Below are 576,716 nucleotides of genomic sequence, written 5' to 3' on the forward strand. Positions count from 1 at the left end.
TGAAAACCAGAGAGTACACACACATCAGTAACTACCTAAAATAGTCATCGCAAAAGTGGAAAACTCGATCTCCTCAGGTAGATTTTTCCAAAGGTGAGGGCCTCCTTTAGATCTAATCCTTGACTTGGGAACAGCCAGGAGGGCGGCACCTGAGCTTGGTGCAAGACCATGACAATTTTTAAAGTGGTGAGTAAAATCTTAAAGTTGATTGTAAAGTGGGGAGATGCTGTCTCCCAGAACCTGTAATGATTAGTTATGGTGATGCATTTGTGTCTTTAGGCTCTGCGTAGGTATTTGCATACGCAGAGTTTACGGAGAACCTATGCAGACATGTGCAATCCTCCAAAAATCTAACACCACGAAGCGTGATGTGGATGTTGCTGTGGTAGGTCGCTGATTGGCTGAAAATAACCAGAACAGGAACAGGAGTGCCAGCTGAGTTTACCACAATGATAAAAAAGCACGAGATACATACAGCATCCACAGACAGTGGTTGAAATGGACGCTTTAATTTGTTTTTTTATCATTCTGCTTCACTTCAGCCCTTTGTATGTTATAACTTTGCTCTTCTCCATTGCTGTCAAGGATCAACAAGATGAACAAAAGGAGCCCACAGCCAATTTGTTTCCTCTTAGTGACAATAAATGGCTACAAGATATAAAGACAATCTGCAGAAGCTCTCCATAGTCTGTGCGTAGGACCACCGCAGGACCATGTTTCCCCCGCATGAAGCTGAGCCGCTGGAGTCTCAACCAGGTGGAGGCGAGAGTGACCTTTCATTAATGCCAGAGAGGAGGGAGTCGCAGAAGCAAGGCTGAGCAACTTTTCAATGCGTGGTTCAACCCTGAGAGCATTAATGTGGTTAAAATAAAACTCCATCATTCTCTAAAGACAATGAAAAATTTAAAAGACATTATGACTGATCATGGCTGAGATGCATAACAACCAGTCTGCCTCAGTGACTGATAAAAGAGTGAAACAGCTCTGCAGCAGTAACACTGATAGACTGACAGCTCGAAGAGAACTTAAATGCACTCGGGGTAAGTTGCACAAGAAGCCTTGTGGGCCATTTTCTTCATCATCTCATCCTGGGGAAAAACAATAAAACTACTTAAAAATGACTCAAAGAATATAGCATCTGAATCTAAATATGAAAAAGAATCTAGGACAGCTCGCTCGCTTTCAGTTAGCTGATCCAGCTGAACTGTGCTGAGAGTATTTTACTGAAACTGGAGTCAGTAAAAAGGATGAGAGCAATAAAAGGATGCAAATGTAGAAAAGAGAAAATAATTTTTTATATTAAACAATAAGCATGTTGGTAAGAAGACAATCCTCAATTGTTTTAAAGAATGGACACATCAACGACACAGTGCAGCTTTGCTTGGTTGATTATTCTGCTTCTGCTGTCTCCAAAGAGCAGAGTTCATGCAGTGATGAGGACTCAGCAGTAATGGATGTACAGCTCTGTCAGGTGATTTTCTGTCTGCGATTGATGGGAAGAAAACCTCAAAGCTGTCTGGGTCACCCATAAACTGCAAGTCTGACTGAACAGCATGAATGTATCTGATTTCCATTAGTCAGATTCTCAGTCTAATGTGATATTTTGTCCAAAAAGCATGACTCTGTGGTATTCCAGCACTTGCAGTGTTCAGGCTGTGCGAGCCATAAGTGTTAGTGCATTTCAATGAGCGGTAGCAGCATTAAGATTCCTCTTCACTCCAGGGCTGCCCATGGGTACAAGGTGACACCACACAGTGATGTGGGTGGTATATGTTTCTGCGCGGGTGTGTGGGTGTGTGAAACTAGCGCTGTAACACAGAGATTGCAACAGCCAACGAACTGTAAAGGAGCACGCAGCAGAGCAAATCCTAGCCTTATTTACTGGAACTTAGCCCAGTGTTTCCTAAATTGGACCAGGACAGGGCAAGGGGGGCTGCAAAATTTAGCATTTAGAATTTAAACTGAGTTCATTTGATTTTCATTTTCAAACGTAACAAAAAAGAGCAGGAAATATCAAAATGTAGGATGCTCAGGACGGTACCTGGCTGTTGTTTAGATCTCATTTTAGAATAAAAAGAATAGCAGAAACATTTAGCTAAATAATATTCATACACCACCAACTAGGGGAGGGTTTTTATGACCCCTCAGGTTTGTGCTCTCACTGCAGGTTTTGCAGAGTTTGCAGGCAGATGCTGTTTTGGGCACACCTGCATGAGCCTCCACACAGAGCTTAAATAAGCCTGCTATTAACATTCTCTCACTCCCTCACTTTCTCACCTCCTGATTTTAGCTTTTTTTGGGGCATTTGCTCATCCCATTCATCCATCAACCATTGACGGTCCTTCTACTTTTAGTCCTCACACCTTGTGTTTATCATTGTTATTTATTACCTAAATTATGGTAATTAAAATGATCATTTGTATACTAATTTGTCTTGTCTCTACTTTTTGTCACTGGCTTTGTGACAACCTAATAAACTGACAACCAAATCTGTAAATTAGATATTCATGTGATGGTGTCTGTTTTTATTGCATCAGATTCACACCAGGCCGTCATTATGCACCAAAAACAGTCCTGAACACCTGAGACCAACATCCTGAAGCAAGAAAAACAAGTGACAACAGACCATCGGCCACTACATCTGGTGAATGTAAACCTGAGGGAGAAAGCAAAGGCCACATCGGGTTTGTCACCCCACTGACAAGATGAATGTTGGTAAGTGTCACACTCTACCAGCAAAGAAAAAAAAGGGTAGATAGCACACACCAAAAGACTGATCAACAAAATATAGAAGGGACTCTGCTTCTGTGCTTCTAAAGACGTCTGCCTGGAGTGGAAGTAAAAATGTCTGCAGGGCAATGTTGAAAAAATTGTGACAGGCATCTGCTGGAATTCACCGACAACTTTTGTTGCCAGATCAAGACCTGAAGTTATTATTAGCAGGGTATTAAGAGAGGAAAATGTTGAGGAAACTTAAATGATCCTGTAACAGAATGATGGGGAAAGACAAACAGATATGACGATCATGAAGGATTTTGTTGAAACATGCTACTCCCTCTGTAAACACTGGATCAGGTGATGCATGATTTCTGGTGGCTAGGTCACTTATGTTTACTGTTGATGTGAAAGAAGAGCTTTAATTTCTGGCCAGAGTAAGTCAAAAGCAGTTAAATGGATGTGACAGTGACTCAGCTACAGATGGACTGTAACACAAACTAGGAGTTTTTTTTTCTTTAAAGGCAAATAAGTGGGAGACTTTAAGGTGTCTGAATCAGTCACCTGATGTCAGACTGGTGAAGCACTGAAACATAAAACAATCTTCCAAAATTTAGACAGCTGATAATGATTAAATATGATTTTATTTGCAATAATGTCAACATTTGTTAAGTGTGACTCAACAGGACCCAAACGCAGAAACAAGAAGAGGAGCTCTGTTCACAAAACTGATGAGCTAAATTCAACGAAGGAACAAATAAATATACAAAAAGCAGACTAGGATCGAGGGCAAAATGCACACAGGCAAAGACAGAAAGTCTATTATGAAAGACCTTCCCTTGATTTTAGCTGAACCTCCTCTTAGTCATTTTGAAGTTCATTCCTGTATGGCTGCTGTTTAAGTCATTGCTCACCACTGTAATTACACCACAGCTCCAAACATGCCCAGTAAGTAAACATTTGGTTCTCTTTGAAATGACTTTTGTGTGATGCGAACTGGTTTTTCAGCAACACCTGTACAGTTTTTAACAGATTTCCATCTAAGCATTAGTACTTTTCATTCCTGAAGGAAGTGCACCAGGGTTGTAGTGAGCTCAGTAGCATGCTCATCATTTTTTCACTATTTACAGCCTTGTGCACAGTGAGATCATCCCTCAGAGTGAGAGTGTTGCAACATATTTCCAGTGTAGTTTCCTGGAGCAACTGAGGGAGAACATTCATGGTGCACGCCAAAATGCCACTGTGCACATCCAGTTTAAGGACCCCTGTTTGGACACACTGGGGGGGGGGATCCAGCAAGCTGCAGATGCAAAAGTAAAATGCTGCTTAATGAGAGTTCTGCAAGTCCTGTTTTAACTTTTTGATCACATCACTGAGCCATGATAAAATGAGACGCAAGTGGAAATAATCCGCAGGACAATGCCATGAAATAAAACAGCAAAGCATGAAAAAGGAAATGCAGTTACCACAATCAAAAGAAAGTCACTAGAACTGAGAAACCAGAGGCAGGAAAAGACAAGGACAGTGAGGAGATGCAGGGAAAAGGTTAGTCCAAAGAAACACAAAGAAGCTCAAAAAGAGCACAACACCATAACAATCTGCTTCCAGCTGCAAATACTACACTTGGGATCAACTCCAAACCTTTAATCTGTGTCATTTAGGAAGAATAATGAAAGAACACACAAATCTGTTAATGAAAAAGCATTTTGTTGAGTTGTCCATTAAACCTGATCTTTTGTTTGCTTTTTCAATGCAATTTATTTTCCTTGACCCCAGAATTAAAGCTGAGTCTACACTTCAACTGCATCTTGGGTAACCCATTGCGTAATTTACCAGATGTTAGACTTGACAGCTGTTTATTCTGCAGAATATCCTTTGCTTCTCATTAAAAATGTAAAAACAAAGGAGGAGAGAAAAGAACAGAAAAGAAGACACAGTAACAGAACTCCCTCAGCTTTCCCATAATCTCTTTAGCACCACAGTTTTGGAGGAAGTAGTCAGATCCCGAAATACTGCATTAACAGGTTATATGAGTCATGTGGTTTAACTATGATAGACATTCAGACACCTAATATCACACAAACGCTATCAGCTCGCACAAATAATTTACTCAAACCTAGAATCTGTTAAAAAAAATATACTAAAGCTGTGAATGAATATTTACAATTTCATTTGTAATAGAATAATAATAATAAAAAATTTACATTCATACATTTGTGAGAGTTAATATTTATTGCAACAAAGTAGTCGTTGCAGTAGTCGTGTCCTGAGCGGCACATAATGTATAGCTCCTAATTGAGCACCAGCAGTACTGCTGTGAGGCATTGGTGCAGGTCTCTGTACCTCAGACATCACATACACTGCTGCTGGTGAAAGCAGAGAGATGAATGATTTATGACACTGTTAATGTTTGCACATCCATGAGTAATCGAGGGTCTGCTTGATTCCGAGTGACTTAAATGTCTCAGGCGTTTGTGTTCCCTCTGTTTTATTTCTTTGACACTGAAATAAATTTACAACTAAACATGTATCCTGCAGTTTTACTCTATAATAAAAACAAACACTGTGCTGTTTGCTGCTGTCCACAGATGCAAATGAATCCTTAGTTTCAGGCTTAACCTTAGGCAGAGACAGATAACCTGATTATCAATGTGAAGTCATTCGACACAGGTTCCTGTTTTCTTTTATATGTGCGAAATGTTCAATGGTAATACTAGGCTAATAACAAACATCTGTGCTCCCACATGCACATAACATGCAGTAGAATCTGTTTAGTTTCTCATAAATTAAGCAAATGTTTTATCTGCTTAATTTCTCATGGAGTAATTTGGGAACAGACCTTACCTTGCTGTGGAAGTGCAACTATCCCATTACTTTTAAGCCTCTGAAAATTGGGGACTGTGTATAAAAATGGGTGTAATTCCTAACAGTCAATGCGATACTTTTACTAAAACCCTTGCTTCTTGGTTGTTTCATTTAAAATCCACTGTGGTGGTATACAGAAGCAAAATGACAAGAATGAATAAGAGTGAATAAATTATGAACCTACTGAATAATGCAGTTATTCTAAACTGAAAAAAACTTTTTGAATTGGATTGAACAAAACTATCGTCATACATCATGATGACACATAATTTATTTTATTTTACTTCATTAAATCATTGTAAAATGCAGGTTCACACAGAATCAAACAGAGCATAAGCATTGTCTATATATAATAGCACATAACACATTTATAATTTAATCTATATTTAGGCAGTAGAGGAGACTTTTGGAGCCTTATGCCACATTTAGAGACATCTACCTATCATTTGCAAGTTGTTTCTGTGGTAACAAAATGCAAATTAATTGACTAAACACAAACTGGGTCAGGCTTACATTTAAATGAAATGATACTAGAGTAATCAAAGTAGAGATCTTTCAACATTTGTTCGCCACGATACAACAAATACGACCAAATTATCAGATTTCCTCAGTGTAAGATGAGACTTTTAGAGCTCTTCATTAGAATTTAACCTGTAACGCTCGTGGACAGCTGGACTCGCAAACACACATCCTTCACGCCACAGCTTTCTGTTTATTATGCAACACTAATCTGATGCCTGTGCTCAATAGCAGCCTTTGTGTTTCAGAGCTGCTCCTGAGATAAGCAGGTCCATGGAAATCCGTGGACTGCAAACAGCGCAGCACCATCAACAACATTAAGGAAGTAACTGGTAATGCTCACTATGGACAAAGGTAACATTTAAACTACCAGTACAGGATTGAAAGTGTGTTATGAAAATAATTACATATACAGGGGCATTAATGACCCTGTATAATTACATGTCTACCTCAGCCTTTCCTATTATAATATCACTGTATCAGTATGTATGTATAATGCTGAAATAACATAGAAACCAAGTGTTAAATAATACTGAAATATTAGAACATTGTTTCACATGGAATCCTTGATTAAATAGTGACATTTCATCTGATAATGGTGCTTTGCATTTGAAGATATTTATGAGTTTTTCTCAGTTTTGCAAACAACACAGAACTTTTGCTCCATTTTTCATATACCATAAAAATGTAGGCACGAAGACTCAATGAATAGTTTTTGGCCTGAAACAAATATAGCACGCATTGCCCTCTAGTGGCCTGAGATCACGCTGGATTTCATTTCATTATAACTTGAGCACATTTATCTGCATGTATATCAGTGGTGACCAGGTATTTACTCTATTTTCTCCTGTTGTGATATATTACACATTTTCCCTTCTTTACATCTCTAAGAAAACAGCAAAGAAGAAAAAGTCTCAGAAATACAACACACTGGTTTCAAGAGATTCTACTATTTTTGACACCTATTGTTGTATTTCTTGAGCACCCACTGCAACACTGACAATGGTTACGCAGCAGAAATAATGCTGCGCCATTTTTAGTCTTCTAAGTAAATAAAGCTCAGTATACAAAGTGGTCGCAGCACACGGCACACATTTCCCTACGTGCTTGATGATAAATGGTAAAGAGTTCTGAATGCTGTAAGGCTCTACTTCATTGATGTCCTTTTCTGTACAATATGAGAGCTGGCTTCATCAGCCGTAAAGTATACATTTGACCATGAAACGATGCGGCGAAAACGAAACAAGCCTGCAGGGCGCTCTGGTGCCAATCCCAGCAGTAATGTGTCGGTCGCGACCGAAACGGTTCTTTGAAGTGAACGACGCGACCCGGTTCCTTGTTGGGAGTCGCAGGTTTTTTTCTTTCTCTCACTCTCTCTGTCTCTCTCGCACCTTTTCCGCTTCACTCTGCACGTGAGCCTGTGCCTGCACTGAGCAGAGGGGGGAGGGGCGATAGTTACACTGGCAGTAGCACAGGAACAGAGCTGGAGGGAAAGAGCGAGAAAGAGAGCCAGGGACAACAACAAGAGACAACATCGTCACATTAGAAACTTAAAGTAATCATCCACAACTATTTTTATTTGCGGATGATAAAGGATTCAGAAAGTTCATTCATGCAGTGAATCCTATGTATGCAATTCCAGGCAGGAAAACACTCTCCCAAAAAATCATCCCAGGTCTATATGACAGAGAATGTGCATCTTCTTCTTTTTTTTTTTCTTTTTTTTTTTTTTTGTTGTTGTTGCATATTTTAACTTATATTTTATTGTGTTGTGGTTTGCAGTGTTTTGTGTTGTTTCACTTTAAATTTGTTTAAAAGGAAAAAGCTGAAAATTTAAATAGTTAAGAGTTGAAATGTAAATAGTTAGGTTTTGAGCTTTTTTTGAGCTCTTGTTACTTAGTGGCTACGCAAGCCAGGAAGTACCAATGACCGGATTTGGTGTGTTATAGTAACAGGTAAATGAAGATTTTTTTAAAAAAATTACTTGTAAATATCTATATCTATATCTATCTATCCATCTATCTATCTATCTATCTATCTATATCTATATATATATAGATATAGATATAGATAGATATACAGATATATATCTATCTATACCTATATATTGCTTTCTTTCAATTGTGTAATTTAAGTGATCAAGGTAGCTCTGTTTTGGATGTTTAGTTAACGCTAGCAATGTGTTTTGGAGTTCGTATGTGCTTTGTCTCTAGGGACCCCCTTGAATACGTATATATAAACATAAATAAAACCACGTTTTTTTTACATTAGTAATTCCGTTTGAGCATAATTTTATATTGTTGTTAATATTATAAATTAATTAAACCAACAAAACTACCTGAAGATCCGGTTGGGAGTCGAAAGAGCCGGTTCTTTTTCGTGAGTCGAGCTAAAAGAGCCGGTTCTCCAAAAAGAGCCCGAATTCCCATAGCAGTTTACATAGGATGGCAGGAAGTCGTGCAGTTTATGGGAAAGTGACAGGCTTTCTTTTGCGCCTGCTCATTAACCCCTCGCTCCCTCCCCCCACTGGCCAGACCTGAACTAGAAAACGAAAGTAGGTGAAGCGAGAACAGACTGCGGGATTTTCTATTACCTGTGTCAAACCGGAGGTAAGCACACCTTTTTTCTTTACTCTCTTAACTAGCTATACACGGATTAAACTCTTTAGCTATTAAATTACTTTTGTAGTTTGTTTCCACAGATTTAGACTTAAAAAAAAATAAAAATACAATATATATATATATATTTAGTATTACTAACACGACAGATAAACTAGCAGTTTTGTACCAACAAGGTAATTCCCAAAGAGCTATTAGCTGAAAACAGGGTATATTTTATCATGGTTTGCAGCATGACCTTAAAATATTTAGCAATCTGGACAAATGGAAGTTTTCCCAGACCATGAAAACGATCAACATAAACAGTATTTCAAAGTCAAGGACCGAAGAGATGAGAGAAAATGCTGCCAGATTACAAACAACAGATTGTTCTGTGTTTTTCTACTCTAATCTATCTATATAAAATGTTATCTCTAACATAGTTTTATGATGATCCTGATGAAAGCCACAGTGAATTGGTTTGTGAATAAACTTGTTCAAAGTGCTGTAAGTGTGCTGTAGGGGTTAAAGTAGGTGTGAATGTACAGGATTTTATTTATCGAGACACTTTCTCACAAATTACTATAGTTATTATTAAAATCCAGAGATAGGAGGTAATGAAATACAAATACTTCATTTCTTTATTTGAGTATTTATTACTTTTTACTTTTAGTGCCTAGATTTAACATGAACATCTGTGCTCCTGTTCTCCTCCTTCTTTTGTATTCTTTCTCACAGTTGGGTAGATAATGAAATAAAATGTCACTCATGATGGACAAGTCCACTGAGAACCCCGGCAAGAAGAAAGGCAGGTTTGCGAGGCTTACAAGCAGCTTGCGGCGTCAAACACGGAAGAATCCTCATTCACCTGGTGGCGAGGAAGCCAATGTCCTACGTAAATTACTTCCAACCGCAAAAAACTCTGACTCTGTGGCTTCACCACAACCTCCGTCACCCGGTGAGTACCTTTGGTCTTCATCAAATCTTCTGTCAAATATAAGCACTGATGGCAAGCTAGATGGTCTTTCTTTTGTTTAGTCTAGAGGACTGAGCGTCCATGTTTCATCTGACCAACCAACAGTTTTACATCGTGCCTCAGTTTATTTTAAATGACGATCATGTTCACATTTGGCTTCTACTTTGTGCCACAGAGCTTTAACTTGCATTTCAGGACGTCACGGTGAACTGTGTTCACAAACAGTGATTTCAGGAAGTGTTCCTGATGTCGTACAGTGTGACTGTGACAGAATCACACCTGTTTATAATGCAGTGCTCCCCAATGGCCCGATAATCACAGGGATCTATTAGTTTTGGCCTGGTGCCAAAGATTTTTCCAGATTCTTTAAAGCTTTTGATGATGTAGTGTAGATGATGAGATATTCAAAGTCTTTACAACTTCACATTGAGGAACATTGTAGTGAAATTGTTCCATGTTTTTGCAGATTGGTGCACCCGTGTCTCCCTAAGATGCTCTTTATACCTGTATACCTCTATATTGTCAGTACAAACACTGGCATCCTAATAATATCCTCAGCAGAGGTAAAAAACATCAAACAAAGCACAAAAAGACTTATAAAACTTGTCAGAATGTGTCTGTTATGTTTGTTTGCTAAATGAAGGAAAGCAGAGAAGCTTTCCTCTGGGTTTTCCCTGATTTTTGTGTAGCCTGTAGAATAAAAACACAGCATAAACCATAAAACATTGTCCAATTCTTTTTGCAGTAGAGCATATCAAAATTTGTGTTACAGCAAGACTTTTCAGCCTGTGCAAGAGGGTGGAAGGAGCCACTTTAATGGTCTGTCCTCTGCTGTCCTTTGAGGTGAGGGCTTGGGCTTGTTTGCCAGCCACAGGACACATGAACTCCTCTGTATGTGACGATCTCTCTGCCAAAAGTACGCTATGCAACAGGACAATGATCTCATGCACTGCAGCAAATCTACAACAGAATAGTGAAAGAAAGCAAAAATCAATGACTTGAATCATCCCAGAAAAAGTCAACCTGAATTGAATCCTGTGGCAGGATCTGTAGAGAGCATCATTGTAAAGAAGACTGGGGCAAAATTCCTCCACAGTGATGGGGGACTGATAATGTTATACAGGAAAAGCACCAAATCAAAACAACACCATTTAAGACACATCATACTGGAACATAAACACACTACAGCAACATTTTACCCAGTGTTTAATTTCCAATGCTAAGCTTTTCAGCCTCTATCAAAGATACAGTTATACATTTCAGCTGTTCACATTAGGTAATTTACCACAAGTCATGTGATTAACTCTAAATCATCATCTGATTAGAAATGAGGTCAGACTGTTTTTCAAGATTCTGCCGATCAGTTTCACTTTTAGGTGCTGGCACCGTGCTGCACCAGCCTGTTCTGTTTCCAACATGACTTAAACTTTGCATTCTTCAGTTTGCATAATACAAAGCAATCTCAAAGCCATGGACACACAAACACCCACGTAAAGGAAAATAAACTTCAGACAAATGTGTTATTGAAACTAAAGAGTCAGTTTAGCTGTTTTACTAATGTGCTCTTCTTCCCTCTCTGTCAGGTCTGAATGCTGGCTCTGCATCCACCTCTCCGAACAACAACCAGAAAAAAGAGGATGATGAGTTAGATGTTTCTCCTCACAAATCCAGACCACTAACACGATCAAACACAGGTGAAACTTCTAAACTTTAATACTAGATCATTTCTCGTGCCAAATGAAACCATTGGCACTAATTTGCTGCTGGAAAAGCCTCCACCTCATGTTGTAGGGTTTCCATCAGATTGTTGCATCTGGCTCCAAACTGTATTTGTTGCATTTGAACAAGTGCATTACTGAGGCCCAGATCTGATGTTGAGTGACAAGGCCTGATTCCTTATATTTTTTCCAGAGATGGTGAGGTTAGGACTGTATGCATGCTAGCCAGGTCGTTTTGTCATTGTGTGCTGCACTATTAATAATAAATAAATACATTTTTATTTATATAGCACCTTTCTAGACAAAAAGATCACAAAGTGCTTCACAAAGAGATGACAAAGTATAAAACAGAAACAGACAAAAGTTAACAAAATGCAATTCTAAAAAGATGTGTTTTTAGTTGTTTTTTAAAAGAGACCACCGAGTCCACAGATCTTAACCCTTTAAAGCCGGTCGGAGCGGGCACGCTCTGTTTTGCGTAACTATTTTTAAATCCCGGTAGCACTGCAACCACGTAAGCTAGCGCAATAATTTTTTTTGCATATGAAACCGGAGGAGTTGTACTTACATCTTATGCCATCTGCTTGTCCTAGGTCACGGTTTCCTTCCACATATAGCTTTGCAAAAACTGCATAAAAAGCGCTTGCAGCAACAAAAACATAATATTCCAGAAACACGCTTTGCCGATCCGATCAGCTGTTTGTAACACTTCCTACGTCCATCAGCGTGAACTATCGCATGTCCTCCATGACCTGCCCGAAACCGGAAGTGATGTCATTTTGCGGAAATGTAGTTTTTTAGCATCAGGGCCTTATGAGCTTATACTGGTGTTTTTAAAAGTTATCTTTGACTTTATGACTTTCTGTGTCGTTTCTGGGATGCTTAGGACTCATATTGCCCTGCTGGAAATAGTTTATTTTGATGCATATGCTGTTTTTTTTGCAAATTTGCATTATAATATTTATTTTTGTTTTTCCTGCAGTATATAAAAATTGGTGTATTTCAAAAATAAAACTATGAAGACACTAAAAATGGCACTACAACATGTAAAAATATAATATAAGCTCTGGCGGACTTGGTTCTATGGTAGGTCTTAAAGGGTTAAACTCAGAGGAAGAGAGTTCCACAGTCTGGGGGCCACAGTCGCAAAAACAGAAAATCTCCCTTGGTTTTCAGCCTTGTATGCTGAATATGATCATATGATCTCAGGGACCTCCTAAGGACATAGGGCTGTAAAAGTTCAGTGATGTAGGCTGGTGCTTGTCAATGAAGAACTTTAAAGGGCAGAACCAGAATTTTAAAATGGACTCTGAATTCAACAGGGAGCCAATTGAGCTGCATTAGCAACGGTGTCACATGAGAGTACTTAGATGTTTTGGTCAGAAGCCTTGCTGCAGCATTTTGGACAATCTGCAGATGCTCCAGGGAGCCCTTGCTTAGACAAGTGGACAGTGAAGATGTAGTGCAATCTCTACATTGCCAGTTTGTAGGATCATTGATTATGTTTGGCCATACGCTATGGCCGGATTTAAAAGGAAAAAGATTAAGGTAACCCTAATCTATAAAATTGAGTTTTCAGGAGTCATTAAAAAAACAAACAGAGTCAGCAGACCTGATTGAGTGAGGAAGATTATTCTACAGTTTGGGTGCAACAACCTCAAAAGCACAATTATCTTTGGTTTTAAAGTCAGACAGTTACAAGATCCTGTTAAACGGGGCAGAAAGGTCGGCTGCAGGGATCAGGTTTCTGAAGCTTTGCTGTGTAAGCAGCGCCCTGTCGTTGTGTTAGTAACAGAATTTTGCAATATATTGAGGTGAAGGAACCACGTTTGGGTGAGCTTTGAGATATGAGTTTCAAAATTCAGGTGTTGGTCAAAAATTATACCAAGGTTTTTAGTTTTAGAAGTCATTAGTGAAGGGGCAGAGGTACTGACTCATCTCCTTACAGAAACTGCCTGGGCCAAGTACTAGAACCTCAGTTTTACTGCAATTGAGATGAAGTAAATTTGACTGCATCCAATTAGTAATGGCAGAGAAGCAGTCACTGCGGCAGGAAAGGCTGTTAATGTTGTTGGGCTTGACATAAAAGTAAAACTGTGTAATCTACATAGCAGTGGTAAGAAAGTCCATTAAAACAATTAGTTAGATGGCCTAAAGAAAACTGGTCCAAGGACTGAAGCTTGGGTGCTTGAGGCTTCTCATACGAGAGGTGCAGATGAGGACATACGCTGATTCATATGAATTCTGAAGTATCTGCTCGTGTCTGTTTCCTGAATCCTGATCTGATGCCTTCAAATAACATTTTTTAACCTGGGCAATAATCCAGGCGTTAAGAGCATATTTAAAGTATGCAAAATGGCAAATTTTTGCAGTTATAGAATATTTCCAGGATGTAATTGATATCTTAACCATGTCCTCTATAGAGTAAATAAATATAAATATTCAGTCACAGTAGCAATTCAGTTGTCATGATGTGCTGTGTGGCAGGCACTGACTTAAACTAGAAGCCAGAACAACAAATAACATCAAGAGAACAAGACCATGAATAACCAATAATCAAGAAATAGAAATTAGACACAAAACACAGGGTAACACCCGGGACTGTAACAGCACTGACACAAGAAAAATGGTTTCTTTACAATAAAAGCACATGTGAAATTGGCCATATTATTAAATGCTTGTATTCAATTATGTGTGACACTTTGGACACCATCAAAAACAGAAATGATGCCTGCAGTCTGTTATTGAAACGACATTAAACTGTGTGCTTTTCTCTTTCAGATCCCACTACGTCCACTTTTGATAATACTGTTAGGAGAGTGAGAGAATCTTTTTATTTTAGACGGAAAAAGGACGAGGATAAACCCCCCTCGATCGAGGAAAAAGGTGAAAATATTTTTTAGTATTCAGGAACATTGGACGTGTATTCAAATATTATAAAAGGTCAGAGGTCCAAAGTTGCAGTAGTAAACATAAAGAAAAGTGTTTTCCACAGTAAAGTTGTGGAACAAGAAAATATTAATGGCTATAAACTCTTCTTCCAACCCATCTTAGAAAAAAATATTTCCCTGTTTCATCTTTAGGACTTGAAAACTTGAGAAAGTATCAAAGCGGTTTCACAGAGCCTGGATCTATAAAATAGTGCTGATAATTTAAAAAGATTCATCTTTGTTTTTGTCCACCAGTGACTCCTACTTTTGAGGAATGCCTTGAAGGACAATGCCTGTTTGAAGCCACTCAACAACTGATCGAGAGGGAGAAACATCTGTTTGGAGAGATAACAGAGGCTGATGCACTCAAAGATCACGAGGAAGCAGTAGAAAAGCTTGCTGCAGACCATAAAGCACTTGAAGAGTGCATAGAGCAGACTGTGCAGCAGAGTCTTTCTCTCAGCAGTGAGAAAGAGGTGTCTGCTTTGACATCTGCAGTGAAAGCCATCAACCTTGAGGAAGAGCAGGACCAGCTGTGGGGACAAAATTCTCAAACTCCACCAGCCTGGAGGCCCAGCGAGTGGAAGAAGCACCATGACGAACTGCTTCAAAAATTAGTAAGTGGGCGTATGGATAATCCATCAAGCCCCATTGGTGATCAGGTGAACCAGTCATCTATAGAGGCAGACATCCAGTCCATGGGCAGGCAGCTGAAGGAGGACCTGCAGTGGGTGGTGGAGGTTGTGAAGAACTGCTACCCACCAGAGATGGACATCTGTAACTTTTATGCAAGAGAGTACCATCAAACTTTCAGCGCAAGACTCAAAAAGATTGCAGACTTTGATCTGGATGACAAGGACCGCAGCTTCCTCCTGCGATGGGTGAAGGAGTTTTATCCAGGGTAAGCCACCAGTTCAATTATTGTTTGAAGCAGCATCTTTCTGTGCCTAAACATGATGATGTCTGTCAGTGTGAGGTCCTTCATTGATCCTTGAAGAATAAATACCTGAACAATTACAGATAGGTAGGGAACAATAATACAAATGTAACAGCTAATTTCTCATTTTCTTAATGTGCTAAATAAAATGTCATTTTTGTAGACTAAACACAACTTGGGGTGTTTATAGAAACTCGTGTGTTATCTGCTCTGTGTATCAGAATCCTTGAAAAACCTGAGCTGGCCAGTAATATCAATACTGAAGCGCTGGGAAACCTGCTTCCTGACGACTTACTGAAACCTCTGGAGGAGCAGTACCTCAGCAAACAACAGGTAACACAGTGTATCTAAGACATGTATCCAGTTAATCAGTATGGTCAGTGCAGGGCTTAAAGTGAGTTGTGTAAATGCAGCATCGAAGAGTTGCTGGTTTTGACGGATATTTTTTTATACATAATACTGTAGATGTAATTAGGGATGGACCGATCCGATATAGAGTATCGGTAACGGTCCGATCCTGACCTAAATTACTGGATTGGATATTGAGAAATAAAAAGTGTAATCCGATCTATTAACTATCACAAAAGCACCTCACAAAACTTGCGACATGGCGTAACTCAGCTAAGTACTTTAGCACGTTGGAGCAGTATGCGTCACTGGTTAGAGCGGAAGTTGTGTGCGAGACCTGTCAGCGGTCTGGAGTTACTTCACACTGAAAACATTTGGAGCATCGGGAGCCTCACTATGTGCTTCCAAACCAGCATTTCATCAAACAGCAGTGTTGCAAGCTAAACAGTTTCGTGGTTCAAAAAAAAAATTTAAGAAAACACTTTTTTTCATATGTGTTTTAAGTTTTGTATAGAAATTACACAAAATTCAGTCTCAGGTTAAATGTGATACAAACAGCTTACGCTGACATCCATCTTGATAAAAGATGAGTGTCATGAAGCCATGTTTGCATCTGTTTGCACTGCTTTCCACTCTGGATGTCTATTTATGTTCAGCTTTAAGCATAAAAGGGTCCATTATACAACCTGTTTTTTTTTTAGTTGTTGAATATAAACATTATTTTGTGCTGATGTTGCACTTCTTTTATTTCAGAACCAAAGAGTTTTTGAAATGTGCATAAAATTACTTTTTGAATATTACTTTAAATACTTAGATTTAAAGTTGTGCTAAAAGTTTAAATAAAAAGATTAGTATTGCTGAACTGCAAAATATTTTGGGTGCAGTGTATTTTGTGCATACAAGTATAATAGAATAGCTTCAGTGTTTTGTTTTGTAAAGCTTGAGTATGAACGTACAAGATATTAAAAAGACAGTTTTATTGATGATAAAATACACTTTATCAGATTCATATCAGTATCTGCAGAGATCCAAATTTATGACATCGGACATAAAAAAGTGGTATCGTGCCATCTCTTGATGTAATTATTATTGTCAGTAATTAAATCTTTACACATGAAAGCAGTTTAAAAGTGACAGCTGTGTGTTGTTGTGTGTTTAGAGCGACCTGATGAAATATATTGGCCAAGTATTGGATGAAGCAAAGCAAGAGTGGGATCAAGGAAAGGAGCCGACAAGAGATGATGGTTGCTACGCCAGTCCTGTGGCCTATGATGTCATCCAGGTAGAGTTGCTGCAACAACTTGATATAAAAGAGGCTGAAAATGATGCTTTTATAAAAATGTATTAATATAAAGTGAAAGGCCTCACTTGTGTTGGCCTGCTTTAAGGGTCCTTACAGTGTTGGTCAAGTTACTTGACAAAAGTAATCAGTAACTAATTAGTAATTACTTCTCCAAAAAAGTAATCAGTTACTTAGTTACTTTTTAAAAAAATTATTTACAACCTGAATAGGTGATAAAGTGATAGATCTTTCAGCCCAATTCTATTTTTTCTGCATAATCCATCATAAAATGTAATCAAATGGAAAAGTGTCTTTTTAAAACTTGTTTTATCAGTTTTAATCTTTTAACTTTATGCATCAAGCAAACATTAAATTATATGCACCATTCTCTGACTGGAAGAAATTTGTTTAACATTTAAACCTATTTTTTGCACATTCTAGCATATAAAATAAAATATTTTTTTTGTGTTTAAATAAATGCAAGCGAAACACAGCAGAAAATAAAAAAAAAATCAAAGACTAGCGGTCCTGTTGCTCTATTTTCACCTGTATAGCAGGAGTGGGGCAGGCGGAGGTTTACCCTGGTGCAGGTGTGTTGTAGCGGTCAGTGGAAGGATTTGGGAGTTCCACATTCCCGTGGCAGCGTACTGTCGGTGCTTGCTCGTAAGTTTAGGGTTTTTTTCCGCTGTAAAAAGAAGTTTTCTTCCCACGCAGTGAACAGCGGACGCTAATGTTTTTGTCACTTTTTACGGAATCAAACTCAAAGTAAGGTCAGTACTTCCACGCTTTAAACGCTGCACGGTCATACTCTCTCCCGCCCTCCTTATATTATCCATTGTTGATCTGCACACAGCTGTTGCCATGAACGTCGCACTCGCTTACATCATTGTCATGAGACACTCTCGCAAAAAAATCATGGTTTTAGTAACGCAGTAACGCAGCGTGCTTACGGGAAAGTAACAGTAATCAAATTACCTTTTTTGCAATAGTAATCCCTTACTTTATTTGTTACTTGAAAAAAGTAATCGGATTACAGTAACACGTTACTTGTAACGCGTTACTATCTATCTCTGGTCTTGGATTGGTTGACTTCTAATTGTTGACCATGATGAGAAGCTTTAAAAACATTGCTATGTCAGAACTGTGCAATAAAAAATTGTTGTGGTGAAATATTGACAGAACATTGTTTTGATTATAGGAGAGCAAAATGTACAGAATGACATTTACTCTGTTATCCACTTCAAAACTTTCCAAAGAAGTGCCGACAAATATTTTCCAGCCTGCTGCACATATTAACCAAACTGAAAAAGACTTTGAGAAACTTTGAGAAAAAGACTAACAAACAAGGAAAAGACCGTCATTATTGTTCGGGTCATTTATAGAAACTCATTTACTGTCAGATCAGAGTCACAGTTTCAAACCCTCCCATGGTTCTGTAGTTTAATCACTTGGGTTTGTCACTAACATTGTAAAGCACTGGGTTTGGTTCCTGGTGTTAGTTTAACTGGATCTGAAAATGATGGAAGTGCATTGCTGTGTAAAGTGCTTTGAGTACTTAAAACTGCCACTGATTTGTCAATCCATTTGTCTTCAGTTTATCAACGGCATCGTGACATCAGCACATATAACTGTAAGAGACCGACACAAGGCCCAGGAAATAACATCCAACCTGACAGACTTCATGCAGAGGTAACAAGGCTTCACAAGGCTGTCTTTTAAATATTGTCATTTGAAAATACATTTTAGTTTATGTTTGGTAAAAACAAGATAATAGAAGTGAAAACTGTTTTTAATCTCCTGCAGGTATAAAAAGTTTCATGAAGACATCATTAAGCAGAACAAGCCGCACAGCAAAGCTTTCATAAAGGCAAACCTCAGCTGTGTCGAACAGTTCAGGTATGTTTCTGATCCAGTTAGATGGAAATTCAGATTTTAACTTCATCATAACAGGTGAATACGTCACTGTGAGCTAATGTGTCCTGTGTGGTCTGTCTAAAGGGACTTCTTTGAGAAGCACGATCTGTTCCCAGAGGATGTGAAGAAAAAATGTTTGCACGTCCTGACTGAGATGAAACAGTCTGCCCACACTTATTTATTAACCCCTGTGTACAAGGTCCTCAAAGTAAGTTCTTTACAACTGCAGATATCAATAATCATCAGGAGTACTTAAATCCTAATATGTTTTAATCAAAGATTTAAAAAACTTTGTTATTTGTTCCTCACACAGCCACACTACCAGAAACTGGGAACCAGTGACTGGCTGAAGAAGAACACGTTTGAGAAGCTGCTGAACAGCACTGAAGACGAGCTTCAAGAACTTCAGGGTTCGAGTCAGTCCTCTTACCAGGTAAAAGGAGGAAACTTTATAATGGACTGAATGGCCATTATTGCCTTCATTGCTAATGTTTAAGTAAAAGGATTATGATGTGCTCTGACTACTTATATACTTGGGCTAAATTCAGGAGCTGATTGGTCAGCTTCACCAGGAAGTGACAGTAGAATATGTCCAGAGGCTCCTGAAAGGAAAAGTCAAATTAAAGAACACCAAAAAGCAGCAGAAGGCTTACGAGACTGTGAAAGAAAATGCAGAGAAACTGCACGAGCTGTTTGCCAGAATGGTGAGACTCAACTTCACTGCACACTTGAATAAGCTGAGACATGAATAAAACCCAAAAGTGATCAGATTTCTGCTGAGCTGTGGAAAAAATAAGAAGAAGAATCAGCTCAACTCACATTTATTTGGTTTGGAAGTTTTGATTAAAAATAATTTGATTAAAAAGATTTGTAAAATTGAAAAGGCTGTTCAGAGGAGTTGGCTAAAATGTGATCCTGCAAGGCTGGACATAATACACTCAATGGAAAACCAATGGAGTCATTCCTTAAGAACAAAAGTGTGAGCTATAGAAAGTGATGGACCAAATTGTCTATATGTAAGTTACATTATGAGTCAAAGGCATGATTTCTATAAAAGTCTGATAATAACTTTAGACTGCAGAAACAATGTTCAACAATGTGCTGTCCTTATTTATTATTCTGATCCCCCCACCCCCACCCCCACTCAAAAAAGATACATTTATAAATCTTGGGAAGATAAATGCATAAATATAAAAATGTGTAACTCAGAAATTAATATCTTACACACATTAGAGTTTTGGGAAACTTGCAGACTAAAATGACATCACTGATTTGTCTTCACAGGGATCCAAACAAGACTGGTTAAAGGAAATCCTGACCAACATTGCAGAAGTGCTAAAACTCCAAGATATTCCTGCCATACAGATGGAAATCGTTTCACTGGGATCTGCTTATCCCGACCTCAGGTAACTTTTGAATTGACTCAGACATTATTTACTTTAATACAGAAACATACAGAGTATAACTCACACAAATGCAATGTGCTGTCATTTTTTGGGCCTGTTGCATCAGCTGTAACATAAACAATAAGGACAGAACTATATCATGATAAGAGGTTTGTGAGACATTAGGTCAGGATAAACAATCGTACTTTTCAGAGAGAGCTGAGGGAAAACAGGAAGCAGACTGAGCAAAACATCTTAATTGGTTTCAGATGTTTCTTGTCAGCAGGATGAGCGACATTCATGGAAACTAATATGAGAAACTGAAAGCTAAATAAAACATGCAGGCATGAGACAAGCAGCAGCAGCTGTGTGGAGATGAAGTCAATAATGCTGTTAATTAGAGTGAAAAGAGAGATTTCTTCCAAATGTGGCACCAGAAACCAAACTGTCTCGTTCTTGTCTTATTTCTAACCTTGATTGATTGATTGGTAATTTATTTCAACATGTGAACAATATACAAGTATATTTAGAAAAGAAAATAAGAAAAGAAAAAAAATACTGTACAAATTACATACAAAAAAAATTATTAATTTACATGTTGAAAGGGAGTGGGAAGAAGTAAACACTTATTTAATCCCACCCCTTTGCCATAAATTATCAGTTAATATTTAGTCAGCTTCCTTACTGATATAATTTGTAATAAAAACAGTAAACAGATTTCTGATATACTATATACTATAATATCACATCCTTAAAGGAAAAGGAGAAAGGAAATCAGGGGACATAAACACTGCTGTTGATAACACTCACATATAGACTGACTGTGTGTCTGAAAGTATCAGCACCACAGAAGTGTGTGATTTCATGGGGAGTTATTTGGTAAAACTAGTGTATGTCACGATCCTGGGTCATTTGACGTTTTGAATTTTAATATATTTTGATGTTTATGGTTTATGTTTAAGTTCATGTAGTTATCTTTAGCTCATCTATTTTAGGTTGCCTAGGTTGCCCAGTTCTAGTTTATTTTCTGTTAGATTCCCCTTGTGTCTTCGCTTCTTGTGTTTATGTCTCCCGTGCCCATCATGTGTTTCAGTAATGTCTTTGTCTCCCGTCTTCTCCTCTTGTTTACATGTTTTCCCTCATGTCCCTTTCCATCCGTCATGTGTTTCTCCGCAGCCATCATGTTCTGTGCTTGGTTATGGCTGCCTCATCTCCAGTTTTTTCCTATGTGTGTATTTATAGTGTTCCTCATCAGTTCTTCATGTTGAGTCCGCGTGTCTTAGTCTGTCATGTGTTTTCATGTCTGCGTGTTTCATGTTGTCAAGCGTGTGCCACGTCTGCGTTATGTTTCCTGTTTTATTTTGTAGAGGTCTGGTGTCCCATGTTCGTTGTCTTTAGTTTTACTTCCCCTGTGGTGTCATTATGTTCATTCTAATCAGCTGTTTCCCCAAGTGTTTGCACTTCCCCTGATCACCTCCTGTGTGCATTTAGTCTGTCGCTGTGTCCCAATTCAGGGTCTGCAGCCTTAAAGTACGCAGCCTCAACAATCCTCAAGGGCCGTGTACTCAAAGACCGCTAAGGCCGGAAGTGCGAGGCTTGTGAAATGGGACGGTCTAGCCTCCGTCGCGCTGCCCAGGTTGCCTAGCAACCATGATACTAACAGCTGGAAACGTTTCATACAGCTTTGTTTGACAGAAATGAAGGAGAAAATCTTTTGTTCATTTGTTTGTTTGTTTCTACATGAGCTTTGATCATTCTCTGTAAGATTAAGCTCAGCTATTGAACGGCGTATATTTTAAAGTAAAGGCTTTAAAACCAAGTTAGTACAAACGTCACTAATGTCACATAACTTTGCCGACATGTGGCCAACAGTAATGTTTTGATGTTCTTCGTTATTAAACATTTGCACATAAATAAGTGACATAATATTCAGTACTTACTTAAAGTTTACTCTTCGGGCGCCCCTCATCCGCTGTTTTTTTTTGGCAAAACTATCCACACCCACCGCCGCGCTATGCATTCTGGGATATGTTGGGCCACGAAGTCTACACCGCCACATCTTTAAAATTCAGGGAAATTAAGGACGCATTTGAGGGCCGCATTTCGAGCAGCCTTTGAATTGGGACAGCCTTCGTTGCGTCGCGGTGACGTAATCGCCCTTAAAATGCGGCCTTTAAGGCTGCAGACCCTGAATTGCGATACAGCCTGTGTGTTTTCATTCATTCCTCATCCAATCGTCTGTGATCCGGCCATGTCATGCCATGCCAGGTTTCCAGGGTTTCATGTTTTCATGTATTCGTACCAAGTTGTCACATTTAATTTTTTTTTTCATGTTTAGGATATTTTATGTTTTCTTTCTAGTTTTATCCAGTTTAGGCTTTTGTTTAGCTTCAAATAGTTTTTACACTTTTATTTTTGTACTGCTCGTTCAGCCATAATAAACGCTATGGTCTCTGTTAGAATCAAGTTTTGTTTGTGCGTGTCTGCATTTTGGTCGTCACTCCACACAGTCTGCATCAGCTGACTGTGATTGTGTAAACTGGGAGATTAATGTAAATTTAGGCACATATCAGTGTCACCAATAGGAGTTTCACCTACTGTTGTATTTAAAACAGAAATGTTTAATTACAACAGCATTGAGCCTTGTTGTTGTGATTTGCTGCTGTATAAATAAAACGTAATTGAACTGAATTGGAAATGGACACATTTTCCACCTCCACTTTTTCAGTACTTTAAATAGGTGTGGTGATGCGTTACTGACAGCTGTTAGTGTTTGCAGGAGTGTCAGGGGCAGAAAACTGGTTACACACTGAAAAAGACATAACAGGTTCAATAATACAGATCAGCAAATCAGCTGTTTGATTTGAGACCTGCAGTCTTGGACTAAAAGTTTAAAGAAATGAATTAAACTTGTAACCTTTGTATTGAAAGTTTTCTTATTCACATTGTTAATATCATTTATCAATCATCAATTATTGTTAATATCAAATATGGATTCATGATGCATATATATTCATATAAACTAAGCTTGGCTGAAAACATCAGTATTTGCTTGCATCTCATGGAATTTATACATTTTCATAAACAGTAAGCAAGTCAACACACCAGTGAACTGACAAAGTGCTCAGACTTATTATTTGACGTACTTCCACTGATAGTCTTATTTCAGAGTCTCTGGTTTTGTAATGATAAACAGCATATAAACATAATCATTAAGTCACATCTTTTTTTTATAACCTTTTCTTTTTTCTGTCACCAACAGTGAAGAACATGTTTCGGCTCTGCTCAAACTCAAAACAAACCTCTCTAAAGCCGACATGAATACCATCACATCCACTGTGCTGGACACACTAAAAGAAAGCTATACTGGTGGTGAAACCCGGAGGTTTTTCTCCAATGTTGTAGTGATGAGCCGTTCATTTCCAACATGTATTACGTCATGCAGTGGATAAGTTGAATTCTAGTGCTTCCAGTCTGTCAGTAAGGATGTACAAAGTGACTGCCATGGACAAGCCTGATTCTAATGTTACAGGTACTATAACAAACACCACACTGTGTATGTCCTCATGTGACCAGATTGCATGAGACAGTCTTTCCTCTCTGCATTTTTGCATTTTGTGTTGTATTGTGAAATGTGCTCTTTGCATGATGCTACAGTACTTTAATGAATTTAATGACTCCGTATCTTTTAATATGTTAGATTTGTCTCTAACAGACAATGTCACGATTTGTGAGGCAAACCGTGTGGAGACGAGAGATGTGGACCCAAATGCAGACAAAATAGATGCAGGAGAATGTTTAAATTGAAGACGAGCCTTTATTAGCACTAGAAAAGCAACTAGTGAGGGGAACAGTCACTAGCGAGGGGCACTAACAACACTGGGAGAAGCTAACATGAAACCTGAGACAAAGAATGAGGAAACCTGAAAACTAGCAACACAGGTAGAGGAACGCAGGAAAAGAGGAACAGGGGATGATATGCAGACGAGGAACAGAGGTTAACGCACTAAATATGCACAGAAGACAACGTGAAAGCAAAACACTGAAAACACGACACAAGACTCGCCAAAGTAAAACAGAAAACATGAGACAGTTCACAATGATGCAGACTACACACTAAGACATGGAAACAAGACAGACCTGGGAACAGAGGAAACATGAAGCAGAGACCCTATACTAAATCTATACTAAACATGAGGGTCACAGGACCCAAAAGCTAGAGGACAGAACAGTGACACATGATAATGAAACATGATAACACACTTGAGAAATGTATTCACATCAAAAAGTCCGTCATGTCAGTTTTGCAGCATTTGGCTGAATATGTATCCATGTACACCTCAGAATCCCCCTGCTGCTACTATCAGCAGTCACATCTAAATCAACACCAGTGGTCGGGTTACACTGGCAGCCAGTTTTCAGACATTTTGTTGTGTCTCAGGGGAAATGATAATCAGCCTAAGTGTTGCTTTTTATTTACTTATTTATTATTTTTGAAAGATCATCACTTATGTGTTATTTGTTAATCCATTTTGTACAGTTAAACTTGCTCCTTATTTCTTGTCTTAGAGGTGCAGGCTTCTCTCTTAAAACATCGTCACCACGTGCTCTGCTTCACTTGGACGTAAACATAGTTTTGTACACAGAGAAATGGGAGCGAGGAAATGTGCATGTTTGTTCCGAACGCTTCTGATTTACTAACATATGCACCGTGGTGACAATAAAATAGGTTGGCATGCACGTTTCACAAATGGGATTTTGCGTTTGATTTCTGCACAGGGTAAAAAAATATTTCCAGGCAAATATTAGTAAATGAGGCTCATTGTCTCCCCATGTTTCACAGATAATGTGGTCGTGAAATCAGTCACATGCTCTCTCCTTCTTCTGATTTTCTCTTCCCATGGTTCTAGTACAAGTTAATCTTGGTTTCATCTTTTGAAATATAATTTTTCGAGAACTGTGCATCTGTTAGATGTTTTCTGGCAAATATAATCTGACCTTCTTGTTCTTCAGTGTAACCTCATGTTTGCACCTTGTTGTAAACTCTGTGTATTTACAAGACACAAGATGAGAGTTTTATGTCATGGTGGACTCAGACACACAGGCTTTACACCTAAACAACATTGATGAACCTGGATAATAAAAACTCTGCTGGAAGTGTTTCCTAGTCTTCTATTACTGTATTAGATACTGCTGAAATAATAGAACTGAAGTCTTGTAACAACATGGATAAATAATACTCCGATGCACTGGAACATTGTTTCACATGTAACCTCATAGTGAAGTTTTCACAATATGTTTTCACTATAAGTGAAGTTTTCATTTTGATATTATCTATTAGTTTTTCTCAGTGTTGTAAATAATACTATACTATAATATAAGGTACTGCTTTTAAAAAATGTACACAACCACTGAAAAAAGTCAGAATTTCTGCAGTAATTTATGTTTGTTTCTTGGTTTATGCAAGTTAGTATAGAATAAGTCTTTATTTTGGTATTTATACAAGAATGAATAATAAATGGCAATATCGTGTTTACAGTGAAGTAATAAAGTACACTCTATAAAAATATTACCCTTTGTCCTGTCATATTTGTTGTGTTTGACATCAGACACAGAAACGTGACATATTTCACATCAAAAGTATATATTATGTTAATTTTGTAAAGGTAACCAGGCAGATAACCATCAAAGTCAATTCATTTTTCAGATAAATGTATAATCTTATGTGTAGTATCATCATCATTATCATCATCATCATCATCATCATCATCATCATCATTATTATTATTATTATTATTATTATTATTATTATTATTATGCGCATAAAAACAGCACTTGGAAACAAATCTCACATATTTCTATCATCTTATTTAAAAACCCAATTCTACTTTGTTTTTCAAAAAGGTATGGACAAAGACTAAACCCCTGCACGCATAACTACAGCACACACCAGTGGACCACCCTCTAGTGGACATAAATGTTCTAATGCAGGGGTGGCCAACCCGCGGCTCTCGAGCCGCATGCGGCTCTTTGCCTGGTTTCATGCGGCTCTTACGTTCATATCAAAGTTTGTGTTTGTGTTTTGGGGTTTTTTTATGTTGTTTTAAAATGTGCGCGTTCGCTTCGCTTGAGTTCAATACGGTATTTTCATCAAATGCGCATGTGTGTGAGATGAAAATACCGCAAAGTTTCCCAGTAGGAGCAAGTTCGCCCTTAAAATGGCAGGAAAAAAATGCACAGCAAAAAGAAAATATGAAGATGAACACAGGACGTTTTTAACAGAGTGGGAGAGTTTATATTTTTTTGTTGAACGCAATGGCAAGCCATTCTGCCTTATATGTCAGACGTCATTAGCGCCTTCAAAGCTTCAAATCTTCAGCGCCACTTCAGCTCACTCCATGCTAACATCGACCAGGAATTTTCAAAAGGGACTGAACTTCGCAAGCACGAGTTGGCCACTTTGAAAAGTCAGGCAGAAAAGCAGATACAGTTTTTCCAAAAATTTACGAAGCGGTCAGAGACCATAACGCTCGCATCCTATCAGCTGGCTTGGAACATTGCACGGGCTAAAAGGCCATACAATGAAGGGGAGTTTGTTAAAAAATGTCTCAGTGACGTTGTTGAAATCTTGTCTCCTGAAAACGACAAATTAAAACGCATGGTATCAGACGTCCAACTGTCCCGCCACACTGTTGAACACAGAATATCGGACATTAACGCGGCTATTGAATCACAGTTGCACTCTGACCTTCAAGCATGTGAGTATTTTAGTGTCGCATTGGATGAGAGTTGTGATATACAAGACAAGCCTCAGTTGGCAATATTTGCACGGTCTGTGTCAAACGATTGAGTGATCTGTTCTGACTGACACTCATGTGAAAGAATTGCTCCGAGTAGCAACAACGGAATACAAGCCGGATTTGAAGAGGATTGTTCAAGGCAAGGAATGCCAGAAGTCCCACTAAACAACATGCATTGTAAAAGTAAATGCTATTGTAGATTATTATATTTTTGTTTGTGGACTTGGTTGAACTGAGAATTTGTGTGTGTGAGACAGTGCACACAATGTTCATTGTTGAAAATGACTGGCCTGTGGTTTTAGTACTGTAGGAGTCCATTTCTGTCATTATCGTGTTGGTGTGTGACATTTACAATAAATCTGGCTGAGCAGAGATGTGTGTATTTTGTGTGTGTGTGTGTGAGAGAGAGAGAGAGAGAGAGAGAGAGAGAGGGGAAAGGATGGGTGATGTCCATGTGTGCCTATGCGTATGATGTGGCTCTTTACGGTAACACAGTAAAAAAAAGTGGCTCTTGGTCTCTGACTGGTTGGCCACCCCTGTTCTAATGTCACGTTGGATTTGGTTTTAATGCTACTTGTGTACATTTACCTGCCAAACATAGAAACCATGTTGTAAATAATACTCAAACAGATATTCATGAGATTTACAGATCCAGTTCTGTAAACAACACTTTCTTAAAAATTAAGTTTTGCTCCATTTTTCATATACCATAAAAATGTAGACACAAGACTCAATCAACATTTTTTCCCGAAACAAATATAGCACACACATCGCCCACTAGCGCAGCGGTCCCCAACCACCGGTCTGTGAGTCGTTTGGTACCGGGCCGCGAGAGTTGAGGCTCAGGTGTGAAATGTATAGTTTTGAGGGTTTTCAGCGTTATTTTGTTATCGTTTTTATCATTAACTCTGTTTTCCTGGGTCTTTTCACGTGTGTTATGAATAAATCTCATTTTTTTTGGTACCAGTACTAGTTTTATTTTGTTGTATTTATCCGCGACACCTTAAAAGCCGGTCCGTGAAAATATTGTCGGGCATAAACCGGTCCGTGGCGCAAAAAAGTTTGGGGACCGCTGCTGGACTGAGATCACGTTGCATTTGATTTCATTACTTGAGCACAATTATCCGCATCTATATCAGTGGTAACCAGCGTGAGAGGTTACAGGTATTTTCTCTAATTTCTCCTGTTGTGATATATTGCACAGTTTCCCTTCTTTACACTTCTAAAAAACAACAACGAAGAAAAAAAAGTCTCAGAAGTACAACACATTGGTTTCGAGAGATTTTATCATTTTTGACACCTATTGTTGTATTTCTTTCTTCTTCCCACTGCGACACTGTCAAAGGTTATGCAGCAGAAATAATGCTGCGACTTCATTGTCTCACCTGTAAAGTATACATTTGACCAAAACACGCCTGTAAGGTGCTCTGACTCTATTCACAGCTCAGACTGGAAACTGTCCCGTTTCTGTGAACCTGACACGCTTGCTTTTGTCCCTCGTTTGTGCGCCTGCTCTTTAAACGGTTAGTGACGTATGGCTTTCATAAATAAAGGGACGTTGGCCATTATAAATGTCACACCCTCTCACCTTGCCAAACCTGAACTATTAATCGAAAGCAAGTAAAGCGGGAAGAAACTGCTGAAGTTCTATTACCTGTGTGAAACCGGAGGTAAGTACATCTTTTTCTCTTTATTGTAACTAGGTACGGTTTGCATACACGGACTAATTATCAATCTCAATTAAAAAAAAAGCTGCGAGAGAAATCAGTCGTTCTCTCTCGCTCTCTGCACACATACAAAAACACACCCATTGCTATTCAGCGACATATAATTTCTTGTCTCAGCATGTCCTTGAAATATTTAGTAATCTGGACAAATTGAAGTTTTGCGAGGCCTAAAAACGATCAACAGCAGATAAAAAGTATTTGAAAGTCCAGGACCTGAGAGATGAGATTAAATGGTCCCAAATTTAAAAAAACAACAACATGTTGCTCTCTGTTTTTCTACTTCAATCTATGCATATAAAATGTTATCTCTAATATAGCTTTATGATGATCCTGGTGAAAGCCACAATGAATTGGTTCTTTATACAGCACTTATACAGGTTTTATTATGTAAGATTTTGTTCATTGAGGCACTTTCTCACAAATTACTATAACTATCATTAAAATGCAGATAAGAAGTAACAAAATAGAAATGCTTCATTACTTTACTTGAGTATTTATTACATTTTCACATTTGGGTAGATAATGGAATAACATGTCACAAATGATGGACAAGTCCACTGAGAACCCCAGCAATGACACGGTGTCCACCAAGAGCAACGGATCCATCAAGAGCGATGAGAAGACGTCGACTGATGGTGGCATAAATGTGGGCATGATGGGGAAGCTTAGAAGGAGCTTCCGGCTTCCAACACGGAAGAATCCTCCGTCACCTGGTGACAAGGAATCCAAGTTATCACCAGAATCAGATGAATCTGCAAAGAAGTTGGATTCTGCGGCTTCACCACAACCTCCGTCACCCAGTGAGTACCGTTGGGGTTTTCATAAAATCTCCTGTCAAATGTAAACACAGATGGCAAGCTAGATGGTGTCTCTCTTGTTTAGGCCAGAGGACTGAGTGTCCATTTTTTTCAGATTGGTGCACCTTCGTCTCCCTAAGATGCTCTTTTCATACCCAATCATGTTACTGAACTGTGGGCATTAAACTAACCAGTTGCAAAATTTTCCTCCAGCTGTTTCTTGTTAGTACCACTTACTTTGCCGCCTTTCCCAATCAAAAAGTGATTTAAGGATTTAATAATCAATCAGTATCGGATTATTTAATTTCAAATTGCTTTGAGTTTGGATATCGTTTTTTTACCCACCCATATTTCTAACTAACTTTCTTTAAAGATATAATGAATTTATGGTTAACTTGTAAAACATGATATTTGTATACAAACTAATGTCATATTTACTTGCCCATATATATCATCGCCTATGTACCTTTATGTTGTCATTACAAACACTGGCAGTGAGAAACAATGCACACACTAAAAATCATAGTTTTAAGCTTTTTGACAATTTCTGACAAATAAACACATTTTAAGTTGATATTGAAGATCTCAGTGGCTGTAAAGCAAATTTTAATGAGTAGTTAAGATGACCTCAGTCTACAGTTTCAAAATTTATTCCAAACTTTTCAAGCTACTGTGTTTGCAGACAGAATGATGTGCACACATGCATTATGAAAGACATAATTTCCTTAGAATAATAAAACGAAACACAAGAAGACCGTTAAACTTGTTGGAACCTGTCCGTTTGCTAAATGAAGGAGCGCCTGGCTCATACATAAGCAGACAAGTTTTCCTCTGGGTTTTCCTTGAGTTAACATTAACTAGTGCTGGTAAAGATATAAAAACTCACCTCAAACTTTAAATACAAAGAAATGGAAGATATAAAAATATTGCTCTTTCCCCCATAAGTTTAATGTCTATTATATTTCATAAAGATATATTTATTTTTCCCCACATTAACAGCAAAACACTAGACTTTTCAGCCTGTGCAAGAGGGTGGAAGAAGCCACTTTACTGGTCTGTCCTCTGCTTCAGGTTATCCTTTGAGGCGAAGGCTTTGGTTTGCCTGCTACAGGATACATGAACTACTTTGTATACCAAAGTGTTTTACAGTCAAATGTGAAACCAGCGCTTGGCCCAAAGTACGCCATGCAACAGGACAATGATCTCGTGCACTGCAGCAAATCTACAACAGAATGGTGAAAAAAAAGCAAAGAATCAATGTTTTGGCTCGTCCCAGAAAAAGTCCAGAGCTCAACCTGAATTGAATCATGTGGCAGGACATTAATTGCTGTGACACCACAAAGACGAATGTGTTTTTGAAACTAGGGACTAAAGAGTCAGTTTAAAAGAGAAAGCAGCTTTTACAAATGTCCTCTTCTCCCCTCTCTGTCAGGTCTGAGTCCTGGCTCTGCATCCACCTCTCCGAAGAGCAACCAGGAAAAAGAGGATGATGAGTCAGATGTTTCTTCTCACAAATCCAGACCACTAACACCATCAAACACAGGTGAAACTTCTTAATTTTAATACTAGATCAATGATCCTGCATACTGGATATGTAGAGATTTACTTTCACATACAAATCCATCCATCCATCCATGCACCCATCCTTTTTTACTTATTCGGGGCCAGGTTGCGGGGGCAGCATCCTTAGCAGAGAAGCCCAGACCTCCCTCTCTCAGGCCACCTCCTCTTGCTTGTCTGGGGAAACACCAAGGCGTTCCCAGGCCAGCCGAGAGACAGAGGGGCCTCCTCCCAGTCATGTCCAGAACACCTCACCCAGGAGGTGCCCAGGAGGCATCCTTGTCAGATGCCCAAACCACCTCAACTGGCTCCTTTTGATGTGGAGGAGCAGCGACTCTACTCTGAGCCCCTCCTGGATGGCTGAATGCCTTACCCTATCTCTAAGGGAGAGGCCAGCCATCCTTTGGAGAAAGCTCACTTGTATCTGCAACCTCGTTCTTTCGGTGACTACCCAAGACTGTTGACCATAAGTGAGGGTGGGGAAGAAGATCAATTGAAAGCTTCGCTTTTTACGCTCAGTTTTCTCTTCACCACGACGGACAGGTACAGCATTTGCATCATTGCAGCCACAGCACCAATCCGTCTGTCGATCTCCCACTCCCCTCACTCAGCACCTTGGCATATACTTTCCCGGGAAGGCTGAGGAGTATGATCCCCCTACAGTTGGAGCACACCCATCAGTCACCCTCTTTGAAGAACCCAGCCGCTTCCTCCAAATCACATCCCTCCACGTGTCACTGTCATTGCTCACATGAGCGTTGAAGTCTCCCAGTAAGAGAACACAGCTGGAGCACCTTCATGCGCCCTATCCAGGAACTCCATGAAGGCCTGGTACTGTGAACTGTCATTCAGCACATAGAGGCTGACGACAGTCAGGACACGTTTCCTGACCCGAAGGCACAGGGAACATCTTTGCTCCAGGGCGGAGCCCCGGTAACCCTATCCTGGTAAGGGTAAACTGTTCCCTGGGTCTTCTCATATGGGTTTTTGAATTGCTCTTTATCTGGTGCCTCACCCCTACCAGGGGACAAAAGCCCCCCAACATCATAGCCCCTGGGATCTCTGGAATACACAAACCCCTCCACCAGCGTATAGATCATTTATGCATGGACTGTTACCCTTAGTAAAAAAACTCCAAATGTCGTCTGTTTAAAAATCGCTATTATCAGCTTTCATGTTTAAGATCATGCAGCCATGAAAGAACAAACCAAAGTGGCTAAAATCTGCACACTTGCAAATAATTTTTTTTCTCTGTAAAATGTTTATTAAAATGTTCTCTTGTCTGTGGAAAGTGGAGAAAACAAAAGACCATAAATCAGGCCTGTAGTTTGTTATTCAAACTATATTAAACTGTTTGCTTTTCTTTCTTAGATCCCAGTATACCGAAGTTTGAAAATACATTTAATAGACTGAGAGAATCTTTTCGTTGGAGACGGAAAAAGGAAGTGGATACACTCCCCTCTGAAGACTTGAAGGAAGAAAAAGGTGGGAAGTACAAATACTTTTACTGTACCTGTTTTTAATTTTCAGTGCTTTATTTAAGTATTCCTTTTAACTTTTACTTTTTATTGCAAATATATCTCCTTTCTACTCCTTACGTTTTCAAACCAGACTTGCCAGGTGTAATGTGTATTTGATTTTTTTTTTGCACGTGTGTTTTATTTCCTGTCACTGTGCACATTTAAACATCAAGCTGATGCCAAATTGCAACCTTATCCCACATAGCAAAATTGGTATGGCTTAAATCTGGCCCACAGAATGTGCTTACACATGGCCCACATACCGCAAAGAATGACGACCCTTTGGTGGCCAAGATTTGGTTTGCCAGATGTAGCCCACACATGGGCCAGCACAAGGCCAGTTGTAGACAGTTTCAGCTCTGGGGCCGGATGTCAGCCTAATGTGTACCTTAATCAAGCCATATAATAACAACAGGTGCCAGAACATGCAAAAGTAACATGACAAAACTCTGTTCAGACAGTGAATGGACTGACTCTTATACAGCACTTTTCTAGTCTCCCAGATTACTTAAAGTGCTCTATACAACATGCCACATTTATCAAACACTTTCTCTAAACTGAGTGCTTCCTATTTACATTCATAAACATTCACACTCTTGACATGCAGACTGGAGGAGCCAGGGATCGAGCCACTAAGCTTGCGATCAGTAGGTGACCTGCTCTACCTCCTGAGCTACAGCCAGCCACTGTCAAAGATGAGTAAACCGTCACTAGGTTTTGGATAAAGTGTACCCTCACAAACCTGTCACACCTGCATTTGAAACGTTGGTTACCATAGCAGTATAGTATTGCAACATGGCATTTGGGACTTCTAACTAAAATAGGAAAATAGGAACATAAATAGTGCCATCATTGCCAGACCTGGCCCACATCTGGTTGACATACACTTTGCCATGACTCCAGTCAGTCAGAAGTGCCAGCTTGATGCCAGATCCAGGCCAGACATGTTTTCTGTGGGCCTGGGCCACATAAACCAAACCACAATCAAGCCAGATGTGGCATGCCATCACATAAACAGTGCCATCTATGCCAGGCCTGGCCCATATCTGGATGACATACGTCTTATCATGCCAGAAGTCAGCAGTGCCGGTTTGATACCAGATCCAGGCCAGACCTGCTTGGTATGTGGGATTGGGCAGAACAATAACACATAAAAGACAATCTTATTAGAGTGTCCATCGCCAGTCTTTATTGCATACAAATCACACTTAGTGGGTAAAGTGACCCCAAACAATCCAAAACAGCATTTTTGGTGCAGATGTTCATGACTAATAGCTTTGGTACTTCAGGATCTAGTTAGTGCTACAGACACAAATGAGCATCAAGCAAACAGTTTCTGTGAAGTTCATCGCACAATGTGCGAACACAAGCCAGTGCACTGCAGGTCCCAGCCCTAGATAACTGGAGAGAGTTGCATCAGGAAGGTCATCTGGCATCAAATCTTTGCCAAATCAACCTGTTATGAGAAAATTGTGCTGTTACCAGCAGTGCTCTGTTTGCCTCTCTGTCAGGTCTTGGTGACGGCTCTTCAGCCACCTGTCTGGAGAATGAAGAGAAAAAAGAGGAAGAAGAGTCAAATGTTTCTTCTCTCAAATCCAAACCACCGACACCATCAAAGACAGGTATTAACTTTAATACTAGATCAATGATCCTATATACTGGCAATATTTAAATATTAAACTTCTACTAACATTTTTTAGTATTTACCTTAACATAGTCTTTGTTGACTAGAGTTTGAAAACGTATGAAGAAAGTATGTGAACATTAACATTGCAATGCCAAATCAAACCATGGGCACTAATCTGCTGCTGGAAAAGCCTCCACCTCTGGTTCAAGGCTTGGATAAGTATGAAGAAAACCATTTAAGAGCAGTATCAGTAATGCCAACTCAGCTGTCTAGTCTGTAGCATTAATACTATTAAAGGCTGCAGAAAACTCCACCAGAAGTAAAATCGAACGTTGACCAAGTAAAGCTGCTATTTGTATTTAGTAGTGTAACATTAACATTTATGAGTGATTGTTTTGCCCCCTCCTTTTCCCTGGGAAGCTGGAAAATAAAATAAGGAAAAATATTCATCACAATTTCCTGAATCCTGATCTGATGCCTTCAAACAACATTTTTAACCTGGGCAAGAATCAGTTAAGTTAAAAACATATTTAATGTATGATAACAGAATAACTTTGCCTCAGTAAAATGGCAAATTTTTGCACATATAGAATATTTCCAGGATGTAATCTTAAGCATGCAATGCAGAAAGTAATCCACATATAAATATCGAGTCATAGTACCAAGGAAAAATGGGTTTCCTTAGAATAAAAGCACATGTGGAATTAGCTATATTAATAAATGCCTTCATTCGTTTATATAGGACACTTTCAACTTACACTTTTTTGATGGCTAGCTGACCAGCATATATTAACAACTAGATGTACATCATTAGTGCACGGATTGTTACCCCTGTCCTTACTATAAAACTCTCAATGTCTTCTGTTAAAAAACCCCATAATCAGCTTTCATAGTAAAAATTATACAGTCATGAAAGAATAAACCAAAGTGGCTAAAATCTGCACACTTGCAAATGATTTTATCTCTATAAAATGTTCCCTAAAACGTTTGCTGCAGTGCCCTGGTCATTAAAGTGGACAACAAAAACAACATTTTTTTTGGGTACTGACTTCACAACAAAAAGCATTGCTGATGCTTGCCTGTGGAAAAGGGAGTGTCACAGCTACAGAGGCAGACGTATGGAGTGACAATAGAAGGACTCGAGTGCAGATGCAGACGACAGAGTAGTTGGGTGTGAGTTTTTATTTACAATGAGACTCAATGAAACAAAAGTAGAGCATGGCAGGAATAAACTTACAAAACCTGAACAGTGAGAAATTAACAAAAGAACACGAGGAACAAAGGAAACGTAACAAAAACCTGAAACTGGAAACGAGGAGCCTGAGATATGAAACATCGAGGAAGAAACACAGAGGCAACATGGAGGATGACACACAGGGGAAGATTGACAACCAAACCAGCAATGAACAAGGAAGATGCAGGGCTTAAATACACAAGTAGGACAATAAGAGGATGGGGAACTGGTGGGAATGCAGCTGAGACGAATCTGACATAACGGGACACAGGGAAACAAAAATCAATACACTGAACACATGACAAGGGACTATCACAATAAAACAGGAAGCATGAGACGTTCATGATGACACAGACAAGACAATGAGACAGAAACATGAGGCGAGGCAAGGTGAGGCGCGAAACCAGAACAGAAACCAGGAACAGTAAATATAATACAACAGAAAACCATAATTCAAAGAGTAAAACTTAAACCAAAAACACAAACACTGGCAGGAGAAAACAAAAGACCAGAAATCAGGCCTGCAGTCTGTTATTCAAACTACATTAAACTGTGTGCTTTTCTTTTTTAGGTCCCAGTATGCCGAGGTTTGATAATACATTTAATAGATTGAGAGAGTCCTTTCCTTGGAGACGGAAAAAGGAAGTCCTTTCTGAAGACTTGAAGGAAGAAAAAGGTGTGAAGTACAAATAATTTTTACTGTACCTGTTTTTAATTTTCAGTGCTTTATTTAAGTATTCCTTTTTACTTTTATCTTTTAATGCAAATATATCTCCTTTCTACTTCTTATGTTTTCAAATCAGACTTGCTAGATGTAATGTATTTGAGGGTTTTTTTTTAGCATGTGTGTTTTATTTCCTGTCACTGTGCACATTTAAACATCAAACTGATGCAAACTCATTGGGCAGAACAATAACATATGAAAGACAATCTTATTAGAGTGTCCATCGCCAATCTTTATTGCATACAAATCACACTTAGTGGGTAAAGTGACCTCAAACAATCCAAAACAGCAGTTTTGGAGCAGATGTTCATGAGTAATAGTCCTGGTACTTCAGGATCTAGTTAGTGCTACAGACACAAATGAGCATCAAGCAAACAGTTTCTGTGAAGTTCATCGCACAATGAGCGAACACAAGCCAGTGCACAAGCCCTAGAAAACTGGAGAGAGTTGCATCAGGAAGGTCATCTGGCATCAAATCTTTGCCAAATCAACCTGTTATGAGAAAATTGTGCTGTTACCAGCAGTGCTCTGCTTGCCTCTCTGTCAGGTCTTGGCGACGACTCTTCAGCCACCTGTCTGGAGAATGAAGAGAAAAAAGAGGAAGAAGAGTCAGATGTTTCTTCTCTCAAATCCAAACCACCGACACCATCAAAGACAGGTATTAACTTTAGTACTAGATCAATGATCCTATATACTGGCAATATTTAAATATTAAACTTCTACTAACATTTTTTAGTATTTACCTTAACATAGTCCTTGTTGACTAAAGTTTGAAAACGTATGAACAAAGTATGTGAACATTAACATTGCAATGCCAAATCAAACCATGAGCACTAATCTGCTGCTGGAAAAGCCTCCACCTCTGGTTCAAGGCTTTCCATCAGATTGTTGCATCTGGGTGCAAACTGCAGGTACGAGTGCATTTTTGAAGACCATAATTGATTTTGAGTGACAAGGCCTGATTGTGTTTATTCATTCCAAAGATGTTGTGGTCAGGTCTCTGTACATGCTAGCCAGGTTGTTTTCTCAAGAGCTGCTCCTGGCTCAGGAATGAGCCTTTTAAATCAAATAACAGAGTTAGCAGACCTGATTGAGGGAGGAAGGCTGTTCCACAGTTTGGGTGCAACAACCTCAAAAGCACGATCACCTCTGGTTTTATAATCGAGCAAGGGACAGTAGGAAGGCTCTGGTTAGGGGATCGGAAAGGTCGGCTGCAGTGATCAGGTTTCAGAAGCTCTGCTGTGGCCTATCCATGCAGAGGATTATCTGTTAGTAATGGAATTTTGCAATATTCCTGAGGTGAAGGAAACAAGTTTGGGTGAGCTTTGAGACGTGAATTTCAAAATTCAGGTGTTGGTCAAAAATTATACCAAGATTTTTAGTTTTAGAAGGGGCCGATGTACTGACTCATCTCCTTAGAGAAACTGGCTGGGCCAAGTACTAGAACCTCAGTTTTACTGAAATTGCGATGAAGTAATGTAACAGATGCATGGCAGACCCGACCACATATTGCACACCTTTAACACTTTTCTTAATTACGGTTGTTGTAACTTCACACACGGCTGCAGCTTTTCAGCTGCCGGCCACACACACCAACAACCACCACATCAGGACTCAGTTCATCCCTCTTAAGCAGGTGAGGCGTAATTGCTGATGCAGCTCCAGCGTGTCATCCTCCCTGCAGCGGTGCCACAGACCACGCCATGCCACAAGTAAATTTGAATCCATCCAAGTAGTAATGACAGAGAATCATTGATTGTTAACGTTGTTGGGTCTGATGTAAAAGTAAAACTGTTTGTCATCAGCATAGCAGTGGTAGGAAAGTCCATTGAAACAATGAAGTAGATGGCCCATTAAGATTATACAATCATAAAAGAACAAACTAAAATGTTCTCTGCAGTGGTCATTATAGTGGACAAGAAAACAGCACTGCTGATGCTTGTCTGTGCAAAGTGGAGAAAACAAAAGATCAGAAATCGTGTCTGCAGTCTGTCATTAAAACTACATTAAACTGTGTGCTTTGCTTTTTTAGATCCCAGTATGCCGAGGTTTGATAATACATTTAATAGACTGAGAGAATCCATTCGTTGGAGACGGAAAAAGGAAGTGGATACACTCCCCTCTGAAGACTTGGAGGAAGAAAAAGGTGGGAAGTACAAATACTTTTTAGTGTATTTATTTTTAATTTGCAGTGCTTTAAGTATTCCTTTTAACTTTTTGTTTTTACTTTTTAATACTTTTAGTGTAAATATATCTCCTTTCTACTCCTTACATTTTCAAAACAGACTTGCTAGGTGCAATACATTTGATGTGCATTTTTATTTCCTGTCATTGTGCACCTTTAAACATCAAGCCGATGCCAAATTTCAACCTCATTGGGCAGAACAATAACATATAAAAGACAATCTTATTAGAGTGTCCATCACCAATCTTTATTGCATACAAATCACACTTAGTGGGTAAAGTGACCCCAAACAATCCAAAACAGCATTTTTGGTGCAGATGTTCATGACTAATAGTTGTGGTACTTCAGGATCTAGTTAGCGCTACAGACACAAATGAGCATCAAGCAAACAGTTTCTGAGAAGTTCATCACACAATGTGTGTACAGAAGCCAGTGCACAAGCCCTAAATAACTGGAGAGAGTTGCATCAGGAAGGTCATCTGGCATCAAATCTTTGCCAAATCAACCTGTTATGAGAAAATTGTGCTGTTACCAGCAGTGCTCTGCTTGCCTCTCTGTCAGGTCTTGGCGACGACTCTTCAGCCACCTGTCTGGAGAATGAAGAGAAAAAAGAGGAAGAAGAGTCAGATGTTTCTTCTCTCAAATCCAAACCACCGACACCATCAAAGACAGGTATTAACTTTAATACTAGATCAATGATCCTATATACTGGCAATATTTAAATATTAAACTTCTACTAACATTTTTTAGTATTTACCTTAACATAGTCTTTGTTGACTAAAGTTTGAAAACGTATGAACAAAGTATGTGAACATTAACATTGCAATGCCAAATCAAACCATGAGCACTAATCTGCTGCTGGAAAAGCCTCCACCTCTGGTTCAAGGCTTTCCATCAGATTGTTGCATCTGGGTGCAAACTGCAGGTACGAGTGCATTTTTGAAGACCATAATTGATTTTGAGTGACAAGGCCTGATTGTGTTTATTCATTCCAAAGATGTTGTGGTCAGGTCTCTGTACATGCTAGCCTTTTGTCAAGAGCTGCTCCTGGCTCAGAAATGAGCCTTTTAAATCAAATAACAGAGCCAGCCAAACTGATTGAGGGAGGAAGGCTGTTCCACAGTTTGGGCCCAACAACGACAAAAGCGCAATCACCTCTGGTTTTAAAATTAGATTTTAGTTTTAGAAGTTATTAGTGAAGGGGCTAATGTACTGGCTTATCTCGTTAGAGAAACTGCCTGGGCCAAGTACTACAACCTCAGTTTTACTGAAATTGCAATAAAGTAAATTTGAATACATCCAAGTAGTAATGACAGAGAAGCATTGATTGTTAACATTGTTTGGTCTGACATAAAAGTAAAACTGTTTGTCATCAGCATAGCAGTGGTAGGAAAGTCTATTAAAACAATGAAGTAGATGGCCCATTAAGATTATACAATCATAAAAGAACAAACCAAAATAGCTAAAATCTGCAAATGATTTTTTGTAAAAATGTTTATTTAAATGTTCTCTGCAGTGGTCATTATAGTGGACAAGAAAACAGCACTGCTGATGCTTGTCTGTGGAAAGTGGAGAAAACAAAAGACCAGAAATCGTGTCTGCAGTCTGTCATTAAAACTACATTAAACTGTGTGCTTTGCTTTTTTAGATCCCAGTATGCCGAGGTTTGATAATACATTTAATAGACTGAGAGAATCCATTCGTTGGAGACGGAAAAAGGAAGTGGATACACTCCCCTCTGAAGACTTGAAGGAAGAAAAAGGTGGGAAGTACAAATACTTTTTAGTGTATTTATTTTTAATTTGCAGTGCTTTAAGTATTCCTTTTAACTTTTTGTTTTTACTTTTTAATACTTTTAGTGTAAATATATCTCCTTTCTACTCCTTACATTTTCAAAACAGACTTGCTAGGTGCAATACATTTGATATGCGTTTTTATTTCCTGTCACTGTGCACCTTTAAACATCAAACTGATCCCAAATTTCAACCTCATTGGGCAGAACAATAACATATGAAAGATAATCTTATTAGAGTGTCCATCACCAATCTTTATTACATACAAATCACACTTAGTGGGTAAAGTGACCCCAAACAATCCAAAACAGCATTTTTGGTGCAGATGTTCATGACTAATAGTTCTGGTACTTCAGGATCTAGTTAGTGCTACAGACACAAATGAGCATCAAGCAAACAGTTTCTGAGAAGTTCATCACACAATGTGTGAACACAAGCCAGTGCAAAAGCCCTAAATAACTGGAGAGAGTTGCATCAGAAAGGTCATCTGGCATCAAATCTTTGCCAAATCAACCTGTTATGAGAAAATTGTGCTGTTACCAGCAGTGCTCTGTTTGCCTCTCTGTCAGGTCTTGGTGACGACTCTTCAGCCACCTGTCTGGAGAATGAAGAGAAAAAAGAGGATGAAGAGTCAGATGTTTCTTCTCTCAAATCCAAACCACCGACACCATCAAAGACAGGTATTAACTTTAATACTAGATCAATGATCCTATATACTGGCAATATTTAAATATTAAACTTCTACTAACATTTTTTAATATTTACCTTAACATAGTCTTTGTTGACTAGAGTTTGAAAATGTGTGAATCTGGTTTTATAATCGAGCGAGGGACAGTAAGAAGGCCCTGGTTAGGGGGTCGGAAAGGTCGGCTGCAGTGATCAGGTTTCAGAAGCTCTGCTGTGTAAGCCGTGGCCTGTCCATGCAGGGGATTATCTGTTAGTAATGGAATTTTGCAATATTCCTGAGGTGAAGGAAACAAGTCTGGGTGAGCTTTGAGACGTGAATTTCAAAATTCAGGTGTTGGTCAAAAATTATACCAAGGTTTTTAGTTTTAGAAGGGGCCGATGTACTGACTCATCTCCTTAGAGAAACTGGCTGGGCCAAGTACTAGAACCTCAGTTTTACTGAAATTGCGATGAATCAATGTAACAGATGCATGGCAGACCCGACCACATATTGCACACCTTTAACACTTTTTTAAATTACAGTTGTTGTAACTTCACACACGGCTGCAGCTTTTCAGCTGCCGGCCACACACACCAACAACCACCACATCAGGACTCAGTTCATTCCTCTTAAGCAGGTGAGGCGTAATTGCTGATGCAGCTCCAGCGTGTCAGCCTCCCTGCAGCGGCACCACAGACCACACCATGCCACAAGTAAATTTGAATCCATCCAAGTAGTAATGACAGAGAATCATTGATTGTTAACGTTGTTGGGTCTCATGTAAAAGTAAAACTGTTTGTCATCAGCATAGCAGTGGTAGGAAAGTCCATTAAAACAATGAAGTAGATGGCCCATTAAGAATATACAGTCATAAAAGAACAAATGAAAATGTTCTTTGCAGTGGTCATTATAGTGGACAAGAAAACAGCACTGCTGATGCTTGTCTGTGGAAAGTGGAGAAAACAAAAGATCAGAAATCGTGTCTGCAGTCTGTCATTAAAACTACATTAAACTGTGTGCTTTGCTTTTTTAGATCCCAGTATGCCGAGGTTTGATAATACATTTAATAGACTGAGAGAATCTTTTCATTGGAGACGGAAAAAGGAAGTGGATACACTCCCCTCTGAAGACTTGAAGGAAGAAAAAGGTGGGAAGTACAAATACTTTTTAGTGTATTTATTTTTAATTTGCAGTGCTTTAAGTATTCCTTTTAACATTTTGTTTTTACTTTTTAGTGCTTTTAGTGTAAATATATCTCCTTTCTACTCCTTACATTTTCAAAACAGACTTGCTAGGTGCAATACATTTGATGTGCGTTTTTATTTCCTGTCACTGTGCACCTTTAAACATCAAGCCGATGCCAAATTTCAACCTCATTGGGCAGAACAATAACACATAAAAGACAATCTTATTAGAGTGTCCATCGCCAATCTTTATTGCTTACAAATCACAAAAGATTGAAATCATCTCTGCAGTCTGTTAATCAGACTTGTAGTAAACTGTGTACTTTGTTTCAGATCCCAACAATACTTCTAAGAGAAAGTTTTCTTTTAAACAGAAAAGGGACGAGGATAAACGCTCCTCGATGGACGAAAAAGGTGGGAAGTATAAATACTTTTTTATTTGTTCAACCCCATTTAAATATACTTGATATGAGTTTAATTATAATTATTTTTATTATATTTAATTATGTGTATATAGTAATTATGTGTATATAGTACATTGCAGCATTTATTTCACTGTTTAGAAAGATTTGTTTCAATGTGTACTATCATAGATATCAAGAGAAAAATTGTTTTGATCATTTTTTTTTCCAAAAAAGTGAAAATAAAACTAATTTGGGAACATTGGACATACATCAAAATGGATATGTATTTAAATAGTTATAAAGGTCAGAGGTCCAAAAATCCAGTCAGAAACATGTTATAAATAAAAGTGTTTTCCACAGTAAAATTGTGGAACAAAAAAATAATAATGGCTATAAACTCTTCTTCTGACCTGTTTTATCTTTAGGGCTTGAAAACGTGAGAAAGTATCAAAGCAGTTTAACAGACCCTGGATGATTCATCGGTTAAATAGTACTGATAATTTAAAAAGATTTGTCTTTGTTATTGTCCATCAGTGACTTTTACTTTTGAGGAATACCTTGAAATGCAAGACTTTTGTGAAGCCACTCAGCAACTGATAGACAAGGAGAAACATCTGTTTTGGGAGACAGCTGAGGCCAACAAGGAAGCAGTAGAAAAGCTTGCTGCAGACCATAAAGCCCTTGAAGAGCATGTATGGCACATTCTGCAGCAGAGTTTTTCTCTCAGCACTGAGGAAGCATCAACGTCTGCTCTGAAGTCTGCAGTAAAAGCCATCAACCTTGAGGAAGAGCAGGACCAGCTGTGGAAACAAAATTCTCAAACTCCACCACCCTGGAGGCCCAGCGAGTGGAAGAAGCACCATGACGAAGTCCTTCAAAAATTAGTAAATGGGCGTATGGATAATCCATCGAGCCCCACTGGTGACCAGGTGAACCAGTCAACTATCCAGTCCATGGGCAAACAGCTGAAGGACGACCTGCAGTGGGTGGTGGAGGAGGTGAAGAACTGCTACCCACCAGAGATGGACATCTGTAACTTTTATGCAAGACTGTACCATCAAACTTTCAAGGCCAGGCTCAGAAAGACTGTGGGTTCTGTGGATGACAAGGACTGCAGTTTCCTGCTGCTATGGGTGAAGGAATCTTATCCAGAGTAAGCAATTAGTTTTTGTTTGAAGTAGCATATTATTTTTATGCTGGGATGTCCTTTATTTATTCCTGAGTAATAAATACCTGAGCAATTACAAATACAGAGTGAATACAAATACATGGACAAATATTTATACACCTGTCTTTTAGCTGCAAATTTTTGGTGGCTTTCATCCATCCCATCCATTCTCTTCCACTTATCTTTGTCAGCATTGCCGGGGAGTGGGGGGTGGAGCCTATCCCAGCTACCATAGTGAGGGAGGCAGGGTACATCCTGGACAGGTCGCCAGTCGGTCACAGGGCTAACACATAGACACAGACAACCATTCGCACTCACATTCACGCCTATGGGCAATCTTGAATCACCAATTAACCTAACCCCACTAACTGCATGTCTTTGGACTGAGGGAGGAAGCTGAAGTATCCGGAGAGAACCCAGGTAAACATGGGGAGAACATGCAAACTCCACACAGAAAGGCCCTGGCCAGGTGGAAATGAACTCAGGATCTTCTTGCTGTGAGGCAGCAGTGCTAATCACTGTGCCACCATGCCGGTTTCAGTACATTAAGCAACCATTTTACATAATTTCCTAAGTATTCTGATTCTGATTCATTTCTGGTGACTTAATTTTGATACTATTGACCATAATATTTTATCACAGCAATTAGGAAATGCTGTTTGTATTAGAGGTACTATGCTGCAGTGGTTTAAATAATATTTATCTAACTTGACTTGTTCATGTCAATGTAGAGTTTTCTTCACACATTAAGGTTAATTATGGAGTTCAACAGGGTTCTTAGCTGGGACTAATTTCATTTTAAGGCATAGCATTGTCATTGCTACACAGACACACACCAATTAGTTAAAGAGAAATGCCTTAAAGACATAAAAACATGGATGACCTCTAATTTCCTTCTTCTAAAATCAGATAAAACTGAGGTTATTGTACCCGGCCCTGAAAAGCTTAGAAATATGGCATTTAACCAGATTTTGACTTTGGATCAATTGGCCTTCAGTAACACTGTGAGGAACCTTGGAGTCATTTTTGACCAAGATATGCCCTTTAATACACATAGAGATTAGAAACATTCTGTTATGGACTGATGCTGAAAAACTAATTCCTGCATTTATTACTTCTAGTATGAACTATTCCAATTCATTGTGGTCATGTTGTCCTAAAAACTCCCCGAAAACTTTCTAGTTGATCCAAAAAGCTTCCGGAGGAGTACCTACAGGGACTAGAAAGAGAGATCATATTTCTTCCATACTGGCTTCTCTTTATCAGCTAACTGTTGAATCCAGAATCAAATTTAAAATCTTTCTTCTCACATTAAAGGTCTTCAATAATCAGATCTCATCTACTCTTAAAGACGTCTTAGTACCATATCACAGCAATAGAGCACTTCGTAGAATGGAAGGGAGAGCCTTCAGCTTTCAGGCTCTTCTTCTGTGGAACCAGCTCCCAGTGGGGAATCAGAAGACAGCCACCCTACTTTTAAGATGAGGCTTAAATCTTTCATTTTTGACAAAGCATAAACGGCTAGATCAGATGACCTTGAATCATCCCTTAGTTATGCTGCAGTAGGTCTAGGCTGCTGGGGCCTTCCCCATGAGTTTCTTCTGCACTTTTTTTTAAACCACTCTGCATTTAATCATGACTTATTATTAATCTCCACCTCTCTTCCACAACATGTCTGATCCTGTCTTTCTCTCCGCACCCTCATAGCAGATGGCCGCCCCTCCCAGAACCTTGTCTTCCTGTAAATAGGGAATTTTTCCTTCCTACTGTTTGATCATACAGGGTCGTTTGATTGTTGCAGTTTTCTCTGTGTTATTGTAGTGTCTTATCTTACAATATAAAGTGCTTTGAGGCAACTGATGTAGTGATTTGGCGCTATATAAGTAGAACTAAAGTGAATTAAACTGAAATAACAAATGATGTGTAGACTAAATACAACTTGGGCTGTATCTGCTCTGTGTATCAGAATCCTTGAAAAACCTGAGCTGGCCAGTAATATCAATACTGAAGCGCTGGGAAACCTGCTTCCTGACGAGTTACTGAAACCTCTGGAGGAGCAGTACCTCAGCAAACAACAGGTAACACAGGATTTGTTGTCATACGTTTAATTTGCTTTGCACGTTTTTAGAATGCTGTTCAAAAAAAGTTATAGTTTGTTTTATTATAGCTCATACAATATTATAGATAAAATAGTGACAACGGTGTGTTGTTGTGTGTTTAGAGCGACCTGATGATTTATATTGACCGAGTATTGGATTTAGCAAAGAAAGAGTGGGATCAAGGAAAGGAGCCGACAAGAGATGATGGCTGCTACGCCAGTCCTGTGGCCTATGATGTCATCCAGGTAGAGTTGCCATAGAGTTGCTACAACTTGATATAAAAGAGGCTGAAATGCTTAGCTGGAATGCAGTGTCACCAATGCTTTTATAAAGCTTGAATAAAGATGTATCAACACAAAATGAAAGGTATCACTTGTGTTGGCTAACTTTAAAGGTCCTTATTAAAAATTATTTTATATTTATATTAAAAACTAAGCAGGAAGCTAGAAACATGAAACTCAGACTGGAAAACTAAAAAAACTAGAAACGATGCCAGAAATGGAGAATTAAGATTTAATCAAAGCATAACACAAGATAACACAGAGAGGGTAGTTAATGACACGACTACGGACAGAGGAAAACACGGGGATTAAATACACCAGGTAGTAAACGAGGGAAAGAGAAACAGGAGGAAAACAGCTGGGACTAATCTGACATAACGAAATGGACAGGAAGCAAAATTAAAAACATTAACAAAGGAAGCAAGACTGTCAAAGTAAAAAAGGAAACAGGACACAGGCACAGAGATGCGGACTTGACAAGAAGACATGGCTGACAGGGGAGACGCTAGACAGGAAACTAGACAAGGGACGTGTAACACATGGGAGACATGGAGGCAAAACCAAAGAACTAGAAAACTCCAAAATATACAACCAGAACTTAACTGAAACAAAGCATATTCATAACCCTAAACATAAACACTGAGTCACCAGAGTCTGGACCATGATATTTCTCATTGTTGACCATGATGAGAGGCTTTGAATACATGGCTATATCATAACTGTGCAATAAAAAAATGTTGTGGTGAAATAATGACATAACATTGTTTTGATAATAGGAGAACAAAATGTTCTCTGTTATTCACTTTAGAAGTGTCGACAAATATTTTCCAGCCTGCTGCACATATTAACCAAACTGAAAAAGACTTTGAGAAACTTTGAGGAAAAGATTAACAAACAAAGAAAGGACCGTCATTATTGTTCGGGTCAATTATAGAAACTCATTTACTGTCAGATCAGAGTCACAGTTTCAAACCCTCCCATGGTTCTGTAGTTTAATCACTTGGGTTTGTCACTAACATTGTAAAGCACTGGGTTTGGTTCCTGGTGTTTAACTGGATCTGAAAATGATGCTTTGGGAGCTTGAAACTGCCACTGATTTGTCAATCCATTTGTCTTCAGTTGATCAACGGCATCGTGACATCAGCGCACAAAATTGTAGGAGACCAACACAAGGCCCAGGAAATAACATCCCACCTGACAGACTTCATGCAGAGGTAACAAGGCTTCACAAGGCTGTCTTTTAAATATTGTCATTTGAAAATACATTTTAGTTTATGTTTGGTAAAAACAAGATAATAAAAGTGAAAACTGTTTTTAATCTTCTGCAGGTATCAAAAATTTCATGAAGACGTCATTAAGCAGAACAAGCCGCACAGCAAAGCTTTCATAAAGGCAAACCTCAGCTGTGTCGAAAAGTTCAGGTATGTTTCTGATCCAGTTAGATAGAAATTCAGATTTTAACTTCATCATAACAGGCGAATACGTCACTGTGAGCTAATGTGTCCTGTGTGGTCTGTCTAAAGGGACTTCTTTGAGAAGCACGATTTGTGCCCAGAGGATGTGAAGAAAAACTGTTTGCAGGTCCTGACTGAGATGAAACAGTCTGCTCACACTTATTTATTAACTCCTGTGCACAAGATCCTCAAGGTAAGTTCTTTACAACTGCAGATATCAATAATCCTCAGGATTAAATCCTAATATGTTTTAATCAAAGATTTAAAAAACTGTGTTATTTGTTCCCCACACAGCCACACTACCAGAAACTGGGAACCAGTGACTGGCTGAAGAAGAAGACGTTTGAGAAGCTGCTGAACAGCACTGAAGACGAGCTTCAAGAACTTCAGGGTTCGAGTCAGTCCTCTTACCAGGTAAAAGGAGGAAACTTTATAATGGATTGAATGGCTATTATTGCCTTCATTGCCAGTGTTTTAGTAAAAGGATTATGATGCGCTCTGACTACTTATATACCTGGGCTAAATTCAGGAGCTGATTGGTCGGCTTCACCAGGAAGTGACAGTAGAATATGTCCAGAGGCTCCTGAAAGGAGAGGTCAAACTGAAGGACAGCAATGAGCAGCAGAAGGCTTACGAGACTGTGAAAGAAAATGCAGAGAAACTGCACGAGCTGTTTGCCAGAATGGTGAGACTTACCTTCACTGCACACTTTAACTGAGACATGAATAAAACTCAACAGTGATCAGATTTCTGCTGAGCTGTGGAAAACATAAGTATAAGAATCAGCTCAACTTCACATTTATTTGGTTTGGAAGTTTTGATTAAAAGTTCTATAAAATTGAGAAAAAAAAAAAGAGCAGCTGACTAAAATGTGATCCTCCAAGCCTGGATATAGACGAAATACACTCAATGGAAAACCAATGGACTCATTCCTGAAAAACAAAAGTGTGACCCATAGAAAATGATGGACCACTTTTTTTCCCACTTGCTGTATATTGTTAAAAAAGATTTTTACATTACACATTTGTATCTGTAGCATATAAATTAATATTTTATACATAGATTTTACATGGAGCAAAACATGGTAGAAATGAAGAAAAACCCTCCATTTAAGGACAACTGGACTGCAGTTACAAATGTATCAAATATCTGAACATTAGTTGATGACTACGTGGTGCATAAATAAAGACAATATTCACGAAACTGAAACAATGTATCAAATACATAATTGATCTTGTCAAACTCCAGCGCAGTAGCTCCAGAATGAAAAACATCATTATTGCTATGTTGATTACAGTTTGGGGAAACTTGCAGACAAAACTGACGTCACTGCTTTGTCTTCACAGGGATCCACACAAGACTGCTTAACGGAAATCCTGACCAACATTGCAGAAGTGCTAAAACTCCAAGATATTCCTGCCATACAGATGCAAATCGTTTCACTGGGATCTGCTTATCCCGACATCAGGTGACTTTTGAACTGACTCTAACATTATTTACTTTATACAAAAACAACTGCACTTTTTGGCGATAGCTGAGGAGGAACAGCAAGTAGACTGAGCCAAACATCTCAGTTGGTTTCAGATGTTTCTTGTCAGCAGGATGAGCGACATTCATGGAAACTAATATGAGAAACAGAAAGCTAAATAAAACATGCAGGCCTGAGAGAAGCAGCAGCAGCTGTGTGGAGATTAAGTCAATAATGCTGATAATTAGAGTGAAAAGAAAGAATTCTTCCAAATGTGGCACCGGAAACCAAACTGTATAGACCTCTTATTTCTAACCTTAAAGGAAAAGGAGAAAGGGAATCAGGGGACATAATCACTGCTGTTGATAACACTCACATATAGACTGACTGTGTGTCTGAAAGTATCAGCACCACGGAAGTGTGTGATTTCATGGGGAGTTATTTGGTAAAACTAGTGGAAACTTGGAGATTAATGTAAATTTAGGCACATATCAGTGTCACCAATAGGAGTTCTATTGTTGCATTTAAAACAGAAATTGACACTTTTTCCAGTAGTTGGTGTGGTGATGTGTTACGTACAGCTGTTAATGTTTGCAGGAAGGATGTGTGTCAGGGGCAGGAAACCGGTTACACACAGAAAAAGACATAACAGGTTCAATAATACAGATCAGCAAATCAGCTGTTTGATTTGAGACCTGCAGTCTTGGACTACAAGTTTAAAGAAATGATTGAACTTGTAAGCCTTGTGTTGAAAGTTTAAAAAAATGTTGCAGAATCTTTTTTTTTTTTTACTTATTAACATTGTTAATATCATGTGGCATTAATGGGGTGATTTTGCACATTCATGTAATCTAAGGTAGGCTGAAACATCATCATCATCATTTGTTTGCATCTTACTGTCATATATGACTTTTTTCACCTGACAGTTTTTTTTCTCAGTATCTCATTCTGTAATGACAAACAGCATATAAACATAATCATAAAATACTTGGCATGACATCTTTTTTTAACATTTTCTTCTTTCTGTCACCAACAGTGAAAAACATGTTTCAGCTCTGCTTAAACTCAAAGCAAACCTCTCCAAAGCCGACAAGAAAACTATCAAAAGCACAGTGCTGGACATACTGAAAGAAAGCCATACTAATGCTGAAACCCGGGAGTTTTTCTCCAAAGTTGAAGTGACGGGCAGTTGATTTGCTTTTCAGAATATCACTGACTGAGAGTTGGGTTGCAGAGCATCTGTCTTATATTGTTTGGTAGATAAGATGAGTTGAAGTGTTTTCAGTCTGTCTGTAAAGATGTTCAAAGTGAATGCCATGGACAGTTCTCCATGTTTTTGTCTTGTTGTCTGTTAGTGTTTGACACAGCGAGTATCAGTGTTTTTTTTGTTGTTTTTTCATTCAGTAAATTGTCATTTTTGGATGACCATCACTTATGTGGAATCACTTCCTCCTTGGACCTCAGACACTGTTATTCCATTTTCTACAGTGAAACTTTCTCTTAAATTCTTGTCTTAGAGGTGCAGGCTTCTCTCTTAAAACATCGTCACCACGTGCTCTGCTTCACTTGGAGGTAAACATAGTTTTGTACACAGAGAAATGGGGGTGAGGAAATGTGCATGTTGGTTCTGAATGGTTTTGATTTACTAACATACGAACTGTGGTGATAACAAAATAGGCTGGCACACAACGTTTCACAAATTTAACAGTAATTTTTCTGTGTGGACTACTTGTGTATTAGTCCGTGTATTAGTAAATGAGGCTCATTGTCTCCACCATGTTTCACAGATGATGCAGACTTTCACTTTCCCATGTTTCTGATACAAGTTAATCTTGGTTTCATCTTTTCAAAGATAGTTTTTTCGAAACCTGTGCGAGGTCTTTTAGATGTTTTCTGGCAAATCTAATCTGACCTTCTTGTTCTTCAGTGCAGGGATAGCTCAGTAGGTAGAGTGGTTGCCCCATGATCGGAAGGTCGGGGGTTCGACTCCACTGAACAGCTACCCTGAGGTACCCCTGAGCAAGGTACCGTCCCTACACGCTGCTCCCCGGGATTGGTGGCTGCCCACTGCCTCACTGGGTGAATGGGTTAAATGCAGAGGAGCAATTTCCCTATGGGGACTAACACATACACACACAACCTCATGTTTGCACCTTGTTGTATACTGCTGAAATAATGAGACCAAGTCTTGTAACAACATGGATAAATAATACTCGGAATAATACTTCACATGTAACCTTTAGGTAAATAGTGAGGTTTTCATGTTGATATTATCCAATAGTTTTCCTCAGTTTTGTAAATAATAATAGAATAGAACAGATCTGAATACTAATAGGGTACTGCTTTAAAAAATGTACACATCCACTGAAAGAAGTCAGAATTTCTGCAGTGATTTATGTTTGTTTCTTGGTTTGTGCAAGTTAGTATAGAATAATTCTTTATTCTTGTATATGTACCAGAAGATAAATGGCAATATCGTGTTTACAGTGAAGTAGTAAAACACTGTCAGGGCTATGTGTGCGGGCAGGCGGAGATGAGGATCCAAATGCAGAACTCGGAAAATGGAATGCAACTCAAAACCTCAGCTTTATTGCTGGCATGAAAACAAAACATGAAGTGAAGACTGAACACTGAGACCAAAAACCACACAGGCATAATCTGATGGTACGACGCAACACTGGGTTGAGGACAACACAGGGCTAATATACACAGGGTGGTAATCAGGGAATGGGTAACAGGAGGGAGACACAGGTGGGAGAGATCAGGGCTAACGAGACAGGGGGAGCTAAGCTGCACACACTAACATAAGACAAAGACTTTCACAATAAAACAGGAAACAAGAAACCACTAAACAAAGATGCAGACACGACACTGAGAGACAGACTAGACACTGAACAGAAACGGCAATACACATGAGAACCCAAAACCTAAGAACTGATCCCTCACCAAGAATAACAGAAACAGATTAATAATGATAATAATAATAATAAACAAAGCACCAGAACATCAGAAAACAATCCATAATGCAAAAATAAACCAAAATATAAGAAACTCAAACTGCTGGGTCAACACTGAGCCAGAACCGTAACAAACACACTGTTTAAAAATATCACCTTTGTCCTCTCATGTTTGTTGCGTTTGACATCAGACAAAGAAAAATGACATATTTCACATCAAATAAATAACATTAGATGTTTGTCATTTTGTACAGGAAACCAGACATAACTGTGAAAGTCAATTCATTTCTCAGGTAAATTTATTTTTATGTGTATTATTATTATCATTATTATGTGTTTTGTATAAGTTGATTCAAATGTTTGGATTTTTTTTTTTCACTTTTTGTGATTGTAGCTAAGAAAATGTAAACATCGTGTAACTGAAATGCATATTTTATAATACCAATAAAAAGCCACTATATCCACTAAGCACTATCAGCCTAATCCACTCACATTTGGTCATTTATTTGGACTGGAAATGTCTTCTTTTATTGAAGCAAATATCTGTAACGATGTGCATAAAACAGCACTTGGAAACAAATCTCAAATATTTCTATCATCTTATTTAAAAAAGCCAATTCAACTTTTTTTTCCCAAAAAGGTATGGACAAAGACTAAACCCCTGCACACACAACTACAGCACACAACCCCCTCTAGTGGACATACATGTCCTGATGTCACGTTGGATTTGGTTTTATTACAACTTTTGTTTATTTACCTGCCTAACATAGAAATCAAAACAACAATGTGAGAGTTTCTTCACCTGTAAAGTATACATTTGACCAGGGCTGAACTGGGACAAGAAAAATCAGCCTGGGCATTTTGACTAGTGACCAGCCCACCAGGTATCATATTAAGAGCCATAAAGTCTTTGAATGAAAACGAAAGCTGTTGTGACAGTGATGTACAGTCTTGTTGATATATATGTATGATTTCTATACATTTTACATCAGATAAACATTTTGTTTATAAGATTCAGATAATTATTTATTAAAAGCTAGACATTTTAAATGAGAATAAGAAAGAAAAGTATTTCTTTGTGCCCCCCTCTCCCTGTTAATGCCCTACCTGGCCCCCTGGCAAAACTTTGCTAGACCCGCCCCTGCACAGTTACCAGCTGTCAGCTAATTAGAAAAGGATCCTGGTGTTATTTGTCTCTCAGAAACAGTTCATAACTTCAACTCATTCATGTCACCTAAAAGGTAAACCTGTTTCTCCATCACCTGTTCATGGACATCTCCTGGTTTCATCTGCATGTTTCCCTCTCACCAGATATCCAAACTGACATCATGACCAGCAGCTTTTACGGCTGTGGCTCCAGCAAACATCAGCTGATACTAGAAATTAATAATAAATAAATTCTAACAACAGCTTATCAAGCTTAAACATCGACATCCGATGGTTTCCTGTTTCTGGCGCAAAGTGGGCGATAAACAAACAAGAGACTGAACTTGCGACAGAAAAGCCGATCAGCTGATCATTGATCAGTTTCATGATTGAAGTAGCAACAGGAGAGGGAGGGGAGAGAATGGGACAAGAAGAGACAGCTGACAGCGTAAAGACACAGAATAAATCCAGCTTTGTGTCTGTTTTTTTTACCGTCTAGCTGAAGTACAGGACAAATCGTGTTCCTTTTCACCTCAATACCATTTTCTTCTCTTTTTCTGTGATAAGATAGCTTTCAGAGCGTTGCCCAAGCAGGGGGGGGCTCTAGCCCATGTTGATCAAGACCAATTGGCCAATCCACCACCTTTCATTGTTTATACTGTTCCAAAAAACCAAAAATGAAAACATCGGCAAATAAAAAAGAAAAATCTAGCTGTGCGTTTGACCATGAAAGGAGATGCGACCTTCACAAAACAATCATGTAAGGTGCTTTGGCTCTAGAATACACTCTAGACAGCTTAGACTGGATGATGGGAAGCTGGGAAATTTCTGGGAAAGTGACACGCTTGCTTTCACCCCTCGTTTGTGCGTCTGCTCTGTAAACACTTACTCTTATATGGCTTTCTCAGAGAAAGTAACGTTGCCCATTGTAAATGCGCCCCCATCGCGCGCCCCGGTCACACCCTCTTGCCAACCCTCAACTAAACCAAAAGCAGGTGAAGCGGGAAGAAACGGTGGAAGTTCTATCATCTGTGCGAAACCGGAGGTAAGTACATCTTTTCTCTTTACTGTAACCAGCTGCGGTTTGCATACACAGACTGAATATTAATCTTGAAAATAAAACTGCGAGAGAAATCACTCTGCTGTCTCTCTCTCTACACATACACACACACACTAACACACATACACATTTGTGTTCAGCGACATCTAATTTCTTATCTCAGCACGGTGTGCAGCATGTCCTTGAAATATTTAGTAATCTGGACAAATTGAAGTTTTGCGAGGCCTAAAAACGATCAACAGCAGATAAACAATATATTTAAAGTCCAGGACCAAAGAGATGAGAGGAAATGTTCCCAAATTACAAACAACATGTTGCTCTCTGTTTTTCTACTTCAATCTATCCGATATAAAATGTTATCTGTAATATAGCTTTATGATGATTCTGGTGAAAGCCACAATGAATTGGTTCTTTATACAGTACAATACAGGTTTTATTATGTAAGATCTTATTCACTTAATTATTATTAAAATCCAGAGATGGGAAGTAACAAAATACAAATACTTCATTACTTTGAGTATTTATTACTTTTTACTTTTGGTGCCTACATTTTAACATGAACATCTGTGCTGCTGTTCTCCTCCTTATGTTTTCCAAACAGACTGGTTACTTAAAATTTAACAAACTTTGTCTTTAAACATTTCTTTTGTATTCTTTCTCACATTTGGGTAGATAATTAAATAAAATGTCACAAATGATGGACAAGTCCACTGAGAACCCCAGCAATGACACGGTGTCCACCAAGAGAAACAAATCCATCAAGAGCGATGAGAAGACGTCGACTGATGGTGGCATAAATGTGGGCATGATGGTGAAGTTTAGAAAGAGCCTCCGGCTTCCAACACGGAAGAATCCTCCGTCACCCAGTGAGTACCGTTGGGGTCTTTATAAAATCTGCTTTCAAATGTAAGCACTGATGGCAAGCTAGCCATCAGTGCTTACATTTGATGTGTCTTCTATGTTCTATGCCTAAAATCTTCATTTACATTATGAATGTTTCCCAGCTTTTTGAGAGTGAGGGTTGCATATATTTCCCTAGAGGACCCACCTGAAACCCTGTGTGAAGTCATTCCTCTGAGATGTGGGTGCTATTGTACACACAGTATATGCAGGTGGAAGGAGAAGTTGTGTGGGGAAAGTGCAGAAAGAGCAAAAAAAGAAATCTATCAAGCTGACAGAAGGCAGGCACCATTACATTTAGAAACTGTAGGTGCAGAAATGTGTCCCCCTGTCCAAGACATTAACGGTGATGTTTGATTATAGGAGACATGCACTGACAAAGCTCCACCACGGCAGCTCACTCTGTTTACTTTTAAGGGAACAGTATTGTAATTTGTATATATTTATTTTGTTTTCTTTTGTTCTTGTTAAATGTCCTACAGGAAATTTGTAGCGCAGTAAAAATCAGATAAAGATGACAGATTTACTTTGACACAAACATTATGTAGGAGCAGGTAATGGGTAATAGATATTTATCTGTAATAACTGGACATGATTAACTTTAGCTAATTATATAATATTATACTACAGTATATTTCTAAATAAGACTGGGTATTGTCAGTGATTTCTGCAAATGCAAGTTTATGATCATTTGTCTTGGTTATGTACTGTCAAAACCTTCTAAACCTTGTAAATTAAAAATATTTCCAAATTATGAACAGATCCTAAAGTAGTTACTTTGTATTCATCCTGTTGCCATGACATACACTTAATGTAATGGACTTAATGTATTAATATCAGATCATTTAAATTAAAATCGATTTGAATTTGGAAATTGTTTTTTTAAACACACCCGTATTTCTAATTAACTAGCAGCTCATTCTCTTTCTATATAATATAATGCATTTTAGGATTAACTTGAAAAACATGATATTTGTATGCAAACTGAGATGTCATATTTACCTTGCCCATATATATCATCGTCTATATACCTTTATGTTGTCAGTACAAACACTGGCAGTGAGAAACAATGCACACAAGACTAAAAATCATAGTTTCTAAGCTTTTATGTCAATTTCTGACAAATAAACACACATTAAGTTAATATTGAAGATCTCAGTGGATGTAAGGTAAATTTTAATGAATAGTTAACATGACCTCGCTCTATAGTTTCAGAATTCATCCCAAACTTTTGAAGCAACTATGTTTGCAGACAGAATTACGTGCATACATGCACACAAACACTATCAAAGACATAATCTCCTTGGCCGAGGTAGAAAAATCAAACAAAACACAAAAAGACTGATAAAGTTGTTGGAACATGTCCGTTTGCTAAATGAAGGAATGCCTGGGTCATACATAAGCAGACAAACTTTCCTCTGGTGCTGGTAAATATACATAAAAACTCACCTCAGACTTTAAATACAAAAAAATGGAAGATGTAAGCACATTGCTCTTTATCCCAGAAATTAATGTCTATTATATTCCATAAAAATGTGATTTTTTTCCCCCCCTCATTAATAGTAAATTACCATCTTCCTACTTTTGTGTAGCCTTTAGAATAAATAAGCAGCAAAAACCATTGTCCACTTCTGTTTGCAGTGGAGCATGTCAGGACTTTTCAGTATTCTACAGTCAAATGTGAAACCATCTTTTGGCCCAAAGTTTGTCATGCAATAGGACAATGATCTCATGCACTGCAGACTACAGAAAGGCGACAATCAATGACTTGAATCATCCCAGAAAAAGTCCAGAGCTTGAATCCTGTGGCAGGACCTGTAGAGAGCATCACTGTAAAGAAGACTGGGGCAAAATTCCTCCACAGTGATGGGGGACTGATAATGTCATACAGGAAAAGCACCAAATCAAAACAACACCATTTAAGACACATCATAGTGGAACATAAACACACTACAGCAAAACTTTACCCAGTGTTTAATTTCCGATGCCAAGCTTCTAAGCCTCTATCAAAGATACAGTTATACATTTCAGTTGTACACATTAGGTAATTAAGGTAATTTACCACAAGTCATTAACTCTAAATCATCATCTGGTCAGAAATGAGGTCAGACTGTTTTTCAAGATTCTGCTGATCAGTTTCACTTTTAGGTGCTGGCGCTGTGCTGCACCAGCCTGTTCTGTTTCCAACATGACTTAAACTTTGCATTCTTCAGTTTGTATAATACAAAGCAATCTCAAAGCCATGGACACACAAACACCCACATAAGGCAAGGAAAGGCAAGTTTATTTATATAGCACAATTCAACAACAAGGTGATTCAAAGTGCTTTACAGAGACATTAAAAAACAAAAACAAATAAAAAGCATGATTTAAAATTGATTAAAATAAATAAATAAATAAAAAATAATAAAAAAAACAGTAGATGAAATCAGTAGTTAAAATGTAAGTTTTGAAATTTAAGCTTAACCTTGTGGATTTGGTGTTTTATTCAAATGCAGCTGAGAACAGGAGAGTCTTCAACCTGGATTTAATAAACTGAGTGTTTCAGCTGATCTGAGGCTTTCTGGGAGTTTGTTCCAGATATATGGAGCATAAAAGCTGAATGCAGCTTCTCCGTGTCTGGTTCTGACTCTGGGAACTGATAAAAAAAACGGATTTAGATGACCTGAGGGATCTGGAAGGTTCATACTGGGTCAGGAGGTCACTGATGTATTTTGGTGCTGGAAGGTGCTCCACCTGGAGACTCTGTTGTCCTGCTGGGAGACTTCAATGCTCACATGGGTAACGACAGCGAGACCTGGAGGGGCGTGATTGGGAGGAACGGCCTCCCTGATCTGAACCCGAGCGGTGCTTTGTTATTGGACTTCTGTGCTAATCACAGTTTGGCCATAACGAACACCTTGTTCAAACATAAGAGTGTCCATAAGTGCACGTGGCACCAGGACGCTCTAGGCCGTAGGTCAATGATCGATTTTGTAATCGTATCACCAGACTTGCGACCATATGTTCTGGACACTCGGGTAAAGAGAGGGGCTGAGCTGTCAACTGATCACCACCTGGTGGTGAGTTGGATCAGGTGGCGGGGGAGGACGCTGGACAGACCTGGTGCACCTAAACGCGTAGTGAGGGTGTGCTGGGAACGTCTAGCAGAGGCCCCAGTCCGCGAGATCTTCAACGCACACCTCCGGCAGAGCTTCAACAGCATTCCGAGGGAGACTGGGGACATTGAGTCCGAATGGACCATGTTCAGCGTCTCCATTGCCGAAGCTGCTGCATTGAGCTGCGGCCGCAAGGTGGTTGGTGCCTGCCGTGGTGGTAATCCCCGAACCAAACGTTGGACACCAGGGGTGAAGGGAGCCACCAGGCTGAAGAAGGAGTCCTATCGGGCTTGGTTAGCCTGTGGGACTCCGGAGGCAGCCGACAGGTATCGACAGGCCAAGCGGAATGCTTGGCTGAAGCAAAAACGGTGCTCTACCTGCACTGTGTATAGTGCTGGCGGAGCGCTGCTGACGTCGACTGAGAAAATTGTCAGGCGGTGGAAGGAATACTTCGAGGACCTCCTTAATCCCACTGACACGTCTTCCGAGGAGGAAGCAGAGTCTGGGGATGAGGGGAATGACCCGCCAATTTCCGGGGGCGAGGTCACTGAGGCAGTTAAACAACTCCTTGGTGGCAGAGCCCCTGGTGTTGATGAGGTCCGCCCAGAGTTCCTGAAGGCTCTGGACGTTGTAGGGCTGTCCTGGTTGACACGCCTCTGCAATGTTGCGTGGAGATCAGGGGCAGTACCCGTGGACTGGCAGACTGGGGTGGTGGTCCCCATCTTTAAGAAGAGGGACCGGAGGGTGTGTTCCAACTACAGGGGGATCACACTCCTCAGCCTCCCTGGGAAAGTCTATGCCAGGGTGCTGGAAAGGAGAGTTCGTCCGCTAGTCGAACCTCGGATACAGGAGGAACAATGCGGTTTTCGTCCTGGTTGCGGAACACTGGACCAGCTCTTTATCCTCTCGAGGATACTTGAGGGTGCATGGGAGTTTGCCAACCAGTCTACATGTGTTTTGTGGACTTGGAGAAGGCATTCGACTGTGTCCCTCGGGGTGTCCTGTGGGAGGTGTTGCGGGAGTATGGGGTGTCTGGCCCATTGCTACGGGCCATTCGATCCCTATGCAACCGTTGCAAGAGCTTGGTTCGTATTGCCGGCAATAAGTCGGACTCATTCCCGGTGGGTGATGGGCTCCGCCAGGGCTGCCCTTTGTCACCGGTTCTGTTCATAATTTTTATGGACAGGATTTCTAAGCGCAGCCAAGTGGCGGAGCGCTTTCGCTTTGGTGGCCTCAGAATCTCATCTCTGAGCTTTGCGGATGATGTGTTTCTGTTGGCTTCATCGGGTGAAGGCCTCCAGCTCGCACTGGAACAGTTCGCAGCCGAGTGTGAAGCAGTGGGAATGAGGATCAGCACCTCCAAATCTGAGGCCATGGTTCTCAGCCGGAAAAGGGTGGAGTGCCCACTCTGGGTCGGGGATGAGTTCCTGCCCCAAGTGGAGGAGTTCAAGTATCTCGGGGTCTTGTTCGCGAGTGATGGTAGAAGGGAGCCGGAGATCGACAGACGGATTGGGGCTGCAGCTGCAGTAATGCAGACGCTGCACCGGTCCGTCGTGGTGAAGAGGGAGCTGAGTGTAAAAGCGAAGCTCTCAATTTACCGGTCGATCTACGTCCCTACCCTCACCTATGGCCACGAGCTGTGGGTAGTGACCGAAAGAACGAGATCGCGGATACAAGCGGCAGAAATGAGCTTCCTCCAAAGGGTGGCTGGCTTCTCCCTTAGAGATAGGGTGAGAAGTTCGGCCATCCGGGAGGGGCTCAGAGTAGAGCCGCTGCTGCTCCACATTGAAAGGAGCCAGCTGAGGTGGTGCGGGCATCTGACAAGGAGGCCCCTTGGGCGCCTCCTGGGTGAGGTGTTCCAGGCATGTCCCACCGGGAGGAGGCCCCGCGGCAGACCCAGGACACACTGGAGAGATTATATCTCTCGGCTGGCCTGGGAACGCCTTGGTGTTCCCCCGGATAAGCTGGAGGAGGTGGCTGGGGAGAGGGAGGTCTGGGCCTCTTTGCTTAGGCTGCTGCCCCCGCGACCCGGCCTCGGATAAAGCGGAGGAAGATGGATGGATGGATGGGACTAAACAGTCAGTTTAACAGAAAATCCAGCTTCTACTAATGTGCTCTTCCTCCCTCTCTGTCAGGTCTGAGTGCTGGTTCTGCATCCAAAGAGCAACCAGAAAAATTCCAGACCACTAACACAATCAAACACAGGTGAAACTTCTACCTAACTTCTAACTAAATATGCAGAGATCCATACAGCCATCCATCCATCTTCCCCTGCTTATTCGGGGCCAGGTTGTGGGGGCAGCAGCCTTAGCAGAGAAGCCCAGACCTCCCTCTCTCCAGCCACCTCCTCTTGCTTGTACGGGAGGACACCAAGGCGTTCCCAGGCTAGCCGAGATATAGAGAGGCCTCCTCCCATTCCGACATGTCCAGAACATCTCACCCAGGAGGTGCCCAGGAGGCATCCTTGTCAGATGCCCAAACCACCTCAACTGGCTCCTTTTGATGTGGAGGAGCAGCGACTCTACTCTGAGCCCCTCCTGGATGGCTGAATGCCTTACCCTATCTCTAAGGGAGAGGCCAGCCATCCTTTGGCGAAAGCTCACTTGTATCTGCAACCTCGTTCTTTCGGTGACTACCCAAGACTGTTGACCATAAGTGAGGGTGGGGAAGAAGATCAATTGAAAGCTTCGCTTTTTACGCTCAGTTTTCTCTTCACCACGACGGACAGGTACAGCATTTGCATCATTGCAGCCACAGCACCAATCCATCTGTTGATCTCCCACTCCCCTCACTCAGCACCCTGGCATATACTTTCCCAGGAAGGCTTAGGAGTATGATCCCCCTACAGTTGGAGCACACCCTGCAGGACCCAGCCCCTGCTGTCTCCTTGGAAATCTGCTGAAGCTCTGTCTGAGGTGGGAGTTGAAGATCTTGCAGATGGGGGCCTCTTCCAGACATTCCCAGCTCTCCCTCACTATCCTTGCCCGCCTCCTAATCCATCTCACAGCCAGGATGGTATCAGTGGACAGCTCACCTGGACACTCACCTGAGTGTCCACAACGTATGGCTGCAGATCTAATGATACAATTACAAAATCAGCCTGTGCCTTGGGTGTCCTGGTGCCACGTGCACTTATGGACATCCTTATGTTCAAACATGGTGTTTGTTGTGGTTTGTGTTTTTTGGTTTGGCACAGAAGTCCAGTAACAGAACACTGCTCGGGTTCAGATCTGGCAGGCTGTTCCTCCCAATCACACCTTTCCAGGTGTCACTGTCATTGCCCACATGAGCGTTGAAGTCTCCCAGTAAGAGAACACAGCTGGAGCACCCTCATGCGCCCTATTCATGAACTCCAGGAAGGCCTCGTACTTTTAACTGTCATTTGGAACACCCTGGCTCCAGAGCAGAGCCCCGGTAACTCTATGCTGGGAATCCATGCTATTCCCTGGATCTTCTTCTTATATGGGTTTTTGGATTTCTCTTTGTCTGGTGCCTCACCCAAGACCAATTTGCCATGCGAAACTCTACCAGGGGACAAAACCCCCCAACATCATAGCCCCTGCGATCTCTGGAACACACAAACCCCTCCACCAGAGTAGCAGTTGATGGAGGGGCACTCAATGGGCACTAATCTGCTGCTGGAAAAGTCACCACTCCTGCTTCAAGAGCTGCTCAAGGTTCAGGAATGAGCGCTTTGTTATTAAATGCCTGTATTCATTTATATGTGACACTTTGGACTTGATGTACAACTAAATGTACATCATTAATTCATGGATTGTTACCCCTGTCCTTACTATTAAAACTCCTAAAAATCACCATTATCAGCTTTCATATTTAAGATCATGCAGTCATGAAAGAACAAACCAAAGCAGCAGATCTGCACACTTGTGAATGATTTTTTCTCTGTAAAACATTTATTAAAATGTTCTCTGTAATGCCCTGGTCATTATAGTGGACAAGAACACAACAATAATTTTTTGACACTGAGTTCAGAACAAAAAGTGCTGCTAATTTTTGTTTGTTTTTTAAGTGGAGAAAACAAAAGACAAGAAATTAATGCCTCCAGTCTGTTATTAAAACTACATTAAACTGTGTGTTTTTCTTTTTTAGAACCCAGTAAGTTTGATAATAAGTTTAATAGACTGAGAGAATCCATTCGTTGGAGACGGAAAAAGGAAGTGGATACAGTCCGCTTTGAAGACTTGGAAGAAGAAAAAGGTGGGAAGTACAAATACTTTTTACTGTACCTATTATTTTATTTTCAGCTATCTGTGCTTTATTTAAATAAACAATAACAATCACCTTTGGTTTTAAAATCAAAGTGAGGGACAGTAAGAAGGCCCTGGTTAGGGGATTGGAAAGTTCACCTGCAGTGATCAAGTTTCAGAAGCTCTGCTGTGTAAGCAGTGGCCTAACCATATAGAGTGTTATGTGTTAGTAACAGAATTTTGCAATATTCCTGAGGTGAAGGAAACAAGTTTAGGTGAGCTTTGAGATGTGAGTTTCAAAATTCAGGTGTTGGTCAAAAATTATACCAAGGTTTTTAGTTTTAGAAGTCATTAGTGAAGGGGCCGATGTACTGACTCATCTCCTTAGAGAAACTGCCTGGGCCAAGTACTAGAACCTCAGTTTTACTGAAATTGAGATGAAGTAAATTTGACTACATCCAATTAGTAATGGCAGAGAAGCAGTCACTGCAGCAGGAAAGGCTGTTAATGTTGTTGAGTTTGACATAAACGTAAACTGTGCCATCTGCATAGCAATGGTATGAAAATCCATTAAAAAGATTAAGTCGATCGCTCAGGGGTGACATATATAAAGAAAACTGGTGCAAGGACTGAGACTTGGGGTGCAGATGAGGACATACGTTGATCCATACAAATTCTGAAGTATCTGTTGGACAAGTATGAAGAAAACCATTTGAGAGCAGTACCAGTAATGCCAACTCAGTTGTGTAGTCTGTTAATAAGAGAAGTATTAATACTATTAAAGGCTGCAGATAAGTTAACCAGGAGTAAAATCAAATGTTGAGCAAGTAAAGCTGCCGTCTGTGAAGGTTCTCAGTTATCAAGGTCATCATAGTCTAAGGAGATTGGAAAGAAAAGTGTCTGGACTTCACCTCTCATCTGAGAAGCTTCTTCAGTTCTAAGGTCAAATAGTGGAGAGTCCCAGATTTAAACCCAGTGGGAGTAACTCATGATCCTCTACCTAATCACATGAGCCAAAGTGTGTAGACGGGTGTAGGTCACAGTCAGCCAAGGAAATCACCCTATCATGTGATTTCCTGAGGTCAGATGGCCCAGGAGGTGAGTGGGCGTCAAGGCGTCTGGGAAGGGATCTCAGGGGGAAAGTGTACATGTAAAGGAAGCTCTTAAAACATGCAGTTATCCTAATTGGGCTTTCACAGGTCAGCAAAGATGCACAGAAAAGAAGATCAGACACCAAATAGGGAGGATCTGAAAGACAAATGAAACAACATTGTCATCCCCTATTTTGCCGGTGTATCGGAAAAACTCAGGAGTTTTCTCCAAGCATGACATCCCAAGCCCAGCAACACACTCAGACAAAAACTGGTTCATCCCAAAAACAAAACTCCTAAACACAAACTTAACAATGTGGTGTATGCTGTACAGTGTAGCGAGGAATGCTCAGACCTCAACATTGGAGAGACCAAACAGCCACTTCATAAACGCATGTCACAACATAGAAGAGCCACCTCGGCAGGACAAAACTCAGCGATACATCTGCATCTAAAGGACAAAGGTCAGTCCTTTGAGGATGCCAATGTTCACATTTTGGATAGAGAGGACAGATGGTTTGAAAGAGGAGTGAAAGAAGCCATCTATGTCTACTGCGAACGACCATCGTTCAACAGAGGCGGTGGTTTACGACACCAACTGTCTGCCATCTATAATCCAGTTCTGAAATCCCTTCCCAGACGCCTTATGCCGGGCTCACACTGTGCGATTTTTTCAGTCGTGCGATTCAGCTCCTGCTCAAACTGTACGATTGACTCTTAGGGGTTAGAAGTTCGTAGGTCACGATGCAGGGTCTCACACTATACGACCCGATGCTCTGATGCGACCCGAGTGCTCACACTGTGCGTCCATAAAATGAAGGTTATAACTAGAGATGGCACGATACCACTTTTTTATGTCCGATACCGATATCATAAATTTGGATATCTGCCGATACCGATATGAATCCGATATAGTGTGTTTTTTAATCAATAAAACGTTTTTTTAATATCTTGCTGCATTTTGTATAAGTTCATACTCAAGTTTAAATAAATAACAACACTAAAGCTATTCTGTTATACCTGTATGTAAAAAATACACTGCACTATATTTCATAGTTCAGCAACACTGATCAGTCTAATAAACTTAAACCTACTCTATCCTCCCTATTCTGGTATTTTAAAGAGTACTTAGCAGAAATATTAAGCAACCTAACTAATAGGGTTGCAAACTCCCAGCAAAAAAAAAGGGAACCACCCTCCACCTCATGATGCTTAATCGATGTAATCAAATTGAATTTGATGCAGGGGGGGAAATGCACAGAAATAAATTATTTTTCAAGAATAATTAAATAGATTCAACATCTTTCTTCAACAGAATTGCAGACTGCACAGATGGTATCTTCCCAAAGGAAAAAGTAGTATAGCTTACTAGGGTATATTAGACTTAACAGTTACTATATACAGTAATGGACTTCTATATATTTTACATCAGATTAAAACTTTGGGTGTAAGAGTCAGATAATTATTTATTAAAAGCTAGACATTTTAAATGAGAATAAGAAAGAAAAGTTTGTCTTTGTGCCCCCTTTTGCCTGTTCATGCCCTATCGGTCCCCCTGGCTACACTTTGCTAGATCCGCCCCTGCACAGTTACCAGCCGTCAGCTGCATAGAAAACGATCCTGGTGTAGAAAGTAATATTAAATAAATTCTAACAACAGCTTATCAAGCTTAAACGTGCTGCTGTTGTTCAGCCGCTGGTTTCCTATTTTTGGTGAGAAGTGGGGCAAAAACTAAGAAGAGAGACGGACTCGCGACAGAAAAGCCGATCAGCTGATCATTAAGCAGTTTCACGATTGAAGTCGCAGCAGGAGAGAGAGAGAGAGAGAGAGAAAGAGAGAGGCAGTCGCTCCATATGTCGGTTGTTAAGCTTAACGTGGGAATGCTTTACAAACATTCAGAGATGAACTTACACACTTGCTTTACTTCTCTCTGGGAAAACTTCCTTGGAGATGAAATGCTGATTTGCTAGCAAGGCTACAAACACACACAGCCGCTCTATCACGTGACCACACTGCTCCAACGTGCTACGGTTATGAGCCGAGTTACGCCGTGTAGCAAGTTTTGTGAGGTGCTTTTTTGATATTTAATGGATCGGATTACATTTTTTATTTCTCTCCGATATCCGATCCAGTAATTTGGGTCAGTATCGGATCGATATTGATACGTAATATCGGATCGGTCCATCTCTATAATGTATGCAAAATGGCAAATTTTTTACAAATCTAGAATATTTCCAGGATGTAATTGCTAACTTAATTTACCTTAATATAGTTGAAAGTACTATTATAATTATTTTTCTTATTATTAATTATTATAATCTGCGTATTGTACATGTGCAGCATTAATTTCACTCATTAGTAACATTTGTTTAAATGTTTAGTAATAAATATCAAACATTTTGATCTTTTTTATTTTGTTTTCCAACAAAACTTATTCAGGAACATTGGACAAGTTTTTAATGGTTATAAAGGTCAGAGGTCCAAAGTTGCAGTAGGAAACATGTTATTAAAAGTGTTTTCCACAGTAAAATTGTATAACAAAAAAATAATAATGGCTATAAATTCTTCTTCCAACCTGTTTTATCTTTAGGGCTTGAAAACTTGAGAAAGTATCAAAGCAGTTTCACAGAGCCTGGGCGATTCATCTGTTAAATAGGACTGATAATTAAAAATGATTTTTCTTTTGTTTTTGTCCATCAGTGACTCCTACTTTTGAGGAATACCTTGAAATTCAAGACTTTTGTGAGGCCACTCAGCAACTGATAGACAGGGAGAAACATCTGTTTTGGGAGACAGCTGAGGCCAACAAGGAAGCAGTAGAAAAGCTTGCTGCAGACCATAAAGCCCTTGAAAAGCATGTATGGCACATTCTGCAGCAGAGATTTTCTCTCAGCAGTGAGGAAGAGGTGTCTGCTCTGAAGTCTGCAGTAAAAGCCATCAACCTTGAGGAAGAGCAGGACCAGCTGTGGAGACAAAGATACCAGACCCCCCCACCCTGGAGGCCCAAGAAGTGGAAGGAGCACCATGACAAAGTGCTTCATGAATTTGTAAATGGGCGTATGGAGAACCCATCAAGCCCCACTGGTGACGAGGTGAACCAGTCACCTATCCGAGCAGACATCCTGTCCATGGGCAGGCAGCTGAAGAAGGACCTGCAGTGGGTGGTGGAGGAGGTGAAGAACTGCTACCCACCAGAGATGGACATCTGTAACTTTTATGCAAGACAGTACCATCAAACTTTCAGCGCAAGACTCACACAGATTGCAGACTTTGATCTGGATGACAAGGACTTCAGCTTCCTCCTGCGATGGGTGAAGGAGTTTTATCCAGAGTAAGCCACCAGTTCAATTATTGTTTGAAGCAGCATCTTTCTGTCCCTAAACATGATGATGTCTGTCAGTGTGACAGACATCATCTTAATGTGCAAAATAAAATGACATCTTTGTAGACTAAACACAACTTGGGGTGTTTATAGAAACTCATGTGTTATCTGCTCTGTGTATCAGAATCCTTGAAAATCCTGAGCTGGCCAGTAATATCAATACTGAAGCGCTGGGAAACCTGTTTCCTGACGAGTTACTGAAAGCTCTGGAGGAGAAGTACCTCAGCAAACAACAGGTAACACAGTGTATCTGAGGCAGGGGTGTCCAAACTTTTTTTACTGAGGGCCACATACATAAAAATATAGGAGGGGCTGGGCCACTTACTAGAAATTAGGTATATAACCTTAACTTTACTGTATTAAAGTTAGAAAAATATCTTAAAAGTGGTCAAATGTGTTATATTGTTGAATATAATTAAAGACAAAACTGCCTTCATCACAGCTTTCCATGAATGGATCTTTATTGATTTATTCAGAAAAAGCTTTGGTAGCTCATTCTCAGAACAGCAGCCTCAGATTTCTTCTTAGACAGAAGATTTACAGCACAGAGAAAAAACAATAAAGGGAAAATTCGATGGGTACATTCAAGTTTGTTATTTAAGTTATTAGGATTAGCAACACATCTGTTAACGTCCGTTTGAAACGATTATCAACATTAACAGACTGAACTGGACTTAATAACAGGAGTGAATATAATTTTAGTAAATTATTCTGGTGAGTATCAGCTGCGCTGGGCATGTAAATCAGGCCATCCAGCTGCGGTGCTGATCGCCACTCGTGCCAAAAATCCAGACAAATGTCACTTAAGGAGCAGATCTGCATCAGATGAGATCAGCTGACTACATGTGGGTGCGCTGTGCACAGCGGCGTGTACTCTGTGTGTTAACAAGAAAAACGCATATAATAAAGTGGTGCGCAAAAGCAGGGTAGTGACATAATTGATGCGCATTATTGATATTTGAAGCATGTGTACCTGCACATTAACACACGGGTACTGTGGAATATATTTTTTACTCACCTAAAGCGCTCGTGCTCTCGTCCACTCCCCACAAAAAAATAGCAGCTGTGCGGTGTCTGTGGCATCGGTGCTCTCATCACATGTGATGGAGTAAAAAATCAAAAGCACAGCTTTATCAGACAGTTGCAGTTTAATGTTGGCTGACGAGTCTTCAATGCGTCGCACAACTGTATTTCTGGACATGCTGACGTTGTTGAAGTCCTGCACTTTTTCCGGGCACATTATTTCGGTGACTTTAACGAGGCCGTGTTTTATGAGGTCTCCATCTGAAAAAGGATTGCCATGTCTTGCAATGAGTTGGGCGACCTCATAGCTGGCTATTGTAGCCTTTTCCTGGACAATTTGAGCATGAAAAAATACTGTTGCTGACCCTGCAAGAGAGCTACCCCCTTGCTATAATTTCTGCTCTAGCTCAGCACCAGTGTAGGATGCATAGGCCTGATGTTTGGTTTCATAATTACGGAGCCCCGCAGGGGATGGGGGAGAAAAAAAATTAAGACGGACTTTTGCGAGATCTTGAAAACTAACTCGGGATCTCGCAAAAGTTTTGCGAAATCTCGCAAAGCAAATCGGGATCTCGCAAAACGATCGGGGCGATCGTGGCTCAAGAGTTGGGAGTTCACCTTGTAATCGGAAGGTTGCCGGTTCGAGCCCCGGCTCGGACAGTCTCGGTCGTTGTGTCCTTGGGCAAGACACTTCACCTACCGCCTACTGGTGTTGGCCAGAAGGGCCGATGGCGCAATATGGCAGCCCCAGGGCAGCTGTGACTACAACTGTAGCTTGCCTCCACCAGTGTGTGAATGGGTGGATGACTGGGTGTGTAAAGCGCCTTGGGGTCCCTAGGGTGGACTAGTAAAAGTGCTATACAAATACAGGCCATTTACCATTTATTTACCAAAACTTTTGCGAGATCTCGCAAAACAAACTCGGGATCTCGCAAAACTTTTGCAAGATCTCGCAAAAGTTGACTTCCAACAATGTTAATAGCTACTTAGTTGTAATATTACTCTTTCTGGGTCACAAAATACACTTTTAAGATATTTTGAGGCGTGAATGTAGTTGTGTAAACGTCAGATATCTGCTTGGTTTACAAGACATCACATATTTGCAAAAGTGCTCCAACGTTTTCGGAGATCTGACACCCACCATCTCGAAGCTAACGGGAGGTCGAGACCTACTACAGCCGGGAGGAACACCGCTCTCCCGGCACATCGTGCCTCGACCTCCCGCTCAGCTTCGAAGAATGTGGCTAAAAGTTTTGCGAGATCTCGCAAAAGTCCGTCTTAATTTTTTTTCTCCCATGTCCCCTGCGGGGCTCCGTACATAATGACGTCATACATTATACTCTTTCATAATTGCCACAGTTTCAGTGCAGATCAAACGACACACGTCCCCTTTAAATCATTGAAGAAACATTCACTCTCCCACCATGTCTGAAATTTTCTCCACTCACTTTTTACCTTTCGCTTCTTTGGTTCTGCCATGTTTAGTAACTTGGGGGTAAATTTCTTCTGTGATTGTCCTTTTTGGTGGAGCAACTGCCTTGATCAACAGCAGCTCCCCCTGGTGTTAAAACTAAGAAGTGCAATACACTCAAGCAAAAGTTGAAGTGCCATATTCTATTCTATTTATAAAATTACTTGCGGGCCAATTAAAAATGGGCCGCAGTTGGCCCGCAGGCCGGAGTTTGGACACCCCTGATCTGAGGCGTGTATCCAGTTAATCAGTATGGTCATTGCAGGGCTTAATGTGAGATGTGCAAGTCCAGCATCAAAGAGTTGCTGGTTTTGGTGGATGTTTTTTTAGACATAATATTGTAAATGTAATTATTACTGTCAGTAATTAAATCTTTACACATAAAAGCAGTTTAAAAGTGAAAACTGTGTGTTGTTGTGTGTTTAGAGCAACCTGATGATTTATATTGGCCAAGTATTGGATGAAGCAAAGAAAGAGTGGGATCAAGGAAAGGAGCCAACAAGAGATTATGGTTGCTACGCCAGTCCTGTGGCCTATGATGTCATCCAGGTAGAGTTGCTGCAACAACTTGATATTAAAGAGGCTGAAATCGATGCTTTTATAAAAATGTAATTATATAAAGTGAAAGGCGTCACTTGTGGTGGCCAACTTCAAGGATCCTTATAGTGAGCCATGACTTGTAATTGTTGACTGTAGTGACTGGCCTGACACACTGCATCACGTTGAGGAGTGTTTATTGCAAATCATTTGCTTGTTGACAGGTACGGCACCCACTCCACCTGCTTTCCTGCCAGTCTCCAGCTCACACACTCCCCATATTAAGTCTCTGGCTTCATTATTTACAAAGAAAAAAACCTCATTACTTATCCCCCTTGAGCTCACTGCCCCAATCCTCACCTGCAGTTGAGCCAGGGACCTCACCTCCACCACATCAAACATTTTGAGAGGCTTTGAATAAATTCCTATATCAGATCTGTGCAATAAAACAAAATTGTTTTGGTTACATATTGACATAACATTGTTTTGATTATAGGAGAACAAAATGTACAGAATGACATTTACTCTGTTATCCACTTCAAAACTTTCCAAAGAAGTGCCGACAAATATTTTCCAGCCTGCTGCACATATTAACCAAACTGAAAAAGACTTTGAGAAACTTTGAGAAAAAGATTGACAAACAAGGAAGACAATAGTTTTTGTTTGGGTCATTTATAGAAACTCATTTACTGTCACAGTTCATATCAGAGTCACAGTTTCAAACCCTCCCATGATTCTGTAGTTTAATCACTTGGGTTTGTCACTAACATTGTAAAGCACTGGGTTTGGTTCCTGGTGTTTAACTGGATCTGAAAATGATGGAAGTGCATTGCTGTGTAAAGTGCTTTGAGTACTTAAAACTGCCACTGATTTGTCAATCCATTTGTCTTCAGTTTATCAACGGCATCGTGACATCAGTACATATAACTGTAAGAGACCGACACAAGGCCCAGGAAATAACATCCAACCTGACAGACTTCATGCAGAGGTAACAAGGCTTCACAAGGCTGTCTTTTAAATATTGTCATTTGAAAATACATTTTAGTTTATGTTTGGTAATAACAAGATAATAAAAGTAAAAGTTGTTTTTAATCTTCTGCAGATATAAACAGTTTCATGAAGACATCATAAGGCAGAACAAGCCGCACAGCAAAGCTTTCATAAAGGCAAACCTCAGCTGTGTCGAACAGTTCAGGTATGTTTCTGATCCAGTTAGATAGAAATTCAGATTTTAACTTCATCATAACAGGCGAATACGTCACTGTGAGCTAATGTGTCCTGTGTGGTCTGTCTAAAGGGACTTCCTCGTGGAGCACGATCTGTTCCCAGAGGATGTGCGGGAAAACTGTTTGCAGGTCCTGACTGAGATGAAACAGTCTGCCCACACTTATTTATTAACTCCTGTGCACAAGATCCTCAAAGTAGGTTCTTTACAACTGCAGATATGAATAATCCTCAGGATTAAATCCTAACATGTTTTAATCAAAGATTTAAAAAACTGTGTTATTTGTTCCTCACACAGCCACACTACCAGAAACTGGGAACTAGTGACTGGCTGAAGACGAACACGTTTGAGAAGCTGCTGAACAGCACTGAAGACGAGCTTCAAGAACTTCAGGGTTCGAGTCAGTCCTCTTACCAGGTAAAAGGAGGAAACTTTATAATGGACTGAATGGCCATTATTGCCTTCATTGCTAATGTTTAAGTAAAAGGATTATGATGTGCTCTGATTACTTATATACTTGGGCTAAATTCAGGAGCTGATTGGTCGGCTTCACCAGGAAGTGACAGTAGAATATGTCCGGAGGCTCCTGAAAGGAGAGGTCAAACTGAAGGACAGCAATGAGCAGCAGAAGGCTTACGAGACTGTGAAAGAAAATACCGAGCAACTGCACGAGCTGTTTGCCAGAATGGTGAGACTTGATCTTTAATGCACACTTTAACTGAGACATGAATAAAACTCAACAGTGATCAGATTTCTGCTGAGCTGTGGAAAACATAAGTATAAGAATCAACTCAACTTCACATTTATATGGTTTGGAAGTTTTGATTAAAAGTTCTATAAAATTCAAAAAGGAAGTCAGAGGAGTTGGCTAAAATGTCAACCTCCAAGGATATAGAAGAAATGGAATGGAAAACCTGACTCATTCCTTAAGAACAAAGGTATTGACTCATAGAAAATGACGGACCAACAGTCAATATATAAGTTAGATGATGAGTGCCCTTGTCATAAAGATTTTTAAATTACAGATTTTTATCTGTAGCTCATAAATTAATATTTTATACAAACATTTTACATGGAATAAAACATGGTAGAAATAAAAGAAAAAACCCCATTTAAGGACAACTGGACTGCAGTTACAAATGTATCAAAGATCTGACTATTGGCTACGTGGTGCATAAAAAAAGACAATATTCACGAAACTGAAAGAACGTATTAAACACGTCATCGATCTTGGGAAACCCCAGTACAATAACTCCAGTTATGTTGATTACAGTTTTGGGAAACTTGCAGACTAAACTGACGTCACTGATTTGTCTTCACAGGGATCCACACAAGACTGGTTAAAGGAAATCCTGACCAACATTGCAGAAGTGCTAAAACTCCAAGATATTCCTGCCATACAGATGCAAATTGTTTCACTGGGATCTGCTTATCCCGACCTCAGGTAACTTTTGAACTGACTCAGGAATTATTTACTTTATACAAAAACAACTGCACTTTTTATCGATAGCTGAGGAGGAACAGCAAGTAGACTGAGCCAAACATCTCAGTTGGTTTCAGATGTTTCTTCTTAGCATTCATTGAAATCAAAACATGCAGGCATGAGAGAGCATTGTGTGCAGATGAAGTCAATAATGCTGTTAATTAGAGTGAAAAGAAAGATTTTCTTCCAAATGTGGCACCGGAAACCAAACTGTATAGACCTCTTATTTCTAACCTTAAAGGAAAAGGAGAAAGGGAATCAGGGGACATAAACACTGCACTCACATATAGACTGTCCGTGTGACTGAAAGTACCAACACCACAGAAGCGTGTGATTTTATGGGGAGTTATTTGGTAAAACTAGTGGAAACCTGGAATTCATGTACATCTAGTCACATATCAGTGTCACCAATACGAGTTCCATTTACTGTTGTATTTAAAACAGAAACTGACACATTTTCCACCTTCACTTTTTTCAGTAGTTTAAATAGGTGGGGTGATGTGTTACTGATGGCTATTAGGAAGAATGTGTGTCAGGGGCAGGAAACTGGTTACACACAGAAAAAGACGTAACATGGCAATTAGAAACTAGTCAGGATGGGATCAGTGTCATCCATCCATCCAACCATCCATCTTCTTCCGCCTATCCTGGGCCGGGTCGCAGGGACGGCAGCCTAAGCAGAGAAGCACAGACCTCCCTCTTTCCAGCCACTTCCTCCAGCTTGTCCGGGGGAACACCAAGGCATTCCCAGGCCAACCGAGAGATATAATCTCTCCAGCGTGTCCTGGGTCTGCCCCGGGGACCTGTCTGTAACACCTCGCCCAGGAGATGCCCAGCAGACATCCTTATCAGATGCCTGAACCACCTCAACTGGCTCCTTTCAATATGGAGGAGCAGTGGCCGAACCTCTCACCCTATCTGTAAGGGAGAGGCCAGCCACCCTTCGGAGGAAGTTCATGTCCTCCACTTGTATCCGCGGTCTCGTTCTTTCAGTCACTACCCACAACTCGGGACCATAGGTGAAGGTGGGGATGTAGATCAACCGTTAAATTGAGAGCTTCCTTTTTACACTCAGCTCTCTCTGCACCACGACAGACCGCATCAATGCAGCCGCAGAACGAATCCATCTGTTGATCTCCCAGTCCCTTCTCCCATCCCAGTATCTCAAGACCTCGAGATACTTAAACTCTTCCACTTGGGGCAGGAACTTCTACCTGACGTGGAGTGGACACTCCCCCCTTTTCCGGCTGAGGATCATGGCCTCAGATATGGAAGTGCTGATTCTCATTCCCACTGCTTTGCACTCGGCTGCGAACTGTTACAGTGAGAGGGCATTACCTGATAAAGCCAACAGAACCACATCATCTGCGAAAAGCAGAGATGAGATTTTGAGACTAACCAGGTGAAATCCTTTTGCCACTTGACTATGCTTAGAAAATCTGTCCATAAAAATTATGAACAGAATCATTGACAAAGGGCAGCCCTGGCAGAGCCCATCACCCACTGACAACTAGTCCGATTTATTGCTGGCTATGCGGACCAAGCTCTTGCCACGGTTGTATAACGATTGAATGGCCAGTAGCAATGGGCCAAACACCCTATACTCCTGAAGTACCTCCCACAGGACACTCCGAGGGACACGGTCGAATGTCTTCTCCAAGTCCACAAAATACATGTAGACTGGTTGGGCAAATTCCCATTCACCCTTAAGTATCATTAAGAGGATAAAGAGCTGGTCCTGCATTCCACGATCAGGACGGAAACCGCATTGTTCCTCCTGTATCTGATGTTTGACGAATGGACGGACTCTCCTTTCCAGCACCCTACCATTGACTTCCCAGGGAAGCTGAGGAGTGTGATCCCCCTATAGTTGGAACACACCCTCCGGTCCCCTTTCTTAAAGATGGGAACCACCATCCCAGTGTGCCAATCCAGAGGTACCGCCATTCCTCCCAATCACATCCCTCCAGGTCTCATTTTCATTGCCCACATGAACATTGAAGTCTCCCAGTAGGACAACAGAGTCCCCAGGCAATCATCATAAACATAATCATGAAATACATGATACACTTTATTTAACCCTTTATTCTTTGTGTCCCCAACAGTGAAAAACATGTCTCGGCTCTGCTCAAACTCAAAGCAAACCTCTCCAAAGCCGACAAGAAAACTGTCAAAACCACAGTGCTGGACATACTGAAAGAATGCCATACTAATGCTGAAACCCAGACGTTTTTCTCCAAAGTTGTGATGAGCCGTTCATATCCTTTATGTATCTCATCTTGCTGTGGATAAGATGAGTTGAATTCTAGTGCTTTCAGTCTGTCTGTAAAGATGTACAAAGTGGCTGTCATGGACAAGCCTGATTCTAATGTTACAGGTACTATGCTAATAACAAACATCACACTGTGTGTGACCACATGTGACCAGATTGCAGGAGACAGTCTTTCCTCTCTGCATTTTTGCATTTTGTGTTGTATTGTGACTCTCTCTTAAAACATCGTCACCATGTGGTCTGCTTCACTTGGAGGTAAACATAGTTTCATACAGAGATAAATGGGGCAGAGGAAATATGAATGTTTGTTCCGAATGCTTTTGATTGACTAAATTATGCACCGTGGTGACAACAAAAAAGGCTGGCATGCACGTTTCACAAATGTGACGGTAATTTTGCATTTGATTTTTGTGCAGGGTAAAAATATTTAGTTTTTCTCCAAAGTTGAAGTGATGAGCCCTTCATTTGCGTTTCAGAATATCACTGACTGAGAGTTGGGTTGCAGAGTGCATTATATTGTGTGATAGATAAGATGGAGTGAATTCTAGTGTTTTCAGTCTGTCTGTAAAGATGTACAAAGTGACTGCCATGGACATTTCTCCACGTTTTTTTTCTTGTTGTCTGTTAGTGTTTTTCAAACTTTTTGTTGACTTGAGCAACAGTGAGTATCAGCCTAAGTGTTTCTTTCTATTTAATTAATCATTATTTTGAAAGATCATGACTTATGTGGAAACACTTCCTCCTTGGACCTCAGACACTGTTATTCCATTTTCTACAGTGAAACTTTCTCCTAAATTCTTGTCTTAGAGGTGCAGGCTTCTCTCTTAAAACATCGTCACCACGTGCTCTGCTTCACTTGGAGGTAAACATAGTTTTGTACACAGAGAAATGGGGGTGAGGAAATGGTAAATGGCCTGCATTTGTATAGCGCTTTTCTAGTCCCTAAGGACCCCATAGCACTTCACACTACATTCACTCATTCACACACAGGCGATGGCAGCTACATTGTAGCCACAGCTGCCTTGGGGTGCACTGACAGAGGCGAGGTTGCCGGACACTGGCGCCACCGACCACCACCAGTAGGCAAACATGGGGTTAGTATCTTGCCCAAGGATATTTGGTATGCAGCCAGGAGGCAGCCTGGGATCGAACCACCGACCTTCTGATTAGTGGCTGACCTGCTCTGCCACCTGAGCTACAGCCGCCCCATTTTGGACCCAAACATCCACCCCAACATGCACGTTGGTTCCAAATGCTTTTGATTGGTGACATCAGAATAGCCTGGCACGCAACATTTCACAAATCTAACAGTAATTTTTCGTGTGGACTTGTTTATGTATTAGTACATCCACTTTAGTTTTCTTTGGTCTTTCAGACCTTTCAGTGTTGCTGAGCTGGTTGGAGCATTCATTCTTCTTATAAATAAATCAGATTGTTGATTCGGCCGTTTCTAGTCAAGTTTTTACTGTCTCAGATGGGTTTATTTTGATTTTTGGGTCTAATCACACCCTCTTTCACTGGCATTAACATCTCTTTAAACCTCATGACTACATTCCAGTGAAATAATATAAACTCCAGATCTTTTGTCTGCTTAAACTGTCATGGAAAAATTATGGAACAGACCTCACCTAATCATGAAAATACTTTATAATCAACTGTATAGTACATGTAGCCTGCATTAAAACAAACAGTGTAAATTTGAGTGAACTTAACCATCTTCATATGTAATTTATTTTTAATCAAATCATTTTGTAATTTTACAAAGAGTCAAACAGAGCATAAGCATGGTGTTACACTTTAATTTGCATTTAAGCACGAAAGAAGACATTTACAGTCTTATGCAACATTTAGCGATATTTGCAAGTTCTTTCTTTGGTTAAAAAAATACAAATTAATTGACTAAACACAAGTTAGCTTAAATTTAAAACATTCGTTCATCATAATACAACAAGTACTGTTGTTTTTATGCCATGGTGGACTCAGACACACGTGCTTTACACCACAGCGACATTTATGACCCTGGATAATAATAAATCTACTGGAAGTGCAGCGCCAGCTCAGTGTTTCCTATTTTCCTATTACTGTGTTAGATACTGCTGAAATCACAGAAACCATGTGTTGTAACAAAATGGATAAATAATACTCTAACCTTTGGGTAAATAGTGAGGCTTTCATTTTGATATTATCCAATAGTTTTGTAAGAATAGAACAGAATAGAATAGAATAAAATACTACAACATAAGGTAATGCTTTTTAAAAAAAAAAAATACACGACCACTGAAAGAAGTCAGAATTTCTGCAATTTATGTTTCTTGGTTTGTGCAAGTTAGTACTGAATAATTCTTTATTCTTGTATATGTACCAGAAGATAAATGGTAATATTGTGTTGACAGTAAAGTAACAAAACACACTGTTTAAAAATATTACCTTTGTCCTGTGATGTTTTACACACTATTGTTTGACATCAGAAAAAGAAAAATGACATATTTCACATATTTCAATGACATGTCAATCTCAAGGAAACCAGACATATAGCCGTCAAAGTAAGTTAATTTTGCAGGTAAAAATATTTTAATGTGTATTATTATTATTATTTATTTATTTAGTTTGTATTTAGCATAAGTGGCTTAAGCTGTTTTTTTTTTTCTTCAGTTTTTGTGATTGTAGCTAAGAAGATTTAAACATTGCTTTACTGAAATGCATATATGGTAATACCAATAAAATGCCACTATATCCACTAAGCAATTGATTCACTTTTTTTTTTAACCCTACTCCACTCACACTTAGTCACTTATTTTGATTTCAAATGTCTTCTTTTCCTGAAGCGAATATCTGTAACGATGTGCATAAAAACAGCCCTTGGAAAAAAAATAAAGCTCAAATATTCAACTTTTTTTTTTTTACTCAAATAGGTATGCACCAGCAGTGTTTGGGCTGAAACAAATACAGCACACAACCCCCTCTAGTGGACATAAATGTCCTGATATCATGTCGGATTTGGTTTTATTACAACTTGTTTACATTTACCTGCCTCCCCAGTATATAAGTGGTAACCAGCCTGAGTCAGATATTTTCTCTAACGTCTCCCATTGTTAAATATTGTACAGGCAGTTTTCCTTCTGTACATCTTTAAGAAGGTAATAGAGAGGGGAAAAGTACAACTCATCTGTTGCAGGAGTTTTTCTATCTGTTCAATTCAATTCAATTCAATTTTATTTATATAGCGCCAAATCACAACAAATGTCGCCTCAAGGCGCTTCATAGATACAGAGAAAAGCCCAACAATCATATGACCCCTATGAGCAAGCACTTTGGCAACAGTGGGAAGGAAAAACTCCCTTTTAACAGGAAGAAACCTCCGGCAGAACCAGGCTCAGGGAGGGGCGGCCATCTGCTGCGACCGGTTGGGGTGAGAGAAGGAAGACAGGATAAAGACATGCTGTGGAAGAGAGACAGAGATTAATAACAGATACGATTCAATACAGAGAGGTCTGTTAATACATAGTGAGTGAGAAAGGTGACTGGAAAGGAAAAACTCAATGCATCATGGGAATCCCCCGGCAGCCTACATCTATTGCAGCATAACTAAGGGAGGATTCAGGGTCACCTGGTCCAGCCCTAACTATATGCTTTAGCAAAAAGGAAGGTTTTAAGCCTAATCTTAAAAGTAGAGATAGTGTCTGTCTCCTGAATCCAAACTGGAAGCTGGTTCCACAGAAGAGGGGCCTGAAAACTGAAGGCTCTCCCTCCCATTCTACTTTTAAATACTCTAGGAACAACAAGTAGGCCTGCAGAGCGGGAGCGAAGTGCTCTAATAGGGTGATATGGTACTACAAGGTCATTAAGATAAGATGGGGCCTGATTATTTAAGACCTTGTATGTGAGGAGCAGGATTTTGAATTCAATTCTGGATTTAACAGGAAGCCAATGAAGGGAAGCCAAAACAGGAGAAATATGCTCTCTCCTTCTAGTCCCTGTCAGTACTCTTGCTGCAGCATTTTGGATTAACTGAAGGCTTTTCAGTGAGTTTTTTGGACATCCTGATAATAATGAATTGCAGTAGTCCAGCCTGGAAGTAATAAATGCATGAACTAGTTTTTCAGCGTCACTCTGAGACAGGATATTTCTAATTTTAGAGATGTTGCGCAAATGGAAGAACGCAGTCTTACATATTTGTTTAATATGTGCGTTGAAGGACATATCCTGGTCAAAAATGACTCCAAGGTTCCTCACAGTGTTACTGGAGGCCAAGGTAATGCCATCCAGAGTAAGAATCTGGTTAGATACCATATTTCTAAGCTTTTCAGCGCCGAGTACAATGACCTCAGTTTTATCTGAGTTAAGAAGCAGAAAGTTAGTGGCCATCCAAGTCTTTATGTCTTTAAGACATTCCTGCAGTTTAACTAATTGGTGAGTGTTATCTGGCTTCATGGACAGATAGAGCTGGGTGTCATCTGCATAGCAGTGAAAATGTATGCTATGTCTTCTAATGATGCTGCCTAGGGGAAGCATGTATAATGTAAACAGAATTGGTCCTAGCACCGAACCCTGTGGAACTCCATAATTAACCTCAGTGTGTGAAGAGGACTCTCCATTTACATGCACAAATTGGAGTCTATTAGATAGATATGATACAAACCACTGCAGTGCAATACCTGTAATACCTACAGCATGTTCTAATCGCTCTAATAGAATATTATGGTCAACAGTATCGAATGCTGCACTAAGGTCAAGAAGGACAAGCACAGAGATGAGTCCACTGTCAGAGGCCATAAGAAGATCATTTGTAACCTTCAATAAAGCTGTTTCTGTGCTGTGATGAACTCTGAAACCTGACTGAAACTCTTCAAATAAACCATTCCTCTGCAGATGATCTGTTAGCTGTTTGACAACTACTCTTTCAAGGATTTTTGATATGAAAGGAAGGTTGGAGATTGGCCTATAATTAGCTAAGACTGCTGGGTCTAGAGATGGCTTTTTGAGTAAAGGTTTAACTGCAGCCACCTTGAAGGCCTGTGGTACATAGCCGATTATTAGAGATAGGTTGATCATATATAAGATCGAAGAATTAATCAATGGCAGGACTTCTTTGAGCAGTTTTGTAGGAATGGGGTCTAAAAGACACGTTGATGGTTTGGAGGAAGTAATTATTGAAGTTAACTCAGAAAGATCGATTGGAAAAAAAGAGTCTAACTTAACATCAATGGAACTAAGAGTAGCTGTAGATAATATTACATCTGTGGGATGATTATTGGTAATTTTTTCTCTAATGATAAAAATTTTATTTGTGAAGAAGTTCATGAAGTCATCACTAGTTAACGTTAAAGGGATGGTTGGCTCAACAGAGCTCTGACTTTTTGTCAGCCTGGCTACAGTGCTGAAGAGAAACCTGGGGTTGTTCTTATTTTCTTCAATCAGTGATGAGTAGTAAGCTGTTCTGGCTTCGCGGAGGGCTTTCTTATAAAGCAACAAACTATTTCTCCAGGCTAAATGATGATCCTCTAAATTTGTGACACGCCATTTCCTCTCCAGATTACGAGTCATCTGCTTTAGGGTACGTGTTTGAGAATTATACCACGGGGTCAGGTACTTCTGATTAGAGACCTTAGTTTTCACTGGAGCTACAGTATCCAGAGTCGTACGTAGTGAGGAGGTGAAATTATTAACAAGATAATCGACCTCTGTTGGGGTAGCGTTCAGATAGCTGCTCTGCTCTGTGTTGGTACAGGGCATTGACGATGATAACAGTGGCTGGATTATATTCTTAAACTTAGTTACAGCGCTTTCAGAAAGACATCTACTTTGATAAAGTCCACTCTCCACTGCTGCGTAATCAATTATTGTAAATGTAAATGTTATCAAGAAATGATCAGACAGGAGAGGGTTTTCAGGAAACACTGTTAAATGTTCAGTTTCTATGCCATATGTTAAAACAAGATCTAGAGTGTGATTAAAGTGGTGGGTGGGTTCTTTTACATTTTGAGAGAAACCAATTGAGTCTAACAACAGATTAAATGCCATGTTGAGGCTGTCATTTTTAGCATCTACATGGATGTTAAAATCACCCACAATAATTATTTTATCTGAGCTCAGAACTAAATTAGATATAAAGTCTGAGAAATCAGACAGAAACTCTGTGTAAGGCCCAGGTGGACGATAGATGATAACAAGTAAGACTGGTTTCTGAGTTTCACAGCTGGGGTGGACAATGCTAAGCATCAGGCTTTCAAATGAATTAAAAGTCTGTCTTGGTCTATCATTAATTAATAGACTGGTGTGAAAAATTGCTGCCACACCGCCCCCTCGACCTGTGCTTCGAGATTTCTGGTAGTTAGAATGACTCGGGGGTGTTGATTCATTTAAACTAACATAATCATCCTGCTGCAACCAGGTTTCTGTAAGGCAGAGTAAATCAATTTGTTGATCAATTATTAAGTCATGTACTAACAGAGACTTGGAGGAGAGAGACCTAATATTTAATAATCCACATTTCACTGTTTTACTCTTTGGTTCAGATGTGGATACTGTATTGTTCTTTCTTTGTGATTGTTTAAGTTGTTTGTTTTTTGTCTTTTTGGAAGCAGACACAGTCTCTATGGAGATGGGTTTTTGGGGGGGTAGCAGGAGGAGAGAAGCTGCAGAGAGGCGTGTAAGACTGCAACTCTGCTTCCTGGTCCCAACTCTGGATAGTCATGTTTTGAGGGGTTTAATAAATTTATCGATATTTCTAGAAATGAGAGCTGCTCCATCCAAAGTGGGATGGATGCCATCTCTCCTAACAAGACCAGGTTTCCTCCAGAAGGTTTGCCAATTATCTATGAAGCCCACATCGTTTCTGGGACACCACTCAGACAGCCAGCAATTTAAGGAGAACATGCGGCTAAACATGTCACTCCTGGTCTGATTGGGGAGGGGACCAGAGAAAACTACAGAGTCCGACATTGTTTTGGCAAAGTTACACACCGATTCAATATTGATTTTAGTGACCTCCGATTGGCGTAACCGGGTGTCATTACTGCCGACGTGAATTATGATTTTATTGAATTTACGTTTACCCTTAGCCAGCAGTTTTAAATTTCCTTCAATGTCGCCTGCTCTGGCCCCTGGAAGACAATTGACTATGGTTGCCGGTGTCTCTAGCTTCACATGTCTGAGAACAGAGTCACCAATTACCAGAGTTTGACCCCCGGCGGGTGTGTCACCGAGTGGGGAAAAACGGTTAGACACATGAACGGGTTGGTGGTGTACCTGGGGCTTCTGTTTAGGACTACGCTTCCTCCTCACCGTTACCCAGCCTTTCCCCAGCTGCTTGGGGTCTGCCGGGGAACAGCTAGCGGGGCCTACGCTATCTTCGGCTGCACCAGCTACAGGGGCCTGGCTAGCTAAGGGTGAGAGCAGGGTGCAAAGCCGAGTCTCCAATTCAGTAATCCTGGCCTCCAGAGCTGCAAATATGCTACATTTGTTACAGATATCATTACTGCTAAAGGAGGCCGAGGAGTAACTAAACATCTGACACAATGAGCAAGAAAGTGCAGAAGGGACAGGTGAAGTAGCCATGGTGCTAACGGGTCGGCTACGAGCTAAGCTAGCGAAACAGTACAGAGACAGTGAGTGAATACTATAAATTAGGTAGTGAGTACACAGAAAGTGTGCTTCGGATGAAGCACGTGAAGATTATACTGTGAAAAAATAATGTATTTAAAAGTTGTTAATTAAACTGCTAAGCAAATAAGCTACTCAGAAACACCACTGTGTTTGAGCAGGAACAGGAAGCGATACTATACCACAGAGCGAGCGAGCGAACACCAAGTGACAGCGCCACCGACAGGATATGATACGATGTTATGATACCTATTGTTGCATATCATTTTTAAGCACCCAATGCAACACAGCCATAGATGAGCTCAGACCCTTTTTAGTGGTCCCATTAAAAAAAAAAATCCATTTAATCACAGCACCCCTAAAAGTAACTATAGTAATATTTGGCTGGCATATTGGCAGTTGCCAGAAAAAGAGCTACTTTATTGTTTCAGTTTGTTAAAGATTTCTATTCCTATTTCGTTTAAATTGGGTTTCAGTGTTTATTAACAGCACAGCTCCAGTTCCAGGTGACAGTAAGTTAAAAGGATGTTACCTGTCGATATCCAGCAGCAGCCTGTATTCAGTTTGAATACTGCTAGAAATTGGTATGGATCAATTTGTGCCTTTTATTAGTTTGTAAATTCTGTTTCACTGTTACCTTTAACTCTTGGGTGAGGAGGACACAGAGGGAGAGAAAGAAACAGGTGAGACATGTACAGCTGTAGCTTCTGTTTTGGCCACAGTTCATGATAATTTTACATAACTAAGCTGTTTTATACTGATATCAAAAATGGATCCCTGACTGATCAATAATGATCATCAGATTATAGTATTATGCTTTTTGTAGTTGAATGCAGTGTTTGTGCTATTATCAGTGGAATGAAGGCGTGAGGAGGATGGAGAGAGAGGGCAGAGCGATTGTAGAAGAGCAGGAAGAATCAGGTGAGTAAATGGGCAGACGGTGAGGTTAGCCGGAAATGTTTTACCAAATAAGTTGACATGCATTTCATGGATACTGTGTGCTTTCCAGCAGCATACTTAAAAATATCCGTGGTTTTTCTTAAGAACGTACTAGTTAATATGAATAGTAGTGTTTGATGGGATTCAAATCGCTGTATACATGGCCTAAACAAGATAGCTGAAACTGCATTGGTGTCACAGACTACAAATCTGCTCCCCACTCTTGGATTTAGGATAGATGATGATGCTCTGTGCTGAATCTGCAGAATGAAGGGAGGGTTTGTATGAATTTAAAAAAAAAAACTCTCTTACCATTTTGCTTCTTGGCAGTGAGATTTTCCACTTTGTTTATTGAATAATGGTACTTTAAGTGCTTAATGATTTGGTTGACCTCCATGTGTTTAAAAGATTGAAAAAAATGCTGTCCTCTCCTCACAAGTTGTTCTTTACTTTGGAAAACTCTGGTCAAAATGATTGAGACTAAAGTTTCCACCTTAGAGCTGTTTATTATATTTAAATCTGTGATTATTTATTATGAATTATTTTTAGACACTGCAATATGTCATCAGCTATTTAAGCTGTTTTTGAAGTTGACATTCTACTGAAATTGCAAATGTGGAAAGAGCTGACTACATTTGAAAGACGTGTATTCCATTAATATTAATTTTAGAGCACTAACCCTGGCATTGTGGCTGGGGGCTGAGGCCCTCTAAAGCTTCGTATCTAGATTCGCCCCTGAACACAGCCAAAGGTTATGCAAGAGAAATATTTAATGATGCGTCAGTTTGGGTCCTGAGTAAGTAAAGCTGACGGGCAGGATTAAAGAATTGCCGAACGTGTTTAATGTTAAATGAAGTACAATTTAAATTCTGAGTCTTTTTCGTTGCTGCACTCTTACGTACAGAATGAGCGCTTGTTGCACCACTACAAGGTTTAAACTCTTAACCTTGAAACATGAGCTGATGGGGGCAACGCGGCTGTAGGATTTTTGTGTGTGTTCGGGGGAAATCTTCCTGTAAACGGATCAGGGTGTTGGGAAAAGTAAAAAAAAATGTCGGTCAGTGGTTTCAGCTTGTGCTGCGACCGACACTCCCACTGACTAAATGTCCGTTTAATCATTAACAACAGGTCTCTGTGTGTGTGTTTCAGTCCGTAAACCTGCTCACTGGAAGGTGATCTCTGGCTTGTCCTTGTGCCCAGAGAAGCTAGTTCGCCTGCTTCACCTTCTGCTGTTACCGCCGGCTTTTTGAAAACTTTCTCCTACAAAGACACAGCTGACGGTAAAAATTTCCTGTCTGCCTTCATGCCAGCGATGCAAATTTAAGAAAGCGAAAGCACCGAATAAGCTATAAAGAGTGAAGCGGAAGTTTTATTAACCGAGGAATCGCCCAGAGGTAAGTTGACTTTTCTTTCCCCCTCATTCGGTCATTGTTAGTAGCAAACCTTTATAATATAAAATAATATAATGTAATAAAATAAAATCACTATATATATATATATATATATATATATATATATATATATATATATATATATATATATATATATATATATATACTGTGAATGCATTCAGCAAGTAGCATATTTTTGGTATCTATATGCACATATAGTAAAAGAGTTGTTGGAGGTTTGACCTCTGCTTCTTAATCCACATCGGAAGTTATAGAATTTTAGTCACTGCAGTCATTTCTAGTAAATTATGAAGACATTTCAAGTCATGATCATGTAACACATAGTTAGAATTATTATTATTATAATGTCTTGAATAAAAAGTGATTGTTTTTAGTTTTTTTCTTTATCTCATGACTCTGCAAATATCCAAATGACATTTTTGGATGTCATTTTCTGTACATTGGTCCAGACTTAAAGAAGTCAGTTCATTGACTGACTTCTTTAATATTTCTTTAATACGCCTCTCCTTGGTTTTAGTTTTTTGTTGTTGTTGTTTTTTTAAACACAGCCAGAGAGAGACAGGGGAATTTCTTTAGTTCAGCCTGTACCTGCAGATACAGCAGTTTTAATTTTAATCTGCAGTGTCTTTTGGGTGCTTATGAAAACTGCTGGCTCATCTGTTATTAGTCAACAAAATTCCTCTACCCATTTACTTTCTCAGCAGTCACAATGATTAAACACTCACACGCATGCTCACTTGTAGAGCAAAGGCACGGCACAGAGAGACATTTTGTCCTTACAACTTTTCTTTTACATTTTTTACTCGCAGTTGGGTAGTAAATGAAATGAGATGTCGCAAATGATGGAAAAGTCAGCCGAGAACCCCAGTGAGGACAGAGCGTCCTTCAAGAGCAACGGGTCCATCAAGAGCGATGAGAAGTTGTCGACCGATGGCGGCACAAAGTTGGGCAGGCTGCGATCGTTTAGAAAGAGCATCCAGCATGCAACACAGAAGAGTCCTCTGTCATCTGCCAAGGGATCAAAGGTCACGTCCAAATCAGATACACCTACAAATGAGTCCGATTCTGCGGCTTCACCACCGCCTCCATCACCCAGTGAGTACCCTTGTGGCTGTAATAAAATCTGCTGTGAAGCAGGTTTTGCAGACAAGTGGAATCTCAAGGTCAAAAGAAGAGCCAAGAGGATCTTACAGATAATTTACACCTCGCTATCTCTCTTAAAAAGGTCCTCTCACAAAACATGAATAATGTTATGTCCTAGCTCTAATTAATTAATGCTTGTTTACATTTTTTCCCATGAGCGCCCAGGAGAAAGATCGTGTGAAGTCATTCCCCTCAGATGTGGGTGCTATTTTAAAGAGAGTATGCAAAGGTGGAAGGAGCAGTTGTCTGGGAAAAGGGCAGAAATGGCCACAACGCAAATATATCAGTTTGATCAAAGTATCTTAGCAAATGTCAAACAAATGTTTTCTTGCTCAAAGAAGGACTGCAGGACCATACATTACTGTGCAAAAGTCTATATTTTTAGATTTATTGAAATTTGTGCAAAAAATATGAAAATATGGTATGTGAGGCTGGTATTTGTATTTATATTTTATATCAATTCTAATGAGCATGAAAATCAGTATTTGTTATGGCATGGCCACCTTTTATTCTTCAGCTTGGCCTGAACTCTCTTAGCCAAAGTTTGTTTTGTAATTTCTTTAAGTAGCCTTCAGGAAGAGTTCTCCAGGTTTCTTGATATTCAGAGCTCCTCTCTGGATGTTGGTGGCCTTTTTTTCTGCTCTTTGTCAACATGGTCCCACACAAGTGTGGGATCAGTACATGACTGATAGTGTTTTCTTTCTAGATATTCATTTACTGCATTGGCGGCATTATGTGTAGAATTTTGAGTTGAAAAATGAATGAGTCCATTTTGTAATCAGGCTGTAACATGGCAAGATGTGGAAGTGAAGCACTGTGAATACTTCCTGGATGCACTTTAAGAAAGTCTGGCTCAGTATCAGGTAGATAAATTACTTTTATCTGATTAGATGTGTGTGAAATGTCGTTTAGCATATAAACCAAAAACATCACAATTCAACAATGAATATACTACACTATAGTTTACCTCCAGAAGAGTACAATCAAAGAATAATTGATTAAAGCGCAGCTATGCTCAGTAGAATACAAACAACACAAGCTTTCAGAAATGGAAAACAGCATGCTGATGTCATGTGTCGTGAGTGAGGCAATAATTACCTTTGGAATTCATGCTTTGCTCAAAGTTCTCCTGACTTTAGCCTGAGGACACTTTAAACAGGTCACACTTTAGAAACATGAGGCTTTGCTGTAAGATGTCAACACACTGCTCCCTTTCCTGACAATAATAATAATACAAATATAATTAATAAAATGAGCAAAATCCCAAGTTTTCAGTTATTTTCTGCATTTGTGGATAAAACATATTTAGCTATTGCCCACTTCCGTTTGTTATGGAATATCAAAGTTTGTGTTACTGCTGAACTTTTCAGTCTGTGCAAGAGGGTGGAAGAAACCCCTCTACAGGTCTGTACAGGTCTGTCCACAGCTCCAAGTTACCTCAATTTGAGCCATGGTTACAGTTATCCTTCCCCTCAGGTAATAATAATTTCATCCTGCAACACGTGGAATTTGCTTGTGATTTTCTCTGTGAATAAATGTCTAATTTTACTTCACTGTGGTGATTTCTGATTGTTTGTACACGTGAGACTTTAGAAATAAAGTCCTGTCCTGGCCATCAAATCAACTAATTAGTAGGAAGCTGTTTGAATGTAGATAATTTGGGAAATTTGACAAAAGCAATTCATTGTTTCACAGGAAAGGAGTTGCCTTTCTTTTCATGGCGATTAACACCCTCTTGGAAATTTTCTGTTGACGAGGCAGAATCGGGCCTCATTTAGATCCATGTTGTCATGTTTCACTGTTAGCAAAGGTCAGGAGTTCAGAGGAGCATCAAGCCTCCTTTTCATCTATTTTTAAAGTGAACTAAAAGCTTGTTTTAAAGCTGCTGCTGATGTGCAGTTTGTCCAAGCTTCATTTTGGAAAGAGAAGAATTAACATTAATAACTGATTAAACATTCAAAGAGATTATTTGTGTAGATAAGAGAGTTTTCACAGGGGGGCGTGTAGTCCTGGAGCGTCCAGGTGTGTGTGCAAATTCAGGTCTGACCGTGCAATTCTCAGAGAAACTGCAAAAAAGATGTTTTGTCACAATGCACAAGACCACATTTGGAAAAAACCACACACAGCAAGTCAGTGCAATCACCTCATACCAACTCTCACTTGTGAATGAGGGGTGATAATTTGGGCTTGTTTTGCAGCCACATGATCCGGGCACCTTGCAGTCATTGAACTTCTGTGTAATCTGAGCCCATCTGCCTGACAGTTAAAGCTTGGCTGAAGTCAGGTCATGCAACAGAACAACCATCCCAAAACATTTGGCACAAGTTATGTGATTATTTGTAAATCATTATCTCATCAGAAATCAGGTCAGGCTGGCTCCTAATGATGAAACTCATTAGGAGGCAGCTTTTAGGCGCTAGCACTCTGAACTTTTATTTCTAACACAGCTTACAGTTTTTTGCATTCTTCAGATTGCATAATAGCATTGCCAAAGCCATGCACATACAAACACCCACATAAATGGATATAACCTTTAGTTTATATCCCTGTGACACCACAAAGAGAAATTTCTTTGTTTTATTAAACTAAGGACTCCAGAGTCAGTTTATGAGAAACTTCTGCTGCTACTGATGTGCTCTTCTTACCTCTCTGTCAGGTCTGAGCGCCGGCTCTCCGGCCACCCCTCTGAAGAACAACCAGAAAAAAGAAGATGATGAGGCAGATGCTTCTTTTCGTATTTCCAAACCACTGACACGATCAAAGACAGGTAAAATGTTAACTTTAATACTAGATCAATGTTGCTACATACTGGCAATATTAAAATATTAAACTTCTACCTATATTTTTTTAGTATTTACAAATTTACTACTAATAATCTACTCTAGAAAGATCAGAGTTCTGTGTAACATTAACATATATGACTGATTATTCTGGCCCCTCATTTTCCTGGCAAACTGATTTCTTTTAAAGCAAAATAAATAAATAAAATAAAATAAAAAACAAGTACAAATACTACTTGATCTTAGTGACGAGCCCACAAAATGATGGGAATAAAGCATTTGGTATTAACTGCATTATTAAATTCATGTGTAACACTTTGGATTCAGAATTTTATTTGCTGGTTGACCAGCATGTTTAACATCTAACATACATCATACATGCACAGACGACTAGTATAAAAAGTCCAACTGTCAAGTGTTTAAAAACCTCCCTCATCAACTTTCGTATTCAAGATTACTTCCTTGCAAACAAGCAAAAAAAGGACACACTCACAAGGACACACTCACAAGGACACACTCACAATATGTCACAGTTTCAGCCAGTACATCTTTGGTAATCACCTTGTTGGTGCAAAAATACTAATACAAAGAACAAGGAATAAAAACAGAAAAGTACAAACAAAGAATACTTGATTGAAGGACAGCTATGCCAAGTAGAATACCAGATATACAAGTTTTCCTCAATGGAAAACAGCAACTTGATGTCATGTGAGGTGAGTGAAGCAATAGTTATCTTTAGAATTTATCTGTTGCTCAAAGTTCCCCTGGGTTTTCACCCAGACCCTTCTAAGTTGAACTGGTAAGCGCCTTATACTTTAGATATGTAAATATGAGTCTTTACTGAAAGGTGTAAACACACTGCTCTCTTTCCCAAAAATGAGTATTATAGTCCATACAAAGGTAATAATATATGTCTATGTGAAAGAGCAAATCAAAGTGCCTAAAATCTGCACATTTGCAACTTGTCATTATAGTGGAGCACATAAACTTACGGCTTTTTGCTGCGGAGTTTAAAACTATGCCTGTAGAAAAGGGAGGATAACAAAACACCCTGAACTCATCAAACTTTTCTTTTTTAGATCCTGGTATTTCCAAATTCAGTAATTCCTTTATGAAAAGAGGAGCATCCATTCGTCGGAGTCTGAAAATGGTTACTAAGAAGGATACTGATAAAGTCTCCACTAAGGTCATCTCTGAGGCCTCAGTGGAGGAAGACATGGAAAAGAAAGAGGAGGAGGAGGTTCGTAGAGAAGAGATCGAAGATTGCTACGTACTGCCAAGTATCCCCCTCACACCACTGTCAGGTACAGTCTCCACTACATGTTCACGTTGGTTTAAATTGACTGTGACTTCATATAACACATTTTTGACTGTAACAACATGTAGAAGGCAGAATAGCACCGTGTCTCAAATGTCCCCTAACATGTTTTCTGTGTATACATGCCACGCTGTAGTCTGGATCTGTCTCTTTCCTGTTTGTTTTTGCAACAGACAGAGCCAATGATAAGAGCTTTCTTTGTCATGTAAATAACAGAGGTTCAGTTTATCTGTAGACACAGTTTCAAATCCAGTCTCATAAATGGGACACTGGTTTAGCTGTTAAAAAACAGTGATGGTGGCAGAATAAGTTGATGGATTTAAGAGAATTAAAGTCTCTTTCTTATTTAGGGACTGTATGGAAATGATCGACAAGCTTGTTAACTATTATAATGCTGTAACAAAAGCAACATCAACTTCCTTGCTTCCCTGAAAACCAGGATGCTCTCTTTTACCTGCCCTGCCCCATGGTTCACTATGAAATGCTGTTCCCTACCACTGGCCATCGGCTTGAAAGGCTCGACAAAAGATCCGGTCCTACTGTCCACCTAGAGGCTACACTGCAAAATCCGCAGTGTTAAATTGAAACTAGAAAGTATCTATATGTGTCCACAAAAGTGTTAAATGAACACTTTTCAGTGTTCAATTAACACTTTTGACAGTGTTATATTTCTAACAGCAACCTAGTCAGCGTTAAAGATTAACAGTGACTAACACTGAGCAGTGCTAATTTTCTATCACTGAAAAATAACTGAAAATGCTGGTAATATTTCAGTGTTAGAAAAACAGCACTGCTAATGTTAGTCATTGTTTCAGTCTTTAAGACTGACTAGGTTACTGATAGAAATATAACACTGTCAAAAGTGTTCATGTAACACTAAAAAAGAGTGGATACATATGTCAATTTAACACTGGAGATTTTGCAGTGTAATAAAGATCATGTAAGGTCTTATAAAGCAGCTGTCTGTCAAGCCAGGACTCACTATTACTGTTACTGTACTAATACTCTAATTTGCCAACACCAAAGTCATCCTGGACTGCTGTTCCCCACCATCAACCAACTACTTGATCCACCTCAAGTGCCACTCTGACACAAGTTCCTGGACTCAAAGAAAAAGTTAACTTTATCTATCAGCACCTTTGAGATTTATCCAGGCCTTTATGACTTTAATAACCTCCTACAGTTTAACTATCTGGTATGTGTTATCTGATTTCATGGATAGATAAAGTTAGGTATCATCTGCGTAGGAGTGAAAATGATATTTTAACAATACTGCCTGGGAACGATGTATAAAGTAAACAGATTGAGTCCCAGCACAGAACCCTGTGGAACTCCATAATTAGCCAAACTGGACAAACTGGAGTCTATTAGATATGATTCAGTCGACTGCAGTGCAGTATCTTTAATACCTATGGCATGCTGTAGTCTATCAGACTTCTACAACAAGAACAGAGTCATATAAAAATCAAAACAAAGAAGCAATATAACACAAAGCAAAGCAACATAAGGGCGAAGAGCCTTAAGCACAACCACAAAAGGCAAGGTGATAGGGTAACAGAGAGATAGAGACGAGAAAGACATCATTTAAAGAAACAAAGAGAAAAGAAGTAACGGAAAGAGAGAAAAATGAAGCAAGGGGCACAAGAGACAAAGACATTTCTTTGAATTATATAATTTTTATAATTTCTCAGTAACCTTAAAACCCATTAATCTCATGAAGAACCTTCAAGTCATAATTTTTCACATCAAACGTGTAGAATCAATGATTACCTCCAAAGCACAGCGTAGCTATGGTAATGGCATATTTAGTTAGTAAACATAGCTTACTGTAGATAGCATAACTGACTACTACCTAAAAATGACTTCAGTATATAAACAAAACACTTAATATATTAATTCTCTAAATATATAATAAAATTATTACTTATTCTAAAACACATTGCCTCCAATTTAAGAAAAAAGACTTTAGACATTTAAAATTAATTCAGATATTTCAACATTATTTAATTTCATTGGTATGCATGTGTACCAGGATACTGTACCAGCAGCTGAAATTGCAATTTGCAACAGCCTTCTTTGCTAGCCTATAGCAGGAGACCAGTTCCAACTCACCATCTCCATAAAAGCTGCAGTTAGGTTTTAGTTAGGGTAAAATTAAAGATCTTTGATGTTACTGAGCTTTTACTTTATTAACTTTTGCTGTTTAACTATGATATCCAGTAAAAATGAGCAGTAATCCTATTTTACAAGGATTATACCATAAATCTAAAATTAAATTCTTTGACATCAAGCAGCATCAAGCCAGTGTAACGATGTGACACCTGATGTGATGAATTGTTCTGGATTTACTGTTTCTGAATGAGCTGCAATAAGTCTACTGAAGTTTGGCTTTTTTGCTGCGTTTATGTTGACTGGAGCAGCACTACACCCTGATTTCTACCATTGTGGTTTCATAATGAGACATAACTGATTACAGCTCTGTTAAGCCCTTGGTGATACGATTACTTCTGCTTGCTCACAGTGATGGAGATCAACAAACTGATAGAGACGGGGGAGCTGGAGGAGGCTCACCTGAACCTGCTCGCCCTGCGGCAGGAGTTTCAGCAGCAGCCAGAGTCGTGCTCCGATGGCTCAGCTATGGAGCTGGCCACGAGGGAAAAAGATCTCAACCTCCTCTATGGAACAATGAGGGAAAAGGTCAGCGACATAGTGTGCAACTCCAACCCTCTCTCCGACAAAAACAAGAAGCTGCTGCTCCAAATGGCCCGGGTCATCCAGGAGGAAGAGAAGAGAGCAAGAGAACCAGGAGGCCTGAAAGACAGCTGGATGGATGCTTGGAGGGAATCGGTTAGTGCGGGTGTGCAGGTGAAGGTGCAGAGTGTTCACTTGGACAGAGTAGAGCAGAACTCCGCCTGGTTAGCTGTTCACTTGGGTCTGTTGGGTAAAGTCATTGTGGAGGACTTGGAGAATGTGAAGCAGGAACTGCGGTGGTCCTACCCACCCAGTTTTAAAGTCTTCAGCACCTATGTGAGAGGTTATAACAGAGTCGTTGCACAGCACCTGAAGAAGCTGGAGCAGCAGGTGACGGAGCTGAAGGATTTCTATGGTCTGCTGGACTGGATCATCAACAAGTACAAGAGGTGAGTGAGTAGATTGTTCAAATAGGGTTGTTGTTTTTCCTCAAGGACACCTCTCAAAGGAATTTCCTATTCAGCCAAAACAGTATATAAATAGATGGAGACAAAAATGAAATGAACTCTTGTGCATTATATTTCACTTTTTAGAATGATGTTAAACAGTATTTACTATTTATTGTGGTGTGATCACAAAAACTGGCATGTAGTTACTTATTGTAATGTAGTTTTGTAACGTAATTTCTAACTGATGCTGTACAGCTTTAAAAGCGTTCAGTCGTCTTTGTCTAACATGACATTTGTCATTAGCCTTGCAAACATAGTTTGTTGAAAGCAGCTACAAAATTGAGTAACCTATAAACAGTCATTGTGCATCATTTTAGCCAGTCACACATTGCACTGTTGACAGACTGTACTCTGCCAAGATTTTATTTTGGTAGCATTTGTGTGTCATTTTTACTGTACTTACTTACTTACTGCGACCATGTTAACGATCCATTAAAATTTGGCTGTACATCTACCTTCAAAGTCAACTATTGGTGGAAAATTGACAAAGAGCCTTAAAATGTAAAAACTATGATCTTACATGTATATGTATTGTCAAATATAGAAAATGTATAAAGATTTTAAATATCATGTCACATTTGACCTCTGACCTCTCCTTTAAGGCCAATTGATAGGCCAAAGTGATAATAATGCTATATAGAGTTATTTAAAACTATGTTTTCTTTTTATTATTAAATAAAAAAAAACCTTAAAGTCATTGTTTCAATAAAGCTCTAGATCTGTTGTTGAAAAAGGACAAGCAGCAAAAGTGGTCAGATGATGGGCACATTTCCTGTCATGGTTCTCTGTGTGGCAGGCAGTGATTGGACCCAAACACAGGACTCTCAGATGGTATTTTTAACTTAAAGGCAGCAGCTTTTATTTGCAAAACAAACTGAAAACTGAAAAAAAAATGTAAACTCAAACTAGGATGACTGACCTAAACTGAGAGTTCATGGCACGGCATGACATAACCTGACTTGACTAAGAACTCTAAATAGCACTGAAACCAATAGACTAGAAATGATAACTAATGAATTCAAAAGACTATATAATAATTCAAAATACAAAACACTGGGTCATCGACCCAGGACCGTGACATATCCAGTAAGTGCACAACCCATACTACCACAAGTGAAAAGAGCTTTTTTTAAAAATATGTTACATATTAACATGCTTTTTTATTTCATGATTGCAGCCAGTAAAAAAAATCACCAGCATTGTGTTTCCTCAGGTTTGAAACCTAGAAAACTGTGAAAAACTTGTGGTGTTGCATCTGAAAGCTGTGGGTGTTTGTTGGGCAGTGAAGGTCAGGAAAGCTCAGCTCTACAAGTCTCCATATTTCAGTAACTCTGCCTCTGCTGCTGTGATTTAGGCTATTCTTTATAGTTTTTTATGAATCTCCCATCATTACGTTAGTGTGGTGAAGAGAATAAGTGAAGTCAGGTGTTTTTTGGAATATACACAGAATACAGAACATGTATTCTGCATTTTGGAAAACATACTTTATCAGGGAGGAACGAGAGACAGATGATATGCAATAAACTCCTCAGTCGGATTCTTTGAAGGCTTGATGTGTTATGCAAACATTATAAAAGGGAAAAGTATGTCTGCATGTCCTCCTGCAGCTTTTTATCATCTCAGATTTACAGGGGAAACGCACCTAAAATCACATCTTCACTGTCCACATAAAAATGTGTTCACACATGGTGCAGACAGCCGTTTTAATAATACCCAACACAAAAGCAGGACTGCAGCTCCACAGTGAGCGTGAGTGAGGTAGGCAGTGCTGACATTATTTGTTGAATCAGGGCATGGGAAACATAAAAAACTGTGCTCAGAACAACATTTGGGAGACCAAAAATAAACAGCTGATATGATAAAAAGAAGCACAACACTCTCGAGGCCAAAATGGGAAAAATAAAATCAGGTCACGACCACATTTTTCACAGATTATGTAAAATAGGATCCTCTTCATAAAGCATATCGCGCACAGACCATAATGTAACATGGTGTTCATAAAGCAAATACACTCATTTAATATTGTATTACAGTGTGCAAAGGACTACTGTATGTATTTAATTGGATTTTATTTGAGATTTTTTTAAACATTTTATTTTCAGTTTCCTTCATACAACATCACAGGTAGGAAAATGTATTTTGGCCGATCATAGTAACAAAATGTAGTGAACTGCATCTTGTTTCACTCCAACAGTGAGAGGATCATGGGAAGTCTGTCTCTGCAGCCAGACATCCAAGATGAAAGCACTGATCTGCAGCTTGAGGAGAACTTCCTGAAACAAGTGAAAGAGAAGTACTGCAGGAGAATGCAGGTGAGGCGCTCACACTGAGCTCACAACATACAGAGTTTTAAATGTGTTTCTTGTTGGAATTTCTTCCACAGATGAAATTTTAGTCTTTCATATTGTTATTCTTTGTGTAATTATGAGAATGAGTTGAATCAAAAGACCATTGAGATATTATGAAGCACACACTTCACTACTATATGTCTTTATTATGCCTCACTTTAAGAATAATGTCACGTTAAAAGATCTGCTAACTGGTTTTGTGACTTTCATGACCTAAACTGAGCTGACTTGACATGACTCAATTGTGTATAATTGATTCATTGGTTTGTGGATTACCATTTGTGTTTGCTTTAGCTGTCTTGGCTTTTATGACCTGGGTAGAACTTCTGAAGGGTTTGGGTGGATGTGTGGATAGATGGATGGATTGGTGGATGAATGGATAACCATGGAAAGAGAGGTTAGGTTGAAAGCGAATGCTAGCTAGCTGGGTTAGCATAGTGAGCCCGTACACACAGACTCAGATACCAAATTATCAATTACGTAGATATAGATAATTAGTGCTAGCATATACATTCAGCAAGATAGTACACTGAGAAAAAAAACACATAAAATCCACCACACTCACAAACCAGTGTGTGATGTCACAGTAGCTAAGTCGCCATCAAGTGGTTATTTATAGAAATGCAGTTTTTGCTAAATGGCTTGCATATGTGAAGGAACACAAGGTGTCTGTCGCTAGGTATTTTCTGCTGTTGTTTTCTTCTAAAATTGAATAATTTTGGGGGAATATGCATTAAAAGTCTAAATATTTAAAGAGAGATTGTTTTGAAGAAATGCAACAGAGTGCTATCAATCTGTCTACATGCCAGATAGCCTCTCAGTAATGATGGGATAAGTTGCAGTAAACCTCCAACATTCAATCAGATTAGAAGTTTAGTGATTAACTTAGTTACATGATGTCAGTGACTACAGGCCAGAGGTTTGTTTGGTTTTATTGCTTTCACATTCATGCCATAAAACACATTTACAGTTTGAGCACACTGATGTTGAACCAGCTACAATCTTGCCTTTAGAATAACATCAGGTCATGTGACTTTTTAATGTGACAGAGGTCACTAACACTCATGGTAACAACCTCCCAGAGAATAAAGACCTCAGTCTGCAGCTCTGTTTCAGGAGTATTGGAGAAAGCATATCCTCTGATAATTAACCCATCTACACAGTGGAGATGTCAATCATCTGTGATGTAGTTGCAAATCTTCAGTTCACAGTCTGATGCACAGTACTGTTAAACTTCCAGTTAAAGACACGTAAAACAATAAAACCTTGGTAGGAATCAAGCAGTTTCTTCAACAGATTGTTTAAAATCATTATCCAAGTTGCTGTAATCACAACTTAGTCACATAACCAAAACATGAGTATACAAAATAGTACAACGAAAGCCTTTCATTTATTTTCTCGAAGTGCGTCAAACCCATTGACATGGTAATAAAACAAGATCACAGATAACTGAGCACATTATCAGTGTAAGGTTGTTTTTTACCAGTGCTTGTTATTTATGTTACTGAAAAAACATATTCCTTGCTTATTGTATTTAACAGTTATTTTTTTTACTAGTGAAAAACACAAAGATACTCACTGTACTTGCATATAAGAAAAGAAAATACTCAAAGCATCAGTTTTGAGTGGTTACACCCAGCAAATGTTTGACTAATGGTTTCATTTCTGATATAGTTCTCAGAAGAGATGTTGCCACGAGTTGCTGAAACAGCTGTTTTGCTGGCACTTTAATGCTGACTTCCACTCTGCTTGGCTCTTCCTGCAGGAGGAACTAAGGATGATACAGGGCAGAGTCATTGAACTTGAAAATGAAGAGGTGTGGAAGGATGGCAAGGCTCCTAAAAAGGAGGACAACTTCCCCATTTCTTCATTTCCCATTGACATCCTAACGGTACTTATTGAAATATCACCTAATGCACATAATGGGTACATGCTAAACACATCAAACCCATCAGATACAGATAAAATCTCACATTTATTTATTTAAATTAGTGAAGATTTCTTTGCCAACAGATTTTTTTGTAATCCTCCAGGTTGCAATGTAGGGTTTTCACCATAGGGTGGCAGCACATAACTTCTGTTTCCTTACACTGCGTACCAGCTCTGTTTTTTCTCAACAGAGCGTGAAATCATTTGTTTTAAACTCCATCAAACTTGATGCTCAGCTGGAAAAGAAAGTGGTTTCTTCCTGCCTCGAGGAGTTGAAACAGTTCCCGAATGGGTATGGCAACACAGAGACAACACATCTATCTATCCATGTAGACATTTAACAGGCCACGTTACCACAGGAATCTCAGTGGAAAACTTTCACTCCACCCTCCTGGAAGCAAGCTGATTTTACTCTTATCTTAGTGGCTTCGAAATAAACTCCAGATTACAATTTCTTATGATGGCGTGTTGAAATCTGAGAATTAATTTTTGTGACTGAGCACAGGCATTAAAGTGAGTCACAAATATATAGATGGTTTTCTGTCTGATTACCGTGACATGTAGTGCAGATGTTGTGTAAATCCATGTCTTTGATCAGTGGTGGCATTTTCAATCATTCTGTTAGAGTTTTTCTGGAGCTTTGGTCGCTTTTCTGACTCTTCTCATTAAAATGAAAAGTACCATGAAAATTCAAAACTCTTCATTTCTTTGGAAGTGAACAAAGTTCCAAATTCAGCAAGGGATCAACCACTTATTTCATCCACTGTACACATGGCGAGGGTGGGATCAAAAGTATTATGGCCACAACAAGAGAACAGCGAAAACAACTGGATTAAAATAACTTGTGATAAAGAACTGAGATGAGGAAGAGGAAAGCATCCACCTAAAAAAACAAACAAATGAAAAATCAGGAGGCTGACCTTTTTGCAGTGATCAGACAGTAATGTTATGTTATGTTATGTTATGTTATGTTATGTTATGTTATGTTGAGCAATGCAAGAATATTCCCCTCGATTGGTCAGACAATCCTCTGAGGATCATGTGTTTGTCCCCATCCCACACAGTGTGTATAAGCAATCTCCCTCCTCCATCTTCCCCTGCAAACATTCTACCAAAAATATAGCAGAAAAGAAACAAAACATAATCAAAATAAAGGATTATACACCAGAATTAATCAGTGAAAAGGAAATAACAAGACTCCCACACAAAACTTGGGAAACCATTTTGTTAGGAGATGACTTGTGCACATGTGCTGTGATGCTGAAACAGAAAAGATCTTTTATTTACTTGGAGCTGCGAAGCTGATGGAAAACTTTCTGCATCGTGCAGCTATGACTTTTCAGCCTTTCTGCAAATCCCCCTAGTGTATTTATGATTAATAAATAACCTTTCTTTGCACTTTTGCACATTTTAACAACACTTCTTATGCATTCATTATTTTAAACATCACTTTTTCCTGTTATCTTTCCATCCCCCTTGGAGGGTTTCTGTTTCCTATAAAGTCTGTAACTTTGCTTTTTAACAAAATGTCACAAAATGTTATTTTTTTAAACCCCTGTGATTTATCTTTAACTCTGTCCGCCTCATATTTTGACTGAAGCTTCTTCTTTCCTCTGCAGGTTTGAAAAAGCGTTCAGCCAGCATTGCACCTCTCACCAGCCTTTGTGGACAGAGTATCGCATTACATACATTAACAGCTTTGCTTCTTTAAAGTAAGTCACGTGACTTCTTGAAAACATCCACGAATGCCCTGCCAGAGTTAGCATGTCGTGACACGGTTGTCTCCACATTTCCCCCCCCCCCCCCCAATAAATCTGTCAGCACATTCATCTCGTGTGGATTTAGAGACAGGATGGATTTATGAGCAATTTTAATTTAAAAGAAAATGTACTAGGGTGCTATTTAGTCCCGATTTTTTGATTAAAAAAAGCATGCAAAATCAAAGAGAATGAAAGGTATATTACCTAAAGTCAGAAAAGCATTACAATTTATCTCAAGAAAACCAAAAGTGTGACAAACATGACTGCCAGTAGGTTCTGAATATGTATTATCCATCCTCTGAAAACAATATGTGTATTGCTCATTGTAACAAAGCTGTTTAATGTTTAGAGCTATAACAGAGAATCTATTCTGTCATTCTCTTTATTCAAGTTTTTGAAATGAATCAAAAAATCGAATGTAGAAAGCAGACTTGAGCGGAAGTTCATGGTTGTCTTTTGCTTGGATGAGTCATCTCGCAGATATTCAGCTCTGACATATGTCTGCCAGGACAGTAATTCTGTTGTGCGCCACGACTGCTGAGTCTCACAAGTGTGGGAGTTCTTTGGATGGGACAGCAGAGGCTTTTATATGCCAGAGCAAAAAGAGATCCACTCAGACATAAATACAAGCCATAGAGAGCACGTGATTTCAGAGAAGCAGGGCTCTGAATGTGAAACGCTGCTGTGGTATAATCGGGAGAAAGAGAAAGTACTGCGGGCACACCAGCTGCTTCTGTCACTCGCTGTGCTGGTTATTTAAGGGATATTTAATCAAGGTTCTAACACTTTATATTTATAGCTGCAGGTTAAACCTAGAGCCTATCCTAGCTTCCATAGGGCACGATGTGGGGTATACCCTGGACAGATTGGCTATATGTTCAGGGCGTATTTTCATGCTTAGTTTAGTTTTTGCTGTCATTTTGGTTAGCTGGGCTTTGCTTGATTTAATTACTGTTATCTCTTTTGTTGCTGATCCTGCTGTGTTCATGTTTCTCCTGTCACTGCCTGTTTCTTTCCATATATGTACATGGAAGGACTGGGAAGGGAAATAGATGTAGTGCTAAAGTCTGTCTGGGAAATCTCATCAGACCTTTTGTTATGTTTAAACTAGGAAAGCCCTTCAGTATTCCTGTTTGAAAGCTTGATTCAGTGCACACACTTTTCCTGCCCGTAGTGCCAGGGAAAACAAAAGGAAGTCTAGAAATATGCAAGGAACTGGAGACACATTAAGGGAAAAAACACACTGTGTCTGCCTTTGATAAAGTTAATTAAAAAAACAAAACAAAAAAAATAATTCAGCTCCACTGTATTGAGTTTTCTGCAGGAAGTTTAGGAGATGGCTTAATCAAAATGCCTAAACAGGCTAAAACAACAGTGAATAGCAGTGATAAAAAGACCTGATAGGACCACATTCAACATGTTACTGAAATAAAAGCATATGTCATATTGGCAGAGGTGTCCTCATTCTGCAGAGAATTCAGATCCTGGTGATATATAGAGTCTGTAAAAAAAGGAGGTTAGGATGAATGGCAAAAACCCCCCAAAAAAAACACAGACGGTAGAACCAAAGCCTGATCACACAATGGCTCCCTGGGCTTTCACATCATTATCATCATTGTAACCATGATTGTTGTCACCGTGCTGATGCCTTAGATGCATCGAGTAAAAATTTCAGATGAGTTTAAATCTCACTGAGGTCGAAATCGAGGTCATAGTTTTCTGGGAATCTTGTAAATCCAAAGAATGACATCACCTGGGATGTTCACACTTACAGATACATCTGTTAGGAAGCTGAGGGGGTAGCAACTCTGTAGATAACCCTCTCAGGACACGCTGACTCTTGCAGAGTATTAAACAGGGAATGGGAAAAATAAAAAACTAAATATAAATAAAAATACACCAACCCTACCCTGTAAAAACATACGAGTTATTTAAATGAATTGAGATGTGAAGTGTGAAGAGAAATATATCTCACGGTTTGCCCCAAAGTGCTTCATTAAAAAACAAAAAGTGTAGAAAAATCGATTAAAAAACTGTAATTTTGAAAACACGTGTAACTTGTAGGTAGTATAAGACAGAAATAAACATGCAACATACTCAAGTAATTACTTAAAATTGATGTAAGCAAATGAGATGTGCTTCACCAGACTCACCAGTGCAGTTCTGATTGAAAATGTGGCAATATTATCACCATGCAACCTCCTGATGATCAAGTTTTTTTATTTGTTGTTGTTTTTTCCTGCAGGAAACACATGGAGGAGTACAAAGAAACCTGTGAAGATGGGGTGAACGGCTTTCAAAAAGCGGTAGATAGTTTGATTGACAAGCTTATGCAAGACCTGGAGGATCAGTTTAAAGAAGATGTCGAGGTACGGCAATCTAGTGAATCATATGTTGTACAGGATATAAAACTGAGGAAAGGGAATCTTCCCATTTAACTTTTTTTGTTATTTCCTTCCTCTTTGGAGCTACAGTAAAACAGGCCACCCAAACACATGAGATATCAACAAAAAGCCTAGAATCTCCTCTATTAAGTACATCAGGACTTAGTAGAATATCTCACATAAGAAAAGAAAATAACAGATGTCCATTACAGAGGACTGGTTCTCAAGAGGATATGAGGTGAAATCCCTGTTCTGGTCCTCACTGATTCATTTCGTCACAGGGACAAACATTTTCTTTTGTGGTTTCTAAAAGAGGAATTAAAAAGGGGATCCTCCTTTCTTGCAGTAATAGTCGAAAGCACTTAGGGAAAATTCACAGAGGATGACATAAAGGGCCAAACAGAGCAGCAGACAACACGCCAAGTTGCACCAATATTTGGACAAAAGGATGAAGATGGTAACTTATCAGCTAGTTAAATGCTAGTTATTTAGCAAAGTGTATCTGTGGCTGCACGAAGGAGGAAAACCGGTAACTAAATGGTGCAGACAGCGCCACCTGGGGAGGGAGTTACACCCCAGGAGAGATTACAGTAACCAGTGCAAACGTTGTGGGCACACAGGCTCATTACTAACGAGCAGAGACGCGGCAAATCGATTTCATAGAACAAAGTTTAGACAAAACTACAAATATACACCTGCAGAAAAGAAAACAGCAACTTTAGCAGCAGGGCTGGCAATACCGAACCATTAATTAAGACACTTTATTAACAAACATTAGTTAAAAGAACAAGGTTCAATACCAGCCAACACAACAGCAACAAAGCAACAATGAGGCTACGGGAACACAGCAGCAGTGTGCAGGCCTGGAACAACAGAATGAACCACCCTTTAACAGTTACACAGCTTAAACAATTGCCAGGGGAAATGAATCCAATATATAATACTTAAAGACAGCCTGTGAATAACAGGAATGAGTGCACATTGCCAGGGACCAGGAGGAGGCCACAGCTGCTTCTTATAACCGGCCTCTGATTAACCCCTAAGAGAGGGGTGAATGTTCATGCTGCGTTTGCTGACACCATGCATGAACCAAACATCTCCTACCAAATCTAACCAACTGCATACTTATTATTCACAACTATACTAGATGCTATGAGTGTTTAGACCAAAAACGTTTGGTATTGTGGAAAGTTTTAGTATATTCAAAGACACAAACACATGCAGAATGACCGCCTAAGTAAGCGTAAGAGTGCTTTCCTAAAACTTTTCTCCAGATGTTATGTCTTTAAAGTGGGAAGTAACATTCAAAGTCTCGAAACATTCAAAGATACAAGGAAGTATGATATAAGCTAAATCCAGATGTTTGGCTTACATGCTGTTCAGTTCTACAGTTGTACCATTCTAATCAGCTTGGAAGTCAATATCTGGTATGATTGCTGTTATTTTCAACACAGCCTGAACTCTCACTCTCACTGTTAGCCTTTAAAAAGTCTTCAGGAATAGTTTTACAGACTTCTTGAACAATACTTAAATGCTCTTTAAGATGTTGACTTATCTTTGGTATTTTTTAACTAAAACTAAAGTGCAGACAGTTGCCTTTTTGTGTCCCTTTCTAAGTTGTTTGTTACGTGTAGCCACAACCATGGTTCATTCTATGAGTTAGGTTTCTTTTTTATGCTTGAATGATTCATAGGTCAGTGTTAAGAGGCTCGAGGACTGGACTGAAAATGAGGGAAAACACAGATAATGGCCAAAGAAAAAGACTTTCTGAAAGCGTGGAGAAATATTACTTAATACTAGTCTGGCTCCTTCAAAACAAAATTTTGGACTTTTGCACATTACTTTGTCTGCGAAGGTTCTCAGTCATCCAGGTCATCGTAGTCTAAGGAGCTTGGAAAGAAAAGCGTCGGGACTTTTTAAAGTTGCTTGAAGATGTTCCACCTCTCATCCGAGAAGCTTCTTCAGTTCTAGGGTCAAATGGTGGAGAGTCCCAGATGGTCGCTCACAGTGGGCATAAATGGCCTCTTTTACTCGTCTTTCAAACCATCTGTCCTCTCTTTCCAAAATATGAACATTGGCATCCTTGAAAGAGTGACCTTTGTCCTTTGAGGATTCCATCTGCCCACAGAAAATCACATGGTATGCTGGGGTTAGGTTTCACAATGAGCTCATCCGAAACCTTGGCTGATTGTGACCTACACATGAGCCACACCTTGGCTCGTGTGATTAGTTAGTGGATCATTACGGGGTCCATCATCCTCTTGGGGGGACACTTCCTTAGGGCTTAAATCTTGGACTCTCCACCATTTGACCCTAGAACTGAAGAAGCTTCTCAGATGAGAGGTGAAACGTCTTCAAGCAACTTAAAGAAGTCCAGACGCTTTTCTTTCCAAGCTCCTTAGATTGCTCCTTAGATTTAGATTTTGTGATGAAGATAAATACGCATATAAGTAGGCTTTGAGAGGAGGTAGTTCCATTAACTGCTTCTCATTCAATATATTCCTTTTAATATGAGGTTTGAGGTTTGTTTGTTTGTTTACTTTTAGCCTATTTAGTAGAATAATCAGGTGTTAACTTGAAGTGTGACTTTTTATAATCTGTTGTGAGTAAACCCTCAAAGGCATTATGTGATTAATGGCTGTGTTATTTGTTATTTTTCCAGTCTTACTTAAGGAGAATGATGACAAGGAAATGGCTCACCAACGATGAAGACTTTGATCAACTCTACAGCCGGACAAAGCTGCTTTCCCAGCAATGCAGTCTCATGATGCCACCACAAGCCAAGGTGAGAAGGAGGAGATGGCCTGGAAAAAAGTCAACAGGGGCAGTCCAGAGTTGACCAACTACTTTCTAAAACTTAACAGCCAAATGTTTTTACTTACAGTACAGGAAAGGCCCGCCGCTTGGAATAAAGACAGGTTGCCTGCCAAAGTAAAGTCCCTTGCTAAGGCTAAGGATTTTCTGGCATTTGTCCCAGTCTGATTAGACAGTTACCATGAAGGGAATTACCTTCAACAGAATTTCTTATGATAATTATGGTTTTATTTGTAGGGTTTAGTGATTTAAATAGGAACAAAAGATGCAGAATATCATCTAATATCTATTGTACTTAGAAGGTTATTTAATGCTTACTATGAAATCGGGAAGTCCTGTTTATTTTAGATCGATTGTCTCGGAAGTTCCAGTTAATACATTTTGCTGTCCCATTGTTTTTCTCCGGATGCTGCAAGAGCAAAAAAAAAAAAAAAACTGTGAGTGTCATGAATCCTAACAGGAAAGAGTGAATAGGTAGATTAAAAGGTGTCAGTTCAGATGAATTGAACCCTGGTGGTCACGATGCATTATCACCTCCAAACGAACATTTCCCGTTTTTTGCGTCCATCCTGTTATGCCGCTACCTAACTCCCTCTTTCTGTGTGTGTGTATGTGTGACTGTTACCCTGGAGACAGGCGTTTGCAAGCAAACTGCACTACCATGTGGTGATAGAATACATCGGTCAGCTGATGAAGAGTAACTACTCGTGCAAAAATCGGAAACACGAGAAGGCCGCGACCAAGATCCGTCATCAGTGGAATAAACTCAGTGATCTATTTGAGGACATGGTAATTAAGTCATCACTTCCCTATCAACACTAGAAGCAAATAAAAAGTAAAATACAAATTAATTGCTGTAGGTATTTTTAAGTACATGTCATGATTCAGTAAACCTTCAAACTACTTTGAATTTTAAACAGGTTTAAGATAAGATAAGATAAGATAACCTTTATTAGTCCCACACGTGGGAAATTTGTTTTGTCACAGCAGGAAGTGGACAGTGCAAAAGTTATGAAGCAAAAATTAGAATACAATAAGAATAAATACAGTACACAACTGTACAGAATAGAATAGAATAAAATACTATATACAGTAGAATAAAATAGAATAAAATATACAATAAGATAAAAATAGAATACAAATGCTTTATACAACTGAGTAAAAATACAACGATTCCAGAAAAGATTATTGCACATTAGTGTTATTGCACATTTGTGGATGTGTGTGTTTAATGTTTAAACACACACATCCACATGTGTGTGTTTAATGTGTTTAATGAACAGGTGGAATGTTTCTAATTATTTTTAGCCAAGTAATCTAAACACTTTTAACCTCCTAAGACCTGAACTCTTTCATGGCATGCATTTGTAATTTCTCTTTGCTATTTGGGACCTGATGAATGTAAAAACAAAGAATGATGTCTAAATGGTCCTTTATTTTCATTTCACGTAATATGCATCCTCTTTTGCTTTAAAATGCAAAATACTGACCTGATCTTTGGTCCACAGATCCTTCGTTCATGTTAAAAGCAGTATAAGTGTATGTATAAGTGGCGTATTTGCCTTTGATGGCTGGTCACATTCCTCTCAATGAGCAGCATAACAGGAAATCCTCTGCTGTGTAGCCCCTTTATTTGTGTAGTCATGTGTTTTATTCAAAATTCAAAGGATGTTCAAGGTCAGCAGCAACTCCATCAGTTTTTAATGTTTTGATATTTTTTGTCTTTTACAGAAGTCGAATAATGAGTGGCTCTACCATGTAGGAGACGACTTGAGCAACATCATTGGACAGAAAAACACATCAGACATCAAGAATCATCTGCAGCCTGTAATAGAGAATTACCCAGACTTCAGGTAAGCATTTCTGCCAAATGCAACATGACGATTCACTAAAAATAAACCAGGAAAAATCCCGTTCTACCCTCTCTTAGTCTTTAGGATGCAGGCAGATTAGGGTTTTCCCATAATCCACTAGGTGACAGATAAGAAACGCTTAGGCTGGACTGTTTCTAGCCTTTTACAGATTTGGTGTGTACAATTTAGGCCAGGTTTCTACAAAATAACCCTGTTTTATGCCAATGGTTATGTCTGAATATAGAGAGCAGTGCTTGTTGCAGTTGAGCATTATTAAAATTTTCCTTTACTGAGCTTTGTTAATATTGTACAAATTAACAGAAACAAAAGCACATCGCTGTTTGTCTTGGATTAATATTTAGCTGTTAGAGAGGAGTTAAAGTAGGATTTGGTGGAAGAGGAAATCCTATAATTGGGTGCTTTGCAAGGGCAAAGAAATTGCTCAGTAATAAGTTACATAATAGCTTATTTTGTGAGTGCCGGTACATTTTTCTTTGTGTACAGGCTGTGATCAGCTGACCTGTGCTGCTTCTTTGATGGTGGTGGCAACCCCCAATCCTACTCAAGTAAATAAAAGTGAAGTAAAGTGTTTGGAAAAATGTACTTCTAAAAGTACTTTTGTTGCACCGTGTTCATTCATTCATGAGCTGCTGTAGCATGAGTCGAGTTCTATAGTCTTACTAATGACCTACTAATTTCATTCAGGTGTGTTGCAGCAGGGACACATAGAAACGTTTCAGGACACCGGCCCTCGAAGACACCTGGGATGTAACCTAACATTGACCATGAACACCACAGAACCTGTTTAGCCTTCACTAAACTGTATAAAACTCCTTAGAGCTAGTTAGATGTTAGCCGCACTACAACTTTATTTACATCTGTCCATGAACACATCACAGGACAAAGTGTAAGCCACTGGGGCGATCGTGGCTCAAGAGTTCGCCTTGTAATCGGAAGGTTGCCGGTTCGAGCCCCGGCTCGGACAGTCCCGGTCGTTGTGTCCTTGGGCAAGACACTTCACCTACCGCCTACTGGTGTTGGCCAGAAGGGCCGATGGCGCGATATGGCAACCTTGCCTCTGTCAGTGTGCCCCAGGGCAGCTGTGGCTACAACTGTAGCTTGCCATCACCAGTGTATGAATGGGTGGATGACTGGGTGTGTAAAGCGCTTTTGGGTCCCTAGGGGGGACTAGTAAAAGCGCTATACAAATACCATTTACCATTACTCTGGGATGTCATATTTTCTTATTGCTGATAAAATAAGCATTGACAATTAATTTATGTATTTATTTATTTTTGGAAATTTATTTGGGGGGGGCAGTTTTTTTTACTGTAGTTCAGGACAAGCTAAGGTCACGCAGTATGTAGGCTTTAGGGGTTTCCCATCTACCAGGTTTCTAATGAATTCTAATGAGTTTTATAAAAGTGAAACATGTATGGAGTAAACTATAAAACAACAGCATGTCTGTGTCAGAAATTTGTGGTTGTGACACACGAAGAAAAGCAGAAAGAAAAAAAATCCAAAATGAAGACACAACAAAAGTGTCAGACCTTCCCCTTTGTGGTTGTTGAAGCACATAAAGGGATTCTTTATCTTTGGTGTAAAACACAGAAGTGGGCAGATTGTAGCTGAATAGGAATCCCCCCTTATCAGCTGTCAAGTAAACCTAAGTGGACTTTGACTATCATCAGGAGAATGGGGAAGTGAAGCGGATTTCAATGACTGACCCAAAGCATAAGAGCAATGTTTAATTAGCTGTCTGTGACATTCATATAAACCCATCTGACATTTAGCATCAGGGATATATCTCGTCCAAGCACGACATCTGAGATGTGATTTTCTTGAAAGGGAGCCAATAAAACCTCAACTTCAAGTCTGAGGCTTTATCATTCCACACACACGTTCCACAGAATATGAATGGTATTTTTAACAGCCATCACACGATAATGACCTTTGCTCTCACTTTATGAGTTATGAACATGAGTGGGACAAACTGCAGACATGTGAGGTGATCAAAATAAACAAAAGGACATGTTGGTAACAAAGATGAAATCCACAAGTCGTGGTGATTACTCAGTGTCTTTTTCTTTGCAGAAATTTGGATATTGTTTGCACTAAATTTAGATCTGACAGCTTTTTTATGATGAGACAACACACTCCGCTCAGCAAACATGAACGGTAGAAAAGACAGTAGTTGTTCCAATCTTTTGACAGATATCAGCAAGTGATGAAATGATGCCTGAAAGTGTGTTCCTGAATCAGTGTCATACGCCTGAAAACAAAAGCATGTGCTCATTGGGGACAGAAAAACAGATTAGCTCAGCTTCCTGCTGTCCAGTGGATGGGGGATAGGTCCAGTGGACATTTCAGTGAACAGTTCCTGAATGACATTCAAAGCTCTTCTTTGGATGTTGCAAAACAGGCAGACTGGTCATGGTTTGTTGTAACAAAGTGCCTGAACATTATATTTAAAATAGGTTCTTTGCAAAGTTATGTGTTATGTGTAGACACAATGCACCTCCATTTCTTGAGTAAGGAGCATTTTTTATAGTCAGCTGATGCATAGGTCAGTGTAAGCAGCAAAACAAATAAAACGGTTTTTCAGAAAATGGTCATGAACTCGACTGAAAACAAGTGGAAAAAACCCGAAGAAAGAAACACCCTGGAGAACGATTGTTCAAGACACTTTTAAAAAGTTACAATAAAGTCTAGCTCTGTTGAAGCAACATATAAAGAGATTAATGGTGGCTAAATAGTGTTGTACATTATATAAATGTCCAAAATTAATTATGATCTTGTTCAGCTGACAGTTCGAGCCGATATTCAATAGACGGAACAGTTTTTGGCTCCAGTTGCGTTCTCTGATTTTAAGCCTTGTCTACATTTTGAGATTTAAATACAAATCAAACATCATCCATCTGAAAAATAAACAGAGATATGCTCTTGGAGATTATCTCAGATTTTCTCCACCTGTGAGAAAACATGATCTGAGAGGACTTTAAAAAGAACATTTTGAGATGCTGTGAAAGTTTTACTTTGGTGTATTTTGGCCATGGCCACAAAACTCAGCTTTTAGCTTTTAGGGTTCTAGGAAGTGGTTTTATCCTTCACAGTGAAAGCTTAAAATGTTTGGTGACTAATGAGAAGAGCTTGTGGGGTTTTTTGTTCTGCTGCCCAGCTGTCAACTGTTCACGAATCATGATCCAAGTGACCCATTTGTGGATGCCTGTGGTGATAATACCCCTGAAGTTGAGTCTTCTGGAATGCACAAGGGGTTACGGTCATTCACGATTTAAAATGCTCTGCTGTAAATGATCTGATGGTTCTTAGGTCTGCTTCACTCTCTGTTTAAAGGCATTTTAGAGTTTTGTTTCCTCAGTTCCCACCAGATTGCTGCTGTAAAGAAACCTCTTAACTGCTCACTGCAGGCAAAATCCAGATGTTCCAGCATTCCTATCATTTGATGCCTGTGCCCTGTTGTTGTGCAATACACAGCTTATCTTAGGTGAAACTTCACAAAACATGGCAAGAAGAACTATCTAACAAGATAGATCAACATCTGTCTGTCTGCCTCTCGCACAGGCTGCAAACTGCAACCGTTTTAGTTTCTAAAAGAAAATTGCGTATTCCTCTCGCAACATAACAGAAAGCTGAAAACCACAAAAACTTGTGCGCAGGAGACGAATGTTTTTGTTTATGAGAGCTAATTGCAGCCTCTGTAACAAAAAAGCAAGCTGGAAGCACAGAGTGCAGCCTGTTGACCCTGTATAGCTGAGGTTGGGATTTACGTAATCTCTCACAAAGTTTCCTCCAACTGTAGAAATGTGAGAGGAGGGCTTTAAATGATCCTGTAATGTTGTGGTTAACTTTAGACTTCATGCAATATGTGCATGGGGCATTGCCACATTCTTTCCCCTTTTTCTCTTTCTTTCGGTTCTGCTAAATGAAAACATGTGCATCTTTTTTTATTTCCCAAATGAGAAAATAAATACATTTAGCAAGAAATGCAGATGTTTCTCTTGCCAGTTAAAACTGAACTGATGTAAAGTGTGGGGAAAAACTGAAGTTTCAAAAAAAAGGTCAAAACTTAAAGAGATGATCCCTGAAACTAGAATCTTGGTTTGTGCTGTGAAGTTTGTAAGTCATGGGACCACAGCAGATACGGTTTGAGTAAATACAGGAATTTAAACTGTATGTTCAAAAACTGTACGTGAGTGAAGAGATCATTATAACAGGTTTAACTGTACTACCAAAAAATCTAGTAGTAAAGATACCGTGGAGTGCCTTTTTTGCTATGACATGCAGTATGATTTTTTTTTGCCCCTTTTTTGTCAGAACCTCACTGTTACAGCGCAAAGGTCTACGTGATGTGATCCTGAAAATATCCAATAAAAATAACAAACTATTGCACAATTATAAACAACTCACACATCTGCAGTTTGGAAAGGAAAACGAAGTGATTATTCCCAAGTTTAAATGTTTTTTTGATGGATTTATGTATCATATGATGTTGGCATCTGTGGATTGGCAAGGCTTTACTTTTACCCCGAAAAGGGAGGGAGTATGTAGCTATGGACAGTTTGACTCTCTGTTGGTTTGCAGTCTAGGGTCCACATTTTTCAAGATATCTGTGTGATGTGTGAATTCTGTGTGAATTCTGTGTGATGATAGATACCAATGGCAGCTCGAGCTGATTTAATTTTTGTTAAAATTGGGTCAAGGGTACAACAAAAGTTGAAAATCAGTAAAAACTTTGCATTACTCAGAACTTCACAACAGTAAACTAGACCTTGAGAGGTTTGCTAAGCAAGTAGCTATCTTCGTAAAATCCTGGAAACTATTCTCACATTGTTATTGACATGTAGAACAGAACTAGGGGTGGCTGTGGCTCAGGTGGTAGAGCAGATCAGCTACTAATCGGCAGGTCGGTGGTTCAATCCTTGGCTTCCCCTGTCTGCATGTCAAGTATCCTTATTGGGCAAGATACTAACCCCAAATTGCCCTCCTTCACATGTGTGAATGCATTTTAATGCAGGTTAGTTTGCACTTGTGTATAGTACGAGTGGGTGTGAATGATATTGTATACAGCGCTTTGAGTACTTTGGGAGAGTAGAAAAGCGCTATATAAGAATCATTCCATTTACCGGAACTTGTCGTTAATAGTATGAGGGAGGTTGTCTGATGTCATCTTTATGGGGGAAGAAGTTAAGACTCTCACTGCAGTATTAGCCAGATAGTTTTAAAGCATGTAGAAAAAGCAAAAGCCAGCGCAGCCTGCAGAAAATATCTGTTGGAGCTTTGAATTCTTCAAATTCTAAAGAATTTAATAAATGTGTTATATTTTGCAGAGTCAAAAGTTACATTGTTTCTCATGGACTTAAGTATTTAGATGACCCCCGTGGCTCAGAAAGTCACAGTTAATACCCTCAACTACTCAACAGCCTACAAAAAATACTTGGTGTTTGTATTTGGTGGGGGGGTTCAGGTAAACTGGACTTTCAATGGAATTAATATAAATTGGTTAACTAATGAATTAAAATAAATATAAATAGTATTAATAAATATGGAATTAATAAGCATTTTGATCTTGTTCTCCACTTGCAGTAAGAAGCACCTGGTTGCTGTTCTGTACTTCAGGGGGCTCATTAGGGGCCACGAACACCAGCTGATCCTCCGGCGACTCATAGCACTGAAGAGGGACGTGAACATTGGCAGCAGTGACAGAAGCCAAGTGTTATTTAGTAATATGCAGGTTACGGTCAACACAAACTGCCTGTCCAACTTCCCTTACTCCTGCTTCAGCTTTCTGATGCCAGACAACTAGGAAAACACTGCAGGTGTAACACAACAGAGTGTAATGACCCGTGTCACCTGTGGATTGGTATTGGTGACCTGTCCAAAGCCTTATATACTTTGCACTACTGATATTTGTTATGTCACTTGTTTTGTTTTGTTTTTTGTTTTGAGGTTGTTTTTTTTTTTTTGGGGGGGGGGGGGGGGGTTGCTTGTTTGTTTGTTTCTTGTTTATTTATGTGATAAGATACAAATAACTCAGACCAAAATGAATGTGTCACTCAGACTGAACAAAGTTCTCGTCAGTAAAGCAAACATGATTTGAGAGATATTTGTTAGTTCACTGTTCACTGAGTTAAAAATCTATTTCTACTGATAGGGTTAAATTAAAGCTCACTCAAAGATCCTTTCTAGAGTGTAGCAACAGGTGATTATAATGTGAACTTGTTCGTACTTTGCTTCTTGCTGGTCATGTGAGCAGTGGACTGTGTTTATACTGTTCATACTTGATGTGTTATATATAATGACAGTGTAAACTAGGAGATCTAAACTAAATTGTGTTTAATTTATGTGCATGTGTGTAAAACATTCTTCAGGATAATATGAAGCTAACAAATGACGTGTTTGCCGCAGTGCGAATGTATATAAAAAGTATATGTATTTAAGACTTAAAGATAAATATTTGCTGGCCATGTGAGATTTGTGTTTTCCAGTAACTGGCACGTGCAGTTTTTTGTAAGGACTGATCTTTGCTTAGTGTTTTCAACAAATTTTACAAAAAAAACAATCATATAACCCCGTATGAGCAAGCACTTTGCTGACAGTGGGAAAGAAAAACCTTTTAACAGGAAGAAACCTCCAGCAGAACCAGGCTCAGGGAGGGACGGACATCTGCCGCAACCAGTTGGGGTGACAGGAGGAGGATAGGACAAAAGACATGCTGTGGAAGAGAGCCAGAGATTAAGAAGAAATATGATTCAGTGCAGAGAGGTCTGTTAACACATAGTGAGCAAGAAAGGTGACTAAAGAAGAAATATAAGAAGTATAATAAAATCGGTTTTAACAAAGCAAATAACTAAATCCTGCACGTTTTTTACCGCACTACTTCTTTTTCAAAGAAAACAAAATGAATATGTAAAAAATGCATTCTTATTCCCTCAAAGTTTCATTAAACTTATGCAAGCTACAGATTTTGCATAGGTGCATAGACTCCGTTAGAGGTTGGATGGCTGATAACTTTCTTCAACTCTATGAGGAGAAAACTGAAGTCCTTGTCTGTGCTCCTGAAACATTTGTACCTAGGGTTATGGAAAATTTAGCTCCTCTTGCTACATTTGCCAAACCTTCTGTCAGGAATCTTGGCGTCACGTTTGACTCAGCCCTGACTTTGGGTGCTCATGTTGAATCTCTGGTTCACTCCTGTTTTTATCACTTGAGAAACATTTCTAAGCTGAGTCACAGTGTCTCACGCTTAGAACTGGAAATGGTCATACATGCATTTGTTTCATCTCGTTTGGACTATTGTAATCCTTTCTTCACTTGTACACAAGGCCTCCTCGTCCTCCTGTTTGTTTTACAAAACACTGCTGCAAGGCTTCTGACCAAGTCTCCCAAGTACTCGCAAGTCACACCCCTGCTAATTCAGCTGCACTGCTTCTTGTTACTTTATATTTTGTTTCCAGCGAGTCTTTTAATTTCCGAAAGTGGTCTTGCACAACACTTTTACCCCCTTCTGTGGGCCTTTAAAAGTTTTCTGTGGATATTATCTGCTTTTTCACTCATTTTCAGTCCCGTCATTGTATCTGACTATTTTCAGAGGAATGTATTTTTAATACTGACCTATGAATCATTCAAGCATGATGAACCTGTGTTAATTGTATATTTAGGAACATTGTTACTATCGGCCTGTCATATAAACATGATATGTGCCAATTTGTGTAGCTGAACACAAAATGCAGAAGTTTACACATTTTGCACCAACAAAAATGGTTTCTCATGTCCTTAAAAAAAATTGAGGAAATTGGGCAAGCGGTGGACAAAACAGGCTTAAAAAAACAATCTACTACAAATAATTGTTATCTGAAAGTCATGTCCCTAAGAAATAAGAGAAAATCCAGCAAAGACCTGACACAGGACCTGAGCGATTAATCTGACACTTTAGTTGATGCGTCTACTGTTTGCTGAAGCTTCATGAGAGCCAACATCCAAAGAAGAACTTTGAATGTCCTTCAAGAAAACTGGACAACTATTTCTGAAGACTGCTTAGAGAAACGACAAACAAGCTGCCTAAGAGAGTTCAGGCTGTGTTGAAGAATAAAGGTGGTCATACCAAATATTGACTTTCAAGTTTGCTAGTATTGCACAAAGGCTGTGTCCCAAAACGTCGGCTGCATCCTCCGGAGGCCGCATTTGAAGGCCGATTATGTCACAGCCAGGCGACGAAGGCTGTCCCAATTCGTCGACTCCTTCAAATGTGGCCGACAAATGCGTCCTTCATTTCCCCGAATTTGAAGGATGGGTCGGGTGTGTCCTTCGTGGCCCACCATATCCCAGAATTCATAGCGCGGCCCAGCCAAATTTCAGCTGCCAACAAGAGAGATCAAAGTTATTAGATTATTAGATTAAATAAAACTTTATTAATCCATCGAGTGGGTTCCTCCGGGATTTTCACACAGCTGAATAAACGTCAAACAGAAAATGATTAAACAGAAGTGTGAGACGGTCAAGAATTTACGCCAGTGTCCTGTTATATTTTAGATAGCAAGGAGCAGACGGCCGAGTTTATTAAACTCCACTGACACAGCGGTGACGCAAATCTGAAGGCTAGACCGTCCCATTTCACAGCCTCGCACTTCCAGCCTTCTCGGTCTTTGAAGGACCCGGCCCACGTAGACCGCGAAGGCCGGGTCCTCTGAAGGATGCAGCCGACGTTTTGGGACACAGCTAAAGTCTGTTTCCATGTATGTTTGTACTTTCAGGAAACCACTTCACCTTCTTCCTGTTTCCTAGCAAAACATAACAAATTGAGGGGTGTACAATGTTATCCCTCTCCCACGCCGATCACTACTTGGCAACTATTGTAATCTATGACTTCCAGCATCCACCACTTAATGATCGTACTGTAAACAAAAAAACAAACAAACCTCTAAATACATTCATGGACAATTTGCTTCTATTATAGGCAGGTCACTCTTTTTTTGTCAAAGCACAATAAATCATCCAATGCTGTCTCATTATTGCTTATTTATGGAAGCATTAGGATGTTAATATTAATATCATTCCCTCATTTCCCAATGTACACTGCTCAAAAGGCTACAGAGTACATACATGTAAAATCACTCGCCTTGAACAGAAACTTTCACTTGACTGAGTCCTTTAATGCAAAGATTTTTTCTTTGTACTTCCGTATTTTTGCCTCTCACTTGCAAAAAAGTAATCACATTGGAGCTGTTTGTACAATTTCTCTGAGGGTTCCCAGGATGTTTCTTCAAAATACTTAAATCAACACTTTTTTCATTCAAAATGTGATTAGCAGCCAATATAAATATAATGAGTCACATGAAAAAGAAAAAGAAGAAAAGATATAAATTGTCAAGCACGGTGTGTGATAATGTGAATTATTGTTTGCAAGATGGTTTGTTCCACAATGGATTGTGTTGCTGCACGGACGTTTTAAAGTGACACACAAGTAAGGATTGTTAGGCTGTATGTTGCTGTTGCACATGGCACAGGACCAATCTGAGTCGCATGACTTGTTAATAAAACTTACTACCCCGTTGGGTAGGAAATAGATATTCTGGAGTCTGTCGTGAATGAGACCAGAATATAACATGGTGGCAGCGGAGCGGACAGCGGAGCAGGTAGCGGAGTAAGCTGCACGGCCGGAGTGGACCCACGTGAGACGCCTGTCGGAGCGGTGAGCAACTAGCGGCTAATCGAGTTAGCACCGCAGCAAGGCATGAAGGGCCTTAAAGCGCCGCCGACGCTGGTATTGGACTCCAGTAACCTATCACGGACATGGAAGACCTGGAGGGACGAGTTTATGCTCTATGTGGAGCTGACCATGGAAGTCATGCAGCAGGACAATGATCCAAATCAACAGAAGTGCTGAAAAAGAAAATGATCAGGTTAGCGCACTGGCCCAGAAAAGTCCAGAGCTCATACTCATAGAAATGCACAAGTGTGGCTTTAAGAATGCTGTGCACAGAGAAATAAAGAAATGTAATGACTAATGTAGTTTGCGTTTGCAGGCATTTTTTCTTCTTCTTTAAGTGGTGCTAAAACTAAGCTACCATGCAAATATGGCAATAGCAAGTTCTTTTCCTTCCCAGTTACATGGCTAGGAATGTGAAACCAGGGTCAAGTCATGAGTCATTCATTGTCCCACTTAATAAAAGGTTTAACCTCCTAAGACCCAGAAATTATCTTTTGCTTTCTGTCTGGGATTTGACTCTGGGACATTTCTTAATTTATCTATATGAATCCTGCTGCACGATCAAGGAGGCATCATGGGCTTTCTAATGATGCCACATTTGTGGGGGATGTGCTAACAGAGCACATGAACTTTCTTTCTTTTTAAAAATGGTGGAAATTGCAGCATCCATATTATTAAGGCCACAAAGGAGGTTAAGTGATATCTTTTTTGTAGCTATTGCGGTTCTATTGCTTCAACTCAAATTCATTTTTTCAGTAAAAACGAACCTTTCAAATTAACCCATAAAAAGTTGATTATGTTCATCTGGATGTTGCGTTTTCAGTGGAAGAGACGTTTCATCACAGTGCCTTCTTTAATGTGGGCTGACTGCAGGTTTCCCCAACCTTATTAGCTGTAACCTGCACAATGACTTGAACAATGGGCTGTGAGGTGAGTTCCTTGATCAAGGAACTCACCTCACAGCCCATTGTTCGTCGGTGGTGATAGTTTCAGTCATTGTGCAAATGTACTGTTTATAAGGTTGGGGAAACCTGCAGTCAGCCCACATTAAAAAAGTCACTTGGATGAGTGACGAAACATCTCTTCCACTGAAAACGCAACGTCCAGATGAACAGAAACAACTTTTTGGGATTTTCTTACCTGGATGATTGAGCATGCATCAAGACCTTTCAAACACAAACAAACACCATTTATGAGTTTGATTTCTCTATACTGTTTTTCTTTTATCCTGTTAGTTTATGTAATTAATAACATATATGCTAAATGTGCACTAAACTCTATGTCTCCTGTCTTTATCAATTCAATTTCAACCATACAAAATTTTTTTTAGGATGAAACATGAAAGCAGGGCACCGTTGACCACAACTGCCAAATTTCTGGTCTTCTGAATACATCAAATAGAAAACATGCAAACTGGTTTTAAAGTAAGATCTGAATTTACTGGTTCCTAGTTAAAGTTAGTTCAGTAAGTTGAGGGAGAGTCTTCAAAATTAGGCAGTGCATCAAAGTATAAATTGATCTAAACGATCTGATACAGCGAATAGTGACAACTTTCTTAAACAGAATGCAACAAGGCCACCATGGAAAGATGGTTCACTTCCTGAATGGCAGTTCAGCAACCACATCCCACAACTTCAGAGTTATAGCTTACACAATACTTTGTATCCATAATGGACTTTGGATGGCGTCATTTTGCCTCTGCACAGGTTCCTCAAAAGCTGGTATGTCCTCCCCATGAACTTTCACCTTCTTCCTCTAATGTCTGGCCTTCCTCCACATCAACGTTTGTTCCACTACCACAGCTCTAAGTAAACTATCTCACAGCCACCATATCATTCTGTGATCAACAAGACCTGCTGCCCATTTCAAGGGATAGAAGATAAAACATTGGCTCTTGACGGAGGCGGTCGCACTTTCTCCCTCTCCCTTATCTTTCCTGCTTAGCTTCTCATGTCTTTTGTATAGGCTCGCTTATTCTCCCAGACTTGTTCTCTAAAAACCTAAAGAAGAATTATGGATTTGATCACCTGGTTCCTTAACGAAACTGACACACTCCTGGACTTGGGAGAGCCCGATTGTCCTGCAGAGACGTGTGCTGCCGGATACTCGATGGTCGGTTGCATCGTGTGTCTGGCCACACTTTCGATGGAGGACATTGAACGACATCTACCAATATGGAACTACGATAACGAGTTCTGGCTGATTGGAGCTGGCTCGGACCTGGCTTATCGAAGAACAAGAAGCGGCTACAGCTGTTCAAAATCCCACAAGGCTGGCCAACATGATACATGATGGGCAGGGCTGTGAGTACTCAAGACTGTGTTTATTGGACGCAATATGGATACAATCTTGGAGAAGAACAACAGGAATTAAGAGACCTGGTGACCAGTGATTAATATTAGACCAACTGTAAAGCTGGAAGCAGTTTGTTCGCACTAACCAAAACAACTGCCATCTTCATCTCATGCTGATGCTTAACTGACTGATAAATCTTAGGACGTTAATCCAAACACAGATTTCTATTACCCAAATTAAACTTAGTGAAAAATGTTTTAACCTCTAACAATCTGGCAAATCAGGAGTTAATACACGGGCTGCGTTCTTACTAAGCTTATTAAATGTTCTGCATATGCAGTGAATTACACTTTTTTGCTCCGAGCATCGTGGGGGAATTGTGAAATCATTTTCTGGGAAGGAACGAATTTCAATAGTTGGATCAAGTAGAGTAGCAGAGAGAAACATTGTGAAACTTCACGTGTGGAGGCATGTTAAATTGAGTTAATAACTCTAAGCAAGGTTTTAAAGTAAATCTTTTGTTGTCTCTGCTTTCTCTTAAGACTCTTAAGTTTATTTTGCTTTGACACATTTAAAAACTGAAAGTGAGACAGAGAATAAATATATGTGAATTTACAGTGTGTGAAGTCTCCAGACTTTCATATAATGAGCTTGTAGGATCTAGTTCAGGGGTGGGCAACTCCAGGCCTCGAGGGCCGGTGTCCCTGCAGGTTTTAGATGTGTCCTTGAACCAACACAGCTGATTTAAATGGATAAATTAGCTCCTCAACATGTCCTGAAGTTCTCCAGAGGCCTGGTAATGAACTAATCATGTGATTCAGGTGAGTTGACCCAAGGTGAGATCTAAAACCTGCAGGACACCGGCCCTCGAGTCCTGGAATTGCCCACCCCTGATCTAGTTCCTTCTTTCATAACTTCTTTCAAAGCAAAACAAGTTTGTTGCTTCAACTTTTTCTAACCTGCAACACCAATCACTCTTTATACCTGGTAATATTTTGAGTTGCTGAATTCGTTTAAGAGTGAGACACTGAAAAGGGCCCCAATGGAAATACATAATAACATTGCAGCGTTCACCTTAAGCTGAATGCATTGAACTTTAATTCACATTTATTTTAACATAAATCGCAGCAGCACTGGGAGAAAATGATAAACTACAGACTAAACAGCAAAACACAGGAAGTTCTAATCAGTGACCATGAAAAGGAGGAAAAAATAGTTTAGTTATCTAGTTTTGCAAAGACTTACAGGAATAAACAAAAACATGCAAAAAAACAAACAAACTATAATACGTATATTATTCGCCAAATGTTAAACCAAACTACAGCAGCTTAAATAAGTTGTTTAAACCAAATTTAAAAGCTGGATGTGCAAAAAGCTACTGACTGAGCCATCAGCTGACAGCTGCCAATGAGATGAACTTATCTGTGTGGATAAGTTGGTTAATCATGGAGGCCATTTGGTTCAGTTACATATGTTTCCAGTCATTTTTAAGTAACCTATAATAAATAAGATGTAATGGACAGCTATCAGACAAATCGCAACATTTATTACATCCACAGGGAGTTTTCAGATGCCATCCGGATGTTATTCACATCCTTTAATGTTTGATCATCAGTGTAACACGATCAAACGCCTCCCTCCTAACTTCCTGCTGTGGAGCAAACGCAGAGAGAATCGAAAGACAACGACTGCAAGATAAGATCCCTAAATTCATGGTCTTGACTTGATTTTGTTGCGTCTCTGTGTGTATATGCACAGACATTGTCACGATATGCGTAGACAGATCGTGTGGATTCTTTTAAGTGAGGACCCGAATGCAGACCACAGAAGATGAAAACGGGAAGTAACTAAAAGGGCGCCATTTATTAAGGCAGAAACAACAAACTAGGAGAAACATAAATAATAAACTAAACAGAAGATCGCCTGAACTGGGAAAACTAAGCATTATAAAACTAAACCCGGATAATTAGAGAGACCTGGAAAACAAAGCTAAACATACTGAACATGGAAAACCCGTGACTGTCAAAATAAAACAGGAAGCCTCGACAGACGTGGACTGGAAACGACGGACAGACGAAGAACACGTACACTTTAAAAACATACAGAGGGGAAACGGGGACGGCACATGAGACATGGACACAACAAAGGACTAACAGAACATGATGGCGGGGGTGAAACACACATGACAGAAGGAATGTGTCACATGTAAACAAGAGGAGAGGACAGGAGACAAAGACATTACTGGAACACATGAAGGGTGAGGGAGACACAAGGGGAATCTTATAAACAATGAACTACAACAGGGCAACCTAGGCCAAACAGAATGAGCTTAAGACAGCTAAATGAACTTAAACATAAATCCTAAACCATCAAAATATATTCAACTCAAAGCACTGGGTCGGAACCCATCTGTTGATATGGACTTTTTTATTCTGACGAGCTTCTGTGATTCAGAAAGACACACTCCCTCCACTACAGAGGTTTAAATGCAAATGTAGCACAAACGTTAACCAAATTTCTACATCATATGAGTCAACTAGATTCTGCACCACCGCCCTAAACCCATTTGATAAGCTGCACATTAATCAAACAGCTATTTAATGTATCCTACAAATTTAGGTCACATAAATGTTAGAAACCTGCAATTTCCAAATCTGAGAAATCTGAATTTTACAAGTGAAATTGCTGGAGGTAGTTTGATTAGCATAAACAGGCCCTAAGTTCAAAGTTAGGTGCTATTAACACCCTACTTTGAAAAGCACTGCCTGCTTTGTGGCATCTGCTTCCTCTGTCATTCTATCAATATAGGTTTTAGGCTCTTAGCCATATTGTACCATATTAGCACTAACACACTCATTTCACTAACTATAAAATACACCCACTCAGATCATTGTTCCACTGTCAGAGTGGCATTGTGAAGCAGTGAACTGGCTTAATAAAGGCACTGAAATACTGAAATAGAGGCCAGCCCTCAAACTCGAGCTGAACTCTTGCAGATAAGAAAGACATTCATCTTTCATACAGTGTTACAGCAGCACTGGCTTGGAGACTCCTCAGCAGGACCCAAGACTTAACAGTTTATAGTTCAAAGTTTTTATTTCTGGAATCAAGAAACTGAGAAGGCTTGGAAAAACTGGTAAGACAGTCCGAGAGGGCAACTTTGGGAGAGAGGAGAATTAGTCCAGGCCAAGTTATATGTCAAAGATTGCCTAACGGTGCTAAAAAGCTGATGATGATATGATGATATGTCTGGTTTCTGTGGTAAGGTGATTCAAATGACTGGTAAGTATTTGGCCAGAATCTTCCACATGAAATTGATCAACTTCACAGGTCAGTGGGTATTAAAGGGGTGTGCACTCAGAAGCCATGTAGTAAAGACTGGAAACCAAGATAACGGGAACGTTAGCGCTTTGTGAACTAGAGCCATGACAAAACCTGATTATCACAGATAACAATCTGATGGAGACTGGATGTTGATAGTCCAACCTATCAAAACTACTGACCATTTCAAGACCGCGACACAAAGACAGCACTAACAGGTGGATGGAAAATGTAATTGGTAATTTACATGCTGTTATGAGTCCCTTGCCAGTCATGTTGATCATTGACAAGTGTGCATCAGCTAACAAACCACAGTGTATCTTCCTAATAAAGAACCCATTCAAGTATGTTTCCTTTACATCACCACTATGCCACATCACTTAGTTATGTGTTCCTCATCAAAGGATATTCAACCATAATCCAAAGCAATGGCTTTAAAATAATTTGAACGTGGCAATGGCACAAAAACAACATTTGATTTATAAAACAATAATCCCCGCAGAGGTTAAGCAAGTCATTAACTCATCATCTAGCTATTTGACAGAACGGAACAACACGTCCTCCTCGCCCTCCTGCCCCTGTTAGAGACTGCTCGCTTTCTGTTGCAGTTGGTGATTGTATTCCTGCCTCTTGGTCTCCTTTCATAGTTTCTCTCTTTGCTGTCCATGCCAGTCTTCTAGATATACCTCTACTCACTAACCACAAACCATTGCTAGTTGCTGCTCACATATAAAAAGACCATAACAGTCAAGGGTATTTTTGTGCCAGTGTTTTCTCCACAATGAGCCCTGTCATCCTTTAAATGTGACTCGAGCATCACTAAAACAGGCTTACAGAATGTCTGAAGTCCTGAGAGAAGCACACATAGCATTATGCACATACACATAGCACACAAACATAGCATTATGCACTTTGTTTTAAAACATCTTGAAGATCCCACAGCTTATGTTCAGCTGCTTTTTATAGATTTTAGCGCTGCATTTAATGCTATCTACTCTTTTCTTTTTTCCACAAGCTAAAACAATTGGATGTACCCTCCTAATCATTAAACTGTATAATTTTTATTTAAAGTCAATAACACTGTGACCCAGCTGAAGGCAATGAGTACTGGTGCTGCTCAAGGTTGTGTTAGAGCTCCTATATTTTTGCACTTTCTAAAAATGAAGTCTTGGCTAAGCGCATGCAGAACTCTATTTTTAAACACTCATATGGTTGTTCCAAGGTTAAGTCTGCTTCACAAGAAAGCGGATATGATGATTTCCAATAAATGACCGTTTGTGGCATTGTGTTCGTTTTGAACGGAAAGAAAACTCAAGAGAAATTTGGAGTATCCGTGGTCACTCTGTTGTACAGGTTCAGCCTGATAAGTAGTTTGGTGTTTACAGTGATAGCAGATTTACTTGGAGTTTTCATGTTGACTGGGTTTGCTCTTTTGAACAACAGCTATTACATTTTTTACACAGACTGTGCATATAAAGTAAATAAAATCATGCTTCTTTTTTTTTGACTGTAGCACAATGGCATGGTGGTTAGCATGGTTACCTGACAGCAGGAAGCAGGAAGGGCCTTTTTGTGTGGAGTTTGCACATTCTGAGTACTCCAACTTCCCCTCACAATACAAACACATGCATTTAGCATGGTTAGTTAGTTGATGATTAACTTTTGTGTGTTAGCTCTTCGAAAGACTGGTGATCTGTTAAGGTTTTACCCTGCCTCTCACCATATGCATATCCATAGCTGGGACGTGCTCCCTCAGATAAGGATAAGTGGAAGAGAATGGATAGATAGTGTGTGGATTTTGGTCAATATCATGGTACTGCAGATCATTATAAGCCAGGGAGCAAAGGTGGTAAAAGTCTAAAAACTGTGTAAGTTAACAGACTTATCAGTACAACTGCTAAGTTGTAAAAATGTAAGGGTGGGTTAGAGATCCTAAAATAGAATTCCTCATAGGGATAGGTTATTTGCATAAAGTAAAATTATTTCAAAGAGTTCATATTTTGTGATTAGCCCACAGAGTGTTTCAGACAAAGCCCAATCTTCAGTGAGTTTAAAAGAGTAGCAGCTGTAATATCAAAGGAATCCTTAAAGCTAATGTCCACTCTGTTCAGGCTTTAATCATCTGCTTGTGGCACATTTAAGAAGCGAGCGCTTTAATATTTCACAATATTTCACAATATTACTGGAAATATTGAGCTGGCTGAACACACATGACACTGGCAACAAAAGGCCATTACAGGCTAACATGTAAACATCACCACACAGATTATGAATAACAGAGACAGAGGAAGACCAAGTAGCAGACCTTTAGACCACTCATGTCTCAACAAAAGCAGTGTGATCGTTCAGTGGTTGCTCTGTTTAATAAAGACAGAAAAGAAATGAGTATCATTGCTGGCCCATTATAAGTACAATAGATGGTCTGAGGTGAATATATTTTATAAAGTATGAGTGCAGAAAACCAGGTAACTCTGCAGGATTCATATGTTGACTTGCAGGCAAAATGACTGCGTAAAAATGCACATTTTTAAATAAGCAATAACTTCTGTTGACCTTCATTGTCAAGTTCTTTATTTCCTTTGAGACCTTTTGCATCCATAAGATAACACATAAAGAGCAAATCTTAGTTTTTGATATGAAGTCAAGGCTTTTGTGCTACATTAAAAAAAGTGTAAATATGGTCTCAGATTGTGTTTTCTTCTTCAGAATGCAAACGGAGTGGAAATTATGGGTTTGCGTATCATGGTGTTTTTCCTGGTTATGCTTGGACAAGAACACCTTTGACCACCTCTAGTCGCAACATCCCAGCATTAATAACTGCAGACATCTGGAAAATGCAGCAGCAGATGAATAATAACGGGGCTATTTCCTGTAAAGTCTCCCTTTTCTTATAGCAGAGCCATAGTTCCACTCTTTCTGGCTTTGGTAATTGCGGTGTCTGCCAGTTCCTGTTTCACCGGCTGCTTTCCTCCATCACAGGACTTAGAAGGCAACAGTTCTGATACTTTCACTTTTTCATTTAGCCTCATATGTTTTGCAAATACTATTTTGTATTAACCCTGTGGTTACACGTCAAGTTGCACCAATGTCTTGTGACATTGTGGGAAAGACTTTAAAATTAAGATATTATGAGCAAAACCATGAAAATGCTTCCTCTTCTGGAAACAGGAGAGACAAAAAGCTTGTTTTACAGCATCCCAATTTATGATCTTCATGTATTCAAGTTAAAGGCCCCTACAATTGTAATTTTTTTTTTTAAATGGGGGGGGGGGGGGTGTAATACTTAAAACATGAATATACTAGAGCAAAAATTTCTCAGATCAATCTCAATCAAAAGACCAGCAGATTTCTTCAAAATTTCATTTTCTCCAGTGGCCTAACTTTGTTGGCAATTTAAACATTTATATTTCCATCACGTTTGGCAAACTCCACTTTCCACTGTCAGTTCTAACTCAGAGTTAAACGGTAGGAGAAATTTCTAATTTATTATCCCCAAATAGGTTGAAAGCCTGCTTTTGAAACCAGAGAAACACAAATTGAGTGTGTAATCTTTTCAAAAGCTCAAGTAGAGTTTAAAATAGGAAACTGACTGATAGGGGTACTACAGTCTATATGTGCGTGAGACACAGAGAGATATCAACATCAACATGTTTTGTGTAAAAAGATACAATTCCTCTATGTGACTCCCCTGAAAACAAAAAACTAGAACTGAAATATAATAATCAGTTAAGGTTTTGGGTTTTAAGGGAATCTAAACTTTACATCCAGCTATGAGTGTTTTCTAAACTTTCAAATGAAAGAATCAAAGAAACCTGTGAAAAGAAAAGAAAAATGGCAAACAGTTTCTTGTAGGTACTATTGGTAGTAGCAACTATTCATCCTCTCTTTATTTTATGTATGAATGGCCATAGGGCCATACAACTTTTCCTTCTTTTTATGATTAAGACAAGCTGAAAAACCTGTAAAGATATACTTAAATGTATGACTTCCTTCACATTTTTCAAAGCAGTCCAGGGTGCCCATTTGGAGTTTTGGTTTTGTTCCTGGGCCTCAGAGTACTCAGACATTACTATCAGTGATTTACTTGCAGTTTTTAATTAAGCTTAAATGTCTTTCATAGCCCTGAAATAAATGTATTGCTACTTACTTCTTTTGTTAACAATACCAGTACGTTTAAGTCACATGCATGTAAGCTAAGCGCTGTTTGGGGGATACCTCACATTTTTGTGGCAAATAATAGAAAAGAGTGTTAAATCTGTTCAGGCCTGACACTTCTGTTTTTCTTAAGGAAGTGAAAATATTCTTTATGTTCCTCATTTTGCCTAGATGTTTTATGAACAGTAGTTGTACAAAAGTAAGTATTATGTGTGCAACATATATATATGTGGAATTAAGTTATTAAGCTCCTGAGTGAATGTGAGATTTTGCCTCTTAAACACATCTCACCCACTATGAGGTTTTACAGTTTCACTCTCATATCATAGGTGCAAACTCAGAGGAAGCCCATATAGGTGCAAAAACAGTAAACGGAGCAGCGTGACTTTGCCAACATCCTCACATCAAATGGTATTTGCGTACTTATTTGCATCTCGTCCTCGACTCAGTTGAGTTGATCTGCTGCTGAGACACGGCTGTTAGTTGCTGCATTAAGGAAAAATGTGTTCGACATTTCCCCGCTGCTTCCCCCGCAGATCCTGCAGATCCTACAGAGTCAACGGTAAGACTGTTACTGTATCACAGCAGGAGATTTAAATTATAGGCAATAAAAACCACACAGGTCAAATGTGGCTGACACTTTTAACTGACAAAAATGTTACTATAAAAATCAGTTGTCATTTAAAGTCATTTAAATTGCAAAAGAGACACTTTGAATGTTTCTCAATTGCTGTTGCAATTTTGTATGAAATCATAGAGGGCCTTGAAGGGGAAGAACAATTGCCTTAGATCTGAAAAAACACCAGAGCAAGAAAATAAAACTTGTTTTGACCTTTTGTGCCTCACTTTAGTGGTTAGTGCTCTACAGCAACAAGCGCCTCGTAGTCGGCTGGGGCCTTCATGTGGAGCGTTTGCATGTTCTTCCTGCACCTGCGTGGATTTCCTCCCAAAGTGTACGAGTGTGAGCTTGTCGTTCTCTTTTTGCTAGTCCAATAATTACATCTCCCAAATCAGGATAAAGAAAGAAAGGCATCTTAAATGGACTGGTGTTCATATAGCGCAACAGAGGAAGGAGCTAAAAGGTTTAGAGGAGCCTACGCAGGGGTTTGTGTTGTTGTCATTTCTCCATCTAGACATGATAATACTTAAAGCCTTCAGGGCGCTGCATTAAACAATACATATTATTATAGGGGGTGGCTACAAACACATTCTCCCTGTTGGGCATCCTCAAAGCTTTTATCTCTTCCTCTCAGCTTTCAGCTTCCTGTCTGATCCTGCCTTGCTCCAACTCATCTCCTGGCACCTCTTCCACAATGTTGAGTAAAATCCTTTCTGCCTGACCAAGCTTTTGTTCCTTTTAATTTGAACAGAAAGTCTGTGTAGTCTGTTTGCCCAACAAAGAAGTCCACTGTGTCCTTTTGAAAGGACTGTAGGACTCATACAAATTGTAGAAATGGTGTTTGATGCCAAAGTCTCAGTCATGAACACACTAACACTTTATTTTTGTCTTAAATTAAATGGTGACATTTAGCTGGTCTTTGTTCCTACTCTCACTAATGGCCAAGAGCTCTTGGCAGTGCCCAAAAACATAAGACTGTGGATACAAATGCTGGAAATAACCTTTCTAAGAGGGTAGGGGGACTTTCACTTAGAGATGGGGTGAGAATCTCAATCATTCAGAGGGACTCACAACTGCTGCTCCTCCACATGGAAAGCAGCCACTGGTTTGGATATGTGACTAGGGTGCCTCCTAGGTGAGAGCTTTCAAGCATATCCAGCTGGGATAAGGCCTTCAGGCACAACCCTACACTGGAGAGATTCTCCTGGACGCAGCTCAGTGCCCTATACTGGAAGAGCTAGGGAGAGAGAGATCTGGGTGTTTCTGTGTAGACTGCAGCCCTCTGTAACCCAGGCCTGGATAAATGTTAGTTTGACTTAGTAAAAGATATATCTGCAGTGTGTATCCACACAGCAGCAGAAAGGTCAAAGTGGATGTCAGTCGTTTAAAAGATGCAATGTAAACACCAGAAAGAACAATATGAAACCAAAGTAAGTAAGTAAGTCATACTGGACTTTTTCTGTATTAAAACAGAATAACAGATCTAAAGAGTCTGTTCACATGTACAAATAAACCTTTAATAATTAACTGATACCCAAACCAAGTTAAAGCATCATTTACTTTTGTGACTCCATTAGTTATTCTGGTCCTGAATGCTGCTGTAACAACAGAAAAATCATTTTAGTACTTGTTCAGATGTTTTCAACCATTTTATTTTAATTGCTTTGATGTTTGTCTGTCATAACAGTCAGCTCGATGTTTCACTGAGTCACCAAACAAAAGCAAAAGTCTTTATTTGTCAGTGCCATCCAAAGCATACTACGCACCGAGACTTTCTGACCTGCAAACAATCTGGTTGAGTGTGATGATCTGGGTTGAGGTTTGGCAGTATTAGTTGTCATGGTTCTGTTTTTTTACTTTCACAAAATCACAAACTTCCATCTTTAGCTTATTTAGGAGTCTAACAAATAAGAGTCATACTGATTATAATATCTTTTATTTAAAAACAAACAAAACAAAACAAACAAAACAAAAAAACACTGACGGTGTACTTAAGGCTGGTCAATGTTTAATAAGGACCATCACCTTTTTACACTTTTTCTGGCCATCAGTTTTAGTTGGTTACAAAATAAACACTAAATGGCTAAAAACATAATATTCTAGTGAGCTTTTAGTGTTGTTGTGCAATTGACTTGCTAATGGCATAAAAATAAAAGTACAGGATCATGAAAGTCATAAAGAAAGTATGAAAGACTGTACAACATTTCCTAACAGTCGACAAAGTCCCTGTTAAGAGAAGTTGGTCCAGAAGCCACATAAGAAGAATGCTCCTGTCCTAGCGCTAAAAACAGCACAGCTTTCTGTGTGTGTGTGCGCACGTGTGTGTCTGTGTGTGTGTGTGTGCGCGCACGTGCGCGCGCGCGCTTTGGAAGGGGAGGGATTTCATGTGTGGGTCTGAGCGTCTGAGCAGGAGGAGCCTGTCTCGTTAGGCATAAAAGCTCACAGCAGCTGCAGTTACTTTCAAAGCAGTGACTGTGAAGTTTATGTGAGTAGAATCTGAATGAATTTTTTGATATATATAATGTGGATAGTTTGTTTGGCAACAAAAATACTTTTTACAGACTTACTTTGGCATATTGTTGTAATTAGATTGGATTTAATCTATTTTTAATTTCATGGTCATGCTATACACAAGGCTAAAATGTTTAGTTTATGCCAATCATATAAAAATATGTTTATTAAAACAGATTTTTTTTTAAAATTGCAGATTTGTCAGCACCTTTCTTGGCCTGTTGGTCACGTTTTACGACCTGGAGAAGAATGCGGACCCAGCCGGGTTCATCCACAACAGGCACGTCCAACAGTTCCCCTGAACAAACTTTAAGAGCTGGAGGAAAATGGTTTAAAAAGTTCTGGCGAAGCCCCACAGGTCAACCCAACAGTCCTTCCAGTACTGATGGACACCAATCACCTACTGAAGAAGAGCGGCCAGTTGGTAGGTGACATACATCCAGCTGTTATTAGCTATTTCCTGTTAACCCTCTGTATCTCAACTAAATTGTGTTTTGTGTGACATATTAAAAAAAGAAAGGAAATTGATGTTACGGTTGTTCCACGAAATAGTGCTGATGTGTAAAAAAACACCTCTATTACAGAAATAAGGTTCTCCATTTCCTCCAGAAATGTTAAATACCTTATTTTGAGAGAAATATGAACTGTTTGAAGATTATTTATCTTTGTTTTTGTCCACCAGTGACTCCAACTTTTGAGGAATGCCTTGAAGGACAATACCTGTTTGAAGCCGCTCAACAACTGATCGAGAGGGAGAAACATCTGTTTGGAGAGATAACCAAGGCTGATGCACTCAAAGCTCACGAGGAAGCAGTAGAAAAGCTTGCTGCAGACTATGAAGCCCTTGAAAAGCGTTTAGAGCAGATGGTGCAGCAGAGTCTTTCTCTCAGCAGTGAGGAAGAGGTGTCTGCTTTGACATCTGCAGTGAAAGCCATCAACCTTGAGGAAGAGCAGGACCAGCTGTGGGGACAAAGATGCCGGACGCCACCAGCCTGGAGGCCCAAGAAGTGGAAGGAGCACCATGACAAAGTGCTTCATGAATTAGTGTATAGTCGTTTGGAGAACCCATCGAGCCCCACTGGTGGCCAGGTGAACCAGTCCTCGATCCAGGCAGACATCCAGTCCATGGGCAGGCAGCTGAAGGAAGACATGGAGTGGGTGGTGGAGGTTGTGAAGAACTGCTACCCACCAGAGATGGACATCTGTAACTTTTATGCAAGACTGTACCATCAAACTTTCAGCGCAAGACTCAAAAAGATTGCAGACTTTGTTCTGGATGACAAGGACTGCAGCTTCCTCCTGCGATGGGTGAAGGAGTTTTATCCAGGGTAAGCCACCAGTTCAATTATTGTTTGAAGCAGCATCTTTCTGTGCCTAAACATGATGATGTCTGTCAGTGTGAGGTCCTTCATTGATCCTTGAAGAATAAATACCTGAACAATTACAGATAGATACCTGCTTTTTAAGACTGCACCTGCCCACTACCTAAAGAGGTTGGATACTGTGTACCATTGTGCTTTACGTTTTATTACTGGCTATGGAAATCGTGTACATCATTGTTCTTTGCATGCTGCTGCTAAATGTCCATCTTTGCATATTCGCAGACTCTCCCATTCGTTGATCTTTATCTATAAATCTCTCCTTGGGCTGGTTCCATCTTATTTATGTGTTTATATGTGTAAAAACCACAACCAATACAGCCTTCGTTCACACAATATCATACAATTGATTGTCCCAAAAATCAGAACAGAATTGGGGAAAAAGGCTTTTAAATATGCTGCCCCTGCTTCCTGGAATAATCTGCAGAAGAAACTGAAATTATCAGAATTGGTTACCTTGGGAGAGTTTAAGTCTGTCTTAAAGGAACGAGAGAACAGCTCTTTTACTCAGTGTGATTGTTTTTAATGTACTCTTAATTTGATCTGTTATTGTATATTTTACATATGTTGGTATGGGATATTGTATTTGTTTTAAATGTTATATACCTATGTGGTATGTGACTTTTGTTGCCATGATGCCAGGTCTCTCTTGGAAATGAGATTTTTAATCTCAATGAGATTTTTTACCTGGATAAATAAAGGACTAATAAATAGTGACTAATAATACAAATATGACTGCTAATTTCTTTCTTGTTTTCTTAATGTGCAAAATAAAATGGCATTTTTGTAGATTAAACAGAACGTGAGGTGTTTACAGAAACTCATGTGTTATCTGCTCTGTGTACCAGAATCCTTGAAAAACCTGAGCTGGCCAGTAATATCAATACTGAAGCGCTGGGAAACCTGCTTCCTGACGAGTTACTGAAACCTCTGGAGGAGCAGTACCTCAGCAAACAACAGGTAACACAGTGTATCTAAGACATGTATCCAGTTAATCAGTATGGTCAATGCAGGGCTTAAAGTGAGATGTGCAAGTCCAGCATCATAGAGTTGCTGGTTTAATTTTTTTGAACATAATGTTGTAGATGTAATTATTACTGTCAGTAATTAAATCTTTACACATGAAAGCAGTTTAAAAGTGACAGCTGTGTGTTGTTGTGTGTTTAGAGCGACCTGATGATTTATATTGGCCGAGTATTGGATGAAGCAAAGAAAGACTGGGATCAAGGAAAGGAGCCCAGAAGAGATGATGGTTGCTACGCCAGTCCTGTGGCCTATGATGTCATCCAGGTAGAGTTGCTGCAACAACTTGATATTAAAAAGGCTGAAATCGATGCTTTTTTAAAAATGTATTAATATAAATTGAAAGGCGTCACTTGTGGTGGCCAACTTCAAGGATCCTTATCATGGGTTCGTTGACTTCTAATTCTTGACCATTACTGACCATGATTAGAGGCTTTGTATACATTGCTATGTCAGAACTGTGCAATAAAATTATTGTGGTGAAGTAATGACGTAACATTGTTTTGATCATAGGAGAATAAATGTGCAGACAAATATTTTCCAGCCTGCTGCACATATTAACCAAACTGAAAAAGACTTCTAGAAACTTTGATAAAAAGATTAACAAACAAATAAAGGACCGTCATTATTGTTCGGGTCATTTATAGAAACTCATTTACTGTCAGATTCAAACCCTCCCATGGTTCTGTAGTTTAATCACTTGGGTTTGTCACTAACATTGTAAAGCACTGGGTTTGGTTCCTGGTGTTTAACTGGATCTGAAAATGATGGAAGTGCATTGCTGTGTAAAGTGCTTTGAGTACTTAAAACTGCCACTGATTTGTCAATCCATTTGTCTTCAGTTTATCAACGGCATCGTGACATCAGCACATATAACTGTAAGAGACCGACACAAGGCCCAGGAAATAACATCCAACCTGACAGACTTCATGCAGAGGTAACAAGGCTTCACAAGGCTGTCTTTTAAATATTGTCATTTGAAAATACATTTTAGTTTATGTTTGGTAATAACAAGATAATAAAAGTGAAAGCTGTTTTTTTCTGCAGGTATCAAAAATTTCACGAAAACATCATGAGGCAGAACAAGCCGCACAGCAAAGCTTTCATAAAGGCAAACCTCAGCTGTGTCGAAAAGTTCAGGTATGTTTCTGATCCAGTTAGATGGAAATTCAGATTTTAACTTCATCATAACAGGCGAATACGTCACTGTGAGCTAATGTGTCCTGTGTGGTCTGTCTAAAGGGACTTCCTTGTGAAGCACGATCTGTTCCCAGAGGATGTGCGGGAAAACTGTTTGCAGGTCCTGACTGAGATGAAACAGTCTGCCCACACTTATTTATTAACCCCTGTGCATAAGATCCTCAAAGTAAGTTCTTTACAACTGCAGATATCAATAATCATCAGGAGTACTTAAATCCTAACATGTTTTAATCAAAGATTTTAAAACAATGTGTTATTTGTTCCTCACACAGCCACACTACCAGAAGGTGGGAACCAGTGACTGGCTGAAGAAGAACACATTTGAGAAGCTGCTGAACAGCACTGAAGACGAGCTTCAAGAACTTCAGGGTTCGACTCAATCCTGTCATCAGGTAGAAACATGACAGCGTGAAACTTTGCTATGAAGCCATTATTACCAACTTTTAAATCAATGGACTAAAATATGATCTTGTTACTTACATTCAGGAGCTGATTGGTCGGCTTCAGCAGGAAATGACAGTAGAATATGTCCGGAGGCTCCTAAAAGGAGAGGTCAAACTGAAGGACAAGGATCGTCAGCAGAAGGCTTACATGACTGTGAAAGAAAATGCAGAGAGACTGCACGAGCTGTTTGCCAGAATGGTGAGACTTACCTTCACTGCACACTTTAGCTGAGACACAAATAAACTCAATCAAGCACAAACACTGATCAGCATAACATTGTTTGACAGGGTGAAACAACCTTAGTCACAAGTTCAGCAACATCAACAACATCTGTGTAACTGAAAGAATTTAAAATTCACATATATTTACCAGTGTTAAATATCAACACTTCAACAAGTCTTTTGATTCATCATAAGCATCTGATGGAAGACAACACACTGCTCAGTAGACCATTTTAACACTTTTATTACTTCTGGAAAGGAGATGCAATAACGGTGTGCGCTTACCAGTTTTATTACAGGGTGTCCCGCTCTAGTCTAAACAGCAGTATTACACAAGCATTCAGTAGTCACATTGCATAGCGTACCTATCCGGTCGTTAAGTGATGACGTGACAAATCCTACTTCCGGGCCTAAAGTAGTCTGCGTTTAATATGGCTTTTGTGTTGTTAACAGTTTAATGTTTTGTATTTTCTTCTATTTAATCTCAAAAAGCTCCTAAAACAGTCAGTGATCACTGTTGACCTCCCTCGGCTTTTATTACCGCTAATCATTTATTTAAGCTCAGTTTTTAAAACCTTAGGATGTAACTACAGCCCAGCCCATGCAGCAGTATATGAATGACTAACCTCGTATTGTGGATGGATTATTTCAGTTGTTCTCCTGGCTGAAGTTTGGTCCTTTTACAGCATCCTGCCATGCGATTACATTTGTTCCTGACCACCGAGAACACTCACGTTAACTTTTATCGAGTGGGAAAAAAGTTAGCTTGTTTATATTATGCTAACATAGCTGTGTCGCTAGCGGTCACGTAGCACATCATTATATACCAGCTAGCCAAACTTCAGTAACCCTACAAACGTCACTGCTGTTTAGTTTTCTGTCTTCATTTATGTTGGAAGTGATAACAGAGCTGTACATTTTAATTTGTTTTCAAAACCCCGCAGTCAGGACATGCTATATTGTATTTAGATAGAAGCTAGCAAGCTAACTTCCTGCCAACTTCTAACTCCGTTAAATGTCATAAATTCCGTTTTCATGGATGCCTGGATGTTAAACTCAATTGTTACACCTGGTAGAGCAGAATGCTGATCATTTTATTAAAGATGAAAGACTTTAGACAGTTTTTCAACTCTCAGTAATGCCATAGTGATTGTTTGATATATGGACCTGCAGCAGAGTTTAGGCCCAGACACTGCTAGTGACGTCAGACTTAACGACCGGATAGGTTATTGTCTATAAACTGCAAAACATCTTTTCTCAGCTCTGGCGAGGCTGCGACTTTTCCATAATCCCTTCTAGTAAATTTACACTGGCAGATGGTTCCCTGTTATCAACTTCTGCGGGAGTCTCCTACATTTCTATCACTAAAAGACATGCAGTCTAAGGCCTTTAATATCAGGGTCGCATCCATTCAATACTACACTATATGATTATATGACACTTTAGTTAATATAAAGCACAGCTTGATTTCATTTTCACATTTCACACCAGCTAGCTGGAAGTTCCAGTGCAATAGCTCCTGAAGAAAAACAGCAGCTATGTTGATTACAGTTTAGGGAAATTTGCAGACTAAACTGACGTCACTGATTTGTCTTCACAGGGATCCACACAAGACTGGTTAAAGGAAATCCTGACCAACATTGCAGAAGTGCTAAAACTCCAAGATATTCCTGCCATACAGATGCAAATCGTTTCACTGGGATCTGCTTATCCCGACCTCAGGTAACTTTTGAATTGACTCAGACATTATTTACCTTAATACAGAAACATACAGAGTATAACTCACACAAATGTAATGTGCTCTCGTTTTTTGGCCTGGTGTATCAACTGTAACATAAACAATAAGGACAGAACTATATCATGATAAGAGGTTTATGAGACATTAGGTCAGGATAAGCAATCGTGCTTTTCAGAGAGAGCTGAGGGAAAACAGGAAGCAGACTGAGCGAAACATCTCAATTGGTTTCAGATCTTATGAGCAGGATGAGCTACATTCATGGGAACTAACATGAGTTAAAAGTAGTTCCACCTATTGTCACATTTCCAACAGAGGTGGGCTGAGACATTTTCCATCTCCCCTCTTCTCAGCAATGTAAAGAGGTGTAGTAAAGTGTTAATGACAGCTGTTAGTGTTTGCAGGAAGGATGTGTGTCAGGAGCAGAAAACTGGTTACACAAAAAGACATAACATGGCAATTAAAAATAAGTCTTGACGGGATCAGTGAAGTTATAACTTCTGCTGTTATTCTTATGTCGAAAGTGAAATAAAACATTGCAGATTATATTTAGCTTTAAAAAAATGCTCAATTTCTTTATATTTTTTTCTTTTCTATATCAAATGTGGCAGCTTTCACATGACAATCCTTTTTTCACAGTCTCTGACTTTACGTCACTTTTTTAAAACTCTTTCTTCTTTCTGTCACCAACAGTGAAAAACATGTTTCGGCTCTGCTCAAACTCAAGACAAACATCTACAAAGCCGACAGGAAAATTGTCAAAACCACTCTGTTGGACACACTGAAGGAGAGCCGTGCTGATCCTGGAACCCGGAAGTTTTTCTCCAAAGTTGAAGTGAGATGAGCCGCACATTTGCTTCTTAGAGTATCACTGACTGAGAGTTTGGTTGCAGAGCAGCAATATTATTGTGTATTATATTGTGTTACAGTCCATCTCTGTAAAGACATACAGAGTGAATGTCATGGGAAAACCTTCAGATGTTACTTAGACTGAAATCCCGATTATACGCAGACTCTGTGATGGTGAATGCTCGCTGTAGTCACTGTATGTTACTGTATGCATAAGCTAGATGTCACATTCATGCTGGCAATTTTTTTGCATTTCATGTAAAATGTATGTTTGTAAATAAGTATGCAAGTGTGTGTTTTTACACACTTACAAACAGGTCAGTGTCATTCTATTATATGTCGTTTTGTTTAAAAACTACAATGGTGTTAAAGTCTAATATTTTCATGCCATAAATAGTATTACAGAGAATTATAAATGTCTCATGTACATAAAAAGATGTAAGTTCAGTTTTTTAATAAATGTGCAAAACCAGCTCAATTTGTTTTTACGATTTACTCTGTTTAGTAGATGATCCACATGTAAACTGACTGTAGGGTTTATATCAGGGGTAGGCAACCTTTCTGATGGCGAGTGCCATTTAAAATTTCCTCAGAAGTCAGTGTGCCATATGATTGCATTAGCAATAAATTTAATAACGCTCTATATGAACAGTTACACACTATATAGAACCATTTTATAGAGTTATATTTGTTTGCAGATGTTGGCAGCTATCAGCGAATGGTTATCAGCTATTTTGAAAAACAAAAAGACACTGTTTACCAATAACAAGAACTCCATGACAGCAAATGAACTGTACAACGGAAAATACAAATACTATTTATGGTCTCCTCACAACAATGATAAGAAAAATAAACTAAGCCAATATGGCATGTCTGTTAATACAGAGATACACATGTTAATGTGATCTTTGGTCTCAGAGTGTCCAGCATTTAGAGGCTACCTGAGGACACTCATGTGAGAGAAAATCTGCTCACACAGATATGTAGAGCCAAATACTGTCAATAAGGCCTCTGCAATGTTCTGAAGACAGTTAAACTTGTCAGGTAGTGATGTCCAGCAGGTGAAAATGTTCCATGAACACGCACAGCTGTGGATTCCAGCTGCTTCGATGTTGCATTAACTGGCATTAACCCAGCCAGTTAATGCGAGACAAATCCAGCTGCTCATTGAAGATTTCTGGTTTGATCAGAAAATAAAACATTGGTCCATACGCCTGAAAGTCCGAAAAATGCATTGTGTCTCAAGTCTACGGATGTATCCATGTATTTCCGTGTTGCTGATGCTGTGCTGAGCGGAAAGCTCCTGAAGCTTTTGAAGTGTCGGAATGTGGAAAGCTAACAACGTCCCTCTTACCAGTAGGCTAAGTTATTTTTAAACAATTACAAGTTGAATCTGGTAGTTGGGGTTGTTAGCTAAGATACCGTCATTGAGAAGCGGCACAACTAATGTGTCTACGCGAGCTGATTTGCGATGTGCACCGCTGGCACGGCCATTTATTTTTTTGATGCACCTTCTCAGATTAATTCACTGCGTGTCGTGCCCAGGGCTGGACTGGGACAAAAAAACAGCCCGGGCATTTTGACTAGAGACGGCCAACCAGGTATTAAAGCCATAAAGCCTTTGAATGAAAACAAATGCTGTTGTGACATTGATGTACAGTCTTGTTGGTATATGTATGATTTCTATACATTTTATATCAGATAAAAACTTTGGTTGTAAGCTTCAGATAATTATTTAATAACAGCCAGATATTTTAAATGAGAATAAGGAAGTATTTCTTTGTGCCCCCCTTTCCCTGCCCCCCCTGGCAGAACTTTGCTAGACCCGCCCCTGCACAGTTACCAGCTGTCAGCTACTTAGAAAAGGCTCCTGGTGTTGTTTGTCTCTCAGAAACAGTTCATAACTTCCCTTCAACTCATTCATGTCACCTAAAGGGTAAACCTGTTTCTCTATCACCTGTTCAGCTCTGATGATTCAGTAAGGACATCTCCTGGTTTCATCTTCATGTTTCCCTCTCACCAGATATGTGTACAAATCAAATCAGCAATGTGTGTGTGTGTGTGGGGGGGGGGGGGGGGGGGGTGTCTCTGTAATGCTCTGAAAGTTAAAACTAGAATTTTAAAATGGAACCTGGATCTGATTGGTAGCCAGTGCAGCGACTTTAAAACAGGGGTCATATGTTTGTTTGAGCAGGTCAGTAGCCTTGCTGCAGTTTTGAACAACCTGTAGGCGGGCTAGCCCTTTCATGTTTAGACAAGTAAACAGGCTGTTACAGTAGTCAAGTCTTGTAGAGATAAAAGCATGTATTATCATCTCGAGTTCACTTGTTGACACGATGGATGTTTAGAAATGTTCCTCAAGTGAAAAAAGCAGGTTCCTACTATCTGATTTAAATGTCCCTCCAAAGAAAAGACTTCATCAAAAATACAATCAGGTTTCTAAGGTTATGTGTCTGTGAGGAACCTAAGTCACCCAGTCGCCGTTTAATATCGGGTATTGCACTGCCTGGTGCAATAATCAAAGTTTCTGTTTTGGCCGGGTTTAGCTGTAAGCAATTATTGTTCAACCATTGTTTAATGTTGGTTAAACAGTCAATCAGATTGGAGAGCTTATGAGCTTCAGCAGGCTTAAAATAATAATATAGCTGAATATTGTCAGCAAAAAGATGATAAGATACTTCAGGAAACTGCTGTATTATCTGGTTTAAAGGAAGAATGTATATTAAAAACAGAATAGGTCCCAGCACAGAGCCCTGAGGAACTCCACACAACAACTCTGTAGATTCTGACATGATCTGGTTTGCAGACACACTAAACCTCCTTTCAGATATATAAGATGAAAACCAGTCTAGAACAGAGCCAGACATCCCAACCAGGACTCTCAGTCTGTTTATCAGGATGGTATGGTTGACTGTATCAAAGGCTGAGGTAAGGTCTAACAAGACTAGGACTGTGTATTCTCCGGAGTCTGCTGACATCATAATATCATTAGTAACTTTCAGTAGTGCTGTCTCAGTGGAGTGCAATTTACGGAACCCAGATTGAAAACGGTCATGGATGTTATATTTCTCCAAGTATAGGTGGACAGCTACTGCCTTCAAGGAGTTTTGACATAAATGGGAGTTTGGAGATAGGTCTTAAATTTTGAAATAGTGTTGGGTCCAGGTTGGGTTTTTTGAGCCTTGGTTCCACAATGGCATGTTTAAAAAAGCTGGGGAACACCCCAGTCTGAAGGGAAACATTAAAAAGGTTCACAACCCAAGGACCAATGGTGTCAAAAGCATTGATGAAAAGCTTAGTGGGGATAATGTCTGAGGGGCTTGAGGATGGCTTCATTTTGTCCACCAGGGCTTCTATTTCATCATATGTTACAGTTGTAAAAGTCGACCAGGAATACAAAGGGAGTGCCTGACTCGGAGAACAAGAAAGCTTTGGGGAGATTTTAGCATTGATGTCTTTAATCTTATCAACAAAAAATCGGAGGAGTTTATTACTATCTACTTTAGGGTGTACATCTAAAGGTATCACATCTGGGGAGACAATAGCACTAATTTTGTCAAAAAGAAACTTGGGATTTCTCTTGTTTTTTGATATGAGTCTAGAAAAATATTCTGATCTAACAGTTTTCACCGTGTTATTTAAGGAGAGCATTAGATCTCGAAGATGGAGCCTGTGTACGTCAAGTTTGGTTTTCTTCCATAGTCGTTCTGTTTTGCGGCATATTCTCCTTAAGTTTAAGATAGACTCATTTATCCAAGGGCATGCCTTCTTTTGTAAAGCCGAGCTTGTTTTAATAGGTGCCACTTGATCCAAAATCGATGTGCATTCCCTATTAAAAGACTGAATAAGAACATTTACATCGTTTCCGGTAAAAAGTAGAGAACTGTCAAACATAATGGAGAACCTCTCAGCAGTAGTCTCAGTTATTATGTGTCTATGAGTTTTTAACTTCACAGGCGTTTGTTTAGAGCTAAAATTGAGTTCAACGAAGATACAGTTATGATCACTCAAATGTACATCCTCAGCAAACACATTGCCAATGTTGAGGCCCAAGGAAAAAACAAGGTCCAAGGTATGGCCTTTTAAATGGGTTGGACCGGAGACATGTTGGACAAAGTTAAAAGACTCAGATATAGATAAAAGTTCAGCTGCAGAGTTAGATGAGGCATCATCAATATGAATGTTAAAATCCCCAAGAATTAAAACGTTCTCCAGCTTGATAACAGAAGGTAAGAAGTCCATAAAATCCTTTAAGAACTCAGTAGCAGGGCCAGGAGAGCAATAGACTAAAACACAATAAAAGATGTTCATAGAGCCCACCTTAATTGTTTGTGATTCAAAGGAAGAATAGTTTTCAGTTTGCATTCCTCTGCAGGTGAAACTGTCCTTAAAGACAACAGAAAGTCCTCCACCACAGCGACCTAAAAGGGGGGCGCCCAAGTAAGAGCAGTCTGCATGACACTTCGTTTAGGTGAATAAACTTCACCTCTGAAGTTCACCTTCACCTTCATCCCTCTGCCATGTTTCAGTGAGAAACAGAAAGTCCAGGTTTTTCCCTGTGAAGAGCTCATTCAGAGAGAAGGATTTGTTTGCGATGGAGCGGGAGTTCAAGAGCGTAATCCGATTAAAAGCTGGCAGCGCAGGTTTCCCATCAGCTTGTCGGAGTGGAACTGACAGCAAACACTGTGTCCGCACGCGAGGTCTCCAGCAGCGCCACGGAACCGGCGGGACCAACCACCGGTTGTGCGATGCAGGCTGTGAGGGCGCAGCGGTGGGGAGATAATCAGCAAAATCCAGAGCATCAGATGGGCAGGATCCACGCTGTAGTGGCTGCAAGTACGTGTTTCCAATCAAACCCGGTGTTGTGCCAAATTAGGTATCCCCGACAGAATTTGTTTCCCCTGCGTCGGGAGCACACGCTGGACTGTCCAAATCACGGACAAACAGTATCCCACATTGTTGATTTTTAGTTTACAAACACTTCTTATAATGACTAACTACTCCTGACATTTTTGAGATGTTAGCTCTTTATACAACGAAGTTATAGTGGGATACAAATAATATCAGGCTGATCCTGCCACAATTTGTTCCCCCTGTGTAAATCACGGACAAACAGTATCCCACATTGCTGATTTTTCGTTCGCAAACACTTCTTATTATGATGCATTACTCCTGAAACTTTGGAGGATTTAGCTCTTTATATAGTAAAGTTATAGGAGAATAAAAATATAAAAATAGTTATCAGCCAAAACGTTAATGATTTGTTAAAAATAATCCCATCTGATACCCGTGAGCAATAAATATATAATTTTCTGTTGTAACCCTCAAACTGAATGGTAATGTAACGATACTAATTTTTCACTTTTTCACAAAATGAAAACATCAGTACTTCTTGGTGCTCCCAGCACAGGGGAAACAAATTCTGTCGGGGATACCTACTTTGGCACAACACCCTCTTTTCCTCGATTTCTTCTTGGAATTGCTTAGGGCACGTTTCGAGTCTCTGTGTAGACTGCTGCCCTCTGTAACCCAGGCCTGGATAAATGTTAGTTTGACTTAGTAAAAGATATACCTGCAGTGAGTATCCACACAGCAGCAGAAAGGAGGTCAGTCATTTAAAGGATGCAACATAAGCACCAGAAAGCACAATATGAAACCAAAGTACGTGATGGCAAAGGTTTCTGTTGAATGTCAATAAAGTAACAGTCATAGTTGATTTTTTTCTGTATTAAAACAAAGTGATCTAAAGAGTCTGTTCACATGTATGAATAAACCCTTAATTAACTGATAGCAAACCAAGTTAAAGGATCACTTACTTTTGTGACCCTGACTCCGTTAGCGTGTTAGTCTGGTCCTGAATGCTGCTGTAACAACAAGATATTATATGGCAAGGTTATATCATTTGGCAGAAAGAAACAATATTTTATTACTTGTTCAGCTTTTGCAAAATCCCCGATATGTTTTCATCAACTTTTTTTTTCTTTTGGTCTGTCATAACAGTCAGCTCGATGTTTCACTGAGTCATCAAACAAAAGCAACAGTCTTAATTTGTCAGTGCCATCCAAAACATACTACACACATTTCAACTGTCTGACCTCCAACCCATCGGTTCAGTGTTTTTACTTTCACAAAATCACAAACTTCCACCTTTAGCTTATTTAGGAGTCTAACAAATAAGTGAGTCATACTGATTATAATATCTTTCCTTTTAAAAATCAAGCAAAAAAAGAAAAAGAAAGGTTGTTGTGGAAATTTTAACAATAACCTGCAACACACTCAGTGAGCTTGATTTGAAGTGGGTTTAATAAACACATTGCAATGTGGAAAGAAACGTCCCACCCAAACACTAAGATCATTTCTGAAATTTGGGTGGTGTTGCTCATCTTCTATACCCACAAAGACACTCTCAAACAAAGAGCATTCCACAGCACATCACATATCCCTGTACCTTCAGTCCAGCTCATCCTTGACCCCCGCCCACTCTAAGAAAAGCTGTGACCACCGTCACCTCCAGAATGTCTGCATATTTCAAGTCTACAATGGGTCCACCGTGAAGGTGCAATAAAACTTGGGGCCTACTTGTGATAGCATTCTACATGCATGCATACTATACTAAAGTGAGGAAGTGAAATTACTATTACTAATGTGAAATGGTTACAGTATGTGATTAATACATCAGAAAAGAAATCTGCCACGACACGGTCTACTTAATGCTCATCACACGTGTTTAATGATGATAATTGCCGCTAAAGCTCGGATGGCTCCAAATTCAGTAAATGACTAAACATGAACACAACATCACCGTTTTACACTTTTTATGGCCATCCGTTTTGGTTGGTAACAAAATATAATAGATATAGATATAACTTTTTCTGTTATTCTTATGTCGAAAGTGAAATAAAACATTGCAGATTATATTTAGCTAAAAAAAAAATGCTCAAATTCATTTCTTTATATTGTTTTCTTTTCTATATCAAATGTGGCAGCTTTCACATGACAATCCTTTTTTCACAGTCTCTGACTTTACATAGAGAAAATCATCACTTTTTTAAACCCTTTCTTCTTTCTGTCACCAACAGTGAAAAACATGTTTCAGCTCTGCTGAAACTCAAGACAAACCTCTCCAAAGCCGACAGGAAAATCGTCAAAACCACTCTGTCGGACACACTGAAGGAGAGCCGTGCTGATCCTGGAACCTGGAAGTTTTTCTCCAAAGTTGAAGTCAGATGAGCCGCACATTTGCTTCTTAGAGTATCACTGACTGAGAGTTTGGTTGCAGAGCAGCAATATTATTGTGTATTATATTGTGTTACAGTCTATCTCTGTAAAGACATACAGAGGGAATGTCATGGAAAAACCTTCAGATGTTACTTAGACTGAAATCCCTATTATACGCAGACTCTGTGATGGTGAATGCTCGCTGTAGTCACTGTATGTTACTGTATACATAAGCTAGATGTCACATTCATGCTGGTAATTTTTTTGCATTTCTTGTAAAATACATGTTTGTAAATAAGTATGCAAGTGTGTGTTTTTACACACTTACAGACAGGTTAGTGTCATTCTATTATATGGTAAAAATGGCCTGTATTTGTATAGCGCTTTTCTAGTCCCTACCCCAAAGCGCTTTACACAACCTGTCATCCACCCATTCACACACTGGTGTGAATGGGTGGATGACAGCTACATTGGCAAGCTACATTGTAGCCACAGCCACCCTGGGGCGCACTGACAGAGGCGAGGCTGCCGGACACTGGCGCCACCGGGCCCTCTGACCACCACCAGTAGGCAACGGGTGAAGTGTCTTGCCCAAGGACACAACGACCGAGACTGTCCAAGCCGGGGCTCGAACCGGCAACCTTCCGATTACAAGGCGAACTCTCAACTCTTGAGCCACGATCACATATCGATTTCTGGTTAGTTTCTGTTAGTTTTTCCCAGTTTAGGTTTTCTTGGTTTCAGGTTCACCCTCGCCATCCCTGTTGTATCCACTTTTGGTTAAATAAACTCACTTGCACCAGAGCTGCCGCATTTTGGGTCCTAAATAATGATATGTTAATTGTAAAAATTCTCCTTTTAAGAGGTTTGCTTATCGAACTAGTAAGGAATCCTGTACATCTGATATGTCTGAGAAATTATCTTGCATGAAAACCCCCATCACACTGGAGAGGTTCTCCTGGATGGCCCGGGAACAGCTCAGTGCCCTGTACTGGAAGAGCAGGGGCGAGAGGTCTGGGTGTATCTGTGTAGACTGCAGCCCTCTGTCCTAATGCTAAAAACAGCACTGCTTTCTGTGTGTGTGTGTGTGTGTGTGTGTGTGTGTGTGTGTGTGTGTGTGTGTGTGTGTGTGTGTGTGTGTGTGTGTGTGTAGGTGTGTGTGTGTGTGTGTGACTGTGTGCTTTGGAAGGGGAGGGATTGCATGTGTGGCTCTGTGGGTCTCTCTGAAATTTCCCTACATCGCCCGAGCAGGAGGAGTTTGTCTCATGAGGCATAAAAGCTCACAGCAGCTGCAGTTACTTTCAAAGCAGTGACTGCGAAGCTTATGTGAGTAGAATCTGAATGATTTTTTATATATTTATATATAATGTGGATAGTTTGTTTGGCCACAAAAATACTTTTTACAGACTTACTTTGGTGTATTGTTGTAATTAGATTGGATGATTTCAGTAGTTCTCTTTGTTGTGTTAGACCTGATGTTGTTTATGTCTCATTTTTGAATGTGTTCTTCTGTAAAAAGTGTTTTTTCGTCTTCTTTCGTGCATGAAACATTGCAGTTTTTTTTGTTATTGTGTTTTTTTATCATGTAGTTAAGTTACAGTGCTGGTAATAATTGATTTATAAAGCGGAAATCATTGTATTTATTTATAGAAAATTTAAAAAATAGTAATGCCTGTATTGCAGATTTATGGTTTAATCTATTTTTTTGTTATTTCACAGTCATGATGTGCACAAGGCTAAAATGTTTAGTTTATGGCAATCATATAAAAAAATTATATTAAGACAGAGAAAGTAGGGTTTTTTAACTTACTGATTTTTTTTTTTAATTGCAGGTTTGTCAGCACCTTTCTTGGTCTATTGGTCACTTTTTACTACCTGGAGAAGAATGCGGACCTGGTCGGGTTCATCCACAACAGGCATAACCATCTCCATTTCTTCCAGAAGTAATAAACACCCTGTTTTAGGAGAAATGTGAACTGATTGAAAATTATTGATCTTTGTTTTTGTCCACCAGTGACTCCTACTTTTGAGGAATACCTTGAAAGACAATACCTGTTTGAAGCCGCTCAACAACTGATCGAGAGGGAGAAACATCTGTTTGGAGAGATAACAGAGGCTGAAGCTCACGAGGAAGCAGTAGAAAAGCTTGCTGCAGACCATAAAGCACTTGAAGAGCGTATAGAGCAGATGGTGCAGCAGAGTCTTTCTCTCAGCAGTGAGGAAGAGGTGTCTGCTTTGACATCTGCAGTGAAAGCCATCAACCTTGAGGAAGAGAAGGACCAGCTGTGGGGACAAAGATGCCGGACGCCACCAGCCTGGAGGCCCAAGAAGTGGAAGGAGCTCCATGACAAAGTGCTTCATGAATTAGTGTATAGTCGTTTGGAGAACCCATCGAGCCCCACTGGTGGCCAGGTGAACCAGTCGCCTATCCGAGCAGACGTCCAGTCCATGGGCAGGCAGCTGAAGGAAGACCTGCAGTGGGTGGTGGAGGAGGTGAAGAACTGCTACCCACCAGAGATGGACATCTGTAACTTTTATGCAAGAGAGTACCATCAAACTTTCAGCGCAAGACTCAAAAAGATTGCAGACTTTGTTCTGGATGACAAGGACCGCAGCTTCCTCCTGCGATGGGTGAAGGAGTTTTATCCAGGGTAAGCCACCAGTTCAATTATTGTTTGAAGCAGCATCTTTCTGTGCCTAAACATGATGATATCTGTCAGTGTGAGGTCCTTCATTGTTTCTTGAAGAATAAATACCTGAACAATTACAGATAGATAGTGAATAATAATACAAATGTAACAGCTAATTACTTGTTTTCTTAATGTGCTAAATAAAATGGCATCTTTGTAGACTAAACACAACTTGGGGTGTTTATAGAAACTCATGTGTTATCTGCTCTGTGTATCAGAATCCTTGAAAAACCTGAGCTGGCCAGTAATATCAATACTGAAGCGCTGGGAAACCTGCTTCCTGACGAGTTACTGAAAGCTCTGGAGGAGCAGTACCTCAGCAAACAACAGGTAACACAGTGTATCTAAGACATGTATCCAGTTAATCAGTATGGTCAATGCAGGGCTTAAAGTGAGATGTGCAAGTCCAGCATCAAAGAGTTGCTGGTTTTGGTGGATGTTTTTTTAGACATAATATTGTAGATGTAATTATTACTGTCAGTGATTAAATCTTTACACATGAAAGCAGTTTAAAAGTGGCAGCTGTGTGTTGTTGTGTGTTTAGAGCGACCTGATGAAATATATTGGCCGAGTATTGGATGAAGCAAAGAAAGAGTGGGATCAAGGAAAGGAGCCGAGAAGAGATGATGGTTGCTACACCAGTCCTGTGGCCTATGATGTCATCCAGGTAGAGTTGCTGCAACAACATAATGTTAAAGAGGCTGAAATCGATGCTTTTTTTAAAAATGTATTAATATAAATTGAAAGGCGTCACTTGTGGTGGCCAACTTCAAGGATTCTTATAGTGAGTCACAGTGTTGGTCAAGTTACTTGAAAAAAGTAATCAGTAAGTAATTACTGATTACTTCCCCCAAAAAGTAATCCTTTTACTTTACTGATTACTTATTTTCAAAAGTAATTAGTTACTTAGTTACTTTTTAAAAACATGATTTACAACCTGAATAGGTGATAAAGCGATAGATCTTTCAGCCCAATTCTACTTTCTGCCTAATCCATCATACAAAATGTAATCAAATGAAAAAGTCTCTTTTTTTTTCTCCGTACCGGAAACCCGATCGGTACCGCGTATGCTCAGATCTTATGTCACTTCCTCTCTTTGCCAACATTGCGACATTTAATATATTTGAGTGACGCCCAGTTAGCTCATAGCATTTCTCAACAGCTCTGCCTCATTTTTGACAGCCCGGGACATTTAAACAATGTATAATCCGTATATAAACAAATTCATGCTTTTCTCCTCAACAGAGTGCGTCCCCCAATTGAACAACAGCGCTGTAAAATAAGAATGGCGCCTAATTACAGATTTAATAATACTGACTTAGTAATATGTCACGTGAAGATTCATCAGCCAGATTAAGTGTTTACTGACAATTGACAGTGATAGCGGACATCATCCTCACTATTCCGACAATCCTCTCTACACAGAAAAGCATAAACACACTCGACTATCACTAAATCAGCTGTTGAGAAATGCTATGAGCTAACTGGGCGCTAACCGTGTCACTCAAATACATTAACTGTCGCAATGTTGGCAAAGAGAGGAAGTGACGTAAGATTTGTGCATGTGGGTACCGATCGGGTTTCCGTTACGGATCGGGTAGCGACAGTGACAACTATCCATTCTTGATCTGCACACAGCTGTTGCCACAATCGTGGCGCTCGCTTACGTCATTGTCATGAGACGCTCACAAAAAATCATGGTTTTAGTAACGCAGTAACGCAGCATGCTTACGGGAAAGTAACAGTAATCTAATTACCTTTTTTGCAATAGTAATCCCTTACTTTACTCGTTACTTGAAAAAAGTAATCAGATTACAGTAGCACGCATTACTGCCCATCTCTGGTGAGTCATGCATTTGTTGACTTCTAATTGTTGACCATGATGAGAGGCTTTGGATACATTGCTATGTCAGAACTGTGCAATAAAAATTGTTGTGGTGAAAAAATTACATAACATTGTTACTTTAACTGGATCTGAAAATGATGGAAGTGCATTGCTGTGTAAAGTGCTTTGAGTACTTAAAACTGCCACTGATTTGTCAATCCATTTGTCTTCAGTTGATCAACGGCATCGTGACATCAGCACATATAACTGTAAGAGACCGACACAAGGCCCAGGAAATAACATCCAACCTGACAGACTTTATGCAGAGGTAACAAGGCTTCACAAAGCTGTCTTTTAAATATTGTCATTTGAAAATACATTTTAGTTTATGTTTGGTAATAACAAGATAATAAAAGTGAAAACTCTTCTCAACCTTCTGCAGGTATCAAAAATTTCACAAAGACATCATAAGGCAGAACAAGCCGCACAGCAAAGCTTTCATAAAGGCAAACCTCAGCTGTGTCAAACAGTTCAGGTTTGTTTCTGATCCAGTTAGATGGAAATTCAGATTTTAACTTCATCATAACAGGCGAATACGTCACTGTGAGCTGATGTGTCCTGTGTGGTCTGTCTAAAGGGACTTCCTTGTGAAGCACGATCTGTTCCCAGAGGATGTGCGGGAAAACTGTTTGCAGGTCCTGACTGAGATGAAACAGTCTGCCCACACTTATTTATTAACTCCTGTGCACAAGAGCCTCAAGGTAAGTTCTTTACAACAGATTTAAAGGCAGTTTTTCTTAATTTCAGCTATCATCTTTGGAGATCAACAAAATGCCTTACATTTGTTCCCCACACAGCCACACTACCAGAAGGTGGGAACCAGTGACTGGCTGAAGAAGAACACATTTGAGAAGCTGCTGAACAGCACTGAAGACGAGCTTCAAGAACTTCAGGGTTCGACTCAATCCTGTCATCAGGTAGAAACATGACAGCGTGAAACTTTGCTATGAAGCCATTATTACCAACTTTTAAATCAATGGACTAAAATATGATCTTGTTACTTTAATTCAGGAGCTGATTGGTTGGCTTCAGCAGGAAATGACAGTAGAATATGTCCGGAGGCTCCTAAAAGGAGAGTTCAAACTGAAGGACAAGGATCATCAGCAGAAGGCTTACATGACTGTGAAAGAAAATGCAGAGAGACTGCACGAGCTGTTTGCCAGAATGGTGAGACTTACCTTCACTGCACACTTTAGCTGAGACACAAATAAACTCAATCAAGCACAAACACTGATCAGCATAACATTGTTTGACAGGGTGAAACAACCTTAGTCACAAATTCAACTAACAATAATAAAAGAACCATTTTAAAAACCATTAAAAAAATAAATAAATAAATAAATTTCAAAACTATATTAAAGTTTTGAAATTTATCCTCTTACTTTGGTTTTACTTTCAAAATGAAGTGAAGAAAAAGAAAAATTAGTAAGAAATAGAAAAAAGACATTTGTCAATAGATATTGGATCTGGAATGGTGAGAGGACAAGGAGTTACAATTATGAGACAGGGATTATAATATTATTAAATGGAACAAGATCCTTTGCCACTTGCAGTACAAGATTTTGGGTAAGAATTGGAGCAAAATTCCAGTCTGTTTAACTGAAATAATTTAGATTCACATTTACTGCCCAGCTAGCTGGAAGTTCCAGTGCAATAGCTCCTGAAGGAAAAACATCATTATTGCTATGTTGATTACAGTCTGAGGAAACTTGCAGACTAAACTGACGTCACTGATTTGTCTTCACAGGGATCCACACAAGACTGGTTAAAGGAAATCCTGACCAACATTGCAGAAGTGCTAAAACTCCAAGATATTCCTGCCATACAGATGCAAATCGTTTCACTGGGATCTGCTTATCCCGACATCAGGTAACTTTTGAAATGACTCAGACATTATTTACTTTAATACAAAAACATACAGAGTATAACTCACACAAATGTAATGTGCTGTCATTTTTGGGGACCTGGTGTATCATAAACAACTGAAGAAGTGTATAAAGAACTATATTATGATGAGAGGTTTGTGAGACATTAGGTCAGGATAAACAATCGTGCTTTTCAGAGAGAGCTGAGGGAAAACAGGAAGTAGACGGAGCGAAACATCTTAATTGGTATCAGATATATCTTGTGAGTAGGATGAGCTACATTCATGGAACTAACATGAGCTAAAAGTAGATGTGCTGCCTTTCTATTTTACATTACCAGTTTCACTGATAGTGCACTGAAACAGAGAACTAAATAAAACATGTTGGCATGAGAGAACCAGCAGCAGCTGTGTGTAGATGAAGTCAATAATGCTGTTAATTAGAGTTAAATGAAAGATTTCTTCCACCGGAAAATCAAACTGTCTAGTTTTGGTTTTATTTCTAACCTTAAAGAAAAAGGAGGAAGGGAACCAGGAGGCTTAAACACTGCTCTTGATAGTACTCATATATGTTTATGCTGAATAAGAGTTTTATGGAAGAGTTATTTGGTAAAACGAGTTCATATTCGGAGAGTCACATGCATTTGAGGCACGGATCCATTTCAGTAAGAGCTCCATCTATTGTCACATTTCCAACAGAGGTGGACTGAGTCACATTTTCCATCTCCCCTCTTCTCAGCAATTCAAAGAGGTGTGGTGATGTGCTAATGACAGCTGTTAGTGTTTGTAGGAAGGATGTGTGTCAGGGGCAGAAAACTGGCTACACACAGAAAAAGACATAACATGGCAATGAAACACAAGTCTTGACGGGATCAGTGAAGATATAACTTTTTCTGTTATTCTTATGTTGAAGTGAAATAAAACATTGCAGATTATATTTAGCAGAAAAAAATGCTCAAACTCATTTCTTTATATTTTTTTCTTTTCTATATCAAATGTGGCAGCTTTCACAAGAAAATCATCACTTTTTTTAACCCTTTCTTCTTTCTGTCACCAACAGTGAAAAACATGTTTCAGCTCTGCTCAAACTCAAGACAAACCTCTCCAAAGCCGACAGGAAAATCGTCAAAACCACTCTGTCGGACACACTGAAGGAGAGCCGTGCTGATCCTGGAACCCGGAAGTTTTTCTCCAAAGTTAAAGTGAGATGAGCCGCACATTTGCTTCTTAGAGTATCACTGACTGAGAGTTTGGTTGCACAGCAGTAATATTATTGTGTATTATATTGTGTTACAGTCTATCTCTGTAAAGACATACAGAGTGAATGCCATGGGAAAACCTTGGTTCAGATGTTACTTAGACTGAAATCCCGATTATACGCAGACTCTGTGATGGTGAATGCTCGCTGTAGTCACTGTATGTTACTGTATACATAAGCTAGATGTCACATTCATGCTGGCAATTTTTGTGCATTTCATATAAACTGTAAATAAGTATGCAATTGTCTGTTTTTGCACACTTACAAACAGGTCAGTGTTGTTCTATTATATGTGGTTTTGTTTAAAAACTACAAAGTTGTATTTCATGCCATATTGTATTACAGAGAATTATACATGTCTCATGTACATAAATAGATGTAAGTTGAGTTTTTTTAATAAATGTGCAAAAACCTGCTCAATTTTTTTTACTGTTTACTTTGTTTAGTAGATGATCCACATGTAAAGTGACTGTAGGGTTTATAGTATGTGGAAAAAACAGCAATAGTACTGCAACAGACGGGGAATGAAGTTACAGTTGATGTCTATAATAAGCAGTGTTGGACAAGTTGCTTTGAAAAAGTAATTAATTATAGTTACTAGTTACTTCAAAAAAAGTAACTGAGTAACTGAGTTAGAATATTCTAAAAGTAATTAATTACTTCAAAAGCAACTATTGCGTTACTTTAAAAAAAAGTTTAACCCTCTGGGGTCCAGGGTGTAATTGGCCATTTTTAACTACTTTTGATGTTTCCTCTACATTTCACCTTTAAAAACAGTTTATTTGCCTTGTTTGGTTTCATCCTTTTCAGCACAACCTCATGTGTCTGAATTTACAGTTATGTTTTCATTTTGATATACTGTATTAACACAATTGATGTAAAATCAAACAAAAAACATAAAATCTGAGTAGAAAGTTATATTTTTAATGTAACAACCACAAACATGTTTAATGATCATATTTCATAACTTTAAATGCAAATATAAATTGTCAATTTTAAAATCCTATGCACAAGTTTTGCAAACAACAAAGCTGTTTGCAGCCATTTACCTTTTGCCCCTTTTTAAATAACCACTTCAAACTATTTACAGAACAATCAGCTGTTCTGCATTCAATAAGATGCCACACAAATTATTTGTGCCACTCCAAACAATAATTTCTGTCCACCATAAAGGAGAACATCACAGCCTGATACCTGCAGGCCTGACAGCAGCAGGTGTATCACTCCTGTTTCTACCTGGAGACAGCAGTCGCCTCATTGTTCTGACACACAACACAAAACTATCCACAACACTACACACTAACTACACAAGACAACACATTAACTACACACTCCAAACACGCAAAACGTCACAAATCTCTCACATCTCCAAACTCGCTCTCTCTCTCTCGCTCTCTCTCGCCGTCACTCCTAAAACTTCCCTAAACAACCAAATGTCATGTTGCCATATCATTTTTTGGTCGACATGGTGCATTTTTCCACCAACAGGAACGGGCTGTTTTTTGGTTTGTTTGTTTTTTAATTTTTTGCTCATAAGCAGAGAGTGCTTGCTAGCGCTGTCCTTAGACAGTAAAAATGATGAAAGTATTCAGGAAAAAACACGCGTGTATATTGTTTATCATGACTCTGGTTTTACGTGGCCTATCAACACAATTTAAAAACTGGTAAATATCACCTTGTTGCTTTGTCATCTTGAAGTGGTCATGTGATTGGCTTAACAGGACTACTTTATTCTTCCTCAGTCAAACAGCAACACTCATGCGATTGTTTTGCCCCCTTAGCTCCAGGTGTTGTGCCAAAAAGTGATGTCTGCCAGAAAGTGATAACCGTCTGCGGGAGCGCGCCCAGCTGCTTAAAGCTGTTGTGCCCAGATTACTTACGTAGACAGCTACTTACATGGAACTGATATAAGATGCGGTAAGCTGAAGACAGCTTCGACCGTCTGCTTGTTGAAAAATAGTAAGGCGACCGCACTGCATTTTCTTGTTAGTGACGGTAACCCAGATTACTCATTAGTGAAAAAGGTAACGCCGTTACTTGTAACGCCGTTATTCCCATCACTGCTGCTGAGACACGGCTGTTAGTTGCTGCATTAAGGAAAATGTGTTCGACATTTCCCCGCTGCTTCCCCCGCAGATCCTGCAAAGTGAACGGTAAGAAAAACTGTTACTGTATCACAGCAGGAGATTTAAGTTATAGGCAATAAAAACCACACAGGTCAAATGTGGCTGACACTTTTAACTGACAAAAATGTTACTATAAAAATCAGTTGAAGTCATTTAAATTGCAAAAGAGACACTTTGAATGTTTCTCAATTGCTGTTGCAATTTTGTATGAAATCATAGAGGGCCTTGAAGGGGAAAAACAATTGCCTTAGATCTGAAAAAACACCAGAGCAAGAAAAAAAACTTGTTTTGACCTTTTGTGCCTCACTTTAGTGGTTAGCGCTCTACAGCAACAAGCACCTCGTAGTCGGCTGGGGCCTTCATGTGGAGCGTTTGCATGTTCTTCCTGCACCTGCGTGGATTTCCTCCCAAAGTGTACGAGTGTGAGCTTGTCGTTCTCTTTTTGTTAGTCCAATAATTACATCTCCCAGATCAGGATAAAGAAAGAAAGGCATCTTAAATGGACTGGTGTTCATATAGCGCAACAGAGGAAGGAGCTAAAAGGTTTAGAGGAGCCTACGCAGGGGTTTGTGTTGTTGTCATTTCTCCATATACACATCATAATACTTAAAGCCTTCAGAGCGCTCTGATCCTGCCTTGCTCCAACTCATCTCCTGGCACCTCTTCCACAATGTTGAGTAAAATCCTTTCTGCCCGACCAAGCTGTTGTTCCTTTTAATTTGAACAGAAAGTCTGTGTACTCTGTTTGCCCAACCGCCACTAATGTGGCATCAACATAGAAGTCCACTGTGTCCTTTTGACAGTACAGTAGGACTCATACAAATTGCAGAAATGGTGTTTGATGCCAAAGTCTCAGTCATGAACACACTAACACTTTGATGAATGCATCAGCAGCAACTCAGGGTTCAGTATCTTGCCCAAGGATACTTCCACACGCAGTTTGGAGGAGCCAGGGATCAATCCACAGACCTTCCAACTGGTAAACGACCTGCTGGACTACCTGAGCAAGCACCTTTTTTACAGATAATGTGGGTGGTTTTTTTTGTATTTTTTGTCTTAAATTAAATGGTGACATTTAGCTGGTCTATGTTCCTACTCCCACTAATGGCCAAGAGCTCTTGGCAGTGACCAAAAACATGAGACTGTGGATACAAATGCTGGAAATAACCTTTCTAAGAGGGTAGGGGGACTTTCACTTAGAGATGGGGTGAGAATCTCAATCATTCAGAGGGACTCACAACTGCTGCTCCTCCACATGGAAAGCAGCCACTGGTTTGGATATGTGACTAGGGTGCCTCCTAGGTGAGAGCTTTCAAGCATATCCAGCTGGGATAAGGCCTTCAGGCACAACCCTACACTGGAGAGATTCTCCTGGACGCAGCTCAGTGCCCTATACTGGAAGAGCTAGGGAGAGAGAGATCTGGGTGTTTCTGTGTAGACTGCAGCCCTCTGTAACCCAGGCCTGGATAAATGTTAGTTTGACTTAGTAAAAGATATATCTGCAGTGTGTATCCACACAGCAGCAGAAAGGTCAAAGTGGATGTCAGTCGTTTAAAAGATGCAATGTAAACACCAGAAAGAACAATATGAAACCAAAGTAAGTAAGTAAGTCATACTGGACTTTTTCTGTATTAAAACAGAATAACAGATCTAAAGAGTCTGTTCACATGTACAAATAAACCTTTAATAATTAACTGATACCCAAACCAAGTTAAAGCATCATTTACTTTTGTGACTCCATTAGTTATTCTGGTCCTGAATGCTGCTGTAACAACAGAAAAATCATTTTAGTACTTGTTCAGATGTTTTCAACCATTTTATTTTAATTGCTTTGATGTTTGTCTGTCATAACAGTCAGCTTGATGTTTCACTGAGTCACCAAACAAAAGCAAAAGTCTTTATTTGTCAGTGCCATCCAAAGCATACTACGCACCGAGACTTTCTGACCAGCAAACAATCTGGTTGAGGTTTGGCAGTATTAGTTGTCATGGTTCTGTTTTTTTACTTTCACAAAATCACAAACTTCCATCTTTAGCTTATTTAGGAGTCTAACAAATAAGAGTCATACTGATTATAATATCTTTTATTTAAAAACAAACAAAACAAAACAAACAAAACAAAAAAACACTGACGGTGTACTTAAGGCTGGTCAATGTTTAATAAGGACCATCACCTTTTTACACTTTTTCTGGCCATCAGTTTTAGTTGGTTACAAAATAAACACTAAATGGCTAAAAACATAATATTCTAGTGAGCTTTTAGTGTTGTTGTGCAATTGACTTGCTAATGGCATAAAAATAAAAGTACAGGATCATGAAAGTCATAAAGAAAGTATGAAAGACTGTACAACATTTCCTAACAGTCGACAAAGTCCCTGTTAAGAGAAGTTGGTCCAGAAGCCACATAAGAAGAATGCTCCTGTCCTAGCTCTAAAAACAGCACAGCTTTCTGTGTGTGTGTGCGCACGTGTGTGTGTGCGCGCGCGCGCGCTTTGGAAGGGGAGGGATTTCATGTGTGGGTCTGAGCGTCTGAGCAGGAGGAGCCTGTCTCGTTAGGCATAAAAGCTCACAGCAGCTGCAGTTACTTTCAAAGCAGTGACTGTGAAGTTTATGTGAGTAGAATCTGAATGAATTTTTTGATATATATAATGTGGATAGTTTGTTTGGCAACAAAAATACTTTTTACAGACTTACTTTGGCATATTGTTGTAATTAGATTGGATTTAATCTATTTTTAATTTCATGGTCATGCTATACACAAGGCTAAAATGTTTAGTTTATGCCAATCATATAAAAATATGTTTATTAAAACAGATTTTTTTTTTAAATTGCAGATTTGTCAGCACCTTTCTTGGCCTGTTGGTCACGTTTTACGACCCGGAGAAGAATGCGGACCCAGCCGGGTTCATCCACAACAGGCACGTCCAACAGTTCCCCTGAACAAACTTTAAGAGCTGGAGGAAAATGGTTTAAAAAGTTCTGGCGAAGCCCCACAGGTCAACCCAACAGTCCTTCCAGTACTGATGGACACCAATCACCTACTGAAGAAGAGCGGCCAGTTGGTAGGTGACATACATCCAGCTGTTATTAGCTATTTCCTGTTAACCCTCTGTATCTCAACTAAATTGTGTTTTGTGTGACATATTAAAAAAAGAAAGGAAATTGATGTTACGGTTGTTCCACGAAATAGTGCTGATGTGTAAAAAAACACCTCTATTACAGAAATAAGGTTCTCCATTTCCTCCAGAAATGTTAAATACCTTATTTTGAGAGAAATATGAACTGTTTGAAGATTATTTATCTTTGTTTTTGTCCACCAGTGACTCCAACTTTTGAGGAATGCCTTGAAGGACAATACCTGTTTGAAGCCACTCAACTGTTGATAGACAGGGAGAAACATCTGTTTGGAGAGATAACAGAGGCTGATGCACTCAAAGCTCACGAGGAAGCAGTAGAAAAGCTTGCTGCAGACTATGAAGCCCTTGAAAAGCGTTTAGAGCAGATGGTGCAGCAGAGTCTTTCTCTCAGCAGTGAGGAAGAGGTGTCTGCTTTGACATCTGCAGTGAAAGCCATCAACCTTGAGGAAGAGCAGGACCAGCTGTGGGGACAAAATTCTCAAACTCCACCAGCCTGGAGGCCCAGCGAGTGGAAGAAGCACCATGACGAACTGCTTCAAAAATTAGTAAGTGGGCGTATGGATAATCCATCAAGCCCCATTGGTGATCAGGTGAACCAGTCATCTATAGAGGCAGACATCCAGTCCATGGGCAGGCAGCTGAAGGAGGACCTGCAGTGGGTGGTGGAGGTTGTGAAGAACTGCTACCCACCAGAGATGGACATCTGTAACTTTTATGCAAGACTGTACCATCAAACTTTCAGCGCAAGACTCAAAAAGATTGCAGACTTTGTTCTGGATGACAAGGACTGCAGCTTCCTCCTGCGATGGGTGAAGGAGTTTTATCCAGGGTAAGCCACCAGTTCAATTATTGTTTGAAGCAGCATCTTTCTGTGCCTAAACATGATGATGTCTGTCAGTGTGAGGTCCTTCATTGATCCTTGAAGAATAAATACCTGAACAATTACAGATAGATACCTGCTTTTTAAGACTGCACCTGCCCACTACCTAAAGAGGTTGGATACTGTGTACCATTGTGCTTTACGTTTTATTACTGGCTATGGAAATCGTGTACATCATTGTTCTTTGCATGCTGCTGCTAAATGTCCATCTTTGCATATTCGCAGACTCTCCCATTCGTTGATCTTTATCTATAAATCTCTCCTTGGGCTGGTTCCATCTTATTTATGTGTTTATATGTGTAAAAACCACAACCAATACAGCCTTCGTTCGCACAATATCATACAATTGATTGTCCCAAAAATCAGAACAGAATTGGGGAAAAAGGCTTTTAAATATGCTGCCCCTGCTTCCTGGAATAATCTGCAGAAGAAACTGAAATTATCAGAATTGGTTACCTTGGGAGAGTTTAAGTCTGTCTTAAAGGAACGAGAGAACAGCTCTTTTACTCAGTGTGATTGTTTTTAATGTACTCTTAATTTGATCTGTTATTGTATATTTTACATATGTTGGTATGGGATATTGTATTTGTTTTAAATGTTATATACCTATGTGGTATGTGACTTTTGTTGCCATGATGCCAGGTCTCTCTTGGAAATGAGATTTTTAATCTCAATAAGATTTTTTACCTGGATAAATAAAGGACTAATAAATAGTGACTAATAATACAAATATGACTGCTAATTTCTTTCTTGTTTTCTTAATGTGCAAAATAAAATGGCATTTTTGTAGATTAAACAGAACGTGAGGTGTTTACAGAAACTCATGTGTTATCTGCTCTGTGTACCAGAATCCTTGAAAAACCTGAGCTGGCCAGTAATATCAATACTGAAGCGCTGGGAAACCTGCTTCCTGACGAGTTACTGAAACCTCTGGAGGAGCAGTACCTCAGCAAACAACAGGTAACACAGTGTATCTAAGGCGTGTATCCAGTTAATCAGTATGGTCAATGCAGGGCTTAAAGTGAGATGTGCAAGTCCAGCATCATAGAGTTGCTGGTTTAATTTTTTTGAACATAATGTTGTAGATGTAATTATTACTGTCAGTGATTAAATCTTTACACATGAAAGCAGTTTAAAAGTGACAGCTGTGTGTTGTTGTGTGTTTAGAGCGACCTGATGATTTATATTGGCCGAGTATTGGATGAAGCAAAGAAAGACTGGGATCAAGGAAAGGAGCCCAGAAGAGATGATGGTTGCTACGCCAGTCCTGTGGCCTATGATGTCATCCAGGTAGAGTTGCTGCAACAACTTGATATTAAAAAGGCTGAAATCGATGCTTTTTTAAAAATGTATTAATATAAATTGAAAGGCGTCACTTGTGGTGGCCAACTTCAAGGATCCTTATCATGGGTTCGTTGACTTCTAATTGTTGACCATTACTGACCATGATTAGAGGCTTTGTATACATTGCTATGTCAGAACTGTGCAATAAAATTATTGTGGTGAAGTAATGACGTAACATTGTTTTGATCATAGGAGAATAAATGTGCAGACAAATATTTTCCAGCCTGCTGCACATATTAACCAAACTGAAAAAGACTTCTAGAAACTTTGATAAAAAGATTAACAAACAAATAAAGGACCGTCATTATTGTTCGGGTCATTTATAGAAACTCATTTACTGTCAGATTCAAACCCTCCCATGGTTCTGTAGTTTAATCACTTGGGTTTGTCACTAACATTGTAAAGCACTGGGTTTGGTTCCTGGTGTTTAACTGGATCTGAAAATGATGCTTTGAGTACTTGAAACTGCCACTGATTTGTCAATCCATTTGTCTTCAGTTTATCAACGGCATCGTGACATCAGCACATATAACTGTAAGAGACCGACACAAGGCCCAGGAAATAACATCCAACCTGACAGACTTCATGCAGAGGTAACAAGGCTTCACAAGGCTGTCTTTTAAATATTGTCATTTGAAAATACATTTTAGTTTATGTTTGGTAATAACAAGATAATAAAAGTGAAAGCTGTTTTTTTCTGCAGGTATCAAAAATTTCACGAAAACATCATGAGGCAGAACAAGCCGCACAGCAAAGCTTTCATAAAGGCAAACCTCAGCTGTGTCGAAAAGTTCAGGTATGTTTCTGATCCAGTTAGATGGAAATTCAGATTTTAACTTCATCATAACAGGCGAATACGTCACTGTGAGCTAATGTGTCCTGTGTGGTCTGTCTAAAGGGACTTCCTTGTGAAGCACGATCTGTTCCCAGAGGATGTGCGGGAAAACTGTTTGCAGGTCCTGACTGAGATGAAACAGTCTGCCCACACTTATTTATTAACCCCTGTGCATAAGATCCTCAAAGTAAGTTCTTTACAACTGCAGATATCAATAATCATCAGGAGTACTTAAATCCTAACATGTTTTAATCAAAGATTTTAAAACAATGTGTTATTTGTTCCTCACACAGCCACACTACCAGAAGGTGGGAACCAGTGACTGGCTGAAGAAGAACACATTTGAGAAGCTGCTGAACAGCACTGAAGACGAGCTTCAAGAACTTCAGGGTTCGACTCAATCCTGTCATCAGGTAGAAACATGACAGCGTGAAACTTTGCTATGAAGCCATTATTACCAACTTTTAAATCAATGGACTAAAATATGATCTTGTTACTTACATTCAGGAGCTGATTGGTCAGCTTCAGCAGGAAATGACAGTAGAATATGTCCGGAGGCTCCTAAAAGGAGAGGTCAAACTGAAGGACAAGGATCGTCAGCAGAAGGCTTACATGACTGTGAAAGAAAATGCAGAGAGACTGCACGAGCTGTTTGCCAGAATGGTGAGACTTACCTTCACTGCACACTTTAGCTGAGACACAAATAAACTCAATCAAGCACAAACACTGATCAGCATAACATTGTTTGACAGGGTGAAACAACCTTAGTCACAAGTTCAGCAACATCAACAACATCTGTGTAACTGAAAGAATTTAAAATTCACATATATTTACCAGTGTTAAATATCAACACTTCACCAAGTTTTTTGATTCATCATAAGCATCTGATGGAAGACAACACACTGCTCAGTAGACCATTTTAACACTTTTATTACTTCTGGAAAGGAGATGCAATAACGGTGTGCGCTTACCAGTTTTATTACAGGGTGTCCCGCTCTAGTCTAAACAGCAGTATTACACAAGCATTCAGTAGTCACATTGCATAGCGTACCTATCCGGTCGTTAAGTGATGACGTGACGAATCCTACTTCCGGGCCTAAAGTAGTCTGCGTTTAATATGGCTTTTGTGTTGTTAACAGTTTAATGTTTTGTATTTTCTTCTATTTAATCTCAAAAAGCTCCTAAAACAGTCAGTGATCACTGTTGACCTCCCTCGGCTTTTATTACCGCTAATCATTTATTTAAGCTCAGTTTTTAAAATCTTAGGATGTAACTACAGCCCAGCCCATGCAGCAGTATATGAATGACTAACCTCGTATTGTGGATGGATTATTTCAGTTGTTCTCCTGGCTGAAGTTTGGTCCTTTTACAGCATCCTGCCATGCGATTACATTTGTTCCTGACCACCGAGAACACTCACGTTAACTTTTATCGAGTGGGAAAAAAGTTAGCTTGTTTATATTATGCTAACATAGCTGTGTCGCTAGCGGTCACGTAGCACATCATTATATACCAGCTAGCCAAACTTCAGTAACCCTACAAACGTCACTGCTGTTTAGTTTTCTGTCTTCATTTATGTTGGAAGTGATAACAGAGCTGTACATTTTAATTTGTTTCCAAAACCCCGCAGTCAGGAAATGCTATATTGTATTTAGATAGAAGCTAGCAAGCTAACTTCCTGCCAACTTCTAACTCCGTTAAATGTCATAAATTCCGTTTTCATGGATGCCTGGATGTTAAACTCAATTGTTACACCTGGTAGAGCAGAACGCTGATCATTTTACTCTCAGTAATGCCATAGTGATCGTTTGATATATGGACCTGCAGCAGAGTTTAGGCCCAGACACGGCTAGTGACGTCAGACTTAACGACCGGATAGGTTATTGTCTATAAACTGCAAAACATCTTTTCTCAGCTCTGGCGAGGCTGCGACTTTTCCATAATCCCTTCTAGTAAATTTCCACTGGCAGATGGTTCCCTGCTATCAACTTCTGCGGGAGTCTCCTACATTTCTATCACTAAAAGACATGCAGTCTAAGGCCTTTAATATCAGGGTCGCGTCTATTCAATACTACACTATATGATTATATGACACTTTAGTTAATATAAAGCACAGCATAATTTCATTTTCACATTTCACACCAGCTAGCTGGAAGTTCCAGTGCAATAGCTCCTGAAGAAAAACAGCAGCTATGTTGATTACAGTTTAGGGAAATTTGCAGACTAAACTGACGTCACTGATTTGTCTTCACAGGGATCCACACAAGACTGGTTAAAGGAAATCCTGACCAACATTGCAGAAGTGCTAAAACTCCAAGATATTCCTGCCATACAGATGCAAATCGTTTCACTGGGATCTGCTTATCCCGACCTCAGGTAACTTTTGAATTGACTCAGACATTATTTACCTTAATACAGAAACATACAGAGTATAACTCACACAAATGTAATGTGCTCTCGTTTTTTGGCCTGGTGTATCAACTGTAACATAAACAATAAGGACAGAACTATATCATGATAAGAGGTTTATGAGACATTAGGTCAGGATAAGCAATCGTGCTTTTCAGAGAGAGCTGAGGGAAAACAGGAAGCAGACTGAGCGAAACATCTCAATTGGTTTCAGATCTTATGAGCAGGATGAGCTACATTCATGGGAACTAACATGAGCTAAAAGTAGTTCCACCTATTGTCACATTTCCAACAGAGGTGGGCTGAGACATTTTCCATCTCCCCTCTTCTCAGCAATGTAAAGAGGTGTAGTAAAGTGTTAATGACAGCTGTTAGTGTTTGCAGGAAGGATGTGTGTCAGGAGCAGAAAACTGGTTACACAAAAAGACATAACATGGCAATTAAAAATAAGTCTTGACGGGATCAGTGAAGTTATAACTTCTGCTGTTATTCTTATGTCAAAAGTGAAATAAAACATTGCAGATTCTGTTTATATAAAAAAAATGCTCAAACTCATTTCTTTATATTTTTTTCTTTTCTATATCAAATGTGGCAGCTTTCACATGACAATCCTTTTTTCACAGTCTCTGACTTTACGTCACTTTTTTAAAACTCTTTCTTCTTTCTGTCACCAACAGTGAAAAACATGTTTCGGCTCTGCTCAAACTCAAGACAAACATCTACAAAGCCGACAGGAAAATTGTCAAAACCACTCTGTTGGACACACTGAAGGAGAGCCGTGCTGATCCTGGAACCCGGAAGTTTTTCTCCAAAGTTGAAGTGAGATGAGCCGCACATTTGCTTCTTAGAGTATCACTGACTGAGAGTTTGGTTGCAGAGCAGCAATATTATTGTGTATTATATTGTGTTACAGTCTATCTCTGTAAAGACATACAGAGTGAATGTCATGGGAAAACCTTCAGATGTTACTTAGACTGAAATCCCGATTATACGCAGACTCTGTGATGGTGAATGCTCGCTGTAGTCACTGTATGTTACTGTATACATAAGCTAGATGTCACATTCATGCTGGTAATTTTTTTGCATTTCATGTAAAATGTATGTTTGTAAATAAGTATGCAAGTGTGTGTTTTTACACACTTACAAACAGGTCAGTGTCATTCTATTATATGTCGTTTTGTTTAAAAACTACAATGGTGTTAAAGTCTAATATTTTCATGCCATAAATAGTATTACAGAGAATTATAAATGTCTCATGTACATAAAAAGATGTAAGTTCAGTTTTTTAATAAATGTGCAAAACCAGCTCAATTTGTTTTTACGATTTACTCTGTGTTTAGTAGATGATTCACATGTAAACTGACTGTAGGGTTTATATCAGGGGTAGGCAACCTTTCTGATGGCGAGTGCCATTTAAAATTTCCTCAGAGGTCAGTGTGCCATATGATTGCATTAGCAATAAATTTAATAATGCTCTATATGAACAGTTACACACTATATAGAACCATTTTATAGAGTTATATTTGTTTGCAGATGTTGGCAGCTATCAGCGAATGGTTATCAGCTATTTTGAAACAAAAAAGACACTGTTTATCAATAACAAGAACTCCATAACAGCAAATGAACTGTACAACGGAAAATACAAATGCTATTTATGGTCTCCTCACAACAATGATAAGAAAAATAAACTAAGCCAATATGGCATGTCTGTTAATACAGAGATACACATGTTAATGTGATCTTTGGTCTCAGAGTGTCCAGCATTTAGAGGCTACCTGAGGACACTCATGTGAGAGAAAATCTGCTCACACAGATATGTAGAGCCAAATACTGTCAATAAGGCCTCTGCAATGTTCTGAAGACAGTTAAACTTGTCAGGTAGTGATGTCCAGCAGGTGACAATGCAGCTCCATGAACACGCACAGCTGTGGATTCCAGCTGCTTCGATGTTGTATTAACTGGCATTAACCCAGCCAGTTAATGCGAGACAAATCCAGCTGCTCATTGAAGATTTCTGGTTTGATCAGAAAATAAAACATTGGTCCATACACCTGAAAGTCCGAAAAATGCATTGTGTCTCGAGTCTACGGATGTATCCATGTATTTCCGTGTTGCTGATGCTGTGCTGAGCGGAAAGCTCCTGAAGCTTTTGAAGTGTCGGAATGTGGAAAGCTAACAACGTCCCTCTTACCAGTAGGCTAAGTTATTTTTAAACAATTACAAGTTGGATCTGGTAGTTGGGGTTGTTAGCTAAGATACCGTCATTGAGAAGCGGCACAACTAATGTGTCTATGTGAGCTGATTTGTGATGTGCACCACTGGCGCGGCCATTTATTTTTTGATGCACCTTCTCAGATTAATTCACTGCGTGTCATGCCCAGGGCTGGACTGGGACAAAAAAAAAAACAGCCCGGGCATTTGTAATGCTATAAAAGTTAAAACTAGAATTTTAAAATGGAACCTGAATCTGATTGGTAGCCAGTGCAGCGACTTTAAAACAGGGGTCATATGTTTGTTTGAGCAGGTCAGTAGCCTTGCTGCAGTTTTGAACAACCTGTAGGCGGGCTAGCCCTTTCATGTTTAGACAAGTAAACAGGCTGTTACAGTAGTCAAGTCTTGTAGAGATAAAAGCATTGTATTATCATCTCGAGTTCACTTGTTGACACGATGGATGTTTAGAAATGTTCCTCAAGTGAAAAAAGCAGGTTCCTACTATCTGATTTAAATGTCCCTCCAAAGAAAAGACTTCATCAAAAATACAACCAGGTTTCTAAGGTTATGTTTCTGTGAGGAACCTAAGTCACCCAGTCGCCGTTTAATATCGGGTATTGCACTGCCTGGTGCAATAATCAAAGTTTCTGTTTTGGCCGGGTTTAGCTGTAAGCAATTATTGTTCAACCATTGTTTAATGTTGGTTAAACAGTCAATCAGATTGGAGAGCTTATGAGCTTCAGCAGGCTTAAAAGAATAATATAGCTGAATATCATCAGCAAAAAGATGATAAGATACTTCAGGAAACTGCTGTATTATCTGGCTTAAAGGAAGAATGTATATTAAAAACAGAATAGGTCCCAGCACAGAGCCCCGAGGAACTCCACACAACAACTCTGTAGATTCCGACATGATCTGGTTTGCAGACACACTAAACCTCCTTTCAGATATATAAGATGAAAACCAGTCTAGAACAGAGCCAGACATCCCAACCAGGACTCTCAGTCTGTTTATCAGGATGGTATGGTTGACTGTATCAAAGGCTAGGTAAGGTCTAACAAGACTAGGACTGTGTATTCTCCGGAGTCTGCTGACATCATAATATCATTAGTAACTTTCAGTAGTGCTGTCTCAGTGGAGTGCAATTTACGGAACCCAGATTGAAAACGGTCATGGATGTTATATTTCTCCAAGTATAGGTGGACAGCTACTGCCTTCAAGGAGTTTTGACATAAATGGGAGTTTGGAGATAGGTCTTAAATTTTGAAATAGTGTTGGGTCCAGGTTGGGTTTTTTGATCCTTCGTTCCACAATGGCATGTTTAAAAAAGCTGGGGAACACCCCAGTCTGAAGGGAAACATTAAAAAGGTTCACAACCCAAGGACCAATGGTGTCAAAAGCATTGATGAAAAGCTTAGTGGGGATAATGTCTGAGGGGCTTGAGGATGGCTTCATTTTGTCCACCAGGGCTGCTATTTCATCATATGTAACAGTTGTAAAAGTCGATCAGGAGTACAAAGGGAGTGCCTGACTCGGAGAACAAGAAAGCTTTGGGGAGATTTTAGCATTGATGTCTTTAATCTTATCAACAAAAAATCGGAGGAGTTTATTACTATCTACTTTAGGGTGTACATCTAAAGGTATCACATCTGGGGAGACAATAGCACTAATTTTGTCAAAAAGAAACTTGGGATTTCTCTTGTTTTTTGATATGAGTCTAGAAAAATATTCTGATCTAACAGTTTTCACCGTGTTATTTAAGGAGAGCATTAGATCTCGAAGATGGAGCCTGTGTACGTCAAGTTTGATTTTCTTCCATAGTCGTTCTGTTTTGCGGCATATTCTCCTTAAGTTTAAGATAGACTCATTTATCCAAGGGTATGCCTTCTTTTGTAAAGCCGAGCTTGTTTTAATAGGTGCCACTTGATCCGAAATCGATGTGCATTCCCTATTAAAAGACTGAATAAGAACATTTACATCGTTTCCGGTAAAAAGTAGAGAACTGTCAAACATAATGGAGAACCTCTCAGCAGTAGTCTCAGTTATTATGTGTCTATGAGTTTTTAACTTCACAGGCGTTTGTTTAGAGCTAAAATTGAGTTCAACGAAGATACAGTTATGATCACTCAAATGTACATCCTCAGCAAACACATTGCCAATGTTGAGGCCCAAGGAAAAAACAAGGTCCAAGGTATGGCCTTTTAAATGGGTTGGACCGGAGACATGTTGGACAAAGTTAAAAGACTCAGATATAGATAAAAGTTCAGCTGCAGAGTTAGATGAGGCATCATCAATATGAATGTTAAAATCCCCAAGAATTAAAACTTTTTCCAGCTTGACAATAGAAGATAAGAAGTCCGTAAAATCCTTTAAGAACTCAGTAGCAGGGCCAGGAGAGCAATAGACTAAAACACAATGATGTTCGTAGAGCCCACCTTAATTGTTTGTGATTCAAAAGAAGAATTGTTTTCAGTTTGCATACCTCTGCAGGTGAAACTGTCCTTAAAGACAACAGCAAGTCCTCCACCACGGCAACCTAAACGGGGGGCACCCAAGTAAGAGCAGTCTGCATGACACTTTGTTTAGGTGAATAAACTCGCCATCCCTCTGCCATGTTTCAGTGAGAAACAGAAAGTCCAGGTTTTTCCCTGTGAAGAGCTCATTCAGAGAGAAGGATTTGTTTGCGATGGAGCGGGCGTTCAAGAGCGCAATCCGATTAAAAGCTGGCAGCGCAGGTTTCCCATCAGCTTGTCGGAGTGGAACTGACAGCAAACACGAGGTCTCCAGCAGCGCCACGGAACCGGCGGGACCAACCAGCAGGACCAACCGGCGGGACCAACCAGCAGGACCAACCGGCGGGATCAACCAAATCTCCGATCTGTAGGCTCGTCTGATGTGTACCTGGAGGCCGGCCCTACAGCCTCTTTTCCTCGATTTCTTCTTGGAATTGCTTAGGGCACATTTCGAGTCTCTGTGTAGACTGCTGCCCTCTGTAACCCAGGCCTGGATAAATGTTAGTTTGACTTAGTAAAAGATATACCTGCAGTGAGTATCCACACAGCAGCAGAAAGGAGGTCAGTCATTTAAAGGACGCAACATAAGCACCAGAAAGCACAATATGAAACCAAAGTACGTGATGGCAAAGGTTTCTGTTGAATGTCAATAAAGTAATAGTCATAGTTGATTTTTTTCTGTATTAAAACAAAGTGATCTAAAGAGTCTGTTCACATGTATAAATAAACCTTTAATAATTAACTGATAGCAAACCAAGTTAAAGGATCACTTACTTTTGTGACCCTGACTCCGTTAGCGTGTTATTCTGGTCCTGAATGCTGCTGTAACAACAAGATATTATATGGCAAGGTTATATCATTTGGCAGAAAGAAACAATATTTTATTACTTGTTCAGCTTTTGCAAAATCCCCGGTATGTTTTCATCAACTTTTTTTTTCTTTTGGTCTGTCATAACAGTCAGCTCGATGTTTCACTGAGTCATCAAACAAAAGCAACAGTCTTAATTTGTCAGTGCCATCCAAAACATACTACACACATTTCAACTGTCTGACCTCCAACCCATCTGGTTCAGTGTTTTTACTTTCACAAAATCACAAACTTCCACCTTTAGCTTATTTAGGAGTCTAACAAATAAGTGAGTCATACTGATTATAATATCTTTCCTTTTAAAAATCAAGCAAAAAAAGAAAAAGAAAGGTTGTTGTGGAAATTTTAACAATAACCTGCAACACACTCAGTGAGCTTGATTTGAAGTGGGTTTAATAAACACATTGCAATGTGGAAAGAAACGTCCCACCCAAACACTAAGATCATTTCTGAAATTTGGGTGGTGTTGCTCATCTTCTATACCCACAAAGACACTCTCAAACAAAGAGCATTCCACAGCACATCACATATCCCTGTACCTTCAGTCCAGCTCATCCTTGACCCCCGCCCACTCTAAGAAAAGCTGTGACCACCGTCACCTCCAGAATGTCTGCATATTTCAAGTCTACAATGGGTCCACCGTGAAGGTGCAATAAAACTTGGGGCCTACTTGTGATAGCATTCTACATGCATGCATACTATACTAAAGTGAGGAAGTGAAATTACTATTACTAATGTGAAATGGTTACAGTATGTGATTAATACATCAGAAAAGAAATCTGCCACGACACGGTCTACTTAATGCTCATCACACGTGTTTAATGATGATAACTGCCGCTAAAGCTCGGATGGCTCCAAATTCAGTAAATGACTAAACATGAGCACAACATCACCGTTTTACACTTTTTATGGCCATCCGTTTTGGTTGGTAACAAAATATAATAGATATAGATATAACTTTTTCTGTTATTCTTATGTCGAAAGTGAAATAAAACATTGCAGATTATATTTAGCTAAAAAAAAATGCTCAAATTCATTTCTTTATATTGTTTTTTTTTCTATATCAAATGTGGCAGCTTTCACATGACAATCCTTTTTTCACAGTCTCTGACTTTACATAGAGAAAATCATCACTTTTTTAAACCCTTTCTTCTTTCTGTCACCAACAGTGAAAAACATGTTTCAGCTCTGCTGAAACTCAAGACAAACCTCTCCAAAGCCGACAGGAAAATCGTCAAAACCACTCTGTCGGACACACTGAAGGAGAGCCGTGCTGATCCTGGAACCCGGAAGTTTTTCTCCAAAGTTGAAGTGAGATGAGCCGCACATTTCCTTCTTAGAGTATCACTGACTGAGAGTTTGGTTGCAGAGCAGCAATATTATTGTGTATTATATTGTGTTACACTCTATCTCTGTAAAGACATACAGAGGGAATGTCATGGAAAAACCTTCAGATGTTACTTAGACTGAAATCCCGATTATACGCAGACTCTGTGATGGTGAATGCTCGCTGTAGTCACTGTATGTTACTGTATGCATAAGCTAGATGTCACATTCATGCTGGTAATTTTTTTGCATTTCTTGTAAAATGCATGTTTGTAAATAAGTATGCAAGTGTGTGTTTTTACACACTTACAGACAGGTTAGTGTCATTCTATTATATGGTAAAAATGGCCTGTATTTGTATAGCGCTTTTCTAGTCCCTACCCCAAAGCACTTTACACAACCTGTCACACACACATTCACACACTGGTGATGGCAGCTACATTGTAGCCACAGCCACCCTGGGGCGCACTGACAGAGGCGAGGCTGCCGGACACTGGCGCCACCGGGCCCTCTGACCACCACCAGTAGGCAACGGGTGAAGTGTCTTGCCCAAGGACACAACGACCGAGACTGTCCAAACACACACACACACACACACACACACACACACACACTCGAACCGGCAACCTTCCGATTACAAGGCGAACTCTCAACTCTTGAGCCACGATCACATATCGATTTCTGGTTAGTTTCTGTTAGTTTTTCCCAGTTTAGGTTTTCTTGGTTTCAGGTTCACCCTCGCCATCCCTGTTGTATCCACTTTTGGTTAAATAAACTCACTTGCACCAGAGCTGCCGCATTTTGGGTCCTAAATAATGATATGTTAATTGTAAAAATTCTCCTTTTAAGAGGTTCGCTTATCGAACTAGTAAGGAATCCTCTACATCTGATATGTCTGAGAAATTATCTTGCATGAAAACCCCCATCACACTGGAGAGGTTCTCCTGGATGGCCCGGGAACAGCTCAGTGCCCTGTACTGGAAGAGCAGGGGCGAGAGGTCTGGGTGTATCTGTGTAGACTGCAGCCCTCTGTCCTAATGCTAAAAACAGCACTGCTTTCTGTGTGTGTGTGTGTGTGTGTGTGTGTGTGTGTGTGTGTGTGTGTGTGTGTGTGTGTGTGTGACTGTGTGCTTTGGAAGGGGAGGGATTGCATGTGTGGCTCTGTGGGTCTCTCTGAAATTTCCCTACATCGCCCGAGCAGGAGGAGTTTGTCTCATGAGGCATAAAAGCTCACAGCAGCTGCAGTTACTTTCAAAGCAGTGACTGTGAAGCTTATGTGAGTAGAATCTGAATGATTTTTTATATATTTATATATAATGTGGATAGTTTGTTTGGCCACAAAAATACTTTTTACAGACTTACTTTGGTGTATTGTTGTAATTAGATTGGATGATTTCAGTAGTTCTCTTTGTTGTGTTAGGGCTGATGTTGTTTATGTCTCATTTTTAAATGTGTTCTTCTGTAAAAAGTGTTTTTTTGTCTTCTTTCGTGCATGAAACATTGCAGTTTTTTTGTTATTGTGTTATCAAGTAGTTAAGTTACAGTGCTGGTAATAATTGATTTATAAAGCGGAAATCATTGTATTTATTTATAGAAAATTAAAAAAAATAGTAATGCCTGTATTGCAGATTTATGGTTTAATCTATTTTTTTGTTATTTCACAGTCATGATGTGCACAAGGCTAAAATGTTTAGTTTATGGCAATCATAGAAAAAAATTATATTAAGACAGAGAAACTGTTGTTGTTTTTTTAATTGCAGGTTTGTCAGCACCTTTCTTGGTCTATTGGTCACTTTTTACTACCTGGAGAAGAATGCGGACCTGGTCGGGTTCATCCACAACAGGCATAACCATCTCCATTTCTTCCAGAAGTAATAAACACCCTGTTTTAGGAGAAATGTGAACTGATTGAAAATTATTGATCTTTGCTTTTGTCCACCAGTGAATCCTACTTTTGAGGTATACCTTGAAAGACAATACCTGTTTGAAGCCGCTCAACAACTGATCGAGAGGGAGAAACATCTGTTTGGAGAGATAACCAAGGCTGATGCAATTAAAGCTCACGAGGAAGCAGTAGAAAAGCTTTCTGCAGACCATAAAGCACTTGACAAGCGTTTAGAGCAGATGGTGCAGCAGAGTCTTTCTCTCAGCAGTGAGGAAGAGGTGTCTGCTTTGACATCTGCAGTGAAAGCCATCAACCTTGAGGAAGAGCAGGACCAGCTGTGGGGACAAAAATGCGGGACGCCACCAGCCTGGAGGCCCAAGAAGTGGAAGGAGCACCATGACAAAGTGCTTCATGAATTAGTGTACAGTCGTTTGGAGAACCCATCGAGCCCCACTGGTGGCCAGGTGAACCAGTCGCCTATCCGAGCAGACGTCCAGTCCATGGGCAGGCAGCTGAAGGAGGACCTGCAGTGGGTGGTGGAGGAGGTGAAGAACTGCTACCCACCAGAGATGGACATCTGTAACTTTTATGCAAGAGAGTACCATCAAACTTTCAAGGCAAGACTCAAAAAGATTGCAGACTTTGTTCTGGATGACAAGGACTGCAGCTTCCTCCTGCGATGGGTGAAGGAGTTTTATCCAGGGTAAGCCACCAGTTCAATTATTGTTTGAAGCAGCATCTTTCTGTGCCTAAACAAGATGATATCTGTCAGTGTGAGGTCCTTCATTGTTTCTTGAAGAATAAATACCTGAACAATTACAGATAGATAGTGAATAATAATACAAATGTAACGGCTAATTACTTGTTTTCTTAATGTGCTAAATAAAATGGCATCTTTGTAGACTAAACACAACTTGGGGTGTTTATAGAAACTCATGTGTTATCTGCTCTGTGTATCAGAATCCTTGAAAAACCTGAGCTGGCCAGTAATATCAATACTGAAGCGCTGGGAAACCTGCTTCCTGACGAGTTACTGAAACCTCTGGAGGAGCAGTACCTCAGCAAACAACAGGTAACACAGTGTATCTAAGACATGTATCCAGTTAATCAGTATGGTCAATGCAGGGCTTAAAGTGAGATGTGCAAGTCAAGCGTCAAAGAGTTGCTGATTTTGGTGGATGTTTTTTTAGACATAATATTGCAGATGTAATTATTACTGTCAGTAATTAAATCTTTACACATGAAAGCGGTTTAATAGTGGCAGCTGTGTGTTGTTGTGTGTTTAGAGCGACCTGATGAAATATATTGGCCGAGTATTGGATGAAGCAAAGAAAGAGTGGGATCAAGGAAAGGAGCCGAGAAGAGATGATGGTTGCTACACCAGTCCTGTGGCCTATGATGTCATCCAGGTAGAGTTGCTGCAACAACATAACGTTAAAGAGGCTGAAATCAATGCTTTTATGAAAATGTATTAATATAAATTGAAAGGCGTCACTTGTGGTGGCCAACTTCAAGGATTCTTATAGTGAGTCACAGTGTTGGTCAAGTTACTTGAAAAAAGTAATCAGTAAGTAATTACTGATTACTTCCCCCAAAAAGTAATCCTTTTACTTTACTGATTACTTATTTTCAAAAGTAATTAGTTACTTAGTTACTTTTTAAAAACATGATTTACAACCTGAATAGGTGATAAAGCGATAGATCTTTCAGCCCAATTCTACTTTCTGCCTAATCCATCATACAAAATGTAATCAAATGAAAAAGTCTCTTTTTTTTTCTCCGTACCGGAAACCCGATCGGTACCGCGTATGCTCAGATCTTATGTCACTTCCTCTCTTTGCCAACATTGCGACATTTAATATATTTGAGTGACGCCCAGTTAGCTCATAGCATTTCTCAACAGCTCTGCCTCATTTTTGACAGCCCGGGACATTTAAACAATGTATAATCCGTATATAAACAAATTCATGCTTTTCTCCTCAACAGAGTGCGTCCCCCAATTGAACAACAGCGCTGTAAAATAAGAATGGCGCCTAATTACAGATTTAATAATACTGACTTAGTAATATGTCACGTGAAGATTCATCAGCCAGATTAAGTGTTTACTGACAATTGACAGAGATAGCGGACATCATCCTCACTATTCCGACAATCCTCTCTACACAGAAAAGCATAAACACACTCGACTATCACTAAATCAGCTGTTGAGAAATGCTATGAGCTAACTGGGCGCTAACCGTGTCACTCAAATACATTAACTGTCGCAATGTTGGCAAAGAGAGGAAGTGACGTAAGATTTGTGCATGTGGGTACCGATCGGGTTTCCGTTATGGATCGGGTAGCGACAGTGACAATTATCCATTCTTGATCTGCACACAGCTGTTGCCACAATCGTGGCGCTCGCTTACGTCATTGTCATGCGACGCTCACAAAAAATCATGGTTTTAGTAACGCAGTAACGCAGCATGCTTACGGGAAAGTAACAGTAATCTAATTACCTTTTTTGCAATAGTAATCCCTTACTTTACTCGTTACTTGAAAAAAGTAATCAGATTACAGTAGCACGCATTACTGCCCATCTCTGGTGAGTCATGCATTTGTTGACTTCTAATTGTTGACCATGATGAGAGGCTTTGGATACATTGCTATGTCAGAACTGTGCAATAAAAATTGTTGTGGTGAAAAAATTACATAACATTGTTACTTTAACTGGATCTGAAAATGATGGAAGTGCATTGCTGTGTAAAGTGCTTTGAGTACTTAAAACTGCCACTGATTTGTCAATCAATTTGTCTTCAGTTGATCAACGGCATCGTGACATCAGCACATATAACTGTAAGAGACCGACACAAGGCCCAGGAAATAACATCCAACCTGACAGACTTCATGCAGAGGTAACAAGGCTTCACAAGGCTGTCTTTTAATTATTGTCATTTGAAAATACATTTTAGTTTTATGTTTGGTAATAACAAGATAATAAAAGTGAAAACTGTTTTTAATCTTCTGCAGGTATCAAAAATTTCACAAAGACATCATAAGGCAGAACAAACCACACAGCAAAGCTTTCATAAAGGCAAACCTCAGCTGTGTCAAACAGTTCAGGTTTGTTTCTGATCCAGTTAGATGGAAATTCAGATTTTAACTTCATCATAACAGGCGAATACGTCACTGTGAGCTGATGTGTCCTGTGTGGTCTGTCTAAAGGGACTTCCTTGTGAAGCACGATCTGTTCCCAGAGGATGTGCGGGAAAACTGTTTGCAGGTCCTGACTGAGATGAAACAGTCTGCCCACACTTATTTATTAACTCCTGTGCACAAGAGCCTCAAGGTAAGTTCTTTACAACAGATTTAAAGGCAGTTTTTCTTAATTTCTGCTATCATCTTTGGAGATCAACAAAATGCCTTACATTTGTTCCTCACACAGCCACACTACCAGAAGGTGGGAACCAGTGACTGGCTGAAGAAGAACACATTTGAGAAGCTGCTGAATAGCACTGAAGACGAGCTTCAAGAACTTCAGGGTTCGACTCAATCCTGTCATCAGGTAGAAACATGACAGCGTGAAACTTTGCTATGAAGCCATTATTACCAACTTTTAAATCAATGGACTAAAATATGATCTTGTTACTTTAATTCAGGAGCTGATTGGTTGGCTTCAGCAGGAAATGACAGTAGAATATGTCTGGAGGCTCCTAAAAGGAGAGGTCAAACTGAAGGACAAGGATCGTCAGCAGAAGGCTTACATGACTGTGAAAGAAAATGCAGAGAGACTGCACGAGCTGTTTGCCAGAATGGTGAGACTTACCTTCACTGCACACTTTAGCTGAGACACAAATAAACTCAATCAAGCACAAACACTGATCAGCATAACATTGTTTGACAGGGTGAAACAACCTTAGTCACAAATTCAACTAACAATAATAAAAGAACCATTTTAAAAACCATTAAAAAAATAAATAAATAAATAAATTTCAAAACTATATTAAAGTTTTGAAATTTATCCTCTTACTTTGGTTTTACTTTCAAAATGAAGTGAAGAAAAAGAAAAATTAGTAAGAAATAGAAAAAAGACATTTGTCAATAGATATTGGATCTGGAATGGTGAGAGGACAAGGAGTTACAATTATGAGACAGGGATTACAATATTATTAAATGGAACAAGATCCTTTGCCACTTGCAGTACAAGATTTTGGGTAAGAATTGGAGCAAAATTCCAGTCTGTTTAACTGAAATAATTTAGATTCACATTTACTGCCCAGCTAGCTGGAAGTTCCAGTGCAATAGCTCCTGAAGGAAAAACATCATTATTTCAGCTATGTTGATTACAGTCTGAGGAAACTTGCAGACTAAACTGACGTCACTGATTTGTCTTCACAGGGATCCACACAAGACTGGTTAAAGGAAATCCTGACCAACATTGCAGAAGTGCTAAAACTCCAAGATATTCCTGCCATACAGATGCAAATCGTTTCACTGGGATCTGCTTATCCCGACATCAGGTAACTTTTGAAATGACTCAGACATTATTTACTTTAATACAAAAACATACAGAGTATAACTCACACAAATGTAATGTGCTGTCATTTTTGGGGACCTGGTGTATCATAAACAACTGAAGAAGTGTATAAAGAACTATATTATGATGAGAGGTTTGTGAGACATTAGGTCAGGATAAACAATCGTGCTTTTCAGAGAGAGCTGAGGGAAAACAGGAAGTAGACGGAGCGAAACATCTTAATTGGTATCAGATATATCTTGTGAGTAGGATGAGCTACATTCATGGAACTAACATGAGCTAAAAGTAGATGTGCTGCCTTTCTATTTTACATTACCAGTTTCACTGATAGTGCACTGAAACAGAGAACTAAATAAAACATGTTGGCATGAGAGAACCAGCAGCAGCTGTGTGTAGATGAAGTCAATAATGCTGTTAATTAGAGTTAAATGAAAGATTTCTTCCACCGGAAAATCAAACTGTCTAGTTTTGGTTTTATTTCTAACCTTAAAGAAAAAGGAGGAAGGGAACCAGGAGGCTTAAACACTGCTCTTGATAGTACTCATATATGTTTATGCTGAATAAGAGTTTTATGGAAGAGTTATTTGGTAAAACGAGTTCATATTCGGAGAGTCACATGCATTTGAGGCACGGATCCATTTCAGTAAGAGCTCCATCTATTGTCACATTTCCAACAGAGGTGGACTGAGTCACATTTTCCATCTCCCCTCTTCTCAGCAATTCAAAGAGGTGTGGTGATGTGCTAATGACAGCTGTTAGTGTTTGTAGGAAGGATGTGTGTCAGGGGCAGAAAACTGGCTACACACAGAAAAAGACATAACATGGCAATGAAACACAAGTCTTGACGGGATCAGTGAAGATATAACTTTTTCTGTTATTCTTATGTCGAAAGTGAAATAAAACATTGCAGATTATATTTAGCTGAAAAAAATGCTCAAACTCATTTCTTTATATTTTTTTCTTTTCTATATCAAATGTGGCAGCTTTCACAAGAAAATCATCACTTTTTTTAACCCTTTCTTCTTTCTGTCACCAACAGTGAAAAACATGTTTCAGCTCTGCTCAAACTCAAGACAAACCTCTCCAAAGCCGACAGGAAAATCGTCAAAACCACTCTGTTGGACACACTGAAGGAGAGCCGTGCTGATCCTGGAACCCGGAAGTTTTTCTCCAAAGTTAAAGTGAGATGAGCCGCACATTTGCTTCTTAGAGTATCACTGACTGAGAGTTTGGTTGCACAGCAGTAATATTATTGTGTATTATATTGTGTTACAGTCTATCTCTGTAAAGACATACAGAGTGAATGCCATGGGAAAACCTTGGTTCAGATGTTACTTAGACTGAAATCCCGATTATACGCAGACTCTGTGATGGTGAATGCTCGCTGTAGTCACTGTATGTTACTGTATACATAAGCTAGATGTCACATTCATGCTGGCAATTTTTGTGCATTTCATATAAACTGTAAATAAGTATGCAATTGTCTGTTTTTGCACACTTACAAACAGGTCAGTGTTGTTCTATTATATGTGGTTTTGTTTAAAAACTACAAAGTTGTATTTCATGCCATATTGTATTACAGAGAATTATACATGTCTCATGTACATAAATAGATGTAAGTTGAGTTTTTTTAATAAATGTGCAAAAACCTGCTCAATTTTTTTTACTGTTTACTTTGTTTAGTAGATGATCCACATGTAAAGTGACTGTAGGGTTTATAGTATGTGGAAAAAACAGCAATAGTACTGCAACAGACAGGGAATGAAGTTACAGTTGATGTCTATAATAAGCAGTGTTGGACAAGTTGCTTTGAAAAAGTAATTAATTATAGTTACTAGTTACTTCAAAAAAAGTAACTGAGTAACTGAGTTAGAATATTCTAAAAGTAATTAATTACTTCAAAAGCAACTATTGCGTTACTTTAAAAAAAAAGTTTAACCCTCTGGGGTCCAGGGTGTAATTGGCCATTTTTAACTACTTTTGATGTTTCCTCTACATTTCACCTTTAAAAACAGTTTATTTGCCTTGTTTGGTTTCATCCTTTTCAGCACAACCTCATGTGTCTGAATTTACAGTTATGTTTTCATTTTGATATACTGTATTAACACAATTGATGTAAAATCAAACAAAAAACATAAAATCTGAGTAGAAAGTTATATTTTTAATGTAACAACCACAAACATGTTTAATGAATCATATTTCATAACTTTAAATGCAAATATAAATTGTCAATTTTAAAATCCTATGCACAAGTTTTGCAAACAACAAAGCTGTTTGCAGCCATTTACCTTTTGCCCCTTTTTAAATAACCACTTCAAACTATTTATATAACAATCAGCTGTTCTGCATTCAATAAGATGCCACACAAATTATTTGTGCCACTCCAAACAATAATTTCTGTCCACCATAAAGGAGAACATCACAGCCTGATACCTGCAGGCCTGACAGCAGCAGGTGAATCACTCCTGTTTCTACCTGGAGACAGCAGTCGCCTCATTGTTCTGACACACAACACAAAACTATCCACAACACTACACACTAACTACACAAGACAACACATTAACTACACACTCCAAACACGCAAAACGTCACAAATCTCTCACATCTCCAAACTCGCTCTCTCTCTCTCTCGCTCTCTCTCTCGCTCGCTCTCTCTCGCCGTCACTCCTAAAACTTCCCTAAACAACCAAATGTCATGTTGCCATATCATTTTTTGATTGGTCGACATGGTGCATTTTTCCACCAACAGGAACGGGCTGTTTTTTGGTTTGTTTTTTAATTTTTTGCTCATAAGCAGAGAGTGCTTGCTAGCGCTGTCCTTAGACAGTAAAAATGATGAAAGTATTCAGGAAAAAACACGCGTGTATATTGTTTATCATGACTCTGGTTTTACGTGGCCTATCAACACAATTTAAAAACTGGTAAATATCACCTTGTTGCTTTGTCATCTTGAAGTGGTCATGTGGTTGGCTTAACAGGACTACTTTATTCTTCCTCAGTCAAACAGCAACACTCATGCGATTGTTTTGCCCCCTTAGCTCCAGGTGTTGTGCCAAAAAGTGATGTCTGCCAGAAAGTGATAACCGTCTGCGGGAGCGCGCCCAGCTGCTTAAAGCTGTTGTGCCCAGATTACTTACGTAGACAGCTACTTACATGGAACTGATATAAGATGCGGTAAGCTGAAGACAGCTTCGACCGTCTGCTTGTTGAAAAATAGTAAGGCGACCGCACTGCATTTTCTTGTTAGTGACGGTAACCCAGATTACTCATTAGTGAAAAAGGTAACGCCGTTACTTGTAACGCCGTTATTCCCATCACTGCTGCTGAGACACGGCTGTTAGTTGCTGCATTAAGGAAAATGTGTTCGACATTTCCCCGCTGCTTCCCCCGCAGATCCTGCAGATCCTGCAGAGTGAACGGTAAGAAAAACTGTTACTGTATCACAGCAGGAGATTTAAGTTATAGGCAATAAAAACCACACAGGTCAAATGTGGCTGACACTTTTAACTGACAAAAATGTTACTATAAAAATCAGTTGAAGTCATTTAAATTGCAAAAGAGACACTTTGAATGTTTCTCAATTGCTGTTGCAATTTTGTATGAAATCATAGAGGGCCTTGAAGGGAAAGAACAATTGCCTTAGATCTGAAAAAACACCAGAGCAAGAAAATAAAACTTGTTTTGACCTTTTGTGCCTCACTTTAGTGGTTAGTGCTCTACAGCAACAAGCGCCTCGTAGTCGGCTGGGGCCTTCATGTGGAGCGTTTGCATGTTCTTCCTGCACCTGCGTGGATTTCCTCCCAAAGTGTACGAGTGTGAGCTTGTCGTTCTCTTTTTGTTAGTCCAATAATTACATCTCCCAGATCAGGATAAAGAAAGAAAGGCATCTTAAATGGACTGGTGTTCATATAGCGCAACAGAGGAAGGAGCTAAAAGGTTTAGAGGAGCCTACGCAGGGGTTTGTGTTGTTGTCATTTCTCCATATAGACATCATAATACTTAAAGCCTTCAGAGCGCTCTGATCCTGCCTTGCTCCAACTCATCTCCTGGCACCTCTTCCACAATGTTGAGTAAAATCCTTTCTGCCCGACCAAGCTGTTGTTCCTTTTAATTTGAACAGAAAGTCTGTGTACTCTGTTTGCCCAACCGCCACTAATGTGGCATCAACATAGAAGTCCACTGTGTCCTTTTGACAGTACAGTAGGACTCATACAAATTGCAGAAATGGTGTTTGATGCCAAAGTCTCAGTCATGAACACACTAACACTTTGATGAATGCATCAGGAGCAACTCAGGGTTCAGTATCTTGCCCAAGGATACTTCCACACGCAGTTTGGAGGAGCCAGGGATCAATCCACAGACCTTCCAACTGGTAAACGACCTGCTGGACTACCTGAGCAAGCACCTTTTTTACAGATAATGTGGGTGGGGTTTTTTGTATTTTTTGTCTTAAATTAAATGGTGACATTTAGCTGGTCTATGTTCCTACTCCCACTAATGGCCAAGAGCTCTTGGCAGTGACCAAAAACATGAGACTGTGGATACAAATGCTGGAAATAACCTTTCTAAGAGGGTAGGGGGACTTTCACTTAGAGATGGGGTGAGAATCTCAATCATTCAGAGGGACTCACAACTGCTGCTCCTCCACATGGAAAGCAGCCACTGGTTTGGATATGTGACTAGGGTGCCTCCTAGGTGAGAGCTTTCAAGCATATCCAGCTGGGATAAGGCCTTCAGGCACAACCCTACACTGGAGAGATTCTCCTGGATGGCCCGGGAACAGCTCAGTGCCCTATACTGGAAGAGCTAGGGAGAGAGAGATCTGGGTGTCTCTGTGTAGACTGCAGCCCTCTGTAACCCAGGCCTGGATAAATGTTTGTTTGACTTAGTAAAAGATATATCTGCAGTGTGTATCCACACAGCAGCAGAAAGGTCAAAGTGGATGTCAGTCGTTTAAAAGATGCAATGTAAACACCAGAAAGAACAATATGAAACCAAAGTAAGTAAGTAAGTCATACTGGACTTTTTCTGTATTAAAACAGAATAACAGATCTAAAGAGTCTGTTCACATGTACAAATAAACCTTTAATAATTAACTGATACCCAAACCAAATTAAAGCATCATTTACTTTTGTGACTCCATTAGTTATTCTGGTCCTGAATGCTGCTGAAACAACAGAAAATTGCAAGGATACATCATTTGGCAGAAAGAAAAATCATTTTAGTACTTGTTCAGATATGTTTTCAACAATTTTATTTGAATTAATTTTATGTTTGTCTGTCATAACAGTCAGCTCGATGTTTCACTGAGTCACCAAACAAAAGCAAAAGTCTTTGTTTGTCAGTGCCATCCGAAGCATACTACGCACCGAGACTTTCTGACCTGCAAACAATCTGGTTGAGTGTGTGTGTGTCTGTGTGTGTCTGTGTGCTTTGGAAGTTTGTCTCATGAGGCATAAAAGCTCACAGCAGCTGCAGTTACTTTCAAAGCAGTGACTGTGACGTAGAATCTGAAAGATGTTTTATGTTCTTTATAGATATATATAATGTTGATAGTTTGTTTGGCCACAAAAATACTTTTTACAGACTTACTTTGGCGTATTCTTGTAATTAGATTGGATGATGTTTTGTGTTTTTTCTGATGTCAGTAGTTTTCTTTGTGTTAGGGCTGATGTTGTTTATGTCTCATTTTTAAATGTGTTGTTCTGTAAAAAGTGTTTTTTGATCTTCCTTCCTGCATGACGCATGACAGTTTTTTGTTATTGTGTTTTTTATCATGTCGTTAAGTTACTGTGCTGATAATAATTGTGGGATTTATAAAGCGGAAATCTCGGATAGCAGATTTTCTATAATAATCTTATTGGAATTCAAAGCAATTCAATGCATTTATTTATTGATTATTATGTATTATGACAATGTACATATTGCAGATTTATGGTTTAATCTATTTTTAATTTCATGGTCATGCTATACACAAGGCTAAAATGTTTAGTTTATGCCAATCATATAAAAAAATGTATATTAAAACAGATTTTTTTTTAAATTGCAGATTTGTCAGCACCTTTCTTGGCCTGTTGGTCACGTTTTACGACCTGGAGAAGAATGCGGACACAGCCGGGTTCATCCACAACAGGCACGTCCAACAGTTCCCCTGAACAAACTTTAAGAGCTGGAGGAAAATGGTTTAAAAAGTTCTGGCGAAGCCCCACAGGTCAACCCAGTGACAACGGTCCTTCCAGTACTGATGGACACCAATCACCTAGTGAAGAAGATGTATGTCACTCACCAGTTGGTGAGTGACATACATCCAGCTGTTATTAGCTATTTCCTGTTAACCCTCTGTATCTCAACTAAATTGTGTTTTGTGTGACATATTAAAAAAAGAAAGGAAATTGATGTTATGGTTGTTCCACAAAATAGTGCTGATGTGTAAAAAAAACACCTCTATTACAGAAATAAGGTTCTCCATTTCCTCCAGAAATGTTAAATACCTTATTTTGAGAGAAATATGAACTGTTTGAAGATTATTGATCTTTGTTTTTGTCCACCAGTGACTCCAACTTTTGAGGAATGCCTTGAAGGACAATACCTGTTTGAAGCCACTCAACTGTTGATAGACAGGGAGAAACATCTGTTTGGAGAGATAACAGAGGCTGATGCACTCAAAGCTCACGAGGAAGCAGTAGAAAAGCTTGCTGCAGACTATGAAGCCCTTGAAAAGCGTATAAAGCAGACTGTGCAGCAGAGTTTTTCTCTCAGCACTGAGGAAGCATCAGTGTCTGCTTTGACATCTGCAGTGAAAGCCATCAACCTTGAGGAAGAGCAGGACCAGCTGTGGGGACAAAGATGCCGGACGCCACCAGCCTGGAGGCCTAAGAAGTGGAAGGAGCACCATGACAAAGTGCTTCATGAATTAGTGTATAGTCGTTTCGAGAACCCATCAAGCCCCACTGGTGGCCAGGTGAACCAGTCCTCGATCCAGGCAGACATCCAGTCCATGGGCAGGCAGCTGAAAGAAGACATGGAGTGGGTGGTGGAGGTTGTGAAGAACTGCTACCCACCAGAGATGGACATCTGTAACTTTTATGCAAGACTGTACCATCAAACTTTCAGCGCAAGACTCAAAAAGATTGCAGACTTTGTTCTGGATGACAAGGACTGCAGCTTCCTCCTGCGATGGGTGAAGGAGTTTTATCCAGGGTAAGCCACCAGTTCAATTATTGTTTGAAGTAGCATCTTTCTGTCCCTAAACATGATGATATCTGTCAGTGTGAGGTCCTTCATTGTTTCTTGAAGAATAAATACCTGAACAATTACAGATAGATAGTGAATAATAATACAAATGTAACGGCTAATTTCTTGTTTTCTTAATGTGCTAAATAAAATGTCATCTTTGTAGACTAAACACAACTTGGGGTGTTTACAGAAACTCATGTGTTATCTGCTCTGTGTATCAGAATCCTTGAAAAACCTGAGCTGGTCAGTAATATAAATACTGAAGCGCTGGGAAACCTGCTTCCTGACGACTTACTGAAACCTCTGGAGGAGCAGTACCTCAGCAAACAACAGGTAACACAGTGTATCTAAGGCGTGTATCCAGTTAATCAGTATGGTCAATGCAGGGCTTAAAGTGAGATGTGCAAGTCCAGCATCAAAGAGTTGCTGGTTTAAGTTTTTTGAATATAATATTGTAGATGTAATTATTACTGTCAATAATTAAATCTGAAAGCAGTTTAAAAGTGGCAGCTGTGTGTTGTTGTGTGTTTAGAGCGACCTGATGAAATATATTGGCCGAGTATTGGATGAAGCAAAGAAAGAGTGGGATCAAGGAAAGGAGCCGAGAAGAGATGATGGTTGCTACGCCAGTCCTGTGGCCTATGATGTCATCCAGGTAGAGTTGCTGCAACAACTTGATATTAAAGAGGCTGAAATCGATGCTTTTTAAAAAATGTATTAATACAAAGTGAAAGGCGTCACTTGTGGTGGCCAACTTCAAGGATCCCTATAGTGAGTCCTGCATTTGTTGACCATGATGAGAGGCTTTGAATAAATTGCTATGTTGTGGTTAAATAATGACCTAACATTGTTTTGACATGACATTTCCTCTGTTATTCACTGTAGAACACTTAAGAAGTGCCGACAAATATTTTCCAGCCTGCTGCACATATTAACCAAACTGAAAAAGACTTTGAGAAACTTTGAGGAAAAGATTAACAAACAAGGAAGACAATAGTTTTTGTTAGGGTCAATTGTAGAAAGTCACAGTTTCAAACCCTCCCATGGTTCTGTAGTTTAATCACTTGGGTTAGTCACTAACATTGTAAAGCACTGGGTTTGGTTCCTGGTGTGTAACTGGATCTGAAAATGATGGAAGAGCACTGCTGTGTAAAGGGCTTTGAGTACTTAAAACTGCCACTGATTTGTCAATCCATTTGTCTTCAGTTGATCTACGGCATCGTGACATCAGCACATATAACTGTAAGAGACCGACACAAGGCCCAGGAAATAACATCCAACCTGACAGACTTTATGCAGAGGTAACAAGGCTTCACAAGGCTGTCTTTTAAATATTGTCATTTGAAAATACATTTTAGTTTAATGTTTGGTAATAACAAGATAATAAAAGTGAAAACTGTTTTTAATCTTCTGCAGGTATCAAACTTTCCATGAAGACGTCATTAAGCAGAACAAGCCGCACAGCAAAGTTTTCATAAAGGCAAACCTCAGCTGTGTCAAACAGCTCAGGTTTGTTTCTGATCCAGTTAGATGGAAATTCAGATTTTAACTTCATCATAACAGGCGAATACGTCACTGTGAGCTAATGTGTCCTGTGTGGTCTCTCTAAAGGGACTTCCTTGTGAAGCACGATCTGTTCCCAGAGGATGTGAAGAAAAACTTTGCAGGTCCTGACTGAGATGAAACAGTCTGCCCACACTTATTTATTAACTCCTGTGCACAAGATCCTCAAAGTAGGTTCTTTACAACTGCAGATATCAATAATCCTCAGGATTAAATCCTAATATGTCTTAATCAAAGATTTAAAAAACTTTGTTATTTGTTCCTCACACAGCCACACTACCAGAAACTGGGAACCAGCGACTGGCTGAAGAAAAACACGTTTGAGAAGCTGCTGAACAGCACTGAAGACGAGCTTCAAGAACTTCAGGGTTCGAGTCAGTCCTCTTACCAGGTAAAAGGAGGAAACTTTATAATGGACTGAATGGCCATTATTGCCTTCATTGCCAGTGTTTTAGTAAAAGGATTATGATGCGCTCTGACTACTTATATACTTGGTTTAAATTCAGGAGCTGATTGGTCAGCTTCACCAGGAAGTGACAGTGGAATATGTCCAAAGGCTCCTGAAAGGAAAAGTCAAATTAAAGAACACCAAAAAGCAGCAGAAGGCTTACGAGACTGTGAAAGAAAATGCAGCGAAACTGCACGAGCTGTTTGCCAAAATGGTGAGACTTGATCTTTAATGCACACTTTAACTGAGACACAAATTAAATCAATTAAGCACAAACACTGATCAGCATAACATTGTTTGACAGGATGAATCAGAATCAGAAAGGGTTTTATTGTCAAATGTTGAGCAGGTTTACAACATTAGGAAATTGCTGTGGTACTTATTGCAAAACATACTGTGAGACAAACGCTTAAATAAACATAAAAATTTAAATTAAAAGTGCTAAGCAGATTGATATATACATGTATGCAGGTGATGATCAGTGCAAAAATGGAACAGATGCACAGAAAACAGTATAGTGTCATGTGTTTGTGGTGGGAACAGTCATATGGTTATTGTTCATGAGTCCAACAGCAGAGGGGAAGAAACTGTTCTTCTGCCTGAGGGGAGCAGGTCAAACAGACTGTGTCCAGAATGAGAAGGATCCGAGCTGCACACCCCAGTGTCCTGGAGGTGTACAGGTGCTGCAGAGATGGGAGTCTGCAGCCAATCACCATCTCAGCAGAGCACACAACATGCCGCAGTCTGTTTGACCCTGATGGTGGCTCCATCATACCGCACGGTAATGGAGGAGATGAGGATGGACTCGATGATTGCAGTGTTGTTGGCAGGTTGAATTTCTTCAGCTGCCTCAGGAAGTACATCCTCTGCTGGGCCTCATGACGGAGGTGATGGTGGGCTCCCACTTGAGGTCCTGGGTGTTGGTGGCACCAAGGAAGCGGAATGAGGCGAACAACCTTAGTCACAAATTCAACTAACTACAGTAAAAGAACCGTTGACGGGTTGTATTTAAGTTTTGAAATTTACCCTCTTACTTTGGTTTTACTTTTAAAATCAAGTGAATAAAAAGAAAAATCAGTACGAAATAGAAAAATACATTTGTCAATAGATATTGGATCTGGAATGATGAGAGGACAAGGAGTGGGAGGGGGTCACTATTATGAGACAGGGATTATAATAAGCTAAAATGGATCCTTTGCCAGTTGCAGTACAGGACTGGAGCAAATTTTCAGTCTGTGTAACTGAAAGAACTTAAAATTCACATATACTGCCCAGCTAGCTGAAAATTCCAGTGCAATTACTCCAGAAGGAAAAAACATCATTATTTCCAAAAACAGCAGCTATGCTGATTACAATCTGAGGAAACTTGCAGACAAAACTGACGTCCCTGATTTGTCTTCACAGGGATCCACACAAGACTGGTTAAAGGAAATCCTGACCAACATTGCAGAAGTGCTAAAACTCCAAGATATTCCTGCCATACAGATGCAAATCGTTTCACTGGGATCTGCTTATCCTGACCTCAGGTAACTTTTGAATTGACTCAGACATTATTTACTTTAATACAAAAACATACAGAGTATAGCTCACGGAAATGTAATGTGCTCTCGTTTTTGGCCTGGTGTATCAACTGTAACATAATCAATAAGGACAGAACTATATTATGATGAGAGGTTTGTGAGACATTAGGTCAGGATAAACAATCGTGCTTTTCAGAGAGAGTTGAGGGAAAACAGGAAGCTGACTGAGCGAAACATCTTAATTGGTATCAGATATATCTTGTGAGCAGGATGAGCGACATTCACGGGAACTAACATGAGCTAAAAATAGATGTGCTGCCTTTCTATTTTACATTACCAATTTCACTGATAGTGCACTGAAACAGAAAGCTAAATAAAAAACGCTGGCATGAGAGAAGCAACAGCGGCTTTGTGTAGATGAAGTCAATAATTCCTGTTAATTAGAGTTAAAAGGAGAGTTTTTTTCCAAATGTGGCACCAGAAACCAAACTGTCTTGTTTTGGTCTTATTTCTAACCTTATAGGAAAAAGGGAAAGGGAACCAAGAGACGTAAACACTGCTCTTGATAGCACTCATATATGTTTATACTGAATAAGAGTTTTATGGAAGAGTTATGTAAAACTAGTTCATACTTGGAGTGTGATGGACCGAGTTGAAAAAGCAGGAGAAGTCACAGGAATTGTTAGAAAAGTAAGGTTTTCATTTAGTTAACTCAAAAAATTATATTTACAAAAGTAAGAAAACAAAACTGAAATCAGGCAAAGAACTGCGAATTCAACAAACGTCCAGGGCTTTGTCCGGGGCCATCACTGGAGGAGGCACATGTGCTGAACTTCGTGGTCCTCGAGCAGTTTGTGGAGGGGCTGCCCGAGGCCACTGCCCACTGGGTCTGCTGGCATCGGCCTGCCGACTTCACCACAGCCGTGACGTTGGTGGAGGATCACCTGGCCACTGTACTGGAGGCTACACGGCCTGCTCATCCCCTAATTTTGGGCACCAATTGGCCGGAGGTTACATAGCTTGTTGGGGCAGTATGCGGGGATGAGATCGCGACCTGTAGACGCATGTAATGTCTGCACAGCGCTCAGTGGTGACGCAAGGTCATCTGACACTGACTCTGGGGGGGAGGAGGCAGAAAAGTGTGGCACAAGCCCTGTTTCGTGTCATCTCCGGGGTCGGTATTCCAAAAGAAATACTGACCACCCAGGGCACGGCGTTCGTGTCTCGCACACTAAAGGAGCTATAAAAATTACTGGGCATTAAATCTGTTCAGACCAGTGTCCACCTCCTTCAGACTGGCAGGCTGGTGGAGCGGCTGAACAAGACTTTAAAGTCCATGATTCGTAAGTTCATTCACGAGGATGAACGCAATTGGGATCGCTGGTTAGACCCTCTGTTGTTTGCAGTGAGGGAGGTATCCCAGACCTCCACAGGATTTTCTCCCTTTGAGTTGCTGTAGAGCAGACAGCCATGGAAGGGGCTCGACCTGATTAAAGAAAACTGGGAGGAAGGGTCGAGCCCCGTAAAAAATGAGATTCAGTACGTGCTGGACCTGAGAGCAAACCTCCACAGGTTGGGGAGTCTGTAACGGGCAGGTGCATCCACGGGTGGAGAAAACAGCAGCGATTGCATCCTGTCTGCGCCGGAAGACCAAAAAGGAGGTGGCACTGTCGCTACCCGATCCGTACCGGAAACCGTACCGATCTGTAACTACCTTTTTATTTTTCGTTTTTGTCTACATTGTACTGAAATGCGTCATTATTGCAAACATTTTAAGATATACTTATTATTCTTAACATCTTAACGGATACTCTGACCCGTAACTATCGTAAAACGCTACGACCGGAAGTAGACACCTTTCGCGCATGCGGGGTACCGATCGGGTTTCCGGTACGGATCGGGTAGTGACAGGCACGTCTCCTGGGCTGGCAGGCTACTACCGCCGGTTTGTGCCTAGGTTCGCGGACCTGGCCAGCCGCTTGACCGATCTCACCAGGAAAGGTGCGCCCGATCTGGTCCAGTGGACGGAGCAGTGCCAGGTGGCGTTTGTGCAGCTAAAACAGGCTCTCTGTGGGGAGCCGCTGCTGTTCACACGTAACTTTTGGTGGTTGTGGCCGATTTCCTCTCCTGCTCGCGGGGGTGTACGTTTGGCTGGATGGAGCCCCAGCCTTAGTCGGGCGGTGGGGGTGTGTGGGGGAGGTGTGGTCTCTGGCCTGCTGCAGCGGAGGAGTGACACAGTGAGCTCGCAGGGCGGTGCGCAGGCGGGAAGAACGGGTGTGCCTGACTGTTTCATTAACTGTGTGTCTGTTCTGTTTGGCAGTGAGAGCTGACATGAGACGTGTGTGTGGCACAGAGTGAGGAGTGTCTGCATAAACAAAGAACTGTTCCTCTCACTTTTAGACTGTGTGTGTATGTTACAGAGTCCCATGTCACAATAAGTAAATTAAATGTGCGCGCTTACAAACTGAACGAATGTGCTTAAACCAATCAATAAACTTATTGGAAACTAACGTGTGTTATTGTGTTCAAATGAAGAAATAAAAATACACAAGAGTTACCAACTGTAGAGTGTGGCCATGGGTTTTGCCATCACATGGAGAATCACATGCATTTCAGGCACAGATCCATTTCAGCAGTAGGAGTTCCACCTATTGTCACATTTCCAACAGAGGTGGACTGAGTCACATTTTCCATCTCCCCTCTTCTCAGCAGTTTAGATGATGGTGATGTTTTACTGACAGCTGTTAGTGTTTGCAGGAAGGATGTGTGTCAGGTGCAGGAAACTGGCTACAGACAGAAAAAGACATAACATGGCAATGAAACAAAAGTCTTGACGGGATCAGTGAAGATATAACTTTTTCTGTTATTCATATGTTGAAAGTGAAATAAAACATTGCAGATTATATTTAGCTTAAAAAAAATGCTCAATTTCTTTATATTTTTTTCTTTTCTATATCAAATGTGGCAGCTTTCACATGACAATTCTTTTTTCACAGTCTCTGACTTTACATAGAGAAAATCATCACTTTTTTTTAACCCTTTCTTCTTTCTGTCACCAACAGTGAAAAACATGTTTTGGCTCTGCTCAAACTCAAGACAAACCTCTCCAAAGCCGACAGGAAAATCGTCAAAACCACTCTGTCAGACACACTGAAACAGAGCTGTGCTGATCCTGGAACCCGGAAGTTTTTCTCCAAAGTTGAAGTGAGATGAGCCGCACATTTGCTTCTTAGAGTATCACTGACTGAGAGTTTGGTTGCAGAGCAGCAATATTATTGTGTATTATATTGTGTTACAGTCTATCTCTGTAAAGACATACAGAGTGAATGCCAGGGAAAAACCTTCAGATGTTACTGAAATCCCGATTATGCGCAGACTCTGTGATGGTGAATGCTCGCTGTAGTCACTGTATGTTACTGTATACATAAGCTAGATGTTACATTCATGCTGGCAATTTTTGTGCATTTCATATAAACTGTAAATAAGTCATTCAAGAGTCTGTTTTTACAGACTTACAAACAGGTCAGTGTTGTTCTATTATATGTCGTTTTGTTTAAAAACTACAAAGTTGTATTTTATGCCATATTGTATTACAGAGAATTATACATGTCTCATGTACATAAATAGATGAGTAAGTTGAGTTTTTTTAATAAATGTGCAAAACCCAGCTCATTTTGTTTTTAGTGTTTACTCTGTTTAGTAGATGATCCACATGTAAACTAACTGTAGGGTTTATAGTATGTGGAAAAAACAGCAACAGTACTGGCAACAGACAGGGAATGAAGTTAAAGTTAATGTCTATAATAAGTATCAACATATGTTAATTATAAAAATCATAAGAATGATAACTGCAGGTTACAAGTGAACACTATATCTATACATGTAGCTTGATAGGTAATGCAGCATTACCGACAAACCCTACAGCAACTATCTCCACCAAAACCATGGAGGAGGAGAGGCTATGATCAAGGTAGCATGGAGGGAAGTTAGCCATTAATAGTTCAGAAATGGTTCTAAAAGATCTTCCCAGCTTGTGTAAGTCTATAACTCTCCTTCTTAGAGGTTTATTTATTGAATCATATAAGGAATCATCTAAATCTGATATGTCTAAGAAATTATCTTGCATGAAGCCCATGAATCTTTGAGGAAGTCTTTGAAGAAATCCTGTGAAGTCCGAGGTTGCATGGCTTTAAAGATTATATTTAATGAACCCTTCATCAACGGAGTATTAACAATACTCATCCACTGGTTTCCCAACCCAGAGAGGAATTGCTCTTCCGTGACTCCAGCAGCTTTGAACAATTCTGGGAAATCATTGGCACGCTCAATGAATCCCAGTTTATTTATTCATTGTTTTATATACTTGTAGCTAATGAGCTGGGGAAGCATGTCTTGAAGGAAACTATTTTCAAAATGCAGCTTTTGTCCGGAAAGTGTGTCAAAACTGCAGGAGGTGGGATATTGCCTAGTCAGGGGGGAGGAGGTCACAGTAAAAAAATTCCCCAATGAGAGGCAGAGGGAGTAAAGGAAAATGATCTCATTAAAGGATCTAGTGATGAATTTGACTGGGAATAACCAGGCTGATAAGAAACTCCATGGTGCTTTCCTGCTATGACACTCTGACCTCCACAGTCTTTTGTCAGTTTATTGTTTTATCAATATTTTGACCTTTTAACTTTTTCTGTTAAAAGGGCAAGATTTTTGAGAAAATAGAAGAGCGAAGGGGGGTTTTTTTTCCCCGTAAAAATAAAGCAGGAACCTGTATGGGTCAATATACTCTGAAGCCTGTTACGGCCTGGGACAACAGCCTTGGTCCACAGCAGTTCGTGCTGTAAGATGCCAAAATAGAAGCTTCAGATCTCGCCTTTGCAGGTGATGTAGATGACCAGACATGATGGTTGACACTCAGTAAGAAGATGACCTGTTATGCTTTACTTATTTCTTAATTTTTCCCTCCTTTTTTTGTGGTCTTCTCTTTTCTTCTTGCTAGTCTGCCCCTCTCTGCCTGTGAGTTCTGGCACTGTTACCCTGCAGCACATCTGGAAAGCATTCACAGCCTTATGATTTTGACACACTACAGTCTTATTCCAAAATGGATGAATTCTACACACACTATCCAATAATGACAAAGTGAAATAAGTTTGCTTGAAATTTAGGGTTTGATTAATAATATAGCCCGATATCCTTCATCACCTGTACATGTTCCTGTCTCCAAATCTGGACCTGTATGCCTGCATGGACAGTATACACATGGCTTTAAAGGGCGTTTATAGCTGAAGAAGAGAAATATCCATAATGTTACAAAACATAATAAACTTACTGTTTGTTTTGTCTAAAGATTCGTCAGACTTTTCTCCATATGACAACTACAACATGGGACCAGCTCTGCGAAGCAAGTCTCATTTCAGTATGGTGATGTTGGTCTCCATCTAGTGGTGTTTGCTGGTGGTGCAAAGACTATACTGCCATTTGTTTTTAAATTGAAGTTTATTAATCACAGTCAGTCTTTAGCAACAGAATGATCGTGGGAATGTACAGAATCATTTCTTTCACAAAGAAAAGTCATTGAACAGAGAACCTTAAAACGTAAAACCATAAACCAGAGCTCATGAAGGAGGTTCACGCAAAGTAGCAGGTAAAGATTAAAGCATTTCAGAACGTTGAGATTTTGTGTTGAAGGCACATAATCTGAAGAACAGTACACAGTTCAAAGAAAATTCAGAATTATTAAGGACAACAAAAGTCAGGTTTCTTCAACAGAAATAGAACAAAGAAACTGCATTAAAACCATACGTTCCCATGTTCTGGAAACAGTATAAGCCACATTTGAGACACTACAGGAACCTATCAGCTAGTCTGCTGACTGCTGACTCTATGGATCATGGCTTTCTAGCAACAGACTCAGTATTTCCTGGGAGATTGTTTTTCCATCCTGTCTGTCAGAGAAGCCAGGGTCAAAGGTTACAACTGAAAGAAAGCTAAAAAAAAATTTTAGATGCCCAAAGATTACATCTAAGCAACACTTTCATTTAAGGGAATAACACAACTGCAGTTATGCCTTCACTGTTCCATTAACCTGCACATTCACACTCTTACAGTTTACTTCACAGCCTGGACTGTAGCAACTGTGTTATATTTTTACACTCATCATATCTATTTTTAATTATTCCTTGTTTTTCTTGTTCAAAATTAGCAGTTTAGGAAGTGTGCGTGTTGTAAGTAGTTGTCAACAGCAGAAAAATGAGGCCGAAGCTGAAGTGACAAAAATTGCAGTTCAGGCTGGCTACAAAAGGAAGTCAATCCCCATCAGGGGGCAGTGATGACTTACAGGTGTCCTTACACAGGCAGCTCATGCTCATCTGACTCATCTGCTACTTCGGGTCATTAAACGGGACCTGTGTGCGTGCATTTGTCTCCTTTTTTGAGAATTTTTAATGGAATTTGTAATATTACAGCTTGCTAGGCAGTAGAAATAATCCCAGGAGCTTGTGCTTCATTATCAGACAATGAGGTTTTGCATGTTTATTAACAGGGCAGGAGCAGTCTCAGTGAAGATAACGGAATAATAGGTGGGCTTTTAAATCGCCTCACTCTGTACAAATGTACGTTTGTACCTTCATAAATAAAATGTAATAAATATTAAAATATTTTTTTAAAACGTGATCTAAACATTTCTTTCACTAACTTCAGTAAACAAAGCAAATTCAAGTACATAAACAACCCTTGCTGTTGTTTACTGTAATACAGAGTAAGAGTAAAAAACACACATTTTTCTTTTAATAAGCTGCTACTAAATGTCACTAAAAAGCTCTTTGACCAAAACCTTTTTGTGCCATTTGAAATTGCACAGCTTATAATGCTCCCACAGCCAGACTCCACCTGCTGTCAACATGTAACAATCAGCATTGATCTTTTTTGTTGCACTTAATCCCGTGTTGCCCAACTAAGCCGTCACCAGCAGGTAAGATAGGAGAAACAGGACCTGCAAATAGGTCTGGATTCACTGCCGGGAAGAGCGTCCAGCACCTCGTTGACATCGCCATTAGAAAGACCCTTCCACTTCAGCAACTTGTTCAGTAACTTGAAGTCCTCACTGTAGTCAAAGAAGAAACCCCACAAAGTTAGTAACACATAAATTATTCTGTTAGACAGATCTATTCATTTAAAAGAGTTTTTCTTTTCTTTTATACAGCGAAGAACAATATTTACAAGATTGAAAGTATAAAATAAGACATCTAGAAAAGATGTTTTCCTTGATGCTCATCTGGAAGGATGAGCTAAACTGCGCACAACTGTTTTATGCCAAGTGTTTGCATCCAAAAAATAGACATGAGGTGTGTTTGACGAATTGAGAATATAGCTGCTCTGCTGGGGAAGTGTGTTTTATACGTGCAAGCTGGTAAAACGTTACTAAAAATGATTGAATGAAGCACAAATTTGTGTGTAGCAATGACACTGTTGACTGCTCGATCAAATAGGTTATCTATGGAAGCTCCTAATTATGATCTATAGTTATATTTACATTTGTTTTAGAGCAGTGAAATAGTCATATCAAGAAAAATCCTTAGGGCTCTTAGTGATCCCATGGTCTCTTGGTGAAAATGGGTTTCACAACCAGTTGGTCAGGGATGTTGCTTTCTGTCCTTGCAATTGCTTTGGTTGCAAGCAGATTGCTGTGGTTGCCCATAGTTTGCTCATAATATTGAAGAAGCGTACTTTGACTTACATTTCCAGCTTGTATCAAATTGCACTACAGTTTGAAAATAAGTCTGTGTCTCTGAAGGAAACTACAGAAATCTGCTGGTCAGAGCAGTCAGAAGGAGGTTATCAATGCAGCACCCTCTTTCCTATCAGCGAGAGGCTGAGACCTTTACTAAGAAGGTGTGTAAACATGTTTGTATTGATACAGGTAAGAGAGTGTTTTACCTCTGTGTGAAATAGTCCTGCTGTAGACGTGCCATTATTATCTTCAGTGCATCAATGGATGTGCAGTCCAACACCTCTTGGATGCCCAGCAGCATCTTGTGCCACTCGTGGACACCGGGAGCCTGATACATCACAAAAAAGTATCACAGGAATTCATGTCAAGGTTAAGATTGTTTTCCAGTTGCTCTTTAGGTAAAACGTCATTCACATAACAAGAAACAGACTGTTTGCAACTTGTTGATCTCACCAAGAGTGAAATGCTCTTGTGAAGATGGTTTGCATCTTCATGTATTCGTTCACCAATATTAGGAGCCCATCGCCACTTCAGGGTTTTCTGCTTGTTTGTTATAAGATGTTCGACATAAGTACGGGCGATGATCTTATAGGCCTCATCCACCACCACCTGAGACACATAAAGACAACATGAATGCAGTTTAACTGAATCGGTTTAAAAAAACAACTACAGGTAAATTTGTGTATATTTGACAGCTGGGAATTTTCTTACTTTTTGCTCATCCATAACATAGAGCAGTGTGGGGAAATGACTGTAAACACTATCAACAAAGTGGTTCAAGTTGCTGCCCGATCTGAAGAAATCTTTAAAGTAGTTCTGCCGGACAGAAAATGTCATATTAATAGAAGAAAATATATTTACCTATATATATATATTTAAAATCTGTGGTTAGGATGGATAGATACCTCTGCAATAACAGTTATAATTTCCATCAGGAATGTTAAAGTAGAGTGCTCCAAGTTCTCCAGTGTTTCCACAGTTTCTTTGACAAGAGAAGGTGTGACTCCCGTACCAATTGTCTGAGCATACTTCCTGAAAGAAACAGCATAAAATATTTATAAAACAGGCATCAGCTTTGATTATCATGTTCTACAGCAGGGGTGTCAAATTCAAATACACAGTGGGCCAAAATTCAAAACTGGAACAAAGTCACGGGCTAACATTAATATTTATTTAAAAAAAAATCTTCCTCCAGATATAAAAACGAATCTTTTCTTATGGACTCAAACAAGTTTTGCTGAAAAACTGAATTTGGAACAAGCAAAGCTTAATACTAAACAATATATATATTAGCTGTATAATACCAGTAGGCCAGCTCTAACAGTAATTTGGTATGGCTCCGCGGGCCAAATGTAATTAGGCTGCAGGCCAAATTTGGCCCGCGGGCCAGAGTTTGACACCTATGTTCTACAGCATGTTAAGCCTTCAAGTAGATATCCAGTGGTGAGTAAGTATTTTGATTCAATTATAGGGCTCAAAGAAACTGAATTAACATTTGCCACAGAAACACAGAAACCACTCACCTGAGTTCCTTAGATGTTTTCAGTGTTTTGAGGAAGTGTATTGTTTCTGGGTTGTCAGTTTGTGCCCTTTTTTTAAGATCCCCATACTGCTCTTCACTGTACCTACAAACCAAAGAGGATACACAGTAAAAAAAAAAATTCAACATGCTGATTTCATCAAATCTCAAAATCTCAGACGTGATGAATCACCTATTTCTGAAGAAAAGATAAAGACTCACCTTTTGACAAATGTTCGAAACTCTCGGAAACAAATTTCTTGCACTTCATTGTGCAGTTCTGGAAGGAGTTTTTGTGCTTCTCTTGGTACGGCATTAATACACTTCAAGAGGGACAAATGATATGATAGGTCACTAACAGTTTTTCACTATTTACAACAGAAATTTCAAATAAACTTTCTTTGCAATGATCTACCAGAACATTTTCTATAATTTCACAGAAAACTTTTAGCATTCCTGTCATTTACTACAGCAGCATTTCTCTGTCGTGCAGAAAAACTGAGACATACTGTTAACATTATATTTTCAGCTAACTCAGGGACTAAATGCATAAACTTCATTAGACTGACAAAAAGGGGGAGTCTCACTGGTTCAGCCCACTTAAGATCAAAGTGCCCTGTATGTGACCTATGATATAAAACTCATCTGACGCTCCTGCTTAAGAGCATTTTTCTTACCTGGATAGTGTCCACATAAAGTTTAACATAATCTTCTTCTATGCAGTTTGGAGCTATGCCGCTCTCATTCTGCAGGATTTTGTCCAGGGACTCTCTGATCTCTTTCTGTGGACAAAAACAACACAGAAGTAGACTGTAAGCTTACTTTCTATCAGACATACAATCTGAGATACTACCGGGGAAACACCATGTCCCAAACTAGAAATGTAACTTTGCATATTTTTAATGAAGTGAGCCCTGAGGCCAATTTTGCTCATGTCAGTTGAAGTTAACTCTAGTGGCCATTTAGGTTCAGAGTAGTTTGAATTTGAATTTATTTATTTAAAATGGACAGTGCAGTTTAACATAGTTCAAGTGCAAGACATGAAACTGATGTGCCGCACACAGGTTTATAGCTACTGCTAATTTTCAACAATTGTCCCTAGTTTGGTTTCTATTTTGTACATTTGTACTGCTGAGAGGATGGACACTAATGATCTTTACTGTAGCGCCACTTTGAGGTTGTTGCTTTCATGTAAATGTGTCATTGAGGAATCTGACAGACTTACTGAGTGACACTTTCTCCCAGCAGGCTGTTGATATCAGATTTTCCACACTTGTGGTTCGGTGAACTACCTCATCAACTACTGTCTGGCCTGTTTTTCTTACAGATGATCGTAACAGTGTTTCTGTTCCTTTTCTTCTTGTGACATCTGATTGGGCTGAAGTTTTGGAAAGTCGAGTCAATTTTTAACACTTTTAGTACCTGCGTGACTCCTACACATACTTAAAATGTATAAACCACTTTGCTTACTAACTCATATTCAAAGAAGACTCAATGAAGTAATGCAAACACTACGTTTAGAAACATTTTCATTTCCAGTTCATTTATATGGCGATCATAAGCCAGTCTACTTGTGAACAGGGGCTGAGATTGTGGCTTTTTTTTTTCTCAACTACTTCTATGCATCTGTTCTTTGATCTGGTTAAGGCCTGAGGTTGATCACACCTTTCAAACCAAAGAGCAACACTGCCACCAAAGGGATTGTGGGGAAAGTGTTACACTTCCAGGAAATAACTTGGTCCCACAGCTGTGGTTTACACTGGCACACAATAACAACCTCTGCGTGAGAAGTGTCGAGAGAGGTGGGACAGATAGAGACTGAAGTCCCACTGGCTTACCTCTCACTACATCTGAGAAAAGGCTAAACATCCGGAAACAGAGTTTGTGTGCGTTTGCTAATCATCATTATTTTTAATCAAAGATAACTCAAAATACAAGTTGGGTCAATATGTTAAATGAGAAATGTGATTTGTGTAGTGAAAACGTTTTGATTTTTTGTCTGTAGACATGATCGAGCTTTGACCTTGGCATAATAGTGTCAGGAATGTGAAGCATTAGAAATGTGTCACCAACCATGATTATACATGTTTTTGAACAAGACTTGGAAAAACACAAAATCATAATTTATTTGTGATTTTGCTGATGGTTAATTATGCTTAATACTGATGCTTATATTGAATATACCTGATATTTGGGTATTTAAAATAACCAAAATAACTAATAGTGATTGTAAAGACACACCTAACTACACAGAGGCTGTGTAGAAAACCTTGAACGATATCAGTGTGTGTGTGTGTATGAAGCGCCTTGAGGCGACATTTGTTGTGATTTGGCGCTATATAAATAAAATTGAATTGAATTGAATTGAATTGTGTGTGTGTGTGTGTGTGTGCGTGCGTGTGTGTCTCCAAAGATTGTCTGGCTCATAAAATGTATGATAAGCTATATTGGTATTCTTACCTGCACACTTTGAAACAGCTTCTCCTTTGCCTTGTCTTTCCATTCACAGAACGGCTTTTGGTCTGAACTAAAAACCACCTCCCTGCTTGGAAAGTACCAGAAAACACCCACATCAGAAGTGAGCACCAGCATCTGTTAACAGCTAACATTCAGACAAGAGACAAATACTTTCAATCCTAATTCCCTATTGATATGATAAAACCTGCTTTAACATTTTAATTGCCTGTTTTTGAAATAACAGGTTGAAGATGTGGTGAATAACAATGAATAAAAGCAGACTGAGCCAGTTTGCTATATGCCAGGATTTTATAGCAAATCTCTGTATTTATGCTTAAATTTTGAACACACAAAACAGAAATAACACACTGAATTAATCTGAGAGATCTAGAAGTGATGATCATAGGTTTTCTTACCTTTTGTGCTTAACTATAAATTTGAACGCTAGTTTTCATAGATGTATGTGAATGGTGACTAGATTGGTTGTTATATAGTTACTTAGGTCTTACTGACCATTCAAAATGCTCATTTGCATATTCTGGCATCTGGGCTGGAAGACACACCCAACAACCAGCTTAACATCCAAGTGCCTCATTGGTTTGATCTTCACCAAATCTATATTTAAAGGTACAAATGCACACAACAGCACTGAGCTGATGTGGCTACTTAAACAAAAAAAAAGTAAGCTGGCACATAAATACCTCAGATATTTATGTTGGACCCAGTCCATCAGTTGCAGGCATTGCTTGACAGATTTGATCTCCTGGAGCACTTTGTGCAGGATATACAATGTCTGAGGGTTGGACCAATCAATGACACTCTGTTGTCCCAAATTAAGCTCTATGAGGTTGTAAAGGCTTTCAGAGGACACCCCAAGACACTGAACGAATTCCAGAAGTGAGATGCTTTGTTGTCTCTGCATGGATTGCTCCTCTGCAGTGTTAAAGGAGTTCTGGGCCAAAGGGTTCTCATACCCATGTCCTGCACAGTCATGTCCTATGAAAGAGCCAGAAAGAACAAACAAACATGTGAACTCTTTTCATGTTTTGACTTGATCCAAGCCAAATGATGGGGTTATATTTTATATATTTTTTCTAATAAAAAGGGGCACCGTGTCAGACGAGGTAAGGTGAAATTCTTGCTGTGACTCGGCCAAGATATGTGACAATGAGCCTGTCAGAGTTTGTCAGCTTCTAAAAGCCTGGGTGATGTAATTGTGAATGAATGAAGTGCCAGAGACTAAGCAATTTATCAAGCTCATCCTTACCTCTGTTGCTAATGCACAACCAAGACCTGCAGTGGTACTTCTGAGTAAAAAAAACTCATAAAATATGTATGTGGGGTAATCAGGTTGTTAGTTTTTAACTGTTGCAAATCGGCAACGCCTGCCTCGAGAGGGTTAACATTGGCGATAGTCACCCGATCCCATTGGTTATGAGTCTTATTGTCTACTTCCTTTAATCTTGACATTCCACTTGTAGTTTATGGCTAGTTTCTGGCTACAGTGCATGTTTTTTCACTTAATCATATCCAAACATAAAATTCGCTTTGTTTTCGGATAGGAGGAAGTAAAACCAGCACTTATGATGAAATTTAAGTTTGCACTTGATTAGATAAGTAGTAAGCCTCTACACTTATCGATATTAACTTGGGAATGCATGTTGGGACATATTTGTTTGGAAATACCCTGCATACCTGAGGCTAAGCTGCGCTGCAGTTTGACGCTCTGATATGAAAATATTGCAACGTCACTTTGTTGCCGCTTCAGCAACAGCTTGCGCTGCTCATGTGTTAAACTAGTTTTTATTTCTGAGTTAATGGCCTATCAGTAACAATCAATCAATTAATATCAATTATTTCAAACAAATATAAAATAGCCAGTCCGTGGATGATTCCAGTTATTATTCCCTGCTACATATAAACCATACAGATGAAGGATTCCCACAGTAATAATAGTAAAGCGCTCTTACCGTCTTGTATGTTGTTGTTATTTTCTATTAAAGGTTTCTTGCCCTCACTCTTCCGAATCTTCTTGTTTCTGCTGAAAATCTTCTTCATATCGACTTTTAACTGCTCGCTCTTTTAGCAAAGACGATGCTTGAAGATCTGCACTGTCACGTTTCAGTAATGCACTCCTGGCAGCGCTGTGCGGTGTGGAGCTTATAAAGCAGTCGAAGGGATTTTCCCATAGCATCACTGCGACAGTACAAAATGCTTTCGTTTCTGCATCATTTGACATCATCCTAACAGCAATGATGCAATGTGCAATAATAATAACAATAATAATACTTACAACTCGCGGAAGAAGCCTGTTGTCCTCACTTTTGTGAAATTTATGAAAACATCCTAACATTTAAATAATATATCGCTTTGGGGGGTTAAAGTGTGAACACTGTAGTTACACATTGTTGAATGAGTCATTGTACTACAGTGTAAAATGAGTCCCACTTTAACTTGCACACATGAAAACTACATGAATCAATAAGAATCAGTCAATGAAATGTCAGCTGAGACACTGAACTGTGCTTTACATACATACTGTGTGTACATATGCAACCTACAATTATGTAGTAACCTTAAAAAAGCAACAGCAGGAAAGTGAGTTGGAGACATTCTTTGGCTCTGCCCTTATGACTTTGTCTATAAATAACTATCAATGCCAATGTAATGAGTCAGAGTGAAAAGAAAAAAAAGAAATGTGTGTGCCGCTTGCTAACATGTTGTTAATGAAAGGCATGCAAAGTAAAGTAAAACTGCAGTACTGATTTATGTTGAACATAACAGGCATTTCTAATCTGTAAAGTAGCTGACAAAATATGGCAAAAGGTACACTATATGTACTAAAGTACTGGGTCACACCTCTTTGAATTCAGGTGTTTTTGGCCCTAAAACTGTATAAACTCACCTGGCTTGCAGTCTGCTTTTACAAATATTTGTGAAAGACTAGTTTTCTAAAGAGCTCAGTGAATTTGAGTGCGTTCTATAATGTGTCACCATTATAACAAGTGAGTTTGTGAAATTTCTGTTGGTGATATTATTGCAAAAGTGGACGTTTTTGGGAACCACAGCAAATGGCAGTCCACACAAAGCTACAGATAAATTGCTTAGTGCATCTGGCATTAACATCAGCATGAAAACGGTGCACCAAGAGCTTCTTCCCACACCGCTTCTGTGGGCGTGAAACATAGCTGGCTCAGACTTTTTCTCATGAAAGTGTAGCTTAATTCTTGTGCACTGTAAACTTTTTAAGTCGAACAACGTACACGAAACACATACACGGAATTTACATGTAACGTCAACAAGGTAAGTGCACCTGTAATGTAGACATAACATACACATAATGTACACTTAGATGAAATATACATACATGTACATGTAACATACAGGTAGAAGATAATGTACATGTAATGTCAACGAGGTACACGAAAGAGCAACGAAGACATGTCACTGTTCAATTTCAAAATAAAATAAAAACTTAAATCACTTGTTAAGTGGTAACTGTAGCCCTGTCTCAGGTCTTTATTTTCTCAGCATTCAAAGGTTTCATGATTTAGTTGGTTTAACAGATCCGGTTCTTAACTGATTTTTATCACAATGAGGATAGACGTGTTCGTATTTCAGTAGTTTTAGATCTGCAGAAATCAAAATTTGAACAGTGGATCCTTGAGGATCTGTTCTTTGTTACTCTTTACCTATCTTTAATAATACTGTGCTCCTGTTCTTTGGAACGAGCTGTCTGCTGACATGAGGTCAAACAGAGGCGTGTCTACATTCAAAAACAAACTCAGAACCTCTTTATTCTCACAGGCTGATATTTAATTACTGTGTGCCTTTTGTTGATTCCATTGCCTCGAGGCATAGTAGACCTACATAGGTTTTTAGGTTTTTATGTTAAGTGTAATGAAATGTGCTATATTAAAAAAATGACCGTTGTCACTGCCATTGTTTGCAACAAAGTACAACTCCCCGGTGCTGTATCTCATTTTGATGATGAATTGAAAGTCAGCAACTGGATGAGAGGTGTGTGAGAGAGAGAGACTGGGAGTGGACTTGGGAGTGGAATTTCCCCAGGAAAACCCTCTCCCAACTGGCACACTGTGGTACTGTGGCAGGCCTTTTAAAAAAACTTCCAAGGGGACTGCTTGGGATACAACAGTTTTAACTAGTTGTTGTGAGCCAAAGGAACATCCACAGGAATGGTTTCCAAAAGAACAATGCCTGTTAACGAGACGATCAGTGTTATTTTTAATATTCACTAAAAATTGCTTTAAAAGGGCTTAATTATGAATCAATAAAGGAATTCAATTTATAGAGAAGCAGTAGTTATAGTTAATCACATCAGTCTTGCATGAATATAGGTATTTTAAAAGGCATTTTATTTACTTTATACATACCATGCGTTATTTACTTTCTTTATGGCAGTTTTTAATTTAATGCTTTTACTCTGTGTCTACATTGGACACGAGGCTGAATTTTCTTTAGCTTACTCTATAATGTGCTAATAATCTTGTAAAATATTAGCTCCCTTTATTTGTTTTTCAGTCACCCAATTGATGGTGCTCAGTCTTTCTGTTACGCCATCACATTTTACAGTTGCCTCTGTGAGCCAATAAAACTGCCTGCATTCAAATTTTTACATTTCCCCGCAGTTGTTGATGCTGCTGGCTGCAAACCGTTTACCTCAACTAAGTACAGTGGGCGTGTCTAGTTCTGCAAACCTTGAGGAAATTTCCATTGCAAATATTTTCTGGAGAGAAAGCTGTTATGAACATGGGGGGATTGTCACTACATGGGCGTGCACAACAGCAAGCAGACGATCTGGATATTCCCCTCACTGCCGGCAAACTTGAAAGGTAAATGGTAAAAGAGTCACAAGTAGTCTGCATTTCTATTTGATGCATGCTTTAATAGAATCAGTCTGATTGTTTGGGTAAAAGATTATTGCATGGACTGAAAATACAATTTAACACCCACTGACGCTCTGGAGTATGGGATGTATTTTTACAACTTGAACTTTGTTTACACGAATATCTAACTAGGAGCTGAGTCATAGAGAGATAAAAGAGCTCCAATAGTTACATGAAAGTACTATACAAAGCTTCACTGTGGGGACAAGCGCTCACCTTATTTAAGGCCCTCTCAGAGTCTGATAGCTTCAAATGTATGCAGAAGATTTTATTTTTCAAAAGAATTATGATTGTTTAAAAATGTTGGATCTTTCCAGGAAAGAAAACTGCAACAACAGGACAAAAGAACAAACAAAGAAATCATTAAACATAAACATACAGTTGTTATAAAGGGGGGAGGCCATGAGAGTACCATGGGAGTGATTCACAGGGACTGATTTGCTTTTAGAGCAAGCCTCCAGTAGCCACTAGAGTAGTGCATGCGTAAAACAATATAATAACCACAGCCCAACGCTGCTGCTTTTTTCCAAGGATCTCAGTGTACTCTTTGTCCATGTTGAGCATTACAGGACATCTTTAAGTTAACGTTACCAATATTCATTTAAACATCATATCTTTCTTTCAGTTTATAATTACAACATCTTTGAAAGGACACGCCCACTGTTCAAAGTCCTTAGATCAGACCGCCTCTTTTCTTTAATTATCTAGACTGGCCTCAGTGTGGACGATATGTGTTAAAGGTAAGGTAAACTGGCTGCTGCTGCTTGTGCATGGACTATTTGGCTTTGTGCACCGTTTCATACTGAAAAAGCAAGTGAAATCTGCAGAAGACCAAGTGTTGCATGGGATCAATCATAATGAAGCTATGCCAAGGTAAAGTAATGTTTGAAATGCATGCCAAAGTGAACATGCCATCTTTATTGCATTTATTTTATTTTTATGTTAATATAACTCATACATTTCTGTTGCAGGTTTATTTTTGATGCATCAGTGAAAATGGGTATGTGTACATTTTTGCATATCATTAAAAATGAACAAGTAAAAAAAATGAGCAGAATTATAAAGAAACTCACACGGTGACCCCACTCTACTGAACCCTTCTGCATATTGAATCCATTGTATCATGTCTATTTCCTTGGATTAGATTTCAGATATGGAAGTGCTACTTCCATGGTTAAATAAACCAGACATCTTACATTTTGTCTGCACTGAAACTTGAGAGGAAGGTTTTTGTTATTGAGGACAAGTGGAAACCAGGTGAAATCCCACACCTGAATCTGACCGGGTCAGGCCTGATAGGTAACAGGAAGAAAGCTCACTTGTGCTGATTTTTAATTAGAAGTCCTTTTGGTTTGACAGTGTAACTGAGCACATGTGCAAATCTCTGGGTTCCTGCAGACTATATAGACTATATTCCAGACCTAATATGACCCTGGTCAATTTGACCTACTGCAAGAATTTCCCTTAATTAACGTTCATATCAAATTTTGAACTACAGATCTATTTAGAATGTATAAATACCTGACATTAATACATGGATGAAAAATGCTTAGTTAATAAGAATTAATGAGGTTTTGAACATCTACTATTGCATGATATCATGTCCTGTTTTACCTAAGACATGATGACAGCCATAAGGATTTAAATATATTAAAAGCTCTTTACTATAAACCACTTTATAATCTTATAGTAAATGTATTTGGGGTCACTTAAGGAAAGGTCATCAAATTTCAGGTTAAAAAAAGAAGATTTATGTCATTTTTACAGCTGTCAACCATCAAAATGGGTTAAATTTGTGTGCAAGAATTCCAGAAGACTCCAGAAGTCTCTGAGTGGATTTTAAGCTTTTAAAGTCTTTTATTTGAGAGTCCTTCACGGCACAAAATCCAGCAGGAAATTATCTGAAGAACCCAACATCCATTAGTTAACCAGTGTTACATTAGTTAAATAAGTCAATATGGCATAAAAATTGTAATCTTTTTGTCTTCGGTTTTAAAATGTTCATTTTTCAAATTACAGACACGGTTATTTTCTCCTATTGGTCAATGTGGAGTCATTTTGAGTATCTTTGTAGCTATTTTGCATCTCTTTGTGGTAACGTTGCCTTTTGTCACAGTCACAGAGGGGCTGGTCTGTACCTGTGCATTATTTCCTGCTTGATTTATTCAGTCTCTCTGTTTCACCTGAAGCCTCCATAGTTCCTCACATCCTGCCTCTAAGTAAAAATGTAAATTAGCCTCAAATGTAACTTTTTCCAAATGTCTGTTTTCTATTTACTAACAGAATTTCAAAATAGTGCTGGAAACGTCAACAGCGGTTTGAAAATCAGCAGACCAGCTGATCAACGGCTAACAGCTATACAAATCCCCACAAGTGTGACTACAGCCTCCTTTCTGAAGGTAAATTGTTGATCATATGGGCTATAGACCATTTTTGTCCACTATCATCAGCAAATAATGTGCCCTCATCATAGTCAGAGGACTTTAGAAGCACCGGCAAAAGCATACATTTCTGTTTCTTCTGTAACTTCTGTAACATCCACACCTTAATGTGTTTGCACGTGTGGATTCATATGTTCGGTGTGGATCCCAGTGAAAAGTGATCTCTGCCTGCCTCTTAGCACACAGCACTAACACCAGCTCAGAGGAAGTATCTGTACAGCATTGCAGCTTCCTATAGCACTGAGCATGTGCGGCGCCTCGTCACCCAGCACTACATGAACGTGCAGTACAGGTGTATACGAGCAGGTGAGAAGAACCAAAACAAAATGAAATAAATAAAATTCAGATGTAACTTCTTGTTGTGTGCTGTCTCTCTGTTTTTCTAAACCGTTTGTAAACCACTTTCACTGATAAGCATCTGACTTATCCTGTTACAATCCTTTACAGTGAGTCATTGAGCAACATAACGGCTTTCACACTGTGGTTTGTTTTGTATGTTTGTTTTGCCTTTGTGCCAAGTCACAGACTACAACGACAAAAGAGGCATTCTTTATGAGGCTTCTGTGGCCTCACCTGAGAATGACAGAGAGGATCGTCTATCAAAAACACAATCAGAAGTTTCTTCGGGGTCAAAAAACAAGAGCAAGATCAGTGCAAAACATTCTAGAAAACCCTCCCAAAGAACAGGTGAGACGTGAGCTATCAAGTGATAGCTGAAGTTACAATATTTTAAATATCCTAAGGATCATCGCTTTATTTTATCCCACCTTATTTCCCTTTTTAATATGTCCTTCTAACACCCTTACGCATCTGAACTAGTCTGCACATGTAGATAATTATAGTTGTCACATATGGAGATTTTGAAAGCACTTAACGAACAGCTCATTTCCATGTTTACTTTTCAGACTTGCAAAGAGTTAAAATAAAAACTTTTTGCCACAATATTTAGCTCATCTTTATATTTTTATAAAATGTAAAATATAAGAACCATCATTTCATGGTAATTTATACTGTAAAGTTCCCAATACATTATAGATAGGAACTCGAGAATCCCAAGCAAACAACTGGCAACAGTGTGGAGAAAAAAAAGAAAATTCCCCTTGGGTTGGAAAGTACCGACTAAGGAAAGCAAAGAGAGAAAAACACTGAGAAAGGAAAAACAACAAAAGAAAAAACTATTAATTTAAAAAACATAAATAATATTATTTAATGATAAAGAATTCTCAATTCAATTCAGTTTTATTTATATGGTGCAAAATCACAACAGCAGTTGCATCAAAGTGCTTCATATTGTAAGGTTCAGATCTTACAATACAGAGAACTTAAGAAGACTTTATTCAAAATGAGAACATTGAAAATGTTTTTTAAAAAGAAAGAGAAGTCAATAAAACTTTTAATGTAACATATTTGAAATTGCAGGTCCTTTAATGCATCTGCATCAACACATAGAAAGGCTAAGAAGTGCACATCGTCACAAACACAGAGAGGGAAAAGTCCGAGGAGCAAGTCAGCAAAACATTTGGAATTATTTGGAACTTTCTTCAAAAATGTTATATTTTAGTTTACAATCATCTGTGAACTAAAAATTCACTGGACACTTTATTAATTACACCTGTTCAACTGCTCATAAACACAAATAAATGGCAATATGCACGCATAAACACGCAAATGGTGCCAAGTCACTGCATTAAGGCATGCACACATGGTTAAATAACCTGCTGAAGTTCAAACTGAGGTTCAGAATGAGGAGGGAAGGATACTTTTGTAACTTTGAACATGGCATAGTTTTTGGTCACAGATAGGCTGGTATTTCAGAAATGGCTGATCTACTGGGATTTTCCCACACAGGCATCTCTAGGCTTTACAGAGAATGTTTGAAAACGAAAATCTTCAGTGAGAGGCAAAATGAAAATGCCTTGTTAATGCCAGAGGTCAGAGGAGAATGGCCAGACCAGTTTAAGCTGATAGGAAGGCAACAGTTACTCAAAAATCAGCTTATTTCAACTCAGATATGCAGAAGAGCATCTCTAAATATACAACACATCAAACTTTGAGGCTCATGGGCTACAGCAGCAGACTGGGTGACACTCCTGTAGCTAAGAACGGGAAACTGATGGCTCACCAAAATTGGACAATAGAAGACTGAAAAAAGGTTGTCAAGTCTGATGGGTCTCAATTTCTGATGCAAAGTTCAGGTCAGATTTTGGAGTATTCAACATGAAAGCACGGCTCCATTCTGCCTCGGATCAACAGTATAGGTAGATGCTGGTGCGAGGATATCATTTTTTCATGTTTTTCTTGGCACACTTTTGGTCTTTAGTACTAGCCGAGCATTGTGTAAATGCCACAGCCTACCTGGGTGTTGCGCATGTCTGACCCTTTATGAGCGCAACATCGCCATGATATCATGTTATAAATCATGTCAAACTGATTTCTTGAGCATGACGATGAGTTCACTGTACTCAAATGGCCTCCACAGTCACCAGTGTAGTGGAAATATCAAAGATAGGCACAGCTGTGGCACTTATTCACTCTTTGAGCACTACGGCCACCCCGGTGTGTCGGCCAGAACACCGCTTAAGGCCAAATTGTCCCAGAGTAGGAAAGAAGGAGGGAGCTTGAGGTTCCGTTTGAGGCACTTTATTGTCACCACTCAATTTCTGGGGCTGTAAACACAGCGGGTGTACATAGGTGTGTGTCTGGGTGTGTGTGTGTGTGGTTTCTTATCATTTACGCACACATAATATTCCCCAGGAATCAGTGCACCCTCTCCAGACCAACACTGCTCATCCGACATTAAACTGCCCACCTTACTAACCGGATGATGTCACTAGAAGGTGGGCCGGCCCAAACTGGCAGAAGACTGAACATGAAATGAACTTATATAAACTTATAAACACCATTAAAACTATTATATGAACTTTGGGGGCTTTTATACAACCAGATCTCAGTCAAGTAGAGCAATTTCTGTAGTGAGATGGGAGATTTACATCATGGATGTTTAGCAACATGGACCAAAGCCTCTGAGCAATGTTTCCTGCACCTTGTTGAATCTTTGCCACAGAGAATCAACAGTCAGTCCAATCCACTATGAGCAAAGTGTACATAATAAGGCAGCCAGTGAGAGTATGCCAGTTACCAAGAATATTATCAACTATCTTATAAATATTCACTTGTAGAGTTAAACATTTCATTTTTTGCCAGGAGCCAGGATCAGACTGTCGGATGAGGAAGAAGAGCAGGGAGGACCAAATGATTCTCTGAGTGAATGTCTGAGCTCACTCTCTGTGGGAGGTGACAGCTTATCTGATTTGTGATTCTTTTATAATAATATAGTGACGCTTTCTGCTACTTAAACGCCACAAAATTCAGTTTCCAGTATATATACTGATCAGACACTACTGGTGTTTAAAGGAAAGCTTCAGGAATTTTTAATTTAGATTTTCACTTGCATCTAGAAATTGTTTACAGTTATCTGGATCATGCATTATTTGTATTTGTAGAAATAAATACTCTGTGAGCTTCTAAATGTTCAGCTGTGTCTTAGTTTTGTGTTAAGTTAGAATTCCTCCTTATCAGAATGTGTAACTGTTTATCTTTTTCTTTTTTTAAAGCCTATTTAAGCTTTAAACTATGTTTTATGCATCTGCAAGATCAGTTTTTGTAAGACGTGAAGATGAAGTTAGTGTAGCGCCCTCTGTGTCTGGGGGAAATCCTTTGGAACACTTGATTTCCATGAAGTCACGTGATCGCTACCGTTCAAGAGAGGAATAATGGGAAGCGCGTGCCTGTGCTGGCGTGCTTAGCGCTTGGTGCTGGCCACAGGCTCATCACGAGCAGATACTGTTTCTTTGGCTGCTTTAAAGAAGAGTTTGCTTTCTTCTTTCAAAATAATGACGTGTTTTCATTTCATTGGCTAAATGAAGCCGACTTGGATTTTTTAGTGTTAACGGAAAAAGTAAAGCTTTTTTTCCCCCTTTGTTGCTGCTAACACAGGTTTCCCATTGTTGATATGAAACAGATGTTTTGGGATGCATTAGTTGCATAAGTACCTCTGGAATTCAGGAAAGTTTAAAATCTTCAAATTCTTCACGTGAACTAGTATGGATGAAAACTCTCTGAGAGAGGCATTGATGATATGCTGATGTCTGATAACTGTTATTTTTTTATTTTCACTTAGAATAAAGTCATTGACATCTATGTTCTGCATGTGCAATTCTTAAACGTATATGTTTATAGTTGTGTGTGACTGTCTCTTTTGTTTTATCTGTTTAGGAACTTGTATTTTCATTTTAATAGTCACTGCTATTCATTTCTACTCATCTGTTTTACAGTCCTGTGCAAAAGTCTTTAGCCATCCCATCATTTCTTGATATTTTGCAAGAAAAGGCAGCTTTCCTGTCATTTCTTTAGTGTTCAGGAGTAGTTCTCCGGGCTTCTTCAAGGACATTCAACTCTCGTCTTTGGATGTTGGCTGTTGTTTCTTCTGTTCTCTGCCAAGATGATTCCACACTGCTTCAGTAATGTTCTGGTCTGGGGTTTGGGGAAGGCCAGTCAATGACTGATGGGGGTTTTCTGTCCGGGTATGCTTTTACTGAATTGGCAGCGTTTAGGATTATTGTCCTGCTGAAAAATGAAAGTGCTGCCAATCAGATGCTTTCTAGATTGTTTTAAATGGTGGATTAAAGTCTGATGATACTTTTCTGCTTTCACATTTCTGTTAATTTTCACAAGCGGCTGATTAGAACCAAAAATTTCAGATTTCGACTCACCACATCTTAAGACCTGTTGCCACTGATTTTCAGTCCACTTATTCATCAGCTGAAGAGTCTCTAGTCCTGTGTCAGGTCTTTGCTGGATTTTTTTTTTTTTAATTTCTAAAAGATGTGAGTCATATCCAAAAGATGTATGCTGTAAATAGATTTTTTTAGACCTGCCACTTCTTCTTTTGTCCTCTACTGGTCCAGTTTCCCCAAATTTGTGAAGGCCACACTGCACACTGAGATATGCCAAGGTTTTAGCTGATAGCTTTTTAGGAATCACATTCTTTCGTGCAAAAATACTATTTCATGTCTGTCAGACTGCTTTCTTGGGCATTTTTCATAGATTTGCCAAGTTGTCTGTTATGTGTATAGACAACACTGGTTCATCACTTGAGTTAGGGGCCTTTTTTAAACTATTATTTAAGGTAACCTGAAACCTAATGTAGCCTGTCCATGTTTGCCATGGCCCCGCCAATAATGTTAATATGTGGTTCAAAGCCATTTTAATAATCATTTCCACCTTTTTGTAATCATGATTTGTACCAGGTGTGTTATTTAATGGGGGCATAACTATTTTTATTTAGACAATACTATAATATATGCGAAGATGATCATAATTCCCTCGTGGCAAAAATCAATGCTTTGCAATTTTCAGAGAAGCAAACAGCTTTGAGCATAAAAGAGCGATGTACACAAAGTCAGACCGAGGTTTAAACATTTCAGTAGCCTGAAATCAGGAACAGGGAGGCTTTTTCTGTCTGTGTGGTATCACAAAGTTTCAGTATTATGTGCATTGATACTTAGGGGGATTTTTCAAATAAGCACGTTGAGTTATCCTCAAAGTTTTCAAGACAGAAGAGTAGAAGTATAAATAAATTTGAATTTCCCAAATTAAATATCGAAACACTATTTATGCACAGCTATTACTGCTGTCAATATAATTTAACACACAGCAACAGATGGAGTGAAATTTCATCTTTATTGTGGGAAAGAAATGAATAAAAGGAGGCTAACTACAGGAAGCAATGGCCTGTTACATGTACAGGATGTGAGGAGGGTGTTTATTAAAACAACAACAAAAAAACCCAAAGAAAAAAAAATGGCACCCAATATTATTGCATTCTCTACAGTTACCAAAAGACAGCTCAGGTATAAGCAAATGCTGATGACATATAAACAATATAATACACAGGTCTTTTAGAGTTAACTTACAGAAGTTATAGCATTAACACTGTGGTGACTCTGAGGGAGCTGCCGCCCCCTGGTGGACAGGAATGAAATATAATCTGAGCCTTGTTAATGCAGATTTTTCTCCATCTCTTTGTGCTCTCCTTTAAGATTTCTTGTACTCAATTCGCTCCACCTTGACGTCATCGCCGATCAGCTGATAAACGTACGTGACCACTGTAGATGCCTGGATGTCCATTAATACAAAAGAGGGGATGATGTTGCTGTGAGAGAGAAAACAGATGCATTTCTTTAATTACACCCAGTTTCATGAAAAAAACCTTTAACTGCAAACACCTCAGTATTAAAAACATCCACAGCAGTGTTTCTTTCCTAGAAGATCTGTGTTAAACATAAATGCTTTGAGCGGGATTTACAGAACTTCAGTTGCTGCCATTACATCTGTGTGGAGAGAGAAAATTCAGAGACAAATATCTAAAGACCTCAAACATCAATCCAGAACTATCTGCATGGAGATTTGTTATGCGACATGAGTATAATAATGTGGGAAAACTAGTTCATGTTAAAAGATGCCATAATTTGGCTTGAAGCAATCAGAGTTTTCTTAGTTGCTGATGATCAGTTCTCCAATTAGAATCAGTTATCAAAATATGAAATTGTTCCAAATATTCTACTACTTTGCACATCAGAAAGAGCATTTTTCATTATTTTTAGGTGTTTGCAAAAATTGTAGCATATTAAGGAAAATGCATAACTAAAATATGATATTTCACTGTGAAAATAATCTCAAACAGACTAACTAAACTGTCAAAATTTCTTTTTGCAATGACAAGGAAAACAGGGCATCTTAATGTACTGAAATTCTGTCAGCTTGGTTCAATATGTAGAGCCTCCAGTCTGGTTCACATGCTAAAGTGTCTTCGGGAAAGATACTGAAACCTGATGAATCCACTGGAGTGTGAGTGTGTGCGTGAAAGTTGGGTGTATGAGGCTTGTCGCTGAAAGTGTCTGAGTGCACAGCTAAGAGCAGTAAAACAGTGTACATGTGCAGAGCATGTTTTACTTTTTTTACTTGGTTGTTGCAGGGACAGTGACGGGTTGCCCAGTGACTCTCAACACTTTTTTACTGCAGTATAAGATCACCCGTGTTTTTTCCACAGTACATGTCGAGTAGTATATTGCTGTATACTTGTTCTATGCGGGGCTATGAGAATTCTATCTATAAGTATATCTTATACAGTGCTCTTCTACTCGAGCACTCGAGTAGAAATGTAACTGCTTTCTATCTAATATTCACACTTCAATAAGAGAAACTCTGGGTTCAGTATCTTGCACCTAGATACTGATACTTTCGCTGAAGCATCCAGGGTTCAAACCACCAACCTTCCAATGTCAAAATCATGAAAACATGGCTAACTCTCCTCCTAAATAGAGCTAAATTCATGGTTTATACTGGCTCCCACCTTTCCAGGGCGCTGTAGGCTCCAGTTGCAGAACCAGGGTTTATGTAAAACTTATTTTCATTCTCAAATGCCTCAAACTTGTGTGTGTGCCCAGAGATAAGGATGTCGACGTCGAGTTGTCTCTGGAGGAGTGCCAGGCTGGCCATGTCGCCCCAGGGGATCACTTGATGGCCGTGGATGAGTCCAATCTTAAACTGGCCCACTGTGACCACCTTCTGCTCTGGGTAGTTCAGGTTCTGAGAAAATAGCAGGAGGACAAATGAGAGATGAGAAAAACATGGAGTAAAGTAAGGTTTATACACTGCTTTTATCTGACAAGTCCAATTATGGAATAAAGTACTAATTATACACACATTTAAACAGACAGCAAATGGCAGAATGAGCAATATTTAAAAGATGTCATGTCCTCAATGGGATCATTTTTGAAAATCATCTACATGGATAAATCTCAGTTTGAGAGAACAGCAATTACAATTTAATTACAGAGCAATCAGTCTTTAGCAAATGATGTTCTTCCTCAGTGCTGTTAATCTTCTACGTGGTTTATTTTATTGTTCACACACACAGACGCAAACCTCATCAAAGTCTCCTCTGACGATGTGGACGTCCCCAGCGAGGGTTTTCAGGTAGTCATAGCTCTCCTTGGTGCAGAGGTTCCCTGTGCAGAGAATGTGCTGGATCTTCCCCGGCACTAACAGTTTTTTGAACTTGGCTGGCAACGTGTTGCATCGGTGAGGGATGTGCAGGTCACCTAACACCAGGACCAACTGATATCATCGCACAGACACACACAGACAGGTTAGTTACCCACCGATGAGCTCTCGGCCATGGCCGAGCATTTCATTTTCCCAGTGGGCCGGATTAGAAAATGGGACAGCTGAGAAGGGGCGCACCAATAAGCTTATAAAGAGATAAAATTCATATTGAGCAGAGCCAAGTTCAGCTTATTGGCGTGGCACAACAATCCCAATTTCTCATGTGGTCCCTTGAAAAGAAATTTATGCCCCATCCCTGCTACAGCCTGCATGCTGCAGCATAAGAATACAGAAAGGGGAAGTGGGCCGAGGACAGAGCTCTGCGGGACGCCACTGGTCAATTCTACAGAAGAGAATAATGCAAACAGATTCCACCATAACTGCTACACTCCTCTGTTAGTTATTGTTAAATTCTCCTGTACTTTTTTCAGAACAGTTTTACATTATTGCACAGATTAATTTAGTACAGTGGATAAACAGGTTTCACTCAAAAAGCTCAAATCTGGGGAAAAAAAGCAACAGTTGTGAGTAAAGATCTGACTAAATTGAGTGTCTGAGTCCAAACTGGGCATTGTCCAGATTGAAAACCTATTTTTATTCCCTGGCTTTTAACTCTGTAGGAAACTGACACCTTCTTATTTATTTTATTGTATGTAATGATTTGATGGTATTTTTAATTTGGTAGTTGTTTTCATCTGTGTTGTTCAGCACTTTGGTCTGCCTGGTGTGTTCTTAAAGTGCTATACAAATAAACGATGATGATGATGATGATGACGATGATTGTGAAAGTAACTTTCGACACAACTGGAAAACGGCCCACGGCAGAAAAATATGGTTTGAATTGGCACAGCTGGATTTCAGACACTCAATGGCAGATAAAAGAGGTAGTTATGCTTTTACACTACACAAAGAGTCCATGAGAAACAAACACCAATAAAACCGAGAGTTTATATTAAACATTAAACCTACAAATATTTTTTAACTACTAGCCAGCACAGAAATTCTGAGCAATGGCTGTGATAGTATGTGATGACTTGGGTAGAAAAAAAGAGAAAAGTCTGAATTCAACTGGTGAACATTAAGACAAACCAGGACTGATGCACAAAAGTATGTTAGACCATGTTCAAAATTTTATATTACAATATTACACTTGATCTGAATTTGTGCAATCATGTAATCTTCTGTCCTAGTAAAGACCAGTTTACCCTCTCTAAAAACTGATGAATCCCCCCCCCCAAAAAAAAAAATTAAAGAAAATATAATTTAGTAGTTTAGACTTTGAAACATCTTTTAGCTTCCTGCTGTGTTACTTTTAGTGGATTTCTTGTCACTGATTAGTGTCTTATTAATATTGCTTAGGCAACAGTTCAGTGCACTGCAGTTGCTATAGGAGCAGCAGCTACTTGTGCAAGAGATGCAGAAACAGCAGACCTCTGGGGCCATGCAATCCCAGTCCCATGTTAGTGAGCCAGGCAGAGGAGCGATCAGAAAACAGGAATCCAGGACAGAGCGGGAACACTTACCCGGTGACCAGCCTGGTTGTTTGGAGACAGGCAAAAAAGGCAGATTGGGGTGGTGGGGTGAGATAGAGAGGAAGGCATGATGTGCGTGGAGAGATCAACATGAGGCATGATCAGAGATTGGGGTAAAGAAATACAAAAACAAAATTTAAAAATGAAAAGAAAGACAAGAAAGAGTGGGGACAAGAAGGGGAAACTGAAATTAGAAATTAAAAAGTGAATGGATTAAGTAGACAGATATTAATCATTCAAACAAACCAAAAACAAAAAGGTTAAAACAACAATGTGGTTGAAACAGTTGTTAATGGTCGATGGTTAGTGATAATCATTAAGCAAAACATATTGTAGTCGACTGACAGTGAGCAAATGAAAAATAATGCGGTGAAGCAAATCAAATAGATGGTTGCAATTAAGCTCTGATGAATCGTCTAGTGTCGAAGTATTTGTGTTTATAAATATGTCGAACTACAGAACCTGGAAATTATAAAACATAACAAAATGAATGTAGTCCTATGAGTTGTAGTTCCAAAGTAGCAACAGTCTTGTTTAGCTGGGTTATTAAATAAATAAATTTTAAAAATGACTGTTCAAGTGCGGGCTGCTAGCTGGATGATAAACATTAAAGCAGACCAGGAAAGTGCTTCGTAAAATCGTAAGATGAAGTGTTAGCTCTATTAGCTCCGGAAGCTAACTCATTGACAAAAAGGGAAAAGTAAAAGAAGTCGTTATATCCATCAAACACATAACAAAATGATTCACGAACAAGCAAGACACACTGGGAGCCCGCTGTGCAATGGAAATGTGTGACTTTATGGGTGTTTGCAGTTTGTTCCGGTGAATTTTGGAGACTAAATTGCTCAACTGTCATGTGATCCGTTGATCCATCTCGGAACTGAGCTTTAATGCAACACAGCCTGAAACTGAAGCCATGATCACGGTCCCTTTACGTCGACAGCTAGTTTCATAAAAAGTCGAGCGCTCGAAGCACCGAATGTAAACGTGAGAACCCGTGGCCTTTTCGCCATTTCATACTCACCATCTTCAATGTTTCGGCTTGCAGGCAGTCAAGTTGAGGAAGCGCCTACGCACGTACAGCGTCACGACGTCAGCCAATGGGGAACAAGGATGTGTCAATAAAAGCTTATTGTTTCCCTTTCCTTTCAAAATAAAACAGCTAAAGTATGGAGGAATTGAGAGAAGTATCGAGGGGGTAACAGTTGCAGTCTGGCATTGAAAGCAAGATCAGGTGGCTAAAACGATTTTATGCCTCTAATTCTAATTAGTTTGTTTAAAACCTAAAGGATGGGGTTTTCCCCAAAATATTCTATGTGCATGTTTCACATACACATGGAGTGCGACTTCAGCAGACTTTTAATTTCAAATTAATGCTGAGACCCGGATATTACTAAACTTATTGCAGCTGTTAGCTTGACGTTCGTTGGTAAAAGCGACGAGAGTAGCAGCATTTCGCAGAACATTCGAGAGGTAGGTCCGAAATTATTTCATCACATTTACATGGTCTCATGCTAACGACGATTTCACAGCGATGACTGTAATTTTACAAAGAAATTGCTGCTAGCTACAACCGAGGACAATTTTAATCACGTTATCTTCCGTCAACCGCGTTGGTTGGACTTGGCTAATAACTGCGTTAGCTGTGTGACGTCTACTCGTTTCATTTTAGCGCATGGGATCTGACTATTTACTGGCCCTCAAGCTACTGTTTTTGCATCGGATGATGCTAACAATGAAGGTCAATTTGAAGGTACAAATTAGTGGATTAACTCTAATTGTCCCGCTTTCATTGTTATATCTAGAAGATAATTTATGGGGAATTTTACTGCGTAACACGTGCAACGTTAACCTTAGCCAGTTAGCTGGCCGACGTTATCTTTTCACGGTGTGGCACTATCGCTAACGGGCGTAATCGAGCGTTTAATCCTCGTGGCAGTTATGCTGTACGTGACTATTGAAATACCCACCCAATGAAATACCCACCCACAGATGGCTGTCTCGCTCGACATAAACCGTTTACTTCGCAGTTTGTGTGAATAACGAAACTATCTCTTTTTTTCGCCCCCAAAGGTCCCCAAAGCCCGAGGACGTTCCAGATAACCTCCTTCTGCCTTTGAGGAAGAGCAGCCGCACTTTGGATATTTATGGTCTTTAACTGTGCCTCTTTGAGAGCATCAAAATCATTAAGAAACCCTGTTGCAGTCAATAACATCAACCAGCACCAGGCATCGACCACCGTTCACTGCGGCTCTTGGAAGATCAGCGTTGTGTTTATGTCTTTGTTTTGCGAAAACGGTAAGTTTTTGGACGCAATCTACGATTTATTTCAACTTTCTTGCGCGATATATGGTGTCGTGTTATGTGTTTGTTAAAGCTAACGCTTTAGTCAGCGTTATTGAGCAATATGACACGATTTCTGTGCCACTGTATCAAAATGGCGTCTTCCAGTCCGTCACTCGTGTGCAGTGACTGTATGACGCACTCTGCACCAAGCTGCTAAGCTAGTTAGCTAGCCTCCTCCTGAAATAGGCTCGACCTCTGCCCTTCTCAAAGATCTTAAAATCGGACACCACTGTGTCAGTCGCAAACAAGTTGGGAGGCATTTCATTGCGACTCGCACTTGCGGGTGCGAGACAATAACTGCTGCAGACTTTGTTGATATTAAAACCATCAGCGGGGGGGGGGGGGGGGAGTTGTTTGGCAGCTGCTAGGCCTCCCTGTTTGTGACCTAGTAAAAAAGTGCAGGCCTTATATGACTAAAGCCAGGGGCCCTCATGTAAGACAAAGGGTGTTCAAAGCTCTTTTTTTGTGCATTATATGGCAACAAAAGGTGGGAGAAACATCCAGCTTTGTGGCAGAGCTTTTATTTTTCTTTGGGCCCACGTCATGCTTGCTCACTGTTGGATCACATGATTATGATTTGGATTTGCTGGGATATTTTCAGTCTTGACCCATTTTTGTGGGAATTCCTGTTAAATTGAGAAAATGATTTGAATAAGTCGTCTCTGGGAGCCACTGGGTCCTCGATTGCCTCTCCCTCTGGCTTGGATCTGTGTCGTAATGGAGTCTGGTCTTTCTTAATAGTGGCAGTCACTCAAGAGCAGGCCTGCACCACAGGAATCTTTAACTGTTTTTTTTGTGGATTAGATGCTACCAAGGCTACAAACCACTGGGTTCACATAATAAACTAGGCTGCATCTTATTGTTCTCATCATGGTACCTTTTCTCAATTGGACGGTATATAAACTGACAGTGGTGAAAAGATGTTTATTTTACGTGATAAGTCATCTGAAATGTAATATTTGCACTGCTGTCTTTATGCAATTGCAGCAGTCATCAAGTTGTTACTTTGTAGAACTAGAATATAAACAAACTCCTCCAGAGACTAGATGGTTAACCAAGTTCTGTAAAGACAGACTAGAAGTGTAACATGAGTGCATGTCTACAAATCTGGGGGGGTGGGGGGGGAACCCTGTATTTGCACCCAATGTAGGATTGCAACACCCACGTGAACTGTGGGGTTTCCTTATTAAATATTGATGTTTGTCCCTCTCGTCTTTCAGAGCTGTTGCGCAGCCGTTGGAACCTGTGTGGTGGAAATCTAGACTTCAAGCAAGGAGCTTGCAGCCACAGCGGCACAGCGTTTTTCATGTCAGAGACCGAGCACGCTTGCAGTCGTTTATGTCATCCCCTCTTTTCCAGACAGAAGATCCCGAAAAATCCCCAACCAAGATCCTTTTATCTTACTGATAGTGCTAACATCCAGCCAAAATGTCTGTCAACGTCAACCGCAGCGTGTCAGACCAGTTCTATCGCTACAAGATGCCCCGTCTGATTGCCAAGGTAACTACTTGTTTGTTTTTTTTTGTTGTTGTTGTTGTTTGTTTTTTTTAGATTTTATCCATTGGGGAGAGAACCAGCATCAGAATAGTGGTTGGAATTGGTCTAAAGTTTCCTGAGACGAGCGTTGGGTTTGACATTTTGAAGTCCTGTAGGAAGAAATGTTTGGGTGTAAATATAACATGTGGGTTTTTCCTTTCAATCCAGGTTGAAGGCAAAGGGAATGGAATCAAGACGGTCATTGTCAACATGGTTGATGTTGCAAAGGCTCTGAACAGGCCTCCAACATGTGAGTAACAACATGCAAATCTTAGTATTTAGCTGGAATTGAACTTGAGCTTGTTAAAGTCTGTTTATTTTCACAATGACATTTTTGACCTTTTGACTGTCATTTTTATATTCTTTTTTTTTTTTCTCTTTTGAATTCATCATTGTAATATTCACCCCAGGTGAAGGAGAGATGTTTTGTTTATAGAATTCTTTAAACATGACGATGTGGCAATTACTCAAATGAAATGACCCCGTTCGATTGAGACTGTAAGATGTGCCGTTAGGGGGGAAAAGGCTGTTTGGCTTGGTCGACAAGTTTGTGTACTCTTGACATTTTTCGTTTACACAATTTTGTAGTTGGAGTATTTGATGATCAAGCTTAAATGTCTGTCATGTTCATTACCAGTTTAAAAGCAAACAAACACCTAATGTTTAACATCTTCCTTTAAAAAAAAACAAAAAAACAGTAACGTTCTTCAAAATCAATAATTACCAGGGCAAAGTCTCCTCGTTTTTTGCTGGGTCATGGTGGCCTCATGTGCTACTTTTCCTCTCCCCCGCAGACCCGACCAAGTTTTTTGGTTGTGAACTCGGCGCTCAGACCCAGTTTGATACCAAAAACGATCGTTACATCGTCAACGGATCCCACGAGGCGAACAAGTTGCAGGACATGCTTGATGGGTTCATCAGAAAATTTGTGCTGTGTGCCGAGTGTGACAACCCTGAAACTGATCTGGTAAATATTTCACAGCATCTCCGGGGCAGGTGCAGAGTATTTATTTAATTTTTTTTTTTTTTTTTTGTGGGTGGGCGACAGAAAGGCAAAGAACAAAGTAATAATTTAATAAAACTATGACTTAATGATGATAATGTGTCCCCTTTTATTGGCTATTATGACCCGAAATCTTTTTCATTTATTTCCTGTGTGTTTACAGTGCCTTGTGACTATGAAAATCACGTGGTTAATAAATTGCTAAATAAAGAGACTTCCCACTTTAGATTCAGTATAAGAAAAGTTCGTGTAAAGAGGAGTACTAGATTATGTGGCAGTTTTTTTTTGTTTGTTTTTTTTAGGTACAAATTTATTATTATTTTTTTTTTGTCCTTGCAGCATGTCAATCCCAAGAAACAAACTATTGGTACTTCCTGTAAGGCCTGTGGATACCGCGGCATGCTAGACACCAGACACAAACTCTGCACATTCATCCTCAAAAACCCACCTGGTGAGACTTTTTTTTTTTTTTTCTGTGGTGAATCCAGAAAAGGGAACTGCAGCCAAAACCCCAAGACAGACTTGCTAATGAAGACTTTTGTGTCTTTCCTAACACAGAGAGCAATGATAGTGGATCTGCATCTGTGAAGAAAGAGAAGGAGAAGAAGAACCGCAAGAAGGACAAGGAGAACGGCTCTGGCAGTGGCGAGGCTGGAAACCATGACAACTTTGATGCTCCCGAGGCTGTGGTGCGTCTGCTGTGCTCCCAGACACCCGCTGGGCTTCTACAGCCACGGGACACTAGCACAAAACGTTTCTCTTCATTTCACACACGGTTTTCTCAGACACCATTGAAGTCAGTAGTAGTCAGCAAAGTGCCAGCTTTTATTTTAGACTCTAATGCCACACAGTCTGGTGGCTTTTGAGTAGAGATTCAAGGGTCTTCTCGTGCTCGTATGCTGTTTTTATTTTGGTGTAAATTGTAACTTTTTCCCCGATGACCCTTACTCTGAAAAGTTCTCAGCAACCAACCCCGTCAAAATAAGAAGCTCAGAGTTGACAGTTTGCTCAGGTTTAATGCTTGGTAGTGATTTGTGATGCAGATTTCCTAGTGAAGGATCAGTGTTGTAGAACTGTTCAAACTCGTTGGTATTCACAGTTCATGATATGTATCCCACATTTCCCCCTTCACAGGAATGGTAATAATGATTAAGGTCCACACTGATACTTGTGTTGTGAAACATTCTTTGTAATGGATTTTCCACTGAAAGGGTGGGGCCGACACCCAAAGACCTCTGAAAAGAGTTGGCGTTTGCATAAAAACTGAGTCTAGCAACTTCCACATTTGCACTATACGTGTCCTCGAAGCTCTCAACCGGAACCACTTCCTCCAGTTCAAATGAAGGAGTTCTCTTTAGACTGAGTTTACATCAGCAATTTATTTTTTTTTAATGCAACTTTTTTTTTTTTGGGCGGGGTTCTGGTTGAATTTAATTTTCTTTTTTTATTATTACTACTACTATTATTGGCTGAACAGCCCTCCTTTGCATTTCATCATAATATGACCCACTAAGATGAAAAATCCAAGCAAGCCCGAGTGTTTCTGCACCACCTCGCTTTGCCTGAATCCTCTGTGGTTTTCTGTTTAGGATCGAGATGACGATGATGAAGACTGGGCAGAGGAGACTACAGAGGAGGCACAGAGGCGGCGAATGGAGGAGATCAGCGATCACGCCAAGAACCTGACGCTCAGCGAGGACCTGGAGAAACCCCTGGAGGATAGGGTCAACCTCTTCTACAGCTTTGTGAAAGTAAGGGTCCCCCGATCATCAAAAGTACAGTTTAAAAATGAAGAACTGGTGTTCGGTGCTTGGCCTTTACGCATAGATTTTATTCGCACACACAAGAATTGGAGATACTTTAGTTTCTCCCCTATAACCATATGTTCTTTAAATGTGCAGAACAAAAAGGAAAGCGGAACGATTGACGCAGCTGATAAAGAGATCTTGGCGGAGGCAGAGCGCCTGGATGTGAAGGCCATGGGCCCGCTCATCCTGAGCGAACTGCTGTTCAACGAAAACATCCGTGACCAGATCAAGAAGTACAAACGTCACTTCCTGCGTGTAAGTCATTTTCAAGTCTGTGCTGCGTGTTCTTATGGTGCCGTCTTGTCCTCTTCCTCACATTAGGGTGTGTTTCACATGTCTCATGGCTTTCCTAACCTTTTCCTTAGTTCTGCCACAACAACAAGAAAGCCCAGAAGTATCTGCTGGGAGGCTTTGAGTGTGTCGTGAAGCTGCATCAGGTCCAGCTCCTGCCACGTGTTCCCATCATCCTCAAAGACCTGTACGACGCTGACCTGCTGGAGGAGGACGTGATTTTCGCCTGGGCAGAGAAGGTGAGGACATAACTGCTAATGTCAAGTTAAACTCTGTTCTGAATCACACACGCTCCAGACAGGAGGGGGGGAGTGAAGAAATGCCTGCTGAACTTGATCCCATTTTGCCCAGAAATGAAAAGCCTAAAGGTGATCTGGGAGCAGATGGTCGTTAATCGTTACCCCATGAATCGGTTATGAGCACTCACTGATAGATCTTTAAAAGGGAAATGGCAAATTAAATTCGATTTAGGCTTATTTTTTGCAGCACAGAGCCTTCATTAGAGTAACAAACAACAAAAATCAAAACTGTATTCTACTGAACGCTGGTATTTGTTAAATTGGTGAAATTAGAGCTTGTCTTATACCCTGACTCTGAAAGACTGAAATGCTTCAGGGGACACTTGGATAAACCTCCAACCTCAGAAACTGTAGCACTGAGCCACTAAAAACACAGACTGCAGTATGCAGAGGTGTCAGTCATCATATCAAACCTCCCTGGTAATATTGATGATTGGTGTAGTGTGAGGAAGAGGTGGTTGAAATCTGTTTGAACAGATTCATTCTGCAAATGAAACAACATGAGCTCTAATATGTGTCTGGTTCCAGGTCCTTAGCTGCAGGGGTACGACTATAAGCCTTAAAAATGTAATGCAAACAATTGCTACAAATTACATCAGCTGACGCATGATTGGGGCAGTACAGCTGAAAGTATAATGCTGCCAAAAAGTTGAGGTCAAGAGCTGTTTTTAGGACATTAATACATCAAACAGCAGGAAGTGCAGTGGACTAGGGCTGCCTTTGACAAAGAATAATTCACACTTCCCCTGTGTGTGTGTGTGTGTGTGTGTGTGTGTGTTAGCCCAAACTAGTCTGTTTTGTTACACCAGTCTGACCATACATTGACTCCCCATCTCCCACCACAAGTGGGGAGTGAGAGTGACACACCTAACCTGCGCTGCATAACAAAAGCAGAGTGTTGGGCTCAACACATCCTTTCAGACAGTGTTCACCAAAGAAAGCCTGAAAAGTCTATTAACAAAGAAATGTAAGACCTGGTCTTTTTAAAGGGGCTTTGTGTGTGAGCTGAGATTCTGGTCCACTATTGAGGCCCTAATGGTTGTAAATTTTGTGTGTGGCATATTTTAAATGCAATCAAGCTGGTTTGGGAACGAATAGACACAGCTGAGAGCAAATTGAATTGTAATCAATTCAAAATGTGTGAATTAAATATATTAAACAATAGAAGTGGAGGAATGAATAGGTATAAAGATAAAAAGTGCTATTAATAAATACAGAATTAGTTGAGTTTTTAACCATTTTGATAAGTCTGTACATCCTGAAAATTTGAGCTAGCTTTCCCTTAACTGTGACTTTTGTTACGGTATTTTATTTACTTTGGATACACATTAACTGTTAGATGCTAAATACTGCAACAGCAGCATGAAGACTACAGTTCAAATAACCCCAGGGGCTTGTTTATTTGAGGTCTTTTACACTGAAATCAGTCATTGCATTAAATCCGTTCTCTTCTTCTTCATCAGGTTTCTAAGAAGTACGTCTCCAAGGAACTTGCCAAAGAGATCCATGCCAAGGCCGCTCCTTTTGTCAAATGGCTGAAGGAGGCAGAGGAGGAGAGCGAGGGTAGCGAAGAAGAGGAGGAGGAAGATGATGAGAATGTTGAGGTAGAGTTATCTGAAGTGGTCACTTGGCTGTGTGCTAGTTCTAGTTCAGGAGTTACTGAGAACGTCCAGATTAAGGCAAAAATTAATCGCATCATTGTCACAACTGCTTCCAGCTGCCACATGTAGTCAGCGTCAGTGTGCATTATGGATATAGGTGTGTATATAAGTGAGTGCATTTACTTGTATACGTATATCCATATATGCATGCATGCACTCACACCAATCTGTCAGCCTGCTCAGGTGTGCTGCATCATTAAGTAGGTCAGCTCCGCCCACTAGTTCTTGGAAGAATTAGGAATAACATTTCCAACAAGGAAGCTGCACCCCGAAAGGAGGAAGCACAAAGAGGCCAGTCCTGTGACTGTTGCATCACTCAGTTTAAAATGGATGCAGACTTTTAGTGGCTTTTTGTTTGTTTTTTGTTTTGCTCTGTACGAATATAAAAACTGCAATTTAGTATGAAAATCAAATCACTTTAATACCTGGAGACTGAGTATGAAACCTGCATAAAATTCCAATATTCCATTTCACCAGCTGACCACACAGGGTGACTCCGGTCTACTGACACCTCGCTCGTTAGCAGCTTGAAAGTAAATTTTTAAAAATGACAGTAAGCATGAAGGTTAGAGTTGCACTAATTTTTAAAATGCGACAGATTTGTTTCTGTTGTGAGAGGACTGATGCTGATGCAGCCGGGGGTGTTTACTGAGCAGCTGCATGTTTTCCTGTCCTCAGGTGGTGTACTCGTCCTCTGCCCGCGAGCTCAAAGTGGAGACTGTGAAACCAGACACGCCAGAGAAAGAAGAGGACGACATTGACATCGATGCGATCTGAGAGACTCGAGCGATGATGCTTTTCCTGACTTGCGGCTTTGACTCACGATGCCCTGTACTAGCTAAATGGCTGGTCTTTTCCCTCCTTTACTACCTGTCCCACCACCAGCCCTCTCTGCGATCCCTTCTCCGCTTAGTGGCATGATTTAACATAGCGCTTTATCTGCTGCACATTAACGCTGTCATTTTGAAGTGTATTCAGTTGATGAAATTAAGTCGCTTTTGGGGGTTTTAATCACGGGTGATTTGGGAATTTTGTTTTGACTGCACTTATGTTTTTTCTTCTTTTGGTCCTTGTATTTTTCCAGTCAATAAAGAATGAATGTTTTGCTATCCAGCACATTTGACTGTTTCCTCTGTGAGATTGGACAGTTTTTCTCTGGTAGGTGATTAACAGAGAATCTGAGGGGAAACCTCTTCCCTTAAATGTTGTGCTGTGAAGCCAGAAGTTTTCTATATCCTAAATAAAATAACATAATTGTTAAATCCTTAAAAGTGATCAGATTCCTCTTCAGAGCATGATGATGTATGTGTTTTTAAAAACCTGCACTGCAGCTCTGTAAGGGAGGGAAAATATGCATGTGTCCATGTTTTGTAATAGGAAACCAAAGTTCAAACAACACTAGATCAACTATCTGTAACACCGCTGGTCGTACTAAACCAAACATACACGTTCGCCTCATGTTACAGAAAGAGACCTGGAAACTGACTGAGAATTAATTTGCAAAGTAAGGAACCCAAATGGCAGTTTATTCTATTTTTGAGATAAAAGGCCAGAATGTAACTAATGTGGTTTTTAATCCAGTTATACTGAGCTTTGTTTTATACCACTCTTCCTCATCTGAGCATGAAATAGAACTTTGAATAAGGTGACATTGGTGGTGTTATATTTGTGACTGGTTTACTTAAAACACTGGTAAGAACAACTGTTGCTAAGCTGAAAAACCTGCAGACGGATGCTTTGTAAAACGAAAACTCCTTCATTACACTTGACAGCTTTACTGTTTATTCCGTTTTACTGATTTAGAGCTGCATGTCACGGACAAACTTATTATATTGCACTTTTCCAGCAGTGTAAAACTGCACTTATTAGCTCAAACTTAAACTGTGGTGTAGAAATTCACAGCCTAGAAATCCAAAAGTTATATCTACGACCTATAAATGTTGTATCCTGTATGAAACCTATATTACTTTGTGTAAAACAAACAAAGATACTAGCGACCTTTAAAGCGCTCATTTATTCGAATTGAATTCGAAGAATAAAAAGATGGTGTTGATATTCTTTTCTGTCTCGCTAATATTTGACAAAGGCGCACAACTGTTTTCCTTTGAAGCTCACTAAATTCCCATTTCCTCCCGACTGATGACAGGCCTCTCTGTACTTGTGGTCCTGTGGGACTGAGGTCAGTCGGTTTCCTCACTTCCTCCACCCGTTCAACTGGACACAGTCGTGCTGCCTTCAGGTGCTTTCGGAAATAAGATACCCACATTCCATCACAAACAAATCTCTGAATTCGACATTAAACCCAAAACGGGGAACTTGGCGTCGTCTTAGTGTATGAAATCAAACATGAAAATAAGCAAGGCTTAGAAAAATAACTCCTTATTGTCTAAGGCATTTAACCCCAAATCCCTCCGCAATTTAGTTTTGAAACATCCAGTCCGACCTACAAAAATGTAACTAAGCAGTAACACCTACCATGTGTAATGTGTCTATTTGTAGAATGTAAACTGATTCTAATGTTTTTAAACCACCACAAACACGTCAGAAACATTTATAAATGTAGCTGTTATATAACTTTATCCCACACTATTATTGTTTTAATTTAATTCAGATAATGTTGGGTATAAAAAACAACAACTAGTATTTGTAACGCAATTTCTGATTGCTACAGTTGAGTTGTAGTACTAGAAAACACACTTGAACAGAAAACCAATGTATGATAGACATGATACATGTTACTTTTTTCTGTTATTTCTTCTGCGGCATATAAAAACTCTTTGATTTCAAAATACAAAATTTCGTCAAAAAGTCCCCCCACATTAGTGCTCAGTTCCTCACAAAAGTAATTTTTTTTTAGTTTTTTAAATCAAGTATTTTGTTTAGCAACACTCTGAAATATTCTCTGGATATTGTGTAATGTGTTTTATAAGCATAATTAATACATTTTGATGTTGGTCAAATCATAATAACTTTGCAGAGAGACTGAAAATAATCAACAAAATATTTATTAATAAAAATGATTTAACTGCAGGCTAAATCCTATGACAATCTCTTACTTTTTATTAAGGTTGTTAAGTAGTGTATATTGCACACAAAAGCTTCAATCTTATTCCTAAGAGAAAAAATATTTTCTTTGATCTTTGTTGAATCACCCAGTCGAACAAAGAAATGCCATTATTAGGTCGGTTGACCGACATTTTAGAATAGTTTCTAATGTCGGAGCTCAGTTGGTGTCCGTGAAGGCAGCATAATCCAGCCCAGCCGCTGAGTAGCCATTTTGGTCCCACCTAAAACAGACAGACCCGCTTCACTTTGGGCCGCCGGAGATGGAAGAAACCGAGCCGACGGCGAGTATTTCAGCTACCCGAATCTTTTGAATCACTCCGAGAATTATCCAGAGGTGACACTCGACGCCATGGCACGGTTCTAGACAGAGTGGTTTTGTGGAAGAAAAGCCTGTGGCGATTTTTGGAAGTGGCGACCGACAGCGCCTTAACGTTATTATAGTTAGCTCCAGTGACTCAAACCTAAACGGACAGACGGACACTGATTTCGTTTCCCTGCCGAGTTTAGCACAGGCCATGCACGGTTTGTACACGCCGTGTAAATGCTGTAAGAGGGATTATTATGCTCTTTAGTGAGGTTTTTTTCTGCCCATAGCTGTTCAGGTGCTCGACTCTAACACGTCCGGTCTCGTTTGAAAATTGTCACGATCCATGCTGAGACTGTTTCTCCGGAGGGAGCCGAAAAGCAAAGCAATAATTTCATTCTTCGGCTGTCGGGCTGAAGACTGTGTGTATTTTGGACTTAAAACGGCGACTGGCTGAGGAAGAAGGAATAAAAGATGTCAACAAAAACTCCTTTACCTACAGTCAACGAGAAGGTGACGGAAAGTGTAAGTAGAAGGGGGCTGTTTTTTCTTGGGTTGTTTTCTTTAAGTACATGTAAAAATATCATGGGATTGCCAAAAAACGTAGATTCTCAATAGCTTTTTGCTGCCTTGTTAGACCGGATGATAGATGGTTGTTTCACACTTGGTTGGTAAATCGTAAACAAGCATATCTTCTACGTCAAACACGCCTCTGTTAATGAGTGTTAGTAATGGGCTTTATTTGCGCCTTGATGTGTATTTTGTGTTGGTGTGTGAGAAGTATCGATATGACTGTAGGTAATTAGACTGTACTAAGAATATTCAGGCCCAACGGTGAACAAAACTACAGTACTTTGCTTGCTGGTTCTGGCAGGCAACAGTAGTTTGTCTTCAGCCTGTCTATTGGTTCCCCCAGCTGTCACTCAGAGGTTTCACCCGTTCAGCTTCCAAATAAGGGCCTCGTGAGTCCGCCCCTCGTGACTAACAGAACCTCCGGTGTGAAGGTAGTGACAATGTAACCATTTGAGCTTCCGGTCGGGATTTTCAAAATTAGAATGGAACTAAAATGGAGAACTTAAGCGGACTTAATCATAAAAGCTGCAAAATGAGCATGATGTATATGCAGAATTGGTCAATTTGACTCTCCGCTATTTTTGTTAATTTCAAATTTATTTATATAGCACATTTAAATAAACAGAAATCACCAAAGGGCTGTTTAAAAAAAAAAAAAAAAAAAAAAAAAAAAGTATACCTATAGTTCTCTCCTTTTTAAAGTGGAAATGACTATAGTGGAAATTTTTAGGCACTCTTTAATAGACCTCAAGCCTTGTTCCACTGAAAATCAAATCTTTACTACAAAATTCAATGTCCTGAATATTTTAGCTGCAAAGTTTTTATTTGTATTTATTCATTTTATTTTATTTCTTTATGGAAGACTGTGTGTATCCTGGAGGTCTTTTGCAAATTATCTCCCCTGCGCTTTTTCTCTGTCACACATTTACCCCCATATTCCATGGGCACAAATATGCAAGAACTACCACCAGATTCTTATGACTCATCTGAGTTGCAGCAGAGAGCTGGATGGTGATAAGGCTGCACAAGAGAAGCATGTGGGTGATAAGACGCCAGAGAATTCTGGTGATCTATTCTTGACCAGCAGGCACTGACATACTAAATCAGTAGAGGCAACAGTAAATACAAGGGCTCATTTCACGTCACAGGGATTAAAAGGGAATTAATCAGCATAAAACATTTTTTGTTGTAAAGTGCTGATAATTTGTTTTTTGGTTTGTTTTTTTTTTTTTGGGGGGGGGGGGGGGGTTGGTCTAAGACCTTAATTTTTTAATGTTTGTATATGTGGACAGAAATGAACACCTCATATCATTTGTGCTTGTGGTACTGTGATTGGCATTTTTCTAATATCTTCATAGGCGCTGACGTTGATTGGCAGAACATTAAGCAGTACCAAATAAAGTGTTAGGGGCAGCTCTGGAAGCGTTAAAGGTTTGTACGAAGTTCGATACTGGCGGCTTTTAGCGTTTTCCTCCGTGTTGGCAACAATGAGAACGGAGCCGACAGGAAGCCTTTATTATGAAAGCCTATCGTCTGGTTTCCGGTTTGGGTGTGTCTGCCTGTCGCAGGCTTGACTGGGATCAGTGGCTTCCCCCTCCTGCTGTCTCCCTCCGTGTCTCTGCGGTTATCGGGGCTCTGAGTTGGGAAAAATCTGGTGTTGTGGGAATCTCTGTGGGCATCGTCAGCGGGGCGCAGTGCTTTCCTGTTGAAACATGACTGGCTCCCAGGCAGCCAGGAGACACCGCAGCTTTGTGAGTAACCAATAAAAAGGGACTTTTTGTTGTTGTTATTCTTGTTTTAATTCTTACAAGTTGTTAGCTGGAAAAATAACAAGATGGAAACACAGGTGGATGTTTTCTGTGTGGTTCAAAGATAATGAAAACTACATCTGAGTGTTTCCACTGCATTTGTTCCCAGTCTGTCTCTGGTATCCAACAGTGACCTTATCCTAGTTGATGGTATTTTTATCTCCTCTGCTATCGCTGTAGAAGTCCTAAAATATTCCTGTAGTGACTTAAAAGTATGTCTGTGCTGTTAAAGTGACCTTATAGACTAGAATAGAATAGCACTTTATTGTCCTTGTACATGTATAACCAAATTATGGGTTTCTTATTGAGAGTTGCTGTGTTGTAACTGCTCTGATACTTTTTAATACTCTGCAGCGTTAATTAAGTTTTAACTGACCTGGCCTTGCCTTGATATGAGGTGCAATCTGTGCCCAGTTTCTTAAATGCTTAATTTTGCAGCAACTACACGTCTGTTTAATTTCCCACTTTATCAGTGTCTCTTTCTTTTGTCTGCTTAGTGAATGGGGTCAGCCAGGTTAGGGACTGTAGGGGATGGGGAGAACCGGGTGGGGCAGAGTGCATTGCTACCCTTAATGAGGCGTTGGTAAGGTGGTCGATACTGAGGCCACACTTCGTATCTGCCAGATTGTTGTTCCAGTTTTTGGGCACAGCACCCAAGAATTGATCCATCTATCAGCTGTGCTGTCAGAGTACACCACCTCAAAATCACAAGGCTGTGCAGTTTCTCTTTGATTACATGATAACGATGCGGGGGAGAGCGTGTTAGGTTTTCTGTTTGTTTGCTGCGTTCCAGAAGTATCCCGAGCAGAAATGTGGTTGTCCAAAGTTTTACTGTTGCAAAATCTTAAAAGCTTGGTGCAGTGTAGTCCAGTTAGCCACCACATGCTACTACAACCGGAATAATTAAAACAAAGTTTAATCTATCTGACAATCTCAACAAAAACAGGAAGTCACCGCTTCATAAAAGCAGAATTTTGATTTGGCTAGAATATTTTAGATTTCACAAGTGTACCTTATAAAGTGGCCTGTGATTACTTATTCCTGCAAGACTCTGATGAGATTATTTTGTTTAAAAAGTATTGTAGAATTTTTTTAAATTGCTGTCATAACATTGTCTGTTTGTGATACATACAGTGCCTCTGCTTTAAAATGAGCAATGTGAGTAAAAGAATTTTAATTTTCTTTTTCATTAAGACTATAAATTGTTTGCCGTGTAATCCTAATGCTTACAGGGCACACATCACGATGCTGCTGCATGTGTAATCTGGTGTAGCCTCTAACCAAGGAGAACGTCCCATCTCTGTGCAACTAATGTCATTATTGTGTTTTATCACCACTTTTTTTTTTATCTAACACTGTGAACCCCTCTCCACTTTGTACTCGACAGCTCAGCGTGCTCATACAGAATCAGGAAATGTGTGTAGAGGCACGTTTCTCCATCACCTCACTTCTGTTTTTAAAGTGGTAGTTCGCAGGTTTGAGATGGCACCTTGTTAACCCAAAACATTTATTAGAATTAAAATGTATGAAGAAAGAAGTCGACTGGAATTAAATGACTAGTTGATCAATTGCGCTCAGAGCATATGCAGAGCTTTGTGATTGTTGTAGTAATCGCCAGCAGACTGAGCGGTAGAAACCACCATTGTTGCCTTCCCCCACCCACATGTGCTGTGTTTTCCATCACATCTTTCTTTTGCTAGCCTCAAAGTCCTGACATGAAACTTTGACCAGGTGAAAACATTGACAAGAAAAAGGAACACTTATCAGGGTATCAAGGGTTAGCTTCAGCTAGTTAGCAGAAAACGCCAAATATTGGTGTGCATATTGTTTAAACTGTTTTAAAAAGAAGTTGCAAGGAGACGTTGTTGGTTTGCAGATTCCTCTCTATAGTTTCTACCACAGGTGCTGTGGTAGCACTGTGAGAAAGACCCTTATGTTAATGGAACTGTTATATGCCCATCAAAGGATATGCTACTTTTTTCAGTTTTAGTTGATTGATAAGGACATTCTGTAAGCATGTGACAAAGCACTGCATTGGAACAATATTTCTAATAGTGAATTAATGGGTAGTTTAGCAGCTTCTTCTACCCTTTGCCCCCCTCTCCAAAACAATAACAAATAAATCTGTGTCCAAGGACTTGATTAAGTGGCCCTGAAATTCTTGGCCACATAAACAAGAAGCCAAGTGACTGTTATGTTCATCTCTTAATACCAAATTATAACTAACAGCCTTGTCATGCTCACAATTTACAAACTTTACATGAATCTAATTATGATTTCAATATATTCTATCCATATTGACATTATTTAAAACGTCTAACTGATCATGATGTTCATATTTCATAGTTGTGGAGAAAATGCAATAATTAGGTTGGTTTAAAGAAGCATCTAAAAGAAAAGCAAGTAGTGGTGTTTGCTATGCACCAGTGGAAAAATGTGGGGGAAGGCAGGTTTGCTGCAACCAGAAAATGAAAATAGGCTTTTCGAATAAACGTAGCATGCAAGCACTCAAACATGGTGATGCATAAACCTGTTCAGTGCAGTTATGTGGACTTAAACCTGTAAGGAGAGACAGTTAGTGGTGCTGGCATTATCCACATTTGACTTTGTGCATGGTCCATAATATTACACATTTCAGTGACGGTTGAAATTGATTTCTTTTTTTGAAAAATGCGATTAATGGATTCTAATGTCACTTCAATATAAACAGTATTTAGTGGGACAATATTTGACTAACATTATTTAGCTGGATCTTGTTCAGCTAATAATGATGATAATGATAATAATAATAATAATTATCCTAAATACATTTTCCTGTTTAAAGTGACGAGGTAGGTGTTCATGGGAATATCTGTACTTTTGTACTTTTGGATGTTTGGTTGATGAAACTCTGAAACTGCTGGGATAGCACAGAGTTTATCAGCCATCTGTGGCCGCTGGAAGAAAAGCTTACTTTCTTTGTGTGCATCAGAACTATAAATATCAGTAGTGTTTTTTCCTGCTGAGCCGAGGTGCCACAGCAGGTCAACATGAGTCACCATTGATTACAAGTAGATGTTGCAACACATAAGAGCCATTCAACAGCCAGTGCTTGTCTAACATTGTGCCTTTTCCACAGCACACCTCTCACAGCAATGGCCGTCAGGAGATCAGCACACGCCCAGGCCGGACGGGCGTGCGTCCGGCCCGCAGCTCCGAGGAGCCGCAGCAGCCCCACGTAGGCAACTACCGGCTGCTCAAAACCATTGGCAAGGGCAACTTTGCCAAGGTCAAACTGGCCCGACACATGCTCACCGGCAGAGAGGTAAGATGTAGAGTGAGGCTGACTATTTTTGTTCTCTCTTTTTAAGAAAGGATCCAAAACAATACAAAGCTTTACAGATAAAAACTTTTCTCTGAAGGCGTTTTATCACTGTTTGCTTCTCCCTCACGCTGCGAAAGAGCTGCGGTTAAGGAGCTGGATGTCTTTGCTGAGCTCACACCTAATTTGTATCTCAGTTCCTCTTTGATGGTGACCTGTGTGTGTGTGTGTGTGGCAGTGTCTCACAAACTGTCAAGCACTAACATTGAATGTCTGGTCAGATTTGTAATTTTGCTTGCCTGGTTTTCAGTTAGATTGATCCTGATTTATAATACTGCTTTTAGCTTTAGTTTTTTCAATTTAGAGCCTTGAAATGCATTTTTCATAAACGTGTATGTTATTGAAACAGTGGCATTTGGAACATAAAAGCAGTGCTGCCAGCTTTGTACACCAACCCATTCATCGCTGTAAATCTTGTAGGCAGTAATGGTTGTTTCCAGTGCAGTGTGTAGCAGCTGAACATTTGATTTGTTCATAATTGATGAGGAGAAAGGGCAAGCTTCTTCTTAATGCAGCCTGTGACATTTAAGGAAAGGAAGCGTCTCTGCTGCCTTTGTCCTCTCTGTTCTGTAGATAATAATTTGGCAGGTGCATTTAGACATATTTTTAACTCAAAGAGGATGTTGAAACTATTTTATAACCCTCCCTGTTTAGTTTTCAAGTCTTAAAACGGCAGTTTGGAAAAACATCAGCATCACGTTCCTTTTCTCAGCTCTTTTCTTTCTCGTTTTTGGTTTTTGTTTTCGGTGCCATGTTCCTCTTCCTCTGTGCCACACTTCTCCTCTGCTATTATTTGCCACTTAGCTAACTTTCTATTTTTTCCCTCTCTACAGGTGGCAATTAAAATAATAGACAAGACACAGCTGAACCCAAACAGCCTTCAGAAGGTAATTTACCCCTCCTTCCCTTTCTCTCTCTCTCCTGTTATAATGTGGCAGAACTCATTTACTAATTCATGAAGCACAGCAGATTGCGTATTAATTGTGTAAATGGGAAGCAGGGCATTCTGAGACTGAGCTATGTTCTCCATAGAGCTTCCTGGGGTGAATTAGGAGCTTCTTTTTATGATTAGGTATAAGGCTTTTGCTGCAGTAAAGATCACTTTGTTCCAAGTTGCCTGATACATGTTTCAGACTGAGGCCTTTAAAAAGGGATTGTATGGTTTGAGGCTTGTTTTCTTTGCTTTTTGAATTTGCTTGAAGAATTCTTAGTGGAACTGTTTTAACAGGCTTATAAGATATAGCTGTAGATTTGTCCCATTTGAAGGTTTTTAGATGGTTTTCCTGATCTGTTGGAAACAAACATAGTTGGGTTTTTTTTTTTTTCCTCCTGCTACCTTCTCCCAGTCATGGAACTTGGGAGCCACGGTTTGGTTTTCCTTGTTAAATCAACCAAATCAGGAAGTGGGCTTTCTTTTAAAATGCAAATTTCACAGGCTGAGGGTGAATGCTTTTTTTTGCAGTTTAGTGAATGGCAGTCTAACTTTACAGTTTGAAGTCAGCGAGTTGAGAGTGAGCTGCCCGTTGCAGTGTTTGTCCTTTTCCTTTATTGTTTCTAATCGTTAGCAGTAGAAATGTGTGTGCGTGGTCGTTTTGATCTGTGCCGCCGTGCGTTTTGGTTCTGTCTCTGGAAGTGGTTTCGGGGAAGTCGGAACGATATCGACTCTGCTGCAGCTCCCGAGGCCCTTTTTTCTTTTTTCTCCCCCATCGTTAGACAGATAAGAGGGGATGAAGCGGAGCAATGCGGCTGCAGCTGGTGGTGACGCTTATGATGTCGGGTGTTGATGTTGAGCTGGACCCTGCTGCTCGGCTCCTCTCTCCCTCATCCCTCTCAGCAGTCGGCCAGTGGTTTTCCATCAGTTTTTCCAAAGCTCCATTGATTGCGGCCTTTGTATCTCAGAGGCCCGGGCCCTTTGGCGTTGGCTGTGACACTACGTTGACAGAAAAACACTGAGTCATGACAGCGCTGTTCACAGAAACACAAAGCGTGAGGCTTTTGTTGGCAATCCTTGTTGTTTTTAGGTTACTGCTTTGTCACACTCAAGAATAAAAACTCTTTTAGGTGCTTGTCAAGTTATTTTTCCTGCTGTTCCACAAGAGATTTAGATTTATTTATTTATTTTTACTGTTTATTTTAAGCAATTGGAACAAGCTGGGAAAAGAAGCCACATTTAAAGGCTTTTTAAAGTCTTTTCATGACTGACACATTAAATGTTCTCATTCCTGTCACCTGATGCCATTTATAGGCTAAGTTTCTCGTTTTTTCACCTTCTTTTTTTGTTGTTGATTTTGAGATTTAGAGTTAAAGGAAATCCTGACTTGGCCTAGATAATTGGAGCAGTAATTGCGTGAGAAATGAATCCAGCAAGATTCATAATAAGGAGGACCACTCCTGTTAAAGGAGTCATTTTTGGCCTAACCCTAACTCTTTTGGCAAACTTGAAGCTCAGCCATTTATACAATAACTTAGCATAAAGAATGAGGATGGGGGAGATGCTAGTTCCTGCCAGCTCCATGCTAACAGGACCTTTCTTTTTTTTTTTTTCTTTTAATGTATTAGACAATTAGAATATATTTAATTGAGCCATAGCAGGCCTGGTAGTTGCAAGGATAGCTGTTTTCTCCTTTTGGTCCTTAAGCTAAACTAAGCCACTGTGTTGTAACCACACTCGTAAACCAGCTCACAACTGCATAAGACGAGGGCTTTGAAAAGGTAATTATTGTATTTTTTTGTTTGTTTGTTTTAACCAATCCTTCAAAAACAGTAAAACCTAGTGGATCATTAGACTTAACACCACCTACAGAAACAGATGGCTGTTTCTTTGGCAGCAAGCGAGCAGGGATCTAGGTGGGCACTAAGAAACACAGTACATGTTTATGTCACTGGCCAGTGTGTGTGTCATCAAAGTGTTATTGTTTTTATTGTTTGTTTTGTTTTTTAATAACTATATCTGGCTTTCATAAGAGCCAGAATATCCTCTGTTATATAGTAGTACTACACAACTAATTTGTTAACTTTAACTATAAGTACTGTGCTTTGTTGGAGGTTGCTGAAGTAGTTCGTTTTTAGGAGCTAAAAGTCATCCTAGGCTGATGCCCAGCTCTTCCTGTCAGACATGCCTGGGCTTGTCTGGTCATGTACTGTAGGGAGTGTAATTACAGGCATTGCTATAGTAATGATATTCACTATAACACTTTTATATCACACAAAAAAATCATACCGATGTTGTAAGGAACAATGCTGGGAAAAGGGTGGAAAAGGCACATGACCTGACTTGTTTGGATTATTGCCTACACCAGGGGTGTCGAACTCCAGACCTCAAGGGCCGGTGTCCTGCAGGTTTTAGATATCACCCTGGGTCAACACACCTGAATCAAATGATTAGTTCATTACCAGGCCTCTGAAGAACTTCAAGACATGTTGAGGAGGTAAATTAGCCATTTAAATCAGCTGTGTTGGATGAAGGACGCATCTAAAACCTGCAGGACACCGGCCCTTGAGGCCTGGAGTTGCCCACCCCTGCCCTGCACTGTGCCTGCATTTGCACAGAAGGACATCACAAAGAGTAGAATATGGTGTCAACTTTGTAGCTGGTTTGTTGCACTTCGCTCCAGAAATTTGCATTTAAAATGCACCTCTGTTGGAGGTATCTGTAAAAGTTCACAGTGATATTTCTTTGAAAATCCAGAGGACAATTTAAATGGAGCATCATCATTAATCTCAGAACTGACTCGGTCCATCTGACAGGAACCTGGAGACTATCCATCTAAAAGTACTGTTACATCCTCATCACCTGTGCTGTAGTCGCAGCAGTTTTCGCAGCTCCGTCTTTTCAGTAGATGAGTCATAAGTGAGTTTCTTTCAAGAACTGCTAACATCTGATAACTTAATCAAATACACAGACTGAAAAATAAAGTTCCTGAATGTGAGAGCATGTTATCAATGACATTACAAAATGCCACAAAGATGAATCCACTGCTGCATTTTAGTTGTGAAAATGAGTGTTTAATGTAATTTGTTATGGTTTTTGTGGACTTGCTTATTAGAGTAAAGTTATGTGTTTTTTAAGTGTTTACTTCTGCAGTAGTAACCAATGGGCACAGAGCCACAGACAGCCTGGATGAAGATTTTCATTGGCTTCGTTGATCATGAGAAAAATATCCAAAAATGCCAGCTGAATCACTCGAGTATTTTAACAGCCGACTGTCATCACACAGCTCCAAGTTTGTCAATGTGATGACGTTTTTCGGTTCAGATGGGTTTTGAATGTCTGGATCTCTTCTATTTTTCTTTGCACAAGTCTTACCTTTGAGCTGGTGCTGGTGAAACAGCCAACCTGCATCAGAGCCAGCACCGCTGTGTCCTGACCTCTTATGTAACTGAAAGACTTGGCGAGAGGCTGATAGCGGTGGGGGTGGAGGGGGGTGTATCGTCTCTGAAGCCTAAATGTTTATTTTCAGCCTCTGTTCTTAATAGTTTGGCGGAGATGAGTCGACATTCACATCTGTCACCGGCTCCTGGCAAACTGCTTCCAGCTTCCCGCTCTGTTCTTGTCTTTCTGTCCTGATTCAACCTGCTGTGGTGGTCTTGTTATCCTTGTCAGGGGTCAGGATGGGAGTATGATGCTTGGAAGTCTTGATTAAATGTAAACAGTGTTGGTAAGAAGCTTAGTCTGTGACAACGTCCAGTGTCAGGTTTGTTTTTGCCTTTAGTGGTTGGAGGATTGTTATTAAAAGCTTTTAACATGACGTTTTTTCCATGAAATGTTTCCTGAGCTGTCAGTAACACTTAGTTACTGCCACTGAAGAAGAATCAGTTGGATGTTAAAGAATTTGAGCCAAATGTATGAATCAAACTGGTTCACATAAAACATTGACAACAAAACCTTATAATATCAAAAAAGTAAGAAATGTCTTTTTTTTTTTTTTTTTTTTTTAAGAGAAAGAAGTGCCTTCAAAAAGTTACTGGGAAGAAAGTTTTTTCCCAGTATTGTTTTATTTGTAGGTTTTCAATCCTCAAGAAAACTAAAATCTTAGTCACTTAAGTGTTTACATCGTTTTAGATGTTGGGAGCTGTTAAAATGGGGCGATCGTGGCTCAAGAGTTGGCAGTTCGTCTTGTAATCGGAAGGTTGCCGGTTCCGGTCTTGTCCTTGGGCAGGACACTTGACCCGTTGCCTACTGGTGGTGGTCAGAGGGCCCGGTGCCGCCAGTGTCCGGCAGCCTCGCCTCTGTCAGTGCGCCCCAGGGCAGCTGTGGCTACAATGTAGCTGCCATCACCAGTGTGTGAATGTGTGTGTGAATGGATGGATGACTGAATGTAGTGTAAAGCGCTTTGGGGTCCATAGGGACTAAGTAAAGCGCTATATAAATACAGGCCATTTACCATTTTAAAATGGAAACAAAAAGTAAAACAAAGTTTTTCAAAAGTAGCTCCAAAATTGAACCAAAAGACTCTCATGTTAAAATGTAGTTTTAAGGGCGAAGCTAGACTTATCAACCATTTTTTGTAGATCCAAACTTCATCTACAGATACAGCTCATTTTAATAATAACCTAACACTATACACTCATGTCCAAATATGGTCACACGTGGCTCCAGGAACCAACATGGTGACGACCAAAATGCTGTCTTTAAATCTTTAAAATGGCACTTAGCCACCGCAACATAAGCCACTGGTTTGTTACATCCTTCTTTTATATGGAGACTAAGGAAAGAGAATTGGAGAAGCCAGCGTTCAAGTTTGTTTTTACCACTGGTGACTTCTCTGAATCTCATAAACATGGTGTGATAGTAGCCATTAATTTGAACCATAGTGTTATTCCTTCAGGTTGATTTGTTTGCCCGGATGAGAACAATAACGGTGGAGCTTTGGAGGGACAAAATAAGCCCACTGAGGAGGTGAACTTAACAAAACACAGTAAAGGAAAACTGCCGTCGGGATATATTTTCTCTTAGCTGAAGTAAACAGCCGGTCGATTACTGCAAAAAGTGCACAGACATCCATCTTCTTAGCTGAAGTTGCAGGGGCTGTAATCTGATTTGATATGACTCAGCTCAAAGCGTCTAACCTGGTGGGATGAGAGTTTATAAAGAAAACATCCAGTAAATGATCTAATGTAGCACCCGTGAGATTTTGTTTACAGGCCTCAGATCTGTTTTAATTGAGGCTGTTTCAATCTAAACAGGAAAATGCAGCAACTAAAAATGTAGTCTGACAAAAACTAGTTTTAGGTGTGACTTCACCCTCGAACTGTGTGTCATGTGGCCTAAAGGTTCCTTGTATCGATCATAAGATGGATTGTGTAATCAGGACAGCTGTGCATTATTGCAGCGGTATGACTGGATCACCAGCAGGTTTGAGTCCTCGACCTAATAGCTGTATTATGTGGTGAATCAGCCCCGTCTCTCCAGAGTTTTTCCACTAATTCTGTTTACTGCGTAACATACCTGACAAAGTATTCTTGTTGGCGTGTTGTGTTTAGAACCCACCCAAGTTTCAGAAGGCTTGTATATGCGATATAGGACAGCACAGTTTGTACCGAAGTCTTCACAAAGTTACACAGATGGAAAAGATAAATTGAGATGCTTCTCTGTCACTGATGAGGTTGTTCAAAGCTGCAGCAGCTTCTCTTCAGTAAGAAGGAAAGAGTTCCTCTCTGAGCTGCAGTGAAGAGGTTTCCACTGTCACACAGAAAACCAGCTTAGATTTATTCCCCTGTACTTTCAGAGAGCTCAGGAGAGTATTTTGAGTATAATGACGGGCAGAGCAGGGTGTAATGACAGTGAGGAGACCTCAAGCTCACTCCAGTGAGCTCCTCTTCCTCTCTTCATCTTTGTCAGAGGCCAGACAACTCCTGGATCAGTTTTTTTTCTGTCTTTCTTTTTATTTTTTATTTTATTTTTGGGGGGCTTCTCAAAAAATAAACTCCTTAAGGCCTCACTAACTGGAGTTCATAATAGTCCCTTCAGCTGTCTCTGAGCAAGGAATTACATGAAACTTATTATCCAAGTTAACAACTGTCCACGGCTGGAATTCTCTACATATCTGAACATTTAAAATTGCTGTTAATCGTTTGTTTTTGTTTGTTTGTTTGTTTTTAAGTATAGGGGATGCAGAGTTGATAATAGAATGTATTCTTTCTGAAATCTGACAAAAAAAGAGAGCGAATCCTTTTAAATGTAAATAATTAGTGAACCTACTATGTAGTCATCTGTGAGAAACCTTTATTAATATTTCAGATCTTATTGTCCAAGATATGAAAGGAAAACCAAGAAATCTTATAGGGGAAGTTCTAACAAAGCCGTACTTGGAGCGTTTCCATTTTCTGTGAACTAAGAGGATTAATAATAGTCAATTATTCAACAACTGGATAAATATTAGACTTGTGACAGAGAAATGATCATCTGTGGCAGAAACCGTAATGAATGAATGATGTATTTTTACAGTCACAATTTCTGCTGCTATGGGTAACTATGCAATAGGTGTCATTGGTACGGTGCACCATGTTTTGCCACCTTACAGTTTTCAAACTGGACTTCCTGGTTCATATATATCATGTTTCATTGCCTCTGTGGATGTTACACAAGGAAAAAAGGTGGAGATCGGAAGAGTACTAGATGCAAAGGGAATTGTTGTATACATACTGATTATGAACACAACACCCGCTATTTCTAACCATCTGTTTGCATGTCAGGCAGACAGCAGCAGTCCAGGGTTCAGGACAGAAAGTGTTATCAGGCTGTGCAGGTGGATCTGTGAGTTTGAATCAGTCTGTGACCCTTTGTCTGTCGCTGCAGTCGTTTTCCCCCTCTGCAGACGAAACAGACGAAACTTTAGAGACAAATGAGTCAAAGCCACGAAGAAGAAGCAATTGATTGTTTCAGTCAAATTCTGCTGAAGTTTGATTTATTGATCAGCAGATAAGATTAACGGTGTAAATATCACCCTTCTTATGGACAAACACTGGTGCTACAGCTTTAAACGTTTAACTTGTGACAGTTTGATATTTCACAGACTTGGCAGGACAACAACAGAACAGTTCAGTAGTCAAAGGATAAATATGGGAAATGTGCAATTTCAGACAAATTTATTAACTCAGACATTTTAGCTGCACTTTCAGCAAAAGTGATGCTATAAAGGATCCTTTATGGTGCTGCTGAAACATTTCTTCATTTATGGAAAAGATGACAGTTTTATGTGATGAATGTTTTATAGGTTTCTACTTTTTAGCCAAAAAATCTAAACGCAGTGGATAAATCTTTCCTGAAACATGTACTTCTTCATTTGATTGAAGACTTTTTGTGTTTTCGGGCTGTCCAAGATCTGTTTGTCAGCAAGCTAACCAGCACATTGGGACTTCTCCCGCCTCATGAAAGATTGATACCTTGTTTTATATTTTTATGGAAGAGAAGAAAGTGAGGTGTAGTTTACAGCAGCTCAATAATAAATCCCATGTGGTGCTCTTTATGCCTCCTAAAGCAAAACACTAAAAAGGATTTTTGGCCACTAAAGATCTCCTTGTCTGGTCACTCTGAAGCATAATGAGGAAGCGTGTCAGCTAAGTGTCTTCCTTTTCTGAGGGATGGAGATCTGACACCACATGTTGAACTTAGTTTAGATTACCTTTGCCCGTCAGTGGCTCTGAAACCACCACTATGTTGCAGAATTTCCTGTAATCCTGTCACTGTGTCAGCAGCAGCGACATAATGACCACATTTCTTTGACAAATATGCTGAGAATGTTTAGTAGAGACCAGAGCTTGAAATGCCATGTTAGGACTCAGGAAAGCAGTGTTAATAATAGTTTTAAAAAGTCTTAATATATTAAGAATGGTCACACATTTTGACACTGTGTTCTTAAAAATGTGTTAATGCATAGTTTGGGGGGCTTTCGGAGCTTTTCACCCCTCACTATATGAACAAAACCAGTGAGTCACATCTCTTAAACCTATGCCCAAATATGTTTGGGCATCTCCTAGGGGTGGGGGAAAAAATCGATACTGTGTAGTATCGTGATATTTTGTTTGCTAATAATGTATCGATACAGGGACAGCAGAAATCAATATTTTGTCACAAAAAAGTTTTTTTTTCTGAGCAAAAATCCTGACGCTGTCCAAATGTGTTTAACTTTTTTTTATGGCAGCAATAAACATGACAGTTTACTTATTTTAATTTAAGACATGTTTTATTTTAATTAAGTTTAAAACTTTTTTATTTAATGTAAAATTATATTTTGTTTTAATTTACTTTCAAATTCTTCAGTTGCTGAAGGGGCTGCATAGTTTTCATAAATTTCATAGTTCAGAATAGCTATAATTGTACCAGATGGTTGCATTCGGTTAAGTTGGACTAGACTGTAATACAAACCGTTCAGTTTGTCAACAATAAAACTGAAATGAGAGAAAGACTGAGTGTGAGACTTTGTTATTAGATAAAATGAATATTGATAAAGTTTACCTTTTTGTACAGAATCTGAATATCGCAAAATATTTTAAAAAATTGCAATAATATCGTATCGTGGGATGTATGGTGATTCCCACCTCTAGCATCTCCTGATAATTATGTAGTTGCACTAGTTTGTCCTCATGATCTAACTCTAATGCTGTTGTCGTGTGTCTGTGTGTGTGTGTCTGTGTGTGTCAGGGGGGTGGAGCATTGCACAAAGCATAACGTTGAGTAAAGACAGGTAGAAGACAAGATGGCTTACTTGCGTTGTTGAGAACTCATTAGCCTACTGTACGTGTAGCAAAAGCTCCCAAACAAGTGCTATGCTCTCTGAAATAAGACAGGCAGTCTGTGACTGCAGGTTGGACAGGTTGCATGGAAGCTTTTGATTGGTTCATGTAAAACCTCCTGCCTCCCCAAAGCGATCAGCCGAGGAAAAACATTGCAAATGTTTTTCAAAGTTTATTCAGAATGTGTTTATCTCCCCCTCCTGTGTAATGACATGGCACGTCTGTAGCCTGCTATCTAAAAATATTTCTTTAAAAAAGCATTTGCACTGAAACACTTTGACATAAAGCTTCTGTTTTCTTTGCTTTGCAGTTGTTTTGTCATGAAGAAAAGGGACAGGTTAACTCATACAGTCCACTGGGATAGTCTGACTTCATGCTGACTCCCTCATGAAAGTGCTCAGTGCTCAAAGACATACAGCAGCTTTTATTATTGTGGTTTTTATCTTCTGAGGTTGAATAATGTGGTTTGTTGCTCAGTAGACAATACGCTGTCTATATGCTGAAGTCTAAACTCTGAATTTTTCTCATTTTCAGCTCTTCAGAGAAGTTAGAATAATGAAGATCTTGAATCATCCCAATATAGGTAAGTGCATCTTGTTTAGAAATAAGAATTTTAAGTATATGAGCTTTATAATGACGAGGACGACTGACATGCAGGTTCAACCTTTTGACCTTTCTGTTGGTGGACATGAAACAACAAGTTCCTGCTATGCATTTTGTCATTGCTTTAATTTCCCTTGTAGGATCAATAAAGTATCTATCTACCTAAATATGACTCGTTAAACTTTTTACTTCTGCATGAACTGAAACATAAAAGAAGTCAGGAGATTTGAGCAGATGGATTTGTAGCATACATGTAACAAGCCATCTAAAGTACCAGGAACATTTTCGGTAACAAGGTTGACGCCTGCATTCTTGGCATTTTATAAAATGCTTGTGAAAGAGAAACTATAAAACAGGAAGCTGTCCCAGATGACATTCAGACTTTACTACCTTCATCTGTTGTTAACTGCCGGTAATTGAGGCTGAAACTGGAGGACCGTTCGTCCTGCTTTGTTTTGGAATCGGAGTATGATCGGTAAACAAGAGAGCGCATGCTGCTCTGAGCCATAACGAACGCTGGAAACACTGAGTCGTCTGCGAGAGCCAAAAATGCCAAGAAACGGCAAACCACAGCAACAACAAGGAACCTACATTACAAACAAACCTTAGCTGTGGAGCGCCTGAATATGGAATGTGTAGCCACAGGAAAGCTTTTGTGCTGAAATGAATAATTAATATTATATTTCATCTTCATGAATTATTCCAAAAAATGTAAGAAAAATATTTTATCCTCAGGTATTATAAAGCTTACCAAAAGTCCTATTGATGATGACTTTATTTACATGTACGTTTTAGAGGAAATACAGATGTTGCCAGTGTAGCAGATGATTTTTAATGGGGGGAAATTTCTTAAGTTTTTAGAATTTTTTTTTTTTTTTTTTTTTTTTTTTTTTTTCCCCTTCCTCTCCTTTTTTTGTATTCCACTCAACTCTGATCATGTTTCTAGGCATGAAAGTGCACTTATATGTACTATGACCATATAAGTATATACTAGTAAAATCTGACAAATTTATTTGTCATGAAACAGATGAGAGAAGTCTGCCACGGTGCATTTTGTTCTTTAAATGTGAATTTCCTGTTTGTTTGGTTTTGTTGTTGTTGTTTTTTCCCCATGTCCTCTCTGCTTGAGTTCCTCTACAAAAGTATAATAGTAATTATCAGAGTGATAGTAAATGCTATCACCAGCCCATAAACTCTCTCTCCCCTCCCGCATTCCCTTTGTTTTTCATCCCACCTTGTCTATATTTAGCAGTGCAGCTCTCAGCTGCTCATCACACAGTCCTTTATATCGGTGAGCTACTGCAGTAAAAGAAGGAAGGGAGGGGAAAAAGAAAGAAAAAAGAATTTGGACTGTACAGTAAATACCGAGTGCTGCTCAGCTCAACTATGATGTGCTTACATGGTCACGACACACACAGTTCCACGTGACTTCACTTTTTCTTCGACTCACTCGGGGTGTGTGTTTGGAAACAATTTTTCCGTGTTCATGAGCATGAATTCATTACTGCCTCTGTCTGGATCTCTCGTCTTTTGACATAATTGAATTTATAATTCCTCTCTCTCTCTTTCTCTCCCTCCTGCAGTCAAGCTTTTTGAAGTTATTGAGACCGAGAGGACGCTCTACCTGGTAATGGAGTACGCCAGTGGAGGTGAGACATAGATACAGTGGTTAGCAAAGTATCTCCAACATGTCAAACTTGTGAATTACAACCATTAGGATTGTAACGGTAGCTGTAAGTGCAACATTTGGTTCAAGAGTTTGGCTGCAGAAGTCCTTTTATGTTGCCGTGCTCGAACTCCTGGATGATATTTGCCTGAAGTCGAGGTTCTGTCTTGACAGCTGGCAGATGCTGTGTGGTTTTTATTTTGCACGACACTTTAACTCAAAACATGGTGAAATGGAAATGCCAGAACTTGCAAGTTCTGCGCTCACACTCTACGGCTCAGTCGACTGGTCGCCATGTGGTGCTCACTCTGAACACAAGCAACGAGCCCCCACTCACTTTGTCCACCGGCAATTCCAATAAAGTTTCTCTGTGATAGCGAAGAAAGTGCGAGGCCCTGTGACTTTGCTGTGTTTAAGCTGACATTGCAGTTCTGGTTTTAATGGATTCTTTGAAGTTGATTAAGAGTTTGTTATGGTTGTTGTAATTTATTTTATACTTCGAACTGGTCGGATTTGAACGAATCTTCAAAAAGTAAATATGAACCATGTACTATACAGTACAGGCAGCCATTTAGTAAATATAATTATATAATAAAGCTTGGTTTTAAACAAATGTTATGGTTTTATAATGCCAAGAACTTTAAGAATTTCCGAGACCCCCATGAAAATGAATAATAAATAAATAAATAATTTGAAAAACAATTCCACTAACAGCTGCTGCACTCAAGACCACATATAGCTGGGAGAAATCTGCTCTGTGCTGCTCCCGAGAATAATTTATTAATGCCAAATGTGATAAATGTGCATGTTAATAATTAATATATCTTTGGAGCAGCATATCATCTGCAAACTGCACTTGTACCTGAAAGGAAAAAAGGAACAAGGTTACTTGTACAAAGAGCTCAACAACAGTTTTATACCATAGCCTGAGCTTTAACCTGACTTCTACACGAAGTATACAGTAATGTGAAAAAGTCTTGAACCCTCATTCATGTCTATATATTTTGCTTCCAAGGGCTTTTTTTGTAATTTGTTTTAAAGGAGGTCTGCAGGAATAGTTCTCTAAGCTTTGTTACTAGCAGCCTGTCACCAAAACACTCTTTTGCTGAATCTATGAAAAATGACAATCATAACACAGTTGGATCAGCATAAAATAGCGCTATCAGACAAATGTGGCATATCTCGGCATGGTGTGCATTGTGCCTTTTTTTTGTCATAAAAATGTATATAAAACACGGCGGAGGCTGTGTCATGATTTGGGGCTGCATTTCAGCCAGTGGTGTTAAGGATCTTGTAAAATTGATGTAATTATGAATTCAAAAGAATACTGTCAGATTTTAATCCACCACATAGTGCCATCTGGAAAGCATCTGATTGGCAATGGCCTCATTTTTTTTAGGATAACAGTGATCATAAGAATCTGACAGCGCAGTAAAAGCACATCTGGATAGAAAAACACACAGTGGGACACGATCAGTCATGGATTGGTCTCCCCAGAGCCAGAAAAGCAACATTATTGAAGAAATGTGGCTTCATCCTGAGAGAACACAACAAAAGGCAGCCAACATCTAAAGTAGAGCTTTGAATGTCCTTCAAGAAGCCTGAACACTACTTGATAAGAAAGCTGCCTTAGAGAGTTCAAGCTGTACTGAAGATTAAAGGTGTTCACACCAAATATTCGCTTTCGAGCACATTGGAATTGTACAAACTCTGTTTTATATGTTTGCATGTTTTATTAACGCAATGAACCTATTTTCATTTCCTTTTGTGCAGTGCTGTATGATAGGCATTGACATATTTTTATTCTCAGAAAATTTACTATAATTTATAAAAAACTACCAAATTTAAGTTAAACATAAGTTAATTAGACAGAGTTCAAACACATTCTTTTATACTTATTACCAAAATTACAAAATGCTTATATGAAAGCTCTCATGAAACTATCGCCACATTCTGAGACATTTGTATCCCACATACAGTATATATGAAAAGGAATGTGAAGTTTAAAGCGACTCCCCAAAAGTTGAAACATAGTGACATAAGTATTAATCCATGCGGAAACTGAACAAATCCACTCAACACAGGAGACAAGTCAGAGCAGGAAAAACATGTTGGTCAGCTACCATCAGCTCTGTGGGACACTGCATGACTGAAAGTTCCTACAGTGTTGCATGTTTGAGATTTGAACATTTTGTCTTCCACTAAAGTAAACATTAGTTTCAGTTGTTCACTGGATAAATGACTTTGTTGGAAAAGCATCCTTTAAAAGCTAAGACTAACTTGCTCTTAGATTAGCTTCAGCTAAGACAACAGAAAAAACCTCAGTGAACAAGATTTATCAACAAGGAAGAGATTAAAATGTTTCTGTAGGTGAATTTGGGATTATGGTCTTGTTCACACGGTCAGCTGCTACACTTCCTCTTGCCTTACTTTATCAAAGTCTCAGTCATACTACCTTTTAGGGCGTGCAAACTGTCACTCAGAGCCTTGAAACAATCCTTCAATACATACTTTAGCGAACACTGATAACATCCAAATACATTTGCCTGTGGGTGCCTTTGTCACAGGATAGCTGAGGGTTTCTCTCCCAGCCTGCTTGAGGCAGCTTGTGAAAGAGGTGTCAGTTGGTTGTCGGGTTTTGTGCTGCAGTAAATGAAGAGGCGTAAAGGGGAGCACGCAACAGCTACAATAAACTGTGCCTACCCTCCAACTTGAGATATATGTAGCTGTAAGACCCCCAGCTTCTTTCCACCAAAGAGTTTTCTCTTGGAAGTCTTCAGCTGAGGGAAATTTTCTTTTTCTGAATTCTCATTTCATGTCATGTCATGCCACATCTTTCCATCGATTACTTGAGCTGTTCATTATTGGACTGCTGAGCTGAGCAGAGACGACAAATTGTGAAGACATGCTTGTTGGGGACCAAATCACATTATCAATGAGATGGGAACTCTGATCACTGGCCAATTGCATTAGCTCTTAGTGACGTAAATCTAATACTTGTTTCAGTTCGGCATTGATTTTTCTCAGAAGTCAAGCAGGATCTTAAGGTGACCCTGTCAGGTTGCTTGAAAAAAGTGCAGCTTAACTAATGTTATCATGATAGAATACCTGCTTAGTGTCCGAATATTAGTGCTACCATTGGCAGTATGTTGCTGTGTGATGTTTAAGAGCAGAAAACTCGGTGCAAAGAGGTGGCGTGTAATAACTAACCAAACTGCACACCCCAGTATATATGCACACGAGACTGTGTATTTAGGGCGGTGCAATTTCATACCTGGAATGCTGTTGTTGCTGTGCAATATCATTATGTCCTGATATTTTGTACATTTTTTCCATAATGTATACAGCTAATTTCTCTTAGATTCATACATGTATATATCCTAGATCCTTTTTTTAGATTTATTAGTAAATTTCATTCAGCAGTGATTCGGTTAACTGTATGTGCTGAATGACAAAGTGACAAGTTTATTCTATTCGTCTTTTCTAACTGTGGCTGAGTCCGACTTGATAAGTTGCCCCAGGATTATTTGATAGTGCAGAAAAGTGATGGCAGAATTTAAGAAGCCTTACAGTCTTGTGCCTCAAATTCATTTAAGACAACAAAATTATAATTTTGTTCTCCACGCAGTTTTTATTAATGCGAACATTGATGTATTTTGTGAATTTTCTTGGTACTTTCCAATTTTGTTTCCGGAGCTCATCTTTATGTACAACATACGACATGCCATTTACCTCTGACATGCAGAGTTTCAGCACGCTCATTCTGTCTTTAGCGGTTGAGTCAGAGAGCACTGATGAATTGATGCTTATAAGTACAGAATCGCACACTCTGGCCGCCTCTGCAGGTCAACGCCGAGAGAGCAGAAGGGTTTCGAGGATTCAAGAGAAGTGGGGGAGGTTTTTTTTTTCTCTCTCTTTTTCCTATCACCCGAGTATGGGCGTGCACATGCACGCGCCAGCAACTCGAGTTCAATTAACACACGAGGGAGTGTAGTCACGTTTTGGTTGTGCGTGTGGGCCGAGGGAAGGGTCTGCTGCTGTGGAGCTCAGCTCGGCGGCAGCTTTGTGCCTCCAGGAGAGGCTCAGTGTGGAGGAAGCGTTGCCGAGCTCAACTCAATATGGTCAAGAAACGCCCTCGAACCATGCACATGGGCGATGGTGCAGGCCAGCTGCGTATAAGTTATTTTTATCTGCAGATTTTTAGAAGCTGCGATTCACTTTGTTTGTCTACCTTCTTCGTATCTGTTTTCCTCACTGCTTATTCTCTACTTTTACTGTTTTCCTCAATTTCTCTCTTTCTGCTCTTTTGCAGGAGAGGTGTTTGACTACCTGGTTGCACACGGAAGAATGAAGGAAAAAGAGGCCAGAGCTAAATTTAGACAGGTACCCAGCTTTCTCCCCCTGCAGTGTTCTGGTTTCACACCTCTGCTCCTGCCTGTGCTTCAGACAGGACGCTGTCCTCTGTGTGTCCTCGGAGGACAGAAGCTTCTCTGTTGTGTTGAGACTGATTAGATGTCTAAGCCGACTTGCTTCACCATCACTTACCGCTTCATGACTGTCACAAACAAGCCATCGACTGTTGTGTGAAGTGCTAAGAAGCTGGTCCAAAACACCTGGCTGTTATGTATTCATGTTCAACTCTCAGACTCTCTGTATCTTTTTGCCTGTGTTGGTATTGGTTTAATTAGTAGTGAACGACAGTGATCTGGCATCATAAATGAAACAGCCTCTGGTGTGATTAGATTTTAGATTAAAACAATCTTAAATTGTGTAATGAGAAACAATCCCTTGATAATCAGATCTAGCTGCAATTTCAGTTGAAGAAGTTTATGTAACCCCCCACCCTGTTACCATTCTACTTTATGAACTGTTTTGATAATGCTCATAAAAGTGACACAACCTTGATGCAGTTTGAAAACATGCAAAAAAAACTCGGTTTGGTGTTTTTTGCCAGTGTTTAAGTTATAAACTCTGTGCATCTGAGTTGGTGGATATACTAACATTTTGCATTTTGTAGTGTTGGTTTCTCAAGACGACACAAATAAAATTCTGTGCAAATCTTGAAGCTTTAAAAATGAAGGGAACTGAAGATTCAAAAATGATCATTTTAAAAGCTCTAAAATGTGTCACTCAAAGGAACTCCTTGTGCCCTGATACTAGTAATACTCGTACGTGCCTCACGAGTCAGACGAATGTACGACAGAGCTACTGCACAAACCTGTTTTCTCACCGCTCTGCCCCACCTTAGCTGAGTTGTATCTTTCCTGTTAGTTTCAACCACATGTCCTCCTACACCACATCCTTTATCACAGTCTGAGAACATTTAACTAAGCTGTACTTGTGTTTCTCTCGGCACAGATTGTATCAGCGGTGCAGTACTGCCACCAGAAGCACATTGTTCACAGAGACCTCAAGGTGAGTGGTTAAAAATGCAAACGCAGCAAAAAAAAAAAAGATCGAACTTGATTTTTCAGTATTTATCCAAAAGCCTTTATAGGTCACACTGTGGTGTGCATCATGCATCATTCAGTTGAAAGTCATTAATTCAGATTAAAAGGGATCACTGTTATTAGTTTTTGTATCCAGCTGGTATTTGTATTGTATGTATTTCTACTTCAGCTTGAAGTATTTGAGAAACTTGATCCCCATCTGAACTCCTCTTTCTGTCCTCAGAATCTTCACATTTAAGAAGCTGATATAATGTACATATTATATTAGGGTCAGTAGATTTTAAAGAGTTTGCTGTCCATCATAAGTTAAAGGTCACATCAGTCCCTGTTTTATGATTCCCATCTTAACTCCCACGTTCCCACAGATGAATCCAACACACACACAGCTAGTGAGGCTCATCTTTTCCCTTTTCCGACAGTGTCCTTAGCCACTATGGCCACCATGAAACAAATCTTTGCACGACAGAGGTGGGAGGAGTGTTAAAAAAAAAAAGAAAAAGTAGGTGGCCCTATAAATTGTCTACATGTTCAACCGCCTCTTCTGTTTCACAGCCGTGATGCTCTCCATTTTAGTTCTCCAACTATAAATATTGATGCCTCTGTATTTTTATCTCGGCATCAGTGGGAGTAGCTAAGAGAAGAGAGGCCCGTGTATCTGCTCTGCCAGCAGCTGCACATCCAAAGTGTTTCCTCTGCGAAGCTTCATCAATGATCAATGAGTAGGGAGATGACAGAGCAGCACAGAGCTGCTCAGCGCGCGTCCAAATGTCACACTCGATGTAGAAGAGGTATACAAGCCACATTTTAACCAAACACTGTCCCTCAGGCTTGTAGGCCATTTTGTGCTTCTGAGGAATTCTGGGCTTTTCGTGGCTTCAGCAGCAACACCTGCTGAGATTTTGACGGTCAGACATGTTGTGATGAGTGCTGTTTGCATGCAGCTGAAAGCCTCTCAGGATGTCAGTTCAGTGTTTCAGCTGGAAGGATGAGTCCTCTGTGTACTCATCTCAGCTTTCTAATTAGTCTTTCGCCTACAGCTACATGTCAGCAAAGAGCAGATGGCTGGGTTGAAATCTTCATTCATTCACAAAGGAGAAATTATGTGTTTTTTAAAGCTTATAATCCTGGATTTTTGGACTCATAAATAAATAAATACATTTTGATTTTTGGCACTTTTCTTGACACTTTATGGACAAAATGATTAATCAAGCGACGGCAGAAAAAGTGCTTACCATGTTTGGCTTTGTCTAAAAAATAATCACTAATAAAGTCTATCAATAATATCACCAAAAACAAATTTCATGCTGCTGAGTGACAGCAATACAGAAGAAATAATTATTTAAACATTTTGGCCTTCATGTGGCTGCCTCTCCAACACTGACCAGTGTTCAGTGCTCAGCAGATTGCCTAAAAGTTACTGGTTTGTCTGTTCGAAGGCTGAGAACCTGCTCCTCGACGCAGACATGAATATCAAGATCGCAGATTTCGGCTTCAGCAACGAGTTCACTCTGGGCAACAAGCTGGATACGTTTTGCGGCTCCCCGCCGTACGCAGCACCGGAGCTTTTCCAGGGAAAGAAGTACGACGGGCCAGAGGTGGACGTTTGGAGTCTGGGGGTGATACTGTACACGCTGGTCAGCGGCTCGCTGCCCTTTGACGGACAGAATCTTAAGGTAGCGTGTGGATGACATGATGCTGCAGCTTCTTTCTCATAGCAGAAGGAGAGAGATGATGCTCTTTGTCCATATTTTCTATAAATAAAAGTGACGACCTTAATATATTGGATCCTAGGTTACACAATACAAGATGTTTTTACATTTAGCAGTCCTCTCAATTAGAGCAACTGAGAAAGCGATAATAAAAATAATCATAGTTGTCATTTAAATGCTGTTATATATAACTGTTGGTACTGTCTAGTGTTACATGTACTATGGGTTATATGGTGCAAATCCTGTGGAAGCTGTTCCAGGTTCTCTTAAATGATTAAAGTAAAGCTTATGCACGATGTTAGTCTACAAACCAGCCCCTACATTTCTTCTAGCAATGATCTGAGATCAGTCCGTTCATCCTTCTCTGCAGGAGCTGCGGGAGCGTGTGCTCAGAGGGAAGTACCGCATCCCTTTCTACATGTCCACAGACTGCGAGAACCTCCTCAAACGCTTCCTGGTGCTCAACCCGGCCAAGCGGGGTACTCTCGAGGTGAGGGAGGACGCAGAAAATGTAAATATACCTCTTAGTTCTTAACGCACTCCCAGAGCACGTCTGCACCATTGGAGAATGCCATCCATCCTCAACCCCTCCTCTCAGTCCCCGCATCTCCCCACTGCATCATCTCCTCTGACGCCGACGGCGTCCTGTTTTGTGCGTGTGTGCCCGGCCCACACTCTACTCCTCCTCTTATGATGTTGTAACCATGAATAATGCATCGACGTTTTTGTGTTTGTGCCAAAATTGTCTTCTGTGATCACTTCTCTGCCTTCATTTGTGCCTCGAGTATGGGGCGCATATAACCTACTTATTTGAGTCTGCGTCATTATGAGCAGAAAGTACAGCTGCGTTTTTAATGCATTTTATTTATCTTCCGGTTTAAGCAAGATCAAAACGTGCAGTGTGCTAGCGAACACTTCAGTTCGCTTTAACTTAACAGGAACTTTGCTGAAAACAATCCATCTGTTATCAGTAAATCTGGTTCCAGAAATGTGCTCACACCTAAAATCCATCAAGCATCATGGATGTGAGGATTAGCTGGTTAATAGATGACAGTATGTGAGATATCTTTGGCTTTTAATCAGCACATGATTCTAAAGTGAACATAATAGGAGTTAAAAACTCTTCTGTTAGCAAAATATAATATGAAATTGCCCCTTTGACTGTAAATGAGTTTCATTATATTGTTTTTGTACTTGTGCATTGCCTTTTGAGCAGCATATAATGTTGTTTGATCAAATATTTGGGATCCAAGAAATCCTCCAGTTATTGTTAAGGAAACATTTGTGCTTTTTGTCACAGTATTAAATAATAGATGAGCAGCAAAAGCTACAAAACTGTAAATGCAAACATGTTAAAAAAAACATTCATGTATAAGTAGAAATGTGTCTGTAGTCAAAGTTCCAGCAGAAGTAGGAGGATAACGAACAGCGGTATTGTACGATCATACTTCAGCATGTTCTCTGATAAGCCAAATGAAATTTTGACCTCTTAACCAAAACAATTAAAGGTCATTATGTGTCCTCAGAGTCCACATACTAAGTTGAATATTACTGGACAAAAATCAGTTTTCCAAAGTTGATTGACAGAAAATGGCAGAAATACCTGGACTTTTTATTTCCGTCAGAACATCTGCGGTGGTTGGAATAATCCAAGTGTTAAATGTAAGAGGAAGAGAGGACAGAGAGAATTGTTCCACAGATCAATGTGTGAATGTGTGAATGATCATCTTTTAGCTGTTCACACTCCGCAGGAAATCATTCACACGAAGAAAAATCGTTCTTTTCACAATTATTTTTGGCACGTAAGCTCTGAACTTGCTATTTAATCTCAAAGCTGATTTTCGCCTTTCATTTCAAGTAAATGGCTTTATTGCATTTTGCTGAATTCTTTAGACCAGCCAGTACGTGCATTAAAATAAACAGTGCTGGCTCGAATGTCGGGGTCACATCTGTTGGCGTTTGATGCCACGCGATTGACCTGGATTATGGCAGCCACAGCAGAGCGTGATAATTAGTTTGGCTCTGTCCTCAGTAAAACCCCAGGGAGCAATTGATCAGCTGATGATTGATTAGCAAAATAAAATAAGGGTGCAAGCAAATGTGATGGAGCACAGTTCAATGTGTAGTGTTTCTGGGAAAGGACTGAATTAAACCTGAGTGGAATAGCTCATGCACTCTACTTACTGTTTGATCTGTTATTACAGTGGATGTTAAATTCATTGTTAGAAATATAAATCCATCAAGTTTAGACTTGAACTAAAATTTCATTTCAATATTGTTAAACTAACATCTGTCCACACCAGTTATGTTGGACTAAGCCTTTTCTGATGACGCCAGATAATATTTGAAGATGCACCTTAAGAGCTACTAAAGGTGTAACCTCATGAGCTGTGGTGCCCCCTATATATGTTGATTTGTCTCAGCTTTAAAAAAAAAAAAAGTGAATCAAAGGTTATAGTTATAGTATCATAGAACTACTTAGCAATTTCAGTGGGAGTGACTTCCTCAGTCTCAGCTGACTAAAGGTTTCTCCAACCTTATAAACAGTGCATTTGCATAATGACTGAAACTAGCACCACTGAATAACAATGGACTGTGGCCTCACAGCCCATTGTTCGCCAGTTTCTCCCATGGAAAATGCTATGTCCAGATGAATAGATCACCTTTTTTGGGATTTCCTTACCTGGAGGATTGAGCACTCTCAAACATTTCAAACTGTTAGTTTCTCACAGTTTATTCAGGTTTGCTGTTTTGCCTACAAAACCCTGTAAAAACCCCTGAAAAAAGAAAATGCCACTTTTTATTCGGTGGTATGCATGCATTTTTTGTTTCTCTTACGTATGTGTAGCCACATCTGTTCTAATTGTCTGTCTTTATTTTTACAGCAAATCATGAAGGATCGATGGATCAATGCAGGATTTGATGATGACGAGCTCAAACCTTACACTGAACCAGAGCTGGACATCACAGATCAGAAGAGAATAGGTAAGGCTGATGTTACTATTAATATCGTAACTGCTTTTTTGCTTGTTTGTTTTTCCCTTTTTGAAGGATGGATTGCTTCATCATTGAAGTTCTTTTTAAGTCAGTTTTCTGACTTTCAGGCCTTTCAGGACTTTCAGGTCATATACACTGTTCTATAATCAAAAGAAAAAAGTACACACCTCCTCCTTCTCCATTATTACTGTAAAAGCTCAGTCGGTAATTTTTGTCAGTAGTGAGAAGACGTGAGATGTCGAACGTTAGCGGGGTTACGGCTCCACAGTGCAGAGGCAGTCTCATTATTTCAGTGCTGAAGAGCTTGAAAAGGAAAAAAGATGAAACGTGACAATGAATAAATAAATTCGAGCAGCGCTGCTGCATGCAGAGAAGAGAACCAGAGAAGCCTCCCCATCATGCCCTGGATGAAAGCTCTTACATAACTGCAGCTGGGGTCGACCGTTGGTGCACATGTGTCGGTGCGAACTCCCAATCACCCAGGAAAACGGAAAAAAGAAAGATGGAGGAGGGGGGAGAATGAGGTCTTGAAGTTGCTGACTAATCTCTGGATTCTAAACAATGCCTGCAAAAGTTTACCTAAAATTATTACTGAATGAAAACAATGCATTGTGGAGCAGATGCTGTCTTACACAGGAAAAGGCTTCGAATTTTCAGTGTGGATGACATCTAATCTATCTAAAGGCTTCAGCAGCACAAGGGCCAATAGAGAGAGAATTAATTTTCTTAACACCAGGAAACACTATGAACAGGCCAGCTTAAAGGTGAAACTATTAGCTGATTAATTTAAAGGAAATCCTCAACCTTGAGGCCAAAAATCCTCAAATGTCTGTTATATCAGTTATGAATTCAATAATGTATTTATTTATTGGGGTAGGGGATGGGTGGACTATTGATTAAACATTTTTCACCATTTAGTTTTTAAATGTCTGATTTTATGTGATGCGTGTAAGGAAGTAGTAGATCTGGAGGACGTTCTCCTTCATTCCTCCACAGTAACATGAGTCTTGATATTTTTAGTTTTGATTCATGCCAGCTGCATAGATGAATGAATGCATATGTGGCTCTAAACCTGATCACATAAGAATTGCATGCCTCTCTAGATTAATTTTCTGTGCTTGTAGTATACCGTGTTGATTAACTGTGAAAAGCAATGAGCTCACAGTGGGAATTATTTAGGGAAAAAAAGGCAAAACAAAATCACTGACAGCGTGATCAGCTCATAGCTAAATATCAGGAGGCAACCAAGGCTCTCTTCTTCCTTTAAAGGTTTTGGTGTATCTGAATATAGCCACACAGAACTTTTACATAACTGACCTAACCTGTGTAGCCTATGTCAGAATGACTAAAAAAAGGTAACGTTAACAGATGAATAAAGCCAGTAATGTTACATAATTCAAGCCTAGAAAGTAATCCTTTTTTTTTTTTTTTCTTAGGTAGAGTGTTACCAGATAAGTGTTAAAATGTCCTTTCTTCTTTCAGCTATGAGCATTTTGACAAAGATTGCAGCCATAAACCATCTAATGAGCTGAGAATCAGAGAGGGAAACACAAGTGTTGGGACGCAGGAGTGTGAAAGTGAGAAAGATGAGCTTGATCCAACGAAGGACGGGAAAAGATGGCAGATCAGTGGTTCTGCCTGGTTACAGAGGCGCAGCTCGTTTTTCGCTCGCTTTCTCTCTTCCCACACATGAAACCTGGTGTTAGACTCAAAGTGTTTGTGCCCAGGTGAAGTCGATACTTAGCTATTAACAAAGGAATGAAGATATTTTAAAATTATTGTGCTGAGCTTTTTGTTTCAAAAGCTAAAATCATTAAAGCACAAAGAAACCCTTGAGTGGTGCTGAAAATTATACATTTTAAGCCTTTAGAAGTGTAGTAGAAAGAGAAGCCATGAAAAGATTTAGTTGTAATAGGTAACATTTTAAAATCAATTCATAAACCCCTGAGGATGCCGTGTAAAGAGTCTGAAATGATGATGAAGCGGTCACACCTCTCTCTTGTTGTCAAGTCTGGCAGCTGAGTTTGTGGTTGAGAAATACATTTTTGGCTACGGCAGCACATCATCTGCACTAAAAAGAGTGTGATTTTAAAAAAACGATCTGCTGTCGGACACAAACAGCCTGCACTGACAGAACGGTTACTGGCAGGAAGTCAGAGCCCATCACAGGTCACTGCGAAGCCGGTGACTCATTTCTCCACCTTTCCTTGGAGACCAGACGCTCCATCTCTGAAGATGGAATCTGCATAAAAAAGCTCTCCAACGTGTCTCAGATAGAAGAGCGTTTTCAAAAATTTATAGACTGCACAGCGTGTAAAAAGCCTTCATGTGATGCATGGTGGCGTAACAAAGTCATATTTCCATTACTTCAGACGACATTGCTGCATTTTTTTCTTTTCTTTACAAATGAGTGCTACAGTGAAAAACCAAGTGTTCCTACTACAATTGAATGAATTACATTGCAGGTATTTGCTTTTTACTCCTTACACAGTGTAAGTGTGCAGAGATTCATGTACCTTTTTAAAATGAACAAAACATGCGTGTACACACACACACATAGGGCTGCTCAATTAATCGAATTTTAATCTCGATTACGATCTGGGCTTTCAACGATCATTAAAAATGACTAAGCCGATTATTAGCACCTCCCTCGTGCTTTACTCTTGCGCTGCTCCGTGTGGCAAATCGAGCGCACCTCTCTGCATTTCGAACACACGTCACAGCAATTAAGAGGACCCGAGGGAAGCTCGGAAAGCTAAGCAGAAGTTATTTGGAGAGGAGAGTGACTGCCGTTGGTTGAAAAGAGAGGTAAAAAAACTTCAGTGGTGTGGAAACATTATGGGTTCGCGGAGTCAGACGTGGATCAAGTAGACATAGTGTGTAAACTTTGCTACAGTGTCGTAGCTGCACCACAGAGCAACACTGCAAAGTTCACTAAACAGATGTTTACATTTTTCATTTATTTTTTAGATTGCAAACATTCGCACTGTTATCAGTATTTGCACACTATTTTATATTATTTTTGATAATCTTTAAAGTCATTATTCAATACATTGTTATTGTTAAATAAATATCGTCAAATAATCGAGATCTCAATTTCAGTGAAAATAATCGTGATTATCATTTTTGCCATAATCGAGCAGCCCTACACACACAGCAAAATATTTACAAATCATGTTGGATCTGTAGTGAGGAAGACGACCCAGCTTTACCTGGTGCGCTGCCACACATGTGACCTGGACAATGATGTCAAAGCTGTGCATGTCTTTCTCTGTAAATCTGTCTCCTGAGGACAAATTTGAGTTTCATACATCGCAAGTGGAGACAATTCTCTTGTGTCTTCGCTGCTTGACCAACATTCAAAGGGTAGGTAAGGGTTAGAAACAGATTTAAGTTTGGCTTAAGATGAGATCAAACTATACCCACAAATCACAGAGATGGACGATGATCTCTCCTGTGTTGGGACTCTTGGGTATGTTTTCCCACCAAATGCCAGTATTCGTTTTTCACGCGGCTTTGATGTGTGGATATTCATTAAAGACTAGTTAGGTGCCCTTTTGTTCAGATGAAACACAGCAGATTACATATCTGACTGCTCTGAACCCAACTACAGCTGTGATTTGGAATTTAAAAGTAGTCTGAGTTTAACTTTGGAATTAGACTTACAGAAAAAAGTGGTGTCCTCACACTCCAAACCCTTTCCAGTCAGCATTGCTTTGCTTCAAAGGTGAACCAGAAAGGCAGGAAGTCGATTAGCTGAACTTCACTGCCTGAAGCTTCTGACGTTGTGTGTCTAGCTTGACTACATTACAAACTTCTAGTGTAATGTAGTCGATCCCGTGATATCCGCTGTAGTGCCACCGCATATCACGGGATCATAAACCTGCACGGCTCAGCCACCAGAATAAACACACACAATTCGTGAATGCAAAATCACATTAAGAGAAGCAAGTCAGTTTAATCACATAGATTTGACATAAAGTTGATAACCACATAACTTTAAAACAAAGTTTTTTAAAAGAAATAGTCATGTTTTGGTTTTGTGCTGGAATCGCCAGAGATCACTGTGAAAGGGTCTAAAAGTAAGGTGAATGTAGACCCCGATGAACTGTCAATGATTGCAGTAATCTACAGTGTCCCTTTTAGTTTCAGTGGTGTCGTGAAAAGTGGTTATTAAATTGAGCCTTTGATCATTTTTGCTTGTGCAGACGTGATGGTCGGGATGGGCTACAACTTGGAGGAAATCCAGGACTCTCTGGCCAAGATGAAGTATGATGAGATCACAGCCACCTACCTGCTCTTGGGCAGGAAGGCCTCTGAGGTACAAACATAACAAACGTCTTAGTTCTTCAGTCGTTCAGCTATCAGTGGTTTGTAAACCAGTGTGTGACTCAGCTATTTATAGACTTCTACCTTGTTTGCAGACTCTCGCCACATATTAAAGTGCATTAAAATAGTTGATTTGAAACATTTGGGGGCTTTTTCCGTTTGTTAAGCCTAATAGTTTTAGATTTGATCATGTGAAATAGTTCGTTGTCAAAGATTTGTCATTTGGGGCATTTTTTTCAGACAGCTAATTAAGCAGTCATGTAAGTCCCCTTACTGTCCATGAGTGCTTGGTTCTGATATAAATAAAGGTGCAGGAATTGAAACAAAGTGGGTCTGAAGTCGCCATCTGAAGCTCTTAGCTCACAAATGACAGCTTCCTCACTCATCAGAAATAGTAGTTTTAAAATGATCCTTTGTACACAAAAATTATTTTGATCGCATATCATGTGCCCTAGATTTTTGGTCCGTCTTGACTCATAAATCACATTCACTGTAGTAAAACTGTAGAAACTGAGGGTTTTTGTGTGTTCTGTATGTGTCCTTTGTCTCTCAGCTGGAGCCCGGCGACTCGGCCTCCAGCAGCAACTTGTCTCTGGCCAAACCGAGGCCAAGCAGTGAGCTCAACGGCCAGTCGCCCTCCCACCTCAAAGTCCAGAGGAGCGTCTCCTCCAACCACAAACAGAGACGTTACAGCGAGCAAGGTGAGCAGTCCACACTGTGCTGTTCTCTTCATTGTGTGAAACACAGTGTCGTGGTCCTAGCTTTCCTTTTCAATGTCACGTGAAAAAGAACAGACTTGAAACTCTGCTGTACTTCACCTCTAATAATAAAAGTACTTTTCTGTCAGTTGCTTGTTTTCAGCTGATAAAAGAAGCCAAATCGAAACCTGTCACATGGTAGAGGCACTTTAGCCTTTCCTTTGTTTGCACAGCTCTGTGTTGTCCACTGTGATATAATGCTTTGTCAGTAACCTCAGTTTGCGATGCTTCCTGTCTGTGAGATCTGCAGCTTAAGTGGCAACACTGAGAAGCTTTTTATACTCCAGCAGAAACCCATCATTCAACTATTGTTAACTGTGATTTCAAAAACGACTGTGGCATTTTCAGCTGATATTTTGGGAATTTAAGAAGACGACCTTATTCATTTAGTAAATGGTGAAACCTGATTCAAGGCCACCATGGATTAAAAGAAAAACAAACATTAATGTGATGATGATTATATTGTAAATTGTAACTATAATTATGTTTGACTAAGTCTGGGTCATATTTCTTTTTTTTTTTTTCAGAATGTAAGTTCTTTAAAAATTGTATTTGCTGACAGAGGTAGACGTATTCTTGAGTCATCCCGCAAACGTTACTCTGATAATTATACTTTCTCTTTCTATAGTTGGTCAGAACCTCCCTCCAGGGATGGCTCATCCAAAGAGGAGTCAGACAACTACTGCTGAGAACAGCGTGAAAGAGGAAGGTGGAGTCCAGCTCCGTAAACCGAGCATCCCAGGAACCCGCGGGGCACCACCCTCCAGCCCTCTGCTGGGCAACGCCAACAACCCCAACAAGGCTGACATCCCTGACCGCAGGAAAGGAGCCACCACGGCCCCGAGCGTGAGTGTTTCAGCAGTTGGCTTGAAAGTTAAACTTAATTGTCTGCTCTGTTTTTGTATGAGAGGTTTTTTTCTTTCGGGGGGGGAGGGGGTTTAAGCTAAATGAGAGTGTTTAGTGACAGTGGCTGTCATGGTTACTTAAAAGGAAATTCCAATTTTACACATCAGTGTGTATTTCCTGGCGTTGGGGAAATCCACTGCATTTAAGGGGAAATAATGGTATAAAGACTTTATTGTGTTCAGATCCATCTGTGAGAGAATGATGCATAAATGGGTAAAGCTTCCTCTAACAGGTGACATCACATGTGATCCCACCTTGTAAGGGAAAACAAAACAAGTGAGCAATCGACTCCTGAGCTCTGGTTTTGTGTGTCGATGTAGTTGTCCAGATTTACACAACGAACAATGCCCGAGTATTGTTTAACAATGTGATTCAGTCTCATGGTCTGGAGATTAGGAAATGTTTTTAAGCTGCACTCTATCACTTTAAAGCCACCAAACCATGACGTGGCAGTCTCTGTGAGTCACTTCAGATTGTCCAATAAAATATGGCTGCCATTTTTCCTTCAGCGGATGAATCCACCTGTCCACATCGACCACAATAAGCCTCTGTGGCGATACAAAATGTGACAGACGAGTACTACTTCTAATATACAATCGAGTAATGCAAATGTTTAAGAGATCAAAGACACGAGGGACTTATCAGTACAGTACAAAGGAAACAAGTTTTACTTCTAAAGTCTGCCGCATTGTTTCCAATTTTAAACGAAACGCACTCGAATTTGGTGAGATTGGCAGCATGATAGACTGAATTTAAGTACACTGTGCTTTAATTGCTGTAACACATGTTTCTTTGAGCCTTTCATTAAAAAAAAAAAAGGTCATCCATTGAAGCAATGCATTTGTCTGTTTGCAGAATAACACTGCATCTGCGGGTATGACCAGGAGGAACACGTATGTCTGCAGTGACAGAAACAACACAGACCGCCTCTCCGTCATTCCTAACGGGAAAGAGAACAGGTGAGAGGAGGATGATTGTAAATCTTAATCAGTACAGGGAGCAGAATTTGAGTTTTCCCACTTGTCAGTAAACTGTTTTTAGTGAGATCATTGTTGTGGGTCCTGAAAGTCTGTATGTAGTTCTTTAGATTTAGATAAATACTGTTTTAGAGACTTTTCTACTCAACCTGTGTGAAAATGTATATTTGTATTTCAAACTCACACTGGTTGAAGTTATTTAAACTCCTTTTTCTTGTTAATAGAGGAAAAAAGGACCTACATGGGATCCCTAGAAAAGATTTCCTTTGTCTCAGTCCCTGATTTTTCTACTCCTTTCTTTCTGTTTACTTCCCCTTTTCTCATCAACTTATCTTCCATTTCTGCCTGTGTGTTTGTGATTCGGGGTGGGGTTTTTGTTTTTTGTCGCCCCCCCTGTTACGGCATGACCAGCATGACTGAGATGGCTTGTGCCACTAGCCCCCCGTCTGCCTTTGCAGCCGCTGCATTCGGTGCCTCGTCCAGTTCGGTGCGGCTGAGGTATCAAACTGTCGGCCCTTTGTACGCTTGCCAGGCAGGCTGGGCCACACTGCCCCACTCCTACTACGCTCTGGACTACTGCTCGCCCAAGTAAGACGACAGGGTCTCCAAACCCCCCTGTCTGTCTCCTCTCATGTCTCAGCCCCTGTTTGGCCCCTTGCTAACCCACACATCCAGCCAGCTTCACACTCTATAACCCTACAACTAAACCATGGACACCATTTCCTGCAACAAACAGTAAGCAAAGTGGTTTTTGGTGCCAGAGTCTGAAATGTATGCTCATCAGCAGGAGCAGGTAAAATGAATTGCTCTAATAACTGGTATACTTCAATAAAATATGTCCTCCTCCTTTTTATTGTTACTCTACCAAAGTCTAGCCAGTCTAACGTGCTGATTCATGATCAGAATGAAGACCTTTTTAGATATAAACACGAGCCTTAGTGCTACTGTTTGGTTTACCTGATGTTTGGTAACACTGCTGAGGTGGTGTTGATAGGAAGAAGCATTTGTATACTCGGATCTCCAAAACACCTCAGTACGTATTATCTGTATTCCAGTGTTACTGAATCAAAAGAATCATTAGTTTTCCACAACATAAACAGACTTAAAAATGAGGCTTAGACAAGGTGCTTGTAGTCAATCTGAAATGTAACTGCACTGTTATAGAAGTCAGACATATAGACTAGGACTAGCCACTTTCTTTTTCAGGAGGTGGCTAAATAAAGACTTTTTTTTTTTTCAGATTTAATTTCCACAAAACTGTCCAAAATCCAGATGATAAATGAAGCAGGGAGATGTGAAGTCTTGAGCGCTGTCAGTTAGGCAGATAAAATTTCTGAGTGTTTATTTCAGACGCTGATCAAACCAGAGGTGGGGAGAAGTGGAGAAAAATATGCATCTACACACTGAAATCGAGCGATAGGTTAAACTCAGTGTGTGATAATATTTTTCCATGTTTCCATCATCCCTCTGCCAGCCATAAACCAGAGGACTGCTTGGGCCCCCCCCCCCCTCCTTGCGACATTGCAGTAACGCACTCACACAGCTCTGCTCCTGATCTCTCCTCCATCCTCTGCTGTGAACTTTGACCCCTGATTTTCTCTGTCTGGGTCCTGCACCTGTTGGTGTCCGAAATGATGGAAAAGCCCCCACTGCTCACGGCTCCCCTGCTGTCCCAGCTTCCTCAGACCCTCGTCTGTTTCTGTTTAGACTCTTAAGTGATCAGGCTCACAACTCACTGTTTCATTGTACATATCAACAGCTTGACATCTGGGGTGTGAAATTAACAGCTCATTACTGGTGAATTTTGGTTCCAGCTGCTTTATATACGTTTCCTGTTCTAAAATTGCTCCGAATTTAATGAAATAAATCCCACACACTGGCCTTAAATATTATCATAAAGATGATTTGGTCATGTGACCTCACCTATACTATTTTCCTTGCCCTGCTGCCATCTTAATAGGTTAACCTAATTTTGTTTCTGCTCCCAGAAAGTCCCAACTCTTCAGTTTGGTCTCAAACAATGTAATGATCTTATAAAGATTTCTCCTGTTATTTTTCTGCTTTGAAGAATCTTCAAATGACTCACAGACACATGAGGACAGACGTCCTTGTGGCGCATTAGCTTCTGAAAGCGTTTAATCCAAAGGGAGGCACTAAAACTGGTTTCTCAGACCAGATCTGTGCTGGAGCTCAGTTTGCACAAAATACTTGCACATCTGTGGGCATGAAATGCACAAAATTAATCTTCCAGCTGTATTTGTTTACTGATAATCTCTATCATAAATCTGCCTCTTGTTGGTACTACCAGACACTGATTTATGGATTCAGTTTAAATAAACACTTATGCTCTAATCAAGAGGTCTCAAACATAAGGCCCAGGGGCTAGAAATGGCCCCGCAAAGAGGCCAATCTAGCCCACTGGCGGTCTTTGGTAAATGTGAAGGAGGACATACATTTTAGACTTTTAACTGTATTTTCATAACTTTCACAGCTTGTCTTACTGATAAAAAACTCTCACAAGCATCTATAATACACCAAAGTAATAGATAAACTAAGATTTCTTTCAATAAATAGAGCAACATTTCTTTATCACTTAGTAAAGCTGAGATGTGCTGTTGAAATTGCACTTCTACTTCTTGAGATACCTCAGGATTAAATGTGCACTTCTTTAGACTGACAGAAAGGCGAGTTTCATTGGTCCGGCCCACTTAAGATCAAAGTGGGCTGTATGTGTCCCCTAAGGTAACGGACGTTTGACATCTCTGTTCTAATCTATTCGTTATGGCTACAATTGCTCAGCAGTTTATAGGGAATGATGATCTTACTCTGTGCTACCTGCAGCTTCTGCTTGTGGTTGGTCAGCTGTGTGAGGCCGGTGGTCACAAGACTAAAACATTTGCTGTAATTTTAAAAAAAATGTATTGCAAATTAGTTATTCCCAGACTGGCTGTTGCGTCTAAATCCACCAGCTGATGTGCGGCTTTGTCCTGTTGTGATTTTAATTTCCTACCCTGCTGATGTCTAACCTGCAGTATTCATGTATTTGAAACCCATGGCAGTTTTAGAAGTCCATGTAGAATAACCAGACCACACATTTTATGAATACAGAGGCACGTGCAGTGACTCTGCACAAACATTTTTCCATTGCAGAAGTGTACTCGGGTATGTTGCACAGTCACAGCTTCTGTGACCATGTATAATCTGGCTCCATCACACTCTACCTGCACAAATAAGTGGAAATGTTCAGTGTGTTGAAGTACACGTCTGCTCTGGAAAAACAGTGTAAAACCTGCTTTAATTGTAACTTCCCCCTCCTCCGTCCACTTCAGCAACGTTGCGGTGTCTCCCGGTAGTCAGAGGAACCCGGTGGCGTCCACCCACAGCGTCGCCAACACCACTACGCCAGACCGTCTCCGCTTCCCCCGAGGCACAGCCAGCCGCAGCACCTTCCACGGTGGCCAGCTGAGAGACCGCCGCACGGCCACGTACAACGGGCCGCCGGCCTCCCCTACTCTCTCCCACGACGCCACGCCTCTGTCTCAGACCCGGAGCCGTGGAACCAGCAACCTTTTCTCCAAACTCACCTCTAAACTCACCCGCAGGTAGGCGAGGAAATGCGTCGCAGCACATTTTGTAGAGAAGTGTGACGGGTTGATGTTTAGCCCTTTCTGTTCAGTCAGTTTAAAGGTTTAATTTGTTCTAAAGCAATAATTTTTTTAAGCGATTAAAAACATTAAAGCTTGAATATAAAGAGGAAAGACTCCAGCGCTGCTCTGCTCTGTGCCGTATAATCTACTGTGACTCTGTTCAGATTTGAAGCCAATCAGCACAGTGCCATGTAGAGTTAAGATAATTACATGCTGGAGGAACACTTCACTGTCCTGTACAATGTGATTTATGCTCAAGTCTACATTTGTTGTCTGTCGCTGCTTGGTTGCTGCCAGAAAACCTACAAATATCGTAAAGAAACTGTGATTGGATATTCAAACATTTTATTCAGACATTAAACACAGCAGACCATTTTAGATCATTTCACTTCCACGATTCTTTAAAGATCTTGGGTGGTAATGTTGTTATACAGTAATCATTTCCTGCACTACGCGTGCTTTAGGGCTGTATGTCTGCTGTATACTGTATGTGTTGCTATTATAATTGTAGCTTGATATAGTCCAATAAAAACAAAACAAAGTGAAAGCATACATTTTGAATCGAGGTTAGTCCTGTATAGCTTTTCTTTAAATTGCATTTTCAGGCCTCCCTGAAAACTCGACATCAGATTCTTGTGCACGTCTTATTGTGGTTAATATTGTCACAGTGAGAGTCTCGAGTTCAGGCACTGAAAGCAGCAGCCAAGCCAGTGACATCCCACCTGCAATGACTGACCTAAAATGAGGAATTGAAATCATTTAATACTGAATTTGTAAAAAAAAATTACAAATGAATCTTTACGTTCACTGTTAATGATTCCAATCACCCCATTTTTGTTCACTCATTCGATCTCCCCCTCCCCTTTCCTTCACTTCTCTTTCACCATTTTCACTGTTTCTTTGTCTGATTCTGTTGTAGAAACATGTCATTCAGGTTTACCAAAAGGTAGGACTCTTGTACTGCCTTTCACTCTGTACCAAAACAATGACAACAATCTCACAGAACAACGTCCTCTGAAACTCTTTAGACGTGTGGGGCTGCTGGCACCGAACTAACACATTGCTTAGCAGAACAGTAACGCTCTCTGGGTGCATTTACACACACTGCTTACAATCAGATTAACGTGACAGATTTCTGTTCTCACATATTAGGTCTACTGACATGACTCTAAGTAACCCACGGTAACATAATTTAATGTCTAGGTAAGATTGTCCTTAAAGGAATAGTTTGGTTTTGTGTGTTATGTATTAGAGGGCTTGTGCGTGTAGTCCTCCCTTCATGAAGGTTATACTTTTAGATGATGGAGATGGATGATGATCTCATAGGTCAGTGATGGCGGTGATATTTCGCTTCCTGATTACTAGATTCATTATAAATGTAACCAGACTCACTGTTGTCTTATTATGTTTCACTATTGTAAATGACACTTAGGACGCAGGCGTGTTATGTCATTTGTGTGCATGAACACAAGTTCCTGTTCAGATTAAGAGGGTTTCTGTCTCTGGTTTGACTCTTCTTGGGGGTTTTTTGTCTTTTAAATTTGAGTTTAAGATAAGTGTGCATATGTGGAGACACCCAAACTCATTTTTCTCACATACAAACAGCTTAAATGAGTTAGCAGAACTGTTGGCTTAAAGCAGGGGAAGCAAAAAAGACCTGGGCAGACATTAGGTCTCAGTACTGTTTTAGCTGTTCGGCTGATATCCGCCCATTTATGGTCATTAAGTGCAGTCAGATGATTAGACTAAATCTGTCACCTTTTGTATGCAAAGGAGGCTGTGATGCAGGTGTAGCCCACTTTCTTTTTGTCTTAATGTTTCAAGTGGAAATTAAACTCCCCGTCCTGCCCTGGATACTGGATCGCCCAACACTATCTGTGCTGTTTTGTGTATAAATAGTTTTATGGAGGTGTTTGTTCTGGAGGAGCTATGTTGTGGACCTTTTTAAGCTGTATCAACATCCTGCAGAACGACTATACAGAAGAATCAGAAGCTCTGAATTTTAAGCTTTCACGAGGACAGGAGGATTTACTGTGGGACTATTAGACTTCTTAGCCAGGTGTAGTAAAAAACTAGCAACTGAGTATTGGTGGTAGGTTGTATCAGTTAGCTTTTGTTGACAGCGTTGTCTGAGATGTGTTGGTTTTTTATTTTTAATACACATATATCTATTGTACATAAGGGAGCTGCTAATCATTTCATCTTTTTTTATTTAAAAAAGTGACTTATATGAAATTTACAATAGCAAACTATTCCTTTAAGATGAATGCATCGGATTTAAAATAAAAATTCAGACTTCCTTTTGCCTTAATTGGGTTTTACCTGGTCTCTGTGTGTAAATGTGCTCGGGGTGGCCACGGTTGGTCTGGGTGGATAAAGGCTGATTGGGAAAGCAGACCGGACTCCTTGAACAATCAGTCAATTACCCACACTGCAAAAACAAAGCAGCTTGCCACTAATCAATCGTCATTGCATGCATGAGGTTGCTTCTTACAGCTGCCATTGATTCTTGATTTTAATGACTGAACTCATCGTAGGTTATTCTGCTGCTGCATTATTCACCAAAATATATATTTTCTTACTTTCTTTGACCCAGTTGTGTCAGTAAGAAACCACCAAGGATTATATTTTTATCTGTTTCTAAGCCGTTAAGTACATTTATAAATGCAACTTTGTGTACACTGATGTTTTTTGTAGACTTGGTTCATTCCCTTGGTGGGTACAAACATGTTCAGAGAAAGGGTTTTCTAAAAGGCGCGTCGCTCAGCCTTCCTTTGTCTCTTTGCCCTTTTTATTTTCGCTTTGAAGGTTTTCTGGGCTTTAGTTTTTTACCTTCAGTTTAAGTCAGAAAAACAAAAAAAAGGGGATCACACAGGTATATAATACAGCATTTATTTACTGACCATTTTTGGCTATTTTTATTTTATTTTTTGTAATGTACTAATTAGTGCTGCCAACGTTAACCTCGTTAAAATGACGTTAACGTCATCACCGCATTAACGCGACAAATCTCCGTTAGCGAGTTAACGCGGATCGCCCGGTGCGTGGGGCTGCACGGTGGTTAGGTAGCTTGTTAATGCGTTAGCGCCGTGCAGCCCCACGCACCGGGCGATCCGCGTTAACTCGCTAACGGAGATTTGTCACATTAATGCGGTTATGACGTTAACGTCATTTTAACGAGGTTAACGCTGACAGCACTTGTACTAATACAAATCACAGATTAGGTTTTTAACTTATAAATCAACATAAAAACCTCCCTAGTTCCTAAAATTGACATGGAAATGACCTTATTTAAAATGCTCTGTTAAATATTTTCTAATTTTGTGATTCTTTTTAAATCAGCAAGGTTGTTTTTACTGAAGAAAATGAAAACTTCTTCTGTAACATGTTTTGCTTTCAGTACACTTCATTTCTGACGGTTATCTGTCAGGCAAGCAAAAGCTGCAGAGAATGTTTGAAGGATTTAATTCTCAAAGTATTTTTGTGTCTTCAGAAAGTTGTTTTAGATGCAGGTGCTGGAAATATTCTCCCCTCATTGCTTTCCGTTCAGTGTCTTCTAGCATTTGGGCCCATACTAAACAATGTGTAAGACTTTTCCACTACGACAAGGTGTTTTTTGTTTTAAAATGGGTGTGTGGTGACAGAATAGTATAAATGGGTTTCTTCAGACATTTTCTTAACTTTTCTTAATGTCCCACTTTATAAAAGGAGCCCTTATTTTGTTTGGACATGCTGATGGTTTCCTGCGGACATTCCAAGTAGTCGGATCAGCCATTCCAATAGGGGTTGGGATTTAAGAGAGGAGGCTATTAAACACTGAATAACTCAAACGGATCTTGTGGAACAGCATGGTAGCTGTGGCCGAACTGAACCAGTCATTGATGTACATATCAAAAGATCAGAGGAGCTTTGCGGCCTTCTCAGGGAGCTGTCTTGAGGCCCATGGCTCCCTCTGGTGGCTGATTTGTAAACTGTCATCTTCCTTTGGCAGCATCATCGTCATCCAGAGCCTCCTGTCGGTTCTGCTCAGGTGTCATCACCATCCTGCATTCCCACTCATGGCGCCTCACTAGGGTTTTTGTGTTTGTCCTCATTTCTGTGGCGCACTCACTGTGACAAAATAGAGCAAAAGACTATAAGATGAGTCGAAAATAAAACCGAATGCAGTAATAAATTGTATAGTTGGTTAAATGAATATAATGGAGTATTCAAATAAGAGTTTAGCTTAATTTCTTTTTAGTTTAAAGTTATCTTTATTTTCCTGTGAACCCTGATGCAGTCACTATTTCAATCTTGGTCTGCAACATCAATTTTAAGATCTTGCTGTTAAGTAAAAATAACTGAAAATATCAATTGCAAAAGTTCACAACAAAGAGCAAAATAGTAAGTTTACTAGCTTAAAAATGAGTCCAATTATATTAATTATCTAAATAAGGATTAATCAGAAAATGTGGAACAATTGCATGATTTTTTTTTTTTCATGCTACAAAGAACAGACATAAAAATAACAGACAAACTGAAAAGTGGAGTTATTGAAAACTGTCTTGTGTTCAATTTCTTCTGAAGATGAAAAGTCTTAGCTACACTTTTTTTAAAAAATCTCTATTTTAACCAACAATATTATTTATTTACTCGGTTCCATTTTTGACTCGTCTTATAGGCATTAACTTCATTTTGTCTGGTTTGGGCCGCCGTACATTTCTGCTAAAGACTCATCTCCTCTCTGATCTTAACGAGTTTTCTTTATTTTCCTCGTCCTCGGGACATTTTAGGTTCACTCACATTCTCCTCCCGGTGTGTTTTTGTCTTCCTTACCTTCTTGTGTCCTTTAACCTTGACCTCTTGCTGCTCTTCCTCTCTGCCTAGGGTCAGTATTGACCCGGCCAAACGGCAGTCGGCCAAAACAGGGCCTGCCAACCCTTCTACCCAGGGAGGAAAGACCCTTAGTAAGTCTTCTGCCCTCCAGTCTCTTTCAGCCTTTCCTTCTTTCCTTCCTTCTCATTATCTTCCATGTTTTTCTTTCTTTTCTTTTTTTTCTTTTCAGCCTGTCCTCATGCCATTCATTTAAATATTCTTTCCTTCTCTTTCTTTTCTTGTCATGAGTCCACTGAGATTTCCGGCACATCCTCAGATTCACGTTTTTTCTTTCAGATTCAGGAGCGGAAGATATAGAGAGTTGTAGGAAGATGAAGATCTAGAGTAAGGGGCTGTTTCCATCCCTCAATTTCTCCTGAGACTAAAGTCTGAGTTTCAGACTTCCCTTCCTACATTGCCTCACCCCGCCTTGCCTCACCCTCCCCCCTCGGTCTTGTGATTTTTCACAGCCTCTCTGGCCGACCCAGGACCTGCTGTCAGTCCTGTCTGTTCGCTCGTCTTCTTGTTGTCGAGTCCCTCAAGCTGTCAGGAGTCTGGACTCTGTCCCTCCTCCACAACCCCGTCCTGTTTTCTGTTCTGCAGGCTGCAATGCATGCTGGGAGCCTGACACAGTACACCCATCCTGTCTGAGAAACGGGGAGATTACTGACTATTCGCTTTTAATCTAATCTTGTCTTACAGTACAGACATTTTTTCTTGTTTGTAGTCGTTCAGCATCCTCCCAAAAAAGTCTTTTCTGGCAGTCAAGACTTTGAGGGAAAGATCTTGCAGGAGGTCTAAGTTTTTATTGCAATCCAGTAAATTTTTCTGTGAAATCAACCTGGTTAGTAGGAAGGAATCCCCTGCTTTATCTAGAGTCTTTGTTTGAGTCTTTGTCTCGAGTCTAGTGAGGCTAGGAAATGAATCTGCAGATTATTCCTGTGTATAAGATGCGCAGGAACAGTAAAGGTAAGCCAAAGAGGTCATTTTTGCTTTGTGGAGGGGAAAAAACTGCACATGAAACACATTATGTAAAGAATTTTCTTCATTATGCCTGCCATAGAAATACTTGTATGAGGACAAACAAGGAAGGCAAATTACTTCTGACTAATGCAGAAGATTTCATCGTGCTTGCCTTAAAATGTCCCGCATGTCGTCTCGCTGCCCAGTTTGGCAGCTTGTCTTCTAGCTGGTAGGAGAGCCATTACAGACCCGCACATATACACAAAGTCCTGTCTATGGCTCACGTTTGTGACTTAAAAATAGTTGGTGAGCTTTTTGTTCTGTCGATCAGAGCGAGCGCGCTTCTGCAGCGCTGCTGAACGTGCTGCAGCTTCAGTCACAGGGACGAACTGTGAACATTTGGTTTGGTTTTTAGAGCCTGAGCTTCATGTTGGAGGGAGCTTTTCTCTAAACAGTGTCTGTTTTCATGTGCGTCACACACACGGCTCAAATCAGGATTTAATCATCAGTTGCCTTTTAAAAAAGTAATAATAATTACTGTTAATATTAGGAAAGGTAAGCATTTCAGAAGCTGTTTTAAATTTGATATTTAAAGTGATCAAATAGTTCTGATAATTAGTCCAAATGCAAGTAGACGTCTTTAAAATGTCACGTATCATGGTTTAAATTGTTAAATAGAAAGAATCATGATGGGTCACGTGTTCACTAACAGTGTATTTAAAAGGCTTAAACTGGGATTTTATATACATTTACTGTACGATACATCGTCAAAGGACGTGTTTGCAGAGCAATAATCAGCTTTCTTGTAATTTTTTTTTTATTACCCCCACCCCCTATTATCTCCTGTCATCCTATAGGCCAGTGGAAGGATCTGCTTTTTTATTCTTTTAGCTGTGTGCTGTTCAGATGTAGATTTAAAATCTTTTTTTCTTTGTTTTTTTTTTTTTTGAGAGGCGATAAAGTCCAGTCAAGTAGCGCTGCATCACTGCCTTCACTTCCTACCTCACCTGAATGTGGCCTGCAGGCTGCATCTCCTCTTATTTTGCTGCTGTTTTGCGTCGACACACCGCTGTCAGGCTTTTCTTTGTGTGTGCTCCTGTTGGCTTCAGTCTGGGACATGAACAGTCATCACTTCTTTGTTTGATTTCTTTATTTATTCTCCTCTCTCTTTCTCACGACTCTTTGTTTGATTTCAATGGAAGTCAAAGCTTCCATTTCTTTTTCTGTTTTTTGGTGGTGGCTCTCGTCGTCGTTCAAGTATTCGTCACGTTCTCTCATTTTTAAATATGATTTTTCACTGGAAATGATTAAAAATGATTGTCATGCAAGACCCACATCTTTTTTTTTTGTTTCTTCTTTTTTCCCCCCGCCCTGACTCCTCCCCGTCTGATCTTCTTGTACGCCCCAGAGTCTCCACCGAGTTTGAGAGAAACGGGAGACTTGAGGGCTCAAGGTGAGGTTACCTCCCCCACGTTCAGTGTGTCTTCCCTTCCGAACGTAGGCTTCAGTTTGTCTCCGTCTGCACCATCATCCAATTTGCTCAATCCCCTTCCCCCTGCATAGGAACCACTTTGTGCTTACTCCCTTCAGGGACGTTCGAATGTACTGTTGCATCTTTAAAGCCTCGTCTTTGAGTGTTTTTTGACATAATGTAATTTTTTTTTTTTTTTTTTTTTTTTTTTTGCATGCCACTGTATTTGTGAGCTACTTTTGTTAGCATGGCATGCTTGTTTATTTTGTCACTCCTGAAGCTCAAAGACTGCCGCCATGTGTCTAGCTCCAGTTTACATACAAGTTAATTTCCAGAGAATAAAAATGTATATGTGGAAAAACCCAGAAACGTTTGAATCATCTGAATGATCATATTGGTTACAATGTAAATGAATTTGAAACTAATGAACATAAGAAATGAAAATGAAATTCAAAATGAAGTGATGGGAGGAGCAAAAACAGGTCAAAATATAGACGAGGACTAGAACAGAACCATTTCTAATGCGTACAGGATGATTTTGCTTTTCATTGTTACCCAGTACTTACATTACTAACTCTAATATCTTTGAATTACAGACAATTTACAAGACTAAGGTGGATATTTGTCTTTTAATCACAGCTTCAGCCAGTGATTACTGTCCTTTATTTCTTCATCTGTTCCACTAGAGTCTTTTAATTAATACTCTCAAAAATATTTGACTGCTGTAGTGTATGCCAGACTGGTTATCTTTTATATGATTATAAAACGAAATAAATGACATTCAGTCACAGTTTGCGCGCGTCATCTTGACTCAATATTAAGTCAACACACAGTCAACACTGCAAAAAGATGGGATCCCAGATTTAGAAGTAATGTAAAGCGGACAAAAGTGCGACTAATCTAAGTGTCTAATATAATAAAAACAACGAGATGTAGGTCCTGAAGAAATGAGTCAAACGTGGGCTCAGATTTAAGTTGCTTGCAGAAAGCGCAGCGGTCTTCTGGGTTTTTCAGACTTGCTGCTCACTATCAAACCACTGACAAAATGTAGTAAACGTGAAATATTTGAGTTCAAAATGCAAACAAATGGTGAGTAAAGAATGATGATAAAAATTGTGTAGAAAGAAATCTTAACCTTTTGAGGTTTGCTTCTTTAAATAAAGTACAATCTTGAGTTTTTACTGCATTTTGTCAGTTTCACTGCTTTTCAGCTTCATGCTGAGACTTAAATGATTTTTTTTTCATGTTGCTTGTTTCCCTCATATGAAAATAAACAAACTGGGGCTAGAAAACCTCATGTGGAAATGCATCAGAGCTGTGTAAAACATGATTTAATTTCAACTAATTCCTGCCGCTTCTGCCTGTTTTAAACATATTTTTTCAAAATAAAATGTTTTTCTTTCAAATATATTCACAGATCCTGCTTTGTAAAATGCGGGAGGAATACTGTGTGAGGCTAAAAACTCTCCTCCGTGTCTCTTTCTCCCAACAGTCGCCATGTACCTGGGGATCAAAAAGGGGAAAATAAAGACAGTAAACCCCGCTCCCTCAGATTCACTTGGAGTATGAGGACCACCAGCTCCATGGAGCCCTGTGATATCATGCGGGAGATTCGCAAGGTGCTCGACGCCAACAACTGCGACTACGAACAGCAAGAGAGTTTCCTGCTTCTTTGCGTCCATGGAGACGGGCGAGCTGAAAACCTGGTGCAGTGGGAGATGGAGGTTTGCAAGCTTCCCCGTCTCTCCCTCAATGGCGTCAGGTTCAAAAGGATATCCGGCTCATCCATCGCTTTCAAAAACATTGCTTCCAAAGTTGCCAATGAGTTAAAGCTATGAACAAAAGGGTTTAAAGTATACATATATATATATCTAGAAGTATTTAAGCTGTACAATCATCCAAGTAGCAGTTTCCAAATGTCTCCTTTTTCTAAACAAAACACAGAGTATGTATTGAATATTATAATGTATAGATTAAGGCTTTTGGCAATAATCACCGAATTACCTACTAATATCTCAGTCTGTTCTGACCGCACAGGGTCGACATTAATGAGTTGAATATGATTTGTCATGCTGTGAATGTGGACGAAAAAGCATTTCTGGTCTTATTTATTTCACCTTTATTTTTCTCTCTCCTGGAAAAAGGAAAATGACGTAGCGTTCTGTTTTCAGTGTAAATAATGTATCTTACTTTGAAGATGGCTTCTCTGCAATACTCATTTTGTTTTGTTTTTTCTTCTCCTTTTGTATTTTGTTAAAAAGTAGAGATGGGGAGTCCATGTAAATGCCCACATGGTTAAGGGTCACTCATGTCTCAATTAAAGTGTCTGTCAACCTAAAGCTCGAGTCTGATCAGTGTTGGGCTTTTGTTTCCAGCTTCATCTAAATTACATTTGATGTCAGTGCATGTTGGGACATCTGCTTGTTTAGTCATTCAGGTCTCTTAAAGTTTCCCAACTTTGCCTCCAAGGTTTAAAAAAAAAAAAAAATTACCTGCAAGTTGCTTCTATCACCAACTTCACTGTGAATTCAACGGTGCCTCCATCTGCACCAAGACTGGGTTAAATTACATGTCTGAGACATTTGCATCCGTGTTTCCCAAAACAAAGAGCCAAGTCTCTCATGATTCCAGTCTAATACTAGCAGAGGAGAGTCACAGTGGAAACTGAGCTGCATTTAAGGACACTAGCTGATGCATAATGGGTGCTGAAGATAGGAAATGCATTTAAGGAAATTTGCAGCTTATGTTTAATGTCTTAAGTTCATTTTGTAGGGAGTAAAAGTGCAACCAGAGTCACTTGGAAGCTTCAGGCACCCAATCTTCCACTGCATTGGTTTGTTTCCTCATCTTGTGCAGCATTTAAAATCAGTGTAGTTCAGACTGATGTAAAGAGATCAGCGGCTCCCCTTAAAATGTGGCATTTATCTGCATTTGCCTTAAGTTAGCTACAGGCTTTTCCACAGCTACCAGGACTAGTATTAAATATTCTAAATATTTCATCAGTTTCACTGCAATGAATTACAAGCAGGCTTTGCTTTGAACAGAACAGTTTATTTGATGTCAGAAGTTACAGGAACAGTTTCAACTTAAATACAAATCCCAGCTGTAATAGAGTGCATTCAAGGATGGAGTCAACCAGAGTAGACGGTGGGTGAGGAATGGAGGAGAGTAGGAGTTTGGGAGGGATTTACTTCTGGGCGGGCATCAGGTCATCGATGGACTGTCCTTTCTCTAGCCTCTTTTCCATGTCCACCAGCAGCTTGACTCCGTCGACCACCATCTGCACCAGCTCCACCTCAGAGAATCCCAGCCTGTCCGCATTGGAAATGTCAAAGACACCACCCACAGCAGCAGTGTCCACTCCACCTGATGGTAAAGCAAAAGGGTTTTTAAATACAACTCAAACACACCTCACAGAAACTGACATTTGGAGCATTTCTAAACAAGGCTTTGTCATGTACTGCTCAGGAAAATGCAACTAGTTGTGAAATATGAAAATGTGCTCAATGTAGTTTTAAATTTGAAGAACACGCAAACCAGTTCCAGCAGTAGAAACTAAAATAATAAAATAAAAATGCTCACCAGTTCCACGTTTCTGGAGCCTCAGCTTCTTGAGAGCTTCCTCAAACTTGGTATTTTTGCTCAAGTTTGGCAGCTTCACATGTACACCTGCACGCAGGCCAGTGCCCAGGTTAGACGGGCAGGTGAGGACGTAACCCAGGTGCTCATTCCACATGAATTCGTGGCTCCTCTCCTTGAACAGGCTCTCAATCTGCACAGATATGAATATGCTCTTAGAGTCTTGCTAATGTGAACAGAAACTCTGCTAAAGATCAGTGATTAGAAACTTAAGGCTTTTCTACCAACCTTTGTGAGCCCGGTACAGAAGCGGTTAAACACTTCCTTCATGTTGCCTCCTTTCTGCATCGAGATCACACGCAAGTGGTCCTCTTCATTCACCCACACCAGGAAGGTCTTGTTATCATTGTGCCTGTAGACAGGAAATACAATTTTAAGTCAAAATACCAGCGGAGAGATTTACATAATCCTGGCAGACAAACTGCATTAAAGACGAGCCGTTACCAGATGCCTCTGGCGTCGGGCCAGTCGCGGGCCATCCCTGAGGCCAGCAGCAGAGGAGACACTGGCTTGTCAAACAGGAAGTGGTCATCAATGAGCTGCTGCTGCTCTGCGTCAGTCATGTTCTTCAGGGCATAATATTTCCCCTTCAGATCTCCAGACAGAGAGGCCAGAGCTGCAGGGACAAGAGCCGTGATTTATGACAGATTTGAGACATGAAAAATCCACTATGACAATTGTGGACAAATTACTCTTAGGCTGCAGTTCCGGTCTGTGATGAACAGTTTGGAAAAAGAAAATGCTGAAAAACTGATCCAATTCCACACTGAGCTTTGGAAAATCAAATTAAGATAAAAAGATTTATTAGTGTTTTTAGCATCAGAATAAATTGGTCATAAGAGTCTAATCCACCTTTGTTTCTGTGCTGCATTTTAACAAACACTAGGTGGCATCTACTGCCTCACAAACGAGTCCGCAAGCATGAGCAACGTGAATCACTGGTTTCAGGGCATAGAGTTATGTTGCTTTTATATAACAATCGTCTGGCGGCAGGCCGTCTCCATCTGTGTAGATCAGCTTAGTGACTTGCAGCAGAGTACAATCACTGTCACTAACCATCTTCTTTCAGTACAGAGGCCTCCTTACCTTCAATGGAAAGTTTTTCCACAGCGCGTCTCTCTCCTCTGCTGCAGTGTGGTGGCAGACTGAAGCCGCGGATGCTGCGGCCTGTTCGGACCCTGGAGCTGAGCACGTAGTTGGGATCGAGATCATCACCACCCTTAGAGAGCAGAGTCACATTAGGCTTGGCTGAGATTCCAGAGTTAAATTCGACTTTGTTAAGCGATGGCAGAGCTGCTGTACCTTCAGGTTGCTTGAGTTGAGGTCAGTCTTGTGCTTGTCTGTGGGTTTGTATCCTCCATGTCGGTCCTCGATCACAGGGTCCAACAGGTCTTTGAAGACTTCGTATGTCTCCTCATCCCCAGCAACACAGCCCACAGTCATAATGAAGGGGTGGCCTGCACGTGAAGCCAACAGGGTCACAAGAGACTGCGGACAGCAATATACAAACAAACATCCTCACAAATTAAATGTGCTCTGTGTCCTCAGGGCTCAGACTGGGACTGTTACTGTACCAGGATTGTCAACCCCTGTCTGAATGACATGATCTATGGTGAAGCCGCTGGGTGTAGCCCTCTCTCTCAGCTTCTTGTACATGTCCTGGGTTAAAACCTTGGCCATGTAGTTGTTGTGCTGACTGAGATCTGGGTACTCATCCTCAGCTGACAGCCTCTTCAGGGTCAGCTTGACCATTTTGTCAGAGCTAAACGGAAACAGTCTACATGGTGAGGAGAGTTACCTGCCATACAGTTTACAGCTACTAGGTCATCCCAACCTGAAGGGTTATAACATCAACTTCATTTGTGTTGTAGTCTTAAATACAGTAGATAATATAGCACATAATAAACCGAATGCAGCAGGGACTATCAGCTGCATACATTATGTAACTCTGGTAATCTTTACACTTTGCTTTTAAGTTGTGCAATACTGGCCTGAAAATGGAAACCCATTTAGAGTAGAGTGGCAGGTTCAAATAGAATCAGTACTCCATATGTTTGTAAAAATTGGTTGACTTTATCCCCTTAACAAGGTCACAGTGCAAAACGCCTCCCCCTCACACAAACAGGGACACAAAGCACCGCTGAGACCATTACAGGCAGTGGATCAAACAGAACAGATGGTGGTTTGGCTGAAAAGCTGCTTGGGATTTTTTTTTTTTTTTTTTAATAAATAAATACCTGGGTTATCAACCCCAGTCTGAATGACATCATCCAGAGTAAATCCACTGGGTGTTTGTTTGCTCCTCAGCCGCTCATACATAGCAGGAGTCAGAATCTTGGCCATATGATTGTTGTGTTTGCTGAGGTCCGGGTACTCCTGCTCGGAGGAGTATGTCATCTTCATCTGGTTGTGCGTGTTACCGAAAGGCATGGCTGATCCCTGGTCGGAGGACGGAAGGGAGAGACGGTGAAAAAAACCCAAACAAACCGCAAAATACCGATAGAGTCAGGACTGAGTCTACAGCTGACATGCACGTACAAATGGGTGCTCGTTTCTGGGGGAGGGGGGTGGTGTTAGCAGATAAACGATTCATCCCGCTGTGCAGCGAGTGTCCTGAGCGCGTTTAGCAGGTGACAACACATGCACCACATCAGTTTTGTTAAGCATAATTGATCGCATTTCTTTTTTTCTTTTTTTTTTAAATCACCTTAAAAAAAAAAACTCAAATGTTAACATTAGTTCCTGTAGTAAAAAGCGCCTTTTTTGCCGGTGCGACCTAATTCTAAATTAAACTGAGCGAAAATCTTACCTGTTGTCGAATTTGCGGATTATTACTATTACTACCAGGGCTTGATACAAAGATCCCTATTTTTCCTGACCGAGGAGCTCACAAGCCACCAGCAGCGTCCCAGCAGCTCTCCAACCGGACTAAAGACTTGAGATGGTGATTTATAGCAGACGATCCTCCGCTCCCATTGGTCAGTATTTGTAGTCCATTCATTTAATTGGACGCGCTGATATTGCTCCAGCGAGGATTCCTTTTGTTCGCTGGTATTTCACTCCTATTTCTCGTTTTTGTGGTCTTTGTTGCATTTTTGCAGCAGTGCAATAAATTACTTATTACACGTTCATCTTTCTGGTTTCTAGTTTTAGACAAATTATCAGCACCTTTAAAAAACAGAATGCAACTTAAAGTGCAAATGAATACATAATAGCATATATTTTTTTTCTCCTACTAAGGTAAAACTACAATCTTACATCCACTAGTTTAACTTACTGGTGATAACTGTTTTTGTTGTTGTTGTATTTATTTTTTTTTTTTTTACAATTATCCTATTTAATGTTCAGGAAATAATCGTACAGATGGTAAAAAAAAATATTTGCCAAAGGCGAAATTTGCAAATTCGCAAACCAACTGCACAAAATAAACGTGAATCTGCAGGTTTTCGGGAAAAGAGGTTTTTACAGATTGTTGCTGCTTTGTACACCGGGTTATCTTCCGGTTTCATCGATTCAACTTCCTCTGAAAACAACGCCACATGTGTTAGTGAGGAATGAATGGATGTCACTGCTGAACATAGAGCCGCATTAAGAGCAGAATTGGTCCCCTTAAGTCTCATTTTTGCTTGTTTTGTCCAACAGTCAAAGAGCACTACTTCTGAAGGAGGTAGGTGGAGAGCTTCCAACGGCTGCTTTTTTCCTCTAATAGCCGTTAGCCGGTTCTAACAGGTGCTAGCATCGCTAACGTTAGCATGTAAACGTTGAAACGAAAACTTCGTAAGTTGACTTATGTTTTCAGACGTTTTGCACTGTGGCCTTTTGCCGGTTTTGTGGAGTTACAATTTTTGCCACTTTAAACACAAAACCAGTCAAACACGCAAAAACATTACATTTACATTTTACATTTTACAGCGACCCAAACATGAACGTTAGTTTGCTCAGGTGACTAACGTTAGCATCATTTACACAAAACGTATTCTCCATTGACTTGTTTTTCCTTATTTTACTATAAACAGAAATTAAATTAAGTGAAGAGGTAATATAACACGATCTACTGCCCCTAATAGGCAAAGCCATAACAGTTTGCTTGACTTCAATACCAGAGAAAAAAAAGTTGTCTTTAAAACTAACAAACAAATAGAAATATAACTGTAAAGTCATCTCACTGACATCTTCTCCATGTTTCTCCGATGTAATTTTGTCCTTTTTTCACTTGAAGGAGAAGCTGGTTAAAGTAGATCCGCCGTTCAGATGAACTAAAACAGTCGTTGGTCCTCAGGTTGAACGATACTGGATTTAATAAGCAACGTTCAGTGCGCGTGACAATTCAAGAGCAGCTCCGTCAATTAACGTGTGACAGCGGCACAGTTGTTACCAAAGCAACAAGGAGCCTCGCATCAGCAGCAGACTACGTTTTCCGCTTGTTTGTAATGTGCAAAAATGAAAATACAATTGAAAACAAAGTTAAAAAGATATTGTTTGCAAAACGATCAACCAGAATCTACAATGTCAAAATGGGAAGATATTAAGATTTGGTAAAACGTATTAGTTTATACATCCTTTGCCCTCATGAGATGCTTGCAAACTAAATTGAACTTCAGATTGTAGGTAAAAACAAATTGTTATAAAAGAAATCCCTTCACAGTGATGGCTTATCCTGATTTTAAAGTTGTAAGTTGAGTGAAATATGTCAAATTAGTGATCAACCAACTACATCATATAGTAAAAAGAAAAATGCCCTTTAAGTAGGCCCGTCTTCTTTTTCCAGAGTGGCCGTGCTCACGATGAGTTTTGTGGAGTACTCGGACTTCATTCAAGATGGGGATGTTGCCATCATTTACCTGAGCCACAACAATGTGATGCCTGTCAAGGTGCAGCAGGGTGCCCAAACGCAGACACGCTATGGAGTCATTCGCCACTCCACAGACCTGATTGGTCAGCGTTACGGGTCAAAGGTGACCTGCAGCAAAGGATGGTTCCATGTGCTCCACCCAACGCCGGAGCTGTGGACAGTTGCCCTGCCGCACCGCACACAGATCCTCTACACCACAGACATCGCCTTCATTACCATGATGCTGGAGCTGAAGCCAGGCTCCATCGTGTGCGAGTCAGGTGAGGGTGGCATCATGGTGATGTCTCGTGGATGGAAACCGTTCTAGAAAGGAAGAGTTATCAGTGTGTGTGTTTGCTTTAACAATATATTCCAAATACATAGAAAATCATAAAGAAATGTGATCTCAATTGATGTGAAAGGTTTCAGTGCACTATTTTATTGGATTGCTATTTTAATCTGTTTTAAAACAAACTTTATGTACACTGGGTGTTTTATTGATGCTGGGACAAACTGGTCTATTTGAATTAGCAAGCGATTATCAAGCTAAAGCTCACTCACAGGTCTGTTCGCTGCAGCTGTCAGATCAGTTATATTGGGTAGATTATGACCATCATCCCTCTTTAGGGTCTGTGTGACTTTTTATAGGGTCACTGCTGACTAAAAAGGCATCAGTGCTCCTGCTTGAGCATAAAGTCAAGTCTTAAAGGGGGATGCTGCTGATGCTGCACCAGTCTGTCTGTCATCAAATATTCAGCTGTTTTCTGTCATGATTTTGTTAGCAAGTCAACCTATGTTCAACCCTTAACCTATGATTTGGGATGTGCATGTCACTGCAAAATATTATTCTGCATTCACAAGGGACTAATCAGCTGTTCTTTGAAGCTCCACTTGTTCTGTGTGGGTTTTTTAGTAACATGATACCCTAGTTTTGCTGACAGATTTAGCATTGATTCTTTTTTTGTTTGTTTTGTTTATTCCTAGTATTTGGCAAACAGACGACTGAATCCTCGCGGTAGTTTGCTGTACAGACAGGTTTTACATGTTTACAAGGTTGACTTGTCAAGCACATGCTTATTATCCAACCTGTAGCTGGAGTGGGGTAATGCATGTGTCTTCTGTCAGACATTCATGAAATGGATGTAGAGATGTCATCCATTAGTAAGATCCAACATTCATCAGCTGAATTTTTATTTTTTCTCTCTCTTTTTTGTTGTTTTTAAAGTAAGTGACCTGTGCAGCTTTGCTTGTTGTGAAAGTCATTAGAAAATGTTAAATTAAGCTCCAAGAAACTCTTAAATATTAAAATGTTACGTTGTTCAGGTGAGCTGTAAATCCTCTTTTTAGAATGTCTCACCTGAGGATTTATAACAATGTTTTTTTTATTCTTACAGTAGCAAAGTTTGATTTGTTCCGTCCTGCATTTTTTAATTTAGTTTGCCCTCAAATCTTCTCTGTTGCAGCTTTTAAGTATTGCCTCATTTGAATCACCCTGTTTACACCTTCGAGTGCTAGCCAGATGTTGTCACGTAATGAAACTCAGCTGTTCGTATTGAACATTATGGGATTGTTACAGATGTGTCTCTGAACATTCAGGCATTATGTAACCTGCAGTTTTAGTGTCATTCCCATTTTTTTTTGTCCTCGGGGATTCCTCCAATCACTGCTTGGCCATCATTTCCATTTGTCTAATTGCAATCACCCAGAGTGTGTTACTGTGTTTGGCTATGGATTGCACTTTATCTTAGTCTGAAAGCAGAAAGGAGGGTAGGAGAAGACGTGTGCGTGTGGTGCAGTGCTTCATCATGCCAAGATAGAATAAAACAACAACCAAAAGTCATCCCTTTAATTATTAAACAAATAAAGTTAGAATAGCAGATAAAACACATGGTTAAGTAAACTCCTGAATGATTATAATGTTTTATTTGGGGTGCTTGAGCATCATTTGTGTTAATGAGGTACAAATCAGCATTTCAGTGGTGACTCATGAGCCCTACAGTCAACAACGACAGCGAGTATGTGCTGTGGACACTTTTTGCCAGTGAGCTGTGTAAACAAGCAGAGATTGGAAGTGATAATTTTGCTGTTCTTGTGCTGACATGCTAAACCTGCTGAAGGAGCATTTATTCCCGTAGAGGAGTCACCTTGAAGGCAAGTTGGTCTCCAAGGTTTGTAGGTAATGATTTCCTGCTGGCTTCATTTTCTTCACAGCTTTATCAGGCGTCATCAATCAGGTCCAGAGCACATGAAGTTGTCAAATATTTGCTAAGGGTAACACCGTACATGTCAGAAGGTGGAACATCAAGTCAGGATAACATTTAGCGCTTGGGCAAGTGTGAGCCGAAGCCTTTACTCCTTTTTTTAGTATTTATAAAGAGAGCCCAGTGACATGATCCTGTGTAAGACGTGGAAACCCTGTTGCAGATGCATTCTTTTTGTTAAATTTCCTTTCTCAAGGTGCAAAATATAGGTTTCAGAATATTTAAGTCAAGCACTTCAAATAAATGTTTGCAACATGCAATTTATTTTCAGTTAATTGCAGTGACACCAAAAAAAGCATGTCTTATTTTTTGCTCTTGATATTGAAATTAATCGACTGCCCGTCTTTAGAAAACAGCAAAACCTCTGTAAATCACCCATAAATCTAACCACACCTATGAGGGCTGTTTGGGGATTGCGCTTACATGCCACTTTCTGGCCCTAAATGTTAGCAATAAGTGCCAGTTAGCTCTGCACCTTGACGTTAGCCTGAAATTTTAGCCCGATGCTCAGTTGTAGTGCCCAGAATACACTAAACTGTGGGATGCTGGTGGTTGCTTCCTTCATGTCCTTCCAAACCATTTCTGTTGGATTAATCCCAAGACTCGACTTGGCCTTTGCAAAACACAATATTTATTAATCTTTGCCCATTCTTTAGCAAAACATTTGTTGTTTAGAAGTTAACGTTTGAGAAATCCCAGAGTGGATCTGACACCTTGCTTATACAGTGCTTTTGTTGGTTGGTAACAGTGGCCTTGATTTCAGACAGTGTGTCTGACTGTGGATGGAAAGTATTTCTAGATGATTTTTCCAGGCTGCATAAACAGCATTTTTCCAGAGGACCTCAGAAATGCGTCATCAAAAATATTTTTTGAGGATAAGTCTTTAAAAGATACATTTTCTTTACATAAAACAGGGCATTCGCTTATCCCTTTCACTGAAAATATCCAGCTCTGAATTTACCTTTCAGTTTACGGCTAATCGTTGATGTTTATATTATCTTCGTTACAGATGTGTATTATCAGATTATTTACCTCAATAATTAAATCTGAAAGTACAATAAATACCTTTCCGTTGTATAATTGGGTTCTCTTTCGCTACTTGAAAGTCTATTTCAGTTTTAAGCTATATTTGTGCGCTTATATCTTGTATAAGACGACTTAAAGGCTCCAATGGAAGCTGGCCATTTTTAAACTTTACTACTTTGTAATGATCACTCTCAACATTAGCCACAACATCCTCTTACAGCTGGCTCTCAAGCAGCTTAACTAAAACATTTGGATTTGAGGGTCATTCACACATCACAAGTTAATGATCAGATGACATTTTCCTGTTGCTTTCGCTTTCTAAATTGCTGGGAAGTTAAATTATGTGACCTCTGTCAGGGTTTTGCATTTCATCTGGCCAGTAACCATGTTGTACTCGATGTAGGAACAAGATGAGGAACAGTAAGCACAAATGACCTTCAGTTCAGGTCAGTTGTATTCCCATTCTCAGCCCCCTCCCCCACTCTGGCTTTATCACTACTTCCTCTTGTACAGTGGCTACCAGCTGACTTGACGCCTTGTTGTGGGAGGAGATTAGAAACATTGATATGATTCATTTCTTGAACTCATGCATTGAAGCAAAGCTCTCAGTTGGTAGCATGTACAGTCATGTAGGTATTTTTTGTTTGTTTTACCCAGTGGAGAAAAGATGGATGTGGTTGATTCTTACATGTTGCATTGTAAAACATGTCTGAATCTAAAACACTAAGGTTTTAGATTCTGAACATTTAAAAGCGACACGCACCATGTGACAGTCTCCCACTTCCTAACGAGGACAAGAGCTACATGTTTGATGTAGTACAGAGCATCTGGAAAGTATTTACAGCGTTTCGCTTGTCCCACAATTTGTCAGCCTTAATCCAAATAGATTAATTTCATTTTACCTTCAAAACTCCTCCTCAAACAAATACCCCATATTGACAAAGTGAAATTTATTAAAAATGAAAAACAAAAATCGATAAATCTGCATTGGGGTTTTTTGTTTTGTTTTGTCTGTATTATTGTAGGGTTTTTACCTTACCATATAAATTGCCTTGAGGGATCAGTTGTTGTGAGTTGGTATTGTATAAATAAAATTTAACTGAATCGAACATTGCATGTTGAAGCACAAACCAAGCCGTGAAATCTAAGGAATTCTCTGTAAACCTCAGAGACAGGATTGTATCAAGGGATAGATCTAAGGAAAAAGAAGTGCAGCACATTGGCCTCCATCATTAGTAAATGGAAGACGTTTCGAACCATTAGGACCCCTCCTACAGCTGGCCACCTGGCCAATCAGAGCGATCGTGGTAGAGCAGCCTTAGTAAGTGAGAAGACCAAGAACCCAATGGCTACATTGACAGAGCTCCAGTGTTACTCTGTGGAGAGCAGAAGGATAACCAATCAGGCCTGTATGGTAGAAGGGTTAGATGAAAGCAACCCCTCAGTAAAAGGCACATGACAGCCCACAAAGGGTTTGCCAAAGGCACCTGCAGGACTCTGAGACCATGGAAAAAAAATCTCTGGTCTGTCTAAAACAAAAATAAAATTCTTTGGTCTGAATGCAAAGGAAAAAAAGGGTCATGCTCATCATCTGGCCAATATCATCCCTGTAGTGAAGCACAGACCTGCCCCAGAGTGCGCTGGACTCTGAACTGGGCTGAAGGTTTATCTTCCAACAGGAAAATGACCCTAAGCAATCAGCCAAGATTAGAAAGGAGTGGCTTTGGGACCACTCTTTGAACGTCCTTGAGTGACGCTGCCAGTAGCGAGGCTTGAACCTGATTGAACATCTCTGGGGAGTTCTGAAAATGGCTGTGCACCGACAGCCCCCTTCCAACTTGATGATGTTTAAGAAGAATGGAGGAAACCTAAAATAAGTTTGCCAAAAGTTTTGCGTCATACTCAAAAAGACTTGTGGTTGTTATTGCTGCTGCACTGAGCAAAGGTTGTGAATACTAATTTAATATTAATTGCTATTAGTATCTAGTGTTTTTAGTTTGATTTATTTTTAATGCATCATAGAATACCCATGATCCTTTTTGTCTCGTTAGCAGTGCTGCTCATGAACCGCAGGGAAATAACTCAACTTGTCTAAAACATTGAAAAAACATTCAAAAAAGGAAGTCTGGTGAATTTCCTTTTGGGGTTTTTGGGAGGAATGTCAGTTTCAAACACTACACCCTTGGTACTAAAGAGCAGTTTTAGCATGATAAACCTGAAATGCAACAATAAACATTGTAACCACTAAAATCAGTGTAACACTGTACAAATTAGGCTTTTTAAAATCATTGAAATTCACTTTCTTGACTTATAGTAAAGGTCAACAGTTCATGTCCCAACACTCAGTCAGAACATGACTCTTTGTTGTTACGTCATTACTCAGAATGGGCGTGAAAGCCTCACATTGGAGGGTTTCTCACACTTTTCACAGCATATCTGTCTCCTGTAAATGCGTCGCACTGCTTACACCTTTTTTTCGTCTTGTTGTTGCTAAAATTTGATCATCATCATTTCAATGATACCTATTTTTTTTCTGTTGTTCTGTGTAAAACCAGCTGCTTCTATATGTCCTGTTTTAGTGTGGTATCACATCATAATCGAGTTTCCCTTTTTCAGTTTTTGGCTCATACTGAAACCAGTATTCCATAGTCACTATTGTATTAAATCCTAAAGTGAGAAATAAGTGCACTCGGATGTTAAGTGGAGCAGTCCTCATCTCTGCAGTACCAGCACTCTCTCATTTTCAGCGTTTTAATTTGTCTCCATTTAGAGAGACACTTGTTATCAATTGTGGTCCTTTTCCAGATTTTCCAGACTTTGTGCACTCAGACGCTGCACTGATGATGAACGGTAATGCCAGTTTGTAATTAAAAACTCATTTTCTGGGTTTAATTTAAAATGTAGAAAGTTCCCGTTAGTATGTGTGTGTGCCAGACTTTGCTATCATTCTTCCCTTTTAATCAGGGTAACTATAATGGAAACTGAGCATGTCACTATCCTGGCATGACGCCTGAGGTCCAGAGACTTTTAGTCACTGGCTGATGGTCAGTATGCAAGTAGCATTTAGGTACTGTCTGAGCCTCCACCGTAAACTCTGGTTCATAAACAAGTGTCTTACCAAAATTCTCTGCAGTGTTACAGTGTGGTGCATCATATGACAACCTAGATTATTATTATTATTATTATTATTATTAACCTTTATTTAACCAGGAAAATCCCACTGAGATTAAAAACCTCTTTTTCAAGGGAGACCTGGCCAAGATAGGCAGCAGCAGGTGTCTCACAGTTACAGAAATTACTCAAACACAGGCAGCAACAACACACATGCAACAATAAGTGAAAGAATACAAATAAAATAAAATAAAATAAAATTCAAATAAAAATAAATAAAAAAATAAAAAAAATCAGTTAAAATGACAATCAATCTAATTGAAACAGTTGCATGTTATGGACTTGGCCTCAAGGATTCGTAGTTTAGATTTAAAAGCACTTAATGAAATAAATTCAGTCATTTTCCTTCTGCAGTTGCTTCCAAGCCGAGGGTGCTAAATGGACAAAAGCTCTTTTACCAAGTTCAGTTCGGGCAAATGGCACAGAAAGCAACAAGTAACCATGCGGACGAAGAGAATACCGACCAGCATGTTTCATTACAAGCAGGGAACATAGATAAGGCAGAAACCCAAGTATCGCCTTATATATAAAACTGTATAAATGAGAGTTCCTGCGACTTACCAAAGCAGGCCATCCTACCTGAGAGTATAACTCACAGTGGTGAGTCTGAAATTTACGGTTAGTGATGAACCTCAGAGAAGCATGATACACAGAATCAACCATTCGAAGACATTGAGCAGAAGCATTCATATATAGAATATCACCATTTCTTATTGTTTTAGCATCTGCAAGGTTTCCATCAGTAATGTTCTTGATACTGTAGTGTGTGTGCTTTTTTCCCCCCCTTTGACCAAAGTCTAACCTTAATTGAAATATCACTTAAATATTTAATGTCTCCGAAACCTTCACTGAAGTTGCAAATGTACAAAATGGTTACAATAATGGAATCAACACAGTGTCAGCAAAACAGTAATATTGGTCTTTGGTCATTTACAGAGACAGAAATCGGCATCAGTGCAGTGACTCAGAATTTCCAGTTCAGTCTTTCTACAGAAACAATGACTAAGTTTTCATTTTCTGTAAATGAGGCAATGTAAGTCAAAAACATCTCTAAACTACGTGCTCTGTCAGCCCTGTACATGGCTCGTTATTAAAGTATCCCCAGCTTCTAATGTGGTCCAGTGTTTCCTGCTGCAGCCATTCCAGTTTTTCAATGTACTGTGTTTGCAGGCACAGACCATCCAATCCAGCAGTTTGAGCTTTGAGCAAGTCAAAGCGCTGCCGTGTATTAAACACTGCCTTCTTTGTCACCACAGTAACAAAGGCCGTGGTGATGTAATGTCGAGAGAAGAAGGATCAGGGGTGGAGGATGGGATCTGCTGGCCTCTGGCTGTGTTCTCAACACTCCTTGCCCGAACAAGTCACATGAAGAGTGGTGTCCTCCCTTTCACCTCCCCAACTTTCCCTGTAAAATCACAATCACTTGTGTCATTTGTTCACAAGCTGTAAATTAGTGGGCTTTGTTTAGGGAACAGCACGGGGCTGCTTCAGGGTGAAAAAGACCTGCTCGGAAATGTAGCGTCCACTTATCGTCCAGAGTAGACAGCAGAGCAGTGTGAAAATGTGGGTGTGTGTTGTAGTCGGATCTGTGATCTGGTTCTACTGACTGAGGATAGAGGACAGCGCTTACTGTCCATTCTAAAATACAACAGCGCCTCATTTTGAGGTTTTGTGAGATTGCGTTGTTCCGTAGAATACTTAACCCGAAAATTTGTATCTGTATCTAGACTGGTCATTTAAGGGAAGTCAGTGAGATTGCTATACATGCAACATAATGTGAAGTGTTGTCCAAGACCATTTCTTTATCAGTGCTTTGTCCATACACAGAGATGAGGTTTGATAATACCTTAAGTCTGAATCTTTCTTGGTTATTTAGTTTGTGCTTGTCGACTTTTATTTTGAAATGGCCATTTCGTGTAGACTAAAGCGTTCTTCTCAGATGTTCTGTTTCACTATGTGACCCTTGTTGTCTGTGGTTTTCTAGGTACAGGTAGTGGTTCCCTCTCCCACGCCATCCTGCGCACCATTGCCCCAACAGGTCACCTCCACACGGTGGAGTTCCACCAGCAGCGCGCAGAGAAGGTCGCCGAGGAGTTTAAGGAGCATCGCGTGGATCATCTGGTCACCGTCAGGAACCAGGATGTGTGCAAGGATGGCTTTGGTGTAACAGGGGTGGCAGATGCAGTTTTCCTTGACATCCCCAGCCCCTGGGATGCAGTGGGACACGCCAAAGTTGCTATGAAGAAGCACGGTAAGAGTGAGTGTGCATGTGAGGGAGGAGGAGGAGAGCTCTAATGAGCGTGTAGCAAGATGACTATCTAGTCAGGGTGTTTCAGGTAGCTCAGTCTACAAATTGCAAGGTCGAGCAATGATGGTTTGCATCATGGCTGACTGTAGGCTCATGCTCTATTTTTGACCTGTTGTGTTTCTGTAACCTGGCATCAGCAGGAGATGGAGGTCTTCCCAGATAGCACACAGAAAGATTACAGGTGGAAAATTTTTAATTTCTGAATGTTTGTTTTAGTTTCCCTCTGTGTCCCTGTTTCTGCACTCGGATGTCAGTCTTGTCCTGTTTGTTGGTGTCTTTCAGCCGTCAGTCAGAGATATTATTCTCACCTTGGAGCTTTGTGTCAGTATTTAAACTGAAAAAAAGGACTGAAATGCGAGTGAAAGTGAAAATGTGAGTGTAGAGGACAATGAGTGGATCTATTATGTAGTGGTTTACACATTAGCTTGGTATGGGAAAGGTTTTGGGATCAGTTCCAGCTGGAGATACAGATTCCTCCAAACTGTGAGCTGTGCTGCAGCTCATGTTTACCTGTTCTTCACATAAATGTGTAAGAAATATTTTTCCACTAAGTCTCACTGTGATCTAACTATATGCAGAAATTAGGAAAGAGAATCTGGATCCTGATAGTTAAGTACTTTGCTTTGTGTGTACGTGTACTTAGTGTGTGTGTGTTGTCAGACAAATAATCAGCACCACCTGATGATGACTTTGGCGTGACTCGTCCTGGTGTTTCAGGAACATGACTGTGAACGGGCACATTTTAAAATACCAGTCCATGAGTTTATCTCCCCCCGGCCGCGTCGCCACACTCTGCGCTCCCAGAACAACCATCGATCCTGCTCTTCGGCTCTCATTAACCTTGCCCTTGTGGTATTTCATAGTAACAGGAGCACAATCCAAACTCTGCTAGTGAGCTACAAAGCACGTAGGCGTTTCGTTGACAAACAGGATCTGCAGCATGCCCGGGCATGTTGGCAGTTCACTGGGGTGACCAGTGGTTAGCGATAAATTGTCCTATTTATCTGTTTCAGTGTCAGTGGGGTTCATGCATGAATTGGCTCTGAAAATGAGGGAATGACAGTAGGCTATACTGCTACTGTAGAACTCTACCGCCCTCCAGGAGAAGATGCAGTTAAACCCCACAATAGATTACCTTTTATTCCAGAAGAAGAATAAATATGCTTGTTTAGTTCAGTTTGTCGTGGTTATTTTGCTTCCATGCAGAGCAGTCACAGCTGTTGTGATCAGCATCAATTCAATTCAATTTTATTTATATAGCGCCAAATCACAATAAAAGTCGCCTCAAGGCGCTTCATAGATACAGAGAAAAACCCAACAATCATATGACCCCCTATGAGCAAACACTTTGGCGACAGTGGGAAGGAAAAACTCCCTTTTAACAGGAAGAAACCTCCGGCAGAACCAGGCTCAGGGAGGGGCGGCCATCTGCTGCGACCGGTTGGGGTGCACCATCAGGACCTGATGGTTACATTTGTAGAGGTTCACGTCAGGATGCGGCAGGTCAACACAGAATCCGTTACATCTGAGGCTGATGGGTCGGCCCTGGTCCGACCAGAAAAACTTTCCATCGTGGTCACCGGCCACTCTCAAAATAATCCATTAGCACAACCCAACACTAGATAAGTAACACAGTGAGAAAGTATATTCTTTGCTTTATTGTTAATGTGCACAAATACTGCCCCAGAAATTATATAAACAAGCTATAAATAAGCTTTTGTGGACATGAGAGTTCATATTTTGTTTACTGTAAAACACTTTAAACCATAAACCACGGCTCTGTCCTCTGTAATGAGAATCTGCTGAGCTCTACATAGTTGCCCAAAACAGGGACTGCAGGAGAGAAGCTGAGTGTGCACAAGCCCAGATTGCCCTGAGAAAGTCACCTTGGCCAAAATACTGGAATACACTTGTGTAGGTGAACACTTGCTTAGCTTAGCTGCTACATCCTGGGTTTAAATTTCATCTGTGCATTGAAAACACAAACTGGAGTCGGTGTCAATATTTATTCTACCACTACAAGCACAGTCGCCTTTAATTTAACATCTCAATCCAAGTCAGCGTTAATATGCAGAAGATTAGTATTTTATGAATCTTAAAGCCAGAGTTCATGAATGATTTTACAAAGTAAGCCGAGTATGAGCAGGAATGCAGAGGGGACGAGGATGCTGCCCTGAAACTCTCCCACCACCTCTTTGACTCCCTTTTATGGTGCCACAGCTACATATTCCATCCATGAGCTGTTGGCCCTTGCATGCATATACGTGCATGCGCGCGCACACTCACACACAAAGATACAGATAAATAGAGTGCAGTCTTGTTGCAGAAGCAGTCTCATGACCATACAGGGTTATGCTACAGGCAGAGAGCTGCTGGATGAGGCTCCACGAGGAAAGGTTTGGTTTACTGCCCACTGTTAAAACTGGGTTTTCTCCAGAACATCAATGCCCCAATATGTTCCAGCTAAACACAAAAAGATGTAATAGTAAACAAACTAACAAAGATAGAAGTAGAATGGGGTGTTGTGTGCTTGGTGATAGGGATGCAGTCCCCAAGAGTGGGGTTTTCACACTCTCAGTGAAAGAGGCGTGCTTTCTGCTGAGGCCATATCATAATCAATTAAAACACCAGGTTTCTTCAGCTTCTGTCATGATTAAAAACTCATACATCCTATTCTGTTGAAAAGAAATTCTCCATCTTCAGGACCTGCCTGAGAACTGCAGAGACTGGAGGAATAAAACAGCTGAGAGCGCGTTTTCTTTAGTGGACAGAGTGTAAGACAAGGGGCAGGGAAATATTTCTTTTTTTCTCTCAAAGTCGTAATTCTCCTAACGTTTTGCCAAGCAGCCCGGCCCTGTGTTCGGCTGTTCCCTGAGAAGGATCCTGAATCCTATCAGAGCCCCCCCCTCACAGACTTATGGGTGGTATTATGCAAGTATAAAGCAAACATGTCCCATGGTCTCAGACACTCAAGAGCCTTAAACTTTACAACTAGGAATCAGTTTCATGCATATATTAAAGCCATTCGTGGGAGTGCGGCTGATATCCGGGGCCCCTAATAACCATTTGAAACACCCTTGTATAATCATCAACCCAGCCCCCTCCCTGTGTATTCACCGTGGTTTCCAGGAGACCGCTGTTGAATGTCTTGAATGTGTTTAATGCTGTCTCGAGGGAGACCGCTGGTTCTGTTGGCCAAAGGAACGACCAGTATATCAATAATCCTGACGTCTCCTTCAGTGTTTACAGACACAACGGACTGCAGATTTGATCCTTTTATTGTCAGCCGTGCCCCTTGAGGTATCTCTCTGTAAAATCCTGTAACAAAGTCAAGATGCAGCATTTTTTTCCACTGAAGTGATTTTTAAAAACCAGCAACAGTGGCAAGTAAGAGCTGCAGAGGACGGCTGTAATCTTCTGGGCTACAAGTTATATTTAGGGACACAGCGTAGAGTCACTCCTGTATCTGTTCCATGAAATAACAAGTCAGTAATCAAAGAGGAAAATGTAAACATCTTATTCTTTTGCTCTTTTTTTTGTTGTGACATCTGCATTCAGTGCAACCATCAGGTCAGACTTTAGGTTTGTAACCAGAGCAAGTACTCTGCTAGTAGTGTATGTGGTGGTGGATCTGCCTGTTCTTTCTGTGCTACAATAAATGCTGTATAATGTAGTGCAAGAGCAGGTCTATGAGTAGAATGTGACTGAACAACGACAGGTTACAGATGACAGAGAGCCACACTGCAGCCTTCTGATTACATAAGCAGCTCAATCAGAGACATCCAAACAGAGAATCCACAGATTTAGACTGAGTGTGTTTCACTTGCTTGGTGTCACCATATTTATATTTTGAAATATTAGTTGGTGTTGGTTTTAGAAAAGTTTATTTTCTCCATATTAAACCCCTATTAAGGCACTTAAGATTTTCACTCTAAGATGTTTAAATTTGTTAACCCTGACCCCTGACCAATGCAGCTGCATCGCTCAGAGTCACATTCTTTGTGCTTCAGGACAGCCAGTGAGAGTTTTCTTGGCTGGTCGCTCCAGCCTCACGCTGCGATCACAGCTAGGATTCATTTGGAGACGAGAGGTCGTGGCCAGTAGGTGATCTGTGTTCATTAGAGCACCGGCTTATCCCCTGATGAGCCCCAAGCTGCAGCCTGGACTCAGCAGGTCGCAGGACTGCTTTTGTTAGGAAGGAAATATGTCTGGAAAGGGCTACAGGGTGTTTGGAAAGAAACAAATTATTAATAGAAGGTGTAGTATCGTAGGGATCCCAGGGCTGATACTTAAATGTCTTCTCGGTCCATATCAGGTCTACAAATCTTGTTTATGTTATGAATCTTCATTCAGGGATGTTTTTGAGGAGAATTGTTTTCAGACTATAAACGTGGAACACTTTCTATACTTAGATGCTTTGAGAAAGAGTGATGAAAATAACGCTAAAGATGATACTGTAATGATTAGCAGATAAACTCAGAATAAGATGGGAGCGCAGATTAAGATGTGCAGAGATGTCTCTGGGTTGGGAGTCAATACAACCTGGCAGTTATGTATGTCTGCCGGTAATTATTGTTCAGTTTGCACAGTAACAGGTCAAAGATCTTACTTCAGACTAGGGATGCAACGATACCAATTTTTTCAAACCGATACGATACCGATACTTGGATCTGAGTACTTGCCGATACAGAGTACAAAAAACGATACTTCTACCACACACACACACACAAATACAATTAATTGGAAGACAGGTTTTATTATATTCCCTGCCGATAAAAAATAAAATCTTAATAAAAATGACCACAAAAAAATTTCAAGTGAAAAATAAGCACTTCTGTTAAATTATTGCAGCGTCTCCACATTGTAATTTTACAAAATATCACTGAACTATTGGCACTGTCTCGAGCTTTCAGAATAATAAATAAACACTTCTGTTTGGAATAAAATAAATACAAATTAGGTTTGCAAATAAAATAAACTTTTAAATTATTGCAGAGTGTCCATATTGTAAACAAACAAAATAATTTTTATTATATAAATAATCAAATATAAAAAATTATAAAATAAATAATAAATAAAATAATAATTGTCCCCCTAGTGGCCAATCTAACAAACTACAACAGAAATGACAAGCCACCCTCTGATTAATGAAATAAGTTAGTATTGGTTCATGGTATCGGCTAACTTTTACGAGTATGAGTACACACACATTTTACAGTATCGGTCCCGATACCCGATACCAGTATCGGTATCGGTGCATCCCTACTTCAGACTATTGAAAATATGGATAAAAAACAGACTTTGTACCAGGACACTGAGGCGACGACAGCTCATTCCTGTTACTGCAACACTTTTTGAGACGCGAACCTGAATCTGGTGACGGTAACAAGAATGCTTTCTGCTGTCCTGATGATAACGTTACAGCTGATTACACGTGCCAAAAACTAGAACTCACACCCTGCTTTGAAATATTGTTTTTTGTCTTTTTAAAGACAAATACAAACCTTGTTTGGGCGTGACATTGACAAAATAAGGTTTTTGGGCTAAATTTAATGGTCATGTCAATGTTGGCAGCAGCAGTAATAAGAGCGGGACAAACAGGAGTGAACACTGGATATCTTTCAAGAGCAGGAATTCTGACAGGACCATAGAAGAGAGCTTTGAGTTTTATATATATCGGGAAAAACAAGTTACGGTAGCAGACGCACTTGTTCAGCTGCACAGGAGATTGCAGTTGGTTACTGAAAGTAGTGTTTTAGAAGCTGGACAGGAAGTGATGTCATGATTATTTTCAAAGCAGTTGCATTACCTTTTAAGACCTCTCTAAATAACATGAGCTGACCAATACTGGCATAAGTTGACAACAAAGAGCGCTTAAACGATTATGGTCACACATGGTCTTGATACTTTTTTGTGAGCTTCGTGTTTACTTGTGGTTTGTTTTCTGTTCTGCGTCTCCTGCAGGTGGTCGGCTGTGCTCCTTCTCTCCGTGCATAGAGCAAGTTCAGAAAACATGCGAGGCGTTGCAGGATCAGGGCTTCGAAGACATCAGCACCACGGAGGTGCTGCTGAGAGAGTACGATGTCCGAACTGTCTCTCTACCGCTGCCAGATTTCGGCCCTGATCCCGAAACCACAGAGGAGGCGACTCCCGCTGCTCCTCCGAACCACGCCTCCATCTCACTGAAGACCACCACGCTGCCCAGAGAAATGCCCGGCCACACGGGGTACCTTACTTTTGCTACCAAACCAAGAACCTAAAGCTTGGAGTGAGAGGGATTTCTCTGGAACAGAGTTTATAATCCACCTCGCTCTGGTGTCATTCCTAAGGCTCGGGTAATCCTGCAGGAGTACCAGGCTCCTCCCGTCCCTGCCTGGTACTGCAGTGCCGGGAGGATTTACAGTTTTGTGCGTTACATAATTTTGTGCTTCGTCAGTTGGCACCGGTTCGATGCTTTCATCAAGCAGGACTGAAAATGAATTGAAGAGCAATTTCATTTGAGAAGATTAAGATTTATAACTCTGAGATTATAGCTGATTATTTGGCTCTCCCTTCCATAAGAATTACAGATAACCTCTGCTTTTATTTGTTGGGGAAGAAGGAGCTTTATTATTTTCAATAAATACAATGATTGTGGGACAATATTTGTGTCATATTTCTGTTTTGAAGCAGAGAAGCTTTGAAGATTTGACATGTTGAAGTTTGATTTAACAGCATGAAACCACACATTTGTTACATTTCAAACATAAACCGTGCTGCTACAGAGAATATTTCAAGTCTGTATGTTCGTGTTAAACTGCAGATTCCATCTGTTTAAGTCTCCTATACAAGGGAAAAAATCTGTCCGCAGTACTTCCTCCACACAGACACCTCCACGTGTCATAAACACCCTGAGTGATTGCTCCGTCAAATGCATCCATTGAGGTTTCCCCCTCCCCTGTTTGAAAGGAGAGATCCGGTGTAGCAGGAAATCATTACTGCTGTATTTAATTTGAGCTCTGGGTGTTCTCATTTATCATCTCATAAAGGGCTTTTTGTTTTTTTTGCAAAGCATTAGCCGAATAGTGTCTCCAAACAAATGCTCTGTGCAGAAGGTACAGCCCCACTTTCAAAAACTTTTGAACACTAAAATGTGAACTAAACATTTTACTTTTTCCTGAAAAATACTAGCTCACTTTGAATTAGACAGCAACTCATCTTTAAATTGGGATGGGGGCAACAAAAACCTGGACAACTAAGGGATACTAAAAGTAGGGCTGCTCAATTAATCGAATTTTAATCACGATTACGATCTGGGCTTTCAACGATCATTAAAAATGACTGAGCCGATTATTAGCCCCTCCCTCGTGCTTTACTCTCGCGCTGCTCCGTGTGGCAAATCGAGCGCACCTCTCTGCATTTCGGACACGTGTTTCGGACGCTCGGAAAGCTAAGCAGAAGTTATTTGGAGAGGAGAGTGGCTGTATCCCAATTCAGGGTCTGCAGCCTTAAAGTACGCAGCCTCAACGATCCTCAAGGGCCGCATACTTAAAGACCGCTAAGGCCGGAAGTGCAGGCTTGTGAAATGGGACGGTCTAGCCTCTGTTGCGCTGCCCAGGTTGCCTAGCAACCATGATACTAACAGCTGGAAACGTTTCATACAGCTTTGTTTGACAGAAATGAAGGAGAAAATCTTTTGTTCATTTGTTTGTTTGTTTCTACATGAGCTTTGATCATTCTCTGTAAGATTAAGCTCAGCTATTGAACGGCGTATATTTTAAAGTAAAGGCTGTAAAACCAAGTTAGTACAAACGTCACTTATGTCACATAACTTTGCCGACATGTGGCCAACAGTAATGTTTTAATGTTCTTCGTTATTAAACATTTGCACATAAATAAGTGACATAATATTCAGTACTTACTTAAAGTTTACTCTTCAGGCGCCCCTCATCCGCTGTTTTTTTTCAGCGAAATTATCCACACCCACCGCCGCACTATGCATTCTGGGATATGTTGGGCCATGAAGTCTACACCGCCACGTCCTTAAAATTCAGGGAAATTAAGGACGCCTTTGAGGGCCGCATTTCGAGCAGCCTTCGAATTGGGACAGCCTTCATCGCGTTGCGGTGACGTAATCGGCCTTAAAATGCGGCCTTTAAGGCTGCAGACCCTGAATTGGAATACAGCCAGTGACTGCCGTTGGTTGAAAAGAGAGGTAAAAAAAACTTCAGTGGTGTGGAAACATTATGGGTTCGCGGAGTCAGACGTGGATCAAGTAGACATAGTGTGTAAACTTTGCTACAGTGTCGTAGCTGCACCACAGAGCAACACTGCAAAGTTCATTAAACATAGATGTTTACATTTTCAATTTATTTCTTATATTGCAAACATTTGCACTGTTATCAGTATTTGCACACTATTTTATATTATTTTTTGACAATCTTTAAAGTCATTATTCAACGCATTGTTATTGGTAAATAAATATCGTCAAATAATCGAGATCTCAATTTCAGTGAAAATAATCGTGATTATCATTTTTGCCATAATCGAGCAGCCCTAACTAAAAGGAAACGTTTAGAGAAACAGGTTAACTGGTAACCGGTCAGTAATATGATTAGTATGAAAAGAGCACCTTGGAGGCAGAGGTTCACCAATATTCCAAAAAGTGCATCTACATTTTGTGGAACCACAGCAGAATGAAGTTTGTCAGCATAAAATCTTAAACCGTTTCAATATCACATTATCTGCAGTATAGTGCACAATATTTACGGATTCAGAGACTCTGGAGAAATCTCTGTGTGCAAGGCTTGGGGCCAAAAACCAGTACTGAATGCCCTGCAGGCCCGGCGGCACTGAAGTAAAAGCAGTCATGATTCTGTCATTGAAATCACAGAATGGGCTCAGGAACACTTCCAGAAATCGGTGTCTGTGAGCACGGTTCGCTGTGCTATCCACAAGTGCAGGTTAAAGCTTTGTCATGCAAAGAATAAGCCATATGTGAAGATGATCAGGAAATGACTCAGCTCATTAAAATGTGGAAAACATTTCTGGGGACTTTACACAGTGGTAAACATGTCCCTATCCAACTTTTTTGGGACATTACTGCCATCAAATTCAAATTACCTAATCCTTTTCTGAAAATGGTTTAGTAAAAACTTCAGTCGTTTATGTTTTCTATGTACCAGAATTGGTGGTGTAGATCTTGATGATCATATCTTGAAATTGAAAGCCGCTTCATTTTGTAATCACTGATTCAAAATGAATGTTAAGGTACACTATATAGACAACAGCATGTGGCCTGCACATTACACCTATCAGTCCTTTTATGACATCCTGTTCTAAATTCATTGGCATTTATACAGGTTTCTTTCCCATTTGCAGTTAAAATAGCTTCCACTCTTCTGGGAAGGCTTTCTACAAGATTTTGGAGTACGTCTGTGGGGAGTTTACCATTCATCCAGAATCAGGTCAGACACTGATATTGGATAACAGGGCCTGGCTCACAATCTCCATTCTAGTTCATCCCAGAGGTGTTCAATGAGGTTGAGGTCGGGGCTCTTTGTGGGCCAGTCAAGTTCTTCCACACCAAACTCATCCACCGACAGTGTTGGGGAGTAACGGAATACATGTACCGCCGTTACGTATTTAAAATACAAACTATGAGTAACTGTATTCCGTTACAGTTACCGTTTAAAAAGGTGGTATTTAGAATACAGTTACTTTGTTGAAATAAATGGATTACACGGCGGTACTTCCCTGTTTCATATTGTGGCGGTCGGGCCTGTTTGGGTTTTGTTTGACAGCTACGTTCTGTTGTTCCAGGTGGCAGCGTTACGGTTGCCATGGTTACAGGGTGACGCTCTCTCTCTGCGCGTTTCCTGGGTGAGAGAGGAATTTTTGTTGTTGTCGTGCTAAGCTAATAGGCAGAATGCTACCGGTATAGCTCTAAAGAATGTAGCATCATAGGCAGTGTAGTCCGTGCTGCAGGGAGAATGGACTGCCATACACGTTATGTGTCTGTGAGGGAGGGAGGGAGAAAAAGGAAAAGTACGAGCTGTCATCGAGCAAAAACGGGAGCTGGAAGCATGTAAATATAATAATAACCACTGCAGCCAAGAAGAGTGCCTGACGAGCCCAGTTGTAAGTACGCTATTAAGACTCGACTTTACACTGTGTTCGTGTTTTCCTCCAAAAACAATAAGTTCCGTTGGAGCAGCCTTTCAACGCCTCTCTCTGTCTCTCGTTAGCAAAGTTGACCCAGACAACAAAGTAAAGCTAGTTTTCAGCTACGAGCCCGACACAGAACCCAACGTATTAGCCAGAGGTCCCTTTACTATGGCTCACAGCCGCGGACCTTCAGTAACAGTAATAAATCACAGCAATAGTACATTGACCTAGTTGTAAACAACATGATAATATATTAAGTAATCCAAAGTATTCAGAATACGTTACTCTCATTGAGTAACGTAACGGAATACGTTACAGAATACATTTTGGGGCATGTATTCTGTAATCTGTAATGAAATACATTTTAAAAGTAACCTTCCCAACACTGTCCACCGACGCTTTTATGGACCTTGCTTTGTACACGAGGACACAATCATGCTGGCACAGGAAAGGGCTTTCTTCAAACTCTTCCCACAAGGCCGGAGCATCGAATTATCAAAAGTCTTTTTAAGGTCGAGTATTAAGATTTCCCGTACAGGTTGCCTGCTTTATACCGCTGCATCTGACGCCATCTGATTGCACTTGGGTGATATAAGGTTTACATGCCACATCAGATGGGAGTGTGAAGGTAGAGGAAGTGAGTAATGATGCCTGCTGAAAAGGTGGGTGTTAGAAGCTGATTCATTCTGTAAAATGTGATGGAGTCTGAGAAGGGAAGCTGCTTGGTGCTGATGGTGCAGTGTTAAAGTTACTATTTCTCAGTTTTCTGTCTTTAGATGCAAATTCAAGATCTAACATTTGTTCCCAAGTCCTTGCAAACAGTTGGTATCTAAGATGCCAAACAGAGAGTTTCATTCTCAGATGTACAGGGGTGAATCTTTTTCTAAGTCACCACTTTATGTTCTTTTATAAGTTCGGGTTCTTAGGCGTGTTTCTCCAAGGACAGCTGGACTCACTGAACTGGACATGACTGGTTCTTGTGTGTTTTCAGGTGAATTGTCTGGCAAAGATTGACTTGATTAAACATCCTAGTGTTGGTCGGTGAAATTCTGATATCGTATTTGTATGTTTCTTGATACTAATGTATACTTGAGGCTTGCTTGCACATCACTGTATTCCAAACTCTTGAGATTTTTTTGGCTTTCAGAGTTGAAAATTTGTCTCAAAAGATGATGTATGGACAGGATTTCTAGGCGCAGCCAAGTGGCGGAGGGCTTTCACTTTGGTGGCCTCAGAATCTCATCTCTGCTTTTTGCGGATGATGTGGTTCTGTTGGCTTCATCGGGTGGGGGCCTCCAGCTCGCACTGGAACGGTTCGCAGTCGAGTGTGAAGCAGCGGGAATGAGAATCAGCACCTCCAAATCTGGGGCCATGGTTCTCAGCCGGAAAAGGGTGGAGTGCCCACTCCGGGTCGGGGATGAGTTCCTGCCCCAAGTGGAGGAGTTCAAGTATCTCGGGGTCTTGTTCGCGAGTGATGGGAGAAGGGAGCCGGAGATCGACAGACGGATTGGGGCTGCAGCTGCAGTAATGCGGACGCTGCACCGGTCCGTCGTGGTGAAGAGGGAGCTGAGTGTAAAAGCGAAGCTCTCAATTTACCGGTTGATCTACGTCCCTACCCTCACCTATGGCCACGAGCTGTGGGTAGTTTCCGAAAGGACGAGATCGCGGATACAAGCGGCAGAAATGAGCTTCCTCCGAAGGGTGGCTGGCCTCTCCCTTAGAGATAGGGTGAGAAGTTCGGCCATCCGGGAGGGGCTCAGAGTAGAGCCGCTGCTGCTCCACATCGAAAGGAGCCAGCTGAGGTGGTTCGGGCTTCTGACAGGGATGCCTCCTGGGCACCTCCTGGGTGAGGTGTCCCACCGGGAGGAGGCCCCGGGGCAGACCCAGGACACGCTGGAGAGATTATATCTCTCGGCTGGCCTGGGAACGCCTTGGTGTTCTCCCGGATAAGCTGGAGGAGGTGGCTGGGGAGAGGGAGGTCTGGGCCTCTCTGCTTAGGCTGCTGCCCCGGCCTCGGATAAAGCGGATGAAGATGGATGGAAGATGATGTATGTGTTTGTAGCAGTAAGGGTGAAGCCTCTGTTTACCAAAGTCAGCATACTTTTATGATTTCTATACATTTAAACCATCATATTAATGACTGAACTGTGCTAAACTTTTCTTTTCAGAGCTGTTCTTATGGAAATATTCCAGGACCAGTTGAAAACCACAACATTAGCCTTCTTCTTTACATCCATAATATTGTGAAAATGTTTTGCCCGTTTAAAGCTAAAACATTTTATAAAATACTTATTAATTATTTTGGGTATGTGCTTAATTTTGTTCTCAAATGGGAAAAAAATTGGGGGGTTTTTACTCAGCTTTTAGAGCACTGGCTCATGTAATCGAAGCTGAAATGATGCCTCAACATTCAGCCGATCGACCCAGCTGCAGACCAGCAGCAGCGGCTGCTCCAGAGGGTCTAATTCTCAGCTGAGACCGGGAATAGCAGCTCTGAGCTGCTGGAAATCCGCCCGATAATCAGCTTGTCTTCTGCCCTCCTGAGCCGGCAAATATCCAGGCCCGAAACCTCGCTGCCAGAGAGCGGGGGAAGCTGCACGAGACGAGCCGTCACGCGTCACGATCAGAGTGAGACGAGAGGGCGTTTCAGGCCTCTGATTAGGCAGGATAACAATGGCCAAGGAAGCCAAGTCAGGGTTCGCATTTTCAAGACTAAAATAACTGAGATTTTGTTTACTTTAAACAGGTTTTTGTTTAATTAAAGGACAAATGAGACGAGCAATGACTTAATAGTTTGTTTTGATTCTCATTAGGTGACATTTAAAGCTGTTTTTATGTAAGATTAATGTAAAAATTAAACGTAAGTATAGACTTGATTTTTAGAAAGCTGCTGTATAACTGACAGAATAAATCAAAATAAAGAACTGATGCTTTTTTCTGAAACTTCACTCCATCCCCATGTAGGTGGTGAAGTACTTCTTCACCACCTACAGAACTTCAACATCAGACTGTATTTCTATATACAAATACAGTCTGATATTATTTGTTATGATGTTTTACTTGTATGTCAACACTAAACCGCTTGTATTTGAGTGTATTTGCTCTGAAGAAGCATCTGTTCTTTTCTTTTAACCCTTTAATCCTGGTGGGACTAAAACAGAACGTGAGGGAGTGGACAAAAGTAGCGATGATTAGATTAGAGGCTGAAAAGAGTAAAGCTGTGCTGTCGCTCGTTGGTGCAAATAAACCTCTTACACAAAGGCTGCTGTCAAAACAGCAGCACAAATGGATTTAATCTGATCAATAACTGCATTTGTCGATGTCTGAGCCGTTTCTACGGTAGATGTGTTTCAAGATTTATTTCAGAAAGATGAAAAGATAATGGATCGGTTTACAGTAATGAAATTAGCAGCAGATAATTCATGTGCTAAAGGTCAGAGGTCAGCGGAGCTGCAGTCCTGCCAGGAGGGACTGCACAAAGATGCACTAGAGCATGATCTGCAGACTTGAGAGCTTTTATACACACAAAAACACAGGATCAAGTGGAATCTACTGTGGAGGAGTTTGCATTAATGGAGAAAAATGTGCTCAAATGTGTTTATAAAGCAAGATTTTAAAGTTACAATATTTAAAAATTTTAATTTTTTGTATAATTTTTTTTTTTAAATAATTTGTGTAGCTGCATAGAAACCTGTTTTGGACCTACTACTTATATTTATTTAATTATTAACTCATGAAATAATCTCTTTAGCCTAACTATGAAAATAATGTTCATTAAGAAAAATCCAGCAAAGGCCTGAGTGATGCATTTGAACCTTCAGCTGATGCTTCTACTGTTCACTTAAGCCTCATCAGAAATGGTCTCAGTAGAAGGCTGAGATACGCCAAATTATACAAAAACTGGACTGAAAATCAGTGGCAACAGGTTTTAGTGATAAATCCAAATTAGAAAAATGTGAGAGTTTCTGTTCGAATTGTCGTGACCTGTCGTCTCGGTCTCACCTGGCTGCGGCGATACAACAGTGAGTGTCTACAGCCGTCTGTAAAGCACAGCAGGGGCTGAAGATCGGCCTCCCCAGAGCCTGAACCTGAACAATATTTGAAGCAGTGTGATTATCCTGACAGAGAACAGAACAAAAGACAGCCAGCAAAGAAGAGCTTTGACTGCCTGAAGAAGCCTGGAGAACTATTCCTGAAGACTACTTAAAGAAATGTCAAGAAGCATTTTAACATTTGGTGATTTAGCTGCTGAAAAAATCATTCATGATCTTCAGAGGATGAATCCTGCTGCTTGTGTTGACTCGCCCAAATTGTCCACTGATGCAGATTCCGATTAAATCAGCATTGTCCCAGCCATATCTCATTATATATCTTGTGCAGCTCATATTTTTGCTCTCTTTCTCGTTTGTTTTTCATCCGGTCACTTGAGGTAATACTTCCTATTTATTGTGGTGCATTATAAAAAAACAGCACACTGAGCCCTTGATCGTGCAGCAGTGATAAAGGTCTGTGACCCATTTCCTCACACAGTGAGGGAGGGACAAATGTTTCCATCCCGGCCTCCTCTGTGATCTAATTACTGTATGAAATATTGATGCAGAGCTTGTTCCAGTCATTTCCTACATAACAATTGATCAGTTTCAGTCGCTGCTTATTTATAAACACCGAAATAAATAGGCATGAAATTATTCAGTTGCATAATCTGGTAACTTATTTATAACACAGCGTTGTTATAGTAATGCAAAAAAAGGCAGAATATCGCAGCTGCACCATGTGCATATAATGAATGATTTATTGATTTTCCATAAAGTGGAGCCATAACACTAACTGTAGGGATGCAAATGGTGTTTGTCTTTTGTTTTCAAAACCGTCTCCTGGAGCTTTTTGGAGGTTGTCTAGTAGAGGTAGAGTCAGCAATGAAAGCTGCAGATACTGAATTGTGAAACCAACGATGTGTTTGCTTGTACTACATGTTTTATTTGGCTTCTCCGCAACGTGAACCTGCAGCTGATCTACTCTCTCTGTCAGCTGACTGGCTACCATGTGGTGCTCACACTGAACATAAACACCAAGGCCCGGCATTGCAGAAAAGTACCAAAACTATAATAATTATTTGATGATGTGATTTTGCAAGTTTGCTCTTACAAAGAAATTAAGAAATCTCTTAATTTTTATGGTGTCATGAAGACAGAATATCAAAGTCCCAAACTACACAGACTCAACAGACTCAATAAACTAAAACGTAAGGCCAGTAATGTTGTGGGGATGGAGCTGGACTCCCTCAAGGTGGTGCCGGAGAGGAGGATGCTGTCCAAGATAAAGACTATGTTGGATAACACCTCCCACCCACTCCATGACATGCTGGTCAGTCACAGGAGCACGTTCAGTGAGAGACTGAGATTACCGAAAAGCACCACTGAACGACACAGGAAATCTTTCCTGCCTGTGGCCATCTCCCTGTACAACTCATCCACTTAACACACTGGTTACTGCTACAACTACACATGTTTCTGTTCCAGCTATTTATTAATGAGTGACTTTGTGTATATATATATGTATATGTATATTGTACTATTCTTAGTTAGCATATTGTCTGTCTTGTTAATGTTGGTTTATAATGGAGCACTGTAACAAAAAAAAATTTCCCCCAGGGATCAATAAAGTATTCTGATTCTGATTCTGATTCTGATTCTGATACACAGGAGATAGTGATCTCAAGGCAGTTGGACCAGGAGTAGAAAAAGTTGAGCCTTCACAAATCTTACCTGTACTTATTTAAAGCACTGGGTGCTTTTATTTAAAAGACTGAAACAGAGAAAAGCAGTAGAACCTCTCTCGTTTTGACTTTTTTAAAACTCACTTTAATTATCACTGCATCCTATCATATGCTATCTAGATGTCACGTGACTCCTCACGTGACATCTAGCAGGGAATACTAGTTCCAGAGATAGAGATAAAATGGGATTTAGAGGATAGCGTCGCTGCTTTTCGACCTTCCGCCGGGACAGCTTTTCCCCCCCTTCCCTGGGAACCACGCTCATTAAAATTCAACACCACCCATCTTGCTGTGACCCTCCACCAGCATTACCGCAGCAGTCTGGACCGCAGCCAATCATTGAAGGTTTGGGGTCGCCCTCAAAGTGCAACAACAATGGAGGGTTAATCAGCATTTGCCTGCAGCTTTACTCGTCTTCATTTAATTACAGAACTGTTGGCAATGATCCAACGGAGAAACTGGGCACTCATCAGTGGACACACTGGGCCCATTATGGGCCTGGGAAAACAGTAACCTAGAATACATGCGGTGTGACATATTTAAACTCTAATTGTCTGCCTGAATTTGTTGTTGTCTCTCCGGATAATCAGCAGTTGTGCGACCTCTGGAACATTTCCTGTCCTGAAATCTAAAAGTGCTCACAGGAAGAATCCACACCTGCAGATGACTCGCCGTGCCTTGTAGGCAGTGTGTTAGGTCGGAGGCGAGGCTTTGTTCTGGCTCGTGCTGACGTCACCGAGCCATCATCAGCTGAGTCTTTGTTACAGTGTCTGTGGCCCTGAGAGGGGCTCCTGTGTCCTGCAGAAACTCTGCATGGAGCTCTGAGAGGATTCACATGGCAGGAGATTAAAAATGTCTCATTCGCTTGTGAACTCAGTTATACAGGTCCTTTAAAACGCAACATATTGCACAATGAAATAATCAAAATAACATAAATATAATAAGTATTTATGTTATTTTCTGTTAAAAAAACCCCCCACATGATTCCTACACCAAACACAGTGTATAGTTTGCTACTTGGACCTCTGCGTTCTTGACCAAGGTCAAGTAGCACTGCTTTCTTTAGACACATGCGCCACCTTCAAACACTTGTATTGCAGCAGGATGACAATTTTTTTATAATCAGGCAGGAGCCGTTGGAAAAGTACTGCGTCAGTCAGTATCTTATCTATGCCGAGTGTAAATATGAGGCTTGCCCTGTGCCTGGAAACAGAGTTCATACGAGAGCAGATATGGTGCATGAACGCAGCCTCTTATCTTTAATTACCTCTGCAGAGGTGACTGTGAGGAGTCGAGCCTGGCAAGGTGATTGTAAACTGTACGTTAAAACAATAATGCAAATATCACTAAAATAAAATAAATTAACAAAAGTCAAATTAAAAGAAAAATGAACTTAAGCTGCTGGCAGTTTTACAGCATTATCAAACAAACTAACTTGCATTTTATCACGAACATGTAAAGGTTTTAACAGCATCGCTTGATTGGCTGCTGCTGACATCACATTTGTAAAGGCTTTGTCACTGAAGAAGTTAAGGGTGATAAACGGGTGATAAACGGGTGATAAACGGGTGATAAACGGGGAAAAGGGACAGAGTGCCCTACATGTTGGCCCAGTTCCAGTCTGCACTGCTGGACTTCTCTCGCTGACAGTCACAGGTTAGTCTGACTGAGCTCAACCTTGTGATAAGGAAACAGGATCACAGTTGTAAAGGGTGAAAGGCTTGTAGAGTGCTCGTAATAACTGGACATTCAACCTTGATGTAAAGCAGCTCTATGAACAGGATACTGGCAGCTTTAAAATGTCATGAACCTTGAAAATTTCTTGTTTGGTCTCTTTTACATGTTAAATGTTTCCATGTCCTTGCTGCCATTTGTGCTAGTCATGTGGTGCTGCCCAGTGTTGGGGAGTAACGGAATACATGTACCGCCGTTACGTATTTAAAATACAAAATATGAGTAACTATATTCCGTTACAGTTACCGTTTAAAAAGGTGGTATTTAGAATACAGTTACTTTGTTGAAATAAATGGATTACACGGCGGTACTTCCCTGTTTCATATTGTCGCGGGTCAGGACTGTTTGGGTTTTGTTTGACAGCTACGTTCTGTTGTTCCAGGTGGCAGCGTTACGGTTGCCATGGTTACAGGGTGACGCTCTCTCTGCCTGTTTCCTGGGTGAGAGAGGCCTTTTTGTTGTTGTTGTGCTAAGCTAATAGGCAGAATGCTACAGGTATAGCTCTAAAGAATGTAGCATCATAGGCAGTGTAGTCCGTGCTGCAGGGAGAATGGACTGCCATACCCGTTATGTGTCTGTGAGCGAGGGAGGGAGAAAAAGGAAAAGTACGAGCTGTCATCGAGCAAAAACGGGAGCTGGAAGCATGTAAATATAATAATAACCACTGCAGCCAAGAAGAGTGCCTGACGAGCCCAGCTGTAAGTAAGCTATTAAGACTCGACTGTACACCGTGTTCGTGTTTTCCTCCAAAAACAATAAGTTCTTTTGGAGCAGCCGTTCAACGCCTCTCTCGGTCTCTCGCTAGCAAAGTGACCCAGACAACAAAGTAAAGCTAGTTTTCGGCTACGAGCCCGACACAGAACCCACCGTATTAGCCAGAGGTCCCTTTACTACGTTTCGGAGCCGCGGACCTTCAGTAACAGTAATAAATCACAGCAATAGTACATTCACGTAGTTGTAAACAGCATGATAATATATTAAGTAATCCAAAGTATTCAGAATACGTTACTCTCATTGAGTAACGTAACGGAATACGTTACAGAATACATTTTGGGGCATGTATTCTGTATTCTGTAATGGAATACATTTTAAAAGTAACCTTCCCAACACTGGTGCTGCCAGACACCAAGTTAATCAAGATTGTATATAGTAAAATAGAGAATTAGTCTAAAGATGATAAAATGCTTTATAAAGCTGAGTGTATGATGTGTAAGGGTTACACAATATTGTGGTTCTGGTAATATAACATATAAATTAAATTTTTAATTGCCTGTGTACTTATACTGTAATATCAAAAATATAACAGCCGGGCTAACTGCACCCCAAAAACAAACATTAAGTTGGCTCTGTCTGCATTCATTCGTTTTGTATGTACTAACAGAAAAGCATTTCGTGTTGGGTTGAGATCAGCTGGAATCCTATCTTGCCTTGAGAAACTGTTGGGTTGGTTTGCAGTATGCTTTGGGTCGTTATCCATTTGCACTGTAAAGTACTGTCTGGTCAGTTTCATTTGGCTGAATGTGAGCAGACAGTGCGGCCCAGTCCACTCACAGTTCTGCTGCTTGTATCAGCGGGTCAGATCACCAATAAACACCAGAGACTCTGTTCCACTGGCAGCCATACAAGCCCGTGCCATAACATCGCCTCCACGGAGGGATGATGTGGTATATTTGGGATCATGAGCTGTTTCGCTGTTTCACTCCTTCTCCTTACTGGTTCAAGTTTATCCCAGTTTCATTTCACCAAACTGCTGTTGAGCCTCTAAACAATTGGGGACTATTTTTATAAATAAGGAAAAATAGTAGCAAATTGATGGATGGATATTTATAAAAATGACTGTATAGTTTAGATAAATTTACTTATTTTTTATTACAATTTTTTGTAAAAAAACATGACTTTGTAGATAATACAAATCATTTAGACTGTATCAGAAATCAAAGGACTGATTTCTGCACGTTTGAAACTAAATATGCTGAAGATCAGAGAGGTGCTTGATGCTAATTAGCTGGGCTAGCTACCTGACTCAAGATTCCTGAGAGAGCGGTCCCAGTTGTGTTTCTTCTAGTTACAACAAACCATTACGGAGGAACAGACAGGTTCAAAGATCAGGCTGCTAGATAAGCACTCTTGTGGAGTATATCTATAGAGAACATGACACAGCGATGTGCAGAGTACCTTTCTGCTTTAGTTCCCAGGTAGGGCACCATGATTGTATTTATAAGGCTTATAAGGGGATTATTTTTGATAGAAAACCAGTCAGCCCTGCTTCAGAGAATAAAATAAAATCCCTACTCCAACTGTTGGAATTTAAAAATAGCGGTAAAAACATCTAACTTCATTCCTTTGCAGGAAACTGTGAATCTGAACTACAGTATTCCAGGATCCAACCCGTTTCAGACTTACTGTCAGATCTATATTTTCCATGTCTATGAGTACGTGCTGCCTTTGAATGAGTCACTGTGTCATGGGATGCTGCAAACCACCGTGCTTCTCTCAGAAAATGGAAACATAGGGATGAGTGCTCTACTGAGGAAATGAATGCAGAGACAGCTGACAGCCGGCTAACAATAGAAACTTGTGCATTAAAGAGACATTTTATTCCTACAGAAGATTCCCACTGGTAGGGAAAAAAACAGTATGCATCATTGACTTACAGATTTCTTGTGGAAACACTGCTACACTGTGAACGCTGAGAAACAGCTGCAGGCAATGATTGATATTTCTTGATTAAATTGAACAACTATCCCTAGTTATTAAACAAATAAACCAAATGTCTTCAGATCAGTTCTTAATAGCAGGTGCCCTGGGTGTTTCTAATCCAAACTTTACAGTAAACTAATGTGCAAAAGACACAAAAGAGTGTTGTCTCCCCCCTCCTGCAGTGAGAGTAGTTACAAAAACCAAGTTTCCTTCATCTGTCCCTTATTTTCTTCATTCAGCAGCTCCTTAAAGACCTCCTTCCATCTTGTCAAATCACACTAGCTGGAAAGGATGTGCAGCTCCATCTCTCTGTCCAGGCCTCACATTTGCCACCTCTCTCCAGTGTTGCCAACTCCTCAGTAAGGAAAATCGCTATTGGCTGTCCTAAAAGTCGCTAGAAGTCGCTAAATGACGTCATCACTTAATTTGCATAATTGGTCATGCTAATGTAATTGTAATCTATGTTGTTGGAGAGAGAAATAACATCGTGGAAGAGACATAAAGTGAGTAAAAAACGTCCTAAATGCATTTAGAATTTATTTAGAACTACAAATTAAATTTATTTTAGCAATTATTGTTTTTTTAATGTCACAATTCCAACCCTGCTCCTTTACCCGGGCTTGGACCGGCAAAAGTGACCCGAAATAGGCACTCTGGTGGAGTTACTTTGTGTGTGTGTGTTTATAAGTAGTTTTAAACCTTGTGATCCACAAAACAGCATAAGAGTAAAAGAGTAAAAGAAGAACTGACTGCGTTACAGCACCCGCTGCTTGTTGAGAGTAAAAGCGATATGCGCTTTCACGTCTTTTTTTAGCGACTTTTTTTAGAAAAAAAGTCGCTAAAAGTCGACTTTTTTTAGAAAAAAAGTCGCTAGGGGGTCTGAAAACTCGCTAAATATAGCGACAAAGTCGCTAAGTTGGCAACACTGCCTCTCTCCTTCCCGTATGCCTAGCTTCCAAGTACTCCTGTCTGCTTTCCTCGTCTCCCTGACTTTCCCGCTTTTTCATTGCTAACCTCCTTTGAAGAGGTTAGCGATGAATTCCAGCACTAAGTCACATTGTAATCTTTCACATGTCCAGAGAATACACCAAACACCTTGGAATTTTCCCTCAACACTTCAGTTGTACTTTTACAAGCACCTGGTAACACAGAGCTAATGTTTAGATAAGCTAACTATTTAAGTTAGCTTGTTAGCATGATAATGGTTGCTATTCATTGTCTTCTTGTTTTAGCTCGTCCCTTTAGGGGTCGCTACAGCAGATTATCTACCCATATTTCACCCTATGGCTGTCATCCTCTTCTGCCACCAGTTCTTTTCATGTCCTAACAGTTAGCACTGAATACAAATTACAAACCACAAAAGTGTAAAAGTGGATATAGCTACCATGACATCACTCTCTGGCTACTGAACTGTTACCCCTCAAGATAAATATTAATGCTGCTGCCATCTTAATTGCAATAAATAAAAAAGTACAATAACAGGAAAAAAAATCCAGATACGACAAGGAGGGACAGGCCTGACTGAAACTGAGCACTCACTGGCTTGCAACTTGCAATTGACAAGTCATTAGCCAATGTACCTTTGATTTCATACCACAGATAATCCAAAATTTTCAAAATAGTCCTTATTTTTTATGTAAAATTAATCAAAATTGAATCAATAAGCCCATAAACTCAGCAGGAAACTGTTTACAGAGTCACATCTGAAGGCTGTTTCCCTACTGCCTGATGCGGGTATCAGGCATGTCCGCGCTGGCCTCAGTTTTCTCTGAAGCTACACCCATGTTTGGACTGTGTATAAAACAACACTGTCTATGATGAACTTGTTGATACATTTTAGTCTGAAATAAAGTTGGGCTACCATGGCTAAAAATAACACCATCACCAAAGATCTTGTTTTGTGATTGCATAGGTCGACAGTGGTGCTTTGTCACACACAGAATGTTTTTTACAGACCTAGCATCACAGAGTGGAGAGTGGCAAAAAGGCAGTACTGCAGAAGCTAAGCAGGAAAACCATGAAACATTACATCTAGATGTTTATACCCACCTCAGCTCCACAAGGTTCAATTATGAATCAATACTGATGCAGTTAATAGATGGAGCTTTTAGTGGGAGTGTCCTTTAAAGATGATTACCAGTAAATGTGCCATTATAGCCAGAAGTCTGACGACCAGGTAAAGCTGATTCATTAGTACTATACAACAACCTGATTAGTCAGCACTTGCTGCATGTGAATTATAATTTACTGATCTAATATGTATAGGTTTCGTCCTTTTATTCATGCTACTACCTGCAGATTCATCTCCTCCTGGCTGCTTGGCCCTGTTGGGGACAATGTGCATGTCATATAAAGTGTTCTGTAAGAAAAACACACATCAAGCTTGATTTTAAGACAGCAACAACAAAAAGAGGAGATGCATAAAGGCCATCATTAGTTTGCATTGTGCAGTGTGAACAAAGACAACAGAGGGCTAAATGAAACTTTATGTCCTTGACTTGAGGACTTTTGTTTAGTGGTCAGTAAACATGATAGTGTTCTGTAGTTTGTGGGATTAACTGGATTCTCAGCCTCACAACAATCCCTATTGTGTGCTTAGTGCTTATTAATGTAACCCCCCACCCCACCCCCACCCCACAGTCATGCCTCATACAGACCATAGACATAAAAGCTGATCACAAATTAATGTCTTATTTACAATCCTTTTTGATAGTTTCTTGGTACATATTTGTCAGGTTCAGTATCCTGTTGGCTCCTTTTGCATGAATGTATTTGTTGCTTTAATGCTGATTATTTTTTTTACCTATTGACTGTCAGTGTGATGCCTCCCCCTCTCCCCTCACCCCCCAGCAGATACTCCCCCTCCTTGAGCCTGGTTCTGCTGAATGTTTCTTCCTGGAGTTTTTCCTTCCCACTGTCATCAAGTGCTTGCTTTTAGCGGGTTGTTTTATTGTTGAGGTTTTCTCTGCAATATTGTAGTGTATAATATAAAGCGCCTCAAGGCGACTGCTGCTGTAATTCAGTGCTATATGAATAAAATTGGATTGAATTAATTATAATGAATGGGGCAGTAGTGCAGTTTGGCTACACAGCAAGTCCTCCATGACGTAATGTCTTGCTACTTTGCTGCCATCTTGTTAGCATTTTGTTTGATTACTTGACCAGGTTTGGCTTTGCAAAGAAGAACATTGATTTCTGGGGAAATGACATTCCTCTCTTCTCTAATTAGAAATTGTTTAAGATATGCATTTCCCTCTCAGCAAAAAATCTTTTCTTCTCCTTTGCCTTTGCTTCCTCAGGCACACCCTATTTATGCGCTGTTTGACCTCAATACACATGTACGCTTAATCCATTCACGTGCCATACCCATTTAGTCGTTGCTGCCCTGCCTACCTCTCTTCCCTTTATTGATTCTTTTTTCTCCTCAGAGGAAAAACATCAGCCTTATTTTAACAAGACCTCCCTTTAAAGCCGTTTATTTCAGCCTCGTCTCACAGTGTGTCAGTTTGTGTACCCACAAAAACGTTCGCGGGAAGAGCTTTAATATCACATTTCAATCACAAGACCGGCACGATCCCACACCTGATGACAGAAGCTGTGTAGAAGCTTTGTCCTGTTTTTTCTACAGTGTTATAAAATCGGTTTTATTGATATTGTAGGTCACCTGATACATATTCCCAGCAATCATTAGCCAAAACGATGATGGTGTATTTTAGTTTTACTTCCTCCTTTTCCATTCTCAGCTCACTGACAGTATGTAAATACAGAACAAACAGCTCCAGCTGCAAAAGGCAAGTCTCCCCTGCAGCATCTTATGAAACGATAAAGCATTAATGTCAGTGTTGGATGTAAGGGAACAGTGTGTGCTAGAATGCCAAATGCAGAAGTCCTGTTAAAGGTGAGGGGCTGCCCCCTGCAGCTCGGACCGAGGCGTGCCTGCTTCATGCCGTTAACAGTACCTTGAAGATCTCTAGGTGGACTGCTTTCCCGGCTCTCCATCACATCAAACAGCACTTTACATTAGAGCTCATGCATCTGCATAAAACATAGCATCTCTCAAACCCACTTATGCTATTTTTATCTGTGCATGTGAAAAAACATGGAAAATGCTGTGAAAGGGCCTTTTTGCACACAAGGATAGATTTTTTTTAGTGCAATCAATACTCTGCAGAAGAGAAAGGTTGTGTATTCTTGATGGGGCTTGGTGTAAATAGCCACATCTGTTTTTATCTTGGTAATGGCACAGCTCAATACCCGCAATGGTCTCTAAAACGGACATTTATGACACTGATTCTCGGCCTTCCTGCAAATCCCCATCGCGCTGCAATTTTGGACACCGCCAGTGCTTCTTTCTTGAATTGCAGATCTGGCTCAGATTGGCTTGCAGATGTAATACGTGGGAGTGGAGACACACAATAATAACCACGAGCCAAATACGGGGCAGCTGCGCTGGAGTGAGGGAGTAATTCCTGCTGTTGCTGTGGCAACTAGCCAAATGTGGCCCTTTTCGCATCACTGTCCTGTCAGGTGCCAGCATTACAGCCACAGAGATGTAATCATTAAACTTTTACATATACAGAACCAAACCGTGACCGAACATAAATTATGCTAACCAAGGGACAAATCAGAGGAAGAAGAAAAAAAGAGTCCCAGCTGTTGTCCTGAACCGGAGTTGCGTGTTTATCTGATGAGGTTTCCAACAGAAACACATAACCAGCCCTGCAGGAGGCAGATGGGCTTCGGACTTGAGCCAGTATTTCCAGTCTGTTGAGGAGACGAAGCTGTAATGTTTTTTCCATTTCTCCTCCGACACCATCAGAGGCTCTGCAGACCATAGCCACATATTTGAAGATCATTTAATGCCACTCCACTTTGGTAACAGTTTATCCCAGTGGTCACGTGTGATATTGCAGTGAAGACTGCAGTATGTCCCACTGTTGACAGGACACCCCCGAGTGCAAACACGGTCACTTTTAACTATTCCTCCTATGAATTATTTAAAATGACATATTATGAATACCCAGGTTAGACTTAGGTCAGGTTTGGGGTTGTCACAGATGACAACTTAGCCTTCAGTGGGTTAATGATCTAAATAACTTGCAGTTGGTGTGGGGAGAAAAGTTTACATTTAACATATAAAGCGAGTAACAAGACAATGGTGGTTTATAATAGTTATTTATTTTCATGCTAGATTAGATTGTGTTTTTAATGATTTGATTAATTTGCAATAATGAGGTGCCGTTTCTTCATGCCAGCTGGATTTGTTAATGTTGCAAACATTTAATCATCTTTGATGACTAAAACAGACTTGTTCCTTCAGTGTTTTTCAGTCATCAACAGATGCTTCATCCTTCCTTGTCACACACTTAAAATAAAAATATTAACAAGCTTTGAGTTGCTTTTTTTGAGCGGTAACTTGTGTTGTTAGACAAAGCAGGTAAGTCCAAGTGAAAACTGAGATGCCTGATAAGAATACCATGAAGTGATAACAAAGGAAAACATGAGGCCTTTTTTTAATGATGGACACTGTGTGCAGCTATTTTTGCAGGTTCAAACATACAGTGTGCTCTCAATCCACAACACCGAACAGCATGTTCTGTCCTGCTGTGGTGGGGAGAGCAGAATTTAGTATATAAACTGTAAGGATATGCAAACAGTTAGATTTCAGTCGTTTTTTGTTACACCACTGAAGAAATGAATGAAAATTTCACCAGCTAACAGCTGGAGGGTTTTCAGTGTGGTCATGTGTTATACTACTTTTTAATCCTTCTACAGCACTGCAGAAAAATGAGAAAACTGCAATAAATGTTACCATACTGATGTTCAGCAGGTATAAAGATTACCAGCACACTTCATTGTATTGCCACAGAATGTTTTGTAATTGGCACTAAATGTAGAATAAACCTTATTGGTCATCCTGTGGTCAGGTATTTGCTGTTGATCAAAGTGTTGCAAAAAGGGTAACATTAAAAATCCAGCAATTAATTTCTCACAGTGCTGTGCTTTTAACTGAGATGCTTCAGTTGCACCAAAATAACAAAACAAATACAGGTTTTCTCTATGTTTTGTAGATGGATTATCATGCCTTATCGTTAAACCCTGCAGATCTTCAGAAACCTTTAGGATCACTGTGTAGTCACCAGTGTTAGACTAAATATTTAGCGGTAATTTTATTCTGTCTCCAGCTGCTGGTAATTCGTGCATCTGCCACACAGGGCCAACAGATTACAAACCATTTTATTTTAACCCTCTCCACCGAGTGTTATCATATTTTACGCTAATTAATCTGGGCTTCTTTCGCCCATAAAGAGGCTCTGGGAGTATTACATAACACTCCTACACTGTTTCTGCGCCGCTGCACAGCTGACGGCATCAGGGACCCTGCTGCATACTGCATGACATAACTCTCCACGCTGTCCTCCTTCATTGCTGTATGTCTCTGTTTTCATCTCCATTTTACCCCCACAGGCGCTCTCTGCAGCTCTCTGCAGCTCTCTGCAGCTCTCTGCAGCTCTCTGCCTCCCTCCTTGTTCAAAGTGGGACTGTTTTAATATGGAAAAAAGCACGCAGCCGCTCAGTTTATTAATAGGAATCTAGTGTTCATCATCAGGCTCTTCACCATCTTCTGGATGGCTTACATTTCTCAGGCTTCTTGTGTGTAGGCTTTTTCTGACTCACCCTGTTTTTGGTTTCATCTGTTTTGGACTTTATGTTTTCTTGATCTACTCTTCACCCTACAGAAAACACACTGACCTGCCCTTATCTCTGCTTTTATTTATGCTTCCTCCTCTGGATGCTCTCAGTTGCATTTTTTGTTATGGGGGAACTAGGATGATATCAGCATAGCTGTAAAGCTAAAACTGAATCCACGTATACAGAGGTGTGTTTTTCAAATCTGCTTTTGTGTTCAAAAACATCTAAGTCCACATCAAACACTGTCAAGTCATGTCAGTGAAGCAGGTGGCAATACCACCCTAATAAAGAAATGCTGGCCAATCAGAGGTCTACAAATACCAATGCAGGAGACAAAGGTGTAAGATCTTAATTTTCTTTGTCCACCCAGAAAGTGTCTAAAAATCTTCACCAAGGTCTGTTTTCAGTGACCTGAAACACCGTATACGCGTGGACTAAAGGAAACGTATCTCAAACTTCAAACTAAGTTTAAGGTATTTGTTGTGAGTGATGCTGGAAACAGCTACCAACATGGTTTTATGTGTTCCAACTTCAGAGATGCTCTTCTGCATAACCAGGTTATTTGAGTGGTTATTTGAGTTACTGATGCCTCCTACCAGGTTGAAGTCTTCAAGCAATTCTCCTCTGAGCTCTGGCATCAACAAGGCATTTCAGCCCATCCTCTGCAAACTCTACAGATGATTGTGAGGAAAAATCCCCAAAGACCTGCAGCTTCCAAAACACTCAGACCAGCCTGTCTGGCTCCAACAACCAATGCCACCTTAAAAGTCACTTAAATCATCTTTCTTCTCCCATCTAATGCTCAGTTTGAACTTCAGCAGGTCGTCTTGACCATGTCTACATGACTAAATGCGGCTGCCATGTGCTTAGATGATTAAATGTGTATACTGCGTTTTCATATTAACATCGGATTTGTTTATTTCCACCAGCCACGAGTGACCAAAGATATAGAAATCAGCACACATGTATTACTGCAGTGAGCCACACTACTGTATAATTAGCTAAACTGAAGTGTTATTTCAGCCCTGCTCTGCAGTTACTGATAACTGAAATTGTAGCCTGTGACATTCAGCTTTTTTCAACACAAACTCCCTACAGTGCTATTTAGTTACTACACAAAGGTCTCGCTTGAATAAAAAATCTTAAGGCGTAGACATAATTACACCTTTTACCCTTAAACAAGGGCTCAATCATCTCGGCGTAGTTCATAGATTTTAAACGATGCTGTTTAAATCACCCTGAAATAATTAATACAGCACTGAACTGAGCTGCTGTTTATAAAGCCTGAGTGGCCTTTAAGGATCATTACAGCCTCGAGAGTGTTGCTGTGGTGATTCAAGCTGCAGATGCAGCGAAGCATTTTGAGTGTTTATCACCCCCGTGCTAGAGATTATGCAATCAGCACAGCCTGACAGAGCCACAGCATCCCACTGCCTACTGTCATCAGCACTTTGTGTGACTGCAGCCTCGCCCAACTCAGGCCATAACACTGCCTTCACAGCCGAGTGTGTGGCGTCCTCTAGTGGTCAGAAAGTGGGATGGGCACAAGCCACAAAACTCCCAGAAAGACACACCAGATTGACACAAAGGGACATGAAATGACCAAAAAGTGACACACACACAGACAGACTGAAAACTACACGAGATGTAAAAAAGAAAAACAAAAATCACAAATAAATCAATTGCAAATGAGAAAGTAACCACAAAGAGATACAAATGAACCATTAAGACGTTCAAATAGGCGACAAAGTGAGACAAAATCCAACAAACTGACCACAATAATATGAACAGAGCTGAATAAGTTTCTGTTGCGATTGGTCTGTTGCTGTAACATACATCTCCCCTTCTGTTCATTTGACTGTGCTGGTCATTATGATGGGTGACAGTGAAGATATATTTTACTTTTATAAAATATCCTTTTGTCAAGCTTTTGAACACACAAACACCTAGTGTCATTATAGTGTCATGAATCAATATGAGTTTGAATTGTGTCATTTTGTGTTGCGTCTGGCATTCTTGTCCAATGTATTGCTATTGTAAATGCAGAGTTGGAGAGAGGACTTGTTGAGAGAACTGTCCTTCATACACTACTGCTTGACAGCTGATTTATGCTCCTCATTATGAGCATGATTTAAAATCTCTTAATCGTAAATCTTTGCTGTTTAAATGTTTTTAAATACATCTAACTGTGCACAGATCAGGGAAATCAACAATTTTTAGCAAGCATGATAATATGATTTTGGATTTTGCTTCCAAAAACCAAACAAGCTCTGTTTTTATCCTCTGTATTTGTAAATCCCTGTGTAGGACGTCTTATTGTGTGGGCCCATTGTGACATAATCTGTACATGTAATGGAAATTATGTTTCTACATATGCTCTGTTCCTTTCAGAAAGCCATAACCTAGCTGTCTAACAATGCTCTGCATGTACCCGTGTCCGCAGTGGTCACAGCCTTTGCTACCCAGCACCACAAATAACTGCATGAAATTTGCACGCAATTATTGAAGCAATAATAATTGACCCCTCAACACAGATTATTCCCACAGTATGGACATGAATTGTGATCTGTTCATTGAAACAGTCATTTTTTCCCCTTGGTTTTCTTCTTAAACATAAGATAACCTAAGTATTTGTGCTTTTGGACCTCTTGAGGAGTCTTGACCCTGACTTAAGCAGCACTGCCTAGTGCAACAAAATAAGCTCCATTATTATCTTTTTGTTTGCAGGAAAATTGCAGGTTTGCCCAGAGGAAGATGTATCACACCGTGACACACTGACAAGCTGCTCTGCCCAAAATAAATTTCAGGGTGAGATCAGGCCTTGGATTTGAGTAAATTATAGGTTTTTGTTCTTAATACAACACATTCATGTTGACATGGGTGAATCTTGAGAGCTGTATATGGGCTCACCTTTAGGATTAACCTTGTAGGAATATAGTGTTTGTTGTATATGACAGTTTAGGCTGGAAAAGATGCTCACCAGACCTTTCGTGCAGCCACCTTCAGCTGCTGCTTATTTATGGGTCTCTCTGCATTCAGTTTTGTCTTCAGTGACTGAGATCAGGTGACTCGTTCATTGTAGATTCCCATTTCTTTGCTGTGAGAAACTCTCTGGTAGTTTTGCAGTATGCTTTGGGTCATTATCCATTTTCAATGTAAGCGCTGTGCGATCAGTTTTGCATCATGTGGCTGAATCTAAGCAGAGAGAGTGGCCACTTGCGCTGCCATTTCATTATATTGAGAGTTCTAGCGAACTAACTTGAAAATTAATCTTATCTTCAGGATGGTGATGATCACCATGTTAGTTTTTGCAATCTGTAGTTTCCTTATTTGGACAAGAAGTTGCTGTGCTCACTTATTGGCTAAATAAAAGCTATATGGATAAAAGCATAGACACATATATGTGCTAGTTTGTGTTAAGTAACAAACTGCTAACATTTAAACCACCGCCTAAATTGGATAAGTTGTACCACACAGCAAGCTATAATGACTGTCAGATAGCTGCAAAAAAAAAAAGAAAAAGAGGCAAAACAAGCATAAAAACTATGAGAAGGTCTAGTTTGGTGATTCCAGTTAGCGAAAAATGGTACTAACAGATAGCGATTAGCTACAGCTGCCTGTGTTAGCACACCTGTTAGCTAAAACTCACACCCCTAACTCTAATATTCAAATGGAATTATAATTAAATTCCCCCAGTATCATTTTTGTGAAACGAAAACTATCCATAGAGCTATGGTTTTATGGTTTTATTAATGGTTGTGATGGTAATTAGACAAATGGTGGAGTACTAAGTTGTAAGGTGAAAAAGCAAACTAGGTTAGCTGAGCTGCATCTGTAGACTGTATAGTTTTAATATACCAAATACTAGAATTTCACTAATCAAAACTGAGAACAAATTCCTCAAATGGTCTCTTAGTACAATTAGCCATGCAGCTAGCTGTTACATTTGTCCTATAATTACATTTAACATACTCCAAAATGCACAACAGTAACTGTCAGTGACTCAAAGGCTTTGTGCTTTAAAATTATAGTTGTAGTTTATCAAGTTTGATTGAGAACTGCCTGATGCCACTGAATTCTTAAATATATTAATAAGTGCAAACTAAAAACTGCAGTTATAAACATTTAAGAAATAGACATATTTTCAAAGCTATGTTTAGTAAGTTCACATCATATTTTTGGTGTTAACTGTAGCTGTGTCAAAAAACAAACAAACTGCTCACATTTTGGTCATGTCCATCAGTTTTAGCTATGCAAATCTGACTTTAACTAAATTAAAGGAGACTGAAACCAATCTACAGCTGTATATATCCCTTCAGCGGGCAGTTTAGGGTTAGGGATGAATCTTCTTGTGAGTGAAAACAACTGCTAAATCCAATGTAAATGCAGCTAACCTCAGAGTCACTCAGTCTCTATTGGCTGCTGATTGAGGGCGGACGTGAGCTTGAGCTGGGAGTGACTCAGTGTGAAAGGTCAACTGATCCCCCACATGGGGAGTCTTTTTGTCCACCAGGCTGCCTCTGGGGAGACTAGAAAACGTGCTTGTGGTCTTGTCATCGCCCCAATTTCATCATCACTTGAAAACTGCTAGAAATCTCTAAAGTGGACACTATCTTGGTTCAATAAGGCCGCTTATTTTTACATCCATAATTTTGTTCTTTAACTCTGCTAGGGTTGCTTTGCATGAGTCACAGTTCAAAATGATGCTTACTCATGTTATACTGGGCTTTGGGTGCAGACCATCTGTTCATCTTCTGTCTGAAAGAAGAGTTTTCAAATAGTAGACTTGCTTCCATAAAACAAAGCTTATGCACAAGTCCAGTAAGGAAGGTTGGAATTTGTCATCTGCCTGCTTCCTGGGTCTACATCTGCTACTCTGGTCTATACATGACTTCCACTTTCCCACGCTGACAGACTAAATATTGACAACACTACTCTATTCTTGCCCAACTTCAGCATCCAGTTTAATTCTTAGTGCTCTTCTGTCATTATGTCTTTCAGACTTTTCATGTAACCCACCTCACCATGGTCACTCAGACCCATCCAGGCCCCCACCAACATCTAGACTCTGGGGGTCCTGTCCTAATTCCTATCACCGCTGGGATTCGGATCTGCCATGATGGATCATAGGAGTTTAATAAATAGATTAGATTCGTTCACTTCTATATTACAATAAGTCATGTTCAATTGGACCAAACCTCTCCTTGAACTGCTTTTAAAAAAGCTTTTTTGCTCATAGTGACTTTTTGTGCATGAGTTGACCTCATTATTTCTTCATTATTTAATCTCAGCATCCTCCTCCTACTGTGAGAGTAAATGGAAAAGAAAATGAGGGAAAATGTAATGACCTTCTGTGAACTGCTGAAAACAGCACAATAATAATAAGCCTGAACACTGAATAGTGTTTGAGTGTCTTAAAGTCCCCATTATCCGTAGTTTTTATTATAATAATATATCAAATGTATGAAAATAATCTGACTGTAAGGAAGAGGACTCCCTTACTACGTTAATAAACTCCCTAAAACGTTGCTATTCAGTTTTATATTATAATCTGTATAGCACTTTAAGAGCACCTTTCCACTTTATTAAAAGCAGCTTATCAAGCACTTTATTTAGCATCGCACTTTAAGCATGGATTTGCACAGAAGAAGTTTAATTATTTATTGAATATTTATTGGCGACTTTAAAATAACTTGGTAGCCTTTGTTTCAGGTCCTACACAGCTGCTCCTCATCAAGGAATGTGGCGGTGTCTGTGAAAAAGAAAAGGTTGTGCTTGAGAGAAAATAAGGTTTACCAGTAAGGAGAACTAATGCAAATGTGTGTGTGCAGGTCTAGAATTAAAGGGGTGCAAAGAAGGGATTGTAAGATGTGAGTATTCACCTTTCTTTCCTGTGTTCTCTTCAAGGTGTTTGGGCAAATGCTTCCCCAGTGGTCCAGACATTATTTAAAGCTTCCGGGAGAGACCATGGTTTAAGGGAGTGTGGGGAATATTTTGTGCTTGGGTTTTAGGGTTTTTATAATAATGGGTTTGGTGTAAGATTAAAGTGTAAAATATTTATTGAAATATATTTAGATATTTATTTATTCAAGTTAATGTGTTGTATACTATGGTGGAAGGTATGGATTTAAGAATTTACCTGTGAATGGAATAATGGTTTAGTCTGTGACAGCTGAAGGTATTTAAGGCTGCCAGTTGCCATTAGCTGGGAAGTGAATTGTTTGTAAGAAGCTGTATAATAAATAAATACTTTTTGTTGCCTTGGTCCATCTCACTGTGATTCCAGCCGCTAAGGGCCGCCCTGTTACACTGACCTGCATACATAAGTTGTCACTCATGGTGATAAGTATTATGTTAACCTCGCAGTGTTACAGAGCTTTATAATGTGTAACCAGCTAATTGTTAAACATATTTTGGCTAACTCGCAAAAATTTAAAAACACCCAAGAGCAAAAAGCTAGAAATCTGCTAATGATAGTGGAGAACGTAGCTGCTAAAAGGATAGATATTTCTCCAGGAGTTGATGGAGACCAAAAAGAGAGCAACAGTAAATAACTTACTCTTATAATTTATCTTACCTGTGACCAAAAACATGTGACTAATGTGGCTCCAGTCTTTCTCAATGGCTGATTTAATGATAGTTTGAATTGAAGGATCAGTTGAGAACCCAATAAGTATAACTAGACTGGTATGTGCATTTTCAGCTGCAAATTTCCATATTTGTTCGTTGGGGTGATATCTACTTAAAAGTGCAGTGCAATTTATAAGCAGAGAATTTGAAGCTTATTTTTTTTAATCCCTGCAGCATTACTATAAGACTCACCAGCCACTAGATTATTATAACATTGGACTGTAGCCTCTTTTGTACTTAGCTGACAGGAGTGACACCCGGTGTGGTCTTCTGCTGCTGTAGCCCATCTGCTCCAAGTTTTTTTGATGCTCTTCTCCATACCCTGTTTGTAACAAGTGGTCATTTGAGTCGCTGGTGCATTCCTATCAGCTACAAGCAGTCTGGCTATCCAACAATCACATCACTTGCTCACTGTGTATTTTCTCGCTTTTTAAGCTATAGAAGGATAATTAAGTTTAAACTGTAAACTTTGAGAATCAGAGTTCATTTTTGCACACACTGCAATAACATCCCTGCATCTGCTACGTGTCCTGTCCTGTTCCTGCATGAGAAGGCACCGAATCTAACAACCGGCTCTGTACAGAAGCTAAAACTTTAATGCACATTGACAGCAGGGAGTGAGTTTTCAATGCGTGAGGTGTCTTTTTATCCAGTCTCCCTTGGCAATACTGTATGTATTCTTAAAATAACCCAGAGTAAGCGTTTTAAAAGTTTGCAATCGCCTTAAAGGAAACTTGCTATGGAAAGCTGCCAGATGCCAGGAGGGGGGAAAAAACACTAACAGAACACTAAACAAGACACACTGTCTTTATTTTGCAGTGGGAATACAAACTTGGAACACAACCATCCATGGAGCATTCACACAATGGGGTTTTTTGTTGTTGTTTTTTTTCCAGTCAGTGTGCTTTTTGTACAAGCGCATTTTGGAGGAGAGACATCAAAAGCCTGTCACAATCAATGCAGTTAAAGGCGACTTCATGAGACACACATTTGGAAAAAATGAACAAAACGCAGTCCCATTTTCACCACTTAAACACATTCCTGTCATAAGAAAGGCAAAGCAGTAATGAACACACATGACTGATGAACTTTTAATAATAACTGTCCTTAAATATAAGTTTTGCAAAAGCTCAGGAGGGAACCTTGTTTTTACTTTCGGTGGGATTCTGTTGTTTTCACATTTCACTTAAACGATCAGCCGAAGATTCATCAGCCTGCTGTGTACTGCTGCTTGTAAAGCTTCATGTTTACCATCAAAATGTCAATCTGCTCAACAGCTAAAATTATTTCTGTTTTCTTTCAGTGATGCTTTTAGTAGAGTAGAAGGCGAAGGTCAGGAGATGGAGAGGAATGTGTAAAGGAAGAACCTATTAAATTTTGATGTGGATGGGGCATGAGCCTTGATGGAGGACTACTGTTTTGGTTATTTAATACACATTTACCTGATTTTTATCTGAAGAGTCAATTCTGTCAGTATTTTAAATTAGAGCCTAATAATTTACAGGTTCAGTCCAAAGGTATAACCTCCATCAGCACATTTAAAAGTCACGAAAGCCCATTTCAGACAAGCACATCCTCCCCTTTAATCTCAGTGTAATCTACAGATGGGCACTCACATGATTACAACCACTGAAATTAGGGGGGGAAACTAAACAAAACAGAGGCATCAGCACACTGATGACTTGCACAGGCTTTTGGTCTACATGAAAAAGCACAGGCAGGAATGCAAGCATAAGGTTTAAAGAGGCAAAGGAGTATGGCAGGAATGGGCCACTCAAACGGCCCTGCAGAAGGAGATGCACTCCCACCACCGCAGCAGTATCTCGACACACTGGGGAGGAAGGTGTCTCTGCCACTGGGAGCACATTAATATGACGTCAGAATGACAGAACACCATCACATTACTGGATTAAAGGTTACCCATCCCTTCTCGTTTCTTTAATCTGAAAGTGTAAACACTGATTTTAGCTGGTGTCCTTTTGTGGCATCAAGTTAAAATGATCGATTATTGACTTGTAGTGATCAAAAAAAATAAATCAGTATGTTTGGTTACAGGTTTCAGTGAAATGTAGTTGCCTTAAGTCTCAAACTTGCTGGTGTAAATTTCTGCTGACCTTAAAAAACTGTAACATAATGAAAACATTTTTGGCTGATGCTTTTTTTTAATGTTTCTGATCCCATCTTATTAAACATTACCCATTTCCACTTGATATGTCCTTAGTAAAACAAACTTTAGTGCTATGAAATACAGAACATGACTACATTCAAACCTTGCAAACTTGCATCTGTGAGTAAGTCAGCCCGTTTGCTGTTTGGTGTAAATGCACTGTCCTGTAAAGGGACTGCCTCTGAATACCCACTGGAGCTGAATCTTTTAAACTCCTGTCTAATGGACTCCAAGTTCAGATGCTCTGGATGACCCTGAGCTGCTTTTAGCAGTCCAGCAGTGTGTTGGGGTGAAACATAACAGAGCGTCTGTGTGGAGAAAACCAAAGCCCTGGTTCAAATTCATTTAATTCAAGCAGTCCATGTCTCATTCATATTTTCCATATTCGACTAAAGATCCCAAATAATAACATTAAAAAAAAAAGTGCTGTTTATATATTAATTGCAAAAAATAATACTTTGTAATTTAGATTTTACAGTCACATAAAAAAGAAAAGACCGGAAACAAGATTTTGACATATAATCTGTCTGACCAGGAAGTTTTAATGCAAAAGTTCACCTTTTGCATTCACAGTTTACATGTTGAAATTAGGCTTTGCTTTTAAGCCACATTTATGTAATGGAAAAAGGAACTAGTTTTAATTAAAATATCTTAATACACACATGATTTTGATCCGGTATTTTTCTTAGAATGACATGTGCAACAGACGTGATGTGGAATTTGTAACATTTCATTATTTCTGTAGCATCATTGCAGTGATCCAGTACAAAACTTCAACTTTCAAAATATAAAATGAGCTCATAGTGACGTTCGACTTTATACCTTTAACTTCTTGTAAAGCTTTACACAGAAAAGTCTGTAACTAGCTGGTCATCCAAATTACAAGTCAAAAGTCACTTTCTGTTTTGAACTTGGGAACGAAAAACAACTTACAAAAAGCACGATCAGCATCGCATCCAAATTTACATACTGAAGTCATTTTATAGCGTGCCGAAACCAACGAATGTACTGAAATACACTAGTTGCATGTTTCTGAGGGAACATTAGAGGATGTGTCGCAGGACTCCACACCGGGCATAGATGTCCCATTATGCAATGCAGCAATGACGCTGCTGGACTGAGACCTGATATCAAAAACGCTTCAATTTAAGTGTTTAAATTTAAAAAGTTTTCAGTTTGCCAAGAATAAATTTATTTGTGCTCGGCTTAACTCAGATGAGGTTGGGTTACCATGGCAACGTGGCTCTCAGGAAGTGACATCCTACAAGCCGAGTAGTGTGTCGGAACATATACTACTGAAATGTGAAAGATTCCCAGTTAAACATGACAAAAGGAATGACGCACAAATAATCGGCGTAGCACTATTTAGCTTTTAGCAGCAGCATGTAATGTATTTTTAAGCATTGGTCAACAACTTCTATGTATATTTAAATGCTTTTGCATATAAATACCATGTTAATAGCAAACTACACTCTGCCTCTGCTTGTAAATACATTCTAATTATACCTAAACCATGACCCATATCACTTTTTAACAATCCAACAAGCAATTCATGAAACGTCGGCGATGTATTTGCACAAAAGCAAAACAGGCTTTATGGTGCTGGTTTTGATATTAGCAAGAATATGTCTGTTTTAAAGTAAGAATTCCTTCATATTCTGTGTTTTTGTCAACAAAACTTATGAAAAAAAAAATATAAACTATCCCAGTAAATGTGTAATTTTTATGATCTCAGACAAAGACACTGTGTATTTTGTATTTTCCCACATGCACTCTTAGATGGAAAAAAACAAAACAAACAAACAGCCACAACATCCACTGCATAAACTAGTCCCCACACATGAACCTTCTAATTGTTTGGTAAAAAACTACAATGCCCATGTGTTTTTGAGGAAATCAGATACATTTAATGAGCCTCGTTAAATGTATCTGATTATGAACCAACTAAAGCGGACCTGAGGGCCACCAAGATGCACAACATTATTGGTTTTGTTGACAATCAAGAAAAAATGTAAATAAAAATCTCTCCATCTTTATCCTTTAAAGCCCTGCCATGTAACCTCAACAAAACATTCACACTCATGCAACATCACGATAGCCTAAAACACGTGAACCCTTGTACATATTTGGTTCCTCATCAATCTTTTAAACCTAGAAAATGGATGTACTCCTTTTGTTCGTGTAAACAAAAACGCTGAGGCGCAGGCACCTCGACTTTAATGCGACAACTAATTTCACAATGATCAATTTGTAATACCTAAATCTAGTAGAGCCATTGTACATATACAAAAAAAAAAAAAGCGGTTTTAGAAGTGTGAGAGCGATATTTGGAGCCGGGGAACAACATCCATCGCGACAAAATCCTGGACTTCAGGACCACTATATAAACGTGTATGGCTTCCAAACACTCTGAGACAATGAGACAGGAATGATTCAAATACTTCTGTTCACAGCGTAAAACTTTGGATAAACTATTCAAAGAAACGTGTATAATACACTGATGCAGTGTCCTGCAGGAACAGACATACATCTGCGTGTTACTGCGTACAAAAAACGTGAGCATAAGGTGTGTCTGGGTCGGTTTGGTCTGAGAGAGCATAAGGTTCGCCGTGAGAAAGCATCTGTTGCAACAACAGCCAGGCAGACTGGCTACGTTTAATGAACACTGTTTAATCTAATTTCCCCCCGCATGAGTCAGCTCACTACCCAGGAGGCCGAGTTGCAGGCTTTGTGCCAGAAAACTGCTTCCAGTAGTAGCTTCAAAGAGTTAGAAGGGCTGGTGCAGCTTCACCGAAACATGCTGGACCACATTCCCTGCAGCTGGGATAAACAACAACGCCCTAAAGACTTTAATCAGTTATGAGCAACTTGTTGCAGGGGAAACATCTGACCTCTTAGTGTGTGTGTGTTCAAACACAATCACACAGAGATCAGAGACTCTCAGTTGACGAGAAGTCTTGTGAGCCAAGAAATTCTGGAGACGGCTTTAGTCTTATTCAACCACCAATCGGATAAACTCCGAAAAGACTTCCTCTTTCTCTGCTCTCTGCTGAGGTATTTTTAATGAGCTGGCAGATGCATCTTCCACCTCAGGTGTCACCGTAAGGCAGAGGACCACCTAAATTATCAGAATTTTACACTGACTGATGCGCGCACACACACACTGTGAAGAGAAATAGCGAAGTAGCAGCAAGCAAGTTGTGGATTTCTGCTGTCGAAGATCACGACGTATGCCTAAAAACGCTTGCTACGAGCTGAGGAGCGATTCTTTCATTAGCTGCCGTTTCCTCCCGCCCAGGAACACCTCCACCATCGTCTCCTCGTCAGCTGATGAAGGGGGTTAAGCAGGAAGGTGAGACCAGTCGTTCTGTTTATCTCTGTTGATTTTCCTGCTAATGTCGCCTAAGTGCTGTCAGAGCACGAGAGCTGCTCCAGAAGCGTGGCTGTTTTGCAGCGTGAAACCATGACTCATGTCGCTTTGCCTGGTGAAAAGGAGCATCATCGCTGTGTTACTACAAAGGACTGACCGGAGCATTTTCAGGAATACATGCTGAATGCTTAAAAAGCGTTTCTGACAACTAGTGCATATTTCTGATGGTTATAATGACCAAGGTGCTCTCCATAAACACATTCGGAGCTTTAGTTTCCTCATTGTGCACTTTTATATTTTAAAAAAAAAAGAAAGAAAATAAAAAGAGCTTGCTCTTTAGCTCTTTAATCAGCTGCTGCACTACAAGGCTGCTTTTACATAAACCGGGTCATAAGGAAGGTCAAAATCAAGGCACACAGACTTCTCTACTAGTCCTTTCCCTCCCTCCTACTGTCTGCAGCAGAAGCAGCTTAGAGAAGTTTCTAGAAGGCTCTGTCGACTGCCATCACCGTCAATCCTCTACCTAACAGTACCCGACTGTCGGCCCTGTGCGCTTCAGCCTTGATGTGTCAATCCAGTGGATATCTTTGCTCGCCCTCCTCCCTTTCTTCTTCCTCTCCCCGGGGACCTCTCACAGTCTCTCCTCCATCCGGAGAGAGCAGTAGGTAGAAACAAACAAACAGAAAACAACTCAAACGGCAGCAGCGGTGACAAAATTTCTCCTCTGCCCCTCTATCTCTGGATTTAGCCCTGATTCATTAATAGCCTGAAACGATCATACAGGAATCAGAGCAACCGCGAAACACGTTACAGATGAACAGCTACGCAAGCGGCGAGGAGGTGGAGGAGTAACTTTCGTCTCTTCATTCACAGCCGAGGGGATACCGCATCAACACTGACGTTTTGTTTGCCGCCCGATTTTGTGTTTGTGTTTTCAGGGAGCTGCCAGAGACTTGAAACGCATGCTGAGGGGTCAACGAGGTCACGCGGGGGTGGAGAGTCACTTAACATGGACGGTGTAAACTCTCACCGTTCCCTCTCTAATTACATCTGTTTAAACACACGCTCTCTGGCTTGTGAACATTTGTCACGTTTCACCTTCAAAAGCACATCCCCTCAGATTAAACAGACACTGCTGTTCACTTTTCGTGATTACAATTTCTGAGTGAAACAAACAAACAAAAAAAAGGAATAGACCAAATTCAATTACCTTAATTTTTTTTTAAAAAAGGAGAGGGGGTGGGGTGTCTTTTCTCCCTCTAAATCAGCAGGTATCACTCTCTGGACCAATCCCAGCTCTTAGGGTAGCCATAGACGACTTTTCCTAATTAGGTCACGGTATTCAACACGTGCATCGGCTGTCTCCATTAGCAACTGACACTCTGATTAATCAGGCCAGACGGGGGAAACCACTGCTAAGCAATCCATCACACTGGGATAATTTATCAACATCAAGTGCAGTCTAGAGGATGTGACCACTTTTACAGGCATTATTTAGTGCTTTGGCTTCGACAGCCACACGCCAAATGCAAAGACAACAAATAACAATTTGCGCGCATACGCTCACACGCACACACAGGTACACACATACATGGGAGATTTTAAAAGATATCTCCAAATAGCACAAAGAGAATTTTCAAAGTGTTTCACAAAAGTAGTTCTGTGTTTATCTGCAGGGTCGGCCATGACAACCACGAAGTGATGAAAGAAAAAGCGCTGCTGCAGTGCATTCTAGGGATCTGAATTCATATTTACAGCCCGTGGAATGATAATGTACCAGTTTGTTTCCTTATTTTTTATGTTTTTTTTTATTTTACACACATTATCAGCTCCTTTTGTTCCTGCAGCGTCCCATCGTGTTTTGGAATTAATTAATACTCCCACTCATCTGTCTTCATGTCCAGGTAGTTGAGAATGTTCTGGGCAAACTTCACCGCCTGCTTGCGTGCCACCTTGGTTGTCTCGTCGCCTTGCGGGTCAACGGCGTCCAGCGCCAGCAGCTGTTTGGTAAGCAGCTCCTCCAAGATCATGTAGCTCTTGTCGACCCGCTTGCCGTCGAAGCCCAGGACCTGAGCCTGGAGCTCTGACAGGCTCCCCAGGACTTGCCACACAGCTCGATGTGACGGGTGCTCATTGGGGCCTGGCTGGCGGCGTGCTAGAGCCTCGCGTAGGTCCAGGAACGTGATGACCGCCTGGACTTCCACCACAGCGCGGCGACGGGCTTCTCTTATGCACGGGTTCTTCGCCGTGTCCACCTGGTCCAGTTGGGTGAGAAGACCCTGCAGCTCGGCTTTGGGTCTGAAGCTGAGGTCACCCATCACACAGTGTCGTAGGACGCCCTCTCGCAGGTGCGAGATGTGAGCTCGCACGTCCTCGATCTCTCGGATGGAGTTGTTCTGCGCCAAGTCATACCTGTGAGGGTGGGGGCAGAGTCAGTGCTTCTCATGATCAAATCTGCAGAAAGAATGACTTACCGGAGAGTCAATCTTGATATTGTAACTGTGAGCAGGCATCGCTTTAGAAGCTATAACCACAAAATTAGCTTCTTCTTTGGTAAACAAACACTGAAAACCAGTGTTAAAGTACAAGATCTATTTATGAAAACAAAAAAACTAACTGAATGAAAACCATGTAGCTCATGTTCAAAAGTATTGAAACTGATGGGAACAGTCAACAAACCGACATTGCTCATAAACAAGAATCTTGTAGCTACAGTTTAGTAAACAGACAGAATCCCTCTGTTATACCTGCATAAGTATCTTCATAGTTTACATTAGAGTCTTTTACATATAATTTCCTGAACACGTACCCACCCATGGACCTTGGATGGGTAAAATGTGACTTTATTGGAGCAATATTTTTTCAGTTGGTCATCAATTCATCAATTAAAAATAATCAATTCGGTGCAGCACTCATCTGCAGCTTCATCCTTTACGAGTGACGCCTACCTGCGTGTGTCGTCTCCTTCCCCCTCCAGGTCCAGATGTTTCAGCAGCCCGTTTATCTCCTCCACCACCTGTTTCCTGTAATTTCTGATCACCGCGTTCCCCGAAACATCCAGAGCGTCCAGCTCCACCTGCATCTCTGTCAGGATGCGTGACAGGTGGGCACAGCTGTCCCTCCCGCTCAGACCCATCAGCAGCGCCACCAGCTGGCTGCGGGCCACGCTCACCTTTACCATCACCTGGTTGATGCAGTTCACGGCCTCGTGGGTGTCTCCCGACAGCGGCAGGGAGAGGGTCTGCTGCTGCGTGCGCCCTTCGATCACATCCTGTACAGCGCAGAGGCGCGTTAGCGCCCGGTAGCGTGCTTTGCGGAGCGGCACCCTCCCTTCGGTCTTGACCTGAGTGAGCTTCAGCACGAGCTCCTGCAGAGCGTCCACCAACTCGTCGTTGATCTCTGTCACCCCGCCTGCTCGCTGCGGAGCCACGACGCGCTCGTCCACCAGCTGCCGCGCCTCGTAGCTTAGCTGTTCGATGGCCAGCCGGGAAGGATGGGTGGCGTTCTCTTCTAGATAACGCAGGAGTCCCTCCACCTCCTGAGCCGCTCTTTTTCGCGCTCCCTGCAGCTCCGGCTTGCCCTCTGTGTCCACCTGGTCCACATCCAGCAGCAGGCGGGTCAGCTCTCGCTCCAGACGCTTGTAGTCCCGATCGTTCTGAAGGCCGCTGAAGGTGCACACCTGCGGCCCCAGAGACGCCACCTCCTTCTGTATCTCGTACAGCCGCATCATGGCAGGGTGCTGCGGATGATACGCCGGCTGCTGCTGCTCCATTGGATGTTGTTGCTGCTGCTGTGGACCACCATGGTCCATCCTCTTCCCGCCATCAAAGGGCTTCCCAAACAGGCTGAAAAAAAGGAAGCAGGAAAGGGAAGTCAGAACAATGAGCAACTGGGACAAACAGAGCCTCAGCAGACCGCATCAACAAGCCAACACAAACTCTGTAACCACATTCAGAGGCTGAAATCTTGAAGAAATCAAGAAGAATTTAGAACAACGTAGCAGGCTACAAATGCCACTGGTCCTGTTGTCACACTAATTAGCATGTAAACAATGTAGCATTTGAGTTTTGCTCTATGGAAACAAGCACACGCCTGCAGTAGGATTGACCTTCTGACACAGCCAGGAAGGCTGTTATGAATCACTGGAGACTAACTCCCACTGGCTCACAAAAACAAAAAAGGATTTATTGTTGCTTGGCAAATTTGCAGACACATTTCTGTTTATATGTCAGAAAATTCCGCCTGGTGGCAAAAGTCATTAAACGGGATGACACGATGTTTAGCATCAGCAATCCTGACAACGTGCTGCCTCATTTTTGTAAAACTTCACTGTGAAAACTGAGCCTGCAGGACCAGTTTGCAAAAAACAGTCCATTTGTTCCTGATTTCTTGCAGCGTTTCAGTCAAACTAACTCTCTGAAGATTTTTCACAGCCGATGTCGTCTGACACGATGTCATAAAAACACATTTGAAAGGATTCATTAAACTCATTTTCTTGAGTATTGTCAAGAAAATGAATTTAAAAAAAATAGGACTGTCTCAAGATTGTGGCAATTGGTTTTTTAGATACATTACTGTGCAAAACTCTTTGCACACCCCTCATTTCTTTATATTTTGCTTCCAGGGTGCCAGACGTTCTTGTCATTTTTAAAAAGCGTTCTTGAGAAACAGTTCTTCAGGCTTTCTGATGGTCTTTCAAAGTTTTTCTTTGGAAATTGGCTTTTTGTTTACTCGTTTTCAGTGGAGTCCTTGTACCTGACCGTTTTCAGAGGAATGTTTAAGCTTCTTAATACTGATCTATGAATCACTCAAGCATACAAAAGGCATCTAACCCAAAGAATGAACCAGTGATGTGCCTACACATAATAGAAATCGTGGCAAAGAGCCCATTTTAAATAATATCTTTAAACACTTTGTTTTTAGCAGCCTGTCACAAAAACACATCGTTCCTGTTTTTTTCTTGAGTCTATAAAAATGTTACAGACAACACAGTTTGACAAGCATAAAATAGTATTTTTGCACTGACACGGTGATTTTTAAAGGGCTATAAGCCAAAATGGAGACAACTGGAGGACAACAATGAAGTCGCAGGCCTAAAAAATTATCAGCAGCATCTGAAACTCAACTCCTCAAGAAACAGGGGAAAAAAATCAAGCAAAGACCTGACACAGGACCTGACATCTGGCCATTCAACCGAGTCATCCACTCAGTAGAAGGCAACTTATAACCAAAAGGTTCCAGGAATAGGCCCGTAAAAATAGAAAACAAATGAATAAAGCTTACAATTTACATTTTTCTGATCATATTCATCCACATGTTCAGACTGCTGGCCATTTTTACACTGCTCTGTGGAAATTTTATCATGTCCCCTTGCATTTGTGCCTCTACGATGCACGCTGGAGTTCCTACAGTTTCTCTAAACAGCAATGCTTCAACTCCACTTTCATTTTTTTAAAAGTGGACAGAGGCGTCAAAGTATGGCAAGTGATGAGCGAAGTGACGAGTTTCGGTTTGTCCAAGAAACTCTGCTCTAAACCTGCAGACGACTGCACGAGGGCCTGACCACAGTGTTGGTCATTTCATCCCTCAGACCCCTCAGGATTGGAGAATATGGCCTCTTCTGCTGTAACCAGAGCCCCAGCTCTCAGCACCAGCAATGATCCTTCACATCAAAGTCAGGTCATTTTAGAAGTTCCTGTTTCCTCACTGGAGGAAAACTCAGAGCAAACAACACAAGCGGTCAGAACGGGAGAGAGCAATCTAAAAACATCAGCCAACATAAACAGACCAGAAGGGCCTGAGAGGATGATCCAGAAAGGGAGGCTGGCCAAATATAAATCAAATGAACATCAAGGTTGCTCTCCTGAACGAGCAAAGACATCGTGTTAAAGAGCTCAAAGACTGTGTCTATACATCTTTAACGTTCACTAGTAACCTTATTTTGCCAGGACATGACAATTAAAAAAACCCAGAACTGATGACATCATCCAAAATCCTCTATATTTAATCAAAGACTTCTTTATGTTAAGAAGCACAATCCCTGTTCAGGCCAATGACAGCGCAGCTATAGACAAGAACAACTTCCCACATACTCACACAAAATTCTGCCCTTACAACTGCAAGAAAACAAATGAGGTTAACCTACATTTAGTCTCGACAAGACAAACACCCACATGACAACCACTGGGAGCACTGCAGCGCGTTTCTATGAGATATATTGCCTGACGTGATCGTGATAAAGCTCTAATCCGCGTTAAAAGACGGGATCCAGATTCCTTTGCAGTGCGACTGCCCATCGAGCTTTTTAATACCGAGCAGAAAATAAACACAGCTGACCAACACCCAAAAAATTTGAAACGGTTCATAGCGCCTCCAGAGTGAATCTCCACACAGGAAGATTCGGTCAGACGGCCTCATTAAATGTGTCACAGGTGCCTTGAGCTCTGGAATATATTCCCAGTTAGACATTAAGAGAAATGCCATTAAGATAGAAGCATCTGCCTTTTAGTTTAGGATTAATAACACGGCTCTCGTGAGGGCTGAAAAGATTAAATCATCTTTTGCTTTAAAAAAAAAAAGAAGAAAAGCTTTGCCAAACTCCAATGTGAAGATCTGTGGCTTTTGCGTCCCTCTAAATAGATCATTTGTGGTTTGGTTGCGTATCTGATGACAACACAAAATTGAAAAGGTGAAATTATGGGATAAAAGCAGCCACATGAAAGACAGAAAGAGCAACAGATGACGATGTGTTTCAGCCCTCTTTGCTGCCTCTTCTTTCTGTAATCATTTTACTGTCTTGTTGCAGTTGTGCACGTGTGCACGTCTTTAAGGTCATTTTGTACTTTTTATCTCATGAATGTGTCTATTTTAGACCTTCTGAGTCAATCTGCAACACCTGTGTGCACATCCACACAGTTTTGCTTGTTCTGTGGTTCCTTTTCCTTTCTTTTTCTGGTAGTTGTGTATTTTTATACTCTTGCTTTCTCTTGTAATAATTATGAGTTGCTCTACTGTCATTTTGTGGCCCTTAAAAGTCATTCTGTGCATCTCAGTAGTTGTCGTCATTTCAGATCATCTGTACGTCATTGATCAGTTCCCGGGGGTCCTGCAAGTAATGGAGTACACAAAAGCAAAGCCTTGACAGCGGCTATGTACAAATCCATCACAGGCACGAACTGTTTGATTTCAGCCCTGTTCAGGATTTTGGATCTGTGTCTCTTTATAGCATCTTCATATCTCTGCAGATGTTTTGCATTTATTTGTGAAATCTTGGAGTCTTTCTAGCCATTCTGTACTAAATGTCATCTCTTTGTAGCAGTTTTGTTTCACCTTATAGGCATTTGTGTCTCTCAGTTTTCTTTGTTTGTTTTTTTTGTTTGTTTGTTTTTTTTAAAGACAAACTGAACTGTTCAAAAATTGCTTTCTGCTATAGATGATCCCCTATTTAACCCCCCTGCTATGATGTTATGGTAAATGGTAAATGGCCTGCATTTGTATTTACTAGTCCCTAAGGACCCCAAAGTGCTTTACACATCCAGTCATCCACCCATTCACACACACATTCACACACTGGTGATGGCAGCTACATTGTAGCCACAGCCACCCTGGGGCGCACTGACAGAGGCGAGGCTGCCGGACACTGGCGCCACCGGGCCCTCTGACCACCACCAGTAGGCAACGGGTCAAGTGTCTTGCCCAATGACACAACAACCTGTCCAAGACTGTCCAAGCCGGGGCTCGGTGTTATGCTAAACACTAGAGCACACAGACATGAAAGGAAAGCTCTGCCAGCATGATTATTACATGTAAATACAGTAGCCGCCAGTATGATGTTTTGTTATCCAAAGGATCAATTAGGCTTATTAGCAATAGATAGGATTATGTATCAATGTTGCCTAAAGTACTTTTACATAACAGGGCGAGGGGATGGGCATTTCCACAAGAGTGGATGAGCACATGTCGGGCCAGAGCTTACAAATCTGAGTATTTATTAGGATAATCTCAGCAAAATCCACAGCCTGCCTTGTCTGAGCCAAGACAGACAAGGCTGATGTGGTGGTTTCAAAGCTAAGGGCAGGTTTGCCTCCCTCGTGGGAGGGAATCAGTCCTCCCTTCCCATGAGTCTCGCTGCATGAAGGGTGACCGAGCTGCAGGTGACACGCATGCAACACCTCCTGCTTATCTCCCAGATAAAGGCTTCGAGCTCCATCCCCGGCTGCCTGCATGCTTGCCGGTCCTCCTGCACGGCTTTGCGCATTATGTCACCGCAGAAAATCCCGTCCTGCCGCCTGCGTGCAAACGCATCTACCTCTGAGAGCCCATGTATGTTGCCGGAGCTGCGCTACAAGAAGCACAGATACCACACCTCCAGATCTCGACAAAACGGCTCAAAGCATCTCCAGATGCTGTCAGCTGCATCCTTTCTCTCTCGTGCACACACGCACACATACACAGACAGATACATACACACACACACACAGCAGCATTCCTCTCACCTTTTCAAAACCCCGAACACATTCGCGCACATTTTCACGGATGTCTGTTTCCATCAGCCAAATGCTGGGCGGCTCGTGCAGGAAAGAGGCATCCAAAGGGATAAAGCCGAAATCCGGGAGATCTCGATGCTCCTGCGGTCAGCTTCAGTATCCAGCGACTGACTGTGACTGACTGACTGCGGTCGGGCTGCTGTCGCCCCTCCCACAGCCTCTACCACCAGATTCCTTCCTCCGCTGCCCTTTAAAACAACTTAATTTAAAAATAAATATGCTACCAAGGACTCATGAAACGCTTAAGTGGAAACAGCCATTACAAAAACCGGTTTACAGCAGACACTCCCCTGTGAATGCCATTGTTAGTGTGTTAAGCTAGCTACTGATGATCACCTGACACAGCCCCACCTCAGCCAAATAACTCTGGCTTTTCAGCGTAAAAACATCAACACCGCCACCTCTCTTTAACAGTTTCGCTCTTACCTGCATAGCCAGCGTACAGCCATCGGAACTGTTGCGGGAAAGTGCGCACCTCCTGTGACTAAAGCTAAACATTAGCCTACCTAGCTACCTTCGAGTACTTACTTTACAGTTCGTGAGGATATGAACTAACACGGAGTTTGTGTTTCCTCGCTAATATTGAAGAGACGCCATTACATCAGTGTTTTATTGATGTTAACAAATAAGAAATACAAGTCGATGTTTAGTTACCGCACGACACGTATATACGAATGTAAAATAAATCGTATAATCCTGTTAATATTCGGATAAACAGCTTTACTATTTTTAACCTTGTGCAAAATTTGGTCGACCAACAATAGGCGCGCTTCATTTGGTCATGACTCCGCGTCGTTTACCGGTGCTAAGATAAACCCTGACTTTGCTACTGTTTAACTTTTACTTTAGTCTATTTAACTTAGTTAACAAAAAAGTTTGACGAGCATTACTTATTGTGTAGTAAAAAAAAACAAACTAACAATCTAGCATCTCCAACAATTCAATAACAGAACGGAATAGGCATTTAGATACTTTGTGAGAGTAAAAGTACTAATAGCGAAACCTACACAGATAATCCATGTGGTGTTTAAGTTTAATTCGACAATAATGATATTTATCAAGCTACGTTTAGCCCTGCTCAACTTCGTCTGCTCCAAGCAGGATCCAGACAAACCTCCTCAGCCTGTTATCCTTAGCTCAGCTGCCCTCTCAACCTGACTCTGCTGTACAAAATGCAACATTTACCACTGAAATATAGTTATTAGAAGAAATATAGTATATAAATATAGTATTAGAAATATAGTATTAGAAGTAGTATACAAAATAATAATAATAATAATAATAATAATAATAATAATAATAATAATAATAAAAAGAAAATACATAGGAAGGGCTGCAGCAAAGGAAAAATAAATATAGTGGGGATTTTTGCTTCATGGTGACTACATATGCATATTCCTAACATCTAATCTGGTCGACATCTTTTTTTTCTTTTACCCCTACAGCCGGTTTTTTCATTTCGTTTATTTTTTAATAAGGAAAAAATGTGACTTAAGCTTAAATAGAGAAACAAATAGATAACATAGACATATATTTATTCCCCACATTACTTTCTGTTTTGGCTCTTTCTGTAGTCTTACATTTAAAGAATATCCTAAACTGACAAGAAACCTTTTTTCTGTTGTCGTTTTTTAAGTGAATCCGGGATTTACCGGTGAGATTGCCGAGCGCATCCATGCTCCTTGTTGGGCTCACGTGACCAAATGGCAGGCAGCGTACAGAGAAGGGCACGAGCTCAGTGAAAGTTTGGTTGTGTCCTCGAGCTCAGTCTTGTGCTGTTTAGTGTTTTTTTTTGGCGTGATTTGTTTTATTTAAGTCGCTTTTTTAGAGTCGGCTTGCAAACATGGCCGCCAGGACAGCTGCAGCTGCGAGACGGTCGACATGGAGGAGCTTCTGTCCTTCCAGTCTCCGCTTATCTGCAGGTAGCAGTCGGCTCTGCAGCTCCAAACAGGCAACCCAGAAGGACAAGCCAGTAAATGTTTGTATAATGACAATTTATTACATTTATACACTGTTTAAAGGGCTGCCATTTGTTAGCTATAGACGGCTGGGTTGTTGTTGTGGACGATCACGTGTGGCGCCATTTTTTTGTGCCCACATAAAGACGTGTGTACGAAATAAGCTGTTTTTTAAAAAAATTTTAAACGTTGCAGGAAATAAAGTGTTATTGACAAAAATATATTGCAGTGCTTTAGACTTTATTAGGGTTAAATCGGTGTTACAACGTCTGTTTTAATGATACAGTTGTAGTATAAGTATTTGTAGGAAAATAATTGAGAACAATTTAAAATATTATGGTTTAAAGTTATATTTTAAGACCTAAAGTGTCCAGTAATACATAGTCTTAGATTCAACTTTTTTTTAACCGTTTCAAAATTACATGCATTTGTTGGAGTTTGTAACTGCAGATGTTTAATAATAACTGTTTAATAATACAGTATTTCTTTAAAAATGTAAATACGTCTGCTTTACATATAAACGTGCATTGATATGCCTGTCAGTAATCAGACTGAATTTGCTGTCCCAGTGTTTTGCATTTGTATTGTTTTACCTCTCTTTTCGTCTCTTGGCCCTGGAGCGTTTTTTTAATTCCTCGCTGCTCTTTCCATCTTGAAGTCTGCTCGCTAATGATAAGCTCTCTGGTGGAGGTCACTGCTCATTTGAAGTCACGTGATGTGCATCTGCTGTGTGGAGTTTCAGTCTTTAGCAGACTGTCTTTAAACCTGAGTTCCAGATGATATCTGCATTTCTCATTAGTACAGATGTGGCTGTGTTGGTGATGCTAACTTTGCATGTGGAATTCAAACTACATGGTATTTGTGTCTGATGAGCTCATCGTTGTCATATGGGGTTTGCATAGGTGAAATTTGGGACATCTTCAGCCTTGTGTTAGCACCCTGTATCTTTCCTGTTAAATTATTTTTGTGCTGATACTGTGTTGTCTGAACCCATCGTTACAGTAGTTTTTTTTTTTTTACATAGAGATCTACATATAGACCAGAACCCAGCGCCACACATGACTGGGTCGGTCCACCAAACTCGCTCTCCAACATACGGCCAATTATTTACCACATCCCGGAGAATGAAACAGAGCTGGAGAAACGGCTGAGAAACCTGAGGCAGGACACAGAGGACTGGAATCACAATTTCTGGGCCAAGCAGAACATCACCTTCAGCAAGGTTACTGAAATACTTTTTAAAAAGTGTTTTTCTGGGGTCAGGGACTGGCCTCTGAAAACTAGTTTGTCTAGTTTTAGGACGTCTCATTTGTAGGTGGGGTGAAAAGCCAGTCCATATGGAGGGTAAGGGGGGTATTGTCTAAAAATAGGGAGCACAGTGTAGAGAGAGAAGCATGCATAGTGCTGCTTTTAACTGTTGAGATGAAAACTGACAAAGATACCATGGGGGAATTAATTGTTCGATCCCCTGCTTTATTTATACGTTTTCTCGCGTTTTATGGTAGCTTCATTTTAATGGAGGGAGACCGAATATTCCCAAATCCCAAAAACAAAACACTCAAGTGAGTCGGCATCCCTCCTGAGATGTCGATATTTTCATAGAAAAATAGAAAGTTGTGATAAAAATTGGTTCTTTTAAGTCATCTGAGCACCTGACATGCAGTTTGGAATAGAATAAAATTCATTTAAGGCTAGTTAGATCATCAGTTAAGACTGTGCTGGCTGTTCTGCCCTTCTGAAAATAAGCTGAAAGGTGGTGGGTGGTGTAAAGCAGGCATAGAAGCGGTTGTTGGTTCATTGTAGGGCAGGTGATTTCAGAGTATGAATAAGAGTGGGAAGTTGATGTGCTCCAAGAAAACCTTTAGCCACAGAGGAAGTGGAGTCTTTAGTCTTTGCAGAGAAACTGAAAGTTACTCCTAAATTAAATTCCTAAATTGTTTGTGATATTGTCCTGAGAACATAAAGATGATGTCTTCCAATTTATTACAGTTTAATATATATTTATGATGGTAATTGGTAGGGCTGGGCTATATCATACCGTTCACGGTAATACTGATGTAATTTTGGGCAACGATAGGAGAATGAAATGGCCATATGAATATGGCTAAAACGCGCATGCGCAGTGTCTATGTTTACATACGCGCATGGCGGCGACGCAGAATGAGAAGAGCGGAAGTGGATCGTTGGATGAAACGGATGAACCAGAATTGGTTTGTAAAAATGCTGCAACTTCAGTGATGTGGAACTGGTTTAGCTTTCATCCGTCAGATACACAACAAAGCACTATTTTTGGTAGAGCATGCTAGCGGGCCGTCGTTATTACCGCTTTGTTTGGAAAATACGGCACACTTAAAATCAATCCTTTGATTTTTCTGAAAATCGACAGTGCCCCTTATAATCCCGTGTGCCTTATGTATGAATTCTGGTTGTGTTTACTGACCTCGAAACGATTTTATGTTGTACACGGCGCTCGAAAATCTGTCAAATGTTTTAGTACGACTTTGCTAAGCTATGAATCCGCACCGCTCGATGGATTGTCGGAGCATTACGGCTATAGTAGGCAGGAGCCTCGCGGAGTGACACGTACTGCGTACTTCAACATAATATTACCGTATTGTGTGTGTATAACCTCTTTAAGTTTTGTGGATATTATACATGGTTATGCTGAGGATATGTCGGCCAATTTCCACTGGAAATGCCTTTTGGTTAAACTGTCAGCAAGGAATTTGCACTGTTACATTTTTATATAACTTTAATGCACATAAAAAACAGCTGCTTGTTTAAGTGAAAATACATTGATGTGGGTTTTTTGCACTAATAAAGATGTGGAGTTGTAAAGTATTTTGTGTAGTGTCAATTATATCGTCAGTTATATCGTTATCGCAAATTTTCAAATGTATATCGTGATAAATATTTTTGGTCAAATCGCCCTGCTCTAGTAATTGGCCTGTATTTGTATAGCGCTTTACTTAGTTCCTAAGGACCCCAAAGCGCTTTACACTACATTCAGTCATTCACCCATTCACATACACATTCACACACTGGTGATGGCAAGCTACATTGTAGCCTCAGCTGCCCTAGGGCGCACTGACAGAGGCGAGGCTGCCGAACACTGGCGCCGGCAGGCCCTCTGACCATCACCAGTAGGCAATGGGTGAAGTGTCTTGCCAAAGGACACAACGGCCGAGACTGTCGGACTGCTCGAGACTGCTCGAACCGGCAACCTTCCGATTACAAGACGAACTGCCAACTCTTGAGCCATGATCGCCCCATGATGATTCATATTGTTCTGCTACAGCTGCTATTTATTTCATATGCTGGCATGCCGTACTGCCGCTTAAATCCAATGAATCAAATTAATATTAGAAGAAAATTCATCTGTAGCTGTTACAAAACCAAACCGGGTGAGCGATCCCTGTCGGCTTGTTAGTTCACTTTTCTTAAAAATAAAATGGAAATTAAATTAAACACAAGATGAAGTCCACTAACCGCATTATCTTCCCTGCCAACTTCCTACTTGCATTAGCATCATGCTGTAATTTCCATCATTATTAATGGAGACTGTAATAGCAGTGGATGTAATTAATCTGTGTGCTGTAGTGATGGGTCGTTCGCGAACGAAATGGCTCTTAGAGCCGACTCTTTGAAGTGAACGACGCGAGCCGGCTCCTTATTGGGAGTCGTGAGGTTTTTTGTTTTTTTTTCTTTCTCTCACCCTCTCTCTCGCCCTTTTTTCCGCTGAACTCCGCACACGCGGCCTGTACTTTGCGCTGGGCAGAGGGGGGAGGGGCGTTAGTTACACTCGCAGTAGCACAGGAACAGAGCCAGAGAGAAAGAGAGTGAGGGACAACAACGTCACATTAGAAAGGTATAGTAATCATCCACTATTTTCAGTTGCAGATGATAAAGGATTCAGAAATCATGCAGGCCCATATGACAGAGAATGTGCATCTTCTTTTTGTTTTAATATTTTAATTTATATTTAATTGTGTTGTGGTTTGCAGTGTTTTGTGTTGTTTCACGTTAAATTTGTTTAAAAGGAAAAAGCTGAAATTTTAAATAGTTAAAAGTTTAAAATGTAAATAGTTGTTCTTTGTATTATATGATTTATTTATTACATTTTATGTGGAGTGAATAAATAAAGTATATTTATGGTGGCCCTTAGAGACAAAGCACGTACAAACTCCAAAACACGTAAAAACTAAGAAGCACGTACAAACTCCAAAACACGTAAAAACTAAGAAGCACGTACAAACTAAGAAGCACGTACAAAAGACAACAGAAGTGCTCCAGGATGCTAGGGCGCAGTGTTGAGCTTTTGTTACCTAGTGGGTACACAAGCCAGGAAGTATCAACAACCGGATTTGGTGTGTGGTAGTAACAGGTAAATGAATTTTTTTTTAATTATTTGAATAAATATGAGTGCTTGTCTATAAATACACAAACAATACACACATGCTTTCAATTGTGTAATTTAAGTGATCTAGGTAGCTCTGTTTTGGAAGTTCAGTTAACGCTAGAAATGTGTTTTGGAGTTTGTATGTGTTTTGTCTCTAGGGGCCATATATAAACATATATAAATAAAACCACTTTTTTTTACATTAGTAATTCCTTTCTGCATAATTTTATGTTATTGTTAATGATTAAATAATTAAAGCAACAAAACAACCTGAAGAGCCGGTTCGGAGCCGAAAGAGCCCGCTCTTTTTAGTGAGCCGAGCCGGATCTCTAAAAAGAGCCGGAAATCCCATCACTAGTGTGCTGAGCTCGTATGTGTGTAAAATCATCTCACCAGTAGAGGGCAGCATTGCACAACAAATGTGTTCTGTTAGGGCCCAGCTATGTAAGAGGTTACAGTGAGGAATAACTGACTGTAGGTTTTATGTGGACCCCAGTCCAAATCTGATTTAACGACCCTTTAATTAACTTTAAGAATGACCTAATTTAAAGTTACAGTTAAATCTTAAAAGGTTTGTTTGTTGTTTGTTTGTTTTACACTGTCTGCAGGAAAAAGAAGCTTTTATCATTTCACAACTGAAGGCAAAAGGCTTGACTCTGCGTGATCAGGACGGTGAGGACATGCAGCCTTTTCTGAATATTTCACATTGTTGGTTGGGTTTGCACTTAGACCGTATTTAACCAGCTCAGATGGGTGTACTATGAAACAAGATTACTGGGTGAGTGATGTAAGTCGACCTTGATGTAAGTGAAGGGGGCGCCTTTATACCTGGCTAGATCACCATGGTAACTTATGCTGACCACATCCCTGGTTTGTACCGGTTTATTTTAGAGTTTCGATTGAAAGTTTTTATTTTTATTTTAGTTACAGTGTCTTACAAACACAATATTGAGTCTCTGCTAAATGAATACAAATGTTTGCAGTCTGTAGAGCTTAAGGCTGCAGAATGAAGCCCAGCTGTGAGGTTACACATAATTCAAACTACATCATATTATCACTGGACTTTTCAAATATTCATATTTGGATGACGATGCAGAAAATTTTTTTTTTTTTTTTTTTTTTTAATTTTTCATGCAATTTCATTGGCTACCTAGCCTTGAAAAAATCAATGCTAGAGTTGCAGTTTATCAGTAAACGAAAGTAATCCGACGTCTCCTTCGTTAGGCTGTGGGTGAGTTGTCAGAGCTGAACACAGCGAGAGCACCGATGTGTGGCTGTGACATCAGAGATAAACATTGAAGCTAAGCTTTCAGCTCTTGTGATGATCAAAACACTAAATTAACAATTTTCTGCAGCATTACTCATACTTGCAGCACCAGGGTTGCATTTTACTGCATTTATTTAACATTGTTAATAGACGGGGGATAGAGGGTGGCTGTAGCTCAGGTGGTAGAGCAGGTCATCTATTGATCGGAAGGTTGGTAGTTCGATTCCTGGCTTCCCGTAGTCTGCATGCCAAATATCCTTGGGCAAAGATACTAACCCCAAATTGCTCTCCGATGCATCCATCGGAGTATGAATGTGTGTGAATGTTAGCTATAAAAGCACTTAGAAAGATGTGCTTGTGCGAATGGGTCTGAATGGGTGAATGCACAAGTTGTGTAAAGCGCTTTGAGTGCTCAGATGAGTAGAAAAGCTCTATATAAGAACCAGTCCATTTACCATTTACCATCATGTGATAATGTCTCTGATTGGAGTAAGTGGTGCTCAGTTGACCCATCCGATGCTGTCTGAAGTGTCAAAAAACACATCAGACAGCCCTTTTTATGTGAGCACAGAAAGCCGGGGTTACCAGAGAGAGTTAATAACCACTGGTGTGATGCCTACTATCGCTGACTGAGGTTTTTTTGGTCAAGTCAGCCAACACAACGAAACCATGGCTTTGTCGAACTTGCTTCGTAACCTACCCCTCAGGAGGCACAGTAAACAGCAGTTTGTTTTTCTAACAGCTGGTGACTTGCAGGGGAGATGTATCCTAATGAGAATATAACACAGTCTGCTGTGTCTTCCCTGCTTCCCTCAGGACGACGGCGGTCCCTGAACAGCGAAGAGATGGCCACGTTTTACAAAAGCTTCCTGGACAAAAACAGAGTACGACATGCAAATTACAACAAGTGAGTTGTTTTGTCTCCCACGATGCTGCTGGGTGGGTGAGTAAGTGGGTGGGTGGGTTGTTCAATGTCCCTCTGCAGCAGCTGTGAGCTTTAACTGCACTGCATCAAAACTGATCTGCAAAGAACAACAAACCTCACAGGCTATGAAGAGGTTTTGTGTGAATTAGCAATGCAAAGTGGCTGACTTGTCTTCATGTTGGCAAAGCTTTCCGCCCACACACATCACCTCAGCGGCATGTGTGGGATTTAAACTCTAACTTTTGATTGTTATATTTATTGTAGTTTCAATTTAAACTCCATCAAAGCACAAATGTTTTCCTTTTCTTCCTTCTGGTGTTATTGTGCATTTGCCTGTTTGAATCTTTATATCAGCATATTTGTTACACTGTGCAAAGTGAAACATTCTGTTTTTTGTGTATCCAGGGAATGGTACAGACGTAACTTTACCATCACCTTGCTTTTGGCTCGAGTCACCCTAAACAGTATGTGGAGGACAGTTACGGAAAGACAGAGCAGCAAGAAAAACGGCACTCCTACCAGCTGATAGCAAAGAAAATACACACACCCCCACCCTCCTGTCAAAATATCAAATGCCTTGGCTATATTTTTGTCACTTCTGTTACTGCTTCATGTTTATTCAGGCTCTGCAAATGACTGTAAATTATTCTGGAAAAAATAAAGCTAAGCAAAACGTGAGGTATTTCTTTTTAATTAATAGTTTTCATCATGTTTTAATAGTTTAAAGTATGGATTGTTATGTCACGGTCTCTTTGGTCAAGAGGGTTTTTGTTTTTTTTCTTGGTGCAGGGGTTATAGATACATTATAAAGCAGATTCAACTGTTACACCCAGTTTGTGTCAAAACAAAGACAACCTGTGATATCCTCTCAGTGAGATCGGTGCTGATCACCTACGATAAATACAAGAAATTAAAAAATGTGAGTGTAAATGGTTATCTGTCTCTCTCTCTGTATAAGACCTGGGACAGACAAGCGACCCGTCCAGGGTGTACCCCGCCTTTTGCCCTATGTTAGCTGGGAAAGGCTCCAGCCTCCTGCAACCCCTAAACAGAAGATGGATGGATAGTTATTTTCCAGATGAATCATTTGTCTAAATATTTGAGACCTGGAATGTAAATTTGTCTGTCTCTAAAGCACTTTGGGTTAACTGTATTGTAGGCTACAAAAAACTAGTGACAGTTAACACAAAAAGGGACAAAAAATTCATAGTACATGTTTGATGTTTTTCTTTTTATTTCCAAATAAATAAAAAAAATAATTATTCGACACAATTCAAATATTTGGATCGATCCGCCTACCTCTAACCTCTACCATAAAATATCTAATGAACCTCCAATTTAACAATTTTACCATTATAGGCATAGGCTACTTTTATTTAAGTAGATATATTGGAATATTGTGCACCATGCACTTTGTGCTTCTTGTTTTTCCGGTAATAAATATGGAGCCTGAACTTGCACCACAGCTTTCCCTTTAATCTGGCCTGGATGACATCAGTGCTGCCAGAGGAGCAGGGGGGTGCCGGGTAACGCCATTTTCGCGTACTGTGCAGTTAGTCATTCAGCCAGCTACAGCACTGAGGAGCTGTCATCTCCATGGGGGACTAATGAACTTTTTATTCCGCCCCATGAAGCCCTTGTCAGGCTAGTTTGACGGAGCAGTTCTTGTCATGGAAGCAGCGGAAAATACTCGCTTCTCTTGAACGGCTGACTGAAATCGCTGTTTTGACAGATAGCTAGGTGATTAGCTATGTAGCTAGCTGGTCAACATTAACGAGGTTGATGCAGTGAAGCCCGGCGTCAGAAGGCAAAACACATCCTAGCAGACAAAGACAAAAATTGTGTTGTTTTTTTTTAACTTAATATATTTCTTACGCTTCTTTTACACTCTACACGGGCTGTCGGTCAAAAGAAAAAAAATCCCATTTAGAAAAGACGTGATTTGAAAGGGGAAGAGGAACATTGAAGTCGAGCTACATTGGCAACGGATGTCCCAGAGAACGGTAAGAATGGCTCCGTGTATTACTTGGAATGCTGTTAATAGCTAATAAGCCACTTGCTTCTCTTATCACGCGTTTCTTAAAGTGTCATTTACTAAAACATAGGTATGTATACTACTAACGTTATGTAGTCTTTGTAACCATTTTTTATGGAATTGTCTGCTTGTTCTGTGGTCGGTGTTTACGTTAGTTGCAGGAATTAGACATCGTAAGCACATTAACTCATTTAGAGTGCTAGGTCGGAGTTGGCCCCGAGGTTTGGTCTGTGTTACAAGAAAGTATGGTTTAACTGGTTCTTCAGGTTTAACCATTTGTACGCTATATAGGTTGGACAAAGCAGCACAAACTTACAGCGACACGGACCCGACTAAAACACGCTTGTCAGCCTGTGGAAACGAGCTTCTGTCGGCTACTGCGGTGGGATTAAATCTTGATGATGACCATTTGTCATGTGATAGTTAGCTGTATCCTTTCATTGATATTCAGAGGGGAGTCAGAGCTGTGAAAGCTGCCTGTGTTGCGCAGACAGCTTTAGGGGGACAGTGGATCTCACTGTGGTACCCACAGCTGGGAAACCAAAAAGACTGTGAAGCATCTATGGATATTTTGAGATTTGGGGCAGTTTGGGGGTATGTAGTTACACAATTTCAGTCTGCACGGAAATACACAAGCATTCTACTCTGCCCTGCCATGTTTAACGTTTAATACACCCAAAGGTGCACTCATGACAACCTGCAGGGCTCCTCCCTAAGAGCTAAACACCCCCTTTGCTACCCCTGAGGCAGCTTGTTGTTGGCCCAGATGAGTGGGTTGAGTGCTGCTGGGTAGCAATGACAGTTTTGTGTGGCTGCAGCAGATTTGATTTTAATGGCTGCAGGTTTTACTTCACTTCTGCAGATGAGCACAGCAATGAGTACAACTTGGTTATTATTTCCAGGTTCCCAGAGCTGGTTAATGGTGAGGTCTTAAAATCCCCCCCAGCCAGAAATCAGGTGGTTTTCTATTGATGAACTAATAGAAGAATTGACTGGTTATTAGCACAAAACGAGATGTGAATGAGCATACAAATAACATGACCTCACTAAAATCTTACACACCTGCATTCACATCTACTGTTGCTTACTGTGGTGTAAATTCAAGTTCAAGTTCAAGTTTTATTTGTCATATGCAAGTTAGCACAGGGTCAACATTGCAATGAAATGTGTTTGACGAGCAGCAGTCACTCAGCAGCATGATACAGTACAGAAAATATAGTAAAATATAATAAAATAAAATATAAAAATATAAAAATAGTAAGGAGCTAAATATTAGAGAGACATGGTAAAAGAGAAAAGATGACTAAATATATATGTATCTATAAATATAAATATATGTACACTAGTGATTAAATAAGAAAATCTTGAAAAGAAATATGACGGGAGGGCAGATGGGATATTGCACAGGAATGAGCAGCAGAAAATTACAGTATTGCACTTTAAATATAAATATCAATGACAATAAAGTGAAATGACCAGTGCAGATTAAACAGAGTACTTGTGAAGCTGCAGGGTAGCTTCTGAGTGCTGTGTTGTGTGTGTTTAAGTGTTGTGGTTGAGGTGTCGTACGGCTTGGTGGTAAAAACTGTTTTTAAGTCTTGTAGTCCGAGCAGACAGACTCCTGTAACGTCTGCCAGATGGTAACAGGGAGAACAGCTGATGTGCTGGGTGGCTGTGGTCCTTGATGATGCTGTGTGCTTTACGGAGGCATCGCTGGAGGTAAATGTCCTGAATGGCAGGAAGCCTCGTGCCAGTGATGTGCTCTGCTGCCTTCACCACCCTCTGTAGTGCTTTACGGCTGCTGGCCGTAATTGTGCATTAATAGCTGAATTACTACACAAGCAATACTTGTTTTTCTTTCTTTTTTGTTTTTTGGCATCAGTAATGATCTATGGCCAATATTTTACATAAATGCAAACCATAATTCAATTCAATTCAATTTTATTTATATAGCGCCAAATCACAACAAATGTCGCCTCAAGGCGCTTCATAGATACAGAGAAAAGCCCAACAATCATATGACCCCCTATGAGCAAGCACTTTGGCGACAGTGGGAAGGAAAAACTCCCTTTTAACAGGAAGAAACCTCCGGCAGAACCAGGCTCAGGATATCAATAATGGATATTTCTTTCAAGTTTTTTTCCTTTCCTTTCTTTGCACAACATCCACACATGCCCACACATCTCTCTCTCTCGCTCTCTCTCTCTCTCTCTCTCTCTCTCTCTCTGTCTTAATCAAGTAGGGTTTCAGTGGATCTAAAGATCTTTATTGTTAGTAAAAGTGACTGTCATTTCCTTAAACCAACCTCTATGAAACTGGCACTTCCTTTTTTTCATCTATTTTAAGAACAGGGGCTGTCTGTTTTTGTGAAACATTAGTGACTCTAGTAGGATAACACTGGGTAGCACCATGTTAAGGTTGCAACCTTTTGCTGCAAGAAAAGAACAGAAAACCAAGAGTGCTAATTCACCTAATATACTGTAGTGAAAAGTGAGTGATATTCCTCACAGGCCTTTGATCTGAAGTTATCTTATGGGCTATGGTAAATAACATCATGACGGCCAGCTAATTATTAAGAAGGTTTTAGCATTTTATTAGCAGCAAGCTCACTGAATTGGATAGTCTTTGATTTTTCTCTAAGTGGTCCTAAAATTCCTAATTTTAAACTTCCTAATCTTTTAATCTTTTAAGATTTATGTCAAGCAGATGTTCACATATCAACACTGACAGGTTTATTGAGGAGACATTCTAAACTCAGCTGACCTCAAATATTACAGACTTAGAATTTAAAACTTTAATCCACGGAGAGTCTGCAGAAAGTCATATAATAAAAATCAGCGAGTGTCTTTCTGAATCATTAATCCTTTGGGTTGCTGGAGTAAGAAGCGGTACCACTGCCGGCTCTTTGGATCACAGCATCTTAAACTGCTTCACTTATTTGAATGATACATTTTATCTCTTGCTCAGAGCTTGCACATGCAAAAATAATTTGACGCTCTAGTCACTGGAGTTCTTATCAGAAGTGAGAAATGGTGATGACACAGTTTAACACGTTAAGACTGCAGCAAGTGAATTCACACGATGATTTGTTTTGTTTTTTAGACAGCAAGGTTTTCTGTTGGGTTCATTTTGAACACCACACTCTCTGTGTTGTCCTAATCTGCACCCAGGACTAAATTTGTTAATTGTTAACACCAGTCACACAGGTCATTTCCTGTTTCTCACCGGTACAATGTCATGTCGTGACTTTCCGATTTCTTAAACCCTTTTTTGGTCTCTGAAACTAACCAAATGAGCTAAGACTCGCACTTAGCTAATAGCTAGTGATGTTTTGTAGAATTGAGGCCACATAAAACACAGAGATACAGCACAATATATACAACAGACTATTGTTACAGCAGCTTTAATTGATGCGTCTATTTTAATGTGAAAAGAGTCATCGATTTGGATGAAGGGTGCCCATTAGCTTATTGCATTTGCTTTGTCAAAAGTTGAATCCTGACTTTACAGTGATTATCGTGGGTGTTTTGTTTTTAATAGTTCAGTAAAAGAAACTTTTAGAGGCTCTTTGTTCTTCTTCTTTTTTCTTTTTTTTTTAAAATAAAGCAGCTGTGCCCACACTTTGCTGACTAAGACTGTTCTTCGAGTGCTGCTTTTCTGCCGCCGGCTCCATCCTCATGCATAAAAACCTACACTTACTTTCTATTTCACTTCTCCATCGGTCCCAACCATAACCCCTTCCTCATTTTTTTTCCTCTATCCACCGCCACCATGTTTGTCTTCAGCATCCCCATCACCTCAGATAACCACCTTAGCATGCTTACATAAAGAGCTGCAGCGTCTCCGGGTGCTGCGCTTCAAGCAAGCTATTTACATTTCAAAAGTTGACTTTAAAAATAGTTTCCCCTGCCTTCCTCCTGTGGTGCTTTATGTGTGGAGACTGATCTAATCCCAGAGATAAAAGACTATTGGATCTGAACAGGAAAACAATGCTTATGCTGTCACTCTCACTTCTGTATTACATGGCCTGTAGAGGTAACGGTCACCTCTGTCGTTCTTTGTGGTTTGGGTTTCTGCTATTTATGCAAAGATTAAATGTGAAGATTAGTTTCTTAGATTTTTCAAATATGATGGCACCTAAATATATTTGACTAGAGAAAAAAGCCATGTAAATATTTTACCTTAAATGAATTTTGTGGAGTTGGAGAAAGCTGGGAAGTAGTTTGGGAATATGGAGTATTGGTCTGTTGTTGCAGGTTGCTTTGGTGCAACCATAGTGAGACCTTGGTTTACATTGCAGGTTATTAGCTAGTGTCGAAGTGGATTTCAGACTTTGCCCAGGGCTGGGCTTTTGTCACTGATTTTGGTGGTCTCCGGGTCATGTTTGTGCTTTTTCCAGATTATGTGATCCCATTGACCTCATTGAGCATCAGGGTGTTTTGCAGCTGAGGGTGAATTGGCTAGGATGAAATCTGAGGCCATGGCTCACTTTCCAAACAGCTGAAAGGAGGAAACTGTGGATTAAAAATGGTGCAAAACGAGTTCATTCTTAAAGTCATTCAAGCTCACTTTTACAGATCTGGTGAGGATCTCGGTCATTTGGGAGTGGCTCAGAATAGAGCTGCTTGTCTTCTCTGAAAGGAACCAGTTAAGGTGGTGTGCACATCTAATTGGAACACCTAAATGGCTTTTAGGTGAGGCTTTTGTGCTGTGTCAAACTGGGAGGAAGTGGTGGAGAGATTATGTCTATCCAGACTCCTCTGTATGCAGGGTGGGAGGTAAGGGCACTCTTGGTTTAGAGTGCCGCCTCTGTGACTCAGAAGTTGCAGAAAATGAATGGATCGAAGGTTCTGGGAATTTTTTTCTGATAAAATGACTGACATATAAGCAGTGGCCCAGTTTTCGATTAAGGGTTAAGAGAATAAAAAATGAGAAATGCCCATTTAACTTCCCAAAGCTCAAGTTTGAACATTCAGAGTTCTTCTTGTGCCTAAGCCAGTAGTTGAAATTTCAGTAAATCCTTTCTGTACATTTCTTACTTTTTTCCTTCTTTAAAAAGATTAAATTCGGTTGAAAGAGCTTTTTCTGTTTCCATTTCTGTTCATTTTCTCTGAAATACACAGGTTTTTTTTGTAACTAATAGTAATACAGTTTTCAGTACAAGAAAAATCCCTGAAAGTCTGGCTTTTTATGGATCTTGCTAATAACGCATTTGAAAGCTTTTCCTGTATTTGCCAAGATCATTTCAAATGCAACCCATACTTCACCGTTCTTTTTGCCTGGAGCTGCTCTTTTCCACCTCCTTCTGCAAGCAGCGTCAGCTTCCTGCTTCCTGCTCAGCTGATAGGCTGCAGGGCCGGTTGCTGAGTCACATGGAGCGATCAGAGCTGCTGCCCTTCCTCAGTCTGTCTCGTCTCAACGTATTTTTCACCTCATTGTTTCCTCTTCTTTAAGTAAAATGTGAAATCTGCTCAGGGCAAGTCTGCAGTCTCCCTTTGACACCATAGCAGCTTTTCTACTGAGGTAGGCTCGGTCGGTTCAACTCACTGTGTCACTGCACCGTCAAAGATAAGACGAATGTTGGCTCATTCACACCCACGGGTTTTCTTTCTGTATTTTTCAATGGAACATACTTTAAAATGTAACTTTATTCAGTGTTTCTGTAATTATTCAGCTGAGACCGTCCCGTTTCAGTCGTGTGTGCTTGCAGAGATTTATTAGGCAGCTCGCTACAAGTGCTGCCAAAGCGCTCAGTCATAATCCTCTTATGTGTGTGTGTGTGTGTGTGTGTGTGTGTGTGTGTGTGAGATGAATATATAGCAGATAAAGTCAGGAAGGAGTGCATAGTGTGTTGAGAGAGACAATAGCAGCACTATTGTTATGGGCGACTCATGAATGAGTCTGGGGCCTGTATTACTGTATTTTGCAGCTTCTGGGAATAATAGTTGTTTAAATTTTATAGTAGATTTTTCTAAACTTGGATCATAGTAGATTGTCAGCTGACTAGATACGAGTGCAGTTAATAGATGACGATCATAAAAGAAAATGTGACAGCCAACATTTGTTTAAAGTGGTCAAAGTGAGTTTGTTGTGCAGCAGAAAATGTCTACAAGTTCCTCTGAGTTTTCCTGTCTGTCCCCTCTAATCTGTTATCTGTAAACCACTCACAGACCACAAACCTCAGATCCGGGTTTTACTGTCAAACAGGCACAACATTTAACTTCTTTGGTTTGGTTTGGTTTAAACTTTTAATGACAGCTGAACCTAAGACCCGCTTTTTATTAAACAATCTTAAATAGTGATTCTTAAGTTTGTTTTTTTGTTTTGTTTTTTGTTTTTAGAACACTTTACAAGTGGTAATCTTCAATCATGCTCCGTCTTCTACTACAAACCTCTGCTGATGCTGCTCTCACGCTGTACTGAACTTTTCAAAACAGGTGCTTCAGTCAGGGCCTCTTTTCAAGGCACCTTGAGTGTAGAGCTGAAGAAGCACAGACTTTTCCTACCAATTCCCTCAAAGTGAGCTTCCTACACCCCTGTCCCAGTAGCTGTCCAGTCAGAAACACATTGTCTGACCTTTTCATAAACCAGAGCCGTTTCTCACTTGCAGCATAATTGATTTTATGAGATGAGTCATGGTCATGAAAGGCTGTTTATTTGGCCATGAGACAAGAAAAGGTCAGAGGATTGTGACTTTGAAGAAAAAGGTTACCTGTTTGTCCTTTAACCACCTTCTAACCACCTTTTTTCCTGTTATGTTAATTTATTCGTTTTCTCTGCAGGATGCGTGAGGACATGTCCACCATGGTGTGTGTGAAGGAGGAGGAGGATCCTGGGGAGAAGCTGTCCCAGGATGAGATCATTTCCCGGACCAAGCAGGTGATTCAAGGATTGGAGGCCCTGAAGCAAGAGCACCACTCCATCCTGGACGGCCTTCTGGGCACGTTGCGCTGCCTGAAGCAGGATGAGGAGGGCGTTCTCGTGGAGGAAAAATCGCACATGATCCGCAAGTCCCTGGAGATGCTGGAACTTGGGCTCAGCGAGGCTCAAGTATGTGTGTAGAGCTTCAATGATTGGTTAATATCACTATGGATGTTAGACTGTTCTGTTATTCATTTAGGTTGGTCTGGGCAGGAGATTCAGGCAACAAGCAATTTAATCTACACGTCTTTTAACAAAACATAATAAAAAGGCAAGCTGTTTGTGAGTGGTTACACATTTAAATCTTCCCTTTTTAAGTTTAAGGATAGTATGTTCTCTTCTTTCTACTTTCTACTGTGTAGAAAGGACAGCAGAGGACAGCAGGTGGTTTTCACCTGGATAATTAATATCACAAGTTCAGTGAAAACAGCAAGAATCTTGCCTTTACTGAACACCATCTTTCCTTGCAATAGACACAGTAAAAGGTGAAAATATATTCAAGTCCATAGTGGATTAGATCATTAGAATTCTCTTGACACGGGAGCGTTTCTCTCTAGCTTGTAATTCTACTTTTTGTTTGGTCGATTGGGGAAAAGAACATATAGAAGCTTTAAAGCCTTGAAATTATGCAGAATATTTGCTCTCGTCGTTTCACTTCACATTTCATTTCACAAGCAGTGAATGAGTCAGCGCTGATTCATTGTTGATGCTTTAGCCTTTCATCGCCATCTCCCAGCAAGCTTTGTCTAATAAATATACACATATATACACCGTGCACACACCCCACAGACTGAATTTTCTACCTCCAGCATTTTTGCTTGGAGTTGTGGTAAAGTGTAATTTTCCTGCTCAAACACCCCTCATCTAATTACAGCCCTCCGAGCCTTTCACCTTAGACTGTATGCTTTTACCCAAAGTGCCTCACTCTAACATTAGTGGACACACATGTAGTTGTGATGGCAAGTGCACACTTACCCCTAGATAGCTTTACTATCTACCATCCACATGGCTTTGGTGGAATTGTTTTAGTAGACAACCTTTTACTACATATATTAGTGTAAATGTTGTTATGAGAGCATAAACCCAACTGTAAATACAAAAGGGTCTGTATGATTGCAGACATTGCAGCATAACCGCCTCCTCTTTGCAGGTGATGATGGCGCTTTCAAACCACCTGAGCTCAGTTGAGTCTGAGAAGCAGAAGCTGAGGGTACAGGTACGGCGACTCTGCCAGGAGAACCAGTGGCTAAGGGACGAGCTGGCCGGGACACAGCAGAAACTGCAGAAGAGCGAGCAGAGCGTGGCTCAGCTGGAGGAGGAAAAGAAGCACCTGGAGTTTATGAACCAGCTGAAGAAGTACGACGAGGACTTGTCCCCCTCTGTGAGTGCTCAGGGCTTAAGAATGTGTTGCGATGCTTTTATCTAAAATATGCGTGACCATCTTATCATTGGAACCAATATTTTGGGTTTTTTCCCCCCCCAAGCACCTTATCAAAAGCAGATACAATCAAAAGATGTCAGTATACACCATCTCACACGTTTTATGTATGTGTGATCTAACCCAAACTACAAAATGACTCTATCTGCTAATAGATTGGCAGTGTTTCTCTCGTCATTTAGAAACATTCAGCTATTTCATGAGCAATTTCTCTTCCTTTTTGCTTTTGGTCCTCTCTCTCTTCACTGATCATCCTGCTTGCTCTCTTCCTCTCTCCCCTTTCAGGAAGAAAAGGATTCAGACTCTACCAAAGAGACTTTGGATGATCTCTTCCCAGATGATCAGGATGATCAAGCCCCAGGCAGTAAGTGCTGTACCTTCTTCATCCTCTTTCTGCTTTGAGAGACTTTCACTCAATTTCTTGTCCTTGGACCCAAATATGAAATATAGTTTTTAGGCTTGGGATGTAGATTTCAGTGGCACACTCTTTATTAACTCCTAAATACTTTTGCAACTATAGAAAGAGAGAGCTGTGAGAGCTGTAAGTAAACTACTGTTTCCACCATATTAATAAGTGGCATCTGAATGCTGTGACATGTAGTTTTAGTTTTTTAATCCCTGATAGACTCTACAGTTTTACCGCTGTAAAATTAAGATCGCCATGGGAACAGAGCTTTGCATCAGCAGCTCTCTTGTAATTTACTGAAGCTGAATCAGTGGATGTTTCCAGAGTCAGATAAATTGTGCAATACATGATGACAAGTTCTGGTGGTGAGCATGTTTGTGTGTCCAATTACCACTGTCTTTCAAACATGTATGCTCCAGTTTTTTATTGCTGCCATTGTTTGTTACCAGCCTTTTGCTCACTGTTAGATGGGGTGGTCTTTTCAGTAGCTCATGATGTAAGACCACAAAGCTTTATGGCTGTAAAGCCCCATTAGTCAGGACCTAGTTGAGCCTGGCTAGGGGACAGTGAAGTTGTGGCTCTGGATATCAAGAAAGGACTTAAAATGTAAATGTTTGTTATATCATGGTAAAAAGAGGAACCCATAAGAGCTTCTCATTAGAGCTGGGCGATATATCGAGTTTTTAAAAAATATCGATATATTTTTATACGAGATATAAGATGTGACAATATCCTTTATATCGATATAGTCTATGTTACGTTATAACTATACTTGTGGAGCCACAAGTTTGCCTCTCTTTCGTCCACTTTTGTCTTTACGCAACGTTACTCGGCCTCGCCCCTCCTCCCCCATCGCTTCACCTGCAGGAAGCGACAAGATGGACACGGCAAATCTCCGTTAACGAGTTACTGCGCATCGCCCCGTGCGTGGGGCTGGACGCCGTCAACGTGTTAGCTAGCTAACCACGCTAACGAGCTAACCACGCTAACGAGCTAACCACGCTAACGCCATGCAGCCCAGAGGCGCTGCACGGCCTAAAATCCTTTCATTTTCTCAAAAGTTGACAGCGCGCCTCATGTATGAATTCTGGTTGTGCTTGATGGCCGCGAAGCGATTTTATGTGGTACACAGCGCTCAGCAATCTGTCAAAAAATGTTTTAGTACGACTTTGGTAAGCTACGGTGCTGCTGGATTGTCAGAGCATTACGGCGACCGAGGAGCCTCGCGGAGTGATACGTACTGTGCTTCAACGTAATATTACCCTACTGTGTATAAGGACCATAAATGGCACCTGTTAAGAGACATGGTTATGAAGAGGATTTCAAACTTAATGCTGTCAGTCACACAGTAGAAGTTGGGAACAGAGCAGCTGTGAAATCCGTCTTTGTTACTATGCTCTGCATCTTTTAGTTTACATTTTGACTGCACAATTGTGAGCTTTTTGTTATGCACAAAAACAACATTGTTTTCTTTTATTGATGGAGCATTATTATTTAATAAATGCTCATAATTTATTTTTGAGTAAATTTTATGTACATCTATGCTCTATGTTAATAAAAGTGCCTGTGTGACATCTGGGACACAGCTTTGACTAAGAACTCTCTTTTTGTTCTTACTTTATGGCTTAAAAAAATAAATCGAGATATATATCTTATATCGCCGTCCAGGTAAAATATATCGAGATATGAATTTTGGGTCATATCGCCCAGCCCTACTTCTCATCCATTATTTGGTAACATGTTATGTATCTTATATTACATTATTATAGTCAATTTCCGGGGAAGTTTGGTGGCGTGGTGGTTAGCCTCAGAGCAATAAGACAGCAGTGGTTTGAATCCATTATCTGGCCAGAGCCTTTCATGTGGAGTTTGCATGTTGTCCCTGTGTCTGTGTAGGATGTCTCTAGGTACTCCGGCTTCTGCCCACAGTCCAAAGATAAGTAGTTACTGGGATGATTGTGTTGGCAATTTTAACTGGTGATTCTAAATGGGTCATAAGTGTGAATGTGAGGTGAGAGTCATTGTCTGTGTTAGCTCTGCTCTCTGTCCGGGGCTAGTGATAGGCTTCAGCAACCCTCAACTGGATAAGCAGAAGATGGATGGATAGTTATTTTCCAGATTAATTATTTGGACTAAATAAATGTCAAGAGGTAGTTTAAAAAAAAATAGGAATGGGAATTGATAAGAATTTAGCGACTCTGACGTTTGTGGATGTTGGAGGTATTTATCCTCTTCACTGTGATCAGTGTTGGACTCATTACTCAAAGAAGTAATTTTCACAAAGAACACTTTTCTTAAAAGTGATGCACTACATTACTTAATTACTCCTGGGAGAAAGAAATTTGTTGTACTACTCATTATGTCACTTTCATGTTCTTCTGTAAAATGACCTGAAAGGGTTCTTTTAGTAATTACCCTTTAAAAGTATAAACCTGTAGCCTAAAGTCCAACACACCAACACAAATCTCCTAATAATGACACACAGAATAGTTAGCATTACACAAAGCCTCTCTCAGTAGAAGACAAAGCCAACAACACAAAGTAAAGATGACTTCAAAACGACACTGTGATTCTACTGTAGAAACATGAACAGGTGGAATTGGAGGATACAGCCTGATTGCTCATCACTTTGTTACCTGGGCTGAGGTCGGCATTCACTCAGCTTCAGCATCACTCTGGCTTCTTGGCAAGCTTAGTGTTAGCATGCTGCCTCTGCAGATGCTTGCAAAGAGCCGAAGTTATGTTAGCAGCATTATGCAGCTGTTTCTGTCCTGGATTCAGAGCCAGTATTTTCCTCCTCCTGCACATGAACTGAAATCAGCTAGTGCGGGTGCAAATGGAACCGATAAACGAGAGTGACAATTCCAAGAAATGAGACTGACAGGAACTGGTTCTCCACTCCTATCCCTATATGTTATATTGCCTAAATTGCAGTACTGACTCAAAAATTGTTATTAATATTAATGAGATGATCTCCAAAAAATGCATTTGATGAATGCAGTTTCCAGAACTTTGGTTAAAGAGACCCCACTTCAGGGACAGAGTTTTAAGACTAATGAAAAACATTAGTTTTTTGCTCCCAAAGGTTTTACTTTCCATTTTTTCCCTTTCATTGCCTCATTTGCCTCATCCCGTGTGGTATCAGTTTATCAGCCAGTCTAATTTGCTGACAGACTGGGCTGTAAACGGTTTGCCTCCTGTGCTGTGTAACTGCTGTAATCCACTGCTTAAGACAGACTACACATATTTACGCTGCATTCATATTCTATTTAATTTAATGAAATCTTTACAGTAAAAGCATTTCCTTTACATGGATCGCTCGCTTCATTATTGTGGTTTTGCGTATTGCCCTTGGGAGGGTGGTGATAGAGCACATGCTGTGAGCACCAATAAATGAATTATGATGAGACAGCAGAGTTTAATGGCATGTAGCTGTGAGCGAGAAATTGGTTGGAGAACAAGGACAAGGGTAATACCAGACAGACTTTATGCATCATAAAGCTTAATAAAAATGTATGTTGAGATCAATACTCCATAATTATTAAATAATGCGTTTCTCTTTGGAGATAGTGAGATACAAATGTCACTGTAAAGGGTATATATTGAGTTGGTCAAGGAGCATGCAGTTATTGCAGTACACCTGCACCCATTCACATGTCAACACATAAATGTTGTGTATACACACCCACACATACACAAATTCCTGTTTCTGCCCACATCAGTGCTTACAGTAAATACTGTCAAGTAGCTACATTTGATGACAGTGTATATACATTTAAAATAACTTTAAAAAAAGAGAAAATGAAGTGCCAGATGTGCAGAAGACTGGAGCTTAGAGAAGCAGCAGCTTTAACTGCTATAGAAAAGAAATGACCTCCCATACTTTATCGAATCAAATGAAGACTAGACAATACTAATTAAGAAGTAACCAGACTCTTTCAGGTGTGAGCTGGTAAAGGACTGAGACAGAACTGAACTCGTGGAGACGCAGTGCTTCATCGAATGCCTTTTGCACTGGCATTAATCCTCTCTCTGTATGAAACTGAGCTGCCTGAGGCTCTGCATGAGCTCAGTGGATACTGGGTTAGTGCTGGAGTAGATTAGATGTCTTTCCTTTCCAAGCTGATTCAGACTGCCTGAAAAGCTTGTGGGGTTTTGGTAAATTGCTGTCAGCAGGAAGAAGACAATAGTGATGACATTCCTGCTTTTTTAAACCACTCAGGGCCTTATGCAGTGTTTTTCTGTGCTAATATTTACATTTAACTCACTTAGCGTTGACACTAAATGAGTGTCACAGCCTGCAACATATTCCAGCATATCTGTGAATGTTTGGGGCAGATTTTAACTAGAATCATGCAAAGCAGAGGTCTGGCTCCAAAAATAGAGCATCCTGCACTTTTTATAATGCGACACAGTGACTTTTTTTCCCCCTTTGGTAACAAGTACTCTCCAACACAGTGCTAGGGGTTATGTAAATCGGGTGGGAGTACTCTTAACAAGCATGGAAAATGACTGCCTTGTCAATCAAAGCGCTAAGCATCATCCACATATTTACAGAGGTGCACAAAAATCATGTGAATAATAAATATTAAAATCAAAGTCAGAATCGGTAAAGAATACCAGCAAACTGGGTCAACAGTAACACGTCCACATGTAATGCAATTCACTGCTCACGCTTCACTTGTAGCTGAGAATCATTTACATTGATGGAGTCTCGCTTCTGCTTCCTTCTTCCAGCAAGGGTTTGTCGTGTTTTGATGATGAAGTTGTGTTTTCGGTCATTATTCAGACGTTGGCTGGTTTTGAGAATTTGATGCGTTTATTTGTAGACATCAGTTGACTCATAGTGAAGATGTGTGAGTTGACTACATACCTGCTGTTTTTGTCCGTTTCTGTTCTGCTGTCACTGCGTTACTTTCCTGTGAACAGCAGCAGAGGCAGGCTGTGGTTTGCCCCCACTTCAGAACACCTGGAATCACTTCGTGTCCGGACATTTCTCTGTGGTCATTGTTATTACTGCAGTGGGCGGCTCCTACTCGAAACCCTACTGGCTTTCCTTCAGAGTAAATACAGAACTGCTTGCCTTTAATAAGAAACCCCATCAAGTGGTTTCCTGACCTCTCACACATTCATGCATTCTTAGACACTCGCATATAGAGACAGAAAGACAGACAAACAGACTATTTATCACAAGAGACATTCCAGTCATGTCCTTCTGGCCCTGTTAAATGTAGCACTCAGGAGCTGGTACTTGAGCTGTGCGTAATGGGGAAAAAGAGGACATTGTTTATGGGTGAATAAGCTTGTTTGTGTTGCACATATGTTAAAAGGCAGCCAGTTTGTGTTTGCTCTAGTCAGCATTGACCCTTTTACATCATCTTAGACACCCACTGGTTTCAAATACTTCTTTCATTTTAGAGGAAAACTGTCACATAACCAGCCTATCAGCTTTCTTTTCACACGTCATCTCTTATAGAAAACTTCTATTAAACTCCTGTTATTAATAAATCTTTGTTCTTCCGTCATCCATAGTCACAGACTCATTCAGGTTATAAAGATTCAGCCATCTGAGCCATATTAATGAAATGAATGAACTGCAGTTTACAGTATTGCTATTTATGAATGATTAATATTTATTTTATTCCATGTGATGGGATATCAAATTTGCCTAATTGTGTAATGTTGTGAAACTAACGAAAAACTGGAAAAAGCAGTTTCACAAAATTACACAATTGCCATCTGGCCTTTCTGTGTGGAATTTGCATGATCTCCACATGTCTGTGTGGGTTCTCTCCGGGAACTTCGGCTTCCTCCCACAGTCTACAGACATGGGGTGAGTGGGGTTAGTTTAATTGGTGACTCTAAATTGGTCGTGAATGTGAGAATGGTTATCTGTCTCTCTGTGACTAGCCGAAGTGTCTATTAGCGGCTGGTGAGGTCTGATCGACACTGTTTATTTTTACAAAACAGCTCACAAAGCCTTTTGCTGCTCAGCTGGTTGGAATAGAGTTTCTTTTCATTTGAAGCAATGGATTATCAGGGATTGAATAAAAAATTTAATAATAAATATCAATATATATAGCCCTTTAGACGGGACTTGCTAGTGTGTTTTGGATCATTGTCCTGCTGCATAACCAAAGAACACTTAAGCTTGGGTGCAAACTTTGTTTGACTTTGTTTCTCAGGTATTTCTTTAGATCGTGGTGTGACGTGTTGCTTTTTGAGATAACTCACACAGGTTCTGTTAAGTGATTACAGGTGTGGCAGTAATCAGGGCTGAGTGTGGTTGCTGAAATTCAATTCAGCTTTCTGAAAAACGGGGTTAAAAATAATTCATTCATGATTTAACAGGATGGGACAATTTTTTGTTGTTGTTTTTTTGAACGGGGTTATCTTTGCCTTATAATAAAGTCAGTTTGATCTGAAACATGAAAGTGTGACAAATATGTAAAATAATAAGAAATCAGAAAAGAGGAAACTTTTTTTTTCATACCCTTTCACAGCCCTGTGTACAGTATATCACATTACTCTAAATAGGTCAGATACAAAATACCAGGTTGTACTTTCATTTTCTATACAGTGCAGTGATGGGTTTTTCCTAATTAATCATTCATTTACTTTCGTATTTTTTGTCTGTAGTCCAGCCAACCCACAGCAGCGCTGCAGCAGCTGCTGCTCAGCAGGGAGGATACGAGATTCCTGCTCGACTGAGGACCCTCCACAACCTGGTGATCCAGTATGCGTCTCAGGGCAGGTATGAGGTGGCTGTGCCTCTCTGCAAACAGGCTCTGGAAGACCTGGAAAAGACTTCAGGACACGACCACCCAGATGTGGCCACAATGCTTAATATCTTAGCCCTTGTTTACAGGTAAACTCCTCCAACATCTAATAATATGCACATGCATTTTTATGTATTTATCTTTTTCTAATGAAAGCCGGTGATGTCCTGTTTTTAAAGAGATCATGTTGCTAACTGAAGTGAGGTGGTCTATATAATGAATGAATTTCATGCTCAAAAAAAGTTTTGTTTGTAGTCTGCATTGTTTCATAAACTCCAAAATCCTCTTACACTTAAACAGCTTTTAATGAATTCTTGTGTTTGGAAAGATATCATAAAAAGCTAAGATTTTAACATTGAGATAATAACAGCACACTTTGTCATTCTGTCACCCTCACAACACTGTGGCATGTCTCTTGAAACCTTTGGCAGGGATTCTTTGAGTGTTGTGTGACTGGCTTCTTAATGAGAGCTGGATGCCTTTGTCAGAACAAGCCAAACGTAGCCTGACAAAGATTTATAGGACAGTAACAGAAGTTAATTTTCCAGCCCAACTAGACAGGAGCAAAGGAATGACGCTTAAAACCTGGACAAATGTCGCATAGGATTGTTGCCATGTTCCATTTACATAAATCGAAGCCACTGAAAAATCAGCTTGAGCTTTTGATTTAGTTACCTAAAACAATGAGAGTCTGGGGTGACTTGTTGTCAGTACTCTTGTGCACTGGCTGTGGGAACCACTGAAAATGGTGGCCCATTAGTTGAACTTGTCAGCATAGTTTATGTTTGTGTTCATGTGTGCTTGTCTGTTATTCTGCCCATCTCTGTGTCTGTATTTCAGTCTGACTCTGTCTGCTTTGGTCTCTCAGGGATCAGAACAAATATAAGGAGGCCGCCAACCTGCTGAATGACGCTCTGGCCATCAGAGAGAAGACACTTGGCAGGGACCATCCAGCTGTGAGTGTATTTGTTGATACATTGCATATATGTCTTCTGTTGTGCTCTGTATTTCTTGCTTTAGACAGGTGAATGATGTTCTTTGTTGTATCGGTGTAATCCCGTTGATATTAATGGTGATACATGTGTTGCACTGTTTCACAGCATGAATTATTTCCAAATGGAGGTTGTTCTTACAGTCAGCGGTGGTGAAACATGAAGACAAATATAGTCATTTGTTAAGACATTCAGGCCAAATTAACAGTATTGTAGGTATAGTTGGATGTATTGATTTCCCTTCTTTGAGAGCTTAGCACCATGAGTGAAAGGTAATTGGACCAACAGATTGGAAAACCACACAGCGTAGCATTCTCTGCTGTAGAAAGAGCTCAGTGCTTTCATGCAATAGCATTATCATATCTGAAACTGCTTAGGACCATAAAGTTCTCCACCAAGTAAGTGTGGGTCTACAATTTTTAGTACTATTACCAAGAATCCTAATAAAAAAGACAGCTGAGCTTAGGCTGAATTACAGGTTACAGACAAGCCAGAAACACAGTAATCTACAACCAGTCTTCTACACTGCATTAATATCAGTCACACAGTTTGTATATTTGCTGTCCTTAAGCATTACAATTTTGACAGTTATGGCAGGTTATAGTCAAAGCTAATGGTAACCTTAGCCACATTATTGACTTTCTGATGGTGGTTCAGAATTCAGGAATACTCTCGTCTTTGCACTTAGCTTAGCTCAGAGAAGCTGCTTTAGCTCTAGCTATAAAAATATCTTCTGAAAATTTTGAGTATGTGCCAGACTAGGTGCTTGGAACAATTATGCAAATGTTACATTGTGACATAGATGAGTCACAGGACTGTGGGCAGTTCAGGAGCAGTACTTTCTGTTGGAGAGAAAAACTCCCTATGGATTTCAGATTTTGTAACTTTGCAGACATTTTACTCGCATTTGGGGAAAAAATAAATAAACAGCACTATAGAGTTTATTCTATTGCAGTACTTTAATGTGATCTGGGCCAGTTTCCCTTCAGCACATGCAGCCATAAATCCTGGAGGCCCTTCCTGATGAAACTCAAGAAGCTGTGTATCCTCACAGTCTTAAACCAAGATTTTTTTGCGTTAGGTGAATATGTTAACTACTATACTGTGGAGCTTCAGACCGTTTTTCTGGTTCATAGAAAATATGGTTGGCCCAGTGCACTTTATTACAGTCTTTATATTATTTATAGTAGAGCACATCTGTTTACTTCATATCACACAAATATCTCACAAAAAGAATAGCAACCTACCTCATACATTTAAAATGATACCGTAGCATGTGTTTGTCCAAGGCTGTGACAAGCAGCGTGGGTGTCATTAATAATTTACCCCGGCCTGTTCTCAGATTCTTTAACCTCTCTCTGTCAACGTGACTGTACGCATGCAGCAGGTTAACCCCAGCAGGCCTGTGTCTCCACTGTTCGGACCTTCGTCTCTCTTCACTGTGTGAAACAGAGGTTAGCCCTCTCCACGTCTTCCCCTTTTTTTCCAAAGAAGAAAGTGATTTTTTTTTTTTGATTTTTTTTAACCCCAGTGATCCATCACCCAGACGAAATCTGACACATTACCTGATATGTGATTAAGTATAGTGATTTTTCTTCCTCTTAATCATATCATTTTTATAGAATTTCTTTTCTCTTCTTTCTGTTTTCAATGTGCAGTATTGTAAGCCACTTCTAACTTTAGCCTGACGGGTAAACAATATGTTGAGGTCATGTTCTCTTTTCTAATCAGTCGTGAACTTCTGGGTAAATCATGTACCGACAACACTGTTTACTGCATGACCAATACTTTTTAGCTCATCAGTTCAGCCACACATTTTCTCAGAAAACTTTGTCAAAGTGGACTTGGACTATAAAAACTGGCTCGTGGTTTGCCACTAACAAGAAAGGCGACAATCTGCTGAGGTAACTGAAAAAGGCAGAGTTGTGGTTTCGACTCTAAAGAGACACAAACACCTTGATTTTGAGGTCAAAACCCCACCAAATGGCACTCCAGAAGTGTCCAGTCCCCGAGATTCCCGTTGACGCTGCTACTTTGGCTCTACATGGATCTGGCTGAGTCTGACAGGGATGTTCAGGAGAAATGAGCACTATGGTCTGAATCGCAGTAGTGTTCTGCTTTCTGTGGATATAATGCTAAATTTAGTCGTCAAGTCTGTGTGTCGTAATGCTTTCTGAGTACTGAAACCACTTTTAGTAAATGACTTGAAAAATGTCTTCCTCAGGCAAACTTCTGTGTGTGTGTGTGTGTGTGTGTGTGTGTGTGTGTGTGTGTGTGTGTGTGTGTGTGTGTGTGTGTGTGTGTGCGAAAGATAAAAAGTGAACACGTAAAATACATGTACCACCTCCATATCTGAGCCATTTAACATGACTTATTTTAGCTGCCTATCCAACTGGGTGCAAAATGTGCACAAATGTCCGTTTCTCTGACGTAAACATCCAGCTATATTTATAGTCTATTGGGCTGTAACTGCTCTTGAAATGTGCTTGAGGTATCACTGACATTTCAAAAGATCAACAGATCCATTGAGATGCTGAGGCTGTATTCTCCAAGCAGCTAGTACACATGAGCTGTATAATCTGGCCTGCATAACCATTGTCAGGAACTTTGTCCCTTCTGTAATCTAATTATAATTAAAATAATTATGTAAGTATGTGTCTGACTTTATGATTCTTAATACAAACACAAGATGGATGTGAAACTGTGAATTTGTCTGTAAGATTTGAAGGCTTTAGGTTAATCATCGACAGGTTTGTGATCAGACTATATAATCTGGAGCTCCTGTGCTTTAAAAAAAAGTTCTCTAAATGTTCTTTTTTATATTTTCACCATTTTTGAGATTGTGACATGAGGACAAATTGAGTCTTAAAGAGCGGCAAAAAGTGTTCTCAAACTGTAGGAGTTTTGTCCCTCTCTTCCTCCCATCTTCCTGAATAAGCTCCCGTTCCTCCCATCACTTCAACCCTCTGCCCTTCCTCTCGTTTCCTCCCACTCTGCTCACATGGCTGCCAGAACATGGTGTGAATCAGAGATCAGTGCTCACCTCAGGTCCCCTCTGCAGTCTCCCCTCACTCGTCCTATGTGCACATGTTGGAGATTCATCACTCAGCTGATTTGGATCAAATTACAGCCCTGCATAATCACTTCCTGTTTCCCCACATCCTCTTATTCCTTGTCAATTTCTCACTCATCAGACCAATGACACCACACTGCTGCTGTTGTAGACTCTTGCGGTTGTCATTGTGCAAATGAGTGAACATGTCTATGAGGCCAGGAAGAATAGAGCATTGTGGGATAATAAATGTGTTTGTGTCCCTATCAGGTTGCTGCAACTCTCAATAACCTGGCTGTCCTGTATGGGAAGAGAGGGAAGTACAAGGAAGCAGAGCCTCTGTGCAAGAGAGCGCTGGAGATCAGAGAAAAGGTGGGTACGAGGTCATCAAACACTGTGATGAGTCGATGCACTAGCGAGTACTTTCACTTATAGACAGACTTTGTGCCCATGTACTGAAACACTTCAGACTTCACACAGAATATTTTATTTGGAGGCAGCAGAATGAATAGTAGGAATTAAAATATTCAGACAGCACTCAGCAACTGACCACTTGTCCCTTCAGCTTTTCATTTCAACACAGCAGATATTTACTATAACTGCAACAGATGAACTTGTTTAGAATATCTAAATTTTAAGTTTTGCACATAATTAACAACAGTATTAGCTTTTCATGTCTAGTGGCAGTCACTTATGTTTATTGTTGGATTTAACAAACTATGGACACTATGTGTCACTATGTGACACATTTCGAGGCCTCATCATTAGTTTTTAGATACCACTGTGTTTTATTTGGGGGTGGTGACCATGTTTATGAGATGGTGAAGTGCTAAGTGTGTGAATGTGTGAATGACTGAATGTAGTGTAAAGTGCTTTGGGGTCCTTAGGGACTGAGTAAAGCGCTATACAAATGCAGGCCATTTACCATTTATGTTATTAGCTAACACTAGCAAGCTTGGTTAGCAAGCTGCATTTAACCGTGTTTAACATACACAGATAACTTGCCGATGAGTGCAATAAATACTTGATCATACTCATATAAAACTGAACATAAACTTCTTGGACAGCTAAATCCAAATTTAGCTAAATCCATTTAATTTGTAGTTCAGCTGTAGCTGGCAGAAGTCGGGCCTCGCACACAGTGATCGGCTACAGCTGTTTGAGTTGGCATGTATGCCGCCGCCCCCCCCCCCCCCCCCCCCCAAAAAAAAAAAAAAAAGTCAACTATACTTGTTAAGAAGGATTAAAAAAAGTGTTTTAATATATATATTAGAAAGTACATCTACAAAAACTACATAAAACTCATGAACTCATAAAGTCATAACGTCGTTTGTCTGGGTTTTTCTCAGTATTCAGCGTTCGTCACAGGGCAGGCTCTTTATCCTGAGCGAATGCTACTGTTTTGCCTGTATTAATTTGATACTTACAAACGAGCCGCAGGAGACACTTTCTGTTGTTTATGCTCAGCTCTTGCCTTTGAACAAACCCTCTTCTCCTTCGTCTCCTTGAGAATGCAACGTCAGCTTTGGTTAAGCAGAGGCATTTAATTTTTTTTTTCTTCATGCTTCTTAAACTGAGATGATAATGCACTTGCTTAAGCCGGAGTGGTTTTGCACATGCAGGGCATTGCAAAGTGACTGCAGCAGAACTGCTGAATCAGAAGGATGTTTTTCTTCCCCTCTCGTCATTCCGCCTTTTTGTAGAAACTCTGGAAAATTCAGCTTTTAACTGAGTTTAGTGGGTGTTAGGAAATAAAGTGGTGTCAAAGCTTTTTACTTGTCAAAACAGACAAAGATAGAGTTTATATAAAAATCCTATATAACAGTACTGTGTGTGTGTGTGTGTGTGTGTGTGTGTGTGTGTGTGTGTGTGTGTGTGTGTGTGTGTGTGTGTCTGTGTGTGTATCATATCCTTTTCACTTTGCCCTCACTAATCTGTCAGGGCAAAGTGAATTGCAGTCTGTAGCTGTTGAAGAAAGTTGTAGAGAAAAAGGAAATATGACTCATCTTAAAGTTTCCCTTGTGAAGTATTGAGAAAGTGTTAATACTTCTTGCTTTTAGCCTTTAGAATTATTTGAGTTCATGGCAACAGCAAAAATGTGGAATGCCAGCAGCGTTATTCTTGTGAAAGATTCAAGATAATAGAAACTTGCAGATGACAGACTGCATTTAAACAATGGATGTAGGGTCTGCTATGAAAAGTGAAGCCAGTATACAAGTGTCTTAAATATGTTGTCTTTGTAATGGTCAGCAGTATGAATCCTCTGGTTGCATAAAAAATTCTAGTCTATGAGAAAAGTGTCCTTGGCCTCCTTCATAAGTGAGTCAGGAAACACTTTACCTGACAAGTTTATAAGCTGATCACTAGTTTCAATTTTAGTGTATATACCATTATATTCATTTTGAAAATTGGTCCCCATTATGGTAAAACAACAAGTATAAAGGAGGATATGCTTTAGGCTGGGTCTGCCTTGTAATCACCTAGTTGCTACCACATGAGCACGCAGTGTGTTGGTTTCTCAGTCATGCATACATCACATCTGGTTTCAAAACACAAAGACGGTGATTGCAAAAATGAAAACAGTGATGAAATCGTTTTTGCTTGATTGTGTTTTTTTTAAACATTTAGTCTATGCTATAGTTACTCCAGTACTCGAATATCTGCAATTATAGATAACTTAGCAGATCTGCTACCTGCAAGAACTTGCAGTCTTTCCTCTTTTCCTCATATCTGACATTTTCAGTACCAAACCAGAATTTTAAGGTTCAAATTCCAAGGTTTAAGTAACTAATTTTTAATTAGAAAAGGGCGACCAGAACCTGTATGTAATGTGTTTACTTTGCCTGAAAGCTTTCAATAAGCCACAGAATTTTTGCTGAACTCTTGGTTGAAGGCATCAGAAGGCATGATCAGATCCTCAGCAGTTTTGTGGTGCTGATGGCAATCTGTTTTCTAGCTAATGCTGTTTTCAGGAAAGCGTTCAGATGTGTTATGTGGTGCAGGAGGCGATTGAGGTCAGGCCTGAGTGAATACTGTAGGTATCTCCGCTCACACAGCTCTGCACCATCCTGTGGATCAAAGACGCTGTCGGTCTCCAGCGGGGGGGGAAGGAAGGGAGGGGGGGGGGGGATCATCTTGCAGTTCTAAGACCTCACACAAACTTACCGAGCAGTAAACTGAAACTAGAAATCAAAACAAACTAATTGTTCACTTATTTTTATTTACAATCATAAACATGACACTCAGGGTGGTTTCTTTTTAACTGATCAGACCCCTTTCCCAACAACACCAGCCACCCATGTGTGTTCAGTTTCCACCCATGCACATCCTTTTCATTTTCTTCTCTGTTTTCTTTCCTTTCATCCACCTATGATTGCTACATCTTTACTGGGCAGTTAGAATCATATAATAAGAAAAAAATTATTGCATTTTTGTGTGTGTGTGTGTGTGTGGGGGGGGGGGGTTCATTTAGCATCTAGCCCCAATACATGTCTCTTAGTCTTGCTGCACTCTACTCTAATGACCTTTACTCTTCTTAGCTCACAGGAAGAGGTTGCAGTGCTTAAAGGCTGTTTCCTAATCCAGAAGTGTTTTTTTGGGGTGTTGTTGTTGTTGTTGTTTTACAGCTTTATTTATTAAAGCAGGTTAGTAGCCTATTAATCCAGAAAAGGCCAAAATTCCTACGGAGGCATGTACTGTATGTAGCAAAGGCTACAGGCTTGATCCCCAGTACTCTAGACCAAATTTACACATGTGACATCTTCTGTGCACACTGCTCCAAACATACGTGTAGTGTAATCAGCCGCACTACAAACAGAGTGCAGCAAGTCAAAGCAGCTTGGCAGGAGATGAAACAAACATTTCCAACATATTGACAAACACCCTTCCGGTCTTCCTGGAAATCCAAATTTACAACATTGGACCTGAGGATTTAAACTAGGTTGCACATTTGAATGTTTACACTGGTGAAACTCAGTAGAAAGCACTAAATCCGTCTGACCAGCATTTCTCATGTTGGCTAAGTGTTACTGACCAAATAGCACATGGCAGAAATGGGTTGTTTAAAGTTCATATCTCTTCCTCTTTTGTCCCAGGTGTTGGGCAAGGACCACCCAGATGTGGCCAAGCAGCTAAACAACCTGGCCCTGCTGTGTCAGAACCAGGGCAAGTATGAGGAGGTGGAGTACTACTACATGAGAGCCCTGGAGATCTACCAGACAAAACTGGGCCCAGATGACCCCAACGTGGCCAAGACCAAGAACAACTTGGTGAGAAGGATGGAAGCATTTGTCAATTTGCAGAATAAAAATCAATATCTGCAGATGACAAGTGGCATGAAAATGACAACTCTTTTTCTAATTCAGCTTCTCCCAATCCTGTGAAGCTTCTTGTGTGTTGCTGACATCCCATTGCTGGACATTACTGCTAACTGCTGAAGAGCAATCTCTGACTTTGCTCATTCGCAGTGTCATGTTGTTCTTATTGTTTGTGTTTTTCAGGCATCCTGTTACCTGAAGCAGGGCAAGTTCAAGCAGGCTGAGACCCTGTATAAAGAAATCCTAACCCGCGCTCATGAACGGGAGTTCGGCTCTGTTGATGGTACAAAGTGCTCACACACTTTTTACATTTCAGACATTGCAGACAGTAGCTTAAACCTAGAGTAACTTGCATGCATGAACAACTTTATAAGTCTCTCCTTTGAAGTAAAGGTTAATATGTTCAGTCTGCTGTTATTTTAGTGAAGGATGGAGCCGAAAAGAAACAGAAAACAGCACTTCAGAGTCAGAGTAACTTTTCAGAGGTGTCTCTAGCTGCTTATCTGAGTTTGTCAGGACTGATTGTGTGTGTGTTTCTTTGCAGATGAGAACAAACCAATCTGGATGCATGCTGAGGAGAGAGAGGAGCAAAGCAAGGTGAGAGCCTGAAACATATATACAAGTATAATTGTAATTTCTGTTGTGCTTTCTTAATTTTGGGTTTCAGTGTTAAAGACAAAACCTTATAATTGCACAGCATCAAAACACACCAAGTTAAAAAAAAGGTAACATCAGGTGCATTAAACTCTTTTACCTTATTTAACATGAAATAAGAAAGACTGACTTTACAAAGATTGGATTAGGATATTAAGTCTCAGTAAAAACTGATGATGATGGTCCGAGTCCTTCACTCTCCCATCTAAGAGTTCATTTCATGGTTTAATAGGTTTAGATGTTCTGGGGAAGAAGTACTGATCCAATTATAATCCCACTGCTAACACTTCTCCATGTAAACTAACTACTTACAATGTAAGCGGGTTGGTTTCCATCCTTAAATGTCTGATTTATTATATCATATATGCAGATTTCTTAAATCTAAACCAAACTGGTGTTTCACAGGGGAAGCAGAAAGACGGTTCACCATTTGGAGAGTATGGAGGCTGGTACAAAGCCTGTAAAGTCGACAGGTCAGTGTTTTTCCACTGAGTAAATATGGGTGATACTCTTAGCACAGGAAGCAAACTGATACATGATATATGTAAATGTAGTAAGCAATTAAACCAACTGTGGCCAACCATCTATAAGACAGTCGTGTTGTTCTTGTTGTTTTATTTTCTTTCACCAAAACGATTTTCTGTGACATTAAATTTCCACTCGTTGTCATTTCAGCCCCACAGTTACCACCACCCTGAAAAACCTTGGTGCCCTCTACAGGCGGCAGGGCAAGTTAGAGGCAGCTGGGACCCTGGAGGAAGCTGCGATGCGTTCCAGAAAGCAGGTGTGGCCTCCGGATAATGTGACTAACAACATAGAAGCAGATGACTTGTTATCGGTGCTCAGATGAAACGGGTCCGTTGAGCATTTGCGTCACATTAAAAGGCAGAAAATGTGTGAGCTGTTGTGAAATTGGAAAAATGGCGATGCACTCAGAATCCTGGAGCCTGGAGCGTAGTTTGGTTTCTTTGGTGTTGTTTTTAGCTGCCCCTGATGGCGTTACTTATGAGACTTAATGGAGTCAAAGTCCTGCAGCTTTTATCCTGAATTAGGTTTTCCATCAACATTTTAACATCGAGTTATTCAGTAACAGACACACATGTTATTAAGATAAAATTCCCCATTGTCTTGCTGAAATTACAGCTGTAGAAACTAAAATAACATTTTGGTAATTATTACAATAATTCCATTATAACTAGTCAGATCTGCTTTGGGGCCTCGTTTTAACACCACAAACTTCCTTTGATATATTTGGAGCGTTGTCATTTTTTGCTTGAGGAAATATTCGATCCCGATATGAATGTAACCTTTAATCAGCATTTAGATAATACAAGTGGAGAAGGTTTTAGTAAAAATAAAATAAGCGACCAAACTCTGCCAGCATGATTGTTTGGCAGTGTAACGTCCCGTGTTTGTTTTTCCCTCCTTGAATAATTAAATGCTCAGGCAGAGTCACAGAAAGTACTTTGTACTGTGGTGTAACCGTATTGTTGGCCAGCTTTAATTACGCAAGGTAGCACTGGATGTCACCAGCTAACAGAAAAGCTAATTTAGCTGCACTGGCACCATGGGTTTGCTGTTCAAGTTTCACTATATTAGATGCTTACATGTTCTTTTAAACACATGGTTGCAAAATTGTTTTTTCCACCAAACTGAACATTTAAAAAAGTTTTTAAGATTTCTGTAAATATCAAAACAGCACTAAAGATAGTCAAAAATGACATTCTGAGATTTCAGAATGGGCAGTGACTTCTTAGGTAGGTGCTTTCCTCTAGCTCCATATTGAAAGTTAGCTAATTTACCAATAATTAGTTTTTTTTTCATTTCCTGTCCTCTGCCAGGTTTATTCTGACTGCTAATCAGCAAATCCCAGGTGCTGGGTTTAGAGCAGCAGGCAGTCGAAGTCTATAGATTTAGTATTAATTGGATTGGATGAATTAGCACTTGTTGCTGACAGCTGTACAGTGTATCTGTGTAGGTGAGGCTGTGCTGGAGGTCCGACTAGTACATGCGTTTAGCTTATGCTTAATTGGATTTGTTGAACTGGCATTTATTTGTTGTTGTGTGTACACATCAGGGTCTGGACAATGTGCACAAGCAGCGAGTGGCTGAGGTGCTGAGCGAGCCGGAGGCCCGAGAGAAGCAGCGAAGCCGCGAGAGCTTGAATTCCGACACGGTGAAGTATGAGAGCGGGCCAGACGGCGGCGAGGAAGTGAGTATGAGCGTGGAATGGAACGGGGTAAGTACAGTACACAGCCCTCGGCACATTACTGAGAGTTCTCAAACCAGGACACAGACATGCCGACTTGAAATAACTCCTCTATCTTTCTGGACTGAAGTCATCCACAAAGTCATTTTACTTGTTAAAGTTTCCTCAGCACAGAAACTATAATAAACACAGTTGTTAATGTAAATGCTAATGTTTGGTCACATTAAGCTGGCTTGGATTGGATTATTTTATTTGCTGTCAATCAAGCCAACTGATGGTTCCCTATAAAGTTATAGTGAGAATGAGGGGCCACTGGAGGCCAGTGAGGGGATTATCTCTATAATTCGTGACTTCGGTCATGAAAGATACAGTGAGGTTGTTTCTTCTATGACTAAATCAAATGTTTGAATAAGGACTTAAATCTTGTCCGACTAGCTCAAAAGGATCAAACTGTACAATGCTACACTGATAATCCTGACTGACAGTCACAGTTACTCTGCTCTCCTGCAGTAGTTACTGCTTGTGCGTCGCTGTTACCCTGACTTTGATTAATGAGATCAAGTGAAAAAATGCTCTGCTGGAGCATTCACTTGGCTGGAGCTTAAGTCGTTGGCAGTCGTTGAGTCGTAGCTCTTTGTATAGTTTAGTATAGTATAGTATTTTTCACTAAACTCTCTTTTGTTGTACAGCTTTTCCAACTAATGTCTAAAAAGCTTTAAAAAGCCCCTCTGGTCACACACATTGATGCCACCTCGCTGCCTCAGCTGCAGACCAACTGTTCTCAATCAGCTGGTACATTTCAGAATATGCAGAATTTTCTCAGCCTGTCCTCACTGCAGTGGCAGAATATGTAGTTATAGGGTCGCTGTAGGCTGCTCACCACCTTATTTCTAAAATGCTGCTCCTGCTGCTGCTTAGAGCTGGCCTGCTCACATAGCAACAGTAGTCATAGAGCCCAGAACAACCAATCAGCATCTCCTATTGCGCCTCTAGTTGTAGTCCTTGCAGGCGGTATGGTGTGACACATAGCTGTGCCTATAAACTGTAGCCTGTCAATGGATTATTAGCACACAGCAGACGATCGCCTGCAGATCTCTGGACCTATTTATATCAGGAAAGGAGCCGGACTCATCTGGAAAGAACTTTAGCTGGAAGGAAAATCTGACAAGGAGCTTTTGTTTTGTCCTTAAATCTTCTTTGATCAAACAGTAAATGAAGTCAGTATAAATACAACGATCAATCAATCAATCAATCAATCAATCAATCAACTATCGGCCTTTAATTGAATTTGAAGTCACACTTTATTGATCCCAAGAGGGAGCTTTCACAGCTTCTACACCAGCACAATTACACAGCCTACGAGTTAGAGAGGATTTACAAAAGTAAATGGAACTTAAATATATAAAGAAGTATTTGAAAAAGCACTATGCAAGATTCCAGTAGAAGTATTATTTTGGAAATACTGGGTGTATCCAGTTATTTTCATACACTATTTGTGTATTATTAGCATGCACTTATCTTCTTTTCAAATCTCTACAATAGCAACATCATTCTGCATCATTAAAATGCTGTAATTCCTTTGTATTGCACTTGTATGCTATCAGATGCAATTGCCTCATATTTCTAATATTAGATGGATAAAAACAGATATGTCTGGGGATGTTTATCCTCCACTGCTTCCCTGCAGTTGTCAGAGTACATTTTGTTTTCGTCCTGTCAAACAAATCATCACTTCCACTTCAGCTCTCTCCACAGGCAGCTGTGAAAACCTCTCTCTTCTCACTTAATACAAATGAGTCTGTGACTCATCAGTCTGTTCTGACTCAACATGGGCTCTGTACTGTACTCCTTCTTTGTTGATGTTGGTGATCTGCATGTGTGTATGTGTTTATGTTTCTGATCGTTGCATACGTGTGCTGATCTGCTGCCAGAGAATGTAAAGTGTGACTTTGCCAGCCTTTTGTTCTTTTCCATTTGTTTGCCTTGTTAGCTGCCAGAGAAGATGGGAGAGTTCAGACTGAATAAATGATCAATTCTGATTATCATTAGGTTGACTTGTGTTGCTGCTCCCAGCTATTTTAGTTCATTTTCTGGGATGAAGATAAAAACCACAAAACTAAACATTTAGTTCTGTTACAAAAAAAGTTGATCTTTCTGGCTACTCTCACATGTCTCTTTACCTGCACCCCTCTGTTTATTTTGTGGTCACCTAACAAGGTTTAACTTTGCTGATATGTGTTGATGAGCTATGTTCCAGACACAGCGTCTCTCTCCACCTGATTGAGCTGTGTAAGTGCTCCACCTAGTGGCAGAGCCTGTCAGTTGTCCTGCACTCTCACAGCTGTGATAGGTTTAGGTGTCCATTCATAATACTTCTGGAATACATGAGATATGATTCCACAACCGTGTTTTTGTTTGTTTCTTTGTGTAAATTCACACAAAACACAAACCTTAGAAAGTTTGAAGCTTGGTCTCTCTGGTTTCTTTTTTTCTTTTCTTCAGATTCTCGTACAAGCTCGATGTTTCAGCCTGCCTTTAGCGCATATAATTAGATTTTTTTTTAAAATTAAAAATCTAATTGAACCTGGTGGTGTGGCCTCTGCAGCTCACCTCCTCGAACCAGACGTGTGAATATTCCTGTTTTATAAATGTAGTTTTTTTTTTATGCCATGTGACTGCTGACATTAAAGTTAATTTACATAATTCTTCAAAATAGCTGCCCAAAGAAAAGGCCAGGGGCGCTACCAAATGGTTACACAGTTGTGAGTTACATTTACAAACAGGTGATTTCATGGTAAAAATATAAATCACCCTAATAACCACACAGAGCATTCAGGCATTTAAGAGTCCACCCTGACATTATCTGTCTGCTTCCTTAATTTAGTTTAGTTTGTTGGGTTTTAGAGGTTTGGGCCTGAGAGTGGACGAGACCCGAGGCCATCTGGAACAAGCTGTGGAAAATGGCCGATGGCCTTGGGGAAGGAATATAATGCAGTCTGGATGGTTTTGTTCTCCAACAAACTAGAGGCTGGAACAGAAGTGTTATTGTCGTTCAGTGCCCCGACTGCACAACCATTATTCTGTTAAAATGATCTTATCCTACCTCATATTTCTGAAAATACAGAAGTATTATTATTTATCTCTTCATTTGTATCTCCTGCTGTGAGTCCTGTGATTTAGAATGAACAGATTTCATTTGAAAATGACTACTTAGAGCAATAGACAACATCCAGGGTTTCCCAGGATTTCCCCATGTAAAGTTGGATTGTTGTGAAAATAAAACTGCACATAAAAAATGTTTTATTGCTGCTTTTATGAGAATCTCTATAACACAGAGGTTAGTGACGCAAACACTAGTGGTTACCAATCACACTGATGTGAGACACAGATCTCCTAAAGATGTTTTTAACAGTTTTTTGAGCTCTTTTCCCAAATCAGAATATTAAAATAATTGCTTCTGATCAAATTATGTCACTAATGACTGTAACTTAAAGCCCACCCATACTGTGTTGGCTGTACAGTACAGTGTTGGGTTTGTTGTATAATAATTTATTGATCTCTGTCTTCCATGTGTTGCACTGGCGGGTGGAGAGACGCTGTGTCTGGTTTGTCTGTTAACCTCTCAGTCTTTGTCCTGTATGCTTCCCTCCTTTCTTCACCCTTCTTTAATTGCTCCTCTGTATCCATATCTCATCTTACTGTCTTTTCCCCTCTTGCATTTTCTTCTTTCTCTCTTCAATCTGCTCTGTCTGACCGGCAGGCGTAACTCCAGATGCCTTGTAGTGGTTCTAAAAATTGTCTTCTGCATGACGGATGCCTCGCCTCACCTCGCCTCAGCCCCTTCAGCTTTGCAGTTTTCCTTCAGCTCTTTTCTGTGGCAGGATTCTTCACACCGGGTTCAACCACAGCGATAATGTTGCTTTTACACCCCAATCTCAGTTGTTTTTGGGAACAGGAACTGTGTGAAAATGGTTCTGGCAGAAATACGGAGACAGCTTGTGTGTCCGAATCCAACCCTCTGCTTTCTACTTGTGCTAAAGCACCTACTGCTGCGGGTGGGAGAGGACTGGGGTGATTTTTCTTTATGGCAACAGTAAACTTGTGCTTCATACCTTGATATTTCTTCTTGTCCTTTAACTCTGCTCCTCTGCTTCCTCTCTTTCTGTCACTCTCCTATCTTTAAAATGTGCTTTCGTTTTGCTTGTAGACTTGTTTTTGGAGGAACTTTGAGGGGTGTTTGACACAAAGTTCCTGAACTGAACTCTTCTTTAACTAAAATTATGAACTTTCTTATTTGGTACAAATCTGACCACAAGATCAATTAAAGTTTCATCATTAAAATTTCATGTCATTAAAATCAAAGCAAAAAGTGGATGACTAAAAGAGATGACCAAATATGTGCTCATGTGCTATATTTAGTTTTAAAGTGGAGCAATATTTTGGTCAGAACTTTTCTTTGTGATTAAAAAGAGATCAATGAAGTGTTGCTGAACAGGTCCATCGATTTTAAAGGCCAGGGTCACGCAGAATGACTGCAAAATGTAACAAGAATGTGCGTGTTTGTATCCAGTGGATCTTTATCTTAAACAGTGAACCAAACTAAACAGCAAAACAGGGGGAAAAGCAGTAGCAGTAAATTGTAAACTGTGTTTGAGGTCTAAAAATGACAGATTGTGGTTTAAAAAACACAGGAAAAACAACAACTTCCTGCTGTGTGAACATGACATCCTGTGTTCAACCCAGGTGCAAATCATTGATTTAAACCTCAAACTTCATTAGGCTAAAAAAATTAAAACATTTCAACACTACAATACTGGCAAAGGCATGCCCAGGAGCAAAAGTGATGACATTTTGTTGATGTCGTGGTCAGATGAGCCAAAAACAACAAAATAAAAAAGGTCTGAGAAGGCTTGAGGTCCATGTTAAAGCCTCCTTGCTCCTCTCTCTCTCTCTCTCTCTCTCTGTAGAGGTTAGAAGCTTCTCATCTCTCTTTTATCATCCGCGCAGTTTAATTCAACATTAGCTTTTAGAATCCGTAGTGATAACTGAAAACGTCTCATGTGGTAGTCACGTAACACGCTGTAAAAAACATCGACTTTACTCGTCAGCATGATCAAGAGCACCGCTGATTGTGGCTCTGTAGGTTTGTGCTCCTGTTTAGAGTTTAGTCTTTGCTGTGTCACTCTGCTGTCTCATCGTTTGCACTGATATCAGACAAAAACATGTTGTGATGTCAATAAGAGGACACATAAAGGTGATTGGAGTTAATGTGCAGTGGGCTTACATGGTTAAGTCTCGGGGAGAAACGCTGCAACAGTTCAAGTTTTCCACTTGTCAGGTTGGGTCTTGAAAAAAGTGAAGCTTTTGGCCGATACAGAGCCTAAACCTTGTGTGTTCTCTCTGTTTACCTTCTGTATATCTGTGTATATAGTTGTCAGGGTTGGTGTGAGGGGGGGTTACAGAGAATTTGCTGTATAAAAGCATTATTGTTGCATTTGCTGAAAGTTTAGGAATTTAATTAGTCTCCTCGTCGGTCTGATCTCACCTCCTGCTACTAATCTTCTGCGTGTGCTGTCCTGTTTGTGCATCTTTCTTAACTTCTAATAAAACTTAAACTCTTTGCTCACCTGAACCTGTGCCTGTCGCCTCTTTGTGTGTTCCTTCTCTTTTCCGTGTGTGTGTCATCATAACTGAGTGAGCTCTAAACCTGTCCTGCTCAGATACAGCAGCAGTGGAAGGAAGAACAATCACCATATCCACAGTCCAGTAAATTGAATCTTTTATGTCACTGTTTAAATCAGATAATGGATGTTCTGCAGATTTGAAAACTCAATTCTGAAAAAATGCATATTTAAATTTAATCTCAGAGGGTAGGTTTATGTCAGAAATCAATAGCATATTATATTCTTCATTTGATTTCTGAGGTATGTTTGGGTGATGCTTAACTGTCTCTCTAGCTAGTTACAGATCAACTTTTTTTCCATATTTTAGGTGTGCTCTAGTTTTTAAAGGTAAAAGTCCCGTTGATGTGAAAAATTTACCAATTCAGAATTGGTTCTGAAAAGCTACCTCCATGACTACTTTGACAACTCATGGCAGTAACAGCTTTTAAACTTTGACATACTTTTTTTTAATTAAAAAAAACCAAACTGATCAAAAGTTTAAGCAAACATTAAAAATCATTGGAACTAGTTAATTCATATTTTGGATCAGTTTGTCGATTATTATTGTAATTTATTTCTACATTTTTACAAAAATAAATGGAGTTCTGCCAGGAAGTAACTGACCTATTTTGGCTTCACTACTCTGATCCTACCATGTTGCTGGATATGATGACAATGGTTAATGGCAAAATTTAAGGCATCCAAGTTGGAAAAAATATGAAATTATGTTTTTAAAAAAAATCTATGTATAGCCTTTTGAGTCGCTCTCTCCCACACAAGACGCTGCCCTATTCCTCAGTCAAACTTCTGATTCATTATCATTATTCAACAACACATGTTGAAAGGAAGTGGTGCAGGTGAGAAACTAGCAGGTCCAATAAAGTGCATCCAGTTTAACAGTCAGAGGTCAAAGCTGTGCTGAGACTAAATCAGGGGTGGGCAACTCCAGGCCTCGAGGCCCGGTGTCCCTGCAGGTTTTAGATGTGTCCTTGATCCAACACAGCTGATTCAAATGGCTAAATTAGCTCCTCAACATGTCCTGAAGTTCTCCAGAGCAGCAGTCCCCAACCCCCGGGCCTCGGACCGGTACCGGTCCGCAAGAGTAGAGGCTCAGGTGTGAAATGTATGGTTTTCAGGGTTTTTTGTTATCGTTTTTATCGTTAACTTTTCGTTTCCTTGGTCTTTTCACGTGTGTTATGAATAAATTTTCTTTTTTTCGGTACCGGTACTAGTTTTATTTTCTTGTATCTATCCGCGACACCTTAAAGGCCGGTCCGTGAAAATATTGTCGGGCATAAACTGGTCCGTGGCGCAAAAAAGGTTGGGGACCGCTGCTCCAGAGGCCTGGTAACAAACTAATCATGTGACTCAGGTGTGTTGACCCAAGGTGAGATCTAAAACCTGCAGGACACCGGCCCTCGAGGCCTGGACTTGTCCACCCGTGGACTAAATGAAGATGAAATGTCAGAGGTGTTATCTTTCTCAAACTAAAGATCTCTTCATGTAATGTAATTTTTGATTTTGGGGCCATCTACAGCCATAGCTGACACCTTAAAAATGGTTCCACTAAATTATGCAGTGTGACTTCTCCAGAGCCACTCTTTGTAGCCTTTCACACTTGAAAAGATGAGAATAATGTATAACAGAATACACCAGCTGATGGTGCCAAAGTTTAGGGGTAGAAGTGTAACAAAATAAATACAGTCTTGTTTGGTGCACGGAGCATTATTTTGAAGTACAAGCCACACATGACGCATTAAGCATCTTTACTGGTTTGTAATGAGTGTGCTGCTTTACTGCATCATGTAAGCACATGAAATTTTGCACGAGACAAGCAAATGCAGTCCAGTACAGCAGCTCAAGATGCTAATTGTAATACAAACAGACTAATGATTACCAGGTGTGTAAAACTAAATGTAGTAGAGCTGCTCTATTGGACTCCTTTAAATCACACAGTGATCTACTGAGTGTTTGTGTGAATATATTAGCATATACCAGTGTGCAGATAGGGTGTGAGTATGTGTAGCCTAGATTGGACAGTTTTAATCACTGCAAATATTAAGTCATGTCAGTAGTAAGATGCACAGACTTGTCTCGATTAAAGCACAGTAGCAGAAAATGTGTTTGAAGCAGTAATGAGAGTGTATGCTGGTTTGATGCTAATCTACATTCTGTGTCTGCACCCTTTAAATATGTTGGATAGCGGTGTGTATGAGTGACTCTGTGACGTGTCCCACCAGGACGGCTCCGGCTCTCTGAAGAGGAGCGGATCCTTCAGTAAACTACGAGCGTCAATCCGCCGCAGCAGCGAGAAACTCGTTCGCAAGCTGAAAGGCGGCGGCTCGTCCCGAGACAGCGAGCCCAAAAACCCCGGGTAACTATCAACTCCACCCAGACACCTGCCCCACCCCGCTACAGGTTGACTCACCCTTTGCACTGGAGGCCTGGAGGATCAAGCCGGCCCTCCATCATGCAGCACGGCAGTTGGTGTACTAACCAAAAACAAAGAAGGGATTCATTGTACTTTGCTGGTGGTGAAGTGGTGGAAAGCTGTGTTTGCACATGGAGCGATGGAGGAGCTTTTTCTGGCACATACGCATCAGCTTTTTTTCCCATTGCATTTGTTTACGCTGCGATGCATTCAACTTTTTCTTTACAGTTCATGGTTTGGTCATCGGCAACAGTAGGCGCTTTGTTTCCTTTATGTAAGGAAATATTACATAAAAAAGAGACAGTATTTTAAGGAAATGCAGAATTATAGTAAGTGTATGATTTATATTTTTAAAATTTTAAAACATAAGTGTTATTTCATGGGGAGAAATCCATGACTTACGGAAAAGGTATGTATTTAAAAAAAAATTTAAATACTAAGAGGAAAAAATATATCTTGTGAAAAATGTCATATTTTTATAAAAAAAAGTTTTAATGTTCTGCATTAAGAGATACAGGAAAAGTATTAATATGTTAAGAAAAAATAAATTTATGTCATAAAATAGTCTAATATTTACAACAAATATTTACAACAACAGACATGTTTTTATACTTGCCACATGTCCAAAAACAATCCAGCTAAACATTTACATTGGTGATTTGTCCCTGACATCTCACGCAGGCTTCATGACAACTGAATATTTGCATACTTGCACGGGTGTAAACAAGGGCTTCCATTTTTGGCGGAAGGAGTTGGAATACACACACCTGACTGTTGTTTGGCACAGTGGAGTCTAAAGTCTGGCTGTGGACCACAGTTATTCACATGTGTACTTGCTGCTGGGGTTAAAATGTATTCTGTTAAACCTTCACATAAACAGTCCTTCATCTGACCGACTTCCACTATCAGGAAGTGATTTTACTTTCAAACATCAACTTTAGTTCAACACTAGCTTGCAAAAACCACCACCGCTTATTTACTCCCCCACTGAAAAGTGTAGTTTACGCTCTGTTTGCTTCACGTGACAGGAAACTTCAAAATTATGTGGAATTTGAAAGCGACTGGAGGTGAAGGTCAGAATGGGTTTACGTATATTTTATTACTGCATTCAGAACAACAAGGTGATGACATGAATAACTTCAGACATTTAAATGTCGAATGTATAACAGAGTATAAAAGTTGCACTTTTTCTTTCTTTGAATCTCTGAATAATGCTTTTAGAACACCTCTGTTGTCCTGACCAAACCTGAACTTTGTTAAGCGAGAGAACCAAAGGGAACTAACTGATGAAATGGGAAAATAATACTGGCATTCACATGCTATGACAGGACATGTGAAAGAGCATTTGCAATGAGACATAAACTACTAATGTCTGCTTTTGAACTGCCTTTATGCTTGTTATGCTGGCGGGATTTGTTTGTTTGTTTGTTTGTATGTTTGTTTGTTTTAACCACTAATAGTTACACCTATTTATTGCATTTTGTGGCTTTGGATTGTTTTCTTTTTTCTCAACTGAAATGCTTTTGAGTTTCATGTAGCTTTGGAATTTTATTTTCTTCACTTTCTTTGAATTTTATTTTGAAAAGCAACCTGTCTGCATGGCTCTTCCTGTGTAGAGTACCATGTTGATTTGATTTTATTTATGAATAAATGTTTTTTCCTTCCATTTGAATGCCTACTTGCATGCTTCATCTGTGTGCTCTCTTTTTTCCTTTTTTCCTCTTCTCTGTGGCTCATGAGGATGATGGACATGACAACCGTCATGTCCATCATCACTATGACTGATAGGTTCTCAGTAAATCACTGCAGAAATGTCCATGCTAACTGCTGTACAGTGTTTAACTAAATTCTTTAAAAACAATTGCAAGTTTTTAGTTTGTACAAAAAAATGGAGCAAAAGACAAAACTGAGGATGTTGCAATTTCATGATATTCATCGAGAGAGTATCTGAAGGTTCACAGTGGGGTATTTTCTGTTGTGCTATTACTTGCTACCTTGCATAGGGAAACCTTGAGAAACTATAATGTGTTATGCCTGCAGCTGGTCATATCTTTATGAAAGTCAGCTGCTTCTCAGGCTCTGTCCATACTAGTGCAGGAAAGCTAGACTAGACTAGACGTATAGCTATCTGTTGAAACATACAATGACTGCTGACTTGAGATGACACATGTTACACTGCAGCAGTAGTTATGGCTGTGCTTTGGTTCTCACAATTCCAGCTGTTACACATCTGTCATAGAAGTGTTGCAAATTCAGACAGACTTACAGCTGAGCGTTTCTGCAGCACTGTCACCCTGCAACACAGCGAGCTTCAGTCAGTCAGGCAAAGCAGGTACAGCTGTGCTCACAACCAGCACTAGCTTACAGTCAGAAAACAGATGTATTAGCATTAAATGCACATCATCAGTTTAATCAGACAAAATGAAGGTTATCAGAACTCAAGTGCTCCATAGATGCTTTGACCAGTATTCTGTTCATTCCCAGTATATTTCTCATAAAAGTGAAGTTTTCTCTCTGCCAGTCCTACTGTAGAGGTGTAGAAGATCTTGAGAGTAACACATTTTGTGCATTTTGACCTAAACAAAGTTTTGACAGTGGCAGCTTAAATAAAGACAGGAAACACGGGGTGGGAGAAATTGGTATGACTGGCAACAAAGTGAAGGAGCTCATACTGGTGAGTTAAGGATATTGCATAGAAATAATAGGCAAAATACATTCAGCACCCACTGGCACACGTACGCACACACAACAACCCACACTTTACACACACTTTGTCTGAGCTTGTTTTAGTGTTCTGGCAATTTTACTTATTTAAAAGCTTCTGCGCTGACTACATTCTTTATTTCCCGCCTACCATTTCCCATAAATTCCCATTAACTAGTTTATGGATCCAGTATCTCACTGTTTTATGATCAACCATGTGCTGATCTTATTACATTTCTCATCAGGATGGATTTTGTTTCTGCAGTGTCACTGTACTGAAACCAGGTTTTGCGTGTGTGTGTGCACGGACTTTATTGAGTGCAAATTTCAGTCTACACCACTCATCAATTAAAAGACTGTTAGATTATATCCTTAAAATATGTTACCACTTTCTTATAGGGGAAGGCTGTCTAAAGAATTTGTACGGTGTAGATCACGTATAAAGAAATATTGAATTTAAGTTTCAGTTGCCAGATTTAAAAAGACTTTAATGTATTTTTAAGTTGAGGTTGAAGCATAAATTAAAGTTAATAAATAAGGTATATTTCGATAAAGCATGAAAACATGCAATAACATTTAAGAATGTTACTAATTACTATTACTGTAACAAATTAACAGCAACATTACTCAGGTGAACTTTGGGGAAAGTGGTAACAGATTTTACACTCAGCCTTCTAACATTCATGAACGGGAAGAGAAAACACGATACATGTGACATAAACGTTTCTGTGAAACTAATCAGAGTGTGAAAATACTACAAATGTCATTAACCAACACATACACTGAGCTCAAATCCTCACACCTGAATCTCCACCCCCTCCCCCTCACTTCTGACCCTTAACCCCACCTCCCTGCATGTGGGTGCAGCATGAAGCGAGCCAGCTCTATGGGGATACTTAACGTGGCGGACAAGGCTGCAAATGACCACTACCAAGTAAGCAACAAGACACGAGTGCAAAAGTATCTGCAGAGGGTTTTTAGTCCTGCTGCAGGCCAGGGGCAAAACCGCAATCAAAGGACTGCAGCTGGATCCCTAAACAAATTCTTATAAATGATAAGAAATATCTCAAGGAGGCTTTTTCTTTAGAAAATAGTTAATCTGCTTTCGGTTAATCTGCTTTCGGTCTTCCAGGGAGTAATTTTAATACATATTTGACTTTTTAAAATTTCAATAAAAATATTTTTTGTCATCTTCCCTCATTTGGAAATTGTGCATTACTATTTCAAGACAAAATAAGCCCACTGATGACGGTAAATTAACAAATATCCAAAGATGTGACCACAGATTGATGTTATTATGTTGTAGGAAAAACCAGTCTCTTAAATGATAAGAACCATTGGCAGATACTTTTTGACTTAAGTCTTTTATTTCATATTCTGATTTGTCACGTCTTTATAAACTGTTATTATCAAACCCTCCCCAAGGCTCTTATCATTCACTGTAGATGGTGATAAATCTGACATGGCTAACATCACTGTCTGTTTCACTAACAGTGTTTGATGTTCAATCAAAATTTTAGTAAGTTTGTTTATTTTTTTACACATTGTTTTTACAACTTCAATTCTTTATTTTAACAGTGAAAATGTGATACATTATATCCATAATTTCCTTTAGAATATATGTACACCAAGACCTGATGATGCAGGTCGAATTAATAAACATGTCACCCATTTGAAACTTATAAGTTTAACCTTTAACTGTCATTTTCATTAAAGGTACTTTTGTAATTTTTCTCAGACTGCAATTGTAAAAAGGAATGTGTTTTTAATTACTTAGTATCATAAGAAAGTACAGCCTTGCCCTATTATAATTTCAGATAATAACTCTTGTTGTTTTATGATCTGTTGAAAGCTTTATGTATTTCTCAACGTTTTTGATTATATAAAAAAAAAAACAAATATGTACGGGACCCAATTTTTTGCTCTAACTATAATGGAAAACATTCACTTTCCTGTGTTCTCCATCTGATTTCTGCTTGTTTAATTTCCTCTAGGAACGAAATAATTGTCTGAGAAAAAGCCGTGACCTGAGTGCCAGCCACACTAACCTGGCGCGTTGAAGGTTTTTCACTCTGAGGAGGTGAAAGGTCACAGAGAACTGAACTGAACTTCTGACCATCCTCGATGTAAATAGCTGTTTGTGAAAGCTTGACATCTCCCGTATTCTACTTCAGCATCATCCCATCATGTGCTAACTATACAGATTTTAGTCTTTCATTGCACTCCTGAAGGTTTATGATCTCAGATGGTAATTTGTGGTATGTAATTATATCAGTACATATCAGGAGGGGGGTGGGCTGCTGTATGTTTCCTTGTTCCAGTCTAATTCTATGTGCATGTACTGTATGTAAGTGTGTGCTGTTGTGAGTGGCTGTCCTCTCAGATTACAGTTTATTTTTTTTTTGTTTTTTCCTATACTAGCGGTGGTAAAAGCAGGCGCAGAGCAAAGTTTTAATTTTAAAATCATTTCTAATGTGAGGCTAAAAACTGCAGTGGACGAAGCCAGTAGGCAGTCTTAAATGACAGAGAGGAGCTCAGTCATTGTTTAGCTATACCCTAACAATAACTATAACAGTGATTTAAATATCGCTACTGCTAAATTTGCTGCTATGGTAGGAGTAAACGGCAACCTCTGGACCTGGAAAGGGTCAGTGAGGGACCAACACCCACAATTCATCATCCAAATCAAGTAAATCTCCATAACTGCCCATTTTATGAAAAGCCCAGCTTCACAGCAGAGACAAGCGTGTTTTGGTCTTTATAGATCATCTCTATCTGCATGCAGCTTCAAAGAGTGCATGTTTTCTATATATATAAAAGTTACCTGTTCCCTCTTTCTAAGGTTTAACCCTATGCATAGCAAAACCCCCCAAAAAGATTTAAAAGTGGATACAATTGAATCTTATTTAAAGTTGTTTTGTTTGAGCCTGTTTTTGCTAGCATCTCTTTTGAAATGACCACTAGCCAGCTGTCTAACTTTATCTGATCATTTTCCAGGTGTGCCGTTTTTTATCCAAGTATGTTTTGAAAAAGGAAAATAGAAGATTGTGAAAGGCAGAATGCTGAACCCGAGGCTTCACAGCCTTAGTCAGCAAACCAGTCGTTTAAATCACTATCGCTGTGTTCATCTTTTAGATAAAGCTGCACTGAATTTCACTTTAATTTGCTAAAAGCTTTCAGATGCTTCATTAATGATTTGCTGCTCTGCTGAAACATGTTTGTCTTCACTGGTACCGATCATTAAAACAACAAAGACCTACGATTTAGCTCATGAATCCCAGTTTTTGGCCAGTGTTGATGATTTGACACCATTTTCTTTATATTTGGTTGTGTGCTGAATTCTAACTCTGCCAATAAGAACAGTTCTACTTCCTAAGACTCTTCACTCTTTGTTCTGCGGATTTCCAAATGAAGTTGTGCACAGGGTGTAGATTAGTTGAGAAAATCTCCTGATGTGTATGAATCTCAGCAGCTGTAGTTCACAAAAACATGGAAACCTGTCCAGGGATCTTTCAGCTGCCTCTTCCTAAAAATGATCCGTCCTGTGTTGATTGATTGAATATTTAGCTTTTGATGTGTGAAGTTCCATGTTTACATGATTTGGGGTTTGTAAATTATGTTTTTATTTGTTTCTGTCTTTGCGCTGTTTCTTTTTATATCGTTCTGTAATAAGTCTTGAGAGCAGGATCCGTGAATTGACTAGCACGCGAAGGCTGGCCCGCACACTCTCAGGACTGAGGCTGTACTTCCACACTGACTACAAACTTAATGTCACTCCAGACTTTTTAAGTAATGACGGGAGAAATGTTTGCAGGACTTTCAATAACGAGACAAAACTTTGCCATGTGAGTGAAGTTGAACCAAAAAGTGGAAAAAAGTTTAATGTACATTTTTTGAAGTGATTTAAATTTCCAGTTAAATATAGAGATATCCAACATAATCTTGGTATGAATACTAAAAGACTTATCATTAAAAAAAATTTAAACAATTTCTGTTTTTAAATGTACGAGTTGACTTGTGATTGTTCTAAGAGTTCATCTCGAGATTAAACGTTTCCTTTTACTGCCCTTTTGATAACTTTATGTTAAATGAAGGTAACTATGCGTACATGCTCACTTCTTTAAAAGGAAGCTACATAATATTTAGCATATTTAATGTCCTTTACTGGTGGTAAGCTTGAACTGAAAGAACATACAGCAGGTTAAATGATGATGAAGTGCCTTGTTTAAGAGATCCCCAGAGATGGGATATTTTGTGTGGAGAGTTTCTTCTGTTTGAGCTGGGCTGTGTATTTACATTTCTTTTCATTTTAGACACACATGAATGCACATGATGTCCATTCATGGAGAAGTACGCTGCTACAAAATATATTTTCTATATAGATTGAAGTTATAGAAATAATGAAAATCAAAAATTCACAAGCAATGGTAGTCTGCAGCTGAGTCCATTTGTTTATACTGCCTTAGGCATATAGATACATTATAGATTTATATTTTTACAGGAACACAGAAGCCTGAAATGTTAGAATTTTGTCTAAACACACCTAAACAGCCTTACCAACTGCACGACCTTTGTGTGCATGTCTTTGAATTTAAAGTCTTTAAATTAGATTCGAGCAAAGATTATACAGACTAGATTAGAAGATTAGAAATTTGGTGAGAGATCCTGAGCCAGCTTTTAACATTAACATTCAAGATTAAATTAAACGCAATGAACTTCACATTGGACAAATTCAGTACAATGTGATCTAGAAGAAGGCGTTACAGTAACATATATACAAAGATGCGCATACAGAGGATTGATGAGAAAAGCTCAAACAGATGAAACAGCACAAAAAAATAGAATAAAGCCTCCATATCAGCCTAGGAATGACCACAGTGGTCTGTTTAATAAATGCACTAATGATAGAGAAGTCTCCACAGATCAACCATAATCAGGTTTAACCGTCCATCTCCAAACAGCCCTAGCACATTTGTAAATCTTTAGCATGAACATCTAGTTGAGAAGGATTTGCACTGGAAGCATCAGACTGACGTAAAGTAATAATGATGATCTCCCACCTTAAGCTGCATTGATTATTGTACTGATGTGTGACTAATGCATTTGCTGCATTGTACGTTGTCTCTGTTGTGTTTCCTGAATCTTACTTCTTTTTTTTCTTTTTTTTTGGCAGGGTTGTGCAATATGGTTCTGTTTTCATTTCTCTAATTTGTTGGGGGGTGAAAGCCCTCTTTACATCTCACAGATCAGACCTTTAACTTCAATAAAAATCGACACCTGACGAATTCATTCACATGAAGGTGTCCCAAACCATTATACTGTATTTGTCTTTTTTTTTGTTAATTATTTGTTCCAATTTCCCAAATGAATCTTCAGTGGTTTTGATGAAATATGCAACACAGATATAAACACAAAGAAAAACGTTTTGAATCGAGTGTACACAGATACAATGCAAAGATGTTGAATACGGAGGTTCACGAATAACTTGAACTAAATACAATAATTGTGAAAATCTCAGAATGTGAAGTTATTGAAATTATTTGACTTATTTTAATATTTTAACATTTTAAATTCAGCAATTTAAAAATAAATGCGACCTGATTTTTTATTATACTTTACTGTTTTAATTGAGCGTAGCCAAAGATCAACCCACTGGAATTTGTTGTGCAATCAAGTCACTTTCGTTAAAAGTTGGGCGTTAAGCTTTGTGCAAGATGTGGTTTTATTTTCAAAATTACTTTAAATTCAAGCAACTTAAAATTTTATATCATCATTTGATCATTTCTTTGAGTTCATATTAAAATGTCAGTATAGGAAACTGAAACCTTATTTGGTAACATACAGTTATAATAGTGGATGCTAATATTAAACATCAAGCAAAAGGTTCATATAATAAGGCCAGTCCCCCGTCTTCGCTTGGTGTAGTAAAAGAGCGATATCTAGCTGTGAGCACAGGAGCCCCACCCACCCAAGGTTCAAACCTTCTATTTGCAAGGGGCAGCCAATCAGTAGAAGAGTCATGGCGGCTTGTTTTAGGTAGATGACTTTGCCCAGAGTGAAGTAAATGAAAACTGTGATCAAGAACAGGGAGTTTTGGGGAGAAAACGGACAACTGCTAGAGAAAGGACTGCTATGAAAACACACGTAAGGAATAATATATTTTAAGACTACTTAAGCATAAACTGAGGAAGGCCCCTCGCTTGTATATTTATACAGCGTGAGCTAAATAATGTCGGTGATATAATGGATGTAGCCCCATCTTCATGCACCAGTCCACAACAAAGTGCATCCAAAGTGTAGTCCCTTTTCTAAATCACAAGACTTAAAAACACGTTTTTAAATGGAGCATGAAATTATTTTAAGCACACATAATAGCTCTGTAAACTCTGCCCAGGTCGTTGTTTAATTTGAAAAACTACTGTGCTCTGTGTCTTCTGTATAAAGTAAGTAAATGCTCCTGGCGTAACCAAAGCTTACCTGTAGTCTTCTGCTAAGCTGGTAATCATCTTAATTACAGTATCGTTAGAGAGTAATAATGTGTAACAGAACAGAAACTGATACTGTACTGTTGTTCAGCACAGCTCACCAAGTTATGCAGAAACCTGTTGGTGTTTTTTACTTTTTAGATCTGCCAAATCGTCTTTTATGTCCGCTCAAATTATGGTTGTCCAAAGTAAACTATATATATCTATGATTTTTTTCACAAATCATTATCTACCTTTCATGTACTAAATTTAGTGCTAGTTTTAACAACCCCGCATGTTTACTTATTCTTCCACGACCAGTTAATGTTTACTTTATTTTTAATGGGAGGGGCTGCAGAAACCAAAACACTCAACTTTGCCGAGAAACACGTGATCTCAAATCTGTGCTCTGATTCGCTAAACAGCCTGTCAATCATCCTGAAGGGTGTGCCCAGATGAGAGTTTTGTGGTCGAAGGAGACTCCGCTGAACACAGAGGAGAAACACACGCTGAAGGAAAATGTCTTCAGTTCCTGACGGGAAGAAACTCATCCGTAGTTCCAGCGGCCTTCGCATGGTTCCGGAAAACGGCGCCTTTAGCAGTCCTTTCTCGCTGGACGAGCCGCAGTGGGTCCCGGACAAAGAGGTGAGACAAGCGTCGGATTTGGTTTGACAGCGACGAGCGATCACAGCCGTGCAAACACGAGAAGCTTAACTAAGGCTTTCCGGTTGTAGTTTCCATAATAAAATCACCTCTCTGTTAAACTAGTGGGAATAAAATTGTAAAGTAAGAGTCTAGTGGTAGCTTTAGCTGTAGTTTTGATGATGTTGTATTTTATTCATTGTAGTACAACTTGAGAAATTTTTTTTAGTGCGCTGTTTTGTTTTGTTTTGTTTTTATAATCCTGACAGCAAAAGTCACTGGACTATTTTCAAAAGGAAAATACAAGGAAACATCCAAAATTAACAAATATTTACATTTTACATTAGAATACTGATTGTTTGGGCCTTTAAAATGTAAGACCCTGTTTCAGCTTATCAGTAATAATCACATGGTGTTTAAATAGCTGCTTTTATTTAAACGATAGTTCAAGGACCAGATATATTTATCAAAGCGCGTGGGCGTAGTAAATATTTCTTTTTAATTTGTTTTTTAATGTTATTTCATACAATCAGTGCTTTTCAGATTAATTTGCGTATTTATTCTGATCCAGTACAGATGGTCACTATATGATGAACCTATGCATCTTGAAAAATACAGTAACAGTATAATGACAGATTCAAAATAGAAATATTTAAAAATAATAAATGCACAGTTGATAATAATAATCTAAGATGCATCTATCCGATCCTTTAATGTTGTTAACTTTAATAAGTCAGTTTTTAGAACAGTAGGTCTAAATATGTCTATTAAATTATTAAAAACAACACATCTTCTTATCTGTTGCTGTAATATTTCTAAATGTTTCTTTGCTGTCCATTGGTTAATTGTTTGGTTTAAAAGTCGTGACTGGGTGGGTTATATTATCACACCTAAAACCTACAGCTGGACTCTAAATTCAAACTTTCGGTCTTTCGGTGTCCCTGTCGTGCGCTGTGATAGGCTTTTATTTTTTGTAGTGAAACGGCTCTACATCCGGCTTACATCCTGCTGACTGCGGCGAGCTTGACGGCGCTCCGGACATCTCAGTTGGCCGCTGGACTGGGCGTTGCAGGCTGTCACGGCCAGCCTGGCAGCAAACGGAGCTTGTTAGCTAGTTAACAGCTACAACTAGCGGCAAACTTAATTGTAGCGTTTGTCCGCGTCAGAGTGACGAAACCCCTCTGGTTGTGTGCGTGTTTGACTACCAGCACGTAGGTTAGCTAACCAGCAGTAGGAGCTAGCCCTTCGTGCCTCGAAGGCTGTAGTTTTACTGCACTGGCAGTGCAGTAAAACTACAGGAGGACACACAAAGACTGTCTGTCTGTGAAAATGTAAACTCTGGCTGCACACAGGGACACTTTGACCAGACTGGCAAAGTTAATCATTTACTATTTGCTGACCTCAGCCTTCAGTTCTCTAATAAGAGGAGCAGGAATTAAAAACAAGCCTGGCACTAATTATAAACCCATATCTTCTGATCTGCCAGTGATAAATCACAAGTTTGACGGTTTAATGAACAGTTACCACTTGTCAGTAATGACCATAAGACACACGAGCCATTAACACATACTATTTTTATACTGTTATTATTTACACATACAGCTGCAGATCTATTGCGGCTTGACTAGCTGCTGATACTTGTGCAAAACTTTAAAGCAGTACTTTAACCGAAAGCTGTCCAGCTCAGCATGTTGTGTAACGTCCTGTTTTTTCCACTCTTCCCGTCTTTCAGTGCCCCAGATGTATGCAGTGCGACACCAAGTTCGACTTCATCAAAAGAAAGGTCTGTTTTGTTTCTGACAATGCGAACGCTGCAGAAAATCTCGACTTCCTGTCAGACTGGAAAAACATATGGTGGACAAACCAGCGTCTAGTATAAATGTTTTGTTAAAAAATGTGAGGTTTTTGTTTCGTTTGTGTTGTGAATGCTTAGATGAGTTACTCCTTCTTGGATCATTTAGTCAGAGCCGTGTGTTGATATTTCCTGCCAGTGTCCACCGACATAATGCTGTAATCCTGCCACCATTTCATTTTACATCTGTTGAGTTAAAATAATCACCCTTACAAGTGTCTACCATATTTGCCTCTTTTCCCAGCTCTAGACTGCTGACTGAAGTCAGTTTCTAGGTGTTGAATTACACACGTCCTGTACTCGGCATCCCTCACGTCTTGGTTATCTTGAGGTTTTAGCACAGTTTTGATATTTTTAAGCTTCCCGATTCTTTGAAAGTGCAGTGAAGCAGATGTGGTTTTGCTTTGCCTCAGTCTCTTGTACTCTTGTTGAGAAGTGTTTCGTCATCAGCTCAAAGTCTCTGATTCAAAAGCACATTCTGTCCAAAACTGACACACTTACTCAATCAGAGTGCAACAGAAACCCACCAGCACAGAGGTGGATCCCTCAGGAAATCAAGGGCTTCTATTTATTTGTTATCCAGGCCTCAGAGGTCTCAACATTCGATGTAGGCAAGCCAAAAAATTTGGGAACTAATGTAACACATGACTCACCAAAATCAGTGATGTGGAAATTTACAGGAAATTGCTCTGATAACAGAAAAAAATGCTCATTGATAGACGTAACAACTACATACCATAAAAGTCTGCACAATATCCATTATACATGTTATAATAAACTTTGTTTATTAATTAGTAGTGGGATCTGTTGCTGTACGAATTAATACAGGAGCGAATGTGTTCCACTGCAGTCAAACTAGAATATAAACTAGAATAAAACAAGGAAAGTGGACTCTTCTAAATTGTTTAGAAACTGTTATTTGAAACCTTTAAACACATTTTGTGCTAAAAACTTTAGAGTATCTATAAGGATATCCTCCATAGTGGTTTAATTGCCGGGGCGATCGTGGCTCAAGAGTTGGGAGTTCGCCTTGTAATCGGAAGGTTGCCGGTTTGAGCCCCGGCTTGGACAGTCCCGGTCGTTGTGTCCTTGGGCAAGACGCTTCACCTGTTGCCTACTGGTGGTGGTCAGAGGGCAGCCTCGCCTCTGACAGTACACCCCAGGGTGGCTGTGGCTACAATGTAGCTTGCCATCACCCGTGTGTGAATGTGTGTGTGGATGGGTGAATGACTGGATGTGTAAAGCGCTATACAAATACAGGCCATTTACCATTTAAAGTTACATAAAAAAAGTTGTCCTATTATCATGTTTAGTAATTTGCAGATAATTTCTTTTGTTTCCATTTAAAAAAGAAAGTGGGAGAAGTGCTGTGTCCTCATCAGAAATGAAATCATATCTACTTGTTTTGTTTAAATTGTATACTCTACTGTATAGCTGTACTGTGACTGAGAGTGAGTCAGGCACACAGTTGGGGGTGTAATAGGAGTTCTGATGGAAACGGTGCTGTATCTCCGCCAGATTGTTTTGAGATTTCCTGAGAACGTCTGAAGTGCCTAACACAGACATCCTAACCCTGACAATCGGCCAGGCAATCAGACTGTCTTGTGTTGTCTCCCGCAGCACCACTGCCGGCGGTGCGGCCGGTGTTTCTGTGATAAATGCTGCAGTAAGAAAGTGGCGCTGCAACGCATGTGTTTTGTTGATCCGGTGCGGCAGTGCGCCGAGTGCAGCCTGGTCTCCCAGAAAGAGATGGAGTTTTACGACAAGCAGCTCAAAGTGCTTCTGGGAGGTGAGGACTCGCTCTCATACCGGGTTTTGTTTTCCTGTAATCATGCTTCGACACATTGACTCCATGCAGAAAGCCGGAATATGATCAAAGTAATTTCTGAATTAATCTTATCAGTCCCTTCCTGGTAATCCTGTTGATTGTGGGACAGTGTGCAGCTATAAATACACAGCAACAGTGTGGCTCCTTATCAAGAATCCATCAGCAGCCTGGAGTGTAGAGGAACAGCCGGCTGCATGTTTGGAGTTTGTGTGTGTTTGTATCAAAGGCTCAGTATGAAGGAAAGAAAGCGATAAAGATGAAGAGCTCGAGCAGCAAACACTGCCATACTTTGATTTCTCCTCCTGTTTGATAAATGAGCCACTGACTTGGAAACAGTCCTCAGGTTTTCACTCTCCACTCTCGTGATGTCTTTGTTAGTGTCTGAAATGTGTTTATGTCCGCTGTAACAGGAGGCACCTTCGTTGTCACTTTGGGAACGTCGGAGAAGTCTGAAACCATGACGTGTCGCCTCTCCAACAATCACAGGTTAGCTCTTCTTTAAGTCCACACATACCAAATATTTACTTTAGCTACCTGTCACATCTGGCCATGTTGTTTTCTTCCCTTCTATGAAATGTCTCCGTCTGCAAATTAGGCTGCCAGCTGAACAGGATCAAATATGTCCGACTCAGTCTTAGGAAACATAAATAACATCTGTACACAACAAATAAGTACCTCAGTTTTAACAGTTGTTCTCGAGGGGGGGAAAGGGGAACACATTTGAATATTTTTGTTATAAAGAAAAGTGGATAGCATAGATTCAGATCTTACATTAGCTCATAAAATAACGAGAATACTTATATTTTGTCTGAGATTAAAAAAACAAACAGTTTTATTTGCTCCAGTTTTTGGTAAGCTGTCTTGTCTCTGACCTGAACGTCAGATATCTGTTCCTCGATGGTGAAAGCCACTTTGAGGTTGAGCTGTCTCGGATCTCCAGCATGCAGATTTTGACAGATGGGACAAGTCCAGGAGGTGAGTGTGTGAAATAAAATTGTGTTACAAGTAGGGATGGGTATCGTTTAGGTTTTATCTGATACCGGTGCCAAACCAGTACTTTTGAAACGTGCCGGTGCTTAAACGGTGCTCAAACCGGTGCTTAAAGAATGGAGAACACAAAATTGGTCCAAAAACCTCTCATGTTCAGCTGTTTTTTTGTAAAAAGATAACAATGTTAGCCTTTTCTGCAGCTATGGGGCATATATGGTATCACTCTTGGCTGGAAGCAGTGCTTAAACAATGGAAAAAACACAAACTTTGTCCAAAAACCTCTCATGTTTAACTGTTTTCCACTTTTTCTTTGGTCATTTTAGCCTTTTTGGCCAGGGTGAAGGGAGTATCTGCCATCAAACAAGAAGACAGCCGCATGTAACTACGACTGTGTTTGCTAGTTCACCTTACATGCATTAATGTAATAACATGGTTAGCCTACTCAACGTAAATTACAAACGAACAACATTAAGCTACTCACGCAGAGAAGAACGGCTGCTGCTGCATCATCATCCGTCATCATTTCTGCTACACTGGCAGGGCTCCGGGTCCGATAACAGGCACCACACCTGCAGTAGATGTGCTCGGTGTGAGGTCTCGCAGCAAGCTATCAAATACGGCACATTTCTCGGCTTTTAAAAAAAACACTATGCGTCGCCAGGTGTTTCATCAGATTTGAGGTGTTACCTCCTTTGACAGTATCACAGTATCAGCTTAAAGCACTTGTTGCAGCTGCTGAGTTTGCATATTTTGCTGTGAAGTACAGCCAGACTTTTGACCGCTTCGCCTTGGACATTTTAATCTGTAGCTCTGCTCTAAAAGAACGTACGTACCTGGATCCGCCTACTATCCTCGGAAACGTAAAATGATTGGCTAGAATCTAAAGTGTATCACAGCTCAGGAAAAAAAAAGCACCGAAATGTGCGCTGCTTTTCGGTCTGGTTACTACAGTTTATGTCAGAACCGGTGCCATCATGGCACCGGACACCGGTACCCATCCCTAGTTACAAGTAAGCATATATGTGTGTGCGTGTGTGTGTTTTATTTTTTGAGCACCTTTCTCTCTGTTTCTTTGTCTCGTTTCCTCCTCGAGATGTTGTCACTAACTGATAAATTTCTGTTTTTTCTAAACTAACAAACGTTCTTTTCTCTGCTGCTTTGGCCGCCCGGTGCTTCTTCCTCCGGGCTCAGAGAATGACATTCACACTTACACCAGTCTACTGGACAGTCACTTTATCTCTGAAGGTTAGCTTTCATTTGCTTTACAGTGTCCGTCTGTCAACAGTTCCTCATTGATGTCACTGTGTTTCTGCATGTTTCCCACATCAGCTTTCTTTCTTGGCAAGGAAGCTGCCTGAGAATGGAGCGTCTGATACATCTGCGATTCCTTTTTCATCACTGGGTCCCCGAAGCATCTCAGAGTAACAAACTGAAATGCCAAACATTTCAGCTTGTTACTCTGATCATGATTGATATCCTAAGCAGCCTGATTAACCGATTCATTTGGCAGAAAATCAGTTGATGAGTAGTCATTCATCAGTCGTCAAAATAATCAGATGGTTCACTCAGAAGGTCTTTCAGGGATAAATGTGGGCTATTTCTTTATCATTTCTTCACAAACTGGGCAGGAAAAGCTTCTGAGTTGATTTCAAGTTTGCATTTGCATTAAAATGTAAGTAAAACAGGCCATCGTTCCAAAGCTGCAAAACAAATCCACACACTGGTGAGCGGCGAATGATCACAGGATCCTTTCCATGGTAAAGAAACTTTTGCATAATGCTCCATCAAATGGTCAATGGGCATGTCAGGATTCAAGTGTATTACAAGGACAAATCATGTGGGCAAAGTTTCAGCAGAAGTGCAAGCCAATCGGGGCAGATTAGACAGACTGTAAAAATGCATTGATAAAGGCCTGTGAGGTATAGGAAGTGTATAGCTTGACTTGGTGTCCTAACAGCTCTTAACAGAACAGGTGCACAGCAGCCCAAAAATACTATGAAATTTGAGTTTTCACTTGTTAATAGAAAAATCCCCTCAGCTGAATGAGTTGATGAATGCTACAATGCTCATAAACATGATTTCCATTAGAGAGATGAGTTCGATGCTTTTGGGACACTGAACTTAGACTGTTGCATGTTTCCTGACATGAAATCATTTCATCATCAGTGTCGTCACGTGCATTTCCATTAGTGTTTGCCTTATATTGTTTTAAAACCGCCGTCTGTTTCTGTCCTGTGTTTACACTCTTCTAGTTTCTGACATATGTTAAATCTCATTTGAAAGGGTCCAAGGCTCAGAACTGTGATTTCATGGGGAATAGGGATATGTAGTGACTTAATTTGTATACCCATTCATTTGTTCCATGTGTCAGACTATGTGTACAACTTGATGTTTGCATGGAAAAAACACTAAAATGACCTTTTTTAAAGTTGCTTTTTTTTGTTGTTTGACTCAAAGAATACAGTTTACTTAACAGACAGAGGATGTCTTTCAGTCATTTTTTTAATGTGTGTGTGTGTGTGTGTGTGTGTGTGTGTGTGTGTGTGTGTGTGTGTGTGTGTGTGTGTGTGTGTGTGTGTGTGTGTGTGTGTGTGTGTGTGTGTGTGTGTGTGTGTGTGTGTGTGTGTGTGTGTGTGTGTGTGTGTGTGTGTGTGTGTGTGTGTGTGTGTGTGTGTGTATGTAGGAGGGTCAAGAGCCAGTGGAATGCTACTCCATTACAAGCCAATGGGCTCTCAGGATGTCCAGCAGCTCCGCATGGAGGCAGCAGATGATAAGAAGGTGGCTTCGTTATGGTTGTCTGGAATGCACAAGGTAAAAATAAGCAGCACACCTAAGACGGTCCATGCAGTGCAGATAGGTAACAGTTGCCCAGCCCACTTAAAGTGCCTAAAAATGGTTGGAGAGGAGTGAAAATGACTTATTATGCTGGAAATAAAGAATTGTGCTAGCATAAAATCAAGTTAGGGACACAAAAGAGTCCCTACAACAGACACTGCTTTATGTCCTTTATTCACACACTGGTCCTTGCCATCACCAGTGTGTGAATGGGTGGATGACTGAATGTGTAAAGCGCTTTGGGGTCCTTAGGGACTAGTAAAGCGCTATACAAATACAGGCTATTTACCATCTAAATAATAAGTAAAACAATCAAAACAGAGTTTTGATTCATGCATCAAGTTGTAGTCCCACAGATAATCGCCTCAAATGTAAGCTTATCAGAAGTGAAGTTTTGAATTTATTACTGTAAGCTGAATGTTTTGGTTTGTCAGTCATGAAGAGAAGTTTCTGCATCTAATATTCAGCTATGAGTTTAATTAGTTACACATTCTTCTACATTGTTGGGTTGCAGAGAATAATATGGCTCTGAATAAGCACCTCATCGTGTTTTCTTAATGTTTTTCTGTTTCACAGTGTCATTAAAATGCTTCTCATTAATATGGTCAGTCAGTCTTATTGCAAACATTTGATAAAAACATGGTGGTGTGCTAAATAACAGATCAAAAGGCAGAACAAAGGACAGCTCAGGCTGATTATAGTGCTGTGGAGCAAAGTCTGGAAAGGTGGATGTAGCATCATAACCTGTCCTGTGGCGCCCCCATCAGGCCAGAGCTTACACTTTTATTTATTTATTTTATTTGTTTTTACATTTTATTTTATTTTTTGGCTAAAAAAGCCATCAGTCTCACACAGCACTGTAGCTGAATGTGGTCTGTAATAAGAAATCAAGAGCGTTTTTATTTCCAAAACTATGAAACTAACCTTTTCTCTGCCTGTTCTTTCCAACAGGCAGCCAAACTGCTGTACGAAGCTCGAGACCAGTGAGGACCAGAAGCGAAGCTCCAGGCAGCACACACCCAAGTGTTTTGTACCCATCTCAGTCGGGTTCGGTGCCCTTTGGATATTATTAACGCCACTTCCTCTTCTGCTTATCTGTCCGATTCCTCATTGGTTCTTGATACCAGTTCCATTCATGGTAATTTTTGCAAATGTTTGTATGAAAAATGACTTTTATTACCTCTATAACCAGTACTTTGTACATAATGTTTACCACAAGTACGCTGCTTGGACCTATTTTTAAATTTTAATTTTCTTTTAAAAGAAATTATTTGACGTTGACTTCATTTAATCCTCTTTTGTGTTAATTCATAAATCAGGGCATGCAGCATTAATGTTTCGACTCAAAAAATATAACGAGAAGAAGAAGGTTTGTTCTTTTTGCCAATTTAAAATTATTTATAGAATTCATTAGATTTAAATTTTATTTTTGAAAACATTAAACGTGTCACAAAATGAGGCATTGCACCTTTTTTATAAACCATCTTCCATGGTTGAATTATGGTGACATTATAACTTTGTTATGCTGCTACAGGAGAAGTGATGAAGTGTGTCTTTGCAGGTTTACTAGGTCACCTTAACAGAGCCAAGCAGGGACTTGGTCATTGAACTGTCCGCAGTAGACAGATCTTCCACACAGAGTGTCATCACAAGTAGTTTGAAGGACAAATCCACCCTGAAATCCTTTATCGCAGACAGAAAGCAGCTTTCTGTGATGTTACTGGCACTTCAGGATTCAGCTGTGCTGCATTTAATCTCATAATAAGAAAAGGTGTGAACAAACAGTTGTTCCTGAAATGCCAATAACATCACAGACTTGCAGCCAATTTATATGAAAGTAACATTACATGGTGGATTTTTCCTTCAGTGACAGTTTAAAATGTTGAAAGTTTAGGTGAAATCTTCTTTTTCAGTTATTAACTGCTTCAAATATTCCCAGTCGTACATCTTTAGGCCTTTTTGTCTAAAAACGTCAACTTTTCACTGATTCTAGTGAAGTATACACACAAATACATAAATGCTTTAAATATAGTTTCACGCATTCAAGTTTTGTACAAAATATATTGCTGAATACTCCTACTTTAGCACAAGCTGTGTATGTATTTGCATAATTTTTAAAGCTGAACATATGACTCTAGTTTTTGTAATACTTGTATATTCCTTTTTGTCATTACTCTAAAGCCCCCAAAACATTTTTTAATCTTTATTTTTGTCATTATTGTGCAGACAAACAAACAGGATGTCAGATCTCAGCTATCCATCAGCCATGTTGAATTGACGGGTCTTTCAGTTAGCAGGTTGTTACTTAGTTATTCTAATCAAAGACATAATGGTTAAAGTGTTGAGCACAAGAAAACTATAATTTTCATTTGCTTTGCAGACAAATTTATATGCTAAAGTACTCTATTTTTAAAAAAGAGGAAATTTCTGAAGAAGAAACTGAAAGAAGGTGAAACTAAAGGCTGTTTAGTATGTGGCTTTAGTGTTCATAGAAGCCCAGTTTTTACCGTTAAAACAATTTAAAATGGGGTGAACTTTGGATGAAGTTGTATAAAAATCATTCTGTTTGTCTTAAAAACATTTATTAAGTAATAAGCGTGAGCATTGTGACACAAAAAGTCACATTTTCAGGTGTATGTCATGGTCTTCAGCACAGCGGCAGATACTTACTGTCAAACTTTGAGCATATAATAATAATAATAATAACAGGTCGTCATACTGTAGGCAGCGTATATACCGGATGGCAAATAAATGAACTTCCTGTCAGGAGGAAAGCCCTGGAAATAGTCAGAAAAATTAACTTTTAGGTTCTCTTTTTTAATTAAACTGTGTACTTCGTTCTACATCTGAGTTAACGTGTCCGTTAAACGCACAGCAGCTCGTCAGCTGTTAATGTTGTAATGCAAGTACGGTTTGGTGCAGTTTTACAGGCATCTGCGTGTCTTCCTTTTTCCCCAAGCTTGAGGAAAGAAATTAATGGTTTAATAGAGCACAGAACGGGCTAACATTTGGTGAAATGTCTGACCCCCCCCCACACACACACACTTTATCGCTTGTGAAAATTGCAGTGAAAAAAAAAAGTTCTCCACCCCAACACCCCTTTGTGACAAAAGGTTATTTTTATACTCACCTGAGAATTAATGTTGCTGTTATTTGGTTTCATGTTTTTCGAAGAGAAGATAGTGAAGTGTTTGTGTATGAGACATTTGTGTGTTCCTGCTTTGACGTATTGTTGTACATTGACAGGGTGTAAAGTTTTCCCATTCAACAGTTGCTGGTGATGAAAACGGATGTTAATGACTGCACAGTCTACAACAAAAATTACCATCTTTAGTCATGCATTTTCCCCCCAGTACTGCATGTTGCGCACTAATGGGATACACATTATTTTTACTCCTGTGTTAATTTTATTTTTTTAAATCTCAGTAACACTCTAAACTGAAACTAATTGGTTCAAGTTTAATCAGTTGAAAACAGATGCACATCTACTGAGTTTTGTATCGTTGGCTCTGTGTGCAGCTCTTTCTTTTAAAATGTAATGATTTTATTTTAAGTTCGCACTACATTTAAAATCACCAAGTCAGCCAGTGTTTGTATCTGCACTTTATGGCCACTTTTTCCCTATCAAATCTTTTATTTTGCTCAAAAATGCTAAACTGCATCCCTTCTATGGATTTTTCTTTTAATAAAGTCCAGTGTTTTTAAATCTGCTGTGCTGTTGTTATTTGAAAATGGGATTCCTGTATGAGGTGAAGAAATGCTGACCTGATAGAAGATTTCAAGACCATCATTCTACATCGACCCAACATTCAAAATAGTTTCCAATCTTCGTAAAATTCATACGCTTGGTTTACCTGCTTAATCCCTGGAGGTAGATACTGGGATTATTATTTTTCCTCTGTTAATGCTGCAGTATTCGCTCACCCATCTAAAACATTGAATTCAGGTGTTCCAATCACTTCCATGGCCACAGGTGTATAAAACCAAGCTCCTAGGCATGCAGACTTCTCCAAACATTTGTGAAAGAATGGGAGCTCAATGAATTCCAGCTTGGTACCATGATAGGTTGACCATCTGTGCAACAAGTCCAATCATGAAATGTCTTACCTACTAAATATTCCAAACTCAACTGTGAGTGGTAGAAGCAAATGGGAATGACAGCAACAGCCAAGAAGTGGTAGGCCATATAAAATCACAGGCAAATAACAGATCAAGAACAGAGAGTTTCCATGGCTGAGCAGCTGCGTCCAGTGCAATGCAACGTGTCAGATGCAGTGGTTTAAAGCAGGGGTTCTTAACCTTTTTTTGACCTCGGGCCCCAACTTTTCCACTAAAAAGTGCCCCAGGGCCCATTCACATATTAACTGTATTGAATACATTATTGCTTTTGGTTTGATTTATATTTAATAACTAAATCAAATCGACTTCATTTTAACAGCTAAAACCTTGTCAAATAAACATGATGACCATGTGATACAATGTAATAATCACAAAGACATTTATTTATTATGTGTATGTGAACCTGCACATAAAACAAAAGCCAAACAGTTAACAATTCATGGAACAAATCAGACTGCAAGTAGAAATTTGAAAGGCTCAAGTCAGGCTTAATAACACAATAATTAAATTGTATTACAGCAAAAGAGAAGAAAAAACGGGGGGGGGGATAGAAATTGGATAAATAATATGGTGATAAAATACATTCAAAATAATTTTCTGATTAAATGAAAAAACAAACTGTTATATTTTCATTTGCACTTTATTTACATTTTATATCCTTATAATCTGTGAGTGAATCTGAAAGTTGCTTCAGCAGTAAACCTTTTTTCATTGGCAGAACCAGAAGTTACTCTTCATGTTTGAGACAAATGAACAACAACAAACACACAGGACCAACCAGGAGTGTTTGTCTTGTTCTAAAGTGATTCACTCTTCTCTCGTGTTATTTGGTATTTGTCTTTGAAAAGAGAGGAGCAGTAAGTGCATTAGGAGAAAGAAACAGGAGCATCCAAAGACAACTGAGAGTCTTTAGTGAACCGTGAACAGCAGTCACCTCAGAGCAAGAGAGTCCTCGTGGCTGTCTGGGTTCTCTCCAGGAGCTCTGGCTTCATCCCACAGTCCAGAGAAATGATGTAAGTGATAAGATACCATAACTAAAAAAAACAACTTTTTAGAACAAGTGTGAGCCTCTGTTACAACTTTATTTACATCCTTCAAATGTAAGAGCTGCTGTCACGTCTGGTGAGGGTTTGCACACACCTAATCTAAACCACAGAGCTGTAGTCCCTCTCGTACTTGGTTGACTATTGACATCAGCTGCACCCGTGCATGCAACATGAGGGCACTAATAGACAGGGAGGAAATAATACTTGAATTCATTTTGAACAAAGACGTCATGCCAAATACTTTTTATAGCCATTTCAGTAATGAATTCACAGACTTTATGATTTCTTTTTTCCTGTCAACATGTATTGTTCACAAATAACTACGGGCCACAGCTGGATCAGATAGTTCCATCTTTTCTCTTCATCTGCATTTTTGATCTGAAAGTAGAAACAACTATAACGAGGAGAAATTGAAATTTTATAGGTGACAGATTGTTATTGACCAATAAGCTGGAGTCAGAACATGTGATTTATCCTCCCTGACTATTGAGTGATTTTATATGCTGATGTTATTTTCCTGTTTTGAGTCAAACTAAATTTCTCTATAGGAACTCTGTGTTAAAGGCTCAATGCACCAAATTGAGTTTTGATAAGGGTTCTTTTCTCATGCAAGGAAAGACACAAACTGCTCAGAGGGATTAAAGTTAAATGAGCTCATAGCACTACGTTGGCTTTATCAGCCCTGCACAGAACAGATCGGTCTTAGACTCTTTGATTCTCTTAAATACGTAGAATCTGAAACTGAAGGTTTTAGATTAAATCTGATTCCTAAATTAAGAAGTAAATCTTAAAGAATAACTTAGGTTTGTAATTTGGAACAAAGTTGGGTTAACTAAAACTATCTTGAACTGTGGAGGGTTAAGTGTGACCTTAGCTGCAAACCTAGAACTGGTCTAGTACCTTTTATATCTGCCTTACTGTGACATAAGTGCTGCAAAAGGGTTTGATCTCCTCTCTCTGTCTCTCTCTCTGAAATATTCATTGTACTTTATTTTCTCTATATATGATGTAGGTTTGAATTTTCCCTGCTAGATTGTGATGGTCTGGGAATCTCCTACATTCGACCTGCATGTATGTATGTTTTTTATGTTTTGTTTTGGCTCCCCTCCCAGTCCCCTGCTTCTTCCTTTAAGTGTGTGTGTGTGTGTGTGTGTGTGTGTGTGTATTCCAGCGTGCCAGTTTATGGGCGTCATCAGGCCGGAAGGTGTTTCCCGTGTTGAAGCCGCCACTCCTGTCTTCCATCTAGATTGGCCACTACTTAACTGTTTGACTGAGCTTCAGTCAACGCTGGATAGTTGAGTTACCAAGTAAGTGAAGTCCCAGCTCTGAGTGGAAATAGTCTGTACGTGTGTTTCTCTGAGTTCACCGATCTGATCTCTGTACCTTGTCTTGTTAGGAACTTGGAGAGGAGTGTGTCACAGGAGCGAAGTGTTTGTAAATGTCGAGTGTTGGAGTTGTTTTCCTGTCACACCTGGACCACCAGCACAGTCCTGCAGGATTGGAAAGTCCTGCATTTGGGCCCCGTTCTCGCCATGCATCTTAACATAAATAATAAACACTTTGATTGAGAAACTGCATTTTGTGTTTACTTTTTTTTTTATCTTTGTCTAATATTTAAATTTGTTTAATGATCTGAAACAATTTTTCACATCAATGTATGCACGTAGAAGTTCTGTTCAAAAACTATGAACAGAATCATTTCAACAATGTGAACCAAGCTGTCACTGCAACTGTACTAATGCCCAGTTTGCAGCAACAGACACGATGCCTCATACTACAAAACAACCCCGAGAGATGCGGTTAAATGCCGTCTTCAATTCCAAAAAAGCCACACACATTGTCAACACTGTTCTTCAGAGGATAAAGTGCTGGTCCTTTGTTACACCACAAGACTTCAACACAATGTTGGAGACGTGTGCCACCCAGGAAACACAAGAGCCTTAAGGCCATTTCCAGAACTTTTTTAAAATTTAATTGTAATTCTAAGAATCATTTGGCACATGGTGTTTTTGGAAATGTAATCAATGATCAAATGGTACCTACAACAACAACAGCAATAATAATAATAATGGTGGTACTAAGACTGATGATAGTTACTATTGATGATTACTAATAGTATTAAGAGTTTCACTTTCTCCACCTTGAGGTAAACTTGTTTATTTGCAAAGAGAAGTAGAGGCATGGCAGTATATGGATGATTCAGATTCACTAACAAACACAGTGGTAAAAACTAAATTTGTACAGGTTTTCTGTATTTTTGTGTGTGCATTTGTTTTTTTTTAATACACGAGATAAGAATGTTTCTATACACATACTGAGTGAGACCCAATGTTTTTCATATGAAAATTGTATCTACTTAGTCCTGCCTGTATGTTCCTTACATTGCTACACTGATATGAATGCACAATTTTAAGGGTTTAACCAGCCAAAAGGAAACGGTCAAGGTTGCAGGGAAATCAGATGTCAAGAGGGAATGTGCCACTCCACCTTGGAAGATGAGGGACAATTCAAACTTTTTATATTTTGTGTTTACTGGTTCTTGGAACATTCAGAGAACATCCTGACCTCATTATTGAAGTTTACAGATACAGTTACAGTACATCTGTATGTGCACAGCTGTGGTCCAGTGCAGTTATGTGGAGCCTCAGCAAGGATGAATACTGTCAGAAACTAAGGTTAGACATGAACCACCTCATGTTGTGTAGCTTATACGGGCTATACAGTACATAAAATAAAAATTCACATGTTTTATGTAACTAAAAACTAATTATGTGGGTTAAAGAAAATAAGAACCCCTAACACCTAATGAAACGTTTCTTATATTTTTTTCATGACCACATTTTGTCATATTTATATATTTATACATTTTCACATTTTTATATTGAGATTTACGTTCACATCTATTACCAAATGTTTCTTGTCTCACAAATCTTAATATTTGTATTGTTAAAAATTCTCTGGTTCTGGTTCCAGGATGCATATAGTCTATAAACTTTAATTTACACTAATTTAAACTTTTCGATTGCTCATTGGATAATGAAAATATCCACCCTATATAACAATAAATTTAGCTTATTGCTCTTTTTTTTAAATACACAGTCAGTATAGGCTGTTGCTATTGTTTAGCCTAATTGTGGGTTTAAGATTTTTAAGCACGCCCAAATGCAACAGAAAAGTTTGATATGAAAAAGAACACATGAAGGAAAAACGAAACGGATATGGGACACTTTTATTTTATTATATTTCCTGTTAGTTTGGAAACCGGCGACCGGGGACGTACCATAATACAAATAACCTCGGTGATCATATCTATGGTATAAACTTTTTGTATGAAATATATTTCAGTTACTGATAATCTTTCGTCACACAACATATAGTTCACACAAAATTAATATCAAAAAGGTTCTAAAACTTAATCCTCTGCGCGACCATGATTTGAAATAAATATAATCTTGACATAGTGACACCCCTCACGGCAGAGTTGGTCTCGCCCGAGTTCCCTGGGCATCAAACGCACATGTTTTCACGTCGGGTGTGTTGTGTTAAGGATTGTTCCAGCGTTAAGAGCATTTCTGAAATATCTGTTTGTTGTCACGCTTCTGTTTGCTCTCCAGAGACTACAGTTACAGTGAAGCACCACAGTCAATGAGAAATACTTTCAAATCAGCGTCTGTCGAAAACGCCAGAGCCGAGGAGGCTGACTCGTGGCTGCATGCTGCCGCTGACTTCACCAGACTAGAGGTATGAATGCTGTCAGCACACATTATATGTGTGTGTTTGTGTAGCCTTTCGTGACGCTTCTTTATTTCGGATACGCATGGCTTCGTGTTGGTATTAACATGAGTGGTCGTTGCAGCGAGTTTGCCGGTAGCAGCGCTGGGCTAGCTTCTCGTTCCTTGCCGTTAACAGCCCCATGTGAACTAATAACAGTATCAATTAATCTAATCAAAAGGACACAAAGAGGCGAGACAATTCAGGGAGTAGTGAGTCAGCTTGTGCATTGAATAGGTCTCGCTTTTAGGCAAGAAAAGTTAGAAAAACCCGAGTTAGCCGGCGGCTGCTGACCAGTGCCACGTAGCTGGCCGGCTAATGGGAGGAGAGCCGCAAGCAAGTTCAAAACCGCTGCAGGAGGCTGCATCATGAAACCAACAAGATGGACTGCCAGTGGGAGAAGCACTACCCTATAGACCTCTGTAATCCAAGTAAAAGTACTGATACAGCGGGGTACAATTTTCTTTTACATGCAATAGCCTCCAGTATTCGAGGGATTACCCTCCCAGGGGGCCACAAGTTAGAGACCACCTGTGTTGTGTTGCGCCCTGCTGACCTCATGCTTGGATTACTGAACAGGGAGGAGCTCCGGGAATTTGAAAGTGTAATATAATAGAAGTTTTAGCATCAAAACATGCATACACTTGATGAGCCGATACTGTGTGCAAAGCAGACAAACCTGGACTCCTCAGTTATTATATGTGGTGATTTTAAGAAAGAAAACCTCATCCTGGAAGTGCCTAAACACAGCTAGTTTGTTACATGCTCGTCCAGATCCCTATCACACTACAGTAGACAGTGCTAATCACATAGTCCCTGTGACATAACAGGTAACATTTCTTAACAGAATGTCAATCCAAAGACCCAAAACACGCAGCAACACTACACATGAGCAGGAGGAGGGAGGTATGGGGTCTTCACCCCCCCCCCCCCCCTTCTCTACTAGCCATGGGGGGGGGGGGGGGGGGGGGGGCTGGGAGGAGATGTTGGCTGTCCGATTGGCCTCCCTGCTGCTGTGGAGCCTGGGACGGTCTGCTTGCCTCCACCCCGGGGGGAAGGGTAACATCTCTTGGGTCTGGTTGCCGTTTCCCCCTCTGGGGGCGAGGGTACCTGGACCCGGGGTATAGAGTATGTTTGGGGAGTGTGATTGTGTGTACATGTCCATTTATGTCAATCCTTACGTTGGTTAAGTATTTGTATATGTGTGCATGAGGGTGGGAATACATGTTTGTGTCTGTGTGTGCCTGTTTGTCTGTGTCTATATGTCAGGTCGGGTCTTACACTTCACCTCTCTGGGAACTCCCAGGCCCTCCAAAGGCCCAGAGGCCGCGGGGGGCCCTCTGGCCTCTGGGCCTGTGGCTCGGTTCACTCTGTCACAGCTGGCTGCCAGCAGAGCCGCCGGGCACGCCGGTGCAGCCCCCTCTAGCTCCTGCTCGGTGGCTACTGGGTGACCCCTCGTCTGGGGATCCTCAGCCCTTCCCATGAGGGTGGCACGGATGCCCCTCCGGTGGTCCTCCTTGGGCTTTCGCACTCTGGGGCCTCTGGATGTCTGGGGGCTGGATCTCCCCCATGCCTGCTTCATGCCCTGGGGGACAGGGCTATGGCTCTCTACATCCTCTTGCATACCATTACATGGGGAAACCATTTGAATACAAGCGCGCTGATCCACACAGGTGTGCACACGGGTGTTCACTGTTCGTAGACTTAAATCACACCTTTCTTGGCTGCTACTTCAAAGCACATTGTGCGCTGTCTGTCCTGCGTGCTGCACAACAACATTCAATATTTAGTATTTAGTGCTGTTTACACTTAGCTAGATTAATGCGATGGTGTTGTGTTTAGTATGTTGCTTTGTTTTTGTTTTTTTTGCTTGTTTTCTATTCTTTTTCTCTCAACAGGTGATCCAGGAGATTTTTTTTGTCCCTCTCCCCTTCTGTTTTTCTTTTCCTTCCTCTTTCTTTCTCCCTTTCCTATCCCTCACTCATGTCTGTCCCGTCTGTAACAACTGAAAATAAAATAAAATAAATAATAAAAACAAGGGTCGATCAAATGGACCAATACGGCAATGCCATGATGATCCATTTGGCAAAATAAATCCATTGGGTATCCTTGTTGGTCTTCAACAATTCTGACGGCTAAAGAACCAAATGGGACAGGCAAAAAAAACAAAGACCCAAAGTGACTATAAAATTTTGCAAACTGCCCAAAAAGAGAGGCAGCATAACTGCACACATTTATAATCCAAGGTACAAAAAACAAAAGATGTCAGTGGACCACAATGAAACACATACCGACTACAGAGACGCAAGGTGTCTCGTTTCCTCTTTCTATGTAGGGAGCCAGTTATGTACTTAAGCTACTTCCTGTATTTACTGGCCTTATCTTTTCCCATCAGGCTTTGAGACTTGAGGTACGACACCATGAGCTCCAAGGTGTGTAAGAACTGTGGCAGTTCGGACATTGATGTCGACCACGCACGCGGCGATGCGGTATGCATGGGCTGCGGCTCTGTGCTGGAGGACAACATCATTGTGTCTGAAGTGGAGTTTGTGGAGACGGGAGGTGGCGGGTCGCTGGCTGTTGGACAGTTTGTCTCTGCAGAAGGTGAGAAAGACTCTGCTGTCTCTCTAGATCTACTGTGGATTTCTTTCCTGTGTGGGTTTGAGCTGAACCAATACATGAAGGACAGACTAGTGGACTCACTGACTGGACAGTTTGCATGAAAATAATGGCATTAGGTTTTCTATTGTGTACATGTGTACTCGAATTATATATCCACTGTACATAAGTCAAAATGTGTGCAAGTAATTCCCGAGAGCTGAAAGCTCAGCCTTCTCACTACTATAAACTTTGTTTACTAGGGTCAGCCAATCAGAAAGAAGAACTGCGCTCTTAAAGGGCCTTTAAGTTCAATTCAGTTCAATTTTACTTTTATAGGATGAAATCTTAACAGTTGTCTCAAGGTGCTTTTATATTGTAAGGTAAAGAGGCTACATTAATCAAGAGAAACCCCCAACAATCAGATGACCCTGTTTGAGCAAACACTTGGCTGCAGTGGGAAGCAAAAACTCCCTTTTAACTGGAAGAAATGTGTGATAGAGCCAGGCTCAGGGAGGGGCAGCCATCTGCCAAGACTGTTGGGGTTGAGGGGAAGGAGATGGGACAAAAGACACAGACATGTGAAGTAAATGCAAGCTCAAAAAGAAAAAGTGCCCAGAGTCATCATTTGCTTACAGATTGGGCACAAAGATTAGACACCTCCTCACATGCTGTATAGAGATTGACAGACCACGTGACTTTCGCGCATTGCATGCCGGTAACTCGTGGCAAAACAATCCAAGTACCGCATCAAATGCAAGCATTTGCAGCACCGCAAAACGTTCATTCTCCGGTTCCAATACCTTCTTGCTTTTTCTTTGCCCCCCAAAAAAGTTATGTACAAAACGAAGGAGAACAATGCCGGACCGTACAAAGACAGACTTGATGAAAAGGCAGAGAAAAGATACGAGGAAAAAATCAAAGGAGTGAAAGGGTTAGACCCTTACGAGCACACAGAGTGGACAAAATACGTTAGCGTGCTGCCCAACTTTCACCACGCTCATATTTATAATTATACGGTTCTTGGAGTGAGTGCATACACTCATGAAGTTCAGTAACTTCAGGTCACTGCATCAAGCCCAGGTACACTTTACCGACGGATGGGTACAGGACCATGAAATGCACCGTGTAGAACGAAAGACCATCGTACGTATCATAAGTTTACGAGTCTCACAAATCGTCTTCATAAATACACATTCGTTAACCGTTTACTAATAGGACCTTTGAGCTCAACGGTAATTAATTAGTAGTGGAAATAATTTCTGGTTCGCATTACAGAAACGTAGCAGTGACAATAATATTGTACGCTGTAATCGTACTGGGCAATTAGTGATAGCATAACGCCACAATTTCTGTTCAGCGCCAGACTTGCTTGTATCCTATATCACCAATTATGTTAAGAAAAATGACGTATTAACTACTACAAAACACTGACCTTTGTGGAAATGCTTGGAGCAGACTAACCTGTGAGCTGGATGTTCTGGGACGTTATATTTGGTCTTTGAATGGCTGCAATCCAGGCCACCTGTCGCCTCTTTTTACTTCAGAAACATGGCTCGAATAATTTCTCTTCAGCGACGTAATCGATAAAAAAAAAAAGATCTCTTTACCCGTCGGCTTCATGGCTGTCATGCGACCGGCTATTGCAGTTAATAATACAACCGCTTCTTGACAGTTTTTTGTGTTTCTTTTTATCGCTGTGTAACTGATTTCAATTGAAAGCCTGCGTGCGCTACTACCTCTTGCCACGAGTTCCCAGAATTCTTTGCGGTTTTACCCTTGAATGACGTCACATTTTCAATCTCTATACATGTCTGAAAGTTGTGATCGGTTCAACCAGACAGTGATTTAGAGCTCCAAGGCAACAACAGCACACACATGCTCAAGATGTTCAGTTCAGTTACTCGATTTAACAAAGGTAAAGCAGGGCGCAGCCTAGTCAGCACTCACCTTTCACCCTAACGTTACTGTGCACCTGTTGTCAATAAAAAGTAAATAAACAATTCTCTTATAAATGAGTGAAAAACGGGAGCTTTTCTGTTATTTCATGGAATATTAACAATAAAAATGTAATTACTTCAGGTATGTATAGCCTTTGTTGGTTAAAAAAAAAACAAATGTAAAATGTGACAGCTGCAGTGATGGAGAGAAATTTGAGACTTAACTGCATCTGTTTTGCAAAGTTGTATAGAGGGCTGGACTGGAAGCTTTGGTGCGCTGGTTCTCGTCCCAAGATGCATCGTTGACACCACTATAAGAGTTGTTTAGACGAATTACACTCTGTTCTCATAAAAGAGTTTTAGCTTTAGAAACAAAAACCATTTTTTCTAAATGGGGAGGCATGGGGGGTCCAGGGGGGAAAACCTCCCGAATGAGCATAGGAAAGTTGCATAAAAACAGGCTGTGGCTGACTTTTGTGCGTTTTTATTGTGGTTGCCATGGGCCTGTGGGATACCCAGGTGCTCGCTGCTGTTCTGTATATTTGCAATTCTGCCTCCTGGTAGCTACCAGGAGGCAGAATTGCCTGATTTGGCTAAAAAGAAACATGATAACATTTATAATGGAACAATGTCAGACCAAAATACACTCTAAAAGCTCTAATCTGCAGCATTGTCACTTTGGACTAAAGAGTGTGCAATTAGTGCCAAATGAAATCTCTGTTCTAAATGCTGCTTGTGGCTGAAGGTGATCATGTGGATCAAAATGCTCCACTGCTGGTATAAATAAAATACTGATGGCTTTGGGTTTGTGTCTAATGGTTTTACTGTTTACACAGTCTGACTATAAGAAAACTGGACAAATTCAACTGCTGACGTCAAAGAAGCATAGACTGCATAAAAAAGATGGACTTTGCTACCAATGTCTGAAAAGTGGCATCAGAACCTAAATGGCTTAAACCTGCATTATTTTTAATGGCCAGTAGATGGCGATCTCTGTGGTTTCCACAAGAGATTTGATCAAATAAAAGTGTGAGAAAGAGCCTTACTGTTCACTCTCACTCTGTATGTCCTCAGTAAACTTTCCCAATGACCTTATGGGCTTAATTGCTGGGTTTGTGTCTTATTTAATACAATGTGATGTTTAATTTGTAAAATATGGTTACACTGGAGTAAAATAAGCTATAACGGAGTGTTTACTTTTGGTTTGCGATGAAAGGGTGAAATGTGGGCCTAAATGGGCTGGGGGGACAAGCTGTTTGTGAGTGTCGAGGTGTGGGACCTGATTGACCTGAGGCGCTGACCTGAGGCGCTGACCAGAGGGCGGCGGGCGGGTGCAGAGGGTCACCTGTGATGGCCCTGGTTATAGGAGGATCTGGCGATGGCTTTTTAAGTGTAAAGAAATGAAACTGTAGGATTTATTTTTTGTTTTAAAGCTGCAGCAGCGAGCTAAAAATTGACTGCAAAAGCTGTTTTGATTATAGATTATTGTGGTTTTCTGCCTTTATGTGTGACTGTGAAACATGGAAGCTTTCTGCTTTATTTTTTCATGTTAGTTAATGAAATGTCTGAGTAAACTCTGCCTGGTGGGACATCGTATACATTTTTAAATCTCAAACAATGAAGATAATAATGCTAAGACAGGAAATTTGTCCATCTATTTCCAGGAATAACGGCAAAGTTCTTGTTTCTAAATAACTAAATAAAGAAAAAAGAAGAGAAACACACTTTTTGAGTGTTTTGCTGAAAATCTGTTTCTGTGCATCTTCTGTCTTTCAGATGGAGCCAGACATCCATCCTTTGGTGACGGGCACTTCTCAGGGATGGGCAAGGCATCCCGAGCTCAGACGCTGCAGAGAGGTGAGTGGCCATTAGATGGCACCACACTCCACCTTAAAAGCCTACGGGAGTTTAAGGTGCATGGTGTAACCTCAAGTCAAAAGCAGTTGCGATGCTGTGTGAAATATAAATAAAAACATAATGGTTTGTTTGCAGATCTCATAAACACACATTTAATTTTACAATAGAACACAGAAAACTGCGACTTTACTACTTAACAACAAAAAGCTGAAAACGTAGGCACTCGAAAAAAAGAGCTGGAGCATTGTGCGCTGGCAACAAATCAGTAACATGACTGGACATAAAAATAGCATCTTACAGAGACAGAGGACCTCCACATTCACACATTTACAAATAGTAGAGCAATTTCAGAATAATGTTCCTTAGTGTAAAATTGTCTGCAGTGCATAATATCATACAAAGACTGAGAGATGCTGGAGAAATCTGTGCATTAGATGGATTGGATGTTGTGTGCTTGTAGGACTGCTTTAATAACACACATAATTCTCATGCAAATCAGCGGATTGTCTCAAGAGCTCAAACACAAATCTCTGTGCCAACCATAAATGCAGATTGAAGTTCTGTCATGCAACGAAGAGGCCACATGTGAACACGCTGCCTTCTCTGGGCCAAAGTTCACGACTGAGGAAAATGGAAGCTGAATTGAAATCAGCCCTCAGTTCAAAAGCCTGCATCTGTGATAGTATGGAGGCGCTTTAAATAGTTGTTGAAACATCTGTATGCTCTATTGTTTATGAAATATAGGTTTGAGATTTGCAAGTCAGTGCATTCTGTTTGTATTTACATTGCACATGGTATTGCTGTATACTGCAAACTTTGTTTTCTTCATTTGCTTCTTTAGTGTCGGGATCACCCTTCAACACGTGATCCGAGGTTGCGTTTTTGTGTGTTCATGCAAAATGCAGCTTGGGCAATAAATGAAGGAGGAGACGACTTCAGGTCTTTTGCACGGGCATCAATAATTCATTTAATCTTATTTCATGTCGAGCGTAAACTTCTCCTCTGAAAGCAGCTCCGTTGCAACACGTTGGTGTCTTTGACTTCACTCGAGTGATTAAAGTCTTTATATTTTCAGAGGTTTACTTTGAATCATTTTATGCTGTTTGCTCAAAGCCCTCCTCTCAGAAGTGCAGCTTTGAGCCACAGCAGCAGCTTGCTTTCGATTTACTTTACAGTATGAAACTATTATAGTGTTTGTTCATTACACCCAGCACTCAGCAGGGTTATGTACCAGGAGAGTTCACAAGAACACTGTAAACCCCAAAAGACAGTCCCAATAAGCAGTGTGTGTGTGGTCGAGCTTTTTACGTGATAAAGCTTTAAGTTTGTAAAAGTTGTGAAAAATAATAGACTGTCATTTAGAACAAGTCTCTTATGGGGTTTTTGCCTTTTAAGGGAAAACTGTGAGGCTCTGTTTGCAGACACCAGTGTGGGTTTTTATCAGTCACTTGTATCCATCTGTGATATGTCGTACCACATCATTGTGTGTTGTCAGGCTTGGTGTAAGTGACGGTTATTTCTGTACGGAAGCTGCTTTTATTTAGTTGAAAATCCTCATCTATCCAATATGAGGTTGTGGGAGGGGGCTGGAGCTATCCCAGCTAATGTTGGGTTAGAAGTGTTTTTAAAAGGTCATTTTATGTAAAAATGTATTGAGGCAGATAAAGTTTTAACAGCAAGAAACTTCAAGCAGAAGCAGGCTCAGGGAGGGGCTGCCATCAGCTGTGGGTGAGGGGAAGCCTGACTCTTCAGCTGCTAAATTTGCTCGTATTTTAAAGGCGTTTTTTTCACTTGTGGTTCGTTTATTCTGGTCCGAATCAGTTGGTGAGTTTGTAAACTTGTAGCTTTTTCCTATGGTTTGGTTTGTTTTCACACAGAGAAAAATCCAATTAAACCAAACGGCATCACTACAAACCACGTGAGGATGTTCAGTCCCCTTATTGGCCAGATGTGTCAGGGGAAGAAGAAAGAACCACAGCTGGGATTAAAAAGACTAAAGACCACGGCTGTGAAAGCACCCCAACTTCTAGTTTTTGTGTGTGGTTACTGTTTTGGTGTTATGCCTTTGCTGGTAGTACCCAGCAAGATTTTTTTTGTTTTAGTGTTTTCTGTGAAAACAGCTGAGTGTTGTGGTGAAAACACCAGTGAGAGAGCAGCGATGGTGAGCCAAAACAGTCTTAACAGTGAACTTAAAGTCACCATCATGTCACTTGGTTAAGTCACATTTTCTGTCACTTAACCAAGTGACGTAAAAGCTCACCATTCTGAAAGCAGAGTGTTTCTATTTGAGCATGCTCTCTTCATCCGAGGTGGTGCGAGAGTTGTTCCAAATGGGAAAATCAGTATTCACTTTGACTCCAGTGTCCTCCCAGAATGGATTTTTTTTTCCTTTTTCCTCTTTTGGATTTTCTTTGTGTGTAGGATAAGCTGCTGTCAGCTGATATTATCAACCTGTCATGCTCTAAATTGAAGTGCTGGGGGCCCCTGTGGGAACCTCGAGGGGTCTTGGTGGGTGTCCCTGGAGCTCTTGCTGACACAGGACTTTAGTCTAAAAACGCATCAGCAACTTGCAGACACAGACGAGCAACCGCTTGGCTGCTGGCAGCCGGACAGAGAGCCCAGACGTCGACTGCCAGCAGCTGGTTACCGCAGCGACGACCGTCTGCTCAGCTGATGATGTTTAATGCGACAGAGCCACGGAGTCACAGGGTTGTCAGACTGCAGCAGGCGCTGAGTAACGGCAGTGTGCGCATGGATGCAGGGGATTAGCAGGGAGAGATAGGAGGGTGTGGATTGAGGAATACTGCTGTTAAATGCTGCGTGTGTGTTTTGTAACTGGGTGAGGATGGAGGCTTGTATGTAGGATATTTCTACCATGCTGTTTGTGTGTGGGGCTTTATTCTGCTGTCACATGGAGTCTGAAGGATGGTTTGAACTTTTAAGAAAGGATGAGCTTGCAGCTTATATATGCTCATCAGCAAGGAGATACAGTGGATATAACTGGGAACAACATAAGAGTATAGAAACACCTCGCTCTCTTGTCAAACAACTTGGGTTTACATTAAATACCCTGACGCTACGGAGGGCAGCCTCGTCCATGTTTTTACACTGAACATCATCATGTGGTGAGAGGAAGCAGGAGGAGCTGCCTGGTCCCCAGCTGAGGTCAAGATTAGTTTTCATACATAAAGCCTTGATTATCGAGTGACCTCACTGTGCGAGTCCACTGAGGTCTGCTCTGTATGAATCATGTTCATTTGGTCATCACAGTGAGTGTGAGAGTGCATGTCAAAATAGTGCCTGCCCTCATGTTGGTGACCGTGCAGACCATGTGGTCCACAGTGCACCAACTACACATGGTGGCAGACTTCAAGTGGACTTGGAAGTATAGCAGGAATGACTACTTGGTCATCAGATTTCCAGCTCTGTGTGTGTCCACAGTGAAGTATAATCAAGGCTTTAACTAATGATGTTTATATAATAATAAACCCCTTGCATGGAAGTCGTGCACATTCATTCATGAACAGGAAGATAGCCAAAGATGCCACATTGCTTGCGTATGAGATTGTTGGATTAAAAGCAGATAATGTAGGAAAAAGTACTTGCATGACTTTCTGTGTGAATGGTTGAATGTTGTGAGTATAAACATGTTTAAAGCACCTATGTGTGCTATATCAGAGCCAGTTCATTTACCATGAAAAGATCTCCTAGAATTTCACTCACCTCCATGTATAAACTTTGTTGATAGAGCAAGCCATAATAGCCGTAATATCAGTTATTTTAAGTAAAATAATGAGTCCAAGTTTAATTTGAGTCATGAAGGGGATGATTTTTAATGTATGACATTTAATGTCCTTAGTTCCCAGTATGCTGTCCTCGCCCTGAGTCTCTTAGTTTCACCAGCTAGACAGCGAGATAACGATGCTCCAATAACCAGACTTATTTTCCTTTTTGCGCTGATTTATTGAAGAATGGCCTCTGACCATTGCCTTCTCTTTGACCATCGTAAAACTGAAAGTACAAAATACTGTATTAGCTAACCAACATTGTAAACTAGCTTGTTACACTCTTACTGCAAGCTAACAAGATAAAACTTTCAAATGTACAAATTATCGCACCATTTTTACACAAAACAAAAGATAATAATTATTTTATCGACACTCATACTTACAGACATATCTTGTCTAAGGCAACAACATTTTAAGGTCCGTATCAGCTTAGAACGATAACATTACGGTATCACTTTCCGCCATCTTTTATTTCTTCTTCACGTTCTCATTTTTTCCCTTCCCAAAGTAACCGAACCCATATTACAAAGCAGCCACTAGAGGGAGCTCTAGGGCAGTTTGCAACTATAATATCCGATTTAAGTTATAAAAGGCAGAACACCCAGTGACGTTTTTAATTTTACTGCAACTATTTATATTATTTATGCATGTATGTAAAGAAAAACAAATCATACATGCCAGGATCAATTTTGGGAGATTGAAACCAAACTCCTTGATAGCCTCCTGTTGAAATCTCCAACAGTGGGTTAAATTATTCCACAGGATGCTAAACAGTATTTAGTCAGCCTCTCATATTTCACTGCCATATTTCACACCATGTAGTAAATGAATGTGATGGCTCTCTAAATACTGGTGTTGTATTTTAAATTAACCTTGTTAATGAAAACTATTGCTTTATTTTCCTATTCACAATTCAGTTCTAATGCTAATATTAATCATTATATTGATATGAGACAAACATAAAAACACCATGGCCCAGACCTCTCTCTCCTCAGCCACCTCCTCTGGGTTATTCAGGGGAACACACAGCATCTGTTGTCAATGAATATGTGGTACAACCACTCAGTGGGCTTTCTTGCTTGTGCGGTTGTTGGTGTGTGGACCAGAGAAGTATACAAAGAGCTGAAGAGCTGTCTCTTAGTCCCGGAGAACTCCGCTCTCGCTTGCTTACCTATTTCAGTTCCCTTGTCAACCAATCAGGTTTGACTGATGCACAGCATCCTCCACATCCATAACATACATTTGAGGTATTGGAGGAATGCATACGAGCATGTTTGCAGTGGTAGGCTGTCCAAAGGGAAATGCATACGCACACAAATGCAGTTGCTGGCCTATGAGGGAGCAGCAGAAATTAGCATTTGGAGGGCAACAGGATTTATGACCTGTACTGCAGCTGACCACCAGGGGATGGTCGAGACGTTCTGGCTTCTTTTTTGCGGAGCTGTCATGCCGTCCATCTTTTTATACAACGACTGTGCTTTCAACTTTTTTTCACAGATTTATATGCTGAAATAATGGAAAATGAGTTAAAAAGAAACAAGTGAGGGACGGTGTTGTCCTCGTGTATTGGTTATTAGTAATGCCAGTAGACAAAGTTTTTGTCTTTAGTCTGTATGCTACGCTAACCATGCTTGTGCATGCTTCAGTTCTACTATGCAGGCTTGAGAGTAACATTGATCTTCTTAAATATGTCCTAGTAGCTGAGCACTGGTTTTGTGTGTGGGATGCTGTGTTGTGTTGGTGGCTTGTGTTTGCCAGTAGGAGTGAGCTGGTGATGGTGTATACACGTGTGGGCAGATTTATGGGCGTCTGTGGCTGTTTGAGTCTGCAGGCGTCTCTGAGAGAGAAACAACTCTTCTTCTTTCTTTCTCTTCCTCCTACTTTCTTCCCGTCCCCTGGAAAGGCTCCCCAGTGGCCGTCTGCGCCTTCGCTGTCTCCCCACCGACTGAATCATGTCTGGCAGCGGAGACCCCACCTCCTCCTGTATTTGTGTTGGGCAATAATGTATCACCAGCCCCTCGTGTATTGGTCCACGGTGTGCCGCAGTGTAGGCGTGATGACTGGAATGTAGCTTTAAAGACCGCTTCAGGCGAAAATTTTAGTGTGAAAACACGCTTGAGCTCAATATGAAGTTATGATGTAGCAATACAATGCTGTACAAAGTCTTGAGCCATCCTTCATTTCTTTGTATTTTGCCAAAATGAGAAATGGGTACAGTGATTTGTTGAAAAGCATGGAAATACATTATATAGGAAAGCTCAATAGTTATAGGGTTTTTAAGACAATACTAATGATTAATGGTTTAAGAAATATCATATGGGTCAATTATCTATATATGTTTAATTTTAAGTTATTTAGAGTCCTTTATATTATAAGTTAAAGACCCTGCCATAATATAGAGAAACTGAAAACCCCAACAATCAGATGACCCCCCTGTTAGCAGCACTTGATGACAGTGGGAAGGAAGAACACCTTTTTAACAGGAGGAAGAAACCTCCGGCAGAACCAGGCTCTGGGAGGAGCAGCCATCTGCTGTGACTGTTAGGGAAGGAAGACGGGACAAAGACATAGTGTGGACATTAGTTGGGATGATCACCTTCATTCTTCAGCACATTCTGAGCTCTCTACAGCAGCTTGATATTTTTCTGAGTAGTCTTCAGCTGTCAGGCTTCTTGAAGGAATTCAGAGCTCTTCTTCGGATGTTGGCTGCCTTTTGTTTTGTTCGCTGTCAAGATGTTCCCATACTGCGGAGGCTGATAGTGATAGTGTTCCAAATGTGTGTTTTTCTATGCAAATACTCTTTTACTGTGTTGGAAGTGTGTTTGGGTTTGTTTTCATGTTTTGGCTGCAGCACACCAAGTTGGCTTTTACGTGAATCTTCTTCATTTCCAGTTTGAGTCACACCTTGTCACTTTTTTCCACTAGTTAGCTTGTAGTTACTGAGTGGTGCCTTCCATGCAAACTACATGTGGCGGCGCTAATCTGCTAGCAACAAAAAGATAGATAGATAGATAGATAAAAACTTTATTAATCCCTCGGGTAGGTTCCTCTGGGAAATTTGTTTTTCCAAAAAGCACAGCACCGACAGAAGTTACAGAGTTAAGAATATTATATATATATATATATATATACACACATATATAAATACAAAGACATATATAGATAAAATATACAAAGGGGATAAATAGAATAAATAGGAATAAAAATAAAAATAAAAATACAAGTGAATTGCACATTTCAAGTATGAAGTCTATTGCACTGCTGATTATTAACAAAAAGTATTGCACAAAAAGTATTGCACAGTGAAGAGAAGAGGCACTACAGCTTAGTTGTTCCCCCCTCCTTTGTCCTCCTGTTTCCCCTCCCTCTCCCCTCCAGAGAGGAGTTAAACAGTCTGATGGCGTGTGGGACAAAGGAGTTTTTAAGTCTGTTGGTTCTTGTCTTTGGGAGAAGCAACCTGTCACTGAACAGACTCCTCTGGTTGTTTATGGCCGTGTGCAGAGGATGCCCAGCATTGTCCATAATGTCCAGCAGTTTCTTTAGTGTCCTTTTCTCTGCCACTGACACCAGAGTGTCCAGCTTCATGCCGACCACAGAGCCAGCCTTCCTGATCAGTTTTTCCAGCCTGGATGAGTCCTTCTTTGCTGTGCTGCTCCCCCAGCACACCACAGCATAGAAAAGTACTCCAGCAACCACCGACTGGTAAAACATCCTCAGGAGCTTCCTGCAGATGTTAAAAGACCTCAGCCTCCTGAGGAAGTACAGTCGGCTTTGGGCTTTTTTGTACAGGTGCTCTGTGTTGCATGACCAGTCCAGTTTATTGTCCACCCACAGCCCGAGGTACTTGTACTTGTTGACCACCTCCACCTCCTCCCCCTCTATCTGAACTGGCAGTGGACCTGCTCTGGACCTCCCAAAGTCCACAACCAGTTCCTTAGTCTTTGAGGTGTTGAGTTGCAGGTGGTTTGTGTGACTCCATGCGACAAAGTTCCTCACCAGACTTCTGTACTCCTCTTCCTGGTCATCCCAGATACACCCCATGATGGCCGTGTCGTCTGCAGACTTCTGAATGTGGCATAATTCAGAGTTGTAGCAGAAGTCAGAGGTGTACAGGGTGAAGAGAAGAGGGGACAGCACAGTTCCCTGTGGTGCTCCTGTGCTGCTGACCACAGTGTCAGACGTGATGTCCTTCAGCCTGACGTACTGTGGCCTGTCGGTGAGGTAGTCGGAGATCCAAGCCACCAGGCAGGGGTCCACCTCCATCCTGTTCAGTTTCTCCTGGAGCAGACAGGGCCGGATGGTATTAAAGGCACTGGAGAAGTCAAGAAACAGGATCCTGACTGTGCCTTTTCCCCCATCGAGGTGTGAGTGGGCTCTATGCAGGAGGTACAGGATGGCATCGTCCACTCCGACACCCGCCTTGTAGGCGAACTGTAGTGGGTCCTGGGCATGTTGTACCTGTGGTCGGAGAAGGTTGAGGAAGAGCCGCTCTAGAGTCTTCATAAGATGTGATGTCAGTGCCACCGGTCGGAAGTCGGAAGTCAATCACAAGAAGGTTTTTGGTGCAGCACCCTCTTTGGAACCAATTTCCAAAGAGGGAAACAGTTCCAAACTGTTTATCACAGGGATTGTGGGATTTTGAGGACACTCAGGCCTAACGTTAGCTAATAACAAGCTGCTGTTGTTGCTTTTCAGCTGTCCAGAGACTGGAGAATTGCATGTCTGATCTGCTGATGATAAGTGATTGCGACAATATCAGGAATAAATAAACATGTTTATGCATATTTCAGGTGTTAGAGCCCTGACAAGTTCAGGAGGTGAGGCTTTAGGTCAGGAGGAAGAGGTGCAACTGAGAGAGGAGAGAAAACAGCAAAGGTTAAATGGTCACAGTTTGAAAGAGCGATTTGTGACTGTGATTTGTTTCTAACCACATATGTAACATGTTTTATGTATGTCGGGGCAACAGGGTGACTTTCACAAACTGGTGCTCACTCCTATGTATTTTTAATCGATTATTTCGAAGTTCATGAGAATGTGTGAATTTGTCTTCCAACAAATTGATGTGTAATTGCACTAATCAATATATATTTTTGGGTACTTTAGTCAAAGGAGCTTGCAAAGAAAAGCGTCTGGACTTCTTTAAGTTACTTGAAGACGTTTCACCTCTCATCCGAGAAGCTTCTTCAGTTCTAAGGTCAAATGGTGGAGTTCCCTTCCCAGACGCCTTAACGCGCACTCACATCCTGGGCCATCTGACCTCAGGAATTCGCATGATAAGGTGGGGCCAGGTTTCACAATGAGCTCACCCGAAACTCTGGCTGATTGGGACCCACACCCAGTTTCACACCTTGGCTCAGGCGATTAGAGGATCATCAGGGGGCCCTTTTGTCCCTCTGTGGGGGGAAACTCCCACTAGGTTTATATCTGGGACTCTCCACCATCTGACCTTAGAACTGAAGAAGCTTCTCGGATGAGAGGTGAAACGTCTTCAAGTAACTTAAAGAAGTCCAGACGCTTTTCTTTGCAAGCTCCTTTGACTACGATGACCTGGATGACTGAGAACCTTCACAGACATTTTGGGTACTTTACTTTTTTTTCCCAGTTAAATAACTTGAGCTAACTATCCTATAACTCTACTGTTACCTTTAATTAGATGTAAAATGAACCATCACCGTTAATCATCTGTTTCTGTATGTGAACACAGTTAACTGTGACTCAGCGCTCAGCGGTTGGTCTAACCTTTCTCCTCATACTTGCCCTCTATTTGTGAATAAACAGGGCTCTCCACATCTGTGCAAACACAGCTTTATAGAGCAGCTACCTACACCCGATTATCTATTCTGTGGACAACAATTGGCATCTTAACGATAGGATGGTGCTTTGGCGATGTAGTAAAAGACTTCCTCCCACCCCGGCTGTCGCATTTATCTTGTAGAAAACTTTGTCCTGACAGTAACGTTACAGTTCTCTCCATGTCGTAAAGTAAACATTTAAACATCATTTAATTATGTAAAATAAGAAACTTGGTGATCAAAATTTGACCCTTTTTCCCGCCGCAGTTCTATAACACTGTAATGAAATGAAACAAACGTCTCTGTCAGGTCTCTAAACAGAGCTGTTGCAGTTACATGTGAGCGTCTTAATCCAGGAGCTCACAGAGAGACAAACATACTGCATTTATTGCATATGAATTGTAGGAGGATTAGTCAAATAATAGGAGAAGACATATAACCCAGGATTATTCATTCTACCGGATTTACTAAGGCCACAACAATCAATTTTGTGCATAAAATTCTCTGCCGCCAAACTAGCACGTACAGTTTTATTAGAGATTAGGTGACGCAAGAGATCAAGAGCACAAACACTCATCCAGACGTGGTTTAGGCTGACGGCGATGGGGTGTGCGTATGTCTGACGAGCTCGTGTTGACATATGCTGGAGCAGTACGATGAGACACGATGAGCCGAGTCTCACATTCCCAGACACCCAAGTCAGTTTAGTAGGTTACAAACATCTGGTTGCGTGCATGAGAATGTTTGACATGTGGAGCTTATCTGAGGTCACGAACTCACAGAAAAGCACTGCAGCACTGTAATTATAAAGTCTCTCTGGAGCCTCCACCTGTGGCTACACCTGTACTGGTCCGTGCAGTGAGCTGTGGAAAATGTGTTTTTTCTGTTATTTGCGTGTAAAGATGTGGTTATGCAGCCCTTTGTGTGCCCATTTATATTTGCACATGTGTGTATAATGAAATCCGTCTGCCTCTCTACAGTTGTGTGTGCCCCGACATGCTTGTAGACGATGCTGGGCATAAAGTGATGCTTGTGTAATTACCAACATACTGATGTAGCAAAGTGCTAACCAGAATGCTTTTTTTATTGCTCTGAATATGGACTGTTGTTTTACTGTCTGATGGGTTGTTTAGTTTTCCTATAGGAGGTAATTCAGTTCAGTTCAATTCAATTTTATTTATATAGCACCAAATCATAACAGTCATCTCAAGATGCTTTAAACTGTCAGTTAAAAACGCTACAATAACAGAGAGAATCAGATGATCCCCTTTGAGCAAGAACTTGGCGACAGTACGATTAAAACAGGAAGAAACCTTCATCAGAGCCAGGCTCAGGTCAGCCGTCTGCCCCGAGCGCTTGGGGCTGATGTGAGGAAGACGGAACAAACGGCACCTTGTACTACTGGGGGAGGCTGTTCCCTAAAGGATTATTAATGCCATGTAGGGTCCTGCTTGGATTTATCATATACGGTATAGTGGATGGATCTAGCGTCTGTGACGTCACCCATTGATTTGCAAAGTCCCGTTATGGAGCCTTGAGCTGAGCATTTTTGCTCTTGCCATGTTTTTTTATTTTTTTATTTTTTATCCTGGATAGGGCTGCATGATTTTTGCATAAAATGAGAATCACGTTTTTTTTTGCTTAGAATTGAGATCACGATTCTCTCACGATTTTCTTTTCCAGTATAAATATTTATTGCGCTTATTAACTGCACATCAACTTCGTAACAGTTGAGACTGAACATAAAAACTATAAATAAACATAAAAACAACAAATGTCTCACATTTTGTCGTTGCCGCAAAATGTTGTACTGCTTGAAATTCCGTCTCCACCGTTGCTCGACACTGCGTGTACAGAGCAGGTTGTGCAACAATAGAAAAATAGTTGCGGGACGGCACTGTGTAGCGTTTGTCTAGGGTGTTGATCATTTCCCTAAATCCCTCGTTTTGCACAGTGTTGATGGAGCCATCCATATCTTTGGTCAGGTGATAAGTGATAGCCTCCGTAATTTCTTTGTGCCTGCAGGAGTTCGACGGGTGTAGGGAAGCGCTGTATAAGGATATTGATGTTTGGGTGGTTGACCGGGACGGATTTTCTCCAGTCACTTTCTCGTCATCCCTGACGTGCTCTCCTTGTTTTTTCCCTGCTAATTTTAGCATCACACGGCACAACTTCTGTATCACGTGGTATAAGGCTCCGCCCTTGTCATTTGTTGAGCAGGAAGAGTGAGCGCTTGTTTTCATGCAGATTATGTCCTGGATCAAAATGCGGTACAATCGTCGTCGTCTTTTTTATTTTATTATTATTATTTTTTAAATCGTCATTTGTCATTTGGAAATGAGATCGCACATAAGTATGAATCGAGATCGCAATTTTCTAACGATTAATCGTGCAGCCCTAATCCTGGATGTCCTTAAAACACTTGTCACAAAGGTTGTCCACGTGGACAGCTGCAAATTTAGGTTGAGTTTGTAAGAGTTGATTTTGGAGCTTCTTTCTTGGCCGGCACTTTCAGTTCATGGAATTTCTGGGTTTTTCCTGAACATTATAAACAACTTCCTCTAATCTGAGGCTGGCAGTTTGGGTTCATCCAGACGTTGGCAAAGTGGTGACACATCTGAGTAACTTGCACTTATGCACAGTTGTTTAAACTGATCTAGGAATCTGAAGTTGTTTACAAATGGCTCGAGAGATCTTTGTGTAAATCTACAGTTCGCTGTCTTAGATCTTGATTGAGTTCCTTGGGCCTTCCCATTGTTCCCTGCATTGGTCCAGTGAATGCTGTCAAACAAATGTGATTCATTCTGGTGAAGATAAACTACCAGTTGTTGTCAATTACAATCACAATTATGATCAAAAGGTAACACAAAGTTAACACTGAGCCTCATTAAGATAAGAAACTGTAGAACCTTGAACACCGCTTAAAATATTTAAGTGAATGTATGTACAGTATATATTTAAAGGCATCAAAGATGTATGCCGTGCAATTATTCCATCCTGGTAAAATAAAAGTTCAGAGAAATCATGAAAAGCCCAAAATGACCATGGCATTCAGGTCCATGTTGAGTTGCCAGAGACCATAGAAAGTTGATGACAATTGCTGAGCTTAAGCAATTGTGGACAAAATAACTCCTGGTGATGGACAGTGGGTAAATTCTGAATTAAACTTTTGTAGTTGTTGAGGCAAGTGACTGAAGGGTTTATGGGCTCAGTGTATCACTGATTGACATGGTATATTCATTAGAGAGTTACTGAGGCAATAGGAGCTTGGTATGACCATCAGCCACAAAATGATGGCTGACAGATGAATAGCTTTCTGTGTGTACGCCACTTTAGAATGACCAAAATTTAAAAAAATGAATATAATGTTATGTTAAGTATGATTAAATGAGTGAGTGAGCCTTTAAAATCATCAGGAATGGAGCCGATGGACTTTTTGCCCATAGTCTTCTGTAAAAGAATGGAAGGTTTGGGCACTATTGTTGTCTTTACTTTTTAGATCTGGGAGTTATATCCGGCTTTAAACTTTAAACTGGGTCTGATTGGTAAACTTTATTGTTTTTGATTAAATGGATGCTGGAGTGTATTACTGTTTTTGGATGATGCCCTTAATTGTAACAGCTTTCTGAATTTTTTTTCAGAAGACACCAAAGCGATTTTTGCTGTCATAATAAACTTAAAATGAGGCGAGTATGGAAGGTATGTTTTGCCTCGGATGTGATGATTTGCTTCTTAAACACATCCACAGAAAAGAAACTAAGTCTCCACGTGACCATCTCTCACTTACATTTCAACTAAATCTTCTTGGATAGTCATAGATGATATAAGTCAGATTTCTTTGGAAAACATCACTTGGACTTCCATGAAATTCTCCCTGTTAATTTATTGAATCACATGTCATCATCAGGTCAAAGCTTCCAATATGCAAGAATTATTTTCCATGACAGTTTCTGGGCGCACTCATGCAGGCAGAAGACAAACCTTGCAGTGACACGCTGAGCTCTCCCCTGAAACTTGTTTTTCTTCTTTTCTGTATCGATCCTAAAAGTCTGCAGGTTGCAGAACACTTGTACTTTTCTTTGTTTCTGTGAGCTGATGTCTGTCTGTTTGTGTCCCCAGCGAAACAGCACATCAACATCGTGGGGAACCAGCTACAGATGAACCAGCACCATATGGACACAGCTTTGAACTTCTACAAGATGGCACTCATCAAACACCTGACCCGTGGCCGCAAGGCCTCCCACGTCATCGCCGCCTGCATCTACATGGTCTGCCGAACCGAGGGAACGCCGCGTATCCTTTCTGCCCAGAATAATAAAATAAAATGTCCAGCATAGGTTCCTTTTACGTATCCTGCTCGACTGCATTATTTCACTTGTCTAAATAATGTATTCATGGAGCACTTATGAAGAAAATACATCTGGATATTAGAGCAAAATAATGATTAAGTATCAGCAAATTAAAGGTCTTTGCCTGTGTTTATATGAAAGTCACCCTCTGAACGGCCTACCATGGCGATGCTGTGCTTCATCCTGTTTTATGGATGAAGCTTGTCTTCACAGCTCTGTCCCTTCTTAGAAGAAACAACAAAACATATTTTTCTGGATGCCTCTTACTGCTTCTGTTCCGTGTCCGCGGTGCCATATATCTGGCATCTTGTAAGCGATTGTCTCATGGCAAACAGGTATGTGTCCCTGTTTCGCAACAGAAAATAGTTCTCGGTCTCATCACCAGAGATGGGCAGTAACGCGTTACTGTAATCCGATTACTTTTTTCAAGTAACGAGTAAAGTAAGGGATTACTATTGCAAAAACGGTAATTAGATTACCGTTACTTTCCCGTAGGAACGCTGCGTTACTGCGTTACTAAAACCGTGATTTTTTTTTTTGCGAGAATGTCTCATGACAGTGACGTAAGCAAGTGCGACATTCGTGACAACAGCTGTGTGCAGATCAACAATGGATCATATATCGAGTGCAGAGAGAGTATGAGCGTGCAGCGTTTAAAGCGTGGAAGTACTGACCTTACTTTGAGTTTGATTCCATAAAAAGTGAAAAAAAAGTGAAAACATTAGCGTCAGTTGTGCGTGGGAAGAAAACTTCTTTTTACAGCGAGAAAAACCCCTAAACTTCCAAGGAAGCACCGAGTGCGCTACGACGTAATGGGAAACTCACAGAGAAACTCGCGGATTCTTCCACTGACCGCTGCGGCACACCTGCACCAGGGTAACCCTCCGCCTACCCTACTCCTGCTTTACAGGTGAAAATGGAGCAAAAGGACCGCTAGTCTTTGACTTTATTTATTTTCTGCTGTGTTTTACTTGCATCTATTTGAAAGAGTGAGTGTAAACACACAAAAAAATTATTTTATGTGCTGGAATGTGCAGAAAATAGGTTTAAATATTAAACAAATTTCTTCCAGTCAGAGAATGATGCATATAATTAAATTTTTGCTTGATGCATAAAGTTAAAAGATTAAAACTAATAAAACAAGTTTTAAAAAAGAGACTTTTCCATTTGATTACATTTTGTATGATGGATTATGTAGAAAAAGTAGAATTAGGCTGAAAGATCTATCGCTTTATCACCTATTCAGGTTGTAAATCGCGTTTTTTAAAAAAAAGTAACTAAGTAACTAAGTAATTAATTACTTTTGAAAATAAGTAATCAGTAAAGTAATGGGATTACTTTTTGGGGGAAGTAATCAGTAATTAGTTACTGATGACTTTTTTCAAGTAACTTGACCAACACTGCTCACCACTCGATACACCATCTGCCTTAAACATCAGCTTTGTAGTTTTGTTTGCTAGCTGGCTTTCTAGGCTGTAAGTGTGTCTGTCTGATGTGTAGGGTCAAGGAATGCAAATTAGCATGACTCCGAGAGCCAAAATTGAGAGATTAATGGGAACTACATCAGGCTGAGTTGAACTAGAATGCTAAATTTAAAGTGCGTCAAGCTGGCAAGTTAGCCATCTGCCTGTGTGTGTTGGTTTAAATGAATGTAATGCCGAATGCTCTCTGAGGGGAAGCCTGATCAAAGAAGTTTCCTTCATAACCGAGCTGCTTTTCCTGCATGCACCAGGGAACCCTTTCCTTTCAATCGCGCTCCTCCTGCAGCGGTTGAGCAGATGTTCAGTATTAGCTGAGACAAAGTTGCAAGTTAAATTTGCAAACCCGCCTTTTATACCGATGGAGGGTGGCACAATAAAGCCGGCAGGTTGCTTTTGATGTGAGCCCGCGGAGGCCGGGCCGCCTATCACCGCCTTTCTAAATGTTTCATACGGCGCTAACGGCAGCTTATTGAAGTCGAGAGTGATGTGTCATCATCAGGATAATGGGACTTTTTGGTTCATCCTTTTTTCATAAGCACAGAAGCTCTTTATTTATTTTTTTCTGCTCTCAGTGTGGGTTTACTCCTGACTCACTTCACCACCGAGGGTGATTGCGTTATGTAACTGCTGCACAGAACAGCCGGGATAGGTTTGCCTAATGAAAAGAGGCGAGCAGGGTGTAATGCATTCCTGCTGCATTGTTTGCTGGCCCTTTGTGTTTGTGTGTGCGCGCGTGTCGGCGCAGGCCTGTCTGTTTGTGCATGTTTTGAAGAGTGTCACTGGGGTAAAAATAGCTCTGCTCGCTTCCTTTTCCACAGCTGGGTGATTCTGTAATGTTGTCGCAGGGGAGGATGAGGACAAAGACGGAAGGAGAAGGAGAGTGGAGTAAAAAAGGGAAACATCCATCAAACCTGGGGTTTAATTTACGAGGAGCGGCCACACTGTTGGGATCATCCATTTTCAGACGCTCACCGATCGTTCATGTGTTGTAAATTTTCTATTTGTCTTTCTGACCTTCCTTCAATACATTCTTTCTATTTTCAGTTTTCCTGCTGTCTCATAATTCAGTAGTTTCCCATAAACCTCTTGTTTATGTTATGCTTCTTCTTCACTGCCGTGAATCATCTGCCTCCATCTCATCCTATGCTTAGCATCCTGTTGTGCTCTCAGTATATCCATGACCCTTCTCTGTCTTCTACTTTTCCTTCTGCCTGTAAGATTCATCTTTGACATCTTTTGTCCAGTATATCCACTGTCCCTCCCTCTGCATGTGTCCAATCCATCTTGACCTTGGATCTTTAACCTTGTCTCTTGGTTCTGTACAATGGCGTAGATTTGGTTTTGGCATTGGTGGGGACGGATGATTCAACCACCGAACCCTGCCCTGTTTCTTTTTTTTCCTTTTCGTCTTTGCTTCTTGATAAAAAAAAAAGGAGAAATATACTTGCCTACATATGCTATTCTACATGCTTTTAAACCATTTAAAATTACAATTCATAGTTTTATATGTGAATTATATAATATTAAATTACTATTAAACAAATGACTGACTAAAGTATTTTAGAGTTTAGTTTACTTCAGCCATAATCCATATAAATCAGGTATCATACAAACATAAAAATAGCTTCAAATACAGTCATTAGAATAAAAGAATATGACTTGAAGGACTTAACAACATTACTTCAGTTATATTACACCGACATCTCTTATACATTAGCACTAAGGGAACACTGAATGACCTGGTGGTTTTTGTCCATAAAACTACTTGTCTAAGATGACCACAAAGTAAAAGATCTCTCAGCAAAATTATGCAACATTTTAGGCACACTATTGCTCCGATCAAGTCAGTGAGCTGGGATTTCTTATTCTAAACATGAACTACTGTTACAGCAACAGACATGGACTCCTGGTGTCCCACACAACAACTCAATGTCCACTATGTGAAGGAGCCAAACACGTGCCTTCTCCTCTCATTAACTGAGATAAACTGCTGGCATATTGGTTTTACATCTATACTGTCCAGTCTCTCCTGGTGGACATGGCAACACGTTATTCATGGTTACATACAATTTTAGACTGATGTGGGCCAAAGCCTAAAACGATGTGCCGGGAGTTTGCTGTTCTCCCCGGTTCACCTATTTGAAGTTTGCACAGCTACATTCTGGCCTGAAAATTTTTTAAACGTTTATTTTGCAACCCAGAAAGAGTAATAAGAGGGGCACTGAAATTCGGGATTGTCCAAGAAAAAACGGGAGGGTTGGCATCTATTGCCTTCCATAGCCTGTAACGTTATTATGATGGACAGAGTTTATGAGTGAACTTGACTTTAAGTCACTTACAGGTTTCTTTGAAAAATACTTTCTTATATCCAGGCTCTTTTACTGCCATCCTCCTCTCCTCCTTGCAGGTCCTCGCAGCGCAGGATTGCCGCTGCTAAAACTAAACACAGCTCCCTGAAAGGCACAGCCAATCACATTGGCAGTATTTGTCACATGATATAGGACTCCAGTAGAGAACGCAATTTAACTCTTTCTGCACCGCTAGGTGAATGAGACGTTGACAGATCGCTTTTTTTTTCTATCGGTTTTGTTTTTCTTTACTCGAAGAGATCAAATTATTGGTGGGGACAATTCAATAATCGCTGGATATTGGTGGGGACATGTCCCTTCCGTCCATGCCAAATCTACGCCCTTGGTTCTGTATGATGTCACTGAGAGGGGACGTGCCTAACAGAGCGATCTGCGAGTAGAAGAAAGCTACTTTAAGGGAGGATGGCCTTACATACGGTTGGAGTTAAAATGGCTTGCTTCTGACCGTGGATGAACTGGAGTCTTGCACTAAGGACCAGGTTTTTACTGAAATAAAAAAAAAAACAAGGTTTTAAATGATAAAATTATACAGAATTTATTTAAGCCTTTTACCATCATTAACTTCTTTCACTGCAGCTGAATACAATCTCTTCTTACATGTTGATGGACCTCTGAGCGTGTCCTTCTGAGAGTGGCCACACTCAGAAAGTAGGGCAATTACTCTGCAGCCACAGCCGCCTCCTGGCTGCATCACACCGCCTCTCTGATCTCGCTCCAGAAACTTTGGGTCTTTTTACCTCTTTTAAGGCGGTCTGTCCTCAAAACTGCTCGGACTGTTATTTTTGGAAATGGTACCTGGTGTGATCATTTTTTTGCCAGATAATTACAGTTAGAGACTCACAAACGGGCGGTCATTTCCATAAAGCGTCTGGTGTGAAACAACAACAACAGCCTTTATCTGTTTTATTCTGCACAGCAGTCTGCTCAGTTCTTTTGGTTTTGCAGGGCATCTCATGGCCAAACCACGAGCATTAATCTGTTGCTCCTCCACTCTCTTGGTGTTTCAGGCTTTCAGCAGGTTTTTGTAGCTGAGATTTGTTCCCATCAGCCACAGCCACACTGATGTTGGCTGATGAGGTCTGACTCACAGGTTGTGCTCCAGTTCATCCCAAAGGTGCTGATGGATTGAGGTCAGGGCAAAGTGGGAAAACCTTTTCTTTATGGACCTGTCTTTAAGCTTCGGTGTCGTTGTTGAGTTTAAAAATAACACTGAATGAGAGTTAGAGATCAGAGGATTAAATATCCTCTGATCTCTCCTTCTGTCGTATAAGATCTAAGTAGCCCCCCCAACCCAGGGTCCAGATGTGTTGGAGGACCTGCTGCTCTTTATTTTCCTGATTAATGGAATCATCTGCACTTTCCAGACGGGATGTGCCGGGATTATCTTTTTGCATTTCATCTGCACTGCTGCTAATTCCATTGTGCGGTCTTTATCAGAGGAGCTCCGCTAATCCACATAGGCAGCCTGGAGACAGGTGCACCTGTCGCCATAGAGACCAGTGTGCTCAAGCTGGTCGGGCACTGGGAGGACAAGCTATCCAGACCCTGGTCAGGCCTATTGGGCGATCGTGGCTCAAGAGCTGGCAGTTCGTCTTGTAATCAGAAGGTTGCCAGTTCGAGCCCCGGCTTGGACAGTCTCGGTCGTTGACACTTCACCTACTGCCTACTGGTGATGGCCAGAGGGGCCGATGGCGCGATATGGCAGCCTCGCTTCTGTCAGTCTGCCCCAGGGCAGCTGTAGCTACAACCGTAGCTTTCCTCCACCAGTGTGTGAATGAATGAATAGTGAAATTGTAAAAGCGCTTTGAGGGTCTCGAAAAGCGCTGTATAGATGCAATCCATTATTATTGTTGTTGAAGAGTCGCCTGGTTAAAAGTGACACTTGGGTGTCATTCGATTTGTGTTCACTGAATTTTAATTTTGTCGTCAAGGTTATGCTGGTGCCCTCTGAGCATGTGCAAAGTCATACAATCAGGAAATCTACCTGCGCTTAGTTTCGTGGGTGGGTAGGGGGGATCTATAAAACTGTCTTTATAGTCATAGTACTGTGCAAAACTCTCGAATCACCCATCATTTCTTTACATTTCACCAGGAAGATGGGGGCTAGGTGTAGTTAAAAAGCGCAAAAATACACATTTATGAGACAAAAATAGAGTTTCTGTAATTCAGACAAGCTTGAAAATCATGAAAATGGTTCTTCGGGCTTCCTAGAGGGTGCTGGCTACCTTTTTATTTGTTCTGTTAAAATGATTCCACACGGCCACAGTGATGTTGAGCTCTGGGTCTGGTGAGGTTTGCTGTGTTATTTTGTTCTATCCAGGTTGGCTTTCACTGCATTAGCACTGGTTTGGGATAATTGTCATCCTGAAAAACGAAGTTGTTGTCATTCAGATGCTATTAAATGGTATCTGATGGATCTCTTCTGCATTAATAATTACAGAAGTTTTGTCATGAGCTCCAGCACCAGACTGAAATATAGACCCAAACCGTGATAGAGCTTCTACCGTGTTTTACAGATGGCTGTCCTGTCTCTTTCCTTCATGTATATTGAAGTTAATTTGAAGCAAAACATCTCATTTTTGTTCATCACAAATTAGACGATTTTCATTCCAGTTCTTGTGTAATTTTGATTGCTTCATTTCTTTCTTTATGAATGACTTTTTAAAAAAAAAATTTTTTTTTATTTGTATAGTGCTTTTTCTAGTCCCTAAGGACCCCAAAGTGCTTTACACAACCAGTCATCCACCCATTCACACACTGGTGACTTCTTGACAGCCATCCTTTTACTGAGACCCTTTCTGATGAGGCTTCAGCAAACGGTAGATGAATCAACTGAAAGGCCAAATGCATCTGTCAGGACATGACATGATTTCAAATACTGTTTATCTGCCCTAAATAGATTTTTAGGACTGCAAAAAATACTAACATGTTGGTGTTTACCAAAGAAACAGTAACAGAGTGTCATTTAACCTCAGCTCTTCGCTAAATATGCTGTTATATGTAGATAAACTCTGGCTCATCCACTGAGTACATAACTTTTTTTTGTTTGTTTTATGCTTGAATGACTCAGAGGTCTTTTAAGTTGCTTAACAAACATTTTGAAATGTAATGTACAAGGACTTGAGTGAAAATGAGTGAGAAAAACCGCCAACGTCAAAAGTAAAGACCTTCAGAGAACCTGGAGAACTGTTGTTCAGGATCATCTAAAAACGACGACAGCCTGGCTCTTCTTCTGTTTGACTGTTTGGAAAAATACAAATCATGACCTGAACATTTAGTGTCCTTGACCTGGTTTTTCTCAGACATGCTCTTGGACCTCAGTGATATTCTGCAGGTAAGTTTTACTATGTCTATATTGGATGATTGATTGATTTGTGGGTTTTTTTTTCATATTATCAGTGAATTCTTTGGTCTTTAGAACAAAATAGGGTAAAAATGTCCACATCAGTTTGATCAGCCCCTGTTTATATTAGACCATATTTCTTGTATTCTTTCATGAAATCTGCTGTAAATCCATATTAAAAACTGTTACAATGAAATAACTTCTCCAGACTTGGATGAAAATGTCTTTCTCACTTTGATGCGTCTTAAGGCCCAACCCTGTTCAAGCAAACCAGTTAAACACACTACCTTCTACCACTGCTCCCATAGTGCAGGTCTCCCTAGCTGCTCCTGCACTCACGCTTTCCCTCGTGTGATTAAATCTTTCTCGTCTGCATGTGTATAAATTTAGTAAGCCCTCCATTTGTCTGCATATTTAATTCACAGTGAGTCAGGGGTGTGGTGTCGGTGAGGATGGGACATTTCTCAGAGTCACAGCTGGTCGGGGGCTTTTATTTTTATACACCCAGCTGTCCTGGAGGAGCCGTCCACCCCTCCCCCACCACCAGCACCACCCTGGCATTTGGGGGTTGGGAATGGATTTGTATTGGATTTTAGGTGGGTGGGGTTGTGGGGTTATTAATGCTGAGAAATGTGGCTGTAGCTGCTGCTGCTGGGGCGGTGGGGTGTGTTTTACTCTACCAATCACTTTTTATGGATCCACACCCAGACCACTTGGTCTTCCTAGCATTGTTTGGATGAATGGTCAGCTTTGTCCGTCTCAGGCTGTTTTCTCAAAGCTGCTTAAACGGAGAGGCTCCACTGCTGAGGGTCGGATCGATACCAGCTGCCTTTGTATCCAGCTGACATTATGGCAGTTTAGCATGTTGGTCATTAATTGAGTGGTTCAGATGTTTCTTTCATGTGAGAGCTGTATCTTTGCACACATGCAGAGTTTTGTGCAACAGGTGCTTTGGGTGGTGACCTCCACACTATTTGGAGGCTTCGTCAGTCTTTGGGGGAGTGTCACCACACCAGATGTTTGCCAGTTGGTGGTAACATGAAATTGAATCATTCCTGATCCCAGTGAGTGTTATTCTTCAAGAACAAATGCATTTAAGTTGCTAGTCTGGCTTTTGGCCCTCAGGGCTACAGGGACACAGACAAAAATGATCCTTTGAGTGCTTTTTAGGATGCTGTGGGTTGTCATATATTTATTGTCTTATAGACCAATCAGGCAGAACATTCTGTACACTTGCGTAATGTTATGTTGGTCCACATTTCGCTGCCAAAACAGTCCTGAACCATCAAGGCATGGACTCCACTGGACCCCTGAAGGTGCGAGCCTCACATGTCCAGGGTCACCACTGTTCCTTCCTTGGATCGCTTATTGATAGATACTGACCTCTGCAGACTGGGAACCCCCAGCTGCAGTTTTTGAGATGCTCTGACACAATTTGGTCCTCGTCAAACTCGCTCAAATCCTTACGCTTCCCTATTTTTCCTGCTTCTTAGTAGAGGTGGGAATCACCATACATCCCACGATACGATATTATCACAATACTTAACGCACGATACGATATTATTGCAATTTTTTAAATATTTTGCGATTTTCGGATTCTGTACATAAAGGTAAACTTTATCAATATTCATTTTATCTAATATCAAAGTCTCACACTCAGTCTTTCTCTCATTTCAGTTTTATTGTTGACAAACTGAACGGTTTGTATTACAGTCTAGTCCAACTTAACTGAACAACCATCTGGTACAATTATAGCTATTCTGAACTATGCAGTTTATGAAAACTATGCAGCCCATTCAGCAACTGAAGAATTTGAAAGTAAATTAAAACAAAATATAATTTTACATTAAATAAAAAAGTTTTAAACTTAATTAAAATAAAACATGTCTTAAATTAAAATAAGTAAACTGTCATGTTTATTGCTGCCATAAAAAAGTTAAACACATTTGGACAGTGAAGGAATGTCAGGATTCTTGCTCAGAAAAAGGATCAACATGCTCTGAAGTCAGAGCACAAAAACCTTTTTTGTAACAAAATATTGATTTCTGCTGTCCCTGTATTGATACATTATTAGCAAACAAAATATCACGATGCTACACAGTATCGATTTTTTCCCCCCACCCCTACTTCTTAGTACTTTGAGGACTAACTTGCTCCCTAATATATCCCACCGACTAACAGGTGGCATAATGAAGAGATAATCCGTGTTATTCACTTTACCTGTGAGTGCTTAAAATGTTATGTTTGATTGGTTTCAGCTGCTAAACTTTGTGCTAAGATTTCAGTCTGGGATCCTGGTTAACAATCAGTTTGGGATCATTAAGCAAACTTGCCATTTGCCCAGTTCCATTGTTTGTGGTATAAAGACATGCAGACCTGCTGACAGCAGCTGTTTGTAGCTTTCAACTTTATCAAAGAGCTGTTTATCCTCAGGCTTGTCAGAGGAGCTGCCTTCAGTCATACGAACCACATCAGGAGCTCTTTAATTGAAAGCTGTTCCCCTCTAAAGCCCCAATCACTGTGTCCACCTGTTGAACTGTGACGTATCAGGTAACCACGCAGTAGTTTTGATTGTAGGGTGCTGGGGGTTGAACTTTGACCGTGGAAAGTTTGATTTAACGCTTCGATGGAGAGGAGATTGTTTACTTCTCAGGTTCAGCCACTGCTGAACTTTAAAGTCTCAGGCGTGACTCGAATGTAATGTTCAGACCACAAGAGTGAATGTCACTTGTCTGTGACGACTGTTTACATCATGATGTTCTGCATAACAGACGATTGACAGTTCTAACACTTATTTTTAGGATATATCTGCATCTTGTGCATCATACAGAACAAAGTTTCCAAAATTGCGTAAAATGTTTGCAATCTCTTCGTTCTTTTTCAGTTTTCAGCAGATAATAGAAACAGTGTGACTCTCGGTTCCTGTCTTAAAGTGCAGCGTGTACACATTGTAAAAATAATTGTGTGCTTTTCAGCCACCCCGAGACTTCTGATTAATTAAAAGTTGTAATAAAGTGGCAAATCCAGCTAGCAAGTATAATTAGGCAAAAACAAACTACTTTATGAGTCCAGCTGAAATTGAGAGTGCCTTCGGTATCTGTAATAAATCTCTCTGCACAGGAACACGGTGCACAGCTCCAATCAGGGGTCTGAAAACTATGATAGATGTGTACGGCGGGCAGTTTGGGTCACGAGTTTCAATTTTTTCTTCTAAAAATGACCTGTTTGGCACGGTGTTATTACATGCACAAAACCAGGATATAAAATATAAACCTGAGAGCTTTTGTCAATCACAACAAGAAAGAGCAATGATGTATTGAGCTTGCAGCTGGTTATTTGTAGTTTTTCTGTATCCAGTAGAAAAACAATATTTGATGAAGATACATCCTTATATTAAAACTCTGTTAGCTCCGGTTTTAATGTTTTCCAGCTCCGGAGAAAAACGCCTGTTCTTAAGGTGCTAAAGCTTCACCAGCTCTTCTCTAACTCTGATTGGTGTTTGGTGCTGGGCAGATCAAGCACACTGTGTTTTTGTGCTGTTTATGTCATCATTAAAATGAGGTTGGCTCTTTACTGTTTCTTATTCTTGTGCAGATTACTCTGAGTCGGTGTGACTCCTCATGTCTGTGTATCGTAGTATTAATGATGGCGAAGATGGCGTTTTATCAGTCACACAGTAGTGACTGCACTTGTTCCACTTCCTTCTGCTTTCATGTAGAAATTCCTCGCTGGAATCAACTTCCCAGAATAGCAAAGCAGCATCTGTCCCTGCTCGACACCAGGGGAGGCCTCGAGCAAGAGTCCGTCTGTCTGTTCCTAAGACCTCCTCGTTTTGCTCCCCCCTCCCCGTGTTCTCGGGAGAGTTGGTCTGAAGGAATGACAGAGAAGTGACCCGAGTTCGCGACCTGATCCTGCAGCTTTCACTGCCGCCTCCTTCAAATTTCAGCCAGAGCAGAATTTAATTCCAGGCTGCAGCGCTGTTAATTCTTTAAGAGAGGATAGATGTGCAGCCTCGTGGCTTTGTTATGCAACAGTATCCATCATCAGATCCTTTCAGATAAAGTAGGGGGTGGGTGGGGGCACCCCCAACCCCCTTTTTTTAACTGCTGAGCCTTCTGGAGATGTTGTGGGGTCAAACACAATGAAACATCTGTGATGGGAGGTTCCTGTGAGATAACCCTGATGACACACAGCACCATTCACCTCCCGTTTCCTCTCTTCCTTTGACAAACCTGGTTTCTAGTTTGCTGCTCAGCCTAGTTTTAACCGCACAAGGGATTTCTTATCAGATCCTCTTCCAGAAGGTTTGAATAGGAAAATGCATCAGCCCCAGTTTATCAAGCATCAAGCACGGATTTTTGCAGTCCGGTTGATCTTAAAGCCTCAGTGACTGACAAATTTACTTGTTCAATAACGTAGAACACAATTGACACAAAACTAGTTGTATGGTTTTAACAAGTAAGATATACTTCATATTTTATGACTTTCACTTGTTAGGTGACTGTGTAAAGATCCCAGGAGGAGACACAAATCCCTGGATTGTTTTCCTCCCCTCACCCACAACTGGTTGCAGCAGATAGCCACTCCAGCCTGAGCCTGGTTCTGCAGGATGTTTCTTCCTATTGAAAGGGAGTTTTTTCCTTCCCACTGTCACCAACTGCTTGCTCACAGAGGTTGTTTGTTGGTGTTTTTGATGTGTTATCGGGTTTCTACTAGGGCTGGGCTATATCATACCGTTCACGGTAATATCGGTGTAATTTTGGGCAACGATAGGAGAATGAAATATCGCGATAGAATATGGGTAAAACGTGCATGCGCAGTGTCTATGTTTACATACGCACATGGCGGCGACGCAGAATGAGAAGAGCGAAAGTGGATCGTTGGATGAAACGGATGAACCAGAATTGGTTTGTAAAAATGCTGCAACTTCAGTGATGTGGAACTGGTTTAGCTTTCATCCGTCAGATACACAACAAAGCACTATTTTTGGTAGCGCATGCTAGCGGGCCGTCGTTATTACCGTGTTGTTTGGAAAATACGGCACACTTAAAATCAATCCTTTGATTTTTCTGAAAATCGACAGAGCCCCTTATAATCCCGTGTGCCTTATGTATGAATTCTGGTTGTGTTTACTCACCTCGAAACGATTTTATGTCGTACACGGCGCTCGAAAATCTGTCAAATGTTTTAGTACGACTTTGCTAAGCTACGCACCCGCACAGCTTGATGGATTGTCGGAGCATTACGGCTACCGTAGGCAGGAGCCTCGCGGAGTGATACGTACTGTGCTTCAACATAATATTACCGTATTGTGTGTGTATAACCTCTTTAAGTTTTGTGGATATTCTACATGGTTATGCTGAGGATATGTCGGCCAATTTCCACTGGAAATGCCTTTTGGTTAAACTGTCAGCAAGGAATTTGCACTGTTACATTTTTATGTAACTTTAATGCACATAAAAAACAGCTGCTTGTTTAAGTGAAAATACATTGATGTGGGTTTTTTGCACTAATAAAGTTGTGGAGTTGTAAAGTATTTTGTCTAGTGTCAATTATATCGTCAGTTATATCGTTATCGCAAATTTTCAAATGTATATCGTGATAAATATTTTTGGTCATATCGCCCTGCTCTAGTTTCTACCTTACGATACACAGCATTATGAGGCAACTGTTGTCTTATGAGAATTGTTTGGGGACGGGAAATGACTGGTTGGACTTTGTGTTGTTAAAAGAGCTCCTCCACTGCTGCGAATCATGTTAAAGTACTTATACGCACACTCTTAAGTTCTGCATCGTATGCTTGTGCTCATCTACACAGGTCTGCTTTCACGCAGTGTTGCAGAGAAACATGCAAACCCAATTTTTCAAAGTGACACAAGTGATGCAGCCTTAAAAAATAAAAGTTGGCCAGAATAAAATAACAAAATTCACTAGATTAGGGTTTATACAAATTATTTATGGATTCGTGTCAGTTTTGATGCGAAAAAAGGTAAAATTTTATCTTCACATGATTTATTTTGGCTGCCAATCAGTTCAGATGCCAAAGATGGTCAATTTACTGTCATTTAAAACAAAGATGAACAGCAAATCGTCACATTTGAGAAGCTGGAGAAACTGAAACAAGTCTGTTACCAGCAGTTGCCTTCACTTTAACATGAACCAGTCAGATTATTCAGTTGTTGTGCTTTATTTGTAAATCTAGAAGTCTCTGAGGGGCTTTCTTAATCATCAGCGATGAAGATATTTAAGTTGCTTTTAAAATTCGATGAGTTCATCACAACAAGCTAAAGCGTCACTATTTTCTGGGCTGTTCAGAGTGAGGAAAAGTCAGGATTGTCCGGACCGAGCAGAGAAACCAAAACGTGGGCACAGCGAGTGCAGCTGCAGGTGTTTTCATTAGAGATGAGTCCAAATCAGACATAATGAAGCGTAATGTTCTGCAACCTTCAGGTCAATTATGTAACCAGAACACTTGTCCTGCCGGTGATGCAACGGCCTTGTTTCATGTCCTGATAGTGTGCTTAATCGCACTCTACTATAATTCTTTAAGTGGCTTTGAATGGATTTAATGGCTCCTGGACTCATTAGATACACGTTTCCTGGCAGTGCGAGGTACTTTACGTCTGCTGAATAACATCGTTTACTCGTCCTGTGTTGTCTCATCCACAGGTGAACGTCTACGTGTTGGGAAGAACGTTTCTCGTTCTGGCCAGAGAACTTTGCATCAACGCTCCTGCTATAGGTATTTGACCTCCACTTTACTCTGTTTACTGTGAGTCGTGTTATTAAAATGCTGAATCAGGTGTGTCATACCTTTCACATATTGTAAAAACCAGAAATGTTCACTATAGATTTAACAACAGGGAAAAGAAGCTGGAGCTGGAGGATGAAAAGCTGTATACACTCATTTATCCCTTCGTTTAGTATACCTGTTGAACTTCTCTGTAGCGCATGGCAATCATAGGCAATCATATAACAGCAACTCGCTGCATTTATGTCAGGCAGCTCAGATTCACAGAATGGTCCAAACGTAGGAAAATGTCTAGATGGCAGCAGATCTCTGGGCAAAAATGCCTCATTGATGTCAAAAAGTACGGCTAGACTTCTTCAAGCTGATCGAAGGGCAACAGAAACTCAAATAACCACTCATTACAGCCAGGGAAGAGCATCTCTGGAGGTACAACATGTCAAACCTTGTAGCATATGGACTTCACAGCAGCAGACCACACCAGGTGTCACATCTGTGGGCTAAGAACTGGAAACTGAGGCTGTAATTCACACAGGCTCAACAAAATTAGACCATAGAAGGTCAGAAAAACGGCCCAGTCTGCTCAGGTTTGATTTGTGCTGCGACATTTGGATGGTAGAGTCGGAATTTGGTATAAAGAACATGAAAGCAGGGACTGATTTGTATCAGCGGATCAGGCTGGCAGTGGTGTAATGTAATGAGAGGTTATCCTCATGGGTGTGGAGCTGACAGCAACTGCATGACAACAACTGCTCAATATGGACCGAGCTCTGTGAGGAATGTTTGCACCAACTTTGTTGAATCTTTGCAGACATGCATGGAGAGGGTCCAGCCCAGAACTAGAAGGTGGCGAGTGTATGTTACACCTTTCTGTAAAAATATTATTTGTTAAGTGGCCATAAGAGTGAGTTATTTCTTCACACTGTTGAAAGCTCCTCCAGAGAAACTTCCAGAACTGGGGAAAAACTGTGATGAGGTGGAGGTGGAGGGCATTCACACCAAAATATGTTTTATTCTAATTTTTCGGTTTTCCACACTTTATCTAATTATCTAATAAATAAAACCGGTCCTTGTTATTGTTTCTGAGAGCATCCTGTACTTTTTGTGAAGTACGGCATATTATTAGCCTATTAAACTCAAGAGTTTGACTTTTCTACATTTACAAAAACTCAAATGTGACCACCTTTGAGTTTTGTAAGGCTGGTCTGCAGCTGCCTGGAAGATTATGAGCTCTGTTGCCTTAAATCGAACACGACGAGCCTTCCTGTCAAAGCAGAAGTGCATTAACATTAACTATAATGTATGAAATATTTTGGGAAACTGTCAAAGAAAATCACAAGCTTTCCTCGTGCATAGCTTTGCATTTCCATTATAGTGTTTTGCCAGCGTTAATGGCAGACAGTGTGCTGTCTCTTAAATGCACTGTGCAGTTTATTTAGTAGGAAATGAATCCAAATCCTCACTTACAAAAAGAGGCAGAACCCTTATCAGTCCTCAAAATGTGCCTGCCAGACTCCATGCAAGTGAGGTAGAAACCTAATGTGTAGTTCCCACTTTAGTTACCAGAGGGCGCTGCTGCCCCTCAAATCCCCCACTCCCTCACCCAGATCCCATAAGATGTCACATGTGCGGCTTTCTCACATTATAACCTTTATATTTCGGCAGGTGTATAAGCATTCTTGTACAGAACACATCTGCTCATCAACAGCATCAAGCTGTTAACAGATAAATTGTATTTTACAAAAAGACACAACGTTTCTGAGGCCGTCCTCTGAAGTGCAAAACGACTCTTGACACAATTTCTACTTTTTTTTTCTGCATTAGAATCGAACAACTACATAAAGTTTGCTCCTCAGGTGATATTGCTGCCTGGACTATAGTAACAACATTGTATATAGACTTGCAATTACACAATTTGAAGCAGACCCTACTTGTTCCAGTTCTGGAGCTCAGCTTGATTACATAACCACAGGTCACTGTATTAATGTTGTTCCTACAGCAGCCGCAGCCCTTGAAAAACACAAGCTTCTGAGCGAATAACGTTAAATCAGCATTTAAATAAAAAAATAACATTAAATTAAATAAGATAAAACAGCTCCTTCGCTTTTAAAATAGTCTCTTATAGAACTAACCAGGCCATTTAGTGTGACATTACTCAAGTGTCTTTTAATGCTACATTACTTTGAAGGTTGGGAGGCAGCGATAGACCTGATTTCCCATCAGCAGTCCAGAGCGGCTTATGCATAGAACACAAGCTCGGGGATCTGTCCTCCCTGTACTCCAGTCCCGTTGGTGCTGTCGGAGGAGCACTGGAACTGAAACGTGACCTTCCCGCACTGCACCTCCGTCATGCCCTCCTGGCCGAAGTAGCTCAGCTCATTCCCGTCCAGGACGGCGCTCACTGTGTAGAACGCGTCCTGCTCCACCTGAACGGGATGCTCGAACCACACCGGGAACGTGCTGCTCGAGCCGTCCGACACAAACTTTGTCAGGTTCTGCGCCAGGATCACCCCCTGTCTCTTAAGCTCGATTTTGACGCTGTACTCGGCTTTGCCGCCGCTCGACCCGTACAGGCCCAAACCGGCAATAAAGATCCGCTTGTCCACAGCAAACTGGATGCTGTCGCACCGGCCGCGGTAGCGCCACTGGTTGCTCCGGTAGGCCGAGGACTGGAAGCGGTGGCACCTCTGAGGAGCCAAGCCCTTCCTGGGATTCAGAGGGAAGTCTAGTTGGGGCTTTTTAGCCGCAGTGTACCACAGGAAGACATTGTGCGTCTCCTCCAGTGTCAGGATGTCCGACTGCGCGGCACCGTTTGCAAATTCGTCCAGGCTCATGGTGGGGATGCGCACCAAGAACAGCGCCTTACCCAGCACCTCTCTTTTGTTGCGAGTGGTCGGCCCCAAACCCTGTCTCTTGCATTCTGCCGTGGCCCAGTTCATGACCGCCTCAAACACCACCACTTCTTTGGTGTTGAGGGTCTCCCGCCGCAAGATGATGTCCAGCGTCTGCAGGTCGATCTCACAGAAGCCCTCCGAGCGCAGCGCGAGCTCGGCCTGGGCGTCGATTACCTCCCAGCAGCGCTGCGTCAGCTCGGGCTCCTCAAACAGGCGGCTCTGAGAGAGCAGCACGCAGGCATTCTTGGCCTCCAGGCTGGTCTCCAGGAAGGTGACGCAGGCCTTGGCCAGTGCAGGGACGATGTACTTTTTGGCAGCATACAGGGTGGCCAGCACCGTGTCTGCCTCCAGGTCGATCTCATCGCTGTACAAGTACCTGGGAGAAAGAAAAGAGCCTTAAATGTACAGAAATCAGACTGGCTGACAGATGATATGCTGACTAAGAAGATACAGTGATGACCACATTTAAGTGACTCTGGCTCCACATTTCTTCTTCTTCCTACTGTATCAAGAGACTCGGCAAACAAAAAAGGGAATTCTTTTCCTTCCCAAAGAAGATTATATAACACCATTATACATAATCCTAGCCGTTTTCCAGAAAGTCTGCAGAGCAACAATCTGCTACGCTTTTAGCCAGCGCTACTGAATGAGCAACAAAGGCATGTTATTTATAACTACTAGTGTGCATAAAGGCAAACTGTCAGGATGAGGAAAAGGGGGGGGGGGATTGTTGCCAGTCGAACAAAGAGCGCTGAGAAAACCAGCAATTACAGAGCACCGCTGCCACGGCTCTCTGGTGCTCCCAGCATTTTGGCATTCGCCTCTGCTTAGCTTTGGATGAGTAATAATATACTTTGAAGTGACACTGACTGTGCTTGTCATCTCAGCTTCTGGTTGGCTGAGCGAAGGGATGGTGAGTGGCTTACTTCAGCAGAATTAGAAAAGCAGCAGGTTCCACATCTGGGATATGGATCTCAGACTCCTCCTCCGCCAGATCGCTGTAAAACATGGCACAGAAGACGGAGCTTCCCACGGCCAGCACGTACTGAGAGGGGAGGAGACAGATGCGTCAGAGAAACCAGAGGAGCTCGTCTTTCACAAGTTCAACACTAGAGCCGATATATTACCTTGCATTGTCCTCAGAGCTCAAATATCAACATTAGTTAAGTTAGTGCGTAAGCTTCCCGTCTTTCTCTGGTTTGCAGCGATTTTTCCGAGATGCGCTCCTTACCTTGTGCGCGGGAAGCTTCTGCGAGGCCCCCAAGGGCCCAACAATGAAGTGGACATCAGCCATCAGCTCATTGTTAAACATCAAGGCGTTCCTAAAAACAGAGCAGGTTTCACAAGTAAGCCTCAACTATTGTATAACAAGTCCTCCCACACTGCTTTTGCCTAGAGACACTGGTTATTTTCATAGATTTAGGGAGGATGTAGCTCTAACAGGAGGGCTACAGGGAAAAAAAGAGGACTACCCTCTTATTGTTTTCTCACTTTATCCCTCAGCTTTGAAAATGTCAGCTCATTGGGATCTATGGAAAGTTCCCCAGAGTGCTTGGTGACATTTTTAAAATGTCTTGTTTTGGCAGATCAACAGTTCAAACTCAAGTGGGATTTGTTTACTGCCAGAATAAATTAAATAGATTAAAGAACGGTAGGAGCAAATAAGTAAAACAAACAAAAAAAGCTCATGTTGGTTTAGATAGACGCTCCAACAGTAAATCAGTTTTCTAGAAACTTTAAGGGAGTCAAAGTGCTGCAAAGTAAAAGTAAAACGAGCATGAGCGATCCTCACAGCAGTGATTTTCGTGCACTTTGCTGCTGCCAGCTTCCGTGTTTATACACCGAGTCAAAGCGGCTGTCATTACTCTGACAGCGACTCTTTCGCACTGCGATCCCTGTGACCGGGCTTTTTGCGCACAGTGTGCCCCGGTAGATTAGGCGGATAATTGTCCTCTGTGTTTCTGGAGTTACCTCTCTCGGAGCGTGGGGTGGCTGCACTGCCAGCTGGGTGGGTCTACGTTGTTGTTGTTGATGTTTTGCTGGGTGGTCGGGGTGGTCGCCGCGCTCCCTCCGCCGCCGGCGCTGCTCCCGCTGGCCTGGCACACCTGCAGCTCCTTGGTCTTCTCCGCGTCAGCCACCGTAGTGCCGTTGGCCAGGTTGGTGTTGTTAGCGGGGTATAACTCCGCAGCCATCTTCTTCTCCTGCTGCTTTTTCTTGCTCGACAGGGACAGAGTCAGGATCTCATAACATAGCGGCAGCCGGCCCGGCAGCCTGGTTACCTTCTTGGACTTTTTCAGTGTTTCTGGAAGTAGCAGCAAATAAGTCAAACACCTCATGATCCGGCCATGATGGAGCAACCTGCAGTCTGCCGTTGGCATCTGCACGAGCAGCCGATCTTCTGGGTTTTTTCCTCCTCCCTCTCGCTCGCTGTCTCTTTAATACCCGGTACAATAAACTGCTGTCGGGCTCGACATGAAGCTTGTCGCTGCGGTGGATTGAGTGTTTTTCTTTTTTTTTTTCCCTTTCCTGTGCGGTCCGGTTCCTACAACGCCGGTTTCAAACGGCACCGACAGCGAAGTTTACGCGACAGCATCTAAATATCCTCCCAGGCCCACTGCTGTCCGTTTCCACATCCACTCGCAACTTTCGACCTCAAACACTTGTTTTTTTCCCCGTTCCTCGGCGGTCAGCTCATCCTCTCCGAGCGCACAAATGTCCGCGAAGCTTCGCTTGTTTTCTCCCTTTTCCAGCGAGTGGGTAATCCGGATAGTCGCAGCTGGTAGTCAAGTCCAGCCTATTTTATTCCCACCCCGCCTCTGCGTTAATCCTCACGCACATTTCTCTCCCGATTTTTCCCCCTTTTTCTCCGAATCGGCTGTAGACCGACACGAAGCCAGCTACGATGTTCCGCTGCTGCCGAGGTAAATAATCATTTGTCGGGAGTTTTTAAGCTCCGCTCGGTTTTTTCGCCCCCCCCCCCCCTCTCATTTTTTTTTTACTCCTCCCCGCCTCCCCCTCCTCCTTATTTTTGGTCGTGCTCTCCTTGAACGCCCAGGGCCCGCCGAGGACCAATAACAATCACGCATCGCGCTGACGTGAGGCCAAAGAGGCCCCTCCTTCACTAGCTCCGCAGAGTGCGTCACAGGACAGACGCTCTGATCTCTCCTCCTCAGAGGAGGAGCAGGGCTGGAGTGAAAGACAATACACACCAGGGAGACAACGCAAGTAACCCCCCCAACCCCCCACCTATGCAGACACACACTTCTGTTTAGGACGACCCCTACAGATGTGTCTTTGTGTTCCCGTGTGGTTAATAAGTGTGACTTAAAATTTGTTTGATGCCATTGGAGTCACTCTGTGGCAGTCCTGGGACTTTTGTCTTTGTTTTTGTGAGTTTGTGGGCTTTTTTTTTTTTTTGTCAATTTTGCATCCCATTTGTATCTGTCTTTGGTCATTTTTTAAACATCTTTTATTAGACATTTTGTATATATTTATAGTTTTAATTTTTTTTTGTGTGTCCCATTTGCCAGTGTTGATTCCATTTTATATTTCTTTGGTTGTTGGTTGGGGGTGGCTGTAGCTCAGGTGGCAGAGCAGGTCAGCCACTAATCAGAAGGTCGGTGGTTTGATCCTAGTCTGCTCCAGTCTGCATGCCAAATATCCTTGGGCAAGATACTAACCCCATGTTGTTCTCCGATGCATCCATCGGAGTGTGAATGTGTATGAATGGTAGACTACTTAGCACTTAGGTCAGAAAAAAGTGCTTGTGTGAATGGGTGTGATTGGGTGAATGAATTAGTTGTATAAAGCGCTTTGAGTGCTCAGACTGAGTAGAAAAGCGCTATATAAGAAGTCCATTTACCAAGTCCATTTGTTTACTCTCTGTGGTCATTTGTTGTCTGAAGATCATGCAATAAACCTGTAGGATGACAAGTTGTTTGTTCATCTCTGCACAGTTAACAAGAATTGCTCCTCATAGGACAGTGGTCAGATTTTAGATTAACTTGCTTTAGTGTTGTGCAGTACTGCAGACTTTGGTGTTGATCCTATACAGAGTAAATGCAGGGCCAGTATTGCCGATACCGATACTTTTAACTCATAAAGACAGTTTATGTAGGGGAGAGCGGCGTGTCATGATTAATAAGATGAATCATCAATTGGCAAATTCTGAACACATTTTAATGACCGCTGAATCCGTAGAGCAGCGGTCTCCAACCTTTTTTGCGCCACGGACCGGTTTATGCCCGAAAATATTTTTACGGACCGACCTTTAAGGTGTCGCGGATAAATACAACAAAATAAAGCTAGTACCGGTACCGAAAAAAATAAGATTTATTCATAACACACGTGAAAAGACCCAGGAATACCGAGTTAACGATAAAAATGATAACAAAAAAGCGTTGAAAACCGATAAAACCCCTGAAAACTATACATTTCACACCTGAGCCTCAACTCTCGCGGCCCGGTACCAAACGACTCACGGACCAGTACCGGTCCGAGGCCCGGGGGTTGGGGACCGCTGCTGTAGAGTGTCAGAATGTAGTACAGTAGTATATTTAGTTTAATTTTCATTTCTAAAAAATATTTATTTTACACAATTCAGTGGGCTACACACTGAACCCAGAGGATAAAAAGAAGGTATCAATCCCTACCTCGCTGGTAATGATCTGAAACCAATACAGTCTTGCTATCAATGCTGTTGATACTCGCATCATTCAGCTCACCTATTGTTCATTTTACAAACACTTCTTTTGTCCTTGTTGTTCAATTTCTTCCAAATTTTTAAGGATACGCTTCAAACTATTCCAACATATGCCAGATATGGCATGTTTTTGGCTAACAGCTCTTTGGGAAACACCTTGTTGATGCAAAAATACTTTTTTTCTGCCTGTCAAACTGACAGTGATAACAGTGACTGTATTATCTGCATTTCTTTTTTTAGTAATTGCTTAATTAATTCTGTTTAGTTGCATTAATAACATTGTAAGTACAGTGATAAATAGAACCATTACTTACCCTGCATCAGTGTTTATTCAGTTATCTTTTTCTGACAAAAGCAAGCAGTAAGTAATTAAAAACGAATGCACGAACAACGATGATGAAATGTATTTAAACGTTCGTCAACAAAAGGAAACGAGATGAAAATATTCTAGATGAGATCTAATTAGAACTAATGAAGTTGTGTATGTAGGCGGGATGGGTTTGGAAGTGTTCCAATCAGAAGTAATAACCTTGTGCAGTAAGGTTAGACACGCACATTTGATCTGCCCCCCGGGAAACGGTACAATTAGCTTCCATCCTCCCCGTTTCTCATGAAAATGAAGCAAAATGTCAGCGTTTCAGAGGAAAAGAACGGTGCACACGTTTCACATTTGATTTCAAGGAAAAAACTTTAACACTTTATATATTAGTCAACGGACTCAACTTTAGTTTTAGTCTACTGTAGTCAACTAAAACAAAAAAAATAGATGCCTAAATTATGCCTACAACAAAATCAAAATTAACAGTGCCTTGCAGTATATCAATATAAAGTATCTAACAAACTAGTATAAATGTAACAGTATTAGCAAAACTTTGTTTGTTTGCTACATTGTAAATTCCTAAAAGCTGCTTTTACTTGAAGTCTAATTCTGGTCATTTGTGAAGTAAGTGATCAAACCAACAGCACGATATCATGTATGGCAATTTAGCTTCAGTGGAGTTGAAGACCAGAAAATGATTTATGAAATTTTATTAGGCTTTAGGTCGCACTGTAGTGCTGCCGTCTTGTACTGCCGTTCATCAATCAGAAGGATTTATTAGAGAGAGGAGGAACCTCTGAGACAGAGTCCTGTACCCAGAGTAGCACAAACTAGAATAGAGAGCCATTGCAGTTTTGGGGGTTGAGGGAAGGGTGCAGCTTCCCCATGACTGAATGATAACACTTTAATGCTATTCATGAAGCCCTGCTCCCACATTTGATTGAAAGGAGCAAGTTCGCGGCCCTTCTCCGGGGGTGGTTGAAGTAATTTGGGGGAATAGAGGCGAGGCAGGTTGAGGTAAAGGGGCTACACGAAAAAGGTAAACTACAGCACTCCATCACAGAAAGACTCCTGGGCTGTTTGAGCATCACAGATTGATTATATTCAACGGTGAAAGAGGATTTGGGCTATTTTTTTCTTCTTAAACAACCTCTTTTTTTCAGCCTGGTTTTGAGTTTACAGACACCGAGTAAAAAGTTGGAGCAGCGATGGCCAGCTCTGCACACGTATCATTACACGGTGCAGAGGGGGGAAGGGATCAGCCTGGATCTTATTACCAGCTGGCTCTACCAGCTTTCCACTGGGCTGCTCTTTAAACAGAGCCTCTGACTTCAAAAGGTATTTGACTCCACTATCACAGTCGGGGCACAAAACTCGACTTTTAGTCTTCAGGCTACAGTGGGAACCGGATTCCTCCTCATTTGAGTTTTAAACTGGATTTCAGAGCATGGTAAAATCATTTTTCACAATAAAAAGCGACTAAAGGCAAACGGGCCACCTGCCAGGCAGTTTCATGGTAAAAGCAGGTGGTCGTGATGTTTTTAAAGTATTTCCCATAAAGTTTATGACATGCAAAACTGTGCAAGTCTCTCAGAGACAGAAGAAGCGAGCAGAAAGTTTAAGGAGTGAGCTTGCGATTGGATGATTGCCCATCCAAATCCTTTCGCCAGCTGAGAAAATGTGGATGGAGTCGCTGAATGAGAAACAGGCTGCTTCGAGGTGCACTCAAGCTAAATGCTAATCCTCCAGTCCTCCAGTGGAGCTAATTAGCAGCCAGCAGTCAGAAACTGGTTTTAGTGGGAAGCTCACAGGTGGTAGTAAGTTAAGATCTGGATGTGTTTCAGGCTGGATTTTGGTCATTTTTTTTCCCTTTTCTTTTTTCTTTTGGCCTAAGAGAGGAAAAGTGTACTCGCTCTGGCATTTTGGTCTGTTTACTGCTCACACAAACCAGGGCTTGTAAACAAAAATCCATGGGCACGCGAGCAGCAGTTTATTGGACAGAGCTCTGGCTAAAGTGCCACCAGGAGAGGCCTCTGGCTCCGTGGTTGCAGAGAAGCTGAATTAAACTTGAGCACAGTGGCCTTGAATTTGCCACAGTTTATCTTCTCCAATCAGTCAAACACAAAACGAATGCTAAATAGAATCCTTACACTCATGAACTGTGTAGCATGCTGCAGTTGCTTTAGATTACATACAGGAGCTGCTCATTCCTCAGAAAGGTAAATGGTAAATGGACTGATTCTTATATAGCGCTTTTCTACTCTCCCGGAGTACTCAAAGCGCTCTATACAACATGCCACATTCACCCAGTCACACCCATTCTCACAAGCACTTTATCTATACTTCGTGCTTTTTCTAACTACATTCACACACATTCATACTCCGATGGACGCATCGGAGAGCAACTTGGGGTTAGTATCTTGCCCAAGGATTCTTGACATGCAGACTGGAGGAGCCTGGGATCGAACCTCCAACCTTCCGATCAGTAGGTGACCTGCTCTACCTCCTGAGCTACAGCCACCCCCAAAGGTGATGAGCAGTATCATCAAATCACCTTTGGAAAATAGCAGCTGAGGTATCAACAACAACAATGATGTCAGGTTAGGAGGCAAAAGTGAAGGGCATCATAGATGACGATGAAGCATGAAACAGGATGGTGGCATCTCCTCACAGAGCTGCGCATGATCATCAGCCATGAGCACATTTCGTTCACAACCTTCAAAATTAGCTCCTTGACGTCAAACAGTCAAACAACCCTGAAGTCTTTTGTGCTTTTCTACCCAGTGTGAGAAAAAGTCTTCACTTTGATTGGCCTACAGCTTCAGATTAGGCTCATCTAAAATATTCACTTGAGTTCATTTTAGTTTTATTAGTATAGCTTCGAATCACAGCAAAAATCACCTCAAGGGGCTTTATAAAGGCCGTATCAAAAAGAATCCTTTTCAAAGACCATTCATTTTTAAAGTGGTGGACACAGAAGCTTGAAATGAATTTAAAATAAACGTCTGAATGTAAAGTTTTACTGTTAGCTGTGTTGTAAGGTAACCGCCCTGCATAATACAGAGAAAATCCCACCAATCAGATGACACCTTATGAACAAGCACTTGGCGACAGTGAGAAGGAAAAACTCCCTTCTAACAGGAATAAGCCTCCAGGAGAACCAGGCGCAGGGAGGGGCGGACATCTGCCATGACCGTCTGAGGGGGGAGGGAGACAGGACGAGAGACACACTGTGGAAGAGAGCCAGAGATTATGAATGAATGAATGAATGAATGCATGCATGTGGTGTATAAACAAAATTAATCACAAAAAGGAAACGTTTTGTTCACTAACAGAATATCGTTTTTCACCGTAAAAATCAGAAATTATAGTAGAAACAAACTTTCTGTCATTTTAATTGTTTATCTATGTTTTTACTTTGGCATATTATGAATGGAGATGAGGGCATAGAAAACCTGAATGGTTCCTTGATGCTATACTATGAACTGTGGATGTATAGCGTCCACAGTGTTGCATTATTATGTTGACTTTGAGAATCGGCTGTACCAAAGAAAACATATGGGGGGAGTACAGTGGCATTGTTATACATTTTTAAGGCTGTCCTTGTGATTAACTTGGGAAAAAAAACCAATCTTTCCTTTTGCCACCAGACCCGTGCCTTTATATTCCCCGTTTTGCCCAAATGCTGGAATTTGGCGATAAGACCCGCGAGGTCTCCATGACGGCGCTGCGTCTGGTGCAGAGGATGAAGAGGGACTGGATGCACACGGGGCGAAGGCCGTCGGGACTCTGTGGAGCAGGTAACTACAAGCTGAAGCAGCCTTCTTCTTCTTCAATTCGCAGGAGGGGTGCTGCTAGCAGCCCCGAGGCTCTGAGCAGCGGGACTGAAAATCTGAGGAAAGAAAGTGATTAATGCTCTCTGCTGGAAAGTCAAGGTGCCCTTAATCAAGATGCTTTAACCTCAGACTCTCAGAGAGCCGATCAGTGACCGGAACGCTTTGTTACATGTTTTAGTGCAGAGGCTCATTCTCTCTAACAGGGAATAATAAAATAAATTTTAATTTTGCCACATTTTCCTGGTGACTTCATCAGTGTGATAAGGAAGTGAATGTAAGCAGACGCACTCATGGGGCAGCTATAGATCAGTGTAAGAAGGTTTTATAAGGGCTGCATGCACCTAACACAAGGATGTATCTGACTGCTATATTTGACAGAAAGCAGTGGTTTGCAGGTTCACACTGTGCATGCTTACACTACTAATTATGACTAATTTTTACCATGAGTTTTGTTCCGTGCAGTTAAGCCCTCCTGACCTTTGATGCTTGGAGGCTCACACACAAACAGTTTATTTCTCTCGCTGTCTGGGTTATCGTGTTATCACGACATGATTCCCAGGTTAGGCAGCCTGAGCTGAAAGATGCCTGTCAGCATGAATTGTTTCATAGAAACTTGTCTTCCTGCCAGTTTTAGTGGTTTTCAGCATTTCTTCTAAATGCTGAGAACGTCTCTGTATAAGCTTTATGATGTCTTAGCATCCCACTCTTCCAACTACATGAAGATTTTTGGTTGCAAACGCGATACCTGTCTGTTAACTTTCCAAAGAGAGCTGTAAAACCTGTCCAGAATGATGTGTTGGGAAAGTGTCAAATCTTCCCACAGTGCTTTTAACATATTAGAAGGAACCAAATGGTCATGTTTTTGGTAGTGTCTAACACGATAACTCAAAAGGTTTTGATTGAATTCTCATAAAGCTTTGTAGTGGTGTAGAGTGGGGTCATGTTACCAACCCATTAACATTTGGCTCACATCCACCAACATCTTCCAGGTCAACCTTTTTAAATTGGATCCCAAAATGTTTTATATCTATAAAGTATTGTTAAGAGAAGCAGAATGAGCTGCCTATATAGTTATTAATATACTGTAATATAATATTATCTAATAAGGTTATTCATGTCTAGTTATTTACAAATTACAATGCTCTTCCCTTAAAAGTAAATACTGCCCAGAGAGTTAGTGCAGGTTTGTGCTCTCTGACTGCTTCTTGTTTCATTTCAGCTTAATGTGAGAGTCTTTGCTGTCGTTTGCGTTCGAGCTGGTTTCTCCTCTCTCTGCTCTTGATTTTACTGTCGGTGTACTCGTCACACGTGAGTAGCGGAGGAGATTTGATGCTGGTGACAAAGGATAACAGTTGTGTTAGTGCACTGGGATGAAAACTTCCAAAGAAGTGTGAGCTCCAACAGTACAGACGCTCTGTTGTTGGAGCTCTGTTGCCTGAAGCATGAAGAACGTGTTGTTGTAGCAGGAGGGAAATGCCTCCAACTTCTGACTCTTTGCTGTTGGCTAACTCTGCGCTAGTCTACTTCTCCCCTTAGCAGCTGCTGCACTCCTGCTGACATGCAGCACAGTACACAGAGCAATGTAGACCTGAAGTGCGTAGATCCGCTCTGGATACCCCATCTAGCTTTTGAGGCACTATTGGACTGATACCTGGTCCAAATATCAGAGCAGTGCTGGACAGTTAATAAATGATACATGATTCAGTTACTTTTCTAAGTTCACAAAGTCATTTCAGTTAGTTTTAAGTTTTTAAAAGTCCAGTTTTTATGTCAGCTCTAAATGCTGATGGGGTAGTGTAATCACCCTGCCGGGTGTGGACACACAACACTGTGGTTGAGTCTTGGTGACCCTGACCTCAAGGTCAAGGTTAGAGGTCAGGTTTTCTGAAAACTCTTTAAGTTCATGAAGATGTTTCACGCCTTATCTGAGAAGCTTCTGGAGTTAATCGCAATAACTCAAGTGCAAAGTCACCGATGATTTTCAGATTGACACCATAGGTGCAGTCTTATAAAATGAGAACATTACATTATATTAACCAAAGACGAGCATTGTTTATTCACGGGTGCTGCACGCTGACAGTCAGCTGCACCTCTCGCAGTGTTTGTAGCCGAGTGTTCCTACTGTGGATCTTTTGGTCACCTGCCAGTGAAACCTGTGGGAAAGCCGATCCTGCCTGTCTAAGCTGGCTGCAGCGTGTGAGGTTTTTGATTTCCCACCAGATACGTCATCGTCTTTACGGGACTTTGGTGGTGCAGTTTATATTAAACAGCTGAACTCAAAGGCCTTCCTTCCTTATTGTGTTGTGATTGCTACAAAGCCCAGTACATCGAGGCTTTGTGCATTACCTGCCAAGACGTCCTGAAATCGAATCGCCGCCTTCTGCTGCTCCCTGCGTGTTTACTCCCATGGTTTCAGTGTTCATCTTTCTCTGTTACTCTGCTGGATTACCTTAATATTTAATTACTCATCATAAATCTTTGAGAAGGAAACACTCAAATGGAAGAAGGAAAAGTTTGTTCCTAAATATGATGCAAACATCACTGTTGACGGTTTTAAACGTATGCAAAAAAAAAGTTTGTGCCAGGAGAGACGAGTTTATAAGTTGCTTCTTGTGATTTCAAGGACAAAGAGCTTGTGAATGCGAAGCGACAAACGTATTCAGCAAGGAAAACCTGCAAATCTGAAGTCGTGTGGTTTTTAAGGTAATGGCGATGAAAAATGTCTGAGAAAGTCCTCAGCGGAGCTAAAAAGCCACCACTTCACTCCTCAAGGCTGTTAGAAGTGTGCATGTGGAAGTGGAAGCATGCATCTATCTTTTAACAGGCTCTTGAGCGAGGCAAGTCTAATGACAGTTACATAACTGTTCCCCTTCAAGGCTCACACTGCAATTCATTGCATAATATTAGCGTTGTTGTTTCTCCTTTTTTTTTAATGTGGGGGTGGATTTGTTGGCTCTGAGGTGCCCCCGTTTTGTTGGCTCCTCTTCACTGTTTAAGGTGCACATCTAAAAGTGCCTAAAACCATAAGCTCATAATATTTTTTTCTTTTAGTGTTTAGTCACATCTCGGCCTTTTCTCTGATCATACACGGACACACGTTTTGTTATTGCTTCTGTGCAGATTCTGGTTAAATGTCATCCCTGTGTGCGTTTGCTTGTTTGTTTCCAGCCCTTCTTGTAGCTGCTCGTCTACATGACTTTCGGCGCACTGTCAAAGAAATAATCAACATCGTCAAAGTGTGCGAATCCACGCTGAGAAAAAGGTGGGTGATTAAAGTTTGTGATTTGGTAGAAAATCCCGGCTGTGGAGGCTCGAAGTTTATGGGATTTGTCTGTTTTTGCCAAAATGAGCAGCAGAAGTTCCTTCTTTAAAAGTTCTGCTGGTCCAGATGATCAGCCCAGATGTTTAAAGAAAGAAAGAAAGTGTACTTTATTGATCCCCGTGGGGAAATTCCTCTCTGCATTTAACCCATTCACTCAGTGAAGCAGTGGGCAGCCATTGGGCGCCCGGGGAGCAGTGTGTAGGGACCTTGCTCAGGGGTACCTCAGGGTAGCTGTTCAGGGGAATCGAACCCCCGACCTTCCGATCATGGGGCCACCACTCTACCTACTGACAGTGTTGCCAACTTAGCGACTTTGTCGCTATATTTGGCGAGTTTTCAGACCCCTAAAAAAAGTCGCTAAAAAAAGACGTGAAAGCGCATATCGCTTTTACTCTCAACAAGCAGCGGGTGCTGTAACGCAGTCAGTTCTTCTTTTACTCTTTTACTCTTATGCTGTTTTGTGGATCACAAGGTTTAAAACTACTTATAAACACACACACACAAAGTAACTCCACCAGAGTGCCTATTTCGGGTCACTTTTGCCGGTCCAAGCCCGGGTAAAGGAGCAGGGTTGGAATTGTGACATTAAAAAAACAATAATTGCTAAAATAAATTTAATTTGTAGTTCTAAATAAATTCTAATGCATTTAGGACGTTTTTTACTCACTTTATGTCTCTTCCACGATGTTATTTCTCTCTCCAACAACATAGATTACAATTACATTAGCATGACCAATTATGCAAATTAGGTGATGACATCATTTAGCGACTTCTAGCGACTTTTAGGACAGCCAATAGCGATTTTCCTTACTGAGGAGTTGGCAACACTGCCTACTGAGCTATCCCTGCCCTAGATGTTGAGTCTTAATTACCTAACTTATCTTTTGCCTTGTAACGCCACTTTGCGTTAGGCTGACAGAGTTTGAGGACACGCCGACCAGCCAGCTCACCATCGAGGAGTTCATGAAGGTGGATCTGGACCAAGAGTGTGACCCGCCCTGCTACACAGCCGGACTAAAGAAGAAGAAAGCCCAGCAGGTGTTTTTCCACACAAACCTCAGCCTTCAATTTACCCCAATTAATGTACCATAGCATTAGAAACGCACATGCGCATCAATCCTGATCAACTCAATTACTCATGAAATGACCCATTCATCCCTCCACAGGGAATATTAAAATTTCATCCTTTATTATCTTGATGGTGACATACAGCCCTCAGGCTTTCCCCAATAATGGATGAAGGGTATTAACCTCTAAACTAACACCATCAGTGTTGTCGGTGTCCTCGCACTTTGTGGGCTCTGTAAAAGGCCATCGAGCTCTTTTTAAGGCATTGTCCCACATACTTGTTGCTTTAACACATAACAGGAGACATGCCTGATGATTTAGGGGTGAGTGCGTGTAGAATATATCTGGTGCCTAATTGTCAGGTCTTAAATTCCATATAGCTTCTGTACTTCAGTAGTTTTGGTTTTTTTTCCCCCACTCACCATTATTTGTTTTGAGAGTAAAAAGTATTTCACAATAGAAGTTTTCCTTTGCTTTATTCCTTCTAGTATTCGAAAGGGATTTTGCACAACAAAAGACGGACTGACCTGCAAGCAGAGCTAATGAAACTTGAGCATATGCATGTGACTCCCATTCATCATACATGGCGTGATGATTACTCATTGCAGAGGTTAACGTCTTCATTTTTCTGTCTAATGCCAGCCTTCAAGAGGAATCACCTCACTCTCGGGACATTTCCACAGCGTGACGTGTGGCCAGCCTGCCGTTTAATTAAATACAATGTGATTGTAAGGCTGGAAAATGTTACTTTAAAAAAGGCAGATGAAATGAAGTTAACATGTGAAGGTGTCGTACCGGGCTCATGATTGAAGGCGACCAGCTCGTTAATCAGAGATGAAAAAGGCTTTAATTACTTGAAAGGCTGTTACTGCATTAACCCAGGTTCAGGTGACACTTCGTACTAGGATTGATCATAATCATGATTTGAAAAATGAAATCTGAGTATTATCCATATCAATATTGTTGATATTTGATGATTTCTGTTAAAAATCAAGTATCATTAAAAAGACTCGTTCCTTTCTGGAGAGGTTTACAGCAGTTTGTTCATTCTTGGCCACAAAAACTGTAAACTGTATCCTGACAGCAGCAAATTCTCAAGATCTTGGGTTTTTCTTTGTGGAAACTGACAGATGGGCTTCAGAGAGTCGGAGCGTACTTGTTTTTCACCCGGCTTTAACAAACAAAAGCTGTGAGATGTGGCCAAAAGTTAAAAAGTGGTAATTTTTTTACTGATCTGACTTTACTGGTGGAGCTTTTGCCCAGTAATGAGCTGACCTTTCTCATGCCATAATGTAAAAAAGAGGAAACATTGGAGTTAATGTAAAAGCTTTGTGAAAGTACTCACAGAGTGCTGTTCTTTAGTCGAGTCTCACACCAGCAACATCAAATCAAACTCACGCACGTTATACACCGGGGAGGAAAAAGCACTCTGAGAGCAAAGGGTGCTGCCGTTAACCACCCCAGAGCCCTCGTGTTATAACCTTCTTTTATTCTAAGAGGTTTTATTCAGCGATCGTTTCACCCTGTAGCCACTATTAGAGAGGAAGCTACTTTCGTTGTCTCATCCAAACCCTCTTTTCTCTCCCTCATTGTAGCTGGAGATTGAGATCAAGAAAAAAATGGATGACGTTGAAGGTATGAATGTCTCGTCGCTGTTTGTTTGCCACCACAAACACAAAGTCCTGGCTTAAGTTTCTTTTATTTTGTTAAGTTTTCAGAAAAGTTTGTGTGTTAAAGATGGACATTTGGTTACATGTTGTTGTTTTCTTGGAAGTGTTTGTTGACCTCGACTAAAAGCAGATCAGTGTTGGATGTGGTTGAAGCAAAGAAAACATAAATAGAGGACATGATTTAGACTTAGTACAACTTGTAATTAACCTTGCATTATGTTACACTGCTAACATATTGTGCTGTAATTATGGGACTATGAGAAATATAATTGAATGGGTTAGCCTAGAAAGCCCTAGAGAATCACGCAATCTAAGTCTTTATGGAAGAGTTCCTTTGACATCGTTTTACACCTTCAACAGGTGAAATTCAGGAATACCAGGAAGAAATAGATGCAGAGCTGGAGAGCAGCAGACCCAAACTGAGAGGAGTGTACGCTGCCTATGCTAAGGGAGGTGAGTGATTTCAGAAGTCCTTCTCATGTCCTCAGCTGTTTATGTGCTGGGGTAAACAAGACCTTGCTCTGCTCCACGCAGGGTTTTCTGGAGGTTTGGGAGGTTTTTAGTGGTGGGGCTTTCAGTGACTGAACACTGCTGCTTGCTTATGTTGGCTAATGCATTTTTTTTTTGCAGCAGCACTGTATGTATGGAGTGTTTTTTAAAAGCCTGAGAATCCTGACAGTGTGACCAACTAAAGTCTAATTTGCTGCCCATTAGAGGTGGGAATCACCATACATCCCACGATACGATATTATCACAATACTTAAAGCACGATACGATATTATTGCAATTTTTAAAAATATTTTGTGATATTCAGATTCTGTACATAAAGGTAAACTTTATCAATATTCATTTTATCTAATATCAAAGTCTCACACTCAGTCTTTCTCTCATTTCAGTTTTATTGTTGACAAACTGAACGGTTTGTATTACAGTCTAGTCCAACTTAACTGAATCAACCATCTGGTACAATTATAGCTATTCTGAACTATGCAGTTTATGAAAACTATGCAGCCCCTTCAGCAACTGAAGAATCTAAAACAAAATATAATTTTACATTAAATAAAAAAGTTTTAAACTTAATTAAAATAAAACATGTCTTAAATTAAAATAAGTAAACTGTCATGTTTATTGCTGCCAAAAAAAAGTTAAACACATTTGGACAGTGAAGGAATGTCAGGATTCTTGCTCAGAAAAAGGATCAACATGCTCTGAAGTCAGAGCACAAAAACCTTTTTTGTAACAAAATATCGATTTCTGCTGTCCCTGTATTGATACATTATTAGCAAACAAAATATCACCATACTACACAGTATCGATTCCCCCCCCCCCACTCCTACTGCCCATATTCTTCCGAGGTTGTACTCTGGTATGTCAGGAGACAGGTTTGCTCTATCGTCCCGGAGCTTTGGCTCTGTGGTAAAAAATGCAAATCCCAATTTTCACAGAGACAGTTTGAATTTGACCTCTAAGGAAATATCTTAATAGGAAATATTATCTTATACTGCTGGAAAGCCTTAAATGGTGCCACATTTGTAAGTAAAATCCATTGTTCAGCAAGGTTGAGTATGTGGGTTGTGACCATGAAAAACTTGCCAAACAGTTTATTCTGCTATTTGTTTGGTTTGTTTGTTGGATTGGATGATTGAAGTCTGAGAAACGAGACATACGGGCGTTTAACAAGCTGGGACCTCAGTAGCATGTGGAGGAACCGTACACTGCCACAGCAGCCTGGTACCACCTGACCATACTGGTCAGCAGCTGCGTCTGTAGCAAATGTCTTTTCTTTATGTGCTACGTTTATTTATATGTATGTTCCCACTCATAACTTGTTACCATTCTATAAGTTTATTTAGTTCTTTATTGGCGTCTCATTGTTGTATGATGGTGAGCAGACCACAGTGGATTTATTGCCAGGGGCCCCAGTTAAAGAAGGTTTTATTTATTTATTTATTTAATTATTCATATTATATTCTTTGTCTAGATCTTAAATCTATGTTTAAGGTGCATGAGTTAAGTTTGTGGTGCAGTATTAAGGTTAAACATGGTATTTGAGTGACGCAGGCCTGAAAAGCCAACTATGAAGGCACTACATTCTGTATTGAAGATAAAACCATTGACCTTGGATTATAATAATCATTTAAAAAATGGTACCATGACCGGTCTGGAGCTAAGGATAGAAAAGCTGTCTCTCTGCATTTTGTCTGTTAAACAGTGTTTAAGGTTTAGCTGCTAGTGCGGCTACCGATTTGCAAGCGAGCATCTCGTAGTGTGAATTCTGAACACCGAGCCGACGTGTCAGCGAGTGAATGCAGCAGCAATAATAGAAGCAGCTGCTGATTTGGTTGAGTGGGACGCCCAAATCCAGATATCAGAGGGGAAACACCGCTGCGTTAATGCGGGATGACGCTTTTATTTGTCTTTCTGTCGCTCACTCGGGCAGGATGAGAACTCTGAGCTGCTGTTTGTGAAAGGCCCACCCAGGAAAAATAAGACGCAGCAGACTGCACTCCCTGTAGCTCTCACCCTTTATCTCTTTCTACCTTTGGCTCTTTATCTCAGCCTCAGTCTGTCTTTCTTCCTCGCACACAAACACGCCCCGGTATCCCTCTGTTTCTACGCAGCGGGGGAGTCGCAGGTCTGTCACTGATTTCAGGCATGTTGTTCTTCCAGCTGCCGTGACGCTTTCAAATCCGGCAGCAGTTCGTTTCTTCTCAGACCGAGTTGATTTCCCGATTTGAGGTCTCAAGCCTGTGAGGGGACATTTTAATTATGGCTGATTAAAGGACACATTTTAATTAGGTAGCAGGACAGCCACAACTATGATCCCAATTACTTTGTCAGAATATGAATATTTATCACCATTCCATTTTCTGCGACTCGGGAAGCCGAATAAATTCCCTGCACTTGTGGGATTTTAGATCAGTATCTTGACCCTTTAACTGCTGTGGCTGCTTTCAGTGTGCTGGAAAATGTGGGTTTGTTTTTTTTTTTTCTCACTAAATTATGTTTAATTTGAAAACTCTAATTATGGTGTACAGTTATGCAGTCTTATTAGTCTTCAGGGAATACTCAGGAGTTCCGAACTACATAAAATGAAGCAAAGTAAAAGTGGGAATTTTTTTCAAGGACAGATGTTTTTTTATTGTGAGTCTGAGGCTACGTCCACACGTACCCGGGTATTTTTGAAAACGCAGATTTTTCTATGCGTTTGCACCTTTCGTCCACACGTAAACGGCGTTTTTGGTCACTGAAAACGGAGATTTTTAAAAACTCCGGCCAGGGTGGATTTTTTTGAAAACTCCGTTTTTGCATTTACGTGTGGACGAGAAAAACGGAGAGAACGCAGAAAACGCAGCGTCAAAGGTGTGCGCATTTTTTGACGTCACACTGTGCGCTGCGTTATTGTTTCAGTGAAATAAATTTCTACAATACTATTACTGTTAATTGTCTCTGCAGTGTTTAAATGCTTACATATACACACACAGTTACTGTCCCTCCACACATACGACTCTGTTCTGCTTAGGGATGGGTATCGTTTAGGTTTTATCCGATACCGGTGCCAAACCGGTACTTTTGAAACGGTGCCGGTGCTTAAACGGTGCTCAAACCGGTTCTTAAAGAATGGAGAACACAAAATTGGTCCAAAAACCTCTCATATTCAGCTGTTTTTTTGTAAAAAGATAACAATGTTAGCCTTTTCTGCAGCTATGGGGCATATATGGTATCACTCTTGGCTGGAAGCAGCTTAAACAATGGAAAAAACACAAACTTTGTCCAAAAACCTCTCATGTTTAACTGTTTTCCACTTTTTCTTTGGTCATTTTAGCCTTTTTGTCCAGGGTGAAGGGAGTATCTGCCATCAAACAAGAAGACAGCCGCATGTAGCTATGATGGTGTTTGCTGTTCACCTTACATGCATTAATGTAATAACGTGGTTAGCCTACTCAACGTAAATTACACACGAACAACATTAAGCTACTCACGCAGAGAAGAACGGCTGCTGCTGCATCATCATCCTCATCATTTCTGCTACACTGGCAGGGCTAGGGGCCAGGACTCTCCTCTTCGGGTTTTTGGGGGATGTTGCTAATTCCGGGTCCGATAACAGGCACCACACCCGCAGTAGATGTGCTCGGTGTGAGGTCTCACAGCAAGCTATCAAATACGGCGCATTTCTCGGCTTTAAAAAAAAACACTATGCGTCGCCAGGTGTTTCATCAGATTTGAGGTGTTACCTCCTTTGACAGTATCACAGTATCAGCTTAAAGCACTTGTTGCAGCTGCTGAGTTTGCATCTTTTGCTGTGAAGTACAGCCAGACTTTGACCGCTTTGCCTTGGGCATTTTTAATCTGTAGCTCTGCTCTAAAAGAACGTACGTACCTGGGCCCGCCTACTATCCTCGGAAACGTAAAATGATTGGCTAGAATCTAAAGTGTATCATTCCATACCAGTTGGTGGCGGTAATGCACCTTTCAGTTGTTTGCCAACCGCCAATACAAATGTAAGGAAGAAGAAAGTGTATCACAGCTCAGGAAAAAAAGCACCGAAATAAAGCACCGAAATGTGCGCTGCTTTTCGGTCTGGTTACTACCGTTTATGTCAGAACCGGTGCCATGATGGCACCGGATACCGGTACCCATCCCTAGTTCTGCTTCTATGCCCCATCTTTGTTTGTTTTTTCCCACCGAGGCTTCTAGACTTCTGATTGGCCAACATTTCTGCACGGTTAGGAATATATCGCCACCTGTTGCTTTGGCATGTTCCTAGCAGTGTTTTCCTTCATTTCTGCCTTTACGTGTGGACGGGATTATTTTTTAAAACGAAAATGGAAAATCTCAGTTTTCAAAAATACCCGTGTACGTGTGGACGTAGCCTGAGAATTAAACAAGTCACCTGCCGGCCATTATAGCATTATAACTGCATCCCTATATGCTGTTAAGCTGACACACATGAATGGTTGTTTCAGTCGCCTTGTCCAGACACGTTTGTGTGTTTACATTTTAATAAACATGGTGACAAAAGTTAAAAGCTTAATGTGTTTAAAAAGCTTTATACTTTCAGCGTGTTGTTTATGGTCCAATTATCTCATTTTTTTTTGCAACCTTTTCAGTTAAACGGAAAAGCCGACGTCCTGTTATTTCAAACTGACCAATGACGAGACAACATCAAAATATTAAACTTAACAAAATATATTCAAAGAAAAGTGGTTCAAATTTCAGGAAACGCTAAAAGCTATCAGTTTGGAGACGTTTATAGTACTATAGTATATGCAAGAAACATGGCAGGCTATTTGCTAGCTGGATTTTTAGGTTGCAGTTGTAATTTTGCATTTTGTTAGTATTTGCATTTTGTCAAACCTCAGACCAGTTGTTTAAATTTCATCTTCACAGTTTAGATATAATAATCCAGCACCACCAGGTAACCTCGCTGCATGGAGGAAACACAGTTGCCACTCTTTGCTAGCTACTATTGGGAACCCTGTGCACCCAAGATGGAAACAATTGCAAGTGAGAAAGTAGCATGTTTCACAATCGTGTTTTGTTTTTGACACATTTTGAACAAAAAGGAGGAACTTAGTAGAAACCCTTTTAAACGAGCCATATTCATTTGTTCTTTTTTCTAATTGTAATGTCATGAACTGTAACATTTAACTTGCTGAGGCCTGACCTTTGAGTTGCTCTTGGTTTATGTAGCCTAGCTTAGCATAAAGACTTTGCACACAAAGTCATAAATGAATGACACATCCCCGTTTGTCCTGCTCCACAGATTTGGAAAATGATGACGAAAACAACATTCTCACCATGTCATCGAAGCTGGTGGAAGACGAGGAACCAGAAGACGAAGATGAGCTTCGAGCTGTGGCCAAGCACTTTGGCAAAGACCTTAACGAGCTCACAGTGGAGGCTCTGATAAAACTGGAGCAGAAGAGACCAGAAGACGAGGAGGGGAACCAGGAGCAAGAGGAGGACGGGGACTTCCCACAGCGAAAAGCCCCATCGCTGGCGTTCCTCCTGGGATCGATGCCCTCATCAGCCACACTGGGCCTCTCAGAGTCCATCAGCAGCTGTGTCACAGACGAGAAGGAGAACGGTAAGTACAAGTCATTTGTCAGCTTGGAATAGCTCCATCCTTTTTCTTTATTTGCAACATCGGAAATGAGACTATTGCTGATTTCTGTTATAATCTCATTTGTTTGTCGTGTCAAGTTTCGTATGTGACCAATATTTTAGATTTATTTTCTTTAACCTTATTTGTTCCTGCCTCGTTACACTGTTGCATTTAATGTGCCATAAAAATGGTCCAAGCTTAATAAACCCTGACTGTGCAAACAGTAGTTTAAAAAGCAATTTGAAGACGGCGGTGCGTTTAAGACGAGACGTCAGGCCTTATATCGTCTGCCTCACTAAACGTCTTTATAAAAGCAGGCGTACCCTTGAGAATGATCTGATTCCAAGTGCTGCAGCTATATCATTCATCCTTGACTGTGTCTCGTACGTTCAGTATCACCATAATAATCCATAATCATGTTAAAGGATGCTCTCTCAGGTTTAATTGCAGTAATTAACTGGGCTCTATGAATGAAATAGGCTGTGCTGTGTTTGTAATGTCTCCTGTTCTGCGTTACCTTTTCTTTTCGAATGTGTGGGAGGATGTTTGCTACATGTCTGAACTAGAGCTGGGCGATATATTGAGTTTTTAAAAAATATCGATATATTTTTATACGAGATATAAGATGTGGCAATATCCTTTATATCGATATAGTCTATGTTACTTGTGGAGCCGCAAGTTTGCCTCTCTTTCGTCCACTTTTGTCTTTACGCAACATTACTCGGCCTCGCCTCTCCTTCACTGAACACAACTCCCCCTCCTCCCCCATCGCTTCACCTGCAGGAAGCGACAAGATGGACACGGCAAATCTCCGTTAACGAGTTACTGCGCATCGCCCCGTGCGTGGGGCTGGACGCCGTCAACGTGTTAGCTAGCTAACCACGCTAACGAGCTAACCACGCTAACGCCATGCAGCCCAGAGGCGCTGCACAGCCTAAAATCCTTTCATTTTCTCAAAAGTTGACAGCGCGCCTTATGTATGAATTCTGGTTGTGCTTGATGGCCGCGAACAGATTTTATGTGGTACACAGCGCTCAGCAATCTGTCAAAAAATGTTTTAGTACGACTTTGCTAAGCTACGGTGCTGCACCGCTTGATGGATTGTCAGAGCATTACGGCTACCGAGGAGCCTCGCGGAGTGATACGTACTGTGCTTCAACGTAATATTACCCTACTGTGTATAAGGACCATAAATGGCACCTGTTAAGAGACGTGGTTACGAAGAGGATTTCAAACTCAATGCTGTCAGTCACACAGTAGAAGTTGGGAACAGAGCAGCTGTGAAATCTGTCTTTGTTACTATGCTCAGCGTCTTTTAGTTTACATTTTGACTGCACAATTGTGAGCTTTTTGTTATGCACAAAAACAACATTGTTTTCTTTTATTTATGGAGCGTGATTATTTAATAAATGCTCATAATTTATTTTTGAGTAAATTTTATGTACATCTATGCTCTATGTTAATAAAAGTCCCTGTGTGACATCTGGGACACAGCTTTGACTAAGAACTCTCTTTTTGTTCTTACTTTATGGCTTAAAAAAAAAAATCGAGATATATATCTTATATCGCCGTCCAGGTAAAAAATATCGAGATATGAATTTTGGGTCATATCGCCCAGCCCTAGTCTGAACCCTCGAGGACACTGTAGATCAAAAATGTTCATGTTGTTGTAGTTTTTTGTTTATTTGAGGGACTTTGAACCATTTCTCTCCAGAAACGACATTTAAACATGTTTATTTGGATAATTTTGCACTCCAGATTTTCATTTATGAGCCATGCCTGTTATTTTTTTTTTTTCTTATTTGTTTATTTTTTTACAAGCGATATTGAGCCAAGTTAGTCTCCTGGTCTTTTCTGACACTTCTAGTCATCATCTGCATTGTCACAGTCTGGCTGAGGCAGACTGTATGGAGTGAGGAAGGGGACCCAAGTGCAGACACGCAAAGCAATAACTTTTAACATAACTTTTAACATAACTTTTAACATAACTTTTAACATAACAAATAACGATATATTTATAGTGGATGATGAATAAGTACAAAACAAAAGACAAAATCAATGACAACGCTAAACAAAACCCTAAACTGGGAGGAAACTAGAAAGTAACGTGAAAAAACCCTAAACATGGAAACCTGACAAGAATACGTGAATACCTGGAAACATGAGGTGAACTTAGCAGACGACCTGAACACGAATGACTGGAAACACACAGACTAAATGCACACATGAGGTGATCAGAGGAAGTGGAAACACCCGGGGAAATGGCTGATAAGAATGAACATAACGACGCCACGGGTGGGGGGTAAAACCGAACACACTGAACACAGGAACACAAGACCTCTTCAAAATAAAACAGGAAACATAATGGCATGACAACAAGAACTTGACAACACAAGACACGCAGACATGAAAACATGAAGGTGAGGGAGATTTAATACAGGGGTTGTTAACACAGGTTAATGGCAACCTAGGCACAATAGAAATGAACATAGAAAACCTAAAGGACATAAAAATAAAGCATGTATACTCCAAACTGAACTTTTTGTCGGTGACACGAACACTTTTCCACCTTTAGTTCAGCATGAATACTTGAATCTGTTGGTGAAATAGTTTCATACAGTGGCCACCAGTTTATTTTTGCAGCTTCTGTTTAGAAATGATAAAGTCTTTATAAAACTTGTCTGTGTTATAAAGTCTTTTACATGTAAAAGCCTGGTTCTGCTGGAGGTCTCTACCTGTTAAAAGGGAGTTTTTCCTTCCCACTCTTGCCAAGTGCTTCTTCAAAGGAGATCATTTGATTGTTGGGGTTTTCTCTCGATCATTGTAGCGTCTTTATTTTACAATATAAACCTCGTTGCAACTGTTGTTGTGATCTAATGCTATATAAATAAAATTAAATAGAATTAAAACTAAACTACTCGAGTGTTCTCCAGTATTCATGAAAAAAGAGCCAACAGATAATACAGCTGATTACACCCTCAGTTAATTTGACTTATTAACAGTTTCAAAAATAAACCATTACAGGAATCCATCATACATTGTGTGTAATTACTTAATTACACGAGTAGGATGCACTGCACCCCCACCCCTTCTTAGCTGGGTGCACAGAGGTGTTGATGGATGCAGTGTAATGGTGCCATGATGCTGCATCTGTTCTGATGTAAAAGCCTGTTTTTACAGCTCTGAATGTGAAGACGGGGGAGTCATGAGAGGCTAAGAGTGGAAGGTGAAGTGTTTTGATTGATTGAGGGGGGTAAGAGAGGTTATGACGTGGCTTTATGTTCAGAGAACATCATGCACCTTAAAGGTCAGAAGGTTTGAGTCTCAGCAGAAGCCATAAATATTGACCTAGGTCCCCTTTAAAAGTCATTTCTGAGACTTTTTCTCGACAAATGCTCTTAAATTTTTACATTTATTTCCCTGAAAGGCACTTAAGACCAAGTACCCTTTAAATGTCAGGTTTGGTGGGGCCAAAGAGGATAGCCAACTGTCTGTGATTCATATTGTCAAGAATAGGGATTGACCAAAGGGTTGTAACACATTAAAAAACCATGGCTTTATATTCACCTTTGTTTTGGAACAGTGGCTTGATATAGTAGGAAAAGCAAAATAAATGTGTAAATTATGTTTTATTTTGAAAACGTACAACTTGGCTCAGTGATGGAGTAGCAAGTAAATTCACCTTGGATGTAAAAGAGCCCCGATTCAAGAGTGGGACGGGACACAAACCCAGCCTCATGGGTCACAAACTATTGCACTCCTAGTGTCTGTCTGGCCTGGATAAATGGGAGGGTTACATTAGGAATGCCATCCAGTCCATCCAGTGTAAAATCTGTACCCAATCAACAGATCCATCCTGATGAGGAGGAATTAAAGGAGCAGCCAAAAGTACAGTGAAAACTGAAAACGGTAAAAAAGAATGCGGTTGGCCATAATGCTTAATATAATAGTTAAGGGAATCAAATACTGCTCTTAAAAAGAAACAAAACAAAACTTACTTGGCTTGAACTACTTGGCCCAAATTGTCCATCTAGACTGTTTTGACTGGTTTGGGAGATATTGACATGTCGATCTTCTCTCAAATATAATGAAACTAAATGGTCTTTGCCTTGAGGCACTAAGAACTCAGAAGCACTATAAGTCTTTCCAGAAATTTCAACCCTGTTGGGGAAAAATCCATAAGCCTTGTTGTGTATTTTTGTGTAGTTTCTTACTACCAAACTACAATCGGCATGAGAGAGGCTTGTTGTGCTTTTCTCCAAAACTGGACAACTCGGCACGAAACAATCTAGCTGGATAAAAAGCTTCTCGGGCAAAGGGGAGTGTTAAATTTTACAGTGGACTTTCCTTTTAAATGAAACATTAAAGTCAGCAAGGCAAATACAGTTTTAGATTGTAAAGATGGGAACACCAAGTGGGAACCTCCACGGCCGAACAAACGAAGTGCCAAAAACTGCAGCTCCACTAACTCACACTTGAGACAGTCAGTCCCTAGAGTTAAAATACCCAACTTTACAGCTCTGAAGAGTTGGTTGGCCTCTATGGATAGTTTCTTGTGTCATAACAACCATGCAGGACATGATTTTCTTTTTATAAATCATCATCTGGTTACTGGATAATTTAGTTGTAGATGTACATTGACAATAAAGGGCTATTCTATTCTATGGAGCTGGCTGCCACTGCAACTCTGGAGTCACTGAACTGGACCTCTGACATGTGTGTGCTATAGGTTAGAAATATCTTCTTGAATTATTCTTGTATTGAACTTTGCACTCCAGTTTTGGGTAGTGAATTATTTTAAGTTTTAGCACTAATTTACAAATGTGAGTGTCAGGCGTTTTATATTGTAAGGTAGGCCCTACAATAATAAACACAGAGAAAAACCCAACAGTCATATGACCCCCTATGAGCAAGCACTTTGGCAAGAGTGGGAAGGAAAAACTCCCTTTTAACAGGAAGAAACCTCCAGCAGAACCAGGCTCAGGGAGGGGCGGGGCCATCTGCTCCGACCGATTGGGGTGAGAGAAGGAAGACAGGACAAAAGACATGCTGTGGAAGAGAGCCAGAGATTAATAACAATTACGATTCAGTGCAGAGAGGTTTATTAACACATACTGAGTGAGAAAGTGGATTGAAGAGCAAGGTTGCTAGCATTAGCAGATAAGTTAGCACTTTACACTCAACCAAATATGATTAATTCTGCCTCCAGTAAAACTAACGTGGTGCTGGCTAAAGTGCAAAATGCTGCATTTAGAACCAATTCCATGGTGGATGTGCTTATCTCTTAGTCTGTCAGTAACACTGTCTTCCTCCCTCTTAGGACACACTCATCTCGGATAAATGAACTGAATAATTATGATTATTCATGAATAATGATTTGGAACATGTTCCATTTTTATTCAGTGCAAACTCCACTTAAGTAGCCATTAAATCACAGGATGCAGGTTTACGTGCAAGATTCATGAAGATCGCACGTCTGCCACTTTAAAAGCTAATCATGTTAGCACGATAGCATTCAAGTCTGAAGTTTGAGATATCTGACGGATGAACATCTGCACAAAACTCATGTTTTTCAGATGTTTTTCCATCTGGGCTTAATTGGAGCATTGACGGAGCATCAACACCATCTGTACTGTTAGACTGAAGAGTAGGCTTATTGTACAGTCAGCAGTTCTCTGTGTTGGTAGATATAAGTAACTTTAGAGAGCTAATATCTCAGCTTGAACAAAATAATGTCAACACTTTTCATTAGTTTGTTTTGAGACTTCTACATCAGTAAGATTCTCCATTTTTATTTTTTCACAATACATTCTTTAAGCAATAAATTGCAAAAAAGTGGAAGAATGCTTGATGTAGCAAATATGTTACAAATTAAAGTTCATGTAAGAAAAATATATTTAATTCTTGTGACTTTTCAGAAGGTTCAGGGCATGAACTCTATTTTCATGAAAATATAATTTTCTGGCAGCTATTTCATGGTTCAGGCTTTTTCATGGTTAATGGAGAAGATTAATTAACAAAAAGATGAACATTTTCTAAGAATTTCGTCCACGGTTGGTTCCACAAGCTTTTGTGAAACATGGCCCATTTTCAGGAATGTGGAGAAGACTCCACTACATGTCTAAAATGTAAATGAAGTGCCTGTGTGGCTGTGATGCATCAAGATGATCACCTTAAACACATGAACACAATCTGAATATTTGTGGTTCATGAGAAGGTCTCCATGGCTTGGGTCAAACCAGCCATTAACCTGATGAAGACGTCCCCAATAATCCCACTGATGTCATCCTATCGTGGGGAAATTGTGCGACCGTGGTGAGGTTCAGAGTGAGAAAAGCCACAACTGCAGTGAATTACAGCGCTCTGAATCATAAGTTCTTATGTTAATTGTAAATGTGTCTCCGTCTTTATTGGCTTTGTTATAGAGTGACGTTAGCTTGAGTCATCTTACTCGATTATTGTCGCGAGGCCCATCGGATGTGGCCATGAATGACAAAGTTGCCATTAAAAATGAAAAATGGGGCATGATTGAAGGGTTTAATGGTTGGCTGGTGGGAGTGGAGGCTGACCTCAGCGGGGAGCTGTGTGATTACAGGGGAGGCGTTCAGTCCCTGGGGTCTGTGTCCTTCTTTCGGGTTACTCTGGAGGTTTAAATACTTTAACAGTGTTACGAACCATCATTTGTGGCAGCGGTTTTCAGACTTGATTTGACTCTTACACAAGATCCACACCAAAATCTGTGCTGTTTGTGCGTTTTCTGTCCCCGTTTCTGCTTCCACAGGTGACCTTATTTAATCACGTGATTTGCAAAAACAAAATAAACTTAACCTCCACCATGTTTACTGTGCTGCTGTTGGATTTAAAAATACTGCCTGAAAGCGACCTGTCATGCTTTTAGTCTGTAATTAGTCTAATTAGTATAATTTTGTGATGCCATTGAGATACAGCGAAAGGGAGGGGGAAAAACATCATGATTTCTGGGTTTCGGGTGTTTGCCAATGTTTGACACGGTGTAGATGTATGTGTGACTGCTGTGTGTAAACTTAATACACAAATGTGACGTAATGACTGTGTTAGCTGAAGGCTCTCCATCATGTAGCTTTTTGTTTTTTGTTTGGAGGCCTGTTACTTGGAGGTGGACACACACAGAGGTTCAGTGAATGCAGGCTGGTCCTGGTTCATCTGAGGCTTTGGCTAATTGGGGTGGATACAGGAGGGGCTGCATGAGCGTTGTGGACCCCCTTCCCCCTCCCTCCGCTGCAGAACCTCAATCTTTGAAGTATTAAGTGGACAGGGTACCTTGTCATTAGGACCGAGCCTTTCATCTGCACACTCCAGTGTGTATGTGTGTAGGTTTTGTGGACATTGTTAGTGGAGGGCAGGGCACTGGAGGAAGTGAAAGGGTGTAATTTTGGATTCACTCGGGAAAAGGGAAACGGCAAAGGAAACAAAGTAAAAAGAAAATGCAGATGGTCTGGAACAAAGTCACCAGTTGATCTTTTTAGTTTTAAGGTAGATGGAGATACAGAGCACACTTGGGTTTGATTGTGTACTTACCAGCATTGCATTGGCAAATTATTCTTTTTTTCCTTGTTAGTTTTTAAAATCCCACTTCGGTTTTCAGTGATTCAATATATCGACAGTGTGTAACTCACAGCATAAGCCAAAAGCTGAGGCTCTAAATTTTCTGCTACTGTATGATGTCAGAGGGGTCATCTCAGCCATACAGCTCTGGCTGTGAGCACAGAAGCCCCGCCCACCTACCGTTTGTGTTTGGCGTGACAGCCAGTCAAAAGAAAAATGGCTTAAAGGGAGAGAGAAGCTGAAATGTCTTATTATAGGATTATTTTGTAAAGCTACTCTTGTAAAAACCATACCATGAAAACAGAGAGCTGGAAGTTATCATCATAGGTCACCTTTAAAATCAGTACATATAGCAAAAAAGCCCGCCTACTTACAGAGAAAATACATTCAGAGTTTTGTCGAGCCCTAAGAAAGAAATCTGAGGTTTTTAAGCTTTTCCCAGACATCTCAAAGAATGAAAAGGTAGAAAAATAAATCTTCAGCTGGCTAAACTGTCTTGCTCTGATCTATTCACACAAATACAATACAGGCTACAATTCTTATTCTTGGGTATTTAACCTACAGGCCAGTGCGGTAGAGCTCTCTGGGGGGGGGTGAGAATAAAGGACAAAGTCGGAGCCTCTCTTAAAGAACCTTACAACGAGTGCCTGACCTCAGGGGAGTTTCCAGGACTTTTTCTTTCAGTGGTTTGGCAGCGGGAACTGCAGGACATCATAATAATTGGCAGAAATGAATTGTGTGGAAAATTGGCGCTGTGCCTTACTGATGTACTTTATTACATGAACAGTAGCACAGCACAAGAGCCTGCAAATGGGTTCGTGTTGAATAACTGTTTTTCAAAGCGATGAAACAAGTGTTTGGGACCGTTACTCAAGTAAAAGTAAAAAGATTCACTATAGGAGTATGTTTAAACTCCCTGATGTAAAAGTTCTCATTAATCATGTGCAATCATGAGCTCGTGCAAACAACAGAGTTTCCTTCTGAGAGAGTATGAGTGCTCCATCCATTTGTGTTACTGAAAGGGAGGTGGCAGCCTTCCTAGTTAAACTCCATTCTGCCTCTCCTCTTGTTTCACCCCTCTCCGTCACTGACAGTCTGTCGGAGTTATGGCATTTTCATTAACTTGTGCTATCCGAGGACAAAGTGAGCCCGAGAGCAGCCTGGCTGACCAGCAAACGCGCCGGAAGAAGGAACGTGACTCCAGCACCCCCCGATGACTTTGTCACATTCGCCCGTAGCCGAGGTCTTCGGGGAACTCTGACCTGCACCATTAGAGGCAGCATTGATTGAGGCACACTGTTTTCAGCGGAGCACTTAGTTCAATCAATGACGTGTGCCCTGACCTTAACTACCTCGGTGAGAACAGCTCTTGTCAAACCACTCTGCTGTTTTTATTGCCTGCAAACGTCTGGGGAGAGAGCTGTTTGAAGCGAGCGAAACTCTAGATTTTAGCAGGGCCTTTTGCACTTTTAAGAATCCATTTCATTTCAAAGACCTAACTTTATTTCACAGCCCATTTTTGGGATGTTAGGCTGTTTAAGGAAACCAACATCGCTCCCCAGATAAGAACTTGTTCTCCTGAAACATTTTCTAGCATCCATCGTCTGCACTAACAGCAATCGCTGCAGTAAATCGTGGCTCTGAGCACTTCAGGGCGCAGTGGAAGCTCTCCGACAGATCTCTGCTCTGACAGCAGCTCTGCTGAGTCAATTACAGTCTTTTAAATGAGCAGCATCTGTCTCATCTCTTCCCCGTCCACAGAGGAGTTGTTCAGGGATGAAAGGAAATGCAAAGTCTCATCAGTTTCAGCATCAGCACGCTTTCACATCTGACTGCTGAGGTGGTAAAGTGGAAAAAAGCTCTGCGAGCTCCTTTGTGTTGTGTTGTTGCTGTGCTAATGAGCAGAGAGGCAGCCCTTCAAACCACGAGGTCGCCGGTTTGATCCCAGCAGCTACAAGTGTTCCCAACGTCGATCGAGAGAGCTTCATCTTAAGTGTTTTCCCCCTAACCGTTTCTGGTTAGGAATGAAAAAAAGAACATTTCCCAAAAACATTTATGCACATTTTCTGTATTATCAAAGATTTAAAAAAAAGAATTTGTGAAACAAAGGAAACTGCGTTTGAATACTGGAAGGATTCGCACCACATTTGCTGAAAATGGGTCAAACTTTGAAAGAAGACAAAGTGTGGAAAGATGAATCTGTGACCAAATGTCTTGTGAAGGACAGATTTCAGTAGTTAAAGCGAGTTGTTGTTGGAAAAGCTGACACACACACACACACACACACACACACACACACACACACACACACACACACACACACACACACACACAGGACCTTCTAACAACCCAAGTAATGATTGATTTATCTCACAATTAAAACATGACAGCACTGTTTTTTTTCTTTTCTCAGATAGAGAGGTATGACATACAGAGAGAGAGTCTGGCTATTTAGTATGAGCCCTAATTACCAGTCTGCCTGGATACCCTATCAGTCGATACTGGTTACTTGCTTGTATCATTCATCACTAAGCAGGTAAAAACAACAGTTACACCTGAGAAACAAAGAACTGCACAAAAGCTCAGGCACATTAGTCGTTTTATAGTTGGCTAGATTTTTATTTTATTAGTCTGTTACCTAACACTAATTGGCAGGTATGTAGTTTTCTTGCACCTGTGCATTCTTTCATTGAAGGTTGCTAGCCATACTCTTGACCAAACGTAGTCTGAACAAGTCCCCCCCCCCTCCTCCAGAAAACAACCAACAAAAAGCCATGCAAAGTCCAAAATCATGGCCGATATCACAGTATCGCGATGGTCGATAGAGACGGTGCTCAATGATCAACAGAAAAAAAAGAGTTAGCCCTGCAGGGAAATTTGAATCAGGTATTCCAAGTCAGGGCTTAATATGACTGCTGATAATCAACAAAAACCTAAATGCAGCACTGCTGTGATCCATCCATCCATCCATTCGCTTCCGCTTATCCTTTTCAGGGTCGCGGGGGGCGCTGGAGCCTATCCCAGCTGTCATAGGGCGAGAGGCGGGGTACACCCTGGACAGGTCGCCAGTCTGTCGCAGGGCCAACACACAGGAACAGACAACCATTCGCACTCACATTCACTCACACATTCACACCTAGTGGTAATTTGGATTATCCAATTAACCTATCCCCACAAGCTGCATGTCTTTGGACGGTGGGAGGAAGCCGGAGTACCCGGAGAGAACCCACGCAAACACGGGGAGAACATGCAAACTCCACACAGAAAAACCCTGGCCTGATTAAAAAGCACAACATGGGGGGGGGATCAATGGAGAGACCAATCTAATTACAGAAAGTCGGCAGATAAGTGCAGATAATGTTCCCCTGCAAACAAGCCACAGCGTCAGTTGTTTAGTTAAAGAGTTGATGTGTGTGTGAAGTTGCACAAAACAAAGTGGCAATATTAACATCTGGATGAACAGAAGTAGGAGTTTAAAACCTCACTTTGTTATAGATGATGTCAGCACACAGTCTGATTGCATCATTTAACAAAAATGTTAAATGGCTTTAACATGTGGGTCTTCCATATAAAGTGTGGGAGGGGAGATGAGGTGGAGTAGTTTAATCTCAGCACCTGCTGAATACATTTAATGGACGGCTATTGTTCAGTCAGCAGCAGTGCAAACCTGTGGCCATCATCTGCTGCTGATCAGCAAGAGTGAAGCGAGTTGTCCCTTTAATTAATGATGGCTTATTGCTAATATATGCAGATAATCCATTCACAAACTCGTCCCATTGGCTCACTGTGAACGTTTTCCTCTCTGCTGCCGTGACAGCTGGTCAGGCCTGAGTGTTTGCAGTGCCTGGGGCGGTACAGTAGAGCTTGACGGACATATGGCCGGATGGACACAGGCCCTCAGAGGAGGGGAGGACACAATTGGATGGCTGGCAGACAGACAGACAGACAGACAGGCGATGGCATCAGTGAAACACAGAGGCACAAGAGGACGAAGCAAACAGTCTAATGTTTATTTCAGGCCCTCAGTGTTCTCCGTGGACAGCCCATGATATGCTTTCAGTGAGTCAGTACAAGCTAAGCTACCTCAGCAGCAGCAGTGTGGTGCAGAATATGAAATCAGGCAGCGCGTGTGCATGTGCGTGTGCGTGCAGCAGCAGTTAGCAGTCAGTCTCTCTGGTGAGATGGCTGCGGCAGCAGCCCGTCACAGCAGCCAGCTGTGATCGGAGATGATGTGCGTCTTCTGGCCCGAGGAGGCAAAGGGAAGCCGTCTCGTCTGCCGCCGTCAGCCTGACAGGAGATGACAGCTACCGTTTAGCAGGCAGGCAAAGGCAGAACGTGCTGCTCGCCTCTGGCTGTTACGTCATTTCACTGTCTCAACCTCCTCCCTTCCTCGACCTTTAATGCTGTGTCACTGGAGTTTTAGCAGGAGTCCCACCCAGACCAGGCGTGTCTGGATCTGACACCACACGCACAGTTTGTTTGTTTCTGGTAATCACAATTCCATGATTTGAAATGCAGTTTGAAGATAATGCTTAAAAAAGTTTTAGGGAGGAAGTTTTGGTGTAGTGATGGGCATACAGATCATCTTACACAAAATCTTTGTCTCTTGTACAAAACAGATGCTGACTTTAATAAAAAAAATGAGAGTATACGCCATAGACACAATAACAGAAAATAACAACACCAGGGGAAAAAAACAAGCAAAACAACTGAGTTTTAGTGTTATTCATCAGGTTCTTATGGCAATGACATTCATTAAATAACATCTTAGGTGCTACTTTAGTCTGAGGCCTTGATTAATTAACACCATCGACCTTCAAATCCAACTAAGAATTACTCTTATGAGACTGTGGAATTTAACTTTTCATTGAATAACTAAAGCAACTAAACCGTCATTGCAAAAGACCAAACCCTGGGTCTTGCCTTCCAGGTCACTTTTAAAATAAAAATGATTTACTTTGATATAATTTCTCAAAAGCAACAGACTTCCTCAATCTTGGGTCAATTCAAATTGCATTTCTGGCAAAGTCTTGAGTGAAAGTGGAAAGAGCGGAGCGGCGGCTCTGGTGTCTAAATCAAAGGTAATGTTCTAATGTTGTCAAGATCAAAGATCAAATCGGATTTGATGCGCTTTCGCCTGCAGTGTGGACGTAGCCTAAGAAAACAGGAGTTCCTGATAACAAATCCTAACGTGTTTCAGCCATTTTTCCTCACAGAACATGAAAACAAGAAGCTGAACTGCATGTCAGAAGTTAAAGTTCTTTGAACATCTTAGACTGACGACGCACAAACGCAGAAAGGGATCTGAGCAGAGATTCCCCACCAGCCCCACCTTTGATTTGGTGTCTCGGTCTCTGATTGCATCCATAGAAAGTTTATAAATGTTTCCCACCAGATGAGCAGACGGTTTGGGTACATGTAAAACACAGAAGGCTGATTCATCGGTGTGGCAACGACAACACTTGGCTAAACATTCCCGTGGCTGTAATCTGACATTTAGGATGTTTGATGCTCATCCAAACCAATACGCACACGAAGCATCGCTCAGTTTCTAACATACATACAGAGCTTTTCTCCTCGGCTGTGCTGCTGAGACAGCCGCGGCCGGCCACCGGCGCGTTCCTCCTCATCCATCAAAGAGTCGCGCAGTTCATGTGGGGATATTCTGACAGTGTGGATTCACTCAGTGTGGATGATTTATTCATCCTGCTCTTGTGATGTGAAATTGCAGACTGTTTTGGAAAATATCGAAGCGGGGACAAAATTGACAGAACATCTCTTTGATCAAAGATATTTATTCAAAATATGGAAAACATGGCGCGCGCACTGTTGAAAGGGCCCGTCACTTTCAATGCGAACATCTGTTGTGTTTATGAGAGAGCACGGTCGAGGCAGAGGGAGGCGGACGCTAAACATCACGGACGGTTTGAGATTGTTCATAACAGTGGAAACAAAAGTGACGCAGCGTCGGCTGGTCCGGTGTTTAGGCCTGTTTGCTTGCTACTGTTTAGGAGATTTCTACTAGATGACTGTTTTGGTTTGAATAAATCTTTACTGGCACCAGTATCAATAAAGATAATGTTCTGTGCTGGAGAAGGGGAGTACACTAGCTACGCTACAGCATTTATTACATGCAGTCCTTAGCAGATCATTTGTTGTTTGGTCGAATGCTTCAAATCGTGACAGGCGATTTGTTGTCCAGTCCAGGCATCGGATCCAACCCTTATGAAAGGAAACAAAGAGAGCGAGCCTGCATACATTTTTCATCATCTGTCTGAAATGAGATGATTTTTACTCCTTTTGCATTGTTCAAGTTATAAAAAGTGTTTTTCTTGTGGTTGTTTGTGGATTCTGGGGGCGAGAAAGGCGAACACACTCAGTTTTACTGCAAGCGGCTCAGACTCCTGCAGGACCTCCTGTGATACACTAAGGGAGGATCCATGGTTACACGATCCAGCTCGAAGTATAATCCTTATCAAAAAGGAAAGTTCAAAGCCTAATCCTAAACTAGAGAGGGCGTCTGTCTCCCGAATCCAAATTGAAGCCTGCTTCCACAGGAGAGGGGCCTGATAGCTTCCTCCCACTCTACTTTCAGAAACTCTAAACAAATGCTAGTGTTTGAACAGCGACGTTCTTTAAATATCTTTTAATGCAGGTGCGAGGCAGCAAGCGCATTTGCTGATACCTGTTTAATCATCTCATTTCGTCACGTCCTGCTGAGTACATCTCCATAACAGGAGCTGATAAAAAGGAAAATTAGCATTTTTATTTGACAGACTTTGTAGAATGTCACTTGATCACTTGCTCATTTGGATGGAAGCGCAGCAGCTGACAGAGCTCACAGGGTTAGTGCATGTGGCCAAAGGTCTGTGGAGTCTTGAGTGGCATTTATGGCAAAGTTACATCACATAATTGGGATCTGGAGCAGATCTGGTTTGTGTTATAGTTGAAATAAAAAAGGGCCATTTAAACAAACAAATGAATAAATTATTATAAATAATAATAAATAATTGATCGCCAGAGACTTTATTATATCATATATTTTTTTGTTGCTGCAAAAAAAGTCATGAAAGCAGCAAAAAAGCTGTCGAGCCTGCAGCACTGAGCCCAGCAGTTCATTCAGACATTGCTCTCTTGCACACACATTTCTTTAAAAAGTCAGACTCTATAGTTTTTCTACATGCACGCTCAAACCAGAGACATCTTTTAATGGGGTTTGTGCAAAATATAATTTAAAGTCCACATTTATGAGGAAACTTATCAAATATAAACAAGTTGGCTTCATTTTGCCTTCTGGGATATTTCCCCCCCTCCTCACTCACACCCATTTTTGTGTCTGGGGGAGGAGGAGAAGAAGCAGGTGGTTGAGTGGGCGTATGCTCAGCCTCAGCTCCTCCAAGGTCGGTGGAGGTCACGTTTTAATGGGCTTGCCCAGCCCACCCGTGTCAGCGAGAATCTCTCACTCTATTTATTGCCTCGGCCGGCTGGTTATTTCTTCAGGGCAGCACTGGCATCGAGCCTTATTACCTCATAGCACTGCAGAGAAGGACTTTTACACCAGAGCTGCCTTTTTTCCATACGAGGCATTTAGCCAACAGTCTGGTCCAGGCATGCTTTAACATGAGTAGAAGCAAAGAGTAAATATGCAGCAGTGTCCAGCTTGCAGAAAAAAAATTCAAACAAAGGCAATTTTTATCTGTGATGTTCTATATAAATAATATGATTGGCAACATATGAAGTAGCCCTGTTTGCAAAGAAAATATCCAAAAAAAATCAATAATCTGCTTTGCTCTCTGCACTTTTCTTTACTCGATCACATTAAACCCCGTCTGTTATCATATTCCTCATTTTATTAAATGTGTATTTCAAGCTCTGTAATTGCATCTCTGCACTGCAGCTAGCAATCAAAGCGCATTCACACAAATGATTTATGCTAAATGCAGTGAAGAAGACTGCATCATCACAACAGCATTACTGCGTCAGACCAGTTGCTGTGGCCTGTGATCCAAACAATAGTTTCTCAGTGTTTCATTTACAGAATCTCAAGAGCTGTAGAGTTTGCCTAAACTCTACAGCTCTTGAGATTCTGTGCAACAATGGTCATCTTTTGGCTATTGCATGCTATCAGGGTTAGCATTAAAAGCTGCACTCAGACTTTTATCACTGGCCGTACAGTTCTGTTAGCTTGGACTATTAAACTAATAATTCTTTCAACTAAAAGCATCCGAGCGTTGAATCCAGAAATCCCTCTCAGCTGCTACACTCACAATTCTATCGGATGTGTTGAAAACATGCCCGACTGGGATCAGTAGTTTGCAGCTGTGCTGTTGGATTTTATCATACGTTATCATTGCAGTCCTCCTCACTTTGTCATAGTCATACTTTGTTTCTAAATGCAATCATCACTCCGTGCGAACATGCAAACATGGCACCTGTCTGCTGAATAGAAACGCTGTTTCTGAGAGAAACCTGGTTGCTGAATGTAAACCACAGATAATAAGACCGCTGGTTGTACTGGGTCAAGGTGGATTCAATTCAATTCAATTCAATTCAATTTTATTTATATAGCGCCAAATCACAACAAAAGTCGCCTCAAGGCGCTTCATAGATACAGAGAAAAACCCAACAATCATATGACCCCCTATGAGCAAGCACTTTGGCAACAGTGGGAAGGAAAAACTCCCTTTTAACAGGAAGAAACCTCCGGCAGAACCAGGCTCAGGGAGGGGCGGGGCCATCTGCTGCGACCGGTTGGGGTGAGAGAAGGAAGACAGGACAAAGACATGCTGTGGAAGAGAGACAGAGATTAATAACAGATATGATTCAATACAGAGAGGTCTGTTAACACATAGTGAGTGAGAAAGGTGACTGGAAAAGAAGAACTCAATGCATCATGGGAATCCCCCAGCAGCCTACGTCTATTGCAGCATAACTAAGGGATGATTCAGGGTCACCTGGTCCAGCTCTAACTATATGCTTTAGCAAAAAGGAAAGTTTTAAGCCTAATCTTAAAAGTAGAGATAGTGTCTGTCTCCCAAATCCAAACTGGAAGCTGGTTCCACAGAAGAGGGGCCTGAAAACTGAAGGCTCTCCCTTCTTGAAAACTTGGCTAGATGCTAGACGCCACAAATGGGCTGTCAAAAGCTGTACTGCCCCCAGTGGGCAGTAAGGTGTACTGTCTTAATCAACAAGGACAGAAGATTACTAGCTAAAGTTTCTCCTTAGAGCAGATCGTTCCTGCTTGAGTAATTATTTAAGCTGGTTTTTCAGTGCACACCAGAGCCAGTGCGGAGAAGTATTGCTTGATTGCGTTCTTTGTGCAGTTTCATTCACTTCACCTCTAACAGCCACCGTCTAATCTCAAAGCAGAAAACCTGACAAATGAAAACATCTCCCTTCATCCCTTCACGTGTCTCCTCCCTGCGGCCCCCGTGGCCGAGCTGGGCGCAGGTCGAAGGGTTTGGGTATGTAGGAGTGGATCAGGATTGTTGCTGACATCAAGAGCTGAGAGTCTGGATAATGTGGGCTGCGTTTGAAGTGTGGATGATGGGTGATCCTGCAGCACAGAGGCTACACAGCCCCATTCATCCCTTAGATCACACACTCAGTCTTTGTTTTTTGTTTTTTTGTCTTTTTTTTTCCAGAAGGGGAAGGAGGTAGAGGAGGGAGGGGGAGAGGACATGAGGTGTGGAGGAGTCAGCAGACTGGTGCTTCCTTTTAATTTAGCCAGCGTGGCTTTTTTCCTTCCATTTTTATCCCCGCTCTCCCTTCGTCTTCTCTGTCTGTGTCATTTCTGTCAGATCAGGCCTAAATGAAATACAGCTCAGGATTAGAGAAAGATCACTGAACTCCTCTTAAGCCTCCCTTTTCTCTGTCTCTCTATCCTAACTTTTCTTTCCGTCTTAACTCATATTTTACTGTCTTCAGTCTTTTCTCTCTGCCTCTTTTGTCTTTTAGGTCTCCCAGCTGCTGTCCTCTCATTCCTCCTCGTCCTCCCTCCTGCTGACTTTTTTCCATCAGTCTGTTTGTCTCTCAATGTCCTACCTAGCTCATTCTTTCTCTCTTAATCTTCCCTGCTCCGCCTCTTTTTGTCTTTATCTCCCTGCTTTTCTCATTTTTCTCCTCTTGTTACGACTTCAGTGTCTCTTGCTCTCTTTGGCCTTTCCATCTGCTGTTTATCATCTCTTTGTGAGAGTAAGGCCGGGGGTTTTCCATTTCTCTTAATGTCAACAAATGTTATCAACCAAAATGTCCTGCTGTCAAAATTTCCATTAGGATCAGTATAGTTTGACTTTCTTAAGAAAAATGAACTATATGGTTGTGCGTGAGTCATGATTTGGGCTCACTATACAGAAATCAACACCAACATTTAGTTGTTCCTACTAAGAGTATGCTTATCCAAAGCCAGATTTGACTTATTTTTACCTGTCAGTTAGATATGCTTTATTCTACTTGTAGAGAAATGTACTTTCGACCACATGCTGCCAAACCGGAGACAGAAGCACAGACTGATTGCTGTCTTTTGTAGATGAATGTGGACAAAGTGGTTTGTGAGGACTTGCGCTGACTTTGTGGGTCTTGCCACCGTAGCTTTCTGAAACGAGACGTCACAAATACGGGGAATATTTGATTTCTCAACCACAAGTAGGCCCCACCCTAAAGCAGACCCTTTATTGTTTTTCTAGACACTGATGAGTAAACGTCCTGTTCGATGTAGGAGTTGAAGTTTAAGAGTGTGACTGTGAGCACATCGGGAAAGTGCTTACTGAGGTCATGAATTAAGGGAAACAAAGTACTTTCCAGTAGAATTTATATACCGCAAGACCAAAGTTGCTGCCCCCTGCTGGTCATCAGAAGGAAAAAGACGTGGGTTTAAAGCAGGGGTGGGCAACTCCAGGCCTCGAGGGCTGGTGTCCTGCAGGTTTTAGATGTGTCCTTGATCCAGGACTGCTATTTAAACGGCTAAATGACTTCCTCAATGGCTGTATCCCAATTCAGGGTCTGCAGCCTTAAAGTACGCAGCCTCAACTAGGGCTGGGCGATATGACCCAAAATTCATATCTCGATATTTTTTACCTGGACGGCGATATAAGATATATATCTCGATTTTTTTTTTTTTTTTTTAAAGCCATAAAGTAAGAACAAAAAGAGAGTTCTTAGTCAAAGCTGTGTCCCAGATGTCACACAGGCACTTTTATTAACATAGAGCATAGATGTACATAAAATTTACTCAAAAATAAATTATGAGCATTTATTAAATAATAATGCTCCATAAATAAAAGAAAACAATGTTGTTTTTGTGCATAACAAAAAGCTCACAATTGTGCAGTCAAAATGTAAACTAAAAGATGCAGAGCATAGTAACAAAGACAGATTTCATAGCTGCTCTGTTCCCAACTTCTACTGTGTGACTGACAGCATTGAGTTTGAAATCCTCTTCGTAACCACGTCTCTTAACAGGTGCCATTTATGGTCCTTATACACAGTAGGGTAATATGACGTTGAAGCACAGTACGTATCACTCCGCGAGGCTCCTCGGTAGCCGTAATGCTCTGACAATCCATCAAGCGGTGCAACACCGTAGCTTACCAAAGTCGTACTAAAACATTTTTTGACAGATTGCTGAGCGCTGTGTACCACATAAAATCTGTTCGCGGCCATCAAGCACAACCAGAATTCATACATGCGGCGCGCTGTCAACTTTTGAGAAAATGAAAGGATTTTAGGCTGTGCAGCGCCTCTGGGCTGCATGGCGTTAGCGTGGTTAGCTCGTTAGCGTGGTTAGCTCGTTAGCGTGGTTAGCTAGCTAACACGTTGACGGCGTCCAGCCCCACGCACGGGGCGATGCGCAGTAACTCGTTAACGGAGATTTGCCGTGTCCATCTTGTCGCTTCCTGCAGGTGAAGCGATGGGGGAGGAGGGGGAGTTGTGTTCAGTGAAGGAGAGGCGAGGCCGAGTAATGTTGCTTAAAGACAAAAGTGGACGAAAGAGAGGCAAACTTGCGGCTCCACAAGTAACATAGTCTATATCGATATAAAGGATATTGTCACATCTTATATCTCGTATAAAAATATATCGATATTTTTTAAAAACTCGATATATCGCCCAGCTCTAGCCTCAACGATCCTCAAGGGCCGCATACTTAAAGACCGCTAAGGCCGGAAATGCGAGGCTTGTGAAATGGGACGGTCTAGGCTCCGTTGCGCTGCCCAGGTTGCCTAGCAACCATGATACTAACAGCTGGAAAGGTTTCATACAGCTTTGTTTGACAGACATGAAGGAGAAAATCTTTTGTTCATTTGTTTGTTTCTACATGAGCTTTGATCATTCTCTGATTAAGCTCAGCTATTGAACAGTGTATATTTTAAAGTAAAGGCTTTAAAACCAAGTTAGTACAAACGTCACTAATGTCACATAACTTTGCCGACATGTGGCCAACAGTAATGTTTTAATGTTCTTCGTTATTAAACATTTGCACATAAATAAGTGACATAATATTCAGTACTATTCAGTACTAAGTTTACTCTTCGGGCGCCCCTCATCCGCCGTTTTTTCCGGCAAAATTATCCACACCCACGTGCTATGCATTCTGGGATATGTTGGGCCACGAAGTCTACACCGCCGCGTCCTTAAAATTTAGGGAAATGAAGGACGCATTTGAGGGCCGCATTTCGAGCAGCCTTCGAATTGGGACAGCCTTCGCCGCATCGCTGTGACGTAATCGGCCTTAAAATGCGGCCTTTAAGGCTGCAGACCCTGAATTGGGACACAGCCAATGTGTCCTGAAGTTCTCCAGAGGCCTGGTAATGAACTAATCATGTGATTCAGGTGTGTAGACCCAGGGTGAGATCTAAAACCTGCAGGACACCGGCTCTCGAGGCCTGGAGTTGGCCAAAACTGATTTAAAGCATTATAAAGCTGCGTTTAATTTTCAGCCAGCACGACGGTGAGATAAACGAGAGATTTGGAGATCACTGTTTTCCGTTTTTTATTTGATTGTTACAAAACATCCCAACTTTTTGGGAATCCCTTGGCTCTAACAGTGGAAAACTAAAAGTTAAACATCTGATCATTTGAAAGATTCCTCAAGTTAGCCACTGTTTTTGTTTTTCACTTCTGCACAATGTAATTTCATCAATGGCCAAAAAACCAGTCAAAATCAGGAACGAGCCGCGGTGTTGAAGGGTAGGGCTGCAATCTAATCGGTTTCCTGTTTGGAATACATCTCAAACTTTTCACCACCCCTCCCCCTGTTTTAAAAAAATTTGCAAAGACCAAAGCACAGCATTTGTCTTTTTGAGCCTGGCCTGATTATTGCTTTGATCGCTTGGGATGACAAATGTCACTTGTGCCAGATTATAGTTCAGTAAGTAACAGGAGGACAAGCTAAAATAAATATTTGAATGTTAATGTGCTTTCTGAAGATAAGCTGAGGCATGGACAGAGCAGACTGAGGTAATTTCCTTTAAACATGCTGATCAGCCCGGTCAGAAATCAAATGTGTTTGGTAAAAGTCATGAAGAAGTGCAGAGGAGGAGGAGGAGGGATACACAATATTGTTGAAAGATACATGCACACACTTTTTTCCTCTCATCTGGTTTTGGGGTCAAACTCAAAGGGTTGTTTGGGTTGTATTTGTGCTACGAATGGCTGAGCAACAAAGAAACGAGAGCTCTGGAGGAAAAGTAGCAGAGCGTTGGATGTGGGATCATCTCTTTCAGAAAGTTGCAGATAAAAGGAGCGACACTGATACGCCATATCCAACATCTAAAAGCTGTGGAGGAAGGGAGTTTCCAAAGCTATCTGACACGCAGTTGAGCATGAATCTAGCTTAACTCTGCTCAGCACCAGGCTGGGACTGCATTATTCCTGCCTGAAGACACCTGCACAGTGGGAACTCTCAAATTAGCATGTACAGGTAACATTTCTACTCAGCGTGGAGCTGGAGGAAGGCCACGGGTTTTAGTGGCCACAGCTACAGAACGGAGTCATCGAGTTTTAATTGATTATAAATTGAGTTAAACGCTGAAAACCAAGCCTCAGTTTAACGTTTGTGGGATTTCAGTGGCCGTAATTAATAAAAGCTGGTTTTTACTAACCGATGCAGCTGGAACAGGTTCCATTTACTTCAGATATGCTCCAGTAAATGCACATTGCCTCCTATTTTAGCCTAAAACTATAGGGGCTAACTTGTTCAGGAAATTGTAAAGCATGTTTACAAATGAAACTCTATATGTGCGAGGTGTTTTTAAAGCTTTGTCTTCAGTGGGATCCAGCGGTTTTGGAGGTGGGAGCACAGGGAGGCAGGAAGCATTGAGAGACAGCCTAAACACGTTGTTGGTTCTGGTCTTTTTCTGGGATTTGTGGACACTAAGAAAAATAAGGATCCTCAGCGGCGGCATTATGTCTTACTTTTTCTGCTTGGCTCACTCAGCAGCCCCCCCGCCCCCCTTTAAATCTCTTGTTCTCTGCCTCCTTCACCATCTTCAAAAGGCTGTCTACTTCACCTGTTAGCGTTCACTCCTGCGGGGCACATCTTCTCAGTTTCTTTGTGTTCTTTTATTCTCTCTTCTTTCGTATTAGAGGTCCTCTGCGGTGAAGCATCTTTTTCTCCTGACCACATCAGACAGGCCTGCTGCCACCCGGGACACTGTGATATGTGGGAGACGGCCAAGAGGGGGATAGTATTAGGGGGTAATTCTGAAGCAGTAGGGGAAGGGTTGAGGAGTATACGTTGGGTCAGGTTACCTGGCTGTGAGGGCCACGAGAGAACAGGGTGATAGGGTTAACAGCTTGCGGTGGATTAGGCTGGTTGAACAACACCTTCCTGTGAGTGATTTTTATTTTCTCCTTGATTTTTCTTCAGGCCAGCTGTATGCCTGAACAGAAATTGAATTTGGCGTCTTCTCAGACAGCTGTTGAACCTGCAGCTGTGAGCAAATAAGTGTCCTTACTGTGATGCCAGATAAAGGAGCTTAGCGAGTAAAATATATCATATGTGGGCTGGAGCCAGTTAAATCACATTGTTTATGGAGGGATGAGCCATCCCTCGTGTTCATGCACAGTGAATACTGAAGTGAAATTTAATGCCAAGACGAGGCATTCCTGCTCTTGTTCTGGAGTCTCCTATCAAGGTCACATGACTGTTGGGACCTCAATGACTAAAGCCCATCCATCTATCTATCCAGATAAAAGGACTTTGCCTTGTAGATGGTAGTTGGTTGCTAGGGGGCTTTAAAAGTTCCCGATGTCTAGTTAACCCTCTTGTGTCTTTATCAGGTCATATATTGATCAACAGTATCCTTTGCTGAAGCTGGTAGTTGCTTCAGTTTACTCACCTCAGAGTTGACATTGGCCTGATTGTATCCTCACGTGGTGTTGTCTGGACCTCTCAATGACCTCTCGGGCCACACTCAAAGCGGACCTACTCTACGTTACAGTGTGTCTAGTTAGCGTTTAGCTTAGCACTAATTAGCAGATTGTGTTTCTGTATGTGTGCAAGTTCATGGATGCAACTTGCTAAACGAGCTTGTTGATTTTAGCTGATAACTTGGAACTTAACTCTCTGGGTGTTGCAGCTAAAATGCCAAGGCTCTTCCCGGTCTTTAAGTCTGACATCATTAGCCGGTTCCAGGTTCAAACTTTGCTTCAGGTCCCAAAGTCAAACAAACACTGCGGCATCACTGAGAGTTAAAAACTGTCTAAATTCTTTATCTTCAATAAAATGATCGGTGTGGCGGCTCTACCAGGTGTAACAATTAAGTTTAACATCCAGGCATCCATGAAAACACAATTTATAAATTTTAGTTAGCAGGGAGTTAGCTTGCTAGTTTCCATCTAAAGATGATGTAATGACTGAGAGATTTCTGATGTAATTCAAACGTACAGCTCTGCTATCACTTCCAACATAAATGAAGACAGAAAACTAAACAGCAGTGACGTTTGTAGGGTTACTGAAGGTGGGCTAGCTGGTATATAATGCTGTGCCACGTGGTGGATAGCTACACAGCTATGGTTAGCATAATATAAACACAGTGAACCTGGAGGATGAACGCTAACCTTTTTTCTAAGCTTTAAAATGAATAGCGGTAATAAAAACCGAGAGAGGCTGACAGTGGTCACTGCCTTTTTTTTTGGGGCTTCAAACGTAATCACTTAAAGACCAGATGAGGCTACAGAGTCCAAAAGCTGGTGATGTCACAGTGTCTATATCCATTGATCATATAAAGGCCCGCCCTTTAAGCCAACCTTCATGTGATTGGCTGCTTTTAGCAAACAGAAGTTTAAAGGGCAGCTGGGTGGGGTTCTCTCTGACATTACGTAGCACTAAACGGGCCAAAATAGCATCACTGAGAGTCACCCCAACTGGTCGCAGCAGATGGCCGCTCCTCCCTGAGCCTGGTTCTGCCGGAGGTTTCTTCCTGTTAAAAGGGAGTTTTTCCTTCCCACTGTCGCCAAAGTGCTTGCTCATAGGGGGTCATATGATTGTTGGGTTTTTCTCTGTATCTATGAAGCGCCTTGAGGCGACTTTTGTTGTGATTTGGCGCTATATAAATAAAATTGAATTGAATTGAATAGTGTTTGAGCTCAATCCTCAAACAGCGCTCAGAGGCGTGGTTAGTTTCACGGGTGATTTACGAAAGCTTTGCTACTTTCTAAACACAGGCGGTGTCAGTCCATTTCAGTACGGACTTTTTTTCTGCTTTAAATATTGACACAATTCACTGTAAGCTGTGTGTTACAAATACAAATAAAAAATATTATATAATAAAAATATTATATAAGCCACTGAAAGTCTCAGAATGATTTTAGCCATGACTGCCTGTTTCCCTGCTTTTCCCTCCATTAGTGCTTCCCCTTTGTCTTAAAAGTGTGTGACTGGGTGGATGACTGAACCTGTAAAGTGCTTTGGGGTCCTTACGGACTAAGTAAAGCGCTATACAAATACAGGCCATTTACCATTTTACCATTTAAAAGAATTTATTACCACATTGTCAAGAGTAGGGTTTGTTTGGGAAATTGTGTGTGTGTGTTTTCTTTTTTGGTTCTTTTTCCTCCTCAGCGCTGATGTGCAGGCAGAGCTGCATCTCTGAGCTACTGAGCTGCTGCCAAAAGACCTCAGGCTTCTGTCAGCCTGGACAGGAAGAGAAAAGTAGTTTCTCTGCATGCATAAGGTCATCAGGGAGGTGATTTCTGTTTTCCTTTAGGATTTGGAAGTTTTGTGAATGTGCTGCGAGTCGTCCCCCCCTCCCAAACACACACACACTCTCTCTCTCTAATGAGGTGATGTAATCCTCCACTTCTTATTCATAGTGACACAAAATGTTTCTGGCCTTCAGCAGTTTCCACTGAATTTCCACTGATGAGGGCCAGATGGCTTAAATTATTTTGTCTTCTGTGTAATAATGAGATAATCTCATTAAAGAGGCTCGGATTTAGTGCTTATTTAGCCCAGCCTGGCCATCATGCGTTTATGGTATCCTACTACTTATTCTAAATTCATCATTAGACCTTCGAAGTAACATAAAGCACATGTTTTGTTTTTTCATTCAGTCATTTTGAGATTCTTCAGGTTTTATCAGATTTTTATCTTGTATGAAAACGTGTTGATGTGTTTTCACAAATAAACACTGAATGACAAGTTCAGCTAGTCGGTTGTACGATTGAAACCAGGAACAAATTCATAAAGCTTCAAGGTTTCTTAAAAGAGGATTTTGTTTGTTGTTTCTCTGAAGTCAGCAGTGTCATCCAAATAAAAAGATTGTTAGCTTAACTGAACAGCGTGTTTGTGATATTTGGGTAGTAAAACCTTGTTCGTAATCTATTAATTGCACATTACTTGGTTTTTAGATTCAGGCACCACCTCCTGCAGGACAGTGCACCCCGACACACTGCAGGAACTGCTCGTGAATGGCTCCAGGAAGCTAAACCTGCAGAAACTACTGCCTATGTCTAAATGCCAGCCTGCCCAACAGGACACTGACGTCCTGTATCTGTACCTCAACAGGTCATAGCTTTTTGTGCCAAAGACCTTAAATTATATATCTGAGAAGCTGGTGCATGTTCTGTGGTCTCGTACAACAAAATAGTACTTTCCAAAAAAGCTTTAGTGACCTGCTCCTATTAGTTTTCTTTCTCTGTATGTCCAGATTATAAGACTTCCTCTAATACCTAGAATTTCACCTCAGGTCCTCACTTAACCGATTATTTAACACCATCGACACAGTGTAAACAGCTTTGTTTTTTTCAGACGTCACATGTTTAGACTCACTCTTGTGCCATAATGAAAGTGAGGGTTTAATAGATATTCAGTTGAATGAAATCTGAATGTTAAAAGTTCCTCAGTGCTTTGAGTCTTCTCTGTATGTGTGTAGTCCTTCACTGTGAAGTTAGCTGTAGATGCTGCATTTATCCTCAGGCTGAGTCCCGGTTACTCGTACCTGAGGAGACGTGCATGTCCTCGTTGGAAGCAATAAAGTTATATATTGGTCCTCGACTTCACGTGACATCCCTGCCTGTTGGCTCTGCACCCTTCACATCTTCATGAAAAAGACGAATAGGCAGGAAAGTGAAATCGAAGAGCCCGATGTCTCTTATTTCAGCTTTACCTTCCTGATGTACCGAGGCAAATTGTCAACCTGCGGTCCACAGATTCTCCTGCACTCTCACCAAGAACAATTTTATGGGTTTGATTAAAATTAGCAAGTGTCGATATATCAAAGCAGCGGCTGAATAATAACTCGGTAATTGCTCCCTCCCTCCTGCTCTCTGCGGGGTTGGACTGGTGTTATCAGCTCTCAGTGTCGCTGCCTCTCTGCCTCCCGGAGCTGCCGATCTCTCCCAGGGCTTGTCTCTGTCTTATCTCGGCCCCGCACTTCATGGGGAGGAAGTTCTTAGAGGGCTGGGCCCGACAGATAGCGACTGACCTGTCTCTTCCTCTGGAGCGGTTTCTTTTTTAAGGGAGCTGCAATCTGCTAACTGAACTAAAAAAAAAGCTGACTAGATTAGCCCCCCCCCCCCTTCCCCCCCCCCCCCCTCCCCCGAACCTCTCCAGTGGTGCAGCAAACACACCCTTTACTGTCTGATGATGAATGTGTTTCTTCTTCTCTGCCTGTTCCCTGCCTGTCTGTGCACCTGTCTCTCCTTAATGAAGCCGGGAAGCTGCCCATGGACTCAGGTGGCTCTTCTTTGAAGTTGCCGCCGACTGGGAGTTTGAACTTCAGGAAAGAAGGGCCCCTGTGAACATGTCAAACACAGAAAGCCCGACAGAAGTTAAATGACTCCCATAAACCTTTTGCTTGCTGCTTCTTCAGATCGAGCCTTTCAGTCTTTGCCTGTCTGATGTCTGCAGGCAGCCAGAGAAACACTGCACTTTGTTGCAAAACAGCTAATCAAGGTGGAGAATCTTTTGGAGTAAAAGCTGTTGAATTTCCATTGATGGTTTCCGTCTCCCGTCAAAGTCGGCACACGCTCCCGCTTCTTCCAAAGAAAGAAAAAAGTCATCTTTTGTTTCCTTTTATCAAAGCCAATCAGATTTTCTTTGAAATTTCTTTTCCCAAAATTGGACTTTGTGCAACCGGAAGATTTGAGATACGGCTTTCCTTCATCGACACATCCTTCACAGGTAGGAGCGGGAGCGTGTCTCGGCCATCTTATGAAAAATGCAAATCGCTGTTTCAGCATCCCAGTGTTTCAAAATAAAGCGTGCTGAAATCTAGAAAGCGTATCGTAATGGAAAAGAAAGCGTGTGAAGGTAGATCGGCTTAAAGTGAGTTAAGCCTGTTAGCGTCTTATCAGAAGTCACAGTGCATTTTTTATTTCTTTTTTTTAATTTGGCGATTTCCTCCTGATAGAAGATGCTTCACAGATCTTCCACAAGGAAGAGGTTTTATTTATTTATTTGTTTGTTTTTGCAAGCTGCCGTTTCCTGTTTCAGCCCTTTGGGATGGGGCGGCTGCAGTAAAAACGTGTGTTACAGCAAATCTAAGAGTGTCCATTCTGGTGTGTGTCTCTGTGACAGATGGTGCTGCTGACAGCGGGGAGCTTGACTTGAGTGGGATAAATGACAGTGAGATAGAGCTGGTACGTACCTGCTGCGTATGCAGCTCCAGTCACGCCGGACACACTACAGATTCACACATGCATGTGCCTTCAATGCCCTGAAATCTTTCTCAATGTAGAAAATTCTGTTAGCTTTTCCTGTAGAAGAGTTAAAATCTCATCAAATGTTTTCTGCTATTGCCTGTTAGCATGTAGCATGTTAGCTTGGTAAAAATTAGCTAAAACCTTGGTTCATTTTCAGAATTTTAAAAAACAAAATCTTAAAACTGTAAGGCAGCTACAGGGACGAGAAATACAAGACAAATCTTTGCATTGGACAGATTATCTCTTCACTCATCAATAACAAAATTATTAGAAACGTTACTTCTGTACAAAGTCAAGCAAAGTCAAGTCGTTCTTGTGCTGCAAGGTGAAATATGTGGGATTTCAAACGAACCAGACTCCCTGGTTCCTGCTCGGAGCAGGTGTAGGGCAGTCTCTCATTTAAGAGTCTGCACCATGATATTTATTCTTAGTCTGTAATGTTACTATTTAACAGTAAATTCAAACCACTGTAGAATTATTCTTATGAACAAACAAAGTAAAAATGCTGTCCTTGTGATAAGGGTCAGCTGTTGTGCGCTCATAACCAAATTGTGCGTGCTTGTCTACGGCTTCTTTTGTTGCAAAAACCACTGACTCTAATGTTGAATGAACCTGTTTGTTAGTGCTGTTGTCTTTCTAAGTCCCGCCTCTGCTTGTTTTTGATTGGCTGCTTAAATGCAAAATAGACAAGCTGGATTGGAGGCCAGAAAAGCAACTTATTGCAACTTATATTTTTACAAAGCTTATCACGTCTATAACAGCCGTGCACATTTCAATCACATGTAGGAAAGTCGACTACACGTCAATGACCTGCAAACAGCAACTTTCCTCTTTATATAGAAAATAGGAATCCTCCTAAAATGAAGACAAAATAGGCCCCAAAATGAATAAAAACATAAATAAAAGCATGAGCCTCGCTGTGTAATGTGTTTATCTCTGCTTGGTCAGTCATTTCAACAATAGAGTGCAAGCTCTAATTTGTTGTGTTCGATAACATTGGATTCACAGGGTTATTTGCTGGGATGTGGGAACATGGAAGCACATCGTTAAAGAGAAGTTTGACTCAAACTGTGTGTTTTTTTTTTTTTAATGTTCCAGTATGTTGCTTTCTTCTTTCTGATAAAATATGTAAAAACCAGGTTGGTTAACTGATGATTAAGCTCAGAGGTTAGCGACAGGCTGTTTTACCTTAAAAAACTGGGAAACTCCCTGTAAAGTGAACTCCTGCCTCTCCCTGTGCTCCTCTGCAGTATCTGCTGAGTGACAACGAAGTCAAAATCAAGACGGCACTCTGGATGGCAGAAAACTCCACCTACCTCAAAGAGCAGAAAGGTACCTTTGAGTATGCAACATGATCTTAGTGTTTCAGTGGTGAAGTTAATGCTGATTGGTTGGTTTGTCCCAGAATCTACCTTTTAGTCCTCTATCAGCCAAACAGAGCTAAACCTCCAAATTAACCTGAGCGTTCAGGTTGTGTCATATTTATGTGCACTATCTAAAAGTTTGTGTGCTCAGACTGTTTCTTTTATTTTCTTTCAGAGAAGGAAGCCAAGATAGCGAAGGAGAAGGCGCTCGGGATCTACAAAGAGAGAAAGGTAAAAGCAGACGGTCTGAAAAACTGTGAGATAAGGGCTGGCATTTTTGTTTGAGCTCGCCGGGATGACAAAGTTTGTCTGAGGCAGTAAATGGTCAGGCAGCATTATTTATTTGTTTTTTTTTTTTGTGGTCAGGCAGGGTGAGAGTTGATCAGTCAGACAGAAAATGGCCAAATGGGCCGTAACACAATTTCTCAGCCGCAAAAGCACCGGTCACATCTGATGCCGCATGATCTGTTCATATCTCCCAGCTGTCCAACCAGCGGCTGCCTCAACTTTGACCGCTTGTCTACTTGAAATCTGCACCGTACACAATGCTGTCAAAAAGCCGCTCATTCTTCTGCTTCGGCTATCGGTCTGCGCGCTAGACTCATTGTGCCTGAAATGTCTCAGATTGTTCTTTTGACAAAATGTTTCAGACCCGAAAGAAGAAAAAACACCTGAAAAGTAGCACAGATATTAGTTTGCCTGAGTTGTTTTGCAGAAGGATCTGTTTAAATAACAGCATTAAAGCACCCATATTCCCTGTCACACATATTCACAGGTCACTTTATTAGGTATACCTGTTCAGCTGACGGTACAAATATCTAATAAGCCAATCATATGGAAGCAACTCAGTGCAGTTTGGCATGTAGGGAAGGTGAAGAGGACCTGCTGGAGTTCAAACTTCAGGATCACAATTAGGAGCAAAAGCGATTAAAAGCAGTAAAATTGTTGATGCCACACAGACTGCTCAGAGTATTTCAGAAGCCGATGTCGTCTAGGATTTTCCCCTGCAGCAGACGTCACAGGCAATGGTTGAAAAAGAGAAACTATCCTGTGAGCAGCAGTTTTCTTGCTGATGCCAGAGGTCAGAGGAGACTGGCCAGACTGCATTGAGCTGACAGAAACAAAGGTATGCAGATGGGCAGCAATGGCAGAAGAGCACACAGTGTGCCACGCCTGTCAGCTGAGAACAGGAAACTGAGTCCACAGCTGGCACAGAACCAAAAATGAGCAACAGGAAAATGTTTCCTGGTCAGAGTTAAACAACATGAAAGTACAGTTCATGCTGCTGGTGGTGCAGGGGTTTGTTGAGTTGTTCCGAAGGCAAAAAGGGGGCTTGTTGATCTGTGTGGTGTCACTGAACACGGTTAGCCAAAATATGCACCCTCTGGCTCTGAGAAGCCCCACCCACTGATTGGCTGCCCCTCATAAAGCTTCTCTTTACAAGGGACAGCCAATCAGAACAAAATGGGATTTAAATCGAGGGGGAAGGAAGCAAATTTGGCTCCTTTCAGAATAAGGTAAATACAGATTATTATTATTATTATTATGATATAGATTATTATATAGAGTATTATAGATTAATATACAGATTATTTTGAACTGTGAATTATGCAAACAAACTCTAGTAAAGTTGAGGAATAAAAGTAGTAAAGTTGTGTGGCTGGAAATAAGCAAAGTGGTCTCCTATAAAGTTTTAGTAATGCGAGTCCCACATACCTCAGGAGAACTCCTGCAGGCTTGTAATAAGTGCCTCAAACTCTCAGGCCTAAATGCCCAACTGCACGCCACACTGAAATGATCAGGTAAAGATGTAAACAGTTGGACCCCTGCAAACTTATCCCATGTGTAGTTATTCTTCAGCAACATTATTTCAGCCTCGGCACATTTCATTTTATTTTTGAAGCACCTTTTGACCCTCAACCATATATATATATATATATATATATATATATATATATATATATAATATGTCAGTACCTCAGTACTGTGTGTAATCTGCATGCAGTCGTTAAACCTGCCCATCAGGTTTAATGATTCTGTGCAGGCAGATAATCATTCAGGCAGTAATTTATTCAAAAGAATATCGCTGGAGCTGCAGTTTGTCTGTGAATTATTTTCTTTAGGTTTTACTTGTAAGAGGAACAGTGAATAAAAATACATTAAAATTCAAAAGTTGAGAAAGGGGGATATGTTACTGCCCGAGGTAATGTAATTAAGTATCACTAGAGTCTGACCAGTACTCCAAAAGCCAATTTTTCAGTGCTTAAACCAGTCAAAAGCATCACATTCTGAGCAGCGAAGAGCTTAAACCTGTCAGTCTTTAGCGATAAATGACTGAAGTAGAGTCGATGCATTTAAAAACTGCAAAGTGAGATGGACAGTGAGCGGTACTGTGAGCCAGACTCAGACTAAACACAGACAGACGGGCAGTAAGTCCTGTGGAACTGGTTTCCTCTCATTTGCCATTACTGGTTTTGGCTCAGCACAGGCCCTTTGTTAGACCCAACATCTGTTCACTGGTTTTAACTAGCTGGATTAACTTCAGTGGAACAGATCTAATGAGACACGCAGCCTCCCGACAGCTCTTATCCAACCAGCAGCAAACTGTCACATCGCTGACAAATAAGTGGCTGAATAAACAACAGGAAGAACATCGTGTTGATGCACAAAGGATTTGAGCATCCTTTGTTTCTTATTTGGTAACCGTTGATACTCTGTGTTGATTAGCTGCTGAATGGGGAAGAGGGGCTTTCAACTGATCTCATCAAGTGTGTAAAGAAACTTGTTTAAAAATGTGTTTTTAAAAGTTTTAAATTAAGGAAATCTCTGCTGATCTATGTCATAATTTAGAGAGGGGGTCAAGGTTAATGCAGAGTAACTGAAGCTGGGTGATAACCTCAATAATTGAGATAAACTGCATTTGTACAGAAACATGTTGGGTTTTATATTTGCCTGAAAAGCTGTTCTTTAGTCTTACTATAGAGGGCAAATCCTCCATGGGACCCAAATGCTTTAATATAAAGATAAACTGTTTTCAGATAACATTTGAGCTTTGTCTGCTTCATAGAACGGATTGATCAGGGCTTGTTTTGAATGTATGCGGTCCTAGCCAGGACAAAACTTTAATGTGGGCCTCCAGGAAAAGTCGTTTCTGCTGAGCGAGTAACGACTAATGAGCCCTTTAAGCAACAACCTGTAGCTTTAAATTTTTCACCCCAGCAGTACAGGTCTAGGGGTGACGATGTTGGTTCACTCCTGTGTACTAATTGGAAATCAAACAACAATTTGACTGGTAACCATGACGACATTTTGTGCATCCTTTATATTATTTATCAGCCCTGAAGACCATTATTTTTAATGCGCAAAATATTCACACAAATATTATTTGTCCGGTGTGTACAGGTCAATGTTTGCATACTAATACATTACAGTAATTCCTGCATAAGATAAGTGTCTTACTTTGCTCATATAAGCATGTAGCTAAGCCAAATTACAGCCCACACATACCTGGTTAATCTGGAAGCAAATACTTTGCTTTGCTGTAATGTGTTTTCCAGATGTTTTGCAGATTATAAAGTGTCCTTGTTTTATGAGAGGCGATGTTAAGCTTTAGTTTTGTTTGAAATCCCGACAGCCAAGGGGCCCCAATAGGAAACATGCCCCGATCCGAGCTAACACGGCTGACGAGGCCATTGAGAAGATGCTGGAGCAGAAGAGGATCTCCTCCAAGATCAACTACGACGTTCTTAAGGACCTCAACGTCAAGCCCTGCGCCAGCCCAGCTCGCAAGGCCGAGTCCCCAAAGAAGGAGAGGCCAGCCGCCAAGCTGGCCGGACGCAACCGAAGACCCGCCCAAACTCAGCTCAGCCTCAGCACGCCACTCAGTACTCTGGGAAAAAGGTTGGTGGAAAACCTGGTTTCTAATAGTGAGCAGGTGCAACAGTCAGAATGGGTATAACATACAATTATGTCATCATAATATGAGCAAAAACATTAAAACAAAGATTCCTGAAGCCTATCAGCAAACTGCCCACTTCTTAATGGACCTCTGAGATTCTGGCTTTTAAAGCAGAGTGCACATAGAAGGAACTTAAATCAAATTAATATATAGTGCCCGCTCTTTGCCTTTTAAGCAGTTCTGTTTCTTTCTCGAGGGATTTGGCAGCCTTTGAAAAACTCACTACAGGTCTGCTTCTGTAGATTTACAGCTTGTCAGTGTCTTCTCTTGCTTCACCTTTTCCCAGGCTGACTCCAGGAAGTTTAGATCCGACCTCTGTCGACCTGTTACGAGACTCCTTTTTATATAACACAAATCCATCCCACAGATTTACCAAACATTTGTTGGATGGTTCAGTATTTATTCACGTAGAATCAGAGTAACAAAGCATTTTCATGTTTCCCCAATATGCTAGAATCACAGTGAAGATTAAAACGATTGGGTTACTGATTTAATCGCTCAGTTATGCTCCAGCTATGACTCGATTCTGCCTGAAAAAAATGATTCATGTGGTGCCCACAGACCACACTGATTCCTGGCAGTAAACGGCCATTTACAGGCTCTGACGACTGCGTTTGCCAACCACAGAGGCCCCTCTGAAAGCCGGCTCAGCTGTGATGCTTCTCTGCTGCATGTGCTGCAGTGTGCATGTGTAAACACTGGAGCTGGAACCACTGTCGTGGACGCAATACACAACTGCACCATTACACCGGCATCTTTTTCTACATTATGATCTTTAAAAAATGATATTGATACATATCAGTGACACATTTCATTTCCCAGAACTCTCAATTATTTACATAAGATTCCTGCTTTTTTTGAGTGTGTGTTTGTGTGTCTATTATCTTGTAAGCATATTAAGCAGCTAAAAAAAGATCTCTTGATGAGAACAGCTGTTGTGCCAGCCACTATGTCATCTGTGGGAGGCTCTTTTCCAAAAACATTGTGTGGATAGTGAATTAATTGTAATTTAACCTGCTCGCGTTAACGCTCTCACCTGTCATAACGGCTAAAGAACATGGATCCATATTTACTTCTGTTTGGATCTGCTCAGCCTCCTCTTTCACTCCCTCACACCGTTAAATAATCTGGAATGCAAACAACAGATGCTCGATTGAATCAAGGCGAGATGGATGGGAGAGTGTTTGCTCAGGTCTGATCGGCACCAGCCGCTCCTCGTCTGCCACCGAGGTCAGACTCGGCTTTTTGTTTTCCTGGAACAAGGAGGAGAAACTGCCTCATCCCGACTCCACTCGCCCCAAAATAATCACCTGCGACAGGAGGACAGATGTTCAGTCTTCTGTTATCCTTTTTTTTTTTCTTTTCCCCTCGACTCCTGTGGGATTTATCGTATTTCTTTTTTCTTTTTTTTTTTCTTCAGCGATGCACCTTGTCTGCCAGGATTTGTCCCTTAGCGGTTGCTCACCACCCCCCACTCCTTTCGTGACATGCATTCACGGGACTGATCCACACTGATCCTTTCAGACAAATTTAATGGGTTTTCTGCAACAGGGAGAAAAGCTGAGGGGCTTTTTCCCCCCCACTTTGTTTGGTAGTGGGGGAAATTGGTTTCCTATGGCTCTGTTTTTAAAACTCTTTCAGTTAATGTTGGTTTTAGGTGCCATCTTGAAGCTTTATAGCTCTCCTATAGAGGCAGCTGTTTGGTGATTAAGGGGATGTAACCCCCCCACAAGTCACCCCCTCCCAGGTTCTGTGGTTAGGTGAGCTCAAGTCATCTGGTTGCAGTTTGCTAGGCGTTGGTAAAGCCTGTTCTGGGCTCTGCGATAATGCGCTGCATTTGGTCTCAGACCCACAGAGGAGTTCAGATAAGTCTGCCGGTTATTGCAGTCGGGAGCCTTTCAGAGCCCGTTTCTTTTTTTAAGTCAAATAAAATATATTTATAAAAGACTGCTTAACAAAATGGGTTTGTCACTTTGCTCTCTACAGAGTGACGGGGGATGTAAACACACATGAAAACAGGGGAAGAAAAACATTACAGTCTCTTAAGATTTGAGGCCAAAGCCTGCGAGTGGAAAGCGGGTCATGGAAACAACAACAACAGCAGCAGCAGCATAATCTGGAGGCAGATACGGAGATGGGAGTATTTCCCTGAGTTTCTTCTGTCTTTAATACTTTATTCTTTATTTTGCGATCATGTGTTTCTGTGCAGCGTGTTTCACTATTAACAATCGGAAGATTAACCCAGAACACGCATAAATAAATAAATACATCAATAATGGACAAAAACTGAAGCATAAAATACAAATTAAAAAATGCAAATAATAATATGCAAACTACACTGAAATCTGATGTAAAGACACTAAAAATGAAACTGAAGTAAAATATAAAAACATGAAGATGAACCTAATATCTCTGATTCTTATTAAACTCTGTTTGTGTAGCTTTGAATGACGTGCACTTCAAAATGATGCTCATGCTTTTTCTGGCTCCTCCTCCCTTCTAAACAGCTTTCCTCTAATTGGCTGCACACGCAAACAGAAGGTTTTGAAATCAGTCGGATGAATTCGGTGCTCGCAGTCAGTGCTGCTTGTCTGACATGAACACATTAGAGATATGTGCTCATGCAGTCATCCTTACAAATGACCGAGTCGAGAAACGGATCTCAAACGGATCGCTCTGAAGGTTAAGATTACTCATACATGCACTGATCTAATTATGTGGAACTTTGGCCAAGGTTAGGCTTCAGGTAAACAAACACATTTATCTATGCCTAAGCACTTTCTAACACACACACACACACTCTCCAATGAATGCATTGGGGGCAACTTGAGTTTCAGTATCATAACTGAGGATAATTCGGCATGTGGACCGGGAAAGTCGAGGATCGATGACCTTCTGATTAGTAGATGTCCCGCTCTACTACCTGAGCCATAGATGTCGGGTAAAAAAGCACAATTGGTTAATAAAAAAAAGAAAGTGACAGAAAATAACAATGTGAGGTTACAGTTTAATACAAAGTAGAAAAAGGAAAAACTCAACATAAGCCTCCAGTTGTTGATTAAATCAATAGATAGCCACTCTCTCTGGCAGAAACAGCAACCACTCCCTCTCTGACAACATGATGGATGACACAAATTATGACACATTATAGCTTTTCCCATTTATAGGATGGTAATGTGATGCATTAGTGATCATTGTGGGGAAATTGCTTTTGTGCTCACAACCCTCCACGGGGAGGTCAGAGGTCAGGATGGTGAAGCTGCCAGTGATACAGTGTCTTGCTCGAGGACACTTCAGCCTCTTCACGCACACGGACACTCCACTGAAGTATCTCATTCATCCTAAAGACAGAAGGACAGAGTGAAATGATGTTTTTTCTATTCATTCCTGTGCATCATATATCCTGGACTCATGCCGGGTCAGTCAAACTAAAAGGTGCTTATAAAGGCTGGATCATGTTTTCATGTTTAAGAGCATATTAATAACACCTCAGAAGAAAAATAGTCCTATAATTTGTATCAGTGTAGTTTGTTGTTGTGCCTCAACACACAACTTGCTTGCACCTGAAGATCACTTTATACCCCACAATCACTAATGACTCAAGGTTGAAGGAACACTTTAAGTTGGTAGTAATAGCATGTGTGAGAAGAAAAGCAAAGCTTGTTGCTTTGTGGACATGATACACCAAGGCAAGCAATCGCTCTTTTCAAAGAATGACTGCTGAAAACTATGGTGGCCCTGAGAGGTCAAACGCAGTGCAACTTAAAAAAACAGCAGTAAATAGAGAAATGCTGCAAAACCACACAAAACACAGTGGAAGCTGAATAACACTATGGAAATAGAAAAAAACACACACACAAAAAACCCCTAAAACACAACAGAAGTGTTTTGTGGAGAAAATAACAAGCTAATAGTAAACGTGTTGTTTTATTTGAAACGTCTTGATGCATTCTCAATCATCCAGGAAAATAAATCTCCAAAAGTTGATTCTGTTCATCTGGACGTAGCGTTTTCTGGGAAAAACGTTTCGTCATTCATCCAAGTGACTTCTTCAGTCTCAGCTGACTGCAGGTTTCCCCAATCTTATAAACAGTACATTTGCATAATGACTGAAACCAGCCCACTGAAGGAACAATGGGCTGTGAGGTCAGTTCCTTAATCATAATTATGCAAATTCTCATGACCATTGATCAACAACCACTGACCAAAACCCACTGATCAAGCCCACTGATCAATGGCCATGAGTACCATTCACAGAGAGTTGGGGAATGGCTGCATTGTAAGATGGCGAAAGATGTACCCTTAGGCCCACTCCTCGATTCAGAGATGGTCTTTCCCTTTTCACGTAAATGGCCTCCTTGACTCTGCGCTCAAACCAGCGTTCTTCCCTGTCCAGGATGTTACATCCTCATCCTTGAAAGAGTGTCCACTAGCCTGTAGGTGTAAATAGACTGCAGAGTCCTGGCCTGACGAGGTAGCTCTTCTGTGTTGTGCCATCTGCTTCGCCAGAGGTTGTTTGGTTTCCCCGATGTATAAATCCCATTTCTCCCAGAAAACGCTACGTCCAGATGAACAGAATCAACTTTTGGAGATTGTTTTATTTGACGTTCTGTGAGCTTTAGCAGCATTTTTCTATTTGCTGTCATTTCCTTAAGTTTCAGTGGGTTTGACCTCACAGGGTCACTGTAGAAACACTGATTTTTAACTGTCAGGAAACAGAGTTTTGTGACTATACGATGCTACTTTTTGTCACTTTAGTCTGTTAAGATGTTAGTTTTGACCTGAACTAATTCAACACCAAAATGGCAAAATCACAGGTTTTTCAGCTTTGAATGCCTTCGAGCCAACAATCTCAATATAAGAGGTCTGGACTCAATCTGTTCACGATGAGCTGTTGGACAGCTGGTGCCTTCCGCATTTTGTCGAGATTGTGACTTATTAATTTGACATTTCAAGTTGTTTTCTCGAAATTTAAGTTGCATAATTCCAGATTTCGAGTTATGGATCACAATTTGTTTTTCCATTGGAGGAAACAAGCTTCCACAGTTTGCTGCTAATGTGTTCACAGCACTGTTTTAGTTTCTGTGCTGGGCAGAACCTCAGACTTCAAACAAACTGACCTATGCCCAACTGAATGAGCGCTGGTGAAAACATTGACTGATCATATTTGACCCCCACGCCTAGTATTTATCAATGACTGAAGTTTGCAAGCAGCAGCTATGGTTACACCAAACCAGTAACAACAGTAGGCTGCAACAGTGCTGCATCTGAGCTGCTCCAGTTGGCTAATGGCTGCAGCCAGAATGGCAAATCTCTTCCTTGGAAAGCCGACATGCTCCATGAATGAAAGCCCATCTCCAGTTTCATGTTTTGGCTTTGATCTCCTTGAAGGATGGCATCACCGGCACAAGCCCCGTCTTTGTGTGTTTAAGAATGGATGCCTTCTTTCTAAAGTGTTCGACCTGTTTGAATTTTTAAAAACACATTCCCGTGCTATCAATGAATCATTGATGCGGAATCGCTGGTTTGAATCATTCATCCCACACTTGCTTCTTTCTTTTCTTTTCCTGAATGGATGCTGGCTCCGTCCATTTATGCAGAAATTGCTGAACTCTGCACTTTGTTGCCTTGAATGCACAATAATGTTTTCAACCCCCGCGGTTTTCCGGCTTTCTGTAGCTCTATCCATAAGCCATTAGCACCGAGAAAATGCCCCGAGGACTGGCGAGTAGCAAAATGGTGATAATCTCCCATTCTCTCATAGCGTGTTAGTCGTGGAATGAAAAAAATGGCAGAGACAAAAAAACAATCTCAGCCAGCGGCCGTTGAGCGCAGAATGGTCTCTTTCAGCTCGGCGGTCGAGGAGCAAACCGTTGCCTCGGCCCGTGAAAAGGTTGTTGTGCTGGTTATTGAAAAAGGAGAGGGGCCTGGTGTCAGGGAGACCTATGAAAGTGCAGGAGACGGCCTGCTGACAGTGCAGTCATTGTGCCCTGTTTGGAGGCCGCGCTGAGGGGCTACACTGAGGCATTGTGCGACCGTGGCCTCCCCTCCCTCTCCTGGTTCCTTCTACATGTTCCTGGCTGCTCTCAGAGCTCCGCTGAAGGGGCTGCTCTCAGATTTAGGTCCTTGCTCTGTGTCGTCCTGGAGTTTTCCTCATTCCCTTTTGTCTTTACGTTATTTTCATCATTTGTGGCTTTTTGCAGGTCTGTCTAGCTGCTCTGATATCCACCGAAATGCATAAACTGCATCATAGATACGGATACTGAGCTAATATTTAACATGTTATTTGTAGTTAGTTCATAAATTCTTCCTTTTGCTATATTTTGTTTCATTTTGACGTGCCTCTATTTTATATTCTGTGTGTTATGTTCTGTTTTATTGACTCCAAAGACCAAAATAAAGATTAAAGAGTCGTCTCTAGGTCCCCAAATGAGACAAAATGTGGTGCAAATGAGCGCTGGCGTCCTGCCCTGGAGCACATGACACTTTCTGTCATTGGTGACGGGTTCACTAAAGATTCTTGTGCATTCTTTGCTTACTATTAGGAATTATAATTAAAATGCTGTTTGGGCATCCATCCATGCATGTGTAAACAGCATTTTAATGTGATTAAGCTCTTTTGAAAATTAACAATTAGACAGAACAGATCATCATGAGGGTTTAAAGAGCTCTGCTGCCTCACTGGGAACTGCGATGACTAGTGGCACTTCAGCCAGTTTAATCCAATGTGATTTATTTATTTAGCACCACTTCATACAGCAGGTCTCTCAAGGCAATTATACTCTGTAAAGACCCTCTCTGCTAGCTCATGGTGACAGTGTGAAGGAAGAACACCCTTTTAACAGGAAGTGCTCTCTCCCTGGGACCAGGCTCAGGGATGCTAATTATTTGTGAGGTTAATCCAGGTCATTGTGTTTCTGCAGAGTTTGCAGTGCTCAAGTTAGAGTTTGGAGTGCTGAATAATGCCGATTGGTTAAATATGCTCGTGTCTTATGTACCCAACATGCCTACAATCAGGACGTTAATCAGTCTTAATTGTTGCTGAGACGGAATAAAATTTGTGTACGCTGATAGAAGTATTTTATCTCTGTAAGCTTCAGGACTCTTCAGCTCTGTCTCTAGCTTAAAGTTTCACTGATTCTGTCTCCCAAAAACGACCCATTTTCTTCCCCATGTTGCCATCATCACATCTACTCTAAGAAAAGGCTTTTACTAGCTACCTCTCACTCTCTTTCCTCCCTCTTTTTCCATTCTACCTTCCTTCTTGTTTCCCTCCTCCTTCACCTGCTCCATTCAGCATCTTCTTATTGCTCTCTGATTCTTTCCCATCCATTTCCTCTTACTTTCTTCCCCGTTTCATTCTGCCTCTCCAACTTTGTCTACTTCATCCCCCTTTTTATCCATTTTCTCTCCTCTCTCGACCTGCTTCTCCTTCGTCCTCCTGCACTCTGTTCTCTCACCTACTTTTTGAATTGCTAGCAGTTAAAAGCCCTCAGCAGCAGCTACAGGCCTGTCGAATCACTCTACACCATCAGGTCTTCTCTAGCTTTGGGCTCTCACAACTCGCTAACGAGTTCTTTGTCTTTCTTTCAGCTCTTTTTTTTATCCTTTCATCTTCGCTCTTCATCAGAAGTGTTTGCACTTTACAAGATGTGTAAATTTGCCTCACTGCACTCAGACAAGCTGGATGATTCGACATGAAAACAAGACGTGGAAGTGGGGCAATGATAGAGTCTGATGAGGCCACTTTGAGTGAACAAAGTTGTAGGTTTGAGGCTCTGTTGACATCTTACTTGATTTATTTAGTTTATTTTTTGTGGTCAAATGAACTGATGCGGTTTCCTGTAAACTACTTATTCTAAACTTTAGAGGCCTGAAGAATTCTGGTTCGGCATTTCAAAGGACACATACACCGATCAGGCATAACTTTATGACCACCTGCCTCATTTTGTGTTGGTTCCGTTCTGACATATTGGAGTCCACTGGTCCCCTGAAGGTGTGCTGTGGTATCTGACTCCAAGATGTTAACAACAGATCCTTTAAGTCCTGTAAGTTGAGATTGGACAGTTTGTTCAGCACATCCCACAGATGCGTGATTGGATTGAGATCTGGGGAATTTTGGACGGCAAATAAACTCCTCAAACTCGTTGTTGTGCTCCATAAACCATTCCTGAACCATTTTGCTTTGTGGCAGGACGCATTATCTTGCAGAAAGAGACCACGGCCATCAGGGAATACTGTTTCCATCAAAGGAACAATGCTTAAACAGGTGGGATGTGTGAAAGTAAGATTCACATGGATGGCAGGACCCAAGGTTTTTCAGCAGAACATTGCCCAAAGCATCACATGCCGGCTTGCCTTCCTATAGTGCATCCTGGTCCCCGGTGTTCCCCGGGTGATTGACACACCTGGTCATCAACATGATCTAAATAAAGAAACATGATTCATTACACGAGGCCATCTTCTGGCGCTTTCAGCTGTGGACAGGGGTCATCAAAGACACCCTGGCTGGTCTGTGGTTATGTAGCATCAAACTGCAATGACAACTTTCTGTCAGAACCAAGATTGAATCCTTTGGCAGTTTGAGCTACGATAGCTCATCTGTTGGATTGGACCGCACGGGCCAGCCTTCACCCACCACCAGTGTTGGGAAGGTTACTTTTAAAATGTATTCCATTACAGATTACAGAATACATGCCCCAAAATGTATTCTGTAACGTATTCCGTTACGTTACTCAATGAGAGTAACATATTCTGAATACTTTGGATTACTTAATATATTATCATGCTTTTTACAACTACATGAATGTACTATTGCTGTGATTTATTACTGTTACTGAAGGTCCGCGGCTCCGAACCGTAGTAAAGGGACCTCTGGCTAATACGGTGGGTTCTGTGTCGGGCTCGTAGCCAAAAACTAGCTTTACTTTGTTGTCTGGGTCAACTTTGCTAGCGAGAGACAGAGAGAGGCGTTGAAAGGCTGCTCCAACGGAACTTATTGTTTTTGGAGGAAAACACGAACACGGTGTACAGTCGAGTCTTAATAGCTTACTTACAACTGGGCTCGTCAGGCTCTCTTCTTGGCTGCAGTGGTTATTATTATATTTACATGCTTGCAGCTCCCGTTTCTGCTTGACGATAACTCGTACTTTTCCACTCGCCTTTTTCTCCCTCCCTCGCTCACAGACATGTAACGTGTATGGCAGTCCATTCTCCCTGCAGCACGGACTACACTGCCCATGAGGCTACATTCTTTAGAGCTATACCTGTAGCATTCTGCCTATTAGCTTAGCACAACAACAACAAAAAGGCCTCTCTCACCCAGGAAACACGCAGAGAGAGTGTCACCCTGTAACCATGGCAACTGTAACGCTGCCACCTGGAACAACATCACAGCTGTCAAACAAAACCAAATAGTCCTGACCCGCCACAATATGAAACAGGGAAGTACCGCCGTGTAATCCATTTATTTCAACAAAGTAACTGTATTCTAAATACCACCTTTTTAAACGGTAACTGTAACGGAATACAGTTACTCATATTTTGTATTTTAAATACGTAACGGCGGTACATGTATTCCGTTACTCCCCAACACTGCCCACCACGTGCATTAGTGAGCCTTGGCCATTCATGACCCTGTTGCTGGTTCATCACTGTGCCTTCCTTGGACCACTTTTGATCATGCTGACCACTGCACAACAGGAACAACCCACAAGAGATACAGTTTGGGTCTGATCCACTCGTCTAACCATCACACCGTACTCTTGCCTATTTTCCTGCTTCCAACACATCAACTTTGAGGATAAAATGTTCACATGCTCCCCGACACACTAACGGGTGCCATGTTGAAGAGATAATCAGTGTTATTTGCTTTACCTGTCAGTGCTCACAATGTTATGGCTGATGGGTTTATATTGTAATGTGCTGGGGGTCCATTACACCTAGGCGCATTTACACCTAACATACAGAAAAGATGCAGCTCAAGACAGTCTTTGTTTTTCTTCTTCCCTTAAAATCATAATCATTGGAAAGGTTTGACCGCAACACTTTTGGCTCGCCTCTGCTGGAGCGACTTAATCCATAGGACAGTTTATATTTCAGACTTCGAGAAGCAGAAATTTGAGCAGCTTTTTCTGACAGAGCAGCTTTGTGAACTCAAGATATCAGAAATTCACATTAGTCTGAAGTATCCTGCGCCGGTTTTATTTTACTCAAATGATTGCCTACAAACTAATTCAGATGCTCACATGACCACCACAGACTTCTTGTCTCTGCGGTGTCGGGCCTGATTTTTCTCTTTTTCTCTCTCTCTTGGCTTCTTGCCTGCTGTTATCTTGTCTTTGTCTTTGCGTCACCCCATTTCCCCCACCCCCTTACTCCTCCCTCTTCACCCCCACCCACTTGTATTCTCTTGCTTTGTGTTCTTACTAACTCAGCCCTTCAGGGACAGCAGGCCCCTGCTGTACTCAGTGTACTGGACAGTCTTTAGGTTTAAATGTACCATGCACTCTTTCACTTCTCCTTCTTTCTCTTCCCTCCCCTTCTCTCCTTCTGTATCTTCGCCCTCCACCTCTTTCAGCCAGCTGCCAAACAGACCCTCCCTGTTCCCTCCATCCCGACTGGAGGATGGAAAAGCAGTCTTCCAGAAATAGCCAAGATAATTGCCCTCCAGTGATATTTTTTTTCCCTCTTCTGTCGCTCTTTACACTTCTTTGCTTCTTCATCTGTTCTTTCTGCATTCAAAGTTGTTTTTTCCCCTCTCTTCTCTTTTTAGAGAGCTTGTCTGATTCCAAAGCTTTTTTTGGGAAAAAGAAAAGAAAGACGGGGGAAAATAAATTCCTCACTGCATTTTTTTCCCCCTCACACAGAGGGTAGCCAGGACAACCATTTTGGTCTGTGTTGGTTTTCCAGAAATGTAAATCTGACCCACAGACTTAGCCAGTGCTTGAGAAAAACTAGAAATCTCAGCAGGTTTCTGGCCAGATGTTGCCGCTGCCACCGCTTCTGCGAGGCTCTGCGAGAGGGACAGAAACAGGAAGGGGGAAGGAAATGCTTTCCAATTTTGGGTTTGAGACTTGCTGGAGCAGGTGTCGTGAGAAAATCTAGAGTACATTTAAAGAACTGAACAGTAACAGGAAACGCTGACAAAGGAGGAGCAGCTCCAGTTAAATCTTCTCCCGCAGAGAAGAGGAAAAGAGCGGGCTGAACTTTACCATTTGTAAAGTTTCCATAGTTTCCTGCAGAGCACACCTGATCGAAGAGGATGTTTTCCTACTTAAGTGACCAGCTGCGTTAGGGGAGGGTGTATAATTTGTCTGTGGTTTGCAGCACCTCCCTGGAAGCATTTGATCTCCCTGCTCTCCCCCCTGCAAACTGTAACCAATTACTATTGGGTGCTGGTGGAGGTTTGCAGACCCCCGTCCGCCCAACATCCCCCACTGCTACCACATGTACACACAGGGACTCTCCAGCAGCCATGTCATGTGGGTGGCACGTACTGCCGATGAGATTAAAAGGTTGTTTACGCAAAATTTGAGGCTTTTCCAAAATTAAGGGCATCAGTTGGTCGATTTATAGTGTTGTTCTTTCACAGCCTTTTAGGTTTTCCACATTTGGTGTGCTTCAGACTCCTCTTTGAATCGATTTGGCTTTTTCCTCATTGACCTACACACATTACTTTTCAGTGACAAAGAAAAAGCATGTTGTTGACTTCAAAATAGAATAGGGGAATATACCGTTGGGCGAAGTAGTAGACCCTGTTTAAATAATTAAACTCAGGGCATCTTTGTTATATCAGTGGTCCTTGAGCTACTTCTGCTTCTTGATTAGAGTGCACCTGTTCTCTAATTAAATTCAGTGGATGTAATTAGGAAAGTCACATACCTGCCTCCATGAGGTCTCACAGCTATATATCGGAGAAAAGCCCATGAAGAAGAGAGCTATAAGACAGGACTGTGTCAAGGTCAGATCTGGGGATAAAAGAACATCTCCACAGTGTTGAGATGTTAGATGCTGCCAGGATTATGCTGGCAGCATCTAACAGCAGCCAGCATAATCCTAAAATGGAGCAACCAACTGTTTTCCTAGATCTTGTCAGACTAGTAACCATAAACCCAGTGAGCACTGTAAATTAGATCCAATGTTGCTTTCTGGAGTTGAGACCTTTAAAGGGCAGCCATGGTTGGAGCACTCCACCAATCACACCGTTATGGAGGAGTGGTGAAGAGTTTTCCTTGTTTAAAAGGCATATGACTGCTTGCTGGGAGTTAAAAGGCATCCAAAAGGCTTTCAGACCACGGGATGCAAGATTTTTTTGGTCTGAGGAGACAAAAATCAAACTGTCTGCCCACTATTTCCAAAAACATGTACAGAGGAAACTAGGCACTGAGAATCACCTCATTAATACCATCCCTGCAGTTAAACACGGTGGTGGTAGAATCATGCTGTGCAGATGTTTTTCTGACTGTGACATGAAGACTAGTTAGCATAGAGGGACAGGTGGATGAAGAGAATATAGAGCAGGTCTAGGTGAAAACCTGACAACTGAAAACCACACAACTAAAAAAAAAAGTGGTTTCAGGACTTGAAGGCTTTCTAGCACCTTTAAAGAGACCTGTACTAATGTTCCCTCATCTACCAGTGGAGTTTAATTTATTCTGAAGAATGAGGAAGCTGTCAGAAGACAAGTGTGCCAGGCTTTGAGGTCATTCCCAAGAAAACGTGTTGCTTCTGTTGACGGTGCATTGTAGACCTGATTTCTTACTTATGGTTTTTTCTTTTAGTTGCAAAAATCTCAGAAAAGTTCAAGTTGAAGCTAAAACAGAAAATGTGAAAAACTAATGTGCGCCAAACTTTCCAAATGCACTATAAAATAAGGTTCATTCAAATTTGAAAATAAATAAATATTAATCGCCATTTAGCATAACACCAGGGAGGAATTACATGAACAAAGACAGCCAGCTATACTTTTAAGATTCGGATATTGATGCCCGGTTTTTAGGGGTGCAACAATACTCGTATTGATATTGAACCATTCATACAGTGCTTTCGGTTCGGTACGCATATGTATCGAACAATACAAAATTTTTAATTTATTTTATCAACTTTCCTTCTGCCGATGCTGTCTGTGTTGAGCGCTCAGTGGATCTGCGCTCGACAGTGCAGCCTAGGCGGAGTAGTCGAACGCAGATTCACTGACTGCAGGGCAAGCTAGCGAGACAGAAGTTAAGCTCTCTGTTGCAACATGGCAAATTGAACCTCCCCCACCCTCATTCAGATCTGGCGTTTGGAACTATTTTGGTTTCATGTGACGTATGACCCTGAAGGTAAGCGCGTCATGGACAAAAGTAAAACAGTATGTCGGATGCAGGGCCGTGCAGAGAGGTTTAAAGGGGCGGGTGCTCAAAGTTAAAAAGGGGCACATTGAGCCAGGCTGAATAACAACAACACACATTCATCAAGAATCTAATATGGGAAGGGCAGGGCTGTGTTGATCTGAGACTGTAGACATTAAAAAGTCCATAGGAGAGATGGTAGCTGATTAAACAAGTGTCATGAGATAATAACAAAATGCAAAGATTGGTGACAGCGCTTGGAACCATAAGGCAACAAAAAACTGTGAGAAATAATTTAGGCTCTGCCTGTGAATCACTCTTTGCTTCTCTTCTTCCTTCCATCCCATCATTTCATATATCACTCTCCACTTGCTGTCTATGTGAGAACAAGGCACAACTTGCTATTGCAATAAACTATAATCTAATTATCCACACCTAACAACTCTTGCACTTAATCTATAATAAAATTATGACAGAAAAATGTTATAGCACTGCCTTTAGTAGCCTCACACAGCTCCTACTGTTTCCTCCTCATGTCCTTACCAGCCATGTCTGGACAATGTTATATCATGAGTAATATTTTTTTTAAAAATCCATCTAAATAAAACACACACATGCACGCACACACAGGGACGTTTTAGACCTTCTTCAGAATACTGTATACACTATGGGCATCATGGTGCTGATCCAGAATCCTTACATTACTATTTATTACTAGAGCTACAATAATAAAGCAGTGAGGAGGGGGAAGTAATAAATATGAAATAATGTATTTATGATTATTCCATTTGTTTCACTCTCCACTCTGTGCAGGGGCAAAGCTTATTACATTTTTAAACTGTAGAGATACAATAATTTTACTGCTGTAAAATCCAAATTTTGTCTTATTTAAAATATAAATCTAATATAATCTGCTTCTTAATGTATGTTCTTTAAAATACAGCGTGTGTTTTTTTAATATAATTATAATAATGCATAATTATGTGGACATGCATATTAGATCGTTTTTAGTGAAATATAATCCCTCCAGAAAGGCAGGAAAAGCCCAGAAACTTACTTTAAAACTAAATATGTTCTAAAAACTTTAAAACTAAATATGTTCCCTAAAACGGTGACAGAGCTACAGACCCATGGCAGCCTTACACAGGTAGCCAGCAGCTTTGACCAGCACTACTTGTGCAGTTAATAAAAGGACAGGTAATGTTTGTCGCGCTGTTGCACACACAGCACGCTCGTTTGTTTCAGTTCGTCAGTTGCAACAAGACAGCTTACCAACGTGTCCGTAATAAGCTAATACTCCTGTGTGCTACACACTACAGTGTACGCTGTCCACCTACTTACTGGTTTTGTCGCATCAGTCTGTGTCTCTGAGTTAACTTGTGTTTCTCCTACAGCTCTGGACCGCAAAAAATGCGTGTGCTCTTTGTGAGCTCGTTCCCGGCTCGTAACCAGCGCGTTCTGCCGTCAAGGGCGATCATTGGTTAAATGTGATCATGTGACTGATGCAAGCCAGATCCTTTTATTTAGCAAAACTGTGATTAATATTTAAATATTATTGTTGAGGGGCACAGACAGGACTCCGCACGCACACACACATTAAATTTATTTTTATTTTTTTTAAAAGTTGCCTGAAACAAAAGGGCACTTTGGGCACCCATCAGGAAAGGGGCGGGTGCTCAAGCCCCTCTAGCCCCCCCTCTGCACGTGCCTGGTCGGATGTACCACGCAATGCTCAATTACATTGGTGGGGACTAGTGCGTTAGCGCAGTTAGCTCGTTAGCGCAGTTAGCTCGTTAAGGTGTTGACGCTGTCCAGCCCCACGCACGGGGCGATCCGCGGTAGCTCGTTAATGGAGATTTGCCGTGTTGTGGCGTTAACGTCGTTTCAACGAGACTAACGCTGACAGCACTAGTGGGAACACAACGAATATGACTGTACATTTACTCTGACATCATCCTAGTGCAAAGACAAGTGGAAGCAGACAAAAACAACAAGCATGCATGCTACAAACTTTACCGAGTCATTTAGACAGCCGTTAGCACATGATTCTCCTTATGGGGACCTGATATGTTTAATATGCTGCTGAGAATATAGCCCAGAAGAAGCGTATAGTATAGCTTTTATTTTGGAAAGAGACATTTCTCTGTAATAAACTCTCTTTTCCAAAGATGAGTGATTTCTCAATCAGATTTATTTTTTTTTTAACTTTGTTGTTTCAGCAACATTAAATTTAAAAACTGTACTTTTGAGTTAAAATATATATTTATAATTTTAATAAACGACAAATTAAAAAAGCATGAACATTTTTTTTTGTATCGAAAAAATATCGAACCGTGACACCAAAGTATTGAACCGAACCGTGAATTTTGTGTATCGTTGCACCCCTACCAGTTTTGTATTGTTGCATAAAATTACTGTTGAGGCTGCTAGTAGTTAGCAACCCCTATCTAATTATAATCAAACTATAGCGGCAGCCTAGGAGGCAGATACTCAGTAACTGATGGAGACCAAAAGTTGAGCTTAAAGAATATTGGATTTGAATTTCACAGGTTTGCACACAGATAACTCCAAAATAAGGACCATGTAGCTTTCCATCTGATGCATGTGAAATAAGCCGATTTCACCACTTTTCAACCATTCTGTTCATGGCAGACGGAAGAAAAACTACTATATTTATTGCTAATCTGCTAATAGAAATATCAAATCATAGAGCGATCAGGGATTACACACATAAATATCAATATGATGCAAATCTGTTATGTTCAATCAGAAGAAAAAACAGCAGAACGGTTTATTTGTGAAGCTTAAAAGTTAAAAGATGAGCTGTATATTGTTTCGTTGATTATGCACTAATTGCTTTAGCTCAGCTTCTATATTTAAGGAAGAAAATGTCACTCCAGCCAAATGGGACGTTTATATCTGTGCAGTTGTCGTACATAATGTTATGGCTCGATGAGATAAAAGTGTAAACTGATCATGAGCCCTCTATTACTCATTGTAGTTTGCCTCATAATCAGGCTAGTGATGCCATGACGTGCTATTCCACACATGAAAGTACATCCTAGGGGCTAACAGGCCTGTGGAAAGGGTTTACTGCTGGCTGCATGATAAATTAAGCTCATTCCACATACATTTACGCTGAGGTCTTTAGCTTCCACACTCATGCAGAGAGATGTTAAGATATTTAATCCCTTGCACCCCCTCCCCACCCTGCACAGACGAACCCATTTCTCAATGAAGCACGAAGAAATGAGAGCATCCCTTTGATTTTGGACATCCGGCTCTACTCACAGCGGCGACAGCAGCTTTCCCTGCACAGCCTCTTCCATCCAAACAGCTTTCAACGGCCAAACCTTTGTTCTCCAGCGCGGCTCGCACTGTAACTAATGGGACAGCCAGGGCTGGAATTTTGAGGGGAGCTCTAAAACTGGGCCATTTGGAAAACATCCCAGTTTTTATCCACAGCTTAGCCACAGAATAAAGAAAAAACAGCCCAGCCAGCAACCGAAAATGTTGACACTATAAGAGTTGATGCTATTGTGGTAGTTCATGGCCTCACGGGGCCACAGCACAGCTTAGCAACTGAAGACTTCTCCCCCTCGGCGCAGGGCGAAGGGACACTTTAACACTGAAGTACTTTTTCTTTTGTCCCTCTTTATCTTCACTCACAAGTCGGTCCTCACTCTCTTAAAACCCAATGTAATATATTATTTTCTGTTTAATATTTTATTACTTTTACTTGCTAAGTTTTATTGACACCATCCCCTCCAGCTATTGCCAGTTGTCAGCCAGTGGCTAAACGGCCTCCCTCAATCGCCTTTTCAGTTCAAGCTTAGTCTCATTGGCAGTAAGCTGATTAGAAACGAGCCGCTAAGCCCGGCAGAGAGTGATAGCCTAACAGAGAGTCGCTGCAGAGTGGATGAGCGAGGGAGGGGAGGAGGGTGAGACAAGAGGGAGAAAGCTAGTCAAGGGATAGAAAGTGAGACAGACAGAGGAGGGTGAAGGGAGGCCGAGATATGCAACATAAGGGTTTGTGCCGTGCTGTATTTTGAACGTCTGTATGAAACTGCAGAATACATTTGAGGAAAAAGAGAGAAAGGGTGAAGGAGAAGCTGCTAGTTTGACCTTGTATAGAAGAGCCAGCATTGATCTGAGCATTTGAGCATCTCTGAAAACAAAACATGTGAAGTCTTTTCCATTTAGAACAACTCAATTCCTCATAGCATTGAGTTACCTTAGAGAATTACAGTGCATTAAGGCATCTAACCAATGCTCAGTTGGCAAGTGTGCCAAAAAATATCACCACCAGCAGCCTCAACTGTTGATACAAGGCAGGATGGATCCATGCTTTCATGTTGTTTACACTCGTCTGACCAGGAAACGTTTTCCTATTGTCCAGTTTTGGTCCCGTGCTAAGTATAGACTCAGTTTCCTGTTCTTAGCTACAGTGGTCACTGCAGGGTGTACCTAACGAAGTGTCCCGTGTGCATATGTGGTCCCAGTGAAGCAGCAGAAGTTGATAAATGGATAAACAGACTGACGGACTCAAAAATAATAAGATCTTCAAACCTGAAAAGTGAAAGTGGATGTGCTGATTACCAGAGCCGTTCTAGACGTTTATGTGAAGTGGTGTCAGAGGCAAAGCAGCAGTTGAGACCTTGACCGATTAAGGTTGAAGTAGGTAGAAAGAAACGAGCAGTGTTGCCGGTTTGCAGTTTACAAAGACAAACAGGAGAGCTGTGACCTCTTATTTGAAAAGAGCACAGAGAGAAGAAACTGACCTTTTCAAGAGCTTACGGGAAAAATACAAATTGAAATACCCCCAAACCGCTTGTTGATGATGTAGCTTGACCTCCTCCTTCTCAGTTTACATCACGATGGTGTAATGTGTTATGCTTCTGCTTGACGACAATGCATTTAGGTTCTTTAAAGAAGCATTGAAGCAAAGCTTAGAACAAAATGGAGCAAGGAGTGAGTCAGTTAAGTGTCCACTTTCCATATGGATTTATCGTGTTTTTAGCGTTAATGTTAACTTGGTACTCTTCACTTCTATTGGTGTAGATTTGGAGAAACAATCGGTCACATAATGGAGAATATATCAAAGCAGAAGACGCAGCTTTAAGAAAAAAATATACCATAAATTATTAAGCGCCTTGAGGCGACTTTTGTTGTGATTTGGCGCTATATAAATAAAATTGAATTGAATTGAAATTGAATTGAATGTTAGACGTTTTCAGTCTAAAACTGAAAAGGGAACTGGACCGTGGATGGGCATGCATATGGATCTGCGGACATCTGTCCCTTAAATGACAATGTGAAAACAGTGCTGGTGCTTCAGAGGCAGGAAGCTATCTTAATCTGCAGCTTGTCGAGCATTACAGTGAGTTTCAGCTCATTATTTCTTTGTGCGGCAGCAATGGGCAGCTGTTTTCAGTTGAAAAGCTCTAAAAAAAAAAAACCATGTGGCTGAGGCAAGCTCAGCAAGACGCAGCAGACACATGCAGGTAGAGGCAAGCTGGTGAGCACAGCGGAGCTCTAGCAGGCCCATATTTCCCTTTGCAGGTTGGTAGCACAGCTAACAGAAGCATGAATACCTGATACAAAAAAGTATCCATGTGTAATATTGCTACTCTGTGAGCGGTTAATGTGTGAAAAAACTATGTTCAGATGATAACATCACACCAGCTTCACGGGTCATACAGCAGTGGTCTGGTGTGACTGTGTTGATGGTGGCATGTTTTAGGTCCATGGGTTTGAAGATGGTTTAAAGAAGAGCCGAGTAGGAAGCATGTTGGGCGGAGGTGACGAAGCAAAGGAAAAAGCCAGGTGAAGATGAGGCGGTTATTTCTTGCTCTCTATATTGTTCCAGTGGGATAATTTAGGGGTTAAAAGGACAAACTGCAGCGGTATAACAACGATTATGTGAAACTAGATTTACCTGTTTTTATTATGATGAGTTATTAGGAAGAAAAAAAGAGGTGGTGAGGAGGCAGGGAGGATTTACAGACTCACTTGAAGAGCAGATTAGAACAAATACAGGAGGAGGAGGAGATGTGATTCAGCACAAGAAGAGGATGTTCAGTACACGAGGTTCCTTTTGAAGAAATGAGCTTCTCGCCTACAGTGGAAGATTTTTGCTTTTTTCCAGAGACAGATGGTACACCGAAAACTCGTCTCGCTGTAATCGAGTGAATTTGTTTTTGAGAAAATGAACTTGCACTTGTACCCTGGGTTCCACTGTTAGTCTTGTAATTGTTACAAAAATATTTATAGTTTGTTTAACTGAACAATTCATTCCCTTATTCCCTTGTAAGGGAATAAGGGAATAATTATTTATCCGCAAGCTTGCAGCTTGTGGATAAATCAGGACAAAGCCCAGAATGTGTCATGTGACGTCTCTGAACATATGTTAGAAAGTCACCCTACAAACAGGCTATAGGCATATCCTATATAAATGACAGTTATTGTAGTCATTTATTGGCATGGATGGAGAGGCTAATGCCATGCAGGACAATTCCTGTATGGCATTAGCATCTCCATCCATGCTATCCATGCATGCATCCACTCCTGAACGCTACATAAAGCTGGAGGCATCAGTTAGGTTTTTGCAGCATTGTTCTTTAAACGTGTCCTACATTACCTGTTACTTTAAAAAACTGCAGAATATCACTTACTTCTTATAGAAATTTTTAAATATTTTTTCACATAATTACCAGTAAACATTAGAAAACCTTAAATTACAGTTCCATATAAAGTTGGACAGCCAGCTAAAATAAACAGTTCTAGCCAGAGTCTCCTGTAGACACAGGTACAAACCTGACTGCTCATCTCTGCTTTTGTTTCCTGTTGAAAAATCAATCCTGGCTGCTTGACTGGGGTCAGCATGCGCTCTACTCTCATTTTATTCTGAGCCTGTGCTTGTTGTTGCTTGGGGGTTGTTGCTTGTTGTGTTTGTACAGTAGTGCACACGATGCCACTGTCTTCAGAGAAGCAAAGCTTGGCTTAGATTGCTTCATACAACAGGACAAAGATCCCAAGCACATCAACAAATGTACAACAGAATGGCTGAAAAGAAAGAATCAAGGTGTTGAAGTGGCCAGTGATGTGGCAGACGAATAAAGTTCTAAAGAAAACAGTTATTGAAGTTACTGCAGGTAAAGGGGATTCTGCACACTGTTAGTTTTTCAGAGTTCAGAGATCGGTGGAAACTTTTTCACATGACTGTTGGTGTTGTATGTGAGCACAGTGGAAGGTTAATTCATCTTGTTTTGTCTTCTTTGTTCTTGTGATCGTGATCACACATGTAACTCTGACTCTCTGGTCACCCGTCTGGGCCGACAACTCTAGAATCAGCCAGTTGCAGACTCTGGCCGGTTGATCTGGGAATTTCTGCTGGAACACATTTCTGCAAAAATGTAACCTGTAATCGTTTAAAAGAAAAGACCAGGATGCTTCACTGCATACTTCTTAGGCTTGTTTGATTTCATATATTTTTTTGTAGATACAAATATTTTCTAATTATGTAGAAAATGGATACAAATGTATCCAAGTCGCTGAATTTTTTGTTACATTCATATGTTGATCATCATGTCAGTTGAACCAATAAAATAAAACTCAGCATTTCAAGTGCAATTCAACCAAAACTTGTGATCAAGCATTATTACGCAGATATTTACAGATTAGCAAGCAGTGAGTTTCAGTACTTTATGAATCTAGTTTCAGCAGTGACAGGTGCTTCACAATCAAAATGTTATAAGTGCCAAACTATGGCGACGTTAAATGTCTTTGTAATTTTCAGCTTAATGTGAACTCATTTTAAGGAAATTTTAAGAGCTACTCTCAGGAAATTAGCTGAAAACTGTGAGCGTTATAATTCAAATGATAGCAGATATTCTTACACTACTGCAGAGTGTTTTAATGGAGTCTTCAATTGATCTTTGGACAGTAGGTGTCACGGTTATATGCTGTGTATTGTGTTTTTGGGATACGGATGGTTGTCCATGAGAGCGTTGCATATGGCCTCGCTGTGATCCTCGGGGAGGCAGAGTGATTTATAAGTGCACGCTGTCTGTCACGGTAAAGCCTGACTAGGTGTCAGGAGCCACTCCCCGCTGCTGTAAAAGGTTGCCATGGCAAAGGAGAGCTGCCGAAAAGTCTGTCGCCACACGCAGCCACCAACTCTTATTGATGGCCGTTTGACCTCTGACCCCCACAAGCGAGTGCAGTGAGCTCAGATTAATAGCCGCTGTCACACAGAAACCTCATACCTCCAAAATGTAAATAGCTCCTCTGGGAACACACGTGATTAAAATTTCCACGCTGTCATCACCAAAGTATTTTTTCTGTTTTTGATGTGTCAGGAAAGTAAAACAGCAACTTTCTCTTTTATTACATTTATTCATCATTTAGCTATTTTCCCCACATTTACTCATTCTGGCATAAAGAACATTTTCCAGAGAATTAAACTGCCAAACCTAAAAAACAAAAACCGTGATACAGTATTGACTTTACTTTCATTGTACATGTACAATGACAATAAAGAGCTATTCTATTCTTTTTAAAATAAAAAATAAAAAATTGGGAGATGCCATTGAGATCTTACAGCTTAGTAAGGTAATCAATAAGCTATTAGAGAAAAGTAGTGAAGGTTATCATTAGCTGTGACCCTGAAGTAGCAGCATGGTTTCCAAGTCCTTCACACATTCGGGTTAACAAACTGCAATGGAACATCACACAATTGCATTGATTCGTCCAATCAAAACTCTGCCACCGGTAGAATTTAAAATATCTTGTGCTGCACACAGATTTGCACACTGCCTGAAGTGCCACATAATGTAACCCAATAAAGTTGAAAATTAAATCATGAAGTTAGATGATGTTAGATATTGACGTACGTAAATGATGTGAAATTTAGCGGAAATATTTACAAAGCGCGGCAAAAAATCCTGAAACGTTCTCATCTGCTGAAAAACTGCATCTACCAAGATCTCTTCTTCTCTTTTTCACCTCCTCTGACAGTCAATCTTTAATTATTTAAAATTTCACAAACTAATTATTCACATAAGCCGAAAGCAAACACCAAAGTCTCACATTTAAAATGATGGAACTTTGCTTGAACATGGCGTCAAACCCATGTTACTAATAATTTTGTCTTGACCTCTACTTAAGTCCTTTTTTTGCTACTTTACCACAAGAACATTAACATATAAAGTAACCTATATCTAAAGCTGCCTGTTTAGTATAAAGTACAACATTTTATCTGTAATGTAGTTCAGCAACTTGACAAGAACTTGATTTGATTTGATTGAATCTTTATTTTGAACATGTTGAAAAAGTACAACAACATAGAATTAAAAGAGACAAATAAACAAAGCAAAACAAAAGGAAAACGAGCAACCACAACTACAAATAACTTTCATGTTCAAAAAGGAGCAGGAAGAAGCATAAGCTTATTTAATCCCACACCTTTTCCACTATCTAGTAATCAATAGACTACAGAAATACCTCCTTGCAATTACATTATATGTCATGTGTATTTTTTTTTTTATTATTCATTTTTTTTTATATATATATATATATATATATATGTTTCTATCTATCCATACAACTTCAGTTGCAATCAAACATTTTTTTCTTTACATTCACTGCTGTGAAACGTCTCAGGTGACCTGCGATCAAGGTAAAGAGGTAACCTGAGCGATAGCAAATAAGAGAAGGTCAACTGCTATTGGAGGAAATCATTTACACCTTCGCCATGTTAACACAAGGTTATTCCTAAGAAACAGGACTGAAGTGCTTGACTTTAGTGGAAGGACCAAACAAAACGAGCTAAACACACCTGCGATCATGTCTGAGAGCACCAGGTGGAACCCAAACTGAAAATCCATGAATATAAGACCGCAGGCGTGTAAAGTTGAGAAAACGAAGGTCTGAAATAGAAAAGGAAGCAAAGTCTCGAGCATGTCCTTGAATACTGAGATGATATGATTTCCTGCTGACGGTGGGAAGCTGGTTCCACAGGGAGGGATTATAACTTTTAAATGCTCACTTCCTTCAGATAAAGTTGAGGCATTTCTGCATACTAATTCAGAAAAGTTTTTCCGAACGAAATGTCAGTAAATCCCCGTCCTTGCAGGATGCAGCAGTCGATTCCGTGGACAACTTTGCTGTTTTCTTTCAATTATTTCTCCAAGATTATGAGAAAAGGTTAAACACAGACACACTGGTGGAGAAAGGGACTGGAGCACTTTATTTGAACTTCATTAATGAAATTAAATATTTATGAATGGGTGACATATTTATTGTCTACGATATTGGGAGGAGGAGGTGATTTCAGACCAGCCCTAAAATTTGCTTATTAGGTAACGAACACGGACAGATGGCTGTCAAAAGACAAAAACTAAAAAAAGTATCTCGTAAAAATGACCACAGCACTGGTTATGTGGATGCGGCTGCTCTGAAAACAGCAGCTCGTTTGACTTTCCCAAAGGGTCACTTTGTTTCCATGCCTCCCGAAAAGATGTTTACCACTCTTTCTTTTTAGCAGCTTCACTTAACAGATGCTTGTGGGAAGAGCCACGCTACTGTTACCACTGTTGCTATGCCAGCCCACCACCGAGAACCAGTTAAATTGGGGGAAGGGACAATTGATGATCCCCTCACCTTCTTGTTGGACACGTGTGATGCTCGAGATTAAGGAGTCTGAACTGAGTTGAAGATTTGATCTGTTTGGTTGTTGTCTTGCTGTGAGATTTATAATTTGCACGCAGAGGTTCGACACTAGGACCAGTCTGTGAATGACCTGAAAGACAATGCAGTATACAGTCTGACCACGTCTTAGGGAGCTCTGGGTAGTGACTGAAAGAATGAGTCTGCAGATACAAGTGATTGAAGTTCATTTACTCTGCATGGGTGGGTGGATTAAAGACAGGATGAGGAGCACAGATTAGAATCACAGAGCTATTTTTAGTTTTTTGGGCGTTTCTTCAAATACCCCAGGAGAACCTGAGCTTATATTGAGACCACTGCTTCCTGACTTAGTATTAGTAGAAAAAAGGTAAGATTGCCCTACATGGTTGGTGGTAATTGTGTGTTCAAGATTAAGTGCCCCCTCAACTCGGATTTTCTACTCTGAAAGTAGTAGCATGCTAACAACCCCAAATTGGCGGCAGTAAACGTAAACAGTAGTGAAACTGTAAATCAGAATCCCGATGATGTCACCGAAACCTGGGAAACTGTCATAATCCCCTTTGAGAAGCTTGTACCTTTACAGTTTTTTTTATCGATCAGCTGACCTATTGATAGACTTAATCGTTTCAGATCATGTACTTTCTGGGCGTGCGGGGAATTGATGAAACTGACACGTATAATTGATGGGGACCAGCAAGACATTTTTGCCCCGGGGATACCTCAGGCAGTCAAGCCGGCCAAAGGTGGGTCGATGGGGTCAAGGCTAGTCAAGTTGTTGTCCACTGATCTGTGAAGGCCAATCCTTTATAGAGGCGACCACAAACATAAATGTGAAAGAACATTGATGTCCATATTTAATATTGGAAATATATCTACATCAGTTTTCATTAAGAATATTTTCTTTTTGAATCTTCTCTATATTCTTTGTTTGCCTTTGGTTTCTTATTAGTTTCATCCTTCATTTATGAGTTTAGTTGGTTTCATCCCATCAAGTTTCCTCTGTTTGTTTAGTTTACTTTCAAAGACATCCATTGCATTATTTCTGTGGTATAAAGAGTTGCGCTGTGCTGTAGTTCAAAGAGAACAGAAAAGTGTTTAGACAACTTTTCCCTAATTACGTCCTGTGAAGTTGGATGCATCAAAGCCTGCAATTAGTTCGGCTACCTTTCACTTGTTTGTTTTCTTTCACTATACTTTCTTTCTTCTAACAGACCGTAGTTGACTTCCGAGCTGACGTAATGACACGTTGTGCAGCAGAGTTGGGTATAATCTATTTTCTATGCAGAGGTTTTTCTGAGTGGAGGTTTGACTTTATTTTATTTGCACTGTAATCTTTTAGATCTGAGTGAGAACTCTTCTGTTGGAGGTGAAAGGGCATTTTCACTGCTCGAGCTGCACAGAGAGTCGGCAGTCACGTGAGAAATGACTGTGAGGAGAGAAATGTAATTTAAGCATCATGTCAAATCATGTAATTTAAGCACCAAAGTGTGCACGGGATAAAAATCATCTAGAGTTTATTTTAGAAAACGAGCGTGACTTTGTCGCCACAAGGTCTGGCTTTGAGTGTGTTGCTGCTGTTAACTCTTTGATCTTTCAGACTTATGACTGATCTGTTTGTGTTGATGGGGGTTAATAGCTTGTGATCCTCCCCATTTGTGTGATTAGTGGCGTGGAAGACTGTGATCCTCCCTCTGGTCACACCAGCAGCCTTTGAAGAAGCACACACTCAGTGTCCCTGCTTCATAACACACCGTGACACCTCACGGTACACTCCAAGTTCATTTTGTTAGCAAAAGTAGTAATATTTTAATATTCGAACTCGTAGTTTTAGTCTAAAGTCTAATCGATGAACTGCATTCGTATGCAGCTTTTTTGTATGATTGGTGAAGTTCATTGTCTGCTGTTTGTTTTGCTAAGAAACAACTTGATGAAGCTGTCAAAATTTGTTAGCAAGCTGGATCCATTTACTGTGATGATGTGATTTGTGCTAATAAAATACCCAAATTTCACTTCTCAGCACTGGAGGCCCATCTTCTTTTGATTTATGCTCGAATCCTTCATAGGTCAGTGCTAAGTGGCCTTACAAACGAAAAACATTTCTCTGAAAATGCTCAGGTTTAAGTACTGACTGAAATGAGTGTAAAAGCCTGGAGAACTATTGCTCAAGAGCACTTCAATAAAAAGAGCAGATGTTTCTGTTTCTGGCTGAGGTCTAACCTCTATTGTTTACGTGGTCAGGTTGGTATAATATAGGAGGTTTTCTTAATCCTTTATCCGGAGTTGGGAGTTCGCCTTGTAATCGGAAGGTTGCCGGTTCGAGCCCCGGCTTGGACAGTCTCGGTCGTTGTGTTCTTGGGCAAGACACTTCCACCGTTGCCTACTGGTGGTGGTCAGAGGGCCCAGTGGCACCAGTGTCCGGCAGCCTCGCCTCTGTCAGTCCACCCCAGGGTGGCTGTGGCTACAATGTAGCTGCCATCACCAGTGTGTGAATGGGTGGATGACTGGATATGTAAAGCGCTTTGGGGTCCTTAGGGACGAGTAAAGCGCTATATAAATACAGGCCATTTACCATTTTTAATAAGGAAATTAAAAAACTACATACAACTTTTCCACGTTTTTCTACATTTCTGTTGAAATTTTAAAAAAAAATGTAATTAATTTTTATGTGTGAATTAAACATTTGTGGTGCAAATAATTTTAAAAGAAAACCAAACTAAAATATCAAACTTAAACTTATTTATCATGAGCCTGAAAATCAAAATACATTCTCATTAAAAGGCCAACTCAAAATTACTCGCACTCCTTCCTTGTTCATCCACCAAAAGCTGGTCTGCATGGCTTTCTTGTCACACAACTCTCATTAATATGTGTGTGTGCGTTTAGCCCACAGCCGTTAACAGCCACCCGTCTCGCTGAATCTCTAATCTCTGTTCACAAGACTGGTCATGCTCCCCCAGAATATCTGCAAAGGAAGAGCCCAGCGCCACAGTACGCAGCTGGGCGCTAACTGACCCAGAAATCCCATCCATCTGGAGAAATGTCACAGCTCTCATCAAATGGCCACGGATGGGTTAGTGGGTTATTAAATGCGGCCCTGTGTGTGCATGTTTCTGTGTGTGTGTACCAGCTTTCACAAGTGCATTAAGAAACTGATGGAAATCCCCCAAAAATGAAGGCGCTAATTTCACCAGGAACATCCAAGCAGCATTGTTGCAATGCACAATACAAACTAAAAAGTCTGTGACGATGTTCTTCATCTGTTTCTTGCTGTTAAGCATTGAGCTCCTTCTGAACCTTGCTTGTTATTTGACATGACAGGCTTCAGTACGGACCTCATGTGCCTGTTTGTGTTTTTTGCTTGCATCATTTATAGTCTTGTCTTCCAGACACTTTAGCCAGCCAAAGTAAACTTGTATCAAAAGTCTCACTTGCAGAAGGCTCAAAGTTGTGAAAGCAGTCGCACAACTTAATTTCCCAAGTTAATTATGAAATGATATGCAACCATTTGTTAAAGACGAGCAATGTTGGGAAATAAAAAGGGAAAGGTCCAGTGTTTTTGGGAGTTTGAACCCTACCAAGCCTGAAAAGTCAGCATTTTCAGTTTCATAGACCAAGTTACTGATGATGTTTTTACAAATGCAATCAGATTTTTACTTTGTTTCATCTAACATAGACATTCCTGCAGCAGCATGTTAGATTGTAAAAGTGAAATGAAGAAAGTAATGTCATTACTAGGTCCTATATATGATTAACTTCATGAAGTTATTAAGAAAAATCTCATTACTGTGGAATGAGCCCACTTTGCCTTTCATCAGCAGTGGTTGGCTGAGAATTTTGAGGTAGTTTGGAAGCGTGTTCTTGAAAACTTGGAGAATTTATTACCGTTTGTCTGTAGATTTAAGGATCAGAACATGGTATCTTATCACCTGCAGTATCAACTGTTATTCGGCCCAAGTTAAACTAATCCCAACTGTGAGGCGAGCGATTGAAGGAACCACCAGCAGGAACGAAGGATAGCACACAAGATGGTTCGTTGTTCAATTAGAGCTTGTAATGTTCACGAGCTACAGATCTGGTTGATATTTGGACAGAGCTAAGGTTACCTCACTGTCCTCTGTAATCCTGGACCGATTCCTTGAAGATGAGATCAGATCTCATTTTGGGCGAGATCATCTTTTACAGAACTCCTCGTTATTGAGTTCAGCTGAATGTCTGATTGAAGCATAGAGTAACCCTCAAAACTCTTTTCTGAACTCAGCGGTTTCTCTCATGTTTCAGGCCTGCTATTGGGACAGAATGACTGGGTGTGCATCAGATGTTAGCGAGGGTGGTCTTTGCCTAAGCAGCTACCCTTGGAAAAACCCGCATAAAATTATTCTATTTGTCAAACCAAATCTTTGTTGATATATTGAGGTGTCAAATCTCATCATCAGTGGCACAGCAGAGGTTGTCAAATGTCTGTTTTATAGGTGAAAGAGTTAGTAAGGCAAGGCAAGGCAAGTTTATTTGTATAGCACAATTCAACAACAAGGTGATTCAAAGTGCTTTACAGAGACATTAGAAACAAAAACAAATAAAAAGCATGATTTAAAATTGATTAAAACAAGCAAACTAACTAATTAACAAACAAACAAACAAAACAGTATATAAAATCAAAACAGATAAAATCAGAACAGTAGATAAAATCAGTAGTTAAAATGTAAGTTTTGAAATTTAAGCTTAAGTGTGGATTTGGTGCTTTATTCAAATGCAGCTGAGAATAGGTGAGTCTTCAACCTGGATTTAAATAAACTGAGTGTTTCAGCTGATCGGAGGCTTTCTAGGAGTTTGTTCCAGATATAAGGAGCATAAAAGCTGAATGCGGCTTCTCCGTGTCTGGTTCTGACTCTGGGAACTGATAAAAGACCAGATCCAGATGACCTGAGGGATCTGGAAGGTCCCTCAGGACTTCTAGTAGCGTTAGAAGAGTTAGAAAGTATCGACTGGACCTCTGAACATATAGTTCTGTGGTATCTTCCTGTGGATTATATTGTCCGGTTTAACCATGTTACATCCATAAGTTGTAGCAAAGTAAATGACCCTTAAGTGTGTTTGCAGACAGAGAAACACGTGCTGTATTAAACCTAAGTTTAGGGTAGATCAGACCAGTTACCCGGTACTGGTGTTCGTACGCCCTCCAGGAAAAATACAATTTTGTTACATTTGATGGAAAATATCTGAGTTACTTCACACTGCTGTTTGTACAGAAGTACAGATTCTGCAGTTGTGTGTTACAGTGGCTCATTGTGTGTTTGACGGTGTGCAGATTTTCAGGATTGTATTGTGCTTCTTCCTTCGTGTCTTTGCATATAAACAGCCATCTATATAACCCTTCACCCTTTTGAATGCAGTACCAGGTACTGTGTGTGTGTGCGTGTGTGTGTGCGTGTTGAATGGGGTTACTGCTGGATGGACTGGCCAGAGGAGAAGAAAACACAATCAGTTCTTTTGGCTGAGTCTGTGTCTCCTCTTGCCAAGCTGCACACCGGCCCACAATGCACTGCAGCCTGAATGGACACGAATCACAGGCACACACTCTTTGTGGGGGAGTGTGTGTGAGGCTGTATTGTGCGTCTGTATTTGTGTGTCTGGGAAAGTATGAGTGGGTACTGCAGTTTCTTGTGTGTGTGTATATGTGTGGGTGATTATGCCTGATTTAATTGTGCTGAAGAACTGAAGGAGGGCGTGTGTGTGCGTGTGTGTGCGTGTGTGTGCGTCTCCAAGGATCTAGTCCCCAGCTGGAAAATCGAGTTGGAAGCTCAGATTATTATCATCTTTTATTTACATCCGCGCTCATCGCAGAACTAATTTTATTCAACCCCCAGTTTGCAGATTATCTCCCCTCCTCGCCTCCATCCTTCCTCTTTCTTATCTTATTGATTGGATTATTGTACGAATAGTGAAATTATTCCCTTATATTGGTTTTGCCTCAGTTCATTTGCGGAGAAATGGAAGTTGATCCGAACGCAAAAAAACAAACAGGTGCAATCATCTCGATTTAAAAAGCAGAGGCTCGTAGAAACATCTCTCCTCGATGCTAACGAGCAAAACAACAACAAATGTCCCGCGAACGCCGGCGCACAATGGAAACGAGAAGAGAGACGACATACTGCAGAATGATTAGAAGATCTAATGACGAGCAGAGTTATTGCAAAATGAAAATGGCTCCGCTGTAGGAAATGAAATCATGGGGGAAGCGAATGTGGTAATGAAGGAGCGAGTGTGTATTTTGACTTTATACACACTCGCAGCAACGGGTTTCATTAGGAAATCTGACTCAGTGTAAGGCACTCCTGAGACTCTCTGTATGAATTTGAAATGAAAACATTTGTAATAGTGTACAAGAGGAAGAATCAGATTCAATTCAGGCGCACAGTTTTATTTAGCTCATGTGCGGTTGCCAATTTGAAGGTTTTTAAAGGACCAGTTTGTCCGATTTTGTCCCATGCACGACAAAACTTTGACTAAAAGCTGTTCATGAATAATCAGTGTTTGTGACAACAACAACAAAAAATCAGTCACTACATCAAACTTACTAATCCAAAAATGATGACATGCAACAGAAGTTATAGAAGTTATCTGCATAGTTAGAATAGCAAGTGCTTAAAGTGTCAGATGAAGTGTATGTCATGGTCATTGACATGCACTCCAGCACATCACTCCACATAGATTACTTTTTGATCCAGATCCGTGGATCAATCTGAATATTGATAACTGGTTGTAACTTTTAACCCTGAATTGTGTTAAAAGTTAGTTTTCTTAAAATAAAAAGGATATGTGACACGCATTCTGAAAAATGTCTGAACCCTTTGTGTTGACTGTCACGTCTATTTTATTTATAGCTTTATTTCACATTTAAGCAACAGAAGTTGCCCCTCGGACACGTTTATGTTCCAGGTCTTAAAAAAAAAGTTTCAAAATAAATGAAAAGCTGAAAGGTGATGAACAGTAATGGGAATAACGACGTTACTTTTTTCAGTAATGAGTAATCTAACTATAAACTATTCCTATCGTTACAACGCTGTTACAGTTAATGGTAAATGATTCTTACTTATCTACTCTCCCGGAGTACTCACAGCACAGTACAACATGCCTCATTCACCCATTCACACACACTCATACAAGCACTTCTAAACACAAGTGCAACTAATAAACATCCACACACATTCACACTCCGATGAACGCATCGGAGAGCAATTTGGGGTTAATATCTTGCCCAAGGATATTTGGCATGCAGACTGGAGGAGCCAGGAATCGAACCAATCAGTAGCTGATCTGCTCTACCGCCTGAGCCACAACCCCAAGTTACTAACAAGAAAATGCTGTCCGTTACTATTTTTCAATAAATAGTATATAGGTTGAAGCTGTGTGCGTCATCTTATATCAGTTGCACGGAAGTAGCTGTAAGTAATCTGGACGCTACAGCTTTAAGCAGCGGCGCGCTCCCGCGGACGGTAATCATGATCACTGTCTAGCTCAACACCTGGAGCTAAGGGGGCAAAACAATCGCATGAGTGCTGCTGTTTGACTGAGGAAGAGTAAAGTAGTCGTGGTAAGCGAATCACATGACCACTTAAAGACAAAGCAACAAGGTGATAGATACCAGTTTTTAAATTGTGTTGATAGGCCACGTACTAATTACTTTTTCAAAGTAACTTGCCCAACACTGATTATAAACTATTATAAATGTATTTTATTAAAATGTGTTCAGAATTTGCAAAGTCATGACACACTGCTCTCCCCTACATTAGCAAGTATTGTTATCAGTCGCACAAATCAATAGTAGAATTTGCAGTATTGCACAGTACTACTTTTTAAATGTACCCAAAGACATACAGGCAGAGGTATCATTTCCAATAAAATATCAGGATATTTTATTATATCCTAAAAAGACAAACACAGGATCATTAAAATAAGCTATTTTAAGAATTAGATGAGCCCATAATGCTGAAATAAATAACGTCATAACTCAAAAAAGTGACCTGGACAAATTTATTTTGCTTATGCAGGTAGCATGCAAAGTCATTTAGGGAAAAATGATAAAACTGCTATAAAAAATAAAGAAAACTACACTCCAATTTCACTAACCGTGTTCTGAGACTGTACTTAGTCCACTCCTTCTCCATAACTTATCAGTTAATATTTATCCAGATTCTTCATTGATATAAACATTAAGAACAATATACATACTTTTATTTCTGATAACATAATATTTACTCCTCATAACACACAAGTTATTATCATACTGACTTATTTTTACAACTCCATAAGGATAGCTCCAGAATCAAAGCCTTTGGTTTTTGGAGTGTTAATTTTAAATTAGTTGTATGCATAACTACATCAGAGATGCAGTGTCACATCTGTTTTTTTTCCTGGGATCATAGTTTAATATTTGGATGTTCTATCATTTGGCGATTATCAAACACTAAGTCTAAGTCCAGCTGATGGGGAATCTTGCTTTTGGTCTTTGTGTTGTCTTTAGGGTTTTTTGACAGCACATGTCGTAACAATCAGTCTTAACGCTGTGGAGATGTTTCAAGTTGACAGCCTCTTGGGCCAACATGGTTTTCTTTATAAATTTCATGGTGGTCTATCAACCACTGACAAGATATTTTAGTCTCAGTCAAAGTGGTGGAAGAGCTGAGAGCGGTATCAGCACTGGAGAGGTTAAAACTGCTGTTTCCACAGCACTTACTCGACTCTTTTAACCTTCATTGACCTCAGTTAAATTGTCTTTATCTGTTCATTCGAGGAGCATTGGTGTTCTCATAGCCTTGTGACTCTAACCTTTGACCCCACTCGCTATCAGTCGCTCTAACTGTTGCAATTACAGGAAGTGGTTTGATGTCAGCCAGAGCACCAATTTAAAATTAGATTTTTTTTTCCTATTTACAAAAATATCAAGCTCATGAAAAGGTATTCCATGTGTAAAATGTCAAAACACTGACAAACATCCTCAGGGTGTTACCCCGTTAACACCCTGACTTCACTAACAATGGCTTTAAATCAGGGAAACATTTGGCATTGTCTTATTTTACAAATTTATTACCAAAGGTAAAATTTTCACACCGTTCACTCCTTTTCCTTTTTCCTCTCAGTATGCACGGCATATCTTCCAAATGTGATTATGAGCGACTGAGAAACTTGCTGAAAAGAAGGACACACTCGTCTTCAAACAGCTGGCACACCAGCTACGAATGCACCACGACTGGCGTCTACGTAGAATTAAACTCCATTATGTAGAACTGTTGCAGCTGATTCAGCTAATTTGTGTTTGGTTTCACTTAGCAGCACAACACAACAAAGGTTAGCTAATTAAGACTGTTTATCTGGAGGAACTACTGCCTTAGTTCTGTGAGGAACAACCTTGGAATAATCAGTCAACACTCCTGAGTCTCAGTTTTTTCTTCTTCCCATTCTGATATTTCTGTGCGCTCTTTTCTTCCTTTCTGCTTTTCTCTTTCTGCTATTAGCTGATCTTATTCTTTAATATTGTTTTCCTTTGTTCTCTTAATCCAAGCACCTTCCTTCTCTTCAGGCTTCCCCCACGTTCCCCCTCCATGCCTCCCCATGCCCTCACCCAATCTTTTTCCTCATTCGCTCCCATGCTGTGTTTTGCCCTCTATCTCTTTACCTTCCCCTTCTTCTTCTTCTCACCCTTTTGCCCCCTTCCACTGCCTGTTGCCTAACGACATCACTTCCTCTCACGGTTCCACCGTCCCTCCCTCTTTCCACAGTGTCCAGGTCAGGGCTCATGGGAGCCAGTCTTGTCTAGCACATATACGGGGCCCTAAATAGTTCTCTCAGCGGGGAGCATTTCGCCGGCCTGGCTGGGATTTATAATGAGCTTTGAGAAAGGAGGAGGCGGGGGGGGCTGATGATGTTGGGGGGTGAAGATGCCACATTCACTTTTACCCCTCCTCCCCTTTCCCCCCGGTTAAAGCAGATTAATTAAAAGCTCACTCGCGCTCTGCGTCTTATCAGTGAGATTTGAGCACTTTACTGTAAGCCTCTAGGGAGAGCTCAGCGCCAGGCCGGGTGGGCAGAAAATGGGGGTGGGGAGCCTCGGGAACAATGCTAATTCCAGCCAGTGGGGTGGTGGGACGGCTGCTTAGGAATTACTGCCAGTGGTGCGTTCATTGCTGATTATCTCCGCGACTGTCTAGGAAGAGATTGCACTCACACAGACAGACAGTCGCTCTGCCTGTCACTCACAGTTTGGGCTCATTTCTCATTCACACCATTTTTTTCTCCTTTTTTCCCCCTTTTTTTTTATCGCAGTTGCCTAGAAATGTGAGCTAGTCGCCTGAAGCCAACAGAGACCAGCTGCACTAAGCTAATACAATGCTCTACCTGTGTTGTGTCAAGAGTTAAATGCTGCATCAGCGTCAAGTACAAATAAAATATGCTTTTTTGTGTAAGAGTGGTTGCAAAGAGCCATCCGACATACAGCAATGTTCTGCCGTCCCATCTGTCCAAATGGCAACAATGAGCAGGAACTGGTATCAGCAGGAACTATTGTCATTACAATTTTTATTAATGATTATATCAGCCATTATTTCGTCCCCAGAAGGCTGCTGTGATAGCTCGATTTCCCTTGTTCCTGTTCTGCTTAAATTGACTGTAAAAGTCCTGATTATTTAGTGGAGCACAAAGGAGGTCCTCCTTTATTATTAGTCATGCTAGCAGTGTGCTTTTACATGCTCTCCAGCACGTTGGCCTAAACTGAAAAATGTCAACAACAACAACACCGAATCCCTTCACCACTAGCTTGTACTTGTGGGAAAATGTTACTATGCTGGGTATGTTTAGGTAACACCTTGCTAACATCAGCTTACTGAAGAGAAACGGGTATGTGAATCTGTTAGCCAATCAGGGACAAAGAGAGAGGACACGAATGCGGTGGAAGAAAGAAAGGAAGCCGAGCAGAAACAGGCAGGCGGTGTCCTCGCTGCTGAGGTTAACAGTGAAATGTAATCTGAACTGGCCTCAGAATAGAAGATTTTATTATCTTCTAATGTCTGGAAAAATAATGAATATCTTACTTTCAGGCTTTTAGGGGTTCATAAAATCCGCACATTTAATCCTCTTGTAGACTCACTGGCATTTCAGATTGTGCTTCAGTTTGAGTAATGGAACTCATTTTCTACAGTCGCGCAACTTCAAGGTCATAAAGACAAGCCGCTGTTAAAAATCAAGGTTAATTTCAAGTATTTTATGTCATTTCAGTGTTTGCTGTTCAGCACTGTTAAAACAAAGGGGAGCCATTAGTCTGTAACCTTAGTAGGCAATATGTTTGCTTCACTGTAGGGCTGTTGTGCTGTTCAGTTCAATTCAGTTTTATTTATAAAGCACTAAATCGCAACAACAGTCACCTTAAGGCTGTTATATTGTAAGGTAAAGACCCTACAGGGACAGTGTTTGTCCAGTACTGATGAATATTGCTGGTTGCACACACAGACTGTGTGAACGAAGTCCAGATGTGTTGGTTGGTTTGGTTGTTGTGGAAGCTGCTGTTTATGGGGTGCCATATAACATCAAATAATCTAGTTACAACACCAAGAAGATAGTCTATGATTCCACTTAAGTAGAAAGTTTACAACCCAGTTCCAAAAGAAGCTGGGATGCTGTGAAACCGCAAATATCATTAAGCCGATTTTATTCACAAAAGAACCTAGAATACATAGAACATAGAAAATGTTTCATGTTTGAGTTTGATGTTAGCAATGTGTCAAATGCAAGCTAGCTACTCTGCCTTACTATGATTAGTAGGACTTATGTTAAACAGTAATAAAACAAATGAGCTAAAGAAAATAAAGAAGGCTAAGTGTGATGATGTTGCTGTCTGTGTTGCAGGCTACAGCCATTCATCAGCGGACAGCCCAACAAAAAGCTGGCTACGGAGCAGGTAAGCTTCCATTCGTCTTCACTGCATCTGCTCTTCCTCTCCGACACTCTTGTGCACTACAACCCTCGCTGCCCCGCTGCTCCTAAAATGCACAAGACTCAGTCGGTTAACTTCTCACGTTTACTTTAACACACAGGGGAAGAGCAGCCTTGATATTCCTTACAGTGAAAGTGGATGAAGTAACCAGATTGATGGTCCAGTCTTGTCATCACTGCTGTTGCTTGCTTTACTTCATAAAAAAATGCTTTTTCTGTGAAGTCTATGTGAACCACCAGGGAAGCGGGTTAGGCAATAATAAGGCTTGCAACTTAACATTGAGCAATTTTTAACATTTTTTCGGAGGGTGGGGGGCGACAACCACTGCTGCCAAATGAATATCTCTGAGTTGTACAGCACTGTGGGTGATGCTGCAAATCAGTGAGCAGGAAAGCTTTATAACAAATTGAATTTCTGATGTGGAATGAGAAAGTACCTGGATTTATCCTGCTTCTTTCACAAGGTTTGTCATAATTGGTTTCTCAATTGAATTTCCTATTACATATAATGATAAGTGATTATTTATAAATGTGTCACTAACCTCAGTGAAGCAGAAGGTCTGGTCCTTATTTGTGTATTCAAGGTGATCGCCATAGCTTGTGAGGGTGAAAAAATCTGGTCAGTCAAGTAGCAGAGGGGGTTGTTGATTGGTTTTAACTGCTTTAGTTTTAATGACATTAACAACAGGTGCACTAGAGGAGCAACGAAGAGACAAACCCAAAACAGGAATGGTTTTAAAGGTGGAGGCCACTGACATTTTTCCTTCCTGATCTTTTCCGACTGTTTTCACTTGTTTTGCATTTGGCTCGAGTCAGTGTCACTGCTGGTAACATTAGACAATACCTGGACCTACAGAGGTTCCACAGGTAGTCCAACTTCTCCATGATGGCACATTAATAAGTGACATTTTCAGAAGTTTTACTCTGTCTCCCAGCACAGTCTGAAGAGCATGGCTTAGATTCCAGGAGACAGGCAGTTACTCTAGGACAGCTGGACGGGGCCATAGAAGGCCTTTAACCCATCAGCAGCTTGCATCAGCACTGGGAGCTACAAAATGACCTCTAGCAGGTCACTGGTGTGAGTCTGACCAAACAATCGGGAACAGACTTCATAAAGGTGGTACAAACTCTAGTGCAGGGGTCTCCAACTCCAGTCCTCAAGAGCTGCTTTTCATTTGATTCAGCTGTGTTGGAGTGGGGGTGCATCTAAAAACTGTAGGACCGTAGCGCTCAAGGACTGGAGCTGGAGACCCTGCTCTAGTTGGCCCTGTGCTCACTGCTCAGCACCGCGGTGCCTGATTAGCATTTGCCATAGAATACCAGAACTGGCAGGTCTACCATCTGTTCTTTTTTAACAGGTGACAGCAAGTTCACCCTAAACATGTGACAGACATGTGAAGGGGTCTGAAGAAGCCATAGAGACAGTTATGTTGTCTGTAACATTGTTCAGCATGACCGTTTTGGTAAATGGTAAATGGCCTGTATTTGTATAGCGCTTTTACTAGTCCCGCCTAGGGACCCCAAAGCGCTTTACACACCCAGTCATCCACCCATTCACACACACATTCACACGCTGGTGGAGGCCAGCTACAGTTGTTGCCAAAGCTGCCCTGGGGCAGACTGACAGAAGCGAGGCTGCCATGTCGCGCCATCGGCCCTTCTGGCCAACACCAGTAGGCGAAGGTAGGTGAAGTGTCTTGCCCAAGGACACAACGACTGAGACTGTCCGAGCCGGGGTTCGAACTGATTACAAGGCGAACTCCCAACTCGGTCGCCCTCTTGGTGATGGCTTTGGTGACAGGCATATCCTAGGGGGGCACATAGACCTCTATAAACTAGGCAACAGAATCCTGACTGCCATTAGGTAGTCACCTGACCAATAGAAACTCAACTTAACCCAATAGACATTATATTTTGCTCCATCCGATGCTGCCAGGTTACCCCTCAGAGTGTCCAGGAGCTCAGTGATGCTCTGGACTCATCATGTCATTAAGAGGATGCCCTGATGTTGTCAGCCATGCATACAAGCATGTGGGAGCCAAGCAGAATATCGAGTACTATTTCGTCAAAATGGACTAGCTTGACTAGTTTATTTTGAAATCAGTCCTCTGTGGGTTTATCATTTTCATTTCCATCAAACGACATGGCGTCCTTGTGTTCCTAACACATTACCCAGTTCATATCAGTATAGATATCTGGTTCTTGTTCTTTTTGGCTTTTGTTTGAGCAGTGTATATTACGATGCAGATGCACTGTGACACCGAATACGATGTAAATCTGCAGAGAGCCTGAATTACTCGGAGGAATGATATAAATTAGGCTTCACATAGCCACGCAGTTGTTGGTGGTTGGATACATTTATTGTTAATTTTGGTCTTTTTATGTTTGTTTGACAATAACCAAACTACCATGAACCTTTGACTGTAGCAGACATATTGTAAGTCTGTGTCAAGCTCTCCTGCTCAGCCAATAAAAGCTGATTGCTGATTTCTGCAGAGCAGGCAGCAATAAATAAATCTCCTCTCGGGCCGTGTGAGAGGTGAACCGAGAGGCGTCTTTGTTTAGCCTTGCTATATTACTTCACTCTTTCTTTCTCCCGGGCATTGACTGCTTCTAAAAAATTTTTTTTGACAGACTCTTAAAATAAATATAGCCTTAAACTTGAACATAAAAATGTCTTAAACAGCAGCTTCAGGGGTATTTTTTTATCACACTGCAGTGATACAGTAGGCTTTTGTTGGCCAGTTTCCAGTCAGTCCACACAGAAGGAGTTTACTTTCGCTAATGTGTCTTATCTCCTTTACTAAACCTAGTTAGAATTCTTGGCTTTGAACAGTTAGTTTCCAAATGTCCTCATTCTGACCATTTATAGCTTCATAGCTTTCCATTCAGAAATGGGGCAGTCTCTTCTGCTTTGATTTTTAATTTGATTTAAATTGGACTTCATTTCAGTCGAGGGTAGCGTTACTAGTTTCAAAGTCTTAAATGTAGCTTTCTTGACTTCTTCTTCCTTACTTTTTTCCATATCTCATTTTACACTTCCCTAACAGTCTTTTAATCCCTTGTCATTCTCATTTCTTATATAATTTATTTCTCTCTTTTCACCGCTTTTTCCATGTTTCTCTTTTTTAACCACTCTGTAGAGAAGCAGCAGGAGTTTGACTTGACGTGCAGGGTTTGGGAAGTAAAAATGTCAGGGTTTTTTTTTTTTTATAGTTGAGATCAGCTGACTGACAGTCGGACCATTTACAGGATTATGTGGATGAGAAATTCTGTCAGTGGAATCAGAAGTATAAAATGTGAGCTCCTCCATCAGAAAATACCTGGTTTTAGAGCAGCGCGTCTCGGCTCCTGGCAGCTCCATCTCCTCACTCCTTGCTGTGGCCTGTGCGTAGCAGAACTGTTGATGATCGTTAATTGCCGAGGAATTTCCCAGGTTAGAAGATCCACAGTGTTGTTGGGATTTAACACCAAAGACTGACCCACATCAGAATTTAAGTAGTGAGTTAATGAGCTCATAGGAACTGAGTTGGTACTTGTTGGAGAAACCCTTGTTTGCAAGCACAGCGGTAGGAGCTTTCTGGTTGTTGTTCACCAGGTTTGCAAACATCTCAGGAGAGATTTTGGTCGTCTCCTCTTTACTGAAACTCTGTCCTTTAGGCTTTTTGGCTGCTGCTTGCCACATCCAAGTTTCAGCTCCCTCCACAGATAATCTATAGTACCGAGTCTGGAGACATGCTAGGCCACTCCATAACCTTAATGTGCTTCTTTAGCCACTTCTTTGTTGCCTTGGCATTATATTTTGGGTCATCGTCATGCTGGAAGACCCGTCCATGACCCATCTTCAGTGTTCTGGCTGAGGGAAGGTGGCTCTTCAAGACTTTATGGTACGTGGCCCCGCCCCTTGGCCAATCTATGCGGTGCAGTCATCCTGTACACTTAGAGTGTGTTACAGGTGGTGTTCTTAGTGACTGGGGTCCCAACTGCCTTCAGGTCATTAACAAGCTCCAACCGTGTAGTTCTGTGCTGATCCACCACCTTTCTCATGATCATCCTCACATCAAGATCATGCATGGAGCTCCAGAGCGAGGGGGGCTGATGGTCATTTTTATATTTCTTCCATTTCCGTGCCGTTCAGGCATCGTGCAGGCCTACGATCTTTTCCCTGATGTCCTTTTGGGATGGAACTGGGATGGAATAACTGTTTCTTTGGACAAGTGTGCTTTATACATGTAACGAGCTGAGATCAGGGGTATCATTAATTGATAGATGGTAGTCGTCACATGGTAGTGTGTCACATGGGCACACTGCCAGTCTGTGGGAGCCAGAATTCTTCCTGGTATTCACGTATTTCACTCAAAGTCACACAAATCACTTTGTAACGTTTATGTAATGTGTGTTCTGTATTTTTTAAACCATTAACATAAAACTACAATCAAAGCTAGAAACTGTTCATTTGTTTGGAAGTGAGCAAACTTAGAAATTCAGCAGGGGATCAAATACTTATTTCCCAAACTGTATAAAAAGCTCTGCAATATTTTTGGCTGAAAAAAAGAAACGCTATTATTATTTTTGTCCAACTTTTAAGATTATTTAACAAACATGTTATTAAGATTGATGTTAAATAAAACATTTCTGTTAAGAAACCAGCAGTAAACACAGTCACACATGCTGTTGAGAGAATGCATGCTGGTTTCTGTCCCATATTTGAAGACTTTATAGAAATAAAGTGAAGTTATTTAATGTGGGGAAAAAACAACCCAAAAAGCTTTTGAGTGAATTTGTCATATTTGTGGCTCTTGTGGTGTTAATGAAGCAACTAAGTTGAGGGGAATTAACGATATCACTGAAACTGTAAGTTGCCGCTAAAACTTGGTGAAAAACATGCCGGCGAATCATCTGCTTTTTAAAATCTCCCAACTTTTCTTTCCTCATTTCACATTAACCATCATTCCCTCGAGTCCTGCAAATCTCTGCCTGCTTTCTCTTTCCTCATCTCTTCCCGTTATTGCCTCACTCTGCTGCTGTCCTCTTTTTTCCCGTCGCTCTTCTTTTCATATTTCCTCTCTTTCCGCCACATTCCTTCCAATCCCTTCGTCTCCCCCCTCTCCTCTCCTCCTCGCAGCCTTTGTCTCCCTCTCCATCATGTGCTGCTGGCAGCCCTGAATAGAGTAGCTCAGGGAGCTCAGGCTCTGTCAGCTAGGAAGAAAACATTGCCACAAGGGGCTGGGTCAACAAGGCTTGTTACTTAGCAACCCCCCCTCACCTTCCCTTGGGAACTGGAAGCAAACGGCCGTCGCCATTGGCTGCGGCTGCTCTTAGCTCGCAGCTCATGTTATGTAATGTTGGCATTTGATTCCTGCAACAGGGCCAGATTGAAAAGCGATATGTTCTTTGAGCGCTACTTGCCAACCTGTTCGGTTTCTGTTCGTTGCCTATTTCAGTAACCAATTTCCATCACCCTCTCCAGCGACCCAGCAATTAGTCTGTACAGTTTTTCCTTTTTTTAAAGCCAGTCGAGGGAGGAAATGATCAGTTTACTACAGAGAACTTGAAACTGGCGCAGCTGTTCTTCTCTGCCCTTTCCCCTATTTGTCTACTCACGTTTAGGCTGAGCATCAGGCTGGAGGAGGCAGGAGGCAGCGCAGTTAAGAGATGTGGGGATTTTCAAAGAAGCTTAGAAATCTCAAAGGGGTGATGAGGTCACAGGAGGAAGGGCTTTGAGCTGTGCACAGCCTCGCTGGTGTTGCAGATATAGCCTGCTTATGCAAGCAATAATTTTGGCAAGTGATGGCCGAATGTATTTGAAGTATTCTCAATGAAGCTTTCCGGACAGCGATAAAGCCCATGATGTGCACCAATTTTAGCTCATCCTGCAGAAACACAGCGACCTGCTCCTTCACCCCAGGAAAACACCTTTACTGTCATAAAATTGATGCAGAAAGATGAAAATATGCAAAACCTCTGCTTGATCGGCATGGTTGTGGCTCAGAGCGAGCTGTCTACCAATGAGAAGATCAATGGTTACTTCAGTCTGTATGTTGAAGTATCGTTGGGCATGATAGTGAACCCCAATTTGATTGGGTGAATGAGACTTAAAAGAGCTTTAAGTGCTCAGTTAGAGTAAATAGGACTATAAAAGTATCCGTCCATTCACCCTTCCTTTACCCATCCATACTAATTCACACATGGATGCTAACAATGCAAACAAATTTAAGTGGTCTATTAAATGTCATTAACCTGGATACTCTCAGTCTAACAAACAATTATAAAGTTTTGATTGTTGAGCGACTGATTGTTTGTAGGATCTTGCTGTGTGATCTGATCCAGCTGATGAGCCACTGTAGCTCAAATTACCAATAACGTTAAAGCTGGTAGTGACAGGAAGTCGTCAGAATACAGAGTGGATTGCAGTTTGTTGTATATGGGGCTGCAGACCAGGACCAACATTATTAGGCAGCTGGTCATAATGTTAGGCCTGATCAGTGTAGTGTTACACATTCTCCATGCCATGTGCACTAATGCACCTTTACACAAAAACAAGCATTAATACGAGTTTACTTTTGAACTAAGTATCGGTAAAAGTTTCACATTTTTATAGACCTCAGTCCACTCCACACATGAAGTGATTTCCACTACAAAGTCATGATTTTATCCATTGTCCATGGCTGGACCAAGGAATGTTTTTTTGTTTTGTCCCTTGCATACATGAATTTCTCTAGAATCTTGGAATCTGTTAATGATGAAATCTACAAATTGATTACATTGTACAATCAAAGGAGCTTGCAAAGAAAAGCGTCTGGACTTCTTTAAGTTACTTGAAGACGTTTCACCTCTTATCCGAGAAGCTTCTTCAGTTCTAAGGTCAAATGGTGGAGAGTCCCAGATATAACCCTAGTGGGAGTGTCCCCCCGCAGAGGGACAAAAGGACCCCCTGATGATCCTCTAATCGCCTGAGCCAAGGTGTGAAACTGGGTGTGGGTCCCAATCAGCCAGAGTTTCAGGTGAGTTCATTGTGAAACCTGGCCCCACCTTATCATGCGAATTCCTGAGGTCAGATGGCCCAGGATGTGAGTGGGCGTTAAGGCGTCTGGGGAGGGATCTCAAAACTGGATTATAGATGGCAGAGAGTTGGTGTCGTAAACCACCGCCTCTGTTCAAAGATGGTCGCTCACGGTGGACATAGATGGCGTCTTTCACTCCTCTTTCAAACCATCTGTCCTCTCTGTCCAAAATGTGAACGTTGGCATCCTCGAAAGAGTGACCTTTATCCTTAAGATGAAGATGGACAGCTGAGTCCATCTCATTTGCAAGCTCCTTTGACTACGATGACCTGGATGACTGAGAACCTTCACAGACATATATTGTACAATAATAATGTGAAGAATCTGCACATGCAGTTCATCAAGGATCGGTAAACTCCTGCCCTTCTTTACTTCAGAACAACTGAGCGTGTCTCAAATGCTCTTTTTAAATGCAAGCGTGTTACTAATTGGTGTAATTATTCGTAAGATGTTCCATGTTTTCTCCATCTGTTCTCAGCATTACAGCTTTTTCCTTCTCTTTCTTTCTTTTTGGTCCCACCCCAACTTTGAAATGTGTCCATTTTTCTAAAAAGAATTAAATAGCTCTGACTAAATGTCTGCAACTTGATTAAATTCAGTTACAGAATTTGCAAGTCATGGAATTGAGTTTTAGTTACTTTTTAGAAAGCTTCGCTACTGTTTTGGAAACGGGGATTTAGATGTAGTGGCTGTCATTATCCAAAACTCTTATTCCACACTGTGGTTTGTTCCCTTTAACTCTTTTTTTCCCTGCTGTCTTGTGCATGAGTAACTCCAGGCTATCAGATGTCTACATCTTCACACCAATAAAACCTTCTGAGCGCTCGTATTCCCCGGTTGCTTTCTCGCTCCTAACAACCAATTCCCTTGTTAGAGGGCTGAAGCTTAAATAAGCTAAAATAGTAAATATTCGACCGCTGGAGAGCTTGCTTTGAACATGCAACATGATATTTGTAGTGGAACATTATCTCTGTGTAATTATGAGCAGCAGTGCTGAATAGTTCACACCAACACAAAGAAACTTCGTGTCTGTCCCTCGCCACAGCTTCCTCTCCTCTCATCCTGACCCATTTAACAGCTCTCACCTCCTAATTAGTCTGGAGCACCGTTTTTATATCGTTGTGTTTTCATTTTAATTATTTTTTTATTTCCCCCACATTATGACTGCTGTTCAGCGGCAGCTAATGAGCTGGTGAGGTTAAAGCCAGCTGGTTTCCACTGTGAGGAATAAGAGGAAACAAAAGAGAAGCAGAGAAGGGAAAGGAAGGGATAGCAGAATGTTTTTGCACTGGATTTATTTATTTTTTTAATTTATTGTACAATCATTTGGTATTTATCCAAATCTGAGGATGGAAAAAACACAAGTCTAAGCCAAAAGAAGAAGCAGTGCATGAAGGAACAATCGGAGAGATGGACAAAGCGAGAAAGGATGTGGGTAGAATTATTATTATTATTTTAAATGAAGCAAAACAGACGAGATGTGAAATGAAAGAAAGGTGGGAGGAAAGGAAGGAAGGATGGAGGAGGAAATGAAAATTGAAAGGGGAGAAAGAAGGCAGGAATGAAAGGCCCAGCAGGAACTCCTACAGGTTTCAGCTGAGGAGAAAAGAAATATCTCTCCGTCACACTGTGGACCCTCCACCTGCCTCTGCTCCAGCTTTATAATTAGCCCTGACTCAAAGGAAGGCAATAATGTGTAGGTTCCCTTGTAGCTGCAGTTATACAACTGCATGAGTTCCCTCTAAACCAGCGGTCCCCAACCCCCGGGCCTCGGACCGGTACCGGTCCGTGAGTCGTTTGGTACCGGGCCGCGAGAGTTGAGGCTCAGGTGTGAAATGTATAGTTTTCAGGGTTTTTATCGGTTTTCAGCGTTATTTTGTTATCGTTTTTAGCGTTTACTCGGTTTTCCTGGGTCTTTTCACGTGTGTTATGAATAAATTTTCTTTTTTTCGGTACCGGTACTAGTTTTATTTCGTTGTATTTATCCGCGACACCTTAAAGGCCGGTCCATAAAAATATTGTCGGGCATATACCGGTCCGTGGCGCAAAAAAGGTTGGGGACCGCTGCTCTAAACAACATTTTTTTTTATTTCAAAGACATTTGCAGCAAAAAAGCGAGACTTGTCTGACGTTGTATTATTGTCTAGCTTATGGCAGACTGGAAAGCAGACAAAAGGATAATACACATGCACATCTGGCCTCCCTGGTGCAATAGTCTGTTTGATATCTGTACTTTTCATCACTAAGCAAAATAAATAAAACTCAGATTGGAGTGAAGATGTGATTGCTCAGAATGAGACTGGAGGTACTCCAGTGTTTTCCAAGGGGAAATTTTCTTTGTCTTACAGGGTTGAATATATCGACACGGAGCGTACTATGTGTACCGGAGTTTAATTTGTTTCTACTACCGTAGGGTCATTTTGACACACTGACATCAGCGACATGAAGCTGTATACCAAACATCTGGACCAAGTCATCACTTAACTTCCAGTGGTTGGTGGCTTATTAGGCCTGGATGGACGGAGCAGAGGTTCCCCTGCTGGACCGCGGTCAGCACGTTTTAATATCCAGTTGTGTTTTCTGCTCGTAACTTTTCTTATTTTCCTAAATGCTGCAGCTTTGTTTTCAGTTTGGTTGGTTTTGCTTGAGTTTCATCTGTTTGCAAGTGCAGCTTGTTGAAGCTTGAAAAGCCACCACACACTGCAGTTCTGCTTATCCAGCTACAACAGGAAGCTTAAAAAGTTCTTTTTTAACTCTTGCCTCATGCACAAAAAGCAAAAATCAATAACAGCCATTCTCCATAAATGGACTGATCAACCATTACCTGCCTAACACTGTGCAGCTCCCTGTCATACCTCTGACATCGGCGCATGTTGGCAGCAGAATGGCTCCTTTGCATTGAGAGGTGGGGACTTGATCTTGAGCAGGAATGTCAAATTCATTTTACGTGACAACAAACTTAGAAGTCCAAAATGTGCCCACTTTCACATTGTCCAAAGTCATCCAGTGGGCCATATTGGAACCTTTTTAGGGACAATTTTGGCCCACAGGCCTTAGGTTTGACACCCCTATTCTAGAGCATTCCACGAATGCTTGGAAGGAGGATCTGGTGGCTTTTTTCCCGTGTTACTCGGGTTAACCTTGAGTAGTGTTTGTTCTGCTGGAGGAGACTGCTGCTGTCAGGGAGTGCAGTTTACAGTTTATACATATTTAATCTCTGGTTTGATTTGTTTTCCTTTTTTTGAGTGGGGTTGCTTGATGGGTCATAAAGGCAGACAGCTCTACATTTGTGCTGCTGACATTTGTTTCATCATCGATTCCACACCTGTAAAATGGTCCCCTCAGAGTCCTTTCCTTCCACAGAGTCCTTTTTTTTCCACCTATACCACTTGTTTACTTTCTCCTGCTGCTGCCGTCACGCTGCCTACATTTCCTGCAGTTTCAGGTGGGTTGATTTCTGATCAAAAACAACTCTGTTTTTGTCTCCCAGCGTGCGACTGGAAAGACTCCGCCGGTTCAGAGTCACCTGCAGTTGCCCTCGAGGGGAATTTGTCACATCTATGCACAAAACATGTGACAGCTCAACCCAGACAATGTGAAAAGCAGTGGAAAAAAGAAAGGGCACTCTAATTACATTTTTGTCCCTCATGCTCACCCTTAGCCCTTCTCTTTTAATTTCACAGGCTTCTGTTTTTTTATGAACTTTGAAGGGTGTTTTTACCCCGAGGCTCTGATTAATTTCTCGTCCTTTCATATGATACCGAGTGCAGTGTAGACTATGCAGATTTAAAAAAAATAAAATAAAATGGCAGAATCTAGAATGAGGTAATAACTTGTTGTAAGATAAGGTTGTGGTCGCGCTCCGATGCTGTATTTAGTCATATGTGGAGAAGTGCGGCAAATGAAACCTCTCACCACGGCGCGTACCCTCCACCTGCCCTACAGCTCCACACCATCACAGATACTACGCTGTTTGTTATTTTTTCATTTTAAAGGAAGTGGGGCATACGAGATCAGATCTGGCTTAGATTTCCCGAGGGCAAACTTGTGTCCTGCCGAGGAAAATATTAAAAATACTCAACGATGCATGTCCGCTCACAAGCAACAATATTTCCTGTTTGTACAGATCGGCAGCTCCAACCCCCTGCCGCTGCCCGTCGAAGCCCCTGCCAGCGGGGTGGTGGTGGAGAGCGGGCCAGTTGTGTACGACGACGTCCCCGGTGATGAGGAAGAGGATGAGGAGGACGAGACTTGTGTCAGTGCCTTGGAGATGCTGGGCAGCAATGGTGGGTTTAAGCTATCTGCTATCTTCTGACTGAAATGTGTAGGTTGACTGAGGCTACAGCTTACTGCATAAACAACCTATTTAATATCCAAAAGTAACAAATCCAACTACATTTTATTTTCCTGCACACCTTTCTGGTTGAACAGTTTCTCTTTTTTTATTACTTAGTTTTTAATAAAGGTTTTACATATTTTTACAACAACAGAAAAGGAAAACAACAAACAACCAAAAGCAACAATAACAAAACAAGCAGTCGACTGAAAAGCACAGCTTTTTCCCACAAAGCAATTCTGGCAGTGAGAACATGACTTTATATTCATGAATTGACAGCACATCTACAGATGTAAGAGCAGCCTAGGAGAGGCATGCAGAGGTTTATATAGATGTGAGTAGGCACAAACAGGAGAAAGAAAAAATAAATAAAATTTAAAATAAAACAAACAACATTCTAATTTCGTATATATTTCACTGGTTGAACAGTTTCATCTTTTGAGCAGTAGTATGATTTCATTTGACTTCTTGATGAAAGCAAATCCACGCTGTACCACATCGCCTTTGTCTAAGTATATGTTTGTTGAGTATGTTAAGAGGCTCAGGTATCTCTGGGTTTTATTCACAAGTGACAGAAGAAGGGAGCCGGAGATTGACAGGCTGTAGCTGGACTGATCTGTTGAGGTAAAGCGGTGTGAGTGAAAAACCTCGGCGATGGCCTGAGCTGGGTAGTGACAGAATGATGAGATCGTCAATACAAAGGGCAGAAATGAGCTTTCCCCACAGGCCGTCTGGGTTCGGCCTTAACAATAGGTGCAGGAGCTCAGTCACTCGAGAGGGTCTCAGAGTAGAGCTGGCACTCCTCTGCATCAAAGCAGGCATTTAAGGTGCTTTGGGCATCTCACCAGGATGCCTCCTGGATGCTTCCTGGGGAAGTGTTTCAGGCACGTCCTGCCGGGAGGAGACCCCAGGTGGCTGGAGTAAGGAGGTCTGGTTACAAGAGGTGGGAATCACCATACATCCCACGATACGATATTATCACAATACTTAACGCACGATACAATATTATTGCAATTTTTAAAAATATTTTGCAATATTCAGATTTTGTACATAAAGGTAAACTTTATCAATATTCATTTTATCTAATATCAAAGTTTCACACTCAGTCTTTCTCTCATTTCAGTTTTATTGTTGACAAACTGAACGGTTTGTATTACAGTCTAGTCCAACTTAACTGAACAACCATCTGGTACAATTATAGCTATTCTGAACTATGCAGTTTATGAAAATTATGCAACTCCTTCAGCAACTGAAGAATCTAAAACAAAATATAATTTTACATTAAATAAAAAAGTTTTAAACTTAATTAAAATAAAACATGTCTTAAATTAAAATAAGTAAACTGTCATGTTTATTGCTGCCAAAAAAAAGTTAAACACATTTGGACAGTGAAGGAATGTCAGGATTCTTGCTCAGAAAAAGGATCAACATGCTCTGAAGTCAGAGCACAAAAACCTTTTTGTAACAAAATATCGATTTCTGCTGTCCCTGTATCGATACATTATTAGCAAACAAAATATCACGATACTACACAGTATCGATTTTTCCCCCACCCCTACTGGTTACCTCACAGGCATGAAATAGTGGTACTGTCTGAGTAAATGACTAAGTTACTGTTGTCTCCATTTACTACGTCTGAGTAACTTTTTGCAGCTTTTTAGTTTTAAGTCGACACATCATCACAATAAAGATGCGTGCCTTTAACCACTTTGTGTAGTTTGCTCTGCTGCATCTATGCTAACAATAACTTTCACATTAAAAATGTTTTTGGTTAATTGTTGAGAAAAACTTAATGAGAAATCACACCGAACTGATAAAAAGCTAATTAAAGTCAGGAGCCAGGCGGCTCTGTAAACATGGAGGGAAATGATGAAACGTTGAAGAAAGTGAGAATTCCTCAGTGCAATTTCTCATCTTAACATTTGACTTTAGTTGACACTTTGAGTGGCAGACTGCTTTGTCACTTCTCAGTAAGACTAAATGTGTCTGGACTGTGAAACAGTTGGAATCGTTTTTTTCTTTCTTATAATGAATCTGTCTCTCTGGGCCTTGGCTCTCTTTCTGCTCGGACTCCCGGCACGTTTTAATGAGCCCTCGGTAAGATTAAATTTCTGTGCTTTATGTCTCAGGCTGTTAAACTTTAAGGTCTGACTCTGCTGCAGTAAAAAAAAAGTCCTGAGCTATTTAATTGATTCCTGTAGGGGGGCTCTTTGTTTATTCTTGGCCAGAAGGTCGGGGTCAGCCTCGTCCAGCCTCTGAAGCTGGTAGACGCGTTGGGACGTTGAGCCAAATGAATGCACTGAAGATGACACCAGAAACCAAAATGGTTTCGTTCCAGGCTTCAAACATGTTGATTTTTCCATTTTGATGTAGAAGTCACTAGAGAATGCCTCCTTTTAGAGCGAGCCTCAAGTGGTCATTAGAGGAACTGCAATTTTTGTTACCAAAGTTTTGCTTTATCTTTTACTTCCACTTACCTTTTTACGCTGAAACTTACATCTCTAATCTGTATGGGTTGGACAAAAAATGAGGTTGCAACCTCAGTGTTAAAGTTAAAACTGTCATAAAAGTTGCATTTTTGCCAGAGCAGTTTTGCCGGATCACACTGGAAGAGTAGCATTAGCAGTAGAAGAAATTAAAACTTGGCTGTTTGCAGAGTTTTGGCACACACCAGGAAGTCTTTATGGATGTGCATGCAGCTCAGAGGCTGCTGCAGACGTTCAATCATTTCATTCATAGAGATACCACCAGCTGACTGCAGTTTCCCAGAGATCTGAGAACATTTTATTTACTTGCATCTCAGAAATCCATTTTGGCTCCAGGCCATTAGGAAAAGAAAGGAAGGGAAGGATTCCCTGTTGTTATGTAAAATATACGGTCCAAATAAAGTTCCTTTATACGTCTTCATTAAAATCTTACCAACTTGTCTCCACTGACACATTTTATGTAATTTTCAGAGTGCGTACTGCAGATTTCAACACCAAGTCGTCATTCTTCATTCAGTGTCTATTTCTCTCCCACCCTCCAGATTACGGCTGTGACGGAGATTACGACGATGGATTCTAGCGGCAGCCCCTCTCGGTTGCTATCCTCAACTAGTGTGGACAGTTTTGAATTCCCAAAAGAATCAAATGTTTACTACGGGACACTAAGTGGCTGCAGCTACAGATGGTGGAAGCTGTAATGGCGAGCAGAATGGGAAATTCCCATCAGGAATAAATGTGTGCGAATAAATAGTAATTAAGCTCCTCATTCCATTTGGTGTCCCAGCTGGACTGACCTGGGAGGACATACTTAGTGGATGCTACCAGAGATGGTTAGGCGGAAGTGAGTGGTGCATATGTATTTATCAGTGCAGGACACTGGCAGACTGTAGTGCTCGCACTGCGCAATCAAGGGTTGTGCTTCCAGTAACTGGCTTAGATATTTGGGCTAAAGCAGAGGACCTGCAGCAACTTGCAAATGAATCAAACGAATCTCAAACTATTGAAAAGTCAAAAGGTTCTTCTGATTTGTAAGCTGGTAGACACTTGCCAGCACTTGCTTGTTTGTTTTGCCCGACAGTAAAACTGGACGTCCTTGACTTCAGTCAGTTCGGCTGATAGACCAGTGAACAGATTCGTGGATACATTAGCTGCAGTAGAAGGACAGCTAGTCTACGCTTGAATGCATTGTAAAGACCAGTCAGAGCATTAAACCACTAACTTCCAGAGCCTACCAAAACCACTCTACCTGTCAGGATGTGGGCATCAAACCTCTGAGTTAATCTTGAGGTGTTTGGTGGTAACTTTAAATGCTGCTGGAACAACAGTCGTGAATGTTATGAAAGTTGTAACTACTTTACCTAAACTGAGCCCAGTTTGAAAAGTGTGTTTCTCCTGACCTGCAAATACCAAAGCAGCGGTGATGTTGAATGGTTCACAAATGAGTCCCTCAGATGTTATAACACAGCATAACCTAGTCTGCTTAAAGCTACACTTTGAATTCTTAACACTTGACTGCACGTCACTTCCTCTCAACTATAGCATCCTTGGAAAAACAAGCAGGTAGCGTGAGATCAATCGTCAGTATTTGCCAAGCTAACATCGGTTTTCTGAATGCCTTATCGATCTAGCAGACAGGCGCGTGCTGTCTGCTTAAACCCAGTATTACATACACGTTGCCTTCAATACGTTTGAGCTAGGTTATGGGTTATGTGCGAGTAAGGATGTTATTTTAATTTAAAATGGAGTTGGTTAAAGGAATACAATATTTGGATTTGTTTTGATTTTGCTGTCGATTTGGTTTGTACTTGTCCTCATTATTTATTGATTTATTTGGTTATCTATAATTAACGCATGAGATGGTATCATCTGATTTGTATTCCTTATAATGTCCTGTTGCAGACTACAGAGGTATTTCTGCAAGATTATATCTTCCAAATGAATAAGGGAGTTCAGTGTGACGTCTGTTTTTTGTTTTTTAAATGAATTTTGTGTTGAAATGATGAGTGAAGCAGACTGTGGCCTTTTCACTGTATCCACATAACAGTATTTAATGATGCATCTTGGTTCACCCTGACTGATTGCTGCTGCTGCTAAGTCTTCATGTTACATCTGCCTAATGTTGTGTACCTTTACTGCTGCAGTAAAAATGCACTAAATGGATACAAAAATGGTTTTTTTTGGTCTGGTTTTTGAGAAATGTCAAGTGACGATGTAAATGCTTTTTCCACATCACATCTGCTGTTTCTGTCCTGAGATGTTCTTTGAGTCATTGTGTTCCCTCCGTAATACAGTCATTATTTTTGTCATTTTGCCTTTCTACACTACAATGGATTTGTCTTTCAGCCTTTTAAATTCAAGGAATGAACAAAATGTTTCACTAACCACTTAAAATTAGAGCTGGTTTTCACAGGCCCTCGTTTTCACAGGCTCAAACGTATCTGAACTAATGTTTGATGAACACGTTCATGGAAAAATGTGTTTGTAATTTTGTCATTATTTCATGACAAACTTAGGAAATAAAACTCTACGGTAAAATCCAAAAATTTGAGTTGAAATTAATAAATGTTTGTGAGAACATATGCATACAGTACATACAGTTGAAGTGAAGCAAGTGTTTTGAATGTCCACAAAACACTGCTTACCTCAAGATGCAAAAATCTGATCTCCAGAAAGATAAGACTGCTAGAAAATGTCAAAGGAGCTTGCAAAGAAAAGCGTCTGGACTTCTTTAAGTTACTTGAAGACGTTTCACCTCTCATCCGAGAAGCTTCTTCAGTTCTAAGGTCAAATGGTGGAGAGTCCCAGATATAAACCTAGTGGGAGTTTCCCCCCACAGAGGGACAAAGGGACCCCCTGATGATCCTCTAATCACCTGTGCCAAAGTGTGAAACTGGGTGTGGGTCCCAATCAGCCAGAGTTTTGGGTGAGTTCATTGTGAAACCTGGCCCCACCTTATGCGAATTCCTGAGGTCAGATGGCCCAGGATGTGAGTGGGCGTTAAGGCGTCTGGGAAGGGATCTCAAAACTGGATTATAGATGGCAGAGAGTTGGTAAGAGGGGTGGTGAGAGGTGAAACGTCTTCAAGTAACTTAAAGAAGTCCAGATGCTTTTCTTTGCAAGCTCCTTTGACTACGATGACCTGGATGACTGAGAACCTTCACAGACACACTGCTAGAAAATACATTTTAAAAGAAGCTTGTGCAATGATGGAAAGGCTTCTTTGGACAGATGAAATCAAAATGAACTTGCACCAACATGTGATGAAGGAGTCGTTCATGATCCACAGTACACCACATCATCTGCCAAACACAGCAGAATAACTGTGAGCCACGTGCTTTCATTTCCAGTATTTATTGATGTTATGAATAAAGTGATCTCTAAACTTCAGAAACGGCGAGAGCTTCATTGTTCAAATGAATGACCCAAAACATACAGCATGCATGCGTTTAACTCACTGCAGTCAAACCTGAAGGCAGACAGATCCACAAAGAGCAACAACTAAAGGTAAAAACCCAGGTCATGTTCAGACCTGAAAACAGCATAAAGTTTCTATCTTAATGACATGTTTGCATAACATTGTGCAACAGCATGCAGCAGACATGCTGTTGAGGTGTTTTTCTGTCTGAAACGTCTGAAACACCCACCAACCAGCCGCAACCTCAAAAACACAGCTGTACATACAGTGGATTATTGCTTGAGGAACTTAATGGTGGTAAACAGCCCTGTTTTGCTACCTTTGGGTGATCTGGTGACTTTCAAAAGTTCCAGACTACAACAAAAAATTAATTGTTAACGAACAGATGAGCATATGCCTGGCATTATTGTCTGTTGGTGTTTTAAGAGCCTTGCTAACATGCAGTTGTGGTCACATGTATACACTCATCGTGAGAATTTGGGGATTCTTATGATTCCTTTTTTCCAGCATACATCTTTAATGACTTTAAATAACAAGAATTGTTTAGGCTCTCTGTAATCTACACAGGGCCACTTGCACTTTGGCAGGGCACCTTCTGTTACCATCAGTGGGCTGAATATTTGACCACTCTTCTTACCAGAATTGGTAGATTTGTATTGGTTGTTTAGTCCACAACATTTCACAGTACAGTTGGCGTCCGGGCTTTGGGAAGGCCATTTCTTAAGCATTCCAAAACCAGCTTTGATATGCGTTCAGGATCACTGGATCCTGTTGGAACACTTCAATTCATCTAGTTGTTGATTTAAGGTGAAGTTGAAGCATCGGAATAAGTCGGTACAGTCTTCTTAGGTTTGAAATCTTCACCTTTTCGACCTGGAAACACTCTTTGTCATTGTGGCTAAAAGCTCAATCTTTGGCTTGACTGACAATAAAACTTCTTTCAGAAGGCATTTGCCTCTTATGTAAGGGTGATGGTTTAGGTCTTCTTCCAGACTTTTGCAAAGTTGTGACAAATCTGAGTAACTTCTACTTATGTACAGTTGTTTAAACGGATGATTCTGGAATCTGCAGTTCTCCAGAAATGGCTAAAGAAACCTTACCAACTTCTGTAAATCTATAGTTTTCTTTCTTGGATCTTCACTGAGGTTTTCCGAGTTGGACTTTCTCATTGTTCCATGTATTGGTAAGTCCAATGATCGCTGCCAAGCAAATCCTTGTGGTTTTTTTGGCCTGTCCCATTTGGTTCTTTAGCTGTCAGACTTTGTCCGAAGGCCAGCAAAGATACCCGATGGATTTACTTTAACAAGTGGATCATCACGGCCTTGCTGTATTGGTCCATTTGATCAACCTTTGTTGCTATTATTTATTTTATTTTTTATTTATTCTAACAGACGGAACAGACATAGAGAAAAAATAGAAAACAAGCAAAAAAGAGAGCAAAAATAATAAACACAGCACCATCGCATTAATCTAGTAAATAACAGTAAATACTAAATATTGAATGTTGTTGTGGAGCACGCAGGACCGGCAGCGCACAATGTGCTTTTAATGCCCACAACGAGAAGCTAGCAGCTGTAGTCAATTGTTATATGTTACAGTAACACACTTCTTTACTCAGGCTGCAATACCATTGCACACTGGACTTGGTACAAGCTCTTTGCACATCATAATTTTATATATATATTTTTTTTAAAAAGCCATTTTCTGCAGAAAAGCTGGGATCTTTGCTCTGTAGAATACATTGAGTACTGTATTGTTCTAAATCAGAACTCTCTAGGCCTTGAGGGCTGGTGTCCTGCAGGTTTTAGATCTAACACAGCTGATTTAAATGGTTAAATTACTTCCTCAACATGTCTTGAAGTTCTCCAGAGGCCTGGGTGTGTTGACCCAGGGTGATCTAAAGCCTGCAGGACACCGGCCCTTGACGCCTGGAGTTCCCCACCCCTGGTCTGAATACAAGTGAAGGCTGTCTTATCATCATTAATTAGAGACTTCAGATATGTTTGTTTGAAGGCTTAATGTTGTTAGGCTAGCAACTATTTTCATGTCCATTTATTGCGATTCTTTCAGATCAGTCAACCTCTAACATGCTTCCTTAGCCCAGTTTAATCTGGAAGTGTTTCTGAGGCCTTCTGTAAGCTTATTTTGTTGCTGCTGTTTTTGCTGCTATGTAGGAAATAAATTCAGGACAAGTGGAAACAACTTTGTGGCTTCTTCTGGCATCTTTAGCTCTGAAATGAAGCAGGGAGAACATCCAGATAAATCAAATCACGCAGACCAAAAATTACAGCTGTCACAGAAAATGAGCTGAAAAAGACGACCCTGATAGTGCTGTCAGATAAAATCACTCAGGGGAGAGAAATAAACATGAGCGCAACACCCACTGAGAAAGTGAAGTCAAAATTAAAGTGGCCTAACGCTGTTAAGCTGTCAAATGGCTATGGAAGGAAGAGAGAAGGTTCTACGACAAGCTTTGGACAATGTTAACAAAACGTCACTACAACACGGCTGCCTTTGTCTCCACTTGGTAGGAACTTTAGAGATAAACAGAACCTACAGCGTTATTTTAAACGTGCTCGTTTGCTTCTGTTGTCTTGGAACGAATTTGACTTGGACTCCTCTTGTTGACTTGCAGTGAATTGGGATTTTACTCAGAGTGACGTTAGTTCAAATGATCATGATTGACTTTGACTCTTGACAAACAACTTGAGGCTTGATTGCTTAAACATGAGCATCATGCAGACACAGCCTCACTGTGTTGAGCTATTGTTAAGGCTTATATGTCTATGTGTATATGTTATATGATTTTGTTGAGTGAATGTTATTCTTTTATTTACTCAGCGCTGTGGCCTTTGTGTATTTTTTAAATACTTCTCTTCTTTTGCACTGAGCATTTGCTTTAAATCCCTTGGTCGTTATGAACTTTTTCAGTCTTTGTTTCACTATTTCTATGTGGAATTGAACTCAGCTTGAACTTTTATAGCAGACGCCTGCATTAGATCAGGCGCTATCCAGCATCAAGACAGCTTTTCATTAGATAAGGAGCTTCACTGGTACTGCTGGATCACTTGAAGTCTGTGGATTCTTGCAGTTTTCTGAAGGCATTGTTGTTGCCTGAGACATTGAGTAACCTATCTCTTGGTGCGTGTGAAGGTATTCTATGGAAAGATGAGTCACTCATCAGAGTGGGAGGAAATCTGAAACAGGCGGCACTTTACAATCAGATGATGTATGCTGAAGCCTCTACACACCACACTGTTTCCTTTTGAGGCAAACATTTCTTTGCCTTACAAAGCTGTGAGTGTTATTCGGCTTTATGGGATTCATGCTTTTGTTGTAGACCCATTTATGGTATTTTTTTTGCAGCTATTGTTTCTTTTAAGTCAATGTGCATGCAGAAATATGAGCTGACCCGAGGAAAACTAAAGAAAAACTGCCTGGTGTAGTCACCAAACTCTATGCATAAGATATTTAAAATCATGATCATGTTTCGGGGCAGAACAAACCAACAACTTGGTGCCGCAAAGTCAAAACTAACAATCAACATATTGACTTAATGAGATAAATGTCAATTACATGAACTGCATAAGACTGTAAGGAAATGACACTGATGAGTGGATAATGTGTTAGCCATGGGACTGACTGGTGACGGGTCACTTCTCTCCCTCTGGGAGCTGGGATAGGCTGCTATAGGGCGGGAGGCGGGGTACAGCCTGAACAGGGCTTTATTTTGTGCTTCCATGAAGAGGTTTTGGATAAATTTAGACTTGTTGGAAACTTAACTACCTTAAGGAGTTGCCTTCGCCACTGTCCTTTGCTGTCGACTCAGCTGCTCTCCGTGTGGAAAAGGGAGGTGCTTTATACACAGAGTGTAGGACATGGCCAAACTGAGAGCAGAGGAAAGGACCATAAAACAGCCGGCCGTGGCTACGTCATGTTCAGTCTCCAGAATGACTGGCAGAGCTGATCCCGTGTCCGTCCCATCACCACCAACTGTCCGCCCGTCCCCGAGCCGGGTTCTGCTGGAGGTTTCTTCCTGTTAAAAGGAAGTTTTTTCTTCCCACTGTGGCCAAGTGCTGGCTCGAAGGGGTTCATCTGACAGTTGGCACTTTCTCTCTTTACTTTACAACATAAACCGCCACGAGGTGACTACTGTTGTAATTTGGCTCTATATAAATAAAACTCAGTGGAATTGAATCTTAATGCGATTTCTTCAGTAATTAAGTTTTTAAACAGATATTGTTCGTTTGAAAACGGGCATGTTCCTCAGTTTAAATAACAGATCATATCTGAGAAACCTTAAAACATTAGGAACCTTCATATTTCAGAGCTGGCAAGTTCATTTCCAAAACGAAATGAATAAGATGAGATCTCATGAAAGTTTAATAACCCACAAGGAGAAAATCAGGTTAAGAACCCCCCCCTAAAAGGACTTCCTGATATACCTCACAGTGTACCATCATTTGTTTTAATTTTGTGCGACTCGGCTGTAACCTTCTTTAAAACAATGAAGCCGCATAAACGAGGATCACTGACTGAAGCTTGTCTTTTAATATTTCCTCACCTTTAATTATCCTCGGTTAAATGTCGCTCTGTAAAAGTTAGTGGTTAATGACCTTGTTTTAAAAATAACAAAGAAGAAAAATATCCAGAGATTCAATTTTCTACGCCCAGTTAATTTGGAGTGCATCTAAATGAGTCCTATTAACAGATTATTATACGGCGTGAAAATGTCACAAGTAAGCCCTGAGCCGTCTCGGGGAATTACCATCCTGTCGATACTCACCAGCATCTGAAGCTCAGTTGAAACAGAAGGGCGCCGCGGGCCTTTTGGAGCAGAAACATTTGACAAAACTATTAAATTACACTCTATGTGACCCTCCACCAGTGTCCCCTTTCAGGTCGACTTTTCTCCTAAGACGCTCTGGAAAATAATTTCATGCTTTATGATGCTATGTAATTGTGCTGTCAGGTCAGCTTTCTAAGGCCCCCCTCTCGGTTTTCCACCCACTCCCTCTTGCCTGCTTGTTCTCTCCCCAAGGGCCGACTGTACCTACACAGCTTTTCAGTATTTGCCAGCTCCCCCCTCTGCACTTAAAAGTTTTACTGAAACTTAATCTTCCTCCGACACCAAACTTTTGCTCTAACCTTTACGCCGCAGCTGAGTGAGGGAGGTAGGAGGAGTAAGAATAAAGCGTGCTGTTTTTGCAGTGTCTGCGACCTTTTTCACCTTTTCCGCAGCGAGCGAGCGAATGGGAAAAGGATTCCTTCTGCCAGTGAAAACTGTCCCTTGTGTGAGCTGATTAAACAGAATTATTTATTTATTTGTTGTAATTCTCGTGAGCAAAATTCTCTGTAAGCGTGACTTGAGGAAAAACTCGGGATTTAAAAAAACAGAGAAGCTCGTCTTTCCTTCCCTAAACTTCCTCTCTGCTCTTCCCGTTTCCGTCAGTACAAAGAGAGAAGCACAAGCAATTTTTTTTTCCTTAGGTGCTTTTTCCGGTGTCTCACTTTCCTTTCTCACTACTCTCTCATCTTAACCTTCACCTTAATCTCACACTCTCTTCGTCTAAACAACTTCCATCCCTTTTCCTTCTTCTCCTTTTCCCAGCACCTCTCCTTCTTTCTGTCTGACCTACTTCTCTTCTTTCCTTCTTTTCTCTCCTGTTTCCTGTATTCCTATCTTATCTGATCTCTCTCCTCAAAGGATGACTCTTGGGTTTTTTTTCTAAACTTGGTGTATTTCCTAATAATGTGTCTTGCAGATTTCTTTACACTCTCCTCCTCTGTTGTAGAAATTTAAGAAAATGAGGTTGTTGATATCTTTCTCTGACTTTCCAAAAAAGTTTCATTTTCCCAAATCGTTTTAAATGTTTGTGGTGTTTACATTTGCCTAACAAGGGAAAAAATGTGTGGCTCTACGTGCTGTGGTGGCCCCATGTTTATGTTTTTGCAAAGCTGAATGGAAGATGTGCCTTTGAAACTCCGCCAAGCAGTTTGTACGTCATTCTGTCTCTAAACACGACAGCCAAAAGGTTTGAATGAATTCTGATCACATTTTTTAGGAGTATAGATTGGGGTCATGTCAACAATCCATTATTCAGCCATTATTATGTCTATCAAGGACTTCAATTCAATGATTTATTGATTAAAAATTAACAACAAAAAAAAACCCTTATAACTTAGAAACTATGATTCTTAGTGTGCGCTGTATTGTCAACATATAGAAAGTACCATATTAAAGATCATGTCACATTTGACCTTTGACCTCTTCTTCAAAGTAAATAAATCTGAAGGTCAAAATATCAAAGTTCTGACATTTTTTAAACATATTTATTACATTTAAATGAATTTTCCTACACAGTGACATAAATGCTAATACTCAAACTCAAAGTCATGTCAAGTATATTAAAATGGGTTTCAACAGGGCAAACAACAAAAACCTGCACTTTGCACTTTTTTAACTACAAACTTCTTAAAGTACATTTAAAAAGACCAAAAACAGCAAAATGAATATATACAAAACACAACATGATTCCCTTAAAATAAAAAACCTGCCTTAGTGGAAGTTTGCACGCTTGGAGCGCTCCTTGTTTTACTTGTTCCCTTCAAACTGCTATGTTAAATATTAAACACATTTAAAGGGAAATGCTCTGAGCTAAAATGAACTTGACTTGACCTTGAAGGCCACGCACACACCAGCAAACGCTCATAACGTGTGAGCAAACCCAAACATGCTGGCAAGCCAGGAATATGCTGTCTGGAGGCAGTCATATCAGCTCTCCATTTTCTTTCTTACGCCCCCTGACACTGTGTCCTCAGGACTGCACATCTTGTATTCATAACAATGGAATATTAAAGGGGGGGGGGGCTGTATGAGGTAGAAACAGCTCATTAGCTCGTTCTGCAACGGGACAGTAAGTTCACACAGTTTATTCATAAGACAAATATCTTCCATCTACTACTGTCTCATAAAAGCCTTCTAACCATTCGTCTTTTGTGGAGCAGTTTATGTCCCTGACAGAGGTGGTTAAATAAAAGTTGATGGTGCAATAGAGCGAGTGCACTGGGATAGCTCTTTTAGTCTGGGACGCTGTGTTCCCACAGTGGTCGGCCTTCACAAGTGAATCCACAGATGGCAGCGATTGCAGTCGGTCCTTTGAGCCACAGACCTGTGACACGCAGGGCTGACCAGCTCTCTAATATCACTCCCTCCTCTATTCCCTGTCCTATCATCCCTCTATAATTTGCTTTCCTATTTAGTATTCAGTGCTTTCCTTCTTTCCATTATTTCAACCGACATTGGTCCTGCTTTTTAAAGAAATATTCCTCCTTTATTTACCAAACCCCTAATGTTTTCTCTCTTAACCATCCCTCCATTTGTAATTTCTCTAATGCCCCCGCTCTACTTTATTCTCTATCCACTTTCTTCACCTCTCCTTCCCCCTCCACCTTATTTTCTCTCCAGTCTTTTTAAAAGCCCATCATCATTTCTTTCTCATTTTTCTCCACCGCATTTCATCCCCCCGTCGGTAACTCTTCTTTTTAATGCCCCATCCCTCACTCGCTTTTACCCCTCTCCTTCATTGCTTTCTTCATCTCATACTATGCCCCCTCCTTTTTATTTGTTCCTGTCTTCTCCCTCTGACAGCTGCAGTTTAGCCACCGAGCTAACTTCTCCCTGGAGGCTGTGTGTGTGTGTGTTTGTGTCTGACTGTGTGTTGGTGTTTGACTCAAAGGCACCTTTACTAGGTGAGCCAGCCTCCCAGACAAATAATATTCTGCTGCACTTGTGGGGACCCATGATTTACATAATGCATTCCCTCATCACAACAAACCTAACCCCATCTGCAACTTTTATATCGACATATCCACGCCCGCCTCGTTAAATCAAGTGGTAATTTTGACTTAGTTTTACTCTTTTGACTAAAATTGTTAGTTTTAGTCAAAATAGTTAAACTAGAATAATTTAAGCATCTAAGATTCTGTTGACTGCAGTATAACACTTCTCTCACTTTATAAGCTGCCTTGGTAGGTTAAAAGCATTGGCATCGGTGTTGGTATTGGTAATACTGGCCCTGCATGTACTTGGCAATCTACAGTATCACACAGCAGTACCGGTGAAAGTTGCTCCACACGGTTTACAAAGCGTCTTATTTTCTTTTTCAATTCAATTCAATTCAATTTTATTTATATAGCGCCAAATCACAACAAAAGTCGCCTCAAGGCGCTTCATAGATACAGAGAAAAACCCAACAATCATATGACCCCCTATGAGCAAGCACTTTGGCGACAGTGGGAAGGAAAAACTCCCTTTTAACAGGAAGAAACCTCCGGCAGAACCAGGCTCAGGGAGGGGCGGCCATCTGCTGTGACCGGTTGGGGTGAGAGAAGGAAGACAGGATAAAGACATGCTGTGAAAGAGAGACAGAGGTTAATAACAGATATGATTCAATGCAGAGAGGTCTGTTAATACATAGTGAGTGAGAAAGGTGACTGGAAAGGAAAAACTCAATGCATCATGGGAATCCCCCTGCAGCCTATGTCTATTGCAGCATAACTAAGGGAGGATTCAGGGTCACCTGGTCCAGCCCTAACTATATGCTTTAGCAAAAAGGAAAGTTTTAGGCCTAATCTTAAAAGTAGAGATAGTGTCTGTCTCCTGAATCCAAACTGGAAGCTGGTTCCACAGAAGAGGGGCCTGAAAACTGAAGGCTCTCCCTCCCATTCTACTTTTAAATACTCTAGGAACAACAAGTAGGCCTGCAGAGCGAGAGCGAAGTGCTCTAATAGGGTGATATGGTACTACAAGGTCATTAAGATAAGATGGGGCCTGATTATTTAAGACCTTGTATGTGAGGAGCAGGATTTTGAATTCAATTCTTTGACATCAAATGTGAGAAGTTTCCATACGAACAGACTCAAGGTGTCACTTCTGATTGGATGAGTTCCAAACTCGTCCCGCCTCTTTACACAGCTTAATTGGTTCTGAGCTGATCTCTAAACTATTGGTTTTCACTAAGTTTTCACTGGTTGAAAGTAAAGTATATTGAAGACTGTTCTCAGTTTTACCAAAATGATTATCTTTAATTTCTAGGACTGCTTAAAAAATATTCTGGGTTTTAAACTATCACGCTTCAGAAAATGTGCTCACCCCCTCATCTCTGATGGTACGTTGCCCTCAGTTTTCCAAACCTTTCTAAAACTATATACTCACTTTGCAAGCAAATGTTTACTCCCCTGAAGATAACTTTAAATTGCAATAATGTTCTCGCTTTGTTTCTAAAAGTGTTCATACTGTCAAGGACAAAAAACTGAAGCTGGTCCTCACAAAGACAGAAGCACGGGAACGGACAAACTCTCTTTCCTTTTTCCAGGCCTGGACCAGTCTGCCTTGTTTCTCGCCAGAGCCATTTTCCTAATAATCCCACCCTTCCTTCCCTCAAAAAATCCCCCCCCCCCCCCCTCTTCACTGCACTGCGTTTTCCTGCATCAGCATATCAAACTCACCCCCTGCACCCGCTCTGCATCCCTCCTATAACATCACAACCTTCCTCCGGATTGTCTTCCTCACCCCAATTATTTCCCGGGACCTTAGCTTAGAGCTTTCACTTCCCTGCTTTCTCTTGTAGCCGGGCTCTTCGCTAACCTTCCTCATTCTGCAGCAGGCGACGTCTATTGTGTGGTAAATACATAGACATATTCACGTTACCCTCTGTGGCTGTTTTCTCTGCCATCATCTGGATGAATGCTCCTGACAGGTAGCTTAAGGGGGGCAGGGAGATGTTCCTAGTGCAGTGGTCCAGAGGGAGCTGAAGGACAAATCCTTCTCTGGTTTAACTTGATTCAAAGTAGAGCCGTTCTTATCATTTCCCATCTCTCTTTTCTTTTAATGTTTTTGACTGTGTGACAACATAAATGCATTGCCCCAGAAGGCATTCACACCAAAACAAGCAGGAGCTCCAGCACAGACTGCTGAGGCATCGATGGTAAAGATATAAGATTATTATGGCGGGGATGGATGGTGGAGAGGCACAGTGGTCTGTAGGTTTACAGTATGCGGGCAGGCTAAAGCCGCTTAAATAATGTGCCTTATACGAAATGGCCAGGGTATTAACTGAGCCATCAGGTATGTAAGCTGATACCGACATCAGCTCATCTGCTGAGACTAAGTTGGTGAGTGGCTTAGAAATCTAAAGTCAAAGCAGTTTTTCCTGTGTACTGTAAACTGTCAGTTTAGACAGAAAATAAAAGCTGTTTCAGGACGACAAGAAGGCCAATTAGAGATAGTTCTTATCAAACAGAGCGCTTCGCTCTAAATCAGAGTTGGCTCCTTATTTTTGTGACTGAAATTTTGAAAATGACAGTCTCCTCCAGTCTTCTGACAATAAAGACTGGAGATGCACTACAGCCCAGATGTGCCTGTCGCTGCTGGAAGAGGATGAGTCTGCAAAGTTAAAGTCTGCTGTTTTTTCCAGCCATTTCAGACACTATTGAGAAACTCTAGCAAATGTCCTAAACTTGCTTTAACCCTTTAAAACCGGTCGGAGCGGGCACGCTCTGTTTTGCATAACTATTTTTAAATCCAGTTAGCTCTGCAACCACGTGAGCTAGCGCAATAATTTTTTTTGCATATGAAACCAGAGGAGTTGTACTTACATCTTATGCCATCAGCTTGTCCTCGGTCACAGTTTCCTTCCACACATAGCTTTGCAAAAACTGCATAAAAAGCACTTGCAGCAACAAAAACATAATATTCCAGAAACACGCTTTGCAGATCCGATCAGCTGTTTGTAACACTTCCTACATTGGATTAGACATCAGCGCGAACTATCGCATGTCCGCCATGACCTGCCCGAAACCGGAAGTGACGTCATTTTCGCGGAAATGTAGTTTTTTACCGTCCGGGCCTCAGTGAGCCTATACTGGTGTTTTTAAAAGTTATGTTTGACTTTATGACTTTCTGTGTCGTTTCTGGGATGCTTAGAACTCATATTGCACTGCTGGAAATAGTTTATTTTGATGCATATGCTGCTTTTTTGCAAATTTGCATTATAATATTTATTTTCGTTTTTCCTGCAGTGTATAAAAATTTCGTGTATTTCAAAAATAAAACTATGAAGACACTCAAAATAAATTTCCTGTGGTGGGAAACTATTTTGTGCAACTTTTTTGTATTTACAGTTTTGAGGGATAAGCCTCTTAAATTTCTCTAACTAGAAATATATGTTAAAAAAACAAAACGATTTTCAATTTTTTTGTAGTTTATTGCACTTTTTTGCAATTTATGTAATTACTATGCACTTAATTCATGCATATTATTAAAATCTAGGCTGTAATGGTTGTATTGATGTATAGCAACTTGAAATGCTCCCAAAAATGGCACTACAGCATGTAAAAATATAATATCAGCTCTGGCGGACTTGGTTCTATGGTAAGTCTTAAAGGGTTAATAATAAGCCACTTAGGCAGTCGGTCTGAGTGCGAACAGACTTCACCCACAGCGGGATTTGCAAAAAAAAAAAAAAAAAAGGATGCACAATGTGGAAGTGGCTATGGCTACCGTTTGAGAAATATAGCCGGGGAAAATGGCGCCATGTGACACTGAAATAACCCTCCTCGGCTCACTGCTGAGTGCTACAGAGAGAGAGTGCTGAACCAATTCAGTCTGAACAGCATAGAAAATGAAGAAATTAGTCTTGGCTGTGGAGCCGTCCAGCCTCTTGGCTCCACAGCTGAGCTGAATTCGCCGCAACAGAGCACCGAGCTCCTGTCGTCCCCCGGTTCCCAAACATAAATCCTTGACGTTTTTTGGATCAACGTTCGACTCAGTAAACACGTGGAGGAGGAGCAGGAGGCTCCAAATTGTTTCTCTACGGCCACAGATGAGTCTGGTGCTCTGCTGGGAGCTCAGTTTTGATGTACGGTCCCATCTCTGTAATTGAATTCATTAAGGAATAACCAAACCCCCATCTGTTCAGACAACTCCCACGACAGCCATCACACACACACACCGAGACACCCAATATACAAACACACATAGAGCTGAGCTGTTGCACTAAATATACATTGATTTGGTGGGTCTAGACATCAAGTTAAACTTTTACATCTGATCCTGTTTTTCTGTGCGTCCATGGAGCACAGATCAATCAATCGGTGTATCAGTTACAGATACTCCTGATGTCAACTCTTATTGTGTGTAGAGAAGAGATGTCCACAGAGTCAATTTCTTCCATTTCAACTTCTCCACTACCATGGGAAGACCAAAGAGACCAAGCTCCATGCAAGAGCGTACCTCACGAGGTGAGGATGATCGCAAGAAAGGTGGTGGATCATCCCAAAACTACATGGGAGGAGCTTATTAATGATCTTCAGGCAGTTGGGACCACAGTCTCCACACTGATAGCGCATCTGCAGGCCCATATTAAGTTTGCCGGTGAACATCTACATGATTCGGAGAAGGCTTGGGAGAAAGTGTTGCTGTCAGATGAAGCCAAAATCCCACTCGTTGCAATCAATTTGACCTGCTGTGTTTGGAGAAAGAGAAACCCCAACACTAGAGCCAAGCTTTTGGGCTGTTATTCGGCTAAGGGTACAGGACAACGTCAACGCTTTGAGGGGCCAGGGACGCTAAAATCTACAAGAAGCTCCATCCCTCAGTCAGAACAGTCAGGATGGGGTAATACAGGAGTGGCTAAATAAGAAGCAGTGGCATCAGCCCTATGGAGCCAAGAAACCTGAAGGATTCAGAGAGTTTCTGTAAAGAGGAGAGGACTAAATCCCTGCTGAGATGTTTGCAAACCTGAAGACCGAGAAACATTTACTGCTGTGATCGCCAACAAGGACTTAGTCATGTTTTGCTTGGGAAGCAAATACTAACTCACTACTTACTCAGAACTCACTCAGTGACATTCAATAATTTATAACTTGCATGCATTTATTACTTCCAGGCTGGACTACTGCAATTCATTATTATCAGGATGTCCAAAAAACTCACTGAAAAGCCTTCAGCTAATCCAAAATGCTGCAGCAAGAGTACTGACAGGGACTAGAAAGAGAGAGCAGATTTCTCCTGTTTTGGCTTCCCTTCATTGGCTTCCTGTTAAATCCAGAATTGAATTCAAAATCCTGCTCCTCACATACAAGGTCTTAAATAATCAGGCCCCATCTTATCTTAATGACCTTGTAATACCATATCACCCTATTAGAGCACTTCACTCTCGCTCTGCAGGCCTACTTGTTGTTCCTAGAGTATTTAAAAGTCGAATGGGAGGCAGAGCCTTCAGTTTTCAGGCCCCTCTTCTGTGGAACCAGCTTCCAGTTTGGATTCGGGAGACAGACACTATCTCTACTTTTAAGATTAGGCCTAAAACTTTCCTTTTTGCTAAAGCATATAGTTAGGGCTGGACCAGGTGACCCTGAATCCTCCCTTAGTTATGCTGCAATAGATGTAGGCTGCCGGGGGATTCCCATGATGCATTGAGTTTTTCCTTTCCAGTCACCTTTCTCACTCACTATGTGTTAACAGACCTCTCTGTGTTGAATCATATCTGTTATTAATCTCTGTCTCTCTTCCACAGCATGTCTTCTGTCCTGTCTTCCTTCTCTCACCCCAACCGGTCGCAGCAGATGGCCCCGCCCCTCCCTGAGCCTGGTTCTGCCGGAGGTTTCTTCCTGTTAAAAGGGAGTTTTTCCTTCCCACTGTCGCCAAAGTGCTTGCTCATAGGGGGTCATATGATTGTTGGGTTTTTCTCTGTATCATGAAGCGCCTTGAGGCGACTTTTGTTGTGATTTGGCGCTATATAAATAAAATTGAATTGAATTGAATTGAATAACTTCTGTGGTATGTGTTAATAATCTCTGGCTCTCTACCTCAGCTTGTCTTTTTCCCGCCTCCCTCCCCGCACCCCCAAACAATCTTGGCAGATGGCTTTCCCTCCTTGAGCCTGGTTCTGTTGGAGGTTTCTTCCTGCTAAAAGGGAGTTTTTCCTTCCCAATGTCACCAAGTGCTTCCTTATAGGGGGTTGTCTGATTGTTGGGGTTTTCTCTTTATTATTGTAGGGTCTTTACTTTTTAATAATACAGAGAATACAGCACCTTGAAGTCACTTTTGTTGTGATTTGATGCTATATCAGTGAAACTGAATTCAGTTGTTTTGGTTGATATTCTGTCCTCCATTAAAATGAAACTACCATAAAAATGAGAGACTGTTCATTTCTCTGTAAGTGCACAAACTTATAAATTCAGCAAAGATCAAATAATTATTTCTCCCACTGTAGTTCTGAATCGAGTGGGATAGAGAACTTAGAGAGAAATGTATAAATGTGTCTTTGCAGTGCACAGAAACAGAAATTCTCTGGACACGGTTAACTGTGTGTGTGATGAGTGTAAAAGCACTTGGGATGATTCAGTAATAGAAAGATGTCGCATATAAAGAGCAGCAGGACATCAAAACATATGACAGGCAGCAGATTTACAGTGAAACCCTGCTGGGAAACACAGAGCAGTATGATGTAAGCCTCCTGCTGGGTTCATTTATAGCTGCTGCGAATGTGTGTGTGTGGTTAGACTCTGTAGCAGTGTGCCTGCATCTGCCTGAGCGTGTGTACCCTCTTTTGTGGTGTCTCATAAGAGGTTTAGGTGGCTCGTGTGCAAGTGTGTGCGCGTGCACCCTCTGTTGTTTTGTTTCATTGCAGCCCTGTAATTACCTTCAGTCAGATCTGCTTCTGTAACACAGGTGGGAGACACAGAATTTAATTACAGGGTAGGAGCCATGCTACAGCCCACCTGCGTGCGTGTCTCTTTGCACCTGTGTGTGCCTTTGCTCTTTTTGCATATACATATTGGTGTGTAGATGAGTTGTGTGCAACTGTACACGCTTTTCTTGCACAAATTGCATGCAAAAGTTATACATCTTCTTTCTGCTGTGATTTCTGTGTAACCCGTGTGTGTGTGTGTGTGTGTGTGTGAGTGAGGCAATGATGGGGGAGAGTGAGCGAGTCTGAATAAAACTGAAAGAGACAGAAAAAGACAAAGGGAGAGAGAGCGAGCAGGTTGACCACCTGGCGCCTGATCAGCGGCAACATGATGGAGATTAAAAAGACCACGAGAGGGATTTTTGTTCTTCTCTCCTTCTCTTCAGATCTGTGTGATCGGCCCACATCTTTGTTCTTCTGCTCCAACACACGTCTTCAGCTGTGAGCGTCAGTCATCAGTGAGCTCAAAGGGCTAAAGGTGTGCTTCATCATCCTTGTTGCTAAGCAACTCAAAGTTTGACAACATCTTGGAAGCTGTCTAATTAGCTGTGGATGGCTGCTCTCCGCAAATACAGGTGGAACAAGTCTGCATTTTGTGGTTGTTCTGTTGAGCAAACATCTCAACGTCAAGCGAGCACACCAGCTTTCAGGTGTTCAAAAGCTGACTGGTGATGTGCTGCCAAGTTGTGATGACACGATGTAATCTAGCGTTTGGTTCAGCTGTTTGGGCACAGGTGTTGCATTGTTGACTGTGTGCTATGAGCAAGCCCTCGGGTACTGCAAGGGAATAAGGCAAACCGCCTCGGCTTGTACATGCACAAGTCTGTTAAAAAAATATTATAATTAATGCACTGGCGGACAAAAAAAAGTCACTGTAGTGTCAAGGTGCAGTAATACTGGAGCCACAAAAGTCCTCTACCTTTGAAGGCTCACACACAAAGGTCACAAGTACAAGAGTGGAGTCATGTTAACAATTCATTAAAATTTGGCTTACACCCACCAAAGTGTTCAAGGTCAACTAATGATTTATTGGTGGAAAATAGGACAAAAAGCCTATATAAATTAAAAACTATAATTCTTAGCAGTGTGCTGTGTATTGTCAGTAATAGAAAGTACCCTATAAAGATTCAAAATATCATGTCACAAGTCACCCCTGACCTCTCCTTGAAGGTCAATAGATTGTCATTAGCCGTTTCCGGGTCCAAAATCTGCCTCAGGTTGCAAAGTCAAACAAACACTGCGGCATCACTGAGAGTTAAAAACTGTCTAACTGTCTAAATTCTTTTTCTTCTTTAATAAAATGATCAGTGTGGCTGCTCTACCAGGTAAAACAATTAAGTTTAACATCCAGGCATCTATGAAAACACACTTTATAAAATTTAGAAGTTAGCAGGAAGTTAGCAGGAAGTTAGCTCGCTAGTTTCCATCTAAACCCAATATTCCATGTTCTGAATGAGGGATTTATGATCATATTAAAACGTACAGCTCTGCTATCACTTCTGGCATAAATGAAGACAGAAAACTAAACAGCAGTGACGTTTGTAGGGTTACTGAAGTTGGGCTAGCTGGTATATAATGATGTGCTACGTGGCGGCTAGCTACACAGCTATGTTAGCATAATATAAACAGATTAGCACAGTGAAGCTGGAGGATGAACGCTAACCTTTTTTCCACTTGATAAAAGTTAACGTGAGGGTTCCTGATGGTTAGGGGCAAATGCAATCGCAATTTATATAAGAATATAAGAATAGTAGGCTTCATACGTCATCACTTAAAGACCAGATAATGCTATACAGAGCTAATTAAAGCTATGTTTCTTAATGCCATGTATAGAGAACATATAGGAATGATTTACGGGGATTTTTAATATGACATTATTCTCTTATGACTTTGTTAGTGACACCTAAAATACAGCTATGACACATGATTTCTTTCAACTTATAGCTTGCATTTGAATTTTTTTCATTTGCATATGTAGATTTCTCAGTTGAATTACATGTATTATGCATTGTCTGTCTGCAAACAGACTATAAAACTAATTGAAGTCACCCAGCTTAAGCTACAAAACTCTGTGATCTGTCTGTGTCACAGTGTGCTTTGTTAAATTAGCTTTGTTTCAATTTGTATGCCGTTCATTTTCAGAGGACATTGTGCATGCACTACTGGGCCAGGACCAGTAAATATGTGCTGCACTGTACGGCAATAACCATTAGCAAGTACACAAATTACTGCAAAAAGACACAATTTCTATTAGAAAAGGTTACTAAACCACTAAACTGCTTTTATAAAATGTTTTCTATTTGTCAGAGATTCAACATGTCATTTACATTTATCATCCGTAACTAATGATGCTCTATAAATCTATTTTTGGAAGAAATTCCTAACATTTTTATGAGGGTACTTTGTTTTACTTGTCAAAGCCCTCTGTGTCTGCCAAACTCATCACGAGCCTGCTGCACTATTGCCAACCTCATGGCCTGTTAATGCTGCCAGTTCACCATGGGCCATTATTTTTCTACTGGTCAGTGGCGTCTCCAGTTCAGAGAGGACTCAGCAGTATTTGCACGGCTACAAACAGCACAACACACAGGTGCTAAATGCTAAAATGAGATTTCTATACTTTACAGACCAAGGACGAAGCCATTTTTTTCCTTGCCTGAGGTTTATCAGCTGTGTGAGGATTTGAACCAGTAAAGCTCACTGCAGTAGAAAAAGACAACTTGCTGTATGTATGTATGTGTGTGTATATATATATATAAATGATTATATGGAAATGTATCAATATATAAACAAATAACCGGTTTCACTGTAGTTGTTGTTGAAAACAAATTGGCAGGTTAATGAGTTTACAAGCATTTGTGGGCAGTGCAGAAAAGGGCTGGTGATGCAGCCACTCCACAAATACACAGCGCAATGTAGAAGAGCCATCTCTATAGGCAAAGACTCAGCTGTACACCTGCATTTAAAGGAGAAGGAAACTCTTTCGAGGATGCCAGTGTTTACATTTTGGACTGAGAAGCTCGATGGTTAAAGGAGGTCATCAACATCCACTGTGAATGACCATCATTGGACAGACGTTGTAGCTAATGACACCAGCTATCAGCTTACAATGCAGTTCTGAGATCCCTTCTTAGGTGGTTCAACCCAGATTGTCTTGGGTGACCTCAGTGGCCTCACGCACATGGTTTTACACCTTAGCTCATGTCAAATATCTTTATCCTCCAGGATGCCAATTCTGGTACTCTATGCTAAATCCCAACCCACGATGGTTGGAAGTGAGCAGACGAGGACTGATTGTCTGGTCAGAGATGTTTACACCAGTTGCTTGTGCAGCCTTCATCCTATTCCTCTTTCCTCAAGGGAAATGATAAATGGACTGGTTCTTATATAGAGTGTTTCTACACTACCTGAGCGCTCAAAGTGTTTTGTACAACCTGCTTCATTCACATAAGTGCTTTCGATCGCCCAAGAATATTTGACATACAGACTGGAGCAGCCGGGGATTGAACCACCAACCTGATTAGAAAATGACCTGCTCTACCTCCTGAGCTACAGCAGCTACAGGTCCCGCTGATGGGTTAAGGGCCTTCAATAGCTGTGTCCAGCTTTCCTAGAGTAACTGCCTCTGTCCTGGAATCTCCTCCGTGCTCATGAGACTGCTGGGAGACAACAAATCTTCTGCAAATGGCACAAATTGATGTGCCATCGTGGAGCATTTGAACTACCTGTGCAACCTCTGTAGAGTCCAGATATCTCCTTATGCTACCAGTAGTAACACTGACCCTAACCAAATGCAAAACTAGTGAAAACAGCAGGAAAGAGGAGAGGGTAATGTCATTAAAACCAAAGCAACTGAAACCAGTTAACAACCCTGCTCTGCTATTTAACTGACCAGATCAGGGGTAGGGCTCTCCAGGCCTCGAGTGCCGGTGTCCTGGAGGTTTTAGATGTGTCCACCCTAAAGGACTCCTCAGCATTTCTTGAAGTTCTCCAGAGGCCTGGTAATGAACTAATCATGTGATTCAGGTGTGTTAACCCAGGGTGCGATCTAAAACCTGCAGGACACCGGCACTCGAGGGCTGGAGTTGCCTACCCCTGGACCAGATCATATCCAATGAGTTCAGCTGAGCTAAGTCTTTGCTCTGATTGGAAGTGTTCCTATATAAAAGTCCAGTGTACCTGCTGGACTTATATCCAATCCATTCTCTGCAGTTTATTTAATTGTAGGTCATAGTAGATGGATGTTCATTAAAGAACTGCTGGCTCTGATGGCCTGTCTCTCTCACTCCATCCATCCTCTCCACTCCCCTGCTTCTCCACCCTCCTGCTGCCCCATTCTCTCCTCGATCACTTGTGGTTGATGCTCACAGTAGTGCCCTTGAGAACAAAGGTTAGAAAACCTCAGCAGTGTAAAGCTGCATGTGTCTGCAGTTACTCTGATTATCCATATGCACTGTGTTATTTTCTTTGATCAACGTCTTTTTGCCAGCTCATGTATTTTCATGAGTTTACAAGCAGTCATATAAATATGGATTTTGTTTGTTTTAGTTTTATTTTTCACCACTAATAAAATAAAAATTCCATGAATTCTATTCTGTGTGTTTATTAGAGGTAGGCAGACTGATCGAAATATTAATAGTATCGATATCAGAACTAATATTGGTATTGGATCGATACTTTGTTACTGTCCTCTAAGTTCAGTATGTAGCATACGGAGCCCCGCAGGGGACATGGGAGAAAAAAAAATTAAGGCGGACTTTTGCGAGATCTCGCAAAACAAACTCTCGCAAAAGTTGAATTCCAACATTGGCGGCAGCTACTTAGTTGTAATATTACTCTTTCTGGGTCACAAAATACACTTTTAAGATATTTTGAGGCGTGAATGTAGTTGTGTAAACGTCAGATACCTGCTCGGTTTACAAGACATCACATATTTGCAAAAGTGCTCCGACGTTTTCGGAGATCTGACACCCACTAGCTCGAAGCTAACGGGAGGTCGAGACCTACTACAGCCGGGAGGAACACCGCTTTCCCGGCACATCGTCCCTCGACCTCCCGGTTGGCTTCGAGCTGGCGGCCTCCGAAGAATGCGGCTAAAACTTTTGCGAGATCTCACAAAAGTCCGTCTTAATTTTTTTTTCTCCCATGTCCCCTGCGGGGCTCCGTAGTAGCACACTGAATTAAATTGAGTTAAATAAAATATATGTCTGGTTAGGTTCTCTTTATACTGCTACAATCTCAGCAACTTGTTTCTATATTTCTAAAGCATGCAGATACAACACAGTCACTTAATACTGGCAACATAACTTTTTCTGCTAGGATATAATGAATGTAATATTCACAACCCTAGAGCCTTTGTTCTAATCTTTGATGCAGTGGGTCGTCATGTTTATGCTCTTTAGTCAATTTAATTCAAGTGGACGAGTCACGTGATCACGGTCCTCACAGAAAGCTGCATCAACATGTTTCAAAAGGCACAACTTTACTCTGAAGGCAAACAGTCTCCTGCTCAACAGTTGAAAGTATATCTGACTATAAAGTATAAAGGACAAATGGAAAAATAGGACCAGCAGATGAAATGTCAGACTGGTCCAATGTCAAGCGTACTCAGCTGTCGTGATCATAAAAAACAGAAAAAGCTAGGACAGAAAACGATCATTGAGTTTGGTACTTTTGAACACAGACACGCACATGAACAAAGCACAAAAATAAACCTGTTTGTGTACAAAACCAAACCCAAGTCATCAACCATGCGTATTTGTTCTCTCTGCTGACACAGTCTGACACACAAACAGACACACTCATGGACAAAAGCATATGTCAGCTGTCTGGCCTGTTAGCCTGACATGATAAAGTAGAAAGAAGTGAGAGTCTCCTTCTGTCTCAGCTTCCTGTTTCTGTCTGTCGTTACTCCCCTGCTCCCTTTATCCTCTGCAGCTGTACATCCAGCTCCATTAGCTGCCTGTATGAGTCCCTCTCAGCAGATAAATCATTCATCCCCTGGCGGCCGGTTGCTCTGCAGCTCGGTGACAAACAAGAGCTGCTGCAGACTCCCCTGTTTTGCGTGGGGAATGATGTGTTATGAGCTGCGTCCACATGACCTTGTTTTGACACTGCGGAGAATAGCTGGCTGTTTGGGCTCTGCAGCGAGCCTCATCACTCCACCCTCCAGTTTCTGCATGGATTGTTTTCCAGACAATGACCACAGAGGTTCACACATGCTGCCGAGCAGGATGCTGCGCCGCTGTGTCATCAGTTAACGATCTCGCGTTCCCTACCTGAGTGCCCGGAGCAATCTTCTATCAGGGACATTGTGTTAAGAGGAAGGGACTGGGCAAGGGGGCATTAGAGACCCGCCCAAGGGCCAGAACACTGTTTTAGGGCTCAGGAAAATCAGATTGTTTACAACACAACAGTGAAACTGTTTATTGGGAGCTGAGGTGATAATTCATCTCTGCTGACAGCATGATGATATAAGATATCCACAGAATTGTGGTTTGGCCAAAGATCAGCCTTTGTCCAGCCAGAGTTGACTGCAGTGAGCCTCTAACTTACTTTTAGGACAGGATGTGACTGGCTTGTGACACTGTGTGAGTCTCCACAGAAATCTGTTGGGAAGACTGTCAAGTTTGTGTTTAATGAATAAATATATCATGTGATCACTGCTTGTTAAATGCTGACACAGCTTGACATCTTTTAGTCTGCCCTTTTTATATAAACCCTCACAGACTTCACTAGCAGGTTTCCACCGAGTGCTCCAAACCATCAACGTGTCTTTTAGACCCCATTCCTACAAAACTGCTCAAAGAAGTCCTGCCATTAATTAATTCTTCGATCTTAAATATGATCAACCTATCTCTAATAATCGGCTATGTACCACAGGCCTTCAAGGTGGCTGCAGTTAAACCTTTACTCAAAAAGCCATCTCTAGACCCAGCAGTCTTAGCTAATTATAGGCCAATCTCCAACCTTCCTTTCATATCAAAAATCCTTGAAAGAGTAGTTGTCAAACAGCTAACAGATCATCTGCAGAGGAATGGTTTATTTGAAGAGTTTCAGTCAGGTTTCAGAGTTCATCACAGCACAGAAACAGCTTTATTGAAGGTTACAAATGATCTTCTTATGGCCTCTGACAGTGGACTCATCTCTGTGCTTGTCCTTCTTGACCTTAGTGCAGCATTCGATACTGTTGACCATAATATTCTATTAGAGCGATTAGAACATGCTGTAGGTATTACAGGTATTGCACTGCAGTGGTTTGTATCATATCTATCTAATAGACTCCAATTTGTGCATGTAAATGGAGAGTCCTCTTCACACACTGAGGTTAATTATGGAGTTCCACAGGGTTCAGTGCTAGGACCAATTCTGTTTACATTATACATGCTTCCCCTAGGCAGCATCATTAGAAGACATAGCATACATTTTCACTGCTATGCAGATGACACCCAGCTCTATCTGTCCATGAAGCCAGATAACACACACCAATTAGTTAAACTGCAGGAATGTCTTAAAGACATAAAGACTTGGATGGCCACTAACTTTCTGCTTCTTAACTCAGATAAAACTGAGGTCATTGTACTCGGCGCTGAAAAGCTTAGAAATATGGTATCTAACCAGATTCTTACTCTGGATGGCATTACCTTGGCCTCCAGTAACACTGTGAGGAACCTTGGAGTCATTTTTGACCAGGATATGTCCTTCAACGCACATATTAAACAAATATGTAAGACTGCGTTCTTCCATTTGCGCAACATCTCTAAAATTAGAAATATCCTGTCTCAGAGTGACGCTGAAAAACTAGTTCATGCATTTATTACTTCCAGGCTAGACTACTGCAATTCATTATTATCAGGATGTCCAAAAAACTCACTGAAAAGCCTTCAGTTAATCCAAAATGCTGCAGCAAGAGTACTGACAGGGACTAGAAAGAGAGAGCATATTTCTCCTGTTTTGGCTTCCCTTCATTGGCTTCCTGTTAAATCCAGAATTGAATTCAAAATCCTGCTCCTCACATACAAGGTCTTAAATAATCAGGCCCCATCTTATCTTAATGACCTTGTAGTACCATATCACCCTATTAGAGCACTTCACTCCCGCTCTGCAGGCCTACTTGTTGTTCCTAGAGTATTTAAAAAGTAGAATGGGAGGGAGAGCCTTCAGTTTTCAGGCCCCTCTTCTGTGGAACCAGCTTCCAGTTTGGATTCAGGAGACAGACACTATCTCTACTTTTAAGATTAGGCTTAAAACCTTCCTTTTTGCTAAAGCATATAGTTGGGCTGGACCAGGTGACCCTGAATCCTCCCTTAGTTATGCTGCAATAGATGTAGGCTGCCGGGGGATTCCCATGATGCATTGAGTTTTTCCTTTCCAGTCACCTTTCTCACTCACTATGTATTAACAGACCTCTCTGTATTGAATCGTATCTGTTATTAA

General features: G+C 40.5%; 19 protein-coding genes, 1 long non-coding RNA gene and 1 pseudogene across 72 annotated transcripts; 17 read left to right on the top strand and 4 right to left on the bottom strand.

The window, feature by feature from the left end:
* The first annotated feature begins 8,205 nt into the window (after positions 1-8,205).
* On the top strand, positions 8,206-25,891 carry LOC146496667 (tumor necrosis factor alpha-induced protein 2-like). 2 transcript variants are annotated; one of them, XR_014871091.1, is made up of 14 exons: positions 8,206-9,654; positions 11,256-11,366; positions 14,172-14,276; positions 14,576-15,221; positions 15,479-15,590; positions 16,765-16,887; positions 18,482-18,576; positions 18,691-18,783; positions 18,886-19,009; positions 19,115-19,234; positions 19,350-19,505; positions 20,086-20,207; positions 23,449-23,718; positions 23,887-25,891. XR_014871091.1 is itself a non-coding variant. In XM_085142751.1 (14 exons), the coding sequence occupies exons 2-14, from the start codon at positions 9,456-9,458 to the stop codon at positions 23,636-23,638; spliced, it is 2,196 nt and encodes a 731-aa protein (XP_084998877.1). In that variant the 5' UTR covers positions 8,206-8,708; positions 9,435-9,455; the 3' UTR covers positions 23,639-25,890. The 2 variants fall into 2 exon arrangements, 1 of the variants encoding a protein (XP_084998877.1); XM_085142751.1 differs by having other exon boundaries at positions 8,206-8,708; positions 9,435-9,654; positions 23,449-25,890.
* Positions 25,892-27,772: 1,881 nt separating this feature from the next.
* Positions 27,773-81,399, top strand: LOC146496668 (tumor necrosis factor alpha-induced protein 2-like). 6 transcript variants are annotated; one of them, XM_085142744.1, is made up of 23 exons: positions 27,796-28,656; positions 29,233-29,513; positions 30,943-31,053; positions 32,442-32,555; positions 34,102-34,212; positions 36,023-36,127; positions 36,723-36,833; positions 38,208-38,321; positions 38,922-39,032; positions 40,009-40,122; positions 40,723-40,833; positions 41,854-41,967; positions 42,338-42,418; positions 66,039-66,669; positions 66,845-66,956; positions 69,641-69,763; positions 70,645-70,739; positions 70,854-70,946; positions 71,049-71,172; positions 71,274-71,393; positions 71,509-71,664; positions 72,299-72,420; positions 74,565-81,399. In XM_085142744.1, the coding sequence occupies exons 2-23, from the start codon at positions 29,246-29,248 to the stop codon at positions 74,749-74,751; spliced, it is 3,228 nt and encodes a 1,075-aa protein (XP_084998870.1). In that variant the 5' UTR covers positions 27,796-28,656; positions 29,233-29,245; the 3' UTR covers positions 74,752-81,399. The 6 variants fall into 6 exon arrangements, with proteins under 6 accessions (XP_084998874.1, XP_084998872.1, XP_084998870.1 ...); XM_085142745.1 differs by lacking the exons at positions 66,039-66,669; positions 66,845-66,956; positions 69,641-69,763; ... (5 more) ...; positions 72,299-72,420; positions 74,565-81,399 and adding exons at positions 42,943-43,561; positions 45,543-45,654; positions 45,798-45,920; ... (5 more) ...; positions 48,757-48,878; positions 49,915-51,017 and having other exon boundaries at positions 28,449-28,656; XM_085142746.1 differs by lacking the exon at positions 36,023-36,127 and having other exon boundaries at positions 27,795-28,656.
* On the top strand, positions 53,204-62,187 carry LOC146496669 (uncharacterized). The gene is made up of 4 exons (XR_014871092.1): positions 53,204-54,026; positions 54,714-54,907; positions 60,175-60,244; positions 62,150-62,187. It is a non-coding gene; the product is annotated as an uncharacterized LOC146496669 (long non-coding RNA).
* Positions 81,400-84,081: 2,682 nt separating the features above from the next.
* exoc3l4 (exocyst complex component 3-like 4) lies at positions 84,082-118,891 on the top strand. 2 transcript variants are annotated; one of them, XR_014871090.1, is made up of 15 exons: positions 84,082-84,666; positions 85,494-85,779; positions 88,484-88,594; positions 89,687-89,911; positions 92,447-93,065; positions 95,320-95,437; positions 97,239-97,364; positions 97,594-97,694; positions 99,022-99,114; positions 101,408-101,531; positions 104,209-104,331; positions 104,997-105,149; positions 106,092-106,213; positions 111,818-112,586; positions 112,659-118,891. XR_014871090.1 is itself a non-coding variant. In XM_085142750.1 (14 exons), exons 2-14 carry the CDS (start codon positions 85,515-85,517, stop codon positions 112,035-112,037), a joined length of 2,400 nt encoding a protein of 799 aa, XP_084998876.1. In that variant the 5' UTR covers positions 84,082-84,666; positions 85,494-85,514; the 3' UTR covers positions 112,038-118,891. The 2 variants fall into 2 exon arrangements, 1 of the variants encoding a protein (XP_084998876.1); XM_085142750.1 differs by having other exon boundaries at positions 111,818-118,891.
* A 7,228-nt stretch (positions 118,892-126,119) lies between these two features.
* On the top strand, positions 126,120-143,179 carry LOC146496671 (tumor necrosis factor alpha-induced protein 2-like). Of its 3 annotated transcripts, none has more exons than XM_085142753.1 (12): positions 126,120-126,273; positions 129,038-129,265; positions 129,524-130,169; positions 131,069-131,180; positions 131,388-131,510; positions 132,086-132,180; positions 132,291-132,383; positions 132,486-132,609; positions 132,716-132,835; positions 132,930-133,085; positions 134,709-134,830; positions 142,772-143,179. In XM_085142753.1, the coding sequence occupies exons 1-12, from the start codon at positions 126,213-126,215 to the stop codon at positions 142,920-142,922; spliced, it is 2,031 nt and encodes a 676-aa protein (XP_084998879.1). In that variant the 5' UTR covers positions 126,120-126,212; the 3' UTR covers positions 142,923-143,179. The 3 variants fall into 3 exon arrangements, with proteins under 3 accessions (XP_084998879.1, XP_084998878.1, XP_084998880.1); XM_085142752.1 differs by lacking the exon at positions 142,772-143,179 and adding an exon at positions 135,537-136,185 and having other exon boundaries at positions 126,135-126,273; XM_085142754.1 differs by lacking the exons at positions 126,120-126,273; positions 142,772-143,179 and adding exons at positions 128,739-128,815; positions 135,537-136,185.
* A 1,522-nt stretch (positions 143,180-144,701) lies between these two features.
* On the top strand, positions 144,702-151,067 carry LOC146496672 (tumor necrosis factor alpha-induced protein 2-like). The gene is made up of 11 exons (XM_085142758.1): positions 144,702-144,826; positions 144,925-145,561; positions 145,819-145,930; positions 146,145-146,267; positions 147,659-147,753; positions 147,868-147,960; positions 148,063-148,186; positions 148,283-148,402; positions 148,497-148,652; positions 149,233-149,354; positions 150,410-151,067. Exons 1-11 carry the CDS (start codon positions 144,796-144,798, stop codon positions 150,558-150,560), a joined length of 1,764 nt encoding a protein of 587 aa, XP_084998884.1. The 5' UTR covers positions 144,702-144,795; the 3' UTR covers positions 150,561-151,067.
* Positions 151,068-152,528: 1,461 nt separating this feature from the next.
* On the top strand, positions 152,529-168,312 carry LOC146496673 (tumor necrosis factor alpha-induced protein 2-like). 2 transcript variants are annotated; one of them, XM_085142756.1, is made up of 12 exons: positions 152,529-152,760; positions 155,567-155,794; positions 156,053-156,698; positions 157,598-157,709; positions 157,917-158,039; positions 158,592-158,686; positions 158,797-158,889; positions 158,992-159,115; positions 159,222-159,341; positions 159,436-159,591; positions 161,183-161,304; positions 168,099-168,312. In XM_085142756.1, exons 1-12 carry the CDS (start codon positions 152,709-152,711, stop codon positions 168,247-168,249), a joined length of 2,022 nt encoding a protein of 673 aa, XP_084998882.1. In that variant the 5' UTR covers positions 152,529-152,708; the 3' UTR covers positions 168,250-168,312. The 2 variants fall into 2 exon arrangements, with proteins under 2 accessions (XP_084998882.1, XP_084998881.1); XM_085142755.1 differs by lacking the exon at positions 168,099-168,312 and adding an exon at positions 162,015-163,523 and having other exon boundaries at positions 152,537-152,760.
* Positions 168,313-169,299: 987 nt separating this feature from the next.
* LOC146496674 (tumor necrosis factor alpha-induced protein 2-like) lies at positions 169,300-177,242 on the top strand. The gene is made up of 12 exons (XM_085142757.1): positions 169,300-169,531; positions 170,016-170,099; positions 170,198-170,843; positions 171,101-171,212; positions 171,427-171,549; positions 172,940-173,034; positions 173,150-173,242; positions 173,345-173,468; positions 173,565-173,684; positions 173,779-173,934; positions 174,518-174,639; positions 175,696-177,242. The coding sequence occupies exons 2-12, from the start codon at positions 170,069-170,071 to the stop codon at positions 175,844-175,846; spliced, it is 1,773 nt and encodes a 590-aa protein (XP_084998883.1). The 5' UTR covers positions 169,300-169,531; positions 170,016-170,068; the 3' UTR covers positions 175,847-177,242.
* Positions 177,243-177,783: 541 nt separating this feature from the next.
* On the top strand, positions 177,784-189,095 carry LOC146496675 (tumor necrosis factor alpha-induced protein 2-like; annotated as a pseudogene). The gene is made up of 12 exons (XR_014871093.1): positions 177,784-178,075; positions 180,706-180,948; positions 181,208-181,856; positions 182,114-182,225; positions 182,425-182,547; positions 183,099-183,193; positions 183,309-183,401; positions 183,504-183,625; positions 183,727-183,846; positions 183,962-184,117; positions 185,308-185,429; positions 188,486-189,095. The product of XR_014871093.1 is annotated as a tumor necrosis factor alpha-induced protein 2-like (transcript).
* Positions 189,096-191,412: 2,317 nt separating this feature from the next.
* LOC146496676 (uncharacterized) lies at positions 191,413-199,316 on the bottom strand. 2 transcript variants are annotated; one of them, XM_085142759.1, is made up of 11 exons: positions 199,090-199,316; positions 197,821-198,115; positions 197,123-197,207; positions 195,340-195,444; positions 194,885-194,985; positions 194,667-194,768; positions 194,049-194,175; positions 193,855-193,959; positions 193,597-193,752; positions 193,350-193,471; positions 191,413-192,516 (listed from the first exon to the last, which is right to left on the bottom strand). In XM_085142759.1, exons 1-11 carry the CDS (start codon positions 199,175-199,177, stop codon positions 192,375-192,377), a joined length of 1,428 nt encoding a protein of 475 aa, XP_084998885.1. In that variant the 5' UTR covers positions 199,178-199,316; the 3' UTR covers positions 191,413-192,374. The 2 variants fall into 2 exon arrangements, with proteins under 2 accessions (XP_084998885.1, XP_084998887.1); XM_085142761.1 differs by having other exon boundaries at positions 197,123-197,204; positions 199,090-199,314.
* Positions 199,317-201,669: 2,353 nt separating this feature from the next.
* fam216a (family with sequence similarity 216 member A) lies at positions 201,670-210,108 on the top strand. Of its 4 annotated transcripts, none has more exons than XM_085144349.1 (5): positions 201,672-203,026; positions 204,310-204,425; positions 204,647-204,773; positions 204,987-205,154; positions 207,672-210,108. In XM_085144349.1, exons 1-5 carry the CDS (start codon positions 203,023-203,025, stop codon positions 207,782-207,784), a joined length of 528 nt encoding a protein of 175 aa, XP_085000475.1. In that variant the 5' UTR covers positions 201,672-203,022; the 3' UTR covers positions 207,785-210,108. The 4 variants fall into 4 exon arrangements, with proteins under 4 accessions (XP_085000478.1, XP_085000475.1, XP_085000476.1 ...); XM_085144350.1 differs by having other exon boundaries at positions 201,673-203,026; positions 204,993-205,154; XM_085144352.1 differs by lacking the exon at positions 204,987-205,154 and having other exon boundaries at positions 201,670-203,026.
* An 82-nt stretch (positions 210,109-210,190) lies between these two features.
* Positions 210,191-215,303, bottom strand: vps29 (VPS29 retromer complex component). 3 transcript variants are annotated; one of them, XM_085144346.1, is made up of 4 exons: positions 215,193-215,303; positions 212,457-212,648; positions 211,882-212,117; positions 210,191-210,681 (listed from the first exon to the last, which is right to left on the bottom strand). In XM_085144346.1, exons 1-4 carry the CDS (start codon positions 215,193-215,195, stop codon positions 210,564-210,566), a joined length of 549 nt encoding a protein of 182 aa, XP_085000472.1. In that variant the 5' UTR covers positions 215,196-215,303; the 3' UTR covers positions 210,191-210,563. The 3 variants fall into 3 exon arrangements, with proteins under 3 accessions (XP_085000472.1, XP_085000470.1, XP_085000471.1); XM_085144344.1 differs by lacking the exon at positions 215,193-215,303 and adding an exon at positions 214,160-215,182; XM_085144345.1 differs by lacking the exon at positions 215,193-215,303 and adding an exon at positions 214,068-214,094.
* A 78-nt stretch (positions 215,304-215,381) lies between these two features.
* On the top strand, positions 215,382-224,228 carry eif5 (eukaryotic translation initiation factor 5). Of its 3 annotated transcripts, none has more exons than XM_085144335.1 (12): positions 215,382-215,402; positions 216,242-216,466; positions 217,735-218,014; positions 218,219-218,300; positions 218,845-219,017; positions 219,393-219,504; positions 219,612-219,742; positions 220,643-220,804; positions 220,955-221,116; positions 221,227-221,391; positions 222,915-223,055; positions 223,791-224,228. In XM_085144335.1, the coding sequence occupies exons 3-12, from the start codon at positions 217,943-217,945 to the stop codon at positions 223,887-223,889; spliced, it is 1,299 nt and encodes a 432-aa protein (XP_085000461.1). In that variant the 5' UTR covers positions 215,382-215,402; positions 216,242-216,466; positions 217,735-217,942; the 3' UTR covers positions 223,890-224,228. The 3 variants fall into 3 exon arrangements, with proteins under 3 accessions (XP_085000461.1, XP_085000459.1, XP_085000460.1); XM_085144333.1 differs by lacking the exon at positions 215,382-215,402 and adding an exon at positions 215,421-215,641; XM_085144334.1 differs by lacking the exon at positions 215,382-215,402 and adding an exon at positions 215,648-215,921.
* A 2,129-nt stretch (positions 224,229-226,357) lies between these two features.
* mark3a (MAP/microtubule affinity-regulating kinase 3a) lies at positions 226,358-274,628 on the top strand. 18 transcript variants are annotated; one of them, XM_085144314.1, is made up of 21 exons: positions 226,359-227,007; positions 231,982-232,167; positions 233,058-233,111; positions 242,494-242,542; positions 244,146-244,211; positions 248,541-248,611; positions 249,587-249,643; positions 251,115-251,351; positions 251,758-251,898; positions 254,273-254,372; positions 258,593-258,705; positions 259,267-259,414; positions 260,100-260,317; positions 261,233-261,336; positions 261,766-261,942; positions 264,684-264,956; positions 265,921-265,947; positions 269,868-269,947; positions 270,153-270,200; positions 272,227-272,271; positions 273,782-273,835. In XM_085144314.1, exons 1-19 carry the CDS (start codon positions 226,957-226,959, stop codon positions 270,197-270,199), a joined length of 2,199 nt encoding a protein of 732 aa, XP_085000440.1. In that variant the 5' UTR covers positions 226,359-226,956; the 3' UTR covers position 270,200; positions 272,227-272,271; positions 273,782-273,835. The 18 variants fall into 18 exon arrangements, with proteins under 18 accessions (XP_085000434.1, XP_085000440.1, XP_085000427.1 ...); XM_085144308.1 differs by lacking the exon at positions 270,153-270,200 and having other exon boundaries at positions 226,358-227,007; positions 273,782-273,992; XM_085144301.1 differs by lacking the exons at positions 269,868-269,947; positions 270,153-270,200 and having other exon boundaries at positions 273,782-274,628.
* A 691-nt stretch (positions 274,629-275,319) lies between these two features.
* Positions 275,320-280,229, bottom strand: ckba (creatine kinase, brain a). 2 transcript variants are annotated; one of them, XM_085144336.1, is made up of 8 exons: positions 280,099-280,229; positions 277,503-277,690; positions 277,231-277,385; positions 277,015-277,147; positions 276,373-276,544; positions 276,157-276,280; positions 275,872-276,061; positions 275,320-275,655 (listed from the first exon to the last, which is right to left on the bottom strand). In XM_085144336.1, the coding sequence occupies exons 1-8, from the start codon at positions 280,107-280,109 to the stop codon at positions 275,477-275,479; spliced, it is 1,152 nt and encodes a 383-aa protein (XP_085000462.1). In that variant the 5' UTR covers positions 280,110-280,229; the 3' UTR covers positions 275,320-275,476. The 2 variants fall into 2 exon arrangements, with proteins under 2 accessions (XP_085000462.1, XP_085000463.1); XM_085144337.1 differs by lacking the exons at positions 277,503-277,690; positions 280,099-280,229 and adding exons at positions 278,166-278,367; positions 278,738-278,874.
* Positions 279,358-296,167, top strand: trmt61a (tRNA methyltransferase 61A). 2 transcript variants are annotated; one of them, XM_085144338.1, is made up of 4 exons: positions 279,358-279,595; positions 280,697-281,040; positions 289,202-289,468; positions 295,490-296,167. In XM_085144338.1, the coding sequence occupies exons 2-4, from the start codon at positions 280,713-280,715 to the stop codon at positions 295,783-295,785; spliced, it is 891 nt and encodes a 296-aa protein (XP_085000464.1). In that variant the 5' UTR covers positions 279,358-279,595; positions 280,697-280,712; the 3' UTR covers positions 295,786-296,167. The 2 variants fall into 2 exon arrangements, with proteins under 2 accessions (XP_085000464.1, XP_085000465.1); XM_085144339.1 differs by lacking the exon at positions 279,358-279,595 and adding an exon at positions 280,358-280,536.
* Positions 296,168-323,995: 27,828 nt separating this feature from the next.
* bag5 (BCL2 associated athanogene 5) lies at positions 323,996-340,218 on the bottom strand. 4 transcript variants are annotated; one of them, XM_085144331.1, is made up of 3 exons: positions 339,839-340,218; positions 331,690-332,586; positions 323,996-331,153 (listed from the first exon to the last, which is right to left on the bottom strand). In XM_085144331.1, exons 2-3 carry the CDS (start codon positions 332,550-332,552, stop codon positions 330,613-330,615), a joined length of 1,404 nt encoding a protein of 467 aa, XP_085000457.1. In that variant the 5' UTR covers positions 332,553-332,586; positions 339,839-340,218; the 3' UTR covers positions 323,996-330,612. The 4 variants fall into 4 exon arrangements, with proteins under 4 accessions (XP_085000457.1, XP_085000458.1, XP_085000456.1 ...); XM_085144332.1 differs by lacking the exon at positions 339,839-340,218 and adding an exon at positions 337,816-338,204; XM_085144330.1 differs by lacking the exon at positions 339,839-340,218 and adding an exon at positions 337,714-337,830.
* coa8 (cytochrome c oxidase assembly factor 8) lies at positions 338,946-346,510 on the top strand. 2 transcript variants are annotated; one of them, XM_085144348.1, is made up of 5 exons: positions 338,946-339,259; positions 340,270-340,467; positions 344,253-344,316; positions 345,728-345,818; positions 346,242-346,510. In XM_085144348.1, the coding sequence occupies exons 1-5, from the start codon at positions 339,131-339,133 to the stop codon at positions 346,360-346,362; spliced, it is 603 nt and encodes a 200-aa protein (XP_085000474.1). In that variant the 5' UTR covers positions 338,946-339,130; the 3' UTR covers positions 346,363-346,510. The 2 variants fall into 2 exon arrangements, with proteins under 2 accessions (XP_085000474.1, XP_085000473.1); XM_085144347.1 differs by having other exon boundaries at positions 338,948-339,265.
* Positions 346,511-347,387: 877 nt separating this feature from the next.
* Positions 347,388-389,424, top strand: klc1a (kinesin light chain 1a). 8 transcript variants are annotated; one of them, XM_085144324.1, is made up of 16 exons: positions 347,389-347,839; positions 354,654-354,921; positions 355,943-356,173; positions 356,516-356,594; positions 363,276-363,504; positions 364,284-364,371; positions 367,730-367,831; positions 371,554-371,727; positions 371,959-372,058; positions 372,320-372,372; positions 372,835-372,902; positions 373,105-373,213; positions 374,507-374,668; positions 382,542-382,675; positions 386,303-386,369; positions 387,430-389,424. In XM_085144324.1, exons 2-16 carry the CDS (start codon positions 354,655-354,657, stop codon positions 387,493-387,495), a joined length of 1,929 nt encoding a protein of 642 aa, XP_085000450.1. In that variant the 5' UTR covers positions 347,389-347,839; position 354,654; the 3' UTR covers positions 387,496-389,424. The 8 variants fall into 8 exon arrangements, with proteins under 8 accessions (XP_085000447.1, XP_085000449.1, XP_085000450.1 ...); XM_085144321.1 differs by lacking the exon at positions 387,430-389,424 and having other exon boundaries at positions 347,388-347,839; positions 386,303-387,375; XM_085144323.1 differs by lacking the exon at positions 387,430-389,424 and having other exon boundaries at positions 347,388-347,839; positions 374,507-374,641; positions 386,303-387,375.
* Positions 389,425-392,329: 2,905 nt separating this feature from the next.
* zfyve21 (zinc finger, FYVE domain containing 21) lies at positions 392,330-403,752 on the top strand. Of its 3 annotated transcripts, none has more exons than XM_085144340.1 (8): positions 392,330-392,544; positions 394,274-394,324; positions 396,014-396,182; positions 396,632-396,707; positions 397,105-397,196; positions 398,403-398,456; positions 399,895-400,022; positions 400,998-403,752. In XM_085144340.1, the coding sequence occupies exons 1-8, from the start codon at positions 392,419-392,421 to the stop codon at positions 401,031-401,033; spliced, it is 732 nt and encodes a 243-aa protein (XP_085000466.1). In that variant the 5' UTR covers positions 392,330-392,418; the 3' UTR covers positions 401,034-403,752. The 3 variants fall into 3 exon arrangements, with proteins under 3 accessions (XP_085000466.1, XP_085000467.1, XP_085000468.1); XM_085144342.1 differs by lacking the exon at positions 392,330-392,544 and adding an exon at positions 392,551-393,756; XM_085144341.1 differs by lacking the exon at positions 398,403-398,456 and having other exon boundaries at positions 392,331-392,544.
* A 4,928-nt stretch (positions 403,753-408,680) lies between these two features.
* On the top strand, positions 408,681-556,250 carry LOC146496687 (transcription factor IIIB 90 kDa subunit-like). Of its 2 annotated transcripts, XM_085144319.1 has the most exons (19): positions 408,681-408,952; positions 411,378-411,586; positions 415,297-415,377; positions 429,077-429,250; positions 436,459-436,490; positions 443,169-443,241; positions 454,813-454,962; positions 458,167-458,260; positions 459,232-459,358; positions 460,984-461,023; positions 461,419-461,511; positions 466,826-467,149; positions 494,772-494,833; positions 496,147-496,228; positions 496,436-496,491; positions 499,895-500,160; positions 536,137-536,188; positions 547,414-547,573; positions 550,652-556,250. In XM_085144319.1, exons 2-19 carry the CDS (start codon positions 411,403-411,405, stop codon positions 550,687-550,689), a joined length of 2,088 nt encoding a protein of 695 aa, XP_085000445.1. In that variant the 5' UTR covers positions 408,681-408,952; positions 411,378-411,402; the 3' UTR covers positions 550,690-556,250. The 2 variants fall into 2 exon arrangements, with proteins under 2 accessions (XP_085000445.1, XP_085000446.1); XM_085144320.1 differs by lacking the exons at positions 408,681-408,952; positions 411,378-411,586; positions 415,297-415,377; positions 429,077-429,250; positions 436,459-436,490 and having other exon boundaries at positions 436,541-447,487.
* Positions 556,251-576,716: the final 20,466 nt, after the last annotated feature.

Source organism: Neolamprologus multifasciatus, chromosome 19, assembly GCF_963576455.1.
Source record: "Neolamprologus multifasciatus chromosome 19, fNeoMul1.2, whole genome shotgun sequence".
NCBI lineage: Eukaryota > Metazoa > Chordata > Actinopteri > Cichliformes > Cichlidae > Neolamprologus > Neolamprologus multifasciatus.

Coding starts and splice junctions, on each gene's coding strand:
- zfyve21 (XM_085144340.1), top strand. CDS start 392,419: ATGTCTTCAGTTCCTGACGGGAAGAAACTCATCCGTAGTTCCAGCGGC. Junction 397,197..398,402: donor AGATGGGACAAGTCCAGGAG/GTGAGTGTGTGA, acceptor CTCCGGGCTCAG/AGAATGACATTCACACTTAC. Junction 400,023..400,997: donor GGTTGTCTGGAATGCACAAG/GTAAAAATAAGC, acceptor TCTTTCCAACAG/GCAGCCAAACTGCTGTACGA.
- LOC146496667 (XM_085142751.1), top strand. CDS start 9,456: ATGTCACTCATGATGGACAAGTCCACTGAGAACCCCGGCAAGAAGAAA. Junction 18,577..18,690: donor CTGACAGACTTCATGCAGAG/GTAACAAGGCTT, acceptor AATCTCCTGCAG/GTATAAAAAGTTTCATGAAG. Junction 19,506..20,085: donor ACGAGCTGTTTGCCAGAATG/GTGAGACTCAAC, acceptor TTGTCTTCACAG/GGATCCAAACAAGACTGGTT.
- LOC146496672 (XM_085142758.1), top strand. CDS start 144,796: ATGCGGACCTGGTCGGGTTCATCCACAACAG. Junction 145,562..145,818: donor GTGAAGGAGTTTTATCCAGG/GTAAGCCACCAG, acceptor TCTGTGTATCAG/AATCCTTGAAAAACCTGAGC. Junction 146,268..147,658: donor TGGCCTATGATGTCATCCAG/GTAGAGTTGCTG, acceptor ATTTGTCTTCAG/TTGATCAACGGCATCGTGAC.
- eif5 (XM_085144335.1), top strand. CDS start 217,943: ATGTCTGTCAACGTCAACCGCAGCGTGTCAGACCAGTTCTATCGCTAC. Junction 218,015..218,218: donor TGCCCCGTCTGATTGCCAAG/GTAACTACTTGT, acceptor CTTTCAATCCAG/GTTGAAGGCAAAGGGAATGG. Junction 220,805..220,954: donor TCTTCTACAGCTTTGTGAAA/GTAAGGGTCCCC, acceptor TTAAATGTGCAG/AACAAAAAGGAAAGCGGAAC.
- LOC146496673 (XM_085142756.1), top strand. CDS start 152,709: ATGTGTTCGACATTTCCCCGCTGCTTCCCCCGCAGATCCTGCAAAGTG. Junction 158,890..158,991: donor AGCTGTGTCGAAAAGTTCAG/GTATGTTTCTGA, acceptor GTCTGTCTAAAG/GGACTTCCTTGTGAAGCACG. Junction 159,592..161,182: donor ACGAGCTGTTTGCCAGAATG/GTGAGACTTACC, acceptor TTGTCTTCACAG/GGATCCACACAAGACTGGTT.
- LOC146496668 (XM_085142744.1), top strand. CDS start 29,246: ATGTCACAAATGATGGACAAGTCCACTGAGAACCCCAGCAATGACACG. Junction 31,054..32,441: donor ACTAACACCATCAAACACAG/GTGAAACTTCTT, acceptor TTTCTTTCTTAG/ATCCCAGTATACCGAAGTTT. Junction 72,421..74,564: donor TCTGCTTATCCCGACCTCAG/GTAACTTTTGAA, acceptor TGTCCCCAACAG/TGAAAAACATGTCTCGGCTC.
- LOC146496671 (XM_085142753.1), top strand. CDS start 126,213: ATGTGTTCGACATTTCCCCGCTGCTTCCCCCGCAGATCCTGCAGATCC. Junction 132,384..132,485: donor AGCTGTGTCGAAAAGTTCAG/GTATGTTTCTGA, acceptor GTCTGTCTAAAG/GGACTTCCTTGTGAAGCACG. Junction 134,831..142,771: donor TCTGCTTATCCCGACCTCAG/GTAACTTTTGAA, acceptor TGTCACCAACAG/TGAAAAACATGTTTCAGCTC.
- exoc3l4 (XM_085142750.1), top strand. CDS start 85,515: ATGTCGCAAATGATGGAAAAGTCAGCCGAGAACCCCAGTGAGGACAGA. Junction 99,115..101,407: donor AACAGCTTTGCTTCTTTAAA/GTAAGTCACGTG, acceptor TTTTTCCTGCAG/GAAACACATGGAGGAGTACA. Junction 101,532..104,208: donor AGTTTAAAGAAGATGTCGAG/GTACGGCAATCT, acceptor TTATTTTTCCAG/TCTTACTTAAGGAGAATGAT.
- ckba (XM_085144336.1), bottom strand. Junction 277,386..277,502: donor GACAGGGGTTGACAATCCTG/GTACAGTAACAG, acceptor CTTCACGTGCAG/GCCACCCCTTCATTATGACT. Junction 276,545..277,014: donor GGAAAAACTTTCCATTGAAG/GTAAGGAGGCCT, acceptor TTGTCCCTGCAG/CTCTGGCCTCTCTGTCTGGA.
- LOC146496687 (XM_085144319.1), top strand. CDS start 411,403: ATGAGCTCCAAGGTGTGTAAGAACTGTGGCAGTTCGGACATTGATGTC. Junction 436,491..443,168: donor ACCTCAGTGATATTCTGCAG/GTAAGTTTTACT, acceptor TCTCATCCACAG/GTGAACGTCTACGTGTTGGG. Junction 547,574..550,651: donor GGAGATGCTGGGCAGCAATG/GTGGGTTTAAGC, acceptor CCCACCCTCCAG/ATTACGGCTGTGACGGAGAT.
- vps29 (XM_085144344.1), bottom strand. CDS start 214,267: ATGCCTCATGTTGATCTCTCCACGCACATCATGCCTTCCTCTCTATCT. Junction 212,118..212,456: donor TCAGAGGAGACTTTGATGAG/GTTTGCGTCTGT, acceptor CTATTTTCTCAG/AACCTGAACTACCCAGAGCA. Junction 210,682..211,881: donor GCCTACAGCGCCCTGGAAAG/GTGGGAGCCAGT, acceptor TCTCTCTCACAG/CAACATCATCCCCTCTTTTG.
- mark3a (XM_085144301.1), top strand. CDS start 226,957: ATGTCAACAAAAACTCCTTTACCTACAGTCAACGAGAAGGTGACGGAA. Junction 232,168..233,057: donor ACATGCTCACCGGCAGAGAG/GTAAGATGTAGA, acceptor CCCTCTCTACAG/GTGGCAATTAAAATAATAGA. Junction 261,337..261,765: donor CCTAACGGGAAAGAGAACAG/GTGAGAGGAGGA, acceptor CGGCATGACCAG/CATGACTGAGATGGCTTGTG.
- klc1a (XM_085144321.1), top strand. CDS start 354,655: ATGCGTGAGGACATGTCCACCATGGTGTGTGTGAAGGAGGAGGAGGAT. Junction 354,922..355,942: donor TTGGGCTCAGCGAGGCTCAA/GTATGTGTGTAG, acceptor TCCTCTTTGCAG/GTGATGATGGCGCTTTCAAA. Junction 367,832..371,553: donor CGCTGGAGATCAGAGAAAAG/GTGGGTACGAGG, acceptor CTTTTGTCCCAG/GTGTTGGGCAAGGACCACCC.
- bag5 (XM_085144329.1), bottom strand. CDS start 337,268: ATGTGCGCGAATGTGTTCGGGGTTTTGAAAAG. Junction 332,587..337,236: donor GTGTTCGGGGTTTTGAAAAG/GTGAGAGGAATG, acceptor CCTTTTTTTCAG/CCTGTTTGGGAAGCCCTTTG. Junction 331,154..331,689: donor GAAGGAGACGACACACGCAG/GTAGGCGTCACT, acceptor CCACCCTCACAG/GTATGACTTGGCGCAGAACA.
- LOC146496674 (XM_085142757.1), top strand. CDS start 170,069: ATGCGGACCTGGTCGGGTTCATCCACAACAG. Junction 173,035..173,149: donor CTGACAGACTTCATGCAGAG/GTAACAAGGCTT, acceptor AATCTTCTGCAG/GTATCAAAAATTTCACAAAG. Junction 173,685..173,778: donor CGACTCAATCCTGTCATCAG/GTAGAAACATGA, acceptor ACTTTAATTCAG/GAGCTGATTGGTTGGCTTCA.
- fam216a (XM_085144349.1), top strand. Junction 204,426..204,646: donor CTACAGCCTCCTTTCTGAAG/GTAAATTGTTGA, acceptor CCTGCCTCTTAG/CACACAGCACTAACACCAGC. Junction 205,155..207,671: donor AAAACCCTCCCAAAGAACAG/GTGAGACGTGAG, acceptor ATTTTTTGCCAG/GAGCCAGGATCAGACTGTCG.
- LOC146496676 (XM_085142759.1), bottom strand. CDS start 199,177: ATGAAGAAGATTTTCAGCAGAAACAAGAAGATTCGGAAGAGTGAGGGC. Junction 195,445..197,122: donor AGCTGTTTCAAAGTGTGCAG/GTAAGAATACCA, acceptor TTTTGTCCACAG/AAAGAGATCAGAGAGTCCCT. Junction 194,769..194,884: donor TTTCGAACATTTGTCAAAAG/GTGAGTCTTTAT, acceptor TTTGGTTTGTAG/GTACAGTGAAGAGCAGTATG.
- coa8 (XM_085144347.1), top strand. CDS start 339,131: ATGGCCGCCAGGACAGCTGCAGCTGCGAGACGGTCGACATGGAGGAGC. Junction 340,468..344,252: donor AGAACATCACCTTCAGCAAG/GTTACTGAAATA, acceptor CACTGTCTGCAG/GAAAAAGAAGCTTTTATCAT. Junction 344,317..345,727: donor GACTCTGCGTGATCAGGACG/GTGAGGACATGC, acceptor TGCTTCCCTCAG/GACGACGGCGGTCCCTGAAC.
- trmt61a (XM_085144338.1), top strand. CDS start 280,713: ATGAGTTTTGTGGAGTACTCGGACTTCATTCAAGATGGGGATGTTGCC. Junction 281,041..289,201: donor CTCCATCGTGTGCGAGTCAG/GTGAGGGTGGCA, acceptor GTGGTTTTCTAG/GTACAGGTAGTGGTTCCCTC. Junction 289,469..295,489: donor AGTTGCTATGAAGAAGCACG/GTAAGAGTGAGT, acceptor CGTCTCCTGCAG/GTGGTCGGCTGTGCTCCTTC.